We start from the raw sequence: 576,716 nt of genomic DNA on the forward strand, positions 1-576,716 counted from the left end.
GAGGTTGCAGTGCCTGGTGCAGGATACAGGAGGGGTGAGAAAAAGAGAGATTTTTATAAAATTTAATGCACTGACAAAAGTAAGTGACCCAGCGGAGGGTCTGCATTACAACCTTAAAGAAGACAGCATAAATCTGCCATCAGATTCCCTTTAAAAATTAATACACTTTATTTGCCAAAACTGAAAATCCCCTTTTTGTTGTATTTGCCTATGTCCTGTGTGTAATAGTTGGGTAGAGTCACTTATAAAGTAAACTGTACAGGGAAATCAATAGCAGAAATGTACAGTGCAAATATTGTTATTTCATAAAACAAGGCTGGTTCTAGGAAAAAGGAGCAGAAACCGTCTATTATAAAAATGATAATTCTTAGAGGAAATTGAAACACTGGAGAAGTTATACAAGGAAAGTTAAAGGACACTCTAAGCAAAACTAATACGCCGTGTTATGCCTTGTGCCGGGTCTGCAGGGGCGGATCGTGACACAGGGATAGCCTCTTAGATGTCTTTACATTTCTGTGTCCTGCTCCTATTGTCATGCTAGGTACGGGGAAGTATCAAGCGAATGGCGAAAGGGAAGGGAAACCCTGCGTCTAGGGAAAGGAAACATGGTGACCCCTGACCAAACCTACTGCTGGTCCCTGAGGTCCCTCACCACCCTAGGTTCCTCACCTATGCGCCGAGTCGGATAGGTGACACTAGTGCTGGGCCCTAAGTATGGAACGGATGGGATTAGCTCTCTGTCAACCCCACTAAACAACTATAGAAGACACAAGCAGGACACAAAGCAGGAAAAGCATGAACTACTTATCATTAGATGACTCAGGTAGACGACGTTCAGCAGAGTTTTCACCAATGATACCACAGAGGAGTATAAGCCACCTGCTTGCCACCTTAGCTTGAATGAACTGAAAAATATCACCAGCACCAGTCCAAAGGAAGGAAGGGGTATTTAAACACCAAGGGAATACTGACAATCAACAGCTGGGTAGAAGGCGAGCTCCTGCTGGGTCCAAAAGGGAGAGAGATGATTCCTGCAGGAAAGCTACCTATACCAATGAATACTGACAGCAGGAACAATGGAAAGTCAGGGAGCATTCTGCACAGCCAAACACTGTGATCTTCTATGGCCAGAAACTACAGGACTGTCTGTCACCCGTGACGCACCAATGACAGTACGCCCCCTTCTATGAGTGGTCTCTGGACCAGGCCTATCTGGAAGGGCAGCATTAAATGAAACTAATCTTGTGGCATTCACATCCTCTCCCCTGGTCCATAACCCTTTCAGTGCACCAAGTATTGGAGATAACTACACTACCATTCAAAAGTTGGGGTCACCCAGACAATTTTGTCTTTTCTATGAAAAATCATACTTTTATTTATCAGATGAGTTGCATAATGAATAGAGAATAGCGTCCAGACAGTGACGAGGTTAGAAATGATGATTTTTACTTGAAATAATAATTTTCTCTTCACACTTTGCTTTCGGCACAGAATGCTCCTTTGCAGCAATTCCAGCTATGCACACCTTTGGCATTCTAGCTGTTAATTTGCGGAGGTAATCTGGAGATATTTCGCCTCATGCTTCCCCCCTCCCACAAGTTGGATTGGCTTGATGGGCACTTTTTGCACCATACATTCAAGCCTCTCCCACAACAGCTCTATAGGGTTGAGATCTGGTGACTGGGCTGGCCACTTCATTACAGATAGAATACCAGCTGCCTGCTTCTTCCCTAAATAGTTCATGCATAATTTGGAGGTGTGCTTTCGGTCATTGTCCTGTTGTGGGATGAAATTGGCTGCAATCAAGCGCTGTCCACAGGGTAATGCATGGCGTTGCAAACTGGAGTGATAGCCTTCCTTATTCAAAATCTCTTACCTTGTACAAATGTCCCACTTTACCAGCACCAAAGCAACCCCAGACCATCACATTACCTCCACCATGCTTGACAGATGGCATCAGGCACTCTTCCAGCATCCTTTCAGTAGTTCTGCGTCTCACAAATGTTCTTCTGTGTGATCCAAACACCTCAAACTTTGATTCATCTGTCCATAACACTTTTTCCAATCTTCCTCTGTCAAATGCCTGTGTTCTTTTGCCCATATTAATCTTTTCCTTTTATTAGCCAGTCTCAGATATGGCTTTTTCTTTGCCACTCTGCCCTGAAGGGCAGCATCCCGGAGTCGCCTCTTCACTGTAGACATTGACACTGGAGTTTTTCAGGTACTATTTAATGAAGTTGCTAGTTGAGGACCTGTGAGGCGTCGATTTCTCAAAATAGAGACTCTAATGTACTTGTCTTGTTGCTCAGTTGTGCAGCGCGGCCTCCCACTTCTCTTTCTACTCTGGTTAGAGCCTGTTTGTGCTCTCCTCTGAAGGGAGTAGTACACACCGCTGTAGGAAATCTTCAGTTTCTTGGCAATTTCTCACAAGGAATATCTTGCATTTCTAAGAACAAGAATAGACTGTCGAGTTTGACATGAAAGTTCTCTTTTTCTGGCCATTTTGAGAGTTTAATGGAACCAACAAATGTAATGCTCCAGATTCTCAACTAGCTCAAAGGAAGGACAGTTTTATAGATTCTCTAATCGGCAAAACAGTTTTCAGCTGTGCTAACATACTTGCACAAGGGTTTTCAAGGGATTTCTAAACATCCATTAGCCTTCTAACACAGTTAGCAAACACAATGAACCATTAGAACACTGGAGTGGTGGTTGTTGGAAATGGGCCTCTATATACCTATATTAATATTGCATTCAAAACCAGACATTTGCAGCTAGAATAGTCATTTACCACATTAACAATGTATAGAGTGTATTTCTGTTTAATTTAATGTTGGCTTCATTGAAAAAAATGTGCTTTTCTTTCAAAAATAGGGAAATATCTAAGCGACCCTAAACTTTTGAACTGTAGTGTATGTAGAAAACGAGAGTCAACAATTTTAGCTATTTCAAACTCCAAATTACCATCAACCATGGTTGGAGCTGGTGGCAAGGGCTCCAAAGGTTCCACATATATTTTGAGCAGTGCCCTGTGGAACACTTTATGGATCCTATGGATCCTAAGAGTCTGAGGCAACTCCAGACTAAATGCTACTGGGTTAATGACAGTGGTTATCTAATCGGGACCAATAAACCTAGGCCCCAGATTCCAAGAAGGGATTTTCAACTTTATATTCCTGATAGACAACCACACATAGTCATTCACACTTAGGCCCGGACCAGGCAAGCATTTTTTGTAAGCCATACATTTGTATCTGTCTCCCATAAGCTTAAAATTTCTCTGAACCCCTTGCCATACTGAATAGAGTGATGAGGCAAAACGCTCCTCCTCAGGAACTCCCGAAGCACCCCTACCACTAAAGGTACCAAATTGCAGACGAAAACCGTATGCCCCAAAAAACGGTGACTCCTGATGACGATTATTAAAATCAAATTCAGCCAATGGTAAATAAGATCCCCAATCCCCCTAGTTTTCAGAGACAAAGCACCTAAGGTAAGTTTCCAAGTTTTAATTTATGCTCCCTGCCTGCCAATTCAACTGAGGATGGAAGGCAGAGAAAGACAACTGCACCACAGTCGAGCACAAAATGATTTTCCAAAATTTGGAAACAAACTGGGTTCACCGATCTGAGACCATATCGAAAGAAACCCTTAGAAGCTTCATAATCTCATTTATAAACACCTGAGCCAGTCTTGGCATTTGGAAGTGCCGGCAATGCGATTAAATGCTTAATTTTTCTATACCTATCCACAACCACCAAAACTACAGTCTTTCCTGAAGACAAAGGTAGGTCAGTAATAAAATCCATGGATAAATGCGTCCATGGTGGTCTATTAGGAATAGCTAAGGGCAGGAAAGAACCCGATGGACAGGTATGCGTTACCTTGGAGTGTGGGCAAATACTGCAAACAGACACATAGTTAACCACATTGTGATGCAACTGTAATGGGATCAACCATTCAGACTGCATCATCAATGTAGAAATGGATTTGAACATTGCTTCAGCACTTGCCCACAAGGGGGCAGTGTCAGACTGTGCAATCACAGACACAGAGGTGGGAAATCCCCTACAGCTCGTGTGTTTTAACCAGGAAGAAAAAGAGCGGCAAGAGAGGACAGCCCCGGAGCTCAGCCAGGACAGAGCTACGTGTGGTCTCCCTGAACAGAGGGCTCTTTTGCAACCGGATTCTTGGAAGAATCACCCTGTGGATGTGGTTTCTGCCATCCCCGGTCTGCAGGACTTTGTTTTCACCGAGGATCTAACCGGACTGCAGAGCATCGCGCCCGGAGTGCATATCCAGGGGCTGTGACAACTTGACTGCAGAGCATCGCACCCTGAGTGCAAGTGCAGGGGCCGTTACCGACACAAGGGAGCCATCCGTACAACCGTGACCTCCCTTTTTCTGCTCGGTGTGCCCCGGGACTAAGAGACTGACTAGAATCCGTTACCAGCGGGAGAAGATCAAAGGAGAAAACCGAGGAGCTGCATCCCTTCAGCGCTGCACTGGGACCCATCATCGTGAGACTCCAGGCCTGCGACGTGGGAGCGGCATCTTCTCCTGGGATAGACTGGTACGTGATTGTAGGGAAAGTTAGGGAAAGTTGCCGCCATTTCTTTGTTTTTTTCTCTTTTCTTTTTTTCCTTGCTGCGTACCCGGAAGGAGTGAAGGTCCGGGGACTCCACCATACACATGTGCGCAGATAGTTCGGTTTGACTGTGTTATAAATATGTTTCATAGTAAAGAAATGTTACTACCGGTAAAATCTGAGTATGGGGATTTTGTTGGAATAGAGCATACACACACACCCGCGGCCCTACCACCAGTCGCTTCATGTGGCGTAGTCGGCAGGATGTGTGACCAACAAAATCATCCCCCAGTAGTAACTTATAACCGGACAGCTCCCCCGACGTCTATTGTCAATCAGGTGAGAAAGTTTAATGGACGGAACTATCCTGTAAGTAAATGGACTGAACAACTTAAGATAGTGGGGGAAATGTATAACACTGATCCTAAGACCTTAGCAGAAATGGCCATGCTAACATTAGAGGGGGAAGCGTGGACGACAGTCAGGCTGGAGACGGTTAGGGGCCAGCGTACGTTGGATGACTTGGTGCGGGTGCTGGAGAACACCTATGGGCCAACCACATATGCGGGAACATTGCGCTATATGTTCTTCCGGCGTACTCAGCTCGAGTCGGAGGACATTCCTCAATATGCCAATGCCCTTCAAGTGTTGCTAGAACAGGCCTGTAGAAAAGAAGAACAGATAGCTAGTACGGGTGCCCGTGACCTGGTGTTGAGAGATCAGTTCGTGACCGGATTGAGAGACCCGTACCTTAACCGCTCATTGCAAGATCTACTCCGGATAAATCCGGCCTTTACGTTCGCTGAGGTCAAACAAGAAGCTATAGAACGTTCAAGGGGACCTGTCGTGGAGACACAGACATATACCGCGGCTTGCAGGTCCATATCTGGTATCGGGACTTCGAACAGCGACACGGAAGAACTGAAGCAGATGGTGGCAGAGTTGCAGAAACAGGTGTTACAGCTCACCCTAGACCAACAGGCAGGCCGGCAAGCGAGACAACAACCCAGCCGGCCGATGGGAAGATGCTGGACATGCGGCAACCCCCGCCATAGACCAAACTGTTGCCCCCAGAACTTTCAAGTTCATCCACGGTCCGATCTACCAGAACCAGCAAGTCATGTCTCACAACTTCGGCCGCCTTTAAACTAGACGCCCCTGCCAAAGAGGCTCACTCGGCAGGGGGGGCCAAAGAGAGGGGTGTTGGAAAACAGAGCCAGCCACGGAACAAACTTGCATCAAATAGCCCCACCCTGGAAGTATTACTGGAAAGGATCGCCGTACATGGGTTAATGGATACTGGGTCTCAGGTATCCACCATCTCCGAGCAGTTCTACGAAGAATGTCTAAAGCCGTGGGTTGACTATGACCCTGATACCGCCATCAAGATCAAAGCAGCCAATAATCTACCCATTCCGGTGACGGGAGTTGCCTGGATGAACACCGAAATCTGTGGCCAAGATCTCGGGAAGAGAGGGATAATCGTGGTCAGGGAAGGCTTTGGATCAGAAACGCCCATGATTATTGGGATGAACATCTTGAAAGACCTGAATCTGGTGTTGTTTACCAAGAGGGGGCCCAAGTACTGGCAAGAAGTGACCGCACAAAGGGCCACCCGCCGTGCCTTTCAGCAAGTGGTCCGGACCTGCAACCTCCAGCGAATGACAGAAGAACAACTGCCACTGGCCACGATCACCGTACCCCGCCATACTAGGATCACCTTACCGGCTGGGAAAGAGACAGTTATCTCACTACCCCTTAGCACCACGAGACAGCTTGAAGGCGTGGAGGTGCTGATTGAGCCGCGCACCCCGAAGGAAGGGAAGCTGAATCCACTAGTCGCTCGAACTCTAGCAGTAGTGAGAAAGGGAAGAATTCCTGTCAGGCTGGGCAACACGGCTAACGTGAGCGTTGACCTAGAAGCCGGGACACAGCTCGCCCGAGTCTACGCTCTAACCGAAGAGGTGAACCCTATGAGCCCCCTCCAGTTTGTACCGTCTACAGAGGGAGATTGGACAGTGACGGTCTCTGCCATGGCCGCTGTCGAGGGTGACACCAACGCGGGGCGAGAACTACGAGAGAAGTGTCAGTTGGACGTATCCCAATACTCCAAACGGGAGGTGTCCCAGGTGGAAGAGCTACTTCAAGAGCATCAGGCGTCCTTTGCCCGGTATGACACCGACTTTGGGTGCACCACCAGTATCAAGCACGAAATCCCCACAGGTGACGCTGCTCCGATCCGTGAAAGGTACCGCCAAATACCTCCCCAGCAATACCAAGAAGTGAAAAATCTCCTGAATTCCATGCTACACGCTGGAGTGGTACGAGAATGCCAGAGCCCCTGGGCTGCACCGGTGGTGATAGTCAAGAAGAAGGACGGGTCCCTGAGGTTCTGTGTGGACTACCGCCGTTTGAATGCTTGCACCACCCGGGACTCATACCCTTTGCCAAGGATCGAAGAATCCCTGACAGCCCTGAAGAAAGCCAAATACTTCTCTTCGTTGGATCTGGCCAGCGGATATTGGCAGGTACCCATGCACGAGAAAGATAGAGAGAAGACTGCTTTCATCCTACCCATGGGTCTGTACGAGTTCGACCGGATGCCCTTTCGTCTGAACAACGCGCCGGGGACTTTCCAGCGGCTGATGGAGCGCTGCTTGGGAGACTTCAACTTCGACTTCACCCTCATCTACCTGGACGACATTGTAGTCTATTCGGCCACATTTGAAGAACACCTGCAGCAGCTGGGCCGTGTGTTCAGTAGGTTGAGAGAACATGGCCTGAAGTTGAAACTCAGCAAGTGCCGTCTTCTGCAGCCCGAGATCAATTACCTGGGCCACCGGATCTCAGCCGAAGGTGTTCAGCCGTCTTCAGAGAAGATAGCCGCCGTACGGGATTGGCCGCAGCCCACAAACGTCAAGGAGGTCAGGGCTTTCCTGGGGTTGGCCGGCTACTACCGCCGGTTCGTCAAAAACTTCGCCCGGCTTGCTGCACCCTTGCATGACCTGCTTCGAGGGACCACCAACAGCCCCAGAGGACGACCCATCAGCTGGGGACCCAGCCAGGAAGAGTCCTTCCAAGCCCTAAAGGGTGCCTTAACGTCTCCCCCCATCCTGGCATATGCGGACTACAACCTGCCCTTCCAACTACACCCCGATGCCAGTCTACAGGGTCTAGGGGCAGTACTTTCACAGGTACAAGAAGGCAAGGAACGGGTCATAGCCTATGCCAGTCGGTCCCTACATGAGGGCGAGAAGAACCCCACCAATTATAGCTCGTTCCGGCTGGAGCTGTTGGCCCTAACGTGGGCTATGGCGGAGAAATTTGCAGGGTACCTCACGGGGACCGAAGTACTAGTCCTGACCGATAACAACCCGTTGACCCACTTAGAAAATGCGAAGCTCGGAGTCATGGAGCAGCGTTGGATGGCTCGGCTCTCCAAGTTCAATTACAAGATCAAATATAGGGCTGGAGCTGAGAATCAAAATGCGGATAGCCTGTCTAGAGTGTCATACCCCTTACTCAACCGAGACCGGGATAAAGAATTAGAAGGGGACGAGACGCCTGACTTTGCAAAGCTCGCCCAACAGATGATGGATTACCGCCAGTTCGTTGTGGGCGAAGCTGGAACTCCAGTGGGGGTCGCCTTGCCACCCCAGGAGTGGTGCAGGCTCCAGGACCAGAACCCTGAATGGGCTCTACTCAAACAATGGGTGAAGCGGCAGCAGAAGCCTCCCGCCGATATACGGGCACGACTGTCTACCGGGACCTTGATCCTGCTCCGTCAGTGGGACCGGCTGATTCTGAGAGAAGGAGTGCTATACCGAAAGGTTCTCTTGTCGCACATGCTGGAGGAATGCACACAAGTTGTGGTGCCTGATCAATTGGCTCGTGAGATGGTGGCCAAAGCCCACAAAAGGAATGGACACTTCGGAATAGACAAGACCTTTCGGTGGATTCAACAGTCCATCTATTGTCCGGGGCTCCGCAAGCTGGTTGAAGACGTCTGCCAAACCTGTCGCACCTGTGAACTACACAAGTCCCCTGAGCAGCATGCACCTGTCCAGACAATTAAAACATCCAGGCCACTTGAGCTGTTGATGGTGGACTATCTGCTGATTGGGACGGCGAGCAGTTGCTATCAGTACTGCCTAGTCATGGTGGATCACTTCACAAAATTCGCTGTCGCTGTTGCTACCAAAGACCAGACGGCTGAATCGGCTGCACGGGCCATCTGTCGACAGTTCATCCACGTCTATGGGTGTCCGGAGAGGTTGCACTCCGACCAGGGGGCTTGTTTCGAAGGCCGAGTCATCGAAGAGCTGCATCGGATGTATGGGATCCAGAAGTCGAGGACCACTCCTTACCACCCACAAGGGAACGGTGCATGTGAACGCTTCAACCAGACTCTACTCCAGCTGATCCGCACCTTGGCCGATGATAAGAAAGACCAATGGCCCCAATTCCTTCCCGACCTAGTATGGGCCTACAACAACCAGGTCCACTCCGTGACTGGTTACACCCCACACACCCTTCTCTTTGGCCGCCCCGGAAAAGGGGTCCATGACCTGAACCTATCCCGCCCTGGAGATGATGTCTGCCATAACTACCCCTCCTGGCTAAATGCTCACCGACAGAAGATGGAGACTGTACACCGGCTGGTGAGCCAACAAATCCGGGGCCAGATACATGCTGACCCACTCCCCGTGCAAGAGCACCCCTTGAAGTTGGGGCAGCTAGTCCTGCTCCGTATCAAGAAGCCACAAGGGAAACTTCGAGCCAAGTGGGAGACTGAGGTCTACCGGGTAATCGAACGCCCCTACCCCAACGGGCATGTATACCGAGTGCGGGGTGAAGGCAGTCGCAGCATCCGCACTGTGCACCGAAATATGTTGCGTGCCTGCCGATCCCAGCCTGACTCCCCTACCACAGTACCCGGAGGGGGTGACGCTGCCGACACGACTGACGTCACGGACGTTTCCCAGCATAGTGATCACGTCGACTCTGAGACCGGTGACCCACCTACACAACCCAGTTCTTCCCCCGGAGTGCTGACTGAAGTGGGGCGTAAAGACAGTGACGGGGAGGGGAACAACCGACCCTTGAGACGCACTGACCGCACCACTGCTGGGATCCCGCCCGGGCGGTCTTACAGGGACCAGTATATATGGCCCACTTCTCAACCAACCCCTGTGACATCTGCAGTCATCACTGCCTGGGAACCGACGGTAGTTGACAGGGACTGCCAACCTTTAAGTGGGGGGGTATGTAATGGGATCAACCATTCAGACTGCATCATCAATGTAGAAATGGATTTGAACATTGCTTCAGCACTTGCCCACAAGGGGGCAGTGTCAGACTGTGCAATCACAGACACAGAGGTGGGAAATCCCCTACAGCTCGTGTGTTTTAACCAGGAAGAAAAAGAGCGGCAAGAGAGTACAGACCCGGAGCTCAGCCAGGACAGAGCTACGTGTGGTCTCCCTGAACAGAGGGCTCTTTTGCAACCGGATTCTTGGAAAAATCACCCTGTGGAAGTGGTTTCTGCCATCCCCGGTCTGCAGGACTTTGTTTTCACCGAGGATCTAACCGGACTGCAGAGCATCGCGCCCGGAGTGCATATCCAGGGGCTGTGACAACTTGACTGCAGAGCATCGCACCCTGAGTGCAAGTGCAGGGGCCGTTACCGACACAAGGGAGCCATCCGTACAACCGTGACCTCCCTTTTTCTGCTCGGTGTGCCCCGGGACTAAGAGACTGACTAGAATCCGTTACCAGCGGGAGAAGATCAAAGGAGAAAACCGAGGAGCTGCATCCCTTCAGCGCTGCACCGGGACCCATCATCGTGAGACTCCAGGCCTGCGACGTGGGAGCGGCATCTTCTTCTGGGATAGACTGGTACGTTATTGTAGGCAAAGTTAGGGAAAGTTGCCGCCATTTCTTTGTTTTTTTCTCTTTTCTTTTTTTCCTTGCTGCGTACCCGGAAGGAGTGAAGATCCGGGGACTCCACCATACACATGTGCGCAGATAGTTCGGTTGACTGTGTTATAAATATGTTTCATAGTAAAGAAATGTTACTACCGGTAAAATCTGAGTATGGGGATTTTGTTGGAATAGAGCATACACACACACCCGCGGCCCTACCACCGGTCGCTTCACAACCCTGGCCACCAAAAATGTCAAGACAGGTGGTCCGAGGTTGCTTTACTACTTGGATGGCCCACAAGTACAGAATTATGATGTTCTGCAATTAGTTCATGTCGCAAATTGGGTGGCAGAAACAACTTCCCTGAAGGGCAAGAGGCCAGGGTGTCCCCCTTAGCCTCTAAAAACCTCCCCCTCCAGGTCTGGGCACAAGGTCAAGACGACCACCCCCTTCTGCAAAATGGGTACTGGATTCACATGATCACTACCACCAGGGAAGCTCCGGGATAATACATCTGCATTGATGTTCTTAATCCCTGGATGGTAAGTGACACTAACATTAAATCTGGTAAAAAAACAAAGACCCTCTAGCCTGCCTGGGATTAAGATGTTTGGCAGACTCAAGATATGACAGGTTTTATGGTCTGTGATTACCGAAATGGGGTGTACTGCCCCCTCCAGCCAATTGCGCAATTCCTCGAAAGCCAACTTAATTGCCAAGAGCTCCCTGTTACCAACATCATAGTTTCCATTGGCTGAGGACAATTTCTTGGAAAGCACAAGGACGCCATTTACCAGGAGACAGGCTTTGTGACAACACAGCCCCCACCCCCACCTCAGATGCATTAACCTCCACAATAAAAGGCTGCGAAACATCAGGCTGACTGAGTATATGTGCTGATGAAAAGTATATTTTTAAAGAGGAAAACACCTGCTGGGCAGAGTTTGGTCATTTAGAGAAATCTGTTCCTTTTTTGTCATGTCAGTGAGAGGCTTTACAATTATCAAATAGTTCTGAATACATTTTTGATAAAAATTGGTAAATCCTAGAAAGCGCTGTACCACTTTCAGGTTTTCCGGATGATCCCAGTCAAGTACAGCACGGATCTTCTCAGGATCAATCCGAAAACATGAAGACAACAATAGGTACCCTAAAAAAATTGTACTTCTTGAACAGTGAAAACATACTTTTTTAGTTTGGCATACAGTTTATCACTTAAAATCTGTAAACCTGTTTTATATTTTAAGATTTTATTGGTTTTCATGAAAAACATAACACTTCACACCATGTAGTTAGCTTACACTATGCAACTTGAAAATAAAGGGACTATAAAATTCGGCCATACAATAAGTTCATCTCTTATACCATAAACTTCTGTAAATACCTGTTTGACATGTATTTCCATATCAGGTGAGTAGATCAAATGGTTTGCCCACCAAATGATGAAAAATATAATTCACAAAATGTTGGAAAATGGCAGGGTCATTGGTAAGACCAAATCACATGACTAGGCTTTCAAAATGTCACTCAGGTGTATTGAAAGCTGTTTTACATTCATCCCCCTCTCTGATTCTAGCCAGATTGTAAACCCCCCTTAAATCCAACTTGGAGAACCACTTAGCTTGCACAATCTGGTTGAATAAATACAGTATCAATTGGAGAGGATAAAGCCCGCTTTACCCACTACAATATATCTTACGATGTGTCGGCGGGGTCACGTCGTAAGCAGGGCCGGACTGGGACTGAAATTCAGCCCTGGAACTCAAACCAAAGCAGCCCACATGCAAAAATCGCTTTCCAAAAAAATAACCATTTGCATTAGCATTGTGGTAAATTTAGCACTGCAATACATACTTGTACGCATGCAGCACCAGTACTGTAGCTGGAACTTGCCACAAACTTTCAAAAATCCGGAAAACCATCAAAATATTTATTTTTCATGGAACTACAATCAAGGATCTAATTGTAGACTGCTGCTATTAGTCCTAGACTTTCACCTTTTTACACACATGTAGACCTATTATACACACACACAGCTCTGCTGCATACATACAGACACACACAGCTCTGCTGCATACATACATACAGACACACACACACAACTCTGCAGCATACATACAGACACACAACTCTGCAGCATACATACAGACACACAACTCTGCAGCATACAGACACACAACTCTGCAGCATACATACAGACACACAACTCTGCAGCATACATACAGACACACAACTCTGCTGTATACATACAGACACACAACTCTGCAGCATACATACAGACACACAACTCTGCAGCTGCTGCATATTTTATATATATATATATATATATATATATATATACACATACAGGCACACACAACTCTGCAGCTGCTACATACATACAGACACACACAACTCTGTAGCTGCTGCATACATACATACACACACAACTGTGCAGCTGCTGCATACATACACACACAACTGTGCAGCCAGCTGCTGCATACATACACACATCTGTGCAGCTGCTGCATACATACAGACACACACAACTCTGTAGCTGCTGCATGCATGCATACATACAGACACACACAACTCTGCTACATACAGACACACACAGCTCTACTGCATATATACACACACACACACACACCTCTGCTGCACATAGACACACACGCGGCTTTTGGGGGCCCGCACACACGGCTTTTGGGGGCCCGCACACGCGGCGCCTGGGGGCCCGCACACGCGGCTCCTGGGTGTTGGGGAAAGCCCATGCAGCTCACTGGGGCCCATAAACCGGGTGGCTGGGAGGGAGTATACAGGTCGAGGGGGGTAGCACTTACCGCTCGGTCACGGAGGAGAGGGGGCCCACACAGCGCCGGAGGTCGCTGGCTGACACTGCGCCTCCTTTATCTGTGGGACTGAGCAGGCCGCGCGTTAGCTCCGCCCACAGATGAAGCTCAAACCAGGAGGACGCTGTGGTCTTAAAGCAGGGATGGGGAACCTTTTTACTGCTGGGGGCCATTTGGAAAATTCTACCAACCTTCAGGGGCCGCACCAAATTATTAACTTGAAAATGACCCGGCTATAATTGGTCAAACAATTAACTCTCCCCTATACCCCTACTGTGGCGGCCGGAGCTGCTTCTCTTTGGTGCGACTGTGATGTTTGCTTCTCTCAACTGCTTTTCCAGGATTGTCTTTGTTTGGAGCGCAGATTGGTAAATCATATATATCACACAGGAGACACTGTACATACACACACCGCTCTGACACTGGTCGTATACTGCACACAGCCTTCACACAGTTGTCATATTTTACACCAGCCATATATTTTAGTACACATGCACAGGAGATACACACACAAGCCATACACAGCACTCAACATGCCGTATACACAGTACATAAGGAGAAGAAAAAAAGCTCTGCAGGTAAACATATGCACACCAGGAATTAGATATACCAATAAACCTCACAATATGAAACTTTATTAAGTGCCAAACACAACAAACACAGCACACACTCACACACGCCGTATACACAGCACATGCCGTATACACAGCACACGCACGCGCCGTATACACAGCACACGCACGCGCCGTATACACAGCACACGCACGCGCCGTATACACAGCACACGCACGCGCCGTATACACAGCACATGCACGCGCCGTATACACAGCACACACAGATATAAGTACCTGCTGCTTAGTTGCCCTGTAAGATCAGGTGCAGCACAAGTGATGGATGCAGCAGTTCAAGGGCTGGCTTCATTCTCCTCTTTTCTCTCCAAGAAAAGACCTTATAGACCTGAGCAGCAGAGCACAGAACTGGAGGGTGAGAGGCAGAACGCACGGCACTATACAGGCCCCTGCCCCATCACTCTGCTTCTATCTGCAATTTCACAGGGGCGCATGTAGGAGCCGGAGGGAGGAAGTCCCACCCCCAGTGCTGTCTGCCGGCAATAGACAAGATCAGCGGCTGCCCGAGCACTGCAGCCTCCGGGAATCTGCCCCAGTGCCCCAGGGGCCGCAGAAAAGGTCATCGCGGGCTGGATGTTCCCCACCCCTGCCTTATTAAAGGGACGGCAGGCACAGTTTCCTGCCGAGGACTGCGGTCCCCGGAACTCAGCCCAGGGACAGCAGAACTGAAGGCGAGTGGCCAAAATGCCGCCCCCCTGACTTGTGCCGCCCGGGGCGGACCGCCCCCTCCGCCACGCCACTGCGGCCAACCCAACCCCTCCACCGGCCAGCCCACCGGGAGAAGTCCCGCCCCTCCCGCCTGTCAGTCCGGGCCTGGTCGTAAGTGACGCACATCCGGCATCGTAAGGTACATTGTAGTGTGTAACAGCTACGTGCGATTGCAAATGAACGGTAAAACGTTCATCGCACGCACGTCGTTCATTCATGAATTGAACGTCAGGTTGTTCATCGTACCCAGGGTTGCACACATCGCAGTGTGTGACACCCCGGGAACGATGAACAGATCTTACCTGCGTCCTGCAGGTCCCGGCCAGCAATGCGGAAGGAAGGAGGTGGGCGGGATGTTTACGTCCCGCTCATCTCCGCCCCTCCGCTTCTATTGGCGAGCTGCCGCGTGACGTCGCTGTGACGCCGAACGTCCCTCCCACTCCAGGAAGTGGACGTTTGCCGCCCACATCGAGGTCGTATGGAAGGGTAAGTACGTGTGACGGGGGTTAATCGTTTGTGCGGCATATTCAACAAATTGAACGTGCCGCACATACGATGGGGGCGGTTACGATCGCATGCAGAATCGTAACATGTAAAGCAGGCTTAAGAGTCTCGGACGGTAATCTGATTCAATTCCCGAAAATCCAAACAAGGGCGCAGACCCCTGTATTTTTTCTTAATGAAGAAGAGCCCTGCCACCACAGGCGAAGAGGAAGGTCTTATATGTACCTTCTCCAGACTCTCAGCAATGTAATCTTTCATGGCCTGTCTCTCTGGGCTAGAAAGATTATACAGTTTAGACTTGGGAAGTTTTGCTCGAGGAAGCAGATTAATGGGACAATTATATACACGATGAGGAGGCAAATACTGACACCACCTCTCCAAAAATACATCCTCAAACCCAGACAAAAATGCAGGTCTCCGTAGAGACTGTAGAGAGAGAAGTGTTTAAAAAAATCAATACAGTAGTTTCCCCACTCCACAATAGCACCGGATTGCCAATCCACTACAGGATTATGTGTCACCAACCAGGGCAGACCCAGTAAAATGGGAGTGGGAAGGCCTTAAAGGAATTACTTCATAATGCAGGGGGGCCTACCCTCAATTTTATACCATGTACTATGTATGTGAGGGTCAGGCATCCCTGAGCAAGTGGTGCCGAGTCAATGGCATAGATGGAGATGGGGTTAGTTAACATATTACAGGTGAGCCCATCAGTTCTTACAAAGAGAACATCCACCATGCTGACTCTTGCTCCACTGTCCACAAACACAGAAACTCTCTCAGTCCTGCTCTCCAGCACCACCACTACTGTCAGGACACAGAGAGAATTACAGTCAGGGCCAGAAATATTTGGACAGTGACACAAGTTTTGTTATTTTAGCTGTTTACAAAAACATGTTCAGAAATACAATTATATATATAATATGGGCTGAAAGTGCACACTCCCAGCTGCAATATGAGAGTTTTCACATCCAAATCGGAGAAAGGGTTTAGGAATCATAGCTCTGTAATGCATAGCCTCCTCTTTTTCAAGGGACCAAAAGTAATTGGACAAGGGACTCTAAGGGCTGCAATTAACTCTGAAGGCGTCTCCCTCGTTAACCTGTAATCAATGAAGTAGTTAAAAGGTCTGGGGTTGATTACAGGTGTGTGGTTTTGCATTTGGAATCTGTTGCTGTGACCAGACAACATGCGGTCTAAGGAACTCTCAATTGAGGTGAAGCAGAACATCCTGAGGCTGAAAAAAGAGAAAAAATCCATCAGAGAGATAGCAGACATGCTTGGAGTAGCAAAATCAACAGTCGGGTACATTCTGAGAAAAAAGGAATTGACTGGTGAGCTTGGGAACTCAAAAAGGCCTGGGCGTCCACGGATGACAACAGTGGTGGATGATCGCCGCATACTTTCTTTGGTGAAGAAGAACCCGTTCACAACATCAACTGAAGTCCAGAACACTCTCAGTGAAGTAGGTGTATCTGTCTCTAAGTCAACAGTAAAGAGAAGACTCCATGAAAGTAAATACAAAGGGTTCACATCTAGATGCAAACCATTCATCAATTCCAAAAATAGACAGGCCAGAGTTAAATTTGCTGAAAAACACCTCATGAAGCCAGCTCAGTTCTGGAAAAGTATTCTATGGACAGATGAGACAAAGATCAACCTGTACCAGAATCATGGGAAGAAAAAAGTTTGGAGAAGAAAGGGAACGGCACATGATCCAAGGCACACCACATCCTCTGTAAAACATGGTGGAGGCAACATGATGGCATGGGCATGCATGGCTTTCAATGGCACTGGGTCACTTGTGTTTATTGATAACATAACAGCAGACAAGAGTAGCCGGATGAATTCTGAAGTGTACCGGGATATACTTTCAGCCCAGATTCAGCCAAATGCCGCAAAGCTGATCGGACGGCGCTTCATAGTACAGATGGACAATGACCCCAAGCATACAGCCAAAGCTACCCAGGAGTTCATGAGTGCAAAAAAGTGGAACATTCTGCAATGGCCAAGTCAATCACCAGATCTTAACCCAATTGAGCATGCATTTCACTTGCTCAAATCCAGACTTAAGACGGAAAGACCCACAAACAAGCAAGACCTGAAGGCTGCGGCTGTAAAGGCCTGGCAAAGCATTAAGAAGGAGGAAACCCAGCGTTTGGTGATGTCCATGGGTTTCAGACTTAAGGCAGTGATTGCCTCCAAAGGATTCGCAACAAAATATTGAAAATAAAAATATTTTGTTTGGGTTTGGTTTATTTGTCCAATTACTTTTGACCTCCTAAAATGTGGAGTGTTTGTAAAGAAATGTGACAATTCCTACAATTTCTATCAGATATTTTTGTTCAAACCTTCAAATTAAACGTTACAATCTGCACTTGAATTCTGTTGTAGAGGTTTCATTTCAAATCCAATGTGGTGGCATGCAGAGCCCAACTCGCCAAAATTGTGTCACTGTCCAAAGATTTCTGGACCTAACTGTACATAAATGAACATGAAAGACAAACACACACCCTGATTGTCCATCCCCACACCACCAAGGGTAAGCCGAGTTCCAGATGTTCCTTTTTGCTTAGGCTGCTTTCACACATCCGGTTTGAGCCGTGCGGCTCAATCCGGCTGTAAAACCTATGCAATGGATGCGTTGAAAACACCGCATCCTTTGCATAAGTTTTTTACATGCGGCCCGTCCGTTTTTTGCCGCTTGCGGCATGCTACTGAGCATGTGCAGTGGAAAAAACCGCATGCGGTGGCCGGATGCGATTTTTGCCACATCGCGCCGCATCCGGCATCCATAGGGATGCATTGAGAAAAGCGCCGCATCGGCCGGATGCGGCGCGATGCGGTTTTTTTTTGCCGCACAAAAAAACGTGCCAGGCAACGTTCCATCCGGCCGCCGCATCGGCTAAATCTGCCGCATGCGGCAAAAACCGGACCGAACGCAAGGCCATGCGGCACAATGCGGCACTAATTAAAGTCTATGCAGGAAAAACGCAACCGGCAGCAAAAAAAACGGTTGCGGTTTTCCTGCAAAGTGCCAGATTGTGTGCATAGCAAAAACCGGATGTGTGAAAGTAGCCTTACGAATTGAGGAACAGACTCTAATAAAATCACACTCTTTACCAAAAAAAACCAAACTCATCCTCTCTTTTCAGATTTTAGTGGGAACATGTGAAGTAGTGGCTCCCCCTAGCTGCATGGGCTCCTCCAAACCCATGAATCATGGTTCAACTCCAGACCGCTGACTTGACAATGGGGTACTGGCCCGAGAGAGGGTCTGCAGGGAGAATGGTCTAACCAGTGTATCTCGGAGATGCCTGTTCACACGTATAGCCAAGGACATGGCAGTCTCCAAAGACTCAGGAGTTTCGTAAATCATTAAGGCATTTTTAAATTTTTCGGAAAGGCTTTGACAGAATTGGCTTCTGAGAGCTGCGTCATTCCATTTAGTGTCGGTTGCCCATCCATATAGCCCCCTAAAGACACTATGCGCCCTCACATAGACTCCTAAATAAACATGTTGAAAAAAAAAAAGAAAATATAAACAAGAAATTATTCCCAAGCCACGTCCTCTTCCTGGTTCATGTGTGATGTGCCGATGTCGGCTGCCAGCCTACAGGCCAGTGGCCATTTTATTGACAGAGCAACGGATACTAGAGAGACCCCTACATATCCTGCTTGGGGGCCCTCAGAGGACCAGGGCCCACAGGAGCATGATCCCGTGTCCTGGTGAGCCAGATTGACACTGGTGCCGAAACGCAAGAGAACAGTACCTCGCCTGCAAGAGTTGCCAATGTTTCCATATGTGTTGGCTTTTCTGACGGTGGTAATGTGCCGCCCCCGCGTCAGCAGCCGGGCTGCTCGGATCCAGATCCGCGGTCGCTCGAGGGACGTCCGGACCCAGGGATCGTGCGGCCACTCAATTAAGAGGGTATTTACAGGGGATTGTGTAGTTAAAGTTCGTGACGCCACCCGTGGTGTGTAGTAAGGTGGAGTACCACCGCTGCAGCTGGGAGTACCCGGGGGCGATGGAGTGGGCAGCCAGGTGTTTAACCCCTTCATGGGTAGGGGGGATGCGCCGGGACTCAGTGATGGTGTTGGGAAGTGCCGTTGGGAGTGAAAGGGTCACTTGCGCACTCACTCAGTCCATAAAGCTGACACCGACAACTGGATAAACCAAAGTTCTAGACACCGCTGCCACCGAGGGGAGCACGTTTGGGTCCTGTTCCCGCTGGTGTTGCCTGATGATCTGTGACCTTTCCCTTGGCACTCAGTTCACTTGTCAATTGGTCCCTGTAGTGTAGAACTAGTCGGGTCCCGCTCCCCAGTGTGGCTGAGGGAGCTTGCTCTCAGTGTTCACACTTGGGATTTCTTGGACCGTTTTAGTGGAAAGTACTATCCCCCTCGTTGCTTTAGTACCCTGATTCTGGAGCGGGTGGAGAGTGGATCTTGAAGGCTCCGTTCTCATCGGGTCAATTGTCAGGTTGCCTGAAGCTACTCCCTGACCTAGAGTCCCAGCCCGGTGATGGTACAAGGCCGCCGGGTGTCCTCCTCGACAGTTCCGTGCCCCTTGTCACGATCCTCTGCGACCGGGGGTCCAGCTCCTACTAGGCCCAGACCATCATCTGCTACCTAGTAACTTCCAAGGAGCCCAGCTCCTGACCTCCTCTCTCCTCCACTCTCTAACTCTCACTGACTGACTCCTGACACTCCTGACCTCCCCTTACCAACCCCACAAATGGGCGATCCTATTCCACTCAGGCCGTCCACTGGTGTGTCTGGTGGGTGTGGTGCAGAGTGTTCCAAGGATTTTGATTGGCTGATCTTGGCAACACCATTAGTTGGGAATCCGTAACCAAGGAGGAGGTGGACCTTGAACAGAAGGGCAGAATGCACAATACCCTGTGATGACCTGATAGGCCAGGGCGTCACAGTAACACGACCACACGCCTTAGACCAATACAGGTCATGTGCAACTTTTATGCAACTTCTCACTTCTTTGCAATTTGGCGGGTTTTTTTAAGCACAAAATCAGAGCTGACCATGCGCTTTTTGACACATTTTCTATCATTATTATTATTATTTATAATTATAGAATCAGAATATAGAACTATCAGAATTTATTCCTTATCTACTGACATGATGACGCTACAATCACCATAAATAATGTAGCTGCAAAACGCAACCAATCAGATTACAGCTTACATTACTGAAGGAACCTTTATAAAGTGAAAGCTGACAGTTGATTGGTTGCTATGCATAATATAAACGTAAAGTGTAACCTTGACTGCTGTGCATAACTCCTCTCCATTTCCCTTACATCAATATATACATGTATTCACTCCCCTCTAGTTGGTATGTGCGCCCCCTCTATCTCTATAGTGCTATGATTATTACAACAGTGGTATAACTGGCAATTTTCCCACAGTTAAGATGGCGGTCCCAGAGAGACGCGTTTACGTAATCCTCCCTGTATTTTTAACGGCCAACATGACGTCACAAGGTTTCCTCATAGAATTTACCCAGAATTCCAAGCGGCTACACTAAAGCGTATGGGAGCGAAGGAAGCATTAAGGGGGCGTGGCTTACATTCCCGCTGCGTTGCCCGGCGACTGCACAGGTGAAGCGGCCGTGGAGGGGGCGGGGCTTCCTAATACTCACAGTTACTACGACTCCCGGTCCCGTCAGTCAGTGCGCCGCCTGAGCAGGTACAGTACACACCGCACGTGGGCGCGACTGGAGGGGACATGTCGCGACATCTACAGTCAGTGCCAGCTGTGCTTTCATCACTGACACCTCTCAGCCTCGGGAAAGCTGAGTGACAACCAACGTGGCCGCCATGACAGTTGTCACTCAGCTTTCCCAGAGTCCTGAGCCTTCAGCCTGCGCAGAAATGTAGAAAGCTGTGTGCAGGAGCCTGGGAAAGCTGAGTGACTCTCAGCTGTGAAGTTTCCCTCCTCCACTTTTTGGGTTGACATAAACACTGCAGCATGTCCATTCTTTGTGCGGTTTTGTCCAGCGCTTTTTAACCCTTCCGGCGACACACACCAAAAAAACAAACAAAAGCATGCGTTTTTTTTTTGTTGCGGTTTTTGGCACAGGGTCCGGGTTTATGGTTAACAAACTGCAGCGTGCGGACATAGCCTTACGCGGCCTCGGGTTGCCATGGTAATCTAACTTTTAAACAAATTTTAAAAATAGCTGAAAATATGATAATAAAAAAATACAACTCTCCTCTTTTTCAGGTAGAATCAGCTCCGGCGGTCCTACCGATGTCTGTTTACATCTGGTCAGTATGTGACCTCTGCAGACAATCACCCGCTGTATTAGGCTGGTGTCAGACGTCCGTGTTTTAAGTACGTGTGACATCCGTTTTTAACACGGATGTCACACGTACTCATGTTACCCTATTGTGTACTCACACGGCCGTATTTTCTCACAGACCGTGTGGCCCCGCTATTCCACACGGACTTGTGTCTGTTTTTTCGCCGGCAGCACGGATGTCACACGGACTGCACACTGATGTGATCCGTGTGACACGGACTGGAGAAAACACGGGTTTTTTTTAAAAAAAAGTCTATATTTACCTGTATCCAGCGATGCTGCCTCCCGCTCCTGACCCCCGCTCAATATTTTCATTGATTATTCACCGCAGTGAGCCGCTGGGAGCAGGGCCATCGCGGTGACAGCGCTAGAGACAGCACCGCCGAGGACAGCATCACTGGGGACATCGCTAGTGGCTAGTCTTGAGCGGATCCAAACTGTAAAAATCCGAATCTGCGCGGTTTCAGCGTCCGATCCGGGTCCGACCCGGACGCGGGAATCCGGCTGCACGACCTGGATCCGGGATTTTTTTTTTTTGCTCTCTCTCTCGCTCTCTCTCTCTCGCTCTCTCTCTCGCTCTCTCTCGTCCCGGATCCGCTCCCCATTCACATACATGTGGTCCGGATCGGATCCGGACTTCTTTTCCAACCCGCGATGGATCCGCCGGACCCTGATTATTAGAAGTCCGCTCAACTCTACTAGTGACAGGTGAGTATCCTGCCAGCAGTGTGTGTGCAGGGACGTCCAGGAGGTCATCGGAGTTACCAATGAACTCTGATGACCTCTTGATGACACCCCTGCGACAACTGCGTTATAGCGAGTGTCATGATGGTGACTTCCAGGGGTTCATGAGAGTTTATTGGGAAATCTGATGACCCCCTGGATGTCACTGCACAAACTGCTGTATATTCACCTGTCACGGCGATGGCCCCGGCGATGCTGTCCTCGGCTGTGCTGTCCGGCGATGGCCCCGCGATGCTCCGGCTTCCAGATCCTCGGGCAGTGAATAATCAATGAAAATGAGAGGGGGTCAGGAGCAGGACGCAGCAGAGCCGGAGACAGCGTCGCTCGATACAGGGAAATATAGAACATTTTTTCATTGCAGAGACACGTGTTTTACCCGGTACGTGTCACGTATGTCACACGTGTGACTATAACCATGCGTGTGACTGGTACCTGAGTAAACATGGACGTCTCAAACCAGCCTTACTGTCATCATGGCTCCCATTGCCAACTACAGTGCTAGGGCTGGACACAACTGCTGCAGTCAGTCACTGATCGGTTACAGCGGTCACAATACCGCCCGGTTGTAAACAGAGGCTGGTAGGAACAGTGCACCGATCATCAGATATCACTGGGGGAGGCTCAGGAGCAATGTAATATTCTACCTGCTGAATGAACCAATACAAGGGGGTCCCTCTACCTTATATGTCCATAGACCCCAATGGGACTGACACAAAATATACAGTGGAGTCCGGTCCATCTTTTTATGCTGCTTTAATTTTATTTTTTTATTTTTTTTTTTATACAGCTCGTTGGCATCTCAGAAAGCGTTGCACTTTTTAATCTGGCGTCATGCAGACTACAGACTTGGGAAGCAAAGAGACAGGGAAGATCTGGCACAGGAAGCCCACCCCGGCTACTAACGATGGGTAGGTGTCAAAGAGTGTGACCGATGCTCCATTCAGGCAGGAGGCACACATCCCTCGTCCGGCCAGTCACTGAGGGTCTCCTATGGATCCAGTAGTCATCATTCATCCATTTCTTTTTCTCTTTTGCAGGATTATAGTGAATTTAGTCCATGGAGCTGCAGGTCTCCAGACCAGAACCATGCGCTTTTTGCAGGTTGCGTTTGACGGCTCGGGAGACTGCTTCCTGGCCGGAGATCACTTAGGAAATATCTATCTCTTCAACCTAAACAGAAACAGGTAAAAAAATGTTCTTGTTTTTGGAAAATAACTAATAAAGCGACATACTTTTCTTTATCGTTCCTATGGGAGACCCAGACCATGGGTGTATAGCTACTGCCTCCGGAGGACACACAAAGTTACTACACTCAAAACGTGTAGCTCCTCCCTCCTAGCATATACACCCCCTGCTAGCCAGTCCTAGCCAGTTTTCATGCTTTGTGTTTCAGGAGGATCACACACACATGCATTCTCTGATTTTGATTTTTGATTTTTCCTTTTGGACAAAGATTTGGAAGAAAAGCGGGTCCAGTCTGGACTCCCGGCATGTCCCTTCACACCCCACTGCGGGGCTGCTGTTAAGGTTGATTTCAGGGCTGTATCCCTTTCATGCCGCGCTCCTTCACCATCCCATGCTGGGGCTCTGGCTTGAAGTGGGAGCCAACACGGTTCTCACTGCTTTGCAGGAGACCGGTCTCCATCCGCAGCCCTTTTGCAGGACCCTGCTGGACGGAGCTATCACCCCCCAGGACCCTGGCAACCTGCGTCTCAAGCTAAGTATATGAGACGTTATTACCACAGAAAGTGGTCTTTCCAAGGGTCCTTTATGTTTATTTATTGGGGGAATGTGTTTTATGTTTGGTGTTAACATTTCCGGCCGGTTCTCCAGTTTTCACTGGAGAACCGCGCCGATGGTGCCTGCACGTCGGCCGCATGTTTTACTCTAGGCCCCGGCTTCGCCTGAGGCCTAGTTTCGGTTTCCACTGTCTCTGCATGTCAGTCATGCAGAGAGGCAGTGTAGCTCCGCCCAGCGGCTGTGCAGCACAAGCGAAGGGACACTCCTCATTGAGGAAAGATTCCCTCCCCTGGCTACCTCACTGACAGAATCCTTTTGCCGCTCTCAGAGTAGGCCCCGCCCCCTCTCCTCGCTCCGGTCGCCATGTTCTCAGCGTTCTCTGTGCCTGCATGGGCACAGAGATTCCACAGTGTGACAAGTGGGGACCTGGGCTGAGGGACCAGGGGGCACAGACATGTCTGTTTAAACGATTGGCAGCCACAACCTCCGGTTGTGCAGCTGCTTGTTTTATCGGTTTATATATGCTGGGGGCCAGTCTTGACAGAGCCCCCACCTCTGCAGCATGTCTCACAGAGCAGGGCTGCAGGTTGTTTTTATTATGCACTGCAGGTAGTCTTGTACGGCTGTACCGAGCTCATAACCATGGTGGCCCCTCAGCTTGGAGGCAGAGCCGAATGATTGCTAATTAGTGGCCCCTCCATCTGCTCCGGTTTCGGTGGCTGACCCCTGAGGGAATCCTATTTCCAGGGGTCGGCTGTCCTGGCATCTGCTGAGCATGCAGCTCCCCTCTCAGGGCGTTTTCTGCTTCAGCTCGCTCAATAAAGCTCACAAAGGACTCTCCTTCTGGGCTCAGACCCCATCCTCCTGACAGGGAGACGCAGGGTCCCCTGTCCTTCCCCGTCCCGCAGCTCCGATTACGAGCTGACTCACTGGACGAGGAGGATGTCTCTACCAGGGGCTCGGACGCTACTTTATGTACATTGATCCGTCCGTACGTGACGCAGAGCCAAATGATTGGATTGCGTCCATTATACTTGTACTGGACCTCCATCCGCCCGTATCAGGGGAGTATTCCCCGCTGGCAGAAAGGCATCAGTATACCTTTAACAGGACGAGGAGTGTGTTCTTTAACCACTCCAGTTTTCAGCCTGCTGCGTCCAAGCTCACAGCCTGTCCTGCAGACCCCAAAGCGGGGTTCTGCGGCCTGTTTCCCCCTCCCATCAGAGGTGGTCAAGGAGTGTACTCATTCGCCAAACGTGGCCCCTCCAGTGTCCAGACTTTCAGCCCGGATAGTTGTATCAGTGGCTGACGGCACCTCTATAGGGCTCCCACGGTACATTAATTTTGTACTGGACCCCAATCCGCCGGAGTTACCTTACCTAGGAGAACACAAAGTGTGTTCCTTAACCACTCCAGTTTTCAGGCCCCTGTGACCAAGCCCAGGGTCCGCTCTGACAGTCGCTTCCCATGAAGCGTGATTCTGAGGACTGTGTTTCCCCTGTCCACCAATGGTGGTCAAGAAGTGGGCTCAGTCACCTCAGGTGGCTCAGCCCGGACCGTTATGTCAGTGGCTGATAGCTCCTCACTTAAGGTTTTGCGGTCCGCCCGGTTGTCCTTGGGCCAAGTCGGTATTGGGGCGGCAGCAGCTTCGTTCTCCTCAGCTTTACGGCAGTGCGGTTCTTTTGTACCTTCTCTGCTTGTCTGGAGGAGATGCATTCCCTCACAGGGACTCTATGCCCAAAACGGTTGCCTGAACTTCCAGACTTCAGTCTTTTCATCCTATGCCAGGTCTGCCATGCTGGACACCGCACGGCGGTGGTCTTGGCTACTTTCCTCGCTATCCGCAGGCTCCTGTGGCTTCGGTAATGGAAAGCAGATGCCTCTATAGGGGTTCCTTGCTGGGCTCCCCTTTGGTGGGACCAGTCTCTTCGGAACCAACTGGATGAAATTCAGGAAGCTCTTGGCGGGGAGAGTTCTTCCTTGCCACAAACCTAAACCAGGGAACCTGTCCAGGACAGGAATCAGTTGAGGTTTTGGTGGCGTTCCTCCATCTGATCGTCCTCTAGCTCGGCCTTGGTTCATAGAACCAAATAGCTTGAAGCTGCGTCTTCAAAAGACCGCAGGAGATGCTACCACGGAGTCAGCTTCCTCCGAGCTATCTAGCCACGCCAACCACCTCCTTGGTCGGTGGCAGGCTCTCTCCACTTGGCGACGTATGGTTCTACCACGTCTCCGTTCAGTGGGGGCGGGATCATATCTCCCATGGCTACAGGATGGATTTCTGTCCACCCGCCAAACAGATTTTTTTCTGTCACCTCCCGGCTCCAAGGCCGCCGCCTTCTCACAGGCCGTGGCATTTCTTGCAGGCCAATGGAGTAATTGTACCGGTTCTCGACTGGGAACGGTTCTGAGATTTTTGTTCAAATCTATTTCTAGTCCCCGAAGAGGGCGGTGCCTTCCGACCTAGATCTTTAGCTTTTTCAGCATGGTCAGGTGTGGCATTTTCACATGGAGCCTCGGTCTTGTTCCGTGTGTTTTTTTTTCACCGGATCAATCAAGAACCCAAGGAGATTCCCTAGCAGCCATCGGCATCAGGGATGCTTTTCGGCAGGGGTCAATCGCAGTTTCACACCAGCGTTGACTACGTTTTGCCATCGGAGTGGTCCAATTCGTGGCTCTTCCCTTGGGGTTAGCCACGGCCCCTCGAGTATTCTCATTGGGGCTGCTGTGATTAAGGTCCTGCACCCCTAGGGATTGGCAGTGATCGTTTGCCCTGGACGGCCTTCTTCTCGGGGCTTCATCCAGTGCAGACTCTTAGCAGAGTACTTCGCTTACTCTCGCCACTCTAACCTATTCGGGTGGCTTGTCATTCTGTTCAAGTCCACTCTGACTTCGAACCAGAGGTTCTCAGGGACGCAATTCGAGACTCTGTCGGCTCTTGTGAAGCTACTCTTAGTCGATCAGTAGTCCCTCCGCTGGCGGTCGACGTCGTTCTATCAGACACCAAATACTGGTGCTGGTCAGACGGTGGCGTCAATGGAAGCGATTCCTTGCCCAGTTTCTCCTGCGTCCTCTGAGACTGGATGTTTTCCGCTGTACACGCGAACTCCCTCCTTCCACGGGGTGGTGGCTTTGCCACTGACCAGGGGCTCGTTTTCAGTGGTGGTTTCGGCCACTCTGTCTCAGGGACGCTCCTTCCTGGCCCCGTCCCGGGTGATCCTCACCAGGGTGCTGGTCTTTCCGCCTTGGGAGCAGTATATCTCCACCGTGGAGCGCAGGGCGCTTGGACTCTGTCCGCTCAGCCCTCTGGATCAATAGGCTGGAAATCAGAGCTCTTTTTCTAGCTCTCTACGCCTTCACCATCTGTTGGCGGCTAGGCACATTCGAGTCCAGTCGGAAAACGTGACAGCGTTTTCCTACATCGACTTCCAGGGCGGGACACTCAGCCGCCTGGCAATCTTGGCGCCTCAACATTCTTCAGTGGACAAGGGACTCCTAGTCCACCGTATCCGCAGCCCACATCCTAGATGTCAAAACTGCGAGGCAGACTATTTCAGCTGTCCAACCGTGGTCCACAATCCTCAGGTTTTGCGGTAGACACTCTGGCTCATGTTTGATCCCAGCTTCGTCTCTACCTCTTGCCCAGAGTCCTGCGCAAGATCAGTAAAGGGGGCCGTCGGGTCATTCTCTTACTCCAGACTGACCCAGGCAGGCTTGGTACCCTGACCTGCTCCTTTTGTCCGTTAGGTTGCCATGGCATCTTCCGGACCGTCCAGACCTTTTCTCAAAAGGTCCGTTTTTTCCGTCAGAATTCTGGATTCTCAGATTGACGGCGTAGCTATTGAGTCCTGGATCTTGGCGACTTCTGGTATCCTTCCTGAAGTCATCTCCGCTATGACTCGAGCTCCAAAGTGTCCTTGGACCTTTTTAGCCTTGCCGACCCTCCTGTCCCTTCCACAGTCCGGTCTACAGCTAGGACTATCCCTCATTAAGGGACAGGTCTCGGCTCTGTCAGTATGTGCCAGCGGCGTATCGTCCGGCTGGCTCCGGTGCGCTCCTTTAAGGGCGCATCTCACATCATTCCGCCTTTCCGGCGGCCTATGGAGCCCTAGGACCTTAATCCGGTCCTCCCGGTTCCCGGAAACCCCCCTTTGCGCCTCTTAGGGAGGTTTCTTTGTTTCATATTTCACAGAAAGTAGTCTTTCTGGTGGCTATAATTTCCCGCCAGGGAGTTATGGCGGCACTTTTTCTGAGTCACCCCCTTTTTGTTTTGGTCTTTTGCATCAAGACAAGGTGGTCTCCGTCCGACTCCGGATTTTTTTCCCTAAGGTGGTTACAGCTTCCACCTTATCCGGGGCAATTTTCCTGCCTTCCTTTTGTCCGGCTCCTGTTCATCGCTTTGAGGAAGCGTTGCATATCCTGGATCTGGTGCGGGCGCCCCGGATCTATGTGTCTCGCACCGCCGTTATTAGGCGGTGCACCTCTCTCTAGTACTGACTGCTAGTCAGCGTAGCGGTCTCTCGGCATCTAAGCCGACCCTGGTTCGTTGGCTTAGGTCGGCCATTTCCGAGGCCTACAAGTGTACTCAAGTGCCTTCCCCGCCGGGGATTAGAGCACATTTGATCAGACCTGTCGGTGCCTTTTGGGCTTTCACGCCAGGCTACGGCTCAGTAGGTCTGTCAGACTGCAGCTCGAATTAGTCTGCATACTTTTTCGAAGCTCTATCCAAGGCATGCTCTTGCTTTGGCAGACGCGGGTTTGGGCAGACGCATCTTTCAGGCGTCTGTCGCCCATTTGTGAAGTTGGGTTTGCCTGCTTCTCAGTTGTCTGTTTATTCCCACCCATGGACTGCTTTTGAACGTCCCATGGTCTGGGTCTCCCATAGGAACGATAAAGAAAAAGAGAATTTTGTTACTTACCGTAAATTCTTTTTCTTATAGTTCCGTCATGGGAGACCCAGCACCCTCCCTGTTGCCTGTTGGCAGGTTTCTTGTTCCGTGTGTCTTCACCGGCTGTTATTGTTGTAGACAGAGGTTCCGGTTCTTCCGGATTTTACTCTGTCTCTTCTTGTGGGTGGATGTCCTCCTTCAGCTTTTGCACTAAACTGGCTAGGACTGGCTAGCAGGGGGTGTATATGCTAGGAGGGAGGAGCTACACGTTTTGAGTGTAGTAACTTTGTGTGTCCTCCGGAGGCAGTAGCTATACACCCATGGTCTGGGTCTCCCATGACGGAACTATAAGAAAAAGAATTTACGGTAAGTAACAAAATTCTCTTTTTTTCATTATTGCATTGGTGCATATATGTTGTCTAGTTTTTATTGTATTGCAGCTGTGTTTTTTTTTTTTTTTTTTTTAAATCACCATCCGGCGTTTTTATTTCTTCGCTGGAGTGATGCTATACGTCTAAGGTTAGGTTCACATTTTCCGTTGTTTATTATCAGTTACAATCCGCCGCTCTGATAAACAACGCAATCCGTTTGGCGGATTCCGTTGTTTCCCATAGACTTATGAGTGGCGGATTGTGACTGATGCCCTTGCGTTGCATCCGCCGCCCGACTAATCAGTCGTGGAGCGACTGACCGTCGGGCGGCAGGAACGCAGCTTGTAACATTTTTTTTGAGCAGCGGAATCCTGTTGATTTCGCTGCGCATGCGCTCTCTCGGCCGAACGATCAGCTGATCGCCCAGCAGCCGCCTTCTGTGAGCGATCAGCTGATCTCCCGGTCGCCAGCTGTTGAGAGCGACTGTTGAGAGCGATTCTCGCATCAGCCGGCAACGGAGAAGATGGGGAGATAAATTCCTCCCTCTCCACAGTGCCGGCCCACCCCTCCACAACTGTGGTCTGATCACATGATTGGACCACAGTCACATGACACTCGGCTCCTGCAGTGCGAGCGTGAGCCGAGTGTCATGCATGTACTCGCACAAATACCTGTGTGGCCTCAGCCTTATGCTCACACTCCGGCGGCTTTACCTTCTATCACTGCTGGCCTGGTTAGCCTTTGGCATTTTGTGACCTACCCCACAGCTGCATTGTTTCATTGAGCACCTGAGATCACAACTCAATACAAGTCTATGAGAGCCTCGTTCTGGCTCTCATATACTTGTATTGAGACTTCTGCCGGTCTGCTCAGCCTTTGGTATTTTGTGACCTGCCGGTAGCTACAGTGTTTCATGGAGTGGCCGGAGATCACAACTCAATACAAAACCTATTGCTCTCTTAAGGGGGTGTTACACGCAGCGATATCGCTGGTAAAGGAACCCGCCCCTGTCGTTTGTGCGTCACTGGCAAATCGCTGCCTGTGGTGCACATATCGTTAGGAGCCGTCACATGGACTTACCTGCCTAGCGACGTTGCTGTTCCCGGCGAACCACCTCCTTTCTAAGGGGGCAGTTCGTGCGGCGTCACTGAGCGGCTGCCCAATAGAAGCAGAGGGGCGGAGATGAGCGGGACGTAACATCCTGCCCACCTCCTTCCTTCCTCATTGCCAGCGGCCTCAGGTAAGCTGTAGTTCGTTGTTCCCACGGTGTCACACGTAGCGATGTGTGCTGCCGCAGGAACGATGAACAACCTGCGAGATCAACAATCAACGATTTTTTGAAAAGGAACGACGTGTCAACGATGGACGATAAGGTGAGTATTTTCCATCGTTAACGGTCGTTCCTTGCTGTCACATGCAACGACGTTGCTAACGATGCCGGATGTGCGTCACGGAATCGGTGACTCCGGCGATATATCGTTAGATACGTCGTTGCGTGTAACGGGGCCTTTAGACTTGTATTGAGACCTTGTGATGTAACTTCTGACTTCCGGCCAGTCATAAGTTACGGGCATAAGATGGCACGAGTGCAACCCCTAAAAAGGATAAAGACAATGGCAAGCGAGTATAAGACTGGGGGATTAAATTTAAAGTGTCATTTCAGCACTGACAAAAAAACAAGACCCTGCTTTGTTATCCTCACTAGTCTGTTTTCTACTTATTCATTCATTATTATTATTTATTATTATAGCGCCATTTATTCCATGGTGCTTTACAAGTGAAAGAGGGTATACGTACAACAATCATTAACAGTACAAAACAGACTGGTATAGGAGGAGAGAGGACCCTGCCCGTAAGGGCTCACAGTCTACAGGGAATGGGGGATGGTACAATAGGTGAGGACAGAGCTGGTTGCACAGTGGTGTACTGTAGGTCAGAGGTCCCCAACTCCAGTCCTCAAGGCCCACCAACAGTGCAGATTTTTAGGATTTCCTTAGTATTGCACAGGTGTTAATGTAATTACCTTGCCCAGGTGCTGGTTCCAACAGCAGTGCAATGCTAAGGAAGTTCTGAAAACATGCACAGTTGGTGGGCCTTGAGGACTGGAGTTGGAGAACCCTGCTGTAGGTTGTAGGCTTGTTGGAAGAGGTGGGTCTTCAGGTTCCTCTTGAAGCTTTCCACAGTAGGGGAGAGTCTGATATGCTGAGGTAGAGCATTCCAGAGTATGGGGGATGCACGGGAGAAATCTTGTATGCGATGGTGGGAAGAGGAGATAAGAGAGGAGCAGAGAAGGAGATCTTGTGAGGATCTGAGGTTGCGAGCAAGTAGGTACCGGGAGACTAGGTCACAGATGTAGGGAGGAGACAGGTTGTGGATGGCTTTGTATGTCATGGTTAATGTTTTCATTCATTCATTTTTCTGTTCGCCCCTGTGACCGTGGTTTTTCTAATGCAGATGATTCTTTAGGACTAAAGAAGTCACATTTTTTTGCACAAATACCATCCTGTCCTCTCCTGGACTTCTTGTTTTTTTTTTTTTTGTACATTGAAATATATTGTGTAAATGACCTGGATCTGTGGTTCTCCCGTCACGTCAGTGACAGGGTCATCTCAGCTGCTCAGAAACTGATCCGTTTTTGAGATTCGGAGTCCAAACACATCGAAGAGATGCTCTTACTCATTTTCACACACGGTTTTCTATATTCTGATATTAGGCTTTTGAGAACAACATTGAATTGTGGAATTAAGGTAATTGCTGCATCCATAATAAATGTCCTAATATTTCTGGAGATAAATGTTTGTCCCTTGTTCCCCTAGGTTTGATCTGGTGCAGAGGACCCTCCAGGCGTGCACGGCTCTGGCATTCAATCTGCACAGGAAACCTGAATTCCTCGTGGCGTTGGCTGACTACTCCGTAAAGTGTTTTGACACCGGTAATATATATGTCTTGCGATTGGTAACTGCATCTAAAGGAGGCTTTACACGCTACGACATCGCTAATGCGAAGTCGTTGGGGTCACGGAATTTGTGACGCACATTCGGCCGCATTAGAGATGCCGTTGCGTGTGACACCTATGAGCGATTTTGCATCGTCGCAAAATCGCTCATCGGTGACATGGGGTCCATTCTCAAATATCATTATTGCAGCAGTAACGATGTTGTTCCTCGTTCCTGCGGCAGCACACATCGCTCCATGTGATACCGCAGGAACGAGGAACCTCTCCTTACCTGCCTCCCGGCCGCTATGCGGAAGGAAGGAGGTGGGTGGGATGTTACGTCCCGCTCATCTCCGCCCCTCCACTTCTATTGGGCGGCAGTTCAGTGACGCTGCTGTGACGTGGCTGGGACACTGAACGAACCGCCCCCTTAGAAAGGAGGCAGTTCGCCGGTCACAGCGACGTCGCCGGGCAGGTAAGTACGTGTGACGGGTCTGGGTGATGTTGTGCGGCACGGGCAGCAATTTGCCCGTGTCGCACAACAGATGGGGGAGGGTACCTATGCTAGCGATATCGGTACCGATATCGCAGCGTGTAAAGCCCGCTTTACAGGGCCATTCTGGACAAAGATATTTTTTTTTTGTTTGTTTTGCAACTTTTTAAGGTCGAACTCGCTCACTTTTAAGGGTCCTTCACGGACTCTGATATTGATGTCGTGTAGTGATGGGCGAATAGTAACTATTCATGGTCGGATTATTCGTAACTAGTTCCAAAGTACTATTCCGGTGATCATCACGAATAACAAGCCTAATGCAAGTCAATGGGGAACCCGAGCTTTATTCTTGCTGTGACAAATGCTAGAATAGTACTCGGTATCGGTAAGCATTATCTGAACACGAATAGTTGCTGTTTGCCCATCATTAATGACATGTCCTTAGATTGGCAGGGATATAACCCCTGTGAGGGTAGGCCTGGGCTATAGGCCGTTTGTTCAGCTGTAATAAAATGATCTGTGTGTAAAAAAATCAAAGTATAGATGTCATTGCATAATTATGTGTGTCTGTGTGACAATCGCATAGAAGCTTCATAATATGATTCTAAGATATGTGTACAGCAAGGTGTTAACAAAGATAATGAAACCAAAATGAACAATGAACAAAGACGTATTCATGATATACTGAGAGAATTTATAATCTGCTGGTTCTCACCAGCTGAGATGTGGGAGTTTGACTCCTTGTTCGTGCTCCAAGGTCAAATGTTGTGTTGTGTTGTGTTGTATTGTATAATCATAATTTCTTTGTCGCTCCATTGGGAGACCCAGACAATTGGGTGTATAGCTACTGCCTCCGGAGGCCACACAAAGTATTACACTTTAAAAAGTGTAACCCCTCCCCTCTGCCTATACACCCCCCCCCGTGCATCACGGGCTCCTCAGTTTTTATGCTTTGTGTTGAAGGAGGCACACATTCACTCATGCTCCCATTTTAGTCAGCAGTAGCTGCTGATTGTATCGGATGGAAGAAAAGAGGGCCCCCACAGGGCCCCCGGCATGCTCCCTTCTCACCCCACTAAGTCGGCGGTGTTGTTAAGGTTGAGGTACCCATTGCGGGTACACAGGCTGGAGCCACATGCCGTTTTCCTTCCCCATCCCTTAGGGGCTCTGGGAGAAGTGGGATCCTATCCGGTTATCCGGGCACTGGGACCGGGCTCCCTCCGCAGCCCCTTTGGGATTCTGACGGACAGGAGACTGAGTATCATCAGGGACAGGGCCCTGCATCTACAGGTACTCTGTGTCCCCTTGGGGACGGTGCATGGAGCACTTTGGCCTCAGACGCTGCAGCGACTGCGGTGTTGGTATGAGACCGGGACTACCGCGCCGACCGCGCCTGCTTGCCGGCCGCGGTTTTAACTTTAGTCCCCGGCTTTCTTTGTCGCTCCATTGGGAGACCCAGACAATTGGGTGTATAGCTTCTGCCTCCGGAGGCCACACAAAGTATTACACTTAAAAGTGTAAAGCCCCTCCCCTTCTGCCTATACACCCCCCCGTGCATCACGGGCTCCTCAGTTTTTATGCTTTGTGCGAAGGAGGCACACATGCACGCATAGCTCCACAATTTAGTCAGCAGCAGCTGCTGACTATATCGGATGGAAGAAAAGAGGGCCCATAACAGGGCCCCCGGCATGCTCCCTTCTCACCCCACTCTGGTCGGCGGTGCTGTTAAGGTTGAGGTACCCATTGCGGGTACATAGGCAGGAGCCACATGCCGTTTTCCTTCCCCATCCCTTAAGGGCTCTGGGTGAAGTGGGATCCTAATCGGTCTCCAGGCACTGGGACCGTGCTCCCTCCGCAGCCCCTGGGGAATCTGCTGGACAGGAGCTGGGTATCGTCAGGGACAAGGCCCTGCTACTGTGAGGTACTCTGTGTCCCCTTGGGGACAGCGCATGGAGCGCTTGTGTCATACACGCTGCAGCACTGCTGGGTGTGTTAGTGCGCCGGGACTACCGCGCTGGCCGCGCTTGTTTGCCGGCCGCGCTTATAACTTTAGTCCCCGGCTTCTGCGGCCTAGTACCGCATATTCCCGTTCCCGGGCCTGCCAGTCAGGGGAAGGGAGGGACGCTGCACTGGACGTCAGCGCTGAGGGCTGGAGCATACTTTGTATCCTCCTCCCCCCTCACTGAGCACCGTGGGGCACCAGATTCCCGCACTTTCTAGGGCACGCCCACGGCCCCCTCCTCCTCACAGAACGCCGGCAGCCATTCCTGTCAGCACTTCTGAAGCTGGAGAGGAGAGACAACACGGCTCTGGGAGGCCCAGGCAGGGAATCTGGTGGTCACACAACCGCTTTGGGCGGTCGGTAAGCCGCACCTGTTTCTAGGTGCTGGCCCCCCTGGGTGCCGAAGTGTATATATATATATATATATGCTTATATGCTATACAGTTACTCTGTACGGTCGCACTGTTGGTTTTTGGCTATATACCCTCCCGGATTGTACTCAGAGGAGACAACAGCATGTCGTCCGCAAAAAGCAAGGGTGCCAAAGCACAGGCTTACTTTGCAACCTGTACCTCATGTGCGGCTATACTACCGGCAGGTTCCACCTACCCTCATTGTGTGCAATGCTCGGCCCCTGTGGCACTTACTCAGCCGGAGCCTCTGCCACTGGTGGCCCAAGTGGAACCACCTGCTACCACTGTCCAGGTGACAGGGACGGAGTTTGCAGTATTCGCTGACAAACTTTCTGAGACTATGGATAAATGGTCTGCTAAGATACTAGAAGCCTTGCAGTCCAGGCCGGTGACACAGGCCCCGGGCACTGTTGAATCATTGACCCCAGGCCCCCCTCGGTTGGAGCAGCAAAGTGCTCCTGGGGTGACTCATAGGTCCCAAGGTGAGGTCTCTGACACGGACCGCAGTCCCAGACCGCCTAAGCGGGCTCGCTGGGAGCTTCCCTCGACTTCATCACACTGCTCAGGGTCTCAGCAGGAGGATTCTCTAGAGGATGAAGCGGAGGTGGCAGATCAGGATTCTGATCCTGAAGCCGCTCTCAACCTAGATACACCAGAAGGAGACGCCATAGTGAATGACCTTATAGCGTCCATCAATCAGGTGTTGGATCTTTCTCCCCCAGCTCCTCCAATTGAGGAGTCAGCCTCTCAGCAGGAGAAATTCTGTTTTAGGTTTCCCAAGCGTACAATGAGTACGTTTCTGGATCACTCCGACTTCAGAGAGGCAGTCCAGAAACACCGAGCTTGTCCAGATAAGCGCTTTTCTAAGCGCCTTAAGGACACACGTTATCCCTTCCCCCCTGACGTTGTCAAGGGTTGGGCTCAGTGTCCCAAGGTGGATCCTCCAGTCTCCAGACTGGCGGCTAGATCCATAGTTGCAGTGGAAGATGGGGCTTCACTCAAAGATGCCACTGACAGACAGATGGAGCTCTGGTTGAAATCCATCTATGAGGCTATCGGCGCGTCCTTTGCTCCGGCATTCGCAGCCGTATGGGCACTCCAAGCTATATCAGCTTGTCACTCGCAGATTAATGCAGTCACACGTGCCTCTGCTCCGCAGGTGGTGTCCTTAACCTCTCAGGCGTCGGCGTTTGCGTCCTACGCCATTAATGCTGTCCTGGACTCTGCGAGCCGTACGGCGGTAGCATCCGCCAATTCGGTGGCAGTCCGCAGGGCCATGTGGCTACGTGAATGGAAGGCAGACTCTGCTTCCAAAAAGTTCTTAACCGGTTTGCCATTTTCTGGCGACCGCCTGTTTGGTGAGCGATTGGATGAAATCATTAAACAATCCAAGGGAAAGGACTCATCCTTACCCCAGTCCAAACCAAATAGACCTCAACAACGGAAGGTACAATCGAGGTTTCGGTCCTTTCGGCCCGCGGGCAGGTCTCAATTCTCCTCGTCCAACAGGCCACAGAAGGGTCAGACGAACTCCGATTCATGGCGGTCTAAGTCACGTCCTAAAAAGACCGCCGGAGGAACCGCTCCCAAAGCGGCCTCCTCATGACTTTCGGCCTCTTCACACCGCATCCTCGGTCGGTGGCAGGCTCTCCCGCTTTTGCGATGCCTGGCTGCCACAGGTACAAGACCGTTGGGTGAGAGACATTCTTTCTCATGGTTACAGGATAGAGTTCAGCTCTCGTCCTCCAACTCGATTCTTCAGAACATCTCCGCCCCCCGAGCGAGCCGATGCTCTTCTTCAGGCGGTGTGCACTCTGAAGGCAGAAGGAGTGGTGATCCCTGTTCCTCTTCAGCAACAGGGTCACGGTTTTTACTCCAACTTGTTTGTGGTGCCAAAAAAGGACGGATCTTTCCGTCCTGTTCTGGACCTAAAACTGCTCAACAAACACGTAAAAACCAGGCGGTTCCGGATGGAATCGCTCCGCTCCGTCATCGCCTCAATGTCCCAAGGAGATTTCCTAGCATCAATCGACATCAAAGATGCTTATCTCCACGTACCGATTGCACCAGAGCATCAGCGCTTCCTGCGTTTCGCCATAGGGGACGAACACCTTCAGTTCGTGGCACTGCCTTTCGGCCTGGCGACAGCACCACGGGTCTTCACCAAGGTCATGGCAACAGTGGTAGCAGTCCTACACTCTCAGGGACACTCGGTGATCCCTTACTTAGACGATCTGCTTGTCAAGGCACCCTCTCGAGTGGCATGCCAACACAGCCTGGACATTGCTCTGGAGACTCTCCAGAGATTCGGGTGGATCATCAATTTCCCAAAGTCAAATCTGACACCGGCCCAATCACTGACATATCTCGGCATGGAGTTTCATACTCTCTCAGCGATAGTGAAGCTTCCGCTGGACAAACAGCGTTCACTACAGACAGGGGTGCAATCTCTCCTTCAAGGCCAGTCACACCCCTTGAGGCGCCTCATGCACTTCCTAGGGAAGATGGTGGCAGCAATGGAGGCAGTTCCTTTTGCGCAGTTTCATCTGCGTCCACTTCAATGGGACATTCTCCGCAAGTGGGACAGGAAGTCGACGTCCCTCGACAGGAACGTCTCCCTTTCTCAGGCAGCCAAAGCCTCCCTTCGGTGGTGGCTTCTTCCCACTTCATTGTCGAAGGGGAAATCCTTCCTACCCCCATCCTGGGCGGTGGTCACGACGGACGCGAGTCTGTCAGGGTGGGGAGCGGTCTTTCTCCACCACAGAGCCCAGGGTACCTGGACTCAGCCAGAGCCCTCCCTTCAGATCAATGTTCTGGAGATAAGGGCAGTGTATCTTGCCCTAAAGGCGTTCCAGCCGTGGCTGGAAGGCAAGCAGATCCGAATTCAGTCGGACAACTCCACAGCGGTGGCATACATCAACCACCAAGGCGGAACACGCAGTCGGCAACCCTTCCAGGAAGTCCGGCGGATTCTACTGTGGGTGGAAGCCACAGCATCCACCATATCCGCAGTTCACATCCCGGGCGTAGAAAACTGGGAAGCAGACTTTCTCAGTCGCCAGGGCATGGACGCAGGGGAATGGTCCCTTCACCCGGACGTGTTTCAAGAGATCTGTTGCCGCTGGGGGATGCCGGACGTCGACCTAATGGCGTCCCGGCACAACCACAAGGTCCCGGCATTCATGGCACGGTCTCAAGATCACAGAGCTCTGGCGGCAGACGCATTAGTTCAGGATTGGTCGCAGTTTCAACTGCCTTATGTGTTTCCTCCTCTGGCACTGTTGCCCAGAGTGTTACGCAAGATCAGGTCCGACTGCCGCCGCGCCATCCTCGTCGCTCCAGACTGGCCGAGGAGGTCGTGGTACCCGGATCTGTGGCATCTCACGGTGGGCCAACCGTGGGCACTACCAGACCGACCAGACTTGCTGTCTCAAGGGCCGTTTTTCCATCTGAATTCTGCGGCCCTCAACCTGACTGTGTGGCCATTGAGTCCTGGATCCTAGCGTCTTCAGGGTTATCTCAAGAGGTCATTGCCACTATGAGACAGGCCAGGAAACCAACGTCCGCCAAGATCTACCACAGGACGTGGAGGATCTTCTTATCCTGGTGCTCTGATCAGGGTTTTACTCCCTGGCCATTTGCCTTGCCCACTTTTCTTTCCTTCCTTCAATCCGGATTGGAAAAGGGTTTGTCGCTCGGCTCCCTTAAGGGACAAGTCTCAGCGCTCTGTGTTTTTTCAGAAGCGCCTAGCCAGACTTCCAAAGGTACGCACGTTCCTGCAGGGGGTTTGTCACATAGTCCCTCCTTACAAGAGTCCGTTAGAACCCTGGGATCTGAACAGGGTGCTGATGGCTCTTCAGAAACCACCCTTCGAGCCAATGAAGGATATTTCTCTTTCACGCCTTTCGCAGAAAGTGGTCTTCTTAGTAGCAGTCACATCACTTCGGAGAGTGTCTGAGCTAGCAGCGCTGTCATGCAAAGCTCCTTTCCTGGTGTTTCACCAGGACAAGGTGGTTCTGTGTCCGGTTCCGGAATTTCTCCCTAAGGTGGTATCCCCCTTTCATCTCAATCAGGATATCTCCTTACCTTCTTTTTGTCCACATCCAGTTCACCAATGTGAAAAGGATTTGCACTTGTTAGATCTGGTGAGAGCACTCAGACTCTACATTTCTCGTACGGCGCCCCTGCGCCGCTCGGATGCACTCTTTGTCCTTGTCGCTGGCCAGCGTAAAGGGTCACAGGCTTCCAAATCAACCCTGGCTCGGTGGATCAAGGAACCAATTCTCTAAGCCTACCGTTCTTCTGGGCTTCCGGTTCCCTCAGGGCTGAAGGCCCATTCTACCAGAGCCGTGGGTGCGTCCTGGGCTTTGCGGCACCAGGCTACGGCTCAGCAGGTGTGTCAGGCGGCTACCTGGTCGAGCCTGCACACTTTCACGAAACACTATCAGGTGCATACCTATGCCTCGGCAGATGCCAGCCTAGGTAGGCGAGTCCTTCAGGCGGCGGTTGCCCACCTGTAGGAAGGGGCCGTTTTACGGCTCTATTACGAGGTATTATTTTACCCACCCAGGGACTGCTTTTGGACGTCCCAATTGTCTGGGTCTCCCAATGGAGCGACAAAGAAGGGAATTTTGTTTACTTACCGTAAATTCCTTTTCTTCTAGCTCCAATTGGGAGACCCAGCACCCGCCCCTGTTCCCTTCGGGCTGTTGTTCTTTGTGTACACATGTTGTTCATGTTGAATGGTTTTCAGTTTTCCGAACTTCCTTCGGATTGAATTTACTTTAGACCAATTTATAAGTTTCCTCCTTCCTGCTTTTGCACCAAAACTGAGGAGCCCGTGATGCACGGGGGGGTGTATAGGGAGAAGGGGAGGGGCTTTACACTTTTAAGTGTAATACTTTGTGTGGCCTCCGGAGGCAGAAGCTATACACCCAATTGTCTGGGTCTCCCAATTGGAGCTAGAAGAAAAGGAATTTACGGTAAGTAAACAAAATTCCCTTCTTTGCGGCCTAGTGCCTTGAACTCCCGCCCCCGGGCCTGCCAGTCAGGGGAAAGGGCGGGACGGTCGGTCTGACGCCGAAAGTGAGGGCTGGAGCACACTTAGTTGTCCTCCTCCCCCCTCACTAATCACTCTGGGGCACCAGATTCCCGCACTTTTGTAGTTACGCCCACGGCTCCCTCCTCCCCTGTGAACGCCGACAGCCATGTTTTAAGCACATTCTGCCGGTGGAGGACTTCTGGCTGCAGCTCTGGGAGACCCGAGGCAGGGAATCTGGTGGCCACACACCGCTTGATCGGTCGGTAAGCCACACCGGTCACCCGGTGCTGGTCCCCCTAGAGTGCCGAACTATATATATATATATATATATATATATATATATATATATATATATATATATATATATATATATATATATATATATATATATATATATATATATATATATATATATATATATATATATATATTTTATTTGTATACATTTTCTTTGTCGCTCCATTGGGAGACCCAGACAATTGGGGTGTATAGCTTCTGCCTCCGGAGGCCACACAAAGTATTACACTTTAAAAAGTGTAACCCCTCCCCTCTGCTATACACCCTCCCGTGCATCACGGGCTCATCCGTTTTTATGCTTTGTGTTGAAGGAGGCACACATGCACTCATGCTCCCATTTTAGTCAGCAGCAGCTGCTGATTTTATCGGATGGAAGAAAAGAGGGCCCCTCACAGGGCCCCCGGCATGCTCCCTTCTCACCCCACTGAGTCGGCGGTGCTGTTAAGGTTGAGGTACCCATTGCGGGTACACAGGCAGGAGCCACATGCCGTTTTCCTTCCCCATCCCTTAGGGGCTCTGGGAGAAGTGGGATCCTATCCGGTCATCCAGGCACTGGGACCGGGCTCCCTCCGCAGCCCCTGAGGGTATCTGACGGACAGGAGACTGAGTATCATCAGGGACAGGGCCCTGCATCTACAGGTACTCTGTGTCCCCTTGGGGACGGTGCATAGAGCACCTGGACCTCAGACGCTGCAGCGACTGCAGTGATTGGTATGACGCCGGGACTACCGCGCCGACCGCGCCTGCTTGCCGGCCGCGGTTTTTAACTTTAGTCCCCGGCTTTTGCGGCCTAGTGCCTTAAACTCCCGCCCCCGGCCCTGCCAGTCAGGGGGTAGGGCGGGACGGTCGGTCGGACGCCGACAGTGAGGGCTGGAGCACACTTGGCTGTCCTCCGCCCCCCTCACTATTCACTCTATGGCACAGATCCCCGCACAGGTACTCAGTGTCCCCTTAGGGACGGTGCATGGAGCACCTTGGGCTTAGACTTGGCAGCGATTGCGGGGTTGGTACGGGACTACCGCGCCGACCGTGCCTGCTGGCCGGCTGCGGTTTTCAACTTTAGCCCCCGGCTTTTGCGGCCTAGTGCCTTAAACTCCCGCCCCCGGACCTGCCAGTCAGGGGGAAGGGCGGGACGGTCGGGCTGACGCCGACAGTGAGGGCTGGAGCAGACTGGGCTGTCCTCCGCCCCCCCCTCACTAATCACTCTACGGCACAGATTCCCACACAGGTACTCAGTGTCCCCTCGGGGACGGTGCATGGAGCACCTTGGCCTCAGACTTGGCGGCGTCTGCGGGGGTAGTACGGGACTACCGCGCCGACCGCGCCTGCTGGCCGGCCGAGGTTTTTAACTTTAGCCCCCGGCTTTTGCGGCCTAGTGCCTTAAACGCCCTCTCCCGGACCTGCCAGTCAGGGGGAGGGGCGGGATGGTCGGTCTGACACTGACAGTGAGGGCTGGAGCACACTTGGCTGTCCTCCGCCCCCCCCTCACTTTTCACTCCGGGACTCCAGATTCCCGCACTTTTGGGGGTACGCCCACGGCCCCCTCTTCCCCTGTAAACGCCGACAGCCATGTTTTTAAGCAGCACACACTGCTTGAGCGGTCGGTAAGCCAGGTGGCTTCTTCCCATCGGGCTGGGCCACCCAGAGTGCTGAACTGTATGTGTATATATATATGTGTATATATATATATATATATATATATATATATATATATATGTATATATATATATATATATATATATATATATATATATATATATATATATATATATATATATATATATATATACATATATTGTATGCATTTTCACAGTTCGGAGGTACATACTCAGTGATCACTGTGAGCATTGCTCGGGCCATGTGAGTCCCCTGTCCAGACGGCAGGGACAGAGTTTGCAGCTTTTGTTGAAAAACTCTCTGAGTCACTTTCACATCTGCTAAGATACTAGAAGCTTGCAGCCCAGACCGGACCCTTACACAGGCCCCGGGCACTGCGGGATCGCTCACAGGCCCCGCTCGGTCCGCGACGCAGCGGGCTCCTGGGGGGACCTCTAGTTTTTACGTGGGGGACTCCGGCACGGACCGCAGTCCCAGACCGTAAAAGCGGGCTCGCTTAGAATCTTCCCCGACTTCATCAAGAGTCTCAGCTTGAGGACTCTCTAGAGGATGAGGCGGAGGTCGCAGCCCAGGACTCTGTCCGGACGTGGCTCTCAATGCTTCAGAGATGCTGACCAGAAGCACAGGGCTTTCCCGGACAAGCGTTTTACTAGACGCATTAATAACACACGTTATCCCTTCCCTCTGACGTGGTTAAGGGCTGGGCTCAGTGTTCCAAGGTGGCCCTCCAGTCTCTAGACGGGCGGCTAGTTCGGTAGTAGCAGTGGCTGACGGTTCAACGCTCAAGAATGCCACGGACAGGCAGATAGAGCTCCTAATGAAATCCATCTATTGAAGCCATAGGCGCGTCCGTTGCCCCAGCCTTTACAGCAGTGTGGGCACTCCAGGCTATCTCAGCTGCTCTGTCTGAGATTAATGCGGGCATACTCTGCTCCGCAATTAGCGTCTTCGACGTCCCAGGCGTCGGTATTTTCATCCTACGCCATGAATGCTGTCCTGGACTCGGCTTGCCGTACAGCGGTAGCATCCGCCAATCCGGTGGCAGTCCGCAGGGCCATGTGGCTACGAGAATGGAAGGCAGTCTCTGCTTCCAAGAAGCTCTGGTCCGGTTTGCCATTTTCTGGCGACCGATTGTTTGGCGCACAATTGGATGAATCGATTGAGCATTCCAAAGGAATGGTCTCGTGCTTACCCAGCCCATACCGAAGAGACCTTAGCACCCTCAGCTAGGTCCCCATCTCATCGTCCAACAGGCCACGGAAGAGCCAGAGAAACTCTTCTGCATGGCGGTCCAGGTCAGGGGAGCGGTCTCCACATGTCCAAGACCGTTGGATGAGAGACATTCTGTCTCACGGTTACAGGATAGAGCTCAGTTCTAGTCCTCCGACTCATTTCTTCAAAACATCTCCGAGCGAGCTGATGCACGTTTTCAGGCGGTGAACACTCTGAAGGCAGGAGGAGTTGCGTTACCCGTTCCCCTTCCAGAACGTAGTCGCGGTTTTTACTCCAACTTGTTCGTGGTATCAAGAAAGGACGGATCATTCCGCCCCGTTCACGGCTCAACAGACATGTGAGAGCCTGACGGTTCCGGATAGAATCTCTCCGCTTTGTCATCGCCTCGATGGCACAAGGAGACTTCCTAGCATCAATCGACATCAGGGATGCTTATCTCCATGTGCCGATTGCACCAGAGCATAGTGAAGCTTCCGCTGCATAATCAGCGTTCACTACAGACAGGGGTGCACTCTCTCCTTCGGGCCCAGTCACACCCCTTGAGGCGCCTCATGCACTTTCTAAGGAAGATGGGGCAGCAAGGGAGGCAGTTCCCTTGCGCAGTTTCGTCTGCGTCCGCTTCTATCGGACACCACAAATGGGACAGGAGGTCGACGTCCCTAGACATGAACGTCTCTCTTCTTTCCACCTCCTGGGCGAAGGGAAAATCCTTCTTGCCCCCAGCCGGAGCTGTGGTCACGACGGACGCAAGTCGGTCAGGGTGGGGAGCGGTCTTCCTCCACCACTCGGCTCAGAGAACCTGGACTCCGACAGAGTCCTCCCCTCAGTTCAATGTTCTGGAGATAAGGGCAGTGTATCTAGCCCTAAAGGCGTTCCAGCGGTGGCTGGAGGGCAGGCAGATCCGAATTCAGTCGGACATCGCCACGGCGGTTGCGTGCATCAACCACCAGGGCGGCACACGCAGTCGTCAAGCCTTCCGAGAAGTTCGGCGGATTCTGCTGTGGGCGGAAGCCACAGCCGACACCATCTCCGCAGTTCACATCCAGGGCGTAGAAAACTGGGAAGCAGATTTTCTCAGTCGCCAGGGCATGGACGCAGGGGAATGGTCTCTTCACCCGGACGTGTTTCTAGAGATCTGTTGCCGCTGGGGAACGCCGGACGTCGATCTAATGGCGTCTCGGCACAACAACAAAGTCCCGGCATACATGGCTCGGTCCACGGATCACAGAGCTCTAGCGGCAAACGCGCTACTTCAGGACTGGTCGCAGTTTCGACTGCCTTATGTATTTCCTCCTCTGGCACTACTGCCCGGAGTGTTACGCAAGATCAGGTCAGACTGTCGCCGCGCCATCCTCGTCGCCCAGACTGGCCGAGGTGATCGTGGTACCCGGATCTGTGGCACCTCACGGTGGGTCAACCGTGGGCACTCCCAGACCGACCAGACTTGCTGTCTCAAGGGCCATTTTTTCCATCTGCGGCCCTAAACCTGACTGTGTGGCCATTGAGTCCTGGCTCCTAGCGTCATCAGGGATATCTCCAGACGTCATTGCCATCACGAGGCAGGCCAGGAAACCAACGTCCGCCAAGATCTATCACAGGACTTGGAGGATCTTCTTATCCTGGTGCGCTGACTCAGGGTTTACTCCCTGGCCGTTTGCCTTGCCCACTTTTCTTCTTTCCTTCAATCTGGAATGGACAAGGGCTTGTCTCTCGGCTCTCTCAAGGAACAAGTATCGGCGCTTTCCGTGTTTTTTCAAAAGAGTCTAGCCAGGCTTCCGCAGGTCCGCACGTTCCTGCAGGGGGTTGGCCACATAGTCCCACCTTACAAGCGTCCGTTAGCACCCTCGGATCTTATCAGGGTGCTGACGACTCTTCAGAAGTCACTTTTCGAGCCGATGCGGGATCTCTCTATCTCGCCTTTCGCAAAAGATAGCCTTCCTAGTGACAGTCACATCACTCAAAAGAGTGTCTGAGCTAGCAGCGCTGTCAGGCAAAGCCCCCTTCCTGGTGTCTCACCAGGATAAGGTGGTTCTACGTCCGGTCCCGGACTTTCCCCCTAAGGTATCCCCGTTTCATCTCGATCAGGATATCTTCTTACTCTCCTTGGGTCCGCATCCAGTTCACCAATGTGAAAAGGATTTGCATTTATTAGATCTGGTGAGAGCACTCCGGCTCTACATTCCTCGCACGGCGCCGGCCCGATGCGCTCTTGTCTTTATCGCGGGCCAGAGTAAGGGATTTCAGGTTTTCAAGTCAACCTTGGCTCGGTGGATCAAGGAAACGATTCTTGAAGCCTACCGTTCTTTTGGGCTTCCGATTCCTGCAGGGCTGAAAGCCCATTCTACCAGAGCCGTCGGTGCTTCCTGGGCATTGCGACACCAGGCTACGGCTCAGCAAATGTGTCAGGCGACTACCTGGTCGAGTCTGCACACTTTCACGAAACACTATCAGGTGCATGCCGATGATTCGGCAGATGCCAGCCTAGGTAGGCGACTCCTTCAGGCGGCAGTTGCCCACCTGTAAGAGGGGGCCGTTTTTCGGCTCTTTTTATCGAGGTATTCTTTTACCCACCCAGGGATTGCTTTTGGACATCCCAATTGTCTGGGTCTCCCAATGGAGCGACAAAGAAGAAGGGAATTTTGTTTACTTACCGTAAATTCCTTTTCTTCTAGCTCCTATTGGGAGACCCAGCACCCGCCCCTGTTCCCTTCGGGCTGTTGTTCTTTTGTGTACACATGTTGTTCATGTTGAATTGTTCTTTTGGGTCATGGTTTCAGTTCTCCGAACATCCTTCGGATTGAATTTACCTTAGACCAATTTATAAATTTCCTCCTTCCTGCTTTGGCACCAAAACTGATGAGCCCGTGATGCACGGGAGGGTGTATAGCAGAGGGGAGGGGTTACACTTTTTAAAGTGTAATACTTTGTGTGGCCTCCGGAGGCAGAAGCTATACACCCCAATTGTCTGGGTCTCCCAATAGGAGCTAGAAGAAAAGGAATTTACGGTAAGTAAACAAAATTCCCTTCTTCTCGGTTCGGCTGTACTGTTAGCTTGTGGCTATATATCCCTCAGTGATCATTCTCCTGGGAGACAACAGCATGTCGTTCACAAGGAGCAAGGGTGCCAAGACACAGGGTTATTTTGCAACCTGTACCTCTTGTGCGGCTATGCTACTTGCAGGTTCCACCTACCCTCACTGTGAGCAATGCTCGGGCCCTGTGGCACTCGCTCAGCCGGAGCCTGGGGCACTGGGGGGACCCTCGGCCCTGGTAGAACCGCCGGCTACCCCGGTACAGGTGGCAGGGACAGAGTTTGCAGTTTTAGCTGAGAAACTCTCTGAGTCACTTTCACAATCCATGGCTCAGTCTATGGACAAATGGTCTGCTAAGATACTAGAAGTCTTGCAGTCCAGACCGGCCCTTACACAGGCCCCGGGCACTGCGGGATCGCCCCCAGGCCCCTCTCGGTCTGCGACGAAGCGTGCTCCTGGGGTGGCCTCTAGTTATTACGTGGAGGACTCCGGCACGGACCGCAGTCCCAGACCGGCTAAGCGGGCTCGCTTAGAATCTTCCCCGACTTCATCACGCTGTTCGGGGTCTCAGCTTGAGGACTCTCTAGAGGATGAGGCGGAGGTCGCAGCCCAGGACTCTGACCCTGATGTTGCTCTCAATCTTGATACACCTGAAGGGGACGCCATAGTAAATGACCTTATAGCGTCCATCAACCAGGTGCTAGATCTTTCTCCCCCAACTCCACCTATTGAGGAGTCGGCCTCACAGCAGGAGAAGCACCAATTATTTAGGTTTCCCAAACGTACTCTGAGTGCTTTCTTCGATCACTCTAACTTCAGAGATGCTGTCCAGAAGCACAGGGCTTTCCCGGACAAGCGCTTTATTAAACGCCTTAATGACACACGTTATCCCTTCCCCCCTGATGTAATTAAGGGTTGGGCTCAATGTCCCAAGGTGGATCCTCCAGTCTCTAGACTGGCGGCTAGATCCGTAGTAGCAGTGGCTGACGGTTCATCGCTCAAGGATGCCACGGACAGGCAGATAGAGCTCCTAATGAAATCCATCTATGAAGCCATAGGCGCGTCCTTTGCCCCAGCCTTTGCAGCAGTGTGGGCACTCCAGGCTATCTCAGCTTGTCTGTCTGAGATTAATGCGGTCACCCGTACCTCTGCTCCGCAAGTAGCGTCTTTGACTTCTCAGGCGTCGGTATTTTCATCCTACGCCATGAATGCTGTCCTGGACTCGGCTAGCCGTACAGCGGTAGCATCCGCCAATTCGGTGGCAGTCCGCAGGGCCATGTGGCTACGCGAATGGAAGGCAGACTCTGCTTCCAAGAAGTTCTTGACCGGTTTGCCTTTTTCTGGCGATCGATTGTTTGGCGAGCAATTGGATGAAATTATTAAGCAATCCAAGGGAAAGGACTCGTCCTTACCCCAGCCCAAACCAAAGAGACCTCAGCAACGAAAAATTCAAGCGAGGTTTCGGTCCTTTCGGCCCTCAGCCAGATCCCAATCCTCCTCGTCCAACAGGCCACAGAAGAGCCAGAGAAACTCTTCTGCATGGCGGTCTAAGTCACGTCCTCCAAAGACCGCCGGAGGCACCGTCTCCAAGGCGTCCTCCTCATGACTTTCGGCCTCCCCAAACCGCATCCTCGGTCGGTGGCAGGCTCTCCCGCTTTTGCGACGCCTGGTGGCCACATGTCCAAGACCGATGGGTGAGGGACATTCTGTCTCACGGTTACAGGATAGAGTTCAGCTCTCGTCCTCCGACTCGTTTTTTCAGAACATCTCCGCCCCCCGAGCGAACCGTTGCACTTTTTCAGGCGGTGGACACTCTGAAGACAGAGGGAGTTGTGATCCCCGTTCCCCTTCAGGAACGTGGTCGCGGTTTTTACTCCAACCTGTTCGTGGTGCCAAAAAAGGACGGTTCATTCCGTCCCGTTTTGGACCTCAAATTGCTCAACAGACATGTGAGAACCAGGCGGTTTCGCATGGAATCCCTCCGCTCTGTCATCGCTTCGATGTCCCAAGGAGACTTCCTAGCATCAATCGACATCAGGGATGCCTATCTCCATGTGCCGATCGCTCCAGAGCATCAACGCTTCCTGCGTTTCGCCATTGGGGACGAACACCTTCAGTTTGTGGCACTGCCTTTCGGCCTGGCGACAGCCCCACGGGTCTTCACCAAGGTCATGGCATCCGTTGTGGCAGTCCTACACTCTCAGGGCCACTCGGTGATCCCGTACTTAGACGATCTTCTAGTCAAGGCACCCTCCCGGGTGGCATGTCAATACAGTCTGACCGTTGCTCTGGAGACTCTCCAGAGGTTCGGGTGGATCATCAATTTCCCAAAGTCAAAATTGACTCCGACCCAATCACTGACTTACCTCGGGATGGAGTTTCATACTCTCTCAGCGATAGTCAAGCTACCGCTGGACAAACAGCGTTCGCTGCAAACAGGGGTGCAATCTCTCCTTCGGGCCCAGTCACACCCCTTGAGGCGCCTCATGCACTTCCTGGGGAAGATGGTGGCAGCAATGGAGGCAGTTCCCTTTGCGCAGTTTCATCTGCGTCCACTCCAATGGCACATTCTCCGCAAATGGGACAAGAGGTCGACGTCCTTAGACAGGAACGTCTCTCTTTCTCTGGCAGCCAAGGCCTCCCTTCAGTGGTGGCTTCTTCCCACTTCTCTGTCGAAGGGAAAATCTTTCCTGCCCCCCATCCTGGGCTGTGGTCACGACGGACGCGAGTCTGTCAGGGTGGGGAGCGGTTTTTCTCCACCACAAGGCTCAGGGAACCTGGACTCCGACAGAGTCCTCCCTTCAGATCAATGTTCTGGAAATAAGGGCAGTGTATCTAGCCCTAAAGGCTTTCCATCGGTGGCTGGAGGGCAGGCAGATCCGCATACAGTCGGACAACGCCACGGCGGTCGCGTACATCAACCACCAGGGCGGCACTCGCAGTCGTCAAGCCTTCCAAGAAGTTCGGCGGATTCTGCTGTGGGCGGAGGCCACAGCCTCCACCATCTCCGCGGTTCACATCCCGGGCGTAGAAAACTGGGAAGCAGACTTTCTCAGTCGCCAGGGCATGGACGCAGGGGAATGGTCTCTTCACCCGGACGTGTTTCAAGAGATCTGTTGCCGCTGGGGAACGCCGGACGTCGATCTCATGGCGTCTCGGCACAACAACAAAGTCCCGGCATTCATGGCACGGTCTCAGGATCACAGAGCTCTGGCGGCGGACGCCTTAGTTCAGGATTGGTCGCAGTTTCGACTGCCTTATGTATTCCCTCCTCTGGCAATGCTGCCCAGAGTGTTGCGCAAGATCAGGTCCGACTGCCGCCGCGCCATCCTCGTCGCTCCAGACTGGCCGAGGAGGTCGTGGTACCCGGACCTGTGGCACCTCACGGTGGGTCAACCGTGGGCGCTCCCAGACCGACCAGACTTGCTGTCTCAAGGGCCATTTTTCCATCTGAATTCTGCGGCCCTCAACCTGACTGTGTGGCCATTGAGTCCTGGCTCCTAGCGTCCTCAGGGTTATCTCAAGAGGTCATTGCCACTATGAGACAGGCCAGGAAACCAACGTCAGCCAAGATCTATCACAGGGCTTGGAGGATCTTCTTAGCCTGGTGCTCTGATAAGGGGTTTACCCCCTGGCCGTTTGCCTTACCCACGTTTCTTTCCTTCCTTCAATCCGGAATGGACAAGGGTTTGTCTCTCGGCTCTCTCAAGGGACAAGTATCGCCGCTTTCCGTGTTTTTTCAAAAGCGTCTAGCCAGGCTTCCGCAGGTCCGCACGTTCCTGCAGGGAGTTTGCCACATAGTCCCACCTTACAAGCGACCGCTGGAACCCTGGGATCTTAACAGGGTTCTACGGGCTCTTCAGAAACCACCTTTTGAGCCGCTGTGGGATGTCTCTCTATCACGTCTTTCGCAGAAGGTGGCATTTCTAGTGGCAGTTACATCACTCCGAAGAGTGTCAGAGCTTGCAGCGCTGTCATGCAAAGCCCCCTTCCTGGTATTTCACCAGGATAAGGTGGTTCTGCGTCCGGTCCCGGACTTTCTCCCTAAGGTAGTGTCCCCTTTTCATCTCAATCAGGATATCTCCTTACCTTCATTTTGCCCTCATCCAATTCACCAATGTGAAAAGGATTTGCATTTGTTAGATCTAGTGAGAGCACTCCGGATCTACGTGTCTCGCACGGCGCCACTGCGCCGTTCTGATGCGCTGTTTGTCCTTGTCGCTGGCCAGCGTAAGGGGTCGCAGGCTTCCAAGTCAACCTTGGCTCGGTGGATCAAGGAACCGATTTTTGAAGCCTACCGTTCTTCTGGGCTTCCGATTCCTTCAGGGCTGAAAGCCCATTCTACCAGAGCCGTGGGTGCGTCCTGGGCATTGCGGCACCGGGCGACGGCTCAGCAGGTGTGTCAGGCAGCTACCTGGTCTAGTCTGCACACTTTCACGAAACACTATCAGGTGCATACCTATGCTTCGGCGGATGCCAGTCTAGGTAGGCGAGTCCTTCAGGCGGCGGTTGCCCACCTGTAAGAGGAGGGCTGTTGTCGGCTCTTTTTATCGGGGTATTCTTTTACCCACCCAGGGACTGCTTTTGGACGTCCCAATTGTCTGGGTCTCCCAATGGAGCGACAAAGAAGAAGGGAATTTTGTTTACTTACCGTAAATTCCTTTTCTTCTAGCTCCTATTGGGAGACCCAGCACCCGCCCCTGTTCCCTTCGGGCTGTTTGTTCTTTTGTGTATATATGTTGTTCATGTTGAATTGTTCTTTTGGTTCATGGTTTTCAGTTCTCCGAACATCCTTCGGATTGAATTTACCTTAGACCAATTTATAAGGTTCCTCCTTCCTGCTTTTGCACCAAAACTGAGGAGCCCGTGATGCACGGGGGGTGTATAGGCAGAGGGGAGGGGTTACACTTTTTTAAAAGTGTAATACTTTGTGTGGCCTCCGGAGGCAGTAGCTATACACCCAATTGTCTGGGTCTCCCAATAGGAGCTAGAAGAAAAGGAATTTACGGTAAGTAAACAAAATTCCCTTCTTTCAATACACGAGTCAGAAGACTTTTGTTCAAACAGTGAACACGTTTCATTGTCTGATTCATTTACAGTACAGACCAAAAGTTTGGACACACCTTCTCATATCTAGAACAACTATTAAGAGGAGACTGTGCAGCAGGCCTTCATGGTAAAATAGCTGTTAGGAAACCACTGCTAAGGACGGGCAACAAGCAGAAGAGACTTGTTCGGGCTAAACAACACAAGGAATGGACATAGACCAGTGGAAATGTGCTTTGGTTTGATGAATCCAAATTTGAGATCTTTGGATCCAACCACCGTGTCTTTGTAGAAAAGGTGAACGGATGGACTCTACATGCCTGGTTCCCACCGTGAAGCATGGAGGAGGAGGTGTGATGGTGTGGGGGGGCTTTGCTGGTGACACTGTTGGGGATTTATTCAAAATTGAAGGCATACTGACCCAGCATGGCTACCACAGCATCTTGCAGCGGCATGCTATTCCATCCGGTTTGCGTTTAGTTGGACCATCATTTATTTTTCAATAGATCAATGACCACCAAACACACCTCCAGGCTGTGTAAGGGCTACTTGACTAAGAAGGAGAGTGATGGGGTGCTACGCCAGATGACCTGGCCTCCACAGTCACCAGACCTGAACCCAATCGAGATGGCTTGGGGTGAGGTGGACCGCAGAGTGAAGGCAAAAGGGCCAACAAGTGCTAAGCATCTCTGGGAACTCCTTCAAGACTGTTGGAAGACCATTTCCGGTGACTACCTCTTGAAGCTCATGAAGAGAATGCCAAGAGTGTGCAAAGCAGTAATCAAAGCAAAAGGTGGCTACTTTGAAGAACCTAGAATATAAGACATATTTTCAGTTGTTAATTCATAGTTTTGATGTCTTCAATGTGAATCTACAATTTTCAGAGTCCTGAAAACAAAGAAAACTCTTTGAATGAGGTGTGTCCAAACTTTTGGTCTGTACTGTATACCTGCGCAGATCGATTTGAAATCCGTCTCTGTGACCCTGAAAAACCCCATTTGCGGTTTTCCCTAAATTCCCAACCTTGATACCCCCAGTAACCCTACTGTCAGCAGCGGATGGATATACAGATCTGGAACAGCTCCGCTCCATAATAGTGGCCATTCCTGGGTACTGCAGCTGAGGTCACATTCACTTCAATAGGAGCTGAGCTAAGTACCCGTGAACGGCCACTACAGTGTACGAAGCTGATCTGTTCCAGCTCCTTATACTGTTTTCTTACACATTGCCAGCTACAAAAGTTGAGCAGTCGGGATGTCTGACCTCCATTGATTTGATAGTGATGACTTCCCCTACCTATGCACATAGCAGCAAAGCTAGATATCAGGAGTTCATGAAACCAAACCCTTGGCATTAAGTTGATTGTTTGACGACCTCTATATAATTTACAGGGTCCCCATTCTCCCACTCCAGACAAATTTGGCATTCAGCTATGTGCGAGTATAGGCTAATCAATTCTGTGGCCGCAATGGTAACTCCTGTAATTGTTCTCCGACCTTTCCCAGAAATGAAACTAAGAAACATTTGAGTACAAGCTTAATCCCTGTGAGTACTAGGAAAAGGATTTTTCTTAAGAAATTTCTTGAGTGAAGGATTAGCGCACCTGCGTTAAAAAAACGCACCGAAAAACGCATGCGTTTTTACCGCGTTTTGGTGCGTTTTTTCTGCAGGTTGGGCCCTGTGTTTTTTAATGCTTTAACAGCAATAGATAATGGGTAGATATTCGATGGATAAATAGATAATGGATAGATGGATAGATTGATAGATAATGGATAGATGGATATATGTGGCGCCCTGGACAAGCCAGGTTGTCACAGAACTACATCAACACACCCCGGGTAGGCACACGGAAGTCAAACACAAAAATCCTTGTTGCCTCCCTCCAGGGGCTGATGTCCACACCAGGGGGTGGGCCAGGCGGTTGGTCCCTCCCACCGAGGAGTTCACAGTCCTGGAGGCGGGAAAAGCAGTTTAGTTCAGTTTTGGAGAGGAGTTGAGGAGGAGTGAAGTGGTAGAGGAGCAGACTGAAGGCGTCCGGGTGTGTGGCCCGGACGGAACAGCAAGGTTGGCAGACGGTGGTGACCGTCTGCAGGAGAGGCTGATTGGAGTGAACCGTAAGGACCATGGACGGGCAGTGGCCCGGCGGTACCGGATCGGAGAGCAAAGAGAAGCCAGCACCATCCGGCAGGGCTTACGGACCCCGACCAGGCTAGGAGTCGCCGTAAAACTGGTCAAATCCGTTAGCGAAGGGAACCTCCGGGGTTTCCCAGCAGTTAAGACCCGATTGAAGGCAACAGCTCACACCGTAGAGGGAAACACAGTCACCGCCAAGGCTACAGTTCCCAGGGCCAGAGCCTGCGGGCAAAAGGGCTCCTTCAGCACCCATCCAAGCTGGGGAGCGGGTTACCGGTGAAAACCCATTGGAACCGTAAACACAACACAGGTGCAGGGAAAGGCAGTCACTACCAACCTACCGGGAGAATAACCGCAGCCGTCGGTGGGACCCGTCCATCCAGCCGTTTGACCAGAGACTCTGTGTGAATTACTGGCTGAGTGAGTACCGCCGTGCCGTGCGGCACAGCGCTGCCCGTCCGACCATGCACCTCACCAGGCCCCGTAACCCACCTGCCATCCATCCCTACCCCTCACTGGGACAACCAACCCCCTTACCCACGGAGGGGAGAACAAACATCCAAGCTGCTCCCTGTCACCGCTCCCGGGATCCCCGTCCAGAGCAGCGGTGGTGTCACCAATCTCACCACAACCGTGGGTGGCGTTATGAACAATATCCCTAAACCAAACCACCCCCCTTTCACTCACGGGCGAGGAACGCCGCTCGAGTCCCCGGGATCCGGCCCACCGCTCGAGCCACCACCGAGCAGCAGCGGCAGCCGGACCCGAGCAGTGGGTGAGCGCAGCGTCCCCTCCTCCGCCCGCGACATATACAGATAAATAAATGGATAGATGGATAATTGATAGATAGACAGATGGATAGATAGAGACCCTGTGAGGACACACTGCAGTTCTCGCGAGCGGTAATGTGCTCAGTCTTTCCCAGTCGCTGTCTGTCTGTCTCTTTCCTCGTCTGTCTGTGTCTCTCTCTGTCTGTTTCCATCTCTGTCTTTGTATCAGTCTATCTCTGTGTCTCTCTATCTCTGTGTCTCTCTATCTCTGTGTCTCTCTATCTCTGTGTCTCTCTATCTCTGTGTCTCTCTATCTCTGTGTCTCTCTATCTCTGTGTCTCTCTATCTCTGTGTCTCTCTATCTCTGTGTCTCTCTATCTCTGTGTCTCTCTATCTCTGTGTCTCTCTATCTCTGTGTCTCTCTATCGCTGTGTCTCTCTATCGCTGTGTCTCTCTATCGCTGTGTCTCTCTATCGCTGTGTCTCTCTATCTCTGTGTCTCTCTATCTCTGTGTCTCTCTATCTCTGTGTCTCTCTATCTCTGTGTCTCTCTGTCTCTGTGTCTCTCTGTCTCTGTGTCTCTCTGTCTCTGTGTCTCTCTGTCTCTGTGTCTCTCTGTCTCTGTGTCTCTCCGTCTCTGTGTCTCTCCGTCTCTGTGTCTCTCCGTCTCTGTGTCTCTCCGTCTCTGTGTCTCTCCGTCTCTGTGTCTCTCCGTCTCCGTGTCTCTCCGTCTCCGTGTCTCTCCGTCTCCGTGTCTCTCCGTCTCCGTGTCTCTCCGTCTCCGTGTCTCTCCGTCTCCGTGTCTCTCCGTCTCCGTGTCTCTCCGTCTCCGTGTCTCTCCGTCTCCGTGTCTCTCCGTCTCCGTGTCTCTCCGTCTCCGTGTCTCTCCGTCTCCGTGTCTCTCCGTCTCCGTGTCTCTCCGTCTCCGTGTCTCTCCGTCTCCGTGTCTCTCCGTCTCCGTGTCTCTCCGTCTCCGTGTCTCTCCGTCTCCCCGTCTGTCCGTCTCCCCGTCTGTCCGTCTCCCCGTCTGTCCGTCTCCCCGTCTGTCCGTCTCCAGAAAAAGACGCAGTGTGCGCACAGCTAATTTTTTCTTCCATAGGTTTTGCTGGGGAATGTCTGTAGAAAGGTTACAACCATTTTCTCAAAAAATTTCTCCAGCAAAAAAAAAACCGCGGGTAAAAACACAGTGTGCGCACAGGGCCTAAAGGTACAATGATTGTTCAAACAGGCGCTCGGTGCACCCTTGGCGCTGACAAAACTGTTCAGTGCACTTAAATGTTTAGCCACACCAAGGGTGCACCGAGCGCCTGCACTTGGTGTGAATACACACCCATTAAACAAATTTGCAAAGTTGTAAATAACCTGTGTGACATAATTATGGCGCATCTTGGCCTGCTTGCCCGAAAGACAACACACAGTCCGGACCAGAGCAATCGTGCTATAGAGTAGCTCGGCCGTTCGGGAAATGCCCTAATTTTCCTATTGCTCCTTGAGCTGGAGTTTGCAGGTGTGTAGTAATCCTCAAACCACAACGCGAGCTCCTTATTGATGGCTTCTGTCCCGTAAACGATGTTTTGTAGACGCACGCTCTCCATTTCACTGCTTAGGATGGAGATTATTGGACCTTGTACACATTACTTCTCTTTTTGTTTTTTTTTCAGATAACAAGGAGCTGGTGAGCTGGATGCGTGGCCACGAGAGTACCGTCACATCCATCTCCGTACACGGGTCCGGCAGATATGCCGTCACCACGTCCAGCGAGACGGCCCAGCTCTGGGACTTGGATACCTTCCAGAGAAAAAGAAAGCTGAACGTTCGCCAGTCAGTAGGGATCCAAAAGGTGGGCGCATGACGCTTCTATATGCAGTACTGTAGGGACGTACACAATCACAAAGTACAGTTTTATTTATTACATACTGTATGTCAAGAGGGTATAATCTGTCCCAGCAAACTTAGACTGTCCATTGGATTAGCTGCAAGCTGTAGTTTTAACCCCTTCAGCCCCCGGGCACTTTCTGTTTTTGCGTTTTTGTTTTTTGCTCCCCTTCTTCCAAGAGCCGTAACTTTTTTTTTATTTTTCTGTCAATTTTGCCATATGAGGGCTTGATTTTTGCGGGACGAGTTGTACTTTTGAATGAAACCATAAGTTTTACCATATAGTGTACTGGAAAACGGCAAAAAAATTCCAAATGCGGAAAAATTGCTTAAAGTGTGATTGTACAATAGTTTTTGGGATATTTTATTCACAGTGTTCACTATGTGGTAAAACTGATGTGTGGGTGTGATGCCTCAGGTCAGTGCCAGTTTGTAGACACCAAACATGTATAGGTTTACGTGTATTTAAGGGGTTAAAAAAAATTCACAAGCTTGTCCAAAAAAAATGGCGCACGTTTTGCGCCATTTTCCAAAACCCGTAGCGTTCTCATTTTTCGGGATCTATGGCTCAGTGACGGCTTATTTTTTGCGTCTCGACCTGACTTTTTGTAACGGTACCAGTTTGCGCAGATGCTACGTTTTGATCACCTGTTACTGCATTTTGCGCAAAATTTGCGGCGACCAAAAAACGTAATTTTGGCGTTTGGAATTTTTTTGCCGCTACGCTGTTTACTGATCTGATTAATTGATTTTATAGTTTGATAGATCGGGCGTTTCTGAACATGGCGATACCAAATAAGTGTATATTTTTTTTAACCATTTAATTTTCAATGGGGTGAAAGGGGAGTATTTGAACTTTTTAGTTTTTGGTTTTTTTTTAATTTTTTAAAATTTTTTTTTTTTTTTTTTTTTATTTTACTAGTCCCCCTAGGGTGCTATAGCGATCAGCAATCCGATCGCTCTGCACTATCTGCTGATCACAGCTACAGAGCTGAGAACTGCAGAGTTGGTGCTTTACTTTCAATGCCGGCCGTATTCCGGCATTGAGAGGAAGTGACTCATGTTAGCTACAGGCGTCATCACATGACCCTGTGCTACCATGGCAACCACCGAAAGTCACGTGATCATGTCACGTGACTTCCGATGGGGGCGGGGTGACTGTCATGGCGGCGCGCATATACATCTCACTGCCAGATTTTGGCAGCGAGATGTAAGGGGTTAATGGCCGCGGGTAGAAGCGATTCCACCCGCGACTAGCAGCACACATGTCAGCTGTTGAAAACAGCTGATATGTGCGCGGATCTCCGCCACCTGCCCACGGCAGGGGGCGGGGATTAACTGCTCACGATCCATGTCGTACCCAGTACGTCATGGGTCGTTAAGGGGTTAAACCCCTCTACAGCTTGGATGGCTTTTATCAGGGCAATGGTTCAACTGAGCGTTCATCCGGCAGCTGTATTGGCCTTCTTTCCCATACACAGGAACTCTTCAGCTGTGCCGAATGTTCCTGCATTCTCTATGAGAAAGCTGCTGCCAAACGTCTCTTGCGGCAGCTTATTTCAGGGAGACCAAAAAGATCTGCAAGCTGAAACTATAAATGCCAGATCCTTATCTTCCCTGACATCATCTGTCCGGGGCTCCCATACACATTAGACAGTGGATAGCAGCAAGTTCACCCAAGGTAAGTCTAATGTTTATGTGGTGACCTAATGGGACAACCATGGAGTACCAGCCTCCTAAAAACAAAAAAAAAATCTCCAGTTCTAGATTATCCGGCCAGTCCTGGATTGTTTATATTACCCCTCTGTCATAGGAAGCTAATTGATATATTATACGCCATTGGGTGCATCATAGATGATAAAGGGGCAGAACCCTTAGATTACATGTGGACACCAGTAGAGTCCTAAAGCTGAATGATACAATGTCAGACAGTTTGATAGGAACTTGTCCTTTTAGGTAACTTAATGATAAAACATTTCCAGTGGAAAGTGATGGCATAATGAAATCTCTGATAAGGGCGCCATAGATTTGCAGAGGTGCTTCAGTCTGTGCAGGAGCTCAATCTTCATCCATTGCTTTCAATTATCAGTCCGAGCAAATAGATGAGTACAGTCAATCCGTTCTGGGAGTGTGCTTGTAAACCAAATTACTCGTTCAGTAAAGCAAGATTTCCCATAGGAAATAATGCAAGCTCCGACAATTCGTTCCACAACTTGTTAAATGTCCCATCCTGGTCCCCTGTTGTGCCATTCCACACACACACACACACGCACATATTATGCTCACTTTGCCTTCCGTTCCATCGCCGTCCTCCTGGATCTTGAAGCTCACCAGTACAGGATATGTATCAGGTAACCATTCGTGACAAGGGAGGAGCTTCCGTTGCCAGAGCGCTGACGTCAAAGGCAGGAGCCGCTTGCCTCTGGCCAGCGCGCTGCCTTTAAGTAGCGGCTGACAGCGGAAGTTCCTCCCTCGTCACGATGGTTGCCGATACACATCCTGTAGCGGCGAACTGTGAGATCCAGGAGACCAGCGATGGAACGGAAGGTACACATATTATGCTCCCCTTAACTTCCGTTCCATCGCCGGCCTCATGGTTCTTGTAGTTCGCCGGTACAGGATGTGTATCTGGTAACCATCGTGACGAAGGAGTGACTTCCTCTGTCAGCTGCTACTCAAAGGCAGCGTGCTGACCAATCAAAGGCAAGTGGCTCCTGCCTTTGACGTCAGCACTCTGGGTGCGGAAGTTCCTCCCTTGTCGCGATGGTTACCCCATACACATCCTTTACCAGCGAACTACAAGATCCGGGAGGCCGGCAAGGGAACAGAAGGTAAGGTGAGCATAATATGTGTGTGTTTGTGTGGACTGCAAGAGCTGGTCAGAGTGCGGTGATTGTACAGACCCGGAAGTGTGTGCGGTGAGGATTTTGCTTGTTCAGCAAAGCTTATTCGTAAACTGACTTACAAATTTACAGCAAACTTTGCTCGTTAAGTGAAATACTTGCTAACGGGGTTACTCATTAAGCGAGGTTCCACTGTATCTGTAAAAATAACACTGTATGAGCGCCCTCTGCTGGATTCACCTCCTCACTGCCAGTGCTTTGGTGCTTGCTTTATTTTTTATTACGGTCATAATTCTCCATTGCAGTGTGTAATTTCTCCTTCACTTTTTTTTTTTTTTTTTTTAACAGGTATTTTTCCTTCCATTAAGTAATACAATCCTGAGTTGCTTTAAGGATAATTCCATCTTTGCCTGGGAAAGTGATACCCTGACCTGTAAATACCAGCTGCCATCTCCGGAGGGTGGATCTGTTTTCCAGTATAAATCTTTTGCCATTACAAGGTATTTATAGTTCTCCAACATTGGGGAAATATTTTATTATGAATAATAATAATATTAACCCCTTCACGACCTTTGACGGATCTAGCCGTCATGGTGCCCTGGTACTTAAAGACCCATGACGGATACATCCGTCATGGCGAAATCGCGGCCCCGGAGCCACGGCACCGCGATCGGTTTTCAAAAACTGTAGATTCGGGAAGGAGAGGACTTGTACCTGACCTCAGGAGGGGTGGTGTCTTCTTCTTGGACCTACGGAGGCTGTGATTGGCTGAGCGGCGTTAGTCAGCCAATCACAGCCAGTGTAATGTTTTAGCCATTGAAAATGGCTGAAGCATTGAAATCCAGCTATGTCAGTGCAGCTGCAGCACTGGCCATTGGCTGGAGCTCGGTGACCTTTACTGCACCCGCCCCCAGCTCTGATTGGAGAGATCGGCCTTGTGACCGATTTCTCCAAGCACCGTGCATCTGGGACCGGGTGAGCTCGCTGTAGGAGATCACTCTCCTTAGCTTCTCCCTCCGTGGAATCTGAGGAGAGCGATCCCTGCGGGTGCCCATCTGTGAGTCACAGCCCCCGATCCACCGCTGCCCTCCTCCATCTGCTTCGCCCCTGCTCTCCCGCTGCGCCCCTGCATGTGAAGCCGCTACTCTCCCGCTGCGCCCCTACATGTGACGCCGCCACTTTCTTGCTGCGCCCCTGCATGTTACGCCGCTACTCAGCAGAAAGAGAGCAGCGGCGTCAGATGCAGGGGGTGGTGCAGCGGGAGGAGAACAGCGGCGTCAGATGCATGGGGGCATCTGATGCCGCTGCTCTCCTCACGCTGCGGCCCCCCCTGCATCTGACGCCGCTGCTCTCTTTCTGCTGCCTCCTTGTATCCACCACTGCGCCGCCCCTGCATCTGCCACTCCACTCTCCCCATCAGCCGCCGCACTCTCCCCATCAGCCGCCGCACTCTCCCCATCTTCCACTGCGCCCCTGCATCTGCCACCTCACTCCCCCATCAGCCTCTGCCCCCTCCCTGATCTGCTGCCTGCTCTCTCCCATCCCCTTAATCCTCTGCCCCCTCTCCCCCTCCCGGATCTGCTGCAATCCTGCTGCCTAGATCCATTCTGTAAGGTAGCTATCCCCAATCTCACCTCCCACTCCCCTTTCACCCTTCCCCTCTCCCCCCTTCCTCCGCCGCTCCTGCATCCGTTGTGCCCTCACCCATCCTCCGCCACTCCTCCATCCGCCGCGCCCTCTCCCATCCTCCGCCGCGCCCTCTCCCATCCTCCGCCGATCTTTTTTTTTCATCCCACCTAGTCCCCCCCTTTTTGCAGCACATCCGTGCGTTCGTCCTGATTTTTTTTTTTCTGTAAACTAAGAAAGAAATACAAATAAACTTAGGGCCAGTAAATTTATACTGTAGTAATCGTCAACTACAGTATTTTTTACTTAATATTGTAAGGGTCAGCCTAGTGCCACACATGAGAGCGATGCACAAGTCTCACACCGCATCATCCGCGGCATGGTCGCTCTCCTCCAGATAGTGTGCGGCTGTGGTGATTGCAATGCGAGATTTGTGCATCGCTCCCATGTGTGGCACTCGCCTTAGTGTCAGTTGCAGGCATATATATATATATATATATATATATAATATATTTGGACAGTGACACAAGTTTTGTTATTTTAGCTGTTTACAAAAACATGTTCAGAAATACAATTATATACATAATATGGGCTGAAAGTGCACACTCCCAGCTGCAATATGAGAGTCTTCACATCCAAATCGGAGAAAGGGTTTAGGAATCATAGCTCTGTAATGCATAGCCTCCTCTTTTTCAAGGGACCAAAAGTAATTGGACAAGGGACTCTAAGGGCTGCAATTAACTCTGAAGGCGTCTCCCTCGTTAACCTGTAATCAATGAAGTAGTTAAAAGGTCTGGGGTTGATTACAGGTGTGTGGTTTTGCATTTGGAAGCTGTTGCTGTGACCAGACAACATGCGGTCTAAGGAACTCTCAATTGAGGGGAAGCAGAACATCCTGAGGCTGAAAAAAAAGAAAAAATCCATCAGAGAGATAGCAGACATGCTTGGAGTAGCAAAATCAACAGTCGGGTACATTCTGAGAAAAAAGGAATTGACTGGTGAGCTTGGGAACTCAAAAAGGCCTGGGCGTACACGGATGAAAACAGTGGTGGATGATCGCCGCATACTTTCTTTGGTGAAGAAGAACCCGTTCACAACATCAACTGAAGTCCAGAACACTCTCAGTGAAGTAGGTGTATCTGTCTCTAAGTCAACAGTAAAGAGAAGACTCCATGAAAGTAAATACAAAGGGTTCACATCTAGATGCAAACCATTCATCAATTCCAAAAATAGACAGGCCAGAGTTAAATTTGCTGAAAAACCCCTCATGAAGCCAGCTCAGTTCTGGAAAAGTATTCTATGGACAGATGAGACCAAGATCAACCTGTACCAGAATGATGGGAAGAAAAAAGTTTGGAGAAGAAAGGGAACGGCACATGATCCAAGGCACACCACATCCTCTGTAAAACATGGTGGAGGCAACGTGATGGCATGGGCATGCATGGCTTTCAATGGCACTGGGTCACTTGTGTTTATTGATGACATAACAGCAGACAAGACTAGCCGGATGAATTCTGAAGTGTACCGGGATATACTTTCAGCCCAGATTCAGCCAAATGCCGCAAAGTTAATCGGACGGCGCTTCATAGTACAGATGGACAATGACCCCAAGCATACAGCCAAAGCTACCCAGGAGTTCATGAGTGCAAAAAAGTGGAACATTCTGCAATGGCCAAGTCAATCACCAGATCTTAACCCAATTGAGCATGCATTTCACTTGCTCAAATCCAGACTTAAGACGGAAAGACCCACAAACAAGCAAGACCTGAAGGCTGCGGCTGTAAAGGCCTGGCAAAGCATTAAGAAGGAGGAAACCCAGCGTTTGGTGATGCCCATGGGTTCCAGACTTAAGGCAGTGATTGCCTCCAAAGGATTCGCAACAAAATATTGAAAATAAAAATATTTTGTTTGGGTTTGGTTTATTTGTCCAATTACTTTTGACCTCCTAAAATGTGGAGTGTATGTAAAGAAATGTGACAATTCCTACAATTTCTATCAGATATTTTTGTTCAAACCTTCAAATTAAACGTTACAATCTGCACTTGAATTCTGTTGTAGAGGTTTATATATATATGTGTATATGTATATATATGTGTATATGTGTGTGTGTGTGTGTGTGTATGTATATATGTGTGTATATATGTGTGTATATATATATATATATATATATGTATATATATATATATATATATAATATATAACATTATGTATGTATGTATATATATAATTTTATTTATTTTATTTTTTTTTTTTTACGGACGTCTGTATTTTTTATTTTGCCAAACTAATATCTCTTTGTATGGGGGGGGGTCTAGTTTTCTACATGGGGGTAACATGTAGGGGAGCTCCACTGTTTGGGCACATCAGGGGGATCTCCAAACGCAACATGGTGCGGCTAATGATTCCAGCTAATTTTCCATTTAAAAAGCCAAATGACGCTCCTTTCCTCTGGAGCTCTGCCGTGCGCCCAAACAGGGGTTTTCTGCCACATATGAGGTATCAGCGTAGTCAGGACAAATTGCCTAACAAATTTTGCGGTCCATTTTATCCTGTTACCCCTGTACAAATTAAAAAATTGAGCCTAAAATAACATTTTTATGGAAAAAAAAGTACTTTTTTGTTTTTATGCCTCAATGTATGACGCACGTGAGGGTTCAAAGTGCTCATTACCCATCTAGATTTATGCCATGGGGGGTCTAGTTTCCAAAATGAGGTCACTTGTGGGGGAGCTCCATTGTTTAGGCACCTCAGGGGGTCTCCAAATGCAACATGGCGTACGCTAATAATTCCAACCAATTTTGCTGTGAAATGGCTCTCCTCTTCTGAGCCCCAACGTGTGCCCAAACAATCGATTTCCACCACATATGAGGTATCTGTGTACTCAGGAGAAATTGCACAATACATTTTATGGTGCATTTTTTCCTGATACCCTTGTGGAAAAAAAAAGCTACCTGGTTGCAATAACAATTTCATGGTAAAAAAAAATATATATATTTTCATGCCTGAACATTCTAAACTTTCTTTATCGTTCCTTATGGGAGACCCAGACCTTGAGTGTTTAGCTTCTGCCTCTGGAGGACACACAAAGTACTACACTTAAAAGTGTAGCTCCTCCCTCTGAGCTTATACACCCCCTGGTGAGCCAGTCCCAGCCAGTTTATTGCTTTGTGTTCAGGAGGATACATCCACACATGCATTCTCATGTTTTTTTTTCTTGATTTTTGATTTTTATTTGGAAAAAGATTAAAGAAATGGGGTCCACGTCTGGACTCCCGGCATATCCCTTCTCACCCCACTGTGTCGGTGGTGTTGTAAGGTTGATTTCCAAGGCTGGAGCCTTACATGCCGTTTTCCTTCATCATCCCTTCTGGGCTCTGGCTTGAAGTGGGATCCACCGCGGTCTCCATGCCTGACAGGAGACCGGTCTCCGTCCACAGCCCCTTGAGGATCCTGCTGGACCGGAGCACTCATCCCCAGGGACCTGGCCCTGCGTCTCAGCAGCTAAGTACTGAGACTTTCATATGTTGGGGTCCATGTCCTTTATTGTGTGGGGAGAGTGTGTTTGTGGTACTTGTTTGACATTTCCGGCGGGTTTTCGCCGAGAACCGCGCCGATGGTGCCTGCGCGTCGGCCTCGCGGCTCAAATTTAGGCCCTGGCTTCACCGGAGGCCTAGTTTCTGTTTCCTGCCCTCGCATGTCACTCATGCAGAGGGACAGGCGCGGCCGTCCTGCACAGGGGAGGGACACTCCCCACTACTTGTCCCCCCCCCCCTGCCTCTATGGCCCTCCAGTTCCCGCTCTCCTACAGGAGACGCCCCAAGTCCCGCCCTCTCTCTTCGCTCCGGCGGCCATTTTATTGGAAGGATTTATTCTGCGCTGGGCCATCCTGCACTCTGCATCCCGGCTGAGGTGCTGTGCATTGAGGGTCTGGGCTTCGGGATCTGGAGGGCACACAAACCGCTTTCTGCGGTCTGGTAAGCCACAGCCGGTCTATGGTTGTGGACCTCTGCATATACTCCCTGGGGTTCATTTACTTGTACAAGCTACTTTTTTCCCACTCCAGCAGCATGTCTCACATGAGGAGCAAGGCTCCAAAGCTTTATACTACATGCGCTGCATGCAAGCTCCTGCTGCCTGAACCGAGCACCTATCCACATTGTGAGGTCTGCTCGAACGTGGAGGTGCCACAGCCTGGAGTCTCACCCCCAGTGGTCTCTCAGGCTGCTTCTGCACCTGTGGCTGAACCCCCGGCCTGGGTAGAGTCTTTTTCTAGGTCTATATCCCAGTCATTTGCTGAGTCCATGGGACTTCTGTCCAGGACCTTGATGAATATGCATCAGCCCCCTTCACAGGGTGCCTCTAATGTTCTTGCTAAGGGTCCTTTAGGATCCCTACCCTCTGCCCTCCGTCCACCGGAGCTCACAGAGGATTTATCATCAGGACACAGACCCCGTCCACCTAAGAGGTGCCGCAGGGTTTCCTCTCCCTCCTCATCCCGTGGCTCTGTCTCAGAGGACTCGCAGGATGAGGAGGATGCCTTTACAGGGGGCTCGGAGGCTAACTCCATGTGCCCCATTGATCTTTCCGAGGGTGACTCAGAACTTAGTGACTTGATTGCGTCCATTAATTCTGTACTGGATCTCAATCCGCCAGTATCAGAAGAGCAACCCTCTCTGGCAGAAAAGCACCAGTTTACCTCGCCTAAGAAAGTAAAGAGTGTGTTCTTTAACCACTCCAGTTTTCAGACTGCTGTGAACAAGCCCAGGGCCTGTCCTGACAAACGCTTCCCAAAGCGTGGTTCTGATGACCGGTTTCCCTTTCCACCTGAGGTGGTCAAGGAGTGGGCTCAATCCCCAAAGGTAGACCCTCCAGTGTCTAGACTCTCAGCCCGGACCGTTGTCTCGGTGGCTGATGGCACTTCCCTTAAGGATGCCACTGACCGTCAGATTGACCTTTTGGCCAAATCCGTGTATGAAGCTGCGGGGGCCGCGTTTTCCCCTACTTTTGCAGCAGTGTGGGCCCTCAAAGCCATTTCTGCTTCTCTAGAGGAGATACATTCTCTCACCAGGGAACCTATGCCCGAGATGGTTTCTTTAACCTCTCAAGCTTCAGTTTTTTCTTCTTATGCCATGTCTGCCATGCTAGAGGCTGCTCACCGTACTGCGGTGGCTTCGGCTAATTCCCTCGTTATCCGCAGGATCTTGTGGCTTCGAGAGTGGAAGGCAGATGTTTCTTCAAAGAAGTACCTTGCTGGGCTCCCTTTTGCTGGTTCCCGGCTGTTCGGTGAACAGCTCGATGAAATTATTAAAGAGGCTAAAGAGGCTACTGGCGGGAAGAGTACTTCCATGCCACAAGCCAAGACCAGGAAACCTACCCAGGGTAGGATTCAGCCAAGGTTTCGTTCCTTTCGTTCCTCCAACTGGTCGTCCTCTAAGCCCTCCGCCTCGTCCGCTAACTCAGCTAAGGACCAGAAATCCAAGTGGCGCTCAAAAGCGCGTCCACAGAAGACCGCAGGAGGTTCTGCCACTAAGGCAGCCTCCTCGTGACTCTCTGCCCGCTCCAGCAACGTCCTTAGTCGGTGGCAGGCTCTCCCACTTTGGCGACGTTTGGTTTCAACAAGTCTCCGATCAGTGGGTGAGAGATATCATTTCTCACGGCTACAGGATAGAATTCTCTTCCATCCCGCCAAACAGATGTTTTCTCTCAACTCCCCCCTGCTCCAAGGCCGCCGCCTTCTCACAGGCTGTGACAGCCTTGCAGGCCAACTAGTAACGACGAGTAATTGTACCAGTTCCCGTCCGGGAACGGTTCAGAGGTTTTTACTCAAACCTCTTCCTAGTTCCCAAAAAGGACGGTACCTTCCGGCCCATCCTGGATCTCAAGCTTCTCAACAAGCATGTTCGGGTGCGGCACTTTCGCATGGAGTCTCTGCGATCAGTCATTGCCTCAATGACCCAAGGAGATTTCCTGGCGTCCATCGACATCAGAGATGCCTATCTGCATGTGCCAATTGCAGTTTCTCACCAGCGTTGGCTACGCTTTGTAATAGGAGAAGATCATTTCCAATTCGTGGCTCTCCCCTTCGGGTTAGCCACGACGCCTCGGGTATTCACCAAGGTCATGGCAGCAGTGATCGCGGTTCTGCACCTTCAGGGGTTGGCAGTGCTCCCTTACCTGGACGACCTTCTAATCAAGGCTCCATCCAGCGCAGACAGTCAGCGGAGTGTCTCGCTCACTCTCGCCACTCTAGCCCAATTCGGGTGGCTTGTCAATCTTCCTAAATCCACTCTGACTCCAACCCAGAGTCTCACGTACCTAGGGATGCGGTTCGAGACTCTGCCGGCACTGGTGAAGTTGCCCTTAGACAAACAGCTGTCACTTCAGTTGGTGGTGCGCTCTCTGCTGAGGCACCACCGTTATACCCTCAGGCGTCTGATGCAGGTGCTGGGTCAAATGGTGGCGTCCATGGAGGCGGTTCCCTTTGCCCAGTTCCATCTGCGCCCCCTGCAGCTGGACATTCTCCGCTGTTGGGACAAGCTGCCTTCCTCCTTACACAAGTCAGTGGCTCTGTCGCCACGGACCAGGAGCTCTCTTCAGTGGTGGCTTCGGCCCCTCTCCCTGTCCCAGGGGCGCTCCTTCCTGGCCCCGTCCTGGGTGATTCTCACCACGGATGCCAGTTTATCCGGTTGGGCAGCGGTATGTCTCCACCACCGAGTGCAGGGCACTTGGACTCCGTCCGAGTCAGCCCTTTCAATCAATGTGCTGGAAACCAGAGCCGTGCTTCTAGCTCTCCTAGCCTTTCACCACCTGTTGGCGGGCAGGCACATTCGAGTCCAGTCAGACAACGCGACAGCGGTTGCCTACATCAACCATCAGGGCGGGACACGCAGCCGCCTGGCAATGTTGGAGGTGCAACGCATCCTTCAGTGGACGGAGGACTCCGGGTCCACCATATCCGCAGTCCACATTCCAGGCGTGGACAACTGGGAGGCAGATTATCTCAGCCGTCAAACCGTGGACGGTGGCGAGTGGTCCCTGCACCCGGCAGTATTTCAGTTGATCTGCCGCAAATTGGGTACTACGGACGTGGACCTAATGGCATCCTGTCACAACAACAAAGTCCCTGTTTACGTGGCACGCTCTCACGATCCTCAGGCCTTCGCCGCGGACGCTCTGGTTCAAGACTGGTCCCAGTTTCGTCTGTCCTACGTGTTTCCCCCTCTAGCTCTCTTGCCCAGAGTCCTGCGCAAGATCAGAATGGAGGGTCGTCGAGTCATCCTCATTGCACCGGACTGGCCCAGGCGAGCTTGGTATCCGGACCTACTCCAACTGTCCGTAGGGATGCCGTGGCATCTCCCGGACCGTCCAGACCTACTCTCGCAAGGTCCGTTTTTCCGCCCGAATTCTGCGGCAGTCAAATTGACGGCGTGGCTCTTGAGTCCTGGATTTTGACGGCTTCTGGTATTCCTCCTGAAGTCATCTCCACTATGACTCGGGCCCGTAAGTCTTCCTCAGCTAAGATCTATCACAGGACTTGGAAAATTTTCCTGTCCTGGTGTCGCTCTTCCGGCCATCCTCCTTGGCCGTTTTCTTTGCCGACCCTTCTGTCTTTTCTACAGTCCGGTCTGCAGCTAGGACTGTCCCTCAACTCTCTCAAGGGACAAGTCTCAGCTCTGTCAGTTCTGTTCCAGCGGCGTCTCGCTCGGCTGGCTCAGGTCCGCACCTTCATGCAGGGCGCGTCTCACATCATTCCGCTTTACCGGCGGCCCTTGGATCCCTGGGACCTTAACTTGGTTCTCACGGTCTTGCAGAAACCCCCCTTTGAGCCTCTTAGGGAGGTTTCTTTGTATCGTCTTTCACAGAAAGTGGCCTTTCTGGTTGCCGTAACTTCTCTCAGGAGAGTCTCTGATTTGGCTGCGCTCTCCTCGGAGTCACCTTTTTTAGTCTTTCATCGAGACAAGGTGGTTCTCCGTCTGACTCCGGACTTTCTTCCTAAGGTGGTCTCTCCCTTCCACCTTAACCAGGACATTATCTTACCTTCCTTCTGTCCGGCCCCTGTTCATCGCTTTGAAAAAGCTCTACATTCTCTAGATCTGGTGCGTGCTCTCCGGATCTATGTATCTCGCACCGCTGCGCTTAGGCAGTGCACCTCTTTTTGTGCTAACCACAGGTCGGCGCAAGGGCCTCCCTGCTTCTAAGCCGACCTTAGCCCGTTGGATTAGGTCGACCATTTCGGACGCCTACCGGAGTACGCAGGCGCCTCCCCCGCCGGGTATCAAAGCACACTCGACCAGAGCTGTCGGTGCCTCTTGGGCTTTTAGGCACCAGGCTACGGCTCAACAAGTCTGTCAGGCTGCCACTTGGGCTACCCTGCATACCTTCTCGAAGCACTACCAAGTGCATGCTCATGCTTCGGCAGATGCGAGCTTGGGCAGACGCATCCTTCAGGCGGTGGTCACCCATTTGTGAAGTTAGGTTCTGTCTACTTCTTAGTTTTTCTGTTTATTTCCCACCCAGGGACTGCTTTGCAACGTCCCAAGGTCTGGGTCTCCCAAAGGAACGATAAAGAAAAAGAGAATTTTGTTTACTTACCGTAAATTCTTTTTCTTATAGTTCCGTCTTGGGAGACCCAGCACCTTCCCTGTTGCCTGTTGGCAATTTCCTTGTTCCGCGTGTTTTCACCGTCTGTTGTCGTGGACAGAGTCTCCGGTTGTTCCGGCTCTTGCTCTGTTCTACTTGTGGGTGGCTATTCTCCTTCAGCTTTTGCACTAAACTGGCTGGGACTGGCTCACCAGGGGGTGTATAAGCTCAGAGGGAGGAGCTACACTTTTAGGTGTAGTACTTTGTGTGTCCTCCGGAGGCAGAAGCTAAACACCCATGGTCTGGGTCTCCCAATACGGAACTATAAGAAAAAGAATTTACGGTAAGTAAACAAAATTCTCTTTTTTGTGAAGCATCAGGGGTTCAAAGTGTTCAGTAAACATATAGACAAATTCCATGAGGGGTCTAGTTTCCAAAATGGGGTCACTTGTGGGGGAGCTCCATTGTTTAGGCACCTCAGGGGGTCTCCAAACACAACATGGCATCCACTAACGATTCCAGACAATTTTGCTTTTGAAAAGTCAAATGTCGCTCATTGCCTTCCGAGCCCTGCTATGCGCCTTAACATTTGACTTCCACTACATATGAGGTATCTGTGTACTCAGGAGAAAATGCACAATACATTTTATGTTGCAATTTTTCCTGATACCCTTGTGAAAAAAAAGCTACCTGGTTGAAGTAACAATTTTGTGTTTTTTTTTTTTTTGTTTTGTTTTTTTTTTTTTTATTTTCACGGCTAAAAGTTATTAACTTTTGTGAAGCCCCCAGAGGTTCAAAGTGCTCAATAAACATCTAGATATATTCCATGAGGGGTCTAGTTTCCAAAATGAGGTCACTTGTGGGGGAGCTCTATTGTTTAGGCACCACAGGGGGTCTCCAAACGCAACATCGCATCTGCTAATTATTCCAGACAATTTTGCTTTCAAAAATTTCAAATGATGCTCCTCTTCCGAGCCTTGCAGTGCGCCCAATCGATTTCCCCCATATATGAGATATCTGTGTACTCAAGAGAAATTGCACAATTAATTTTATGGTGCATTTTTCCTGATACTCTTGTGAAAATGCTAAATTTTATGGCTAAAGTAACATTTTTGTGTAAAAAAAAAAAAAAAAAAAAAAAAAAAAAAAAGTAAAATTTTCATTTTTTCCTTCCACATTGCTTTGGTTGCTGTAAAGCTCCTAAAGGGTTAATAAACTTCTTGGATGTAGTTTTGAGCAGTGTGAGGGGTGCAGATTTTAGAATGGGGTCACTTTTGGGTATTTTCTGTCACCTCGGCCTCTCAAAGTCACTCCAAATGTGATGTGGTAGTTAAAAAAATTTTTTTTGTAAATTTTGTTGGAAAAATGAAAAATTGCTGATGAACTTTGAACCCTTCTAACTTCCTAACGGAAAAAAAATGTGTTTCGAAAATTGCGCTGGTGTAAAGTAGACAAGTGGGAAATGTTATATAGTAACTATTTTGTGTGACATCTCACAGATTTATGGGAATAAAATTTCAAATTTTGAAAATTGCGAAATTTTCGCCAAATTTCCAAAATTTTCACAAATAAACGCAAAACATATTGGCCTAAATTTACCACTGACATGAAGTACAATATGTCACAAAAAAACAATGTCAGAATCGCCAGGATCCGTTGAAGCGTTCCAGAGTTATAACCTGTCAAAGTGACACTGGTCAAAATTGCAAAAAATGGCCCGGTCTTTAAGGTGAAAACAGGCTGGGGGTGAAGGGGTTAATAATATATATATATTTTCTTCGGCGCTCCATTGGGAGACCCAGACGATTGGGTGTATAGCTACTGCCTCCGGAGGCCACACAAAGCATTACACTAAAAAGTGTAAGGCCCCTCCCCTTCTGGCTATACACCCCCCGTGGGATCACGGGCTGCTCAGTTTTCAAGCTTTGTGCGAAGGAGGTCAGACATCCACGCATAGCTCCACTGTTTTTAGTCAGCAGCAGCTGCTGACTATGTCGGTTGGAAGAAAAGTGGGCCCATATGGGGCCCCCAGCATGCTCCCTTCTCACCCCACTTGCGGTTTGTAAGGTTGAGGTACCCATTGCGGGTACGGAGGCTGGAGCCCACATGCTGCTTTCCTTCCCCATCCCCCCTGAGGGCTCTGGTGAAGTGGGATCTTACAGGTCTCCAGGCACTGAGACCGGGCTCCATCCACAGACCCAGAGAACCTGCTGGATATGGAGCTGAGTATCGTCAGGGACAGGGCCCTGCTACATTAAGGTACTCTGTGTCCCCGGGCAAGCGCGCACACACACACCAACATTGCTGGGAGTGTTAGTGCGCCGGGGGCAACAGCGCGGAGCGCTCGTGCTATTATTCACTGCAGCTTAGCTGAGTGAATTTATGTATTGGGAACTGCCGCGCCGGCCGCTGCTGGGTGTTTTTTGCACTGTGGCGCGGCTGGGACTTGTGGTGCGCCGGGGACTTCCGCGCTGGCCGTGCACAAGGACGGCCGCGCTTATTACTCGAGTCCCCGGCTTTGCGGCCTAGTTTTCGTTTCGTTCCCGCCCCCAGCCCTGCCAGTCAGGAGAGGGGCGGGACGCTGTACAGAAAGTCAGCGCCGAGGGCTGGAGTCTGCTTTGCATTCTCCAGCCCCCTTCACTGGACACAGTGGGACGCCAGTTTCCCGCTCTTGTCTGGGGCACGCCCACGGCCCGCCCCTCTTCTTAGGACGCCGGCAGCCATTCCTGCACGCAGTCCGAGCTGGGGAACGGAGACAAGCTCTGGGCAACCAGTCACAGGGCTCTGGCGACCACACACCCGCGTTATAGGCGGGCGGTAAGCAGCACCTGAAGTGCTGACCCCACTAAATACCGAAGTGTCCATTTATATTTTATGCTTGTATAACACTGCACTGTAGGTCGCTATTTTTGGCTATATGCCCTCCTAGATGGCGAGATAACAGCAGCAAAAAAGCAACGGTGCTAAGGCACAGGCTTTCTATGCTGCTTGTATTGCATGTGCTGAAGTGTTCATTTGTACTTATGCTTGTATGCTATACATTGCACTGTACGGTCGCTACTCTTGGCTATATTCTCCTAGATGGCTGGACAACAGCAGCAAAAAAGCAAGGGTGCCAAGGCACAAGCTTTATAGGCTGCTTGTATTGCATGTGCTGAAGTGTTCATTTGTACTTATGCTTGTATGCTATACATTGCACTGTACGGTCGCTACTCTTGGCTATATTCTCCTAGATGGCTGGACAACAGCAGCAAAAAAGCAAGGGTGCCAAGGCACAGGCTTTCTATGCTGCTTGTATTGCATGTGCTGAAGTGTTCATTTGTACTTATGCTTGTATGCTATACATTGCACTGTACGGTCGCTACTCTTGGCTATATTCTCCTAGATGGCTAGACTACAGCAGCAAAAAAGCAACACAGGCTTTCTATGCTGCTTTTACTGCATGTGATACTGTTCCACCGGCAGGTTCCACTGACCCCCATTGTGTGCAATGCTCCCCTGTAGCACTTGGTCAGCCGGGGTCTCTACTAGAGGTGGCCAAAGGAACCACCTGTGAACCCTGTCCAGGGACAGGGACGGAGTTGCAGTTTCGGCTGATAGATTGTCATGGGCTCCCTTCCTGCAATCTGGTTTGGGAAAAGGTTTGTCGCTCGGCTCCCTTAAAGGACAAGTCGCAGCGCTGTCGGTATTCTTTCAGAAGCGCCTAGTACGACTTCCTCAGGTACGCACGTTCCTGCAGGGGGGTTATCACATTGTCCCTCCGTACAAGAGGCCGTTAGACCCATGGGATCTGAACAGGGTATTAATTGCTCTCCAGGAGCCGCCCTTCGAGCCTCTGAGGGATGTTTCACTTTCTCGACTTTCACAGAAAGTGGCCTTTCTGGTAGCGGTCACGTCTCTTCGGAGAGTGTCCGAACTAGCAGCGCGGTCATCCAAAGCTCCCTTCCTGGTGTTCACCAAGACAAGGTAGTGCTGCGCCCGATCCCAGAGTTTCTCCCTAAGGTGGTATCCCCTTTTCATCACAATCAGGATATCTCCTTACCTTCCTTTTATCCTTATCCATTTCATCGATATGTAATGGCTTTGCATTGTTGAATCTGGTGTAGAGCACCCAGAATCTACATTTCCCGCACGGCGTCCCTGCGCCGCTCGGATGCACTCTTTGTCCTTGTCACTGGTCAGCGCAAGGGGTCGCAGGCTGCAAAATCCACCCTGGCTTGATGGATCAAGGAACCAATCCTTGAAGCCTACCGTTCTACTGGGCTTCCGGTTCCATCAGGGCTGAAGGCCCATTCTACCAGAGCCGTGGGTGCGTCCTGGGCATTACGGCACCAGGCTACGGCTCAGCAGGTGTGCCAGGCGGCTACCTGGTCGAGTCTCCACACCTGCACCAAGCATTTTCAGGTGCATACTTACGCTTAGGCGGATGCCAGCCTAAGTAGATGAGTCCTGCAGGAGGCGGTTGCCTCCATGTAGGGAAGGGCTGTTTTTACAGTCCAAACTTGAGGTATTCATTTACCCACCCAGGGACTGCTTTTGGACGTCCCAATCGTCTGGGTCTCCCAATGGAGCGCCGAAGAAGAAGGGAATTTTGTTACTTACCGTAAATTCCTTTTCTTCTAGCTCCAATTGGGAGACCCAGCACCCGCCCCTGTTTCCTTCGGGATTTTTGGTTTGTTCGGGTACACATGTTGTTCATGTTGAATGGTTTCAGTTCTCCGATGTTCCTTCGGATTGAATTTGTTTAACCAGTTATTGGCTTTCCTCCTTCTTGCTTTTGCACTAAAACTGAGCAGCCCGTGATCCCACGGGGGGTGTATAGCCAGAAGGGGAGGGGCCTTACACTTTTTAGTGTAATGCTTTGTGTGGCCTCCGGAGGCAGTAGCTATACACCCAATCGTCTGGGTCTCCCAATTGGAGCTAGAAGAAAAGGAATTTACGGTAAGTAACAAAATTCCCTTCTTTTTATTTATTTATTTTTTTAATAATAATAATAATAATAATTTTTATAGAGCACCATGGTGCTGTAGATGAGAAGAGATTACATGCAGAATACATGTACACGTTACCATAGACAGACTAGTACAGAGGGAAGAGGGCCCTGCCCTGAAATATTAATGGGATTCTTAGGCTATGTGCACACATTAAGTATTTGGTGCAGAAATTTCTGCATCCATTGGCAAGAAAAATGCAGTGTAAGATATGTGCGTTTTTTTTGTTTTTTGTTTTTTTTTTTAAGCGTTTGATGCATTTTTACATGTGTCTTTGGCACAGATTTTTCCCCCACTCATTAGTATGGATGAAATCTGCAGCAAAAAAAAATAATTCACAGAATCCACAAGTAAAAATAAAAAGGAACATGCGCATGAGACGGAGGATTCTTCATTTGGCTAGCATTAGGAAACCCTTTAGGTTTTGTAACAAAACCGCGTGGGAAAAAAAAACGCAACAAAACTACAACATATGTACAAGCCCTTTAACCCCTTCATGACCGGCCGATTTTTCGCTTCCCGTTTTTTGTTTGTTTTTTCTTTGTCGCTCCATTGGGAGACCCAGACAATTGGGTGTATAGCTTCTGCCTCCGGAGGCCACACAAAGTATTACACTTTAAAAAGTGTAACCCCTCCCCTCTGCCTATACACCCTCCCGTGCATCACGGGCTCCTCAGTTTTATGCTTTGTGTGGAAGGAGGCACACATCCACTCATCTTCTCATTTTAGTTATATCGGTTGGAAGAAAAGTGGGCCCCCACGGGGCCCCCGGCATGTTCCCTTCTCACCCCACTTTGTCGGCGGTGCTGTTAAGGTTGAGGTACCCATTGTGGGTACAAAGGCAGGAGCCTCATGCCGTCTCCTTCACCATCCCTTAGCGGCTCTGGGAGAAGTGGGATCCTCAGCGGTCATCCAGTCACTGGGACCGTGCTCCCTCCGCAGCCCCTGGGGGAAGCTGTCGGACAGGAGTCTGTTTATCCTCAGGGACCGGGCCCTGCATCACTAAGGTACTCTGTACCCCCATGGGGGATGTGCATGGAGCGCCTACATCCCGGACGCTGCAGCAGCTGCTTATTTGTGACGGCCGGCGGACTTCCGCGCCGACCGCGCCTGTTTGTCGGCCGCGGTATTAAATTTAGTCCCCGGCTTCAATTGCGGCCTAGTTGCAAAACTCCCGCCCCCGGGCCTGTCTATCAGGGATAAGGGCGGGACTGCCGGCCTGACGTCGGCTGTGAGGGCCAGGGCATCCTGTATGTTCCTCCCAGACCTCACTGATCACTGTGGGGACTCCAGATTCCCGCACTTTTTCTAACGCCGCCCCCGGCTTCTCTCCTCCCCTGAGAGCTCCGGCAGCCATTTCTTTGGCATTCTGCCTGTGGAAGTTTTCCTGGACAGAGCTCTGCAACGCTGGGAGACCTAAGGCAGGGAATCTGGAGGACACACACCCCGCTTTTTAGCGGTCGGTAAGCCACACCGGTCACCCGGTGCTGGTCCCCTCAGGGTGACGGAATAGATACCATATATATTTATATATTTCTGTTCGGTCGGGCTGTATACCCTCCCCATATACCCTCAGTGATCACTCTCCTAGGAGACAACAGCATGTCGTCCACAAGGAGCAAGGGGGCCAAGACACAGGGTTATTTTGCGACCTGTACCTCTTGTGCGGCTAAGTTACCTGCAGGTTCCACCTACCCTCACTGTGAGCAATGCTCAACCCCTGTTTTGCTTCCACAACCAGAGCCTCGGTCACTAGTGGGCCCCTCGGCTCAGGTAGAATCCGTTGCTCTCCCTGTCCAGGCGGCAGGGACAGAGTTTGCAGCTTTTGCTGAAAAACTCTGAGTCACTCTCACATTCCATGGCTCAGTCTATGGACAAATGGTCTGCCAAGCTGCTTGAAGCCTTGCAGTCCAGACCGGTCCCTACACAGGCCCCGGGCCCTGTTGGATCTTCACCCCCAGGCCTCTCTCTGCCCGCGCCGCAGCACGTTCCCAGAGGGGGCCCTAGGTCTCACGTGGAGGACTCCGGCCCGGACCACAGTCCCAGACCGGCTAAGCGGGCACGCTGGGAATCTTCCCCGACTTCTTCACGTTGCTCAGGTTCCCAGCGTGAAGACTCTCTGGAGGACGAGGCGGACGTCGCAGCTCAGGGCTCTGACACTGACGTTGCCCTCAATCTTGATACACCTGACGGGGACGCTATAGTAAATGATCTTATCTCGTCCATCAACCAGGTGTTGGATATCTCTCCCCCACTGCCACCTGTAGAGGAGTCGGCTTCTCAGCAGGAGAAACACCAGTTTCGGTTCCCCAAACGTACACGGAGTGCGTTTTTCGATCACTCTAACTTCAGAGATGCTGTCCAGAAGCCCAGAGCGGTTCCGGACAAGCGCTTTACTAAGCGCCTTACTGACACACGTTACCCCTTCCCTCCTGACGTTGTCAAGGGTTGGGCTCAATGTCCCAAGGTGGATCCCCCAGTCTCTAGATTGGCGGCTAGATCTGTGGTATCTGTTGCAGATGGATCATCGCTAAAGGATGCCACTGACAGGCAGATAGAGCTCCTGATGAAATCCATCTATGAAGCCACGGGCGCGTCCTTTGCCCCGGCCTTTGCAGCCGTGTGGGCACTACAAGCTATCTCAGCTTGTCTGGCTGAGATTAATGCGGTTACACGTAATTCTGCTCCGCAGGTTACGTCTTTGACTTCCCAGGCGTCGTTTTTTTCTTCCTATGCCATGAACGCAGTTTTAGACTCTGCTAGCCGTACAGCGGTGGCATCCGCTAACTCTGTGGCAGTCCGCAGGGCCATGTGGCTGCTCGAATGGAAGGCAGACTCGGCTTCCAAGAGGTTTTTAACCGGTTTGCCGTTTACTGGCGACCGATTGTTTGGCGAACGATTGGATGAGATTATTAAGCAATCTACGGGAAAGGACTCCTCCTTGCCCCAGTCTAAGCCAAAGAGACCTCAGCAACGACAGATACAATCGAGGTTTCGGTCCTTTCGTCCCTCCGCCAAGCCCCAATCCTCTTCGTCCAGTAGGCCGGAGAAGGGCCAGAGGAACTCCTATGCGTGGCGGGCTAAGTCACGCCCCCAAAAGGCCGCAGGAGGCACTGCTTCCAAGGCGGCCTCCTCATGACTCTCGGCATCCCAGAACCGCATCCTCGGTCGGTGGCAGGCTCTCCCGCTTTTGCGACGCCTGGTGGCCACATGTTCAAGACCGATGGGTGAGAGACATTCTGTCTCACGGTTACAGGATAGAGTTCAGCTCTCGTCCTCCGACTCGTTTCTTCAGAACATCTCCGCCCCCCGAGCGAGCCGATGCACTTTTTCAGGCGGTGAACGCTCTGAAAACAGAAGGAGTCGTGATCCCTGTTCCCCCCCAGGAACATGGTCGCGGCTTTTACTCCAACTTGTTTGTGGTGCCAAAGAAGGACGGCTCGTTCCGTCCCGTTCTGGACCTCAAACTACTCAACAGACATGTGAGCACCAGACGGTTTCGGATGGAATCTCTCCGCTCTGTCATCGCTTCAATGTCACAAGGAGACTTCCTAGCATCGATCGACATCAAGGATGCTTATCTCCATGTGCCGATCGCACCCGAACATCAACGCTTTTTGCGCTTCGCCATCAGGGACGAACACCTTCAGTTCGTGGCATTGCCTTTCGGCCTGGCGACAGCCCCACGGGTGTTCACCAAGGTCATGGCATCTGTTGTGGCGGTCCTACAGTCTCAGGGCCACTCGGTGATTCCCTACTTAGACGATCTCCTGGTCAGGGCACCCTCTTAGTTGGCGTGTCAAAACAGCCTTTCCGTCGCTCTGGCGACTCTCCAGCAGATCGGTTGGATAATCAACTTCCCAAAATTCCAGTTGACACCGACCCAATCACTGACGTACCTTGGGATGGAGTTTCATACTCAGTCAGCGGTAGTCATGCTACCGCGGGACAAACAGCTTTCTCTGCGGGCAGGGGTGCAATCTCTTCTTCGGGGTCAGTCACACCCCTTGAGGCGCCTCATGCACTTCCTGGGGAAGATGGTGGCAGCGATGGAGGCAGTGCCGTTCGCGCAATTCCATCTGCGGCCACTCCAGTGGGAAATTCTCCGAAAATGGGACAGGAGGTCGACTTAACTCGACAGGAACGTCTCTCTTTCCCTTGCAACCAAGACGTCACTTCAGTGGTGGCTCCTTCCCAACTCTCTGTCGCAGGGGAAATCCTTCCTACCCCCCACCTGGGCTGTGGTCACGACGGACGCGAGCCTGTCAGGGTGGGGGGCGGTTTTTCTCCACCACAGGGCTCAGGGAACCTGGACTCCGATAGTCATCCCTTCAGATCAATATTCTGGAGATAAGGGCAGTGTATCTAGCCCTATTGGCCTTTCATCGGTGGCTGGAGGGCAGGCAGATCCGAATCCAGTCGGACAACGCCACGGCCGTCGCTTACATCAACCACCAAGGCGGCACTAGCAGTCGTCAAGCCTTCCAGGAAGTCCGACGAATTCTGCAGTGGGTGGAAGCCACAGCCTCCACGATCTCCGCAGTGTACATCCCGGGCGTAGAAAACTGGGAAGCAGATTTTCTCAGCCGACAGGGCATGGACGCGGGGGAATGGTCTCTTCACCCAGACGTGTTTCGAGAGATCTGTCGCCGCTGGGGGACGCCGGACGTCGATCTCATGGTGTCACGGCACAACAACAAAGTCCCGGCATTCATGGCCCGGTCTCAAGATCACAGAGCTCTGGCGGCGGACGCATTAATTCAGGATTGGTCGCAGTTTCGACTTCCCTATGTGTTTCCTCCTCTGGCGATGCTCCCCAGAGTGTTGCGAAAAATCAGGTCCGACTGTCATCGCGCCATTCTCGTCGCCCTAGATTGGCCGAGGCGGTCGTGGTACCCGGATCTGTGGCATCTCACGGTGGGTTAACCGTGGGCTCTCCCAGACCGCCCAGACTTGCTGTCTCAAGGGCCGTTTTTCCATCTGAATTCTGCGGCCCTCAACCTGACTGTGTGGCCATTGAGTCCTGGCTCCTAGCGTCCTCAGGGTTATCTCAAGATGTCATTGCCACTATGAGACAGGCCAGGAAACCAACGTCCGCCAAGATCTATCACAGATCTTGGAGGATCTTCTTGTCCTGGTGCTCTGACAAGGGTGTTACGCCCTGGCCCTTTGCCTTACCCACTTTTCTTTCATTCCTTCAATCCGGAATGGACAAGGGTTTGTCTCTCGGCTCTCTTAAGGGACAAGTATCGGCGCTTTCCGTATTTTTCAAAAGCGTCTAGCCAGACTTCCGCAGGTCCGCACGTTCCTGCAGGGAGTTTGCCACATAGTCCCACCTTACAAGCGTCCGCTGGAACCCTGGGACCTCAATAGGGTGCTAACGGCTCTTCAGAAGCCACCTTTCGAGCCGCTGCGGGAAGTTTCTCTATCACGTCTTTCGCAAAAGGTGGCATTTCTAGTGACAGTTACATCGCTCCGTAGAGTGTCTGAACTGGCAGCGCTGTCATGCAAAGCCCCCTTCCTGGTTTTTCACCAGGATAAGGTGGTTCTACATCCGGTACCGGAATTTCTCCCTAAGGTGGTATCCCCTTTTCATCTCAATCAGGATATCTCCTTACCTTCATTTTACCCTCATCCAGTTCACCAATGTGAAAAGGATTTGCACTTGTTAGATCTAGTGAGAGCACTCCGGCTCTACGTGTCTCGCACGGCGCCCCTGCGCCGCTCAGATGCCCTCTTTGTCCTTATCGCTGGCCAGCGTAAGGGTTCGCAGGCTTCCAAGTCAACCTTGGCTCGATGGATCAAGGAACCGATTCTTGAATCCTACCGTTCTTCGGGGCTTCCACTTCCTTCAGGGTTGAAAGCCCATTCTACCAGAGCCGTGGGTGCGTCCTGGGCACTGCGGCACCGGGCTACGGCTCAGCAGGTGTGTCAGGCAGCTACGTGGTCTAGTCTGCACACTTTCACGAAACACTATCAGGTGCATGCCTATGCTTCGGCAGACGCCAGTCTAGGTAGGCGAGTCCTTCAGGCGGCGGTTGCTCACCTGTAAGAGGGGGTCGTTTTTCGGCTCTTTTTATCGAGGTATTCTTTTACCCACCCAGGGACTGCTTTTGGACGTCCCAATTGTCTGGGTCTCCCAATGGAGCGACAAAGAAGAAGGGAATTTTGTTTACTTACCGTAAATTCCTTTTCTTCTAGCTCCTATTGGGAGACCCAGCACCCGCCCCTGTTCCCTTCGGGCTGTTGTTCTTTTGTGTACACATGTTGTTCATGTTGAATTGTTCTTTTGGTTCATGGTTTCAGTTCTCCGAACATCCTTCGGATTGAATTTACCTTAGACCAATTTATACGTTTCCTCCTTCCTGCTTTTGCACCAAAACTGAGGAGCCCGTGATGCACGGGAGGGTGTATAGGCAGAGGGGAGGGGTTACACTTTTTAAAGTGTAATACTTTGTGTGGCCTCCGGAGGCAGAAGCTATACACCCAATTGTCTGGGTCTCCCAATAGGAGCTAGAAGAAAAGGAATTTACGGTAAGTAAACAAAATTCCCTTCTTTTTTGCCATTCTTCCGAGAGACGTAACTTTTTTTTATTTTTTTTATTTTTCAGTGAATATGGTAATGTGAGGGCTCATTTTTTGCGGACGGAGCCGTACTTTTAAATGAAACCATAAGTTTTACCATATAGTGTACTGGAAAACTGCAAAAAAATTCCAAGTACAGAAAAATTGCAAAAAAAAAGTGTGATAGCACTATTGTTTTTGAGATATTTTATTCACTGTGTTCACTATTTGGTAAAACTGATGTTAGTGTGATGCCTCAGGTCAGTGCGAGTTGGACATCAAACATGTATAGGTTTACTTTTATATAAAGGGTTAAAGGGTTAAAAAATAATCGGACGTTTGTCCGAAAAAAGTGGCGCACGTTTAGCGCCATATTCCGTGACCCGTAGCGTTCTCATTTTTCGGGATCTATGGCTCAATGACTGCTTATTTTTTGCGTCTCGAGCGGGGTTGTTTTTAACGGTACCATTTTCTTTATCGTTCCTATGGGAGACTCAGACATTGGGTGTATAGCTTCTGCCTCCGGAGGACACACAAAGTACTACACTAAAAAGTGTAGCTCCTCCCTCTGAGCATACACCCCCTGGATAACCAAATATAGCCAGTTCAATGCTTTGTGTTCAGGAGACATCCACACATGCATTCTCATCTGATTCTGATTTTTGGAAAGAGTTTGAAGAAAAGCGGGTCCAAGCCTGGACTCCCGGCATGTCCCTTCTCACCCCACTGTGTCGGCGGTGTTGTTAAGGTTGATTTCAGGGCCGGAGCCTTACATGCCGCGCTCCTTCACCATCCCTCGGGCTCTGGCTTGAAGTGGGAGCCAGCACGGTTCTCCCTGCCTTGCAGGAGACCGGTCTCCATCCGCAGCCCTTCAGGATCCTGCCGGACAGAGCACTCATCCCCAGGGACTTGAAACCCTGCGTCTCACAAGCTAAGTATCTGAGACGTTATTTTCGGGAGGTCCCTTGTACTTTATTGTTGGGGAGAGTGGGCTGTGTATCTATTCTGACATTTCCGGCCGGTTCTCTGGTTTTCACCTGAGAACCGCGCCGATGGTGCCTGCGCGCCGGCCGCATAGTTAAATTTAGGCCCCGGCTTCGCCTGAGGCCTAGTTTCGATTTCACTTCCCCTGCATGTCAATCATGCAGAGGGACAGTGCGGCTCCGCCCAGCGGCCGTTCGGCACAGGGGAGGGACACTCCTCTCTGAGGAAATATTTCCTCCCCTGTAAATCTCCTTGGCCCTCCGGATCCCGCTCTTAGAGTAGGCCCCGCCCCCTCTCCTCGCTCCGGCGCCATTTTATCAGCGTTCTTATGCCATGTCTGCACAGCGATCGGCGCTGGCTGCAGCATCTCTCTGGGGGTCCGGGCTGTGGGATCTGGAGGGCACAGAGACATCCCAATGTCAAACGGTCTGGTAAGCCACAACCTCCGGTTGTGGACCTGCTTATATACTCTTTGGGGGTCATTCTGGCTCAGAGCCCCCACTTCAGCAGCATGTCTCACACGAGGAGCAAGGCTGCAAGGCTGTACTCAGTATGCACTGCATGTAGGCTCGTACTGCCTGTACCGAGCACATATCCACATTGTGATGCTTGCTCTAACATGATGGTGCCTCAGCCTGGAGTCTCATCCCCAGTGGTCCCTCCGGCTGCTCCGGCTCCGGTGGCGGAACCCCCGGCTTGGGTAGAATCCTTCTCTAAGTCTATCTCCCAGTCTTTTGCCGACTCCATGGGACAGCTGTCCCGGACTCTGCTGAGCATGCATCAGCCCCCTTCTCAGGGCGCCTCTGCTGCTACGGCTCGCTCAGCAGAGCTCACAGAGGATTCTCCTCTGGTCTCAGACCCCGTCCTCCTAAAAGGAGACGTAGGGTCCCCTCTCCTTCCTCGTCCCGCGGCTCTGATTCACGAGCTGACTCGCAGGACGAGGAGGATGCCTTTACTGGGGGCTCGGACGCTACCTCCATGTGCCCCATTGATCTGTCCGAAAGTGACGCAGATGTTAGTGCTTTGATTGCGTCCATTAATTCTGTACTGGACCTCAATCCGCCTGTATCAGAGGAGCAACCCTCTCAGGCAGAAAAGCACCAGTTTACCTTGCCTAAGAGAACAAGGAGTGTGTTCTTTAACCACTCCAGTTTTCAGGCCACTGTGACCAAGCCTAGGGCCTGTCCTGACAGACGCTTCCCAAAGCGTGGTTCTGATGACCGTTTTCCGTTTCCACCAGAGGTGGTCAAGGAGTGGGCTCATTCACCAAAGGTTAGACCCTTCCGGTGTCTAGAATCTCAGCCCGGACCGTTGTATCAGTGGCTCATGGCACCTCTCTTAAGGATTCCACTGACCGCCAGGTTGACCTTCTGGCCAAATCTGTATATGAGGCGGCAGGGGCCTCGTTCTCCCCATCTTTTGCAGCAGTGTGGGCTCTTAAAGCCGTCTCTGCTTCTCTGGAGGAGATGCATTCCCTCACCAGGGACTCTATGCCCGAAATGGTTGCCTTAACTTCCAGGCTTCAGCCTTTTCATCCTTTGCCATGTCTGCCATGCTGGAGGCTTCTCACTGCACTGCGGTGGCTTCGGCCAATTCTCTCGCTATCCGCAGGATCTTGTGGCTTCGAGAGTGGAAGGCAGACGCTTCTTCAAAGAAGTAACTTGCTGGGCTCCCATTTGCTGGGTCCAGGCTATTCGGTGAACAACTGGATGAAATTATTAAGGAAGCTACTGGCGGGAAGAGTACTTCCATGCCACAAACTAAAACCAGGAAACCTGTCCAGGGCAGGAACCAGTCGAGGTTTCGTTCTTTTCGTTCCTCCAACTGGTCGTCCTCTAAGCCCTCGGCCTCGTCCACTAACTCAGCCAAGGACCAAAAGCCCAACTGGCGCACGAAGCCGCGTCCTCAGAAGACCGCAGGAGCTGCTGCCACTAAGGCAGCCTCCTCTTGACTATCTGGCCGCGCCAGCAACGTCCTTGGTCGGTGGCAGGCTCTCCCACTTTGGCGACGTGTGGTTTCAACACGTCTCCGATCAGTGGGTGCGGGATATCATCTCCCACGGCTACAGGATAGAATTCTCTTCCAGATTTTTTCTGTCAACTCCCCCCTGCTCCAAGGCTGCCGCCTTCTCACAGGCCGTGGCATCCTTGCAGGCCAACGGAGTAATTGTACCGGTTCCCGCCCGGGAACGGTTCAGAGGTTTCTACTCAAATCTCTTCCTAGTCCCCAAAAAGGACTGTTCCTTCCGGCCCATCCTGGATCTCAAGCTTCTTAAGAAGTATGTTCAGGTGCGGCATTTTCGCATGGAGTCTCTGCGATCAGTCATTGCCTCAATGACTCAAGGAGATTTCCTAGCATCCATTGACATCAGAGATGCCTATCTGCATGTGCCAATTGCAGTTTCACACCAGCGTTGGCTACGTTTTGCAATCGGAGAGGAACATTTCCAATTCGTGGCTCTCCCCTTCGGGTTAGCCACGGCCCCTCGAGTATTCACCAAGGTCATGGCAGCAGTGGTTGCGGTTCTGCACCTCCAGGGGTTGGCAGATCCCTTTTCCTGGACGACCTTCTAGTCAAGGCTTCATCCAGTGCAGACTGTCAGCGGAGTGTCTCGCTCACTCTCGCCACTCTAGTCCAATTCGTGTGGCTTGTCCTTCTGCCCAAGTCCACTCTGACTCCGACCCAGAAGCTCACGTACCTAGGGATGCAATTCGAGACTCTGCCGGCACTTGTGAAGCTGCCCTTAGTCAAACAGCAGTCCCTCCATCTGGCGGTGCGCTCTTTGCTGAGACCCCGCCGTCATTCCATCAGGCACCTAATGCAGGTGCTGGGTCAGATGGTGGCGTCAATGGAAGCGGTTCCCTTTGCCCAGTGCCATCTGCGTCCTCTGCAGCTGGACATTCTCCGCTGTTGGGACAAGCTGACTTCCTCAATGCACAGGTTAGTAGCTCTGTCGCCACAGACCAGGAGCTCCCTTCAGTGGTGGCTTCGGCCCCTCTCTCTGTCTCAGGGACGCTCCTTCCTGGCCCCATCCTGGGTGATCCTCACCACGGATGCCATTCTATCCGGCTGGGGAGCAATATATCTCCACCACAGAGCGCAGGGCACTTGGACTCCGTCCGAATCAGCCCTCTCGATCAATGTGCTGGAAATCGGAGCTGTGCTTCTAGCTCTCTTAGCCTTTCACCACCTGTTGGCGGGCAAGCACATCCGAGTCCAGTCAGACAACGCGACAGCGGTTGCCTACATCAACCACCAGGGCGGGACACGCAGCCGCCTGGCAATGTTGGAGGTTCAACGCATCTTTCAGTGGATGGAGGACTCAAAGTCCACCATATCCACAGTCCACATCCCAGGCGTGGAAAACTGGGAGGCAGATTATCTCAGCCGTCAAACCGTGGACAGCGGCGAGTGTGCTCTGCATCCGGCAGTGTTTCGGTCAATCTGGTGGGGCACTCCGGAAGTGGATCTTCGCTCCCACGATCCTCAGGCCTTTGCAGCGGACGCGCTGGTCCAAGATTGGTCCCAGTTTCGTCTGTCTTATGTGTTTCCCCCTCTAGCTCTCTTGCCCAGAGTCCTGCGCAAGATCAGAATGGAGGGCCGTCGGGTCATCCTCATTGCTCCAGACTGGCCCAGGCGAGCTTGGTACCCAGACCTACTCCATCTGTCCGTAGAGGTGCAGTGGCATCTCCCGGACCGTCCAGACCTTCTCTCACAAGGTCCGTTTTTCCGCCAGAATTCTGCGGCTCTCAGATTGACGGCGTGGCTCTTGAGTCCTGGATCTTGACGACTTCTGGTATCCCTCCTGAAGTCATCTCCACTATGACTCGGGCTCGGAAGTATTCCTTGGCCAAAATCTATCACAGGACCTGGAGAATTTTCCTGTCCTGGTGTCGCTCTTCCGGCCATGCTCCTTGGCCTTTTTTCTTGCCGACCCTCCTGTCCTTTCTACAGTCCGGTCTGCACATTCCGCCTTACCCGGCGGCCTTTGGATCCCTGGGACCTTAATCTGGTCCTCACGGCTTCGCAGAAACCCCCCTTTGAGCCTCTTAGGGAGGTTTCTTTGTCTCGTCTTTCACAGAAAGTGGTCTTTCTAATGGCCATAACTTCCCTCAGGAGAGTCTCTGATATGGCCACACTCTCTTCGGAGTCACCTTTTTTGGTTTTTCATCAAGACAAGGTGGTTCTCCGTCCGACTCCGGACTTTCTCCCTAAGGTGGTTTCTCCTTCCACCTTAACCAGGACATTTCCCTGCCTTCCTTTTGTCCGGCTCCTGTTCATCGCTTTGAAAAAGCGTTGCATACTCTGGATCTGGTGCGGGCGCTCCGGATCGATGTGTCTCGCACCGCTGTTCTTAGGCGGTGCACCTCTCTTTTTGTGCTGACCACAGGTCGGCGTAAGGGCCTCTCGGCTTCTAAGCCGACCTTAGCTCGTTGGATTAGGTCAGCCATTTCCGATGCCTACCAGTGTACTCAGGTGCCTCCCCCGCCGGGGATCAAGGCACACTCGACCAGAGCTGTCGGTGCCTCTTGGGCTTTCAGGCACCAGGCTACGGCTCAGCAGGTCTGTCAGGCTGCCACTTGGACTAGTCTGCATACCTTTTCGAAGCACTACCAAGTGCATGCTCATGCTTCGGCAGATGCGAGCTTGGGCGGACGCATCCTTCAGGCGGCTGTTGCCCATTTGTGAAGTTAGGTTTCGCCTACTTCTCAGTTTTCTGTTTATTCCCACCCATGGACTGCTTTGAGACGTCCCAATGTCTGGGTCTCCCATAGGAACGATAAAGAAAAAGAGAATTTTGTTTACTTACCGTAAATTCTTTTTCTTATAGTTCCGTATTGGGAGACCCAGCACCCTCCCTGTTGCCTGTTGGCAGTTTCTCGTTCCACGTGTTATCACCGGCTGTTGTAGACAGAGGCTCTGGTTGTTCCGGTTCTTGCTCTATTTCTACTTGTGGGTGGCTGTTCTCCTTCAGCTTTTGCACTAAACTGGCTAGATCTGGTTATCCAGGGGGTGTATAAGCTCAGAGGGAGGAGCTACACTTTTTAGTGTAGTACTTTGTGTGTCCTCCGGAGGCAGAAGCTATACACCCAATGTCTGGGTCTCCCAATACGGAACTATAAGAAAAAGAATTTACGGTAAGTAAACAAAATTCTCTTTTTTGCGCAGATGCTACGCTTTGATCGCCTGTTATTGCATTTTGCGCAAAAGTTGTGGCAACTAAAATATAATTTTGGCGTTTGGAAGTTTTTTTGCCGCTACGCCGTTTACTGATCACATTAATTGATTTTATATTTTTATAGATTGGGCGCTTCTGAACGCGGCGATACAAAATGTGTGTAATTGTTTTTATTTTTTTAACCCTTCAATTTTCAATGGGGCGAAAGGGGGTGATTTTGAACTTTTTAGGGTTTTGGGGGTTTTTTTTTTTTTTTTTTTTACTTTCTTTATCGTTCCTTTGGGAGACCCAGACCATGGGTGTTTTGCTTCTGCCTCCGGAGGACACACAAAGTACTACACTTAAAAGTGTAGCTCCTCCCTCTGAGCTTATACACCCCCTGATGAGCAGACTCAGCCAGTTTATCGCTTTGTGTTCAGGAGGCATACATCCACACATGCACTCTCATATGATTATTCCTTTTGGAACGAGATTGAAGAGTGGGGTCCACGTCTGGACCCCCGGCATGTCCCTTCTCACCCCACTGTGTCGGCGGTGTTGTAAGGTTGATTCCTAGGCTGGAGCCTTACATGCCGTGCTCCTTCACCATCCCTCCTGGGCTCTGGCTTGAAGTGGGAGCCAGCACGGTCTCCATGCTTGGCAGGAGACCGGTCTCCATCCGCAGCCCTTCAGGACCCTGCTGGACCGGAGCACTCATCCCCAGGGACTTGGCCCTGCGTCTCAGCAAGCTAAGTACCTGATACGTTTAGTTTTCGGGGTCCCTGTACTTTATTGTTGTGGGAGAGTGTGCTTATTGTGTTTTCTGACATTTCCGGCGGGTTCTCTAGCTGTCGCCTGAGAACCGCGCCGATGGTGCCTGCGCGTCGGCCGCGCCGCTCAAATTTAGGCCCCGACTTCGCCGGAGGCCTACTATCTGTTTCACTGCCCTCGCATGTCACTCATGCAGAGGGACAGGCTCGGCTCCGCCCGGCGGCCGTTCTGTACAGGGGAGGGACACTCCCCACTGCAGTGTGTGTCCCCTCCCCTGTAGGTCTCTATGGCCCTCCAGATCCCGCTCCTCAAGCAAGTCCCGCCCCCTCTCTTCGCTCCGGCGGCCATTTTCTCAGCGTTCTCTCTGCGATCAGTCATTGCAGCGCTGGTCTGCAGCATCTCTGCTGAGGTGCTGTGCTTGGGGGTCCGGGCTTCGGGATCTGGAGGGCCTCAACACCGCTCCAGCGGTCTGGTAAGCCACAACCGGTCTCCGGTTGTGGACCTCTGTATATACTCTCTGGGGTTCATTCTCTGGCAGAGCCCCCACTCCAGCAGCATGTCTCACACGAGGAGCAAGGCTCCAAAGCTTTATTCAGTATGCACTGCATGTAAGCTCCTGCTGCCTGAACCGAGCATCTTCCCACATTGTGATGCCTGCTCTAACCTGGCGGTGCCTCAGCCTGGAGTCTCACCCCCAGTGGTCTCTCAGGCTGCTCCTGCTGCTGAACCCCCGGCTTGGGTAGAATCCTTTTCTAGGTCTATCTCCCAGTCTTTTGCTGACTCCATGGGACTTCTGTCCAGGACTTTGCTGAACATGCATCAGCCCCCTTCACAGGGTGCCTCTGCTGCTAGGGGTCTCTCAGGACCGGAGCTCACAGAGGATTCATCAGGGGGGCTCGGAGGTTAACTCCATGTACCCCATTGATCTGTCTGAAAGTGACTCAGATGTTAGTGATTTGATTGCTTCCATTAATTCTGTACTGGATCTCAATCCGCTAGTATCAGAGGAGCAACCCTCTCTGGCAGAAAAGCACCAGTTTACCTCGCCTAAGAAAGTAAAGAGTGTGTTCTTTAACCACTCCAGTTTTCAAGCCGCTGTGACCAAGCCCAGGGCCTGTCCTGACAAACGCTTCCCAAAGCGTGGTTCTGATGACCGCTTTCCCTTTCCACCTGAGGTGGTCAAGGAGTGGGCTCATTCCCCAAAGGTAGACCCCCCCGGTGTCTAGACTCTCAGCCACGTCCGTTGTGTCGGCGGCTGATGGCACCTCCCTTAAGGATTCCATTGACTGCCAGATTGACCTTCTGGCCAAATCCGTATATGAAGCGGCGGGGGCCTCGTTCTCCCCGTCTTTTGCAGCAGTGTGGGCTCTCAAAGCCATCTCTGCTTCTCTAGAGGGGATTCATTCCCTCGCCAGGGAATCTATGCCCGAAATGGTTGCCTTAACTTCCCAAGCTTCAGCTTTTTCTTCCTATCCCATGTCTGCCATGCTAGAGGCTTCTCACCGCACTGCGGTGGCTTCGGCTAATTCCCTCGCTATCCGCAGGATCTTGTGGCTTCGAGAGTGGAAGGCAGATGCTTCTTCAAAGAAGTACCTTGCTGGGCTCCCTTTTGCTGGGTCCCGGCTGTTCGGTGAACAGCTGGATGAAATTATTAAGGAAGCTACTGGCGGGAAGAGTACTTCCATGCCACAAACCAAAACCAGGAAGCCTGTCCAGGGTAGGAATCAGTCGAGGTTTCGTTCCTTTCGTTCCTCCAACTGGTCGTCCTCTAAGCCCTCGGCCTCGTCCGCTAACTCAGCCAAGGACCAAAAACCCAACTGGCGCACAAAGGCGCGTCCACAAAAGACCGCAGGAGCTGCTGCCACTAAGGCAGCCTCCTCTTGACTATCTGGCCGCTCCAGCAACGTCCTTAGTCGGTGGCAGGCTCTCCCACTTTGGCGACGTGTGGTTTCAACACGTCTCCGATCAGTGGGTGCGGGATATCATCTCCCACGGCTACAGGATAGAATTCTCTTCCAGCCCGCCAAACAGATTTTTTCTGTCCACTCCCCCCTGCTCCAAGGCCGCCGCCTTCTCTCAGGCCGTGGCATCCTTGCAGGCCAACGGAGTAATTGTACCGGTTCCCGCCCGGGAACGGTTCAGAGGTTTCTACTCAAATCTCTTCTTAGTCCCCAAAAAGGACGGTTCCTTCCGGCCCATCCTGGATCTCAAGCTTCTCAACAAGCATGTTCAGGTGCGGCATTTTCGCATGGAGTTTCTGCGATCAGTCATTGCCTCAATGACCCAAGGAGATTTCCTGGCATCCATCGACATCAGAGATGCCTATCTGCATGTGCCAATTGCAGTTTCACACCAGCGTTGGCTACGTTTTGCAATCGGAGAGGAACATTTCCAATTCGTGGCTCTCCCCTTCGGGTTAACCACGGCCCCTCGAGTATTCACCAAGGTCATGGCAGCGGTTGCTGTTCTGCACCTCCAGGGGGTGGCAGTGATTCCTTACCTGGACGACCTTCTAGTCAAGGCTTCTTCCAGCGCGGACTGTCAGCGTAGTATCTCGCTCACTCTCGCCACTCTAGCCCAATTCGGGTGGCTTGTCAATCTTCCCAAATCCTCTCTGACTCCGACCCAGAGTCTCACGTACCTAGGGATGCAGTTCGAGACTTTGCCGGCACTTGTGAAGTTGCCCTTAGTCAAACAGCAGTCCCTCCAACTGGCGGTGCGCTCTCTTCTGAGGCCCCGCCGTTATTCCCTCAGGCGCCTGATGCAGGTGCTGGGTCAAATGGTGGCGTCAATGGAGGCTGTTCCCTTTGCCCAGTTCCATCTGCGTCCCCTGCAGCTGGATATTCTCCGCTGTTGGGACAAGCGGCCTTCCTCCTTACACAGGTTAGTGGCTCTGTCGCCACAGACCAGGAGCTCTCTTCATTGGTGGCTTCGGCCCCTCTCTCTGTCCCAGGGGCGCTCCTTCCTGGCCCCGTCCTGGGTGATCCTCACCACGGATGCCAGTCTATCCGGCTGGGGACCGGTATGTCTCCACCACAGAGCGCAGGGCACTTGGACTCCGTCCGAGTCAGCCCTTTCGATCAATGTGCTGGAAACCAGAGCCGTGCTTCTGGCTCTTCTAGCTTTTCACCACCTGTTGGCGGGCAGGCACATCCGAGTCCAGTCAGACAACGCGACAGCGGTTGCCTACATCAATCACCAAGGCGGGACACGCAGCTGCCTGGCAATGTTGGAGGTACAACGCATCCTTCAATGGGCGGAGGACTCCAAGTCCACCATATCCGCAGTCCACATCCCAGGCGTGGAAAACTGGGAGGCAGATTATCTCAGCCGTCAAACCGTGGACAGTAGCGAGTGGTCCCTGCACCCGGCAGTGTTTCAGTCAATCTGCCGCAAATGGGGCACTCCGGACGTGGACCTAATGGCATCCCGTCACAATAACAAAGTTCCTGTTTACGTGGCTCGCTCCCACGATCCTCAGGCATTCGCCGCGGACGCTCTGGTTCAAGACTGGTCCCAGTTTCGTCTGTCCTACGTGTTTCCCCCTCTAGCTCTCTTGCCCAGAGTTCTGCGCAAGATCAGACTGGAGGGCCGTCGAGTCATTCTCATTGCTCCGGACTGGCCCAGGCGAGCTTGGTACCCAGACCTGCTCCATCTGTCCGTAGAGGTGCGTGGCATCTGCCGGACCGTCCAGACCTTCTCTCACAAGGTCCGTTTTTCCGCCTGAATTCTGCAGCTCTCAAATTGACGGCGTGGCTCTTGAGTCCTGGATCTTTTTTTTTTTAAATTCTTTATTTATACAACAGACCCTTACAGACCCTTACAGCCCAACGTCTGGGCCAACCCAACAAATTGTCGAACGGGTCCGTTTTTTAACAAATTTTTATCAGAGGCGAGAAGAAGTACCAAAAGGAGGCTAGAGAGCCCAAAGATCATTCAGACATCTCTCAACATAGAGTTCACACCAGCTGAGAGAGAAGAAACGGGGGAGGAACGTAGAGGAAGAGTGGAAAGGGGAAGGGATAGGACAGAGCGGGAGGAAGGTAAAAAAGAAAGAGGGGGGAGAAAGAGGGGGAAGGAGATGGGAAAGGAGGGGGAGAAGGGGAGAGAATAAGAAGAGAGAGAAGAGAGAGGGAGAAGAAGAGAGAGAAAAGAAAAAAAAAGGGGGTGGGGGGAGGTTTACCCAGGGGGGAGAGGCCAGCGACAGAGGAGAAAGCGCTCCATCTACGCATCACGCAAAAGGAGGTCGTATTCATTGGAAAGCTTAAATTGCATCCAGGGGAGCCAGGTCCCGTGGAAGCGCTCGTACCGATCATGTATGGAGGAGGTCAGTTCCTCCATCTGCAGAAGCTCATTGACCCTGGAGGCCCAGAGGGACAGGGCAGGGGGAGCGTCCGACTTCCACTTTAAGGGGATGCATGACCTGGCCGCCATCACCAGAAAGTGCAGTAGCGACTGCTTGTATGCAGAGACAGACATCTCAGTCAATTGGAGAAGGAACAGCTCCGGACCCAAGGTGTGTGATGTTCCAGTCACGTGTTTAATCACCTCCCCCACTCCGCTCCAGAACCCTCTGAGGGCCGGACATGTCCAGAATATGTGTACAAAGTCCCCCTCCGCCGTCCCACATCTCCAGCAGCACGGGTCTACGCCTGGGAACATCTTGTGTACTCTAGTTGGGACCCTATACCACCTCGACAGAAGTTTATAATTGGATTCCTGAAGTCTGGAGCTTATGGAGGTCTTGTGGGCGAGCGCCAAAATTTTATTCCTTTGCGTATCCGTCAGGGAGAGACCTAGGTCTTGTTCCCAGTGTACGAGAAATGTGGGGGGAGGGAGGTCGCCAGGGTCCGTCAACATCTTGTACACCAGGGAGAGAGAGAGTGCCGTAACACTCCCTCCCGGGTACACAGCGCTTCAAACTCCGTAGGGCGAGCCGTGTACAGCGAGTGGTCGGGGAGAGAGCTAATGTAATGTCTGAGTTGCATGGACCTCCAGGTTCCCAACTTTCTCGGTGTCTCGCAAGCTGAGAGTGCCCCGAGCGAGGGCCAGCCCCCGTCAGTTATTAGATGACACGCCCGGAAGCGCCCCTCTTCTATCCATAGGCGAAAGACGGGGTCCGTCAGACTCGGATTGAAGTCTGGGGAGCCAATTATGGGTGAGAGAGGAGAGCGAATTGGGAGTAGTAATCTGCGGATCTGTCCCAGGGAACAACACTCAAAGGTAGCACCGACTGTAGGGTGATGCCTTAAGTTAGCGGGGAGAGGGCTCGGTATCCAAGGGGCTGCGGTAAGGCTGATTGCAGTGAAACTTTGTTCCAATGCCACCCAGGGTTTCGTCTTGGCGTGGCGACACCAGTCGATAACCCTGACCATGTGAGCGGCCCAGCTATATACCTTCAAGTCAGGGATTCCCATCCCCCCCTCCTCTTAGGTCTGCACAGTAAAGAGCGGGAGATTCGAGCTGGCTTATTGTCCCAGATGAATTTGGTTTGTAAGGCGGCCAGATCCTTAAAAAAGGAGCTGGGAATCCGTATTGGAAGAGCCTGGAGAAGGTAAAGGATGCGAGGGAGGATATTCATTTTAAAGATATCACATCTACCGAACCAAGTGAACCAGCCTTTCGCCCATCTTGTACAATCCTCTCTGATAGTCCCAAGGAGGGGAAGAAAGTTCAGTTTAAAAAGCGAGTTTGTATCCGCCGCCAGCCGAACCCCCAAGTAACCGAGAGATCTGGATGCCCATTTAAAGCTAAAGGATGATTGAAGTGAGGCAACCGTGCCCGGAGGCAGGTTCACATTCAGGGCTTCAGACTTGGTCATGTTTATTTTGAAATTGGATAGGCAGGAATAAATCTCAAATTCCCGAAGCAGGTTGGGCAGGGAGACCAAGGGATTCGTGAGGAAGAATAGGAGGTCATCTGCGTAGGCTGCAATTTTGAATTCGTGAACCTTAGTGCGAGGACCTGTGATATCGCGATTTCTTCTAATATGACACAGTAGAGGCTCCAGGGTCAAAACAAATATCAAGGGAGAAAGGGGACATCCCTGCCTGGTCCCGTTAGTTATCAGGAACCTGTCGGAGAGTAATCCATTCACCCTGACCGCTGCAGTGGGGCCACTGTAGAGAGAGCCAATCCAGTTCAACATAGACCCGCCTAGCCCAGTCGCCCTCAAGGCCTCCGTCATGAAAACCCAATTAACACGATCGAAGGCCTTTTCGGCGTCTGTGGAAAGAAGCATCAACGGCATCTTCTCCATGCGGGCTTTATGAATCAGGTTTATCGCTTTGGTCGTGTTGTCCCTGGCCTCTCTCCCTCCCAGAAACCCAACCTGGTCAGGATGAATGAGGCCTCCCACCAGAGGGGAAAGCCTGTCCGCCAGGATCTTCGCAAAAAGCTTTAAGTCAGTGTTCAACAGGGAGATGGGACGGTAGCTCGCGCACTGAGAAGGGTCCTTGCCCTCTTTAGGGATGACAACTATGTTAGCCGACAAAGTGTCTCTAGGAATGGGGGGCGAGCCACTTACTGCAACATTATTGAAAGCCTGAAGGAAGGGAGTATTTAGCATTGATCCCAACTTTTTGTAATAGGCTAGGGGGAAGCCGTCAGGGCCCGGGGCCTTTCCCGTTGGGGAGTTTTTGATAGCCTCGAGTAATTCTGGTTCTGTGATAGGTCTCTCCAAGCCCTCTGCATCCTCCGCTCGGAGCCCTTGCATTCCTGAAACACTAATGTATTTCCTGATCCGCAGGCGTAAGTCTGCTTGGGCTGGGTTGGTTTTATCTCCATCAATAGAATAAAGGGAGGCGTAGAAGTTACCAAAGGCCGTAGCGATATCCCTGGGCAGAGTCACCATCCTCCCACCCGGGTTCTGGACCCGTTGGACATACCCCCGCGTCCTTTGTAAGCGTAGCGCTCTGGCCAGGGTTCTGCCGCTCTTATTTCCGAACTCATAAAAATGTCTCCTGCATTTAACCAAGGCGCCCTTTGCCTTATGAGTCAATAGGGTGCGCAGCTCTTCCCTTTTTTGAGTCAGACGAGATCTGGACGCTGGGTCACAAGATCTCTTATGGAGGGCCTCTATTTGATGAATTTCGGAAAGAAGAGCATCCACCTGTGCCGCCCGTTCTTTTTTCAGGCGCGAGCCATGCTTGATAAAAAGCCCCCGCGCAACGCATTTGTGGGCCTCCCAGACCACATTGAGCGAAACCTCCCCAGCTGTATTTTGCCCAAAGTATTCCGACAAAGCCGATTGGATCTCATCCATGGCTGTCGGGTCATTTAGCAGTGAGTTGTTCAAACTCCATTGGCACTGCCTGTCGGTGGGATGGGCCAGGGCAAGCGAGATCGTAATCAACGCATGGTCAGAGAAATGGATGCTATCAGTTGTCGCTGCTCGCAGGGCGTGGAGGTCCCTATGACGGACGAAGAAGTGATCTAGTCGGGAGTAACTATCATGAACGGGCGAGTAGAATGAATAGTCTTTGTCTGCAGGATGGAGAAGCCTCCAGGTATCTATCAGCTGAAATTCGCGCAGTCCCCGTTTGATACGCTGTGTAGTCCTTTGTGGTAAACAAGAAGCCCCCCCGGAGTTGTCGATATTAGGGTCTAAGGTGAAATTAAAGTCCCCTCCTATCACTAAAGTGCCTTCGGCAAAGTCGTCTATTAAGTCCAGGAAGCGTAAAAACGTTGTGCACTGACCTGTGTTTTGGCAAGTATATGGCCGCAAATGTGTATACTTGGGAGGCTATACGCCCCTTCACCAATAGAAGTCTCCCCTCCCCCTCTGTCTTTGACTCCACTGTCTCCCATTGTAGAGAACCTGCTATTAGTATACTGGTTCCCCTGGATCTGGGGTCGGGAGAGGGGGAGTGAAACACAACCGGGTACCTTTTGTCCGAAAGCTTATATGGTTTCTCCAGGCTGTAATGTGTCTCCTGCAAAAAGGCAACCTGTATGCGGCTCCTCCATAGGAGATTCAGGAGAATTGAGCGCTTCCCGGGATCATGCAATCCCCTCACATTCAGTGAGCCAATACGCAACTCAGAACACGTCTCCTTCATCACTGGCCAACCTTAGCTCCCCGGAGGAAGGACTGGGAAGGGAAAAAGAGGAGAGAGAAGAAAAAAAAAAAAAAAAAAGAAGAGGAGGGCTAGGGGGGGAAAGAAGAGTGGCTTTAGAAAAAGGGAGAGTACTCAGGGATTAAGAAAGGGAAAAGAAGGAGAGAGAATGTCCGCCCTACGAGAGGGAGAAACGGGAACTAACTAGGAGTCAGGGGACAGTTACAAGTAGAGGTACAGCTGAGAGAAGGTAGTAGGAGAGAAAAAAGAAAGGGAGAGAAAGCACACAGGGTATAGAAGCTCACGCAAAGCTCGCAGACCTAGGAACCAGCCGAGGGTCCACAGGGAAGAAAGGAAAGCGGGTACGAGTACGGAATCACGGAGGGGCCAGGGTCCGGGCCCAGCTGTAAAGAAGCCGGACTTTACATCCCGGCACTCCAGCCGGGACCAGGAAAAGATCCCCCCCCGCCGGCCGCGCGCGACACAGCAAATATTACTTAGGAGAGAAAAGAAACGACCTTAAACTTTAAATCCCAGAGCACCTGTAAGGTAAACATTATGCACATGTCAACATTCAATGCTGAAGAAATAACAAGGGGCACAATAATCAAGCTGTATCAGCCCCGTTCATCCAACGAAGAGGAAGGACCACCCCCCCCCACCCCTCACCCTCCACCTCACAGGGGTCGGGGGGTCCCAGGCGAGCCAATCAGGAACCGACACCTCGTCAATCCCCAGGAAAATGAACAGTCCCGGTAGATCTGAGGGTCTCCTCAACGGATAGACAGCAGTTCCTTTGCGGGCTACAAGATGGAAGGGGTGTCCCCAGCGGTAGGTGGCGCCCGCTTCTTTGATTCGGAGTAATAGCGGGTGAAGTAGCCTCCTCATATATAGGGTACGACTGGAGACGTCCGGGAATAATGACACGAGTGCACCGTCCATCTCTATTGGGCCATGTGACCAAGCCCCTTGAAGGATCCGCTCCTTATCTCCATAATAATGGAGACGGCATAGGACGTCTCTGGTGTTGGAGGATGCCCTGGTGTTAGGGCGGGCCACCCTGTGGATCCTATCAAAGAGGTAGGTTGTGTCTTGGGGTCTGGCTGTGACAATATTAAAGATGGCCAGAGCATTGGAGCGCAGGAGTTCAGGCGACCAGTCCTCCGGAATTCCTTTCAGTCGGACATTATTTCTCCTGCTCCTGTTTTCTTGGTCATCCAGAAGCAGGGACATGTCTCTAATACATATGTTGGAAGCTTCCCAGTCTTTCTCCAAGCGCTCCAGTCTGCCCTCCATTGATCCCTGGGCCTGCTCAGAGGCCGTAATCCTGTCCTCCAGGACCCCCATCTCCTCCCTCACCGAGGACAGTGCTAACAGCTGGGCCTGTTCTATTCTAGAAGCCACCTCATCCAGATCTTTTTTGCTGGGGAGGGCGACGATAAGCTCCCTCAGGGCCTGGATATCCAGCATGTCAGGGGGGGAGGCCAAGGGGGCACCCAGGTTCCCAGAGTCGCCATCCCTCAGGCTGGGGGCGCCAGGGGGCCTGGAAGTGGCCTGCGGCTCCCTTGTGAAGCTACCTCCCGGGGTCTGCTCTCCATCTTTTCTCTGTGCGGGCCCCGCTGATTTGGACGTGGCTGGGCTCCCTCCATGAGCGGCAGTGCCTCCAGCCTCCTCCTCCCCCCTCTCCCCTTCACTTAGCTGGCGCTGCAGCCGCGCTGCCTGCTGGGGCTTCCCCTCCACCACGCTCCCTGTTCCAGCCGTCGCCATCTTGCTTCTGCCGGCGCTGAGGGGTGCCGTTGCTGGGGAGGAGAGGAATCTTGTCAGACCTCCGGAGGATCCTCTGTCTGATGCCGGGACATGTACTGCAGGTGGCCGTTTCTTTGGGGGCATTGTATCTGCGCGCGGCCGGTGGGGAAGAATGTGTAAAGCTTTGGGCCCAGGAGCTCCGGCTCTGAGCGTCTTCACTCCTCCATGTCCAGGACACGCCCCCCTTGAGTCCTGGATCTTGACGGCTTCTGGTATTCCTCCTGAAGTCATCTCCACTATGACTCGGGCCCATAAGTCTTCCTCCGCCAAGATCTATCACAGGACTTGGAAAACTTTCCTGTCCTGGTGTCGCTCTTCCGGCCATCCTCCTTGGCCATTCTCCTTGCCGACCCTTCTGTCCTTTCTACAGTCCGGTCTGCAGCTAGGACTGTCCCTCAACTCTCTCAAGGGACAAGTTTCGGCTCTGTCAGTTCTGTTCCAGCGGCGTCTCGCTCGGCTGGCTCAGGTCCACACCTTCATGCAAGGCACGTCTCACATCATTCCGCCTTACCGGCGGCCCTGGGACCTTAATTTGGTTTTCACGGTTTTGCAGAAATCCCCCTTTGAGCCTCTTAGGGAGGTTTCTTTGTTTCGTCTTTCACAGAAAGTGGCCTTTCTGGTGGCCATAACTTCCTTCAGGAGAGTCTCTGATTTGGCTGCGCTCTCTTCGGAGTCACCTTTTTTGGTTTTCCATCAAGACAAGGTGGTTCTCCGTCCGACTCCGGACTTTCTTCCTAAGGTGGTCTCTCCCTTCCACCTTAACCAGGACATTACTTTACCTTCCTTCTGTCCGGCCCCTGTTCATCGCTTTGAAAAAGCGCTGCATACTCTGGATCTGGTGTGTGCTCTCCGGATCTATCTGTCTCGCACCGCTGCTCTTAGGCGGTGCACTTCTCTTTTTGTGCTAACCACAGGTCGGCGCAAGGGCCTCTCTGCTTCTAAGCCGACCTTAGCCCGTTGGATTAGGTCGACCATTTCGGACGCCTACCAGTGTTCTCAGGTGCCTCCCCTGCCGGGGATCAAGGCACACTCGACCAGAGCTGTCGGTGCCTCTTGGGCTTTCAGGCACCAGGCTACGGCTCAAAAAGTCTGTCAGGCTGCCACTTGGACTAGCCTGCATACCTTTTCAAAGCACTACCAAGTGCATGCTCATGCTTCGGTAGATGCGAGCTTGGGCAGACGCATCCTTCAGGCGGCTGTCGCCCATTTGTGAAGTTAGGTTCTGCCTACTTCTTAGTTTTCTGTTTATTTCCCACCCAGGGACAGCTTTGAGACGTCCCATGGTCTGGGTCTCCCATAGGAACGATAAAGAAAAAGAGAATTTTGTTTACTTACCGTAAATTCTTTTTCTTATAGTTCCGTATTGGGAGACCCAGCACCCTCCCTGTTTGCCTGTTGGCAATTTCCTTGTTCCGTGTGTTATCACCGGCTGTTGTCGTTGACAGAATCTCTGGTTGTTCCGGTTCTTGCTTTGTTTTACTTGTGGGTGGCTATTCTCCTTCAGCTTTTGCACTAAACTGGCTGAGTCTGCTCATCAGGGGGTGTATAAGCTCAGAGGGAGGAGCTACACTTTTAAGTGTAGTACTTTGTGTGTCCTCCGGAGGCAGAAGCTAAACACCCATGGTCTGGGTCTCCCAATACGGAACTATAAGAAAAAGAATTTACGGTAAGTAAACAAAATTCTCTTTTTTACTCCCTTTAGGGGGCTATATGGCTCAACAATCCGATCGCTCTGCCATATCTGCTGATCGCAGCTACACAGCTGTAAATAGCAGATACGCTCATTTTCTGCTTCACTCGGCTCCTGGTCGAGTGAAACCGAAAGTAATTCATGTGAGCTACAGCAGTCATCACATGACCCTCTGCTACTATAACAACCACCGGAAGTCACGTGATCACGTCACATGACTTACGGTACCGGCTGGTGAGTAAATGTTTACCGCCGATGCTGTTAAAATGGCGCTGTCACATATTGACAGCGCCATTTAAGGGGTTAAACGGCACGAGCAGATAACGATTCTGCTCGTGCCTAGCAGGCACACATCTCAGCTGTGAAAATCAGCTGAGATGTGCGCTGATCGCTGCAAGCTGCCGGCGGCAGACCGCGGGCAGTAACACTAGGATGTAATATTACTGCCCGCGGTCGTTAAGGGGTTAAAACACCTAACGGTTGCCGTCTTCCCTAGTCTGCACCGCCGCTGCAGTTTTCTTCTGGCCCATGTTCCAACTCTTCAGCTTTGCCGGCGCGCACTATATGGGGCATTATAACTTCCATCGCTGTAAGTCTGAGACTCGGCACAAAGCTCCATAGCTTTACATTGAGAGCGCAACTTCTGCTCTACACATTAACCCCTGTGTAAGCGGCTAATCTCAGTTTAGGTCACATTGGCAAGAAGAGGACTGGAGTGGTACTAGAAATCCGGTAAGGATTTTAATACAATTGCACTACATTTATATTTAGGTGAGATTTTGAACATTTTTACTGAGAATTTGTCTTTAACCCCTTCAGCCCCGGTGCACTTTGCGTTTTTGTTTTTTGCTCCCCTTCTTCCGAGAGCCGTAACTTTTTTTTATTTTTCCGTCAATCTTTCCATATGAGGGCTTGTTTTTTGCGGGACGAGTTGTACTTTTAAATGAAACCATAAGTTTTACCATGCGGTGTACTGGAAAACAGCAAAAAAATTCCAAGTGTGGAAAAACTGCAAAAAAAGTGTGATGGCACAATAGTTTTTGGGATGTTTTATTCACGGTGTTCACTATATGGTAAAACTGATGTGTGGGTGTGATGCCTGAGGTCGGTGCACGTTTGTAGACACCAAACATGTATAGGTTTACTTGTATCTAAGGGGTTAAAAAAAAAATCACAAGCTTGTCCAATAAAAGTGGCGCACGTTTTGCGCCATTTTCCGAAACACGTAGCGTTCTCATTTTTCTATGGCTCAGTGACTGCTTATTTTTTTTTGCGTCTCGGGCTGACGTTACTAATGGTACCATTTTTGCGCAGATGCTACGTTTTGATCGCCTGTTATTGCATTTTGCGTAAAACTTACAGCGACCAAAAAACGTAATTTGGGCGTTTGGAATTTTTTTCCCACTACGCCGTTTACCAATCAGATTAATTGATTTTATATTTTGAGCGGGCATTTCTGAACGCGGCGATACCAAATATATGTATATTTATTTATTTTTTAACCCTTTAATTTTCAATGGGGGGAAAGGGGGGTGATTTGAACTTTTTAGGTTTTGGTTTTTTTTTATTTCATATATATATATATATATATATATATATATATATATATATATATATATATATATATATATATATATATATATATATATATATATATATATATATATATATAATTTTACTAGTCCCCCTAGGGGGCTATAGCGATCAGCAATCCGATCGCTCTTATCTATCTGCTGATCACAGCTATACAGCTGTAAACAGCAGATTCAGTCACTTCCTGTTTCTCTCTGCTCTTGGCCGAGGGAAAACGAAAGTGAAACTTTATAGCTGCAGGCGTCATCACATGACCCTGTGCTACGATGCCAACCACCGAAAGTCACGTGATGACTTCCGGTGGGGGCGGCGGTAAGTAAAAATCATGGCCGCGCGCATATAGATCTCGCTGCCAGACTTTGGCGGCGAGATTTAAGGGGTTAAATGTTGCGAGTGGAAGCGATTCCACTCGCAACATGCAGGCACACATGTCAGCTGTTGAAAACAGCTGATATGTGTGCTGGCCGCCGCCACCTGCCCGCGGCAGGGGGCAGGGCTTAACGGTACACGCTCCATGACGGATATATCCGTCCATAGTCGTGAAGGGGTTAAAGGGAACCAAGCATCAGGATTTTCATGTATAAGGTGCAGCCAGTGCAGCACAGGCACTATCAGGCACAGTGTGTACATACCATCAGGGGGCAGCTCAGGTGTTTAGGCAGCGAAATCCAACTTTATAAAGTTTGAAAATTTGTGCACTTCTTGAGTGACGTGTGCACCTATCTGCTAATGTCCGGGCTAGTTATGCACGTGTATCCCCGCCCCCCCCTCCCCCCCCCCCCTCCACCCGCTGCCTGTTCCTCCCTCTCTCTGGTTATTTGCAAATTTCTCTCTTAAACATGGCGCCGGAGTTGGCACCTGCGCATAGCGCTTATCTCCGGCGCCATGTTTCTGAAGCCCGCAGTACTTAGTATTTTGCAGGAGAGGGCGGCGCATGCGCTCTCTCTTCTTCAGACCCCGTTGTGACCGCGGGAGCGCGCGTGGTCACAACAGGACTGCAGAACAGCTGATGGGAGGACGCGATTACCTTCTCCTCCTCCAAACATACCTGCGGGACAGTGAGAAGAATCCTGCTGTCGGCTTTTTCCTGTGGCGTACCTGTGTCCTAGGTGGCTGCTGTGCTGGCACGGTGTCGTAGCTGCAGGTAATCGCGTCCTCCCATCAGCTGTTCTGCAGTGACCACGCGCGCTCCCGCGGTCACAACGGGATCTGAAGAAGCGAGGGCGCATGCGCCGCCCTCTCCTGCAAAATACTAAGTACTGCGGGCTTCAGAAACATGACGCCGGAGATAAGCGCTATGCGCAGGTGCCAACTGGGGGGGGGGGGAATACACGTGCATAACCCGCCCGGACATTAGCAGAGAGGTGCACACGTCAATCAAAAAGTGCTTGATTTTTCAAACTTTATATAGTTGGATTTCACAGCCTAAACACCCGAGCTGCCCCCTGATGGTATGTACACAATGTGCCTGATAGTGCCAGTACTGCACTGTGGCTGCACCTTATACATGGAAAATCCTGATGTTTGGTTCCCTTTAAATGCCGTACATTAAGTCTTTTTAATAGCATGGTTGTAATTAAAGGGGCTTTCCACTACTTGGACAACCTCTTCTCATTCCCCTTGTTCGCTGTAGAAAAATAAATAAGCCTATACTCTCCTCCGGTTCCAGCGATGTCTGAAGCCACGATCCTGGGGCCTATGTGACATTCTTATGGCACGCGGCCCCGCAACCAATCAGTGCGTGTCCTAGCAATGTCACTTGGAATGTGACTGCAGACATCGCTGGAAACGTGGCCACACCAGAGGTGAGTATAGGCTTATTTATTTTTAATAAGGGGAATGAGTAGGGGTTGTAAAAGTAGTGGACATCCCCCTTTAATTCCACCATACAGTTCCTCTATATGTCTAATAGTGCCTTATTTTTGCAGAGTTAAAGGGGTTGTCTACTACTTTAATAGGGCATTAATATCTTAAGGAGATTAGCGGAGAACTCCTTTAAGTTACATTCTCTGTCTTGTGGTTTTCCGGCAGGGACGGGAGGATGTTGGCAGCCGGAGGAAAGTCCAACAACCTGCATGTGTGGTGTTTGAGCTCCAAGCAGCTGTTCAGAATCATCCAGATGCCCAGTACGGTGCGCAGCGTGCGCCAGCTGGAGTTTTTACCTGATAACTTTGATGGTGGCTCCAGCCAGGTCAGTGACGCTCCTTCTTCCTTTTTTTTTTTTTTTTTTTTTTTTTTTTTTTTTTTTTGTCCGTTATCACATCTTTTTCCCTCCTTTACCGAAAAAGATGTGATAGCGGACATAAAAGAAAAAAAAAAAGGTTTTGGTTAAAAATAAAAAAAAAGTTTTTTGTTTTGGTTTTTTTTTATATCTGGTTTTCATTTTCAGTTTTATAATTTATCTTGTATTGAGATGTTTTCCTTTTTAATCTTTTTAAATTGTATTTTCTAGGTTTTAGGGGTCCTCAGTCAAGATGGGCTAATGAGATTCATCAATATCCAGACGTGTAAACTCGTGTTCGACATTGGAAGCCACGATGACGGCATCGTGACAGCGTCTGTCAGTCCAAATGGCAGATACATCGCCGGCATCATGGAAAACGGCAGCATAAACCTTTACAGCGTCCAAGCTTTGACCAAAGAAATCAATAAGGTAGGACCTAGATCCTTCTGATAAACGCATGTGTCCTAGTGTCCGGTTACTAATCTCGGTGCTCTGTTCTTTGTTTCAGCCGCCTCCACCGCTAGTGAAAGTCGTGGATTTAACAAAAGACTCTACAGGTAATAAATCTGCAATAACGAACGAGAAAGTGAACGTCTCGGCTGCTCGGCCCTGCCGCCCTTGGAAGTCCAAACAAGAAGTGGTGAAGACTAAATATCTGCAGCCCGAAGAATATAACACGTCTGATAACAAAGAGGTGCGCTGTTCTAGGAAATGTTGCTTGATCTAGATTTCCTTGCAGAAATATTTTCTGTTTTTTTTCTTTCCAACCAAAAGAAGAGTAAACTAGATGTAGAGTAAAAAAAATCCTCTGCCTCCAAAAAAAAAAAAAAAAACAAGCCCTCACACAGCTCCCTCAACAGGAAAAACGTTAACTTTACTGGTCTCAGAAAATAACAAACCAGTAGAGGCGTTCAGCAAAAAGATGCAATATGCCGGAAACAAAAAGTCCGCAAAAGACAAACTGTGCAGACATTGTAGTGAAACCCAAATGCAAAATTGTATTATTATACAGTGCCTTGCGAAAGTATTCAGCTCCCTTGAATTTTTCAACCTTTTCCCACATTTCAGGCTTCAAACATACAGATAAAAAATGTTAAATTAATGATGAAGAATCAACAAGTGGGACACAATTGTGAAGTTGAACCAAATTTATTATTTGCTAAACATTTTTAAAAAATAATAAACTGAAAATTGGGGCGTGCAATATTATTCATCCCCTGTAAGTTAATACTTTGTAGCGCCCCCTTTTGCTGCGATTACAGCTGCAGTCTCTTGGAGTATGTGTCTATCAGTTTTGCACATGGAGAGACTGAAATTCTCGCCCATTCTTCCTTTGTAAACAGCTGGAGCTGAGTGAGGTTGGATGGAGGCGTTTGTGAACAGCAGTTTTCAGCTCTTTCCACAGATTCTCGATTGGGTTCAGGTCTGGACTGTGACTTGGCCATTCTAACACCTGGATACGTTTATTTGTGAACTATTCCATTGTAGATTTTGCTTTATGTTTGGGGTCATTGTCTTGTTGGAAGACAAATCTCTGTCCCAGTCTCAGGTCTTTCTTTGTCGCTCCATTGGGAGACCCAGACAATTGGGTGTATAGGCTATGCCTCCGGAGGCCGCACAAAGTATTACACTTAAAAGTGTAAAGCCCCTCCCCTTCTGCCTATACACCCCCCGTGCTCCCACGGGCTCCTCAGTTTTTTGCTTTGTGCGAAGGAGGTCAGACATGCACGCACAGCTCCACAGATTGGTCAGCAGCAGCTGCTGACTATGTCGGATGGAAGAAAAGTGGGCCCATATAGGGCCCCCAGCATGCTCCCTTCTCACCCCACTCTTGTCGGCGGTGTTGTAAGGTTGAGGTATCCATTGCGGGTACGGAGGCTGGAGCCCACATGCTGTTTTCCTTCCCCATCCCCCTCAGGGCTCTGGTGGAAGTGGGATCCTATCGGTCTCCAGGCACTGAGACCGGGCTTCATCCACAACTCCTGGGAGCCTGATGGATAGGAGCCGGGTATCGTTCAGGGACATGGCCCTGCTACTTGGAGGTACTCTGTGTCCCCGTGGGGACCGAGCACAGCAACACTCCAGCATTGCTGGGTGTGCTAGTGCACCGGGGACCGCGGCGCTGACCGGGTTAATGTGCCATTACACACTCAGCATCGCTGAGTGTGTTTATGTAGGGAGACTACCGCGCTGACCGCCGCCGCCATGTTTAACACTGAGGCGCGGCTGGGACTTGTAGTGCGCCGGGGACTTCCACGCGGCCGCGCTTTTACGGCGGCCGCGTTTATTACTCGAGTCCCCGGCTTTTTGCGGCCTAGTCTTTCTTCCTCCCGCCCACAGCCCTGACAAGCAGGGCAAGGGCGGGAAGCTGCACAGGACGAGCAGCACTGAGGGCTGGAGCATGCTTTGCATACTCCACCCCCCTCACTGTGCACAGTGCGGGCACCAGTTCCCGCACTTTCTGGGTCACGCCCATGGCTCCCTCCTCTCCTCAGGACATTCCTGTCAGCTCCTTGAACGCTGCAGAGGGGGACAAATTCTGACAGACCCAGGCAGGGACCTTGGTGGCCTCACAACCGCTTTAAGCGGGGGGCATGCAGCATCTGTGGTGCTAGCCACATTTCTGCAGGAGTGTAATTTTAAATTATATGTTTATAAGATATACTTTACACTTTATGGTGCACAGTTGATTCTGGATATATATATTGTGTTGCTCAGGGAAGACAACAGCATGGCGCCCATAAAAGGCAGGAGTGCCAAACACAGGCTTACTATGCTGCCTGCGCCGCATGTACGAACCCGCTACCGGCAGGATCCACTGAGCAATCCAGACCGGTATCTCAGCACAGGGGCACTGTTGAATCATTGCTCCCTGGCCCCCCTCAGTTGGACCAGCAAGGTCCCCCGGGGTGTCTCATAGATCCCAGAGTGAGGTCTCTGATACAGACCCCAGCCCCTGACCGACTAAGCGAGCTCGCTGGGAAATCCCCTCGACATCTTCATATTGGTCAGGGTCTCAGCGGGGGAACCTCTGGTTGATGAAGCGGAGACAGTTGATCAGGATTCTGATCCTGAGGCCGCTCTCAATCTTGATACGCCTGACGGGGACGCCATAGTGAACGATCTTATTGCGTCCATCAATCAAATGCTGGATATTTCTCCCTCAGTTCCTCCAGTGGAGGAGTCAGCTTCTCAGCAGGAGAAATTCCGTTTCAGGTTTCCCAAGCGTACACTGAGCATGTTTCTGGACCACTCTGATTTCAGAGAGGCAGTCCAGAATCACCGTGCCTGTCCTGATAAGCGTTTTTTTTTTTTTTTTTCTAAGCGCCTTAAGGATACACGTTATCCTGTTCCCCTGACGTGGTCAAAGGTTGGACTCAGTGTCCCAAGGTGGATCCTAGCCTGGCGGCTAGATCCATACTTGCAGTGGAAGATGGGGCTTCACTCAAAGATGCCACTCACAGGCAGATGGAGCTCTGGTTGAAATCCAGCTATGAAGCTATCGGCGCTTCTTTTGCCCCAGCATTTGCAGCCGTATGGGTGCTACAAGCTATCAGCAGGTCAAGCGCAAATTGACGCAGCCACACAGACGTCGGCATTTGCGTCTTACGCTATTAATGCTGTCCTGGTCTCTGCGACCCGTACGGCGGTTGCATCCGCCAATTCGGTGGTACTCCACAGGGCCTTGTGGCTACGGAAATGGAAGGCAGATTCTGCTTCCAAAAAAGCGCTTAACCAGTTTGCCAATTTCTGGCGACCGATTGTTTGGCGAACGTTTGGATGAAATCGTCAAACAATCCAAGGGAAAGGATACATCCTTACCCCAGCCCAAACCGAACATACCCCAACAGAGGAAGGGGCAGTCGAGGTTTCGGTCCTTTCGGGGCGCGGGCAGGTCCCAATTCTCCTCGTCCAAAAGGCCTCAGAAAGATCAAGGGCACTCCGATTCATGGCGGTCTAAGTCACGTCCTGAAAGACCACCGGAGGTGCCGCTACCAAAGCGGCTTCTTCATGGCTTTCGGTCTCCTCAATCCGCATCCTCGGTCGGTGGCAGGCTCTCCCGCTTTTGCGACACCTGGCTGCCAAGGGTAAAAGACCGTTGGGCGAGAGACATTCTGTCTCACGGTTACAAGTTAGAGTTCGCCTCTCGTCCCCCGACTCGATTCTTCAGGTCATCCCCGCCTCCCGAGCGAGCCAAGGCTCTTCTGCAGGCGCTGGGCACTCTGAGGGCAGAAGGAGTGGTGGTCCCTGTTCCTCTTCAGCAACAGGGTCAAGGTTTTTTCCCCAACCTGTTTGTGGTTACAAAGAAGGACGGGTCTTTCCGTCCTGTCCTGGACCCGTAACTGCTCAACAAACACGTAAAGACCAGGTGGTTCCGGATGGAATCCCTCCGCTCCGTCATCGCCTCAATGTCCCCAGGAGATTTCCTTGCATCGATCGATATCGAAGATACTTATCTCCACGTACCGGTTGCTCCAGAGCACCAACGCTTCTTGCGCTTCACCATAGGAGACGAACACCTGCAGTTCGTGGCACTGCAGTTCGGCCTGGCTACAGCCCCACGGGTTTTCACCAAGGTTAGGGCTCCCGTAGTAGCGGTCCTCCACTCTCAGGGTCACTCGGTGATCCCTTACTTGGACGATCTGCTGATCAAGGCACCCTCTCAAGAGGCATGCCAACACAGCCCCGACGCTTCTCTGGAGGCTCTCCAGAGTTTCGGGTGGATCATCAATTTTCCAAAGTCAAATCTGACACCAGCCCAATCGCTGACATATCTTGGCATGGAGTTTCATACCCTATCAGCGATAGTGAAGCTTCCGCTGATCAAGCAGCGTTCACTACAGAAAGGGGTGCAATCTCTCCTTCAAGGTCAGGCACACACCTTGAGGGGCCTCATGCACTTCCTGGGGAAGATGGTGGCAGCAATGGAGGCAGTCCCTTTCGCGCAGTTTCACCTGCGTCCTCTTCATTGGGACATCCTAACCAAAGCTTCCCTTCGGGGGTGGCTTTCTTCCCACTTCTTTATCGCATGGGAAATCCTTCCTACCCCCATCCTGGGAGGTGGTCACGACGGACGCGAGTCTGTCAGGGTGAGGAGCAGTCTTTCTCCGCCACAGGGCTCAGGGTACGTGGACTCAGCAAGAGTCCTCGCTTCAGATCAATGTTCTGGAGATGAGGGCAGTGTATCTTGCCCTAAAAGTGTTCCAGCAGTGGCTGGAAGGCAAGCAGATCCGAATTCAGTCGGACAACTCCACAGTGGTGACTTACATCAACCACCAAGGCGGAACACGCAGTCGGCAAGCCTTCCAGGAAGTCCGGCGGATTTTGATGTGGGTGGAAGCCACTGCCTCCACCATCTCCGCAGTTCACATCCCGGGCGTGGAAAACTGGGAAGCAGACTTTCTCAGTCGCCAGGGCATGGACGCAGGGGAATGGTCCCTTCACCCGGACGTGTTTCAGGAGATCTGTTGCCGCTGGGGGAGGCCGGAAGTCGACCTAATGGCGTCCTGGCACAACAACAAGGTCACGGCATTCATGGCACGATCTCACGATCACAGAGCTCTGGTGGCAGACGCCTTAGTTCGGGATTGGTCGCAGTTTCAACTCTCTTATGTGTTTCCTCCGCTGGCACTGTTGCCCAGAGTGTTACGCACGATCAGGGCCGACTGCCGCCGCGCCATCCTCGTCACTCCAGACTGGCCGAGGAGGTCGTGGTACCCGGATCTGTGGCATCTCACGGTCGGCCAAACGTGGGCACTACCAGACCGACCAGACTTGCTGTCTCAAGGGCCGTTTTTCCATTTGAATTCTGCGGCCCTCAACCTGACACTGTGGCCATTGAGTCCTGGATCTTAGCGTCTTCAGGATTATCTCAAGAGGTCATTGCCACTATGAGACAGGTTAGGAAACCAACGTCCGCCAAGATCTACCACAGGACGTGGAAAATTTTCCTGTCATGATGCTCTGCTGGGGGTTTTTCTCCCTGGCCTTTGGCCTTGCCCACTTTTCTGTCCTTCCTTCAATCTGGACTGGAAAAGGGTTTGTCGCTCGGCTCCCTTAAGGGACAAGTCTCAGCGTTCTCTGTGTTGTTTCCAGAAGCGCCTAGCCAGACTTCCACAGGTACGCACGTTCCTGCAGGGGGTTCGTCACATCGTTCCTCCTTACAAGCGGCCGTTAGAACCCTGGGATCTGAACAGGGTGCTGATGGTTCTTCAGAAACCACCATTCGATCCATTAAGGGATATTTCTCTCACGCCTTTCGCAGAAAGTGGTTTTCCTAGTAGCAGTCACTTCACTTCGGAGAGTGTCTGAGCTAGCAGCGTTGTCGTGCAAAGCCCCTTTCCTGGTGTTCACCAGGACAAGGTGGTTCTGCGTCCGGTTCCGGATCATCCAGTTCACCAATGTGAAAAGGATCTGCACTTGTTAGATCTGGTGAGAGCACTCAGACTCTACATTTCTCGTACGGCGCCCCTGCGCCGCTCGGATGCACTCTTTGTCCTTGTCGCTGGCCAGCGTAAAGGGTCACAGGCTTCCAAATCAACCCTGGCTCGGTGGATCAAGGAACCAATTCTCAAAGCTTACCGTTCTGCTGGGCTTCCGGTTCCCTCAGGGCTCTAGGCCCATTCTACCAGAGCCGGGGGCGCGTCCTGGGCTTTGAGGCACCAGGCTACGGCTCAGCAGGTGTGTCAGGCGGCTACCTGGTCGAGCCTGCACACTTTCACGAAACACTATCAGGTGCATACCTATGCTTCGGCGGATGCCAGCCTAGGTAGATGAGTCCTTCAGGAGGCGGTTGCCCACCTGTAGGAAGGGGCCGTTTTTACGGCTCTATTATGAGGTATTATTTTACCCACCCAGGGACTGCTTTTGGACGTCCCAATTGTCTGGGTCTCCCAATGGAGCGACAAAGAAGAAGGGAATTTTGTTTACTTACCGTAAATTCCTTTTCTTCTAGCTCCAATTGGGAGACCCAGCACCCGCCCCTGTTTTTTTGTGTACACATGTTGTTCATGTTGACTGGTTTCAGTTCTCCGATATTCCTTCGGATTGAATTTACTTTAAACCAGTTTATAATTTTTTTTTCCTCCTTCTTGCTTTTGCACCAAAACTGAGGAGCCCGTGGGAGCACGGGGGGTGTATAGGCAGAAGGGGAGGGGCTTTACACTTTTAAGTGTAATACTTTGTGCGGCCTCCGGAGGCATAGCCTATACACCCAATTGTCTGGGTCTCCCAATTGGAGCTAGAAGAAAATGAATTTACGGTAAGTAAACAAAATTCCCTTCTTTGCAGACTCCAACAGGTTTTCTTCAAGAATGGTCCTGTATTTGGCGCCATCCATATTCCCATCAATTTTAACCATCTTCCCTGTTCCTGCTTAAGAAAATCAGGCCCAAACCATGATGCTGCCACCACCATGTTTGACAGTGAGGATGGTGGGTTCAGGGTGATAAGCTGTTTGCTTTTACGCCAAACATATCATTGGACATTATGCCCAAATAGTTCAATTTTGGTTTCATCTGACCAGAGCACCTTCTTCCACATGTTTGGTGTCTCCCAGGTGGCTTGTGGCAAACTGTAAACGACACTTTTCTTTTTCGTTCCTTTGGGAGACCCAGACCATGGGTGTTTAGCTTCTGCCTCCGGAGGACACACAAAGTACTACACTTAAAGTGTAGCTCCTCCCTCTGAGCTTATACACCCCCTGGTGAGCCAGTCCCAGCCAGTTTACCGCTTTGTGTTCAGGAGGCATACATCCACACATGCATTCTCATATGATTTTTTTGCTTTTTGGAAAGAGATTGAAGAAATGCAGGTCCACGTCTGGACTCCCGGCATGTCCCTTCTCACCCCACTGTGTCGGCGGTGTTGTAAAGTTGATTTTCAAGGCTGGAGCCTTACATGCCGTGCTCCTTCACCATCCCTCCTGGGCTGTGGCTTGAAGTGGGAGCCAGCACGGTCTCCATGCCTGGCAGGAGACCGGTCTCCATCCACAGCCCCTTGAGGATTCTGTTGGACCGGAGCACTCATCCCTAGGGACCTAGCCCTGCGTCTCAGCAGCTAAGTACCTGAGACGTTTATGTGTTGGGGGTCCCGGTTCTTTATTGTATGGGGAGAGTATGTTAAATGTATTTATTTTGACATTTCCGGCGGGTTCTCTAGCTTTCGCCCGAGAACCGCGCCGATGGTGCCTGTGCGTCGGCCTCGCCGCTTAAATTTAGGTCCCGGCTTTGCCGGAGGCCTACTTTCTGTTAACTTCCCTCGCATGTCACTCATGCAAGAGGGACAGGCACGGCTCCTCCCGGCGGCCGTTCTGCACAGGGGAGGGACACTCCCCACTGCTGGGGCGTGTCTCCTCTTCTGCAGGTCTATGGCCCTCCAGTTCCCGCTCCCCTACAGGAACGCCCCCTAGTCCCGCCCTCTCTCTTCGCTCCGGCGGCCATTTCTCAGGCAGAGTTCACTCTGCGCTGGGCCTTTCTGCACTCTGCATCCCTGCTGAGGTGCTGTGCATTGGGGGTCCGGGCTTCGGGATCTGGAGGGCACACAACACCGCTTCCAGCGGTCTGGTAAGCCACAGCCGGTCTCCGGTTGTGCACCTCTGTATATTCTCCCTGGGCTTCATTCTCTTGCAAAGCCCCCACTCCAGCAGCATGTCTCACACAAGGAGCAAGGCTCCAAAGCTTTATTCTGTATGCACTGCATGTAAGCTCCTGCTACCTGAGCCGAGCACCTGACCACATTGTGATGTTTGCTCTAACTTGGCGGTGCCACAGCCTGGAGTCTCACCCCCAGTGGTCTCTCAGGCTGCTTCTGCACCTGTGGCTGAACCCCCGGCCTGGGTAGAGTCCTTTTCTAGGTCCATATCCCAGTCATTTGCTGAGTCCATGGGGCTTTCTCTATCGTTTCATTGGGGGACACAGGACCATGGGTTATGCTGCTGTCACTAGGAGGCTGACACTAAGTAAACAGAAAAAGTTAGCTCCTCCCCAGCAGTATAACCCCTGAGCCGGAGGCGGGCTCAATCAGTTTTTTGCTTAGTGTCGTAGGAGGCTGATGTGGGCCGACTGGGCCCCCTTCAGCCACTTGTTTTTTTGCGTATATTTTTTCTTTTTTCTCTCGGCGACGCTCGTCGCTCTCATCTGTTGGATTTCTCTTTTTCTGCAGGTATCGTTTTCTCTACCTCAGCTCTCGCAGCCCGTGTGGGTACCACTCCCCTGGGTCGCAGAAGCTTGATTCGTCGGGCCCTCTCCCCCGTCCAATTCCACGGTACCACTCCCGGGTTGGCACGCGGGGCTAATCCTTCCTGGGCACCCCCTATTCACCCTGCGGTATCACTCCAAAGGGTGCAAGGGGCATACAGCAGGGACTGGACCTCGCAGCGCGTCTGGATGATATCGGGCCCGCAGCGCTGCCTCACTACAGGGGGCTCCCTGCCCCCACCAGCGTCCATCTCCCTGCCTGTCTGCCTGCCTCATTCTCTTCTGCGGCCCGCAGCCAGCCCTCCGGTGTGCGGAGCGGACACAGGTGCAGAGCTCCACGCCTGCACACTGCCAGATGCGGCGCCGCCGACCAGGTAGGACACTCACCCTCCCTTCTCCCGGGCGGCTACAAGATATAGGCCCCGGTCTGGGCCTACTCACCGAGCACCCCGGCCTCGCCCCCACCCGGCGCTGGAGTCCACACAGGCAGGGCTCGGCCGGTGCCCGGACATCGCTGCCGCGCCGCCGCTCCCGCAGGTAGGACCCCCGGTCTCTACCTTCCCCTGCGCCGGCGGTTTCAAATTTAGGCCCCGGTCCGGGCCTACTCACCGGGCGCCCCGGCCGCGTCCCCATCCGGCGATGGAGTCCTTCTCCGCGCCTGCGGTGCTCGTCGCTGCCGTGCCGCCGCTCCTGCGGGTGGATCCGCCGGTCTCTGTTTTCCCCTGCGCCGGCTGCCTCAAAATTTAGGCCCCGGCTTCGGCCCTGTCTCCGGCGTCCCAGGCCCGCCCCCCGCCGCATCGCTATTGGCCGCCGGCCGCTCCGTCTCCGCCCTCCGCTCAGCCCCAGGCATCACAGTGGGGGCGGTGGTGGCGTTTTCCCGCTCTCCTGGGCCCACCTCCAGCCTCCTCAGCGTTCATTAAAAAAAAAAAAAAAAAAGGTGATTATGGCAGACTCCTGGTATGCGGTTTACTGACGCTGCAGCAGCCCGTATATCAGGGGAAGATAAACCCTAGTTTTCCATGATGATTAAATACAGTGGGGTTTTTTATCAGGGCTTGCGTTTTGTACATTATACATTAACCTCTTCAGGTACTTTTTTCGGGTTTTTTGCATCAGGACACATCCCAATAGGGTTAGTCTAAGAGCTCTCAGAGCTGAGTTTTTTAATTATTTGGGACCGGTAGCTCAAGTTTGCGGTTCCCTTAATGGTAATTTCCCGCACATAATGGCAGATTAGTGTTGACAGCTACCGCAGCCCCTGGCACCGCACGCCCCTGTGTCTCGCCCCTGCCGGCTGGTTAACGCCCTGTCTCAGGCCATATATTCCCTCGCTGACGTCCCTCGGGTTCGTGCGCATGCGCTGCGTCCCCCGCCGACGCTTGGTCATACCATCCACAAAACGGCGCCATTCCCTCGGGGAGACAAGTCCCGTACCAGGGACCTTTTTCCTAGGCTGGAAGCGGACCTGCCAGGTCTCGTCTTTCGTGGCCCCCCAGTTTTCCACCTTATTCCCCAGGTCCAGACTGCCCTTCCTACGGTAGTCTTACGACCTCTCGGGTGTTGGCCCAGGCTTTCCATCTCCGCTGGACTCCGAGCAGGACCTAGATGTTTTGGCGCAGGACGCATTAGCATGCTAGAAACGGTGAGTCAAGCCGTAAGGCTACGGACAGCCCCTCTTCTCTCCGTGCACCCAGGTCTCCTTTAGGGCGTTGGGAGCAGACCCTTGATGTGCTCGGGGGACATCCAGAGTTCGCCGAGTTACCGCGTGTTCACGGACAACTACCAGACACGACGTTTGCCTGCGGTAAGCCATGTCATTGTCTTTTTTCCCTTCTCCAAAGGGGTTTTCGGAAAGTATGGCCAGGCTACACTGGAGTCTTGGATTGATTACAGACATCTACCAGACACGCCGTTTACCACCGGTAAGTCGTGTGTTTTTGGCATTATCATTCCCCCGAAGGGCTCTGGAGAGAGGGGGCAGTCACCTTGCAGAGACGAAGACGGCAGGCCCCTTCGGTTTCAGTGGAATACAGTTCGCCGTGTGACTGTGTTAGCACGGATAATCCCAGGCCTCGATTTCTACCAATGGTAAGTCCTTTTATTGTCATTACCCCTTATAGAAAGGGGCTCCAAAAGGAAGGGGCACCCCACCCGGTGGTCGACCCGCCTGTGTTCCTCCGGGTTTCTCGTCCCGAACGTGGCGTCCCTCAGAGAATCAGCGGACTCCATACGCAGCGGACCAAGTTCCACCTATCCCGTCCCAGGTCTGGTTATCATCTTCAGTGAGTACCCTCTCTTCACATACCTGGGGCCTGCCTACTGCTCGGCCTGAGCCTCTACCATCAGTGTGTCCACCTGTCGAGACCTCTGACTCGGGATCAGGAACGCAGATTTGACATCTAGGAGGTCACTGACTTCCCTTCCGACTTTAGGGAACGCCACTCTGAAGATAGGCGAGTCCAGTGGCCCCCCTTGGCTACATCAGAGTAGAGTACTTCTCTACCCTAGACTACGTAAGGGAAGGATTCATCCTTTTCCCTGCATCGACCCAGATGCATCAGGATCGTCCCCTCACACTAGGTCCCAGCCCGTTCACGCCGCACCCGTCAGGAAGCCTCTATCCCTCCAACAGCCCCTCCACCTTGAGTGGCAGTGGACCGTTCCAGTTTTTTATCAGAGCGCTTGCAGGGATCACTGTCCCTGCGCACCCTACTTTACAGGGCTGCTAGGTTCTCTACGCCCAAGTACGGCCGGGAGGCCCAGAGTTCTCCCTTCAAGGATCCTTGCTTGGGGTTTAGACCGTCATATTCACTTTTCGCTACTAGCGCAGCTGAGATACCGGAAGGAGTCCTACCAGACCCCGGCTCGGTCCATCATCCCTTAGGCACGGTTTTTTTCGAGCCCGTTCAGGGGTAGCTACTCCTCACGCAGGAATAGTTTTTTCCTTCCTGGCACAGAGTCCCGCGTACCCTTGCCACCCGCTCCCGTTTTGGCTATGCGAGCCCTCGGCAGTCTGTGGCGGTGATAGCGACGGTGCACGTACCAGATTCATCCCTTACTCTCCAGTGGACCACACTGAAGATCGGAGACAAAGAGGGTTCCGTCTTCGCGGGTGATCCGCCAATCTCCTCATAGCGGACCAGTCTTCGAAACCGTCCCTTGGGAAGCTTCCCTTCCCTCCTCTGGAGGATATTATCAACCGTCACCAGTCTCCCGTGCTAGGGTAGGCTGCCCCCACCATTCCTCGGCACGGTCCCGAGGGACAGCCCTAGAGCGTTGTCTCCCCTTCAATATTCCGGAAGCCAGAGCCATCCTGTTAGCACGGCTTCAATTTCTTCTCTGGGTCGGGGTTTGCCACAGCGGCGACGTGCATCATCCACCAGGTAGACGCAGAGAGTTCATGGCAAGGGAAGAGGCCAAGAAGATCTTGCCCGGGGACGGGTCCCTTAACTCGCTGACCTCGGCAGTACATCCCTAGCATGGACGTTTTAGACGGCCGATTTTTTTCGGTAGGAAAGACCTCCCTTAGGAAAAGGGCTCCTCAACAGGGGAGTCACCAGTCAGTTCCCGGGCGAGGGAAGACCTCCAGTCGTGGACCTATTGTTCTCCCGTTCCAGCTTTCAAGTCATTGGTACGTCGAGTGTACCACCTGCTCTGGACTAGGTGACGACGCCCTCGACCGGTCGGGTAGCCTTTTCAGGTTCTCCTGCATCTTCCCGCAGCTTCCCATGGTCTCGAGGGTTCTCAGGATGGACCAAGGCAACGATGCCTCTGGAGTGTCCCAGGCGAGCATAGTTCGCATAGCCTACTCAACTCCTCACGGAGGCCCCGGGGCTCCTTCCCGACCGCCAAGTTCTCCGTGTCGGGGCCCCTCTCTTCTACCAGGACTCAAAAGTCCCAAGTTCGACGGCCACACCAGTGGATCCCGGGCTCTGCCTCGGTCAGGTCTGTTGACAAGAGGATTACAGACAACATTGAGGGCCGGGAATCCAGTTTCCTCCAGGATTTATTTCCACTAGGAAAGAGCTTCCCGGTGGGTGAGGACCACATCTTCCCTCCTTCTTGCTGGCATTCTTCCAGTCAGATCCGAATCCGGCCCTCTCGCGCGTCCGTGTTTCGGCCAGGTGTCGGCCCGTTTCGCTTCGGTGTGTTCAGAGTCTTTTCACTTCCCGTCCTCCAATCAGGGCCTTCGCTCAGAGAAGCGTCCATCTGGCTCGGCTGTTTCATCGTTCGCTAAAAACGTGGGTCCTTATTCCAGTGAGGGGTTCGTTCAAGCTAACTCTTTTTTCCCGGCTCCACCTGTTTTTGTTAGGTGGGCTCCTCGTGGACATCTTGTTGTTACAGACAGCATCGGGGCGGACAGCCCTCTTGTCGCTCTTTCCCCCCTTTTTTTTTTTGTTTTCCAGCTCCTCCAGCAGGACAAGGGGAGGCTCCGGCCAGAACTCTTCGTTCCTGTCCAGGGCAGCTCGCTGATTCCTTCCAGAAGATGTGTTTAGTTTTCGGTTTTCGGTTCTAGTCTCCTCTCTCAGCCGGAAAGGGGCCTAGTTCGTTCCAGAACTGGTACGAGCCCTCAGTCTTACATGTCTGCAGGACACCCCTTTCGGTTACACCGACACCCAGTCCACCACGCACCCGTTCCCAAGGGGCGCATGCCGGCGCCAGAGGCCAGAATTGTCACATGGATCCATTACTCCATAGGTGAAGACTTTCGCTTGAAGGGCGGACTTCCGCCACGGGCTACCGAGCAAGGGGTACCCTTTGGACGATTGGACTCCAGATGTCGACCGTCCAGGTTCCCTGGGCCGCCACCCGATCTAGTCGGCATACCTTTACTAGTTTCTACCAGGGTCACACCCAAGCTTCGACAGCGGCCAGTCTTGGAGTAAGGTCTGCGGGTGGCAGTGGCACACCTGTCACAACGTAGGTGCTTGTACGTCTGGCGCGAGCCCGACAGGGGGAAGCGGTTGCCTTCCTGTCTCCGGTGATGGTTTCTCTTCCCACCCAGGGACTGCTTTTGGACGTCCCATGGTCCTGTGTCCCCCAATGAAACGATAGAGAAAGAAGGATTTTTGTGTACTCACCGTAAAATCTTTCTCTGAGTCTTCATTGGGGGACACAGCACCCACCCTGCTTGTGTTATTGGTTATATATATTACCTGTCTGTTGCATCAGTGGCCATTTCCCCAGGCCACTAGTCACACGATTACTGGTCATAGTTTTTAACTTGTTTTATCCAGGATTGTTTGATTCTCCTCCTACTGCTTGTGCACTAAACTGATTGAGCCCGCCTCCGGCTCAGGGGTTATACTGCTGGGGAGGAGCTAACTTTTTCTGTTTACTTAGTGTCAGCCTCCTAGTGACAGCAGCATAACCCATGGTCCTGTGTCCCCCAATGAAGACTCAGAGAAAGAGATTTTACGGTGAGTACACAAAAATCCTTCTTTTGTCCAGGACTTTGATGAATATGCATCAGCCCTCCTCACAGGGTGCCTCTAATACTCTTGACAGAGGATTCCTATCCTCTTACCTCCGTCCATCAGAGCTCACAGAGGATTCCTCATCAGGTCCCAGACCCCGTCCTTCTAAGAGAAGGCGCAGGGTTTCCTCCCCCTCCTCATCCCACGGCTTTGTCTCAAGAGCTGACTCGCAAGATGAGGAGGATGCCCTCACGGGGGGCTCGGAGGCTATGTACCCCATCGATCTCTCCGAGGGTGACTCAGATTTTAGTGACTTGATTGCTTCTATTAATTCTGTACTGGATCTAAATCCGCCAGTCTCAGAGGAGCAACCCTCTCTGGCAGAAAAGCATCAGTTTACCTCGCCTAAGAGAGTGAAGAGTGTGTTCTTTAACCACTCCAGTTTTCAGGCCACTGTGACTAAGCCCAGGGCCTGTCCTGACAAACGCTTTCCAAAGCGTGGTTCTGATGACCGTTTTCCCTTTCCACCTGAGGTGGTCAAGGAGTGGTCGCACTCCCCAAAGGTAGACCCCCCCCGGTGTCTAGGCTCTCAGCCCGGACCGTTGTATCAGTGGCTGACGGCACCTCACTTAAGGATTCCACTGACCGTCAGATTGACCTTCTGGCCAAATCTGTGTATGAAGCTGCGGGGGCCGCGTTTTCCCCGACCTTTGCAGCAGTGTGGGCTCTCAAAGCCATCTCTGCTTCTCTGGAGGAGATGCATTCCCTCTCCAAGGAATCTATGCCTAAGATGATTGCCTTAACTTCTCAGGCTTCAGCTTTTTCATCTTATGCCATGTCTGCCATGCTAGAGGCTTCTCACCGCACTGCGGTGGCTTCAGCTAATTCCCTTGTTATCCGCAGGATCTTGTGGCTTCGAGAGTGGAAGGCAGATGCTTCTTCCAAGAAGTTTCTTGCTGGGCTCCCTTTTGCTGGTTCCCGGCTGTTCGGTGAACAGCTGGATGAAATTATTATGGAAGCTACTGGCGGGAAGAGTACTTCCATGCCACAAACCAAGACCAGGAAACCCGCCCAGGGTAGGAATCAATCGAGGTTTCGTTCCTTTCGTTCCTCCAACTGGTCGTCCTCTAAGCCCTCCGCCTCGTCCGCTAACTCAGCTAAGGATCAGAAATCCAACTGGCGCCCAAAAGCGAGTCCGCAGAAGACCGCAGGAGGTTCTGCCACTAAGGCAGCCTCCTCTTGACTCTCTGCCCGCTCCAGCCACGTCCTTAGTCGGTGGCAGGCTCTCCCACTTTGGCGACGCTTGGTTAAAACAAGTCTCCGATCAGTGGGTGAGAGATATCATATCTCACGGCTACAGGATAGAATTCTCTTCCAGCCCGCCAAACAGATTTTTTTCTCTCAACTCCCCCCTGCTCCAGGGCCGCCGCCTTCTCACAGGCCGTGGCATCCTTGCAGGCAAACGGAGTGATTGTACCAGTTCCCACTCGGGAACGGTTCAGAGGTTTTTACTCAAACCTCTTCCTAGTTCCCAAAAAGGACGGTACCTTCCGGCCCATCCTGGATCTCAAGCTTCTCAACAAGCATGTCCGGGTGCGGCATTTTCGCATGGAGTCTCTGCGATCAGTCATTGCCTCAATGACCCGAGGGGATTTCCTGGCATCCATCGACATCAGAGATGCCATGTGCCAATCGCAGTTTCACACCAGCGTTGGTTGCGTTTTGCCATAGGAGAGGATCATTTCGAATTCGTGGCTCTCCCCTTCGGGTTAGCCACGGCCCCTCCGGTATTCACCAAGGTCATGGCGGCAGTGATTGCGGTCCTGCACCTCCAGGGGTTGGCAGTGCTTCCTTACCTGGACGACCTTCTGGTCAAGGCTCCATCCAGCGCAGACTGTCAGCGGAGTGTCTCGCTCACTCTCGCCACTCTAGCCCAATTCGGGTGGCTTGTCAATCTTCCCAAATCCACTGTGACCCCGACCCAGAGTCTCACGTACCTAGGGATCCAGTTCGAGACTTTGCCGGCACTTGTGAAGTTGCCCTTAATCAAACAGCAGTCTCTCCAGCTAGCGGTGCGCTCTCTGCTGTGGCCCCGCCGTTATACCCTCAGGCGCCTGATGCAGGTGCTGGGTCAAATGGTGGCGTCCATGGAGGCTGTTCCCTTTGCCCAGTTCCATCTGCGCCCTCTGCAGCTGGACATTCTCCGCTGTTGGGACAAGCGGCCTTTCTCCTTACAGAGGTTAGTGGCTCTGTCGCCACGGACTAGGAGCTCTCTTCAGTGGTGGCTTCGGCCTCTCTCCCTGTCCCAAGGGCGCTCCTTCCTGGCCCCGTCCTGGGTGATTCTCACCACGGATGCCAGTCTATCCGGCTGGGGAGCGGTATATCTCCACCACAGAGCGCAGGGCACTTGGACTCCGTCCGAGTCAGCCCTTTCAATCAATGTGCTGGAAATCAGAGCCGTGTTTCTAGCTCTCCTAGCTTTTCACCACCTGTTGGCGGGCAGGCACATTCGAGTCCAGTCAGACAACGCAACGGCGGTTGCCTACATCAATCACCAAGGCGGGACACGCAGCCGCCTGGCAATGTTGGAGGTCCAACGCATCCTTCAATGGGCGGAGGACTCCAAGTCCACCATATCCGCAGTCCACATCCCAGGCGTCGAAAACTGGGAGGCAGATTATCTCAGCCGTCAATGCGTGGACGGTGGCAAGTGGTCCCTGCACCCGGCAGTGTTTCAGTCAATCTGCCGCAAATGGGGCACTCCGGACGTGGACCTAATGGCATCCCGTCACAACAACAACAACAACAACAAGGTTCCGGTTTACGTGGCTCGCTCCCACGATCCTCAGGCCTTCGCCGCGGACGCTCTGGTTCAAGACTGGTCCCAGTTTCGTCTGTCCTACGTGTTTCCCCCTCTAGCTCTCTTGCCCAGAGTCCTGCGCAAGATCAGAATGGAGGGCCGTCGAGTCATCCTCATTGCACCGGACTGACCCAGGCGAGCTTGGTATCCGGACCTGCTCCAACTGTCCGTAGAGATGCCGTGGATAAAATTTTATCGGTCAAATTGTAGCGCAAAAAGGACACTTGCTGGTATTATTTGTTGTGCTTTATTGAGTATAAGCTCCTATTGATACAACGCGTTTCAGCAGAAATGCTTTCATCAGGTATGATAGAATTTTATCCATGTACCCTCTCCCTGCTGGGAATCGGTAGTAGCTGCAAAGGACCTGCTAAACCATTTAGAATCCAGCTGGGCAGCTGGAGGATCGTGGAGGAAAACCTGACATCCTAGGTGTCGGTGGAGTTCAGGAGCCGACAACGATACCCCAAGCCTGAATTCAATAAGCCTGTAAACTGGAACCAGATCGGAGAGTAATTCTAGACTGATAAGCTTTCACTGGAGTTGTGCGGGGGCGCACAACCTGCAAAGGTGAGCAGTTCTTAATATTCAAATACCAACAGTATTCACGGATGCTACTCAGTGCGCTTGTCTCCTTATATATTTAAGCGTATAGATGCCGTGGCATCTTCCGGACCGTCCAGACCTACTCTCGCAAGGTTCGTTTTTCCGCCCGAATTCTGCGGCCCTCAAATTGACGGCGTGGCTCTTGAGTCCTGGATTTTGACGACTTCTGGTATTCCTCCTGAGGTCATCTCCACTATGACTCGGGCCCGTAAGTCTTCCTCCGCCAAGATCTATCACAGGACTTGGAAAATTTTCCTGTCCTGGTGTCACTCTTCCGGCCATCCTCCTTGGCCATTCTCTTTGCCGACCCTTCTGTCTTTTCTACAGTCCGGTCTGCAGCTAGGACTGTCCCTCAACTCTCTCAAGGGACAAGTCTCAGCTCTGTCAGTACTGTTCCAGAGGCGTCTCGCCTGGCTGGCTCAGGTCCGCACCTTCATGCAAGGCGCGTCTCACATCATTCCACCTTATCGGCGGCCCTTGGACCCCTGGGACCTTAACTTGGTCCTCACGGTATTGCAGAAACCCCCTTTTGAGCCTCTTAGGGAGGTTTCTTTGTATCGTCTTTCTCAGAAAGTGGCCTTTCTAGTTGCCATAACTTCTCTCAGGAGAGTCTCTGATTTGGCTGCGCTCTCTTCGGAGTCACCTTTTTTGGTTTTTCACCAGGACAAGGTGGTTCTCCGTCCGACTCCGGACTTTCTTCCTAAGGTGGTCTCTCCCTTCCACCTTAACCAGGACATTTCCTTACCTTCCTTCTGTCTGGCCCCTGTTCATCGCTTTGAAAAAGCGCTGCATACTTTAGATCTGGTGCGTGCTCTCCGGATTTATGTGTCTCGTGCCGCTGTGCTTAGGCGGTGCACCTCTTTTTGTGCTAACCACAGGGCAGCGCAAGGGTCTCCCTGCTTCTAAGCCGACCTTGGCCCGTTGGATTAGATCGACCATTTCGGACGCCTAACAGAGTACTCAGGTGCCTCCCCCGCCGGGGATCAAAGCACACTCGACCAGAGCTGTCGGTGCCTCTTGGGCTTTCAGGCTACGGCTCAACAAGTCTGTCAGGCTGCCACTTGGACTAGCCTGCATACCTTCTCGAAGCACTACCAAGTGCATGCTCATGCTTCGGCAGATGCGAGCTTGGGCAGACGCATCCTTCCTGTCGCCCACTTCATAGTATCATAGTATCATAGTTTTTAAGGTTGAAGGGAGACTCTAAGTCCATCTAGTTCAACCCGTAGCTTAACATGTTGATCCAGAGGAAGGCAAAAAACCCCAATGTGGCAAACAAGTTCCAATGGGGAAAAAATTTCCTTCCTGACTCCACATCCGGCAATCAGACTAGTTCCCTGGATCAATACCCTGTCATAAAATCTAATATACATAACTGGTTATATTAAATTTTTCAAGAAAGGCATCCAGGCTCTGCTTAAATGTTAGTAGTGAATCACTCATTACAACATCATGCGGCAGAGAGTTCCATAGTCTCACTGCTCGTACAGTAAAGAATCCTCGTCTGTGATTATGATTAAACCTTCTTTCCTCAAGACGTAGCGGATGCCCCCGTGTTCCAGTCGCAGGCCTAGGTGTAAATAGATCTTTGGAAAGGTCTCTGTACTGTCCCCTCATATATTTATACATTGTGATTAGATCTCCCCTAAGCCTTCGTTTTTCCAGACTAAATAACCCCAAGTTTAATAACCTGTCTTCGTATTGCAGCCCCCCCATTCCTCTAATAATCTTGGTCGCTCTTCTTTGCACCCTCTCCAGTTCAGCTATGTCCTTCTTATATATCGGTGACCAGAATTGTACACAGTATTCTAAGTGCGGTCGCACTTGTGACTTGTACAGAGGTAGAACTATATTTTTTTCATGAACACTTATACCTCTTTTAATACATCCCATTATTGTATTAGCCCTGGCAGCAGCTGCCTGACACTGTCCACTAAAGTGAAGTTTACCATCCACCCATACACCCAAGTTTTTTTCTGTGTCTGTTTTACCCAGTGTTCTACAATTAAGTACATAATCATAAATGTTATTTCCTCTACCCAAGTGCATGACCTTACATTTATCTACATTAAACTTCAATTGCCACTTCTCAGCCCAATCCTCCAATTTACATAAATCTCCCTGTAATATAAAATTATCCTCCTCTGTATTGATTACCCTGCAGAGTTTAGTATCATCTGCAAATATTGAAATTCTACTCCGCATGCCCCCAACAAGGTCATTTATAAATATGTTGAAAAGAAGCGGGCCCAATACTGACCCCTGTGGTACCCCACTATGAACTGAGACCCAGTCCGAGTACGTACCATTAATAACCACCCTTTGTTTCCTATCACTGAGCCAGTTTTTAACCCAGTTACACATATTTTCCCCTATCCCCATTATTCTCATTTTATGTACCAACCTTTTGTGTGGCACCGTATCAAAAGCTTGTGAAGTTAGGTTTTGCCTACTTCTCAGTTTTCTGTTTATTCCCACCCAGGGACTGCTTTGGAACGTCCCATGGTCTGGGTCTCCCAAAGGAACGATAAAGAAAAAGAGAATTTTGTTTACTTACCGTAAATTCTTTTTCTTATAGTTCCGTATTGGGAGACCCAGCTCCCTCCCTGTTGCCCGTTGGCAATTTTCTTGTTCCGTATGTTTATCACCGGCTGTTGTCAAGACAGAGTCTCCGGTTGTTCCGGCTCTTGCTCTGTTCTACTTATGGGTGGCTATTCTCCTTCAGCTTTTGCACTAAACTGGCTGGGACTGGCTCACCAGGGGGTGTATAAGCTCAGAGGGAGGAGCTACACTTTTTTAAGTGTAGTACTTTGTGTGTCCTCCGGAGGCAGAAGCTAAACACCCATGGTCTGGGTCTCCCAATACGGAACTATAAGAAAAAGAATTTACGGTAAGTAACAAAATTCTCTTTTTTATGGATATCTTTCTTCTTGCCTCTCTAAAGGCCAGATTTGTGCAGTGCACGACTGATTGTTGTCCTATGGACAGACTCTCCCACCTCAGCTGTAGATCTCTGCAGTTCATCCAGAGTGATCATGGGCCTTTTGGCTGCATCTCTGATCAGTCTTCTCCTTGTTTGAGATGAAAGTTTGGATGGACGGCCGGGTCTTGGTAGATTTGCAGTGGTATGATACTCCTTCCATTTCAATATGATCGCTTGCACAGTGCTTCTTGGGATGTTTAAAGTTGTGGAAATCTTTTTGTAACCAAATCCGGCTTTAAACTTCTCCACAACAGTATCACGGACCTGCCTGTTGTGTTCCTTGGTCTTCATGATGCTCTCTGTAAGACTATCACAGAGCAGGTGCATTTATACGGACACTTGATTACACACAGGGGCTTATATTTATTATCATCAGTCATTTAGGACAACATTGGATCATTCACAGATCCTCAATGAACTTCTGGAGTGAGTTTGCTGCACTGAAGGTAAAGGGGATGAATAATATTGCATGCCACAATTTTCAGTTATTTATTTAAAAAAAATAAGTTTAAAATAATCAAAAAATGTTGTTCGACTTCACAATTGTGTCCCACTTGTTGTTGATTCTTCACCATAACATTACATTTTTTTTATCTTTATGTTTGAAGCCTGAAATGTGGGAAAAGGTTGACAAATTCAAGGGGGCCGAATACTTTCGCAAGGCACTGTATGTGCAACAAATCTGCTGCCTGTAAATGGCACCTAAATATCTTGGTCGGATCTTTTTCCTCCAGAATGAGTCGTCGTGTGGGCTGAGCAAGCAGCGGCTCCGGGCTATACTGAAGGGTTTTGGCGAGTATCCTGCAAAATACAGGTATAAAAAAATAGCATTAGGGCCATATTATCATTCTTACATTCATTATTTATGTTTATGAATGAATGTCTTTGTCTCACCATTTATTTTATTTTATTTTTTTATCTTTTTTATTTTAATCACCAATATTGGCAGGTCTGTGCATACTTGCTGTGACCTGACACTTCTTAAAGGGGTCATCCATGACTAGGACAACCCCTTCTGATTGCACATGTTTCCCCCAGGTAAAATAATGAAGCATATACTCCCCCTCCCATACCGTTGCCATTCCAGCAGGGCTGCGGCTCACGTGGGGTTGTGACGTGACGATAGCCCCTCGTCCAATCGGCGCTGGTTTCCTTCTCTCCGCCTTTTTGCTTTTTGACCAAATGAGCAATAAACAGGAAGTGAGCTGAGCCGCAGCACTCCCTTCCTGTTGATTAACTCGAAGGCGGGCATAAGGAAGCCAGGGGTGATTGGATGAGTAGCTCACGTGACGTCACAACCCCACAAGAACCGCAGGAACAGCGCCAGTATGGGAGGTCAGTATAGGCATTATTATTTTAACTGGGAGAGGTGTGGAATCAGAAGGGTATATCCCAGTAGTAAACAACCCCTTTAATTATATAATGGAAGTTTGGGTGGAGAATGTGTGAAATTAGGGCAATATCTTTGTCTTCATTAAGCAGCGAATAGCAAACCCTAGAGAGGAACAAAATTTTCTTCATCGTTCCTTATGGGAGACCCAGACCATGGGTGTATAGCTTCTGCCTCCGGAGGACACACAAAGTACTACACTAAAAAGTGTAGCTCCTCCCTCAGAGCATATACACCCCCTGGATAACCAATTATAGCCAGTTCAATGCTTTGTGTTCAGGAGGCACACATGCATTCTCATCTGATTTTGATTTTTTGGAAAGAGTTTGAAGAAAAGCGGGTCCAATCTGGACTCCCGGCATGTCCCTTCTCACCCCACTGTGTCGGCGGTGTTGTTAAGGTTGATTTCAGGGCTGGAGCCCTTCATGCCGCGCTCCTTCACCATCCCCTCGGGCTCTGGCTTGAAGTGGGAGCCAGCACGGTTCTTCCTGCCTTGCAGGAGACCGGTCTCCATCCGCAGCCCCTTTTGGATCCTGCCGGACGGAGCACTCATCCCTCAGGGACCTGGCCCTGCGTCTCACAAGCTAAGTATATGAGACGTGGTTATTGAGGGGTCCCTTGTACTTTATTGTTGGGGAGAGTGTGCTGTGTAACTATGCTGACATTTCCGGCCGGTTCTCTGGTTTTCACTGGAGAACCGCGCCGATGGTGCCTGCTAGCCGGCCGCATTGTTAAATTTAGGCCCCGGCTTCGCCTGAGGCCTACTTTCGTTTTCACTGCCCCTGCATGCCAATCATGCAGAGGGACAGTGCGGCTCCGCCCAGCGGCTGTTCAGCACAGGGAAGAGACACTCCTCTCTGAGGAAAGATTCCCTCCCCTGTATACCTCCTTTGCCCTCCAGTTCCCGCTCTTAGAGTTGGCCCCGCCCCCTCTCCTTGCTCCGGCGCCATTTTATCAGCGTTCTCACATTGATCGAAGCTGCCTGCAGCATCTCTCTGGGGGTCCGGCCTGTGGGATCTGGAGAGCACACAAAACGGTCTGGTAAGCCACAACCTCCGGTTGTGGACCTGCTTATATACTCTCTGGGGGCCATTCTAGCTCAGAACCCCCACTTCAGCAGCATGTCTCACACAAGGAGCAAGGCTGCAAGGCTGTACTCAATATGCACTGCATGTAAGCTCGTACTGCCTGAACCGAGCACATATCCACATTGTGATGCCTGCTCTAACATGGTGGTGCCTCAGCCTGAGGTCTCATCCCCAGTGGTCCCTCCGGCTGCTCCGGCTCCGGTGGCTGAACCCCCGGCTTGGATAGAATCCTTCTCTAAGTCTATCTCCCAGTCCTTTGCTGACTCCATGGGACAGCTGTCCCGGACTCTGCTGAGCATGCATCAGCCCCCTTCATAGGGTGCCCCTGCTGCTACGTCTCGCTCAGCAGAGCTCGCAGAGGATTCTTCATCTGGTCCCAGACCCCGTCCTCCTAAAAGGACTTCCTCGACTTTCACGAGCTGAATCACAGGACGAGGAGGATGCTTTTACTGTGGGCTCGGACGCTACCTCCATGTGCCCCATTGATCTCACCAAGGGTGATGCAGATGTTAGTGATTTGATTGCGTCCATTAATTCTGTACTGGACCTCAATCCACCAGTATCGGAGGAACAACCCTCTCTGGTAGAAAAATACCAGTTTACCTCACCTAAGAGAGCAAGGTGTGTGTTCTTTAACCACTCCAGTTTTCAGGCCGCTGTGACCAAGCCCAGGGCCTGTCCTTACAAACGCTTCCCAAAGCGTAGTTCTGATGACCGTTTTCCCTTTCCACCAGAGGTGGTCAAGGAGTGGGCTCATTCACCAAAGGTAGACCCTCCGGTGTCTAGAATCTCAGCCTGGACAGTTGTATCTGTGGCTGATGGCACCTCACTTAAGAATTCCACTGACCGCTAGGTTGACCTTCTGGCCAAATCTGTATATGAAGCGGCAGGGGCCTCGTTCTCCCCATCTTTTGCAGCAGTGTGGGCTCTTAAAGCCGTCTCTGCTTCTCTGGAGGAGATGCATTCCCTCACCAGGGACTCTGTGCCCGAAATGGTTGCCTTAACTTCCCAGGCTTCAGCCTTTTCATCCTATGCCATGTCTGCCATTCTGGAGGCTTCTCACCGCACGGCGGTGGCTTCGGCTAATTCCCTCGCTATCCGCAGGATCTTGTGGCTTCGAGAGTGGAAAGCAGACGCTTCTTCCAAGAAGTACCTTGCTGGGCTCCCATTTGCTGGGCCCCAGCTGTTCGGCGAACAACTGGATGAAATTATTAAGGAGGCTACTGGCGGGAAGAGTACTTCCTTGCCACAAACTAAAACCAGGAAACCTGTCCACGGCAGGAACCAGTCGAGGTTTCGTTCCTTTCGTTCCTCTAACTGGTCATCCTCTAAGCCCTCAGCTTCGTCCACTAACTCAGCCAAGGACCGAAAACCCAGCTGGCGCACGAGGCCGCGTCCTCAGAAGGCCGCAGGAGCCGCTGCCACTAAGGTAGCCTCCTCTTGACTATCTGGCCGCGCCAGCAACGTCCTTGGTCGGTGGCAGGCTCTCCCTCTTTGGCGACGTGTGGTTTCAACACGTCTCCGATCAGTGGGTGCGGGATATCATCTCCCACGGCTACAGGATAGAATTCTCTTCCAGCCCGCCAAACAGATTTTTTTCTGTCCTTTCCCCCCTGCTCCAAGGCCGCCGCCTTCTCTCAGGCCGTGGCATCCTTGCAGGCCAACGGAGTAATTGTACCGGTTCCCGCCCGGGAACGGTTCAGAGGTTTCTACTCCAATCTCTTCCTAGTCCCCAAGAAGGACGGTTCCTTCCGGCCCATCCTGGATCTCAAGCTTCTCAACAAGCATGTTCAGGTGCGGCACTTTCGCATGGAATCTCTGCGATCAGTCATTGCCTCAATGACCCAAGGAGATTTTCTAGCATCCATCGACATCAGAGATGCTTATTTGCATGTGCCAATTGCAGTTTCACACCAGCGTTGGCTACGTTTTGCAATCGGAGAGGAACATTTCCAATTCGTGGCTCTCCCCTTCGGGTTAGCCACGGCCCCTCGGGTATTCACCAAAGTCATGGCAGCAGTGGTTGCGGTTCTGCACCTCCAGGGGTTGGCAGTGATTCCTTACCTGGACGACCTTCTGGTCAAGGCTTCATCCAGTGCAGACTGTCAGCGGAGTGTCTCGCTCACTCTCGCCACTCTAGTCCAGTTCGGGTGGCTTGTCAATCAACCCAAGTCCACTCTGACTCCGACCCAGAGTCTTACGTACCTGGGGATGCAGTTCGAGACTTTGCCGGCACTTGTAAAGCTGTCCTTAGTCAAACAGCAGTCCCTCCATCTGGCGGTGCGCTCTTTGCTGAGGTCTCGCCGTCACTCCATCAGGCACCTAATGCAGGTGCTGGGTCAGATGGTGGCTTTAATGGAAGCGGTTCCCTTTGCCCAGTTCCATCTGCGTCCTCTGCAGCTGGACATTCTCCGCTGTTGGGACAAGCGGACTTACTCCTTGCACAGGTTGGTAGCTCTGTCGCCACAGACCAGGGGCTCCCTTCAGTGGTGGCTTCGGCCCCGCTCTCTCTGTCTCAGGGACGCTCCTTCCTGGCCCCGTCCTGGGTGATCCTCACCACGGACGCCAGTCTAACCGGCTGGGGAGCAGTATATCTCCACCACAGAGCGCAGGGTACTTGGACTCCGTCCGAATCAGCCCTCTCAATCAATGTGCTGGAAATCAGAGCTGTGCTTCTAGCTGTCTTAGCCTTTCACCATCTGTTGGCGGGCAAGCACATTCGAGTCCAGTCAGACAACGCGACTGCGGTTGCCCACATCAATCACCAGGGCGGGACACGCAGCCGCCTGGCAATGTTGGAGGTTCAACGCATCCTTCAGTGGACGGAGGACTCCAAGTCCTCCATATCCGCAGTCCACATCCCAGGCGTGGAAAACTGGGAGGCAGATTATCTCAGCCGCCAAACCGTGGACGGCGGCGAGTGGGCTCTGCATCCGGCAGTGTTTCGGACAATCTGCCACAAGTGGGGCACTCCGGAAGTGGATCTAATGGCATCCCGGCACAACAACAAGGTTCCGGTTTACGTGGCTCGCTCCCACGATCCCCAAGCCATTGCAGCGGACGCACTGGTTCAGGATTGGTCCCAGTTTCGTCTGTCCTACGTGTTTCCCCCTCTAGCTCTCTTGCCCAGAGTCCTGCGCAAGATCAGAATGGAGGGCCGTCGGGTCATCCTCATTGCTCCAGACTGGCCCAGGCGAGCTTGGTACCCAGACCTGCTCCATCTGTCCGTAGAGGTGCCGTGGCATCTTCCGGACCGTCCAGACCTTCTCACAAGGTCCGTTTTTCCGCCAGAATTCTGCGGCTCTCAGATTGACGGCGTGGCTCTTGAGTCCTGGATCTTGACGACTTCTGGTATCCCTCCTGAAGTCATTTCCACTATGACTCGGGCCCGTAAATCTTCCTCGGCCAAAATCTATCACAGGACTTGGAATATTTTCCTGTCCTGGTGTCGCTCTTCCGGCCATGCTCCTTTGGCCTTTTTCCTTGCCGACCCTCCTGTCCTTCCTACAGTCCGGTCTGCAGCTAGGACTATCCCTCAATTCCCTCAAGGGACAGGTCTCGGCTCTGTCAGTATTGTTCCAGCGGCGTATCGCCCGGCTGGCGCAGGTGCGCACCTTCATGCAGGGCGCATCTCATATCATTCCGCCTTACCGGCGGCCTTTGGATCCCTGGGACCTTAATCTGGTCCTCACGGCCTTGCAGAAACCCCCTTTTGAGCCACTTAGGGAGGTTTTTGTCCCGTCTTTCACAGAAAGTGGTCTTTCTAGTGGCCATAACTTCCCTCAGGAGAGTCTCTGATTTGGCTGCTCTCTCTTCAGAGTCACCTTTTTTGGTTTTTCATCAAGACAAGGTGGTTCTCCGTCCGACTCCAGACTTTCTTCCTAAGGTGATATCTCCTTTCCACCTTAACCAGGATATTTCCCTGCCTTCCTTTAGTCCGGCTCCTGTTCATCGCTTTGAAAAAGCGTTGCATACTCTGGATCTGGTGCGGGCGCTCCGGATCTATGTGTCTCGCACCGCTGCTCTTAGGCGGTGCACCTCTCTTTTTGTGCTGACCTCAGGTCGGCGTAAGGGCCTCTCGGCTTCTAAGCCGACCCTAGCTCGTTGGATTAGGTCGGCCATTTCCGATGCCTACCAGAGTACTCAGGTGCCTCCCCCGCCGGGGATCAAGGCACACTCGACCAGAGCTGTCGGTGCCTCTTGGGCTTTCAGGCACCAGGCTACGGCTCAGCAGGTCTGTCAGGCTGCCACTTGGACTAGTCTGCATACCTTTTCAAAGCACTATCAAGTGCATGCTCATGCTTCGGCAGATGCGAGCTTGGGCAGACGCATCCTTCAGGCGGCTGTCGCCCATTTGTGAAGTTAGGTTTCGCCTACTTCTCTGTTTATTCCCACCCAGGGACTGCTTTGAGACGTCCCATGGTCTGGGTCTCCCATAAGGAACGATGAAGAAAAAGAGAATTTTGTTTACTTACCGTAAATTCTTTTTCTTATAGTTCCGTAATGGGAGACCCAGCACCCTCCCTGTTGCCTGTTTGCAGTTTTCTTGTTCCGCGTGTTTTCACCGGCTGTTGTTGTAGACAGAGTCTCCGGTTGTTCCGGTTTTTGCTCTATTTCTACTTGTGGGTGGCTGCCCTCCTTCAGCTTTTGCACTAAACTGGCTATAATTGGTTATCCAGGGGGTGTATATGCTCGGAGGGAGGAGCTACACTTTTTAGTGTAGTACTTTGTGTGTCCGCCGGAGGCAGAAGCTATACACCCATGGTCTGGGTCTCCCATTACGGAACTATAAGAAAAAGAATTTACGGTAAGTAAACAAAATTCTCTTTATAATCTTGTGATACCTTTGGAGGCATGTCAGGTCCCTTCCATGCCTGATGAAGGGACCTGAGATGTCTCGAAAGCTTGCTTTGTAACATCCCTTTATTTTAGTTAGCCATTAAAAGGTATCACAAGATTATAATTTTGTTCCTCTCACTGAGAACACAGGGACGTGCTAACATGTTATTCAATGCCCAGCGTCATCAGCGGTGACACGCGTACCTCTGTCCTTTGTCACCGCCTCAGTTTAGGGTTTAGGATCAGAAGTCCTGGCACTTCCGGTCATGCGCACTAGGCCTCTCTGAAGCCGGGATGTGTACAACTGGCTTCATAGTGCGCATGACCGGAAGTGCCGGGTCTTGTGATCATGCGCTCATGCGCACTTGCCCTAAACCTGCCATCTGAGGCGGTGACAATGCACACAGGTACGTGCGTCACCGCTTTTGACACTGGGCAATTGGCATTGAATAGCATGTTAGCTAGTCCCTGTGGGCATGCTGAGAGAGCAGACTAGTCGGGGGAAGTAACGCCCTTGCAACTTTTCCCCTCGCTCATTAGCATATCATAAAGGATCTTTAGAAATACTTTTTCTAAAGATCTCTTTATCTATGCTACTAGATACAGGGACGGTTTGGCAGGAATTAGCAATATGCACCCAGAACTGCTCGTGGTTCTCACTGCATATTACACCTGACAGGTTCCCTTTAAGGATATTCAATTTTCGGCTGCGTTCGGTTTGTGCGATCCCCTACCAGACTCTTCTGGGGCCGGCTTACCTCACCGAGAACAAAAGGATGGAATGCCATCTGAAATGCCGGATCATCATCTCCTTTGATATCACCCGTCTGGCGGACCCCATACAGAGCAGGCCCTTGACATTGGCAGGTTCGGCCTGTGTAAATCTGTTGTGTATGGGGCCCTTTAGTGATTAGTTGCATTCCCTTCATTCTAGTGATTGATGGGAATCTTAGTTTAAGTATAAATCTTTATTTCTTTTTCGTTCCTTTGGGAGACCCAGACCATGGGTGTTTAGCTTCTGCCTCCGGAGGACACACAAAGTACTACACTTAAAAGTGTAGCTCCTCCCTCTGAGCTTATACACCCCCTGGTAGCCAGTCCTAGCCAGTTTATTGCTTTGTGTCAGGAGGCATACATCCACACATGCATTCTCATCTGATTGTTTGACTTTTGGAAAGAGTTTGAAGAAAAGCGGGTCCATGTCTGGACTCCCGGCATGTCCCTTCTCACCCCACTGTGTCGGCGGTGTTGTTAAGGTTGATTTACAAGGCTGCAGCCTTACATGCCACGCTCCTTCACCATCCCTTGTGGGCTCTGGCTTGAAGTGGGAGCCAGCACGGTCTCCATGCCTGGCAGGAGGCCGGTCTCCATCCACAGCCCCTTGAGGATTCTGTTGGACCGGAGCACTCATCCCCAGGGACCTGGTCCTGCGTCTCAGCAGCTAAGTACCTGAGACGTTTATGTTGGGGTTCCCGGTTCTTTATTGTAAGGGGAGAGTATGCTGTATGTGATTGTTTTAACTTTTCCGGCGGGTTCTCTAGCTTTTGCCTGAGAACCGCGCCGATGGTGCCTGCTTGTCGGCCTCGCCGCTTAAATTTAGGCCCTGGCTTCGCCGGAGGCCTAGTTTCATTTTCCTGCCCTCGCATGTCACTCATGCAGAGGGACAGGTTCGGCTCCTCACGGCGGCCGTTCTACACAGGGGAGGGACACTCCCCACTGCTGGGGCGTCCCTCCTTCCTTGCAGGTCTCTATAGCCCTCCAGTTCCCGCTCTTTTATAGGAACGCCCTCTTCTCAGGCAGAGTTCACTCTGCTCTGGGACATCCTGCATTCTGCATCTCTGCTGAGGTGCTGCGACTGGGGGACCGGGCTTCGGGATCTGGAGGGCACACAACACCGCGCTCAGCGGTCTGGTAAGCCACAGCCGGTCTCCGGTTGTGGACCTCTGTATATTCTCCCTGGGGTTCATTCTCTGCAAAGCCCCCACTCCAGCAGCATGTCTCACACAAGGAGCAAGGCTCCAAAGCTTTATTCTGCATGCACTGCATGTAAGCTCCTGCTGCCTGAGCCGAGCATTTATCCACACTGTGATGGTTGCTCTAACTTGGCGGTGCCACAGCATGGAGTCTCACCCCCAGTGGTCTCTCAGGCTGCTGCTGCACCTGTGATTGAACCCCCGGCCTGGGTAGAGTCCTTTTCTAGGTCCATATCCCAGTCATTTGCTGAGTCCATGGGGCTTTTGTCCAGGACTTTGATGAATATGCATCAGCCCCCCTCACAGGGTGCCTCTAATACTCAGCCAAGGATCAGAAATCCAACTGGCGCCCAAAAGCGCGTCCGCAGAAGACCGCAGGAGGTTCTGCCACTAAGGCAGCTTCCTCATGACTCTCGGCCCGCTCCAGATTTTTTCTCTCAACTCCCCCCTGCTCCAAGGCCGCCGCCTTCTCGCAGGCCGTGGCGTCTTTGCAGGCAAACGGAGTGATTGTCCCAGTTCCCGCTCAGGAACGGTTCAGAGGTTTTTACTCAAATCTCTTCCTAGTTCCAAAAAAGGACGGTACCTTCCGGCCCATCCTGGATCTCAAGCTTCTCAACAAGCATGTCCGCGTGCGGCATTTTCGCATGGAGTCTCTGCGATCAGTCATTGCCTCTATGACCCAAGGGGAGTTCCTGGCGTCCATCGACAGCAGAGATGCCTATCTACATGTGCCAATCGCAGTGTCACATCAGCGTTGGTTACATTTTGCGATAGGAGAGGATCATTTCCAATTCGTGGCTCTCCCCTTCGGGTTAGCCACGGCCCCTCGGGTATTCACCAAGGTCATGGCGGCAGTGATTGCGGTCCTGCACCTCCAGGGGTTAGCAGTGCTTCCTTATCTGGACGACCTTCTGGTCAAGGGTACATCCAGCGCAGACTGTCAGCGAAGTGTTTCGCTCACTCTCGCCACCCTAGCCCAATTCGGGTGGATTGTCAATCTTCCCAAATCCACTCTGACTCCGACCCAGAGTCTCACGTACCTAGGGATGCAGTTCGAGACTTTGCCGGCACTTGTGAAGTTGCCCTTAGACAAACAGCTGTCACTCCGGTTGGCGGTGCGCTCTCTCCTGAGGCCCCGCCGTTATACCCTCAGGCGTCTGATGCAGGTGCTGGGTCAAATGGTGGCCTCCATGGAGGCGGTTCCCTTTGCCCAGTTCCATCTGCGTCCTCTGCAGCAGGGCTGTGGAGTCGGAGTCGTGGAGTCGGAGTCGGAGCTCATTTTGGTGGAGTCGGAGTCGGTATAAAATGCACCGACTCCGACTCCTAAAATATATAATAAATTGGGGACAGGAGTGCAATGCAGAATGTGCTGAATATTTTACTAAATAACAACATTTAGTATAATGCTTATATTTAAGTGAAAAATTTATTGTAGTACAATGTGAACATCAGACATTTAATTGTTTTTATGATACAATAATCAAGATATTTGGATAGAACATAAAATATTTATTGGAATACAACTTTAGAACACAAAAAAACTAATAAATTGTAAATATGTAATATATATAATATATATATATATATATATATATACAGTGTATATACACACACACACAAGATATATATGTAATCTACTGTATATTACATAGTGTATTACATATTTACAATTTATTACAGTTTTTTGTGTTCTAAAGTTGTATTCCAATAAATATATTTTATGTTCTATCCAAATATCTTGATTATTGTATCATAAAAATTATTAAATGTCTGATGGTCACATACACATATTCATGTACTACAATAAATTTTTCACCTAACTATAAGCAATATATGTCGGAGTCGGAGTCGGAGTCGGAGTCGGAGTCGGAGTCGGAGTCGGAGTCGGAGTCGGAGTCGGAGTCGGAGTCGGAGTCGGAGTCGGAGTCGGAGTCGGAGCCGGAGCAAGAGAATTTGAGGAGTCGGAGTCGAAGGTTTGGCTTACCGACTCCACAGCCCTGCTCTGCAGCTGGACATTCTCCGCTGTTAGGATAAGCGGCCTTCCTCCTTACAGAGGTTAGTGGCTCTGTCGCCACGGACCAGGAGCTCTCTTCAGTGGTGGCTTCGACCCCTCTCCCTGTCCCAAGGGCGCTCCTTCCTGACTCCGTCCTGGGTGATTCTCACCACGGATACCAGCCTATCCGCCTGGGGAGCAGTACATCTCCACCACAGAGCACAGGGCACTTGGACTCCGTCCGAGTCAGCCCTTTCAATCAATGTGCTGGAAACCAGAGCTGTGCTTCTAGCTCTCCTAGCCTTTCACCACCTGTTGGCGGGCAGGCACATTCGAGTCCAGTCAGACAACGCAACAGCGGTTGCCTACATCAATCACCAAGGCGGGACACGCAGCCGTCTGGCAATGTTAGAGGTCCAACGCATTCTTCAATGGGCGGAGGACTCCAAGTCCACCATATCCGCAGTCCACATCCCTGGCGTAGAAAACTGGGAGGCAGATTATCTCAGCCGTCAATCCGTGGACGGTGGCGAGTGGTCCCTGCACCCGGCAGTGTTTTCAGTCAATCTGCCGCAAGTGGGGCACTCCGGACGTGGACCTAATGGCATCCCGTCAGAACAACAACAACAAGGTTCCGGTTTACGTGGCTCGCTCCCACGATCCTCAGGCCTTCGCCGTGGACGCTCTGGTTCAAGACTGCTCCCAGTTTCGTCTGTCCTACGTGTTTCCCCCTCTAGCTCTCTTGCCCAGAGTCCTGCGCAAGATCAGAATGGAGGGCCGTCGAGTCATCCTCATTGCACCGGACTGGCCCAGGCGAGCTTGGTATCCGGACCTGCTCCAACTGTCCGTGGAGATGCTGTGGCATCTTCCGGACCGTCCAGACCTTCTCTCGCAAGGTCCGTTTTTCCGCCCGAATTCTGTGGCACTCAAATTGACGGCGTGGCTCTTGAGTCCTGGATTTTGACGGCTTCTGGTATTCCTCCTGAAGTCATCTCCACTATGACTCGGGCCCGTAAGTCTTCCTCCGTCAAGATCTATCACAGGACTTGGAAAATTTTCCTGTCCTGGTGTCGCTCTTCCGGCCATTCTCCTTGGCCATTCTCGTTGCCGACCCTTATGTCTTTTTTTACAGTCCGGTCTGCAGCTAGGACTGTCCCTCAACTCTCTCAAGGGACAAGTCTCAGCTCTGTCAGTGCTGTTCCAGCGGCGTCTCGCCCGGCTGGCTCAGGTCCGCACCTTCATGCAAGGTGCGTCTCACATCATTCCGCCTTATCGGCGGCCCTTGGATCCCTGGGACCTTAACTTGGTCCTCACGGTATTGCAGAAACCCCCTTTCGAGCCCCTTAGGGAGGTTTCTTTGTATCGTCTTTCTCAAAAGGTGGCCTTTCTAGTTGCCATAACTTCTCTCAGGAGAGTCTCTGATTTGGCTGCACTCTCCTCGGAGTCACCTTTTTTGGTTTTTCACCAAGACAAGGTAGTTCTCCGTCCGACCCCGGACTTTCTTCCTAAGGTGGTCTCTCCCTTCCACCTTAACCAGGATATTTCCTTGCCTTCCTTCTGTCCGGCCCCTGTTCATCGCTTTGAGAAAGCGCTGCATACTCTAGATCTGGTGCGTGCTCTCCGGATCTATGTGTCTCGCACCGCTGCGCTTAGGCGGTGCACCTCTCTTTTCTTTTTCGCTCCTAATTGGGAGACCCAGACAATTGGGTGTATAGCTACTGCCTCCGGAGGCCGCACAAAGTACTACACTTAAAAGTGTAAGGCCCCTCCCCTTCTGGCTATACACCCCCTCGTGGGAGCACGGGTCCCCCAGTTTTTGCTTTGTGCGAAGGAGGTCAGACACGCACGCATAGCTCCACTGTTTAGTCAGCAGCAGCTGCTGACTATGTCGGATGGAAGAAAAGAGGGCCCATACAGGGCCCCCAGCATGCTCCCTTCTCACCCCACTTTCTGTCGGTGGTGCTTGTTAAGGTTGAGGTACCCATTGCGGGTACGGAGGCTGGAGCCCACATGCTGATTCCTTCCCCATCCCCATTAGGGCTCTGGGCGAAGTGGGATTTTACCGGTCTCCAGGCACTGAGACCGTGCTCCATCCGCAGCCCCTGGAGAAGCCGCTGGATATGGAGCTGAGTATCGTCAGGGACATGGCCCTGCTCCGTCAAGGTACTCTGTGTCCCCGTGCATACGCGCGCACACCGCAGCATTGCTGGGTGTGTTAGTGCGCCGGGGACAACAGCGCTGCTGCGCTTGTGCCATTCCTCACTTCAGCTTAGCTGAGTGGGTAGACTCAGGGGGAACGGTCGCGCCGGCCGCTGGGACTGCGACGCGGCTGGGACTTGTGGTGCGCCGGGGACTTCCGCGCTGACCGTGCATATATCACGGCCGCGCTTATTACTACAGTCCCCGGCTTTTGCGGCCTAGTTCGTTCGTTCCCGCCTCCGCACCTGCCAGTCAGGAGGAGGGCGGGACGCTGTACAGAGCATCAGCGCTTAGGGCTGGAGTCTTTTTTACATACTCCAGCCCTCACACCAGGCACAGTAGGACGCAGTTTCCCGCACTTTTTGTTTGTGGCACGCCCACGGTCCGCCCCTCTTCACAGAACGCCGGCAGCCATTCCTGCCTGCACGCTGAGCTGCAGAGGGGAGACTGGGAGACCCAGACACGGGATTCTACGGCCTCATACCCGCTGTTCAGCGGGCGGTAAGCAGCCCTCAAGGGCTCACCCCCACTTGTGCCGTTTGTATACTGAGTATTTTGTGTTTGCAAATACTTTGTACTGTACGGTCGCTGGTGATTCTCGGCTATATACCCTCCTAGATTACAAGGAGGCAACAGCATGTCGTCCGCAAAACGCAAGGGTGCCAAGGCACAGACATTATATGCTGCCTGTACCGATTGTTTGGGGAGCATTTGGATGAAATCATTAAACACTCCAAGGGTAAGGACTCATCCTTACCTCAACACAGACAAAACAAGCCCCAACAAAGGAGGGGTCAGTCTGGTTTTCGGTCCTTTCGAGGCTCAGGCAGGTCCCAATTCGCCTCGTCCAAAAGGACTCAAAAGGATCAGAGAGGCTCAGATTCTTGGCGGACTCAGTCACGCCCAAAAAAGACAGCAGGAAGAACCGTTACCAAGACGGCTTCCTCATGACTTTCAGCCTCCTCTCTCCGCATCCTCGGTCGGTGGCAGGCTCTCCCGCTTTGGCGACATTTGGCTGTCACGGGTCAAAGACCGTTGGGTGAGGGACATTCTGTCTCACGGGTACAGGATAGAGTTCAGCTCTCGTCCTCCAACTCGTTTCTTCAGAACTTCCCCACCGCCCGACCGAGCCGATGCTCTGCTGCAGGCGGTGGCCGCTCTAAAGGCGGAAGGAGTGGTGACTTCCGTTCCTCTTCAGGAACAAGGTCACGGTTTTTACTCCAATCTGTTTGTGGTGCCAAAGAAGGACGGGTCCTTTCGGCCCGTCCTGGATCTAAAGTTGCTCAACAAGCACGTAAAAACCAGGAGGTTCCGGATGGAATCTCTACGCTCCGTCATAGCCTCAATGTCTCAAGGAGATTTCCTAGCATCAATAGACATCAAAGATGCTTATCTCCACGTGCCGATTGCGCCAGAGCATCAGCGTTTTCTACGCTTCGTTATAGAAAGCGAACACCTGCAGTTCGTAGCGTTACCTTTCGGGCTGGCAACAGCCCCTCGGGTCTTCACCAAGGTCATGGCAGCAGTAGTAGCTGTCCTGCACTCGCAGGGTCACTCCGTGATCCCGTATTTGGACGATCTACTTATAAAGGCACCCTCTCAAGCGGCATGCCAACACAGTCTGAACGTGGCACTGAAGACTCTCCAGAGTTTCGGGTGGATTATCAACTTTTCAAAGTCAAATCTAACCCCGACCCAATCACTAACATATCTTGGCATGGAGTTTCATACTCTCTCAGCGATAGTGAAGCTTCCACTGGACAAGCAGTGCTCTCTGCAGACAGGGGTGCAATCTCTCCTGCAGAATCAGTCCCACTCCTTGAGGCGCCTCATGCATTTCCTAAGGAGGATGGTGGCAGCAATGGAAGCAGTCCCTTTCGCGCAGTTTCATCTGCGCCCTCTACAATGGGACATTCTCCGCCAATGGGACGGGAAGTCGACGTCCCTCGACAGGGATGTCTCCCTCTCTCAGGCAGCCAAGGACTCTCTCCGATGGTGGCTTCTTCCCACCTCATTGTCAAAAGGAAAGTCGTTCCTACCCCCATCCTGGGCGGTGGTCACGACAGATGCGAGCCTATCAGGGTGGGGAGCAGTGTTTCTTCACCACAGGGCTCAGGGTACGTGGACTCAGAGAGAGTCCACCCTTCAGATCAATGTTCTGGAAATCAGAGCAGTCTATCTTGCTCTGCGAGCCTTCCAACAGTGGCTGGAAGGCAAGCAGATCCGGATTCAGTCGGACAATTCCACAGCGGTGGCGTACATCAACCACCAAGGGGGAACACGCAGTCGGCAAGCCTTTCAAGAAGTCCGGCGGATTCTGACGTGGGTGGAAAACACAGCATCCACCATATCCGCAGTTCACATCCCAGGCGTGGAAAACTGGGAAGCAGACTTTCTCAGTCGCCAGGGCATGGACGCAGGGGAATGGTCCCTTCACCCGGACGTGTTTCAGGAGATCTGTCGCCGCTGGGGGATGCCGGACGTCGACCTGATGGCGTCACGGCACAACAACAAGGTCCCGGTTTTCATGGCACGGTCTCACGATCACCGAGCTCTGGCGGCAGACGCCTTAGTTCAGGATTGGTCGCAGTTCCGACTACCTTATGTGTTCCCACCTCTGGCATTGTTGCCCAGAGTGCTCCGCAAAATCAGGTCCGACTGCCGTCGCGCCATTCTCGTCGCTCCAGACTGGCCAAGGAGGTCGTGGTACCCGGATCTGTGGCATCTCACGGTAGGCCAACCGTGGGCGCTACCAGGCCGTCCAGACTTGCTGTCTCAAGGGCCGTTTTTCCATCTGAATTCTGCGGCCCTGAACCTGACTGTGTGGCCATTGAGTCCTGGATCCTAGGGACCTCAGGTTTATCTCCTGATGTTGTTGCCACCATGAGACAGGCTAGGAAACCATCCTCCGCCAAGATCTACCACAGAACGTGGAAGATATTCTTATCTTGGTGCTCTGCTCAGGGAGTTTCTCCCTGGCCATTTGCATTGCCTATTTTTCTTTCCTTCCTGCAGTCTGGGTTGGAAAAAGGTTTGTCGCTTAGCTCCCTTAAAGGACAAGTCTCTGCGCTATCCGTATTCTTTCAGAAGCGCCTGGCGCGACTTCCTAAGGTACGCACGTTCCGGCAAGGGGTTTGTCATATCGTTCCCCCTTACAAGCGGCCATTGGAACCCTGGGATCTGAACAAGGTTCTAATTGCTCTCCAGAAGCCACCTTTCGAGCCTATGAAGGAGATTTCCTTTTCTCGGCTTTCACAGAAAGTGGCTTTTCTGGTGGCGGTCACGTCTCTTCGGAGAGTGTCAGAGCTGGCGGCGTTATCTTGCAAATCTCCCTTCCTGGTGTTTCACCAAGACAAGGTAGTACTGCGTCCAATTCCAGAGTTTCTTCCCAAGGTGGTATCTTCCTTTCATCTCAATCAGGATATCACTTTACCATCTTTGTGTCCGCATCCAGTTCACCAATTTGAAAAGGGTTTGCATCTGTTGGACCTGGTGAGATCACTCAGGATCTACATTTCCCGCACGGCGCCTCTGCGCCGTTCGGATGCACTCTTTATCCTGGTCGCTGGTCAGCATAAAGGGTCGCAAGCTTCCAAATCCACCCTTGCGCGGTGGATCAAGGAACCAATTCTTCACGCCTACCGTTCTGCTGGGCTTCCGACTCCTTCTGGACTGAAGGCCCATTCTACCAGAGCCGTGGGTGCGTCCTGGGCATTACGGCATCAGGCTACGGCTCAGCAGGTGTGCCAGGCGGCTACCTGGTCGAGTCTGCACACTTTCACCAAGCATTATCAGGTGCATACCTACGCTTCGGCGGATGCCAGCCTAGGTAGACAAGTCCTGCAGGCGGCGGTGGCCCACCTGTAAGAAAGGGCTGCCTGACAGCCCGATCACGAGGTATTCTTTTACCCACCCAGGGACTGCTTTTGGACGTCCCAATTGTCTGGGTCTCCCAATTAGGAGCGAAAAAGAAGAAGGGAATTTTGTTTACTTACCGTAAATTCCTTTTCTTCTAGCTCCAATTGGGAGACCCAGCACCCGCCCTGTTTTTTCTCAGGGTATTTGCTTTTCGGGTGCACATGTTGTTCATGTTGATAAGTTACGTTCTCCGATATTGTTTATCGGATTGAATTTGTTTTTGAAACAGTTATTGGCTTTCCTCCTTCTTGCTTTTGCACTAAAACTGAGGGACCCGTGCTCCCACGGGGGGGTGTATAGCCAGAAGGGGAGGGGCCTTACACTTTTAAGTGTAGTACTTTGTGCGGCCTCCGGAGGCAGTAGCTATACACCCAATTGTCTGGGTCTCCCAATTGGAGCTAGAAGAAAAGGAATTTACGGTAAGTAAACAAAATTCCCTTCTTTGTGCTAACCACAGGGCGGCGCGAGGGTCTCTCTGCTTCTAAGCCGACCTTGGCCCGTTGGATTAGATCGACCATTTCGGACGCCTACCAGAGTACTCGGGTGCCTCCCCCGCCGGGGATCAAAGCACACTCGACCAGAGCTGTCGGTGCCTCTTGGGCTTTTAGGCACCAGGCTACGGCTCAACAAGTCTGTCAGGCTGCCACTTGGACTAGCCTGCATACCTTTTCGAAGCACTACCAAGTGCACGCTGTGAAGATGTAATTTAACCTCTCACTATATATGCTGTGATACTATGTCATGATATGTATATTTCCCTGGTTGTATTAGTTGTAATTCATGTATTTTCTTGGGGGAGCTACTGGTCTCAATGTGTCTCTCATACAATTGTAGTCTTGGCATCTAATGTGATTATGTAAATAGCCTGTCCTCTTCTATCCAGAGTTGTGTATCTAGTCTGTAATTGCATTGGCCAGTGAAGGAATAGTCATTGTTCTGCACAGCAGGGGATCCCTTCATCTACTGTGGCTTGCAGACATATTGGAGCCCTGTGATGGACCAAACCATTGATGATAGGATGTGTGACCCCTACCCCCTGAACAAACATGGTGGGCTGGTCAAGGAGCACAGACAATGCATTTCCCTTTTTGTAACTTCAGAGTGAGCTGAAACTAAAGAGAGGAAGGAGCTCCAGCCTGGGTGGCTGTGGACACGGACGGAGCTAGGCCTGTGTGGCGGCCCGTGGGATTGTGTGGAACTCTTTGGACTACTGTAAGGACGATTGCTTTGTTGTCCGGTCCGAGGATTGTCGGGAAGGGCCCCCGAATCTGTTTTATGTGGACTTATCGTGTGCTGTTCCAGTGTTCTTGTGAATAAACCTGTTGGATCGTCCCTCGGCCTCGTCCATCCTTTGCTCTGTTGAACACCCCGTCACACACGCTCATGCTTCGGCAGATGCGAGCTTGGGCAGACTCATCCTTCAGGCGGCTGTCGCCCACTTGTGAAGTTAGGCTCCGCCTACTTCTTAGTTTTTTCTGTTTATTCCCACCCAGGGACTGCTTTGGAACGTCCCATGGTCTGGGTCTCCCAAAGGAACGATAAAGAAAAAGAGAATTTTGTTACTTACCGTAAATTCTTTTTCTTATAGTTCCGTATTGGGAGACCCAGCTCCCTCCCTGTTGCCTGTTGGCAATTTTCTTGTTCCGTGTGTTATCACCGGCTGTTGTCGTGGACAGAGTCTCCGGTTGTTCCGGTTCTTACTCTGTTCTACTTGTGGGTGGCTATTCTCCTTCAGCTTTTGCACTAAACTGGCTAGGACTGGCTACCAGGGGGGTGTATAAGCTCAGAGGGAGGAGCTACACTTTTTAGTGTAGTACTTTGTGTGTCCTCCGGAGGCAGAAGCTATACACCCATGGTCTGGGTCTCCCAATACGGAACTATAAGAAAGAATTTACGGTAAGTAACAAAATTCTCTTTTTTTTTTTAACCGTTGCTCATTTGTTAAACTTGTAACAATTTAGGCTGCAGATGAGGTCTAAGGAGTAAAATTTCTCTTTGTGGAGATTGGCATGCCAGTGTAAGGAGGCTTATAAGCCATACAATGCTCCCCCGGGAAATTAAATACACAAATTGCCTCTTCAGAGAGGAAGAGGACTTTAACTCTAGTGTCAATTATTGGAAGCAGCAATCCTAAAAGTCAGTATCGACCCTTTGACGAGCCTTGCCATATGACTTGGGTGTAGGTGAGAAATCACAGCTCGGTATGTAATGTTTTTTTCATTGCTGCGCTCTTCTTGTTCATGCAGGATGTTCATCTGGCGTTCCCTGCTCCAGCTACCGGAGAACCATGCCGCCTTCAGCAGCCTCACCGACAAGGGCACACATACCCAGTACGTCCTGCTTCACCGGGAATACCCCCTGAAGAGCACAAAGCTTTTGAGAGTCTTACAGAGGTAAGAAGAAGCGCTGCGGAATATGTTGGCGCTATAGAAATAAAGATTATTATTATTATCAGAATGTTATACAATACGCAGGATAATTCATCCTTTAGTGGACGATCAATGAGAACATTGCTTACGCTGTGTTCATCTGACATGTCCATCACTGATACAAAGGAACCTCATTAGTGCAGATTTATGGTCAGTCTGCTGCCAACCGAGGTGTCTGTTGCATGGAAGGGAAGGTCCATTGGTAAAATAAGCTGGGGGATGTGTCGCATTTGAAACAATACTCATGTCTTTCATGTGCATTATTTTTTTTAGCTTTTTTTGTCACTCCCATAGACTTGAATAGCTGAGTTTAATCCACATGCATTCAGTATCCATTGAGTTCTTGGATCAGGCAGATGGGTCCTTGGGAAACCAAATTTGGTAGTGTGAATAACACCATGGCATGTATGTATTATTACGTCAAGGTGATCACGTGGGCATTGCCCATACAATCCTTGGTGTAAGTGACCAAAGATGAAAAGGGCTTCACCAGGTAAATGGAACCTGTAACCAGTTTTCCCCTATAAGCTGTGGCCACCACCAGTGAGCTCTTATATACTGCATTCTAGAATACCATATATAAGAGCCCAGGCCACTGTGTAGAACGTAAAAAACACTCTTTTATATATAGAATGTATAGAAAATATACACTAGCTGTACTACCACGGCTTTGCCCGGGTTAATAACTGTTAACAAAATAGAATGTATTAACAAAAATGTATTCTGCACACAAAAACCACAAAACAAATAGATATAAATGTAATTATTAAAAGGCAAAAATCTAAGCTAATAGAAGCATTTCACAACATATACTTCAACACCACTGATATTCCACACAGATTTAACTAAGGCTGCTTTCACACTTTCATACTACGTTTTTTTAACATGCGTCATGAACGTTTTATTGCTGTAAAAGTGGATCCTGTTTTCACAAAGAAAAACGCATGCAAACGCATGTGTTATTTTGCAGGATCCTGTCACTTGAAATTTATGGGCGGGCATTGGAGTCATGTGATCGGGAGTGAGGGGATTGAACGTGATAGACTGGGAGCCGGCATCTGACAGCTGCTGACACTGGTAACCAAGGTAAACATTGGGTAACTAAGCGAAGTGCTTTGCTTGGATACCCGATATTTACCTTGGTTACGAGCGTCTGCCGCTCTCAGAGGGGGGAGAGAGGGAGGGTGAGAGAGAGAGGCTGATCATGCCAGGCTGGTTTCTGGGCATGCTCAGCTAGAGCAAGCAGGATCCTGTCTATCAGCATGCCAGCGTTCACATACGTTTGCATGCAGTATAGTCAGGATCCAGTGAAAAACGATATTTGGACGCAGCTCAAAAACGCTACAAGTAGCGTTTTTGAAAAAAGTTTAAAAAACTGCAAGTCGCTGGATCCTCACTATAACGCACGCAAACGCAGGTGAACTCATGTTGACGCAAGTCCATTGCAAATGCATTGAAATGAAAACGCATTTGCACTGGATCCGTTTTTGCGTTAAAAAAACGTTCAGGACGCATGTTAAAAAACATTGTGAAAGCAGCCTAAATTGGCCAAGTAATGTGCCCCGCCTGTCTCTTTCCCCGCCTGTCTGTCTCTTTCCCCGCCTGTCTGTCTCTTTCCCCGCCTGTCTGTCTCTTTCCCCGCCTGTCTGTCTCTTTCCCCGCCTGTCTGTCTCTTTCCCCGCCTGTCTGTCTCTTTCCCCGCCTGTCTGTCTCTTTCCCCGCCTGTCTGTCTCTTTCCCCGCCTGTCTGTCTCTTTCCCCGCCTGTCTGTCTCTTTCCCCGCCTGTCTGTCTCTTTCCCCGCCTGTCTGTCTCTTTCCCCGCCTGTCTGTCTCTTTCCCCGCCTGTCTGTCTCTTTCCCCGCCTGTCTGTCTCTTTCCCCGCCTGTCTGTCTCTTTCCCCGCCTGTCTGTCTCTTTCCCCGCCTGTCTGTCTCTTTCCCCGCCTGTCTGTCTCTTTCCCCGCCTGTCTGTCTCTTTCCCCGCCTGTCTGTCTCTTTCCCCGCCTGTCTGTCTCTCTCTATCCGTCTCCCCACCGACATCTTATTACCTCACATATAAGCCTCTTATACTATGAATGTCTTTTGTTCCTATAGCAACCAATCGCAGCTCCTACTAATAACCTGTAGTTCCAGCCTCCATTTACTTTAATGGAGGCATGTTTTTTGGAGAGTAACTGTAAAGTGCGGGGTTAAATTTTCCTGTCAAAACATAGTCTATGATGTTGCCTGGGTCACATGAGGTGTCTGTGCAAAATGTTGTGATTGTAAATGCGACGGTGCGGATACACTTTCTTTGTCGCTCCATTGGGAGACCCAGACAATTGGGGTGTATAGCTTCTGCCTCCGGAGGCCACACAAAGTATTACACTTAAAAGTGTAAAGCCCCTCCCCTTCTGCCTATACACCCTCCCGTGCATCACGGGCTCCTCAGTTTACATGCTTTGTGCGAAGGAGGTCAGACATCCACGCATAGCTCCACATTTTAGTCAGCAGCAGCTGCTGACTATTTCGGATGGAAGAAAAGAGGGCCCATACTAGGGCCCCCAGCATGCTCCCTTCTCACCCCACTCTTGTCGGCGGTGTTGTTAAGGTTGAGGTATCCATTGCGGGTACGGAGGCTGGAGCCCACATGCTGTTTTCCTTCCCCATCCCTTTAGGGCTCTGGGTGAAGTGGGATCCTAATCGGTCTCCAGGCACTGGGACCGTGCTCCATCCACAGCCCCTGGGGATTCTGCTGGACAAGGAGCCGAGTATCGTCAGGGACAAGGCCCTGCTACGTTGAGGTACTCTGTGTCCCCGTGGGGACCACGCACAGTCACACTGCAGCACTGCTGGGTGTGTTAGTGCGCCGGGGACGGCAGCGCTGACCGCGCTTGTGCCATCACACACTGCAGCGTGGCTGAGTGTGTTAGTTTATTGGGGACTACCGCGCTGACCGCCGCTGCCATTTTTACACTGCGGCGCGGCTGGGACTGTTAGTGCGCCGGGGACTTCCGCGCCGACCGCGTTTCTACGCCTGCCACGCTTATAACTCTAGTCCCCGGCTTTTGCGGCCTAGTCTCATTTTTTCCCGCCCCCAGGCCTGCCAGTCAGGGGAAGGGCGGGACGCTGCATGGGACGTCAGCGCTGAGGGCTGGGGCATGCTTTGCATCCTCCACCCCCCTCACTGAGCACAGTGGCACGCCTGATTCCCGCACTTTTTCTGGGGCACGCCCACGGCCCCCTCCTCTCCACAGGACGCCGGCAGCCATTCCTGTCAGCTTTTCTGATGCTGGAGAGGGGGGACAGGCTCTGGGAGACCCAGGCAGGGATTCTGCTGATCGCACAACCGCTTTGTGCGGGCGGTAAGCAGCACCTGAGGTGCTGACCCCACTAGTGCCGAAGTGTACATATATATATTTATATGCTTGTATGCTATACAGTACATTGTACGGTCGCAATATTGATTTTTGGCTGTATACCCTCCTGGATTGCTCAGAGGAGACAACAGCATGTCGTCCGCAAAAAGCAAGGGTGCCAATGCACAGGCTTATTATGCTGCCTGTACCGCATGTACGGCTATGCTACCGGCAGGTTCCACCGACCTTCATTGTGTGCAATGATCGGTCCCTGTGGCACTTACTCAGCCGGAGCCTCTGCTAATGGTGGCCCAGGGAGATCCACCTGTTAACTCTGTCCAGGTGACGGGGACGGAGTTTGCAGTTTTTTTGCTGATAGACTTTCTGGGACTATGGCTAGGATGCTAGACACCTTGCAGTCCAGACCGGTATCTCAGACCATGGGCACTATTGAATCATTGCACCCTGGTCCCCCTCAGTTGGAACAACAATGTGCTCCCGGGGTGTCTCATAGATCCCAGGGTGAGGGCTCCGACACGGACCGCAGTCCCAGACCGCCTAAGCGAGCTCGCTGGGAGCTTCCCTCGACATCATCACATTGTTCAGGGTCTCAGCGGGAGGACTCTCTGTATGATGAAGCGGAGATACCTGATCAGGATTCTGATCCTGAGTCCGCTCTCAACCTGGATACACCTGATGGTGACGCCATAGTGAATGTTCTTATAGCGTCCATCAATCAAATGTTGGATTTTTCTCCCTCAGCTCCTCCAGTTGAGGAGTCAGCTTCTCAGCAGGAGAAATTCCGTTTCAGATATCCCAAGCGTACATTGAGTACGTCTCTGGACCACTCTGACTTCAGGGAGGCAGTCCAGAAACACCGAGCTTGCCCAGATAAGCGTTTCTCCAAACGCCTTAAGGATACACGTTATCCCTTCCCTTCTGACGTGGTCAAGGGCTGGGCTCAGTGTCCCAAGGTGCATCCTCCAATCTCCAGGCTGGCGGCTAGATCCATAGTTGCAGTGGAAGATGGGGCTTCACTCAAAAATGCCACTGACAGATAGATGGAGCTCTGGTGGGAATCCATCTATGAAGCTATCGGCGAGTCGTTTGCTCCAGCATTCGCAGCCGTATGGGCACTCCAAGCTATCTCAGCTGCTCAGGCGCAAATTGACGCAGGCACACTTACGTCTGTTCTGCAAGTGACGTCCTTAACCTCTCAGACGTCGGCATTTGCGTCCTACGCCATTAATGCTATCGTGGACTCTGCGAGCCGTACGGCGGTTGCATCCGCCAATTCGGTGGTAATACGCAGAGCCTTGTGGCTACGGGAATGGAAGGCAGATTCTGCTTCCAAATAGTGCTTAACCAGTTGCCTTTTTCTGGCGACCGCTTGTTTGGTGAGCGATTGGATGAAATCATTAAACAATCCTAGGGAAAGGACTAAGCCTTACCCCAGCCCAAACCAAACAAACCCCAACAGTGGAGGGGACAGTCGAGGTTTCGGTCCTTTCGGGCCGCGGGCAGGTCCCAATTCCCCTTGTCCAAAAGGTCTCAGAAGGATCAGAGGAACTCAAATTCATGGCGGTCTCAGTACACCTGGCTGCCACAGGTCAAAGACCGTTGGGCGAGAGACATTCTGTCTCACGGTTACAGGACAGAGTTCAGCTCTCGTCCTCCGACTCGATTCTTCGGAATCTCTCCGCCCCCCGAGCGAGCAGATGCTCTTCTGCAGGCGGTGTGCACTCTGAAGACAGAGGGAGTGGTGGTCCCGGTTCCTTTTCAGCAACAGGGTCACGGGTTTTACTCCAACTTGTTTGTGTTTCCAAAAACGGACGGGTCTTTCCGTCCTGTTCTGGACCTAAAACTGGTCAACAAGCACGTGAAGACCAGGCGGTTCCGGATGGAGTCTCTCCGCTCCGTCATCGCCTCAATGTCCCAAGGAGATTCCTTGGCATCGATAGACATCAAAGATGATTATCGCCACGTGCCGATGGCTCCAGAGCACCAGCGTTTTCTGCGCTTCGTCATGGGAGACGAACACCTTCAGTTCGTGGCACTGCCTTTCGGCCTGGCGACAGCCCCACGGGTCTTCACCAAGGTCATGGCAACAGTAGTAGCAGTTCTGCTCTCTCAGGGACACTCTGTGATCCCTTGCTTAGACGATCTGCTTGTCAAGGCACCCTCTCAAGAGGCATGCCAACACAGCCTGAACGTTGCTCTGGAGACTCTCCAGAGTTTCGGGTGGATCATCAACTTTCCAATGTCCAATCTGACACCGGCCCAATCGCTGACATATCTTGGCACGGGGTTTCATACCCTCTCAGCGATAGTGAAGCTTCCGCTGAACAAGCAGCGTTCACTACAGACGGGGGTGCAATCTCTCCTTCAAGGCCAGTCACACCCCTTGGGACGCCTCATGCACTTTCTAGGGAAGATGGTGGCAGCAATGGAGGCAGTTCCTTTCGCGCAGTTTCATCTGCGTCCACTTCAAGGGGACATTATCCACAAATGGGACAGGAAGTCGACGTCACTCGACAGGAACGTCTCACCTTCTCAGGCAGCCAAAGATTCTCTTCGGTGGTGGCTTCTCTCCACTTCATTGTCGAAGGGAAAATCCTTCCTGCTCCCATCCTGGGCGGTGGTCACGACGGACGCGAGTCTGTCGGGGTGGGGAACAGTCTTCCTCCACCACAGGACCCAGGGTACTTGGACTCAGAGTCCTCCCTGCAGATCCATGTTCTGGAGATAAGGGCAGTGTATCTTGCCCTAGAGGCTTTCCAGCCGTGGCTGGAAGGCGAGCAGATCCGAATTCAGTCGGACAACTCCACAGCGGTGGCATACATCAACCACCAAGGCGGAACACGCAGTCGGCAAGCCTTCCAGGAAGTTCGGCGGATTCTGCTGTGGGTGGAAGCCACGGCCTCCACCATATCCGCAGTTCAAATCCCGGGCGTAGAAAACGGGGAAGCAGACTTTCTCAATCGCCAGGGCATGGACGCAGGGGAATGGTTCCTTCACCCGGACGTGTTTTAGGAGATCTGTTGCCGCTGGGGGATCCCGGACGTCGTCCAAATGGCGTCCCGGCACAACAACAAGGTCCCGGCATTCATGGCACGGTCTCACGTTCACAGAGCTCTGGCGGCAGACGCCTTAGTTCAGGATTGGTCGCAGTTTCAACTGCCTTATGTGTTTCCTCCTCTGGCACTGTTGCCCAGAGTGTTACGCAAGATCAGGTCCGACTGCCGCCGCGCCATCCTTGTCGCTCCAGACTGAGACTTACTGTCTCAAGGGCCGTTTTTCCATCTGAATTCTGCGGCCCTCAACCTGACTGTATGGCCATTGAGTCCTGGATTCTAGCGCTTTCAGGGTTATCTCAAAGGGTCATTGCCACTATGAGACGGGCCAGGAAACTAACATCGACCAAGATCTACCACAGGACGTGGAAGATATTCTTATCCTGGGGCTCTGATCAGGGTTTTACTCCCTGGCCGTTTGCCTTGCCCACCTTGCTTTCCTTCCTTCAATCCGGATTGGAAAAAGGTTTGTCGCTTGACTCCCTTAAGGGACAAGTCTCAGCGCTCTCGGTGTTCCTTCAGAAGCGCCTAGCCAGGCTTCCTCAGGTACGCACGTTCCTGCAGGCGGTTTGCCGCATAGTCCCGCCTTGCAAGCGGCCGTTAGAACCCTGGGATCTGAACAGGGTTCTGATGGCTCTTCAGAAGCCGCCTTTCGAGCCTATGAGGGATATTCCTCTTTCTCGCCTTTCGCAGCAAAGTGGCCTTTCTAGTAGCAGCCACATCTCTTCGGAGGGTGTCTGAGCTAGCAGCGCTGTCATGCAATGCTCCTTTCCTGGTGTTTCACCAGGACAAGGTGGTTCTGCGCCCGGTTCCGGAATTTCTTCCTAAGGTGGTATCCCCCTTTCATCTCAATCAGGATATCTCCTTACCTTCGTTTTGTACTCATCCAGTTCATCAATGTGAAAAGGATTTGCATTTGTTGGATCTGGTGAGAGCACTCAGACTCTACTTTTCCCGTACGGCGCCCCTGCACCGCTCGGATGCACTCTTTGTCCTTGTCGCTGGTCAGCGTAAGGGGTCACTGGCTTCCAAATCCACCCTGGCTCGGTGGATCAAGGAACCAATTCTCGAAGCCTACCGTTCTTCTGGACTCCCGGTTCCCTCAGGGCTGAAGCCCATTCTACCAGAACCGTGGGTGCGCCCTGGGCTTTGCGGCACCAGGTTTCGGCTCAGCAGGTGTGTCAGGCGGCTACCTGGTCGAGCCTGCACATTTTCACTAAACACTATCTGGTGCATACCTATGCTTCGGCAGATGCCAGCCTAGGTAGACGAGTCCTTCAGGCGGCGGTTGCTCACCTGTAGGATGGGGCCGTTTTACGGCTCTATTACGAGGTATTATTTTACCCACCCAGGGACTGCTTTTGGACGTCCCAATTGTCTGGGTCTCCCAATGGAGCGACAAAGAAGAAGGGAATTTTGTTTACTTACCGTAAATTCCTTTTCTTCTAGCTCCAATTGGGAGACCCAGCACCCGCCCTGTTCCCTTCGGGCTGTTGTTCTTTGTGTACACATGTTGTTCATGTTGAATGGTTTCAGTTCTCCGAAATTTCTTCGGATTGAATCTACTTTAAACCAGTTTATTAGCTTTCCTCCTTCTTGCTTTTGCACTAAAACTGAGGAGCCCGTGATGCACGGGAGGGTGTATAGGCAGAAGGGGAGGGGCTTTACACTTTTAAGTGTAATACTTTGTGTGGCCTCCGGAGGCAGAAGCTATACACCCCAATTGTCTGGGTCTCCCAATTGGAGCTAGAAGAAAAGGAATTTACGGTAAGTAAACAAAATTCCCTTCTTTCGTTTCACTTTTTCCCCATAAAAATGAATTGATTGGTAAATTGGAATGCGCAGGGTTAAAATTTCACCTCACAACATAGCCTATGACGCTCTCGGGGTCCAGACGTGTGAGTGTGCAAAATTTTGTGGCTGTAGCTGCGACGGCGCGGATGCCAATCCCGGACATACACACACATACATACACACATTCAGCTTTACATACATACATACATACATACATACATACATACATACATACATACATATACACACACACATTCAACTTTATATACATACATACATACATACATGTGTACATATAATTATACCAGTAAATTGTAAGAAAAAACATCACTTTTTTCCGTGGCAATATGAAAACTTTAAAAACAAATTATGAGGTTCTGAGGACAAAGCTTCCCATCCCTGAAGGATTTCGTTTGCAGAAAATCTTGGAAAGCCTTTTCATTTTTTTTTTTTCTTCCCAAACGAAAAATGGTTTATATAATACCCCCACATTGGACCGGCGTCATTGCTCTGAGCGCTTTCCATGTAGTAACTGTGCTCCTGTTTGCTCACTAGGACGCTCTCTACATTGGCCCATTGGTCCGCAATATTTGGAGAAACAAAGTACCTTCCTCTCTTGGCATTTCCATTTGTAAAACTTTTTCAGAACAACCAGCTCGTCTGCTTCGAAGTTGTGGCCACAGTGATAAGTAAGATCATTTAGTTTTATATACAGGGGAAGTCACTTTTAAAAGCCTCTCAAAACCTTATGCATTCATTATTTGTGTCATCCATTTACAAAATAAAACAAATAATCTTTATTACAAATCTGCTACTGTTTTGCCACCGCATAGACTGTGTCACTCCTTCACATAGCTGGTTATTCCGATGCTTCTAACAGAACTAATGGCTCACTTTCTTCTGCTGCATCCTTTTTTTAAATTCTCAGTCTTCCTTCTCTAAGTTTTAAAGTTACCTGCAGAGATTAGGAGGCTGCACAAAGGAAGCGGATCAGATCTGGAGAGAAGGCGGAAAACATCCAAGTTATCCTACTAGGCAGCTCACCTGTGCTGTAGATATGAAGAAGCCCAGTGACGGCAGATACCACACACACAGTGTATAAGTGTACAGAACGGGGAACATCCGTGGAAAATTACCTTGCTTTTCATTTTATTAGACGCACCCCAAAGTTAGAGGGAAACAGAAAGTGGGGGAAGTATGTGGTCCATCTTAAAATCTGGTGCTGTCTTACCGGAGTGGGAGGGGGGCAGCAGTGGAGTAGGACGATGCTGTGGGCGGTGCAGCGGTGTGGGCTTCAAAGAAATGTCACTCGGAGTCGTTGCATGCGCAGATGGAGCTCTTAGTTCAATGACAAGCCGAGATCTCATCTGCGCGTGCACCACCTCCTAGCTCCATTTTCCTTAAGTCCCCTGCTGGGAATCAATGAGCCCGAGGTGGCACGTGCGCAGATGAGATCTTGAGCGAAGATCTCCATTATTATTATTATTATTTATTTATAGAGCACCATTGATTCCATGGTGCTGTACATGAGAAGGGGGTTACATACAAAATACATGTACAAGTTACAGTAGACAGACTAGTACAGAGGGAAGAGGGCCCTGCCCTTGCGGGCTAGTCCATCTGCATGCGTCGACTTCAGGTGCCATTATTTGAAGCCCGCACCACTGACATGGGGCCCCTTCCTCACCGCCCACAGCACCAAGCCCGCAGCACAAGCCCGCAGCACAAGCCCGCAGCACAAGCCCGCAGCACAAGCCCGCAGCACAAGCCCGCAGCACAAGCCCGCAGCACAAGCCCGCAGCACAGGCCGCAGCACAAGCCCGAAGCACAGGCCCGCAGCACAGGCCCGAAGCACAGGCCGCAGCACAGGCCCGCAGCACAAGCCCGAAGCACAGGCCGCAGCACAAGCCCGAAGCACAGGCCGCAGCACAAGCCCGAAGCACAGGCCGCAGCACAAGCCCGAAGCACAGGCCGCAGCACAGCCCACCGCCTGCAGTAAGCGGCAGCACAGCCCGCCAGCCGCAGTAAACCGGCAGCACAGCCTGCCAGCTGCAGTAAACCCGCAGCCCGTAGTAAACCCGCAGCACAGCCCACCGCAAGCAGTAAACCCGCAGCATATGCCCTGCCTCCTGTGACCCCTCTCCACCACCTCCCGGTGAGCTACATTTGGATTATAAGACTCATTTTTCTCCCAAATTTTTGGGAAGAAAAGTGCATCTTATAATCCGAAAAATACACTACATCAGATGGGAGGTAGAAATTACACACTCCTTCACATCAGTAACTGTGAGCACAAGGGAGGAGAAATCCGTCTATTGATGAAGCGGTGCTCACTCCTGAGAGCTAGTGAAGACCTCAGAGAATACCTCCTTAATTCAGAATTCTTTAATAGGGTATTTCATAATAGGTTTTCCAAACCAGACAACATCTTAAAAGCCTGGATACTAATATTTATGATCCTTTTATTATATATAATTCTGTTAATATGTTTTGGGTTTTTTCTTCTTAGCTAATTGGTGTCAGCATTGGTTTGAATATTTCCCGAATCCTCCAATTAACATTCTTGGTATGGTTGAGAACGTGTTGGCGCATCACGACAAGGAGCTGCTCCAGCACTTTGTGAAGTACGACGTCACATCACAGGTAACCGATACAACCTACAACCTGTCACTGGGATGTATTATTGCAGGTATTCATGGCTAGTGATGTGCTCTGCTTTTGCGTTTTATAACACAATGTATAACGTCTCAATAGCAAATAGAAAATGTCATGTTTGAGATGAGTGCGTGACGCTCCGTTACTTTACACAGGTGTGGAGGGCTGAATGTACACTTGTGGCTTTGTAGCCATAGACATAAAGGTGCAAACTGCTTTGACTTTGGAATCTGAGTGCCAATAGCATAGGAAGTAGCATTTCTTCGGCGCTCCATTGGGAGACCCAGACGATTGGGTGTATAGCACTGCCTCCGGAGGCCACACAAAGCATTACACTAAAAAGTGTAAGGCCCCTCCCCTTCTGGCTATACACCCCCCGTGGGATCACTGGCTCACCAGTTTTCTGCTTTGTGCGAAGGAGGTCAGACATCCACGCATAGCTCCACTGTTTAGTCAGCAGCAGCTGCTGACTATGTCGGATGGAAGAAAAGAGGGCCCATACTAGGGCCCCCAGCATGCTCCCTTCTCACCCCACTTTATGTCGGCGGTGTTAAGGTTGAGGTACCCATTGCGGGTACGGAGGCTGGAGCCCACATGCTGTTTTCCTTCCCCATCCCCCTGAGGGGCTCTGAGGAAGTGGGATCTTACAGGTCTCCAGGCACTGAGACCGGGCTCCATCCACAGACCCAGAGAACCTGCTGGATATGGAGCTGAGTATCGTCAGGGACAGGGCCCTGCTACATTAAGGTACTCTGTGTCCCCGTACACATCGCGCACACACACACCAGCATTGCTGGGAGTGCTAGTGCGCCGGGGACAACAGCGCGGAGCGCTCGTGCTATTATTCACGGCAGCTTTGCTGTGTGAATTTATGTATTGGGAACTGCCGCGCCGGGCCGCTGCTGGGTGTTTTTACACTGTGGCGCGGCTGGGACTTGTGGTGCGCCGGGGACTCCGCGCTGGCCGTGCACATAGGACGGCCGCGCTTATTACTCGAGTCCCCGGCTTTGCGGCCTAGTTTCCGTTTCGTTCCCGCCCCCAGCCCTGCCAGTCAGGGGAGAGGCGGGACGCTGTACAGACAGTCAGCGCCGAGGGCTGGAGTCTGCTTTGCATTCTCCAGCCCCCTTCACTGGACACAGTGGGACGCCGGTTTCCCGCTCTTGCCTTGGGCACGCCCACGGCCCGCCCCTCGTCACACGAGCTGGAGAAGGACGCCGGCAGCCATTCCTGCAGTCCGAGCTGGAGAACGGAGACAAGCTCTGGGCAACCAGTCACAGGACTCTGGCGACCACACACCCGCCTATAGGCGGGCGGTAAGCAGCACCTGAAGTGCTGACCCCACTATATACCGTTGTGTCCATTTGTATTTTAGCTTACACTGCACTGTAGGTCGCTATTTTTGGCTATATGCCCTCTTAGATGGCGAGACAACAACAGCAAAAAAGCAAGGGTGCTAAGGCACAGGCTTTTTATGCTGCTTGTATTGCATGTGCTGAAGTGTTCATTTGTACTTATGCTTGTATGCTATACATTGCACTGTACGGTCGCTATTCTTGGCTATATTCTCCTAGAATGGCTAGACTACAGCAGCAAAAAAGCAAAGGTGCTAAGGCACAGTTTTTCTAGGCTGCTTGTATTGCATGTGCTGAAGTGTTTATTTGTACTTATGCTTGTATGCTATACATTGCACTGTACGGTCGCTACTCTTGGAGATATTCTCCTGGATGGCTAGACTACAGCAGCAAAAAAGCAAGGGTGCTAAGGCACAGGCTTTCTAAGCTGCTCATATTGCATGTGCTGAAGGGCTCATTTGTACTTTATGCTTGTATGCTATACATTGCACTGTACGGTCGCTATTCTCGGCTATATGCTCCTAGATGGCTAGACTACAGCAGCAAAAAAGCAACACAGGCTTTCTATGCTGCTTTTACTGCATGTGATACTGTTCCACCGGCAAGTTCCACTGACCCCCGTTGGGTGCAATGCTCCTCTGTAGCACTTGGTCAGCCGGGGTCTCTACTAGAGGTGGCCAAAGGAACCACCTGTGAATCCTGTCCATGGACAGGGATGGTGTTGCAGTTTCGGCTGATAGATTGTCATGGGATAGTGACTTGCAGTCCAGACAGGCCATGGGCAATCTTGCCAGGGTGAAGGCTCTGACACGGACGACAGTCCCAGACAGCCTAAGCGAGCTCGCTGGGAGCGGCACTCGGCCTCATCACTAGTCAGGGTCACAGCAGAGGACTCTCTGTATGATGAGGCAGACGTAGCTGATCAGGACTTTGATCCTGACACCGCTCTCAATCCGGATACACCGGATGGTGACGCCATGGGGAATGATCTTATAGCGTCCACAATGGCATGTTGGATATCTCTCCCCCAGCTCCTTCAGTGGAGGAGTCAGCTTCCCAGCAGGAGAAATCCCATTTCAGTATCTCAAGCGTACATTGAGTACTTTTCTGGCCACGCTGACTTCAGAGAAGCAGTTCAGGATCACCACGCTTACCAGATAAGCGTTTCTCCAAATGTATTAAAGATACATGTTATCCCTTTCCCCCTGACGTGGTCAGGCGCTGGACCCAGGGTCCAAAGGTGGCTCCCCCAATCTCCAGGCTTGCGGCTAGATCCATAGTTGCAGTGGAGATGGGACTTCACTTAAAGATGCCATTGACAGACAGATGGACCTCTGGTTGAAATCTGTCTATGAAGCTATCGGCGTGTCGGTTGCTCCGGCATTCGCAGCCGTATGGGCACTCTAAGCTATGTCAGCTGGTCTTGCGCAGCTGGTCTTGACCACAGGTACACCTGTGCCGCAGGTAGCGTCCTTATCCTCGCAATGTCTGCATTGCGACTTACCCTATTAATGCTGTCCGTGAGAGACAGTCGAGGTTTCGGTCCTTCCCAGGCTCGGGCAGGTCCAAATTGTCCTAGTCCAAAAGGGCTCAAAAGGCTCAGAGGGGCTCAGATTCCAGGCGGGCTCAATCACGCCCAAGGAAGGCAGCCAGAGGAACCGCTTCCAAGGCGGTCTCCTCATGACTTTAAGCTCTCTCTCTCCGCATCCGCGGTTGGTGGCAGACTCTCTCGCCTTGGCGACATTTAGCTGCCACAGGTCACAGACCGGTGGGTGAGAGACATTGTGTCTCACGTGTACAGGATAGAGTTCTGTTCTCGGCCTCCGGCTCGATTCTTCAGAACTTCCCCACCTACCCACCGAGCCGATGCTCTTCTGCAGGCAGAATGAGTGGTAATTCCTGTTCCTCTTCAGGAACAAGACACGGTTTTTCCTCCAATCTGATTGTGGGGGACCTAAAACTGCTCAACAAGCACGTGAAGGCCAGGCGGTTCCGGAGGGCATCCCTCCGCTCCGTCATTGCCTCAATGTCTCAAGGAGATTTCCTAGCATCAATAGACATCAGGATGCTTATCTCCACGTGCCGATTGCTCCAGAGCACCAACGTTTGCTACGTTTCGTTATTGAAGACGAGCATCTTCAGTTCGTAACCCTGCCCTTCGGTCTGGCGACAGCCCTACGGAGTTTCACCAAGTTCAGGGCAGCAGTGGGAGCAGTCCTGCACTCTCAGGGTCACTCGGTGATCCTTCCTTGGACGGTCGACTTGTCAAGGCACCCTCTCAAGAGGCATGCCAACACAGCCTGAGCGTAGCGCTGGAGACTCTCCAGAGTTTCGGGTGGATCATCAACTTCTCAAGGTTAAATCTGACACCGACCCAATCGCTGACATATCTGGGCATGGAGTGTCACGCTCCCTCAGCGATAGTGAAGCTTCCGCTGGACAAACAGCGTTCACTACAGACGGGGGTGCAGTCTCTCCTTCACGGCCAGTCACACTCCTTAACACGCCTCATGCAGAGGCAGTCACTTTCGCGCAGTTTCATCTGCGTCCACTCCAATGTGGCATTCTTTGCCAATGGGATGGGAAGTCGACGTCCCTAGAAGGAACGTCCCCCTTCTCAGACGGTCAAGGACTCTCTTCAGAGGAGTCCATCCTTCAAATCAATGTGCTGGAAATCTGGGCAGTGTATCTTGCCCTGCAAGCCTTCCAGCCGTGGCTGGAAAGCACACACATCCGAATTCAGTCGGACAACTCCACAGCGGTGGCATACATCTTCCACCAAGGCGGAACACGCAGTCGGCAAGCCTCCCAGGAAGTCCGGCGGAGTCTGATGGGGGTGGAAGACAGAGCATCCACCATATCCGCAGTTCACATCCCGGGCGCAGAAAACTGGGAAGCAGACTTCCTCAGTTGCCAGGGTATGGACGCAGGGGAAGGGTATCTTCACCCGGACGGTTTTCAGGAAATCTGTCAACGCTGGGGGATGCTGAACGTCGACCTAATAGCGTCTCGGCACAACAACAAGGTTCCGATTTTCATGGCGCGGTATCAAGATCAAAGAGCTCTGGCGGCAGACGCCTTAGTTCAGGTTTGGTCGCAGTTCCAGCTACCTATGTGTTTCCCCCTCTGACACTGCTGCCCAGAGGGCTACGCAACATCAGGTCCGTTTGCCGCCGCGCCATCCTCATCGCCACAGACTGGCCGAGGAGGTCGTAGTCCCCGGATCTGTGGCATCTCACGGTCTACCAACCGTGGGCACTACCAGCCCGGCCGGACTTACTGTCCCAAGGGCCGTTTTTCCATCTGAATTCTACGGCCCTGAACCTGACGGTATGGCCTTTGGGTCCTGAATCCTAGCGTCTTCAGGATTATCTCAGGACGTCATTGCCACCATGAGACAGACTAGAAAACCGACGTCTGCCAAGATCTACCACAGGATGTGGAGGATATTCTTCTCTTAGTGCTCTGCTCAGGGAGTGTCTCCCTGCCCATTTGCATTCCCTACTTTTCCTTCCTTCCTGCAATCTGGTTTGGAAAAAGGTTGTCACTCGGCTCCCTTAAAGGACAAGTCTCAGCGCTATCTGTATGCTTCAGAAGCGCCTAGCACCACTTCCTCAGGTACACACGTTCCTGCAGGAGGTTTCTCACATTGTCCCTCTGTACAAACGGCCGTTGGACCCATGGGATCTGAACAGGGTACTAATTGCTTTCCAGAAGCCGCCCTTCGAGCCTCTGAGAGATGTTTCACTCTCTCGACTTTCCCAGAAAGAGGCCTTTCTGGTAGCGGTCACGTCTCTTAGGAGAGTGTCCGAGCTAGCAGCGCTGTCATCCAAAAGCTTCCTTCCTGGTGTTTCACCAAGGCAAGGCAGTGCTGCGCCCGATTCCGGAGTTCTCCCTACGGTGGTATCCCCCTTTTCATCTCAATCAGGATATCTCCTTACCTTCATTTTGCCTCATCCATTTCATCGATGTGAAATGGATTTGCATTTGTTGGATCTGGTGGGAGCACTCAGAATCTACATTTCCCGCACGGCGCCTCTGCGCCGCTCGGATGCACTCTCTGTGCTTGTCGCTAATCAGCGTAAAGAGTCGCAGGCTTCCAAATCCACCCTGGCTCGATGGATCAAGGAACCAATTCTTGAAGCCTACTGTTTCTGCTGGGCTTCCGGTTCCATCAGGGCTGTAAGCCCATTCTACCAGAGCCGTGGGTGCGCCCTAGGCATTACGGCACCAGGCTACGGCTCAGCAGGTGTGCCAGGCAGCTACCTGGTCGAGTCTGCACACTTTCACCAAACATTATCAGGTGCATACCTATGCTTCGGCGGACGCCAGCCTAGGTAGAAGGGTCCTGCAGGCGGCAGTTGCCTCCCCGTAGGGGAGGGCTGTCTTTGCAACTCTAACATGAGGTAGTTCTTTACCCACCCAGGGACAGCTTTTGGACGTCCCAATCGTCTGGGTCTCCCAATGGAGCGCCGAAGAAGAAGGGAATTTTGTTACTTACCGTAAATTCCTTTTCTTCTAGCTCCTATTGGGAGACCCAGCACCCGCCCTGTTGTCCTTCGGGATTTTTGGTTGTTTTTCGGGTACACATGTTGTTCATGTTGAACGGTTTTCAGTTCTCCGACGTTACTTCGGAGTGAATTTGTTTAAACCAGTTTTCTTTGTCGCTCCTAATTGGGAGACCCAGACAATTGGGTGTATAGCTACTGCCTCCGGAGGCCACACAAAGCATTACACTAAAAAGTGTAAGGCCCCTCCCCTTCTGGCTATACACCCCCCGTGGGATCACGGGCTGCTCAGTTTTCAAGCTTTGTGCGAAGGAGGCACACATCCATACAATAGCTCCACTGTTTAGTCAGCAGTAGCTGCTGACTATGTCGGATGGAAGAAAAGTGGGCCCATATAGGGCCCCCAGCATGCTCCCTTCTCACCCCACTTGCGGTTTGTAAGGTTGAGGTACCTATTGCTGGTACGGAGGCTGGAGCCCACATGCTGTTTTCCTTCCCCATCCCCCCTCAGGGCTCTGGGTGAAGTGGGATCTTACCGGTCTCCAGGCACTGAGACCGGGCTCCATCCACAGACCCAGAGAACCTGCTGGATTTGGAGCTGGGTATCCTCAGGGACAGGGCCCTGCGACATTAAGGTACTCTGTGTCCCCGTACACATCGCGCACACACACACCAGCATTGCTGGGAGTGTTAGTGCGCCGGGGACAACAGCGCGGAGCGCTTGTGCTATTATTCACTGCAGCTTTGCTGAGTGAATTTATGTATTGGGAACTGCTGCGCCGGCCGCTGCTGGGTGTTTTACACTGTGGCGCGGCTGGGACTTGTGGTGCGCCGGGGACTTCCGCGCCGGCCGTGCACATAGGACGGCCGCGCTTATTACTCGAGTCCCCGGCTTTGCGGCCTAGTTTTCCTTTCGTTCCCGCCCCCAGCCCTGCCAGTCAGGGGAGAGGCGGGACGCTGTACAGTAAGTCAGCGCAGGGAGCTGGAGTCTGCTTTGCATTCTCCAGCCCCCTTCACTAGACTCAGTGGGACGCCGGGTTCCCGCTCTTGTCTCGGGCACGCCCTCGGCCCGCCCCTCTTCTCTGGACGCCGGCAGCCATTCCGGCACGCAGAGCGGGAAAACGGAGACAAGCGCTGAGCTAGCAGTCACACGCCACACACCTGCTTTTGTGCGGGCGGTAAGCGGCAGCTGCAGTGCTGACCCACTAATGCCGAAGTCTCCTGCTGTACTTTTGTAAAGTCGCTATTCAGGATGCAGGCCTAGAAACAGCAGCTAAAAAGCAGCGGTGCTAAAGCACAGACTTTCTATGCTGCTTGTCTTGCATGTGCTGAAGGGTCATGTGTCCTTTGGGCTTGTATGCTATACATGGCACTGTAATGGCTATTCTTGGCTGTCTACCCGCCTAGATGGCTAGCCAGCGGCAGCAAACAGCAAGGGTGCTAAGACACAAGCTTTCAATGCTGCTTGAATTGCATGTACTGCAGAGTTTATTTTCATGTTTGTATGCTATACATTCACTGTATGTCGCTATTCTTGGCTAATGCTCCTAGATAACTTGACAACAGCAGCAGAAAAGCAAGGGTGCCTAGGCACAAGCTTTCAATGCTGCTTGGATTGCATGTGCTGCAGTGTTTATTTTCATGCGTGTATGCTATACATTCACTGTATGTAGCTATTCTTCGCTAATGCTCCTGAATAACTAGACAACAGCAGCAGAAAAGCAAAGGTGCCAAGGCACAAGCTTTCTAAGCTGCTTGTACTACATGTGCTGAAGTGTTTATTTGTACTTCATGCTTGTATTCTTTCACTGTAAGGTCGCTATTCTTAGCTAATGCTCCTAGATGGCTAGACAACAACAGCAAAAAAGCAGGGGTGCCAAGGCACAGGCTTTCTATGCTGCTTGTACTGCACGTGATACGGTTCCAGGGCCCCCAGTATGTGCAATTGCTCAACCGGGGTCTCCGCTACAGGTAGCCAAAAGACCACCTGTGATTCCTGTCCATGGACAGGGATGGAGTTGCAGTTTCCGCTGCTATATTGTCTGTGATTATGACTAATAGCTTACAGACTTTGCAGTCCAGATAGACCTTGGCCAAGGTTGATTCAATGCCCCTGGCCACCCTGACTTGGAATAAATCAGGGTTCCAGGGGGGTCCCATACATCCCAGGGTGCAGGCTCTGACACGGACGACAGTCCCAGACGGCCTAAGCGAGCTCCATGGTAACGGCCCTCGACTTCATCACTGGTCAGGGTCACCACAGGAGTACTCTCTGTATCAGGGGACAGACGTAGCTGTTCAGGACTCTGATCTTGAGACCGCTCTCAATCCGGATGCACCGGATGGTGACGCTATAGTGAATAATCTTATAGCGTCCATCAATGGAAAGTTGGGTATTTCCCTCTCAACTCCTCCAGTGGAGGAGTCAGCTTCACAGCAGGATAAATCCCTCTTTCAGTATCTCAAGTGTATATTGAGTATTTTTCTGGTCACTCTGACTCCAGAGAAGCAGTCCAGAATCTCCACGCTTATCCTGATAACAGTTTCTCCAACCGTATTTAGGATACGCGGTGTCTCTTCCCCCCTGACGTGGTCAAGCGCTAGACCCAGTGTCCAAAGGTGGATCCCCCAATCTCCAGGCTTGCGGCTAGATCTATAGTTGCAGTGGAAGATGGGACTTCACTTAAACATGCCATTGACAGACAGATAGACCTCTTGTTGCAATCTGTCTATGAAGCTATCGGCGGATCGGTTGCTCCGGCATTTGCAGCCGTAGAGGCACTCCAAGCTATTTCAGCTAGTATTGCGCAGGGGGACGCTGTCACATGTACATCTTGGCCGCAGTAGCGTCCTTAACCTCGCAATGTCGGCATTGCGACTCAAGCTGTTAATGCTGTCCTGGACGCTACGAGCCGTACGTCAGTGGCGTCCGCCAACTCCGTGTTTTTACGCAGAGCCTAGTGGTTAAGGGATTGGAGCAGATGCTGCTTCCAAAAAAGTGCTTAACCAGGTTGCCGTTATCTGGTGACAGACTGTTTAGTGAGTGGTTGGATGTAATCATTCAACTGTACAAGGGTACGGATTCTTCCTTACCCCGGCCCACATCAAACAAAACCCAACAGGAGAATGGACAGTCGAGGTTTCGGTCCTTCCCAGGCTCGGGCAGGTCCCAGTGGTCCTCGTCCAAAAGGACGCAAAAGGCTCAGAGGGGCGCAGATTCCTGGCGGGCTCCATCACGCCCGGGGAAAGCAGCAGGAGGAACCGCTACCACGGCGTTTTCCTCATGACTTTCAGCCCTCTCACTCCGCGTCCCCGATCGGTCGCAGACTCCCCCGCTTTAGCGACACTTACCTGCCACAGGTCAAAGGCCGGTGGATGAGAGACAGTTTGTCCCAAAACTTCCTCACCGGCCGAGTCGAGGCTCTTCTGAAGGCAGAAAGAGTAGTAATCCCTGTTCCTCCTCAGGAACAAGATACGCTTTTTACTCCGATCTGGTCGTAGTGCCAACATAAAACGGCTCACCTGGCACGTGAAAACCAGGCGGTTCCGGATGGAATCCCTCCGCTCCGTCATTGCCTCAATGTCTCAAAGAGATTTCCTAGCATCAATAGACATCAGGATGCTTATCTCAACGTGCCGATTGCTCCAGGACACCGGCGTTTGCTACCATTCGTTATTGAAGACGAGCATCTTCAGTTCGTAGCCCTACCCTTCGGTCTGGCGACAGCCCCACGGGTTTTCACCGACTTCACGGCAGTAGTGTGAGCAGTCCCGCACTCTCAGGGTCACTCTGTGATCCCTTATTTAGGCAACCTACTTGTCAAGGCACTCTCTTAAGAGGCATGCCAACACAGCCTGAACATGGCGCTGGAGACTTTCCAGGGTTTCGGGTGGGTCTTCAACTTTTCAAAGTTAAACCCAATCGCTGGCATATCTTGGCAAGGAGTTTTCACACTCTCTCAGCGATAGTGAAGCGTCCGCTGGACAAACAGCGTTCACTACAGACGGGGGTGCAGTCTCTTTCAAGGAGACGCCTCATCCAGAGGCAGTCCCTTTCACGCAGTTTCATCTGCGTCCACTTCAATGGAACATTCTTCGCTAATGGGAGGAGTAGTCGACGTCCCTACACAGGAACGTCCCTCTTTCTCAGACGTTCAAGAACTCTTTTCAGAGGAGTCCACTCTTCAGGTCAATTGTCTGGAGCTCTGGGCAGTGTATATTGCTCTACAAGCCTTCCTGCAGTGGCTGGAAAGCAAACAGATCCGAATTCAGTCGGACAATCCACAGCGGTGGCATACATCAACCACCAAGGCGGACTACGCAGTCGGCGAGACTTCCAGGAAGTTCGCCGGATTCTGCTGTGGGTGGCAGACAGAGCATACACCATATCCGCAGTTACCAGGGCGTGGACGTAGCAGAATGGTCTCTGCACCCGGACGGGTGTCAAGAATCGGCACAATAGCAAGGTCCCGATTTTCATTGCGATCAAAGAGCTCTGGCGACAGGCATCTCACGGTCGGTCAACCGTGGGCACTACCAGACCGGCCAGACTTACTGTCCCAAGGGCCGTTTTTTCCAGCTGAATTCTACGGCCCTGAACCTACTGTGTGGCCATTGAGTCCTGGATCCTAGTGTCCTCAGGATTATCCCAAGGGGTCGTTGCCACTATGAGTCAGGCTAGGGAGCCCACGTCTGCTAAGATCTGCCACGGACGTGGAAGATTTTCTTATACTGGTGCTCTGTACAAGGAGTGTCCCCCGGGCCATTGGCATTGCCTACTCTTCTTTCCTTCCTGCAATTTCGGTTGGAAAAGGGCTTGTCGCTCGGCTCCCTTAAAGGGCAAGGCTTGGCGCTATTGGTGTTTTTTTCAGAGGCGTCTAGCACGACTTCCTCAGGTACGCACGTTCCTGCAGGGGGTTTGTCATATCGTCCCCCCGTACAAGCGGCCGTTAGATCCATGGGATCTGAACAGGGTACTACTTGCTCTCCAGAAGCCGCCTTTCGAGCCTCTGACGAATGTTTCACCTTCTCGACTATCTCAGAAAGTGGCCTTTCTGGTAGCGATCACGTCTCTTCGGACAGTGTCTGAGCTAGCAGCACTGTCATCCAAGGCTCCCTTCCTGGTGTTCCACCAGGACAAGGTAGTGTTGCGCCTCATTCAGGAGTTTCTCCCTAAGGTAGTATCCTCGTTTCATATTAATCAGGATATCTCCTTACCTTCCTTTTGTCCTCATCCGGTTCATCGGTATGAAAAGGACTTACATTTGTTAGATCTAGTGAGACCACTCAGAATCTACATTTCCCGCACGGCGCCTTTGCGCCGCTCGGATACACTCTTTGTCCTTGTCGCTGGTAAGCGCAAAGGGTCGCAGGCTTCCAAATCCACCCTGGCTCGATAGATCAAAGAACCAATTCTTGAAGCCTACCGTTCTGCTAGGCTTCCGGTTCCATCACGGCTGAACGCCCATTCAACCAGAGCCGTGGGTACGTCCTGGGCATTACGTCACCAGGCTACGGCTCAACAGATGTGCCAGGCAGCTACCTGGTAGAGTCTGCACACTTTCACCATACATTATCAGGTGCATGCCTACGCTTCGGCGAACGCCGGCCTAGGTAGAGGAGTCCTGCAGACGGCAGTTGCCTCCTCGTAAGGGAGAGCTGTTTTGCAGCTCTAACATGAGGTATTAAGTTACCCACCCAGGGACAGCTTTTGGACGTCCCAATTGTCTGGGTCTCCCAATTAGGAGCGACAAAGAAGAAGGGAATTTTGTTACTTACCGTAAATTCCTTTTCTTCTAGCTCCAATTGGGAGACCCAGCACCCGCCCTGTTGTCCTTCGGGATTTTTGGTTTTTTTGCGGGTATACATGTTGTTCATGTTGAACGGTTTTCAGTTCTCCGATGTTATTCGGAGTGAATTTGTTTAAACCAGTTATTGGCTTTCCTCCTTCTTGCTTTAGCACTAAAACTGAGCAGCCCGTGATCCCACGGGGGGTGTATAGCCAGAAGGGGAGGGGCCTTACACTTTTTAGTGTAATGCTTTGTGTGGCCTCCGGAGGCAGTAGCTATACACCCAATTGTCTGGGTCTCCCAATTGGAGCTAGAAGAAAAGGAATTTACGGTAACAAAATTCCCTTCATTGGCTTTCCTCCTTCTTGCTTTTGGACTAAAACTGGTGAGCCAGTGATCCCACTGGGGGTGTATAGCCAGAAGGGGAGGGGCCTTACACTTTTTAGTGTAATGCTTTGTGTGGCCTCCGGAGGCAGTGCTATACACCCAATCGTCTGGGTCTCCCAATAGGAGCTAGAAGAAAAGGAATTTACGGTAAGTAACAAAATTCCCTTCTTTCTTGAGTAAAATAATACTGCCCATATATATATTATGTATATGTAACTATTACAATACTGTCCCCTATGTACAAAAATATAACTGCTATAATACTACCCCTATGTACAAGAATATAACTACTATAATACTGCCCCCTATGTACAAGAATATAACTACTATAATACTGCTCCTATGTACAAGAATATAACTACTATAATACTGCCCCCTATGTACAAGAATATAACTACTATAATACTGCTCCTATGTACAAGAATATAACTACTATAATACTGCTCCTATGTACAAGAATATAACTACTATAATTCTGCCCCTATGTACAAGAATATAACTACTATAATACTGCTCCCTATGTACAAGAATATAACTACTATAATACTGCCCCTATGTACAAGAATATAACTACTATAATACTGCTCCCTATGTACAAGAATATAACTACTATAATACTGCTCCTATGTACAAGAATATAACTACTATAATACTGCCCCTATGTAAAAGAATATAACTACTGTAATACTGCCCCTATATACAAGAATATAACTACTATAATACTGCCCCTATATACAAGAATATAACTACTATAATACTGCCCCTATATACAAGAATATAACTACTATAATACTGCCTCGCGGTGAGTTACGGTGTGATCTCTCGTGCAGGTTTACGCGTGGCCTCTGTTGGAAACTCTGTTTTCTGAGGTTTTGACCAGAGAGGAATGGCTGAAGCTGTTTGATAACGTGTTCTCCAATCCTCCCTCCTTCCTGCTGATGGCGGTAGTCTCCTATATCCTGTGCTCTCGTTCTCCATTACTGCACTGCAGCCAGAAGGAAGACTTTGAGGTAATACAATGACTTCTTTATCTGGGTAATAACTTTTGTATTGATGTTCAATAATAAAGGCAGCACGGGGCGTGGGAGCGGGCACGGTCACACAAGCAGAGAAGCATAATCAATGTGTATATAATCATCTGGGCGTAAAATGGACCTTTTTGTCCAAACCGGCAATGATTTCTCCATACGTGGCAGATGCCGGCTTTATTTTATTTCCGACATGTGCGTGTGTCAGAGGCTGGAGCTGAGCTTTAGTCACTGCTTTTAACCTTTTAAATGCTGGTGCCAGTCTCTGAGAACAGTGTTGAGTTGGAATAAAGCCATGCTGATGTTTGCGTTCTCTGACTCCCATCGACCCCCCCCGTAACACAATTGCGCTGTAGAAATAGGTTTTTATGGCAGCGGGGAGCCCCATCACTACCCTCTTAGTATTTATTTTTTTTTGAACCTCAGCCACAGGCTGAGCTTCATAGGAGACCGTGATTTTCATTACACAGTGGAACCTTGATTTATGAGCATAATCCGTTCTGGGACTGTGCTTGTAAACCAAGTTACTCGTCTAGCAAATTATTATTATTATTATTATTATTTATTATTATAGCGCCATTTATTCCATGGCGCTTTACAAGTGAAAGAGGGTATACGTACAACAATCATTAACAGTACAAGACAGACTGGTATAGGAGGAGAGAGGACCCTGCCCGCGAGGGCTCACAGTCTACAGGGAATGGGTGATGGTACAATAGGTGAGGACAGAGCTGGTTGCGCAGTGGTCTACTGGGCTGAGGGCTATTGTAGGTTGTAGGCTTTTTGGAAGAGGTGGGTCTTGAGGTTCCTCTTGAAGCTTTCCACGGTAGTGGAGAGTCTGATGTGCTGAGGTAGAGCGTTCCAGAGTATGGGGGATGCACGGGAGAAATCTTGTACACGATTGTGGGAAGAGGAAATAAGAGAGGAGCAGAGAAGGAGATCTTGTGAGGATCTAAGGTTGCGTGCAGGTAGGTACTGGGAGACTAGGTCACAGATGTAGGGAGGAGACAGGTTGTGCATGGCTTTGTATGTCATGGTTAATGTTTTGAACTGGAGTCGTTGGGCGATGGGAAGCCAGTGAAGGGATTGGCAGAGTGGCGAGGCTGGGGAGTAGCGAGGGGAGAGGTGGATTAAGCGGGCTGCAGAGTTTAGGATAGATTGGAGGGGTGCAAGAGTGTTGGAAGGGAGGCCAGAGAGCAGGAGGTTGCAGTAGTCGAGGCGGGAGATGATGAGGGCATGCACTAATGTTTTTGAAGATTCTTGGTTAAGGAAAGCACGGATCCGGGAGATATTTTTGAGTTGTAATCGGCATGAGTTGAAGAGGGCTTGGATGTGTGGCTTGAAGGATAGAGCAGAGTCGAGGGTTACTCCAAGGCAACGAGCTTGTGAGACTGGGGTGAGTGAGCAACCATCAAGTTTGATGGAAAGGCTTGTTGGAGGAGGTGAGTGAGGAGGAGGAAAGACAATAAACTCTGTTTTGTCCATGTTAAGTTTTAGGAATCGTGCAGAGAAGAAGGATGAAATAGCAGACAGACATTGTGGTATTTTGGTTAGTAGAGAGGTAATGTCAGGTCCAGAGAGGTAGATCTGTGTGTCATCGGCATAGAGATGATACTGGAAGCCGTGGGACTCTATGAGCTGTCCCAAGCCGAAGGTATAGATGGAGAACAGCAGGGGTCCAAGAACTGAGCCTTGAGGGACACCGACAGATAGGGGGCGAGCTGAGGAAGTGGTGTGAGAATGGGAGACGCTGAAAGTTCGGTCGGTTAGGTATGAGGAGATCCAAGATAGGGCCAAGTCTGTGATGCCCAGAGATGAGAGAATCTGTAGTAGGAGGGAATGGTCTACTGTGTCGAAGGCAGAGGACAGGTCCAGGAGGAGGAGGATAGAGTAGTGTCGCTTGGCTTTGGCGGTTAGTAGATCATTGGTGACTTTGGTTAGGGCAGTTTCGGTAGAATGATGTGGTCGGAAGCCAGATTGAAGCCGGTCAAAGAGGGAGCAGGAGGAGAGGTATGAGGACAATTCAAGATGGACATGCTGTTCCAGTAGTTTTGAGGCATAGGGGAGAAGGGATATGGGGCGGTAGTTTGACACAGAGGATGGGTCAAGGGAGGGCTTTTTGAGGATGGGTGTAATAGAGGCATGTTTAAAGCATGAAGGGAATACACCACTTGCTAGTGATAGGTTGAAGAGATGGGTTAGGGCTGGGATGAGGACTGCGGTGATGTTGGGGATGAGGTGCGATGGGAGCGGGTCCAGTGCACAGGTGGTTAGATGTGATCTTGAGAGTAGAGTGGAGAGATTGTTTTCTGTCATGGTGGAGAATAGGAAATAATGCAAGCTCAGACAATTCGTTTCACAACTTCTTCAATGTCCCATCCTGGTCCCCTACTGTGCTATTAAACACACAGACATATTATGCTCACCTTACCTTCCGTTCCATCGCCGGCCTCATGGTTCTTGTAGTTCGCCGGAACAGGATGTGTATCGGGTAACCATCGTGACCGATGCCGGAGCTTCCGCTACCAGCGCGCTGACGTCAAAGACAGATGCTGCTTGCCTCTGATTGGTCAGCGCGCTGTCTTTGAGAAGCGGCTGGCAGCGGAAGTTCCTCCATCTTCGCGATGGTTACCAGATATACATCCTGTACCGGCAAACTACAGGAACCATGAGGCCAGCATTGGAATGGAAGGTAAGGGGAGCATAGTGTGTGTGTGTGTGTGTGTGTGTGTGTGTGTGTTAGTGTGGACTGCAAGTGCAGGTCAGAGTGCAGTTAAAGTACGGAACCGGAAGTGTGTGCGGTGAGTATTTGCTCGTAAATTGAGTTACAAATTTACAGCAAGCTTTGCTCCAATAGCGAAATGCTCGCAAACTGAGTTACTTGTAAACCGAGGTTCCACTATATACTGCAATACTATGGTATTGTAGCATGTAGTATAAGCGGTTGGATAATCGATCGCAGGTTCATGTACGTTCTAAAAAGGAGTAAAACATGCTAAATAATGAGAAAGCGCTAAAGTGTTCGGGTCAAGCAGGTTGGGCACTCTGATGGGCTTGGGTATATTGGAACTTACAGCCAGCCAAAAACATCTCCAGGGGAGGGGTGTGTGTGTGTGTGTTAGTGTGTGTGTGTGTGTTAGTGTGTGTGTGTGTTAGTGTGTGTGTTAGTGTGTGTGTGTGTTAGTGTGTGTGTGTGTTAGTGTGTGTGTGTGTGTGTTAGTGTGTGTGTGTTAGTGTTAGTGTTATATCTATAGCCGACACCAAAGGGGAGACGGATTATTCTTGAACGACACATCCGAGCACTTGCGATACTCTGCCGAAAAATTTTGATTTCTCTAAAAGTCCGGTCTCGGTCTATCAAAATATAAAACCATACCATAAAAGCTGCAATAGGAAAAACATGAAAACTACAAATTTGTTGTTTCTCTGACGCCTCATTGGGGGACACAGGACCATGGGTGTTATGCTGCTTATCTATAGGAGGACACTAAGTAGATGCAAAGATGTTAGCTCCTCCCCTGCAGTATACACCCCCTGGCTCAGCCAGGCTACTTCAGTTTTAGCTTGGTGTCTATAGGAGGCACATCTCTGCAGACTACTGCAGCAAGAATATTTTGTTTTTAGAGGGCAACGGTTTCCTTCGGGGACCGATTTCCCCAAACCATCAACAGGAGTGTTGCCTCCCCGTACCCCCTCCTGCGACGCTGGATCCTGGGCTGTTACTCACTGGACGACGGTTCTCACAGCCACCGATTTTTCCAGAGCCCAGAACAGATGAAAACTTCCTCAGTCCCTCTTGCAGGTTCTGAGTTGATACACGCTCTGCACCAGCGTAACCAGGCACAGCAGGCGTCAGACTGCCATCTCCACAGGAGCTGAGGTGAGATCCTCCTGATTTTCCAGCAGAGCAGATGAAAAACTTCCTCAGTCCCTCTGGCAGGCTCTGAGTTGATACACACTCTGTGACCGGGCACAGCAGGCGTCAGAATCTCCACACTGGCTCCTTGACAGGAATTGGAGCAAAGGTCACACTTACTGGATTGGGCTGATTGCAGACTCCTGTACAGCATTCCACCTGTGGCGGGGGGAGGGGGAGAGCCCCCTGGACTCAGTGCACCCATAGCTGCGGTACACTTATAGTTTTTTCTGTCCACCATTGTTGTGCAGGAGTGGGGAAGGGGAGTCCCTTCCTACCATTTTTTCTTGTTTATTATATTTTCTCATGCCTTCTTGTCAGAGCTAAGCCCAGCCCCCTCTGACACTCGATAAGCCCCGCCCCATCACGAAAGCGCGTCACACATGAGCTCTGCAGAGCATTGCTCCCTCTTGTGATCAGAGCCTGTGGGCGTCTCTTAGAGCTGGCTTCCTCCTTCCCACAGGAACTGGGACTCAGGAGCAGGGGGGAGGGGCCATCAGGTTCTGGGTGAGTTATAGCCTCACTTGCACATTAGCTCTGCAGAGCATTGCTCCCTCATTACAATCAGAGTTTGTGGCTCATCAGCCAGAGGCTGCAGTCACGTTTTATGCTCTGCACAACTACAGCAACAACTATAAGACTTTTAATGTATCCTGCCACGCTGAGCTACTAGGGGATGATAGAACCTCTTCCTTCTGTGAGTCCGGTGCCCCTGTAGCATCCCAGACCTGCTGACCAAAGGGCCCATTTCCCATCAGAACTCCAGAGCCCTGCAGCTGACGGCCTGGCCATTGAGACCTAGACTTTAACAAGAGCGAGATTCTCTCCCGCTTTCATCTCCACCATGTACAGTGCCTGAAAGCCGGCCTTTATGCCGTATTTACCACCGTACGTGGAAAACTTTCCTTTCCCAGTGTAGGGAATCTAATGTCCAACTTATGCTTCTGGCGATCCCCAGAATTCTTGATTTTTTTTTTTATTTTTTATTTTTTTTTTTTTTTCTGCAGGCAGGTTGCAAAAGGGGTTGGCCCTCAGCTCCCTTAAGGGGCAGTTTTCATCTCTCTCAATATTCTATCAATACCGCCTAGCTTGCAATCCGCAAGTCAAGACTTTCCTCAAGGGTGTTTCCCATCTAGTTCCCCCGTATAAATGGTCGCTGGATCCTTGGGACCTCAATTTCGTTTTGGACGGTATCCAGAGGTCCCCGTTTGAACCTTTTTAAGGAATCTTCTCTTGCTCTTCTCTCCTGGAAGGTAACATGCTTAGTGGCGATTACGTCCATCAGACAAGTTTCGGAACCGGCAGCACTCTCTTGCCGCGAACCCTTTCTGATCTTTCATCAGGACAAGGTGGTTCTACGCCCCCTTCCGGATTTTCTTCCGAAGGTTACTTCCCCGTTTCATTTGAACGAGGACATAGTTCAGCCTTCCTTTTGTCCACACCCAGTCCATAGGGTGGAAAGATTCCTATATTCGCTAGACCTTGTGAGGGCTCTCCGATATTACGTACCCAGGACAGCCCCTTTAGGAACATGGACTCCTTGTTCGTCATTCCTGAAAGGCCTAAGAAAGGAGAGGCAGCTTCATAGGCAACGCTGACTCGCTGGATTCGCTCTGCGATCCAGGAGGTCTACCACTTGCAACTCAAGCCCATTCCTAGTGGGCTGCAGACTCATTCCACGCCAGCAGTTGGCGCCTCTTGGGCCATTAGGCATCAGGCTTCAATGGAACAGGGGTGTAAGGCTGCGACCTGGTCTTGCCTACATACTGTTTCAGAGTATTACCGAGTCCATACCCAGGCTTCGGCTGAGGTGAACCTAGGTAAGAAAATTCTGCAAACGGCAGGGGAGCACCTCTCTCAGTAGGCGCTCCTGGCTATCTGAGACTGGTTCCTAGTCCTTGGGTTGCGTTGTTTGTTTACCCACCCAGGGACTGCTTTAGGACATCCCATGGTCCTGTGTCTCCCAATGAGGCGTCAGAGAAAAACTGATTTTCTTTATCGTTCCTTTGGGAGACCCAGACCATGGGTGTTTAGCTTCTGCCTCCGGAGGACACACAAAGTACTACACTTAAAAGTGTAGCTCCTCCCTCTGAGCTTATACACCCCCTGGTGAGCAAACCCAGCCAGTTTATCGCTTTGTGTTCAGGAGGCATACATCCACACATGCATTCTCATCTGATTTGTTTGATTTTTGCAAAGAGTTTGAAGAAAAGCGGGTCCACGTCTGGACTCCCGGCATGTCCCTTCTCACCCCACTGTGTCGGCGGTGTTGTTAAGGTTGATTTCAAGGCTGGAGCCTTACATGCCGCGCTCCTTCACCATCCCTCTTGGGCTCTGGCTTGAAGTGGGAGTCAGCACGGTCTCCATGCTTAGCAGGAGGCCGGTCTCCATCCGCAGCCCTTCAGGACCCTGCTGGACCGGAGCACTCATCCCCAGGGCCCTGGCCCTGCGTCTTGGCAGCTAAGTACCTGAGACGTTTATTTATGGGGGTCCCTGTGCCTTATTGTTTGGGGAGAGTGTGTTTGCTGTGTTTACTGACATTTCCGGCGGGTTCTCTAGCTGTCGCACGAGAACCGCGCCGATTGTGCCTGCTCGTCTGCCTCGCTGCTCTAATTTAGGCCCCGGCTTCGCCGGAGGCCTAGTTTCTATTCACTGCCCTTGCATGTCATTCATGCAGAGGGATAGGCTTAGCTCCGCCCGGCGGCCGTTCTGCACAGGGGAGGGACACTCCCCACTGCTGTGCGTGTCTCCTCTCCTGTAGGTTTCTATGGCCCTCCAGATCCCGCTCTTCAGAGCAAGTCCCGCCCCCTCTCTTCGCTCCGGCGGCCATTTTCTCAGAGTCACTCAGCGCTGGTCTGCGCTCTGCATCCCTGCTGAGGTGCTGTGTTTGGGTGTCCGGGCTTCGGGATCTGGAGGGCACACAACACCGCTCCAGCGGTCTGGTAAGCCACAACCTCTGGTTGTGGACCTCTGTATATACTCTCTGGGGGTCATTCTCTGACAGAGCCCCCACTCCAGCAGCATGTCTCACACGAGGAGCAAAGCTCCAAAGCTTTATTCAGTATGCACTGCATGTAAGCTCCTGCTGCCTGAACCGAGCACCTATCCACATTGTGATGCCTGCTCTAACTTGGCGGTGCCACAGCCTGGAGTCTCACCCTCAGTGGTCTCTCAGGCTGCTCCTGGACCTGTGGCTGAACCCCCGGCTTGGGTAGAATCCTTTTCTAGGTCTCTCTCCCAGTCTTTTGCGGAGTCCATGGGACTTTTGTCGAGGACTTTGCTGACTATGCATCAGCCCCCTTCACAGGGTGTCTCTGCTGCTAGGGGTCTCTCAGGACCGGAGCTCTCAGAGGATTCATCATCTGGTCCCAGACCCCGTCCTCCTGAGAAGAGACGCAGGGTTCCATCTCCCTCCTCGTCCCGCGGCTCTGATTCAGGAGCTGACTCGCAGGATGAGGAGGATGCCTTTACTGGGGGCTCGGAGGCTAACTCCATGTACCCCATTGATCTGTCCGAAACTGACTCAGATCTTAGTGACTTCATTGCTTCCATTAATTCTGTACTGGATCTCAATCCGCCAGTATCAGTGGAGCAACCCTCTCTGGCAGAAAAGCACCAGTTTACCTCGCCTAAGAGCGCAAAGAGTGTGTTCTTTAACCACTCCAGTTTTCAAGCCGCTGTGACCAAGCCCAGGGCCTGTCCTGACAAACTCTTCCCAAAGCGTGGTTCTGATGACCGTTTTCCCTTTCCACCTGAGGTGGTCAAGGAGTGGGCTCATTCCCCAAAGGTAGACCCCCCGGTGTCTAGGCTCTCAGCCCGGACCGTTGTGTCGGTGGCTGATGGCACCTCCCTTAAGGATTCCACTGACCGCCAGATTGACCTTTTGGCCAAATCCGTATATGAAGCGGCGGGGACCTCGTTCTCCCCGTCTTTTGCAGCAGTGTGGGCTCTCAAAGCCATCTCTGCTTCTCTAGAGGAGATGCATTCCCTCGCCAGGGAATCCATGCCCGAAATGGTTCCCTTAACTTCCCAAGCTTCAGCTTTTTCATCCTATGCTATGTCTGCCATGCTGGAGGCTTCTCACCGCACTGCGGTGGCTTCGGCTAATTCCCTCGCTGTCCGCAGGATCTTGTGGCTTCGAGAGTGGAAGGCAGATGCTTCTTCAAAGAAGTACCTTGCTGGGCTCCCTTTTGCTGGGTCCCGGCTGTTCGGAGAACAGCTGGATGAAATTAAGGAAGCTACTGGCGGGAAGAGTACTTCCATGCCACAAACCAAAACCAGGAAACCTGTCCAGGGTAGGAATCAGTCGAGGTTTCGTTCCTTTCGTTCCTCCAACTGGTCATCCTCTAAGCCCTCGGCCTCGTCCACTAACTCAGCCAAGGACCAGAAATCCAACTGGCGCCCAAAAGCGCGTCCACAAAAGACCGCAGGAGGTGCTGCCACTAAGGCAGCCTCCTCGTGACTATCTGTCCGCGCCAGCAACGTCCTTGGTCGGTGGCAGGCTCTCCCACTTTGGCGACGCGTGGTTTCAACACGTCTCCGATCAGTGGGTGAGGGATATCATCTCCCACGGCTACAGGATGCTGTATAAAACGGAGATGAGAGAGGACGGGTTTACCAGCCGCGCTACGAACCACACCGTTGAAGATTTCTTGAGATATTTTTATTGAGATATTCCAACGCGTTTCAAAGGCAAGATGCCTTTGAAACGCGTTGGAATATCTCAATAAAAATATCTCAAGAAATCTTCAACGGTGTGGTTCGTAGCGCGGCTGGTAAACCCGTCCTCTCTCATCTCCGTTTTATACAGCAACCAACTCTGACGGGGGCCGCTGCTGAACCAGCTCAGCACTCCCATACGCTGTTACAGGGGTTGTGACTATCACAACCGGACCAGGTGAGTGCGATTCTTTGCTTTCTCCTATACCCAAATATCGGGTAAGACCCTATTGCGCCCTTGTCGTTCCCACCACAGATTTTGTCACGGCTACAGGATAGAATTCTCTTCCAGCCCGCCAAACAGATTTTTTCTCTCAACTCCCCCCTGCCCCAAGGCCGCCGCCTTCTCACAGGCCGTGGCATCCTTGCAGGCCAACGGAGTAATTGTACTGGTTCCCGCCCGGGAACGGTTCAGAGGTTTCTACTCAAATCTCTTCCTAGTCCCCAAAAAGGACTGTACCTTCCGGCCCATCCTGGATCTCAAGCTTCTCAACAAGCATGTTCAGGTGCGGCACTTTCGCATGGAGTCTCTGAGATCAGTCATTGCCTCAATGACCCAAGGGGATTTCCTGGTGTCCATCGACATCAGAGATGCCTATCTGCATGTGCCAATTGCAGTCAGGGCCGGATTAAGGTTGGTGGGGGCCCCTGGGCAGAAAATCTGGTGGGGGCCCCATAAACGTTAACATTTTTAGCCATAACAGTAGAGCGCGAACTGTAGCATTTAGATATAAATTTAATGAACATTTATCTTCTCCTGTTCTGCCACATTCAGATTTACAGGACTACAATACAGATACAGTCCAGGATCACTCACAGCCGTCACTTATACACACAGTACAATACAGATACAGTCCAGGATAACTCACAGCCATCACTTATACACACAGTACAATACAGATACAGTCCAGGATAACTCACAGCTACAATACAGATACAGTCCAGGATAACTCACAGCTGTCACCCATACACACAGTACAATACAGACACAGTCCAGGATAACTCACAGCCATCACTTATACACACAGTACAATACAGATACAGTCCAGGATAACTCACAGCTACAATACAGATACAGTCCAGGATAACTCACAGCTGTCACCCATACACACAGTACAATACAGACACAGTCCAGGATAACTCACAGCCATCACTTATACACACAGTACAATACAGACACAGTCCAGGATAACTCACAGCCGTCACTTATACACACAGTACAATACAGACACAGTCCAGGATCACTCACAGCCGTCACTTATACACAGAAAGTAGAGTTACTCACATATTTTTTTATTCATCCCAATGTTAAGGCAGCCAGGGCCGGCTCCAGGTTTTTGTGGTCCCCGGTTGAGTCTCAGTGGGCCCCATCCACACACAGACACGCACATACACATACAGGCATACATATACATATTTGAAGACAAATTCACAAAAATACATTTAAACAGACAAATATATGCACAGTCATATACACTGACACACATGCAGACACAGACGCATTACAGGTGTTAATATGGAGAAGTCACAAGCAGCATCACTCACCTCCCCCGCTTGTTTCCGTCCAGCTCCTCCAGGACATGTGGCTGTGTTGCATGATGGCCATCACTCACAGACATGACTGCACACCATGCACACTGACACAGCACTTCTGTATATACATCACAGGAGGGGCTAGGGCCTACAATATATACATTACAGGAGGGGCAGGGGGCATAGACGTTACTGGGGGGGCATAGATGTTGCTGGAGTGGCAAACAGCTCTGGTGGCGTACACATTACTGGGATGGGTGGCTTAGCACTCTGGGGTGCCGCACAGACTGCTCTGATTCATATATACACACACACAGCTCTGCTTCACACACACACACACACACACAGCTCTGCTTCACACACACAGCTCTGCTACACACACACACACACACAGCTCTGCTTCACACACCACACACACACACAGCTCTGCTTCACACACCACACACACACACAGCTCTGCTTCACACACCACACACACACACAGCTCTGCTTCACACACCACACACACACACAGCTCTGCTTCACACACCACACACACACAGCTCTGCTTCACACACCACACACACACAGCTCTGCTTCACACACCACACACACACAGCTCTGCTTCACACACCACACACACACAGCTCTGCTTCACACACCACACACACACACAGCTCTGCTTCACACACCACACACACACACAGCTCTGCTTCACACACCACACACACACAGCTCTGCTTCACACACCACACACACACACAGCTCTGCTTCACACACCACACACACACACAGCTCTGCTTCACACACCACACACACACAGCTCTGCTTCACACACCACACACACAGCTCTGCTTCACACACCACACACACAGCTCTGCTTCACACACCACACACACACAGCTCTGCTTCACACACCACACACACAGCTCTGCTTCACACACCACACACACACACAGCTCTGCTTCACACACCACACACACACACAGCTCTGCTTCACACACCACACACACACACAGCTCTGCTTCACACACCACACACACACACAGCTCTGCTTCACACACCACACACACACACAGCTCTGCTTCACACACCACACACAGCTCTGCTTCACACACCACACACACACAGCTCTGCTTCACACACCACACACACAGCTCTGCTTCACACACCACACACACACAGCTCTGCTTCACACACCACACACACACAGCTCTGCTTCACACACCACACACACAGCTCTGCTTCACACACCACACACACACACAGCTCTGCTTCACACACCACACACACACACAGCTCTGCTTCACACACCACACACACACACAGCTCTGCTTCACACACCACACACACAGCTCTGCTTCACACACCACACACACACACACAGCTCTGCTTCACACACCACACACACACACAGCTCTGCTTCACACACCACACACACACACAGCTCTGCTTCACACACCACACACACACACACAGCTCTGCTTCACACACCACACACACACACAGCTCTGCTTCACACACCACACACACACACAGCTCTGCTTCACACACCACACACACACACAGCTCTGCTTCACACACCACACACACACACAGCTCTGCTTCACACACCACACACACACACAGCTCTGCTTCACACACACACACACAGCTCTGCTTCACACACCACACACACACACAGCTCTGCTTCACACACCACACACACACACAGCTCTGCTTCACACACCACACATCTTTCTTCAGCTCTGCCCTTACCTGCTCTGATGCCATCCTCCTGCTGCTCCGGTATAGGCCGCCGTCCTCCTGCTGCATTTCCGGTGCCGCGGCCATCCTCCTGCTCCGGTGAGTCTCCTCTCCTGGCCACGGCGCCGGTCTTCTCATCCGCGGCGCTGGTCTTCTCATCCGCGGCCGCGGCGCCGGTCTTCTCATATGCGGCCGCGGCGCCGGTCTTCTCATATGCGGCCGCGGCGCCGGTCTTCTCATCCGCGGCCGCGTCCTGCTGTGACGGCCGCGGCATTGGACCCCACAGCAGAGCATGGAGCAGGCATAGCTCTGACCCCGGAAGTACAAACTACTTCCGGGGTCAATCAGCGTCCTGTGCCCGCAGTTTGTTTTTGCGTCTTAGAGACGCAGATACAAATAAATGTAGGTGCGCGCACCTCTCCCCCCCCCCCCCCCCCGAAAACACAGCTGATTTATTAGACTGTCTTTACGGAGGGGGAGAGGGTGTGAAGTAAAAAAAAAAAAAAAATTGCTGACGGGTGGCAAGTATGGCCCTGGTGGTGGGGGCCCCCTTGGAAGCTCTGATGGTGGGGGCCCCGGGGCTGAAGCCCCGCCTGGCCCGCCTATAATCCGGCCCTGATTGCAGTTTCACACCAGCGCTGGCTACGTTTTGCAATCTGAGAAGATCATTTCCAATTTGTGGCTCTCCCCTTCGGGTTGGCCACAGCCCCTCGGGTATTCACCAAGGTCATGGCAGCAGTGATTGCGTTTCTGCACCTACAAGGGTTGGCAGTGATTCCTTACCTGGACGACCTTCTAGTCAAGGCTTCATCCAGCGCAGACTGTCAGCGGAGTGTCTCGCTCACTCTCGCCACTCTAGCCCAATTCGGGTGGCTGGTCAATCTGCCCAAATCCACTCTGACTCCGACCCAGAGTCTCACATACCTAGGGATGCAGTTCGAGACTTTGCCGGCACTTGTGAAGTTGCCCTTAGTCAAACAGCAGTCCCTCCAACTGGCGGTGCGCTCTCTGCTGAGGCCCCGCCGTTATACCCTCAGGCGTGTGATGCAGGTGCTGGGTCAAATGGTGGCGTCAATGGAGGCTGTTCCCTTTGCCCAGTTCCCTCTGCGCTCCCTGCAGCTGGACATTCTCCGCTGTTGGGACAAGTGGCCTTCCTCCTTACACAGGTTAGTGGCTCTGTCGCCACAAACCAGGAGCTCTCTTCAGTGGTGGCTTCGGCCTCTCTCCCTGTCCCAGGGACGCTCCTTCCTGGCTCCGTCCTGGGTGATTCTCACCACGGATGCCAGTCTATCCGGCTGGGGAGCGGTATATCTCCACCACAGAGCGCAGGGCACTTGGACTCCGTCCGAGTCAGCCCTTCCAATTAATGTGCTGGAGACAAGAGCTGTGCTTCTAGCTCTCCTAGCTTTTCACCACCTGTTGGCGGGCAGGCACATTCGAGTCCAGTCAGACAACGCGACAGCGGTTGCCTACATCAATCACCAAGGCGGGACACGCAGCCGCCTAGCAATGTTGGAGGTACAACGCATCCTTCAATGGGCGGAGGACTCCAAGTCCACCATATCCGCAGTCCACATTCCAGGCGTGAAAAACTGGGAGGCAGATTATCTCAGCCGTCAAACCGTGGACGGTGGCGAGTGGTCCCTGCACCCGGCAGTGTTTCAGTCAATCTGCCGCAAATGGGGCACTCCGGACGTGGACCTAATAGCATCCCGTCACAACAACAAGGTTCCCGTTTACGTGGCTCGCTCCCACGACCCTCAGGCATTCGCCGCGGACGCACTGGTTCAAGACTGGTCCCAGTTTCGTCTGTCCTACGTGTTTCCCCCTCTAGCTCTCTTGCCCAGAGTTCTGCGCAAGATCAGAATGGAGGGCTGTCGAGTCATCCTCATTGCACCGGACTGGCCCAGGCGAGCTTGGTATCCAGACCTGCTCCATCTGTCCATAGAGATGCCGTGGCATCACCCGGACCGTCCAGACCTACTCTCACAAGGTCCGTTTTTCCGCCTGAATTCTGCGGCTCTCAAATTGGCGGCGTGGCTCTTGAGTCCTGGATCTTGACGGCTTCTGGTATTCCTCCTGAAGTCATCTCCACTATGACTCGGGCCCGTAAGTCTTCCTCCGCTAAGATCTATCACAGGACTTGGAAAATTTTCCTGTCATCGTGTCTACTGACCATCCTCCTTGGCCATTCTCCTTGCCGACCCTTCTGTCTTTTCTACAGTCCGGTCTGCAGCTAGGACTGTCCCTCAACTCTCTCAAGGGACAAGTCTCAGCTCTGTTAGTACTGTTCCAGCGGCGTCTCGTTCGGCTGGCTCAGGTCCGCACCTTCATGCAAGGCGCGTCTCACATCATTCCGCCTTACCGGCGGCCCTTGGATCCCTGGGACCTTAACTTGGTTCTCACGGTTTTGCAGAAACCCCCCTTTGAGCCTCTTAGGGAGGTTTCTTTGTTTCGTCTTTCACAAAAAGTGGCTTTTCTGGTGGCCATAACTTCCCTCAGGAGAGTCTCTGATTTGGCTGCGCTCTCTTCGGAGTCACCTTTTTTGGTTTTTCATCAAGACAAGGTGGTTCTCCGTCCGACTCCGGACTTTCTTCCTAAGGTGGTCTCTCCTTTCCACCTTAACCAGGACATTACCCTACCTTCCTTTTGTCCGGCTCCTGTTCATTGCTTTGAAAAAGCGTTGCATACTCTGGATCTGGTGCGTGCTCTCCGGATCTATGTGTCTCGCACCGCTGCTCTTAGGCGGTGCACTTCTCTTTTTGTGCTAACCACAGCCCGGCGCAAGGGTCTCTCTGCTTCTAAGCCGACCTTAGCCCGTTGGATTAGGTCGACCATTTCGGATGCCTACCAGTGTACTCAGGTGCCTCCCCTGCCGGGGATCAAGACACACTCGACCAGAGCTGTCGGTGCCTCTTGGGCTTTCAGGCACCAGGCTACGGCTCAACAAGTCTGTCAGGCTGCCACTTGGACTAGCCTGCATACCTATTCAAAGCACTACCAAGTGCATGCTCATGCTTCGGCAGATGCGAGCTTGGGCAGACGCATCCTTCAGGCGGCTGTCGCCCATTTGTGAACTTAGGTTCTGCCTACTTCTTAGTTTTCTGTTTATTTCCCACCCATGGACTGCTTTGAGACGTCCCATGGTCTGGGTCTCCCAAAGGAACGATAAAGAAAAAGAGAATTTTGTTTACTTACCGTAAATTCTTTTTCTTATAGTTCCGTATTGGGAGACCCAGCACCCTCCCTGTTGGCAATTTCTTGTTCCGCGTGTTATCACCAGCTGTTGTCGTTGAGAGTCTCCGGTTGTTCCGGCTTTTTCTCTGTTCTACTTGTGGGTGGCTATTCTCCTTCAGCTTTTGCACTAAACTGGCTGGGTTTGCTCACCAGGGGGTGTATAAGCTCAGAGGGAGGAGCTACACTTTTGAGTGTAGTACTTTGTGTGTCCTCCGGAGGCAGAAGCTAAACACCCATGGTCTGGGTCTCCCAATACGGAACTATAAGAAAAAGAATTTACGGTAAGTAAACAAAATTCTCTTTTTTGTGTACTCACCGTAAAATCATTTTCTCTTAGCCATCATTGTTGGACACAGCACCCTCCCTGTTGCCCTGTTGGGCCTTAGCTTTTTTTCTCTCTCAGTACTTTTTTGTTAGGAGTATTCACTCACGTTTTTTGTTACTTGTTCTCCTACTGCTTGTGTACTAAAACTGAAGTAGCCTGGCTGAGCCAGGGGGTGTATACTGCAGGGGAGGAGCTAACAGCTTTGCATCTACTTAGTGTCCTCCTATGGATAAGCAGCTTAACACCCATGGTCCTGTGTCCCCCAATGATGGCTAAGAGAAAACGATTTTACGGTGAGTACACAAAAATCCGTTTTTTCTTTTTTGTTTTTTTTTTTGGGGGAGGGTTTAAGACAACCCCAGTGCTCGGTACTCATAACCAGCAGTCTGATGCTCAGCCGAGTACTCGAGTATAATGGAAATCAATAGGGAACTTGAGTATTTTTTCAGAAGATTTCCCGGAAAAATGCTTGAATTTCTCATTGACTTCCATTACACTCGATACTTGAGTCTCGCCCATCCAAGTGTCCGACTGCTCATACTGCGAACCCAAGCATGGTAGTGCTTGTGTTGAGGAGAGCCATTAGATCAAATACTTGATTAACTAACCTCTTGACAAGGGATTGTGGGAAATGTGTCAATTTGCCTTACGGCCAGGTTTTCAAATCTAACTAAGATGGCCACCGATGACATCATAGACCCTTCCATCAGCATGGATCCACCAGATGACGTCCCTCCCATCACCATCACCATGGATCCGTCCAATGACGTCATAGACCTACCTACAATGACGCCCACCAATCACCTCATGAACTAACACATTGCTCAACCCACTGACCAATGGACACATCCAAGTATGCCCCTTTTCCTAGCTTTTATAAAGGCATGTTGTTGAATAAATCTCTGTGTCTGGGCCGACTTTGGTCAAGGAAAGATGAATATCCGACTGTGTGTGTGATCTCATTTTTCAAGCATGCACTCGATCCACACCAATTAGAATCAGGCAGTAGGCAAATTTTGGAACTTTGTAAGAGTTCACCCTAAGGCTATGTTCCCACGGGGAAAGTGTCTTGGAGCTGCCAGAAATCCGCAGCACAACTTTGTCTGTTTTCATGCTGCGGTTGTATTGCGGAATGTCCTGTGGATACGCTGCGGTCATTCTGCATTGAGGATACAGTACCATGGCTTCGGCATTGCATCCTCAATGCAGAACAAGTGCTGCAGTGATCGGGGAGTTCATACTTACCTCCATCACGCAGCACTTCACTTTCCGGCCGTGTCTGTCTGCACTTTGCAGGAGAAGGTGGGCGGGCCTGAACTAGCTCCGGTTGTCACATGACCAGAGCTCGTGCAGGCCCCGCCCACCTCCTGCTTCCTGCTTCTGGCTCCACCGTGCTCCTCTGCACTAGAGGAAGTGACTCCGGTGTCTGCTATCAAGGCAGGTAAGTATGGGACCCTGCGGAAAAATCCGCAGGAATAATTGACATGCTGCAGATTTTTTCTGCAGTGAAATCCGCATTATTTCCGCTGGGGAAAAAAACGCAGCATGGGCACAGCAGTTCCAAAATGCCATAGAAATGGCTGCGGACTCGCTGTACTGCGGATTTTTGAAAAATCCGCAGAATTTCCGGGAAAAAATCGCTGCAAATTCTTCAAATTTTCAGCAGCGTGGGCACATAGCCTAACACTTGTTCATCACTTACTAGGCACCACTTTTCTCTAAAAGAAAAAAAAAACCTGTCAAAATGTCGTATGTCTCCAAAATCGGTCCAGAAAAAAAAAAACTCCCCACCTTGTTACTTCATTACCGCTCCTAACATCTTGTTCAGGGGACCGGAAAAACCCATCAGCCACAGCTACATAATAGGATATGTCCAAGAAAAAAAAAATTGCGGTATTTTTTAAAATCCAATTTATTTCGAACTCCTAAAATCATCTTTACAGGTCAGGGGGAGGCGTCCATGTTGACGCGTTTTGAACTGACGATCTTAATTCTAACATGTTACGATTAAGATCGTCAGATCGAAACGCGTCAACATGGACGCCTCCCCCTGACCTGTAAAGATGTTTTTATGAGTGTGAAATAAATGGGATTTTAAGGAATACCGCAATTTTGTATTTATTTATTTTTCTTCGGCGCTCCATTGGGAGACCCAGACGATTGGGTGTATAGCTACTGCCTCCGGAGGCCACACAAAGTATTACACTAAAAAGTGTAAGGCCCCTCCCCTTCTGCATATACACCCCCCGTGGATCACGGGCTGCTTCAGTTTTCATGCTTTGTGCGAAGGAGGTCAGACATCCACGCATAGCTCCACTGTTTTTAGTCAGCAGCAGCTGCTGACTATGTCGGATGGAAGAAAAGAGGGCCCATACTAGGGCCCCCAGCATGCTCCCTTCTCACCCCACTTTTGTTGGGTGTTTGTTAAGGTTGAGGTACCCATTGCGGGTACGGAGGCTGGAGCCCACATGCTGTTTTCCTTCCCCATCCCCCCTCGGGGCTCTGGGTGAAGTGGGATCTTACCGGTCTCCAGGCACTGAGACCGGGCTCCATCCACAGACCCGGAGATCCTGCTGGATATGGAGCTGGGTATCGTCAGGGACAGGGCCCTGCTACATTAAGGTACTCTGTGTCCCCGTACACATCGCGCACACACACACCAGCATTGCTGGGAGTACTAGTGCGCCGGGGACAACAGCGCGGAGCGCTTGTGCTATTATTCACTGCAGCTTAGCTGAGTGAATTTATGTGTTAGAAACTGCCGCGCCGGCCGCTGCGGGGTGTTTTACACTGTGGCGCGGCTGGGACTTGTGGTGCGCCGGGGACTTCCGCGCTGGCCGTGCACATGGGACGGCCGCGCTTATTACTCGAGTCCCCGGCTTTGCGGCCTAGTTTTTCGCTTCGTTCCCGCCCCCAGCCCTGCCAGTCAGGGGAGGGGCGGGACGCTGTACAGACAGTCAGCGCCGGGAGCTGGAGTCTGCTTTGCATTCTCCAGCCCCCTTCACTGGACACAGTGGGACGCCAGTTTCCCGCTCTTGTCTGGGGCACGCCCACGGCCCGCCCCTCTTCACAAGACGCCGGCAGCCATTCCTGCACGCAGTCTGGGCTGGAGAAGGGAGACAAGCTCTGGGCAACCAGTCACAGGATTCGGGCGACCACACACCCGCCTTTGGGCGGGCGGTAAGCAGCACCTGAAGTGCTGACCCCACTAATGCCATTTGTACTTTATGCCTAGATGGCTAGACTACAGCAGCAAAAAGCAAGGGTGCTAAGGCACAGGCTTTCTAGGCTGCTTGTATTGCATGGGCTGCAGTGTTCATTTGTACTTTATGCTGGTATGCTATACACTGCACTGTACGGTCGCTATTCTTGGCTATATACTCCTAGATGGCTGGACAACAGCAGCAAAAAAGCAAGGGTGCTAAGGCACAGGCTTTCTATGCTGCTTGTACTGCATGTGCTGAAGTGTTCATTTGTACTTTCTGCTTGTATGCTATACATTGCACTGTACGGTCGCTATTCTTGGCTATATGCTTCTAGATGGCTAGACAACAGCAGCAAAAAAGAAAGGGTGCCAAGGCACAGGCTTTCTATGCTGCTTGTACTGCACGTGATACTGTTCCACACGGCAGGTCCCACTGTCCCCATTGTGTGCAATGCTCCCCTGTAGCACTTGGTCAGCCGGGGTCTCTGCTAGAGGTGGCTAAAGGAACCACCTGTGAACCCTGTCCAGGGACAGGGACGGAGTTGCAGTTTCGGCTGATAGGTCTGTGACTGTGACTAACATCTTAGAGACTTTGCAGTCCAGACGGACCATGGGCAATGTTGATACGCCCTCATTTGGAACAAATCAGTGCTCCGGGGGGGGTCCCATGCATCCCAGGGCGCAGACTCTGACACGGACGACAGTCCCAGACAGTCTAAGCGAGCTCGCTGGGAGCGGCACTCGGCTTCATCACTGGTTAGGGTCCCAGCGGGACTCTCTGTATGATGAGGCAGACGTAGCTGATCAGGACTCTGATCCTGAGACCGCTCTCAATCCGGATACTCCGGATGGTGACGCCATAGTGAATGATCTTCTAGCGTCCATCAAGGGAATGTTGGATATTTCTCCCTCAGCTCCTCCGGTGGAGGAGTCAGCTTCACAGCAGGAGAAATCCCTTTTCAGTATCTCAAGCGTATATTGAGTACTTTTCTGGCCACTCTGACTTCAGAGAAGCAATCCGGAAACACCACACTTATCCAGATAAGCGTTCTCCAATCGTATTAAGGATACACGTTATCCTTTTTTCTCCCTGACGTGGTCAAGCGCTGGACCCAGTGTCCAAAGGTGGATTCCCCTATCTCCAGGCTTGCGGCTAGATCCATAGTTGCAGTGGAAGATGGGACTTCACTTAAAGATGCTATTGACAGACAGATGGTCCTCTGGTTGAATTCTGTCTATGAAGCTATCGGCGTGTCGGTTGCTCCGGCATTCGCAGCCGTATGGGCATTCCAAGCTTTTTCAGCTGGTCTTGCGCACGTGGACACTGTCACATGTACATCTGTGCCGCAGATGGCGTCCTTAACCTCGCAATGTCTGCATTGCGACTTACGCTATTAATGCTGTCCTGCACTCTACGAGCCGTACGTCAGTGGCGTCCGCCAACTCCGTGGTTTTACGCAGAGCCTTGTGGTTGAGGGAATGGAAAGCAGATTCTGCTTCCAAAAAAGTGCTTAACCAGTTTGCCGTTATCTGGTGACAGACTGTTTGGTGAGCGATTGGATGAAATCATTAAACAGTCCAAGGGTAAGGACTCTTCCTTACACCAGCCCAGATCAAACAACCCAACAGAGGAAGGGACAGTCGAGGTTTCGGTCCTTCCCAGGCTCGGGCAGGTCCCAATTGTCCTCGTCCAAAAGGACTCAAAAAGCTCAGAGAGGCGCAGATTCCTGGCAGGCTCAATCACGCCCAAGGAAGGCAGCCGGAGGAACCGCTACCAAGGCGGTTTCCTCATGACGTTCAGCTCTCTCTCTCCGCATCCGCGGTCGGTGGCAGACTCTCCCGCCTTGGCGACATTTAGCTGCCACAGGTCAAAGACCGGTGGGTGAGAGACATTTTGTCTCACGTGTACAGGATAGAGTTCTATTCTCGTCCTCCGACTAGATTTTCAGAACTTCCTCACCTCCCGACCGAGCCGATGCTCTTCTGCAGGCAGAAGGAGTGGTAATCCCTGTTCCTCCTCAGGAACAAGATACGGTTTTTACTCCAATCTGGTTGTGGTACCAAAAAACGACGGCTCTTCCGTTCCGTTTTGGACCTAAACCTGCTAAACAAGCACGTGAAAACCAGGCGGTTCCGGATGGAATCCCTCCGCTCCGTCATTGCCTCCATATCTCAAGGAGATTTCCTAGCGTCAATAGACTTCAGGATGCTTATCTCCACGTGCCGATTGCTCCAGAGCACCGGCGTTGGCTACGATTCGTTATTGAAGACGAGCATCTTCAGTTAGTAGCCATGCCCTTCGGTCTGGCGACAGCCCCACGGCTTTTCACAAGTTCATGGCAGCAGTGGGAGTAGTCCTGCACTCTCAGGGTCACTCTGTGATCCCTTACTTGGACGATCTACTTGTCAAGGCACCCTCTCAAGAGGCATGCCAACACAGCCTGAACGTGGCGCTGGAGACTCTCCAGAGTTTCGGGTGGATCATAAACTTTTCAAAGTTAAATCTGACACCGACCCAATCGCTGACATATCTTGGCATGGAGCTTCACACTCTCTCAGCGATAGTGCAGCTCCCGCTGGACATACAGCGTTCACTACAGACGGGGGTGCAATCTCTCCTTCAAGGCCAGTCACACCCCTTAAGACGCCTCATGCAGAGGCAGTCCTTTTCGCGCAGTTTCATCTGCGTCCACTTCTATAGGACATTCTTCGCCAATGGGATGGGAAGTCAACGTCCCTAGACAGGAACGTACCCCTTTCTCAGACGGGCAAGGACTCTCTTCAGAGGAGTCCACCCTTCAGATCAATGTTCTGGAAATCTGGGCAGGGTATCTTGCCCCGCAAGCCTTCCAGCAGAGGCTGGAAGGCAAACAGATCCGAATTCAGTCGGACAACTTCGCAGCGGTGGCATACATCAACCACCAAGGCGGAACACGCAGTCGGCAAGCCTCCCAGGAAGTCCGGCGGATTCTGATGTGGGTGGAAGACAGAGCATACACCATATCCGCAGTTCACATCCCGGGCGTAGAAAACTGGGAAGCAGACTTCCTCAGTCGCCAGGGCATGGACGCAGGGGAATGGTCTCTGCACCCGGACGGGTCTCAAGAAATCTGTAGCCGCTGGGGGAGGCCGGACGTCGACCTAATGGCGTCTCGGCACAACAACAAGGGCCCGATTTTCATGGCGCGGTCTCACGATCAAAGAGCTCTGGCGGCAGGCGCCTTAGTTCAGGATTGGTCGCAGTTCCAGCTACCCTATGTGTTTCCCCCTCTGACACTGTTGCCCAGAGGGCTACGCAAGATCAGCTCCGATTGCCGCCGCGCCATCCTCGTCGCCCCAGACTGGCCGAGGAGGTCGTGGTACCTGCATCTGTGGCATCTCACGGTCGGCCAACCGTGGGCACTACCAGACCGGCCAGACTTACTGTCCCAAGGGCCGTTTTTTCCATCTGAATTCTACAGCCCTGAACCTGACTGGTGGCCATTGAGTCCTGGATCCTGGCGTCTTCAGGATTATCTCAAGACGTCATTGTCACCATGAGACGGGCTAGGAAGCCGACGTCTGCCGAGATCCACCACAAGACGTGGAAGATATTCTTATCTTAGTGCTCTGCTCAGGGAATGTCTCCCTGGACATTTGCATTGCCTACTTTTCCTTCCTTCCTGCAATCTGGTTTGGGAAAAGGTTTGTCGCTCGGCTCCCTTAACGGACGAGTCCCAGCGCTGTCTGTATTCTTTCAGAAGCGCATAGGGCGACTTCCTCAGGTACGCACGTTCCTGCAGGGGGTTTGTCACATTGTCCCTCCGTACAAGAGGCCGTTAGACCCATGGGATCTGAACAGGGCACTAATTGCTCTCCAGGAGCCGCCCTTTGAGCCTCTGAGGGATGTTTCACTTTCTCGACTTTCACAGAAAGTGGCCTTTTTGGTAGCGGTCACGTCTCTTCAGAGAGTGTCCGAGCTCGCAGCGCGGTCATCCAAAGCTCCCTTCTTGGTGTTTCACCAAGACAAGGTAGTGCTGCGCCTGATTCCGGGGTTTCTCCCTAAGGTGGTATCCCCCTTTTCATCTCAGTCAGGATATTTCCTTACCTTCCTTTTGTCCTCATCCAGTTCATCGATATGAATTGGATTTGTATTTGTTGGATCTGATGAGAGCGCTCCGAATCTACATTTCCCGCGCGGCGCCCCTGCGCCGCTCGGATGCACCCTTTGTACTTGTCGCTGGTCAGCGCAAAGGGTCGCAGGCTTCCAAATCCACCCTGGCTCGATGGATCAAGGACCCAATTCTTGAAGCCTACCGTTCTGCTGGGCTTCCGGTTCCATCAGGGCTGAAGGCCCATTCTACCAGAGCCGTGGGTGCGTCCTGGACATTACGGCACCAGGCTACGGCTCAGCAGGTGTGCCAGGCGGCTACCTGGGCGAGTCTGCACACCTTCACCAAGCGTTATCAGGTGCATGCCTACGCTTAGGCGGATGCCAGCCTAAGTAGAAGAGTCCTGCAGGCGGCGGTTGCCTCCATGTAGGGAAGGGCTGTTTTTACAGTCCAAACTTGAGGTATTAATTTACCCACCCAGGGACTGCTTTTGGACGTCCCAATCGTCTGGGTCTCCCAATGGAGCGCCGAAGAAGAAGGGAATTTTGTTACTTACCGTAAATTCCTTTTCTTCTAGCTCCAATTGGGAGACCCAGCACCCGCCCCTGTTCCTTCGGGATTTTTTGGTTGTTCGGGTACACATGTTGTTCATGTTGAATGGTTTCAGTTCTCCGATGTTCCTTCGGATTGAATTGTTTAACCAGTTATTGGCTTTCCTCCTTCTTTCTTTTGCACTAAAACTGAAGCAGCCCGTGATCCACGGGGGGTGTATATGCAGAAGGGGAGGGGCCTTACACTTTTTAGTGTAATACTTTGTGTGGCCTCCGGAGGCAGTAGCTATACACCCAATCGTCTGGGTCTCCCAATTGGAGCTAGAAGAAAAGGAATTTACGGTAAGTAACAAAATTCCCTTCTTTCTTTTTCTTGGATTTATACCCAAAATTGGTATCAACAAAACCGTCAGCTCGCCACACAAAAAAACAAGCCCCAAACAATGCCATCGATTTCAGGAATAAAATATTATACATCTTGGAAGAAGTGGAGAAGAAACAATAAATAAATCCTCAGCTTTTAATGGGATAATACATTATATTTTTTTTTCTTTTATAGTATTTTTTTCATCACCGGAATAACCTGGATATCAACGCAATGATTAAAGAGGCGTATCATGTCATGGACGCCACACCGGCTGAAATTCACCCACAACAGCTCCTAAGTGAATTTATGCCCCTTACTAAAGGACAGTATCCCGTATTCAACAAGTACCCCAAATTCATCGTGGATTATCAGAGTCAAGAGAGGGAGAGGATCCGACAGGAGGAGCTGGAGTACTTACGAGAGAGGTAAGGCGCCGGGCCCGTCACTGTACACCGGGGTGCTGAGCTCGTGCATAAAGCTTGTGGCTGGAGATTGGTGGAGGTCCAATCAATAATTGAATAGACCCCTCCAGTGATCAGCAAGGTCTCACCCTGGTCATAACTTGCCTAGTTGTCAATAGGAAGACAAATAACTCGTTTAAGACTTGTAAATTGTAGATTGACGTCTTCTCCCACGTGTCCATCCAGAGCGCTCACACTGAATCTTCATTGTGCATTTCGTGCAGACAGATATCCCATGAGATGGAGATCGAAGCTTTAAGACGTAGAGCAGATGATGAGGCCTGGTACCAGCAACAGGAGCTTCTCCGAGGAGCGGAGCAGCAGAGACGACAGCTACTGATCGAGGAGGAACAGAGGCTCCTGCAGCAGAGACAAAGGTAAAAGTGCAGAGATCAGCAGGGGCAACCATCTCTGAGATCAGGCCTGTAGTAATGTTCCCTCCCCAGTAGTGTCTGATAAAGGCTCCATTTATAAGGTTCCCATTTTAGGCAACCCTGCAAGTTCATTGGGACCTTCCCTTCCCCACCACCAGTCACTAGGTTCTCAGTAATAAGTCCGAGCATGATTTCTGGCTTTTACCTTTTGCATACACTTGTAGGATGACGCCTCGTGCCATGTGTTTGTTCTTAGGCTCGCAGCCGTAAAGCGAGAGCTCAAACTGAAAGAGCTTCAGCTATTAGAAGCCGCAAGGAAACGTTTCATGAAATACCAACAGGATCAAAGAAAGATGGAGCTTCGACGCCTGGACGATGATATCGAAAGGAAGATGTGTATACGGGAAAGGGAAACCTCTGCCGTAGTGCAAGATGTGGAGATCCGGCAGATGGAGCTGGAGGCTCAGAGACGCTTCTATGAGCAGGTATCGTGGCGAAACCAGCGAGGATCTGACCCTCAGCTTCACATAGTATTGTATGAGCAGGTACCGCGGGGAGACCGGCGAGGATCTGACCCTCAGCTTCACATAGTGTTGTATGAGCAGGTACCGCGGGGAGACCGGCGAGGATCTGATCCTTAGATTCACATAGTGTTGATTTGTACATATGATGCCTTTCAGGTTTTTTGCCCTCTAATTAAGCACTTTTACCATTTCATTTTTTTCTTCACTATTTAGCAATTATCTAAAGAGCTTGAGGCAGAGACACAAGAAGTGAAAGGAGAACATGACGCCAACAGGAGGAAAGCCGACCTGGAAGAGCAGATGTTCTGGAGACTGATGGAGTCAGAGGCTGATCTCAAAGACAAGAAGGTCAGGAACTAAAACAGCAGCCTAGAGATTAGTGTAATGCTAAAGCTGCTAGAACATAAAGTACCGTGTTTTCTGGATTATAAGATGCACTTTTTTTTTTCCCTCCAAAACTGGGGGAAAAATGGGGGATATACCTTATAATTTGGATATACCTTACCGGGGACGGTGGTGGTGGGGCAGGGTCAGCGATACTGAGGGCTCGGAGGAGGGGGGCGTGTCACTGTAGTGGAGCGGTTAAGGAGGGTCACAAGACAGAGGGTCAGCGATAACTGCAGGCCTGGGGGTGGTATCACGGCTGCAGGCTCGATTTGATCTGCCAGCGCTTGACACTATGGACTTCAAGAAAATGGCCGCAGAGGCCAATCTGCACACGTGCCGCCTCTGCGGCCATTTTTTTTAAATCCATTGCATCAACCACAGGCAGATCAATGGAGCATGGCGTCAGATCAGTACCGCCCGCTGCCGCGATATCCCTGAGCCTGCAGTATCACTGACCCTCCTGATTTGCGACACTCCCTTCGCCGAGCCCGCAGCTTCGCCGACACTCCGTCCACTGACCCTCTGAGCCATGACACCCCTTCCTCCGAGCCCACAGCATTGCCAACCATGCCTCCTGTGACCCTCCTGCACCGCTCCACCAACACTGCTGCTCCCCCTGGTGAGCTATTATAAGACTCATTAGGATTATAAGACGGACCCCCATTTTAGCATTAAAAAAAAAAAAATTCCCCCTTTCTTTGTCGCTCCATTTGGAGACCCAGACAATCGGGTGTATAGCTTCTGCCTCCGGAGGCCACACAAAGTATTACACTTTAAAAAGTGTAACCCCTCCCCTCTGCCTATACACCCTCCCGTGCATCACGGGCTCCTCAGTTTTTATGCTTTGTGTTGAAGGAGGAACACATTCACTCAAGCTCCACATTTTAGTCAGCAGCAGCTGCTGATTATATCGGATGGAAGAAAAGAGGGCCCCAGGGCCCCCGGCATGCTCCCTTCTCACCTCACTGAGTCGGCGGTGCTGTTAAGGTTGAGGTACCCATTGCGGGTACAAAGGCTGGAGCCACATGCCGTTTTCCTTCCCCATCCCTTAGAGGCTCTGGGAGAAGTGGGATCCTAACCGGTCATCCAGGCACTGGGACCGGGCTCCCTCCGCAGCCCCTGTGGGATTCTGACGGACAGGAGACTGAGTATCATCAGGGACAGGCCCTGCATCATAAAGGTACTCTGTGTCCCCTTAGGGACGGTGCATGGAGCACTTGGTCTCAGACGCTGCAGCGGCTGCTGTTTTTGTGTCATGATCGGGACTACCGCGCCAACCGCGCCTGCTTGCCGGCCGCGGTATTAAATTTAGTCCCCGGCTTTTGCGGCCTAGTGCATTAAACTCCCGCCCCCGGGCCTGCCAGTCAGGGGTAAGGGCGGGATGGTCGGCCTGACGCCGACTGTGAGGGCTGGAGCATACTTTAGTGTACTCCTCCCCCCTCACTCATCACTCTGGGGCACCAGATTCCCGCACTTTATTGATCACGCCCACGGCTCCCTCCTCCCCTTAGAACGCCGGCAGCCATGTTTTAATCACATTCTGCTGGTGGAGGACTTCTGGCTGCAGCTCTGGGAGACCCAAGGCAGAGGATTTGGTGGACACACACCGCTCTGGGCGGTCGGTAAGCCACACCGGTCACACGGTGCTGGTCCCCCTAGGGTGCCGAACTGTATATATATATATATATATATATATATATATATATATATATATTTATTATATCTATATATATATCTATATATATATTTATTATATCTATATATATATCTATATATATATATTATATCTATATATATATATATATATATATATATATATTATATTTGTATACATTTTCTAGGTTCGGCCGCAGTGTTTAGCCTTTGGCTATATACCCTCAGTGATTACTCTCCTAGGAGAGAGCAGCATGTCGGTCACAAGGAGCAAGGGTGCCAAGACACAGGGTTATTTTGCAACCTGTACCTCTTGTGCGGCTATGCTACCTGCAGGTTCCACCTACCCTCACTGTGAGCAATGCTCGGACCCTGTGGCACTCGCTCAGCCGGAGCCTCGGGCACTGGTGGGACCCTCGGCCCAGGTAGAACCGCCGGCCTCCCCTGTCCAGGCGGCAGGGACAGAGTTTGCAGTTTTAGCTGAGAAACTCTCTGAGTCACTTTCACAATCCATGGCTCAGTCTATGGACAAATGGTCTGCTAAGATACTAGAAGCCTTACAGTCCAGGCCGGCCCTTACACAGGCCCCGGGCACTGCGGGGTCATCGTCCCCAGGCCCCTCTCGGTCTGCGCAGCAGCGTGCTCCTGGGGTGGGCCCTAGGTATCACGTGGAGGACTCCGGCACAGACCGCAGTCCCAGACCGGCTAAGCAGGCTCGCTGGGAATCTTCCCCGACTTCATCACGCTGTTCGGGGTCTCAGCTTGAGGACTCTCTGGAGGATGAGGCAGAAGTCGCAGCTCAGGGCTCTGACACTGACGTTGCTCTCAATCTTGATATACCTGAAGGGGACGCCATAGTAAATTACCTTATAGCGTCAATCAACCAGGTGCTAGATCTATCTCCCCCGCCTCTACCGGTGGAGGAGTCGGCTTCACAGCAGGAGAAACACCAGTTTAGGTTTCCCAAACGTACACGGAGTGCTTTTTTCGATCACTCTAACTTCAGAGATGCTGTCCAGAAGCACAGAGCTTTTCCGGACAAGCGCTTTTCTAAGCGCCTTAATGACGCACGTTACCCCTTCCCCTCTGACGTAGTCAAGGGTTGGGCTCAATGTCCCAAGGTGGATCCTCCACTCTCTAGACTGGCGGCTAGATCCGTAGTAGCAGTGGCTGACGGTTCATCGCTCAAGGATGCCACTGACAGGCAGATAGAGCTCCTAATGAAATCCATCTTTGAAGCCACAGGCGCGTCTTTCGCCCCGGCCTTTGCAGCCGTGTGGGCACTCCAAGCTATCTCAGCTTGTCTGTCTGAGATTAATGCGGTCACACGTACCTCTGCTCCGCAAGTAGCGTCTTTGACTTCTCAGGCGTCGGCTTTTTCGTCATGAACGCCGTCCTGGACTCTGCTAGCCGTACAGCGGTAGCATCCGCCAATTCGGTGGCAGTCCGCAGGGCCATGTGGCTGCGCGAATGGAAGGCAGACTCTGCTTCCAAGAAGTTCTTGACCGGTTTGCCTTTTTCTGGCGACCGATTGTTTGGCGAGCAATTGGATGAAATTATTAAGCAATCTAAGGGAAAGGACTCGTCCTTACCCCAATCCAAGCCAAAAAGACCTCAGCAACGGAAAATTCAGGCGAGGTTTCGGTCCTTTCGGCCCTCAGCCAGATCCCAATCATCCTCGTCCAACAGGCCACGTCCTCCAAAGACCGCCGGAGGCACCGTCTCCAAGGCGGCCTCCTCATGACTTTCGGCCTCCACAAACCGCATCCTCGGTCGGTGGCAGGCTCTCCCGCTTTGGCGACGCCTGGTGGCCACATGTCCAAGACCGATGGGTGAGAGACATTCTGTCTTACGGTTACAGGATAGAGTTCTGCTCTCGTCCTCCGACTCGTTTCTTCAGAACATCTCCGCCCCCCGAGCGAGCCGATGCACTTGCGCAGGCGGTGGACACTCTGAAGACAGAAGGAGTTGTGATCCCCGTTCCCCTTCAGGAACGGGGTCGCGGTTTTTACTCCAACCTGTTCGTGGTGCCAAAAAAGGACGGATCATTCCGTCCCGTTTTGGACCTCAAATTGCTCAACAGACATGTGAGAACCAGACGGTTTCGCATGGAATCCCTCCGCTCTGTCATCGCCTCGATGTCACAAGGAGACTTCCTAGCATCAATCGACATCAGGGATGCCTATCTCCATGTGCCGATCGCACCAGAGCATCAACGCTTCCTGCGTTTCGCCATTGGGGACGAACACCTTCAGTTTGTGGCACTGCCTTTCGGCCTGGCAACAGCCCCACGGGTCTTCACCAAGGTCATGCATCCGTTGTGGCAGTCCTGCACTCTCAGGGCCACTCGGTGATCCCTTACTTAGACGATCTCCTGGTCAAGGCACCCTCCCGGATGGCATGTCAACACAGCCTGGCCGTTGCTCTGGAGACTCTCCAGAGGTTCGGGTGGATCATCAATTTCCCAAAGTCAAAATTGACTCCGGCCCAATCACTGACTTACCTCGGGATGGAGTTTCATACTCTCTCAGCGATAGTCAAGCTTCCGCTGGACAAACAGCGTTCGCTGCAAGCTGGGGTGCACTCTCTCCTTCGGGCCCAGTCACACCCCTTGAGGCGCCTCATGCACTTCCTGGGGAAGATGGTGGCGGCGATGGAGGCAGTCCCCTTTGCGCAGTTTCATCTGCGTCCACTCCAATGGGACATTCTCCGCAAATGGGACAGGAGGTCGACGTCCCTAGACAGGAACGTCTCCCTTTCTCTGGCAGCCAAAACCTCTCTTCAGTGGTGGCTTCTTCCCACTTCTCTGTCGAAGGGAAAATTCCTTCCTGCCCCCATCCTGGGCTGTGGTCACGACGGACGCGAGTCTGTCAGGGTGGGGAGCGGTTTTTCTCCACCACAGGGCTCAGGGAACCTGGACTCCGACAGAGTCCTCCCTTCAGATCAAGGTTCTGGAGATAAGGGCAGTGTACCTAGCCCTAAAGGCGTTCCATCGGTGGCTGGAGGGCAGGCAGATCCGCATACAGTCGGACAACGCCACGGCGGTCGCGTACATCAACCACCAGGGCGGCACGCGCAGCCGCCAAGCCTTCCAAGAAGTTCGGCGGATTCTGCTGTGGGCGGAGGCAACAGCCTCCACCATCTCCGCAGTTCACATCCCGGGCGTAGAAAACTGGGAAGCAGACTTTCTCAGTCGCCAGGGCATGGACGCACTCTTCACCCGGACGTGTTTCAAGAGATCTGTTGCCGCTGGGGGACGCCGGACGTCGACCTCATGGCGTCTCGGCACAACAACAAAGTCCCGGCATTCATGGCACGGTCTCAAGATCTGATCAGGGTTTTACCCCCTGGCCGTTTGTCTTACCCACTTTTCTGTCTTTCCTTCAATCCGGAATGGACAAGGGGTTGTCTCTCGGCTCTCTCAAGAGACAAGTATTGGCGCTATCCGTATTTTTTCAAAAGCGTCTAGCCAGGCTTCCGCAAGTCCGCACGTTCCTGCAGGGAGTTTGCCACATAGTCCCACCATACAAGAGGCCGCTGGAACCATGGGATCTTAACAGAGTGCTAAAGGCTCTTCAGAAACCACCTTTCGAGCCACTGCGGGATGTCTCCCTTTCACGTCTTTCACAGAAGGTGGTCTTTCTAGTGGCAGTCACATCGCTCCGTAGAGTGTCGGAGTTGGCAGCGCTGTCATGCAAAGCCCCCTTCCTGGTTTTTCACCAGGATAAGTTGGTTCTGCGTCCGGTCCCGGAATTTCTCCCTAAGGTGGTATCCCCTTTTCATCTCAATCAGGATATCTCCTTACCTTCTTTTTGTCCTCATCCAGTTCACCAGTGTGAAAAGGAGTTGCATTTGTTAGATCTAGTGAGAGCACTCCGGCTCTACATTTCTCGCACGGCGCCCCTGCGCCATTCTGATGCGCTCTTTGTCCTTGTCGCTGGCCAGCGTAAGGGGTCGCAGGCTTCCAAGTCAACCTTGGCTCGGTGGATCAAGGAACCGATTCTTGAAGCCTACCGTTCTTCTGGGCTTCCGATTCCTGCAGGGCTGAAAGCCCATTCTACCAGAGCCGTGGGTGCATCCTGGGCATTGCGGCACCAGGCTTCGGCTCAGCAGGTGTGTCAGGCGGCTACCTGGTCGAGTCTGCACACTTTCACGAAACACTATCAGGTGCATACCTATGCTTCGGCAGATGCCAGCCTAGGTAGGCGAGTCCTTCAGGCGGCGGTTGCCCACCTGTAAGAGGGAACCGTTGTCGGCTCTTTTTATTGAGGTATTCTTTTACCCACCCAGGGACTGCTTTTGGACGTCCCAATTGTCTGGGTCTCCCAATGGAGCGACAAAGAAGAAGGGAATTTTGTTTACTTACCGTAAATTCCTTTTCTTCAGCGCTCTATTGGGAGACCCAGACGATTGATTGGGGTATAGCTACTGCCTCCGGAGGCCACACAAAGCACTACACTAAAAAGTGCAAGGCCCCTCCCCTTCTGGCTATACCCCCCCGTGGTGTCACGGGTTCTCCAGTTTTCAAGCTTTGTGCGAAGGAGGTCAGACATCCATGCATAGCTCCACAGATTTTAGTCAGCAGTAGCTGCTGACTATTTCGGATGGAAGAAAAGAGGGCCCATATAGGGCCCCCAGCATGCTCCCTTCTCACCCGTTGATGGTGTTGTAAGGTTGAGGTACCTATTGCTGGTACGGAGGCTGGAGCCCACATGCTGCTTTCCTTCCACATCCCCCTGGGGGGCTCTGAGGAAGTGGGATCCTGCCGGCCTCAAAGCTCTGACGCCGGGCTCCATCCACAGACCCATTTGAACCTACTGGATACGGAGCTGGAGTACCGTTCAGGGATTTGGCCCTGCACCATTACAGGTACTCTGTGTCCCCGGTCACACGGACACAGCACACTCCAGACTTGCTGGGTGTGCTAGTGCGCCGGGGACAGTAATGGGTTACAGTCACTGCAGCTTTGCTGAGTGACTTTGTGTTTTGGGAACTACCGCGCCGGACGCTCCGGGAGCGGCGGCGCGGCTGGGACTTGTAGTTCGCCGGGGACTGGGCGCCGACCGCGCTTTTACGGCGGCGGCGCTTATAAATCCAGTCCCCGGCTTCTGCGGCCTAGTGCCGCTTCGTTCCCGCCCCCTCCCTGTCACTCAGGGAAGGGGACAGACGCTGAGCAATCAGCAGCGCCGAGGGCTGGAGCCTTATTTACATGCTCCAGCCCTCTCACTGCACACTGTCGGACGCCGGATTCCCGCTCTGCCTTGGGGCACGCCCACGGCCCGCCCCTCCTCACATGAGCTGGGGAAGAAGCCGGCAGCCATTACTGCAGTCCGAGCTCGGACTTTCGGCAACCAGGCAGGACGGTGGCGGCCATACACCCGCTTATAGGCGGGCGGTAAGCGGCACACATAGTGCTGACCACAATATATACTGCAGTGTGTACATGTGTTGTTTTTAACTGCATAGGTCGCTATATGCCCGCTTGGGGAGCGACACATCAGCAGCAGGAAAGCAGGTGTGCTAAGGCACAGGCTTTCTAGGCTGCTTGTATTGCGCGACTGAGGTGTTCATTTGTGTTTATGCGTATATGCTATACATTGCACTGTACAGTCGCTAGTCTTAGCTATATTCTCCTGGAATGGCTAGACTACAGCAGCAGAAAACCAAGGGTGCTGGGGCACAGGTTTTTTTCTATGCTGCTTGTATTGCATGGGCTGCAGTGTGCATTTGTACTTGTGCTTGTATGCTATACATTGCACTGTAGGGTCACTCTTCTGGGCTATATTCCCCTAGATGACTAGTATACAGCAGCAGAAGAGCAGGGGTGCCAGGGCACAGGCTTCTATGCTGCTTGTATTGCTTGTGCTGCAGTGGTCATTTGTACTTTATGCCTGTATGCTATACATTGCACTGTACGGTCACCAATCTTGGCTATATACTTCTAGATAGCTAGTCGGCAGCGGCAAAAAAGCAACACAGATTTTCAGTGCTGTTTTTACTACATGGGATGCTGTTCATGACACCGTCCCATTGTGTGCATGCTCCCCTGTAGCACGTCGTCTGCCGGGGTCTCTAGCACTTCGTCTGCCGGGGTCTCTACTAGTCGTGGCCAAAGAAACCACCTGTCAACCCTGTCCATGGACAGGGACGGAGTAGTCATAATATAGAGACTTGCAGTCCAGACAGGCCATGGGCAATCTACTTGACCAAAAGGCAGCTCTTCAGGGCTTTGATACTGACATCGCTCTCAATCCGGATACACCGGGTGGTAACGCCATACGGAATGATCCTTTACCGTCCATCAATGGAAGGTTGGATCTTTCTCCCTCAGCTCCCCCAGTGGAGATAGGAGACGAACAGGAGAAGTCCCTTTTCAGTATCTCACACAGATATTGAGTATTTTTCTGGCCACGCTGACTTCAGAGAAGCAGTCCAGGAACACCACGCTTACCAGATAAGCGTCTTCTCCAAACGTTTTTAGGATACACGTTATCCCTTTTCCCCTGACGTGGTCAGCGCTGGACCCAGGGTCCAAAGGTGGATTCTCCAATCTCCAGGCTTGCATCTAGAGCCATAGTTGCACTGGAGATGGGGCTTCACTTAAAGATGCCATTCACAGACAGATGGACTCTGGTTGAAATCTGTCTAGGAAGCTATCGGCGTGTCGGTTGCTCCGGCATCCACAGCCGTATAGGCAACCTAACCTTTTCAGCTGTTCTTGCGCAGCTGGCCTTGAGCACAGGGACATCTGTACCGCAGAGGCGTCCGTAACCCCGCAATGTCTGCACTGCGACTTACCCTGTTAATACTGTCCTAAAAGTACAGTCGAGGTTTCGGTCCTTCCCAGGCTCCGGCAGGTCCCAATTGTCCTCGTGCAAAAGGGCTACAAAACCTCAGACGGGCTCAGATTCCGGCCGGGCTCAATCACGCCCAAGGAAGGCAGTCGGAGGAACCGCTACCAAGGCGGTCTCTTCAGGACTCTCAGCTCTCTCTCTCTCTCCGCATCCGCGGTTGATGGCAGATTCCCCCGCCTTTGGCGACATTTAGCTGCCACAGGTCACAGACCGGTGGGTGACGGACATTGTGCTCACGTGCACAGGACAGTGTTCTGTTCTCGTCCTCCGACTCCATTCTTCAGAACGGCCCCACCCCCCACCGAGCAGATGCCCTGCTGCAGGCGGTGGACGCTCTAAGAGCAGAAGGAGTGGTGATCCCTGTCCCCCCTCAGGAACGAGGGCGAGGGTTTGTACTCCAATCTCTTTGTGGCTCCAAAAAAGGACGGTTCCTTCCGTCCTGTTCTGGTCCTGAAACTGCTCAACGAGCATGCGAACGCCAGGCGGTTCCGGATGGGATCCCTCCGATCCGTCATTGCCTCAATGTCTCGAGGAGACTTCCTTGCCTCAACAGACATCAAAGATGCCTATCTCCACGTGCCAATTGCTACGGAGCACCAACGTTTTCTACGTTTTGTGATAGGAGACGAACATCTTCAGTTCGTAGCTCTGCCATTCAGTCTGGCGACAGCCCCACGGGTGTTCACCAAGGTCATGGCAGCAGTGGTAGCAGTCTTGCACTCTCAGGGACACCCGGTGATCCCGTACTTGGACGATCTACTCGTCAAAGCACCCTCCCTCGAGGCATGCCAACGCAGCCTGAATGTTACGCTGGAGACTCTCCAGACTTTCGGGTGGATCATCAATTTGGCAAGGTCAAATCTGTCTCCGACTCAATCACTAACGTATCTCGGCATGGAGTTTCATACTCTATCGGCAATAGTGAAGCTTCCGCTGAACAAGCAGCGTTCACTGCAGACAGAGGTGCAGTCTCTCCTTCAAGGCCAGTCGCACCCCTTAAGGCGCCTCATGCACTTCCTAAGGAAGATGGTGGCAGCCATCGAGGCAGTTCCCTTTGCGCAGTTTCATCTGCGCCAACTGCAATGGGACATTCTCCGCCAATGGGACGGGCAGTCAACCTCCCTGGACAGGAAAGTCTCCCTTTCCCAGACGGCCGAGGACTCTCTGCAATAGTGGCTTATTCCCACCTCATTGTCATAGTGAAGGTCCTTCCTACCCCCATCCTGGGCAGTGGTCACGACAGATACGAGTCTGTCAGGGTGGGGAGCAGTTTGTCTCATGGCTCAGGGGACGTGGACTCAGCAGGAGTCCACCCTTCAGATCAATGTTCTGGAAATCGGGGCAGGGTATCTTACCCTACTAGCTTTCCAGAAGTGGCTAGAAAGAGAGCAGATCCGAATCCAGTCGGACATCTCCACAGCGGTGGCATACATCAACCACCAAGAAGGGACGCGCAGTCAGCAAGCCTTCCAGGAAGTCCGGCGAATCCTCATGTGGGTGGAGGACACATCATCCACCATATCCGCAGTTCACATCCCGGGCGTAGGAAACTGGGAAGCAGACTTCCTCAGTCGCCAGGGTATGGACGCGGGGGAATGGTCCCTTCACCCGGACGTGTTTCAGGAAATCTGTTGCCGCTGGGGGGTGCCGGACGTCGACCTAATGGCGTCTCGGCACACCAACAAGGTCCCGGCATTTATGGCACGATCGCGCGATCACAGAGCTCTGGCGGCAGACGCCTTAGTGCAAGATTGGTCGCAGTTCCGGCTCCCATACGTATTCCCGCCTCTGGCACTCTTGCCCAGAGTACTGCGCAAAAATCAGATCCGATTGCAGCCGCGTCATACTCGTCGCACCAGACTGGCCGAGGAGATCGTGGTACCCGGATCTGTGGCATCTCACGGTCGGCCGACCGTGGTCACTACCAGGCCGGCTAGACTTACTGTCCCAAGGGCCGTTTTCTCCATCGGAATTCTGCGGCCCTGAACCTGACTGTGTGGCCTTTGTGTCCTGGATCCTAGCGTCTTCAGGATTATCCCAAGGGGTCGTTGCCACCATGAGACAGGCTAGGAAGTCCGCCTCTGCTAAGATCTACCACAGAACGTGGAAGATTTTCTTAATCTGGTGCTCTACTCAGGGAGTGTCTCCCTGGCCATTTGCATTGCCTACTTTTCTTTCCTTCCTACAATAGGAGTTAGAAAAGGGCTTGTCGCTCGACTCCCTCAAAGGGCAAGTCTCAGCACTATCCGTGTTTTTTCAGAAGCGTCTAGCACGTCTTTCTAAGGTGCGCACGTTCCCGCAGGGGGTTTGTCATATCGTACCCCCGTACAAGCGGCCGTTAGATCCATGGGATCTGAACAGGGTTCTAGTTGCTCTCCAGAAGCCGCCTTTCGAGCCTCTGAAGGAAGTTTCCTTTTCTCGCCTGTCACAGAAGGTGGCGTTTCTCGTTGCGATCACATCGCTTCGGCGAGTGTCTGAGCTGGCAGCTCTGTCATCCAAGGCTCCCTTCCTGGTGTTCCACCAGGACAAGGTAGTGCTGCGCCCCATTCCGGAGTTTCTCCCTAAGGTCGTATCCTCGTTTCATCTTAATCAGGATATCTCCTTACCGTCCTTTTGCACTCATCCGGTTCACCGGTATGAGAATGATTTACGTTTGCTAGATCTGGTGAGAGCACTCAGAATCTACATTTCCCGCACGGCGCCCATACGCTGTTCCGATGCACTTTTTTTGTCCTTGTCGCTGGTACGCGCAAGAGGTTGCAGGCTTCTAAAGCCACCCTGGCTCGATGGATCAAAGAACCAATTCTGGAAGCCTACCGTTCTGCAGGGCTTCAGGTTCTTTCAGGGCTGAAAGCCCATTCACCCAGAGCCGTGGGTGCGTCCTGGGCACTACGCCACCAGGCTTCGACTCAACAGGTGTGCCAGGCAGCTACCTGGTTGAGTCTGCACACTTTCACCAAACATTCTCAGGTGCATACCTATGCTTCGGCGGATGCCAGCTTAGGTAGAAGAGTCCTGCAGGCGGCAGTGATTTCCCCGTAGGGGAGGGCTGTTTTGCAGCTCTAACATGAGGTATTTATTTACCCACCCAGGGACAGCTTTTGGACGTCCCAATCGTCTGGGTCTCCCAATAGAGCGCTGAAGAAGAAGGGAATTTTGTTACTTACCGTAAATTCCTTTTCTTCTAGCTCTTATTGGGAGACCCAGCACCCGCCCTGTTGTCCTTCGGGATTTTTTTGTTGTTTGCGGGTACACATGTTGTTCATGTTAAACGGTTTTTCAGTTCTCCGATGTTACTCGGAGTTAATTTGTTTAAACCAGTTATTGGCTTTCCTCCTTCTTGCTTTGGCACTAAAACTGGAGAACCCGTGACACCACGGGGGGGTATAGCCAGAAGGGGAGGGGCCTTGCACTTTTTAGTGTAGTGCTTTGTGTGGCCTCCGGAGGCAGTAGCTATACCCCAATCAATCGTCTGGGTCTCCCAATAAGAGCTAGAAGAAAAGGAATTTACGGTAAGTAACAAAATTCCCTTCTTCTTCGGCGCTCTATTGGGAGACCCAGACGATTGGGGTGTATAGCACTGCCTCCGGAGGCCACACAAAGCAATTACACTAAAAAGTGTAAGGCCCCTCCCCTTCTGGCTATACACCCCCAGTGGGATCACTGGCTCACCAGTTTTCTGCTTTGTGCGAAGGAGGTCAGACATCCACGCATAGCTCCACTGTTTAGTCAGCAGTAGCTGCTGACTATATCGGATGGAAGAAAAGAGGGCCCATATGGGGCCCCCAGCATGCTCCCTTCTTACCCCACTTGTGGTTTGTAAGGTTGAGGTACCCATTGCGGGTACAGAGGCTGGAGCCCACATGCTGTTTTCCTTCCCCATCCCCCTGAAGGGCTCTGAGGAAGTGGGATCTTACCGGCCACCAAGCCCTGAGGCCGGGCTCCATCCACAGACCCATAGAACCTGCTGGATGTGGAGCGGGAGTGCCGTTCAGGGACAAGGCCCTGCAGCTTTCAGGTACTCTGTGTCCCCGTATGGCAGACCACGCGCACCCCAGGCTTGCTGGGTGTGCTAGTGCGCCGGGGACTGTAGCGCTGTGCGCTGGGCTTATAGTCCCCGCAGATTACTGGGGGACTTTGTGTGTGGATCGCCGCGCCGACCGCCCCTGGAGCGGCGGCGCAGCTGCGACTTGTAGTGCGCCGGGGACGCGCCGACCGCGCTTTTACGGCGGCGGCGCTTCTAACTTTAGTCCCCGGCTTTCTGCGGCCTAGCTCCGCTTCGTTAACGCCCCCCACCCTGTCAATCAGGGTAGGGGAGAGACGTTGTTCAATCGGCAGCGCCGAGGGCTGGAGCACGATTTACATGCTCCAGCCCTCTCACTGAGCACAGTAGGACACAGGCTTCGCGCTTTTTCTCTGTGCACGCCCTAGGCCCGCCCCCAGGCTTGCAGCTCCCCAGGACGCCGGCAGCCATTATACACATGCAGTCTGGCTGGAGAACGGACGCAGGCTCTGGGGGACCCAGGCTAGGGGTTTCTGGCGACCACACACCCGCGCTAAGCGGGCGGTAAGCAGCACATACGTGCGGCCCCACTAGTGCCACAGTGTTATATTTTTCGCTGTACATAGACACTGCTGTGTCTAGATATATTTATATACTGCACTGTAAGGTCGCTTCTTGGCTGTACACCCTATATTGCTTTGAGGAGACAACAGCATGTCATCCGCAAAACGCAAGGGTGCCAAGGCACGGGCTGTATACACTACTTGTACAGCATGTGGGGCTAATCTACCAGCAGGCTCCAACGACTCTCATTGTGTGCAATGTTCAGTCCCAGTGGCACTTCGTCAGCCAGAGCCTATTGTGGTGGTAGCCCAGGCAGAGACGCCTGTGAACCCTGCCCCGGTGACGGGGACAGAATTTGCAGTCTTTGCTGATAAAATGTCTGTGACTATGACAAAAATCCTGGAAACCTTGCAGTCCAGGCCAGTTGCTCAGACCATAGACACTGCTGTGTCTATGTTCCCCGGTCCCCCTCAGTTGGAACTAATCCGTACTTCAAGGGGGTCCCAGGCATCACAGGCTGAGGGCTCTGACTCCGATGACAGTCCCAGTCCGCCTAAGCGAGCTCGCTGGGAGAGACCCTCCACGTCATCACGCGGATCAGGGTCTCAGCGAGATGGGTCCCTATATGAGGGTTCAGAGGTGGGTGATCAGGAGTCTTGTCCTGACGCCGCACTCAATTTGGATACGCCAGATGGTGACGCCATGGTAAATGACCTTATAGCGGCCATCAATAGGCTGTTGGATATTTCTCCCCCAGCCCCTTCTGCAGAGGAGGCAGCTGCACAGCAGGAGAAATTCCATTTCCTGTATCCCAAGCGTAAATTGAGTACTTTTCTGGACCACTCTGACTTCAGAGAATCCATCCAGAAACACAATACTTATCCGGACAAGCGTTTTTCTAAACGCCTTAAGGATACACGTTATCCTTTTCCCCCTGACGTGGTCAAACGCTGGACCCAGTGTCCAAAAGTGGACCCTCCAATATCCAGGCTTGCAGCTAGATCCATAGTTGCAGTGGAGGATGGGGCTTCACTTAAAGATGCCAATGACAGACAGATGGACCTTTGGTTGAAATCTGTCTATGAAGCTATCGGCGCGTCGTTTGCTCCAGCATTCGCGGCCGTGTGGGCGCTCCAAGCTATTTCAGCTGGTCTGGCACAGGTGGACTCTCTCATACGTCCAGCAGTGCCGCAAGTGGCGTCCCTAACTACGCAAATGTCTGCGTTTGCGACCTACGCTATCAATGCGGTACTGGACTCTACGAGCCGTACCTCAATGGCATCTGCCAACTCTGTAGTTTTGCGCAGAGCCTTGTGGTTAAAGGAATGGAAAGCAGATTCTGCTTCTAAAAAATGTTTAACCAGCTTGCCATTATCTGGAGACAGACTGTTTGGTGAGCAATTGGCGGAAATCATTAAACAGTCCAAAGGTAAGGACTCCTCCTTACCCCAGCCCAGATCAAGCAAACCTCCACAGAGGAAGTGGCAGTCAAAGTTTCGGTCCTTTCGAGGCTCGGGCAAGCCCCAATTCTCCTCGTCCAAAGGGACTCAGAAAGAGCAAAGGAGCTCTGATTCCTGGCGGGCTCACTCACGCCCCAAGAAAGCAACCGGAGGTACCGCTTCCAAGGCGGCTGCCTCATGACTTTCGGCCGCCTCCCTCCGCATCCTCGGTCGGTGGCAGGCTCTCCCGCTTTTGCGACATTTGGCTGCCACAGGTCAAAGACCGGTGGGTAACAGACATTTTGTCTCACGGGTACAGGATAGAGTTCAGTACTCGGCCTCCGCCTCGGTTCTTCAGAACTTCCCCACATCCCGACCGAGCAGATGCCCTTCTGCAGGCGGTGAATTCTCTAAGAGCAGAAGGAGTGGTGGTCCCTGTTCCTCTTCAGGAACGAGGTCAAGGTTTTTACTCCAATCTCTTTGTGGTGCCAAAAAAGGACGGCTCATTCCGTCCTGTTCTGGACCTAAAACTGCTCAACAAGCATGTGAACGCCAGGCGGTTCCGGATGGAATCCCTCCGCTCAGTCATTGCCTCAATGTCTCAAGGAGATTTCCTAGCATCAATAGACATCAAGGATGCTTATCTCCACGTGCCGATTGCTACAGAGCACCAACGCTTTCTACGCTTCGTGATAGGAGACGACCATCTTCAGTTCGTAGCTCTGCCATTTGGTCTAGCGACAGCCCCACGGGTGTTCACCAAGATCATGGCGGCAGTGGTAGCAGTCTTGCACTCTCAGGGACACTCTGTGATCCCTTACTTGGACGATCTACTGGTCAAGGCACCCTCTCAAGAGGCATGCCAACTCAGCTTGACTGTTGCACTGGAGACTCTCCAGACGTTCGGGTGGATCATCAACTTCTCAAAGTCAAATCTGTCACCGACCCAATCACTAACGTATCTTGGCATGGAGTTTCATACTCTCTCAGCGATAGTGAAGCTTCCGCTGGACAAGCAGAGGTCACTACAGACTGGGGTGCAGGCTCTCCTTCAAAGTCAGTCGCACTCCTTAAGACGCCTCATGCACTTCCTCGGGAAGATGGTGGCGGCAATGGAAGCGGTTCCGTTTGCGCAGTTTCATCTGCGCCCACTTCAATGGGACATTCTCCGCCAATGGGACGGGAAGTCAACATCCCTGGACAGGAAAGTCTCCCTTTCCCAGACGGCCAAAGACTCTCTGCAGTGGTGGCTTCTTCCCACCTCATTATCACAGGGAAGATCCTTCCTACCACCGTCTTGGGCGGTGGTCACGACAGACGCGAGTCTGTCAGGGTGGGGAGCAGTTTTTCTCCACCACAGGGCTCAGGGTACGTGGACTCAGCAGGAGTCCACCCTTCAGATCAATGTTCTGGAAATCAGAGCAGTGTATCTTGCCCTACTAGCCTTCCAGCAGTGGCTGGAAGGAAGGCAGATCCGAATTCAGTCGGACAACTCCACAGCGGTGGCATACATCAACCACCAAGGGGGGACACGCAGTCGGCAAGCCTTCCAGGAAGTCCGGCGGATTCTGATGTGGGTGGAAGCCACAGCCTCCACCATATCCGCAGTTCACATCCCCGGCGTAGAAAACTGGGAAGCAGACTTCCTCAGTCGCCAGGGCATGGACGCAGGGGAATGGTCCCTTCACCCAGACGTGTTTCAGGAAATCTGTCGCCGATGGGGAAGGCCGGACGTCGACCTCATGGCGTCCCGGCACAACAACAAGGTCCCAACCTTCATGGCACGGTCTCGCGATCAAAGAGCGCTGGCGGCAGACGCCCTAGTGCAAGATTGGTCGCAGTTCCGGCTCCCTTATGTGTTTCCACCTCTGGCACTCTTGCCCAGAGTGCTACGCAAGATCAGATCCGATTGCAGCCGCGTCATACTCGTCGCCCCAGACTGGCCGAGGAGGGCGTGGTATCCGGATCTGTGGCAGCTCACGGTAGGCCAACCGTGGGCACTACCAGACCGACCAGACTTACTGTCCCAAGGGCCGTTTTTCCATCGGAATTCTGCGGCCCTGAACCTGACTGTGTGGCCATTGAGTCCTGGATCCTAGCGTCTTCAGGATTGTCCCAAGGGGTCGTTGCCACCATGAGACAGGCTAGGAAGCCCACGTCCGCTAAGATCTACCACAGAACGTGGAGGATATTCTTATCCTGGTGCTCTGCTCAGGGAGTGTCTCCCTGGCCATTTGCATTGCCTACCTTTCTTTCTTTCCTGCAATCTGGGTTAGAAAAAGGTTTGTCGCTCGGCTCCCTTAAAGGTCAGGTCTCGGCGCTATCCGTCTTTTTTCAGAGGCGTTTGGCACGCCTTCCTAAGGTGCGCACGTTCCTACAGGGGGTTTGCCATATCGTACCCCCGTACAAGCGGCCGTTAGATCCATGGGATCTGAACAGGGTACTAGTTGCCCTCCAGAAGCCGCCCTTCGAGCCTCTGAGGGAGGTTTCACTTTCTAGACTATCACAGAAAGTGGCTTTTCTGGTAGCGATCACATCTCTTCGGAGAGTGTCTGAGCTGGCAGCGCTGTCATCCAAGGCTCCCTTCCTGGTCTTCCACCAGGACAAGGTAGTGCTGCGCCCCATTCAGGAGTTTCTCCCGAAGGTGGTATCCTCTTTTCATCTTAATCAGGATATCTCTTTGCCTTCGTTTTGTCCTCATGCAGTTCATCGGTATGAGAAGGATTTACATTTGTTAGATCTGGTGAGAGCACTCAGAATCTACATTTCCCGCACGGCGCCCTTGCGCCGTTCGGATGCACTCTTTGTCCTTGTCGCTGGTAAGCGCAAAGGGTCGCAGGCTTCTAAGGCCACCCTGGCTCGATGGATCAAAGAACCAATTCTTGAAGCCTACCGTTCTGCTGGGCTTCCGGTTCCATCAGGGCTGAAGGCCCATTCTACCAGAGCCGTGGGTGCATCCTGGGCATTGCGACACCAGGCTACGGCTCAACAGGTGTGCCAGGCAGCTACCTGGTCGAGTCTGCACACTTTCACCAAACATTATCAGGTGCATACCTATGCTTCGGCGGACGCCAGCCTAGGTAGAAGAGTCCTGCAGGCGGCAGTTGCCTCCCCGTAGGGGAGGGCTGTCTTGCAGCTCTAACATGAGGTATTTCTTTACCCACCCAGGGACAGCTTTTGGACGTCCCAATCGTCTGGGTCTCCCAATAGAGCGCCGAAGAAGAAGGGAATTTTGTTACTTACCGTAAATTCCTTTTCTTCTAGCTCTTATTGGGAGACCCAGCACCCGCCCTGTTGTCCTTCGGGATTTTTGGTTTGTTTGCGGGTACACATGTTGTTCATGTTGAACGGTTTTCAGTTCTCCGATGTTACTCGGAGTGAATTTGTTTAAACCAGTTATTGGCTTTCCTCCTTCTTGCTTTTGCACTAAAACTGGTGAGCCAGTGATCCCACTGGGGGTGTATAGCCAGAAGGGGAGGGGCCTTACACTTTTTAGTGTAATTGCTTTTTGTGGCCTCCGGAGGCAGTGCTATACACCCCAATCGTCTGGGTCTCCCAATAAGAGCTAGAAGAAAAGGAATTTACGGTAAGTAACAAAATTCCCTTCTTCTTCTAGCTCCTATTGGGAGACCCAGCACCCGCCCCTGTTCCCTTCGGGCTGTTGTTCTTTGTGTACACATGTTGTTCATGTTGAATTGTTCTTTTGGTTCATGGTTTCAGTTCTCCAAACATCCTTCGGATTGAATTTACCTTAGACCAATTTATAAGTTTCCTCCTTCCTGCTTTTGCACCAAAACTGAGGAGCCCGTGATGCACGGGAGGGTGTATAGGCAGAGGGGAGGGGTTACACTTTTTAAAGTGTAATACTTTGTGTGGCCTCCGGAGGCAGAAGCTATACACCCAATTGTCTGGGTCTCCCAATAGGAGCTAGAAGAAAAGGAATTTACGGTAAGTAAACAAAATTCCCTTCATTTTCCTCCTCTAATTTTGGAGTGCGTCTTATAATCCAGTGCGTCTTATATAATGAAAAACACGGTACATTGAATTCTATTATTAGATTATAGTGTGAAAATGCCCCAAAGTTAACCCAGCGGCTTATTCTCAAAGATAAATTCGGGGTATCTTCAGTCTGACCTCTTGGTTGGCTTACATTTTTGGACCAACTTTTGACCTCAGTTGTTGGCACAGCATAAGCTGCATCCTCTTTTTTTTTTTTTTTTTTTTTGTTTTTTTGAGTGCCCAACAAGCAAAATAAATAGGTCTAAAACTATATGTGCAAAAATTTGGGGCACATTCACATTGTAAACCTGCCCCCATCATTCCTAGGTTTACAATTGTACCGTTACATGGTAATGCATTGACACATCAGGGCCGGCAGGGTAGAAGCCCAATTGGCCAAGCGGCTCTCGCTTGTGGCAAATATATTGGGGTATACAGAGTGCAGAGCCCCCTATATAAAGTCCATTTGGACAGGGGTTGTTGTTATAAGAAATTCCCTTTTAAGGATCTGACGTGTATTACTATCCTTGTTTCATGACTGTCTCCCGTTAGTTGTGTGTTACTAATGCTACAACGTTTTATGAAGATTCACAAGTGAAGTCGTCTCAAGGAGTAAAATGACACTCTCAGCTCTGCTAAGTCTGTAGATTTGTGATAGGAATTTTAAAGTCTTTCCACAGTAAAGAAGTTTTTTTTTTCTTTTTTCCTCCCTGCAGCTGCTGGAAGAGAGTTTGGCAAAAGCCGACCGATTGTGTTCAGAGACGGAGTGGAAGCTGCAGGCCCTTCATACACAGAAACAGGACGACATGCAGCGCGGGAAACACTACGAAGATGTGGCAAAACTAGCCGAGAGCATCAAAGAGCAGGAGAAGCAGCTCTGCGACGTGATCAAGGAACTGGAAGCAAGAAAGGTAAGGGAGATCCGCCGACCCTGCTCCATACCGCACACAATGGTGTCAGTGGTGCCCAGTCACATGCACACTCCAGCCATTAGCTACATATTTGGGAACCATTTATGTACACATCTGATCCTGTCTCCAAAACGCAGTTCCCACAACCCGCCGGTAATGTGATCACCGCGTTCAAGATGGTCTCGGCATTCAATTTTATGAGAGTTATGGAAACATCTATGTTCGGTGCACGTTAGGTCTGTAATTCCCATAGAAGTCAATGAGCCGTTGCCTGCAGCCTGCATCGTATTTCACTATCCACCTGTATACATACATTTGATGTATGCTGTGGATATGCCATAAATGTCCAGGTCCTTTTCATTGCAAACCAGGGGGTTAAGGTTGATATTAAGTCTCTTGATAACGTCTAGGTAAGACATGAAATCCATACCATATAATACACAGAGCTCCTCTGTATAGTCCGCAGTTGCCAATGTAGTCAAAGGGTTTCACCTGTGATGAATGGTTACTGGTTTCCATGTTGTGCTGATATCTCTTCTCAGTGGGCAGAAGTGTCGAGCAGACAGTCGGAGCTGGAGACTGAGCGGCTCTCAAAGGTCACCTCGGATTTGGAGAGGAGGAAGTTCTTACACACCGGAAAGGTGCAGGAGGTGAATCCCGAGGACGTCCTGCCAGAGACGGACAGTGAATATTCTGGTGGGTATACGCCATGTTTATTACACATTACAGTTCGCTGCACCACTTAAAGAGGTTGTCCAACACTTAAACATTGATAACCTATCCTTAGGATGGGTCATCAATGTCTGACCGGCCACCCCACATCCCCGCCGATCGGCTGTTCTTGGCCCCGGCTGCAGGCATCTGGAAATGGTCAGTTTTGGAGCGGCTCAGTTTTCTGATAGTGGCCGCAGCCGGGTACTGCATATCCGTCTCATATTGATTAGAATGGGAGGTAGCGGTGCAGTACCCGGCCGCAGCCACTATCAGAAGATGGGGCAGCTCCAGCACTGAGCGTTTCCAGCTGCCGCCGCCAGGACCGAAAACAACTGATCGGCGGGGATTTGGGGTGGCCGGTCAGACATTGATGACCCCATCCTAAGGATAGGTTATCAATGTTTAAGTAGTGAAGAACCTCTTTTTAAGCTTCACGTCTTCTACAAATTTATCTCTAAACTTTTATGATAACCTGCTAATTTAATGTTACCATTTTTGGGGGTTTTTTGTTTTGTTTTTTTTTTCCCCCCTCCTGAAACAGCGGCACATTTTTTTCAGGGGTTTTGTCTGGTATTGCAGTTGCCAGGTAAGAAATCAGACCGCACTCCACCGCTGTGCAGGATGTTGGTTTATTAGATCATGTGCAGGGTAAAAGGCTGGAGGCAACCAGAATGCCAGCTCCTAGCAGGGGACGAAGGTCGTTTCGCCTATCAATTCCACAGGTCCACATGTGGTGACCGAACACCACCCCTTTTGTAGGAGTGCTACAAGCCACATAAAAACAATCAAGGAATGCATCTATATATATAATTGCCTTATTCTGTCTGTCTGTCTTGCTCCAAAATTGTGTCCTTACCGTGACATGTCCTTACGGTGACAAACAGCGGATTGGCCGCTGGCCTCGCCATGGCCCCGCCCCCCGCACGGATTGGCCGCACGCCTCGGCTCTTCCCCCCCCCACACGGATTGGCCACTCGCCTCGGGTCCGCCCCCCCGCACGGATTGGCCGCTCGCCCAGGCTCCGCCCCCCACACGGAATGGCCTCTCGCCCCGAGGTGAGCGCATCAAGGTCCTGCAGCGGCGGAAACACACACACACACACACACACATCAGATCACACTCATTCTCACACACACCTCACACACACATCAGATCGCATCCACATACTCACAACATCCCGTGATATCGCTTGCTTCTCGGCGGCGATCCTGTGCGTGCAGTGATCTTCCAGGACCTGCCGGAGGATCACATGGCCGGAAGCATGTGGTATCTCCGGATGTTGTGTGTCAGCGCGTATGTGCGATATCGTCAGTGTGTGTGTGTGTGTATGCGATCGGATGTGCGTGAGTGTGTTCTGATGTGTGAGTGTGTGTGTGTGTGTGTGTGTGAGTGTATGCGATCGGATCTGTGAGTGTCGGCAGAGGAGCATGGCGTGCAGCACAGCTGCTGGGACCGCACACCAGTGGGCACAGGGAGAAGTGGGGTGTGTGTGAGAGTGTATGCGATCAGATGTGTGCGTGTTTACTGTCTGATGTGTGACTCTGGAGCACGATGGGGGGTGCGCAGCATGGGGGATGGAGCACGATGGGGGGTGCGCAGCATGAGGGATGGAGCACGATGGGGGGTGCGCAGCATGGGGGATGAAGCACGATGGGGGGTGCGCACCTCCCCCCCAAAACACACACACACACACTGCCACACACGCACTGCACAACACACCACACACACACTGGGAAACACAAACACTGCCCTACACAGACACCCACACACACAGACAACGCCGCACACACAAATATACGCACATACCGCACAACACACACATTGCACAAAACATACCTCCCCGCCAAAACACACACCCCACACCCACACAAACCGCGCAACACACATACACAACGATACAGACAAATAACGACACACAATGCAACACACAAACACCGCTCTCACCCCCCCGCCACAGCCAGACAACACCCAGAACATGTACAGCCCCTACACAAATACTTGGTAACTACACACAACAACATCTATATATATATATATATATATATATATATATATATAACAAAAATCATACATTAACTACACAATACGTAAATTCTAGAATACCCGATGCGTAGAATCGGGCCACCTTCTAGTACATATATAAATATCATTACATTATATAGAAAACGATCTTACACACACTGTATAAAAAAATCACATCACAAAAATGGGACATGAGGTACATATACAGAATACATCACAAAAACACTGTGAGGTCAACGCGGTCATTCAGACCCAACTCACCCTGCGCCCCATAATTTATTATTAACTTCGCCTCTGTTTGCAACAATAATTCATATAAGTCACCCCCTTTAGGGGGGAGGGTGAACCTCCTTAAACCAGCAAAGCGCAATATGTCCGGGGGTACCCTCATGTTGCTCACGCACATGGGCAATCAACCTGGGGGAACCCTTTCCGGACAAAATGGAGTTATAATGTTCCCTGAACCTTACGTACAGGCACCTTTTATAGTTTTGCCTATGTGAAATCTCCCACGAGGGCAGAAGATTACATAGACCACAAACTTGGTCTTACACGAAATAAACTGCTGTACTTTGTGTGAATGCGAACCAACCTGCAGGGATCTGCCAGTGAGATGCAAGCTACAAAACCTGCAGCTCCCGCACCGGTAGTTCCCCGGTGGACAGCACTTCTGCAACCACATTGAAGGACTGGAAAGCCTATTTCTTCAGCGCTCTATTGGGAGACCCAGACGATTGGGGTATAGCTACTGCCCTCTGGAGGCCACACAAAGCACTACATTAAAAGTGCAAGGCCCCTCCCTCTCTGGCTATACCCCCCCGTGGTATCACGGGTACTCCAGTTTTAGCTTTGTGTGCGAAGGAGGTCAGACATTCCATGCATAGCTCCACAGATTTTAGTCAGCAGTAGCTGCTGACTAGTTCGGATGGAAGAAAAGAGGACACATATAGTGTCCCCAGCATGCTCCCTTCTCACCCCTGGATGGTGTTGTAAGGTTGAGGTACCTATTGCTGGTACAGGGCTGGAGCCTGACATGCTGTTTTCCTTCCACATCCCCTTGGGGGTTCTGTGGAAGTGGGATCCTGCCGGCCTCAAAGCTCTGTCGCCGGGCTCCATCCACAGACCCATTAGAACCTGATGGATACGGAGCAGGAGTACCATCAGGGACCGGGCCCTGCATCATACAGGTACTCTGTGTCCCCGGCAGGCACAGACACACTCCGGGCTGGCTGGGTGTTGTAGTGCGCCGGGGACCGTACACTGAGCTGGTGTTCCTACAGTTATCTGGGGGACTTTGTGTTCTGGGAACGCAGCGCCGACCCTCACTGGACCCGGCGGCGCTGCTGTGACTTGTGGTGCGCCGGGGATACGCCGACCGCGCTTTTACGGTGGCGGCGTTTATAACTCTAGTCCCCGGCTTTTGGGCCTAGGACGCCGGCAGCTCCGATCGTTCCCGCCCCCACCCTGTCAATCAGGGTAGGGGAGAGACGCTGTTTCACGGCAGCGAGGAGGGCTGGAGCCTGATTTACATGCTCCAGCCCTCACACTAGGCACAGAGGGAAGCAGGCTTCCCGCTCTTGGTCAGGAACGCCCAGGGCCCGCCCCCCTTCTTCTCTCAGGACGCCGGAAGCCATTACATGCATGGCTGGCTGGAGGAAGGACGCAGGGCTCTGGGAGACCTAGACTGAGGGGCTTTGGAAGACCACACACCCGCTCTTAAGCGGGCGGTAAGCGGCTTTTCAGCTGGCCCCTCTAGTGCCTCAGTGTATGTTAGTGTATTGTGTCACTGGACATAGATATTTATTGATTTCTTGCACTGTGAGGTCGCTTCCTGGCTGAATACCCCAGATCGCTCTGAGGAAGCAGCAGCATGTCATCCACAAGACGCAAAGCTGCCAAGGCTAGGGCTGTGTGCACTGTGTGTGCTGCATGTGGGGCTGCTCTACCAGCAGGCTCCAAGGACCCCCATTGTGTGCAATGCTCAGATCCGGTGCTGCTTCGCCAGCCGGAGTCAGGAGAGATAGTGACCCAGGCTGAGACGCCTGTAAGTCCTGCCCCGGTGTCAGGGACAGACTTTGCAGTTTTTGCGGTTAATATGTCGGTGACTATGGCAAAAATCCTGGAAACTTTGCAATCCATGCCTGGGGCTCAGTCTATGGACACGGCGAGGTCTATGTCCTCTAATCCTCCGCAGTTGGATTTAATCCAGACTGCAAGGGGGTCCCCGGCCTCTCAGGATGAGTATGATGACTCAGATGATTGCCCCAGCCACCCCAAGCGGGCTCGCTGGGAAAGACCCTCAACGTCATCACACTGCTCAGGGTCTCAGCGCAATCAGTCTCCCTGTGATGTGTCTGAAGAGAGTGATCAGGAGTCTAATCCTGGAACCCCTCTCAATCTGGATACCCCGGATGGGGACGCCATGGTAAACGATCTTATCTCAGCCATCAATAGGCTGTTAGATATTTCTCCCCCAGCCCCTTCAGCAGAAGAGGCAGCGGCAGAGCAGGAGAAATTTCGTTTCCTCTATCCCAAGCGTAAATTAAGTGCTCTGTTAGATCACTCTGACTTCAGAGAATCAATCCAGAAACACGACGCTCATCCAGAAAAGCGTTTCTCTAAACGTTCTAAGGATACACGTTATCCTTTCCCCCCTGATGTGGTCAAGCGCTGGACCCAGTGTCCAAAGGTGGACCCCCCGATTTCCAAGCTTGCAGCTAGATCCATAGTTGCAGTGGAGGATGGCGCTTCACTTAAGGATGCCAATGACAGACAGATGGACCTTTGGTTAAAATCTGTCTATGAAGCTATCGGCGCGTCGTTTGCTCCAGCATTCGCAGCCGTATGGGCACTCCAAGCTATTTCAGCTGGTTTAGCAAAAGTGGATGCTATCTTACATCCAGCGGTGCCGCAAGTGGCGTCCCTTACCTCGCAGATGTCCGCGTTTGCGTCTTACGCTATCAATGCGGTCCTAGAATCTACCAGCCGCACCTCAATGGCGTCTGCCAATTCGGTAGTTTTGCGCAGGGCATTGTGGTTAAAGGACTGGAAAGCAGATGCTGGTTCCAAAAAATGTTTAACCAGCTTGCCTTTGTCTAGAGAAAGACTGTTTGGCGAGCCATTGGCTGACATCATTAAACAGTCCAAGGGTAAAGACTCCTCTTTACCCCAGCCCAGATCAAGCAAACCTCAGCAGAGAAAGTGGCAGCAGAAGTTTCAGTCCTTTCGAGGTTCGGGCAAAACACAATTCTCCTCGTCCAAAGGGACTCAGAGGACGCAAAGAAACTCAGATTCCTGGCGGGCTCATTCACGCCCCAAGAAAGCAAATGGAGGAACCGCTTCCAAAGCGGCTACCTCATGACTTCCAGTCCCCTCCCTCCGCATCTCCGGTCGGGGGCAGGCTCTCCCGCTTTTACGACACTTGGATGTCACAGGTCAAAGACCGGTGGGTGACAGACATTTTGTCGCGCGGGTACAGAATCGAGTTCAGTTCTCGTCCTCCAGCTCGGTTCTTCAGAACCTCCCCACACCCAGACCGTGTAGATGTCCTGCGGCAGACGGTGGACTCCCTAAGAGCGGAAGGAGTAGTGGTGCCTGTACCGTCTCAGGAACAAGGGAGAGGGTTTTACTCCAATCTCTTTGTGGTGCCAAAAAAGGACGGCTCATTCCGTCCTGTTCTGGACCTAAAACTGCTCAACAAACATGTACACGCCAGACGGTTCCGGATGGAAACCCTCCGTTCTGTCATTGCCTCAATGTCTCAAGGAGACTTCCCGGTCCCTACAGACAGGGGTGCAATCTCTCCTTCAGGGCCAGTCGCACCCCTTACGGCGCCTCATGCACTTCCTAGGGAAGATGGTGGCAGCCATGGAAGCAGTTCCCTTTGCGCAGTTTCATCTGCGTCCACTTCAATGGGACATTCTCCGCCAATGGGACGGGAAGACGACTTCCCTAGACAGGAAAGTCTCTCTTTCCCAGACGGCCAAGGACTCTCTACAATGGTGGCTCCTTCCCACCTCATTGTCTCAGGGAAGATCCTTCCTGCCCCCATCCTGGGCAGTGGTCACGACAGATGCGAGTCTGTCGGGGTGGGGAGCAGTGTTTCTACACCACAGGGCTCAGGGGACGTGGACTCCGCAAGAGTCCACCCTTCAGATCAATGTTCTGGAAATCAGGGCAGTGTATCTTGCCCTACTAGCCTTTCAACAGTGGCTGGAAGGAAAGCAGATCCGAATCCAGTCGGACAACTCCACAGCGGTGGCATACATCAACCACCAAGGAGGGACGCGCAGCCGGCAAGCCTTTCAGGAAGTCCGGCGCATTCTGAATTGGGTGGAGGACACAGCATCCACCATCTCCGCGGTTCACATCCCAGGCGTAGAAAACTGGGAAGCAGACTTCCTCAGTCGCCAGGGTATGGACGCAGGGGAATGGTCCCTTCACCCGGACGTGTTTCAAGAAATCTGTCGCCGCTGGGGGGTGCCGGACGTCGACCTAATGGCGTCTCGGCACAACAACAAGGTCCCGGCATTCATGGCGCGGTCGCGCGATCAAAGAGCGCTGGCGGCAGACGCCTTGGTGCAAGATTGGTCGCAGTTCCGCCTCCCATATGTATTCCCGCCTCTGGCACTCTTGCCCAGAGTACTACGCAAGATCAGATCCGATTGCAGCCGCATCATACTCGTCGCCCCAGACTGGCCGAGGAGATCGTGGTATCCGGATCTGTGGCATCTCACGGTCGGCCGACCGTGGTCACTTCCAGACCGTCCAGACCTGCTGTCTCAAGGGCCGTTTTTCCATCAGAATTCTGCGGCCCTGAACCTGACTGTGTGGCCATTGAGTCCTGGATCCTATCGTCAACAGGCTTATCCCAGGGAGTGGTAGCCACAATGAGACAAGCTAGGAAGTCAACTTCTGCTAAGATCTACCACAGAACGTGGAAGATTTTCTTAACCTGGTGCTCTGCTCAGGGAGTGTCTCCCTGGCCATTTGCATTGCCCACTTTTCTATCTTTCCTGCAATCAGGGTTGGAAAAGGGCTTGTCGCTCAGCTCCCTTAAAGGGCAAGTCTCGGCACTATCCGTGTTTTTTCAGAAGCGTCTAGCACGTCTTCCTAAGGTGCGCACGTTCCTGCAGGGGGTCTGTCATATTGTGCCCCCGTACAAGCGGCCGTTGGATCCATGGGATCTGAACAGAGTACTAGTGGCTCTCCAGAAACCGCCTTTCGAGCCTCTCAAAGAAGTTTCTTTTTCTCGCCTGTCACAGAAAGTGGCGTTTCTTGTTGCGATCACATCGCTCCGGCGCGTGTCTGAGCTGGCAGCTCTGTCATCCAAGGCTCCCTTCTTGGTGTTCCACCAGGACAAGGTAGTGCTGCGCCCCATTCCGGAGTTTCTCCCTAAGGTCGTATCCTCGTTTCATCTTAATCAGGATATATCCTTGCCTTCCTTTTATCCTCATCCGGTTCACCGGTATGAAAAGGACTTGCGTTTGCTAGATCTGGTGAGAGCACTCAGGATCTACATTTCCCGCACGGCGCCCATGCGCCGTTCCGATGCACTTTTTGTCCTTGTCGCCGGTCCGCGCAAGGGGTTGCAGGCTTCTAAAGCCACCTTGGCTCGATGGATCAAAGAACCAATTATAGAGGCCTACCGTTCTGCTGGGCTTCCGGTTCCTTCAGGGCTAAAAGCCCACTCAACCAGAGCCGTAGGTGCGTCCTGGGCATTACGGCACCAGGCTTCGGCTCAACAGGTGTGTCAGGCAGCTACCTGGTCGAGTCTGCACACTTTCACCAAGCATTATCAGGTGCATACCTATGCTTCGGCGGATGCCAGCTTAGGTAGAAGAGTCCTGCAGGCGGCAGTGACATCCCCGTAGGGGGGGGCTGTTCTGCAGCTCTAACATGAGGTATTTCTTTACCCACCCAGGGACAGCTTTTGGACGTCCCAATCGTCTGGGTCTCCCAATAGAGCGCTGAAGAAGAAGGGAATTTTGTTACTTACCGTAAATTCCTTTTCTTCTAGCTCTTATTGGGAGACCCAGCACCCGCCCTGTTGTCCTTCGGGATTGTTTTTGCTGTTTGCGGGTACACATGTTGTTCATGTTGAACGGTTTTTCAGTTCTCCGATGTTACTCGGAGTTAATTTGTTTAAACCAGTTGTTGGCTTCCTCCTTCTTGCTTTGGCACTAAAACTGGAGTACCCGTGATACCACGGGGGGGTATAGCCAGAGAGGGAGGGGCCTTGCACTTTTAATGTAGTGCTTTGTGTGGCCTCCAGAGGGCAGTAGCTATACCCCAATCGTCTGGGTCTCCCAATAAGAGCTAGAAGAAAAGGAATTTACGGTAAGTAACAAAATTCCCTTCTTCTCACTAATATATCCCGCAAATTGTTGCATCGTCTGAACGTGACCAAAGGATTAGCCCTGGTCATCTCTGTCAAATCAGAATCCCTCTCTAGGATGTGCCAATTTCTACATAACGTCTTTCTTATGACATCCTCTAAAGGTCCAAACTTAAAACTGAAAATGAATCTCTTTGGATTGTCTGCCTTCTGCTTCAAGCGCCCTGTCTGGTATTGCATCTCAGCCCTGTTCACTTGAATGGGGCTCAGGTCCAATCCCATAGTCCTCCCTCCTGTAGTAAATATACAGAGACCCATATTAAAGAGAACCGGTCTGCAAGTTGTTACATACAGGAGTATCGGTGCGGCTGTATAAACGCTTATCACCTGCTAAAAATGATACAGAAAGAAAAGTAAGGATCAGACGTGCCAGATATGAGAAGTCTAAAGTAGAAGCCATATGTAAATCAGACCGGGGGTGCGTACTGGGAAGAAACCGTCCCAAGTGCATAGACACCCCCCCCCCAATACACTTCCAGCCTGATTTGCCTGTAGCTTGTACATGGGATTTCTCATGATTGACACGTTAGATCCCTAAAAAAAAGTATCAATTTTATAGAGACGAGACGCTGCAGGGAGATTAAACACTTTTTGACAGGGTCCCCTCACAGATTAAAGCTGATCTCTGGGGGTCTGAGCAGTCCGTGGACTCTGTGATCAGCTCATTTCTTTTTCGCTCCTAATTGGGAGACCCAGACAGTGGGTGTATAGCTACTGCCTCTGGAGGCCGCACAAAGAACTACACTTAAAAGTGTAAGGCCCCTCCCCTTCTGGCTATACACCCTCCCGTAGGAGTACGGATTCCTCAGTTTTAGCTTTGTGCGAAGGAGGTCACACACGCACGCATAGCTCCATTGTTTTTAGTCAGCAGCAGCTGCTGACTATGTCGGATGGAAGAAAAGAGGGCCCATACAGGGCTCCCAGCATGCTCCCTTCTCACCCCACTGTATGTCGGAGGTGTTTGTAAGGTTGAGGTACCCATTGCGGGTACGGCGGCAGGAGCCCACATGCTGATTCCTTCCCCATCCCTTTTTACAGGGCTCTGGGTGAAGTGGGATTTACTGGTCTCCAGGCACTGAGACCGTGCTCCATCTACAGCCCCTGGAGAAGATGCTGGATGGAGCGGAGTACATCAGGGACATGGCCCTGCTTCCTCAAGGTACTCTGTGTCCCCGTGCATTTGGCGCTCACACCGCAGCATGCTGGGTGTTGTAGTGCGCCGGGGACATCAGCGCTGCGGCGCTTGTGCCATGGCCTCATTCAGCTTCGCTGAAGCAGGCACACTTTTGGGAATCGGTCGCGCCGGCCGCTGGGACTGCGGCGCGGCTGGCACTTATGGTGCGCCGGGGACTTCAGCGCGGGCCGCGCTTTTACGGCGGCCGCGCTGATAACTCGAGTCCCCGGCTTTTGCGGCCTGCTTCCGTTCGTTCCCGCCCCCAGACCTGCCAGTCAGGAGAGGGGCGGGACGCTGGTCAGTGCATCAGCGCCGAGGGCTGGAGTCGTTTTTACATACTCCAGCCCTCACAATAAGCACAGAGGGGACACTGTTTCCCGCACTTTTGTTTAGGAACTCCCACGGACCGCCCCTCTCCACAGACGCCGGCAGCCATTCCTGCTGACACGCTGAGCTGCAGAGGGGAGCCGGGGAGACCCAGACAAGGAATTCTGCGCCTCTTACCCGCTATTCAGCGGGCGGTAAGCAGCCCTCAGGGCTCACCCCCTCTTGTGCCAGTAGTATTCTTAGTATTTTGTTTCTACAAATACTTTGTATTGCATAGCGCTGGTCGCCCTTTGGCTATAGACTCTCTCACATTGCAGAGAGCCAGCAGCATGTCGTCCGTAAAACGCAAGGGTGCCAAGGCACAGACATTATATGCTTCCTGCACCGCATGTGGGACTTTTCTACCGGCAGGCTCCACGGACCCCCATTGTGTGCAGTGCTCGGCCCCTGCGGCGCTTGCACAGTCGGGACCTCTGCTGGACGTGACCCAGGGTGTACCACCTGTGAATGCTGTCCAGGTGACAGGAACTGAGTTTGCAGCTTTTGCTGACAGAATGTCTCTCACTATGTCACAAATTCTTGACACATTGCGAGCTAGGCCTGTACTTCAGGCCACGGACACTGTGCAATCATTGCCCCCTGGTCCCCCTCAGCTGAATTACCTCCAAGCTCCGGGACGGGCACATACACCTCAGGGTGAAGACTCTGACTCGGACGATGGCCCCGGGCAGCCTAAGCGGGCTCGCTATGACGGGCCTTCACATTCATCTCAATGGTCAGGATCCCAGCGAGATGAATCTATGGGTGATGAGGCGGACGTAACTGATCAGGATTCTGATCCTGGGACCGCTCTCAATCTAGATACACCAGATGGTGACGCCATAGTTAATGATCTTATATTTAACATCAATAAGATGTTAAATATTTCCCCACCAGCTCCTCCTGTAGAGGAGTCAGCTTCGCAGCACGAGAGAATCCATTTCAGATACCCTAAGCGTACATTAAGCACTTTTCTGGACCACGCTGACTTTAGAGACGCAATCCAGAAACCCCACGCTTTTCCGGAAAGGCGTTTTTCTAAACGGCTTAAAGATACACGCTATCCTTTTCCCCCTGAGGTGGTCAAGGGTTGGACCCAGTGTCCAAAAGTGGATCCTCCAATTTCCAGGCTTGCAGCTAGATCCTTGGTTGCAGTTGAAGATGGAGCGGCACTTAAAGATGCCACTGACAGGCAGATGGAGCTCTGGCTGAAATCCATCTATGAAGCGATTGGAGCGTCGTTAGCGCCATCTTTTGCGGCCGTATGGGCACTCCAAGCTATCTCAGCCGGGCTTGCGCAAGTCGACTCAGTCACACGTGCATTTGCCCCGCAGGTAGCACCATTGACCTCGCAAATGGCGGCATTCGCGTCGTACGCGATTAATGCTGTTCTTGACGCTACAAGCCGCACGGCAGTGGCGTCAGCCAACTCCGTTGTTTTGCGAAGGGCCCTGTGGTTGAGACATTGGAAAGCAGATTCTCATTCCAAGAAGTGCTTAACCAATTTGCCTTTTTCTCGTGACCGATTGTTTGGAGAGCGTTTGGATGAAATCATCAAACACTCCAAGGGTAAGGACTCATCCTTACCGCAACACAGACAAAACAAACCCCAACAGAGAAGGGGTCAGTCTGGTTATCGGTCCTTTCGAGGACCGGGCAGGTCCCAATTCGCCTCGTCAAAAAAGACTCAAAAAGACCAGAGACGCTCAGATTCTTGGAGGTCTCAGTCACGCCCAAAAGGGACAGCCGGAGGAACCGTTGCCAAGACGGCGTCCTCCTGACTTGCAGTCTCCAATTCCCACACCCGCGGTCGGTGGGAGGCTTTCCCACTTTGGCGACATTTGGCTGTCACGCGTCAAAGACCGTTGGGTGAGGGATATTCTGTCTCACGGGTACAGGATAGAGTTCAGTTCTCGTCCGCCAACTCGTTTCTTCAGAACTTCTCCACCACCAGACCGAGCCGATGCTCTGTTGCAGGCGGTGGCCGCTCTAAAGGCGGAAGGAGTGGTGACCTCCGTCCCTCTTCAGGAACAAGGTCACGGTTTTTACTCCAATCTGTTTGTGGTCCCAAAAAAGGACGGATCGTATCGACCCGTCCTGGATCTAAAGTTGCTCAACAGACACGTAAAAGTCAGGAGGTTCCGGATGGAATCCCTACGCTCCGTCATAGCCTCAATGTCTCAAGGAGATTTTCTAGCATCAATAGATATCAAAGATGCGTATCTCCACGTGCCGATTGCACCAGAGCATCAGCGTTTCCTACGCTTCGTCATACACGACGAACACCTGCAGTTCGTAGCGTTACCTTTCGGTCTGGCAACAGCCCCCCGGGTCTTCACCAAAGTCATGGCAGCAGTAGTAGCTGTTCTGCACTCGCAGGGTCACTCGGTCATCCCGTATCTAGACGACCTGCTTATAAAGGCACCCTCTCAAGAGGCATGCCAGCACAGTCTGAAGGTGGCACTAGACACTCTCCAGAGTTTCGGGTGGATTATCAACTTTCCAAAGTCTCATCTAACCCCGACCCAATCTCGAGTTTCATACTCTCTCAGCGATAGTGAAGCTTCCACTGGACAAGCAGTGTTCGCTACGGACTGGAGTGCAATCTCTCCTTCAGAGCCAGTCGCACTCACTGAGGCGCCTCATGCATTTCCTAGGAAAGATGGTAGCAGCAATGGAGGCAGTCCCGTTCGCGCAGTTTCATCTGCGCCCTCTACAATGGGACATTCTACGCCAATGGGATGGGAAATCGACGTCCCTCGACAGGACTGTCTCCCTCTCTCAGACTGCCAAGGACTCTCTGCGTTGGTGGCTTCTCCCCACCTCATTGTCACAGGGAAAGTCGTTCCTTCCCCCGTCCTGGGCAGTAGTCACGACGGATGCGAGCCTATCAGGGTGGGGAGCGGTGTTTCTCCACCACAGGGCTCAGGGGACGTGGACTCAGGAAGAGTCCACCCTGCAGATCAATGTTCTGGAAATCAGAGCAATCTATCTTGCCCTGCGAGCCTTCCAACAATGGCTGGAAGGCAAGCAGATTCGGATTCAGTCGGACAATTCCACGGCGGTGGCGTACATCAACCACCAAGGGGGAACACGCAGTCGCCAAGCTTTTCAAGAAGTCCAGCGGATTTTGACGTGGGTGGAAAGCAGAGCGTCCACCATATCCGCAGTTCACATCCCAGGCGTGGAAAACTGGGAAGCAGACTTTCTCAGTCGCCAGGGCATGGACGCAGGAGAATGGTCCCTTCACCCGGACGTGTTTCAGCAGATCTGTTGCCGCTGGGGGACGCCGGACGTCGATCTGATGGCGTCACGGCACAACAACAAGGTCCCAGTTTTCATGGCACGGTCTCACGATCACCGAGCACTGGCGGCAGACGCCTTGGTTCAGGATTGGTCGCAATTCCGACTCCCCTATGTGTTCCCACCTCTAGCATTGTTACCCAGAGTTCTCCGGAAAATCAGGTCCGACTGCCATCGAGCCATACTCGTCGCTCCAGACTGGCCAAGAAGGTCGTGGTACCCGGATCTGTGGCATCTCACGGTAGGCCAACCGTGGACACTACCAGACCGTCCAGATTTGCTGTCTCAAGGGCCGTTTTTCCATCTGAATTCTGCGGCCCTGAACCTGACTGTGTGGCCATTGAGTCCTGGATCCTAGCGGCCTCAGGTTTATCTCATGAAGTTGTTGCCACAATGAGACAGGCTAGAAAACCATCCTCAGCTAAGATCTATCACAGGACGTGGAAGATATTCTTAGCGTGGTGCTTGGCTCAAGGGTTTTCTCCCTGGCCATTTGCATTGCCAATTTTTCTTTCCTTCCTGCAGTCTGGATTGGAAAAAGGTTTGTCGCTTAGCTCTCTTAAGGGTCAAGTCTCCGCGCTATCCGTATTCTTTCAGAAGCGCTTGGCACGGCTTTCTAAAGTACGCACGTTTCTCCAAGGAGTTTGTCATATCGTTCCTCCTTACTGACGGCCATTGGAACCCTGGGATCTGAACAAGGTTCTCATTGCTCTCCAGAAGCCGCCTTTCGAGCCTTTGAAAGAGGTTTCCCTTTCTCGGCTTTCACAAAAAGTAGTTTTTCTTGTGGCGGTCACGTCTCTTCGAAGAGTGTCCGAGCTAGCGGCGTTATCTTGCAAATCTCCCTTCCTGGTGTTTCACCAAGACAAGGTAGTACTGCGTCCAATTCCAGAGTTTTCTCCCAAGGTGGTTTCTTCCTTTCATCTCAATCAGGATATCACTTTGCCATCTTTGTGTCCGCATCCAGTTCACCAATTTGAAAAGGGTTTACATCTGTTGGACCTGGTGAGAGCACTCAGGATTTACATTTCTCGCACGGCGTCTCTACGCCGTTCTGATGCGCTCTTTGTCCTAGTCGCTGGTCAGCATAAGGGATCGCAAGCTTCCAAATCCACCCTTGCGCGGTGGATCAAGGAACCAATTCTTCACACATACCGTTCTGCTGGGCTTCCGATTCCATCTGGACTGAAGGCCCATTCTACCAGAGCCGTGGGTGCGTCCTGGGCATTGCGGCATCAGGCTACGGCTCAGCAAGTGTGCCAGGCGGCTACCTGGTCGAGTCTGCACACGTTTACCAAACACTATCAAGTGCATACCTACGCTTCGGCAGATGCCAGGCTAGGTAGACAGGTCCTTCAGGCGGCGGTGGCCCACCTGTAGGAAGAGGCTGTCTGACAGCCCGTTCATGTGGTATCTTTTTACCCACCCAGGGACTGCTTTTGGACGTCCCACTGTCTGGGTCTCCCAATTAGGAGCGAAAAAGAAGAAGGGAATTTTGTTTACTTACCGTAAATTCCTTTTCTTCTAGCTCCAATTGGGAGACCCAGCACCCGCCCTATTTGTTCTTAGGGTTTCGTTTTTCGGGTGCACATGTTGTCCATGTTGTTTCTTAAGTTCTCCGATCTTGTTATCGGATTGAATTTGTTTTTGAAACTGTTATTGGCTTTCCTCCTTCTTGCTTTGGTACTAAAACTGAGGAATCCGTACTCCTACGGGAGGGTGTATAGCCAGAAGGGGAGGGGCCTTACACTTTTAAGTGTAGTTCTTTGTGCGGCCTCCAGAGGCAGTAGCTATACACCCACTGTCTGGGTCTCCCAATTGGAGCTAGAAGAAAAGGAATTTACGGTAAGTAAACAAAATTCCCTTCTTTTGTACAAACCCCTTAATTTAAAAGGGATTGACATTAAAACCTGCAGATTTCTCTTACCAGACCGGTGTTTTGCTTTGCTTTGCAGACACACTTCGCCATTTGAATCTCAGCTCTCCCATGAAGAATTCTACGCAGGACGATAAAGTAACCCCGAGCAAACCGCACAACGTCTGCCTCAACGACGTCTCTTCCTCCGGCTCATCCACTCACTGTAAGTCCCGGAATGAATGAGTGTTCACGAGAGCGCCCGTTCCCAATCATCGGCCTGTGTTATCACCACAGCGGCCGCCTGGGAAATAGGTAAAATAGATCGGATCCTTTCTGTCGGCACGAAAATAAACGTCATCCGCAGCACAGGGTCCTGTGTAAAAGGACATTACTGTCGATTATATGCACCCTGTGTATGGACACAATGATTGTTCTGTTCCCATCGCCACTCATCCACCAGCGTAAAAAGACAAGTAAATCCGTGCTGATAGACATATATACAGCAATATACTACAAAACAACCAACCAGCATGTCCAAATAAATGTAACCAGGTGCGAGCTGCTATTACTACATAACACACAAATCAAAGAATACAGCAGCCTCTGTAAGCGCTAATGTGAATATATGAAATTTAAACTGCATTAATGCTATATGCAATATACTTAGGCTCACATCAGTGCCTTCGTTTTTCTATCAGCCACAACAAGGTGACCCTTCTTTGATGGCACACTAACTTATTTCATGTCTTTCCTAGATTTAACCTCTTCATGACACATGACGTTCTGGGTACGTCATGAATTGTGTGAGGATAATCTCCGCCGGCTGCCGCGGGCAGCCGGCAGCAATCCGTGCACATGTCAGCTGATTTGAACAGCTGACATGCGGCTATCCAGCACGAGAGGATCTGCGTTCCACTCGTGTCTGTTAACCTCTTGCATCTCGCTGTCAAAATGTGACAGTGAGATGAAACTGCGCACCACGGTAAGCATTCACTTACCCGGCGCCATCAAAAGTCAAGTTATGTGATCATGTGGATCTAATGGTTGTCATGGTAGCACAGGGTCATGTGATGACTCTTGTAGCTATTATAAGTCACTTCCTCTCACTACCGGCAGAGCACAGTGTATGAGAGTAAAGCAACTTTTCTGCAGTTCTCAGCTCTGCAGCTGTGATCTACAGAAATAAATGAGTGATCAGACTGCTGATACTTATAGCCCCCTAGGGGGACTAGTAAAATTTTTAAAAAAAAGTTTTAAAAACTAAAAGTTCAAATGACACCCCCCCCCCCCATTCAACCTATTGAAAATTAAAGTGTTAAAAAAATATACACACATTTGATATCTCCGCTTTCAGAAATGCCCGATCTATCAAAATATAAAATCAATTAATCTGATTGGAATTTGTTTTGCCCTACGCCGTTTACCAAACACCAAAATTACACAAGATGCAATAACAGGTGATCAAAACGTAGCATCTGTGCAAAAATGGTGCCGCTAAAAACATCAGCTTGAGATGCAAGAAATGTCGTCAGTGAGCCCCAAATCCCGAAAAACAAAAACGCTACGGATTTCAGAAAATGGCGCAAAAAGTGTGCAATTTTTTTGGACAGACTTGTGAAATTTTTTGTTAACCCCTTAGATAAAAATAAACCTATACATTGTTTGATATCTACAAACTCGCACCGACCTGAGACATCACACCAACACCGCATCGGTTTTACCATATAGTAAACACGGTGAATAAAATATCCGAAAAACAATCAGGCAGTCACACACTTTTTTTTTTTTTTTATTTTTTTACACACTTGGAATTTTTTTTCCCCTTTTCCAGTACACTATATCGTAAAACTAATGGTTTAATTCAAAAGTACAACTCGTCCCACAAAAAACAAGCCCCTCCATATGGCAAGATTGAAGGAAAAAAATAAAGTTACGACTCTCGGAAGAAGGGGAGGAAAAAAAAAAATGGAAAATCTCCCTGGGCTGAATGGGTTAATTTTACAAATTTATATACATACATACATGCTAGTTAGTACTGGATCCTTTCTGTCCATAAATTTCTAGACTTTAAGTCCAGGAAAGACATGAAATAAATTAGGGTTCCATCAAAGAAGGGTCACCTTGTCGTGGTAGATGGGCTCACGTCAGTACCTTTTTTATTTTTTTAAGTACTGTATTTTTCGCTTTTCTTTATCGTTCCTTTGGGAGACCCAGACCATGGGTGTTTAGCTTCTGCCTCCGGAGGACACACAAAGTACTACACTTAAAAGTGTAGCTCCTCCCTCTGAGCTTATACACCCCCTGGAGAACCAGATCCAGCCAGTTTATCGCTTTGTGTTCAGGAGGCATACATCCACACATGCATTCTCATCTGATTTGTTTGATTTTTGGAAAGAGTTTGAAGAAAAGCGGGTCCACGTCTGGACTCCCGGCATGTCCCTTCTCACCCCACTGTGTCGGCGGTGTTGTTAAGGTTGATTTCCTAGGCTGGAGCCTTACATGCTGTGCTCCTTCACCATCCCTCCTGGGCTCTGGCTTGAAGTGGGAGCCAGCACGGTCTCCATGCCTGGCAGGAGACCGGTCTCCATCCGCAGCCCTTCAGGACCCTGCTGGACCGGAGCACTCATCCCCAGGGACTTGGCCATGCGTCTCGGCAGCTAAGTACCTGAGACGTTTATATATTGGGGGTCCCTGTGTTTTATTGTTTGGGGAGAGTGTGCTTGCTGTGTTTATTGACATTTCCGGCGGGTTCTCTAGCTGTCGCACGAGAACCGCGCCGATGGTGCCTGCGCGCCAGCCTTGCCGCTCAAATTTAGGCCCCGGCTTCGCCGGAGGCCTAGTTTCTGTTCACTGCCCTCACATGTCACTCATGCAGAGGGACAGGCTCGGCTCCGCCCGGCGGCCGTTTTGCACAGGGGAGGGACACTCCCCACTGCTGTGCGTGTCTCCTCCCCTGTAGGTTTCTATGGCCCTCCAGATCCCGCTCTTCAAGCAAGTCCCGCCCCCTCTCTTCGCTCCGGCGGCCATTTTCTCAGAGTTTCACTCAGCGCTGGTCTGCGCTCTGCATCCCTGCTGGGTGCTGTGTTTGGAGGTCCGGGCTTCGGGATCTGGAGGGCACACAACACCGCTTCAGCGGTCTGGTAAGCCACAACCTCTGGTTGTGGACCTCTGTATATACTCTGGGGTTCATTCTCTTGCAGAGCCCCCACTCCAGCAGCATGTCTCACACGAGGAGCAAGGCTCCAAAGCTTTATTCAGTATGCACTGCATGTAAGCTCCTACTGACTGAACTGAGCATCTATCCACATTGTGATGCCTGCTCTAACTTGGCGGTGCCACAGCCTGGAGTCTCACCCCCAGTGGTCTCTCAGGCTACTCCTGCTCCTGTGGCTGAACCCCCGGCTTGGGTAGAATCCTTTTCTAGGTCTATCTCCCAGTCTTTTGCTGAGTCCATGGGACTTCTGTCCAGGACTTTGCTGAACATGCATCAGCCCCCTTCACAGGGTGCCTCTGCTGCTAGGGGTCTCTCAGGACCGGAGCTCACAGAGGATTAATCATCTGGTCCCAGACCCCGTCCTCCTAAGAAGAGACGCAGGGTTCCCTCTCCTTCCTCGTCCCGCGGCTCTGACTCAGGAGCTGACTCGCAGGATGAGGAGGATACCTTTACAGGGGGCTCGGAGGCTAACTCCATGTACCCCATTGATCTGTCCGAAAGTGACTCAGATCTTAGTGACTTGATTGCTTCTATTAATTCTGTACTGGATCTCAATCCGTCAGTATCAAAGGAGCAACCCTCTCTGGCAGAAAAGCACCAGTTTACCTCGCCTAAGAGAGCAAAGAGTGTGTTCTTTAACCACTCCAGTTTTCAGGCCGCTGTGACCAAGCCCAGGGCCTGTCCTGACAAACACTTCCCAAAGCGTGGTTCTGATGACCGTTTCCCCTTTCCACCTGAGGTGGTCAAGGAGTGGGCTCATTCCCCAAAGGTAGACCCCCCCGGTGTCTAGGCTCTCAGCCCGGACCGTTGTGTCGGTGGCTGATGGCACCTCCCTTAAGGATTCCACTGACCGCCAGATTGACCTTCTGGCCAAATCCGTGTATGAAGCGGCGGGGGCCTCGTTTTCCCCGACTTTTGCAGCAGTGTGGGCTCTCAAAGCCATCTCTGCTTCTCTAGAGGAGATGCATTCCCTCGCCAGGGAATCTATGCCCGAAATGGTTGCCTTAACTTCCCAAGCTTCAGCTTTTTCATCCTATGCCATGTCTGCCATGCTGGAGGCTTCTCACCGCACTTCGGTGGCTTCGGCTAATTCCCTCGCTATCCGCAGGATCTTGTGGCTTCGAAAGTGGAAGGCAGATGCTTCTTCAAAGAAGTACCTTGCTGGGCTCCCTTTTGCTGGGTCCCGGCTGTTCGGAGAACAGCTGGATGAAATTATTAAGGAAGCTACTGGCGGGAAGAGTACTTCCATGCCACAAACCAAAACTAGGAAACCTGCCCAGGGTAGGAATCAGTCGAGGTTTCGCTCCTTTCGTTCCTCCAACTGGTCGTCCTCTAAGCCCTCGGCCTCGTCCACTAACTCAACCAAGGACCAGAAATCCAACTGGCGCTCAAAAGCGCGTCCACAGAAGACCGCAGGAGGTGCTGCCACTAAGGCAGCCTCCTCGTGACTATCTGTCCGCGCCAGCAACGTCCTTAGTCGGTGGCAGGCTCTCCCACTTTGGCGACGCGTGATTTCAACACATCTCCGATCAGTGGGTGAGGGATATCATCTCCCACGGCTACAGGATAGAATTCACTTCCAGCCCGCCAAACAGATTTTTTCTCTCATCTCCCCCCTGCTCCAAGGCCGCCGCCTTCTCACAGGCCGTGGCATCCTTGCAGGCCAACGGAGTAATTGTACCGGTTCCCGTCCGGGAACGGTTCAGAGGTTTCTACTCAAATCTCTTCCTAGTCCCCAAAAAGGACGGTACCTTCCGGCCCATCCTGGATCTCAAGCTTCTCAACAAGCATGTTCAGGTGCGGCACTTTCGCATGGAGTCTCTGCGATCAGTCATTGCCTCAATGACCCAAGGGGATTTCCTGGTGTCCATCGACATCAGAGATGCCTATCTGCATGTGCCAATTGCAGTTTCACACCAGCGTTGGCTACGTTTTCCAATCGGAGAAGATCATTTCCAATTCGTGGCTCTCCCCTTCGGGTTGGCCACAGCTCCTCGGGTATTCACCAAGGTCATGGCAGCAGTGATTGCGGTCCTGCACCTACAGGGGTTGGCAGTGCTTCCTTACCTGGACGACCTTCTGGTCAAGGCTCCATCCAGCGCGGACTGTCAGCGGAGTGTCTCGCTCACTCTCGCCACTCTAGCCCAATTCGGGTGGCTTGTCAATCTTCCCAAATCCACCCTGACTCCGACCCAGAGTCTCACGTACCTAGGGATGCAGTTCGAGACTTTGCCGGCACTTGTGAAGTTGCCCTTAATCAAACAGCAGTCTCTCCGGCTAGCGGTGCGCTCTCTTCTGAGGCCCCGCCGTTATACCCTCAGGCGCCTGATGCAGGTGCTGGGTCAAATGGTGGCGTCAATGGAGGCTGTTCCCTTTGCCCAGTTCCATCTGCGTCCCCTGCAGCTGGACATTCTCCGCTGTTGGGACAAGCGGCCTTCCTCCTTGCACAGGTTAGTGGCTCTGTCGCCACAGACCAGGAGCTCTCTTCAGTGGTGGCTTCGGCCCCTCTCCCTGTCCCAGGGGCGCTCCTTCCTGGCCCCGTCCTGGGTGATCCTCACCACGGATGCCAGTCTATCCGGCTGGGGAGCGGTATGTCTCCACCACAGAGCGCAGGGCACTTGGACTCCGTCCGAGTCAGCCCTTTCGATCAAGGTGCTGGAAACCAGAGCCGTGCTTCTAGCTCTCCTAGCTTTTCACCACCTGTTGGCGGGCAGGCACATCCGAGTCCAGTCAGACAACGCGACAGCGGTTGCCTACATCAATCACCAAGGCGGGACACGCAGCCGCCTGGCAATGTTGGAGGTACAAACCATCCTTCAATGGGCGGAGGACTCCAAGTCCACCATATCCGCAGTCCACATCCCAGGCGTGGAAAACTGGGAGGCAGATTATCTCAGCCGTCAAATCGTGGACGGTGGCGAGTGGTCCCTGCACCCGGCAGTGTTTCAGTCAATCTGCCGCAAATGGGGCACTCCGGACGTGGACCTAATGGCATCCCGTCACAACAACAAAGTTCCTGTTTACGTGGCTCACTCCCACGATCCTCAGGCATTCGCCGCAGACGCTCTGGTTCAGGACTGGTCCCAGTTTCGTCTGGCCTACGTGTTTCCCCCTCTAGCTCTCTTGCCCAGAGTCCTGCGCAAGATCAGAATGGAGAGCCGTCGAGTCATCCTCATTGCACCGGACTGGCCCAGGCGAGCTTGGTACCCAGACCTGCTCCATCTGTCCGTAGAAATGCCGTGGCATCTCCCGGACCGTCCAGACCTTCTCTCGCAAGGTCCGGTTTTCCGCCTGAATTCTGCGGCTCTCACATTGACGGCGTGGCTCTTGAGTCCTGGATCTTGACGGCTTCTGGTATTCCTCCTGAAGTCATCTCCACTATGACTCGGGCCCGTAAGTCTTCCTCCGCTAAGATCTATCACAGGACTTGGAGAATTTTCAAGTCCTGGTGTCGCTCTACCGACCATCCTCCTTGGCCATTCTCCTTGCCTACCCTTTTGTCCTTTCTACAGTCCGGTCTGCAGCTAGGACTGTCCCTCAACTCTCTCAAGGGACAAGTCTCAGCTCTGTCAGTGCTGTTCCAGCGGCGTCTCGCTCGGCTGGCTCAGGTCCGCACCTTCATGCAGGACGCGTCTCACATCATTCCGCCTTACCGGCGGCCCTTGGATCCCTGGGACCTTAATTTGGTTCTCACGGTTTTGCAGAAACCCCCCTTTGAGCCTCTTAGGGAGGTTTCTTTGTTTCGTCTTTCACAGAAAGTGGCCTTTCTGGTGGCCATAACTTCCCTCAGGAGAGTCTCTGATTTGGCTGCGCTCTCTTCGGAGTCACCTTTTATGGTTTTTCATCAAGACAAGGTGGTTCTCCGTCCGACTCTGGACTTTCTTCCTAAGGTGGTATCTCCTTTCCACCTTAACCAGGACATTACCCTACCTTCCTTTTGTCCGGCTCCTGTTCATCGCTTTGAAAAAGCGCTGCATACTCTGGATCTGGTGCGTGCTCTCCGGATCTATGTGTCTCGCACCGCTGCTCTTAGGCGGTGCACTTCTCTTTTTGTGCTAACCACAGGTCGGCGCAAGGGCCTCTCTGCTTCTAAGCCGACCTTAGCCCGTTGGATTAGGTCGACCATTTCGGACGCCTACCAGTGTACTCAGGTGCCTCCCCCGCCGGGGATCAAGGCACATTCGACCAGAGCTGTCGGTGCCTCTTGGGCTTTCAGGCACCAGGCTACGGCTCAACAAGTCTGTCAGGCTGCCACTTGGACTAGCCTGCATACCTTCTCGAAGCACTACCAAGTGCATGCTCATGCTTCGGCAGATGCGAGCTTAGGCAGACGCATCCTTCAGGCGGCTGTCGCCCATTTGTGAAGTTAGGTTTTGCCTACTTCTCAGTTTGGTTTATTTCCCACCCAGGGACAGCTTTGGAACGTCACATGGTCTGGGTCTCCCAAAGGAACGATAAAGAAAAAGAGAATTTTGTTTACTTACCGTAAATTCTTTTTCTTATAGTTCCGTATTGGGAGACCCAGCTCCCTCCCTGTTGCCTGTTGGCAATTTCTTGTTCCGCGTGTTATCACCGGCTGTTGTCGTAGACAGAGTCTCCGGTTGTTCCGGCTCTTGCTCAGTTTTTACTTGTGGGTGGCTATTCTCCTTCAGCTTTTGCACTAAACTGGCTGGGTCTGCTCACCAGGGGGTGTATAAGCTCAGAGGGAGGAGCTACACTTTTAGGTGTAGTACTTTGTGTGTCCTCCGGAGGCAGAAGCTAAACACCCATGGTCTGGGTCTCCCAATACGGAACTATAAGAAAAAGAATTTACGGTAAGTAAACAAAATTCTCTTTTTTCGCACCGGATTATAAGACGCACCCCAAATTTAGACAAAAAAAGGTAAGAAAAATGGGGTCCGTCTTATACTCCGGTGTTCTTTTACCGGAGGGGGGCAGCAGTGGTGGTGAAGCGGGGTCACAGGAGGCAGAGGTTGTGCTGGCAGGCACGGCGGATCAGTGGCAGCGGGGTCCGTGGTGGCAGGAGCCGCGGGGTCCGTGTTGGCAGGAGCCGCGGGGTCCGTGGTGGCAGAAGCCGCGTGGTCTGTGGTGGCAGGAACCGCGGGGTCCGTGGTGGCACGAGCCGCGGGGTCCATGGTGGCGGCAGCGGGTGAGTCGTGCAGCAGGCCGGTGCAGTGAGTGTCCCAGTGGTGTCCGCGGTCCCGGATCAAATGATGGCGCCTGGAGCGGCGCATGCGCAGATGGAGCTCTCATCCAAGAGCTCCATCTGCGCACGCGCCTGCTCCCGGCGCCATCATTTGAAACTGGGACCGCGGACAAACTGGGTAACTTGCTGCACAGCCGCCCGCCCCGCACGCACATAGTGGCAGCCAGCAGGCTGCCAGCCCACCCGGCCTGCAAGCGGCCGGGTACCTGTGCTTGCGTGCGCACGCTGCACCCGACTGCCGCCCGCACGCAGCCACGGGTACCCAGCTGCCACCGCACGCAAAGCACAGGTACCCGGGCCGCCCGATCGCCGCACAGACATAATCCGAATATAGCGGTGCCTGGGGGTTCTAAGACGCACCCCCATTTTCCTCCCAAATTTTTGGGAGGAAAAGTGCGTCTTATAAAGCGAAAAATACGGTATATCTAGAGAGAAAATGAATTACTCCCCCACTCCTTCAAACCTGTGATGTGCTGGTGACATATTACAAAGCACAGGGTCCATTACCTCCGCTATACATATGAGCATGAAGTGACTGCCTGTGTTGTACACAGCAGCAGGTCATCCCCAATCTCGCACTAGAACTGTCTGATACATGAAGCCTTCGCCATAGTAGGTGTACCGTCCTATATAAACCCACCGATAACTGATTATAACCACGTGTGGTTGCAGATAACAAGCTATCCAGGACCTAATGTACTCAACTCTGCTACATTTGTACAGGCGGCACATGTATGAGCTATATCATGTTTCTAGGATAACATGTTTTGGGTTTTTTTGTCTGTTTTCAGTTTCTCTTGATCGAGGCAGAGAAATCTTGGAGAATAAGGAACGCGCCCTAATTTCCGAGGTGCGAGAGCTCAGACACAAATTGGCTTCACAGGCTCGGAGAAAATACCCCACGCCACACTACCCGGGCACACAGTGGACTTGACGGCTGCAACAGGGGGGAGGTTATTTTATTTTATTTATTTCCAGTCTTTTTTTTTTCTTGCCTTGTTTTGTACAGTAAGTGGAATAATGTCCACATGTATATGATTATTAAAAGCGTTTAATTACCGACGGCTTCTTATTTTGAACACTGAGTAAATGAATGGTTCGTATAATGTCCTACAGGTTTTATGCATTACCTGCTGACATCCACCAGGTGGCCCTAGCTTCCTGGATAAAGAAAATGCTGAGACATTTGGAGTATTACAGAGTTTGTATCATCAGAAAAGAATATATTATTTTGTGTTTGTTTTTCCCTCCGGCTATAGCCCTGAATGCACACCTTTCCACCTATTCTTGCCTGCTCAGATATTACACCAGTCACACTGTAGTAACTTTACTCCCCAGCATTGCTCTCTGCCTATTTCCCGGCAGAGCTCCATCCTTGCCCATTTTGATGCCATCTCCGAACTGGTTCGACTTCCATTCCTTGGGTTTAAAGGGAGTCCAGGTTTTTGTAATTTAATCTGAGACGAGCGTAATGTAGGGGTAGAGACCCTGATTGCAGCAATGCTTCACTTATTAGGCTGTGTGCTGTATTTTCAATACAATCAGTGTTTCTTCGGCGCTCCATTGGGAGACCCAGACGATTGGGTGTATAGCTACTGCCTCCGGAGGCCACACAAAGCATTACACTAAAAAGTGTAAGGCCCCTCCCCTTCTGGCTATACACCCCCAGTGGGATCACTGGCTCACCAGTTTTCTGCTTTGTGCGAAGGAGGTCAGACATCCACGCATAGCTCCACTGTTTAGTCAGCAGTAGCTGCTGACTATATCGGATGGAAGAAAAGAGGGCCCATATAGGGCCCCCAGCATGCTCCCTTCTCACCCCACTTGCGGTTTGTAAGGTTGAGGTACCTATTGCTGGTACGGAGGCTGGAGCCCACATGCTGTTTTCCTTCCTCATCCCCCTGAGGGGCTCTGAGGAAGTGGGATCTTTCCGGCCACCAAGCCCTGAGGCCGGGCTCCATCCACAGACCCATAGAACCTGCTGGATGACGAGCGAGGTACCGTTCAGGGACAAGGCCCTGCAACATTAAGGTACTCTGTGTCCCCGTATGGCAGGCACGCACACTCCAGGCTTGCTGGGTGTGCTAGTGCGCCGGGGACTGAAGCGCTGCGCGCTGGGGTTATAGTCCCTACAGATTACTGGGGGATTTTGTTGTGTTGGGGGACTGCCGCGCCGACCGCCCCTGGAGCGGCGGCGCAGCTGAGACTTGTAGTGCGCCGGGGACGCGCCGACCGCGCTTTTACGGCGGCGGCGTTTCTAACTCTAGTCCCCGGCTTTTGCGGCCTAGCTCCGCTTCGTTCCCGCCCCCACCCTGTCAATCAGGGTAAGGGAGAGACGCTGTACAATCGTCAGCGCCGAGGGCTGGAGCCTTATTTACATGCTCCAGCCCTCTCACTAGGCACAGTGGGACGCAGGCTTCCCGCTCTTTGTCTGTATACGCCCAGGGCCCGCCCCCCCCTCCACAGGACGCCGGCAGCCATTCCTGCATGCAGTCTGGCTGGAGGAAGGACACAGGCTCTGGGAGACTCAGACTAGGGATTTCTGGCGACCACACACCCGCGTTTAGCGGGCGGTAAGCAGCACATTAGTGCTGGCCCCACTTGTGCCACAGTGTTATATTGGTGTACTTTTTACTGTACCAGATATATATATATATATATATATATATATATATATATATATATATATATATACTACACTGGACGGTCGCTTCTTGGCTGTATACCCTGTATTGCTCTGAGGAGACAACAACATGTCATCCACAAAACGCAAGGGTGCCAAGGCACGGGCTGTATACACTGCTTGTACAGCATGTGGGGCTAATCTACCGGCAGGCTCCAACGACTCCCATTGTGTGCAATGTTCAGTCCCAGTGGCACTTCGTCAGCCAGAGCCTATGATGGTAGTAGCCCAGGCAGAGTCGCCTGTGAACCCTGCCCCGGTGACGGGGACAGAATTTGCAGTCTTTGCTGATAAAATGTCTGTGACTATGACAAAAATCCTGGAGACCTTGCAGTCCAGGCCAATTGCGCAGACCATGCATACTGCTGTGTCTATGCTCCCCGGTCCCCCTCAGTTGGAACTAATCCGTACTTCTAGGGGGTCCCAGGCATCACAGGCTGGGGGCTCGGACTCCGATGACAGTCCCAGGCCGCCTAAGCGAGCTCGCTGGGAGAGACCCTCCACGTCATCACGCGGGTCAGGGTCTCAGCGAGAAGAGTCTCTATATGATGGGACAGAGGTGGGTGATCAGGAGTCTAGTCCTGACACTGCACTCAATTTGGATACGCCAGATGGTGACGCCATGGTAAATGACCTCGTAGCGGCCATCAATAGGCTGTTGGATATTTCTCCCCCAGCCCCTTCAGCAGAGGAGGCAGCTGCCCAGCAGGAGAAATTCCATTTCCTGTATCCCAAGCATAAATCAAGTACTTTTCTGGACCACTCTGACTTCAGAGAATCAATCCAGAAACACAATGCTTATCCGGACAAGCGTTTTTCCAAACGTCTTAAGGATACACGTTATCCTTTTCCCCCTGACGTGGTCAAACGCTGGACCCAGTGTCCAAAAGTGGACCCTCCAATATCCAGGCTTGCAGCTAGATCCATTGTTGCAGTGGAGGATGGGGCTTCACTTAAAGATGCCAATGACAGACAGATGGACCTTTGGTTGAAATCTGTCTATGAAGCTATTGGCGCGTCTTTTGCTCCAGCATTCGCGGCCGTGTGGGCGCTCCAAGCTATTTCAGCTGGTTTGGCGCAGGTGGACTCTCTCATACGTCCAGCAGTGCCGCAAGTGGCGTCCTTAACTACGCAAATGACTGCGTTTGCGACTTACGCTATCAATGCGGTACTGGACTCTACGAGCCGTACCTCAATGGCATCCGCCAACTCTGTAGTTTTGCGCAGAGCTTTGTGGTTAAAAGAATGGAAAGCAGATTCTGCTGCCAAAAAATGTTTAACCAGCTTGCCATTATCTGGAGACAGACTGTTTGGTGAGCAATTGGCAGAAATCATTAAACAGTCCAAAGGTAAGGACTCTTCCTTACCCCAGCCCAGATCAAGCAAACCTCAACAGAGGAAGTGGCAGTCAAAGTTTCGGTCCTTTCGAGGCTCGGGCAAGCCCCAATTCTCCTCGTCCAAAGGGACTCAGAAAGAGCAAAGGAGCTCTGATTCCTGGCAGGCTCACTCACGCCCCAAGAAAGCAACCGGAGGTACCGCTTCCAAGCCGGCTGCCTCATGACTTTCGGCCGCCTCCCTCCGCATCCTCGGTCGGTGGCAGGCTCTCCCGTTTTTGCGACATTTGGCTGCCACAGGTCAAAGACCGGTGGGTAACAGACATTTTGTCTCACGGGTACAGGATAGAGTTCAGTTCTCGTCCTCCGCCTCGGTTCTTCAGAACTTCCCCACATCCCGACCGAGCAGATGCCCTTCTGCAGGCGGTGAATTCTCTAAGAGCAGAAGGAGTGGTGGTTCCTGTTCCTCTTCGGGAACAAGGACAAGGTTTTTACTCCAATCTCTTTTGTGGTGCCAAAAAAGGACGGCTCATTCCGTCCTGTTCTGGACCTAAAACTGCTCAACAAGCATGTGAACGCCAGGCGGTTCCGGATGGAATCCCTCCGCTCAGTCGTTGCCTCAATGTCTCAAGGAGATTTCCTAGCATCAATAGACATCAAAGATGCTTATCTCCACGTGCCGATTGCTACAGAGCACCAACGCTTTCTGCGCTTCGTGATAGGAGACGACCATCTTCAGTTCGTAGCTCTGCCATTTGGTCTGGCGACAGCCCCACGGGTGTTCACCAAGGTCATGGCGGCAGTGGTAGCAGTCTTGCACTCTCAGGGACACTCTGTGATCCCTTACTTGGACGATCTACTTGTCAAGGCACCCTCTCAAGAGGCATGCCAACTCAGCCTGAATGTTGCGCTGGAGACTCTCCAGACGTTCGGGTGGATCATCAACTTCTCAAAGTCAAATCTGTCACCGACACAATCACTAACGTATCTTGGCATGGAGTTTCATACTCTCTCAGCGATAGTGAAGCTTCCGCTGGACAAGCAGCGGTCACTACAGACTGGGGTGCAGACTCTCCTTCAAGGTCAGTCGCACTCCTTAAGACGCCTCATGCACTTCCTCGGGAAGATGGTGGCGGCAATGGAGGCGGTTCCGTTTGCGCAGTTTCATCTGCGCCCACTTCAATGGGACATTCTCCGCCAATGGGACGGGAAGTCAACATCCCTAGACAGGAAAGTCTCCCTTTCCCAGACGGCCAAAGACTCTCTGCAGTGGTGGCTTCTTCCCAACTCATTATCACAGGGAAGATCCTTCCTACCACCGTCCTGGGCGGTGGTCACGACAGACGCGAGCCTGTCAGGGTGGGGAGCAGTTTTTCTCCACCACAGGGCTCAGGGTACGTGGACTCAGCAGGAGTCCACCCTTCAGATCAATATTCTGGAGATCAGGGCAGTGTATCTTGCCCTACTAGCCTTCCAGCAGTGGCTGGAAGGGAGGTAGATCCGAATTCAGTCGGACAACTCCACAGCGGTGGCATACATCAACCACCAAGGGGGGACACGCAGTCGGCAAGCCTTCCAGGAAGTCCGGCGGATTCTGATGTGGGTGGAAGCCACGGCCTCCACCATATCCGCAGTTCACATCCCCGGCGTAGAAAACTGGGAAGCAGACTTCCTCAGTCGCCAGGGCATGGACGCAGGGGAATGGTCCCTTCACCCGGACGTGTTTCAGGAAATCTGTCGCCGCTGGGGAAGGCCGGACGTCGACCTAATGGCGTCCCGGCACAACAACAAGGTCCCAACCTTCATGGCACGGTCTCGCGATCACAGAGCTCTGGCGGCAGACACCTTAGTGCAAGATTGGTCGCAGTTCCGGCTCCCTTATGTGTTTCCACCTCTGGCACTCTTGCCCAGAGTGCTACGCAAGATCAGATCCGACTGCAGCCGCGTCATACTCGTCGCCCCAGACTGGCCAAGGAGGGCGTGGTATCCGGATCTGTGGCATCTCACGGTCGGCCAACCGTGGGCACTACCAGACCGACCAGACTTACTGTCCCAAGGGCCGTTTTTCCATCGGAATTCTGCGGCCCTGAACCTGACTGTGTGGCCATTGAGTCCTGGATCCTAGCGTCTTCAGGATTATCCCAAGGGGTCGTTGCCACCATGAGACAGGCTAGGAAGCCCACGTCCGCTAAGATCTACCACAGAACGTGGAAGATATTCTTATCCTGGTGCTCTGCTCAGGGAGTGTCTCCCTGGCCATTTGCTTTGCCTACCTTTCTTTCTTTCCTGCAATCTGGGTTAGAAAAAGGTTTGTCGCTCGGTTCCCTTAAAGGGCAAGTCTCGGCGCTATCCGTCTTTTTTCAGAAGCGTCTAGCACGACTTCCTAAGGTGCGCACGTTCCTGCAGGGGGTTTGTCATATCGTACCCCCGTACAAGCGGCCGTTAGATCCATGGGATCTGAACAGGGTACTAGTTGCCCTCCAGAAGCCGCCCTTCGAGCCTCTGAGGGAGGTTTCACTTTCTAGACTCTCACAGAAAGTGGCTTTTCTGGTAGCGATCACATCTCTTCGGAGAGTGTCTGAGCTAGCAGCGCTGTCATCCAAGGCTCCCTTCCTGGTTTTCCACCAGGACAAGGTAGTGCTGCGCCCCATTCAGGAGTTTCTCCCGAAGGTGGTATCCTCTTTTCATCTTAATCAGGATATCTCTTTGCCTTCTTTTTGTCCTCATGCAGTTCATCGGTATGAGAAGGATTTACATTTGTTAGATCTGGTGAGAGCACTCAGAATCTACATTTCCCGCACGGCGCCCCTGCGCCGTTCGGATGCACTCTTTGTCCTTGTCGCTGGTAAGCGCAAAGGGTCGCAGGCTTCTAAGGCCACCCTGGCTCGATGGATCAAGGAACCAATTCTTGAAGCCTACCGTTCTGCTGGGCTTCCGGTTCCATCAGGGCTGAAGGCCCATTCTACCAGAGCCGTGGGTGCGTCCTGGGCATTACGACACCAGGCTACGGCTCAACAGGTGTGCCAGGCAGCTACCTGGTCGAGTCTGCACACTTTCACCAAGCATTATCAGGTGCATACCTATGCTTCGGCGGACGCCAGCCTAGGTAGAAAAGTCCTGCAGGCAGCAGTTGCCTCCCCGTAGGGGAGGGCTGTCTTCGCAGCTCTTACATGAGGTATTGTTTACCCACCCAGGGACAGCTTTTGGACGTCCCAATCGTCTGGGTCTCCCAATGGAGCGCCGAAGAAGAAGGGAATTTTGTTACTTACCGTAAATTCCTTTTCTTCTAGCTCCTATTGGGAGACCCAGCACCCGCCCTGTTGTCCTTCGGGATTTTTGGTTGTTTTTCGGGTACACATGTTGTTCATGTTGAACGGTTTTCAGTTCTCCGACGTTACTTCGGAGTGAATTTGTTTAAACCAGTTCTTGGCTTTCCTCCTTCTTGCTTTTGCACTAAAACTGGTGAGCCAGTGATCCCACTGGGGGTGTATAGCCAGAAGGGGAGGGGCCTTACACTTTTTAGTGTAATGCTTTGTGTGGCCTCCGGAGGCAGTAGCTATACACCCAATCGTCTGGGTCTCCCAATAGGAGCTAAAAGAAAAGGAATTTACGGTAAGTAACAAAATTCCCTTCTTTATCAGCAAGAGATTATCACTCCAGTGAGTGACTAGGTGTCACGTGCCAGGCAGTTAGACTAATCTGTGTAACTCCGCCCTCACCACTGATTGGCTGTTTGCTGACCATTCACACAGCATTTTGCCAATCGGTGGTGTGGGCGAGGTTCTACACAGCTCAGCATTCTAAGCATTGCTACATATACAGCAGAAAAAACAGGGATTCTCTCAAAACTCCACCTAGCAGTCCAGTAAGCGATACATTGCTGGAATCTGGGTTTAGCGTAGAAGCGAAGAATAGGCTTAGCTCTGGCCTTGGAAATAAGATGTTACAGCTAGGTATGATTTGACACCCGTCTTTCAAGGGGTTATCCGGATGTACTCCGTGAACTCGAGGGACTCTTTGGTGTAACTCTGGAGATATGAGTGAGCCGCATCCTCCTTTTGGTTCTGTTGACCTGCTCGGCCATGGCAGTTGAAGGGCTTTGCTCAACCTACCATTCTCGTATTTTGGGTTTTCCTTCATCCAAATCATAGGAAGACCTCTACAGTGGTGACAAACCAAAGCTTCAAGTGCAGGGCACATCTGAGCCAAACCGATATACTGTGACGAACAGTCCTCTGCACATCTGACCTTGCAGCCATCCGAATTCCAGCAGCTGACTACTAGATTGTGGATTTTTGTTTTGTTTTTTTCTGCAATAAGTGGACAGTCACAAGAGAATTGGCCTTTTTTCCAAGGCTTAAGGGAAATTTTAACCTCCATTCCAAAATAGTTGGAGTGATGGGCAAAATGTAAATAAACAAGAATGCAAGGATTTGGAAATCTCATTGATATTTTATTTACAATAGAGCATGACATAGAACTTTCAAATTCAAATTTCATTTGAAAAAATTAACTACCGTATTTTGCGGATTATAAGACGCTCAACAAATTTATAGGAAGAAAATGGGGGAAAAATAATTTGTAATACTAAAAAAAAGTAGTCCATCTTAAAATTAAAGTCCACCTTAGGCTATGTGCGCACGTTGCGTACTAGCCCTGCAGAAATTTCTGCAGCGATCTGAAGAGCACACGTGCGCTTCAAATCGCTGCAGAAAATGTCCGTAGAAAAAAAAAAAGCCGATTCCATGCGCTCTGCCTGCAGCTCCTGCCATAGACAGAGCAGGAGCTGCCGGCAAAGCACACGGGCAGCAGCCGAAGCGCTGCGCTCTAAGACGCCACGTGCGCACGGCCCCTTCACAATCTCCATAGATTATGCAGGGGACGCAGGACGCATGCAGTTACGCTGCGCTACAAAGCGCAGCGTAACTACATGAATTACGCACACGTGCGCACATAGCCTTATAATCTGGATATAGCTTAGGGGGTTGCACTTGAAAGAAGTTGGCAGCGGCACTGCATGCTGCGGGTGCGAGGCCGGGAGGAGGGGGTGTTGCCGCGGCGTGATACTGACTCCATTGATCTCCACTCAGTGAACGTGATGGGCTACAGGATAATGGCTGTGGATACCGCGCAGGTGCAGATTGAGATGTCAATCTGCGCTTGTGCCACTTCCGACAAGATGGACTTCAGGATAACTGATACGGATGCAGCGCGTGTGCAGGTTCAGATATCTGAGATCTAAGATCTCAATCTGCACATCTGCCACTTTTGACATGATGGACTTCAGGATAATGGATGCAGATGCAGCGCATGTGCAGACTGAGATATCGGAGAGCCAAGATTTCAATCTGCGCATACGCCGGTTTCGCAGCCATTTTCCAAAAGTCCATCACGTCGGAGGCTGCGCACATGCAGATTGAGAGCTTGACTCTCCGATATCTCAATTTGCACGTGCGCTGCATCCACAGCCATTATCCTGGAGCTCATCGCGACCACTGACTGGAGATCAATGGAGCCCTTATTACACCACCACAACACCCCCTACTCCTAGCCTTGGACCCGCAGCATGCCGTGCCACCGCCACTGATTTCTCTCAGCTGCGACCCCACTCCACCGCTGCCCTCCCCCAGTAAACTATATTCGAATTATAAAACACAACCCATTTTTCCCTAATTTGGGGGGGAAAAAGTGTCTTATTATCCAAAAACTACAGTAATTTAGAAATTGATGGCACTATTGATGAGCGAATGGTTCGATGCTCTTAATGTGCATTTGGATGCTCGTGCGGTCGGTGCTCATTTACTGAGTATATTGGAAGCCAATGGGGAACCTGAGAATTTTTACAGAAAATCTTTCAGATTCCGGTGGCGTCCAAGGCTGTTGATGTTGGTCACCCAAGACTAAACTTATCAAGATTAGGTTTTGAGGAATGTTCCTTGATAATGTCAATACGTTTTACCAGTGTGGTGGGATTATGAGCAGGTCATCACATATATATTGCTGTCTACCATCAGCTGGTTATTATCTCATATCTCATTAGCAGACAGTATTTCTAACTGTCTGTCTAAAAGCCAGAGAAAGAAAAATTACGCAGATAAGACAGGAGCATTACTGGTACAAGGGGAAGATTTTACCAATTCTTTATAGAATTCAGAGCTTCCAAATATCCTGTATCTATTTGCAGTAAATTCATGAACTCCTGTGGCCAACACTAGGGGGAGCCCACTGTATACAAGTAGTACATGAAGTCTAAAAAAATGTCCATACCACATACAGTTAGGTCCAGAAATATATGGAGAGTGTTCCAATCTTTGTGATTTCAGCTCTGAAGGCCTCTAATTTTTGTTTTAATTGAAACAACTGAGGTGCAATTGAAGTGGAGACTTTCAGGTTTAATTAAATGGGTTGAACAAAAATATCCCCTGAAACGTTTAGGAATTGAAACTATTTTTCTACAAAGCCGCCTCATTTCATGAGCTCCAAAGTAATTGGACAAATTTACTTTACCGTAAATAAAATGTTCATTTCTTTGTAGAGAATCCTTTGCAGGCGATCACGGCCTAAAGTCTGGAAGCCATGGACGCCGCCATCGCTGGGTTTCCTCCTTTTGTGCTGCTTTGCCGGCCTTTACTACAGCTGACTTCAGTTGTTACTTGTTTGTCGGTCTTTCTGCCTTAAATTGTGTGTATTCTGTCTCTTCCTAGAAGCTGTGAATCCCAACCGCTCTAATTATCAGTCCCTTAGATAACTGTATGCTTGTACTCACTCTTCAAAGCATCAACAGATAGTTCAACTCAGCCCAAATGATGACTTGTAGAAAGACTAGGAGAAACGCTGTAGTTTTCTTCAAGAATCTTGTATTAAGTACAAAGTAAAGGCAGGTGAAAAGGAATAATCTGTACAGGGTTGTAGACATGTGTTCAGCAATGGTTCCTCTCTAGATTAAACTGAAGGAGAAGGGAGGAGCTTTCTATACAGAAGCCAACTAAGGGAGGAACATAGGGACAAACTTCATACAGTCTAATCTACCTAGTAACAATAAGGAATTTCCTGATATTAGGAAAAATATGCAATGCAAGAAATATAAACAGGTTGTTCCCATTCATGGGACACAACAGTGTGCTCGATAGGATATGATATCTGGTGAGGACTCGGCGATTGCAGAATATTCCACTTCTTTGCTTTCTCATTATATTTTGGGTCATTGCCCAACTCTACTGTGAAGCACCATCCAATCTACTTTGCTGCATTTGGTTGAATCTGAGCAGAAAGTCTTCCCTTGTACAGTTCAGACTTCATCCGGGTGCTTCTGTCTTCAGTCACATCATCAATAAACACTAGTGACCCAAAGCCATTTGAAGCCCTGTAGGCCCGACCAGCACACCGCCTCCACCATGTGTTAGAGGATATGCTGTGCTCTGGATTAGGAGCCGTTTCAAGTATTCTTCGGACATTTTTCTTCCCATCATTCTGGTACAGGTTGATCCTAGTCTCATCTGTCCTCTGCTGCTTTTCTAGAACTGGGCAGCTTCTTTTGATGCTTTTTGACAAAGTCTAATCTGGCCTTTCTATTATTCAGACTGATGAATGGTTTGTACCTTGTGGTGAACCCTTGGTATTTGCTCTCATGAAGTGTTCTGTTTCTGGTAGACTTAAATACTAAAACACCGACTCCATCGAGATTGTTCTTCACTTGGGTGGATGTCACTAAGTAAAGGATTCTTTGATCATCCGTAACTATTATCCTCCTTGGACATCCAGGCCTCTTTGAGTTGCCATGCTCTCCAGTGTTCTCATTTTTTTTCCCCAGAATATACCAAACTCTTGATTCGAACATCCCTAACATTACTACTATCTCTCTGATGTTTTGGTTTTTTTGGTTTTTTTTTTTCCAGCCCAATGATATTCTGTTTCTCTTCCATTGAGAGCTCCTTTGATCACATGTTGTGAGTTTACAACAACAGCTTCCAAATACAAATACCACACCTGGAATCAGCTCCAGACTTTTTACCTGTATATTGATGATGGATTAATGAGGGAGTAGCCCATGCACCCCATTAAAGAACTTTTGAGAAATCACTTTTGGTCCCTTGAAAAAGAGGCAGCTACATGTTAAAGAGCTGTAATTCCTAGACCCTTACTCCAAGTAGGATGTGAATACCCTCAAATTAAAGCTGAGAATCTGCACTTAACGCATATTGAACTGTATATGGAATATGTTTTGGTAAACAGGTAAGATACCAAAAATGTTTGTCTCTGTCCAAATATTTCTGGACCTAACCGTATACAAAGTAGACCATGTTTCTTTAGGGCACAAACTTGAAATTCCCTGCAACTTCCCCGATAATCCATCACAATGTATTCTGCACATCTACATTTTTTTTTTCTTTTAAAGTTGATTAACCAGTTTCCTGTATCATATGCATCTAATTTTCATTTTCTGCCTCATGGAGGTAGAATGTTGCTCGTCGTGTCGCCTTTAGCCCTTGTCAACGTATTATGCAAATAAGAACCTACAACCAACAATTCAGGTCCACAAAAAAATTCATTGATAAACTATTTATTAAAGTGCAAAATACAGACAATTATTAAAATACTTTATATATAGGCTACAACTATCATGGTAGAGGGAAAATGTCGCTCTACGTAGAGCGGGAGACAGGTGCGAAGACTAAATACACAAAGTATGTAGACTAATATACTGTATCATGACTACACAATATATGGATGCAGGGAGGACTGAGCTCAAATTTATACAATATTGAATTAAATTATAGATGTAATAAATCACTTAGTCATCCTCTTTGACCATTGTATAGATCACAATCTGAGTACATACAGCATATCCATCAAACAGTAATACAGGACATTGACATAAATGTAATGTATTGACCTCACGGATCTATCAACGCTCACTGGAAACACCATAGTAAGTATAACTGTGGAGGTCGGTAAAAGTACTCCCTGTTTAGCTTCAAGGTTAGAGATGCAAACTGTATAATTGGATCTATCTAATACACGGGTCAGTTGGTGATGCTGGCTCAAGGACAACATGTCTTATGTATTCATTGTCTGATACATTGATATATCGGCACTGGTATACAGCTAATACGGCACCGTCTCTGCATATCCCAAAGGAAGACTCCATTAGCAGTCTTCACCCAAATTCCTCCCTTGACATAACCACATGAATCACATTATAACATCTCCTATTGGTGGTGAACATATATTATATAACACTACCTGAAGCCATGTGTATAACAATAGTTGCAGCCCCGAATGCCGCTCCCACCTTGACACGCGTTTCACTGCACTTCCAGTTTCGTATTTACTTTTCGCACCCTTGTCTGCCACTCTGTGTAGTGCAACATATTTTCCCTCTACCATAATAGTTGTAGCCTATGTATAAAGTATTTTAATAATTGTCTGTATTTTGCACTTTAATAGTTTGTCAATGAATTTTTTGCGGACCTGAATTGTTGGTTGTAGGTTCTTATAAATGTATCAGGGACATATGTTGTTACCTTTTAGAGGTGAATTATAGGTTGTATCATGCAAATAAACCTAAGGTCCTACCATAAAAATTATCCTTGTTCTGCCCTCTCAGTAGTGTTTTTTTGTCTCGTTAAACTGATTTCCCTGGATGAGCCGATGGGATTCCGACTGGTTTGTATTAATGATACAATTACTAGGCGGTGGAGAAGGAACAACAGTAGTCATAGAAGGAACGAAGAAGGAGCGATTACCGCTCCTGACATGCCTGGTTTAGTAAATAATTGTAGTACCCACAATATAAGGAATCTGGAAAAACCTCATTTCTTTGTCGCTCCATTGGGAGACCCAGACAATTGGGTGTATAGCTTCTGCCTCCGGAGGCCACACAAAGTTATTACACTTTAAAAAGTGTAACCCCTCCCCTCTGCTATACATCCTCCCGTGCATCACGGGCCCATCAGTTTTATGCTTTGTGTTGAAGGAGGCACACATTCACGCAAGCTCCACATTTTAGTCAGCAGCAGCTGCTGACTTTATCGGATGGAAGACAAGAGGGCCCCAGGGCCCCCGGCATGCTCCCTTCTCACCCCACTTTGGTCGGCGGTGCTGTTAAGGTTGAGGTACCCATTGCGGGTACAAAGGCTGGAGCCACATGCCGTTATCCTTCCCCATCCCTTAGGGCAGTGATGGCGAACCTATGGCACGCGTGCCACCAGGGGCACGCTGAGCCCATTCTGCTGGCACGCGTGCTGTCGCCCGATGCTGCAGCTTTGGTCTGCTAGTGCAGTCGCGCCGGCAGATCAAATCTGTGTTGGAGCGGAGGATACATTTCTCCTCCGCTCTGACACTCCTCCTTCCCCAGGCTGCAGTGTGTTGCCTAGGAGACGGAGGAGCGTCAGGGAGCGGCGCCAGCGCCGTCTGATGGCCGCGTGGGAACTGAGGACCCAGCAGCATGCAGCGGTGGAGCGGGTGCAGGAAGGTAAGTTGTGTGCTGCTTTTTTTTTTTTTTCTTTTTTTTATAACTCGTGTGCGGCAGCGCCAGCATGGGGTGGGGGAACGCACATGCCAGCGTGGGGTGGGGGAATGCACATGGCAGCGTGGGGTGGGAGAGGGGGAATGCACATGCCAGCGTGGGGTGGGAGAGGGGGAACGCACATGCCAGCGTGGGGTGGGAGAGGGGGAACGCATATGGCAGCGGGGGGTGGGGGAACGCACATGGCAGCGTGGGGTGGGGGTGGGGGAACGCATATGGTAGCGTGGGGTGGGGATGGGGGAACGCACATGGCAGCGTGGGGTGAGGGTGGGGGAACGCACATGGCAGCGTGGGGTGGGGGTGGGGGAACGCACATGGCAGCGTGGGGTGGGGGAGGGGGAACGCACATGGCAGCGTGGGGTGGGAGAGGGGGAACGCACATGCCAGCGTGGGGTGGGAGAGGGGGAACGCACATGCCAGCGTGGGGTGGGAGAGGGGGAACGCACATGCCAGCGTGGGGTGGGAGAGGGGGAACGCGCATGCCAGCGTGGGGTGGGAGAGGGGGAACGCACATGGCAGTGGGGGGTGGGGGAACGCACATGGCAGCGTGGGGTGGGAGAGGGGGAACGCACATGGCAGCGTGGGGTGGGGGTGGGGGAACACACATGGCAGCGTGGGGTGGGGGAACGCACATGCCAGGGTGGGGGTGGGGGAACGCACATGGCAGCGTGGGGGTGGGGGAATGCACATGGCAGCGTGGGGTGGGGGAACGCACATGCCAGCGTGGGGTGGGGGTGGGGGAACGCACATGCCAGCATGGGGTGGGAGAACACACATGCCAGCATGGGGTGGGAGAACACACATGCCAGCATGGGGGGTGGGAGAACACACATGCCAGCATGGGGGGGGGATGACATGCATGCCAGCATGGGGGGGATGACATGCATGCCAGGATGAGGGGGAAACATGCATGCCAGGATGGGGGAACAATGCATGCCAGGATGGGGAAACATGCATGCCAGGATGGGGAAACATGCGTGGCAGGATGGGGAAAAATACATGCCAGGATGGAGGAAACATGCATGCCAGGATGGAGGAAACATGCATGCCAGGATGGAGGAAACATGCATGCCAGGATGGGGAAACATGCATGCCAGGATGGGGAAACATGCATGCCAGGATGGGAAAAACATGCATGCCAGGATGGGGAAAATATGCATGCCAGGATGGGGAAAACATATATGCCAGGATGGGGAAAATATGCATGCCAGGATGGGGAAAACATGCATGCCAGGATGGGGAAAACATGTATGCCAGGATGGGGGAAACATGCATGCCAGGATGGAAGAAACATGCATGCCAGGATGGAGGAAACATGCATGCCAGGATGGAGGAAACATGCATGCCAGGATGGAGGAAACATGCATGCCAGGATGGGGAAACATGCATGCCAGGATGGAGGAAACATGCATGCCAGGATGGAGGAAACATGCCACGATAGGGTACATTTACCAGGAAGGGGTACATTTACCTGGATGGGGTAAATTAACCAGGATTGGGAACATTTACCAGGAATGGGGTACATGCCGGGATGGGGGAACATTTACAAGGATGGGCAATATGTCAGGATGGGGTACATTTACCAGCATGGGGGAACATGCCAGAATGGGTAACATTTACCAGGATGGAGGACATTTACCAGGATGGAGGACATTTACCAGGATGGGGCCGTGATGGGGACAAATATACCAGAATGTAGGAAATATATATCAGGATGGGGGACATGTTTACCAGGAAGTGGCCGAGGAAGGGCGACATAACTACACAATGATGGGGAGGGGAGCCACTCGTACGTCTTTATGGGATTTCAAGATGTTCAGACTTTGAAATGTAGATGTGGATTACAGGGTGAAATCTGATTGCATTCCAGGCTAAAATCTCTGTCTAATATGCTGCAATTTTTTTCCAGAAAGATCAATCCAACTGCTGTGTCAGGAAAGGGCAGGGGCTCAGCTCCAATGTGTGGTAAGCATGCATGAGCGCCATGCCCCCTGCTGAAGAGAAGACGGCAAAGGTAAGATTAAAATCAATTCTTTATATAATAGGATTGGTTGGCACTTCGGAAAAAAAATTGGGTTTAGGGCTACAGTTTGGGCACTCGGCCTGTAAAAGGTTCGCCATGACTGCCTTAGGGGCTCTGGGAGAAGTGGGATCCTAACCGGTCACCAGGCACTGGGACCGGGCTCCCTCCGCAGCCCCTGTGGGAACCTGACGGACAGGAGACTGGATGTCATCAGGGACAGGCCCTGCTTCTCTGAGGTACTCTGTGTCCCCTTGGGGACGGCGCATAGAGCGCCTGTGGATCGGACACTGCAGCAGCTGCTCTGTGTTTGGGGTCGCCGGGACTACCGCGCCGACCGCGCCTGTTTGCCGGCCGCGCTTATAAATCGAGTCCCCGGCTTTTGCGGCCTAGTACCGCATATTCCCGCCCCCGGGCCTGCCAGTCAGGGGCAAGGGCGGGACGCTAGACTGAACGTCAGCGGTGAGGGCTGGAGCATACTTAGTATCCTCCTCCCCCCTCACTGAGCACCGTGGGGCACCAGATTCCCGCACTTTCTGAGGCACGCCCACGGCTCCCTCCTCCTCTCAGAACGCTGGCAGCCATTGTTATTATCGCTGCTGCCGGAGGAGAACTTCAGACCACAACTCTGGGAGGCCCAGGCAGGGAATCTGGTGGACACACAACCGCTGAACGCGGTCGGTAAGCCGCACCTGTTACAGGTGCTGGCCCCCCTGGGTGCCGCAGTGTATATATATATATATATATATATATATATATATATATATCCATATTGGGTATACATTTGCTCTGCTCGGCCGCAGTATTTGCTTGGCTATATACCCTCACTGTTTGCTAAGAGGAGATAACAGCATGTCGTCTGCAAAAAGCAAGGGTGCCAAGGCACAGGCTTTTTTTGCAACTTGTACCTCTTGTGCGGCTATGTTACCTGCAGGTTCCACCTACCCTCATTGTGTGCAATGCTCGGCCCCTGTGACACTCACTCAGCCGGAGCCTCAGGCACTGGTGGGACCCTCGGCTCAGGTAGAACCACCGGCTGTCACTGTCCAGGTGGCAGGGACAGAGTTTGCAGTGTTGGCTGAGAAACTTTCTGAGTCCCTTTCACAATCCATGGCTCAGTCTATGGACAAATGGTCTGCTAAGATACTAGAAGCTTTGCAGTCCAGACCGGTAACACAGGCCCCGGGCACTGTTGAATCATTGACCCCAGGCCCCCCTCGGTTGGAGCAGCAAACTGCTCCTGAGGTGACACATAGGTCCCACGGGGAGGACTCCGACTCGGACCGCAGTCACAGACCGTCTAAGCGGGCTCGCTGGGGACCCTCATCCACTTCATCACGCTGCTCAGGGTCTCAGCATGAGGACTCTCTGGAGGATGAGGCGGAGGTTGCAGCTCAGGGCTCTGATCCTGACGGTGCTCTCAATCTTGATACACCTGAAGGAGACGCCATTGTAAATGACCTTATAGCGTCCATTAACCAGGTGCTAGAACTCCCTCCTCCAACTCCACCTGTTGAGGAGTCAGATTCACAACAGGAGAAACACCAGTTTAGGTTCCCCAAACGTACAAGGAGTGCTTTTTTCGATCACTCTAACTTCAGGGATGCTGTCCGGAAGCACAGAGCATATCCGGACAAGCGCTTTACTAAGCGCCTTAAGGACACACGTTACCCCTTCCCACCTGACGTAGTTAAGGGTTGGGCTCAGTGTCCCAAGGTGGATCCTCCAGTCTCTAGGCTGGCGGCTAGATCCGTGGTATCAGTGGCAGATGGCTCATCGCTCAAAGATGCCACTGACAGGCAAATAGAGCTCCTGATAAAATCCATCTATGAAGCCATAGGTGCGTCTTTTGCTCCAGCATTTGCAGCCGTGTGGGCACTCCAAGCTATCTCAGCTTGTCTGTCTGAGATTAATGCGGTCACACGCACCGCTACTCCGCAGGTCGTGTCTTTGACTTCTCAGGCGTCGGCTTTTTCGTCCTACGCCATGAACGCTGTCCTCGACTCGGTGAGCCGTACAGCGGTAGCATCCGCCAATTCGGTGGCAGTCCGCAGGGCCATGTGGCTACGCGAATGGAAGGCAGACTCTGCTTCCAAGAAGTTCTTAACCGGTTTGCCATTTTCCGGCGACCGCTTGTTTGGCGAGCAATTGGACGAAATTATCAAGCAATCCAAGGGAAAGGACTCGTCCTTACCCCAGTCTAAACCGAACAGACCTCAGCAGCGAAAGATTCAACCGAGGTTTCAGTCCTTTCGGCCCTCAGCCAGGTCCCATTCCTCCACGTCCAACAGGTCACAGAAGGGCCAGAGCAACTCTTCTGCATGGCGGTCTAAGTCACGTCCTAAAAAGACCGCCGGAGGAGACGCCCCCAAGGCGGCCTCCTCATGACTTTCGGTCTCCACAAACCGCATCCTCGGTCGGTGGCAGGCTCTTCCGCTTTTGCGACGCCTGGTGGCCACATGTCCAAGACCGATGGGTGAGAGACATTCTGTCTCACGGTTACAGGATAGAGCTCAGTTCTCGTCCTCCGACTCGTTTCTTCAGAACATCTCCGCCCCCCGAGCGAGCCGATGCACTTTTTCAGGCGGTAAACACTCTGAAGGCAGAAGGAGTGGTGATTCCCGTTCCACCTCAGGAACATGGTCACGGCTTCTACTCCAACTTGTTCGTGGTGCCAAAAAAGGACGGATCATTCCGTCCCGTTCTAGACCTCAAGCTGCTCAACAAGCATGTGAGCACCAGAAGGTTTCGGATGGAATCTCTCCGCTCAGTCATCGCCTCGATGTCGCAAGGAGACTTCCTAGCATCAATCGACATCAAGGATGCTTATCTTCATGTGCCGATCGCTCCCGAGCATCACCGCTTTCTGCGTTTCGCCATCAAGGACGAACACCTTCAGTTCGTGGCGCTGCCATTCGGCCTGGCGACAGCCCCACGGGTCTTCACCAAGGTCATGGCAGCAGTGGTGGCGGTCCTACACTCTCAGGGCCACTCGGTGATCCCTTACTTAGACGATCTTCTAGTCAAGGCACCCTCCAGGGTGGCATGCCAACACAGCCTGACCGTCACTCTGGAGACTCTCCAGAGGTTCGGGTGGATCATCAATTTCCCAAAGTCAAATTTGACACCGACCCAATCGCTGACTTACCTCGGGATGGAGTTTCATACCCTTTCAGCGATAGTGAAGCTCCCGCTGGACAAACAGCGTTCACTACAGACAGGGGTACAATCTCTTCTTCGGGGTCAGTCACACCCCTTGAGGCGCCTCATGCACTTCCTAGGGAAGATGGTGGCAGCAATGGAGGCAGTTCCTTTTGCGCAGTTTCATCTGCATCCACTTCAATGGGACATCCTCCGCAAATGGGACAAGAGGCCGACGTCCCTAGACAGGAACGTTTCGCTGTCACGGACAGCCAAGACCTCTCTTCAGTGGTGGCTTCTTCCCACTTCCTTGTCGAAAGGAAAATCCTTCTTGCCCCCATCCTGGGCTGTGGTCACGACGGACGCGAGTCTGTCAGGGTGGGGAGCGGTCTTCCTCCACCACAGGGCTCAGGGAACCTGGACTCCGACAGAGTCCTCCCTTCAGATCAACGTTCTGGAGATAAGGGCAGTGTATCTGGCCCTAAAGGCGTTCCAGCGGTGGCTGGAGGGCAGGCAGATCCGAATACAGTCGGACAACGCCACGGCGGTTGCGTACATCAACCACCAGGGCGGCACACGCAGTCGTCAAGCCTTCCGAGAAGTTCAGCGGATTCTGCTGTGGGCGGAAGCCACAGCCTCCACCATCTCCGCAGTTCACATCCCGGGCGTAGAAAACTGGGAAGCAGATTTTCTCAGTCGCCAGGGCATGGACGCAGGGGAATGGTCTCTTCATCCGGACGTGTTTCGGGAGATCTGTTGCCGCTGGGGAACGCCGGACGTCGATCTAATGGCGTCTCGGCACAACAACAAAGTCCCGGCATTCATGGCTCGGTCCAAGGATCACAGAGCTCTGGCGGCAGACGCGTTAGTTCAGGACTGGTCGCAGTTTCGACTGCCTTATGTATTTCCTCCTCTGGCACTGCTGCCCAGAGTATTACGCAAGATCAGGTCCGACTGCAGTCGCGCCATCCTCGTCGCTCCAGACTGGCAGAGGAGATCGTGGTACCCGGATCTGTGGCACCTCACGGTGGGTCAACCGTGTGCACTCCCAGACCGACCAGACTTGCTGTCTCAAGGGCCATTTTTCCATCTGAATTCTGCGGCCCTCAACCTGACTGTGTGGCCATTGAGTCCTGGCTCCTAGCGTCATCAGGGTTATCTCAAGATGTCATTGCCACCATGAGACAGGCCAGGAAACCAACGTCCGCCAAGATCTACCACAGGACTTGGAGGATCTTCTTATCCTGGTGCTCTGATCAGGGTTTCACTCCCTGGCCGTTTGCCTTGCCCACTTTTCTTTCTTTCCTTCAATCCGGAATGGACAAGGGCTTGTCTCTCGGCTCTCTCAAGGGACAAGTATCGGCGCTTTCCGTGTTTTTTCAAAAGCGTCTAGCCAGGCTTCCGCAGGTCCGCACGTTCCTGCAGGGGGTTTGCCACATAGTTCCACCTTACAAGCGTCCGCTAGAACCCTGGGATCTTAACAGGGTGCTGACGGCTCTCCAGAAGCCACCTTTCGAGCCGATGCGGGATGTCTCTCTATCTTGCCTTTCGCAGAAGGTGGCCTTCCTAGTGGCAGTCACATCACTTCGGAGAGTGTCTGAGCTAGCAGCGCTGTCATGCAAAGCCCCCTTCCTGGTGTTTCACCAGGATAAGGTGGTTCTGCGTCCGGTCCCGGAATTTCTCCCTAAGGTGGTATCCCCGTTTCATCTCAATCAGGATATCTCCTTACCTTCTTTTTGCCCTCATCCAGTTCACCAATGTGAAAAGGATTTGCACTTGTTAGATCTCGTGAGAGCACTCAGGCTCTACATTTCACGCACGGCGCCCCTGCGCCGTTCTGATGCGCTCTTTGTCCTTGTCGCTGGCCAGCGTAAGGGGTCGCAGGCTTCCAAGTCAACCTTGGCTAGGTGGATCAAGGAACCGATTCTTGAAGCCTACCGTTCTTCGGGGCTTCCGATTCCTTCAGGGCTGAAAGCCCATTCTACCAGAGCTGTAGGTGCGTCCTGGGCATTGCGGCACCAGGCTACGGCTCAGCAGGTGTGTCAGGCGGCTACCTGGTCGAGTCTGCACACTTTTGCAAAACACTATCAGGTGCATGCCTATGCTTCGGCAGACGCCAGCCTAGGTAGGCGAGTTCTTCAGGCGGCAGTGGCCCACCTGTAAGAAGGGGCCGTTTTTTCGGCTCTTTTTTTTATCGAGGTATTCTTTTACCCACCCAGGGATTGCTTTTGGACATCCCAATTGTCTGGGTCTCCCAATGGAGCGACAAAGAAGAAGGGAATTTTGTTTACTTACCGTAAATTCCTTTTCTTCTAGCTCCTATTGGGAGACCCAGCTCCCGCCCCTGTTCCCTTCGGGCTGTTGTTCTTTTGTGTACACATGTTGTTCATGTTCAATTGTTCTTTGGTTCATGGTTTCAGTTCTCCGAACATCCTTCGGATTGAATTTACCTTAGACCAATTTATAAGTTTCCTCCTTCCTGCTTTAGCACCAAAACTGATGGGCCCGTGATGCACGGGAGGGTGTATAGCAGAGGGGAGGGGTTACACTTTTTTTTACTTATTTGTTTAACTCTACATTGTGCCGTTTCTCTGTTATTCGTCCAATAAAAAGTGAATAAATTGACAACTAGGTGTTACCATTTCCGGGGGGGTGTGTCCTTGCTCAGGAGAACAAATTGTAGAATCCATAATGCTAAGGAGAATTGTAACACCTATTTGTCTATTTAATTCTTACATTTCTAGGAGGAATAACAGAAGGACGATACAAAACATTTTGGAGCAGAAACTTTCCAAACTCTGGTTTTATGGGAGTTTCTTTGTCGCTCTATTGGGAGACCCAGACAATTGGGTGTATAGGCTATGCCTCCGGAGGCTGCACAAAGTATTACACTTAAAAGTGTTAAGCCCCTCCCCTTCTGCCTATACACCCCCCGTGCTCTCACGGGATCCTCAGTTTTTTGCTTTGTGCGAAGGAGGCAGACCTGCACACATAGCTCCACAGATTAGTCAGCAGCAGCTGCTGACTATTTCGGATGGAAGAAAAGTGGGCCCATATAGGGCCCCCAGCATGCTCCCTTCTCACCCCACTCTTTGTCGGCGGTGTTGTAAGGTTGAGGTACCCATTGCGGGTACGGAGGCTGGAGCCCACATGCTGTTTTCCTTCCCCATCCCCCTTAGGGCTCTGGGTGAAGTGGGATCCAGGATCGGTCTCCAGGCACTGAGGCCGTGCTCCATCCACTACTCCTGAGGAGCCTGCTGGATAGGAGCCGGGTATCGATCAGGGACAGGGCCCTGCATCTTTGAGGTACTCTGTGTCCCCGTGGGGACCGCGCACAGCAGCACTCCAGCATTGCTGGGTGTGCTAGTGCACCGGGGACTGCGGCGCTGACCGCCTTTGGTGCCATTATACACTGCAGCGGTGCTGAGTGTATTTGTGTATGGGGACGGCCGCGCTGACCGCCGCCGCCATTGTTTTTACTGAGGCGCGGCTGGGACTTGTAGTGCGCCGGGGACTCTGCGCTGGCCGCGCTTTTACGGCGGCCGCGCTTATAACTAGAGTCCCCGGCTTTTTGGGCCTAGTCTCCGTTCTTCCCGCCCTCAGCCCTGCCAGTCAGGGGAAGGGCGGGACGCTGCACGGGACGAGCAGCACTGAGGGCTGGAGCATGCTTTGCATACTCCACCCCCCTCACTGTGCACACTGTGACTCCAACTCCCGCATTTTCTCGGTCACGCCCACGACTCCCTCATCTCCTCAGGACGCCGGCAGCCATTACTGTCAGCTCCTAGGACGCTGCAGAGGGGAGACAAACTCTGGGGGACCCAGGCACGAGTTCAGGGGGCCACACAACCGCTTTCACGGGCGGTAAGCAGCACCTGAAGTGCTGATTTCACTGGTGTAGTAGTGTGTTTAGAGTTTATATCTTTGCTATACTTTACACTGTATGGTGCACAGTCAATTTTCTGGTCATATACCCTGTGGTGTGGCTCAAGGGGCAACAAAACACAGGCTTACTACGCTGCCAGCGCCGCATGTGCAATCCGGCAGGTTCCATTGACCCTCATGGTGGACCCCTGTGGCATTTGTTCTGGCCTCTGCTCAAGGGGTCCCAGGGACAACAACCAAACAGATCCAGGTGACAGGGACGGAGTTTGCAGTTTTTACTGACAGACTTTCTGAGACTATGGCTAAAATACTAGAAGCTGGCAGTCCAGACTGGTATCTCAGACCATGGGCACTGTACAATCACTGCCCTATATTCCCCTCAGTTGGAACAACAATGTTCCCCCGGGGTGTCTCATAGGTCCCAGGGTGAAGTCTCTGACACGGACCGCAGTCCCAGACCGCCTAGGCGAGCTCGCTTAGACACCCCCTCGACCTCATCACATTGTTCAGGGTCTCAGAGAAATGACTCTCTGTATCAGAAGAGGAGGTAGCTGATCAGGATTCTGATCCTGATGCCGCTCTCTACCTGGATATCCCTGAGGCGGACGCCATAGTGAATGCTCTTATTGCGTCCATACAAATAATGCTGGATGTTTCTCTCTCAGGCTCATCCAGCAGAAGGGTCACCTTCTCAAGGTCCCCCAAGAGTACAGCGAGTAGGTTTTCTGGATCACTCTGACGTCTCAGAGGCAGTCCAGACACACCGAGTTTGTCCGGATAAGCGTTTCTTCCAAGCGCTTTAAGGATACACTTTATCCCTTCCCCCCTGACGTGGTCAGGGCTGGACTCAGTGTCCCAAGGTGGATTCTCCAATCTCTAGACTGGCGGCTAGATCCATAGTGGCAGTTGAAGATGGGGATTCGCTCACGGTTGCCACTGACAGACAGATGGAGCTCTGGTTGAAATCCATCTATGAAGCCATCGGCGCGCCTTTTGCTCCAGCATTCGCAGCCCTATGGGCGCTCCAAGCTATTGCAGCGGGTCAGGCGCAAATTGACGCACTTACACGTACGTCTGCGCCGCAAGTGGCGTCTGTAACCTCTCAAACTTCGGCATGGCGTCCTACGCTATAAATGCTGTCCTGGACTCTGCGAGCCGTACGGCGGTTGCAGCCGACAATTCGGTGGCAATACGCAGGGCCGTGTGGCTTCGGGAATGGAAGGCAGATTCAGCTTCCAAAAAAGTGCTTAACCGGTTTGCCATTTTCTGGCGACCGTTCGTTTAGTGAGAGGCTGGATGAAATCATCAACCAATCCTGGGAAAGGAAACATCCTTACCCCAGACCAAACCAAGATTACCCCAACAGAGAATGGGACAGTCGAGGTTTCGGTCCTTTCCGGGCACGGGCAGGTCCCAATTCTCCTCTCCCAAACATCCTCAGAAGGGTCAGAGGAACTCCGATCCATGGCGGTCTAAGGCACGCCCTTAAAAGACCGCCGGAGGTGCCGCCACCAAGGCGGCTTCCTCATGACCTACGGCCCTCACACCGCTTCCTCGGTCGGAGGCAGGCTCTCCCGCTTTTCAGACATTTCGCTGCCACAGGTTAAGGACCGTTGGGTGAGAGACATTCTGTCTCACGGTCACAGGATAGAGTCAACTCTCGTCCTCCGACTTGATTTTTCAGAACGTCCCCGCCTCCTGAGCGAGTCGATGCTCTTCTACAGGCGCTGGGCACTCTGAAGACAGAAGGAGTGGTGATCCCGGTTCCTCTTCAGCAACAGGGTCACGGTTTTTACTCCAACCTGTTTGTGGTCCCAAAGAAGGACGGATCTTTCCGTCCTGTCCTGGACCTAAAACTGCTCCACAAACATGTAAAAGCCAAGCGGTTCAGGATGGAATCCCTCCGCTCCGTCATCGCCTCAATATCCCAAGGAAATTTCCTTGCATCGATCGATATCAAGGAGGCTTATCTCCACGTACTTATTGCTCCAGAGCATCAGCGCTTCCTGCGCTTCGCCATCGGAGATGAACACCTGCAGTACGTGGCATTGCCGTTCGGCCTGGCGACAGCCCCACAGGTTTTCACCAAGGTCATGGCTGCAGTACTTGCGATCCTACACTCTCAGGGTCACTCGGTGATCCCTTACTTAGACGATCTGCTGGTCAAGGCTCCCTCTCAAGAGGCATGCCAGCACAGCCTCACCGCTACTCTGGATACTCTCCAGACTTTCGGGTGGATCATCAATTTTCCAAAGTCAAATCTGACACCGGCCCAATCGCTGACATTTCTTGACATGGAGTTGTCATACCCTCTCAGCGATAGTGAAGCTTCCGCTGAACAAACACCGTTCACTACAGACGGGGGTGCAATCTCTAGGTCAGTCACTCCCCTTGAGGCGCCCCACGCACTTCCTCGGGAAGATGGTGACAGCAATGGGGGCAGTCCCTTTCACGCAGTGTTCATCAGCGTGCTCTCCAAAGGGACTCCTACGCAAGGAGACAGGAAACCGACATTCCTCAACAGGAACGTCTCCCTCTCTCAGGCATACCACTTCATTGTCGAGGGGAAATTCCTTCCTTCTCCCATCCTGGGCAGTGGTCACGACGACGTGAGTAGGTTTCAGTGGGGAGCAGTTTTTCTCCACCACAGGGCTCAAGGTACGTGGACTCACCATTGAGTCCTCGCTTCTGATCAATGTTCTGGAGATCAGAGCAGTGTATCTCGTCCTAAAAGCGTTCCAGCAGTGGCTGGAAGGCAAGAAGATCCGAATTCAGTCGGACAACTCCACAGCGGTGGCTTACAGTCCGGCGGCTTTTGCTGTGGATGGAAGCCACAGCCTCCACCATATCCGCAGTTCACATCCCAGGTGTGGAACACTTGGGAGCAGACTTTCTCAGTCGCCAGGACATGGACGCAGAGCAAGGGTCCCTTCACCAGGACGGGTTTCACGAGATATGTTGCCGCTAGGGCATGCCGGACGTCGACCTAATTGCGTTCCGGCACCACAATTAGGACGTTCATGGCACAGTCTCAAGATCCCAGAGCTATGGCGACAGACGCCTTAGTTCAACACTGGTCACAGTTTCAGCTTACTTACGTGCTCCCACCGTTGGCACTGTTGCCCAGAGTGTTACGCAAGATCACGGCAGACTGCCGCGGCTGCCGCCGCGTCATCCCCGTCGCTCCCGACTGGCCGAGGAGGTCGTGGTCCCGGATCTGTGGCATCTCACGGTCGGCCAACCGGGGGCACTGCCAGACCGACCAGAATTGCTGTCTCAAGGGCCGTTTTTTCCATCTGAATTCTGGGGCCCTCAACCTGGCTGTGTGGCCATTGAGTCCTGGATTCTAGCGTCTTCAGGATTATCTCAAGAAGCCATTGCCACTATGAGACAGGCTAGTAAACAAACGTCCGCCAAAGTCTAACCACAGGACGCGGAAAATATTCCTGTCGTGGTGCTCTGCTCAGGGTTTTTTTCTCCCTGGCCATTTGCCTTGCCCCCCTCACTGTCCTTCCTTCAATTTGGACTGGAAAAGGGTTCATCGCTCGACTCCCTTAAGGGACAAGTCTCAGCGCTCTCTGTGTTTTTTCCAGAAGCGCCTAGCCAGACTTCCACAGGTGCGCACGTTCCTGCAGGGGGTTTGTCACATCGTTCCTTTTTACAAGCGGCCGTTACAACCTTCGGATCTGAACAGGGTGCTGATGTTCTTCAGAAACCACCATTCGAGCCAATGAGAGATATTTCTCTCTCACGCCTTTCGCAGAAAGTGGTTTTTCTAGTACCAGTCACTTCACTTCGGAGAGTGTCTGAGCTAGCAGCGCTGTCATGCAAGGCCCCTTTCCTGGTTTTCACCAGGACAAGGTGGTTCTGCGTCCGATTCCGGAATTTCTCCCTAAGGTGGTATCCCCCTTTCATCTCAATCAGGATATCTCCTTACCTTCTTTTTGTCCTCATCCAGTTCACCAATGTGAAAAGGATTTGCACTTGTTAGATCTGGTGAGAGCACTCAGACTCTACATTTCTCGTACGGCGCCCCTGCGCCGCTCGGATGCACTCTTTGTCCTTGTCGCTGGCCAGCGTAAAGGGTCACAGGCTTCCAAATCAACCTTCACTCGGTGGATCAAGGAGCCAATTTTCGAAGCCTACCGTTCGGCTGGGCTTCCGGTTCTCTCAGGGCTGAAGACCCATTCTACCAGAGCCGTGGACGCGTCCTGGGCTTGAGGCACCAGGCTACGGCTCAGCAGGTGTGTCAGGCGGCTACCTAGTCGAGCCTGCACACTTTCACGAAACACTATCAGGTGCATACCTATGCTTCGGCGGATGCCAGCATAGGCAGACGTGTCCTTCAGGCGGCGGTTGCCCACCTGTAGGAAGGGGCCGTTTTTTCGGCTCTATTACGAGGTATTATTTTACCCACCCAGGGATTGCTTTTGGACATCCCAATTGTCTGGGTCTCCCAATAGAGCGACAAAGAAGAAGGGAATTTTGTTTACTTACCGTAAATTCCTTTTCTTCTAGCTCTAATTGGGAGACCCAGCACCCGCCCCGGTTTTTTTGTGTACACATGTTGTTCATGTTGAATGGTTTCAGTTCTCCGATATTCCTTCGGATTGAATCTACTTTAAACCAGTTTATAATTTTTTCCTCCTTCTTGCTTTTGCACCAAAACTGAGGATCCCGTGAGAGCACGGGGGGTGTATAGGCAGAAGGGGAGGGGCTTAACACTTTTAAGTGTAATACTTTGTGCAGCCTCCGGAGGCATAGCCTATACACCCAATTGTCTGGGTCTCCCAATTAGAGCTAGAAGAAAAGGAATTTACGGTAAGTAAACAAAATTCCCTTCTTCTGCTAAAAAAAAAAAAAAAAAGTCTCAAAAACAGTCATTGTGAACATAGCTTAAAAGTTCCGCTTCAAAAAAGTGACATGCACTTATTTTTCCCTCAGCAGTTTTTGAAAACCTCTTAAGGAAGAAATAAAGCTCACAAAACTCCCTAGATGATCGGTTTAGCTTTCCCTATTTGAACAGCAAAGTGGACCGAAATAAATTTTAACGATTTTATACTCTAGTATTTACAGCAGGTTTTGGGCAGGGTTTTGGAGTTTCTGTTCCAAAAACTGAAAGAAAAAAAAAGTCAATATGAACATACAGTGCCTACAAATAGTATTCAACCCCCTGCAGATTTAGCAGGTTTGATAAGATGCAAATAAGTTAGAGCCTGCAAACTTCAAACAAGAGCAGGATTTATTAACAGATGCATAAATCTTACAAACCAACAAGTTATGTTGCTCAGTTAAATTTTAATAAATTTTCAACAAAGTTTGGGTCAATTATTATTCAACCCCTAGGTTTAATATTTTGTGGAATAACCCTTGTTTGCAATTACATCTAATAATCGTCTTTTATAAGACCTGATCAGGCCGGCACAGGTCTCTGGAGTTATCTTGACCCACTCCTCCAAGCAGATCTTCTCCAAGTTATCTAGGTTCTTTGGCTGTCTCATGTGGACTTTAATCTTGAGCTCCTTCCACAAGTTTTCAATTGGCTTAAGGTCAGGAGACTGACTAGGCCACTGCAACACCTTGATTTTTTCCCTCTTGAACCAGGTCTCGGTTTTCTTGGCTGTGTGCTTTGGGTCGTTGTCTTGTTGGAAGATGAAATGATGACCCATCTTAAGATCCTTGATGGAGGAGCGGAGGTTCTTGGCCAAAATCTCCAGGTAGGCCGTGCTATCCATCTTCCCATGGATGCGGACCAGATGGCCAGGCCCCTTGGCTGAGAAACAGCCCCACAGCATGATTCTGCCACCACCATGCTTGACTGTAGGGATGGTATTCTTGGGGTCGTATGCAGTGCCATCCAGTCTCCAAACGTCTCGTGTGTGGTTGGCACCAAAGATCTCGAACTTGGTCTCATCAGACCAGAGAACCTTGAACCAGTCTGTCTCAGAGTCCTCCAAGTAATCATGAGCAAACTGTAGACGAGACTTGACATGACGCTTTGAAAGTAAAGGTACCTTACGGGCTCATCTGGAACGGAGACCATTGCGGTGGAGTACGTTACTTATGGTATTGACTGAAACCAATGTCCCCACTGCCATGAGATCTTCCCGGAGCTCCTTCCTTGTTGTCCCTGGGTTAGCCTTGACTCTTCGGACAAGCCTGGCCTCGGCACGGGTGGAAACTTTCAAAGGCTGTCCAGGCCGTGGAAGGCTAACAGTAGTTCCATAAGCCTTCCACTTCCGGATGATGCTCCCAACAGTGGAAACAGGTAGGCCCAACTCCTTGGAAAGGGTTTTGTACCCCTTGCCAGCCTTGTGACCCTCCACGATCTTGTCTCTGATGGCCTTGGAATGCTCCTTTTGTCTTTCCCATGTTGACCAAGTATGAGTGCTGTTCACAAGTTTGGGGAGGGTCTTAATTAGTCAGAAAAGGCTGGAAAAAGAGATAATTAATCCAAACATGTGAAGCTCATTGTTCTTTGTGCCTGAAATACTTCTTAATACTTTAGGGGAACGAAACAGAATTCTGGTGGTTTGAGGGGTTGAATAATAAATGACCCTTTGAATAAACTTTTCACAATTTAAAAAAAAAATAAAAAAAGAAATAACATTCTTTTTTGCTGCAGTGCATTTCACACTTCCAGGCTGATCTACAATGTCACAATGCCAAGTTATTCCGAATGTGTAAACCTGCTAAATCTGCAGGGGGTTGAATACTACTTGTAGGCACTGTACATACTCTTAATAACCTTGCTGGTTTCTTTTGGACTGGCCGTCTGTGTGGGAAAAATATTCAAGTTTGCCATTGATTTTCAGCTCACCCTCAACTGTCAGCTGTATCTTGGCTGGTTTTGGATAATAAATTGGATCCCACGCTTTTTTTTTTTTTATTATATGAAAAAATAATTTTAAAAAATGGCATAGGTACCACCCCATTTTTTTCAAAAACAGCCAAGAGACCGCAGACAGCTGGGGGCTGATATCAGGCTGGGGAAGGCCCATGGTTATTTGATCCTCCCCAGCCTAAAAATAGCAGCCCACAGACACCCTAGAAGCAGCTCATCTATTAGATGTGCCAAATCTGGTGCTGTACTTGACTCTTCCCGTTGTCCTGGTGCTGTGGCATTTGGTGTAACACTTTTGGGGCTGATGCCAGCTGTGAATTGACAGATGGCATCAAGCCCTGGTATTAGTGGGTGGGCGTCTATCAGACACCCCCATCCAGTAGTTGACAATAGGAAAAAAAATTTATTTGAACAAATGCCCACAAACTACAGCACTTGTTTGCCAATTTAACATTTTATCAAAAAAGGTCTGCCGTAATCCATATGGAGGTCTCACAACGTTCCTCAAAAGCAAACCTGAAATACATGAAAAGAGAAAATTTAGTAAAGAGACTAAGACAAAAGACACCCTCATTCACCAATTTATTTTCTACAAAATCCATATGGATTACAGCGGACCTTTTTTTTTGTGAAAATTTTAAATAAATTGGTGAACAAGTGCTGTAATCGGGGAGGGGGGGGGGTTCAAATTTTTTTTTTTTTCTTCTCTAATTACAACTACTGGATTAGTAATGGGGGTGTTTCATAGATACCAACTCATTACTAATTCCAGGGCTTGATGCCAGCTGTCATTTCATCACAGCTGGCATTAGCCCTGAGTTTGCAAATAGAAGAAAGAAGGAACATCCAGCTCTTCATGATTAAGGATGATTGTTTCACCTGCAGGCGTAGTGCTGTGCTGGTCATGTCATCCGTTGTCTGCATGCTAAAATAAAGACCATGGCTTTCCTCGCCTGAAGAGCTGGATGTTCCTTCTTTCTTCTATTTGCGATATCGGGCTGCGGCAGTGCCTGTCCGTGCTCCAGCGAGAGGCCAGGAGTGAGCTTGTACACTGTGAGCTGATATACATAAATTGGATTAACGCTGAGGGTTGCGGCTGCTGCTGTACCTGTGCTGATTATGAAAATTATATTTTTCTCTTTTTTCTCTTTTTTCTCTTTTTTTCTTTCTTTTTTCTCTTTTTTTTCTCTTTCTTTTTTCTGTTTTTTTCTATTTTTTTCTTTCTTTTTTTTTCTCTTTATTTCCTTTTTTCTTTTTTTTTTCCTTTTTTTCTTTTTTTTTCTTTTCTTTTTTCTGTCTTTTTTCTTTCTTTTTTCTCGTTCTTTTTTTTTTTCTCGTTCTCATTTTTTTCTCGTTCTCATTTTAGTCTCGTTCTATTTTTTTTCTCATTCTCTTATTTTTTTTTTCTCGTTTTCTTATTTTTATTTTTTTTTTTTCATTTTTTTCTTTCTTTTCTTTTTTTTCTCGTTCTCTTATTTTTTTCTCATTCTCATTCTTTTCTTTTTTTTCTTTTTTCTTTTTTCTTTCTTTTTTCTTTCTTTTTTCTTTTTTCTTTCTTTTTTCTTTTTTCTTTCTTTTCTTTTTTTTTTTTTTTTCTCGTTCTCATTTTTTTCTTTTCTCGACTTTAATTAGTATGCATGTCTCCTGTACATTTGAAAAGGGACACCACACAAATGAGAGACATGAGGGTGCGAAGGAGGCGTTCCACTGACGGGTCTCCCTAGCCACCGTCAAGTTTCCTTTAAGGGACACACTGAGCTCTGCTACATAAGAGAAAGGCATAACACAGCAGATTTGCAGAGAGACAAAAATACATTGCCTGAATCTTGAAACATTAGATTAATATTGTATATCTGAAGCTGTTCTTGCCTGGGGCTAAGCAGAATATCACTAGATTTTGGTCTTCCCCCTCTTACTCCTCTTATAATCTGATACTAATACTTGTAGACAGATGATAGATTTGCTCGTTGTGTGTGATTGACATGGATTGATCGAAGGATCCCAGGGCTGTCTGACCTTTATTTCCTATTCTTAGGTACTCGGGTTTGATATTGACGACTTGTCCTACGGAGATGGAATTAATATGCTAGTCTCAGACAACCTCTTTAACTAAAAGTCTAAATGTATAAAATAATTTGAACTTATTTGCTATCTTCACAGCTGTAACAACCTGAACAATAAATGCATTAACTCATTCTGCAAACAGATGTAAAAAACATGGTGGGATCAATTTTCTTTTATAGATATTTCAATAGAATAACAATTAAAAGGGTTATTCCACAATCGAAGGTGATAAAAAAAAAAAAAAAGTTTAACCTTCTGACACTTCTTTTTTTTTTTTTTTTTTTTTTTTTGTTTTTTAAGAATATGAAAAATGTGCTGTTTAGATTCTTTTTTGCTGGTGACGTTTCCTATAATTTATTTAAATGGGTGAAAAATGCTCCTCAAAAAGAAAACTTTGAATTCATCTCTGAGAAAAACACTTTGCTCTTCATATGAGGAGTCTTTTTGAACAATTTTTTTGGGTGCGGGGAAATTGGTTTATGTCTCTTTTGAAGTAGATCCTGAAGATCCCTCCAAACTAGGTGCTATCTTATCAAAAGACTGCAGAGAACACTTAAGGAAAGAAACATCAGAAATTCTTTAAAATTGCTTCAGGAAAAGCAAAGCTTTTCCAAAAAATGAGTATTTCCTGAATTGGTTTCCATTAAAAAAAAACCCAAAACATGTGTTTTACGTTTTGATTCTACTTGGCCTTCTTACAACGCACCGCACATGACTGCTGTTCAGAATGTGAAACTACAGTACATTGCCAGTAGAAACTTCTCCTTTTATCTCCTCCCTGCTTCTTCTTTATAGGGGAGAATGTGATTATTTTTTATTTTTAGAGCACAATTGATTCCATGGTGCTGTACATGAGAAAGGGTTACATACAAAGTACAAATATGTTACAATAGACAGACTGTTATAGAGTGGAGAAAAGTCTGCCTGTGGGGCTACCAGTCCAACAGGATGATTAGGAAGGACACACTTCAGTAGGAGGTTTGCGGCAGCTCCGGCGGTGATGAGGAGGCTGCAAGCTTTCTTGAAGAGCTGGGTTTTCAAGTTCCGTCTGAAGGTTCCAAATGTGGTGGATAATTGGATGTGTTAGTGATCAAAACTCTAGAAGATGGGAAATACTCAAGAGAAGTCTTGGAGGCGATTGGGTGAGGAACATTGAAGTGTTGACTAGAGAAGGAGATCTTGGAAGGATCGAAGATTACATGTGGAAAGATATATGGAAATTAGTTTGAAGATATATGGAGTAGATAGATTCTGGATGATTTTGTAGGTTAATATTAGTTTGAACTTTATACGTTGGGGAATTGGAAGGCAAAGAAAAAGATTTGCAGAACGGAAAGCTGGAGTAGCATGGAGAGTAGTGGATTCGTTAGGCAGCAGAGTTAAGGGTGGACTGGAGAAGTGCAAGAGTGATAGCAGGGAAACCACAGAGGAGTATGTTGGAGGAGTTGAATCGGGAGATGATGAGAGCGGCTCTAACATTTTTGTAGGTTCTGGGGTGAGGAAAAGACAGCCTATGAAAATGTTTTTGAGTGGAGGACATGGTAAGAGCTTGGGTATGTGGTTTGAAGACAAAGGCAGAGTCAAGGTTTACTCCGAGACAATGGACTTCCGGTATCATTTATTCTGTTAGATCAGGTAGAGGAGTTAGGTAAGATGAGGGAAAGATGAAGAGTTCAGTTTTGTCCACATTGAGTTTTAGGAAGCGCGAGGAGGAGGATAAGGCTGGTAGACATTCTGGGATATTGGACAGCATAGGGGTAACGTCTTGGCCCGAAAGTAGATCTGAGGGTCTTTAGTGTATAGGTGGTACAGTAAGCCTTGGGACTTAGAGTTATCCCAGACCAAAGGTGTAGATGGAGAAGAGTAGATGTCCCAGGACAGAGCCTTGAAGGACACCAAGAGTGCGGAAAGAGAAGGTAGTATGGGAATGGGAGACACGGTTAGTGAGGTATGAAGAGATCCAGGGGAGAACAAGCTCTGGGATACCAAGGAAAGAGGGGTTTAGTAGTAGGAGAGAGTCATCTACTGTGTCGAAGGCAGCGGACAGATTTAGAAAGGGGAGTATAGCTTTCGCAGTGAACATGTCAATAGTAATTTTGATCAGGGCAGTTTCAGTGGTGTGGTTCTGACAGAAGCCAGATTGTTGGTTGTTGAATAGCGAGTTAGATGAGAGGTGGGAGGAAAGTTCAGCATGGACGCGCTGTTCAAGAGGTTTGGAGGCAAACTGGCGAAGTGATATGGGAGGGACATCGCTGGATGTAGAGGTTAGGTTTTGGGATGGCTTCTTCTGGATAGGTGTATTTGTGGAATGTTTGAAAGAAAAAGGGAAGGTGCCTGGAGAAAATGAAAAGTTGATGACATGGATTAGAGCTGGGAAAAGAGTGGTGGTCAGGTTGCAGAGAAGGTAGAATGGGATAGGGACATAGCTCTGCTCCTAAGTTCCCTCCACATTTGTAGACTCCTGCCCAGGATGATTATTTTCTTCCTAAAAAGGGAAGGGGCTAATCTTATTAGAAATCCAAGGGAATTCTGTTTACTGCCCATCACTGATGCAGTGTTTACAAGCTCTTTTTATTAGAGCTTGTAATCACTTGGTAATGGTTATAGGAAGCGATTGAGTGACACTGTAAATCGTCCATAAGATAGTGAGCCCTATCGTGGATGCGCTAAAGTGAATGGCTACATAGCATACTACTGCTATATGAGAAATGGTGGGGGTGATTATATATATATATATATATATATATATATATATATTTTATATATATATATATATATATATATATATACACTGCATATATATATATATACTGTATGTGTGTGTATATATATATATATATATATATATATATATATATATATATATATATATATATGATGTGATTAATTGATGTAGACGATGGTCTGAAATTGATAGGAAAGCTTCTCCCTGAGGAAGAATATACAATATTGTCAATTGTACAGTGTATACTAATCCTACTACTGTACTTGCCAGAATGAGTGGTGAAAATGAAGGAAAACAGAACAGATTTGGCCACTGTTGAAACTTGTTTTATATCATCGAATTATTCAGGTTTAACACAATATTCATTCCTTAATATCTCTTTATGACCGTGAGAGCTGCTTTTTTCCCCCCAGATACAATGCTCTAAATGACAACATTGTGTCCTGGTAAAGTCACCAAGAGAAGGAGCTCACGGCACAGTGTGACACCGTGTTCCCTTAAAATAAGACAGGGCCTTATATTATTTTTTGCTAGGGCTTATTTTCAAGGAATGTTTTATATTTTCCCATGAACAATAATCCACATTTATTCTTCAACAAAAAAAAATCAACATTTTTTAAAAAATAATCACATTCTGGAACATAAACATTTCTTTGTCGCTCCATTGGGAGACCCAGACAATTGGGTGTATAGCTTCTGCCTCCGGAGGCCACACAAAGTATTACACTTTAAAAAGTGTAACCCCTCCCCTCTGCCTATACACCCTCCCGTGCATCACGGGCTCCTCAGTTTTATGCTTTGTGTTGAAGGAGGCACACATTCACTCAAGCTCCCATTTTAGTCAGCAGCAGCTGCTGATTGTATCGGATGGAAGAAAAGAGGGCCCTAACAGGGCCCCCGGCATGCTCCCTTCTCACCCCACTAAGTCGGCGGTGCTGTTAAGGTTGAGGTACCCATTGCGGGTACAAAGGCTGGAGCCACATTCCGTTTTTCCTTCCCCATCCCTTAGAGGCTCTGGGAGAAGTGGGATCCTAACCGGTCACCATTCACTGGGACCGGGCTCCCTCCGCAGCCCCTGGGGGAATCTGACGGACAGGAGACTGAGTATCATCAGGGACAGGCCTTGCATCTATAAAGTACTCTGTGTCCCCTTGGGGACGGTGCATGGAGCGCCTGTGTTACAGACGCTGCAGCGGCTGCTGTTTATTTGTGACGACCGGGACTACCGCGCTGACCGCGCCTGTTTGCCGGCCGCGTTATTAAATTTAGTCCCCGGCTTCTGCGGCCTAGTACCATAACTCCCGCCCCCGGGCCTGCCAGTCAGGGGTAAGGGCGGGACGGTCGACTGGACGTCGGCAGTGAGGGCTGGAGCATACTTAGGTGTTCTCCTCCCCCCTCACTGAGCACTGTGGGGCACCAGATTCCCGCACTTTATTAGTCACGCCCACGGCTCCCTCCTCCCCTGAGAACTCTGGCAGCCATATTTACAATCACTTCTGCCGGTGGAGGATTTCAGAACGAGCTCTACAGCTCTGGGAGGCTCAGGCAGGGAATCTGGTGGACACACAACCGCTTTGGGCGGTCGGTAAGCCACACCGGTTACCCGGTGCTGGCCCCCCTTGGGTGCCGAAGTGTATATATATATATATATATATATATATATATATATATTTGTATACATTTTCTCTGTTCGGCCGCATTGTTTTGCTTTTGGCTATATACCCTCAGTGATCACTCTCAGAGGAGACTACAGCATGTCGTCCGCAAAGAGCAAGGGTGCCAAGGCACAGGCTTATTTTGCAACCTGTACCTCTTGTGCGGCTATGTTACCTGCAGGTTCCACCTACCCTCACTGTGGGCAATGCTCGGCCCCTGTGGCACTCACTCAGCCGGAGCCTCGGGCACTGGTGGGACCCTCGGCTCAGGTAGAACCGCCGGCTTCCACTGTCCAGGTGGCAGGGACAGAGTTTGCAGTTTTGGCTGAGAAACTCTGAGTCGCTTTCACAATCCATGGCTCAGTCTATGGACAGATGGTCTGCTAAGATACTAGAAGCCTTGCAGTCCAGATCGGTCACACAGGCCCCGGACACTGTGAGTTCATCGCCCCCAGGCCCCTCTCGGTCGGTGCAGCAGAGTGCTCCTGGGGTGACACCTAGGTCCCACGGGGAGGACTCCGACACGGACCGCAGTCCCAGACCGGCTAAGCGGGCTCGCTGGGAACCTTCCCCGGCTTCATCACGCTGTTCGGGGTCTCAGCATGAGGACTCTCTGGAGGATGAGGCGGAGGTCGCAGCTCAGGGCTCTGATCCTGACGTTGCTCTCAATCTTGATACACCTGAAGGGGACGCCATAGTAAATGACCTTATAGCGTCCATCAACCAGGTGCTAGATCTTTCTCCCCCAACTCCACCTATAGAGGAGTCGGCTTCACAGCAGGAGAAACACCAGTTTAGGTTTCCCAAACGTACACTGAGTGCGTTTTTCGATCACTCTAACTTCAGAGATGCTGTCCAGAAGCACAGAGCATTTTCGGACAAGCGCTTTACTAAGCGCCTTAATGACACACGTTACCCCTTCCCCCCTGACGTAGTTAAGGGTTGGGCTCAGTGTCCCAAGGTGGATCCTCCAGTCTCTAGACTGGCGGCTAGATCCGTAGTATCAGTGGCAGATGGTTAATCGCTCAAGGATGCCACTGACAGGCAAATAGAGCTCCTGATGAAATCCATCTATGAAGCCATAGGCGCGTCTTTTGCTCCGGCCTTTGCAGCCGTGTGGGCACTCCAAGCTATCTCAGCTTGTCTGTCTGAGATTAATGCAGTCACACGTACCTCTGCTCCGCAAGTTGTGTCTTTGACTTCTCAGGCATCGGCCTTTTCGTCCTACGCCATGAACGCCGTCCTGGACTCAGCGAGCCGTACAGCGGTAGCGTCCGCCAATTCGGTGGCAGTCCGCAGGGCCATGTGGCTACGCGAATGGAAGGCAGACTCTGCTTCCAAGAAGTTCTTAACCGGTTTGCCATTTTCTGGCGACCGTTTGTTTGGCGAGCAATTGGATGAAATTATTAAACAATCCAAGGGAAAGGACTCGTCCTTACCCCAGTCCAAACCAAACAGACCTCAGCAACGAAAAATTCAATCGAGGTTTCGGTCCTTTCGGCCCTCAGCCAGGTCCCAATCCTCCACGTCCAACAGGTCAGAGAAGGGTCAGAGGAACTCTTCGGCATGGCGGTCTAAGTCACGTCCTTCAAAGACCGCCGGAGGAACTGCCTCCAAGGCGGCCTCCTCATGACTTTCGGCCTCCCCAAACCGCATCCTCGGTCGGTGGCAGGCTCTCCCGCTTTTGCGACGCCTGGTGGCCACATGTCCAAGACCGATGGGTGAGAGACATTCTGTCGCACGGTTACAGGATAGAGCTCAGCTCTCGTCCTCTGACTCGTTTCTTCAGAACATCTCCGCCCCCCGAGCGAGCCGATGCACTTTTTCAGGCGGTGAACACTCTGAAGGCAGAAGGAGTTGTGATTCCCGTTCCCATTCAAGAACGTGGTCGCGGTTTTTACTCCAACTTGTTCGTGGTGCCAAAAAAGGACGGATCATTCCGCCCCGTTCTGGACCTCAAACTGCTCAACAGACACGTGAGAACCAGACGGTTCCGGATGGAATCTCTCCGTTCTGTCATCGCCTCGATGTCCCAAGGAGACTTCGTAGCCTCAATCGACATCAGGGATGCTTATCTCCATGTGCCGATTGCACCAGAGCATCAACGCTTCCTGCGTTTCGCCATCGGGGACGAACACCTTCAGTTTGTGGCACTGCCTTTCGGCCTGGCGACAGCCCCACGGGTCTTCACCAAGGTCATGGCATCCGTGGTGGCGGTCCTACACTCTCAGGGCCACTCGGTGATCCCTTACTTAGACGATCTCCTAGTCAAGGCACCCTCCCGGGTGGCATGTCAACACAGCCTGACCATTGCTCTGGAGACTCTCCAGAGGTTCGGGTGGATCATCAATTTCCCAAAGTCAAAATTGACACCGACCCAATCACTGACTTACCTCGGGATGGAGTTTCATACTCTCTCAGCGATAGTGAAGCTTCCGCTGGACAAACAGCGTTCGCTGCAGACAGGGGTGCACTCTCTCCTTCGGACCCAGTCACACCCCTTGAGGCGCCTCATGCACTTCCTAGGGAAGATGGTGGCAGCAATGGAGGCAGTTCCCTTTGCGCAGTTTCATCTGCGTCCACTTCAATGGGACATTCTCCGCAAATGGGAGAGGAGGTCGACGTCCCTAGACAGGAACGTCTCTCTTTCACTGGCAGCCAAAACCTCTCTTCAGTGGTGGCTTCTTCCCACTTCCTTGTCGAAGGGAAAATCATTCCTGCCCCCATCCTGGGCTGTGGTCACGACGGACGCGAGTCTGTCAGGGTGGGGAGCGGTCTTCCTCCACCACAGGGCTCAGGGAACCTGGACTCCGACAGAGTCCTCCCTTCAGATCAATGTTCTGGAGATAAGGGCAGTGTATCTAGCCCTAAAGGCGTTCCATCGGTGGCTGGAGGGCAGACAGATCCGCATTCAGTCGGACAACGCCACGGCGGTCGCGTACATCAACCACCAGGGCGGCACACGCAGTCGTCAGGCCTTCCAAGAAGTTCGGCGGATTCTGCTGTGGGCGGAAGCCACAGCCTCCACCATCTCCGCAGCTCACATCCCGGGCGTAGAAAACTGGGAAGCAGACTTTCTCAGTCGCCAGGGCATGGACGCAGGGGAATGGTCTCTTCACCCGGACGTGTTTCAAGAGATCTGTTGCCGCTGGGGAACGCCGGACGTCGACCTCATGGCGTCTCGGCACAACAACAAAGTTCCGGCATTCATGGCACGGTCTCAAGATCACAGAGCTCTGGCGGCGGACGCATTAGTTCAGGATTGGTCGCAGTTTCGACTGCCTTATGTATTTCCTCCTCTGGCACTGCTGCCCAGAGTGTTGCGCAAGATAAGGTCCGACTGCCGCCGCGCCATCCTCGTCGCTCCAGACTGGCCGAGGAGGTCGTGGTACCCGGATCTGTGGCACCTCACGGTGGGTCAACCGTGGGCACTCCCAGACCGACCAGACTTGCTGTCTCAAGGGCCATTTTTCCATCTGAATTCTGCGGCCCTCAACCTGACTGTGTGGCCATTGAGTCCTGGCTCCTAGCGTCCTCAGGGTTATCTCAAGATGTCATTGCCACTATGAGACAAGCCAGGAAACCAACGTCCGCCAAGATCTATCACAGGGCTTGGAGGATCTTCTTATCCTGGTGCTCTGATCGGGGTTTTACCCCCTGGCCGTTTGCCTTACCCACTTTTCTTTCTTTCCTTCAATCCGGAATGGACAAGGGTTTGTCTCTCGGCTCTCTCAAGGGACAAGTATCGGCGCTTTCCGTGTTTTTTCAAAAGCGTCTAGCCAGGCTTCCGCAGGTCCGCACGTTCCTGCAGGGAGTTTGCCACATAGTCCCACCTTACAAGCGTCCGCTGGAACCCTGGGATCTTAACAGGGTGCTAACGGCTCTTCAGAAACCACCTTTCGAGCCGATGCGGGATGTCTCTCTATCACGCCTTTCGCAGAAGGTGGCCTTCCTAGTGGCAGTCACATCACTTCGGAGAGTGTCTGAGCTAGCAGCGCTGTCATGCAAAGCCCCCTTCCTGGTGTTTCACCAGGATAAGGTGGTTCTGCGTCCGGTCCCGGAATTTCTCCCTAAGGTGGTATCCCCTTTTCATCTCAATCAGGATATCTCCTTACCTTCCTTTTGCCCTCATCCAGTTCACCAATGTGAAAAGGATTTGCACTTGTTAGATCTCGTGAGAGCACTCCGGCTCTACATTTCTCGCACGGCGCCCCTGCGCCGTTCGGATGCGCTCTTTGTCCTTGTCGCTGGCCAGCGTAAGGGGTCGCAGGCTTCCAAGTCAACCTTGGCTCGGTGGATCAAGGAACCGATTCTTGAAGCCTACCGTTCTTCTGGGCTTCCGATTCCTTCAGGGCTGAAGGCCCATTCTACCAGAGCCGTGGGTGCATCCTGGGCATTGCGGCACCAGGCTACGGCTCAGCAGGTGTGTCAGGCGGCTACCTGGTCGAGTCTGCACACTTTCACGAAACACTATCAGGTGCATGCCTATGCTTCGGCAGATGCCAGCCTAGGTAGGCGAGTCCTTCAGGCGGCGGTCGCCCACCTGTAAGAAGGGGCCGTTTTTCGGCTCTTTTTATCGAGGTATTCTTTTACCCACCCAGGGACTGCTTTTGGACGTCCCAATTGTCTGGGTCTCCCAATGGAGCGACAAAGAAGAAGGGAATTTTGTTTACTTACCGTAAATTCCTTTTCTTCTAGCTCCTATTGGGAGACCCAGCACCCGCCCCTGTTCCCTTCGGGCTGTTGTTCTTTTGTGTACACATGTTGTTCATGTTGAATTGTTCTTTTGGTTCATGGTTTCAGTTCTCCGAACATCCTTCGGATTGAATTTACCTTAGACCAATTTATAAGTTTCCTCCTTCCTGCTTTTGCACCAAAACTGAGGAGCCCGTGATGCATGGGAGGGTGTATAGACAGAGGGGAGGGGTTACACTTTTTAAAGTGTAATACTTTGTGTGGCCTCCGGAGGCAGAAGCTATACACCCAATTGTCTGGGTCTCCCAATAGGAGCTAGAAGAAAAGGAATTTACGGTAAGTAAACAAAATTCCCTTCTTTGTGTTCCTCCTATTACTGGGTCAGATGCACATTTTGTTATCTGATCTGCTCTTCTCATGGGCAGAACCCGTCCTATAGTGGTGGGTACATAACATATTTATAAAGGTTTAAATTACCTGCTTAATTTTATTACTCTCTATGTACTGCTGAGTTTACCCCCAAAAGAAACCAGACACACCCTAAAAAAATCGCACTTAGACACCCAAACTATTAGAGTTGGCAAGTGAATTGACTCTCACATACAAATGTACGTTGCTTTCAGATCCCTCTGTGTTCTACAGTGGTTGTCTCCCCCTGGTGACTGGAAGTAGTATTACTCGCACAGAGTGATTCTGGTGCCCAATCTGTTTGTGAGAGCCACAGTACAATGCAGCTGGAATGGTAGGGACCTGACAATAACGCAGATCTCTGTGTAAGAGCCCATCCACCATTAGCACTTGCTAACTGTAATTATTTGGGGTTTGATGAGTGTGATTTTTTTTTTCTTTTTTTGGATGGAGGGGTTGTTGCTTTCTTTTGGTAGGTGTCTGCTTTCTTTTGGGGCGTTCTGCTTACTTTTGAGGGTGTATTTTCTCTTTTGCGGAAATGATGAGCGCGGCTCTAACATTTTTGTAGGTTCTGGGGTGAGGAAAAGACAGACCATGAAAATGTTTTTGAGTAGAGGTCATGGTAAGAGCTTGGATATGTGGTTTGAAGACAAAGGCAGAGTCAAGGTTTACGCCAAGACAGTGGACTTCTTTGATGAAGAATCCTGTTGTATTCTTTAAATTTTTTACCTGCTGCTTAGACACCTCCTTATGGAACCGCAACAAAGGCTTATTTTTGGAGCAGGGTTATATTTAACACATGCTTCAAAAAGCCCAAATAATCCTACTAGGGCTTAGGTCATATTTTCGAGGAATTACTATATACCAGTATGCACTGTGCTCACTTGCTCTCTCTAGTGGTGACTGCAGGCAGCAAGAATTTTACTGTCTCCATCCATATCTATGCAGAGTATTTAGAGTTACGTAGCAAGAAAAACTGCCTATAATATATACTGTATACCTACATTAACACATACTTAGTTAAAACATGTACCCAAACAAATTGAGACTGTCGGTCTATTTCTGTTATTGTCAATGTAAAGTTCAGGAAGTCTGAGTCTAATATTAATATTGAGGCCGGTGTTGTCCTGGTGTATAATTAATAAAAACTGATATTCTAACTTTATACTATGCATATAAAAAAGATGTGGAAAAGAAAATTCTACTGGTTTATACAACATTGCATCTAATGTTTCCAGCGTTAGCAGCAGCTGACCATGTGCGGGGCTGTCCCAGTGACTGACGGCTTTGCTTTTTATTATGCCATGGTCCTTTGCTGCGGAGATGACCACACACATATATTATTTGCAAGGATGCATCAGTTTGTGTGCAAGTGTTTGGATTGAATTATTTAGTAATGATAATTAATGAGATTAACAAAATGTTACCAATAACTCATCTCTGTCCTGTGAAGCAATTGCGCTCCTCCCTCGATGTCCTTACCACTCCTATGACCCAAGATAGAAATCTTGAATCTTGATGTACAGATAAATGGTAAATTATATAAGAAATTATCTAACAATGTGTTATAACACAGTAACCATAATAATGATAACAGCACAGTATAACACTATTTATCTGAGCACTGTGCAGCACAATTACCTGAGCTCTGAATGCATAGTTTATCTGGTGTTGTACGACACTATTTGGGAGCTTTTTGCAAAATGTATCTACATGCTGAGGCCCATATTTGTGAAAAGTTGTGACTTTTTCTGCAACTACAAAATGGTTGCAACATAAATATCTTTGTTCCATAAGAGCCCTAGTTACAGAGGAAAAAAAAGCCCATTGCTGTGCCAAGCATCACTGGCAGAGCTGATCAGGGATACTTATGACCCAGCAGCTCTGTTACGATGGCAGAGACCCGGTAATCATGTGATTGACACATTCTACAAAAATATTGTCAGTCCCCTTGCTTCTGTTCTCTGCATAGCGCTCACTGACAGCTATGTAACAAGCAAAAAAGAAGACAGAAGCAGTAATAAATCCCTTCTGTCTTCTCCCCAAGATTTTCACCTGTGTGTGTGACAGACGGAGACTGAACCTGCTCCTGCTAGATTGCAGTAGCTTTAAACACGTACTGTAAATTTACAATGAAATGAGGTTAAGTCCCAGGATCAAATGTTGTAATTTTATCTGGTGTAGCACCAGTGTCCCTGCAAGGATGCCAACTTACGCACTGCCCCGGCCAGGACCTGTTCTCCCCTAATGCCGCACAGCCTTCTACATACTCTCCTTCCAAGCTCTGTACATGCCGCACAGGGTTCCCAGGAGTGCACCTAAGATGCGCACACACCAGCCCTCCTCTTAGGGGGCCAGTATGCTATTTCCAGGAAATGCCATGGGCAGAGCGGTACTATGTACTGAAGGCACCCTCCCATTAGGGGAGGTGCCTGAGCAACACCTTGAGTTAGGGAGTGTCCTGTCCGTCTAGCTAGTTGTGAGGTTCCGTTATCCCTGTGTCGTCACCCTGTGCCTGCTTTCCCATACCTATCTGTCCCTGCCGTGCCCACTTTACCTGGCCGTACCTGCCTGCCTGTCTGCCCTGGTGATCTCACCTGTACCTGCTTACATCTGTGTCTGTACCAGAGTCTTTCTCCTGTCCCGGTGTCAGCTTCCACAGTCCCGGTAACTGCCCTAGGAGTGGTGCCTGGCATCCGCCTTGCGGTAGTCGCTTAGTAAAGCCCCTCCCACTAACGGGTAAGCCCAGGTTTCCCCTGTGGTCCAGTGAGTCCACTAATCCCACTCACTGCCCCTACACTGGCCGCTAGCATTACATTTGGCTTAGAAAATATCATATTTAATGGTGTAAAACATTGATCATTTTGGACAAAATTACACAAAATTTTGAGTGCAAATAAAATGGTAAACGCCCCTCTCTGGATAATTTTTCTGGATTTTGCATGCTCATCTGAACTCTATTGCACAATCACAACAAGAACCGGTCCATTGTGTCTTTAATTTCCATACATTTCACATGTTTACGCCTATACATGCCTTTTTCTCATTTGACCAGAACATGACCTCATCCTGTTTGCCCTGATCCACTCCGAGCCCTATAGGCATCAGGTGTCCTTATTCTCCAGAAGTGTGTAAACTGTATTATGATCCGTCACTGTCACTCCCACAGCTCAGAAAACAAAGCCACCCATAAATCTATTGGTTGTATACACGTCGCACCTGCGGTAAATCACGCGGAGCACATGCTACCTGTGTAGGCTCCGGTGGGCTCCATACATTGTACTGAAGGATTAGAGAACAGTTCCCACCTGTCCACAATGTAATGTATCTGAGTAATACCAGACTCTACCCAATATAGGGTTTGCCCAATTTCAGACACTTGTGGCACAGGTACAGGTTGTAGACCAATGTCAATCCTAATGACCAACCAAATTTACCAGACAGCACACAAATTCCCATTATAGAAGTGGATCTCAGGGAAGGGACGGAAAATCCCGAAGATGGATGGGAAATGTCATTTGTGTCTCTATAGGGCATGTACTGTACATTCATATCAGATTTCTGGGACTTAAAGGGGAATTCCAGCTCCTCTCACATCTACAGCATCTACGGCTCACTTCTTACACGCATGAGCTGATAGATGTCTGTAGATTTGATGAGGCTAAAAGAAGCATTGGACCTTCTCGACCAACATGACCTGGGTGTGAACACTCTTCAGCCATCTTCATTCATTTGAGTTTCACAGTCCTTGTACAGACCTTTACATCCAAACCAGCCTCAGGTTTCCTGATCTGATCTATAACAGCCCCATATATGCCTATAAGGCTGGGAGTTTGTGGCTGGAGACCCACAGTAGTCCATGTACCGAGGTCTGTATGTAGGCCATGAAACCTAGAGGTGTGATCTCTCCATCTTCCTTTGCTCTTATGCCCATTATGACCTACAGTATATACAGGAGGAAGAACCCATATACTAAGGTAACAATACCCAGATTGAATCTAATCTTGCTAGATCCAGAGTGCCTACTCCAAAATTATATCGACAGAAGAATGAACACTAGGACTGACCCATCAGAAAACCACAAGATCCTCAGGTAGACATTGGTTCTGACACAAAAATAACTCACTGGTTTCTCAAGCACCTTGTGTATAATATTAGAGTTTATTTAATGATAAGTAATAAAATAAAAGCATAAAAATATACAATAATAATAAAAGAAATGTAATTAGAGGGTATATCCAAGACTTTTTTCTATTTTCAATGTGCCTAACGCTACCTTCCTGCTTGCTGTGTCCAGCGCCATTCTTTGCCGGCACAGAACAATCACAGGCCGCTCCTGCCGGTGATTAAGCTGCTTCCGCTGACATTGGGTCAACAGAGGCGGCACCTTCTCACCTGGTCTGTAGACGGGGTGGGATAGCCAGCTCAACCAGCTAGGCAGCAGGGAGTCGGCTGTCAATCAGCAGGATGTCAGCTGTCCCCCATCTATAGAGTAAAGCGGAAGTGTCACGCTAGGTACGGGGAAATACCAAGCCAATGAGGGAAGGGAAACCCTGTGTCTAGGGAAGGGGGAGATGGTGACCCCTGACCAAGCCTACCGCTTAGCCTTGGGTTCCCTCACTACCCTAGATAGGTTCCGTACCTATTTGCCAAACTGAATACCTGACCCTAGGCTGACCTTGGTCTGGGCCCTAGGTAGAGAGCGGATACGGTGAGCTCTTCGTCAACCCCATTAGACACTAAAGGACACACAGGTATAATAAACAGGGGAAAACAACAAACAACTTATCTCTAGTTGTCTCAGTGAGAGAAGCTGCAACAACCAACAAGATTTTCCTGATGTATGTGTGACACCCTGGACTATCAGGTCGTCACCGGGCATTGTACAATCTGCCCACCCGTGCAATATCCACATCCTTCTTGGTTATGGGTCCCCAACTACATGGTGTTGCCTACAACAACTAGTTAAAATCCTAGGTACACTCTGTACCACACCCACCAGACACACCAGTGGACGGCCTGAGTGGAATAGGGCCGCCCATTTGGGGGGTTGGTTAGGGGAGGTCAGGAGAGTCAGTCGAGAGTAGAAGGTGAAGTGTTGGAAGTGAAGGAGAGAGGAGGTCAGGAGCCGGGCTCCTTGGAAGCCATCTAGTTAGCAGACGGTGTTCTGGGTCTAGTGGAGCTGGACCCCCGGTCGCAGGGGATTGTGGCAAGGGGCACGGAACTGTCGAGTAGACAGCCGGCGGCCTTGCACCATCACCGTGCTGGGACCAGTGCACAACGGGGTACGTGGACCGTAGGTCAGGGAGTAGCTTCAGGCAACCTGACAATTTACCCGACGAGAACGAAGCCTTCAAGATCAGCTCTCCACCCTCTCCAAAATCGGGGTACTAGCGCAACGAGGGGGTTAGGACTTTCCACTAAAACGGTCCAGAAAATCCCATGTGTGAACCCTGAGAACAAGCTCCCACACTTAGCCATAGTGGGGAGCGGGACCCGACTAGTTCCATACTACCGGGACCAACAGAGAAGTGAACTTAGTGCCAGGAAGGAAGGTCATGGATCACCAGGCAGCACCATTGGGGACGGGACCCGAACTAGCTCCCCTCAGTGGCAGCGGTATCCAGAACTTTGGTTTATCCAGTTGTCGGTGTCAGCTTAATGGACTGATTGAGTACGAAAGTGACGCCTTCGCACACAATGGCACTCCCCGAACACCAACACTGAGTTCCGGGGCATTCCCCCTACCCGTGGAGGGTTCTAACACCTGGCTGCCCCACTCCATCGCCCCCGGGTACTCCAAACTGCAGCGGTGGTAGTCCACATTACCACACACCACGGGTGGCGTCACGAACTCTAAACACAATCCCCTGTAAATACCCCCTTCATTTGAGTGGCCGCACAACCCCCGGGTCTGGACACCCCTCGAGCCACCGCAGATCCGGATCCGAGCAGCCCGGCTGCTGGCACGGGGGTGGCACATATGCAAGCCGCCTGCTTGCACTGAAGGCTTGTTAAATATGTATCAAATATCACCAATACCGAGTAATAGGAAGTGAAGGTATATATAGACAAGGAAAGTGCTGATGAACAGCAGCTGACAGGCTGAAGAACACCCCAGGTTCCTAAAGGAAAAAGGATGAAAACCAAGCAGGAATCATAGAAAGTCAAGGAGCAGTTTTGCAGCCGAATGCTGTGACCTTCTATAGCCGGACACCACAGGACTATCTGACACTCGTGAGATGAAGCAATTCTATCTCTAACAGGATCGGTTTGTGCCGGCAAAGAACAGCGTGTCGGGCACAACAGGCAGGTATGGAGCAACTACCTGCCAGTTAGTGCTTAAGCACTTTTTTTTTAGGTCCCAGATATACCCTTTAAAAAAGTAAATAGCTAAAATCTGGTGCGCTCCACTTTCAGTGCCTCCAACATCAGAATACTGACAAGATAACTCAGAAAACTGCTGACAATGATTAATACAATTTGCATAGCAATGTGCTCCGCAGGCGCAATCAACAGCTCAACACAATGTTCTGCTGTTATGATTCCTAGAATCCTTCACCCTTTCTGTCAGATAAGAGTTACGAAATCCTGAGCAGTGATTTTTATAATCAATCACACACCTACATGTATACAGTGAAATTGGCACACATGAGTGTGTATAGTGGTGCTTATAGGGACTCACCTTGAGAACCTATCTTGGATTTCATTTTACCATGATCAGATTTTTTAATCTCTAATCCTCCTGATAAAGGGACCAAATGTAAAAGAGCACATGTACGATAGTCCTACATATGGAGAAAAGTCTGGTTCTTCAGAAGACTTCTGATATGAAATCCTTGAATCCCACCAAGAACCTCGAACGCTTTTAAGAAGTTTCAACAACAAAAAATTTCTACACCTTTAAAAATCTCTAAACTTCCAACATCTTCAAGAATTTTTTGACACCTAGAACTTCTTTCATCCAACTTTAAGGGCGGCTTTGCACGTTGCAACATCGCACGTGCGATGTCGGTGGGGTCAAATCGAAAGTGACGCACATCCGGCGTCACTTTCGAGATCGTAGTGTGTAAATCCTAGATGATACGATGAACGAGCGCAAAAGCGTCGTTATCGTATCATCGTTGCAGGCTCCGACTTTTTCATAATTATGCTGCAGAGACAGGTACGATGTAGTTCCTTGCTCCTGCGGCTGCACACATCGCTATGTATAACGCCGCAGGAGCGAGGAACATCAGCTTACCTGCCACCGCCGGCTATGCGGAAGGAAGGAGGTGGGCGGGATGTTTACATCCTGCTCATCTCCACCCCTCCGCCGCTATTGGCCACCTGCCGTGTGACGTCGCTATGACGCCGCACGATCCGCCCCCTTAGTAAGGAGGCGGGTTGCCGGCCAGAGCGACAGTCGCAGGGCAGGTGACTGCATGTGAAGCTGGCGTAGCGATAATTTTCGCTACGCCAGCTATCACAAGATATCGAACCTGCGACGGCGACGGGGACTATCGCGTGCGACATCGCAGCATCGGCTTGCGATGTCGCAACGTGCAAAGCCTGCCTTAGAATCTCCAGTGCCTCCAAAAACCTTAAAATCTCAATGAGCCTCTAATACGACTAAAATGTTTGAACCTTACTAAGCACCATTGACAACCTCGAGAATGTCCAACCATTTTCTCATGACAACGAACCTCAAAAACGTACAAAAACTTCAGACACTTGACAGGACCTCCAACACAGATAACTTTCTACACCTTCTAGATCCTTAAGTTTTTCTATTACCTCTATCAACCTGAGAACTTTCAACATTTCAAATAAGCACTGATAACTCCAGCAACCTCAAACAACATGAAATTCTGATACTCCAAGAACCTTGAAGATATCTTAGAACCTCCTCACCTCCAAAGCACATGAAGACCTCAAACATCTTCCAAGTGTGCAAATAAGGCTCTGGAGTTGCCATAAACACTGGGTGGCTGTAAGTTACATAGTTCTTCTGCAGACAGCCATCTTTGAGCATTCTGTCACCCTAAGTGCTCCTGTGTCCTCTACGAGTAAGGCGCCTACAGATATCTCTGCCGGTTTCTCCTTTCCGGTAGAACAGAGCAATTAGCAGTCTAAAACCAGATATGCCTGATTGACATATTTGCCAACAATCAGTTACCCCCTATAGACATTAGAGTGGAGTATATTGACTGGTTCGGTCTAATGTTTATGGGGACCTTAATGTCAAGACTCCATCAGGGCTATCATCTGAATAAAAAAAAACAGGATTCAGATGACCCATTAGGAGCTGTTTAGGACAATGAGGCAAATATAGTTCAAAGTCTCCAACTTTGGACACCATTTGGCCTCCTTTGTAGCGGTGTCCTTCTTTATAGTTGGATACAATATTCTTCTATTATTGTGCTTTTGTACCCGACTTAAAAAAAATAGACACCACCTAAATCCTGTTTTTCAGGGAGTCAGATGGAACCTGTCGGAATTCTGAATATAAAGCTAAAACACAACGTACACCCAACCCAACTTTATGTGATAACATTGATGCAATGACTTCTTAGAAGCTTTTCTCTACGCTTCCTCGTATCTACTCTTTTTTACACCTATATTTTATAATTTTCTCAGGCAATCCTTCTAAAAAATATAAATATACACTGGAGATCAAAATTAGAGAACAACACACAATTTCCTAAATGTTGCGGTCATTGTGTCGTCCTATGAGATTATATCCTATCATGAGGAAAGTCGCAATATTTTAGGCTTATTTCATAAATTTAATTTATTCCACAACACATAATAAAAATGTAAAATGAGATAAATGTAAAAGAACACGGATCAAAATTAGAGAACACTTTCAGATACCTGCAAGTTATTGGTGTTAATCTGGCTCTTGGAGCTAATTTCCTTAATTATCTGTCAAACCCTATGTAACTGACAGCCGAACTTTTCAGTTTGCACTGACTATGCAAAAATGGTGTGCCGTTCCAAAGGAACTGAAACCCTCTGACAGCAGGTTGTCCAGATGAAGGCCAAAGGGATGACCCTATCAGCCATAGCAAGAGAAGTTGGTCATTCCAAGTCTGTGATTTCGAGAATATTGCATCTCTACAACATCACAAATGCAAATCCCTCAAGAAGGCTGGTTACCCTTGAAAGACAAGAGAAGACAGGATAATGCGGAGAATCTACACAGGTAATTGTTTCACCACTGCAGCTAGATCTGCCTGTCAGTTCAGCGCTGAACAGGATAAGGATCTGTCTCCTCATACAGTGTCACGACGTTTAAGAACATTTGGACTGAAAGCCCACTATGCAGTAACCAAACCTCTCATTAGCAGATTGAATCACAAGGCTAGACTCACCTTTGGTGAGGAGCATGTTGTGTGGACAGAGGAGAAGTGTCCACAGTTCATTTTAGTGATGAAAGCAAGTTTGATTTGTTTGGGTCTGATGTTCGTCGACAAACTGGGGAAAGACTGAACCCAAAGTGTGTTAAGAAGTCAGTGAAAGGCGCTGGAGGAAGTGGCATGGGGAATTTTTTTCTGCAGCAGGAGTTGGACCTCTCATACAGCTACATGGCAGAGTGAATGCAAGTGTGGATCAGAACCTTCTTCACCTCACGTGGTTCCTTGTTTGTGTTCATCACTCAATCAGCCAGCAATTTTCATGCAGGACAATGCCCCCTGTCACACAGCAAAATGGGTAAAGCAGATCCTTGAAACAGAAAACATTGAAACAATGAAATGGCCACAGCCCAGAGTCCTGATCTAAACCCAATAAAAAACCTCTGGAAAATCCTTTTTGACAAAGTTATGGCCAAGAAACCCACAACAGTCAAAGAACTGTGGAAGAGACTGGAAGAAAAGTGGCCCAAAATCCCACCAGAGCAGTGTGAGAGACTAGTGATGTCCTGTGGCCGCAGATGTGCTGAGGTCATTCACAGCGACGGCCGGTGCACGTCCTACTGATTGTGACTGTTGTTACCTGCAGAACATTTACTGATCATCTCTCTGTGCTACAGTCACTTCTGTTCTCTAATTATCAACATCCCGTTTTGAGCAAAATAAAGGTTTTATGTTGATGAACTTTGGATCTTTTGTAAAACCCTGATTTAGTGGCATGGTGCACCGCTTACACTAAACCGGAGCGTGTTCATCAATGTAGATTATATTATTTCTTAAAAAAAAATCAAGTGATCATACATTGTTCTCTAATTTTGATCTCCAGTGTATATATCCATAGTGATATTGTTTATGCTCCTTGTTTTTTTTTCTATTGAAAGGTTCATATTTTTGCAATGGCCATGAAATGAGACACTTAATCTCATTTTGAAGCTAAATACTTTGGAGCAGCCTACTGTCAGCTTGACGGGTTCTCTACTCGTACTGTTCTCTTTTTTTTATCCTTTTTTTTGCCTTCGAAAAAAAATATTTTTGACACCTTTGTTTAAAGCCTCCAGCTGGAGCGACTCATACCTGTGCAATCATCTGCTCTATTCACTTGTTACATGACTGAGCTTAGTGTTATCTACATGACAGTGAGAGTGACAGGGCTAAAAGGGGAGTTGCCGAAGCTCCGGTGTAGCCCACAGGTATAAGGTGTGCCTCCACCTAGATAAGGCAGTTTACAGGGCTGTCACTTCCCAGCTCCGTTGTCTCTCTAAGAAGATTTTTCACAGTTAATGGTGCACCTGGGATGAAGTGAAAGTTATGCTGGATGTGTGATGGCGAGGATCTCCTGAACGTTCATCCTAAGAGAATCCTTCAAGAACGTTGTTAGAAATCTTGGAAGAATCCTGAGAGCTCATCTACACCAGGAAATATGAATAGGTGTAAGGCATTGGGAAAGATAAAGAGAAGACTTGAAGAAGCCAAAAACAAGTGGGCAAGGCTGAGCAAACCGGAGTTCTGCTACAATGAGAGCGCCAGATTGGCAACGGATGCCCTCTTGGATGGTGGATCTGATGACTACCAAAAGGTCCTTGCGGAAGAAGGAGAGGTGGACTTCTTATCGAAGCAAGAGATCCAATATATTTTTGACAATGTGAAGGAACCGTACTATTCAAATGAAAGCCAAGTGGAAAACGGCGAGAACGGGTCGGTGCAAAATGGGAACCTTTCCCACCAGTCCGAGAGTTATTACCCTATTAATTCGGATAAGAGTGAGAACACCACTCCGCTCCACAACTGGAGCTCAGAGGAGAAGCCCTACCTGAAGGACAAGTCCAGTGCAACCGTGTACTTCCAAGCTGATAAGACTAATAATATCAGGGAGACCATCAGGAGGAGTATACACCGGACCGGTCAGGTAGGTATCTAGTATGACATAAATCTTAGCATGTATCAAGCCTGAATTTGTCATTTAACTCTGAGTAATCACCGGTAACGTACGATAACTCAGCAAAAGCTGTTCTTATGTAAACCATAAATTATGTAAGTACCCAAACGATTTGACAAAGTTCGCTCCGATACCCCCCATAAGCTCATCGCTGCAGTATATACACTTCTGTTAATTAATTACTCATTCAGACGTCCATTTGTTTTGCCGCTCCGTTTTTCTTCTTTTCTTCGGTCTCCAATATTTTTTTCTATATTTTGGTCTGTATATTTTTATCATTTAGTATAGCATCCATCATTATTTTCATATGCACAAAAAGAAAAAAATTCCAAGCTTTCCCTATTTGGTGCTTTTTTAGCAGCTACATATTTTTAGGTTTTTAGGGGTTTTTTTTACCTTGCGGTGCCATATTGAAATCATCAGAATGTCAATTTCTCTTGTAGTAAATGTATGTTTTATTAACCGATTTTATCCATAGACATAAATGAGATGAGTAAAATCTGCAGATTAAAATAAAAAAAAGTGTTTTTATTGCTTTTCCACAGCGGAAACACTGTAAAAACGCATGTGAGCCATCCATTTTACCAAAGTTTATTGACCAGAAGTGTCCGAAACAAAGCGGTGTTATTTTTTTTTTAATTTCGGTAAAAAAAGAATTTAAAGTAAAAGGGTAAATAACGTAATTTACTTAATTGGTGTGGAGAATCTACAGCATCAAAAACACAACAAATAATTATCGTGGGAATTTAGCCGTAATCAGTAAAAAACAAACAGTGCTCAGATGATATGCACACTATAGTGTCTGCACACCGTAAAGTTTATTTTTCAGGCTCTTATTGATTTCAATGTGCATTGATCATTGAGTCAAACATATTTGCAATTTTTTTTAGGCAACTGAACAAATATACAGACCCATAAATAGTGATGAGTGGGCACTGCCATGCTCAGGTGCTTGGTACTCATTAAGAGCAGTTGGATACTTGGATGGGTGAGAATCAAGTACCCCAGTATAATGGAAGTCAATTGGGAACTCAAGTATTTTATGTAAAAACGCTTGAGCTCACATTGACTTCCATTATACTTGATACTAGAGTCACGCACATCCGAGCATCCAACTGCTCATTATGTGCACCGAGCATGGTAGTGCTCGCTCATCACTAATTATGACTACTGAGCACCCGAGCATGGTAGTGCTCGCTCATCACAAACTACGAGTATCAAGCACCTGAGCATGGTAGTGCCCGGTCATCATAAATTACGAGTATCAAGCACCTGAGCATGGTAGTGCTCGCTCATCACTAGTTACAAGTACTGAGTCCCCGAACATGATAGTGCCCGCTCATCACTAGTTACGAGTACTGAACACCCGAGCATGGTAGTGCTCCCTCATCACTAGTTACGAGTACTGAGCACCCGAGCATGGTAGTGCTCCCTCATCACTAGTTACGAGTACTGAGCCCCCGAGCATGGTAGTGCCCGCTCATCACTAGTTACGAGTACTGAACATCCGAGCATGGTAGTGCCTGCTCATCACTAGTTACGAGTACCGAGCACCCGAGCATGGTAGTGCCCGCTCATCACTAGTTACGAGTACCGAGCACCCGAGCATGGTAGTGTCCGCTCATCACTAGTTACGAGTACTGGGCACCTGAGCATGGTAGTGCCCGCTCATCACTAGTTATGTGTACTGAGCACCCGAGCATGGTAGTGCCCGCTCATCACTAGTTACGAGTACCGAGAACCTGAGCATGGTAGTGCTCGCTCATCACTAGTTACGAGTACCAAGCACCTGAGCATGGTAGTGCTCGCTCATCACTAGTTACGAGTACCAAGCACCTGAGCATGGTAGTGCCCGCTCATCAATAGTTACGAGTACCAAGCACTTTAGCATGGTAGTGCCCGCTCATCCCTAGTTACGAGTGCCAAGCACTTTAGCATGGTAGTGCTCACTCATCCCTAGTTACGAGTGCCAAGCACTTTAGCATGGTAGTGCCCACTCATCACTACCCATAGACTATATTGAGTACGAGTGCTATCTGTTAAAGATACAGGGAGAACGTCTACATGAAAAGTGAACTTCTGATTAAGGCCTTAACTATCACATGTTGCTTTCCTTGGCTATACATTAGCAGGGGAAGTTTCACAGATAACAATATTGGGAAAAAACTCTGTATTTCATCAGTGTTTTAGATCCAATTTTCATCACAGTTTTTCCACGTTTCAAAGTTTTGCTATCTTCTATCTATCAATCCATAAAAACGGAGAGCACTTGGATGGCAACCGAGTATCATCCAATTTTTTTCACTGACCCGTAGACTTACATGATTTGCTGATTTTTATCTAAGACTTGGATCATTATCTGTCACGTCGTTGTGATTTTGTGTGGACTGCTTGGTCTGCAAAATAAATCAGATGTGAACAGCCCCTTAGACTATCAAAGGTATGGGTACTATCCATGGAAAATTAACATCTGAATGAGCACTGTTGAGGGTGGAAAAAAAGTAGCTCTGCTATTCTTTCCATTTCTTTTAATGGCCTTCAGCTCAATCTTGAGCCATGGAGACTTGATGGATGAATGGTTTGAAGGACGATCCATCTTGTCCAAGCCTAGATAGATCCACCAGGGTCTTCTCTGGCATTATTGCCTGGTAGTATTAATCCTTCGGGTTGTCTGTCTTCCTCTTCATCTTGTTCCTTCTATTTTTCCGACCATGATGTCCTTCTCTAGTGATTGCTCTTAACGTATGATGTGTCCAAAGTAGGCAAGTCGTAGCTTGATGATCCTTGCTTAGAGTGACATGTCTGGTTTGATTTGTTCCAAAATTTCAAAGCCGTTGATTCTACTTCTGTCTCGTTTCTTTATCATCTAGATTTTACATTATATATATATATATATATATATATATATATATATATATATATATATATATATATATATATGCTATATGTATGCATAATATTAACATTAATGCAAGAAAAACTGTAAGACTGTCAAGCAACCAAGTTACGATAAGTTCCACAGAGGATGACGTCTAGAAACATTGGGTGACAACCCTCTGTGATAGTAATAACAGGGACTATATTGATTGTCAGACAAGGTTAAAGATATCGTAAAGCTTTATGACACAAGTCTTTCTCGTTCGAGCATCAGCTAAATAACCCCTCTGCCCGGCAGGGAGACGCCATCAACTAAATAACATAAGGTCACTAAAATGTATAGGTCAATGCCATAAGTGTGGGGTAAAGCAGGAGAACAGGTCCCAACAAGACAGTTATGTGATCAATATAAATCATCGCACAGAATGAGGGTCAGTTCAGCGGTACCAACTCTTACCCCCGGGGTATAACGCCGACATCTCAGGGATAATAATAATGATCTTGATGGTTTGTTTCCATTGAATGGTAGGATCAAAGATGACCTTGAGTGACCCAAGATCTTGAACCGGTCCTGCGACCCTGACTCAATCACTTGTGAGTTGAAGATGATGGATTATATACAGTAACTTTTCCCACAAAGGAAACTAAATTGTGTCTTTAACTCTTTATAGTACCATTTATTGCACTTGGTGACAAGCATCTCAATTAATGGGAAATGCCGGCCTCAACCACAATTAGCACACAAGTAAAACCAACATAAGATGCGCAGTAATTTTATAAATTCTTTGCTTTAGGCATTTTATACGGTAGTTGTTTCCTTCTCTGTTCACAACTGAAGCTAAATGGAAGTGGGAGTGCATAGTGGGAGACCAGATATTAGACAGAGCAGGACTTAAAGACGACCTGTCACTAGGTTAAAAGTAGCTAGTTTTTCATCATATTATATTGCCACTGCTCCCCTGAGTATTCCATTTTATTTATTTTTAATTTCCCCAAACAATTTCAGAGATATGGGCTTGTTTATTTAATGCTAAATTTTAGTCATAACAAAGGGGCGTGTCTCACAGGATCCTCATGGGCATGTCTTTAAGCTGCTGTGCATAATTACCCTGTGAGCCACTCCCCCGGTACACTCCTTACCAGGTGATTTTCCATTTTTCGTTCTCGTTTTTTACCCCTTCTTCTAAGAGCCATAACTTATTCATTTTTCCATCAATTTAGCCATAAGAGGGCTTGTTTTTTGCAGGACGAGTTGTACCTTTGAATGAAACCATTACTTTTACCATATTTTGTACTGGAAAACAGGAGAAAAAATGTAAGTGCGGAGAAATTGCAAAAATAAAAATGCGATTGCACATTTGTTTCTGGGTTTCTTTATTTCCTATGTCACTATATGGTAAAACTGACCTGACGTTATGATTCTCCAGGTCAGTATGAGTTTGTAGATACCAAATATGTATAGCTTTACCTTTATCTAAGGGGTGAAAAGAAGTTCAGAAATTTGTCCCAAAAAAAGAATTGCGCTTTTGTCACAATTTTCCGAGACTTGTAGCGTTTTCATTTTTCAGGATTTGGGGCTCAGTGATGCATTACTTTTTGATCGCCTGTTATTGCATTTTAATGCAATGTTGCGGCAACCAAAAAAAACCATAATTCTGGCATTTTGATTTTTTTTTCACTACGCCATGTACCATTGAATTCATATTTTGATAAATCGGACATTTCCAAATGTGGTGATATCAAATAGTTGGGGGGTCATGCTTTTTTTAATTGTTTTATTTTCAATGAGGCAAAAGGAAGGGAATTTGAAATTTTAGTGGTTTTAAATTTTTTCATACTTGTATAAACTTTTTTTTTTTACATTTTTATTGATTTTACTAGTGCCTTTGGGGGGACTTTATGCCACCACTGTCTGATGTTCAGAGTGATGCTGCTTCAGAATCAGGATCAGCACCAGCACTGCTCTGATCAGCAGAAATGCTGTGTTCCTGTGAGTACCGGTACTCTGCCAGTATTCACAGGAAGTGAGTAATAGCAGTAATAGGGGTCATCAGCTGACCCGCGGCTGTCATGGCAACCAATTGGCGCCCCGTTATCGTGTCACGGGGCCTCTGATGGCGGCGGGGAACAACACAATCCTTGTTGGAGCATATTAGATCTCGCTGTCAGAGTTTGACAGCACGATCTAAGGGGTTAACAGACGTGGGTGGACCTCCGATCCATCTGCGCCTGTTAGCTGCATATGTCTGCTGATCAGATGATACATGGGGAATATTGCTGGCTCACACAGTGAGCCTGCATTAAAGAGAGGCGACCTAGGATGTATAGGTGCGTCCTAGGTCATAAAAGGGTTAAATAAAAAGGCCCATATCCCTGCATACAGATACGTATGGAGGAATTTTAAAAAGGAAGGCTTTAATAAAATAAACAATAAATGAAATACTCAGGAGAGCAGTGGGAATATAAGTGCAAAAACTAGACACTTTTGACCAGGTGACAGGAGCTACATGGGGTTGCTGTCCGGAAGCTTGTGTCTTTTGCTAGGTTGGTGCATTACGCAACTTTCCCCACCTGGCGCTATAATCCCATCACTCCTCAGGAAGACAGCGTGTGCACATTGACAATGTTTACTCTACATCTTTGAGGATTAAGATCTTTGCTTTTAGTATTTTGTTTGTATTCGTCCAGAGACCTGAAATGAATTGTTGCATAAAAACCGCAAAAAGGTATTAAAAACCAAATTTCATATATACAGTATTAAAAAACACAGATTTGATGGAGGAGGACCCTTCTCTTTTAGTCAGAGTGGAAAATACTGTAGTTCCAAAAATGCATCTTTTACTCTGGGGGGACCCATCCTGTCTGGTATTACACATACAACCTATTGATATAAATGAGCCCGATGTAATACTTAATTTCTCCTCTGGAGGTGCTGCAGGAATTTGAACACTTACTGCCAAGTTACCGTGATCACAGAAGTATTCTGTTATTAGTCACTTACCTCATGTGCGGGACATTGCAGTATCTTAGGTATTCACGCACAGGGGCGCACCTACCAATAGGCGACCTGAGCCTTAGCCTCAGGTGGCGCCACCTGGTGGGAGAAGGAGGGCGGCAGCCAGGGTCTATCCCCACAAGTATGGATTGTCTAAAGTGGAGAAGCTGTAGAGTGGATGTTAAGCGGGGTTTACACGCTACGATATCGTTAATGAATTATCATCGGGGTCACGTTGTTTGTGACGCACATCCGGCGTCATTAACGATATCGTAGCGTGTAACAGTTATGTACGACCTAAAACAATCGCAAAAGCGGCAAAAATCGTTTGCCGCGGAGAGGTCATCCTAAAACAAAAAATCGTTTACCTCTCATTAGCGATGTTGTTTCTCGTTCCTGAGGCAGCACACATTGCTGTGTGTGACACTGCAGGAGCGAGGAACATCTCCTTACCTGCGTCCACCGGCTATGCAGAAGGAAGGAGGTGGGCGGGATGTGACGTCCCGCTCATCTCTGCCCCTCCGCTTCTATTGGATGGCTGCCGTGTGACGTCACTGTGACGCCGCAGAACCCGCCCCCTTAGAAAGGAGGTAGATCGCCGGCCAGAGCGACGTCGCAGGCAGGTAAGTAGTGTGACGGGGTAAGCGATGTTGAGCACGACAGGCAGCGATTTGCCCGTGTCACATAACCGACGGGGGCGGGTACAATTGCTTGCGATCTCGCTAGCGAGATCGCAGCGTGTAAAGCCCGCTTAAGTCTCTAAGACTTGGGATGATGTACAGTATGCTCTTAATATATGCGCCTCATGGTTTTTATTAGTGTATTCATTTGTGTCTTTTGTATAGTTTTTCTAATGTCCAAGACCTTGAAGTTCTACCTGGCAAGGTTTGCTGAACTGTTTTCATTGTTAGGCTATGTGCCCACGGGGAAAGTGTCCTGCGGTTATATCCGTGTGGTACGGGTGCGGGCCGTGTGACACCCGTGATGCCAGAGAAAAACGGACATGTCGGCGTGAGAAACACACAGACACACGTAAGTACGGAACGGACACACGTTCCGTTCCAAAATACTTACGTGTGTCCAAACCATTAGGAATATGTACCGCCCTGAGAGGGGCCCTGCCGCTTCCTCCGCTTGCTCGGGCCGAGCCGCTCGAGGTCCGGGCTCGGGTTGTCGGTGGCACGAGCGCCTCCGGACCGGGGGCCACGACGCTCTGTTAGAGGGGAGAGGTAGCGGGGTGGTGGTGGTGTAGGACAAGGCGCGCAGCCGGGGAGGGCCGCGCTGCCGTCCTACGGGCCATGACGCCACCCACGGGTCGTGGTGACGGGATACACCACCGCTGCGGCTGGAGTGAAGGCGGGCTCGTCCGGAATCAGTGTTGCGGCCGCAGCCTAGATGTTAGCCCCTCTGTGGGTAGGGGCGGCGTGTCCCGGGGCTCCGGTTCGGTCGGGGGACTGAAGCGCTGATGTTGTTGTCGGGGTGCAGGGTGCCGTGCCGCCGTGTAGTGTCATGCCCGGATGGCACTGGTGTATTCATGATTGATTCACACTCAGAGTCACTGGTAAACCAAAGTTTGGTCGGTTCCCGCGGCCGGCTGCTGATGTCCCCGGTGGGGTTGATGGTGGCCCCTTTTCCCGTGCACCTCTGGATGTTGTGTTAGGCTCCCCTGCATGAGCGTTGAGCTGCCGGAGGAGCCCTCAGTTGCCCGCAGGCGCTGGCCCGTCGGGTGTTTGGCCCTTGGCGGTGGCGCTCACCCGGTCTCGGTGGGCTTTTGCCTTCTTTCGGGACTTTGGGTGTGGATGAACCCGTGAGGTCCAGCCAGAAATCAGTCAATTTGCCTATACTCAGTGGCTTCTAAGCTAGGACGGGGTCTGAGTACCCGGTTTCTGGTGCTCCGGTACACGGTTGACTCCCCGGTTCGGGACCAGCGGGCTCCAACCCAAGCCCGGTCCGTACGGTTCCGCCGGTTGCTGTACCGGTACTCCTGCAGATAGCCACCACCGTCTGCCTGCCTGATGTTTGCAAGGGGCCCAGGCTCCTACCCGGGTCCTCGACAGCTGCTCCACTACCACTCACTGTCAACTCAAAACTCCACTGTTTGAATTTCCTGCCCCAGGACAGTAGTCTCCTCGGTGGGTGTGCCTTTCTGCCTGACTCCGCCCACCTGGTGTGCTCTACTCGCCCTGAGGGAGGCATCAGGTCTCCCTTTCGGGTGACATGTGTGTGACCTCACAGGGGATGGGGGGGTGTGTGTATGTGGCTGATGTAATTACCTCCAGGGCGTCACAAATACATAGGTCCACGTGTGTATGTGTACGTGAGAAAACTGTCAAACACTTTCGGAGGCACGAACGTGTGACAGAGGCCTTAGCAGAAGTCTTCCCATGAAACAATTGTTTGTTGAGTGAAAAGGCGTTGAACAAAAGATCTTCGTTCTCGGCAGCACATCGTCCTGTGTAAAATAAACCTCACACTTCTGCCGCCGATCGCCAGTCACTTCTGTACTTCAAGGGATGGGCATTTTTGCGATGGCAGCAGGTTTTTACACTGTGAGCTTTGCTCATCTCTGGTTTTTCCACTACGCTGCATATATAACAGAGGAAATGATTCAACAGCATTTTCTGCCCTATGGCGATTTCCAGTCTTTCAACTCTAAGTCATTATTTGTCCCTCCGTCCTCGGAACAATTTAGAGGATGTGACTCATGACGCGGTAGTCCCCAGTAATATCTTCTTTCCTGTACACAACAGAACCCATCATTATCCATGGACGTGTGCACTTCTGCCTTTGATGAGACTTGAACATGCGTCAAACCAGGAAGATCTGAACATGCTAACAAGGCATCAAACCACCACCCACCTAAAAATTCTGTAAAAATTGCCTTCAAGTAGGGTGGTCTTCTTGACTTAGAAGATATAAAGGAGATAAGGGTTGTAAATAATTAATGGTCTTCTCAAAGTGGTGGCCTTCTGTGTGAAATTTTGGCATCTCCCAAGTCTTCAGGTGGTCCATTGCACTGTTTTAGTTATCATTAATCATGTCAAGTAATTTGCACTTGATTTTAGCCATGGGAGTTGCCAACCCCACATAACAGGCAATACCTATGGATGTATTTAAATAAATGAATGGTACAGGTCTGCACAAGCAACACCCATTCTTTGTGGCTTTCTACTCCAGCTTACAGATGGGGATTTTAAGTGAGACATCCATACCATCTATAGGGCTTACAGAAAGGGGTTGTTCTTATCAGGGTCTATCATATGGACAAGAAGTCAAAGATACTGTCACGTAGTGACTACCGGGGTTCCGCCAGGTACACAGGGACCCCCGTTGAGCGCCGCAACAAACAGGGTACACATTACAATGGTGGGCCCTGGCCCTAGGGAAAACAGAGCAGGGTCACCTCCTAAAATCACCTGAGGCTGCTCCCTGTACTCCCTAACGTCTTATACGTTTTTTTTCACCCCGTCGCCGATCATGTGCCTATCCCTGTTTTTCCCTGGACTCAGACCTGTATTGTGCACAGGCCAGCGGAAACACTAATCCTGCTCTAGATTAAAGACACAGGGAGGATTAGACAGACAGGGGAAAAATACACAGCAATCATACAAAGCACTCCAAACAACAAGAGATAATAATGAGGAACGGATCAGAGGGGAAAACAAAAAAGGACTAAGGAAGGGAAAAACTAAACACAGCTTTCACACAGCAAATGTTCTCTGAATGGCTTCCTGGTCCACAGCTCACAGGTTCCCTCTAGAGGCAAGCTAAGCAGAAACTATCACCAGCAATTACCTGGGCTAGGAGAGAGGTCTTTATAGGAGAGGTAATTAGCAATAGAGAACAGCTGGCTCAGGAGATCAGAGGATCTACCTAACAATAGCAGCACTGGAAAAAGGAGAATCTGCACAGCCAACAGTGTTAACCTGAGCAAGGGTGTATGAAGCCCAGCACTGTGATCTCCTGACACCAGAAATAGAAGGGACTACTCTGTCGTGCTACCCTCGTGACAGATACTTGCTGTTAAAATGGTGTGTGGATAAACTAAGAATAAAAAATATATTTGCAATCCAAGATTATAGACATTTCAGTCAAATTTTAGACCTTCATCTATCGCTTACTAAGGTGCGCTCCTTAGTAAGCGGTGGATGCTGCACTCTTCAAACAGATGTTTCCTGACAATCCATACTATGAAGGTCTAAAATTTGAGAAAAATGTCTTTATTCTTGGATTGCAAATACAAATTTTGCTTAGTTTATCCTTACACCATTTGAGTGTCAAGTATCTTTGACTTCATATTATGGGTTTGGATCCAACTTGGACACCACCATCTGTGGAAGTTCCACGGTTTTTTTTCAAATATATCATATGGACGAGAACTGACCATTGACCATAAATTGGTCATGTAATTCTCTCTGCTCTTCATAGATGGTGAAAGCAGCCATTAAAGTCACATCCAATGTCTCCCCTGTCATCTTGCACGTTTGATCCCACACTTTGAGCATAAAGCTAAATTATCCATTGGTGTTCTTTCAGGACTGAATGATTCTATTATTTGGCTATTATGAACTATGAGGGGGTCAACATTAAATTGGGAATCTCATCTCAAGATGGCTGCAGAAAGGGAGTGACAAAGAAAAAACCCAACCATGAATGTCTACTGAATGATGGATGAATGAATGAATGAATGAATTATGCATAGCTATACTGTAGTTGGAATGAATGTAGTAAAAGAAAAGAATATAATCCTTCGTGGTGCTAATAAAAATGTATCCCAGGTCAAAAGTATCAACCATCAAGATCATGTGGAAGCTACGACATGGATGATCCTGACCCCATTGCTCATGAATGATGTGCAAAACTTTCCTTTCCAGAAGAACTGCATTTTTAAGCTGGCCATACAGAAGCTATTCGATCGGCCAACAGTTATCTGCCCTGACTCCCCCATACATGAGTACTCCGCTCAGCCGAGTATTTGTGTGTTGTCAATGAGGAGAAAGCTGCTGTCCCACTCCTCTAACAGCGGCTTATCTCCCCACACCTAAAAACAAAAGTATCTAAGTTCGAAATTCCATCCGGCAAAATCTGCCGGGGAGGAGTCAGGAGCCCCTTATACACTTTAGATGCTCAACTAGTCCCCCAAAAAATCATTGAGTTTGGGCGACTTATCTGGTATATATGAGGTAATGTAAGAGGGTTGATTGGTAATCGATAGGCACAAAAAATTAACAAAAATTAAAAACAAAAATTTAACAAAAATTAAAAAGGCCTTCTGTCCCGGGTGCCGTAATCCAGTACAATAATGTTGGGCCAATTTCGACTATTGCTTTTTGTTCCCGTCCTACTGAACATTTTATAATAAAGCATATTTACCGACTCTCCTTCAACGGTGAAGAGGTTCCGGAAAAAGGAGCCACCTCCGGACTTCTGGAAAAGATGGCAATTCTTTCGGGAATCTAAAAAGAATCTCTGTAAAGCCGAACCCCATGAACATTGTTTTTTATATTATTATTTCCGTCATGACTAATCTAGGGGCGCATTCAGACTTCTGGAAATGAGAGTGGATGGTGTGTGCCGTGGCGGAAAGTGTGAACTATTAGGCTACTTTCACACTTGCGTTGAACGGCATCCGTTGCGTTGCGTTGTGTGACGGATGCAACGGATGTGTTACATTTAGTGGCACAACGGATGCAACGGATCGTACAAAACAACGGAATCTTTTTTTTTTCTTCTTTTGTTTTACCGGCGGCAAACTATTGTGAACGATCAGCTGATCGCTCACAGCAGCCGGTCGCCGGGTGATCAGCTGATCGCTCACAGCAGACGTTCATCGGGTGATCAGCTGATCGTTCGGCCGCCGAGAATGTGTGAGGGGGCGGAGTGCGGGAGGCGGAGCCGAGCGGGACCATGGCGCTGAGGACGTCAGTGCAGCGAGGAATGCAAGGCTGGGGACAGGTGAGTGTGTGTGTGCGTGCGTGTGTACATGTGGAGTGGAGTGCGAGCCGAGCGGGAAAGTGTCGGGCTCCCTGCACATATAGCCTGGGTAAATATCGGGTAACTAGGCAAAGCCCTTTGCTTGGTTACCCGATATTTACCTTGGTTACCAGTGTACACCGCTTAGCGCTGGCTCCTTGCACCCGTAGCCAGGGTAAATATTGGGTAACTAGGCAAAGCGCATTGCTTAGTAACCCGATGTTTACCCTGGTTACGTGTGCAGGGAGCCAGAGAGAGCATGCGCAGCGAAATCCTACGGATTGCGCTGCTCAAAAAACGCTACATGCAGCGTTCCCTCCGCCCGACGCAGCGTCAAAATAACACTGCATTGTGCAGCGGATGCAACGCAAGACCATCCGTTGCTATCCGTAGCTAATAGAAGTCTATGAGGAATATAACGGTTTCCTGCAATGGTTACCGTAATTCCTCAAGGCTGCGGATAGCAACGGAAGCCGTCCAACGCAAGTGTGAAAGTAGCCTTATACACATAAAACATAAAACTTCAATTGAGCTTTTTTGCATGACATAATTGAATTCAATGAGAAGGGTTTATTTAAAGATTCTATCAGGATTCTTTATTTAAATTGTCAAAAATATTTAAACATTTAACAAAAAGCTCAAAAACTGCTTGAAAAAAGTATTTATAGAAAACATGAAAACATGGGTCACAAGACTTTAAAAAAATTACAAAAAAATTCTTCATAATTAAAAAAACGCTAATATTTTCTGAAGCTGTTTCTGCTTGAAAACTTCATTATTTTTGACCTCCAGAAAAAATGTAGTGTGAACACACTCTAAAAAACCCTGGAGGGATTAATCCGCTCCAAATGGGGTTGACGTCCACTGGACCTTTTGTGTCCATTAGAGCATGAGATCCACTAATGGGCCACTTAAGATTAATGTCATCGGAACCAGTTGATTTTGGCAGGACCGGCCCGATCATCTGGTGTGTACAGAGCAGGCCTTTCCCAATAGATAATCACAGAGCAGGGAATGATAGGGCATATACCGTTACAACACCTAATCCGGAGGATTCTGGCAGTGACTTACACTTCTCTTCTAACACATGCATGCTCAGTCAGGCTGAGTGTGCATATGTATGAGGCATCAGGAGAGATAGGTGTCAACTGAATGAGCATCTGACTCTGGTGTATCGGACGGAGTCTTTAGCCGAACAAGCTCAGGGTCCATACCAGGTACAAGCATCTATCACATGGCTGCGGCCATTGTCAATTTGAGGATTATCCGGATCAGTATCCTAATCCCTCGTCAGACCAGTCACATATTCTACATCTATTCTTGTCCTTTGCTATGTAAGACAGTACAGAGAATGAAGGACTACCGGTAAGGTTGGCCATAGACCAGAGGGTAATTTGTAGCTTATGGGCCCCAAAAATGGATAACAGGCCCCCTCCTACCATTTATAATATTGGTATCTCCTTTTGTGTCAATGGTCCACAGACGATACCAGAATGATACCGGGACCCAGAGCCATTCTGAACTCATATAGCTACACGATACATAATACATACCTCAGCTGCTACAGAACCTCATGATACACACCTCAGCTGCTGCAGAACATCATATGTACCTTATAACACACACCTCAGCTGTTGTAGAACAGCAAAATAAACACTTCAGCTGCTGCAGAACATCATAATACATACCTCAGCTGCTGCAGAATATCATGATACACACCTAAGCTGCTGCAGGACCTCATGACGCATATCTTAGCTGCTATAGAACAGCATAATATGCACTTTAGCTGCTGCAGAACATCAAAATACATAGCTCAGGTGCTGCAGAATACTATGATATACACCTCAGCTGCTGCAGAACAGCATAATACGCACCACAGGTGCTGCAGAATCTCATTATATAACCCTCAGCTACTGCAGAATCTCAAAATACGCCCTTCATCTGCTGCAGAACATCATACTACAGACCTTATCTGCTGCAGAACCTCTTTATACCTACCTAAGCTCCTCTGTCTGCAGCCTTTCCTCTCATTTATTACCATAACTAGCTGTAGTACCCGACTTCGCCCGGGTTAATAACTGCTGTTAACAAAATATAATGTATTAACAAAAATATATTCTGCACACAAAAACCACAAAACAAATAGATATAAATGTAATTATAATATCTGTCTCCCAATCTGTATATATCTATCTGTCTCTCTATCTCTTTGTCTCTTTCCCTGTCTGTCTCTGACTGTCTCTGACTGTCTCTGTCTCTTTCTCCGTTTATCTCAATCTCTTTCCCTGTCTGTCTATCTATCTCTGTCACTTTCCCTGTCTGTCTCTTTTCCTCTTTCCCTGTCTGTCTCTTTCCCTCTCTTTCCCTGTTTGTCTCTTTCCCTCTGTCTCTTTCCCTGTCTTTTTGTCTGTCTCTTTACCTGTCTTTGTCTGTCTCTTTCCCTGTCTGTCTCTTTCCCTCTCTTTCCCTGTCTGTCTGTCTGTCTCCCTGTCTGTCTCTTTGTCTGTGTCTGTCTTTTTACCTGTCTGTGTCTGTCTCTTAACCTGTCTCTCTCTTTACCTCTCTTTCCCTGTCTGTCTCTTTCCCTCTCTTTCCCTGTCTGTCTGTCTGTCTCCCTGTCTGTCTCTTTGTCTGTGTCTGTCTTTTTACCTGTCTGTGTCTGTCTCTTAACCTGTCTCTCTCTTTACCTCTCTTTCCCTGTCTGTCTCTTTCCCTGTCAGTCTGTCTCTTTGTCTGTGTCTGTCTTTGTGTCTGTCTCTTACCCTGTCTATGTCTGTTTCTTACCCTGTCTGTGTCTGCCTCTTTCCCTGGCTGTCTGTCTCTTTCCCTGACTGCACTGTGACACGCCAACATTCCATATAAGGGCGTGGCTGCGCATTCTTCTGAAGTTCTGGCTGCACTGTGACTCCCAGCTCCATTCGCTTTAATGGAGGCAGGTTTTTTGGTGAATAACTGTAAAGTGTGGGGTTAAAATTTCCCTTCAAAACAGCCTATGACGCTCTCGGGGTCCAGAAGTGTGAGTGTGCAGAATTTTGTGGCTGTAGCTGCGACGGTGCAGATGTCAATCCCGGACATACACACACACACACACACACACACACACACATACACACATTCAGCTTTATATATTAGATTGACCCCGCTAACACCATTGTTCTATTGTCTCCAGGTCATCGCTATAATGATGGATGAATTCACTGACACCGAGATCTTCTGTGATATATTAGAAGCTGCGAACAAAAGGAACGTGTTTGTCTACTTACTCCTCGACGCCAGCAAGTTACAGCCCTTCATGGACATGTGCGAGAAGCTAGAAGTGAAAGACGTGCACCTGAAGGTACGGGGAGCGTCATCTGCCATTGTTATCAGGTCACGTTCTCTTTCTTCCCATCATCCCAAGTGTTCACTACTAATCGAATGTAGGACATTTACTGACACTCCACCTTTTAGGGATGTAACTACCAAGGAGGTGAAGGAAGGAGCCGGCCACGCGGTACATGGGCACCGCTCTCCTTCGCCAAGGAGACTCTGTGTGCGGAAATGGACTCCGGCGGGGCACATGACGCCTGCTGCTTTGGGCCGGTGCTCATCACCTCTGCTGCCAGTCGTCAACATAGATGGGTAGTGAGACATTCAATACCAGAGGTCACTTAGCCAACCAGTTTTTGTTTACTTTTATTCTTCACAGCGTTACAACAGACATGGCTTTCCTTCCTTTCTCTATGAGGTACTATTCTTCATTCTGTCCCTCACTCTCTCGGACCTCGTCCTCAATACTCCGGGGTCGGTGTCTCCTTCCTTCTAATACCGCACACCTTCATCCATTTCTAGGCCCTGGCGGCTTCATTAGCTGGATGGCTCTCTAAGCCCGCTGGGGTGAACCGTAGGCTCTGGATCTCCGGAAGTTACCTCGGGGTTTCCTGACTGGCCCTAGCTATGAGGCCACATTCTCTCACTCTTGGACCCACTCTTTCCTTTCACTACCTTAACCCTATCTTATCTAACACCTCTTCTAAAACTCACTCTAACGCTGACCTAACCATACCGCTAGATGTCAAAAATTGGTGAACATAGTCTAAAGTCCTAACTCTACTACATACGGAACGTTCTTCCTTAAGAACCACTTAGATACTAACACATGCATTTATATTATTCAACAGTATACACATAAGAAATACCATGTTTACATCATGGGGCACAGCCCACCTATTACAGAGGCTCAGCAGGTGAAACAGGCCTTGGAGGACAGTCTTTATACAAAATCTTATCTGAATGTCATCAGAGTTTGGTCAGTGTGTCAGTTTTTAGAATTTGGTCAGAGTTAGGTCAGATATAAAAAAAAACAAGTTTCTTGATCTTCCCTTTCGAATAGTCCTTTAAAACCAGACAACACACGGATGACTGAAGTCTTACACACATTTCTGGCCACACTACATCTAATACGCTTCTACGTTTGCCTCCATGATTGACCTTCAGGCTTATCTCATCTTTTGATACTTGCAGAACATATCCGTCAGGAGCGTAACCGGAGAAGTTTACTGTGCAAAATCGGGCAAGAAGTTTTTTGGCCAAATTCATGAAAAGTTTATTATATCTGACTGGAGGTTTGTCCTCTCTACATCATTCAGGTATTTCTATTTCTATATACTTTGTTGGAGTTGGAAGCACCCGGTCCAATGGTCATATCAGTAATCTGTGGTCGCCAAGTAGGAGCACTGAGAATCGCCACCTTCTTCCAAGCATGCATGTCTCTTCTGTTGATTAACCGGCCTGGTCCGATGTTATGATTATGGCGTGATGCACCAAGGCCAGCTTATCAAAGAAGAGCCGCAGATGCTGTCAGGTGAGAGGAGGTTCTCAGAGCTCCCATCCATCCATAGATTCCTGACATGGATTCACCCCAACTCTAATTCTTTGCAAGTCAAAGGACAGACTACTAAATTTATGTGATAATTGGACCTTGACCTCATGGGAATGTTATTTAAAGTTGATTTCTCATGTCTTCAAGTGATGGCATATGGCTTTTATCCATGGGTTTGGCATGACTTTCTATTCGGTGACTGTTGGGAATCCTCAGGTCACTATGGATCTAATCTAATGGTAGGGCTATGCCCAGAAAATTTTGGGTTGGGTTGCGCTGTAGGTTTCAAGCACTGACTGATGAGTGTTAGATGGTCATGGTGGATGTGAAAGGTTTCTTTTCATGGAGTACTACCTCCTAGCTCGGGTGACCACCTTTATGAAGCACCACCACACCTGGGCAGGTTCACCTCATGTCAATTCCCCCCCCCCAAAAAAAATCAAATATGATATATTGATTTTTTTAAGACTGTTCGTCAATACCACATCTTGAACAATTTGAGAAGTAGATAAAGGTATGGTGGTGGGTGTAGTGATGGGAAAATTAGGCAGAGGTGGGCGTCCTCTACAACCAACCAATAAGACATGGAGTCACCTAAGCTGGACTTTTTCCCATTAGTCCAACAGCAAGTCTAATAATTTACAATTAAAGGGGTTGTTTCATCTCAAATGGGTAGAACTTCAAAATGTTTGTAAGAACAAGATCTCGAGAATTTTGAATTCTATAGTGTACAACTCATTGCTAAGGATGCCGGCCACCTCTCAAGTATATCAGAAGTGACTGGTTTCTGGTTTCCTAGCCAAGGAGTACAAAATTGCCAATATTGTACTATACAGCGTCAGCTTGTAAGCGCTACTTTGAAGCTGTCGAGATTGCAGGATCTGGCCAGCTTCAAAGCCCATGTGCTCCTCTCGAAATGCAGAGTCAAGGCTGCATCAGGGAGCGCACAGTTTAGGCCAGTGACTCAGCCATGTTGCTGGTCCTGTTATTCATCATCAGCACACTGCCCCCTGGCAAGAAACAACTTGGGATGCATGGGAGTGGTGCATTCTTTTATGATCAATATTGAAAAAGAACCCTTTAGCGTTAGTTCACGCGGAGTCTTTTTGCTGAGTTATTGAGTGTAAACTCTGCAAAATTCTATTAGAAAACACAAAACTTCCCAAAATCTTGGAGTTTCCGTTTAGTTTTCCCTCCAACAAACTCAGCAAAAAGACTCAGTGTGAGCACATCCTTGGGGAAACACCTTTAGGTTTTGGAAAACCTTTACATAAAACATGAGTAGTTCAAATTCTATTAACTTTAGTAAAAGATTTTGTGAGTTTCAGCTCTGAAAACTTAGCGTTAACACACCCTTAAAGGGGATTTCCCAACAAAGTTCACTTTAAAGTTCATTTTAATCAATAGATCTTGGAATAATAATAATAATATCCACAATTGAATGTGTTTTAAAAAAATGTTCTTGTACTGAGATAATCTTATATATGTGTCCCTGCTAGGTACTGTGTACTTACCGTGTCTGTCTGACCATACAGGGTGCCCCTGCTATGTACTGTGTAATGGCCGTGTCTGACCATACAGGGACATGGTCTGATATTACCACATAGCCTAGGCAGGGGAGGAAGTAAAAAAAAAGTATGATGACATTACAGCATGGGATCATAACTGATTTTTTCTGAGAGGTAAAACATTTTCCTCCCTATCTTTAAAAAAAAAATGTTTTACCTCAAAGAAAGAAATATTTGCAATCACGTGGTGTAATGTCTGTATACTTTTTTGTATCCTCCCCTGCCCAGGAGATGTGAATATGTTCAGACCATGTCCCTGCACGGTCAGACACAACTATTACACAGTACATAGCAGGGGCACCCTGTATGGTCAGACACAGCAATTACACAGTACCTAGTAAGGACACATATATAAGATTATCTCAGCACAGGAACATTTTTTTAAAACACATCCAATTGTGGAAATTATTATTATTCCAAGATCTATTGATTAAAATGAAGTTTGTTTGTGGGAAGACTCCTTAAACCCCTTTCAGACATTGGACGTACCAGGACGTCCTACATTGCAATGCGTTCCCGCAAATTGACATACTGGTATATCCTGGCGATCGTTCGGGCACAGGAGCTATGCACGCAAAATCGCTGCCGGGAGCTCAACTTAAGTGATCGCCGAGTACTGGCTATTTAAGCCTCAAAATGCAATACCACAATCGCAGCATTTAGTAGCTTGAGAGATGGAGTGGGCTCCCTCTCTCCTGCGATCGGGACTCCCATGAAATGAGCACAGGGTCCTGATGGTTGCAATGACAACAGTAGGTCAAATAATGACCTCCTGATCTGTCAGCTAAGGTGGCCTGTTAGACCATGCCAGGAACATGCTATAACAGGCATATGTGTACATTGCAATCCTTTACATCAGCGATCAGACTCATAACCGTCCCTCACAGGGACTAAGTACAAAAGTATAAAAAAGTTTACATTTAAATACATTAAAGAACACAAAATAAAGAACAAAAAAAAGAAACAAATATGAAGCAATAAATAGAAATATTTATGCAATAACAAAACAAGGACACATATTTGGTATCACTACATCTGGAACCATGCAATCTATAAATCTGCTGCATTGGTGAACACTTCAGTGAACACCTTAAAAAAAAAAAGTGGTAAAAATTAGTCTTTTTCATCAAAGCGCCAGGAAAAAAGTGGAATAAAGTGCAATCAAAAAGTCAAATGTAAATAAATATAGTATCCCTGAAAAGGTCATCTTGTCCTGCAAAAAAAAAGCTGACATCCCAGCTGTCAGTCGAAAATTAAAAGCTATAGCTGTCAGAATATAGTGATGCAAAATCAATTTTTTTCTATAAAATTGTTTGTTTTTATTGTGTGAAGGAGGCAAAACATTTTTTTTTATTAATGTAGTGTTGCTTTTGTACCAACCTAGGAATAAAGCCACCTTATCCCTTTTAAAAAGGTATTTTATAATTTTCATGGCTCAACAATAAAAAAAATTCTGTGAAGCACCTATGGTTCAAGGTTCTCACCACACATATAGATACATTTCTTGAGGGTCTAATTTCCAAAATGGGGTCACTTGTGGGGGGTTTCCACTGTTTATGCACATCAGACGCTCTGAAAATACAAGGCATCTGTTATCTGTTTCAGCCAATTTTGCACTCCAAAAGTCAAATTACACTCCTTTCCTTCCGAGCCCTTTTGTGCGCCCAAAGATAAGTTTTTGACCACATATGTGGTATCGACATAGTCAAGAGAATTTGCACAACAAGTTGTACAGTCCAATTTCTCCTATTACCCTAGTGAAATAAAAAAAATTGGGGCAAAAGAAACATGTATGTGGGCAAAATGTATTTTTTCATTTTTATGTTATAAAATTCTATAAAACATCTGTGGGTTCAAGGTGCACACCAGACATCTAAATAAATTCCTTACGGGTATAGTATCCAAAAGGGGGTCACTTGTGGGGGGGTTTCACTATTTAGGCACATCAGGGAGTCTCCAAGCATGACATGTTGCCCACTATCAATTTCAGTCAATTTTACGTTGAATGGTCCTCCTTCCCTTTGTTCTCTGCCATGCACCCAAACAGTAGTTTTCCACCACATATACGGTATCTGCATACTCAGAAGAGATTCCACAACAAATTGTACTGTCCATTTTCTTCTGTTACCCCTATACAAATGCAAAATTTGAAGCTAAAGCAATATTTTTGTGGGAAAAAGTAAACATTTAATTTATTTTCCTTCCACATTGCTTTAAATCCTGTGAACCACCTATAGGGTTGATAAACTGCAATTTTGAGCACTTTGAGTGCCATTTTTAAAATGATGTCATATTTGAGTATTTTCTGTCTCCTAGGCCTTCAAATGTGATGCAGACCCTAAAAAAAATTGGTTTTGTAAATTTTGTTGGAAAAATTAGAAATTGCTGTTAATCCTTTAATACTTTTTAACTTCCGAACAAAAAAATATATATATTTTTAAAAAATGGTGCTTATGTAAAGTAGACATGTGGGAAAGGAAGATTTTTGTGTACTCGCCATAAAATCTTTTTCTCTGAGCCTTCATTGGGGGACACAGGACCATAGTTTTTTTCCTGTGTCCCCCCAATAAGGTGAAAGAGAGAGGAAGATTTTTGTGTACTCACCGTAAAATCTTTTACTCTGAGCCTTCATTGGGGGACACAGCAAAAAACTATAGTCCTGTGTCCCCCAATAAGGCGAGAGAGAAATGTTGTTTAACTTTTTTGTGTGATATACAGTAACTCTCTGATTTAAAGGGCATAAAAATTAAGTTTGAAAAGTGCAAAAATTTTGCCAAAATTTTATATTTTTACAAATAAACATAAAGATCTGCTGACATCAACTTACCAACATAAAGTACAAAATATCATGAAAAAGCATTCTCAGTGTCAATGGGATTCGTTGAAGCGTCCTAGAGGTATTACTGCATAAAGTGCCAATGGTCAAAATTGTAAAATTTGCCCTGGTTGGGAAGGTGAAAACAGAGTGGGGTGAAGGGGTTAAGTGTAATTAAAATTTCTTCGATATCTTCAAGGTTGAAATCAGATATTTTTTAAAACTAAGGCCTCTCTCACACATTTTGCACGGACGTGTTAAAAGGTGCGTATGGCCCTCTGCGTGCCGTGATTTTGGCAAAAATATGTTCTCTGTGTGCTATCCATGGTAGCACACGGAGAGGAGGAACTTTTTACTCACCTGTCTCTTGTGCTGCTGTCTCCAACACTGCTGCTTCCGGGTCCGCGGAGAAGTGAATATTCATGAGCATAATGAGCGGGCCCAGAAGCAAGTGACAGCAGTGCTGAAGACAGCAAGGCTGGAGGCAAGTGAGTATAGAAAAGCAAAGACGTGTTTTCCCCGGGAAGTGTCAAATCATTGTGCGGTCCGTGTGACACCCTTGCTACCGGAGAAAATTCGATATGTTGTCGTGTGGAACACAGACACACATCTGCTCAACATGGACACACGGTCCATGTCAAAACACGTACGTGTGCGTAGACCCATTAATTTTAATCGGTCTATGTGTGTCCGTGTCTCCGGTACCGGTGAAAACAGACACCATGTGTATCGGAGACACGGATATGTGGAAGAGGCCCAATATGTAGACACTCAAGTCCCATTCATTAGCTCTGGCACCGGCTGGCTTATCTTCAGTATTATCCATGGAAATCTAGATAATTTAATGCAGGATAAAACACAGTCCTTTAAAAGAAAAGGTGTGAAGGGAAACATCAAAGACCTTTTGTAATCTGAACCAAAAGTATAAAACACCTATTATCCGGGAGAACGTGTATAATTAATGAGCAACGTGCGAGCTGCGGGTGCTGGGCGTGGGCTCTGTTTAGTGCCCTGTGCCCACACACAACCTCGTAGTTACACTATTCTGCTCTGTAGCCACCAAAAATGCCAAATAGGCAACAAGATGGACAAAATTTGTGCCATAAGTGAATATTTTATACTTTTGATGCATGAAATTGCATGATCAAGTCAAGAATATGGGCGTTTCGAAAGATTCACCATTACATTCTCACAAAGGATTGAAAAAGTGATTTATAGGGCACAATTCAGTATTACATTTCTGCCTTTTTTCCAGCTAATTTTTGGTGTTTTTGTTTTGCTGTTTTTTATTTAGGGTCTTATTTTTCTTTTCATTTGCTCTTTTTTTTAACTCAAATTTTTCCACGTGTTTTTTTTTTTATGTTTGTTATTGTGGGTGTTTTCGCGCAGATTTGTCTATTGCTAATTTTTAAAAATTCACAACATTTTTACGCTAATGTTCTTCTGTCTCCTCCATTCCCCCAGAGTGATTTTACCATGTTTTCCCGAAAATAAGACAGGGTCTTATATTATTTGTTGCTCTGAAAGATGCGCTAGGGCTTATTTTCAAGGGATGTCTTATATTTTTTCATGAACAACAATCCACATTTATTCTTGAACAAAAGAAAAAATCATCATTTCTTGAAATATAATCGTCATCACATTCTGGAACATCAACATTTTGTGTTATTCCTATTACTGGTTCAGATGCACATTTTGTTATCTGATTTGCTCTTCTCGTGGTGCAGAACCCATCCTATAGTGGTGGGTTCATAGCATATTTACAAACGTTTAAATTATCTGCTTAAATTTATTATTCTCTATGTATTGCTAAGTTTACCCCAAATGAAAGCAGACCAGCCCCTAAAGCATTGGCAGTTACCTGACCCCAAACAATTAGATTTGGCGACTACCCCCTAAGAAGCCTAGACGAAACGCGCATTGGGGTCCTTCAAGTCACCCCCCTCCGGTAACTTGGAGGTATTATGGGTATGTGTCATGTTATAGCTTAGCAGCTTTCTATCTTGCATATGCACTTTATTAGTGGTGACGTCTGGTAGCCCTTTATTTGTGCTGCTATAATTCTTTTGCTGCTACCGCACCCGAGCACTTTTTTGTGGACCAGATGCCCCCTGATTATTGTTAATATTGTTAAATTTACTGCTTAATCTGCATAGGTACTTTACTCCCACCTCTTTAATTATTACTCTGTATGTCATATTCCTTGTCAGAGCTGGGATGTTTTCTCCCTTTCCTTTTTGCATCCTCACCAGCACTTGTTGTATCTGAGTATTTGTTTTCTTCGCTTTTATTATCAATTTATCAATAAAACTATGTATGTTTTCACCGAGATAGTGGTTGGACCCTCTTCTTTTCCTATAGGTTGATCAAAACAATTTGAGTGGGCTCTCACATACAAATCTGCGTCACTGTCAGGTCCCCCTGCGTTCTACAGCAGTTGGCTCCCCCTGGTGACTGGAAGCAGTATCACTTATTCAGAGTGATGCTGGAACCTGATCTATGTGTGTGAGCTGCAGCACAATGTAGCTGGAATGGTGAAGGATCTAACAGCGATGCAGATCTCTGTGTGAGAGCCCATCCACCATCAGCACTTGCAAATTCTAATTGTTTGGGTTCTGGTAAATGCAATTTTTTTTTTGAGGGGGTGTCGTCTTTCTTTTAGAGTTGTCTGCTTTCTTATGGGGCTGTCTGCTTTTTTTGATGAAGAGTTCTGCTGTATTCTTTAACTTTATTAGCTGCCTGGACACTTTCTTATGGAGCCGCAACTAGGGCTTATTCTCAGAGTAGGGCTTATATTTTAGGCATACTCAACAAGTCCCAAAAATCAAACTAGGGCTTACTTTCAGGGAAAATGTCTTATTTTTGAACAATTTGGTGACGTTTAAGCGTTTCTTGACTTTTTGCTCTAAAAATACACAATAAAAAATTAAAGACAAAAATATAAAGCATTTAAAGCATAACTCTATGAATCAAGTGCTTTGTTTTAAAGAATTTAGCACAAAAATCTTAAATTTAAAAAACTTGCAAATGATGAATTGGGTCCAAATTGTCACCTTGATGTCAAACTAGGGGACATTTGTTGGTTTTTATTCATGGTTATGTGTACATTTTGGGTCCATATTAAAACAATTTACCCTTTGGATGTTTTTAAATAAACCCCAATATTTATTATAAAGAATGATAAGTAATAGGTTTCCCGTTTGAGATAACCCCTTTAAAATCATAAAATTAGGCTAAATCCTTTATTTGGGATGTGGCACAAGTTACAAATAATGTGTTGTCCAGGATCAGAAATCCAAAACTACTTTCTTCCAAAAACAGCGCCACACTTGTCCACAGGTTGTGTTTGGTATTGCACCTCAGCTCCATTAAAGACAATGATGCTGACCTGTAATACGACAAACAACCTGTCTACAAGTGTGGCGCTGTTTTTGGAAAAGAGCAGGAATATTTTTTTTTATAATCCTATGAGAGTCATTACCCTGCCCTGAGTAAATAGTTATATATAACTCTCTACTTCGTGGCTATACCTGAATATAAAAATGTATTTTTTATTTGATTTTTTTTACTGAATTTCCCCTTTTTATAAATATTTTTTTAAAAAATGTATAATCTGTAAATTCTTTATTTGGTCAAGACGGCACATAACCCGCAGCTAAGCAATTTATATTAGAAGTACTGGAGCCGTCAGAAATGGATACTGTAATATCATATTATCACTAGAAACTCTGCCCCGGGGAGGCACTTTAATGGATATAATAGCAGGATAGGTGTAACGTTGGTATGTCGCTGTCTCATTTAAAAAAAAAACTATAAAAGTTCACAGCTAATGAATTCTTAATTATGGTGTTTACTTGGAAAAGCCGGAGGAGAATGTCCTGTACGCATAGAGAATCCGAGAATATTGAGGATGACGAGCCGTTCTGTATCTGTACACATAAATTATATATATACTTTTTTATATATATATATATATATATATACATATATATATATATATACTGTACAGACCAAAAGTTTGGACACACCTTCTCATTCAAAAACCTTTCTTTATTTTCATGACTGTGTAGATTCACATTGAAGGCATCAAAACTATGAATTAACACATGTGGAATGAAATACTTAACAAAAAAGTGTGAAACAACTGAAAATATGTCTTAGATTCTAGGTTCTTCAAAGTAGCCACCTTTTGCTTTATTTACTGCTTTGCACACTCTTGGCATTCTCTTGATGACCTTCAAGAGGTAGTCACCGGAAATGGTTCTCACGTCACAGGGGTGCCCTGTCAGGTTTAATAAGTGGGATTTCTTATCTTATAAATGGAGTTGGGACCATCAGTTGTGTTGTGCAGAAGTCTGGTGGATACACAGCTGATAGTCCTACTGAATAGACTTTTAGCTGCTTTTTTTTTGCCATAATACAAAATCTAAGTAAAGAAAAACGAGTGGCCAGCATTACTTTAAGAAATGAAGGACTGCCAGTTCAAAAAATTGGGAAAACTTTGAAAGTGTCCCCAAGTGCAGTGGCAAAAACCATCAAACACTACAAAGAAAATGACTCACATGAGGACTGCCCCAGGAAAGGAAGGCCAAGAGTCCCCTCTGCTGCGGAGGATAAGTTTATCCGAGTCACTAGCCTCAGAAATCGCAGGTTAACAGCAGCTCAGATTAGAGACCAGGTCAATGCCACACAGAGTTCTAGCAGCAGACACATCTCTAGAACAACTGTTAAGAGGAGACTTTGTGCAGCGGGCCTTCATAGTAAAATATCTGCTAGGAAACCACTGCTAAGGATAGGCAACAAGCAGAAGAGACTTGTTTGGGCTAAAGAACACAAGGAATGGACATTAGACCAGTGTAAATCTGTGCTTTGGTCTGATGAGTCCAAATTTGAGATCTGTGGATCCAACCACCGTGTCTTTGTAGAAAAGGTGAACGGATGGACGCTACATGGCTGGTTCCCTCCATGAAGCATGGAGGAGGAGGAGTGATGGTGTGGGGGTGCTTTGCTGGTGACACCGTTTGGGATTTATTCAAAATTGAAGGCATACTGAACCAGCATGGCTACCACAGCATCTTGCAGCGGACTGCTATTCCATCCGGTTTACGTTTAGTTGGACCATCATTTATTTTTCAACAGGACAATGACCCCAACCACACTTCCAGGCTGTGTAAGGGCTATTTGACTAAGAAGGAGAGTGATGGGATGCTACGCCAGATGACCTGGCCTCCACAGTCACCAGACCTGAACCCAATCGAGATGGTTTGGGGTGAGCTGGACCACAGAGTGAAGGCAAAATGGCCAACAAGTGCTAAGCATCTCTGGGAACTCCTTCAAGACTGTTGGAAGACTGTTTTCGGTGACTACCTATTGAAGCTCATCAAGAGAATGCCAAGAGTGTGCAAAGCAGTAACAAAGCAAAAGGTGGCTACTTTGAAGAACCTAGAATATAAGACATATTTTCAGTTGTTTCACACTTTTTTGTTAAGTATTTCATTCCACATGTGTTAATTCATAGTTTTGATGTCTTAAATGTGAATCTACAATTTTTAGATTCATGAAAATAAAGAAAACTCTTTGAATGAGGTGTGTCCAAACTTTTGGTCTGTACTGTGTATATATATATATATATATATATATATATATATATATACACACACACACATTGCTCAGGTTTGGCGCTAAGCTTAATTATCTTGACTTCTTGGTAAATACACATTGAAAATCCCCTGACTTCTCATAAGTACAGTCAATATCCAGCTTTCTCAAATCATCCAGAGTATGTTTCTTAGAACGAATACTACTGCATATGCCAGAGAAATAGTGAGAAATACTACAGTACCTTGGCTTCATGACACAGTTTTACTATTTGGTAGACAACCAGTAAAAAAAAACAGCACCTAAAAATGTGCTTTTACATCTTGTCTGATTCAAGTTTCGCCCATTTGGCTTAATCTGGGGCTTGTATATTTTTTTTAATTGTATTTGTTCTTATATTTGAATCAGGTGGAGAGACAAAATTTGTATAACGATATATATATATATCGTTATACAAATATATATATTTATATATATATATATATATAAAACACTTTAATAAAAATGAACAGTTAAAGTAAGATATATCTGTATACAATAAAAAGCAGCAAGAAATGTCATGATTTTGGGAGTAACCAGGTCTGAGGCACATCAAGACACAGGTCTACATCCTATGTATTTACAGTTATCCAAGACAAGAATTAAATAGAAATTCTATTTCTTGTTTTGGATTCTGCTATTCCCTACCTAAGATTTCCGTGCGGACCACGTGGTATACTCCAGACCTGGAGTACGGACAGCTGGCTTTTTGTTTATGTTCGTATTTACAGTTAGGTCCAGAAATATTTGGACAGTGACACACGTTTTCGCATCTTAGATGTTTAGCAAAACATATTCAAGATGCAGTTATATAGTTAATTTGGGCCTAACGTGCAGACTCTCAGCTTTAAGTTTACGATATTCACATCCTACTTGGAGTAAGAGTTTAGGAATTACAGGCCTTTAATATGTAGCTGCATTAATTTCAAGGATCCAAAAGTAATTGGACAATTATCTCAAAGCTCTTTAATAAGCTGCATGGTTAATTCCCTCCTTAATCCATCATCAGTTAAGCAGGTAAAAGGTCTGGAGCTGATTCCAGGTGTGGCATTTGCATTTGGAAGTTGTTTCTGTGAACCAAGAACATGCAGACCAAGAAACTCTCAATGGAGGAGAAATAGACCATCATTAAGGTCCCGTCACACACAACGAGATCGCTAACGAGATCGTTGCTGCGTCACCGTTTCTGTGACGCAGTAACGATCTTGACAGCGATCTCATTATGTGTGACACCTACCAGTGATCAGGCCCCTGCTGTGAGATCGCTAGTCATTGCCGAAGGGTCCGGACCATTTTCTTCAAAGGTGATGTCCTGCTGGGCATGACACATCGCTGTGTTTGACACCTAACAATGACCTCCTATACAGGTCGCTCATCATTATACAGGTCGCTCATCATTACTGCATCGTTGGTAAGGTCTGACTGTGTGACATCTCACCAGCGACCTCCCAGCGACTTACCAGCGATCCTTATCAGGTCACATCGTTTTCAGGATCGCTGGTAAAACGTTAAATGTGACGGGGGCTTAAGTCTGAAAAATAAAGAAGAAATTTATCAGAGAGTTAGCAGAAATGTTAGGATCAGCCAAGGAACATTGGGTTATTTTGCAGCCTTTTGGCTTAATGCATGAATATTGGCCTTAAAGAAGGGACATGCATGTCTCTCCACCGGGCAATTTTTTTTTCAACCTGAAAAATAAAAAAATACTATCTCAAAAAAATGGAACAAACAAACAGTAAAGGAGAATCACAGTGAAATGAATATAAGGGGTCTTAAGAGTTTTTGACTTGACTTTTAGGCCATTTTTAGAGCAGATTCACTTCTTAAAAACACTATTAGAACAACAAAAAGAGGTATTCTCAAGTTTGGATGTGGGTACAGGATAACGTCTTGATCACTGCTGTTTTATTCCCCACCGATCTCCAGAGCCTGTGTGAATGGAGAGGTGGTTGATCTTGCGCATGGCTGCTCCATCCATTCTTATGGGAGTTCTGAATACCAGATGAGTGTAGCTCTCGAGTATCTACCGAGGTTCCATTTAGAATGAATGGAGCGGATCAGCGCGTGATCGACCACCATTCCATTCAGAGCCCCAGTTATTAGGATCAGCGGACAGTCCCTCAGCTTTCAAGAAGCTATCCCTACAGACTGGATCAGGGATAACTTCCAAAATGCAAACTTCCACATTCTGGAATTCTAGATATCTCTGTATTATTGAGCCTGGAACAAAATAGACTTAGTGGTACTTTGCACGTTGCGGCATCGCTACTGCGATGTCGTCAGGGTCAAATCGAAAGTGACGCACATCCGGCACCAGTAACGTGTCGCAACGTGTAAAGCCTAGATGCACCGATAAACGATCGCAAAAGCGTCGTAAATTGGTGATCTGTGTAGTGTCAGTCATTTTCATAATTTCGCTGCAGCGACAGGTACGATGTTGTTCCTCGTTCCTGCGGCAGCACACATCGCTGTGTATGATGCCGCAGGAGCGAGGAACATCTCCTACCTGCGTCCACCAGCTATGCGGAAGGAAGGAGGTGGGCGGGATGTTTATGTCCCACTCATCTCCACCCCTCTCCTTCTATTGGCCGCCTGCTGTGTGACGTCGATGTGACGCCGCATGACCCGCCCCCTTAGGAAGGAGGCGGTTCGCCGGCCAGAGCGACATCTCAGGGCAGGTAAGTGCGTGTGAAGCTGCCGTAGTGATAATGTTCGCTACGGCAGCTATCACAAGATATCGCAGCTGTGACGGGGGAGGGTACTATCGCGCTCGGCTAGCGATGTCGCAGCGTGCAAAGTACCCCTTAGGTTAAGTTCCCACAACGAGTTTTTGCTGAGTTTTTCTTAGGTTAAGTGCACATGCTGAGTATCTGGTGCAGAAATTTTCTGCACCAATTCTGCATCTTCTGGCTGAATAACACACCATAAACAAGGTGCATTTTTGCTTCATTTGTTTTTGGTGCATTTTTTTCCATGCGTTATTCATCAATTAAATCAATGGGTGAAAGGGCTGAAAAATGCAGGGAATAAACGCACCAAAAATTGACATGCTGCAGATTATCTGCAAGGGAAAGAGGCAATATGCGCACAGCATTTTAGAATTCTCATTGACCTTGCTGGCATAATTTGTGACAAAACTGCAGCAAAAAAAACACATAAAAATGCACTGTGTGCACATGGGCTTCCAGTTCTATCAAGGTGACTGGGATTTATAGAAATCTCCTGCCCGCTGTGCTTCTTTTTTATGCAAACTGATGTCGGTAAACATTTCCAATCTGCAGCAGGTCAATTTTTCATACCGGTATACTAAGTTTTCGGTGCAGATTTTCCCCATAGACTGGCATTACATGCAGAAAATCCACAGGTAAAAAAGGCACATATGTTTTTAGTGCGTTTGCGTATAAAAAATGTATGTAATCTGCTCCAGGAATATGATTAAAGTTTTCGCAAAGTAAGAAGTATCAAAAACAAAGCAGCTTTATATCAAACATGACACCAAAAAAAGACAAAACCCTCAATAAATACAAGTTACAAAAGCACAATGAAAAATTGACATAATAGGTGCAGAAGATCAGCAACATCAAAAACTCATGAAAAGGTCATCGATGGAACGTAACCTAAAGGGACCGGATCATTGTTGTCCAGTAGACCAAACCAAAAGTAGGACCTGGGCTTCCGATAAAGGTCCTGAATTCTTCTATTCTTGAGGACTCCAATAAAATGTCACTGGATTCTTTTAAGCCTGGTTCCAAAGAGCCGAACAGTCCGTAGGTTGTAAAAAAGAAACATCTCCCGTCACATCTGCATGGCTCCAGGGTGCCTCCAGGTTGACATTATATAAACTGGCAATATATTTTTTTTACAGAACCTGCCAGATACATGGGAAGCTTGTGTGCTGCATTTCTCAATCCTAGGACGGACCTCGGGCTGTAGTTACGTTTATAAAAACTTCTTCCCTAAGCACCAATTCTTGACACCTGTACGAATAACCTGCCCAGGTCCTCCGGAGGAGAAGCCCGGGGGGTGGGAGGCGGTGGTATGGACTTGTATTGGAAAGAACTGAAGATAATTAATGCGGCGTCTCTATGACCTCTGATGACCTCCGTCCTAAATTATTCGGGTACATTACATACAGTTAGAACTTTGTATGAACTTAGTGTCATCTAGATTTGCAGTACTAACTGTTCGTACAGTGGATCTGATAATGGGTCCTGGGGGGCAGCAGTAAAATAAGTAAACTTTTTTTCAAAACTTTTTTTATAGTTATTATTATCCAGTAGTATTTTACATTTTTTACGCACACAGGTATGACTGCATGTAGTGAGCGTGCATGTTTGTATGCCAGTATGCAATACGTGTTTGCTCCTTTACGGAGGGAAGGAGTATAAGTGAGAATGTATTTAAAGTATATAGTAAGTGTGCTTAATTCAGCATGCCTGCATTAACCTGGTGTGTAAGTGTGTATGGGCAAAAAAGTGCTCAAATGTTTTATTGACGGCAGGAAGGAATGTCAGCTCTGATTCCAGAATTTGAACCCCTTAGATGCCACAGTCAATAGTGATCGTGGCATCTAAAGGGGTGAGCTCAGACATCACCTATTGTGAATGGTGGATCCTGTGTTTTCTATTGTATATAGAGGTATTATCAGTCATTGTACATTAGGAGGAGGAGGTGAGTTGTGACATCACCTTTTGTGAATGATGGATCCTGTGTTATCTACTATATATAAGGGTTTTGTCAGTCATTGTACTGGAGGGGGAGGTGAGCTGTGACATCACCTAATGTCAATGGTGGATCCTGTGTTATTTACTGTGCATAGAGGTCTTATCAGTCATTGTACCAGAGGAGGAGGTGAGCTATGACATCACCTATTGTGAATTATGGATCCTGTGTTATCTACTGTATATAGAGGTCTTATCAGTCATTGTACCAGAGGAGGAGGTGAGCTATGACATCACCTATTGTGAGTTATGGATCCTGTGTTATCTACTGTATATAGAGGTGTTATCATTCATTGTACAAGAGGAGGAGGGGAGCTGTGACACCACTTATTGTGAATTGTGGATCCTTATCTACTGTATTTAGAGGTGATACCAGTCATTGTACATGAGGAGAAGGCAAGCTGTGATATCACTTCTGGGGTCTGGTGGATCCTGTGTTATCAGTCATTGTATAGGAGGAGGTAAGCTGTGACATCACCTATGGGTATGGTAGATCCTGTGTTATCTACTGTATATAGAGGTATTACTCATTATTGTACAGGAGGAGATGAGCTGTGATATCACCGATTGTGAATGATATACTGTATATAAAGAAGCTATCTGACATTCTGATCCTATCTGTGTTGATAATGAGACTGCTGGAGACATCTATACAGAACACTGAGTATAAGTCTAGTATAAAGCCTAGAGGCCAGTATATAAATCACAAATTTGTATAACGATATATATATATAGATATATATAAAAATATATGTATGTATACATTTGTATATATATATATATATATATATATATATATATATATATATATATACATACACACACACACATGCATATGTATTATATCTAAAATAAAAAACAAAGTTCAGTAACATTAGAGGCCATTTTAAATAATAGATCTTTTATTAGTAACAGATTCTTTTTTAATGTGTTGACCTGCACAATACATTTATGTGTCATTTATATCGTACCATGAACGTCATAAAAACAAATCTACAAAGTTGCAGAATTTATGTAATTTTTGCGTTCACCTCCCATGCTCCCCCCCAAAAAAATGAGAAGAGCTAAACTATTTATGACTTAAATGGAGTACAAAGACTGATTTATTTTTTTTTTTAAAGTTTTGTACAGTTTTAATAAATCTGTTCCCCAGAACTCTATAACCCGGGGTTGTAAGTCGCAGAGAGGACTAGCGCCTGAGCAGCGGGGGAGGGGGCAGCGGAGCGCAGTGCACACATGACAGGACATGGCGCCCCGGGCTGCTTTGCCGCTGACATGTGGAAAATCACTAATCAGCTTTATCTCTGCAGCCAGTGTCGGTGCATGTGCGCAGCTCGCTGGGAAATGATTGCATGACATCTATGAAGATGGACACGCCAAGGAACTATCACAAGGAGGGCGTTCCGATCACTTGCCTGCATTAGTCTCCGACATGACACCTTAATTACACTGTCAAAACAACTAAAAAAAAAAAAGAGTCAACAGGAGTGATGGGAAAGTGAACATTATAGACCATGAGATACTTCAAATGAAGGGATCAATGACCATAAGAGATGGAGGTCATCTGATTAGATCATATATGTTGACTTCAGGGTCATAACCATAGGGGGTGTAGCGCCAGCGTCGCTACAGAGATGCCGAATTACTCACCACCCTGGCCAGGTCGCGTCCTTACCCGGCCAACCATGTGTACTGCTGCCTCCTTCCACTCCTGGGCCCTATACAGGCTGCACAGCGTTCCTGGGAGTGTACCTAAGACACGTGTGTGTACACCGGTCCTCCTCTTTAAGGGACAGTGTGTTATTTCCAGGAAATACTTCTCAGCTTATGACTGAGAGGCACTGTGTATTTATGGCACCCTCTCATTAGGGGAGGTGCCTGCAGAACACTTTCTGTTAGTATACCAACTTGCTAGCTAGTTGTTAGGTCCCGTTACCCCTGTTATCCATCCCTGCTGTGCCCACCATACCTGTCCATACCCATCTGCCTGTCTGCCCTGTACCTGCCTGCACTTGTGTCTGTACCTGAGTTCATCTCCTGTCCTGGTGGTCAGCTGCCACAGTCTGATCACTTCCCTGGGAGTGGTACCTGGGGTCTGCCTTGCGGTGGGTGCTTAGTTAAGCCCCTCCCACTTGCTGCCCTTCCACCGGCCATGAGCGTTACAGGGAGTAGGGTAATGTGTAGTAGTTGTACTTGTGTAGATATATGTTGTATATTATTATTATGTACGAAATATAATTAGTTACTCAACCAAATGCTAAAATTGGGGTTCCAATCCCCTGATTCGGAAGAGTTCTAGTGGTGGGGGTCTTCATGCATGCGGGCTGCCACTACATCACTGATGGGGTGCATACATGACCAGCCCCCTTTTCAAATATCTCCAGAACAGGTCTTCCCCATTCTAGTGATCAGAGATGACCCCAGTGTTCATACTTTTATCACCTATTTTAAAGACAGGTTATAAATGGGGTTTTCTTAGGAGAACCCCCTTCGAGTGGATTAGTCTCTACTAGGTCTTCATGCATTTGAGTTGCCTCTTCATCACTGACGGGGTGCATACATGACCAGCCCCCTTTACAAACTTTTTCAGAACAGGTCTAACCCATTCTAGTGATCAGAGATGACCCCAGTGTTCATTCTTTTATCACCTATTTTAAAGACAGGTTATAAATGAGGTTTTGTAGAAGAACCCCCTTCGAGTGGATTGGTCTCTACTAGGTCTTCATGCATGTGAGTTGCCTCTTCATCACTGATGGGATGTATACATGACCAGCCCCCTTTTCAGATTTTTCCAGAACAGGTCTTCCCCATTCTAGTGATCAGAGATGACCCCAGCATTCATACATTTATCACCTATTTTAAAGACCGGTTATAAATGGGGTTTTGTAGGAGAACCCCCTTCAAGCGGATTGGTTACTAGAGTAAATATAAAAAAAAAAAAAAATTCTGCATTTCATCAAAATTTTAACTATTTTTTTTTAATTAATTATCATTTTTAAAAAATGATACCATAATAAAGGATCAATAGACCTGAAAATCTAAAATTAGAAAAGCTCTGACAGCTGGAATGCAGAAAAGCAGCTGAAAAATTATCTTGCTCTTTAACACGGCGCTTATTTATTACTGTGATTACATATTTGTATACTTTTTTTCTTTATGTTTTAGTGACTAAAAAAAATGTCAGAACTTAGAGACAAAGAGCATTGTTATATTATTTTTGTCTCTCCATCTTTTTGAGATCTGTTAGGTTTTTCCAGTTGGTTTGCTGTATAAAGGCTTGTTTTTTTTTCCATGGACAGCTGACCTTACCATTTTTTAGTACATATTATGTTTTGCAGGCTTTTTATTGCATTTTTGGAAGCAGGTGCTGTATCTTCTTCTTTACAGGGTAATTCATTTTTATATTGTGATAATCTGGACTTTTATGGATGTTGGCAATACCAAATGGGTTTATTTTTTCAATTTCCTTGTTTTTAAAATGTGAAAAAGGGGATGATACAAAACTTTACACATTAAATAAAACGATTGAGGACAGAATATGGAACCATAATAATCATATATACTGACTACACCCCAACAAGGGAATATTTGTAACAAGAGAAATAGGGGGTATATGTAGGCCCAGTCATTAAATGACCAAAATATACAAAAGTCACATACAAACTTCTTGCAAAAAATTAGAAAGGCTTTTTATTAGAAAAATTACAACAAGAAGTAAAATACAATGTGTAAAATCTTATTAGTGATATTCAAGTATCCACAGGGGGTCCCTGAAGAGAAGCCAAAGGACAAAAATCAAAAACAAAATGGGTGAGAACATCATTCCAAAATTACAAGAGATGTTAATGGATGTCATTTAGTATAGTATAGTATAGCAAACTGTCAAAAAAGACCTCATGCATAACTGCAGGGCAACATATATCATATGCATATACCAAGGGGCTCAGTATAGTAAGTTAATGTTCATATGTGATGTGTAGATATACCCACAGATGAATCATAATCATCATAAGTCTACACCCATCCATATATAACATTCCAAAAATGATGCCTTTAAACAGATAAGCCATATATAAAGAAGACAAACTCACCCATAGTTGTTAGATGCCCTAAGTAACGTGCCCCGACGCGCACGTTTCGTAGTCTTCCTCGGGGGACCGTGGATTACACATTGCTTTGCACATTGTTTAACTTTTTATATTTTTAAAAACATTTTATTTTTTTAGTCCCTTTATGGGACTTAAACCTGCAATTGTTTGATCACTTATACTATATACTGCATTGCTAGATAGTGATGGGCAAACCCGAACTTTAAAGTTCGGGGATCGTACCGACCACATAGTGATCGTGTGCACAATCCTGAATACGAGCTTTCTGGGAAGTTCATGTTACAGTTCAGGTCCAGGGACTGTAAAAAAAACCCCACATTATTAAAAAAAATTTTGATCATACTTACAGGTAGCGCGACGCGTCCTGCAGACTCTATCTCCCGGCCGCTTCTGCTTCCACTTCCGATCATTGCTGTACCCCCCGGTTAACCACCACTGACTAAAGAACCTTCCATGTGACCAGTCTGTAATCCAATATATGTACAATATTCACACCAGACTGGTCACATGGCTACGACGTCATGGAGGGTCCTGTAAGTCAGTGGTGGGTACCCGGGGATACAGCAATGATCGGACCTGGAAGCAGAAGCGTCCAAAAGACAGAGTCTGCAAGACGCTTTGCGGAACCTGTAAGTATAATGACAATGTTTATTATTAACTATATTATTTATTTCACAGACCCCCCCATCCCATAACTGTAAAGTCCAAGTCCAGTGATCGGACGCAAATTCGCGTTATCTCAGAACCTGAACGCGGACTTTACAAAACGTTCTAGCGAGGCTCCTGAACACGAATATCGGGGGGTTCACCCATCACTATTGCTAGAGTATTGACGTATATAGAAGCTGAGCTTCACAGGACTGTCAAGATGGCACTGATGGTGGTCTTCAGCAGCCCTGTTGCTGTCATGACTTTTTTTGCTGAATTTTGGAATAAAAGAATGGAAATTAAACACCAAAAAGAAACAAAACAAAGTCCTACTTGGCTATTTCAAACTATAGCTAATAAAAACAATGACAATCAGGCTGCGTGCACACAGTGCATTTCTAGATGCGTTTTTGAGTGCAGATTTGTCACAAAACTGCGAGCAAATCCTTATGTCAGCAACGTCAATGAGAATCCTTAAGTGTAGTTCACATGTTGAGGGGTTTTTTTCTTGCAAATTTGATGCAGAAAATAATCTATAGCCTGTCAATTTTTTCAGTGTTTTTCATCATTGAAAGCAATAAAAAAACACATGCAAAAAAAACGGCCAAAACAACACAAAAATATGCACAAAACCTTGGAATTATTCTGCATAAATCTGTGTCTCCATGACAAACCCTCTGCTGCCTCGGTGTTATCGTAGGGTCGATGGGCTTCATAGCAACCAATCATGTCGCTTCTTTCATATTCTATTGTATTCAGATACGAAATTCTGGATTCTAATTGGTTGCTTTAAGGTTCTTTTATGTTTATATACTGTATATATAAAGTTCCTAGTATCACATTACATATCATTTTGATTGAAGGAAATGATGACTCTGAAATTTAACCTGAATGTATAAAATAGCGACCGGAATGTTCCTCATTACATTTCTACATTTCTATGACACCGATCCTAATTCCTAGCTCAGGGTCATTGTATATCTAGATCGGAGGAAGACGCCAGAAATTCTAAACTGTACAAGTTGTTTCAGAAAGGAAAAACGATCTCTTTTTCTTCACAGATGATCTTACAAAACGCTGAACTTAACCCCCTGAGGACGCAGCTTCTTTTACCCTTAAATGTTTTTAAAGGTTGTTTTTTTTTTAAAAAAAAAGCGTCTTTCTTGCAAAAAAGAGCGCCATCCCTGGTCCCCAGGTTGTCTGGGGGTACTGCTCCTCAGCAATGGGGTTCAGCTGCAATACCAGACACAAGCCAAGAACAAGAGTGGTAATATTTTTGGGAAAATGAAAAAAAAATATATCAACCATGTACAACTACAGCTTTTATCCTTTTTCATTACTACATTTGCAGTAGTATATACACAGTGTGCAGAATTATTAGGCAAGTTGTATTTTAGAGGATTTTTTTTATTATTGATCAACAACTATGTTCTCAATCAACCCAAAAGACTCAAATATCAAAGCTTAATATTTTTGGAAGTTGAGTGTTTTTTTTTTAGATTTGGCAATCTTCGGAGGATATCTGTTTGTGCAGGTAACTATTACTGTGCAGAATTATTAGGCAACTTAATAATAACCAAATCTATTCCCATCTCACTTGTTTATTTTCATCAGGTAAACCAATATAACTGCACACAATTTAGAAATAAACATTTCTGACATGCAAAAACAAAACCCAAAAAAATTAGTGACCGATATAGCCCCCTTTCTTATGATGACACTCAGCAGCCGACCATCCATAGGTTCTGTCAGTTGCTTGATCTGTTTACGATCCACATTGCGTGCAGCAGTCACCACAGCCTCCAGACACTGTGCCCAGAGGTGGACTGATTTCCTCCCTGTAGATCTCACATTTTATGAGGGACCACAGGTTCTCTATGGGGTTCAGATCAGGTGAACAAGGGGGCCATGTCATTATTTTTTCATCTTTTAGACCTTTACTGGCCAGCCACGCTGTGGAGTAGTTGGATGCATGTGATGGAGCATTGTCCTGCATGAAAATCATGTTTTTCTTGAACGATACCGACTTCTTCCTGTACCACTGCTTGAAGAAGTTGTCTTCCAGAAACTGGCAGTAGGTCTGGGAGTTGAGCTTCACTCCATCCCAGTGCATTTTACTCCATCCCAGGTCCCACAAGTTCATCTTTGATGATACCAGCCCATACCAGTATCCCACCTCCACCTTGCTGGCGTCTGAGTTGGAGTGGAGCTCTCTGCCCTTTACTGATCCAGCCTCTGGCCCATCCATCTGGCCCATCAGGAGTCACTCTCATTTCATCAGTCCATAAAACCTTTGAAAAATCAGTCTTAAGATATTTCTTGGCCCAGTCTTGACGTTTTATCTTATGTTTCTTGTTCAGAGGTGGTGGTTTTTCAGCCTTCCTTACCTTGGCCATGTCCCTGAGTATGGCACACCTTGTGCTTTTTGATACTCCAGTAACGTTGCAGCTCTGAAATATGGCCAAACTGGTGGCAAATGGCAGCTTCACGCTTGATTTTCCTCAATTCATGGGCAGTTATTTTGCACCTTTTTTGCCCAACACGCTTCTTGCGACCCTGTTGGCTATTTGCCATGAAACGCTTCATTGTTCGCTGATCATGCTTCAAAAGTTTGCCAATTTCAAGACTCCTGCATCCCTCTGCAAGACATCTCACAATTGTGGACTTTTCAGAGCCCGTCAAATCTCTCTTCTGACCCATTTTGAAAAAGGAAAGGAAGTTGCCTAATAATTAAGCACCCCTTATATAGGGTGTTGATGTCATTACACCGCACCCCTCCTCATTACAGAGGTGCACATCACCTGATTTACTTAATTGGTAGTTGGCTCTCAGCCTATACAGCTTGGAGTAGGACGACATGTATAAAAAGTATCATGTGATCAAAACACTCATTTGCCTAATAATTCTGCACACAGTGTATAACACTATGTAATAAACTATATAAGTGGCAAAAGAAACAGCTTTCAACAAAAACATACTAAATACCATTTGTGCAGTCTATGAATTTGTTGTAAGAATATATATATATATATATATATATATATATATATATATATATATATATATATATATATACATGTATATATCCTATCAGTGTAGTTGTATGAGGGATTATTTTTGCAGATTGAATTTTGGGAGCCATTACTGTTCACATAGCTTCATAGCTTCACAACTTAAAGTAGTAATAATAATAGTGGAACGTTTATGCTTTTTGGAGGTGGTGGTAGATGAACAGGGTGTAGGACAGCTGTTTTATGTCTCTGTGGGGTCTTCCTGTGTCTCCTCCATAGCTTTTAATTTCATTCCAATGACGACAGACCGTTTGCGGTGACACTAATGCCCCTGAGCCTGCAGGACAGCTTTAATTTCTTTGGCGCTTGAATCGGACTGCTTATCCATCCTATCTTGCGTTGCAAACTTTCATCAATTCTTCTCCAGCTGTCCACTTCCAGGAATGTTAGCTAAAGTGCCATAGGTAGTAAACGTATTGATTCTGTTGCGCACCAAGGACAAAGTAACATCAAGATCTCTGTAGATGGACTTGTAACCATCAGATTGTTGATATTTTTCAATAGTTTTGGTTCTCCAGTCCTCAGACAGTTGTTCTTCTCCTCTTTATGTTCTTTATGCTTATTGTAGCTCGGTCACACACACACACACACACAGACACACACGATGCGAAGATTGAGTCAACTTCTCCCCTTTTTATTTGGTTTTGGGTGTGATTTTCATATTGCCCACACCTGTTACTTGACACAGGTGAGTTCGAAGGAGGATCAGATGCTTTAAACAAACTTATTTAATTGCAATTTTGGAAAGATGCCAACAATTTTGTTTGGCTCATTTTGGAGATTTTGTGTGACATTATGCCCAATTTGCCTTTTTTTTCCTCTGATTTTTCTTGTGTGTTGTTACAACACACACAAAGAAAATAGACGTTTGTAATTGCAATAATTTTCTTATAGAAATACATCATCTTCTGGAACAATGTGAAGGGTGCCAACATATTCGGCACATTTTTAGACGCAATATATATTATATAATAATCCCGTATAGTATCCATATACCCCTAACAAGATGTACTGTTCTATTAATGCATGCATTTAGCGTAGGAGAATACAGAAAGACAAAAAAAATGCAGATTTTTTTTTTACAGCATAAAATAATAGGACTAATCACTAACATACTTATCCCCATAGCAGTATGGGTAATTAGAAGAAAATTATAAAAAAAAATACCCTAATAACAGAATAATTAATAAATAAATAATGTATATGCGTACTGCTGAAATTCAAAAATAGCTTTAATCTAAAAGGGTTAATATATCACCATAAATATTGATTATTTTTTTTTATGTCGATTTATTTGTTTTGAGAATATATATTATAGAGCAAAATGCATAGACATATCTGCTAACAATAATACTCATCACATTCTGCTTAAAATGACCCTGACAATGGGAAACGAAAACCGGCCAGTGCCGTTACAGCGATGCATGGTGGCATCATTTGTGATCTGATTTGCAGTATTATATGTCAACTCTATGGCAGTATCATTTGCACTTTTTGAAGGAAAACTGTAGAAACAGTATATTATTTTGGTACTAAATTATGTTGGCTGTAAACTGCAGTATTATATTGGCGCCATACAATTAATAATAGGTTGGCTGAATTTTCTTTAAATTTGTCTTTTTGTAAGGATGCTTATAAGCCATGAAATGCTCCTCTGGGAAATTAGATATGCAGATAGCGTCCTCAGAGATGAAGAGGACTTGACCTCTAGTACCACATTTGACGGGGTCCTTCTCCGATATCACACAATAAACAGAGCGAGAGAAGAGTCAGCAATCCAAAAATATTTATTCCAAGCAAATCAAACGGTCCATAACATAATCCACCATATAGAGGGTACAAATAGTCCACAAACAAGAATGTAGTCCAGTAAGCGCATAAATGTCCGAGGGATCAGTCACACTTCTCCAGCAGTCCTTCTCCAGGGAAATCGGGGTTTCTCACAATCTCTCTGGGTTGCTGGCCGCAGCCTCAGCTTTTCCCTCAGAGGATCAATCCTTCTCTCTTGTCCTTCCCAGCCTGACTGACCAATTCTTCAGGTAAGCAGAGAGTTTAGGTGGATCCCAGGCCCCCCTCCCCCAGACTTAGGGACAGAAACACTACAGGGGAGATTACCTACAGACAATACAATGTACACCAAAGCAATACAAATAATGGACAGTGAACCATGCCTAAAATACGAACCTACACACCATCATATACAACCCCCCATATTCCACCATCACACCACGCAATCCTAAAAGTCAATATTGACCCTTTAATGAGACGTCATATGACTTATTATAAAAGCCAAACCAGAATCTCGATTTTCAGACTCAATGTTTCGGTCCTCATCAGTGCAAAGCACAAGATCTGATTTGGCTGCGGTCTAAGGAGTAATGTTTCTCCTAGTGTAAAGTGAAGGGGTCACATATTGAGTTATAGAATAGCTACTTAGGTGGAACTTGTAGGATAGTTTCTTTCATTCTGTGCGTGAACTAATTTGCGTAAAATTTTCCCATGGTGCATTGCCAATAAGACTCCATGGTCTTTTTCAGCACTTCCCCGCACGTAGCCATTAATATCGCACGTGTCTTTCTTTTCTCACCTTTCAAACTAAATACCAATTCATCTTCATTGTTCTGCGGCATCGCTAATTAGTTTCTTTCATTTCTTGACTCAATCTTTGTTTTTTCTTAAATGTTCTTGATTTACAACCCTCTTGTCACGAAGAAGCTATTATCTTGGCTCTGGTCCATATAGCTATGGGCATCTGGCAGAGGCTCAGGCGATGTGTGCCAGGACTGGGTGTAGGCTCTGCAGATGGCACGGTGATCCATCATTCCTAAATTTATGGGTACAGGTGTATGGCGTGAATACAAACACGCGCTATCAATATGTTCCATTCACTAATTTGTGTGTTTCATCTTCTCCATGGGGGAGGAATTTTCTAAGAATTGGAGAAATTTCATAATATGATCGGAACGTTCTTTGTTCAATGATTATATGTTTGTAATTTTTATTCTTTTTTTTTAATTCTTTAAATTATAATTTTAAACTAAATTTGTCCTTTGCTCTGCTGATCCGGCAACAAACATGGCCACAATATCTGCAGCTTTGCACATATACTATAAAGCAACATGGTTCCAAAAGGCTCCCTGCCCCCCAAGACATGTTTTCGTGGAAGACTTTTGCATTTACTATGGTGGCACCTTTGCAGCATTACATGACATACATTAATATTAATGGTCAAGCTCTGTCTTGCATTGCTCTTCACAATGTGAACACACTTTCTGCACCATGGTTCCACATTTTTGGGTTCCTAAAGAGCCATTTTTCTTAGCCCACATGGTACAAACTGCTGTAAAACTAAAACACTTTGAGCGAGTGCCCTGTCCCATGTAGTGCCTGTGCAATCACCAATAACCCAGGGGAGCCTGGAATTGAGGTACTGTTATGTCATTGTGTTTTCTTAAAACAAAAATATAAAATAAATAACTAATAGTCCCTTTGTTAGATAAAAAAATATACAAAAAATGTAAAAAAAAAATATTTTCTTCAAAATAAAAAAAAAACACCTGTGGTTAAAAATAAAGAAAAAAAAAGTCACACAGCAAAAAAAAACCCTAAAACGTTATTTAACTTCTAAATGAAGTGATATAATTTAAAATATAAAATGTACTGTATGTAAAACTTAATTTATAAACAATAGTGAAAATTATTTTTACAAATTGCTAAATGTTAGGTATTGAAAAATTATACAAAACATAAAATATAACCTAAAACAAAAATCATATACAGTACAAAGTTGTGGCTCTTGAAGAGGAAAAGGGCTAAAGAGGGAGGCGTACTCACTCGAGGCTTAGATTGTGAGTCTCAATGAAGACATGACTGACAGATTTAGAGGGAACGACTCCTAAAGTAACTAGAGTGGGTGGATACACTATGACTGTGGCCAAGAGTGGGATGTAGCATGACACTGGGCAGTAGTCATGGGCAAGGTCCACGTTACACCCTGGCACGCTATATGAAGGAGAAGGTTCTGGGTTGTGTGGACTTGTGTCATGTAGGTGGTCCACCCTTGCAGGCCTCATGATGCCATTGACCTTGGCTGGCCAGGACCATATATAAATCCCTTCATATCTAGGGACCCGTCTCACTCAGCCACTGGTTCCTTCAGTCAGTCCGGTGACCCGACTCCAATGTACCACTCTGTGTCTCGGTCACCTCTCTTTTTCGCTGTACTCCGGATCACGCTAACCTTTGTTCCTGTCTCCTCTCACTTCAGGGACACATACGTCATGCAGCCTTGTCAACTATCCAGATCCTGTGTCTGACTCAGTTACACACTGGGCCCTAGATCATGTTCTAACACGAAACTGTGACGCACTGGCAAAACCAGGTACTCACAGATAGGCCCCCGCATAACACCATCCCTCACTTAGGCGACACACAGCCGACCTGAAACCCTAGTCACCCCCCCTTAGGGAAAGATAGACACACCAGTGGGTGGGACCAGGTGGTTGGACACGCCCACCTAGGGGTCTAGACAGCCTGGGGTGGGAAAACAAGCAGTTAAGTTAAGCTGCAGTTCAAGTTCGGAAGTCGAGTTGAGAGGAATGTGGGCTGGAGCTAGGTGTAGCTCCAGCAGAGGAAGTTCAAGCTGAACTTTGCCAGGGTTGGAGCCCTGGTGCCTTTGGCTAGCTGGCAGATGGTGGTCACCGTCAGCAGGAGACAGGACGACGGCTCGGCAGATCCGAGGTGGACCGGGATAGGGTTGTAGCCCGCCGGTACTGACACGGGGAACTGACCCGGAAACCGTAGCACAGAGGGGGTACTCGGACCCTGAAGCCAGGGCCGAAACCAGCGGCCTAGCTAATTAACCGATTGAGGGCAAGATTATAGGTCCTGTCCCACTTAAAGTCCCTAAGAGAAGACAACAGCCCACCGATAGGGATAGGAGGCCACCTCCAGGGCCCATAGATCCCAGCATCTGCGGGCACGGCTCCTTAGGCCACATCCAGCCGGGAGCGGACTCCTGAGTTCCAGACCACACAGTCCACCATACACAAAACAAGTGCAGAGGAAAAGGACAGTGACCACCAGCCCGGGTGGGGACCTGAATGCAACCGGCCACGGCAGCCAGCCACCAGCACCTTGGTTTACCAAAAGACTCGTGTGATTCATTTGCTGTGAGTAACCAAACATCCCCTCGCATGTCCGGGCGCACCGGCCCTTGCCATCGCTATACTCTGCACAAAGACACTGGGTCCCGGGGCAACCATCCCTACCCACGGAGGGGTTAGCATCCAGCTGCCACTACATCTCCCCCAGGTGCCCTACAACAGCAGCGGTGGTGTCCCACTTCACCACACACCGTGGGTGGCGTCACAAACTTAATACGGCCAAGCCTGTACAAATACGTTCCCCCCTTTTATTCGGCGTGTCCGCGTGACCCCCGGGTCCGGAGACCCTTGGGCCACCCACAGAAGGGCCAGATCCGAGCAGTGGCGGCTGCTGGCACGGGGGCGGCACAAAACCATCACTGTCCTTGCATCCTAGCCCCTTCCACTTTGGTCTAGTCCCAACTGTTAATTCTATCTTGACCTATCGTCAGGCAACAACATATAACACAATAACACAGGACACAGTTCACACTGCATATTACACCATCATAATGTGATTGGTGTCTTCAAGAGAACCGTAAAGGGTGCTTTACACGCTGCAACATCGCTAGCGATGTCGAGTGCGATAGCACCCACCCCCGTCGTTCATGCGACATTTGGTGCTCGCTTCCATAGCGAACATTATCGCTACGGCAGCGTCACACGCACATACCTTGTTAGTGACGTCGCTGTGACCGCCGAACAATCGCTCCCTCAAGGGGGAGGTGCGTTCGACATCATAGCGACATCACTGCAGCGTCACTAAGCGGCCAGACAATAGAAGCGGAGGGGCGGAGATGAGCAGGACGTAACATCCCGCCCACCTCCTTCCTTCCTCATTGCCGGTGGATGCAGGTAAGGAGATGTTCGTCGTTCCTGCGGTGTCTCACATAGCGATGTGTGGTGCCGCAGGAGCGACAAACATCGTACCTGTGGTAGCATCGATATTAAGGAAAGGAGCGACCTGTCAACGATCACCGTTTTTGGTCGATTTTGCGATCATTGGTCATTGCTCCTTGGTGTCACACGCTGCGATGTCGCTACCAGCGCCGGATGTGCGTCACTAACAACGTGACCCCGACGATATATCGGTAGCGATGTCGCAGTGTGTAAAGCACCCTTAAGTCTATCTTCTTATATTTCCCCCCTGTTTAATGAAGGTCATCCTCTACCATCTGGAAATCTATAAGACACCAAACGCAACACCAGACTCATAACATTAACCAGTGGGACCTCTTTTTTTCTGCTGCTCCAGTAACAGGTGTGTAAGGGGTGGGCAGACCCCTTACAAGGAAGCACAGGTTTTCTCTGAAGTGGTTAATGCTGTCCCCATAGAAACTGTAGAGGAGGGAGGAGGAGCCGGCAGCTTAGGGGGAAAGGAAGTGTGTGCTGAAGGCAGTTGTGTCCGGGACGGGAGAGAAGAAACAGCCAGGGGCAGAGTGTGGAGCTGAGTGGGCAGAAAGAAAGAAAGAAAGAAGGGAGCTGGAAGAATGGGGAAGCCGGAGAGAAAAGGAGTGGGCGGAACCTCATAGTGCGAAGCAGTCCCGGTGTGGGTCCGGGCTGTGGGTAGCCAGAAGTGGGAGCCGGGCGAAGAGGAGTAGTCAGGCAAGTCACCCACTTGAGGGGACGCTAGGGCAGGCTTTCCCTCAGCTAAAGGAAGCGCCACAGCACTGTGTTTTGTTACTGCCAAGTGTGGAGAATTGCGAAGAATAAAACATGTTTGTTATTTGCATTGAACCATGCCTGAAGAGTATTTGTGCGCCGGACAACATCTGCACCACCACACTCTGCCCCACCAAGACATCTCCCGTCCCGATAGAGACGGCGGAGCCAGGGGTAAGCCTGTCAGCAAGGGCCACGACTACAAGGCCGGAGGCACCCCTGGCGCCCCGTTACATGTGGCGTAGTCGGCAGGATCCGGATCATATGCAAGGGGTCCCGCTCCAAGAAGAAGGAGATCAAGTGATGCCGAGGACACTGGATCCAGATTATTGGAAAAGAGTCCCGATCCCATGGTGGGAAGAGGAAGAAGTGCCTAAGGCGTTGGACCGGGCACAAGATGGCGGCAAGATGGCCGTTGTCTGTGAAGACACAGAAAGCGCGCGCAGAATTGGCGCCAAAAGAAGAGCCTGGGGCTGGCCGGTGCCGAAAAAGAAGTTCGGAGTACTCCGCCCAAAGAGGGGAGGTGCCGGTCCCAGGGCACGAAGGAAGATACGTGAAGTGGGCGGTGTTCCAGAGAAAAAGAAGAACCGCCGCGTAGGGGTCGACCTGATGTGTGAGACTGGGGGTGGAGTATACCCAAGAGCGGGAAAAGTAAGCCCGCCTCCACTTCCTCCAGCATCTCCACTGACCCCGACGCCATTACCAGAAACGCTGACTCCGAGCAAGATAGAGACTCCAGGAAGACAGCAAGCTGCGGTAGCCGCACTAGTAGCGACTAGCCTGGGCAGAGGACGCCCGAAGCAGACTGCGGCTGTGGAAGGACCCACCCTTAACCTACCGGCTGTGCCAGGAGGACCAGAGCGGCCTACTACACAAGAGGCCGCACAGTGGCAACAGGAAATCGAGTGGGAGGAATGCCAATACCGGCGGCGGTCGCAGCAAAGACCGGTGCTAGCTGAACTCTCCCACCCGAGACGTTGGAGCAACCCGCCAACTACGAGCCCTTCCGGAGGCTGCGCCGGTTGCCCGGACAGTCCCTGTCGGAGTACGTGCAGGCCCAACGAGCCGAATGGCAACGTGCATATCATCCGGAGTGACTTTTCAAGACCGGAAGATGGCGGGCCTGTTTTTGTTCAACACCGGCGTTGTTTTGAGCCGGAAGAAGGTGTGTTGTTTGTAACCGTTCAAGTTGCTGAGCCCGGAAGAGAGCCTGATGCTGGACTGAGCCAGGGGCTCCCTCCGCGTCGTTAAGAAGATTTTTGCCGAGTTGTGTTCCTGCCAGCTAACGTCTAAGACCGGGAGTGCTGCAAAAGCCTCCGGGCAGAAACTCCACTAAGACCGGGAGTGCCTGCCGACGGCCTCCGGGCACGACTAAGACCGGGAGCTTCCAGGAGGAACTCCGGGCGCTGGACTGGTGTGCCCTTGCGGGTGCCCTCAGGTGAACATGTTCGCAGTTTCATTAAAATGACTTTGTTTAGTTTTAAAATGTGATTTTAGATTTGTGCCTTGCCGGGAGGCTTAGGCTTAAAGAGGGGAGGTATGTAAGGGGTGGGCAGACCCCTTACAAGGAAGCACAGGTTTTCTCTGAAGTGGTTAATGCTGTCCCCATAGAAACTGTAGAGGAGGGAGGAGGAGCCGGCAGCTTAGGGGGAAAGGAAGTGTGTGCTGAAGGCAGTTGTGTCCGGGACGGGAGAGAAGAAACAGCTAGGGGCAGAGTGTGGAGCTGAGTGGGCAGAAAGAAAGAAAGAAAGAAGGGAGCTGGAAGAATGGGGAAGCCGGAGAGAAAAGGAGCGGGCGGAACCTCATAGTGCGAAGCAGTCCCGGTGTGGGTCCGGGCTGTGGGTAGCCAGAAGTGGGAGCCGGGCGAAGAGGAGTAGTCAGGCAAGTCACCCACTTGAGGGGACGCTAGGGCAGGCTTTCCCTCAGCTAAAGGAAGCGCCACAGCACTGTGTTTTGTTACTGCCAAGTGTGGAGAATTGCGAAGAATAAAACATGTTTGTTATTTGCATTGAACCATGCCTGAAGAGTCTTTGTGCGCCGGACGACATCTGCACCACCACACTCTGCCCCACCAAGACATCTCCCGTCCCGATAGTGACGGCGGAGCCAGGGGTAAGCCTGTCAGCAAGGGCCACGACTACAAGGCCGGAGGCACCCCTGGCGCCCCGTTACAGGTGCAATGAGCACAACATGGCCCCTTCAGCTCCTGACTCCATTTTCCTCCTCTGCTGACTACCGCAATCCACCTCTTCCTAGTGGTAAAGATCTTTCCCTTGCATGTGGGAACTATTTTTGGGGTCAGTGGGGAACCCAATTGTGTCTGGGCCAATAAGGCCTCCAGGCATTTGGCCCTTCCGTTGTCCATGGTTCCACGCCATTTCCTGCCTCTCCTTCAGAGCTCCTGGTGACATTCTTGGCCAAGCCACTTGACCTATCCTCTTTCCTCCACGAAGGCCGCCAATTGCCGTACCTACGTGTCCTATCTTTGGGCCTCCGCAGGTCATCACCAACTCTCACTCTGCCAACATGAGCCTCTGCTCCGCTATTCAACCCTCCATCACACAGCACTTCTTCCTCCATAACTCTCTCTCCAGGGAAATAGCCTTACTCACCCCTCAGTGTTCTGCGTCACCGCTTCGCTTTTCTCGGCTCACCATCTCATTTCTTCCACTCCTCCACCCATTTTCTCGTGTCAGTCAACCCCATATAACACAATAACTCAGGACACAGTAGACACTGCACATTACATTATACAACCATAAAGCAATTGGTGTCTTCTAGGGGGAACATCACAGCAATTCCATTTTCTTACAGGGACACCTTTGTGATTTTGGCCATCAGACCCCTTCTGTCATCCTCTGGAACCTGATCTTCTAGAATAATATTTATACTATAGTAATACTCATGGCTTTGTTTCCCCTCAAGGGTAAGTAATGTACAGTAGGAGGCAGTTGAAGTGTCGATAAGAATATCCCCATCTCGCGGTCTCTGTTCCTACACGCTCATAATTACCAGGCATTGACAGGGCCATGTTGTGCTTTGACTTCTGCATTCTTGTGTCAATAGTCAGAGTAGTGAGAAGATCTGTAATCAATGGGTGGGGGGCACCCAGAGGACTGCACAGGAGATGTTTTGTTTTTTTTTATTATTTTTTTTCTCTTCTTTTCTTGCTTTATGTGAAGTTATGTGATCAAACAGATTTCAAATAGCTGGAATTAGTCACTACATATGAGAAGTCAGGGGAATAGCTGTAGGAGCTGCAAATGCAGAAGCCATGCCAAGAAATCACCAAAACCACAAGAAAGGCGGGGGAAAGAGGGAACTTGGGCTGCTTTTTATGCAATTTTTGTTTTAATTTTTTTTTTTCCCAAATAGCTCAGGCTGATTTAAAGAAATGTGTGAAATTGTCTTTCACACTGCTTCTCAGTTTTTTTCCTTTCTAAATCGCCATATGGGTCCACAGATATGGGCCTTTTTAGTTACAGATAATGTTTGTGGTCTTGCCAAAGAGTTGTGGTTCACAGGATCCTCTGGGTCGTGTCTTTAGGCTCCTGTGCATTATTACCCTGTAAGCACCACCTCCTTGATAAAGTGTATAAAAATTACCATTAGATAAAAAGGCCCATATCGTTGGAATTGTATACTCAGGAAAACAGCAGAAACAAAATAAGAGCAAAAACTGGCCACTTTAGATCTGTTGATCTAGAGTTCCTATTTAAATGATTGTCACCCTCACTGGTTCCCTTCAGCTCCCGATGTGATTCTTACCTGTCCTTGCTGCTCTCTAATTCCTGGTGCCATCTCAACAAACAAAAAATGCCTACTCCTCAGTCAATCATTGGCAGAGGTAGTTAACCGCTGTGGTTCAGAGGGTAATTCTTTACATTTCTTATATATGAAACAGTGCAAGTAAATAAAAAATAACAGGAACCAGGTAATCATTAGAATTGGTGCTTAAAGGGAATCTGTCAGCAGGTTTTTGCTATCTCATCTGAGAACAGCATGATGTAGGCAAAGAGATCCTGAATCTAAGGATGTATCACTTAGATTACTGGCTGCAGATATTCTGACACAATCACTATTTTTAGATTTAGTGATCAAACAGAGCTGAGAGAACTGTTACACCCACGCCAGGCTCTCTATAGAGACTGCACATTGACAGTGAGGTGTCAATCACAGGAGGGGTCCTGCTGGACTGCCGTGCACATGACATTGTAGTCCACTTAATGATAAGTCTTTCTGGTCAAATTGGACCTTGACAAGAAAGGGATCCCTGAATTATATGTCTTAACCCTTACAGCATGCTGTCTTTAGCTTTCATAGCAAAAACTTGATGACAGATTCCCTTTAAGTTGATCGGAGGGTGAGTACATTGCCTTTTCTTCATGTTGTTTAAAGCTTTGGAAAAAGCTTTGCTGCACAACTTCTTTTCTACCACCTGTTACCCATTTCTTGAATATGGGGCTGAGATGTCCAACCTGAACATCGGATGACCCTGGGATGCCCATCCGATGAACATCCCAGCGCCACACATAAGAACCTTTCTGGAGGAGCTCCTTTCTGTGAGGATTCTATAGTCCTATGGATATTTACCAACTCTTCTGGGAGGTCTCACAAATATTCCAGAAGAGTTGTCAAGTATGGTCAACACCTTTTAGGTCTCGGTAGCCAATTCTGTATGTGTAAATCTATAATATTTCAGGCTTCCACACTAGTAAAGGAGTTTTTTTGGTTTCAGAAAAACCCTGTTCTCCAAAAACAAAACTGTGCTTTACTTACCCTCTCCGGGTCCAGCACTGAATCTCAGAAACTGCTCTGAAGCTTTGATATGGTCTGCAGCGCTGATGACATGTCAACTGCTCTGTAGTCAATCAGTAAGCTCAGCAACTCTGAGAATCTATTGCCGGGAATATGGACCAAGAATTTCTATTTCAGTATATAAAAAATGGGAAATAAGATGAATATGATAAACATGAGAATAATGTGTGCCGCTTAATCCTAAATGATTAATACTAACAATGTCCTCTGTTGTGTTTTCAGCTTCACGTGGCTTTCCGGGCAAATTCATAGAAACTTTTTGACTAAGTTTACCGGACAAGTGGTAGAGTTATTTGATGAGGAATTTAGACATCTCTACGCTTCATCCAAACCAGTGATGGGATTAAAGTCTCCTGCTCCTATGCAGCCAGTATTGAGAAAAGAGGAAAGTGTCATGAGCACCATGACAGACAGCAGCACCCAGGAGAGTGCAAACACCACCTCCGACCTTCTGAGCAGTTCCCCAGCTAATAGCATCTCCCAACTTTCACAACTTACCTCATCTCCTACAACTCCTACAACTCCAACCCCAGCTCCAACTCCAAGTCCAACTCAGTCTCCACTTCACAGGATGAATTCCTTCCATGGATACTCCTCCTTGAGATCACCCCAAACCAATTACCCAGTGAACTACTACCAAAGGAATTATGTACCCGAAAGCCCAACACAACTCTTCAACAATAATAACAACATTTACCGCTCCATGAGAACCCGTAGAGAAGACTTCAACCCAACGACAAGATTTACACAGGGATGGAGATTGTTCTCCAATCCGACAATGACTTAAGTCCAAGTGACTATATATTATGTAAATACGTGAAATGCACTGAAAGATAATACAAAAAAGTAAGAGTGCAATGTATAGGACTCTATTGTGATGAGATTCTCAACAAAAATGAATGATTATAATATATCCAAGATAGTGTTCATATATTGCCACCAGAAAGTATTCTTAGGTTGATAGGTCAAAGGTTCCTATTTTTTACTTTCTTTACATGTGCAAAAATGTACTGTCTTTATATTTACTGTTGTGTAACTTAACATAATTGGGTCATGGCCACAAAAAGTGGACATGAAGGTCTGCATTCTTAGGTTAAAATGCACATGTCCGGATATCGCAATCTGAGAATGGACCATGTCTTCTGGACCACTTGCAGGTCTCCTGGCCATTTATGAAGCTGTTAAGTTTGGGTCAGAAGACCCAGGGTCAATTTAGAACTTGTGGTCCATACTTGTACTTGAGATTCAGCTTTAGGCTATGTGCACACCTTGTTTTTTTGCTGAGTTTTTGGAGCGGAAACTGATGGGAAACCTCCAAGTTGTTGAAGAGTTTTGAGGAGGAGGAGAGTTTCCACGCAGTTTCCACTTCAAAAACTCATCAAAAAGACTCAGTGTGAACATAGACTTAGGCAGCACAATATTTATAACACTTGAGAACACAATGACTTGTTTAGGATGACCTAAGTAAGACTCCAAGAATGAGTGTCAGTATAGTGCGCACCTTTTTCGCAGTATTGTGGTCCGTTCGAAGATCGAAAGTCAACCTCTTACTCTGGCTTATGTTTAATGGGGCTCAACAGGGCTATATTCCCAGTAAAATTCATAAATTAATCCAATTACATTGGCTTGTTAGTGTAATTGAACTGCAATAAATGGCCTTTAAACATCATCTATATAAATACTGTATCTTCTGCCATGATTTTTAAACCCAATTGGTACAAGTTTCTAACAGTAAAACTGTCTTTTCTGCCAAACGATGACAGTTCAACATCTATGGTATGTTCACATTGAGGTTTTTGAGGAGTTTTTGGAGCAGAAACTTAGCAAAAACTCTCCAAATCGACCTCAAAAACTGAAAATTCCTTAAAAACGTTGAGTTTTCTCTCAGTTTCTGCTCCAAAAGCTGAAGAAACTCAACGAAGCATGGGTAAATAAATGCTTATATTAAATAAATATATATATACTGCTCAAAAAAAAGGGAACACCAAAATACAAAATCCTTGTTTAAGTGTTCCCTTATTTTTTTGGGCAGTATATATATCTAGAACTGTTTCTGTTCATATAGAGTTATTTTTAAGGTGGACAGATCTGACAAGTTTTCCAGTGGAAACCACTTTGGGAGATGTGGCCTTTAAGGTGTTTACACCGAGTCTTTTTATTTTATGACTTTTTGAAGCTGAGAACAAGTTTTTAAAGAGTTTTTAATTTTTTTGAGGATTTTTGACAGTTTTTATCCAATGCCTATATGTACACATCTTATAAAATCTAGTGAAGCTGACAAGTTTATCAAACAGAAGACTCCTCGGGAAAGTCTGGATTTTTTTTATTTCCTGAAGCAGCTTTTGTGTTGATCTTTCGGTCGTTTTCTGAGCAGTTTTAGGACATTTGTATCAGCCAAGGATTTTTTGGAGGGTTTTCCTATGGTTTTTATGACAACTTTTTACTGTTTGTTTTTTTCACTATATTGAATAATTAAGAAACAGTATTTTTACGCAAAAACCTCTACAGGCCTCTTCTGCAAGTCTTTTGATCCTTCCTATTAACTTGTATTGTAGAGTACAAAATGTTTTCCGAGTGGAAAGCAGCAGAAGAATGGGCCACATGTTTTTAGAGGCCTGAACGTGGATCATGTGTTCATCCTTTTGAATGCTTTTTTCAGTTTTTGCTGCAAAATCCACGACTCCTCAAACACCTAAAAAATCTCAGTATGAGCACACCCTCAGGTCGCCAAATGCCTCGTCATCTATATAGTGGGGCGCATGAGTTGATGAATAATATTCCCAATGTCCCTACTTGTTATCTAGTAAAACCACAGCCAAGGTGATAGGGTTAATACAGTCATCGGGGAGATGTTTTTACCTATAGCAGCCAATCCAAGCAAAATGGTTAAATTCAGTATAATTTTTCCCAAACTTTCAGATTCTGATGAATTCATTTTTTGGGGAATTTAATTAGAAAGAATCTAGTAAAATCGCTTCAAGCAACACCAATGACATGCGCTGCCACACACAAAACGTCACCGATCAGCTGGAAAATCTATTGGAACCAGATAGTGAGGATTCAATCCCTCTACAGCGCCACCAATGGAGAAATGAAGTATTACAACATGTTTATTAAAATCAATTTTAATGCACGTGTCCAATCTTTATAGAGGCTCTCTGTTCTGTTCTAAGTTGGACATACATAGAGTGCACATAGTGTCAGCACCTTCAATATAAATTCATCGCTCTGTACATTGTACATAGTCTTTCTTCTGTTACCTACTAATCAGGCAGCTATACTTATAAATTTGGTGATAAGCAAGAATAGAATTTCTCTATTTCTACAAGCTACATTACACAATATATGTATGTACTGTATATATATGAATATAAAAAAATTAAGATGAATTTAACATGTCAATGAAATGTATGTTCTGCACTGACCGTACTGTCTGTAAATTACTATAATAAAGTGTATATAATGAGGTTAAATTCTTTCTGAAATTTCCTATAGTACGTCCATCTTAAAAACTAGGAAATCCATGTAAAATCATAAATATACTGATTTAGCAGAGTAAACCATCATAATATTCCAATGTGTAGTATTTCTATTGATTACTTTGGGGGCATAAAACTGTGTGAAGGGCACTGTGGGGGCATAATACTGTGTGAAGGGCACTGTGAGGGCATAATACCATGTGGAGGGCTCTGTGAGGGCATGATACTGTGTGAAAAGCACTGTGAGGGAATAATACCATGTGGAGGGCACTTTGAGGGCATTATACTGTGAGAAGGGCACTGTGGGGGTATAATACTGTGTAAAGGGCACTGTGAGGGCATAATACAATGTGGAGGGCACTGTGAGGGCATGATACTGTGTGAAGAGCACTGTGAGGGAATAATACCATGTAGAGGGCACTGTGAGGGCATTATACTGTGAGAAGGGCACTGTGGGGGCATAATACTGTGTGAAGGGCACAATAGAGGCATAATACTGTGTGAAGGGCCCTGTAGGGGCATAGGTACTGTGTGAAGGGCACTACAATAGGGCATAAAACTTTGTGAAGGACTTATGGGGACATCATCCTGAGTGAATGGCACTGTGAGGGTGTCATAGTGTGATAGAGCATTGTATAGGCATTATACTATGTGAAAGCCACTGTGGGGGTGTCGTAGTGTGATAGGGCACTGTGGAGGCAACTTACTGTGTGAAGGCCAATGTAGATCAATCATACTCTGTGAAGAGCACTGTGGGGGCATCATACTGTGGGAATGGTACAGTAGGGTCATCATACTGTGAAAAGGCCATTGTGGGGATGTCATAATGTGGTAGGGCACTGTGGAGGCATCATAATGTGTGAAGGCCAATGTGGATTAATCATACTCTCTGAATAGCACTGTCCTCTGGGGAAGATGGTCATAGCAGCAAAGATGGTGGGCTCCGGGAGGAAAATGAGGGGAGTAATCAGGCTGACACAGTCTCTGCAGTTCCAGGTGGTTTAGTCACAGTTCTTTAGATTGCCCGGAAGATACTGGTCAGCGCCGTGATGGCCCCAGCCAATCCCGGTCAAGTCAGAGGTAGCCACCGGTATTTTGAAAGTGTCCTTTTTAAGAGTTGTTCCTCCAGGAGAGAGAAAACCGGGCTGAGCGTCCCTCTCCAAACATCAGGCCCTGTGAAAGAAGAGAAGAAGAAAATGGTGTCGTGTCACCAGAACTGAAGTCCCGACTTGACTGAAGATTGTGTAAAGGTTGCCCCCACTTCTACCCCAAGTGGTGCCTGCCCCCCAGGTGGTTGTTCTAGTGACCGGGAAAATACCATGCTTCGTGATGGCCACCCCCCCTATCTAATCTAGTCTAGTCTCCAGTGGGAAAGCACCTAAACTGTATGTAAAGTGTAAATGTGGAAACACTGGTGATCAACCCCCTCCTTACCCGAGATGAATACTGCAGCTTAAATGAGCTGCAGTACCCTGTGGCGACTTAAGCCTCAGGGGCGCCACATAATCATAGTGGGAAACCTTCAAAAATTGTGGGGGAATGTACTGTGGGGACATCATAATGTGTACGGGGTACTATTCAGGCAACTTACTGCACGAAGGATGCACAATGTGGGGGATGCATCATATACAACGTGGAGGGCAATTTGGGACTTTGGTGGCACCATACTATATGAGGGGCCAGTGTGGGGAATTCACAATGTATGGGGTTCAATGTGGGGGCATCATATACTCTATGGAGGGTGACATGCCCACAGGGCCAGGGGTTGTATTTGTCGCCGGGCCGGCAGTGGTGGTTTGGGATGTCACAGCAGCCTCACCTGGCTTTGTAGCCCCGAGGTGTCAGTAAAAGATGGCTGGGGATGGGAATGTTTGAAGTAGATGTCTTTCATGACGCCACCTGTGGTATGAGGAGAGCCGTCGCTGCGGGATGTCACTCACGTCTGGGGCTGATGGTATGATGCAGCTCAGGTGTTTCAGCTCTCCACAGGTGGAGCTCGCCCTAGGGAGGATGATGAGGGTGATAGTCTATAGCGACGGAGTGCAGGTGAGACGGTGCCAACAATGGAAGGGATGACACAGGGTCTGCGGTTCAAGATCTTTACTCACTGTCAGATTATAGCCCCTGGAGTGCTGGTTTTCACCAAGAGGGGCTCCAGCCGATCCCAGATAATTCAGAAGCCAGTGCTGGTGTTTTGGATGGTGAGCCCTTCCTTCCTGTTTGTAATGGGTTCCCGTGGCCTGTAGCTACACAGGATCCCTTCTCTGTAGTTTTTAAGTCCTGTCCCATCTAGCAGGCAGGGTGAGTCCTCTTTTATGGAGCTGGATCGTGGTCTCCACTCCGACTCTATGTGCTGCTGTGCCCCGGGCACTTGAGGTGGGTGCAGGAACTTGAAATCTCCTCACCCGGCAGAATTATTATAAGGACTTGAAGTTCCCCTTAATCTAGGTCTCTGCACCCCGTCTGCGCTGGTCCTGGGGGAACTGACTCTGTATCCCCTCAGCGACCATGTTCACCTGTGTCCCACGAAATCCACCGGGATTGCTGTTCTCCTGTGTGGAACTGCACTCTCCCCAGACTGTCTGTGTCGCAGGCTGGCTCCTCTTCCTCTCTCCACTCTCTCTCCAACTGAGTGACTGACTGCTCTTTCCTCCTCCCCCGGACATCACCCCTCCCCCCCCCCCCTGGGTCCCTAGACTAGTGGGTGGGAACACCCTTACCATTAGGTGGCTATCCATGTGACCTGACCCAAGACTGGTCCCCAGTTGGAAAGGGCAATGGTGTGTATGTGTGGATGAGTGGTGTGGAACCAGCACTGACCTCCTCCAAACCCGGGATGAATACTGTACCTTAAGTTAGGCACAGTACCCTGTGGTGCCTGAAGCCTCAGGGGCGCCACAAGGGCACTATAGGAGCATCATACTGTGTGTGGCTGGGATTCTTTGAGTCAATATATTGTGTGGAGCAGCATCGTGGGTTCTTCATACTGTAGGGGGCAATGAATGGGGTGTTGTAGTGGGTGGGAACACAAGGACTAGAAAGGACTGGATAGCAAACAGAACATTTTGCATCACAATATGAGCCACAAGCCACACATCCAAGCCCACTTCACCTCATGCAGACTACAACTCAAAAATATCTCCCGGATCCGTGCTTTCCTTAACCAAGAATCAGCAAAAACATTAGTGCATGCCCTCATCATCTCCCGCCTCGACTACTGCAACCTCCTGCTCTCTGGCCTCCCTTCCAACACTCTTGCACCCCTCCAATCTATACTAAACTCTGCGGCCCGCTTAATCCACCTCTCCCCTCGCTATTTCCCAACCTCGCCACTCTGCCAATCCCTTCACTGACTTCCCATCGTCCAACGACTCCAGTTCAAAACATTAACCATGACATACAAAGCCATCCACAACCTGTCTCCTCCTTACATCTGTGACCTAGTCTCCCGGTACCTACCTGCACGCAACCTCAGATCTCCTTCTCTACTCCTCTGTTATCTCCTCTTCCCACAATCGCGTACAAGATTTCTCCCGTGCCTCCCCCATACTCTGGAACACTCTACCTCAGCATATCAGACTCTCCCCTACCGTGGAAAGCTTCAAGAGGAACCTCAAGACCCACCTCTTCCAACAAGCCTACAACCTACAATAGCCCTCAGTCCAGTAGACCACTGCGCACCCAGCTCTGTCCTCACCTATTGTACCATCACCCATTCCCTGTAGACTGTGAGCCCTCGCGGGCAGGGTCCTCTCTCCTCCTATACCAGTCTGTCTTGTACTGTTAATGATTGTTGTACGTACACCCTCTTTCACTTGTAAAGCGCCATGGAATAAATGGCGCTATAATAATAATAATAATAAATAATAATAATAATAATAATATGAGCGCCTCTTTTCGGAAGGCCATGCTTGAAAGTTGTCAATTTTGTGGTTAACAAAGAGACATAATTTCTAGGTCCGTCACCCCAGTGCCAAGTCAGGGTTCCCCACCTACGACATGTTCTTTATGATACTGGTCCCCTCCTATGGGGCACTGTAACTTTTTGGAACTCATTATGTGTATCGTCTGTTTGTTTTTTAAATGTAAGATTGCAGACCTAGTATATATAGCAAAATACAAAAATACCAAAAATAAATGTCAAATCCAGCTCTGCTCCTTGTGTAGTCACTAAATATAATCGGGGGACTACAGATATTGCACAAGTATGGGACAACCTAGGTCAATCAAGCGAATCTAGAACTACAAGTCCTATCATGCCCTATTGGCCTAGGGACTTTCCTATAAGTCAGCGCCACAGAAAAGAATGTTGTGCCCCGAGGCGGTGTGTATAAATCACATCTGTCATAGAGATTATAAGGCTTAATATTCTGACATTTAAATAAATACACACTGTTATCATGCGGCTTACACTAAAATCTACCCAAACATCAAAACCACAACACGGCTCCCAGAAAGAATATCAAAGGCCTACATCATTGGTGGTCCTCCAGGTGCCCCCACTCACAATATTTCCTTCCTTAAAGGGGTATTCCTATCCATTGGATAGGTTATAATTGTCTGAAACTTGCAGGTCCCATGTCTGGGACCTATCTGCATAAATGGCCCTGTCCCTTGTGAATATTAATTAAGAATTTGTTTTAATATTTTAAAAATATGTAATCTGCTATATATAATTTGTCAATTAAAAATGAAAATAGATAAGTTCAGTGCCTTGAAAATGTATTCATACCCCATAAAATGTTTTCCTTTTTTAATATTATATTATATGTTATACCGACAAACAAACACATTTTATTGGGATTTTATGTGATATACCAACACAAAGTAGCAAGTATTTTTGAGTGTAAAGGAAATGAATCTGAAAATTGTGACGTGCGTTTGTGTTCAGACCCCCGGAGTCAATACTTTATAAGATCACCTTTTGCTGCAATTACTGCGGTAAGTCTTTAGGGGATGTCTCTTCCAGCTTGCACATCTAAAGGTGACATTTTTGCCCTTTCTTCTTTGCACACTCGCTCTCGCTCAGTGAGATTGGATGAATACATCCATGATCAGCAATTTTCAAATCTTTCCAAAGATTCTCAATGGGGTTTGGGTCTGGACTGTGACTGCTCCGTTCACTCACATAAATATATGTTCTGATCTAAACCCTCCATTGTAGCTGTGGCGGGATGTTTAGGGTTGTTGTCCTGCCTGAAGATGAACCTACTCCCAAGGCTCAAGTCTTTCGCAGCCTCTAATAGGTTTTCCTCAAGGATTGTCCTGTATTTGGCTCCATCCATCTTCCCATCAACTTTGACCAGCTTCCCTGCCCCTGCTGAAGAAAAGCCTCCCCACAGCAAGATGCTGCCTCCACCATGTGTGACTGTGGGGATGGTGATTTCAGGGTATGTGCAGTGTTAGTTTCCTGTCATACATAGCATTTGGTCATTGGATTCCTTGCACCCCCCAAAAAAAAAAGAGATGGTATCTAGCCCAAAATGGTATCAATAAAAACAACAACTCGCTATGCAAAATATAATCCCTAATGTTTGGTCTATATACATATGAAAAAAAAATATAACAAAAGTTGCAGGTTTCAGAAAATGGTGACTCTTTAAAAAAAAATCAAAACAAAAACTACACTGGTATTGACATAATCACACTCAACTGTGGAATCATGTTGTTAGGTAATCTGTTAGTACCAGTAGCGTATCTACCGGGGGGGCGTTGGCAGAGGGTCCGGTTCATTCAAGCTGTGGTTGCAAGCAGGTGGCTCGTACTCAGCTGTGGTATCGTTCCACTGTGTGTCCTCCTGGTGTCTTCTATGGTGTTTAGTGGGGTTGACAAAGAGGTTATCCCACCCCTTCCCCATTTAGGGCCCAGCACTAGGGATAACTAGGGTCAGATATCCGACTCGGTGCATAGGTAGGAACCTATCTAGGGTGGTGAGGGACTCCAGGGAGCAGCAGTAAGTTTGGTTAGTGGTCACCATCTCCCCCTTCCCTTCCCTTTCGCCATTCACTTGGCACTTCCCCGTACCTAGCGTGACAATCTGCCCCTACATAATGCTGCTCTCAGATTAAATAGCAAAAACCTGCTTACAGATTCCCTTTATCTGCAGTCATATGGGAATGAAGTAATAGAGTAATCCAATTATGACAATTGCCAGGAGAAACGGTGATTGTTATGCACATCGGACCATAACAATTGGAGATTATTTTTTTGAGTCTTAGTCAAATCCCTTTGTTGTTACCATGAAAGATGAAAGATAGTCTCTACATGAATGGTCAAGCTCATTGGATGGCGTGAGAGAGTTTGGAAAATTTTTGGATTTCAGAGGATAGAGTAACATTGGGGCCATGGCTGAATGTTAAGTTTGCACCTCTCTTGCACACACATCCCACATACATGTGCCCCTGTCATCTCACACTGGAACGGCTCCATTTTGTTACGTAACACTCGGGACGTTGCACATCAGAGTTTTTGACAGATCTCACCAAGCCAGCTCCACAGTGTAATACGATGCTTTCTCTTCTACTTACCGACTTGTAGTTTCCTAACTATCGGACATAAAACAAGATCTACAGTACTCTGGTGTACAAACTGTACAATAAGTGCAAAATAACATCAATCTCTAGCCGAAATCCATTGATGACCGCCAGACTGGACAGCTGAGGATACAAAAAGCCTCCATTAAACTATCTAATAAAAGTACATGATTTGGGGTCAGATTTCTTATAATTCTTGGAGTAGGTGAGAATGTGTAAAGAAGACCCTTCCCATGTGGATTATACTGTATTTCTTATGTTCCTGGACTTCTTAAAGAAGAGCTGTTACTTGCTCAAAAACCTTGCAAAAGATGCCAATCCCTAAGCTTGCCTGATTCTGTTGCTCTTTTAGGCCACAACGACATCGCCAACGAGATGTCGTTGGGGTCACGGAATTCGTGACGCACATCCGGCCTCGTTAGTGACGTCATTGCGTGTAAAACGTATGAACGACCGCTAACGATCAAAAATACTCACCATATCGTTGATCGTTGACACGTTGTTCTATTCTGAAATATCGCTGCTGCAGCGTGTTCGATCGATGTTGTTCGTCGTTCCTGTGGCAGCACACATCATTATGTGTGACACCGCAGGAACGAGGAACGACATCGTATCTGCGGCCGCCGGCAATGAGGAAGGAAGGAGGTGGGCGGGATGTTCGCCCCGCTCATCTCCACCCCTCCGCTTCTATTGGGCGGCCGCTTAGTGACGCCGCTGTGACGCCGAACGAACCGCCCCCGTCCAATCTGAGACAATGTTATCTGTAAGGTACCTGGATATAAATGTTTATTTGTGATACTGACTTATTCTCATCAGTACTGTGGTTCTTGTAAGGTCCAATGTTTGATGACGACTGATAACAACAGGAACGTTTAGGTTAATGCGATACAAATGTATATGGGTCTGGCCTGACATTACAATTGATGTAACATATACTGATGGTAGTTTTGGTGATGTATTCCTGTACTGATGAGGGTTTTGATGCTGTGTTTCTTTACTGCTGGGGGTTATATGGATGTATTTCTGTACTGCAGGTGATTCTGGTGAGGTGGTTATGTACTTAAGAAGTTCTAGTGATGTATTTCAATGCTGTAGGTGATTCTGGTGATGTATTTCTGTACTGATGAGGGTTGTGATGCTGTGTTTCTATACTGCTGGTGATTCTGGTGATGAATTCTAGCGCTGTTATTGGTTCTTACCCTATACACATGTAACAATCCATAACTTGTAAGATTACATGATTCATGGAATTGTTAAGTATTGTGCTATCTGACTTGTTAAAGTTTACTATGTTTTTATTTATATTTGGAGCATTAAAGGGGTTGTGCATATTTGTGATGAGTCTGCAGTCACTCTGACTGCAGACTTGTGAGTTCTTACAGGGCGCACATTGCACGCTGTCATGATTCTCTGGAGCCAAGTGAGAGTGGTAGGTCATGAAACCGCAAGTATGCAATTTGTATACATGTCGTCACATGTCGACTTTGACGTGCGCTGCCTCACTCAATAAAAATTGAGAGAGGCCAGACAAGTCTAGCCGGAATATTGCCAGAAGTATACAAATCACACACGTGTGCTCACATGGCCGTTCACTCTTGATTCTGGCAAGGAAGAATCTTAAAGGTGTGCAGTGCATGCGTGGTGAGAAATTCGAAGACTGCAGTCACCTAGAGGGATTCCAGACTTTCCTCTTAAACCTGGTCAAACCCTTTAATTATAAAATTAAGCATGCCAATCCTAACTGCGTGAAATATACTCACTGTCAAGATTCAGCTCTGCTTTCTAAATCCAGCAGTCTTCACATGTCCTCTCCAACGCTTGATGGGTGGGGGAGCCAGCCGTAACTCTTGCCCCGGGTGCTGGAAAACCTAGATACACCTTTGGCCTCACACACCCTGACTTGTAATATATACAAAATAACATAAGGTATAAAAATTTATAGACGTACAAATGCCAAGATAAAACTAGGATTTATAATCAAAGCTCCAGCTATGAAATCAACATTGGTGTTTTAGGATAGTGGCGTAAGGAACGCCAAAATCCGTGAAATGGGCCTTGGACTTCCTACCTTGGATCTCAAGCGTGCATCACTTTAAACTGCTGATGACCCCGATTTTGTATGGTGCAGTCTGCGCAGGACCACTCTTGTGGGGGAAAAGCACACAAGGGGGGCAGTACCTGCATATTTTGGAGTTAGTGCATGATCATATAGCACTTGGCGCTAAGTTACTAGTAGAAGTCATGGTGTTTCTAGCCTCCGGCAGTGTGTGGGTGGACAGGAAGCACAGCGGTATGGGAAGGACAGATCCTGAGCTAACGAGCTTACCTGTTATTTAGGCAGGTGCCTGTAAGCCGAGAGATGGGTGAGCCGATGCTATTGTGCTCAGCTGCCGCGTCTTGTGCTGCAAAGCCTAAGGCTTCCCTTAACATTAATCTCTTTTACATTTCTCATGGTTGAAGCCCATTTAAAGATATTTACATTAATCCCAGCACGATTTTGGACCAAATCATTTTACTTTTAATCTTGCGCTTCTGGGCTTAACTACATATCTGTAAGGGCTGAGCTAAAAAGCAAGAAAATACAATTATATCATAATATTTATAAGTTTCCAGTGCACCCAAAATGAGAAATATGTCAACTTATGAGGCTCTTTTTGCATTCCAGATTTTTTTTTACATTTTATAATATATATATATATATATATATATATATATGAACAACGACAGAGCAAAGTCCAGCAATAACGTGAGCAGTCCAAGATGCTGTTAAAAAAAATTTTCTTCCTTTTTATTCATAGATCCATTAAAATACAGTGGTCCAAGCAGTTCAAAACAGCATTAGCGCAGATAGGACTACGCGTTTCAGCGGTAAAATCTGCCTTCTTCACGGTCCAGAATCTAATCTGCTTTCCAGACATGGAACCTTATCTACATCTCACTCCCATCAGGGCAATTACAAACATATGTGAGAGACTTAAAAACATGAGCTAGAAAAGCAGATCAAACATATAAACTATCTGCATATTGATCAGTATACAACATACATGAGAATTATAAAGAAAGGATTCAGCATTTTGGAGAGAAATACAATCAGAAAATCCAATAACCTGACCATAAAATTTAAATGGTACAGAAACATGAAACAATAATATTAGCCAGCATTATGTAGTGCAAATATATATCAATAGTGCATAATGATATCCAGGCGGTTATTGAAGCCCTGTGGCATGCGAGTCCCCAGCTCAAATATCCACCTGCTCTCTCTTGCAAGCACTTTTTTATGAAAATCTCCCCCTCTCAATGGTTTTTTTACATGATCTATGCCCATAAAAGAGAAACCGCGTAAATCCCCATTGTGTTTTTTTGAAAAATGTCGGGATACTACTGATGCACCAACTATTGGCAAATTACTAGCATCTGATAGATGTTTGCGGATTCTGGTTTTAAGGGGGTTCATCGTGCAGCCTACATATTGCATGCGGCATATGTTGCAATTAATTAGATAAACTACATTCTCAGTATTACAGTTTATAAAAGAACGAACATTAAACTGGTTTTCATTGGAAATAGATGGAAATATTTTGGACTTATTAGCAAAACCGCAGCACTTGCAAATATTAGCACCGCATTTAAAAAGTCCTATTGTTTTTAACCAGTTGCTAGGGGAGATTTTATCCGGATCTTTGAACATGCTAAGTGATAATAGTGTAGCTAAAGTCGGGGCTCTTTTTTGCCACAAAGGCAATATCATTGTTTTCCACAATATTTTTCAGAATATCATTCTGAGACAACAAAGGGAGATATTTTCTGATGATTTTAACAATAGAATTAAACTGAGGACTATAATTGGTGCTGAAAACCACCCCAGATTTTTTAGAGTCAAACTGTCTTTTTTTTCTTGGTAGATTCCAACAGCTTAACACTATCCATGCCTGCTATCATTTTCTTGGCTCTCTCCAAGGACCAATTAGGATACCCCCTTTTTTTAAAAAAAAATCCACTGCATGCAATAGTATTTTAATGGCTTCCTCTAATCATCCCAAACTTGTCATTCAGAATATTCCTGTGGGGGATCTTATCAGACTAAAAAGGAATAGCACATCTAGTGATAAATTGGAGGAAGAAATTGAAATGACTTGTAATAATTTAAAAAAAAAAAAGGGGGTATCCTAATTGGTCCTTGGAGAGACCCAAGAAAATGATAGCAGGCATGGATAGGGTTAAGCTGTTGGAATCTACCAAGAAAAAAAGACAGTTTGACTCTAAAAAATCTGGGGTGGTTTTCAGCACCAATTATAGCCCTCAGTTTAATTCTATTGTTAAAATCATCAGAAAATATCTCCCTTTGTTGTCTAAGGGTACTTTCACACTTGCGTTATTTTCCTTCCGTTACAATCCGCCCTTTTGGGAAACAGCGGAATCCGTTAACGGATTCCGCTGTTTCCCATAGACTTGTATGGTTGACGGATTGTACCAAAAGGAGCTGCGTTGCTTCCGCTGGGCGACGCTCCGTTGCTTCCGCCCAGCGGGAGGAACGCAGCATGTAACGTTATTTTGAGCAGCGGAATCCTCTGGATTTCACTGCGCATGCTCTTTTTTTTTTTTTTTTTTTTTTTTTTTTTTTTAAATCAAACTTTATTTTGGCTCGCGGTGGCCGAACGTTCAGCTGAGCGCCCGGCCGTCGGCAAGCGACAGCGCTCAGCTGAATGACCGGCCACCAGCATGCCCGGCCGCCGGCAAGTCACAGCGCTCAGCTGAGCGCCCGCCCGCCGGCATGCCCGGGCGCCGGCAAGTGACAGCGATCAGCTGATCACCCGGCGGCCGGCTGCAGGGAGCGATCAGCTGATCACCCGGCGGCCGGGAGCGATCAGCTGATCACCCGGCAGCCGGCTGCAGGGAGCGATCAGCTGATCACCCGGCGGCCGGCTGCAGGGAGCGATCAGCTGATCACCCGGCGGCCGGCTGCAGGGAGCGATCAGCTGATCACCCGGCGGCCGGCTGCAGGGAGCGATCAGCTGATCACCCGGCGGCCGGCTGCAGGGAGCGATCAGCTGATCACCCGGCGGCCGGCTGCAGGGAGCGATCAGCTGATCACCCGGCGGCCGGCTGCAGGGAGCGATCAGCTGATCACCCGGCGGCCGGCTGCAGGGAGCGATCAGCTGATCACCCGGCGGCCGGCTGCAGGGAGCGATCAGCTGATCACCCGGCGGCCGGGAGCGATCAGCTGATCACCCGGCGGCCGGGAGCGATCAGCTGATCACCCGGCGGCCGGCTACTGGGAGCAATCAGCTGATCACCCAGCGGCCGGCTGCAGGGAACGATCAGCTGATCGTTCACTATAGTCTGCCGCTGGTAAAACCGGGAAAAAAAAAAAAAAAAAAAATCAAAACGAATTGCGTTGTTTTGCAGCATCCGTTGCATCCGTTGTGTCACTATATGCAACACATCCGTTGCATCCGTTACACAACGCAATGCAACGGATACCGTTCAACGCAAGTGTGAAAGTAGCCTAAGAATGATATTCTGAAAAATATTGTGGAAAATAATGATATTGCCTTTGTGGCAAAAAAGAGCCCCGACTTTAGCTACACTATTATCACTTCGCATGTTCAAAGATCCGGATAAAATCTCCCCTAGCAACTGGTTAAAAACAACCGGATTTTTTAAATGCGGTGCCAATATTTGCAAGTGCTGCGGTTTTGCTAATAAGTCCAAAATATTTACATCTATTTCCAATGAAAACCAGTTTAATGTTCGTTCTTTTATAAACTGTAATACTGAGAATGTAGTTTATCTAATTAATTGCAACATATGCCGCATGCAATATGTAGGTTGCACGATGAACCCCCTTAAAACCAGAATCCGCAAACATCTATCAGATGCTAGTAATTTGCCAATAGTTGGTGCATCAGTAGTATCCCGACATTTTTCAAAAAAACACAATGGGGATTTACGCGGTTTCTCTTTTATGGGCATAGAGCATGTAAAAAAACCATTGAGAGGGGGAGATTTTCATAAAAAAGTGCTTGCAAGAGAGAGCAGGTGGATATTTGAGCTGGGGACTCGCATGCCACAGGACTTCAATAACCGCTTGGATATCATTATGCACTATTGATATATATTTGCACTACATAATGCTGGCTAATATTATTGTTTCATGTTTCTGTACCATTTAAATTTTATGGTCAGGTTATTGGATTTTCTGATTGTATTTCTCTCCAAAATGCTGAATCCTTTCTTTATAATTCTCATGTATGTTGTATACTGATCAATATGCGGATAGTTTATATGTTTGATCTGCTTTTCTAGCTCATGTTTTTAAGTCTCTCACATATGTTTGTAATTACCCTGATGGGAGTGAGATGTTTATAAGGTTCCATGTCTGGAAAGCAGATCAGATTCTGGACCGTGAAGAAGGCGGATTTTACCGCTGAAACGCGTAGTCCTATCTGCGCTACTTTCCTGCGATAATGCTGTTTTGAACTGCTTGGACCACTGTATTTTAATGGATCTATGAATAAATAGAAAGAAAACTTTTTTAACAGCATCCTGGGTTGCTCACGTTATTGCTGGACTTTGCTCTGCCGTTGTTCACATTTGTATGGATGGACTCCTACATCCTGGTCCGGGCACAACGGAGTTAACCAGGTCAGCTGAGGTTCCAGGTGATTCACAGGAGTGAGCTGGTCCACATTGTTGGATATATATATATATATATATATATATATATATATATATATATATATATATATATATAGTCATATGAAAAAGTTTCGGCACCCCTATTAATGTTAACCTTTTTTCTTTATACCAATTTGGGTTTTTGCAGCAGCTATTTCAGTTTCATATATGTAATAACTGAGTAATATTTCTGGATTGAAATGAGGTTTATTGTACTAACAGAAAATGTGCAATCTGCATTTAAACAAAATTTGACCGGTGCAAAAATACGGGCACCCTTAACAACTTCTTGATTTGAACCCTCCTAACTACTTTTTACTGACTTACTGAAACACTAAATTGGTTTTGTAACCTCATTGAGCTTTGAACTTCATAGGCAGGTGTATCCAATCATGAGAAAAGGTATTTAAAGTGGCCACTTACAAGTTGTTCTTCTATTTGAATCTCCTATGAAGAGTGGCATCATGGGCTCCTCAAAACAGCTCTCAAATGATCTGAAAACAAAGATTATTCAACATAGTTGTTCAGGGGAAGGTACAAAAAGTTGTCTCAGTGATTTAAACTGTCAGTTTCCACTGTGAGGAACATAGTAAGGAAATGGAAGAACACAGGTACAGTTCTTGTTAAGCCCAGAAGTGGCAGGCCAAGAAAAATATCAGAAAGGCAGAGAAGAAGAATGGTGAGAACAGTCAAGGACAATCCACAGACCACCTCCAAAGACCTGCAGCTTCATCTTGCTGCAGATGGTGTCAATGTGCATCGGTCAACAATACCGCGCACTTTGCACAAGGAGAAGCTGTATGGGAGAGTGATGCGAAAGAAGCCGTTTCTGCAAGAATGCCACAAACAGAGTCGCCTGAGGTATGCAAAAGCACATTTGGACAAGCCAGTTATTTTTTGGAAGAAGGTCCTGTGGACTGATGAAACAAAGATTGAGTTGTTTGGTCATACAAAAAGGCGTTATGCATGGAGGCAAAAAACCACGACATTCCAAGAAAAGCACTTGCTACCCACAGTAAAATTTGGTGGGGGTTCCATCATGCTTTGGGGCTGTGTGGCCAATGCCGGCACCGGGAATCTTGTTAAAGTTGAGGGTTTGGCTGGATTCAACTCAGTATCAGAAGATTCTTGACAATAATGTGCAAGAATCAGTGACGAAGTTGAAGTTACGCAGGGGATGGATATTTCAGCAACACAATAATCCAAAACACCGCTCCAAATGTCCATGCTCGGCGACCATCAAACTTAACTGAACTGGAATTGTTTTGTAATCAGGAATGGTCAAATATACCTTCATCCAGGATCCAAGAACTCATTAAAAGCTACAGGAAGTGACTAGAGGCTGTGATTTTTGCAAAAGGAGGATCTACAAAATATTAACGTCACTTTTATGTTGAGGTGCCCATACTTTTGCACCGATCAAATTTTGTTTAAATGCGGATTGCACATTTTCTGTTAGTACAATAAACCTCATTTCAATCCAGAAATATTACTCAGTCCATCAGTTATTAGATATATGAAACTGAAATAGCTGCTGCAAAAACCCAAATTGTTATAAAGAAAAAAGGTTAACATTAATAGGGGTGCCCAAACTTTTTCATATGACTGTATATATACGTATATATATATATATATATATATATATATATATATATATACACACACAGTATATATAAACATACAGCCAAAAGAACATACAGATAAAATATACTTATGTACAACATATACAAATGCTCTGCACATACCAAGACAGGCATACTGTATATGTGCAGTCTCTTCAGAGCAATTTTTCCCCTCTCAATAGAGCACTCTTCATCAAGCAGAGCATACACATAACAGTACCGGTCAAAAAGTTTGGACACACCTATTCATGCAATGGTTTTCCTTGATATTATTGGAATGTGCACATTGTTAGATTCAGACTGAAGGCAGCAAAACTATAAAGATATATATATGGAAACAAGTAGTAAAGAAACACATGAAAAAAACAAACCAGAAATATTAACCTTAGATACTTCAGAGTACCTTGATTTTACTCTCATGGCAGATTTTAGAGCTGTTTCATCAGTTCGTCACATGGAATGGTATGACTAGTCAAGAAAGTTACCGCGTTTATACCTCCTCCAATAGATGAAAGTGCGGAATTAGCTACATTAGAAGAGAGAGGTTGCAAAAAAAAAAAAAGCCAAACAAATGTAGAGGAGACTAAAATTATATAGACTCCATAAATGATGTTAGAAGAAACTCTTGAGTGACGTCACACGTTTGAAGCTCCTTGACTCTGTGGTTTGCCGCGGGTAGGTGTCCTACCCGCGGAATCGTACAATGCTCATTCTTATTAATTTTGTTTAATTTGCACTATTCGCAGGAGTGCTTTCTGTTTTACTAGCTGTTATTACTGTCTCTCTAAAATACGCTGGCTTTGTGGGCACAGATCCTAATTTAGTTATATATTGACTCGTCAAGAGTTGATTTATGGAATCACCGGCCTTCAGAAAGTGTTTAGGCGTTTTGTAGAATTCCTAGAAACAGGGGTGTCCAAACTTTTGACTGCTACTGAATATGGAGAAGGATATCCTATTGGCGAACTCCGGCACTGCTGCACTACACCGGGACCTGAAAGCAGGAGAAGGAAATAATGAAGATTCGCTGAAGCCGGTGTTGCTCAATCCGGATCTTAGAAGTAAACAGTCTAAAAATCAAAATTGAAGGGATGGCACTCACCAGTAAACAGACAAAACTTGGTTTTGTGCTGAAGTTTGGAAAACTTCGAAACGTGTCCACAATAAACCGCAATATATCCTGTCCTCTTCTTATGACATCCACACAGCGCTTCAACAGGTCCTGTATTTACTGGTGAGTGCCATCCCTTCAATTTTTAGACTGTTTACATCTAAGATCCGGACCACAATATACCGTATCCTGTCGAAGTATCCTCACCTCTTCTTTCACATCCACTGCAGTGCAGAGAAACCATGTTTTTTCCGTTAGCCTATCACTACTTAGCCTTTCGCTCTGTGGGTTCCTGTAAGTGCCCTTATCTAGTGCAAAAAATAGATGCAAATCCTTCAAAGCTCGTGTTACTAGTTGTGATGTTTTTCTACTTTTCCCCCACTTTTAGAGATGGCTGAAGGAGTTGTATACAGAATGCAGAGGAAAAAGGGAAGAAAGTAAATAAAGTTGTTTGGAGCGCAGAAACAACCGGCTATAGACAGAGAGGAAACACATAGCGAGGACACAAATGCAGCTCGACATCTAGCCTGTATTACTGAATCCAGCCTGAATTACTGATGGAGACACTCCCGCATAGAGAAATCTGAAACTTGGATCAGGCTGTAAATTGCATCTGGGGGCTGAAAATGAATGAAGGAATGTAGATTGGAGACAATCTCTGGATCAGCACATTTTGCAAGGAAGTTTTGAACAACAAGTAGGGTTGAGCGGACCCGGATCCGCAAGATCCGGATCTGCACGGTTTGAGTGCCCGATCCGAGTCCGACCAGTACCCGGGATTCGGGGTGCACGATCCGGATCCGTTTTTTTGGGTTTTTTTCTCTCTCTCTCTCTTTCTCTCCTCTCTCTTCCCTCTCTCGTCTCAGATCCGGCTCCCCATTAAGTTACATGGCCGCGGATTCCGGATCGGATCCAGACTTCTTCGGCAACCCGATCCGGATCCGTCGGACCCGGATTATGGCCGATCCGCTCCACTCTAACAAGAAGTTGAATTAATGGAGCAAAAATTACAGGAAGCAATAATGATTGAAATGAAAATAAGCTTACAGCAGATGTAAAGGTCGTGTGCTGCGATCTAGAGAGTCGTCAGAGAATGAATCTACACAATCTGAAAATAGATACTGCAAAAATATTTGAGTTTCGCTCAAAGTGACCTGGAAATGACATTCCGGTATCTGCTGTCACTCAGCGTCATCACAGTGCAGAGAAAATGTCAACTTAGGTCACAAAAAAAAAAAAATTCATATTTTCTCCAGCACTTACTAAAGGTGCATGCTGTACTGAGGCTAAAGGGTGCTTTACACGCTGCGACATCGCTAGCGATAGCTAGCAATGTCGTGCGCGACAGCACCTGCCCACGTCGCTGTTTCGTCATGGGGGTGATCGCTGCCGTAGCGAACAATATCGCTATGGCAGCGTCACACGCACTACCTGCTTAGCGACGTTGCTGGAGACACCGAACAATCTCTCCTTTAAGGGGGAGGTTCGTGCGGCGTCACAGTGACGTCACAGCAGCGTCACTAAGTGGCCACCCAATAGCAGAGGAGGGGCGGAGATGAGCGGCCGAAACATGCCGCCCATCTCCTTCCTTCCTCATTGCCGGTGAACGCAGGTAAAGAGATGTTTGTCGTTCCTGCGGTGTCACACACAGCGATGTGTGATGCCGCAGGAACTACGAACAACCAGCGGCATGCACCACCAACGATATGGAAAAGGAGCGACGTGTCAACGATTTTTGACGTTTTTGCGATTGTTGATCGTCGCTCCTTGGTGTCACACGCTGCGATGTCGCTAACGGCGCCGGATGTGTGTCACAAACACCGTGACCCCGACGATATATCGTTAGCGATTTCACAGCGTGTAAAGCACCCTTTAAAGGGAACCTGTCACCAGATTTGGCGACTATAAGCTGCAGCCACCACTAGTGAGAACTTTTATACAGCATTCTAGAATACTGTATATAAGAGCCCAGGCCACTGTGTATAACGTAAAAAACAATTTTATAATGCTCACCTTCGGAACGGTCCTGTCCAATGGGTGTCGCTGCTCTCCGGTCCGGCGCCTACTGTCTGCGGCGATCGCCGTCCTCCTTTCTTCTGAGGCCCGTGTGCATGACGTGTCCTACGTCATCCACATTGACGTCCTGCGAAGGCGCACTTTAATCTGCCCTGCTCAGGTCAGATCAGGTATTGTAGTGCGCCTGCGCGAGCAGTCTTTAACCTTTTCTCGTGACTACAGTACTTTGATCTGCCCTCAGCAGGGTAGAACAAAGTGCGCCTGCGCAGGACCACATCCACACAGGCTAGGTAGAAGAAGGACCGCAATCGCAGCAGAGAGGAGGCGCCGGAGCGGAGAGCAGCGATACCCATCAGACCAGCCCGCCCCCTACAGGAGTATAATAAGAGTGTTTTTTATGTTATACAGCGCGGCCTGGGCTCTTATATACAATATTTTAGAATGCTGTATATAGGGGGCTCACTGGTGGTGGCCGCAGCTTATAGGGGACAAATCTGGTGACAGGTTCCCTCTAAGGTGACTATTCTACCTTAAAATAAAGCTATCATCAGGAAATTACCTATTGTTTAAAAGATGTCTAAAATGATCATTTATTTTTATTTATTTATTTTTTTTTAAATCCTCATCTTTGTAAAAGGAATAAAAAAAGTAGTCCTGCAATTTTCAGACTCCTTACAGGAAGAGTTTTCAGCAGTTTTCTTATAATTAAAGACAGAATTACAATGACTGATGACACAGGATCCACCATTCACAATAAGAGATGTCACAGCTCACCTCCTCTTATACAATGACTGATAACACCACGATATACAGTAGATAGCACAGCATTCACCCTTCACAATGGGTGGTGTCACAGCTGACTTCCTCCTCCTTCTGTACAATCTCTAATATATAAAGCTGAATGTGTGTGTGTGTGTGTGTGTGTGTGTGTGTGTGTGTATGTCCGGGATTGGCATCTGCACCGTCGCAGCTACAGCCACAAAATTTTGCACACTCACACTTCTGGACCCCGAGAGCGTCATAGGCTATGTTTTGAGGGTAAATTTTAACCCCGCGCTTTACAGTTATTCACCAAAAAAACTACCTCCATTAAAGCGAATGGAGCTGGGAACCACAGTGCAGCCAGAACTTCAGAAGAATGCGCAGCCACGCCCTTAAATGGAATGTTGGCGTGTCACAATGCAGCCAGGGAAAGAGACAGACACAGACAGGGTAAGAAACAGACATAGACAGGGTAAGAGACAGACACAAAGAGAGACACAGACAAAGAGACAGACTGACGGAAAGAGACAGACAGGGAAAGAGAGGGAAAGAGAGACAGGTTAAGAGACAGACACAGGGAAACAGACAGACAGGGAAAGAGGAAAAGACACAGACTATAAAGGTGTGTGTGTGTGTGTGTGTGTGTGTGTGTGACAATCACACTTCTGGACCCCGAGAGCGTCATAGGCTATGTTTTGAGGGTAAATTTTAACCCTGCTCTTTACAGTTATTCACCAAAAAAACGGCCGCCATTAAAGCGAATAGAGAGGGAAAGAGACAGACAGGGAAAGTGAGAGAGATAGACAGACAGGGAAAGAGACAGACAGACAAAGAGATAGAGAGACAGATATATACACAGGGGGAGACAGACATAATTACATTTCAATCTATTTGTTTTGTGGTTTTTGTGTGCAGAATACATTTTTGTTAATACATTCTATTTTGTTAACAGCAGTTATTAACCCGGGCGAAGCCGGGTAGTACAGCTAGTGACTGATAAATTCTCTATATACAGCTGATAACACAGGATCCACCATTCACAATGCATGATGTCACAGCTCACTTTCTCCCCCTCCCGTACAATAACTGATAAAACCTCTATATACAGCTGATAACACACGATGTAATGTATCTAATGTATCACATGATCTAATGTACAATGGCTGATAACACCTCTATATACAGTAGATAACATAGGCTCCACTGTTACGAGGGGGACCCGGGGAAGCGTGCCAAGATGGGAAATGGACAGCTTCCGCCGGTCAAGGTCCACTGTGCGGTGTAAGGGACCGCTGCTATGGTCAGGAAAGAGTGAGCGGGTTGCTACTAGTGATCGTCTGGAATGTCACAGACGATCTATGTACACCGGTCCAACCAAACCCGTGAGGGTTGTATGGCTCGGGGCTTCTCGATCGGTGTACCTGTTGCACGGGGACGCACAGAGGTGCCTACGCACGTGTGCCAGCGGGAGTCACAGGATATGGCACGAGGGTAGCACAGAGGTGCCCACGCACGTGTGCTTTCAATAACCAGGTGAGTCCGGTGGAGACTCGAGGAGCTCACCTGGGACAGGAACACGGCCTGTTGAAGGAGATACTGCCGGAGCAGCAAGACAGGAACACGGCCTGTTGAAGGAGATACTGCCGGAGCAGCAAGGCAGGAACACGGCCTGCAAACCAGGTGCTGCCTGAGCAGCAAGGGCAAAGCCCACAAAAGACAATAATGCCTGAGCAGTGGCGTGGCAGCACGCTGCCAGACATCCAAACATAGAAGGCCGGTCACACCCCGCCATGATGGCAGGGGGAGCTTTTAAGGAGGTGTAGCTCCACCCAAGGGCAGGCGCGAGACGGGCGTGACCCAATCAGGGTTCGTGACGTCCTGGCCCAGCCAGTCAGGATTCAACACATCACCAGCCTCGTCATGGGGCCGTGTGATATCAGTGAGCGAATCAGAAGACGTCACGTGGAGCACATGCTCATCTTCCTGCCTCTGGGTCATAAAGGCGGGATCCCCGGTTTCACAATGTGCAGAGACATGGGAAGTCTTGCTGCTTCCCTGAGCATCTATTCTTTGCACACTGCGCAACCTCCCAGAGCCTCCGTGATGCTGAGCAGGAGAGCTTGTGGCAGGCAAGGGATGGGAGACCGCTCCATTCCTTGCAAGGGGAGAACCACTAGGTGTCACCCTTCCGCTGTGTCTCTGAGAAGGCAACTCCTGCAGACTGCGCAGTCTCCCAGACCTTCGGTGCTGCTGAGCAGGAGGGCTTGTGGCCGACAAGGAATGGGGGACCACCTCATTCCTTGCAATAAGAGAGCCACGACGTGTAACACTCCACCATTCACAATAGGTAATGTCACAGCTCACCTCCTCCTTCTCTACAATGACTGATAACACATATACACCTATATACTACTGATAACAGGATCCACCATTCATAATAGGTCATGTCACAGCTCACCTCCTCCTCCTGAACAATGACTGATAACATCTCTATATACAAAAGATAATACTAGATCCACCATTCACAACATGTGATATCACAGCTCACCACCTTCTCTTGTATAATGACTGATAACACCTCTATAAGTAGATAATACAGGATCCACCAATCACAAGAGGTGATATCCCAGCTCACCTCACCCCCCTCCTGTACCACGACTGATATCACCTCTTTATACAGTAGATAACACAGGATCCACCATTCACAATAGGTGATGTCACAGCTCACCTCCTCTCAGTCCTGTACAATGACAGATAATACCTCTATACACGGCTGAAAACACAGGTTTCCCCAATCACAACTCACCTCATACTCCTTCTGTACAATGACTGATAACACCTCTACATACAGTAGATAACACAGGATCCACCACTCACAATAGGTGATGTCACAGCTCACCTCCTCCTATTCAATGAATGATAACATCTCTATATACAGTAGATAACACAGGATCCACCATTCACAATAAGATGTCACAGCTCACCTCCTCATGTACAATGATTGATAATACCTCTATACAGTAGATAACACAGGATACACTATTCAGTATAGATGATATCACAGCTCACCTCCTCCTCTTGTATAATGACTGATAATACCTTTATATACACTAGATTTGTGTTGGGGTACATTCTCTTGAAGACCATATCATTTTCTAATCTGGTATGATCCTCCATTTCAATGAACAAGTTCCTTCAGATCTACTTTGTTGATCCATATCTGGATTTTCAGTGGATCTGAAAGAGAATAAAGAGTTTAGTTGCTGTTAGTAGATGTCTGTCATAAGTGTGTCTTGCTCTGTGAAGACCTCTGGAGAGTCTGGGACCGGAAGGTCACAACGGCTTATTGTTTGCAGATCTACAACTTGTATTTGAGTGAATCTACTTGCTTTTAGTGCTGTAGAGGTTAAGGACCCTTTCCTATCTGGCTGTTCTTTGTAGCCTTAATCTCAGGTGCAGCTCTTTTGTGACCACTCCCCATTCACTATAAAAAGTCACATGTCTTATCATCTGATGCCGGTTATAGATTCTCATTCTATTCTGACCACTTTAAAAAGGAGCCTGTTTCTGGAAGATGCTGAGGAGTCGAGACTATTGCAGCTGTGGTGTTTAGCTGCATTGGAGGAGCTTGGAGTGTTTTCCTTTTTGTGTCTATTTTCCCTCTGTCTGTCTCCATTAATTTGTGTTGTATTATTGCAATGGTGAGACTAGTGTTCTTGCTGGCCTTCTCACTAGCCAGGGTGAGTTCAGGGCAAGCAAGGGCCTAAACACATGATGGCAACGGGGGGGGGGGGGGAAGGATGCATATAGGATGTTAGGGAGTTTGGGGTATAGATTCAGGTAAGTTACGTGAGGTGTCCCCTCTACCTATCGCCAGGGCCTTCCTTCTATACCATTCCCATTGTGTTACCCTTGTGTTGCACTTCACGCTGACGGTCTGTATGCTCTGGCATGACAATAGGTGAGAATTTTGTATGCTTTTTCAGTCTGAATGAGGGTTTGGGATCTCAGAAAAATAGAAGAAGGAAGATAGAACCAGAGAAGTTCTGCAAAACTGTCTGATGAGGGATAACACTTCCTGCCATAAGAGCTTCATCGTTGGGCAATCGCATGAAATGTGGAACTGAGAACTAACTCCCCCAGGATATGATGGGGGCAGTCTTATATTTGCTTAAATGTGTCTTTTTTGCAACTGAGCTTCATTAAAAATGTTGAACGGTTTAGCTTCTACGGCCTCTATGTATCACAGTACATAGCAGTCTGCAGAATTACTCATTCAGCTCATTCTGATGGCGGGGTGTGTAACCCTTATCTCACTTCTCCTGAACCCTCTCCTAAGATGATTTATGATTAGTGAAGGGCGGACTCACAGATAACCGGGACCAGTGGGCCTAATCTGATATTAAAAAAAATCCAGTTCTGGGCCAGACGTCGTTCCCCATATAAGTCATGGGGATCCGAATCCGGCAATTAAAAATGGTGCTAGAAGGAATAGGGAGATAGGCGCAAGCGGGCTGTACTTACCGAAGCTCCAGCGTGGCTGTAATTGCTTCCTGGCTGCTCATTCACTTCCGGGGCCACTCATTACCTTCATTGCATATGCACTGCTTCCCCTGCCCACTGGCGTCTGTGATTGGTTGCAGTCAGATGCGCCCCCACACTGAGTGACAGCGTGTCTGACACTTCCAATCACAGGCTCTGTCTGCGGGTCTATCGTACAGTAAGAATAAATTAAAAAATTGGCGTGTTGTGCTCCCATAATATGATAACCAGTATAGATAAAGCATATGGCTATACGCTGCGGCCCCCAGAGATCTGCCTATCTTGGCTGTGTATCAAAATAAGAAGAACTGCATGTGGCTTCTTGTGGTTTTTTTAATTATTTAAATAAATAATTAAAATAAGAAAACGGCATTTGGTACCCCCATTTTTGATGATACCTAGCCATGATAAACTCTGACAGCTGGGGGCTGGTATTATCAAGCTGGGGAGACCCAAGCTTATTGCCCTCCCAAGCCTAAAAATAGCAGCCTGCAGCTGCCCAGAATTGTCTCATCTATTAGATTGGACAATCCCAGCACTTTACCCAGCTCCCCCTGATTGCCCTGGTGCAGTGGCAATCGAGGTAATAAGGAGTTAATGGCAGCTCACAGCTGCCACTAAGCCCTAGATTAGTAATGGCAGGCATCTATGAGACCCCCCATTACTAATCTATAAGTGAAAGTAAATAAACACAAACACCAAAAAAATCCTTTATTTGAAATAAAATACAAAAACCGCCCTCTTTCCCCACTTTATTAACCCAAAAACACCCCTGCAGGTCCAACGTAATCCTGGAACTTGTAGCATAGCCTCAAAAATCATGCAGAGAAGAGAAATTATTTGCAGCCTTTACAGGGGTTTTCCAGTACTTTTATACTAATTGCCTATCTTTATGATAGGTCATCAATTTTAGATCGGCGTGGGAGCCCCACTGCTCAGCTGTTCCTGATGCTGGCCGATGTGATCAGCACAGCTCTATCAACGGTATAGTGGCCGTGCTGGGTACTGCACATCCGCCCCTATCGATATGGTTGACATGGGGTGTCCTTACTTCAGTAGACATAAGCATGGCCATAATATCACTAGGTTTCATAATTTTTTACCTTTTTTTTTTAAGAAGGAAAATAACAATTGCAGCCTAAACAATAGAATGGTTGACTGTTTACTAGGCTGGGTCGGACGAGTTCCACCCATACCGGCTCCACTCCGGGTTCCTACACATTGTCTAATAACTCTTGTTGCTGAATGAAAAGGTCACGGGCATGTCAGCGTATGATGCCCCTACAATGGGGTCCTTGTTGCGGGTTCACAAGGTGTGTCATGTTTTGAGTTCACGCTGTGACCTGTTCACGTCAAGAACCGGTTTCTCTACATTGCAGCGCGGAGGAAAGTATAACTGCGAGCAGAGGTGATTGCCGAACATCGAGTCAAAAAGTTATATTGTGCCCATGTCAAAACATAAACGGCCGGAGGTAGCGCTCACTGTACTACGCTCAATTGTCACCCGTGTACAACAACAATCATAGTGATTGAATGCCTTGAAACAAATCAGAAAAATTAGATATTGTTTAAATCAGTTTTTTGTAAAAATGTTTGTTTTGTTTTTTTTTTAATTTGGCAATACTTATTTTTTTAAATATCATAATATTTAATTAAAAAAACAACAACCCATAATTTAGCTTATACTTTTTGTCCTTTCAGGAAGTGTTTTCAGCAGGCTCATTACCATCAGAGACAGGATTACAATGACAGGTATCATCATAAGACATCACAAATATTAAATATTGCGGGTTTAAATCTATAGCCACTTGTTTTGTCTTCCTGGGAGGCCATGAAATTCTATGGTCAACATGCAATATTTATCAAAAATGTACTTGGAAACTCTCCCGTAGGCTCGAGAAAAAAAGGGCGTGACCTTAAAAACTCTAGTAAATAGTTGGAAAATTCACTAGGTTCAAGTAGGATTTTAGTGCAAGATGCCAGTGTAGCAGGCCAAATTAATCCTATTCCCAGATTAAGCCAGGGCATAGTTTGGCCAAAGCCAGAGTATACCCTGAGGATTAACTGTCCTAGGCCAAACTATGCCCCGCGCGTAAAATAGTCTAAGCCAAACTATACCCAGGTGTAAAATAGCCTAAGCCAAACTATACCCAGGTGTAAAATAGCTTAGGCCAAACTTCTCCCGTCCAGGCCAGAATATAACCATCTATCATGAAATCCAGGTATAGACTGGCCCAGGCCACAGTATACCTATTAGGCTATGTGCGCACGTTGCATAAATACATGCAGTTACGCTGCGCTTTGTAGCGCAGCGTAACTGCATGCGTCCTGCGTCCCCTGCATAATCTATGGAGATTGTGCAGGGACCGAACGCACGTGGCGTCTTAGAGCGCAGCGCTTCGGCTGCTGCCCGAAGCGCTGCGTTCTAAGAAGTGACATGTCACTTCTTCCGTGCGCTTTGCCGGCAGCCCCTGCTCTGTCTATGGCAGGAGCTGCAGGCAGAGCGCATGGAATCGTTTTTTTTTTTTTCTCTACGGACATTTTCTGCAGCGATTTGAAGCGCACGTGTGCTCTTCAGATCGCTGCAGAAATTTCTGCAGGGCTAGTACGCAACGTGCGCACATAGCCTTATACCCGGGGGTGTAAAATAGTACAGTGCTTACATTGAACTGACAGTAGATGGCGCTGTCCCATCAGTGCATACTTAATGTTATGTATTGTAACTAGTTATGGACGTACCTACAAATACCCGGGTTAAAGAAAAACCCCAGTTCCGGCCCAGAATTGATTCTGGATATTTGACTATGGGGACCCAAATCATGGGATTAGAGCAGGCACGTTATACTTACCGAGCCCTCCAGCGCAGCTGTAACACTGCTTCCAGGACTCTCATACTACTTTTCAGCCCCTCATTAACCCACACCAGGGCAGTCGGCAGTCCCCTCGTCTGACTGCAACCAATCAGAGACACGGGGACTGCCGGTGGGCGGGGGAAGCAGTGCATATGCATGAGGTTAATGAGCAGTGTTACAGCTGCACCAGAGACTTGGTAAGTATAACACGCCTGCTTTCCTCTTTCTTTCTTTATTTTTACTTTATTTTTTTTAATTGCCTGGAGTTGCCAGATCTGGATCTCATGGAACTCCAGACCCGGGGTCAGTGCTCGGGTACTTTTGAACCCACGCGGATCCGGACTTTTACAGTCCAGGTCCGTCCATCACTAATTGTAACTTGTTATGTATGTTTCTCCTTGCTCTCTGTGACATCAAACTTTTTCCAATTTTTACAACTATGGAAGACCAATTGTATGATCAGCTTTTGAGCTTTTATCTGAGAACTGGTGGCCCCATTGATTGTGAGAACTGTGGCCCCCACTGAGTCTGAAAATTGAGGCCCCATCGAGTCTGAGAATTGTGGTCCCCATTGATCCTGAGGCTTGTGGCTCTGAAGAACCCCAGCTCAAGGGAGCAAAGATTGATCATACGCACTGCCTTTCCAGAAACGCCGAGGTCAGCTTGGCGCAGCAATCAGCAATCTCCAGCGCTTACATTTAAAATGAATGGCGACGTAGTGCGCATGATCGACATGTGCTCCATTCAGCTGGGGCGCTTCAGAGGTCAGATATCCAGTAATCGGAAGCTAATTGCCTATCCCGTGGAAAGGGAATGTCTTACACCCCTTTAAAAGGTCTGTGATGTCTACAGTTTAGACACCTGAAAACTATTTGCCTGCTCGGACCCGCTACATCTGGCTCATTAAAAGGGTGCCCTTATGACAATACGTATTTGAAGTTGGATTACTTGGTTTACAGGGAATATATCCCAAGTGTCCAATGGCAAACTATACAGTGTGTCCACCCATATCCTGTCCACCACCATTAACTTGAGAACGGCGGCAGCTATAGGCATAGAAGTGGTGTCTAGGTATAGTAAAGTAGCCTTGCGCTACACAATGAAACCACCTATAGCACCACCTGGTGGAAAACAACGGAGTTAGCATTTTTATCTCGAAAACAGAACGAGATAGAGAAAAAAAGTGAATTACAAAGTTGTAGGGCATCATCAATTCAATACAAGTTGACACCTTGCATACAGAAATGCTATGATTAAAACGTGTAAAACTCACAAGGCTGCGGACGTGAAGCGATACCTCATGGAGACCTTCCTACAAGTCATTGGGTGTGGTGGCTGTGTGGAGTGGCCTCCACGCTCACCTGACCTGACCCCATTGGACTTCTTTCTGTGAGGTCACATCAAACAGCAGGTGTATGCGACCCCTCCACCAACATTGCAGGACCTACGACAACGTATCACAGTTGCTTGTGCAAATGTGTCACCTACCATATTGCACAACGTGCAGCAAGATACAGTATGCTGTGCAGAGTCCAGATGTGCATTGCAGCTGACGGGGGGCACTTTGAGCATCAAAGTTAAATGAGCGACATATGCGTGACCAGCATTCAATGTTTTGGGGGGTCATGGGTTTCATATCATAGCATTTCTGTATGCAAGGTGTCGATTCGTATTGAATTGATGATGCCCTACAATTTTTTAATTCACTTTTTTCTCTATCTCGTTCCGTTTTCGAGATAAAAATGCTAACTCTGTTGTTTTCCACCAGGTGGTGCTATAGGTGGTTTCATTGCGTAGCGCATGGCTACTTTACTATACCTAGACACCACTTCTATGCCTATAGCTGCCGCCGTTCTCAAGTTAATGGCGGTAGACAGGATATGGGTGGACACACTGTATATAGCAGCTTACGATATGCTCACGTAGAGGTTTTGAAGTGTATTTTGAAGCAGATCTGCTTCAAAATCCACCTCAGAGCATTTGAAGGACACTTGAAGAAGTTTTTGATGCAGATCCGCTTAAATAACCACAAATAAAACTGTGTAACTTCAGGGTATGTTCACACTGAGTTTTTTCTCAGGAATTCAAAAACCAGTTTTCAAGCAGAAACTGCTTCAGGCCTAAAACACACTTCCGCAAAAAAAAGTACGTGTCTTACGGTCCGTTTTTCGGGTCCGTGTTCCGTTTTTTGGGGGCGTTTCTCCGGTACGTATGGCATCCGTGTGATGGCGCATGCGAGCCGTGTGTACGTGTAAAATGCCCGTGTATGTGTACGTGGAATGTCCGTGTGGAATGTCCGTTTGTGTGTTGCACAATGTTGTTGATACATGTCGGCTGACAGCAGACAGAGTTGCGCGATGAGAATGAACTCGGGTGAACTTCACCCGACTTCATTGTCATGCCGCGGCTCTATCTGTGTGCCGCGTACTGATTAGCGGTCACCTGTGAAGGATTCACCAGTGACCGCTAATCCCCCGAGTGACTGAAGTGAGCAGCCCTCTCTCATACTTACCGCTCCCCGATCACCAGCGCGGCAAGGAACAGCTGTGCAGAGAATACGCGGCAACAATTACTTTGAATATGCCGGCCGCTCATTAATCAATCTCGTATTCCCTGCTTTCCCCACCCACAGGCACCTGTGATTGGTTGCAGTCAGACACGCCCCCCACGCTGAGTGACAGCTGTCTCATTGCACCCAATCACTGCTGAAAGGGGGGAAAAAAAGGCGCAAATAGGGTTTTACCCGGTATTAACCGTGTAAGGATGTAGAAAGATACACTCACCTGGAGCGGTTGTGCCAGTCACAACCCCTTGTAAAGCATATGAGTGTCCGCGTGGTTCCAGCAGCAGCCCCGTGAAGACTTAGTGAAAAAAATGCATATATATATATATATATATATATGTGAGAATCGGGTTTTTACAACTGGTCTCTTTGAATACACGGCTTTTCTCCCTTCAAGTAGATAACACGAGCAAATTGCACTCTTCCTTATCAGCTCCTCACTGTGACACATATAGTAATCCCCTAAAACTAACTCACTTTTTAATCGGTCAGCCTTTAGAGGAAAGAATGTTCACTAACCCCTGTCATATAACCCAGTGCTCAAACTTCTTGAGTTCGGGGATCACATATAATATACACATCTAGCATGTGGCATGTCTTGAACAATTAAGTGGATTATTTATCTCCTTTGTTTGGGCAATTAAAACATTTGTATGTGTTTTAATTTGCAGCAGTGTATACTTTGTCTTTGTAATCTGAAGCGAAGCCTGTCTTTTTCTCAGGCTCCGCTACTCTGTGTCACTTTCACTGTGTTTTCCCGCATGCGCACTCCTTTAGTTCCCACGGTCTGAACTTATTTCACCCCTTGCTCTCATGGGAACTTGCTCTGTGTCTTTACACAAGCGCCCTTCACGTACCTTTGCTTTCCAGGAATTCCTCTAACACTTTGAGCTTATAATTTTTAAACGTAATGCACACTCTCCACAGAATCAATGAATTCAGAAATATTTCTTTCCCTTACAAATAAATAGTTGTCAGAGACATGGATGTGCACTAATCACTCAGTACTCAACAGAGTGAACTTTTTGAGTTCGAGAATCACAATAAGCACACGCACCTGTCATCATATGGATGCGCTCTGAAAAACCAAACAGCACACATTTTCATGTATTTTTGGGTCAATGTTCTCCCATTTTAAAAATCCATGTTACATTTACATTTATATTTTATTTATTATATACTTATTTCCTTCAATGCTCCGTTATATGCTTTGTACTCAGTAACAAATACTCCTCCTCTGTATTTTTCACGTGCCTATGAGTCACTCCGTTACCATGAGAGCATTGACGTCATAGCTGGTAGCATGGCGTATTGAACTCCTCTATAAGTAACTGGCCTGTGTACTATGCATGTATTCTCTTTTTCCCTGATGAAGGAGACGGCTTATGTCTCTGAAACGCGTTGGATGCTGTAATAAAGAAAGAGTTTTTTAATATAAACTACATCCTGGCAACAGTGGCTTCTTAGCGCGGCTAAAACCCGATTCTCACATATATATATATATATATATATATGCATTTTTTTGCACCCAATCACAGCAGCCGGTGGGCGTGCCTATACTGTGCAGTGAAGTAAATAAATAATTAAAAAAAACGGCGTGCGTTCCCCCCCAATTTTAATACCAGCCAGATAAAGCCATACGGCTGAAGGCTGGTATTCTCAGGATGGGAAGCCCCACGTTATGGGGAGCTCCCCAGCCTAACAATATCAGTCAGCAGCCGCCCAGAATTGCCGCATACATTATATGCGACAGTTCTGGGACTGTACCCGACTCTTCCCGATTTGCCCTGGTTCGTTGGCAAATCGGGGTAATAAAGAGTTTTTGGCAGCCCATAGCTGCCAATAAGTCCTAGATTAATCATGTCAGGCGTCTCCCCGAGATACATTCCATGATTAATCTGTAAATTACAGTAAATAAACACACACACCCGAACAATCCTTTATTAGAAAAACAAAACCACTAACAAATTGCCTTGTTCACCAATTTAATAAGCCCGAAAAAGCCCTCCATGTCCGGCGTACTCCAGGATGGTCCAGCGTCGCATCCAGCTCTGCTGCATGAAGGTGACCGGAGCTGCAGAAGACACCGCCGCTCCTGTCAGCTCCACGCAGCTAATGAAGGGAATAGCGCGATCAGCTGTATTCAGCGTTGGCCGCGAGTAACCTCAGTGACAGCTCAGCTGATTGCGCTATTCCCTTCATTAGCTGCGATGTGTGTGGCGGGTCTCAAGAAACTTTAGTTTTAGGGGGGAAGTTTTGGAGAAGTATTTTATTTCCTGAAGCTGTTGTAACAGTTTTTTCCTGAAGATTTTTTCTATTCTATTGGACAGTGATTAGTTTGTAGAAGTTTGTTTTAGGATCTAGTTCAAAGGATTGACATGTACTTTCTTTTTTTCCTCTAGGACTTTTTCAAAATTTCTTCAGCAACAAAAAGTTTTTCATATGAAGAGCAAAGTGTATTTCCTTTAGAAATGAATTGGAGACGTTTTTATAGACATTTTTTAGGACTATTTTAGAGACTTTCCATGCAAAAAAATAATGCCTGAAAAAAACAAAGTATAAACATAGTTTGTGCAAACTGAGGTTTTTTTGTTGGGTTTTTGGCAAGGAAACGGAGCAGAAACGAAACATTTTTGAGACGTTTGGAGATTTCAAGCGTTTCTGCTCAGTTTCCTCTCCAAAAAAACGCAGTATGAACATTCTACTGTGTTTACCCTAAAAAAAAAAAAAGACCTACCCTAAAATAAGACCTAGCATGATTTTACAGGAGTTTTGGAGTTTGCTTGAAATATAACGCTACTTCAAAAATAAGCCCTAGTTATCAGGGAGGGCCTTAGGCGGGAGTCAAACTGCACAATTTCTCAGAGTTTGTATTCCGAGGTTAAAATTGGACCTTTGGTGACTTCAGTCATGTGACCATAGATCTCTTAATTGCAGGAGTCTAAAGCTGAAGAGTATGGTATATATGTGCAGTGTGTGTATGAATAGATGGAAGGATGGATAGATAGATAGATAGATAGATAAATAGATGATAGATAGACAGACGGATAGATAGATGGATAGATAGATGGATAGATAGATGGAGGGATAGATGAATGGATGGATGGATAGATAGAGGGATAGATAGATAGATAGATAGATAGATTGACAGACAGACAGACATGTTACACACACTGTTTGGAGAGTTATGTTGATATTCCAGAATGCGATATGACTATATTTGAATAAATGTTAATTTTATTGGTCAAAAATAAATGTTGGGAAAAAAATAAGACATCCTCTGAAAATAGGCCTTAGACCATCTTTTGGAGCAAAAAATAATATAAGACCCTGCCTTATTTTTGAAGAAACACAGGTATGTATAAAATAGTGGTGGGTTTCAAGGGAAGCCACCAGAAGAACGGTCAACTCACATTTTTAGCCACTTTATAGCTTTTAATGCCTGAAGCTGTTAAAAGAAGTGACAAAAGACGAAACATGTGCATTTGTTATTTTTGCACTTTATGTTAATTTTTTTTCTAGGGTTTTTAGGTTTTTCAGGTGGATTCCAGGCCGAATCTGCCTGAAAAACACACCGTGTGTATAGGGAATGGTTTGAGAAAATTAAGTGATGATAATAACCTCTGCAGATACCGAAATGCCAACATTATTGTCTATAGGTTAACTTTTGCAAAAATAAGAACTGAATAAGGAAATGCCCTTTAAGTGTTAAAGCTTCTGAGTACAAGGCATGTAAACATGGGCTTAAATATAGCAACCGATTACCGAGTTTCATCATTTTTATCTTGGCAGAAACTAAAAAGAACAAAGCGCTGCTTGTACCGGAGAGGTAATGCCAGGATGATGGACGTGGGCTTAGGATGTTTACATCTGACGGTGGAGATGTGTAAAGGTTTTATGGGAGCCGACGTTCCAGCTGTCACAGCCGTAGCTGACATGTACTGACAGCACATCAAAGATATCTTACATAAACAGGTTTCATCACTTTGTCATTTAACCCTCACTGACCCCTTTGATAAGGGTGGTTGGCACCTGAAAACATTGAGATGAGATGCTGAATAATAGAGGCCGTGGAGCGTCAGTGCCTCCCTCCCTAAAGGCGGAATACCATTTATACAATATTAAAAAAAATACAAACAAAAGAAAAACAACAAAAATAACATAAAACCATATCTAACAAGGTCACCAATATGAGTGGACCCCCATATCACAATGCCCAGAATGGGATTGGGCTCCATAAGAAACAGTCCTGTGTCAAAACTCACCTCCAAATGGTGTCATCTCAATTTAGTGTCATACACGACGGCCATTCTGACCTCGAGGGTGCCTGAATACAATTGTCTTCCCATGCCGGACAACATACTGCCCAAGAGGCCATATGGTTGACAGCTTTTGTAACAGCTACTGTATGTCTCTAAGTACTTTGCCCCTTTCGCAGGACTACTTATAGATGTGGGTCATGTGTTCCCACGAATCAAAACTATCCCACCACCAGTGGGCTCTTATATACAGCATTCTAACATGCTGTGTATAAGAGCCCAGGCCACTGTGTAGAATGTAAAAATCACTTTATAATACTCACCTAAGCGGTCGCTGCAGTGAAGTTGGGTCATATGAGTGTCTCCGTTCTCCGGTGCCGGCGCCTCCTCTTTCAGCCATCTTTGTCCTCCTTCTTCTGAAGTCTGGGTGCATGATGCATCCTACGTCGTCCACACTCGCCGGCGTTGAGGTCCTGCGCACTTTGATCTGCCCTAAGCAGGGCAGATCAAAGTATTGTAGTGCGCCTGCGCAGGAGCGGCGAGTGTGTATGATGTCGGACGCATCATGCAGCCAGGCTTCAGAAGAAGGACAAAGATGGCCGAAAGAGGAGGAGCCGGACCGGAGAACGGAGACGCCTATATGACCCAACTCCACCGCAGCGACCGTTTAGGTATTATAAAGTGTTTTTTACGTTCTACACAGAGGCCTGGGCTCTTATATACAGCATGTTAGAATACTGTAAATAAGAGCCCACTGGTGGTGGCCGCACCTTATAGGCCCCAAATCTGCTGACAGGTTCCCTTTAAACATGGGAATTATTTGTCTTCCATTTGAAACTGATCCAGTAAGCAAAAAAAGGATCCTTTACAAAAGTGAAGAAAAACAGATGGGTGAATAGCAAACTGTTAACGCATCCGTTTTCCATAGATTTCCCTGTTAAATAAAACGGATCCAGCAAAAAATTATTTTTTTCAAAATGGACAAAAAAAGGTTGTTTACATTACTTTTTAGTCAACTATCAATTCTAACAGATGATTATTGGCCATGGGAACTCAGCCTTACACTCGATTCCGAGACTGTTCTAAGGATCGATGGAGATCCCAATGGTTGGATCCTGGGTGATTAGTAAATTTTCCCCCATTCTATGGATAAAGGATATCTTGTATCTTGAATAATAGTGTACAGTGTACAGAATATGGCATCATTACATCCAGGATCCATGAGCTTTAGCTCACAGCACCTATATGTGAACTCTTTAGAACCAAAAACATGTGACTTGTGTATTAGGAAACAAAAAGGTGAAAAGTCCACACAATTTGTGCTAATTGTGACCATCAATCATCATCGAGTTTAATCTTAAATAAGCAAATATAAATATTACTGCGGTAACCAGGGGAATGTAGCTTCTAACGAAATATTTCCATCAGATGGACGATGATTTGTAGCACTTTACCGCATTCCAGTACATATTGCGCTACGCTAACAATGAGGTTATTACTAGAACCAAAAAGGCTGAAAGTAATACCTGGAGGGGGTAGAAGAGAGGACAGAGGAGCAAGATGGCGCAACAGGAACATTATGGGGGAAATTCATAGGCAAAAAATGTCATAAGATGCCTCAAATTTACCGAAGAGCAGTTCCGATAAATTTGGTGTATTTCTGGGCTGCCAAAAACAAAAATATACAGTACAGATTATTTCAGACGATTTCTAGAGTAAAATTTAGTGAATTTATTGGGCTATGGTTGGTCAGTCCTCTTTTTATAAAGCTCTTTTTTTGCAATTTCTAGAATGAAACTTAGTGAATCTATAGGGCCATGGTTGGGCAAGTCCCAATTTCATCAAAGCCCAATTTTTGCAACTTTTAGAATACTTTCATTGCATCCATCCATATCTCAATTTTTAAATACTCTGCATAAATAAAATATGTAAAACATAAAATATATAGTTTCCTCCAATTTTGTTAGTTTGCCTAGTTGTCAACATTTCTAGGAATAGTTAAAGGATTATTCCCATCGCCAAGATCCTATTCTAATATGTAATAGGTCTAATAATAATAATTACCTCCAATCAGAAATGTAGTATAGTTCCCATGATATAGTAATTTATCGTACCTCATGTGCAGGGCGTTGCAGGACCCTAGGTATCCATGGTTAAGACCACGCATATAGTCACAGTTAGTTAGTGTCTATACCCCTTTCTGCGGGGTTTAGGTCCCTTGTTAGGGGCCTGTTTTCGTTCTAGTCTCGTTCCGGGGGTGGCGCCACCATATCTTGGTGCTGCTACCTCCGTGACACCGCCAGTAAAATTTCCAGCTCTGCTGAATGCACTGTTCCAGAGAGAAGTTCTCTGTTTCTTGTCCTGTTACCAAGTATTGTTCATCCTGACCTCCGTCCCTCCTGCCAGACCTGACCTTCGTTTCCCCGGCCTTTACTGACCTTAATCCCTCCTGCCCATCCTGACCTCCGTCCCACCTTGTTCTCCAGTACTGTTCCGTGTCCTCCACAACCTCCCCTGTGCTATACTCTCCCGGTATATGACCTTGGCTCTGTTCTTTGACTTTGGCTTGTTTTCTCCTCGGTACAGACATGACATCCCGGCATAGACCCTGACTGATCGACTATCCCTACTCTTGTGTTAGCGATCTCTAGTGGACTTCTGTCTAACTCCACTCAGGAGTTTCCTTTCTGCCTGAGTCCCAGCCCCCCTAGCGGTAGCTTGACATTTGGTCGCTTGTGGTCATAAGTTATGACCACTAGCAACTAACTGTGGCTGTATGTGTGGTCTTAACCATGGATACTTAAGGTCCTGTAATGCCCTGCATATGAGGTAAGTGACATAGTGAATCAGTAGAACTATTACATTTCTAATTGGAGGGATTTGCTAATATTATTTTTATTACACCTACTATATATTGCGATAGGATCTTGGAGATCGGAATAAACCTTTAAGTGCCAACCAGCCCCTTCCCCTCCCATGAAAGCCCATTTTTGGATGGGGTTGATATAAACTTCACCCCCTTTTTAGCCAAGAGGTGCAAGGAAAACTGGGACAGTTGAGAATTATGAGTTCGATGGACATTGGATGGTATTTCATCCCTACACATTAATGGCATACCCACAGAAAATGTTGGAAATGTGTGAAAGACATGTGGTCCTTTCCATTAATTTCTATGGAAATCAGCTAAGCACATGTACACTTATCTATTTGTTCTATCATCAGCCAAGAGTAACCCTATTCTCGTCTGGAAACCCCAAGAGACCTCACATGGAGATGCCACAAATGTATGTGGTGGAATTACCCCTTCAAGCTTCAATGGAATGAAGTGGTGGGAGGACCTCTTCAAGGTTCAATGGAAAGGAGCAGCTGAGCGCATGCGCCATCGGACAGTGACTTTCAGAGCCCCGGTGGTGGTTCCAGAGGCAGATACCTAAGCTCCTGTTTCAAAATGGAACTAATCCTTTAAAAACTGGTAAAATAAGGGTCTATTTTTCATTTTTTTTAAATAGATCTTCAACTTTACTCAACCTCGTTAACATATTTATGGGATGAGATCAGTTTAATGATAGAGTTAGATCCGTGATGGTATCACGTTTATCTGCTCCGGTATGGAACACAATACCAACAAATGACAGCTGCGCATACAATAGGATGGGCCTGTACAGGCATCGATACCACCAGGACGGTATGTACGAATATTTATACACACCTTGATGTATTGGCAATTACCCCTCTTTGTAATTTAAACTGTATCTGAACTTGTCACCGCCTCAGGTAAGATGATTTACAAGATTTTCCCACCCTAGCAACTGGCTTTGAAAATAATTTCTAGCAAAACAAACTCTTGTAATTACTACTTAACGTATTATATAAGAAATATCGTTTTCCACTAAATCCTCCATGGCGTCTATGTATGTCGAGGTCTCTTAAAAGAAGCTATCGAAACAGAATTCACCCAAAAGGGGCAAGAAAAAAAATTGGCAAATTTTCACTGAGTGAAAATTTTATACGAAGAAAACTCAAGATTGAAAATTGGATTTTTCACTCAATTTATGAAGTCATAAGGGAATATTTGTCAAATTGGTGAAAAGGAAGAGTAAATTAGTAAAATCATGGTTCTTGCACCAATTTCCGAAGGGTTTCTGACAAATGAGAGGAAAAATGTAATTGATTGCTATGAACAACTTTCATTTGCACCATTTCCCATTAGAACATCATATATTGATTGAAGAGCTTTTCATTTTTTTCTACATTTTTCAACATTTTGTTTTCAGGCTTTTAGCCTAGTGGCTTATGTCAATAAACAATATAGGTGGATATTGCATTTCTACCCAGGTTTGTATTTGCACCAGAAATACTCTCCCCTCTTCCATGTAGCATGTATTCAGTTTTTGTAATGATTATGAAAAAATTTCAACAATAAAAGTGACTTGACCCTAATGTGTAAGGAGACCTCAAGGGTGATTGACCCTAATGTGTAAGGAGACCTCAAGGGTGATTGACCCTAATGTGTAAGGAGACCTCAAGAGTGATTCACCCTAATGTGTAAGGAGACCTCAAGGGTAATTCCATGTGAGATGGACAAGCTGTGTATCAACGCATTTTAGACATTTCATCCACATGTGTTTGGGAATTTTTTCACATTGAAATTACCGTAATTTTATATTCTAAGAAATAACTACTGTTACAGATTTTCACCACAAATTTTAATACATATCTAAAACTGAAGACGCCTCCAAAGTACAGCAGTATTGTTCGAAATTATTTGTTTATTATTATTGGGCCAATTGTCAGTAAATTTTTATCAGTTTTCCTACAATGATCAAAAAAAAAAAAAAGTGGAAATATGTGAGGATACAATATTCCCAATATACAATTCATTTGATTTATTTATTTTGCATATTCCCATTCACTTCTTCTGGCCGCTTTACTGCTTTTGAAGCCTAAAGAGGTTAACATAATTTAAAAAAGACAAGATGGGCACACAAGTCTTTACGTTCATTATTTTTAACATTTATTGAGCCCTTTTCCAGGTGGGCTTGTTCTAGGCATAATCTGCCTGAAAAAAAATATTCTGTGTGCTCATTCTCTTAGGTACACAATTATGAGGAGTTTTTGGAGTAGAAACAGAGCATAAACTCTTCAATGTCGTCACAAAATCACAATAACTTTGTTACCGGCCAAATTCTGCTTCAAAAACTCAGCAAAAATATTCCGTTTGCACATAGCTTTACATACGTTTTCTGTTCTGTTAGTATTCTTTCTAGAAGAGCCATATGGTGGCACACAAAGTGCCTATGGCCTTGTTGAAGGAAGGTATAGGGACTTTGGTGTCCGATTAATCAGTGTAATCAATTTTGGCACAACTTGAGGCTACACGAAAACTTTACGGCTTTTCACGTTCTCATGCCATTTATGTCCCGCTTCAACAATGTGGTCGGAGCTGGGACGAGACGGCGGCATGGTGACTGCAGCTAGTCATAAATTTATGTTCACTATGACACTAGTCTTACTCCAATAGGGACTGGAGTAGGATTTTTCGTGAGACGCGCAGAGGCTCATGCCTTTCATCCAACACTCCTAATTCATGAAAAGATATGTGCATCTCTATGAATCAGTGGTGCCGCTCTCCAGCACGCCCCCTCATCAAGACTGGTTTGAACGCCAGTCTTGATGAATCGTGACTAGTGATGAGCGAGCACTATCATGCTCGGGTGCTCGATTCATGTACTGAGTAGTTTGGTGCTCGGACAGGAGCCACTTGATTACCCGAGTATAATAGTATTCAAAGGCGGACTTGAGCATTTTTCCAGGAAATCTTCTGGAAAAATGCTTGAGTCCCCCATTGACTTGAAGTATACTCGGGTACTCAAGTCGCGCCCATCTGAGTATCCAACTGTGTACAGATAACCCAAGCATGGTTTTGCTCTCTCATCACTAATTGTGACCTATGATTACAGCCATGGCCAAATGTTTTGAGACGGACACAAATTTTTGTTCACATTTTGCTGCTTTAGTGTTTTTTGATCTTTTAGATGTCTTTACAATTACTGTACAATTATCAGCATATGTTTTTAAAAAACTTTTATTAACAAGTACATGGTTTATGCAAAGACTCACTGTTTACAGCGCTGACCCTTATTTTTCTTTTGTCCTTCGTCCCGGCAGTTGGATATAAGATTCTGGGACCATTTCCCAATTGACCCATTCTTGGCTAATCAGCGCATGGAGTTTGTCACAATTTGTTTTGTTTTTTTTTTTAATTCAATTTGACCACCCGCTTCTTGAGATTTGACCATAGGTTTTCAATGGGATTGAGATCCGGGGAGTTTCGTAGCCTTGGCACAAAATGTCAATGTTTTGTTCTTTGAGCCTCTTAGTTACCTCATTTTCCTTGTGACATGGTTTCCATCATGTTGGGTAAACATCAACACGTTACTCCAGGATAATGGGAGTTGATTCATTCTGTCCTCACCTATTGTACCATCACCCATTCACTGTAGACTGTGAGCCCTCGCGGGCAGGGTCCTCTCTCCTCCTATACCAGTCTGTCTTGTACTGTTAATGATTGTTGTACATTTACCCTCTTTCACTTGTAAAGCGCCATGGAATAAATGGCGCTATAATAATAAATAATAATAATAATTTTAAAAGGAGTCTAAGATCCCATTCGTTATTCATGGCCATGTTCTTATGCAAAATTATGAGTAAGCCTCTCCATGGATAAGAAGCCCCCACATGTGAATGATCTCAGGAGGCTTTATGCGGGCGTCACATGGTACGAAATATCGGGCGATATGTCGTCGGGGTCACGTCGATAGTGACGCACATCCGGCATCGTCTGATATATCGTAGCGTGTGACAGCTATGTGCGACGGTGAACGAGCGAAATACTCACCTTCTCGTTCATCGTTGACACGTCGCTCAGTTTCAAAAAATCGTTCCTCCTTCTGTGCGTCGGTTGTTCGTCGCTCCCGTGGCAACACACATTGCTCCGTGTGACACCCTGGGAGCGACCAAAACAGCTTACCTGCGTCCCGCTGGCAATGCGGAAGGATGGAGGTGGGCGGGGTGTTTACGTCCCGCTCATCTCCGTCCCTCCGCTTCTATTGGCTGGCTGTCGTGTGATGTCGCTGTGACGCCGAACGTCCCTCCCCCATCAGGAACAGGATGTTCGCTGCCACAGCGACGTCGCCCGGGAGGTAAGTACATGTTACGGGGGGTTAACGACTTTGTGCGCCACGGGCAACTAATTGCCTGTGACGCACAAACGACGGGGGCGGATGCAATCGCTTATGCGATCACACGATTTATCATCCCGTGTGACGCCCGCATTACTGTTGGAGGAAACAGGACTCATGGTAGTGCTCAGCTTTCTTCTCCAGATAACCATTCTTCCAAATGTCCCAGTCTCTAGGGGGCTTCATCAGAGAAAAAAAAAAAACTTTGCAGGAAGAACAGGTTATGGAGTGCAAACGGCTGGGTAAAGTGATTTTCTTCAATTAAGATCCCTTCACTGTTTAGGGCATATGAAAGCATTATTTTGGCCATGACTGTACATGACTCTACTGAGTCCATCATGGATATGGTCTACAAAAATGGCAAAATGAGGCAAGGGCTATACACAGACTTTTGGTTAAGTAGCATTAAACTTGACATAAAGTAACTAATTTCTCCCTACGGAAATAAGGCGTAGTTGAGCATAAAGTCAGATTTGGGTCTTTTTTTTGCGATAGTAGTTTCCTGCACACTGGGATCTTTCTGCGATTTGTGCAATTTCTGAATTATCACCGCGTAGCCCTGGCCCAGTTGAGTTATATCACGAATGTTATTAGTGCTACATGTTGAAACTCAGCAAATAAATACACAACAGGCAAGTGACAGTATTAATTATCACTTTCAGGCTATAGGAGATAAAAGCCAAGAAGTTCAGTACATGATATTGTTGGCAGATCTCACCATAGGCTCATTTGGATATTGAGCCTTCAGGATGATCTATAGCTCTGTTTTTCACTTGAACCCATCATGTACATCTTTAACATTCTCCAAGACGCCCAAATGCACCAACCCAGATCTAAAATCCGTGGCATCATAATACATTGCGTAAGTTGCAACAGCACGTTCATATTGGGCTCTTCTGCTGCAGATATAAACGGCAGTAGATGTATTATTGTTTTGAGAAATTGTGTTTTTAAACCTCCTTTCCTGGCATTTTTGGGTGATTCTTTAAGACTGGCATTGCGCACCCCAGTCTTAATGAACGGCACCGTAGGAGTATGAAGCACCTAATTCATTAAGAGGTGCACTCCAGTTGAATGAATTAGGTGAATTCTCCAGCTGACATTTACCTACGCTTCAGTCAAGATCTGGAGAACATTTCTGGCACATTTACACCACCAAAGTGGTGTAAATTTTGATGGATTAGTCGAATGGGCTTTGCCATGCCCCATTCCATCCCAGGTTTGCTCATTTTTGCAAAGCTGGATGGGATTGGTTGCAAAAATTTAGCAACACTTGAAGGAGTTTTAAGCTAGAAAATGGGCTGTGAGATGAAGGAAAATATGCAACACCATTTATGTTATTTAGCGATGGGTGAACTCTCAGCTCTCCAGGATCGGTGGGACTAACCGGACTTATAATACTAAAAAAATAGATAAATAAAAGTAATCTCCGGTCCAGAGCTATAAATAAATGGAAAAATTGGAATAGGGTCCCCCTGTGTTATGATACCACAGATAAAGCATACAGCTACAGGTTGCAGCCCCAAGCAGTGCGCTTATCTTGGCTGTGTATAACAATAAGAGGAACCGCATGCAGCTTTTTATTATTTAAATAATTTTTAAAAAATGTTGTGTCGTCCCCCATTAATTTTGCTACCCAGCCATGATAAAGCAGACTATTGGGGGGGCTGATATTCTCATCCTGGGGAGACACATGGTTATTGAGCCCCCCCCAGCCTAAAAATAGCAGCCTGTAGCTGCCTAGGATTGATGCATCCATTAGATGTGACAATCCCGGCACTTATCTGGCTCTTCCCGATTTCCCTGGTGCGGTGGCAATGAGGTAATTTTAAGGCTGTGGCACCCAATAAGCAGGTCTCCCCAGCCTGAGAATACCAGCCTCCAGCTGTGACCACAGATAAACTGAGTGATGTCACGGCTCAGTCAGTTTCTGCCTGAAGCCACAGCGTGCGGACACGTTCTGTGCTCGCGAGCTGTGACTTTAGTATGTAGCAGAGCCGGAAAAGTCATGGGACCTCATGTGGATTAAGTTGGAACTGGGTGTTTGGAATTAATAAATTGGAGAAAGTGTGTGGGGGGGGGGGTTGTATTTTATTTCCAATAAAGGATTTATCAGTATTTGTGTTTATATCTTCTTACTTAGAGATTAGTACCATGTTGTTCCAAAAAGAAGACACAGTTTTATACTTTTTTTGCTCCCAAAAAAGCGCTAGGGCTTATTTTTGGAGGAGGGCTTATTCTTGGAGAGACACGGTTGGGCGTAAGTTTACCCCCCCCACGAAAAAAAAAAAAAACACAGACATCCCCCTTCCCAGGAGACTCATACTTACCAGACTGTGAACGGCTGAAGTCCTCCCTGTGATCTCTGGCAGCCGCTGCCAGCAAGTATGCTGCACGCTGCCTCCTGCTGCTGGACGGACAGACACACAAACTGATAATACAGACACTCATACACAGATCAGATATCACACACATTCCGTCCATCCAGCGGTACAGAATGCATCCGTTAGGTTATACCTGTCAGGAGCCTGTACATTCTAGCAACTACCCCGGCTGCAGGCATGGGAGGAAGTCACGTGTCCCAGGTCCTTGCGCTCCACCGCACGGCTTCTCAGGAACAGTATCGCTGGATGTGGTGATTGTGTGTGAGCGATCTGAAGGGTGATTGTGTGTGTGCTGTGATGTGTGATTGTGTGTGTGATGTGTGATTGTGTGTGGGGGTGTGATTGCTACAGGACCTGCCGCTAAGCGTCTGGTCAGTAGGATTGTAGGGTGTCTGCTTTCTATAATGAAGTGTCCTGCAGTATCTTTTTTAGCTGCACGGACACTTCATTATTGAATCGCGACAAGGGCTTATTTTCGAGAGAGGGCTTATATTTAAGCCTTGCTCCGAAAATGCTTAAAGAAGGGAATTTTGTTTACTTACCGTAAATTCCTTTTCTTCTAGCTCCAATTGGGAGACCCAGACAATTGGGTGTATAGCTTCTGCCTCCGGAGGCCACACAAAGTATTACACTTAAAAGTGTAAAGCCCCTCCCCTTCTGCCTATACACCCCCCGTGCATCACGGGCTCCTCAGTTTTGGTGCAAAAGCAAGAAGGAGGAAAACTTATAAATTGGTTAAAATAAATTCAATCCGAAGAAATTTCGGAGAACTGAAACCATTCAACATGAACAACATGTGTACACAAAGAACAACAGCCCGAAGGGAACAGGGGCGGGTGCTGGGTCTCCCAATTGGAGCTAGAAGAAAAGGAATTTACGGTAAGTAAACAAAATTCCCTTCTTCTTTGTCGCTCCATTGGGAGACCCAGACAATTGGGACGTCCAAAAGCAGTCCCTGGGTGGGTAAAATAATACCTCGTAATAGAGCCGTAAAACGGCCCCTTCCTACAGGTGGGCAACCGCCGCCTGAAGGACTCGCCTACCTAGGCTGGCATCTGCCGAAGCATAGGTATGCACCTGATAGTGTTTCGTGAAAGTGTGCAGGCTCGACCAGGTAGCTGCCTGACACACCTGCTGAGCCGTAGCCTAGTGCCGCAAAGCCCAGGACGCACCCACGGCTCTGGTAGAATGGGCCTTCAGCCCTGAGGGAACCGGAAGCCCAGAGGATCGGTAAGCTTCGAGAATTGGTTCCTTGATCCACCGAGCCAGGGTTGATTTGGAAGCCTGTGACCCTTTACGCTGGCCAGCGACAAGGACAAAGAGTGCATCCGAGCGGCGCAGGGGCGCCGTACGAGAAATGTAGAGTCTGAGTGCTCTCACCAGATCTAACAAGTGCAAATCCCTTTCACATTGGTGAACTGGATGAGGACAAAAAGAGGGTAAGGAGATATCCTGATTGAGATGAAAGGGGGATACCACCTTAGGGAGAAATTCCGGAACCGGACGCAGAACCACCTTGTCCTAGTGAAACACCAGGAAGGGGGCTTTGCATGACAGCGCTGCTAGCTCAGACACTCTCCGAAGTGATGTGACTGCTACTAGGAAGGCCACTTTCTGTGAAAGGCGTGAGAGAGAGATATCCTTCATTGGCTCGAAAGTTGGCTTCTGTAGAGCAATCAGCACCCTGTTCAGATCCCAGGGTTCTAACGGCCGCTTGTAAGGAGGGACTATGTGACAAACCCCCTGCAGGAACGTGCGTACCTGTGGAAGTCTGGCTAGGCGCTTCTGAAAAAACACAGAGCGCTGAGACTTGTCCCTTAAGGGAGCCGAGCGACAAACCTTTTTCCAATCCGGATTGAAGGAAGGAAAGAAAAGTGGGCAAGGCAAATGGCCAGGGAGAAAACCCCTGACCAGAGCACCAAGATAAGAATATCCTCCACGTCCTGTGGTAGATCTTGGCGGACGTTGGTTTCCTAGCCTGTCTCATAGTGGCAATGACCTCTTGAGATAACCCTGAAGACGCTAGGATCCAGGACTCAATGGCCACACAGTCAGGTTGAGGGCCGCAGAATTCAGATGGAAAAACGGCCCTTGAGACAGCAAGTCTGGTCGGTCTGGTAGTGCCCACGGTTAGCCCACCGTGAGATGCCACAGATCCGGGTACCACGACCTCCTCGGCCATTCTGGAGCGACGAGGATGGCGCGGCGGCAGTCGGACCTGATCTTGCGTAACACTCTGGGCAACAGTGCCAGAGGAGGAAACACATAAGGGAGTTGAAACTGCGACCAATCCTGAACTAAGGCGTCTGCCGCCAGAGCTCTGTGATCTTGAGACCGTGCCATGAATGCCGGGACCTTGTTGTTGTGCCGGGACGCCATTAGGTCGACGTCCGGCATCCCCCAGCGGCAACAGATCTCCTGAAACACGTCCGGGTGAAGGGACCATTCCCCTGCGTCCATGCCCTGGCGACTGAGAAAGTCTGCTTCCCAGTTTTCTACGCCCGGGATGTGAACTGCGGATATGGTGGAGGCTGTGGCTTCCACCCACAGCAGAATCCGCCAGACTTCCTGGAAGGCTTGCCGACTGCGTGTTCCGCCTTGGTGGTTGATGTATGCCACCGCTGTGGAGTTGTCCGACTGAATTCGGATCTGCCTGCCTTCCAGCCACGGCTGGAACGCCTTCAGGGCAAGATACACTGCCCTTATCTCCAGAACATTGATCTGAAGGGAGGACTCTGGCTGAGTCCAAGTACCCTGAGCCCTGTGGTGGAGAAAAACCGCTCCCCACCCTGACAGACTCGCGTCCGTCGTGACCACCGCCCAGGATGGGGGTAGGAAGGATTTCCCCTTCGACAATGAATTGGGAAGAAGCCACCACCGAAGGGAAGTTTTGACTGCCTGAGAAAGGGAGACGTGCCTGTCGAGGGACGTCGACTTCCTGTCCCATTTGCGGAGAATGTCCCATTGAAGTGGACGCAGATGAAACTGCGCAAAAGGAACTGCCTCCATTGCTGCTACCATCTTCCCTAGGAAGTGCATGAGGCGCCTCAAGGGGTGTGACTGACCCTGAAGGAGAGATTGCACCCCTGTCTGTAGTGAACGCTGTTTGTCCAGCGGAAGCTTCACTATCGCTGAGAGAGTATGAAACTCCATGCCAAGATATGTCAGTGATTGGGCTGGTGTCAGATTTGACTTTGGAAAATTGATGATCCACCCGAAACTCTGGAGAGTCTCCAGAGCAATGTTCAGGCTGTGTTGGCATGCCACTTGAGAGGGTGCCTTGACAAGCAGATCGTCTAAGTAAGGGATCACCGAGTGTCCCTGAGAGTGCAGAACTGCTACTACTGTTGCCATGACCTTGGAGAAGACCCGTGGGGCCGTCGCCAGGCCGAAAGGCAGTGCCACGAACTGAAGGTGTTCGTCCCCTATGGCGAAACGCAGGAAGCGCTGATGCTCTGGTGCAATCGGTACGTGGAGATAAGCATCTTTGATGTCGATTGATGCTAGGAAATCTCCTTGGGACATTGAGGCGATGACGGAGAGGAGCGATTCCATCCGGAACCGCCTGGTTTTTACGTGTTTGTTGAGCAGTTTTAGGTCCAGAACAGGACGGAAGGATCCGTCCTTTTTCAGCACCACGAACAAGTTGGAGTAAAAACCGTGACCCTGTTGCTGAAAAGGAACAGGAATCACCACGCCTTCTGCCTTCAGAGTGCCCACCGCCTGAAGAAGAGCATCGGCTCGCTCGGGGGGCGGAGATGTTCTGAAGAACCGAGTCGGAGGACGAGAGCTGAACTCTATCCTGTAACCGTGAGACAGAATGTCTCTCACCCATCGGTCTTTTACCTTTGGCAGCCAGGCGTCGCAAAAGCGGGAGAGCCTGCCACCGACCGAGGATGCTGTGTGAGGAGGCCGAAAGTCATGAGGAGGCCGCTTTGGAAGCGGTTCCTCCGGCAGTCTTTTTAGGACGTGACTTAGACCGCCATGAATCGGAGTTCCTCTGATCCTTCTGAGGCCTTTTGGACGAGGAGAATTGTGACCTGCCCGCGGACCGAAAGGACCGAAACCTCGATTGTACCTTCCGTTGTTGAGGTCTGTTTGGTTTGGACTGGGGTAAGGAAGAGTCCTTTACCTTGGATTGTTTAATGATTTCATCCAATCGCTCACCAAACAGGCGGTCGCCAGAAAATGGCAAACCGGTTAAAAACTTTTTGGAAGCAGAGTCTGCCTTCCATTCACGTAGCCACATAGCCCTGCGTACTGCCACCGAATTGGCGGATGCTACCGCCGTACGGCTCGCAGAGTCCAGGACAGCATTAATGGCGTAGGACGCAAACGCCGACGCCTGAGAGGTTAATGACACCACTTGCGGAGCAGACGTACGTGTGACTGCATTAATCTGCGCATGACAAGCTGAGATAGCTTGGAGCGCCCATACGGCTGCGAATGCTGGGGCAAAAGACGCGCCGATAGCTTCATAGATGGATTTCAACCAGAGCTCCATCTGTCTGTCAGTGGCATCTTTGAGTGAGGCCCCATCTTCCACTGCAACTAAGGATCTAGCCGCCAGTCTGGAGACTGGAGGATCCACCTTGGGACACTGAGCCCAGCCCTTGACAACGTCAGGGGGGAAGGGATAACGTGTATCCTTAAGGCGCTTGGAAAAACGCTTATCAGGACAAGCTCGGTGTTTCTGGACTGCCTCTCTGAAGTCAGAGTGATCCAGAAACGTACTCATTGTACGCTTGGGAAACCTGAAACGGAATTTCTCATGCTGAGAAGCTGACTCCTCCAGTGGAGGAGCTGGGGGAGAAATATCCAACATTTGATTGATGGTCGCTATAAGGTCATTCACTATGGCGTCACCATCAGGTGTATCTAGGTTGAGAGCGGCCTCAGGATCAGAATCCTGATCTGCTACCTCAGCTTCATCGTCCAGAGAGTCCTCCTGCTGAGACCCTGAGCAGTGTGATGAAGTCGAGGGAATTTCCCAGCGAGCCCGCTTAGGTGGTCTGGGACTGCGGTCTGTGTCAGAGACCTCATCCTGGGACCTATGAGTCACCCCAGGAGCACTTTGTTGCTCCAAATGAGGGGGGCCTGGGGTCAATGATTCAACAGTGCCCGTGGCCTGAGTTACCGGTCTGGACTGCAAGGCTTCTAGTATCTTAGCAGACCATTTATCCATACTCTCAAAGTTTGTCAGCAAATACTGCAAACTCCGTCCCTGTCACCTGGACAGTGGGAGCAGGTGGTTCCACCTGGGCCACCTGTAGCAGAGGCTCCGGCTGAGTAAGTGCCACAGGGGCCGAGCATTGCACACAATGAGGGTCAGTGGAACCTGCCGGTAGTATAGCCGCACATGAGGTACAGGTTGCAAAGTAAGCCTGTGCTTTGGCACCCTTGCTTTTTGCGGACGACATGCTGTTGTCTCCTCTGGGTACAATCCAGGAGGGTATATAGTCAAAAATCAACAGTGCGACCGTCCAGTGTAAATGTATAGCATATAAGCATAATATATATATATATATATATATATATATATATATATATATATATATATATATATATATATATATATATATATATATATATATGTATATATATATATACACACTTCGGCACTCAGTGGGGCCAGCACCTCAGGTGCTGCTTACCAGCCGCTCAAAGCGGTTGTGTGATCACCAGATTCCCTGCCTGGGTCTCCCAGAGCCGTGTTGTCTCTCCTCTCCAGCTTCAGCAGTGCTGACAGGAATGGCTGCCGGCGTTCTGTGGGGAGGAGGGGGCCGTGGGCGTGCCCTAGAAAGTGCGGGAATCTGGTGCCCCACTGTGCTCAGTGAGGGGGGAGGAGGATACAAAGTATGCTCCAGCCCTCAGCGCTGACGTCCTGTGCAGCGTCCCGCCCTTCCCCTGACTGGCAGGCCTGGGGGCGGGAATTTGCGATACTAGCCCATAAAAGCCGGGGACTAAAGTTATGAGCGCGGCTGGCAAATAAGCGCGGTCGGCACGGTAGTCCCCAGCGCACTAACACACCCAGCAGCGCTGCAGTGTGTAATGGCACAAGCGCTCCATGCGCGGTCCCCCACGGGGACACAGAGTACCTCACAGTAGCAGGGCCTTGTCCCTGACGATACCCGGCTCCTGTCCAGCAGATTCCCCAGGGGCTGCGGAGGGAGCGCGGTCCCAGTGCCTGGAGACCGATTAGGATCCCACTTCACCCAGAGCCCTTAAGGGATGGGGAAGGAAAACAGCATGTGGCTCCTGCCTATGTACCCGCAATGGGTACCTCAACCTTAACAAACACCGCCGACCAGAGTGGGGTGAGAAGGGAGCATGCTGGGGGCCCTGTTATGGGCCCTCTTTTCTTCCATCCGACCTAGTCAGCAGCTGCTGCTGACTAAGATGTGGAGCTATGCGTGGATGTCAGCCTCCTTCGCACAAAGCATAAAAACTGAGGAGCCCGTGATGCACGGGGGGTGTATAGGCAGAAGGGGAGGGGCTTTACACTTTTTAAAGTGTAATACTTTGTGTGGCCTCCGGAGGCAGAAGCTATACACCCAATTGTCTGGGTCTCCCAATGGAGCGACAAAGAAATCCCTGCTAGGGCTTATTTTTGGGGGAGGGCTTATTTTAGGAAAAACACAGTAATTGAGGGGGTCTCAGACGTATCCCATTACTAATCTATGGCTTAGGCTATGTGCACACACTGCGTTTTTTTGACGCTGCGTTTTAGGTCGCTAAAAACGCACCCGCGACAAAAAAACGCGAAAAAAAGCATGTGTTTTTACCGCGATTTGGTGCGTTTTGGCTGCGTTTTTGATCTCTGCGTTTTTCCAATGCATTGCATGGGGGGAAAACGCAGAAAAACGCAGGAAAGAATTGACATGTCCCTTTTTTTTAAGCTCAAAAACGCAGCTTAAAAAAAAAAAAATTGTGTGCGGACTGCAAAAAATGAAAACATAGACTTTGCTGGAGAAGCAAAGTCATGCAGTTTTGAGGCCAAAAACACACCCGAAAAACGCGCAAAAACGCCGCGAAAAAAGCACTGTGTGAACTTACCCCTAGAGTTGTGAGCGGTCCTTAAGCTCTTATATTACCCCGTTTGCCATCGCACCAAGGCAACGGGAAGAGCAGAGTAAAGTGCTGAGATTGTTGCATCTAATGGATGCGACAATTCTGGGCAGCTGCAAACTGCTATTTTTAACCTAAAGGGCTCAATAACCATGGGTCTCCCCAACCTGAAAATTCAAGCTCGCAGATATTGGCTCTATTTTGGCTGGGTATCAAAATTGGGGGGGGGGGGGAACCATATGCAGTTTTTTTTTAATTATTTAAATAATTGAAGGAAATAAAAAAAATTGCCACATGGGGTCCCTCTTATTTTGATACACAGCCAAGATAAGCACACGCCTGGAGGCTGCAGCCTGTAGCAGTATGCCTTATCTGTTCTGTGTATCACGATATGGGGGGGGGCTCTACGCCAATTTTTATTCATTTTTACACCACTAGAGACGCAGACAGTGTGTGTGATTACAAGCAGTCACACAGGGTGGGGGCACAGTATGACTGCAACCAGAGACGCTGGGACTGCCAGTGGGCAGGGAAAGTAGTGAATATGTATGAGGGTAATAAGTGGATCCGGAAGTAGCGTTACAGCTGTGCGGGAGACTTGGTAAGTATAGCACTTCTGCTCTCTATATCCTATTTTCTTTCTTTTTCCTTTATTTATTTTTTTAAATTATCTGGGTGGCCAAATCCATATAGTTACACGGAGTTCGCCCATCACTCAATTAATAAGTAATAGTACTTGGTCCAAACATGTTTTACATAGGCAAATAAAACAGCATCAATACTCAGCAAATTAAACAAAGTATATGTTTATTCTTCTCTGAAGAAAACTGACAAAAAAAACAATGAAATGGCTTTAAAACTGTGGAGGAAAAAAGCAGGGAAGAGGAATAAACCTTACTAAATAGGGGTTTTTCATGAAATACAATTCTGCAATATAATAGTACAATTGTGAAGTAAACCAAAGAAACCGTTCATTCTCCATCTCATAAAGTCTGTCTAGGTGGCACCAACAATATAAATTGGCAAAAGGAATAAGTTGTGGTCTAGGAAATCTATAGTAAGTGTACAAGTGTAAAACAATGAAGCACAAGAGAAAAGAAAAAAAAGGCTTTTTTTTTGGGGGGGGGGGATGGGAGGGATTATACAGTTTATCCACCCATATCCTGTCCACCGCCATTAACTTGAGAACGGCGGCAGCTATAGGCATAGAAGTGGTGTCTAGGTATAGTAAAATAGCCATGCGCTACGCAATGAAACCACCCATAGCGCCACCTGGTGGAAAACAACGGAGTTAGCATTTTTATCTCGAAAACGGAACGAGATAGAGAAAAAAAGTGAATTAAAAAATTGTAGGTCTTCATCAATTCAATACGAATTGACACCTTGCATACAGAAATGCTATGATGTGAAACCCATGACCCCCTCCCCCCCCCCAACATTGAATGCTGGTCACGCATATGGCGCTCATTTAACTTTGATGCTCAAAGTGGCCATGGCTACTTTACTATACCTAGACACCACTTCTATGCCTATAGCTGCCGCCGTTCTCAAGTTAATGGCGGTGGACAGGATATGGGTGGACACACTGTATAAAATGACATTGAAACCATCTGGTATGGCAATGCAGCTAATATTAATGTGAATTTTCCAGCATTTTAAAACACCTTCAGGCAAGTCCTGCTTCTCTAACTAGACGAGTAGCTGTTAGGCAGGGACTAGCCAGCAACTTTGGCCACGAGACAAATATTGCTGCAGTGCAGGGTTATGTATGTGGTTGGTGCCGCATTACGACCACGAGGGAAATAATGCAATTGGGACAAGCAGGTTACAAAGAATCCAACTTGCCCGTTGCGAGACACTAGGAACAACCTGCGACACACAGCGATCGGAGTTGGAGTCAAAATTTGACATCTCCGCCCAGCCTTACGGATGAAGGGAGCTACGCAGGGGAAAAATAGCATTACATGGTCTTCATTCAAAATAATCAGGTGACCATGTGAAGTCCACCGGAGGACCTTTAGATGGCCAAGGAACAAAATAAGTTGGGCAAAGTGGAAGATCCTTTAAAATCCTGTATCTAAATGTTGCAGGTGCACATTATAAACTTTAAGATTAAAAGGAATTTATATATACAGTACATAGATGTTTTGTAGTTTGAGTCTAATTTTCTATACGCGAATATATAGGGGGAGGTGGTGGTCATCTGCTGTTCGCAACATTCACAGATTTGCTTTACAGCAGCCGCATTGACCACGGTCGCAGATGAGCAGTGATGGGGGGGGGGGGGGGGGGACACGTTGCATGATCTCTGCAAAGGACATTGTGCAAAATACGTTTAACGAACAGGTTTACAACATTAGGTTATTTTCGGATGATTCAGGATTTGTTTTATAAAATTGTTAAAAAGGGCTATTCTGATAATAGGAAGTTGTCACCTAATTCTCAGCATGGGCAATAAGTTTTAGATCGGGCACATAAGACTCCCCCATAGATTGCCAGAAAGCAGCTTTTTTTGTCCCATTTTTATGTAGTGGAGGTTTCAAAGCAAGGCGAGCACTGTACTCGCCCATGGTATGAAAAACAAATGGGTGCAAATGATGGAAATCTAATCCGTTATTCCGAACACTTGTACTAATTCTGTCTGATAGATGCAGATTTCTCTCCTATATTTACCAGATTCCCTGTTATGCATTGCAAATAAAATTTTCTCTGAAAACCCACAGCACAGTGGGACAAACTATGGGTTTAAAATCCACACCTTGGATCAATTTTTCACTAAGGAAGTGTTTTTGCAGAAAAGAGGATGAGAATTTAGTAATAGTTATTTCATCCACTATGCAGATACTGTAATACACTGCCTACTCTAAAGTGGCCACCAGATGGCGCTGACTGCATACGTGTCATACAATGATTTGAATAATCCCGGGGTGCAGGGAGCGCCCTCTAGAGGCGACTGGAGAGTTTTAAAATTTAACTCTGTGCAAAGAATTTGGAGCTCATTCTTAAAAGTGACAAATGTTCACAAACAAAACAAAACACCACAGTAAGAATATTTTTTTAGGTGCATCTATTTGTACCAATTTTATATAAATCTACAATACAACTGTGCTTCTGATAACAGCTGCAAAATCTGCATGAATATAAGGGTACAACTTCCTGCTAAAATCTATTTTAGCAAAGGCACTTTTTTATTTTTGCAATATATATTGGTTTACTCTCCGGGGATCACATCCTTTTCTTTGTGATCGCTGTCGATTTGCCCTGCCCTGGCCGGCCGGCGAGTCCGGTTCTCTGTTGCAGCAGGATTAGTGCAGTCTTCCCTTCTATGCCCAGCGTCCTTGGCGCTTCTGCAATGTCATGATGTCAATAGTAGAGTTGAGCGAGTACCTAACTATTCATACTCGCTATACTCATAACGAGTATTGTCTACTACTTGCGTATTCGTTCCGAATAGCGTGTGCAATGTAAGTCAATTGGGAATACTCGCAAAGTAAGGCTGAGGCCACGCGGGGATTTGTGCGAGTCCTCGCATGACACTCTGCTCACGCTCACACTGCGGGAGCCAAGTGTCATGCGACTGTGGTCCGATCATGCGATCAGACCACTGTTGCAGAGAGGAGGGCCGGCGCTGCGGAGGGAGAGGGCCGGCGCTGCGGAGGGAGAGGGCCGGCGCTGCGCAGGGAGAGGGCGGCATTTATCTTCCTATCTCCTCTGTTGCTGGCTGATCAGAGAATCGCACTGCTCTCGCATTAAACCGGTGTAATGAGAAAGCAGTGCTATGTTTCTCTCGCCCCATAGACTTGAATGGGTGCGAGTGAAACAAGCTCACATTGCACTCGCAGTATGCTTCAATTGTTTTCTCGGTCTGATTAGGGCTGAGAAAATAATCGCTCATGGGAGGTGCTCCATAGAGTAATATTGGTCCCAGTGGAATGCGATATTTTTATCACATTGCACTCGCACCGTTTTTCTCGCCGTGTGTGCTGACCCTTACAAGTAACCCGAATTTTGCACTATTCGCTACTTGCACAAATAGTACGGCATTCGGGATACTCGTTACTTTGCAAGTTTTCCCCATTGACTTGCATTGCACACGCTAGTCAGAACGAATATGCGAGCAGACGACAGTATTCGTTATGTGTATAGAAAGTACGAATAGCTAGGTACTCGCTCCACTCTAGTCCATAGGCCTCATATGTCGCGGGACCTCCTAGTTAATGTTGTGGGCAGAGGATCGGACTGGATGCCGGACCAGGGCAGTGCAACTCATGTCTCTCAAGTCTACTGAAGTCATTTTTAGCAATACAATAGACATTGCCATCACAGAGTATAAGGAAAAAGTACAGATGGCTAATCTTTTACTAAAGGAAATTATGCAGAAAAAAAAATAAATGCAATGTTCAGTTTTATCTTGAGTTATGACCTTGTAAATACATTTTAAAAACCCACAAATCTAAAGTGCAAGAGGCTACTTACATTTCGGAAAATAAAAAATGTGCTTTTTGGGGGAAGGAAAAAAAAATAAAATCAAAACAAAAAGCAGAAGTAACAAACGACCTAGAAGTTGTGCAACTCTTCAGGTAATTCAATACGGCAATTTTCAGAAAGTACAAAGCTGAACGTACATACATGTAAGACACCGTTTATTGGCAGGTGCGAGTCTAATTTTTTTTCATTTTTTGCTTTCTTTTTGCCACGCCGATTTACAGAGCCATTTTAGAAAAAAAAAATGAAGAAAAAAAAAATAGTTTTCCTGCAAAACAATGACATTTGGCAACCCCACAGACAGCAATAAAATACAAAAAAAAAAAGAAAAGAACACCAAGAGTTTCTCACCTGAAAACAAAAGTAAAAAAAAACAACGTTTTAGTCATATCTGTACTACTTCTAGATTGTATAGGATAATAATGATATCTGAAGAGGAGGAACTGCAAGTAACAAATCACAGAGAACAAAATCGACAGATGCGGCTTTATGCGGGGAGGGGGGGGAATAGCTTTCTCCTTAGGCAACCACACAAAAACATAGTTTGGTCACTCAAAGCTTTTTTTTTTTTACATGTCAGGAAAAAAATTGGGTAAGCAAAGTGTTTAACTAGTTGTTAACAAACGTAGCAAAAAAAGTAACAAAAGAAACAACAGAACAAAAACTAGTGGTCACTGTGTCGGCTGCCATTTTAGTCCCAGAAGAAGGAAAAGCAGGGAAGAAACAAAAAATATAAGTCAGTAAAAATGTATTAAAATCTTCTCAATTGTACAAGTTATGTGCTGCCCGCATTATTAATTCTGTATTTACAGTAAAGTCCTCTGTCTGCAGTGTGGCTACTTTGGCACAGCATGCAGATCGCCTACTCCACGACAGCAGAGATTGCCACCGCCGCCGCTCCTCCACCCCGCACCGTGGTTATCAAGAGGATCTCCATGCACTTCACAGTAAACTGGACACCGCTGTCTTTCTCCGCTGACGTCATCTTCCTTCCTGAAAGAGCGAGAAAAGCAATGTAAGCCCAGGTGAGTGTGTACAGTAACAGTACCAAAGCCCTTTCACTGACAAGTGCCACTGCTGAAAAACACAACACAAAAAAAAGGGAAAATAAAAGGAACAATGAACACACAAGAAAAAATTCATTATAGGAGAATTTAACCGTCATCAACTAAATCACACGTCCATTCTACATGTGCAAAGTCCCCATCTTTTCCTTCTCCGCATTCTTTTATTTTTGCAATGGAAAATTTTCAATATTTGGATATTTCCAAACCGGATCAAGGAAGTACATTTTTTGCACTTAGGGTATGTGATCGGGAGATTAGGACTCGCTGTGTTAAAAACGCAGAGATTTGTGACCTGCGGGGCCGCACGTCTCCTCCGCAGGAGACCGCAGCTGACTGTGCCCACGATCAGGGTTCAGTGCGCTGTGGTCTCTCGCTTGTGTTCTCCCTACGGAGGACGCATGGGAATCCGCAGCAAACAATTGACATGCCTGCGGTGCGTCTTTCCAGACCGCAGTAAGGGGTGCTTTGCACGTTGCGACATCGCTAGCCGATGCTAGTGATGCCGAGCGTGATAGTACCCGCTCCCGTCGCAGATGCGATATCTTGTGATAGCTGCCGTAGCGAACATAATCGCTACGGCAGCTTCACATGCACTTACCTGCCCTGCAACGTTGCGCTGGCCGGCGCCCCGCCTCCTTCCTAAGGGGGCTGGTCATGCGGCGTCACAACGACGTCACATTGCAGGCAGCCAATAGAAGCGGAGGGGCGGAGATGAGCGGGATGTAAACATCCCGCCCACCTCCTTCCTTCCGCATTGCCGGTGGAGGCAGGTAAGGAGATGTTCTTCGCTCCTGCGGCTTCATACACAGCGATGTGTGCTGCCGCAGGAACGAGGAACAACATCGTATGTGCTATCGGTGCGTCATAATGAAAATGACCGACACTACACAGATCATCGATTTACGACGCTTTTGCGATCGTTTATCGGCACATCTAGGCTTTACACGTTGCGACGTCGTTACTGGCGCCGGATGTGCGTCACTTTCGATTTGACCCCGACTATATCGCAGTAGCGATGTCGCAACGTGCAAAGTACCCCTGATTGTTTCACTGTCGCCCCAGAAGTGGCGCATCCATAAGATGTGCCAATTCTGACACTGGACCCAGCTGTTCCCAATTGCCCTGTTGCGGTGGCAATCGGGGTAATAAGGGATTAATGTCAGCCATCTATGAGACACCTCACATCACTAATCTGTAAGTGAGAGTAAATAACCACAAACAGCCAAAAAAATCCTTTATTTGAAATAAAACAAAAAGCCCCCTTTTTCACCACTTTATTATCCCCCAAATACCCCTCCAGGTTCAAAGTAATCCACACGAGGTCCCACGGCGATTCAGCTCTGCTACATCCCTGTCCTGTCACAGTGAGCGTCATAGAACATGACTGCCAGCTGTGAGTGCAGACAGACCCGCAGAGATCAGAATGAACTGGGGTGAACCCCTGACATCACAGCTATGGGTCCCGCAATACGGCGTGTGCACAGTAGTGACGTCACGGGTTCACTGCTGTGAGGATCAGGTCGCTACTGAAGTGAGGCACGTGATTGGCGGTGCCGTCACTCACATGAGTCCTCCAGCTGTGGCTCACTTCAGTCGCAGCTCCAGGACTCCAGCTGTGACTGTAAATCACCTAAGTGACAGCACCGCTGATTGCGCTGCTCACTGCAGTCACTCCGGTGATTTGCTGTCATAGGTGGAGGACTCGAGCTGTGGCCGTGGCTAACCTGAGCGACGTCACCGCTCATACCCAGATTGCCAATGCACCAGGGTAATCAGGAAGAGCCGGTAAAGTCCCGGGGCTGTCGCATCTAATGGATGTGGCAATTCTGGGCGGCTGCTGGCTGTTTAGGCTGGGGGGCTCCCAATAACATGGGTCTCCCCAGCCTGAAAATACCAGCCCTCCGATGTAAGGCTTTATCGTGGCTGGATATCAAAATTGGAGTGACTGCACGCCGTTTTTTTAATTTATTTATTGTACTGTATGATGTAGACACGCCCACCGGCGGCTGTGATTGGTTGCAGTCAGACAACTGTCACTCAGCATGGGGGCGAATCTGACAGCAACCAATCACAGATGGGGAGGAGTGACTATGTATGAGCCTAATGAGCTGGTGCAGTGAATATGTTATGAGGCTAATGAGGGAGTCGGGAAGAAGAATGAGAGGCTACAGGAGCTGTGTGAGAGAGATGGACACACTGGCATGCCAAAATCACTCCAGTATTGATTTTGTCATTCTGGAACTAAGTTGATGAGCTGCGTTTTTGTTGACAAAACTGGGGGTAAAACGTATGCAAAATGCAAGCAATTTGTAACCATGCGTTTTTCATCCCCTCATTGATTTCAATGGGTGACAAATGTTGACAAAAATGCAATAACGAATGAACTTGCTGCTTCTTTTTTGTCACAAACGTCTGTAAAAAAAAAAAAAAAAAAAAAAAAAAAAGGGCTGACAAATAAACTGCAATGTGCGCACAGTAAATCTAACTTCTCATATTCTTTGCTTTGAAGTCAAATGTCAGCAAGTTCTGACAACAAAACTGCACCAAAAAAGTGACAAAAATGTGACAAGACAAAAACAGCCTAACAAACATACTAGTCCAACTGCAATGAAAATGTTCAAACAGGCAAGGATAATAAATTATTTTTTGGTCATGATAAACTGGGCTTATTCCTATAATATAATAATCCTTTTAGCATAGTCATTACGAGTGGTGAATGGGAGAATGGCAGCGAGGGTTGTATTAGTCTGTACATATCTGAACATGTCAGTTTCCTGTTGGGCGTCTCTGAACTCACGCACCGAGCCTTGTGAGAAAGCAATCAGTTGTGAAAGCGGTTAGCAAAACATTTGTGGGAAGAAGAGAACTTTAAACCTTTCCCATGGCTACTAATTCTTAATTTTTGCACTTTCTTCCAAGAGCTGCAACTTTTATTTTGCCACCGGTATAGCTGTACGAGGGCCGGTGTTTGTGCTGTAAGAGTTTAAAGTACTGAAAAAAGTAATGCTTGTCTTGTTATAATAGATAAGCAGCTTTGGCCTAATTGTTTTTTAAAAAAAATTAAAAAGGGAACCTGTCACCAGATTTTGACCTTCTAAACTAAAACTAGTACCTTAAGCAGAACCTATGCTGCATTCCATAAAGTTTCATGTTACCCCCTTGACCCTCCCTGTAGACTCCCAAATACCAAAATCTTCACCCAGTATGTAAATCGTCCAGTTCGGTCCGATGGGAGTCCTAATCTGTGTCTCCTGTCCCTCCTCTTGCCGTCCACCTGTGCTGACTGACGTGGATGATGCTTCGGATGCCATCCACTTAGGCGGGCAAAATCTCACGCCTGCGCAGACATATTCCTAACCCGTGCAGTTCACCCTTCCCTGTTGCGGGCAGAGCCGAAAACATAGGCGCGACTGCGCAAACAGGCGAATTCTCTACGCAGGCGCGAGCTTTTGCCTGGCGATGTGAATGACGTCACCCGCTTCATTCACATCGCGGGGCAAAATCTCGCGCCTGCGCAGAGAACTCGCCAGTTTGCGCACGTACATTTATGTTTTCAGCTCTGCCCGCAACAGGGCAGAGGAAGTGCGCCTGGGTGAGCCGGGAACATAGAGATTTTGTCCGCCTACGTAGATGGCATCCCAGGTGTCATCCATGTCCATCAGCACAGGAGGACAGCGAAAGGAGAGACAGGAGGCGCAGATTGGTACGCCCATTGGACCAGAAAATTTACATACAGGCTGGGAGATTTTATAAGGGTATTTGGGGGGGGTGTTTACAGGAACGGGGGGGTCGGAGGATAACGTGCACCTTCAAGGAATGCAGCACAGGCGCTGCTTAAGGTGCTAGGTTTAGTTTTGGCGGTCAAAATCTGGTGACAGGCTCCTTTTAACCTACTCTTTAACCAAGTATCTCCTTTGCCTATGTTTGCAGGCATGAGAATTTGCCGGCAATGTGAATGTAGTCACCCGCTTCATCCACATCGCTGGGCAAAATCTCGCGCCTGTGCACGAACTCGCCGGTTTGTGCAGGTGCACCTACTTTTTTGGCTCTGCCCACAACTGTGGATGGCGTCTCAGGCGTCATCCATATCAATCAGCACAGGAGGACGGCGAAAGGAGGGACAGGAGGCGCAGATTAGGTCGCCTATTGGACCAGACAATTAAAATACAGGGCAGGAGATTTTATAAATGTATTTTTGGGGTCTATAGGGGGGTCAGGGGGTAACATTCTAGTTTAGAAGGTCAAAATCTGGTGACAGGTTCCCTTTAACCAACCCCTTTAACAAAGTATCTCCTTTGCTCATATTTTTGTTTTTATCCATGTTAGATCTCCTTTGTTCTGCCTCTACGTTATATATTCAATAGATGAAAATTAACTCTGGGGATCTCTCTGTAAGTACCAAGGTCCCTATATTCTCAGAACAATCAGAGACAATCAGCTATTCACACCCTTTATTCCCAATAAAAAAAAAGGTAGAAGTGTTACATGAACATGTACAAAGCAATGTCGTGTTGTGAAACCTTCCCTCACTACTTAAAATGCCTATAATCTTAATTAGAAGGAGTAAGATAGTAAAGAATAAAATATGTCCAATTGCCCTCAGCTACATACCTCTCGCAGCTATAGGTGCCGCGATCTGCCAGTTACACCCTCAGATTTCCAGGAAAGTCTCATCAAAGTTCATTACAACGTAATTATCTGAGTAACAAGACTTCACTACATGAAGGACGGGCCGTTGTGCAAGACTCTAGATTAATGGAGGATTCTGTGCTGATCAAATGGACGAAGAATTAAAAAAATATAATAGAGGAAAATAAAGCCGTATAGGAACAAGAGCTCGGACAAATCTCCGTCACCATCAGCCAGAATGTGCACTTATCTGTATAATCTCTACAGAACTGGAAGCAAATTGGCTTTTGAACTATTTTTCTTTGGAAGGACCTTTACGTCACATTGTTACAGCATTACTGTATGACATTCAGATTTACAAAAGCAGTATGGGTCCGTTCACACAGTGCTCTCGCGGAGACGCTATGTACAGGACCCACAATCCAGCCCTCACAGACCACCATGGGCCAGCAATCTACACTACTTCCATAGAAATTTTCATCTTTCAGATTCATTCAAAATCGGTGAGTGGGAAAAATAAAATCACGAAAAAAAAAAAAGTACTATATGGACCAGAAATATGGAGCCTAAAGCGGGCTTCACACGCTGCAACATCGCTAACGAGATGTTGTTGGGGGTCATGGAATTTGTGACGCACATCCGGCGTCGTTCGCGACATCGTTGCGTGTGACAGCTAAGAACAACCGTTAACGATCAAAATTACTCACCTTATCTTTGATAGTTGACACGTCGTTCAAATTCCAAATATCACTGCTGTTGCAGGACGCAGGTTGTTTGTCGTTTCGGCAGCACACATCGCTATGTGTGACACCACAGAAACGAGGAACAACAGCTTACCTGCGTCCTCCGGCAACAAGGTGGGCGTGTCTTACCTTCGGCTGCTCTCCGCTTCTATTGGACGGCTGCCGTGTGACGTCGCTGTGACGCCGCACGAACTGCCCCCTTAGAAAGGAGGCGGTTTGCCGGCCACAGCGACGTCGCTAGGCAGGTAAGTCCGTGTGACGGGTGTAAGTGATGTTGTGCGCCACGGGCAGCGATTTGCCCGTGACGCACAACCGACGTGGGCGGGTGCTTTCACCAGTGACATCGCTGTGTGTAAAGCCCGCTTTAGGCTACGTTCCCACAATCAGTGTTTGTTGAGATTTTGACACTGCATATTTTACCTTAGTTTACTTGCGTTTTTTGATCTGTTTTTTTTTTTTTTTACTTTTTTTATAAACTGTATTTATTTGAAAGAGTTTTCATTTTAAAACATAAAAAGTGTAAAGTTATAATTCAGAAATTTTCAACAAATTTGACAAGACTTTTACACAGGGGAGACTCAGGGAAAGGTAGGGAAGGAAAGGGCATGAGGGGGCGTTTGTTATGTTTTGCATATAATACGTCTGTTCAGCAAATCAGAGTTTATAAACTGTGTTCTCTGGCGGCTAAGTGTAATTATTCCGAATTTTTTTTTTTGCTTTAATAAAATTGATTGAAAGACAGGCAGAAGAAGAAACAAAGTTGCCCAAAGCACAGAAACAAGATTATTACAGATTGTAGTGGCATAAAATCATGCCTAATTATAGCCTTCATCATCTCATAAGAAATACTATAACCACCCATGTATTCATACACATAAAACACACACTTTCAGACAAAAAATAAAATATAGCTAGATAAACGATAGAAATATATATACAGTCCTCAATTTTGTCGATCAAAAGTTATGGAGCCTCAGAATTAGAGATGAGCAGACCTGTGAAAGTTCAGTTCGGTGGGTTCAGCTGGCCGTTATCTAAAGTTCGGTTTGGAACCCTCGGACTTAACCTGAACCCCTATAGAAGTCACTAATTGGGCAGTGCAGGTCTGCGCCCATATGCAGCCAGCCAGAAACAGATCACTTCCAGGGGCAGGTTTTTTCCAATTTTTTGTTTGGTGCACACTACCTCCGATCACACTGTTGTTACCCCCAGTGCGAACCGATCAAACACTGCAAGCGGGTCCCACACGGCTGCGCACCAAGCGTACCCGAGCACAGCGATGCTCGCACAAGTGGTTTTCATACGAAAAGCACCTGAATTCTGAACCAAACTATTTTTTTCGAAAATCTGTGTTTAGGTTCGCTCAGCTCTACTCAGAACGAGGCTCCATAGACTTTGAGCAGCAGCTAGTCCCAGCTCACGCTGTGCACTGTGAGACCCAGTACACTGATAAGTGGGGACGTTCCTGACGTCGCTTTTCATTACAGTTGCCGGATTTCGAGGAATGCAGCGTGACCTGGGACTAGCTGCTGCTCAAAGTCTATGGAGGCTCGTTCTGAGTCTCCATAGACTTTGAACTACATAAAGCTAGAGCTGCTGGACTATGTGGGAACTGCTGGACTATGTCAGACCTGGGAACTTTGCTTTCTAATAAAAAAGGTGAATGAGGGACAGCGTTTTATTTTTATTTCTTTTTTTATGTATTTCCGGTTTCCATTTGTGGACTACGTTGAAATCCCTGGACTACACAGGACCTGCATGGTTTGTTTTTTTTTAGAAAATGGGGAACTAAGGAAAGTGTGGGTGACTGTTTTTTCAAATAAATTTTTTTGTATGTGTTTTTTCTTTTTACTTACTGGGATAGTTATAAGGGTGTCTGATAAGGAGCCTCTCCATTACTGAACCCTGGGCTTGATGCCAGCTGACACTACACAGCTGACATCAACCCCATACACCATTACCCCGATTGCCAATGCACCAGGGCAATCAGGAATAGCAGGGAAAAGTGCTAGATTTGGTGCATCTAATGTAATGCGCCACTTCTGGAGTGGCTGCAGGCTGGTATTATTAGGCTGGGAAGGGCAAAATATCCATGGATCTTCCCAGCTTGATGATATCAGCCCCCCAGCTGTCTGCTTTACCTTTGCTGGTTATGGAAATTGGGGGGACCCAAACTTTTTTTTTTTTTTGCTTTTTTTTTTAAAATTATTTAGTTATTAGGTTAAACCAGGCTAAACACCCTTTAGTGCCACATAAAAGGCACTAAAGGGTGCCAGTGTATAATATGTATTGGGGCTGGACATTCTATTTATTCTAATATATTTCTATCTATATCTTTTGTTTTTGTGTCTGTACACGTGTGTATAGGGACACTGAATTCTTTGCTTTGGGCAACTTCCTGTTTGTGCTGCTGCATCTGTTTCAACCAACTTTATTGACACCTGATATGTTATGTTTAACCTTTGTCCGGATGAATAGGTACAATTGTAACTATTCCGTTTTAAAATTGCAATACATTTTTTTTTCCTAAAGCCGTAGAGGGCTGACATTTCATGACATCTCAGCAGTTTTGGTCCAGAATATATTGGCCAAATTTAAATAAAATATCTCAACCCCCTTCCAAGATAAGGGGTCGCTGTTAACAATGTAAAATTATGCAGCCTGACGAAGGTTAAATGTATTTTTTGTGTGTTTACGCTGCGTAAATGCACTAGAAATGCATATTTTTTTTATTTTATTTTTTTTAAACCTACGAATTGTCGGCATCTAATGCAAGTCTATGGGGAAATTCTGCATTGAAAGCAGAGTAGCAGTAAGAGAAATTGACATGCTGCGTATTGGAACAACGCTCCACAGATCAGTTTACACAGTGTAAAAAAAGAAGCACAGTGGGATATGGGATTTCCATTAACCCCTTCACCCCCGGCCGATTTTCCTTTTTTCACTTCCCTTCTCGCAAGAACTGTAACTTTTTTATATGAAGGCTTATCTCTGCGGGACAAGTTGTCCTTTTGAATGCAGCCATTAATTTTACAATATATTGTACTGGAAAACAGGAAAAAAATTCCAAGTGCGGTGAAACTGCAAAAAAAGTATTGCACAATTGTTTTTAGGATATTTCATTCACAGTGTTCACTATCTGGTAAAACTAACGGGTCAGTATGATACCTCAGATCGGAACGAGTTCATAGATACCAAACATGTTTGGTATATGTTTACTTCTACCTAAGGAGTGAAAAAAAAATTCAGACATTTGTCAAAAAAAAAAAAAAAAAAAAAAAAAGTAGTGCTTTTGACGGCACTTTTCAAGACCTGCAGTATTTTCATTTTTCAGGATCTGGGGGCGTGAGAGAGCTTATTTTTTGGGTCTTTTTTAGGTCTTTACCTGGCATTTTTAATTACAGTATACCATTTTTGTCCAGATGGTACGCTTTTGATCACGTTACTGCATTTTTTTTAAACTTTTGCGGCAACCAAAAAACGTAATATTGGCATTTGGAATTTTTCTCTCACTTTACCATATACCGATCAAATGAATTGATTTTATATTTTGATAGATCGGGCATTTCTCACTGCGGTGATACCAAATATGTGTATTTTTTTTAACAGTTTTATTTTCAAAGGGGCAAATTTGACCTGTTAGGTTTTTAAAACATTTTCTTTACGCCTTTTTATTTATTTTTCTAGTCTTCCTATAGGACTATATCATTGCAGTGTCAGATCGCCTGTGCATTTCTCCTGATCAGAGCAGCATCGCTCTGATCAGCAGAAATGCTCATCTCATGTGAGTGCCGGCGTTCTGTTTCTACCAAGACACCCCATGATCACGTCACGGGGCAGTCGACGATGGCGGGAAACAATGCGGCGGCCATTTAAATCGTGCTGTCAGTATATGACATATAGTGCAATCTAAAGGGATAACAGGTGCAGGTGGATCTCCGATCCACTTGTGCCTGTTAGCCACACATCTCTACTGTTCAGTTCAGCAGGGATTGCAGCGGGCTCACCACCGCAGGGAGGCAATCAAGGACGTACAGTTACGTCCTTGGTCGTAAAGGGGTTAATACCAGACTAAAAATGCTTTGAACAATAAAACTTGAAATCTTCCCCTTATTCAGAAGACTGGCCCCTGAATTTAGGCTCTATAAAAATAAAGGGGCTGCAGTTGAATGCTTTGTGGCGCCGTAAAGCATTCAACTGTAGTAAAGCCATGACGACATCCTGCAGCGGCCGCTCCATTCACGCTATCACGGAGGAGTCTGTGTGCCTGTGGACTACAAGAAACAGCTGGATGCAGCGCAGACATGGAGGAGAGGTGAGAATATCTTTTATTGTGTGTAAACAACTGCATGATAGGGGACAGAAGGGAACCAGCAGGACGGCGATATTAAACAATGGCGACATTACTTCACGGGACATTAAGGACATGGCACATTAGTATACAATGGGGACATTAGAGCAGAAGGGCATTATTAAACAATGGGGTGATTACTACACGGGACATTACAGCAGGGTATTTCTCTAAATAATGAGGACATTACTGGGGTTGGCTTACACTCAAGTATATACGATATATCCCAAACTCTAAATATACGATATACAGTGGAACCTTGGTTTAAAGGTACCGTCACACTAAGCGACGCTCCAGCGATCCCACCAGCAACCTGACCAAGCAGGGATCGCTGGAGCGTCGCTACATGGGTTGCTGGTGAGCTGTCAAACAGGCAGATCTCACCAGCAACCAGCCTTCAGCCAGGAGCGACGCGTGGAAGCGATGCTGCGCATGGTAACTAAGGTAAATATTGGGTAACCAACCCGATATTTACCTTGGTTACCAGCGCACACCGCTTAGCGCAGGCTCCCTGCACTCCTAGCCAGAGTACACATCGGGTTAATTACCCGATGTGTAGTCCGGCTACTTGTGCAGGGAGCCGGCACTGACAGCGTGAGAGCGGCGGACGCTGGTAATGAAGGTAAATATCGGGTAACCAAGGAAAGGGCTTCTTGGTTACCCGATATTTACATTGGTTACCAGCGTCCGCAGAAGCCGGCTCCTGCTCCCTGCAGATTCAGTTGTTGCTGTCTCGCTGTCACACACTCGATGTGTGCTTCACAGCGGGAGAGCAACAACTAAAAATGGTCCAGGACATTCAGCAACAACCAGTGACCTCACAGCAGGGGCCAGGTTGTTGCTGGATGTCACACACAGCAACATCGCTAGCAAGGTCGCTGCTACGTCACAAAAGTCGTGCCTCAGCAGCAATGTTGCTAGCAATGTTGCTTAGTGAGACGTGGCCTTAAAGGGGTTGTCCGACATAACAAAAATTTTTGAGTTTAAGCTAATCTGTGCTGTATTGACATATAAAACACCCCTACATTGTTATTTTTTGTTTTCTAACTTTTTTTCCTCTTGAATTATCCCTTTATTCTCTGCAGCTCCTTGTTTACATTCAGCACAAGCAGACTGACCACTTCCTGTGCTGAACCTCCCAGTCACATCTGGCACCGCCCGGCCTCAGTGTCCAGCCCCACCCCAGTGTCCAGCCTCGCCCCCTGCCAGCCCTCACTGTCCAGCCTCGCCCCCTGCAGACACATTCCCTGTCAGTATATTCTGCCCCAGCACTGACCTCTTATCACTACAGCATTGCAAATAACAGCCCCACATCGGGCTCTGCACCGCATACACACACACACACACAGACACACACACATCGGGCTGTGCACCGCATACACACACACACACATCGGGCTGTGCACCGCATATACACACACACACACACACACACACACACACACACACACATCGGGCTGTGCACCAACCCCCCCCCCCCCCATAGGGAGTACATACTCACCCGTCTTCGGTCCCCGCCGCTCCTGCACGTTCGCGCGCTGTCTGTGCTCTGGCCATATCAGCACAGTAGTGACGTCACCGCTGTGCTGAAGAGAGCACAGACAGCCGGGCAGTGATGAGAAGCGCTGCGCTGCTTCTCATCAGCACTTTCAAATATACCGGCATCTGTGATCTGCGATGCCGGTATATTTGAATGTGTGATCCTGAGCAGGGGGCCCGGTGCTGGCGCTGACACCACAGCAGCCGCCGCCAGGCCCCGCCCCCAGGTCACGGGTCCCACAGAAGTGCGGCAGAGTACGGGGTGCGGGGGAATGTGTGGGAGGGTGCAGGGAAGGGGGCGGTGACTCCTCGCACTGTACAGCCCAGCAGGGAGGCGACATGCTGTTTCCAGATTTGCATGTCAACATGGCCCTGCCCATGTTGACAGGAAATGACCGGAAGCAGCAAAATCGCGGCAGGAGCAGTCACATGACCACTCTGAGCCGAGGGAGAGGGGCTGACAGCAGGGCAGGTAAGTGGTCACTATCTATTTACCTGCCCCAATGTAGCCCAATAGGGTAATAATGAAAAAACTCAAAATAAGCCGGATAACCCCTTTAAGAGTAACTTGGTTTGAGAGCGTTTTGCAAGACAAGCAAAGCTTTTTACAAATTTGTAACTTGGTTTAAGAGCAAAGATTTGCAATAAGAGCAAATATTCACTGTTCACACTTCCGGTTCCGTCCTTTCATCTTGCTCTGACCCGCTCTGGGAGGTAACTTTCTGTTCATATGTACTGTTTACTGTGTACAGTATACCATTGTACAGTACAGTATATACTATATAGCATCTATCAATTTGCATTTGTGGATACAGTATTGTACTTTCTGCTAACCAGCACAGCACATTCATATACTGTACTCTAATTGCCTGTACATTATTGCTACCCCAAATTTGGCTTAGTGCTGCCCTTATTTTGGGGAGAATAGATTTGGGATTTTTTTTGTCTATTGTACTAAAATAAAAGGTTGTCATATTTATACATCATTTTCTCTCTATAATTTACCTCCCGCACACCAACAATTCTATTGTAAGCTAACGAGCAGTTTAAATTTGTTTTATATGTTTTTTACTGTTCTGTACAGTATTTTGTATTAGTGACTGTAATAATTTTATATGAATACAGAACATTATTTTGTATTACTGTAATAAGTGTATAAATACAGTAAATATTTTTGGGTTGTGGAACGAATTGTCTGCATTTCAATTATTTCCTATGGGAAAACTTGCTTTGATATAAGAGTAACTTGGTTTAAGAGCGAACTCCCAGAACCAATTATGCTCATAATCCAAGGTTACACTCTCAAACTCTATATTTTAAAATGGAAAAGTTGGGGGACGTCTTATACGCCCAGTCGTCTTATACACCGAAAAATATGGTAATCCAACGGTCTCAAACAGCTGAGACAAGTGAACAATGGAAGAGACAGCTTCAAAGAAAAAAAAAATGGATGAGACAGGCTGATTCAAGAGATGTGGAAACATCTGAACAAAAGGATGAACGTCGTCAAAATGACCGCATACGATATCAGCAATTTATGCAAACACAACGGCTGACTTGAGTTTGGAAGCGTTTTACTGCGACCCAATTCAGGACTATAGGCCACGTCTGAAGTCGTGGATATTTTGTAGTACAATATGGAAAATGTTTATTAGGCATTTGCAAATCACAAAGGCCCTGTGCGCACTAGAAAATGGAATTTTCTTAAGAAAATTCCGCACCCTCTGAAAGATTACCGCACCTGCGATAAAAAAAACGCAGTAAACCGCACCTGAAAACCGCATGCAGTTTTACCGCGAATTTTCCGCAGGTTGTTCTTTGCGTTTTTTTTATTTTTTACCATGATCTATGGCAAAAACCCTAGGTACCTGCGGAAAAGAAGTGACATTCTTTTTCTCAAGAAATTCTGCAGCAAAACCTGAAGAGGAAAAAAAACGCAGTGTGCGCACAGCATTTTTTTTTTTTACCATAGGTTTTGCTGGGGAATGACTGCAGAAAGGTTCTGAACATTTTCTGCAGAAATTCATGCAGCAAAAACCGCGGCAAAAACCGCAGCGTGCACACAGGGCCTAAAAGAAATTAACCCCTTCACCCCCGGGCGATTTTCATTTTCTCCTCCCCTTCTTCCAAGAGCCATAACGTTTTATTTTTCCGTCAAAATAGCCATATGAGGGCTTATTTTCTGTGGGACACATTGTACTTTTGAATGAGATAATTTATTTTACCATATAGTGTACTGGGAAAAAAAATTTCAAATGTGGAGAAATGGTTAAAAAAAAGTGAAATTCCGCAATGTTTTTTTTTTTTTATTATTTTTTTAACCCCTTCAGCACCTGGGCGGTTTCCGTTTTCCTGGGGGGTTTTTTGCTCCCCTTCTTCTGAGAGCCGTAACTTTTTTATTTTTCTGTCAATCTTGCCATATGAGGGCTTGTGTTTTGCAGGACGAGTTGTACTTTTAAATGAAACCATAAGTTTTACCATGTAGGGTACTGGAAAACAGAAAAAAAAATTCCAAGCGTGGAAAAACTGCAAAAAAAAAAAAAAAGTGCGATCGCACAATAGATTTTGGGATATTTTATTCACAATGTTCACTATATGGTAATACAAATGTGTCGTTGTGATGCCTCAGGTCGGTGCGAGTTTGTAGACACCAAACATGTATAGGTTTACTGGTATCTAAGGGGTTAAAAAAAAAGTTCACAAGCTTGTCCAAAAAAAGACGTGCGCCATTTTCCGAAACCCATAGCGTTCTCATTTTTCGGGATCTGGGGCTCAGTGATGGCTTATTTTTTGCATCTCGAGCCGACGTTTTTGATGAAAACCATTTTGGTGCAGATGTTACGTTTTGATCGCCTGTTATTGCATTTTGCGCAAAACTTGCGGCGACCAAAAACGCGCATTTGGAATTTTTTTTCCGCTACGCCATTTACCAATCATATTAATTGATTTTATGTTTTGATAGATTGGGCATTCCTGAACGCGGCGATACCAAATAGGTGTATATTTTTTTTTAACCCTTTAATTTTCAATGGGGCGAAAGGGGGGTGATTTGAACTTTTAGGTTTATTTTTTTTTAAACTTTTTTTTTTTTTTATTTTACTAGCCCCCTAGGGGGCTATATGGATCAACAATCCAATCGCTCTGCCATATCTGTAGATCTTAGCTACAGAGCAGAGAACTGCAGATATGGTGCTTTACTCTCAATGCTGGCATTATGCCGCCACTGAGAGAAAGTGACTCATGTTAGCTACAGGCGTCATCACATGACCCTGTGCTACCATGACAACCACCGGAAGTCACATGATCACGTGACTTCCGGAGGGGGGCAGCAGTAAGTAAAAGTATTGGCCGTGCGCACATACATCTTGCTGCCAGATTTTGGCACCGAGATGTAAGGGGTTGAAAGTTGCGGGTGGAAAGCGATTACACTCGTAACTTGCAGGGACACTTGCGGAGCTGATAGTGACACGATCCATGACGTACCCAGTACATCATGGGTCATTAAGGGGTTAAATACACAGTGTTCACTATATGGTAAAGCTGACGTAGCATTATGATTCCTCAGGTCCGTATGAGTTCGTAGACACCAAACATGTATAGTTTTACTTTTAACTAAAGTGGTTAAAAAAAATTCAGAAGTTTGCCCAAAAATAGAATAGCGCTTTTGTTGCCATTTTCCGAGACCTGTAGCATTCTCATTTTTCGGGATCTGGGGCTCAGTGGCGGCATATTTTGTGTGTCTTGAGAGGATGTTTATAATTATACCATTTTAGCACAAATGTGATGTTTTGATAGCCTGTTACTGCATTTTAATACAATACTGCGGCAACCAAAAGGGAAAGGAATTTTGGCGTTTAGAATTTTTTTTATCTCGTTACGCTGTGTACCGATCAAATTATTTTATTTAATACTAGCTGTACTACCCGGCTTCGTCCGGGTTAATAACTGTTGTTAACAAAATAGTGTATTAACATTCCCGGGATAGAATGTATAAATAGAATGTATTAACGCCCGGGATAGTAACTGTCTCCCTCCCATTCCCTGTCTCCCTCCCATTCCCTGTCTCCCTCCCATTCCCTGTCTCCCTCCCATTCCCTGTCTCCCTCCCATTCCCTGTCTCCCTCCCATTCCCTGTCTCCCTCCCATTCCCTGTCTCCCTCCCATTCCCTGTCTCCCTCCCATTCCCTGTCTCCCTCCCATTCCCTGTCTCCCTCCCATTCCCTGTCTCCCTCCCATTCCCTGTCTCCCTCCCATTCCCTGTCTCCCTCCCATTCCCTGTCTCCCTCCCATTCCCTGTCTCCCTCCCATTCCCTGTCTCTCTTCCTCTTTCCCTCTGTCTCTTTACCTGTCTGTGTCTGTCTCTTAACCTGTCTCTCTCTTTCCCTGTCAGTCTGTCTCTTTGTTTGTGTCTGTCTCTCACCCTGTCTATGTCTGTTTCTTACCCTGCCTGTGTCTGCCTCTTTTCCTGTCTGTGTCTGTCTCTTTCCCTGGCTGCATTGTGACACGCCAACATTCCATATAAGGGCGTGGCTGCGCATTCTTCTGAAGTTCTGGCTGCACTGTGGCTCCCAGCTCCATTCGCTTTAATGGAGGCAGGTTTTTTGGCAAATAACTGTAAAGCGCAGGGTTAAAATTTCCCCTCAAAATATAGCCTATGACGCTTTCGGGGTCCAGAAGTGTGAGAGCGTGCAAAATTTTGTGGCTGTAGCTGCGACGGTGCTGATGCCAATCCTGGACACAGATACACACACACATACACACATTCATCTTTATATATTAGATTTTGATAAATCAGGCATTCCCGAATGTGGCGATACCACATATGTGTATTTTTAAAATTGTTTTATTTGCAATCAGGCAAAATGGAGGTGATGTGAGAACTTTTATTTTTTTTTTACATATTTTATTTATTTTACTAGTCCACCTAGGGGAATACCTGCACACTTCCATCACTTCTCCTGATCAGAGTGATGATAAAGTATCCCTCTGATCAGGAGTAATGCAGCGTTCCTGTGAGTGGCGGCGCTTTCCCGACTGTCACAGTAAGTGACTCATGACAGCGTCAGGGGTCATCATCGGACCCCGTACTGTAATGGTAACACATTGGCGCCCCGTGACTGCCAATGGCGGCGGCGAACTGCGCTATCCCCATCGCAGTGCTTTAAATTGCGCTGTTAGTGTTTGACAGCGCGATAGAAGGAATTAACAGGCGCAGGTGGATCAGAGATCCACCCGTCCCTGTTAGCTGAACCGGTCTGCTGATCAGATCAGCAGACATGTGCGGGGATTACCGCAGGGGAACACGATCAATGACATAAGTACGTCATTGGTCATGAAGAGGTTAAAAAGCAAAATGTAAAAAGAAGAAGAGGAAAGGGCTGTCCTCACCAGAGGAGGAACTTCAAAACACTGTACAATCATGATAAAGGCAGATGAGCAATTGTCTTGGTACATAAGTGGCAGCATACGGGAAATGTAATTAAATACTAGAGATGGTAATTAATGGGTACTATCTAACAAATAAATGTGCAAAGTGTAGCCTGTAATACATAGTAGGTTACATTTCAGTTTATCTCAGTGTAATATGCACCCCCTTACATACAGACCAAGTAGTAAAAATGAATGGATTGATAAAAAAAAAAAAATCATGTATGGCTAAGATTGCAATATCTATAAATAGACACTAGAGGGCAGCAAGTTGTTAAAAAGATAAAAAAAAAAAAGTTCATAAATATTAATGCAGAAAGTAGCTCAAAGCTAACATACTACATATATGTAAACATTATGAATTTCATAAAGGTATACAGTATAATGCGTGAAAATGAATACTCAAATGCAAAAAATTCTCTCCTGTGGGATGGTGCCAGCTTACTCATTGGATCCTGATTTCTAATTAAATTTACCACTACTGAGATAAATCCCCTGACGAAGACGAGGCAAAACGTGCAATTGGGGTTGCCACCATCCCAGATGCGAAAAACTTTTGCAATGTTCAATCATTATTACTTTGGTACTTTTTACTTTCAGCTATAGTTGCTGCATTTTTCGGTTTATAAGATGCACCCTGGGAGCAGGCGGCATTGGTGGTCACAGGAGGCATGCCTCCTCCCTGATGAAGATTCAATATATTTAATATCGAAACGTACGTAGGTCTTCCAGAGGCTGTAGATACTGGCGGACCTTTCCCCCTCACTTGGTTGGACTGGTAATGGGTTTTCTCGGCACTTTTTTCATGTGTGCAGGCTCTGATTGGGGCTCAATATTCATTTACGGCTGCAAATATACATTGTAGTGTGCTTTTCCGGCAACATGACCAGGGAGTGTTCTGGCAGCATACCAATTGGTATTTACATAGTGCCTTTGCACAAATAATTTTGTTATATCCGCATTTCCTATACAGATGCACTCCGGGGTCAGGTGTTAAATATGGAACACTATAGTTATCCTGCCTGTTAAAGTACCATCACTGTTTTCTTTGTGGCCTGTCTAAATACTACTTAGGTGTTATTGTTGCACCATTGAATACGTGCTGTCCATTTACTTTATGTATTGACAATCTAATTTCTGTACCATGCCCTAATGTAGGGGATAACCGCCATTCATGTTTTTAATGTTTTTAAAAGACTGTTTGGATTCCCCCCACCTGTGTTTAATAAAATTTGTTACCCCTTGCACTTGGGTGGTGAGCTGGAGCTGCGGGCCAAGGGCACAGTTCTAAGGTTGTGCCATCCTGAAAATGTCAGTTGTGCGATCTTCAAGATAACAGCGCCCGGAGACGGCGCGTGCACAGGCAGAGCTCTCGGCTCAAGATCTCATCTGCGCACACGCCGCTTCCGGCCCACTGATCTCCCAGCAGCTGACCTAAGGAAAACGGTGCCCGGAGGTGGCGAATGCGCAGATGAGCTCTTAAGCTGAGAGCCCCATCTGCGCACACGCCGACTTCGGGCGCCATTATTTTGAAGTCCGCACCGCCCGCAGCCCCAGTACAGCGCCCATTGGCCTGCAAGCCCAGCACATCGCCTGCAGTTCCAGCACAGCGCCTGCGGCATTGCTCCTGCGACCCTTCTCAACCATCCCAGGTAAGCAACATTCGGATCATAAAACGCCCCCTCATTTTCCTCCCAAACATTTGGGAGGTACAGTGCGTCTTATAATCCAAAAAATATTGGATGGGTATACATTACCCATTTTCTTTGGGAAAATGACACATTGCATTTTTTTTTGCAGTGTATCTACCAGATGGTGAAGATTATAGTACGAGAAAGGCAGCGCTCACATCAGCGATATTTTTTGCCGCAAAACCGGATCCGTTACAAATGCGTTTCAGTTCAATTTATTTCCAATGGAATCGCGGCAAAATGCGTTCACATATGGTTGTGTATGACGCACGCAACCACATGTGACAGCATCTTGACGCAATTCCATTGGAAATTAATTGAACCGATACAAATTAGTAACGGATCCGGTTTTGCGGCAAAATACCCTAACAAGTATTACAGGTTGCTATACCATGATGAACGTTACTTTACATAGTACACATTAAATACCATCTCTTTAATTCCATACCCCCTTGCCCTGCATACAGATATTGCTACAAGAACATTTACACAAAGAACCTAATCCACAGACTGTAAAAAGACTTTCGACTAACATCCACACTAATTCGAACCTCCCACTCCCGGATCCAAGACTTCTCACGAGCTGCACCAATCCTCTGGTACGCTCTACCCCAAGAAGTTAGGACGAATCACAACTTACTCAGCTTCAGAGGCACCCTAAAAACGCATCTTTTTAGGGCGGCCTATCACACTCCCTAATCAAATTCAATTCACATAGTCCCTCTACAACTTCTCACAACATTACCCCACGTCAAACTCCATGGCACCCAAATGCATCTCAAGGTTCTGGCCAACTGGTCCAGGAATCCATTATCTATCCCCCATTTCCTTGAGATGGCTGGATTGTCATTGTAAATAAGCACTTGTACCTTGCGCCCCCCCCAATATCTCATTGTAGATTGTAAGCTCTCATGAGCAGGGTTGTCTTTTTTCCCTCTAAATATTGTATTTTCTATAACTGTTACTTGTTTGTATATGATCCTCCTGAATTGTAAAGCGCTGCGGAATATGTTGGCGCTATAGAAATAAAGATTAGTATTATTATTATAACGGTGGCTCAGTGGTTAGCACTGCAGCCTTGTGGTGGCTCAGTGCTTGCAGTGCTGGGGTCCTGGGTTCAAATCCCACCAAGGACACCATCTGCAAGGAGTCTCTATGTTCTCCCCGTGTTTGTGTGGGTTTCCTCCGGGTTCTCCGGTTTCCTCCCACACTCCAAAGACATACAGACAGGGACTCTAGATTGTGAGCCCCAATGGGGACAGTGTTTCCAATGTATGTAAAGCGCTGTGGAATTAATAGCGCTATATAAATGAATAAAATTATTATTATTATTATATTATAGGATTAAACCAACTTTACTTACATGTCAGTCTTCCATTTTTGAAAGTTTCCGTTTAACATGTCTGGGTGGTTCCCATGTATCGCTATCATCAGTGTCAATTTCTTCTTCATCGTCCTGATCATCCAAAAAATCCTCCTCATCCTCAATTTCGAATGGATCCAGCCCGGCGTCCTCTCTCTGCAGGCGATCTGAAAACCATTCCCTCACCTGCTCATAACCCATGTGAGATTTTGCCACCAGTTCGTCCAAGTCTTCCTCGTTGAGATATTTGTGCATTAAGTAGTAGTCTTTAAGTAATGCTTTTCCCGTCTTGTGTTTAACTGGAGCTGGTGCACTTTCCCAGGTATTTGATTTTCGGGATCCTTTTGGACGACCTCTGGGTCTGCCTCTTCCTCTACCCCGGGGTCGGCCTCGTCCTCTCTTCCGTACAAAGCCTTGCCCGTTGACAGCATTAGGGGAGAGATTGCCGTTCACTTGATATTGGTAATACCACTTCAAATTATTGTTTTTAGCAGAGTACCTGGAGTCTCCAAACCACCCGACTATATCACTTTTTGAAAGACCAGTCTCCTCCGTCAGTTTCGCGTAATCGTCCCCGTTGGGCCACTGGTTGCGAACAAAGAAGTTTTTAAGGATGTTTAGTTGCTGAGGGGACTTCTTCACAAGTTTACTAGCAAGAGCAGCCCCGGCTTTCACATAAGCATTCTCAGAATCCATCTCTTCCTTAATATTTTCTTCCTCGATAAAAACTCTGGGCTCATCCTTTATGCTAGTCATTCGCCTTTTCTCAGCAAACCAAGCATCAATTTCTCGTCTCGTTAGTTTGCTAAGAACCCTTAACTTGTTTAACTCTTCATCTGTCGGTACGTTGTTTCGGTGATAGCTTTCCTCCAGAATTTGTAACTGTTCCACGGTCTTCTCTTTGAATCTTTGCGGGGTAAAATCCGGGAAAGCGTTCCAGTTTTGCCTACGATGCGGTGTCACCACAGGAGGAGTGGGGGATTCGGTCATTTCATCGCTAGAATCAATAATTATAGTTCCGCCATCGCTCGGGAAATGGATGCCGTGGCTCCCCTTGGCATTTCTTTGGTTGTACCTAGTGTCGCTAAACCATTTCTTGATTTCACCTTTTGTCAATCCAGTGAACCTTATTAGCCGGTCAATTTCATAATTACTTGGAAATGGGTTCTTTAGATAGCTAATTTTGAGGGCGGTCAGCTGTTCTTTTGTTTTCTTTGAGCGCATCCCAAATATGTCTGTTATCATGGTGGGCTCCTGCTTGGGAAGCTGGGCGCTGGGAATAGCGGCCACTCTCTTTGCTTCCGTCAACACTTGGGTTTGGGGAAGTTGGCTCGCCTGGAATTGGGCGGTCGTTGGGACACCGGCCACGGTCAGCGCTATTGGTGTTGTCACCGGTATTGTGTTCGTTCCACCAACTTGAGCAAGTACAAGGCTTGGCTGGCCAACTATTTGGCACGTCTGTAAAATAGAAGGCAGTCCATTGGCAGCTGAAGAAATATGGGCTGGGAAAACCGTAATTGTTTGTGGGACCGTGTGTACTGTGCCATTAAATTGCTTTCTTCGAGCATCCTCTACCTCTTCGGGTGTCCAGCTAACGCCATGCTTTAGTCGTTGTGCAGAAAACCAGATTTTAATTTGTTCCTCTGTGCATTTGGATTGTGACGCGAGAAGGGTGATCTCGGAAACTGTTGGGTATGGAAACTTGTTGTAGTTACTCAGCAGAAGAGGGTTGCTATCTAATGCGGCATTGTAAGTAGGAATGCTATTGATAGGGATTAAGACTTTGGAAAGGATGTTTTGTTGCGCCTGTAAAGTGGTGATCACTTGGGCCACCCCAGGTTGCAGAACATTAGCCGGAGTGATAACAGTACTTGGTAATTCTTGAGGACTTGTTATGACGGTTGCACTTTTTTTCGCAGGCTCAGGAGCCACCGTAGTTGGCTTTGAATCTCTACTTTCTTGTGATTTTACTTTTGGCTCAGTCTCCTTTATTGAGTCGTTTTCTTCAGTGCCGTCTTCGGATGCATTTTGCTGTACGCTGATTCGTTTCTTTTCTGATTTGTCCTTCATAATTTTCATTATCGGGGTCTTACTGATGGATATTGCGGAGTTTGACTCGGATTGATCTTGGTTTTCTTCTTGCACAAAGCTTCCGTCGAATGTTAAATCGTTGACCGTTTGTTCAAATATTGATTGATTGTTGCGCTTGACCATAGTCAACTTAAAGTTATCCTCTCCGGGATGATACTTCGTGTTGTGCTCGGAAAGTGAATCATACCGTTTGGTGAGAAAATTACACTCCACACAAAAATAGGAAGAATTTAGTACAACGTTGGGATGCTCGGAGTCCACATGAAAGGTAAACATATTTAGGTCAGTTGTCTGAAATGAACAGTATTTACATTCGTAACCGCCTTCTACAACTTTACTTTGCTGATTGTCGGAATCGTGATCTAGGGCATCTTCCTCACTTGATACGCTCTCTGGCACTGTGCTCTCTGGTACGGGTGGCTCTGCTGGAGCGGGCTGAGGTGGGCATTCCTCCCCGTCAGAGGCGACTCCTAGATCGGTATCATGTTCACTTGTGAGCACCATGCAAGGAGTTTTTGTTTTTCGTTTACTTGCCATAATCGCTTGAGAACTTGTTATAAAAACTTAGAAAATAAAAAAAAAAAAAAAAAAAAGTCAAGTGTAAATCCAGCGAGACACCAGGTGGTAATGTCTTCTGATGTTCCAAACAGACTCCTAAAAAAAGGTTACACCTCTTGAGGATATGATGCAATGCTGTAGTGCCGTAGTTTCAAGTTAGGTTCATGATGAATGTCTAAAAGAAAAAGAAAAAAAAAAATAGGATAAGAAGCTATTAAAAACATGACAGATAATACACTGTGTGCAGAATTATTAGGCAAATGAGTTTTTTGATCACATGATACTTTTTATACATGTTGTCCTACTCCAAGCTGTATAGGCTGAGAGCCAACTACCAATTAAGTAAATCCGGTGATGTGCATCTCTGTAATGAGGAGGGGTGCGGTGTAATGACATCAACACCCTATATAAGGTGTGCTTAATTATTAGGCAACTTCCTTTCCTTTGGCAAAATGGGTCAGAAGAGAGATTTGACGGGCACTGAAAAGTCCAAAATTGTGAGATGTCTTGCAGAGGGATGCAGCAGTCTTGAAACTGCTTCAAAAGTTTGGCGTGATCCCCGAACAATCAAACGTTTCATGGCATATAGCCAACAGGGTCGCGAGAAGCGTGTTGGGCAAAAAAGGCGCAAAATAACTGCCCATGAATTGAGGAAAATCAAGCGTGAAGCTGCCAAGATGCCATTTGCCACCAGTTTGGCCATATTTCAGAGCTGCAACGTGACTGGAGTATCAAAAAGCACAAGGTGTGCCATACTCAGGGACATGGCCAAGGTAAGGAAGGCTGAAAACCACCACCTCTGACCAAGAAACATAAGATCAAACGTCAAGACTGGGCCAAGAAATATCTTAAGACTGATTTTTCAAAGGTTTTATGGACTGATGAAATGAGAGTGACTCTTGATGGGCCAGAGACTGGATCAGTAAAGGGCAGAGAGCTCCACTCCGACTCAGACGCCAGCAAGGTGGAGGTGGGTACTGGTATGGGCTGGGATCATCAAAGATAAACTTGTGGGACCTTTTCGGGTTGAGGATGTAGTGAAGCTCAACTCCCAGACCTACTGCCAGTTTCTGGAAGACAACTTCTTCTAGCAGTGGTACAGGAAGAAGTCGGTATCGTTCAAGAATAACATGATTTTCATGCAGGACAATGCTCCATCACATGCATCCAACTACTCCACAGCGTGGCTGGCCAGTAAATGTCTAAAAGATGAAAAAATAATGACATGGCCCCCTTGTTCACCTGATCTGAACCCTATAGAGAACCTGTGGTCCTTCATAAAATGTAAGATCTACAGGGAGGGAAAACAGTACACCTCTGGGAGCAGTGTCTGGAGGCTGTGATGGCTGCTGCACGCAATGTTGATCGGAAACAGATCACACAACTGACAGAATCTATGGATGGTCGGCTGTTGAGTGTCATCAGAAAGAAAGAGGGCTATATTGGTCACTCATTTTTTGGGGGTTTTGTTTTTGCATGTCAGAAATGTTTATTTCTACATTTTGTGCAGTTATATTGGTTTACCTGGTGAAAATAAAACAAGTGAGATGGGAATATATTTGGTTTTTATTAAGTTGCCTAATAATTCTGCACAGTAATAGTCACCTGCACAAACAGATATCCTCCTAAGATAGCCAAATCTAAAAAAAAAAAACCACTCCAACTGCCAAAAATATTAAGCTTTGATATTCTTTTGGGTTGATTGAGAACATAGTTGTTGATCAATAATAAAAAAAAAATCCTCTAAAATACAACTTGCCTAATAATTCTGCACACGGTGTACTTTAAAGTACCATTGCAAGAAAGGGTTTACACAAAGTAAAATCATATTATCAAAAATGAACAAGTATGAACAATGGGTGAGGACATAAGATTCATAGGAGAATGACCTCTACCATGAATTTCTAATTTAAGTGTGTCTAGCGCTGAAGCCCCTTCATTCTTTTTCCATAGACAAGTCTTGCGAATACTTTTGCTGCTAGTATTTAAAGGGGGTTGTCCTTTTAGAAAACGTTTTCCTGATATGTACAGCTCATTGTGAAAAACAAACTGAGCTCTGTGCTTTTCTCACCCTCCTGGGGTCCAGCGTAGTCTCTTCACCGTCGCCTTGGCCTCCGAGATCAGCGACTTCACTGCAGCCAATCATTGAGTTCAGCGGTTCATGTCGTCTGCATGGGCATCGGCGGTGTTAGACCCTCTGAGGATAATTTAAGGGACTCTGTCACCAGATTTTTACTTCCCCATCTGAGAGCAGCATAATGTAGAGACAGAGACCCTGATTCCAGCAAAAAAAGACCTAGGTCCATCTAGTTCAAACTTCCTCCACCAATTATATATTTTGTCACAAAATCATTTATACCCGACAATGTTGTGTGTACTGAGGAAATCATCCAGCCCTGATATAAAAGATGTTATAGTATCTGCCATTACTACCTCTTGTGGTCGGCATTCCACAGTCTGACTGCTCTAACTGTAAAGAACCCTTTCCTATTTAGCTGCTGGAATCTCCTTTCTTCCACTAGCAGTGAGTAACCTCTGGCCCTTAGCAGGAATAAGTCATGTGCCATTCTTTTGTATTGACCACACATGTATTTAGCAGTTATACAGAGCTCATGTATATGCTGGACAACCTAGTAGCACACCAAGTAGTCCTGTAATGATAATCTACTGCTGATTAAGCCAAGATTTTATCAAAACTACACTAAGCAGCCCAGTAAGTGACACATCTCTGGAATCAGGGTCTCTGCCCCTACATTATGTTGCTCTCAGATTAGGTGGCAAAAACATGGTGACAAATTCCCTTTAAACTGTTAAAGTGTATTTAGAAAAGGTAATTGAAAGGGTCACCAAAAAGAATCTGTCACCAAGGTTTTGGGATGTAATCTGCGGACAACACCATAAAGGGGCAGAGACCCAGATTCCTGCAATGTGTCATTTACTGATTGCTTGCTGCCATTTTGACACAATCACAGCTTTCTTTGGTGCTGATCTAGCAGAGTTCAGAATGCTGGGATGTGTACAATCCCACCCATACCACTGATTGGCAGCAGAGTATACTGTTTGTTGACAAAGTTGCTAATAAAGCAGGAGGACCACTTGAAAGGAGACACCTAGTCTTGTAGTAATAATCTCCTGCTGATATACCACCAATTTTATTGAAGCAACAACCCACAGCCCAGTAAGTGACACATCGCTAAAATCAGGCTCTCAGCCCCTACATCATTTTTCTCTCAGATTACATGGCAAAAATGTTCTGATAGACTATCCTAACACATACAGATAGATGCCTGTACATATTAAAAAGAATCTGTTGTAGGCATACCTTCAAATATGATCTTTGAACACCGGTTTCGCTGTTTGCTAATGAGCGGTTCGATACCTTTAAATTGATGTTCGACAAAAGGAGACATCCCCTGCATTATACCAAGCCATGAGGTTGGGTTGGTCTGCTCACAGCAGGAATTGAGGTTGGTCTATAAATGTCCATCCGACCACCCAAAGCTTATTAGCGAGAGCGATGTTAAAAAAATCATTACAGGCTACGTTGGATTTAAGGAAGAATTGTCGGAATGTATCATGGGAAGAATATAGTAAACCAAATTCCAGACACTTGTCGTGTACAAAAAAATATAATGTGCTGAAATGCAAAAGACTAAGGGGTACTTTACACCAGGGCTGTGGAGTCGGAGTCGGAGTCGTGGAGTCGGAGTCGGAGCTCATTTTGGTGGAGTCGGAGTCGGAGTCGGTATAAAATGCACCGACTCCGACTCCTAAAATATATAATAAATTGGGGACAGTAGTGCAATGCAGAATGTGCTGAATATTTTACTAAATAATAACATTTAGTATAATGCTTATATTTAAGTGAAACATTTATTGTAGTACAATGTGAACATCAGACATTTAATTGTTTTTATGATACAATAATCAAGATATTTGGATAGAACATAAAATATTTATTGGAATACAACTTTAGAACACAAAAAACTAATAAATTGTAAATATGTAATATATATATATATATATATATATATATACACACAGTGTATATACACACACAAGATATATATGTAATCTACTGTATATTACATAGTGTATTACATATTTACAATTTATTACAGTTTTTTGTGTTCTAAAGTTGTATTCCAATAAATATATTTTATGTTCTATCCAAATATCTTGATTATTGTATCATAAAAATTATTAAATGTCTGATGTTCACATACACATATTCATGTACTACAATAAATTTTTCACCTAACTATAAGCAATAGGAGTCGGAGTCGGAGCCGGAGTCGGAGTCGGAGCCGGAGTCGGAGTCGGTGCAAGAGAATTTGAGGAGTCGGAGTCGGAGTCGGAGTCGAAGGTTTGGCTTACCGACTCCACAGCCCTGCTTTACACGCTGCGATATCAGCACCGATATCGCTAGCGAACGTACCTGCCCCCGTCTGTTGTGCGTCACAGGCAAATCCTGCCTAGCGACGTCGCTGTGACCGGCGAACCGCCTCCTTTCTAACGTGGCGGTTCGTGCGGCGTCACAGCGACGTCACACGGCAGGCGCCCAATAGCAGAGGAGGGGTGGAGATGAGCGGCTGGAACATCCCGCCCACCTCCTTCCTTCCTCATTGCCGGTGGACGGAGGTAAGGAGATGTTCGTCGTTCCTGCGGTGTCACACGCAGCGATGTGTGATGCTGCAGGAACGAGGAACAACATCACTACTTACCAGACAATATTTGGTGTTTGGACGACCTCTCCAACACCAACGATTTTTACCACTTTTGCGATCGCTGTAGGTCGCTCGTACGTGTCACACGCTGCGATGATGCTGGATGTGTGTCACAAACACCGTGACCCCGAAGATAAATCGTTAGCAATGTTGCAGCGTGTAAAGTACCCCTAAAGGCCGCTTTACACGTTGGGGTCACGGAATTCGTGACGCACATCCGGCCTCGTTAGCGACGTTGTGTGTGAAACGTACGAGCGACCGCTAACGAGGATATATACTCACCTTATCGTTGTTCGTTGACACGCTCCTCCATTCCCAAATATCGTTGCTGTTGCAGGACGCAGGTTGTTCGTCGTTAATGCGGCAGCACACATCGCTACGTGTGACACCGCATGAATGAGGAACATCACCTTACCTGCGGCTGCCGGCAATGAGGAAGGAGGTGGGCGGGATGTTCGTCCCGCTCTTCTCCGCCCCTCCACTTCGATTGGGCGGCCGCTTAAGTGACGTCGCTGTGACGCTGAACAAACTGTACCCTTAGAAAGGAGGCGGCTCGCCAGTAACAGCAACGTCGCTAGGCAGGCAAGTAGTGTGACGGGTCCGAGCGATGTTGTGCGCCACGGGCAGTGATTTGCCTATGACGCACAAGCGACGGGGGCGGGTACGCACGCTAGCGATCTCGCTAGCAAGATTGCAGCGTGTAAAGCGGCCTTTAGTCCTTCTTTCCATTAACAATCAGTTGAGAGCCACCATCCCTTTCATTGATGGGCCAATGCCACCAAAATCAATGCTTTCAGCAGATGATAATTGGCGGTGTATGAGCAGCTAAATGTGTATGGTCGCCATTAGATAAATTTGTCATCAGACAACAGGTAAAAGCTAATTTTCTTTGAGGCAGATGAATAATCTACTAATATCATACAGATAATTGCCATTATATCCCGTCTGTCTGTTGCGACTGCACATCATTTACAATTACTTCTCACCAATCTTTCCATATACACAAAAACTAAGACCCTCGCCTAGTCGTAGACTACATCATCTCACACAAAACGAAGGCCTACGTCTGCCACATGTACTAAGTAAAATTACAAAGGGAGCCAAAAAAATATCAAGACACCGCCATCTGGTGAACAGACTCAAGAAAACTATCCCGAGGTGTAGCAGCATTACTACTGTATATTAATAGGCTAATCAGTGACCAACCAAAAAGAAATTGCAGAACAAAGAAATAAAACAAAACAATACAACAGAACCTGGAGCGTACAGGAATCACTGATTTATGTGCACTTATTTGAAGAAGTGAAACATTTCAATCCAAGAGGTTGTGAAGCAGCTGGTGTATATTACATGGTGAAGACACTGACCCAGCTGCTGAGGATGTGAGAGGAGGAAGGGGAGCGTGAGGTCAATCAGTAAAACCTCTTTATTACGAAGCTTCCGATTCATCTTGTCAAAAAAGTTCTGCAGAAGCGGAGGTGTGTTTAAATGTACGTCGCTGTATATTGTCCATGTGCAACAGAATTTTTTTTTTTCTTTTTAAAAGAAGGGTAGCAGGTGGGAGTAACCATCAACTCGCAGGACTCTGGTCCATTGATCAGTTCAGTAATTGTGCCTGCTGCCCCGCAAAACAGACGGGCCCAGAGCCCCGAAAAACAGACGGGCCCAGAGCCCCGAAAAACAGACGGGCCCAGAGCCCCGAAAAACAGACGGGCCCAGAGCCCCGAAAAACAGACGGGCCCAGAGCCCCGAAAAACAGACGGGCCCAGAGCCCCGAAAAACAGACGGGCCCAGAGCCCCGAAAAACAGACGGGCCCAGAGCCCCGAAAAACAGACGGGCCCAGAGCCCCGAAAAACAGACGGGCCCAGAGCCCCGAAAAACAGACGGGCCCAGAGCCCCGAAAAACAGACGGGCCCAGAGCCCCGAAAAACAGACGGGCCCAGAGCCCCGAAAAACAGACGGGCCCAGAGCCCCGAAAAACAGACGGGCCCAGAGCCCCGAAAAACAGACGGGCCCAGAGCCCCGAAAAACAGACGGGCCCAGAGCCCCGAAAAACAGACGGGCCCAGAGCCCCGAAAAACAGACGGGCCCAGAGCCCCGAAAAACAGACGGGCCCAGAGCCCCGAAAAACAGACCGGACCCAGAGCCCCGAAAAACAGACCGGACCCAGAGCCCCGAAAAACAGACCGGACCCAGAGCCCCGAAAAACAGACCGGACCCAGAGCCCCGAAAAACAGACCGGACCCAGAGCCCCGAAAAACAGACCGGACCCAGAGCCCCGAAAAACAGACCGGACCCAGAGCCCCGCAAAACAGACCGGACCACAGTCCCGCAAACAGACGGACCACAGTCCCGCAAACAGACGGACCACAGTCCCGCAAACAGACGGACCACAGTCCCGCAAACAGACGGACCACAGTCCCGCAAACAGACGGACCACAGTCCCGCAAACAGACGGACCACAGTCCCGCAAACAGACGGACCACAGTCCCGCAAACAGACGGACCACAGTCCCGCAAACAGACGGACCACAGTCCCGCAAACAGACGGACCACAGTCCCGCAAACAGACGGACCACAGTCCCGCAAACAGACGGACCACAGTCCCGCAAACAGACGGACCACAGTCCCGCAAACAGACGGACCACAGTCCCGCAAACAGACGGACCACAGTCCCGCAAACAGACGGACCACAGTCCCGCAAACAGACGGACCACAGTCCCGCAAACAGACGGACCACAGTCCCGCAAACAGACGGACCACAGTCCCGCAAACAGACGGACCACAGTCCCGCAAACAGACGGACCACAGTCCCGCAAACAGACGGACCACAGTCCCGCAAACAGACGGACCACAGTCCCGCAAACAGACGGACCACAGTCCCGCAAACAGACGGACCACAGTCCCGCAAACAGACGGACCACAGTCCCGCAAACAGACGGACCACAGTCCCGCAAACAGACGGACCACAGTCCCGCAAACAGACGGACCACAGTCCCGCAAACAGACGGACCACAGTCCCGCAAACAGACGGACCACAGTCCCGCAAACAGACGGACCACAGTCCCGCAAACAGACGGACCACAGTCCCGCAAACAGACGGACCACAGTCCCGCAAACAGACGGACCACAGTCCCGCAAACAGACGGACCACAGTCCCGCAAACAGACGGACCACAGTCCCGCAAACAGACGGACCACAGTCCCGCAAACAGACGGACCACAGTCCCGCAAAACAGACGGACCACAGTCCCGCAAACAGACGGACCACAGTCCCGCAAACCGATGTTCATATAGGAGCCTTTATACCGGTAGTTCTGATCCTAAGACCCCGGTAGATACACAATTGCGTTCAGGTAGCTCCAGTAGTTCCAGCTACCAATTTACCCCACATGGCCATATACTTTATGTACTATATTAACAGCAAGAGCTGATCTTACACAATAGTCCTCAGATCTAATGGGCAGAGATCACCCCTGTATTATTGCCACCATGAAAAAGTACCCTACAAAATGTGGACCCCGCGGGTGATGAGCTGAGCCCACTTACAGGGAAAATGTAGCAACTAGCCGTCCTAACTACAGGTTGGCTCAAAACCATAAAAATGGCGGTCATTTGTATAACATAACTGGGTGCATAAAGTGTTGGCACCCTTGAAATTCTTCCAGAAAATGAAAGGGAACCACTCACCAGGATTTTCGTATATAACCTAAAGCCAGTGTATACTGGCACTATCAGGCTGATTCTCTACATACCTGTAGTGCCCAGCTCGGATGTTTAGGTTTTGAAATCCAAAAAAGTAAAGTTTATAAAATGAGCAGCTTGTTGAGTGACAGTTGCAATGGAGCAGATAATATATTCATGATTATCCCCTCCCCGTTAGAATTAGCATAATTATACAATCGATTCACTTTGTCTGTTGAAGGACCTGTGTGAGCTCATACCCATGCCATGTACGGTGTCTCCCTCCCCCACCGTTATTACGCGTCACGTACGGCGTCTCCCCTTCCCCCGATATTACGCATCATGTACGGTGTGTCCTCCCCCCGTTATTACACGTCACGTACGGCATCTCCCCCTTCCCCCGTTATTATGCATCACGTACGGCGTCTCCCCTTCCCCCGTTATTACACATCACGTACGGTGCCCCCCCATTATTACGCGTCACGTACGGTGTCTCCCCCCCCCGTTATTACGCGTCACGTACGGCGTCTCCCCTTCCCTCGTTATTACGCGTCACGTACGGCGTCTCCCCTTCCCTTGTTATTACGCGTCACGTACGGTGTCTCCCCCCCCCGTTATTACGCGTCACGTACGGTGTCTCCCCCCCGTTATTACGCGTCACGTACGGTGTCTCCCCCCCCGTTATTACGCATCACGTACGGTGTGTCCCCCCCCGTTATTACGCATCACGTACGGCGTCTCCCCTTCCCTCGTTATTACGCCTCCCGTACCGCGTCTTCCCTTCCCTCGTTATTACGCGTCACGTATGGCATCTCCCCCGTTTTTACGCGTCACGCACGGCGTCTCCCCCCTGTTATTACGCGTCACGCACGGTGTCTCCCCTTCTCCCGTTATTACGCGTCACATACGGCGTCTCTTCTCAATTATTAATTACACGTCACGCACGGCGTCTCCCCCCGTTATCGCACGTCATATACGCCGTCCCCCCCGTTATCGCATGTCATATAAGCCGCTACCCCCCGTTATTACACGTCATATACGGTGTTTCCCCTCCGTCGGCGTCTCCTCCGCTATTACGTGTCATATATGGCGTCCCCCATTACACGTCATATACGCCATCCCCCCCTCGTTACTCCACGTCATATACAGCATCACCCCATTATTGCACGTCATATACGGCATCACCCCATTATTATATGTCCTCTATGGCACCCCCCTCCATTATTACATGCAGCACACGGCTCCTCTCGGGATATGACGGGCTCCTTCCTCTCTGTACACAGCACAGATACAGACGGACATGTCCGTGAACAGGAGCCGCGGGCACAGGCTCCTCTCATTGTGCGCAGTGTAATGGAGGCCCGGGCCTGTCCCCGGTCACCGCGGCCTCACACATCACACAGGCCGCAGGATCCAGGCCCGGGGGAGGGAGGAGGTGACAGGGCCGCCGTCCTCAGCGCTCATCCTCTCCATTACCTGCTCCCGCCGGCAGCTCAGCTCTCCTCCGCCGCCGCCTCCTCCTTCATGGCGGCCATCTTACACATGGCGACGACACAGGGGCGGCTTCTGCCACTACTGCTGAGGGGAGACTTCTCCGCAACAAAACCGGAGAATATTAGCTTATTCCTTATTTTCTATGTGCCAATAAATTAATAGCGGATAAGAAAAAAAATATATTTTTTTTCCGGGAATGTCGGTGGCTGCGAGGGTCGGAATTTTTTTGGCGGTAATTGTAGGCGGGGAGAAAAAATGGATTCTGTGGTAAATGGCTGTAACGTGAGCTCTCCGCCCACCGTGTCTTATACACGGCCAAACGTGAGGGAAAAAAATCACAGAAAGCACGGGAATCGCTTCTCCATATGCTAATTTTAGTCAAAAATATAAAGTAAAGTATAATTAATCATTAAATTAGGAGACAAAAATGGGGATGAAAGTGTTGGGTATGCAAATGAGGTGAGAAGAGAGGAAACTAGGGCTAGAAACTTGTGAGATTTGGGCTGGAAATGATTTAACCAGCAGGACATCCCCTCAAGAAAAGGATATTTGTCACCAAAAAGCACCAGTACTTTATCCATGGAAGCCATAACAGATGGTGGCGACCAACTGACCCCTGTGATTTACCATTTTTGTTCCGTTAATGGGAAAAATGGCGCTAAGGCTACTTTCACACATCCGGTTTGAGCAGTGCGGCTCAATCCGGCTGTGAAACCTACGCAACGGATGCGGCGAAAACACCGCATCCTTTGCATAAGTTTTTACATGCGGCCGGTCCGTTTTTTTCCGGTTGCGGCACGCTACTGAGCATGCGCAGTGGAAGAAACCGCATGCGGCGGCCGGATGCGGTTTTTTCAGCATCGCGCCGCATCCGGCGTCCATAGGCATGCATTGAAAAATGCGCCGCAGCGGCCGGATGCGGCGCGATGCGTTTTTTTTGCCGGAGCAAAAAACGTTGCAGGCAACGTTCCATCCGGCCGCCGCATCGGCTAAATCTGCCGCATGCGGCAAAAACCGGACCGAACGCAAGCCCCTGCGGCACAATACGGCACTAATGTAAGTCTATGCAAAAAAAAAACGCAACCGGCGGCAAAAAAAATGGTTGCTTTTTTTCTGCAGAGCGCTGTATTGTGCCGCAGAGCAAAAACCGGATGTGTGAAAGTAGCCTAATCCTGTCAGAAATGTTGAAATTTGCACTTGGGAAGTTTTTAAGCCTTCAAACATGGGTTATCGCATAAATATGAGGCATTTGAGGTTTAAAAACGACAAATTTCAAGAATGGGGGGGGTCTCTACGCCCTCATGTCAACACACGCTCATACGTATGTCACCAGATCCATGATTCATGGGAATCAGGCCACTTTCACACTGCGTTCCGATCTCTGGTCGATGGTCCCTTCTGGGCTTCTGTCCAAACCTTACACAAAACGGGTTTCGGACGTATGCGTCGACGGGGCAATTGACTATAATGGTGCTGACAGAGTCCCTGTGTGCTCTGTGGTGCACCATTTTCAGGAGTATATGCTTTCCGGAGGCGGACACCCAGACGTAGAAAATGGTGCACGACAGAGCACACGATGATTCTGCACCATTATAGTAAATGGCTCCGTCGGCGCATACTATAATAATAATGTTTTATAGCGCGAACATATTCCGCAGCGCTTTACAATTCAGAGGGGACATATACAGACAATATGAGATAATACAAAATAACAAAATTAAGATACCAGGAGGAGTGAGGGCCCTGCTCGTAAGCTACAGTCTATGAGGAAATAGGGGAGACACAAAAGGTGAATGGGGGGGAGAAAAGCTTGTCATATATGGTCCAGCCATCAATTTCATAGGGGATTCAAAACCAGCTGCGTGGACTGGTTGCCAGCCAGAATTTATACAGGTACAAAGTGCAAAAAAGTACATGGAGGGGAATGGACTCAGAAGATACAGGGGACAAGAATTGGAAGTAAATTTTATGAAGGGCAGAAAGGGACTAGATTAGATGAGGGAGGTGAGGTGATAGGCTAGTCTAAAGAAATGCGTTTTTAGGGTCCGATTAAAGGTGTGGATGTCGGGAATTAATCGTATTGTTCTTGGTAGTGTGTTCAAGAGCATAGGCGCAGCTCGTGAGAAATCTTGAAGACGGGAGTGGGAGGTTCGAATTGTTGAGGATGTCAGTCTTAGGCGGGCTTTGCACACTACGACATCGCAGGTGCGATGTCGGTGGGGTCAAATTGAAAATGACGTACTTCCGGCATCACATGCGACATCGTAGTGTGTAAAGGTTCGATGATACGATTAACGAGCGCAAAAGCGTCGTAATCGTATCATCGGTGCAGCGTCGGTGTAATCCATAATTACGCTGACGTGACGGTGCGATGTTGTTCCTCGCTACTGCGGCAGCACACATCGCTGTGTGTGAAGTCGCAGGAGCGAGGAACATCTCCTACCTGCGTCACCGCGGCTTCCGTAGAATATGCGGAAGGAAGGAGGTGGGCGGGATGTTTACATCCCGCTCATCTCCGCCCCTCCGCTCCTATTGGCCGCCTGCCGTGTGACGCCGCACTACCCGCCTCCTTAATAAGGAGGCGGGTCGCCGGCCAGAGCGACGTCGCAGGGCGGGTGAGTCCATGTGAAGCTGCCGTAGCGATAATGTTCGCTACGGCAGCTATCAAAAGGATATCGCAACGGGGGCGGGGACTATCGCGCTCGGCATCGCAGCATCGGCTTGCGATGTCGCAGCGTGCAAAGTACCCCTTAGGTCATTAGCAGAGCGGAGGGCTTGGGTGGGGTGATAGAGATGAGGGAGGAGATGTAGGGTGGTGCGGAACTGTGGAGAGCTTTGTGAGTGAGAGTGATAAGTTTATATTGGATTCTGTAGCAGATAGGGAGCCAGTGCAATGACTGGCACAGAGCAGCAGAGGCATCAGTGAAGTGGTTGGAGAGGAAAATGATCCTGGCTGCTACATTCAGAATGGATTGGAGAGGAGAGAGTTTAGTAACAGGGAGCCCAATTAGTAAAGAATTACAATAATGCAGGCGAGAGTGAATGAGAGCGACAGTAAGGGCTAAGCCACACGGCGAGAAAATTGGTGCAAGTGGAGTGCGATAAAACATCGCACTCCACTATATATAAAATATATATATATATATGTATAAAATAAATTTATTAGGTAGTTCACAGGAACTAATGCAATGTGTAAGGAAAACATTTTTACTTTTTCTATAAAAAAAATGTTACTTTAGCCCAAAATTTTCCATTTTCATAAGGGTAACAAGAGAAATTGCACCATACAATTTATGGTGCAATTTCTCCTGAGTACAACATTATCTCATATGTGGTGGAAATCTACTGTTTGGGCGCAAGGCAGGGCTTGGAAGGGAAGGAGCGCCATTTGACTTTTTGAATGCAAAATTGTCTGGAATAGATATCGGACGCCATGTCGCGTTTGGAGACCCCCTTGATGTGCCTAACAGTGGAGCTTAACCACAAAATTGTTGCTTTAACTCCAATTTTTTCAAAATCACAAGGGTAACAGGAGATAATGGACCAAACAATTTGTTGTGCAATTTCTCTTGAGTACGCCAATACCCCATATGTGGTCAAAAACTAATTTTGAGGCACAGTGCAAAGTGAAGAAGGGAAGGAGCTCCATATTTAGGTTCAGATTTAGTTGGAATGGTTTGCGGGTGCCATAACCCATTGGCAGAGCCCCTGAGGTGCCAGAACAGCAGAAACATCACACAAATGACCCCATTTTAGAAACTGCACCCCTCAATGAATTCATGTGACTGTACAGTACTGTTTGGTTGCACCACAGGGCTCGGGAGGGAAGGAGCGCAATTTGATTTTTGGAGCACAGATTTTCCTAGAATAGTTTGTGGACTCCACTTGCAGAGCCCCTAAGTGCCAGAACAGAATAAAATCCCCTCACGTGACCAGATTTTGGAAATTACACCCTTCTGGGAATTAATCTATGGGTGTAGTGACAATTTTGGCTCTGGAAAACACCCACGGAGTCAATTGCAGTGAATGTTGCAAAATTAAAAATTGCAAATAAGCCCCTGTTGTACGGGCACATTGTGCACAGTTCGTACTTCTGGAAACCTGCACTCCATAAATTAACTGGACTCTCCTCACTGCAACAGTGCAAAACGTGGACATTAACTGTGGTTTAGGCACATTGTGGTGCTCAGAAGGGATGGGGGCATTTGGATTTTGGAGCGCAGAGTTTGCTGGATTTCTTTTTTGAGAAGGGGAGCCATAGTGTTTTTCAAGAGCCTTTGTGCAACCAGTAACGTGGAAGCCCCCTATATTTCCGTTAACAGATGCAGACCTGAGTGGGGACTTGTGTTTTTGTGGATTGCGTTGAATTCCATTTGGTGGCGATTTTGGTATAGAACATTTTGGATCAGTTCACATTATGTGCTTTATGCTGAGTACTTACATCGGGGTTTCCATCTACATCTCCAAAATACGTGATTCACGTGAAACCCCCAACGGATCCATTCACTAATGAGGCAGCAGAGTTACTCTGGACTCTGTTTGGTCTCTGTTCAGCGGTGTATGTCTTTTCACAGATGAACAAAACTGTTGATGACTGCACTTTTGTGCACAACCAAAAAGATGGACACCGCCGCTCTACAGGTCAGGCGGAAGTTCAAAGTGACTCCCTCTTCCTCATTACAGTTAATTTTTCATTGGAAATTTTATCTGAATCATGTTCTTCCGAGATTTCACGGTATCCCCGTGTAAGCGCTCAGCGTAGAGCGCAGGATAAATATGAGCCTCGCCATACTGCGATCTTCGGAAGACTGAATAAACAAATCAGCAGCATTTGAAGAATTTGCTTTATTTATTTGTTTTTTACGCAATATACCGAGCGGAATAAATGATTCACCGGCTTTATTCCTCAGGTGAGTATGATTACAGCGATACCAGATTTATATAATTTTTTTAGGTTTGGCTACTATCACGCTAAAAATGCTTTTTCACAAAATAAAGGTTTTTTTGCATCACTGAATAGCTATAGTTTTTTTTACTTTTCTGCCAACAAAGTCATGTGAGAGGTTGTTTTTTTACGGGATGAGTTGGAGTTTTTATTGGTACCATTTTGGGCCACATAGTATTTTTTATCACTTTTTAGTCCACTTTTTGTAAGGCAGAAACATAAAGAAACAGCAGTTCAGGATTTTTTTTTGTTTGTTTTTTATGCCTTTCAGCATTTTGTAAAAGTGATAAAACATCTTTATTCTTCGGGTCAGTATAATCACAGTAATACCACAATTATGTATTTTTTTATGTTTTGCCGCGTTTACACTATAAAAAATATTTTATAGGAAAAAAAAAATGTTTGCATTGCTATTTTCTGAGAGCTATAGCTTTTTTATTTTTTTTGCCGATGGAGCTATATAGTGGCTTTTGCGGGAGAAGATGATGTTTTCAGCAGTATCAATTTTATTTATATATGACTTTTTGATCGCATTTTATTCCACTTTTTTTGGTCAGCTGTTTGATGGAAAGACATAGTTTTGCTATGTATTTTCTTTAATTTTTACTGTATTTACTGAAAGGGTTAACTAGTGTGACAGTTTTATTGATTGGATTATTACGGACGCGCCAATACCAAATATGTGTACTTTTTTTTTTTTCTTCCCTCAAATATAAGTATTTATTAGAATATTTTTTTCTTTATTTTCGATTTATTTTTTTTATATTTTCTAATTATTTTTAAAACTTTTTTAATTAGTCCTTATATGGGACACTAACTTTCACTGCCCTGATTGCAGCTGCACTGTACTGCAATGCTCGATCATTACAGTACAGTGCAGCTGTCAGAGCATTGTAGGCATGATCACTGAGGCTTGCCGTAGTCAGGTGACCCAGAGGTCGTCATGACATCGGGTCACCATGGCGACAATTACATCATGGGGGTACCGATTGGAGGGGAGTGTGGCATTTAGGTGGTTAATTAGCATGGGACTCTGTGGCCACCGTCCCTGGCTGTGCAAGTCGGGGCTTAGCTGTCGGAAAGTCCTAGTCCCCGACGGCGACCATACACAGCGCTGGTGATCGTGCAATTGCCAGCACGTACATATACATTGGAGGTAGGGAACTACTGCCATTCTATGTACGCCCAAGGTTGTGAAGGGTTTAAGACTCGCAAATTGGCTAACTTACCAACTCACTTGCTGATGACAGAGTGTTAATTATCATAGCTTCCGGGGGCCTGTTAAAGACTGCATAAAAGTACTATGAAGTCCAGCACGTGGCTGTCTTCCAGTTGGGCTCTAATTTACACTATATACCGCAATACTGTGGCACTGCAGTATGTAGTATAAACAATCAGAGGAAGATAAGTTCAAGTCTCCCAAAGAGACTAAAAAAAACCCAAATATATATATATATATATATATATATAATTTAAATGAAGTTTACCGGTACTGTATGCTGAAAAACAGCCCCACATCATGTTTCCACCTCCACACTTCACTGTTGGTATTTGTGGGACCAGGGTCTTATGGCCTCCATGGTGTGTATTGTGGCATCCAAAGAGTTCAGTTTTGCTCTTATCTGGCCAGACTATATTGTCCCAGTATTTCGCAGGCCCCTCTAAATGCTGTTGAGCAAAGTTTAAACGCTCTTGAACATGCTCTTTGTTCAGCAATGGAGTCTTGCGTGGTGAGCGTGCATACAGGCCATGGGGGTTGTGTGCATTACTTAATGCCCCGTTACACGCAGCGACGTATCTAACGATATATCGCCGGGGTCACGGATTCCGTAAAGTACATCCGGCATCGTTAGCGACGTCGCTGCATGTGACAGCAAGGAACGACCGTTAACGATGGAAAATACTCACCTTATCGTCCATTGCTGACACGTCGTTCCTTTTTAAAAAATCGTTGATTGTGGAGGACGCAGGTTGTTCATCGTTCTCGATGCAGCAGACATCGCTCTGTGTGACACCTCGGGAACGACGAACTGCAGCTTACCTGCGGCCACCGGAAATGTGGAAGGAAGGAGGTGGGTGGGATGTCATCTCCGCCCCTCCGCTTCTATTGAACGGCCGCTTAGTGACGCCGCACGAACCGCCCCCTTAGAAAGAAGGCGGTTCGCCGGACACAGCGACGTAGCTAGGCGGTAAGTCCCGTGTGACGGCTCCTAACGATTTTGTGCGCCACGGGCAGCAATTTGCCCGTGACGCACAAACGATGGGGGCGGGTGCTTTCACCAGCAATATCGCTGCGTGTAACACCCCCTTAACTGTTTGTTTTTTTTATTTCAAATCTGTTTTATTATTAAGTTTATAAATCAAGCATACATCTTGAACATTTATAAAGATTATAAAACATAAACAGTGATCTCTCAGTTTCGGAATGACAAAAATAACATCACATTGTAGATTTCATTGGAACTCTATAAGCTATCCTTATGCTAACACTCCATGACAAACCATACACTAGAAATCAGAGTTCCAGCGAAACATGTCTTCCTGATAATTGACAAGACCACTCTCAGCATAAAACAATCCCCTTTTAAGTTATTGAATAAACATTTAAGAAAAAGTAGAAAACTAGAAAAAAAAAAAGAACAGATATAAGCTTAGAAAAGAAGGAATCAAATAGAGTGAAGAAAGTAGGGTAAAAAGGGGGTGGGGGAAAAAAGTGTGTGGGGAGAGGGGAAGACAAGGTATGTCACCATTTCTCATCCCAAATAACCTGCCAGACTCACCGTGAACTCAGGAGACTCCATGAACGTAATCCACGGTCCCCACACTGTGATAAATTTTTCCGTGAGCCCATTAAGTTCAGCTGTGAGTTCCTCCATTCTCTGGAGGTTTGCCATCTCCTCTACCCAGTCAGCTAACGTGGGGCATCTAGTCTGTTTCCAGTATCTGGGAATAATTATACGGGCTGCCGCTAAACAAAATCGCAGCAGGTCCCTCTTTTGTGACTTGAATGAACCTGGGAGGATAGAGAGGAGGGCCACCTGGGGAGATCTCTCCACCTCACCCCCACTCATCTTTTTATACAGAGAAAACACTGAGTCCCAGAATGGTTGCAATTTAGCACAGCTCCACCATATATGTAACATAGACCCTTTTTCTGTACCACATCTCCAGCACATGTCGGACACTGAGGGAAAGATAGCATGCAATTTAGTCGGGTATTGGTACCACCTTGTGAGAATTTTATAGTTTTTCTCTTGGGCGGCACAAGCCAGAGAAAGTTTGTGGGTCCACAGAAACGCCCTGCTCCATCTGTCCTCCGAAATGTCCTCTCCCAGTTCCTCTCCCCATCTATAGACAAATTTGGGTTTGTCCGACATGTCTCTCTGGTTCAGCATTTTATAAATAAGAGAGATGACATGCCCAGGTGACGAACCCTGCAAGAACAATTTCTCAAATGGAGTAGGGGGGGTCCTCAACTTCCTCTCCCTGTCCTGGTTGGATAGAAACGATTTCAGCTGCATATATTCTATCCAGGAAACCTCTCTCCCTGTGGCCCGTAGAGATGCATAAGAGGGCAGGGTATTTCCCTGGAGCACATGAAAAAAACGAGTTTCCTCCACCCGAGTATATCCCAGAAATTTATTGGAATGAAGCCCCGGAGGGAACTCCTGGTTGCCAAAGAGGGGGGTAAGTGGACCCCTCCCCTGTGAGAGAGAACCCCTCTTAACCTCACCGTCCCACGTCCCCATCACTGTCCAAATAAACTCCATTCCCTTCTCTATCTGTGACCTACTCTCCTTTCCCATCCATGAGAGGAAGTGCAAAGGGACTCCCAATCCGTCCTGTTCGATCGCGACCCATTGTTTCGAGTTCCTATGGAAGTGCCAATCCATTATCCTCGTTAGAATAGTTGCCCTGTAGTATAACTGGAAATTTGGGAGCCCTGCCCCTCCATTATTTTTGTGTCTGGTAAGAGTTTTTATGCTTGTCCGAGGTCTCCTATTCCCCCAAACGAACCTTGACAAAGCCGTCCGAATTTTGGAAAAGTAACTCCCCGGCAGCTGAATAGGTACCGTTTGGAACAAGAAAAGAAACCTAGGAAGAACATCCATTTTAATAGCGTTGATACGCCCAAACCACGATAGTCTTTTTTTGTCGTACTTCTTTAAATCCCTAATTGTCCTCTCTAACAGGGGTAGAAAATTATGATGCATAATTTTTGTTGGATCCCGAGGTACAACTACCCCCAGATATTTTATAGCTGATGGTTGCCACTTAAAGGGAAAATTTTGGGTTGTACGGGCTAGATCTTCCGCCGACAGGGTCACATTCATAGCCTCTGATTTAGAGAAGTTCACTTTAAAATTACTTAAGTTACCAAACTCCTCGAACTCTTTGAGCAAAGACGGGAAGGATATGTGTGGCTGGGAAATAAACATGAGAAGGTCGTCAGCAAATAAAGCTAACTTGCGATTCCCTCCCCCGGCCTCTATCCCATGGATACTAGCATTATTTCTTATGGCGACCGCTAGATGCTCCATGACAATGACGTAGAGCAGAGGTGACAATGGACATCCTTGCCTTGTTCCATTGTGGACCTGAAACGATGACGACAGAAACCCATTCGTCCTAACTTTTGCTGAGGGTCTCGAATAAAGGGACGCAATCCTATCTAAAAAATTTTTGCCCAAACCCACCTGCTTTAGAGCGGCCATCATGAAATTCCAACTGACCCGGTCAAAGGCCTTCTCCGCATCCACTGAGAGTAAACACATGGGAAGAGAATGAGCCCTCGACCGGGTCTTCAGGAGGAACAGTTTGTTGGTATTGTCACGCGCCTCCCGACCTTGTACGAACCCCACTTGATCTGTGTGTATTATCCCGGGCAAGGAAGGAGCAAGTCTGTTGGCTAAGGCTTTGGAAAAAAGTTTTAGGTCTAGATTGATCAGTGAAATGGGTCTGTAATTTGTAACTAACATGTGATCCTTCCCCGGTTTGGGGATAACACATATATGGGCTTCGAGAGATTGCGCCACCCATTGGGATTTTTCTGAGATGGAATTAAATACTTTAGTCAAGAACGGGGATAGCTGAGTTTGGAATATTTTATAAAATTTAGGGGTGAACCCATCTGGACCCGGACTTTTGCCTGAGGGAGATTCTTTAATGATAGATGCCACTTCTGCTTCTGTAAAGTCCGTCTCTAAATTTTCAACCTCAGCACTGGGTATAACCGGTAGGGCCGTTCTGGATACGTAGTCGTTTATTTTATTTTCTAATGCGTCATGTGGCATGTCTCCAAATTTGCCCTTTATGTTATATAGGTCTCTATAATACTTTTGGAACTGTTCCGCGATGAGAGTTGGGTTCTGAGTCGAAGAGCCGTCTGCTTGTTTAATCATGGGAATGTGGCTGGGGTCTCCCCTAGGGTGTAGAATCCTAGCTAGTGGTCTACCACATTTATCTGCATACTCATAGAGGAATCTTTTTATTCTAGTCCTATGTCGCTCATACTGTCGGTCGAGAATCGATTTAAGCTCCTCTCTATTTTTGACTAGCTCCGCCAGTGTCAAAGGTGATAATGTCTTCTTATGGGCCCTTTCCAGATCTGAAATATTCTGAAGTAGGGACAAAATGGTTTGGGCTCTCTCTCTCTTAAGCCTAGCCCCATGTTTGATCAAAACCCCTCTCAACACACATTTAAGTGCCTCCCACTGCACGGGAAGGGCTGTGGGGTCTTCTGAGTGTATTTCTAAAAATTCATCAATCGTGTTCTGTAGATCCTTCATGCACCCCTGATCCCCAAGCAGACTATCGTTCAGCCGCCAAGACCACGGCCTCCCTGCCCCATCTGGGATAGTAAGGCTCAGGAATATAGGAGCGTGGTCAGACCAGGATATACTGCCTATAGAGGCCTGTATCTGCCAAGTCAGAGCCTTTTGGCTCACAAGAAACAGGTCTATGCGGCTGTACGAGGAGTGAGCCGGGGAGAAGTATGTGTAGTCACGCTGCACTGGGTGTAACGTTCTCCACACATCTACCAATCGAAGCTCTTGTATTGAGCGTTTAACTTTTGTTAGCTTTCTGAGAGAGAGAAAATTGTGTCCCGAAGTTGTATCTACCTTAGGGTCCAAAGTGAAGTTTAAATCGCCACCCACGATCACGGTCCCTTCTGCGAATTCATCCAATGATGACAGGAGAGAGGAGCAGGACGTCGCCGGATCTCTGTTTGGTAAATACCAATTGACAATGGTAAAGATAGATGAATTAACATTAATTTTCAGAAAAATGAATCTTCCCTCAGTGTCCACTCTCGTGTCCAGAACCGTGTGCACCAGGGCTTTATGGATGCCTATAGACACCCCTTTTGATTTTGACTCTGGGTTGGTGCTATGGACCCATTTGGTGTAATATCTGTCTTTAAAGTTAGGGAGGTGACCAGTTTTGAAATGTGTTTCCTGAATCAATAATATATGGACTCGTTTCTTATGCATGTCAAAGAATACCTGAGACAGTTTTTGCGGGACATTGAGGCCTCTCACATTCAATGAGCCAAAGGTAATCTGCGTCATTCTGAGGAGGAGGAACGGTGAGGAACCGGGAAGATGGGGATGGGAAGAGAGGTGTGGGTGGAGAGAATAGAGAAGGTTAGGAGAGGGGGAGAGAAAAAAAAAAAAAAGGAGGGGGGGTAGAAGGATTAAGTATATGAAGGAAGCTACAAACAAAGAGAGAGTACCGTAGGCAAAAAGGTCAAAGCACCTCTTGCCTGTAGGGTCGTAACGTGACCCTTATACTTGGTCAAATAGACTAGAGGTAAATGCAGAAAAATAAGAATCTCTATATACCAGGGATGTTAATCCTACGCCACTACCCTGTGGCGTGTTATCCCAATCAGGGAGGGAACTTTCCACAAAGGAGCCCCCTGCCCTGGACTAAAAAACAGCTTTTAACTATATATATTTTGATTTGCAACTAAAGCTCTGTATAAAGAAGGGAGAAGGGGCTTTGCGAGGGTATTGTACCTTATAATGTTGAGGGGCGCCCCCCATTACACCCAGGATGGAAGGAGGGAACCCCCCACCCCCCTGTCCAGGGCGATACAATAACCCCACAACGCGAAATTCCCATCAGGACCAGAGGATAGACTCCATCGTACTGTGATCCTATAACCAAAAACATACTAGAACAATTTAATCCACCATTCTCTTATACATCAGACCGGCCTCCCTCCTCTTTCTCTATGAGAGCCACGCATCCGATCACCGGCTGGGACGGTGACTCCCCCCCCCCATTGGAAAGTCCGGCCAGTCCTCTATAGGCACTAATGGAATGTCCAAGGCCGCGGTGAACGAGGGTAAATCCGCCGGAGACCGAAGAACATGCATTCGTCCCGCGTGCCGAACCTGCAGGCGGAAGGGGAACCCCCAGCTATATGGAAACTCGTATGAGCGGAGAATGTCCAGCAGAGGTTTAAGAGCTCTTCTCCTTTGTAAGGTAAAACGGGATAGATCTTGTAGAATCTGGATTTGGCTCCCCTCATACGATGGTGATACTCCACTGCGGAGCTTAAACAGAATGGCCTCCTTAATAACATAGCGGTGGACCCTACAGATCACATCCCGAGGTCGGTCGTTCTGGGCTGGTTTGGGGCCCAACGCTCTATGCGCTCTATCCAATTCCAGGGGTTGGCTTGATGGTTCACCCAGAATATTATTGAAGATCACTTGAAGGGTACCATGTAAGTCCATGGACTCGACAGACTCAGGCAGGCCGCGCACTCTGAGATTGTTTCTTCGGCCCCTATTTTCAGCATCATCCATTGCTTCAACCACGTATTGTATTTGGCGGGAGTGTTGTTCTAATAGTGCCCCGTGGGCCTGTGAAGTGTCCTCCATATTCTGAATTTTAGCTGCCTGCACTTGACTCTGGGTGTCCACTCTCTCCACCTCCCCCTTCAGGGCTGACAGCTCTGTGCGGTACGCCTGCTCCAGCCTGGTTATATATGCCTCCATATCTTCCCTGGTGGGTATAGCTGAGAAACGTGCCCGCATCTCATTAAGCTCTGTCAGAACTCCTGACTCTTGTGTTGTTGTTATGGCTGGGCCTGACCCTGCATGCTTGTCTGCATCTGGTAACTTTAGATTTATGTTGTGCTTCTCCCTGGGTACAGTCTCACTTCTGTCAGGGACCTGTAACTCATTTGCAGTGCAGTGTCCCCCCTCCTGAAATTCCTCACACTCCTGCATGTGTGTTATAAGAGAGGACGTTAAGGCCCCGTCACACTAAGCAACATCGCTAGCAACATCGCTGGTAACGAACAACTTTTGTGACGTTGCTAGCGATGTTGCTGTGTGTGACATCCAGCAACAACCTGGCCCCTGCTGTGAGGTCGTTGGTTGTTGCTGAATGTCCTGGGCCATTTTTTAGTTGTTGCTGTCCTGCTGTGAAGCACAGATCGCTGTGTGTGACAGCGAGACAGCAACAACTAAATGTGCAGGCAGCAGGAGCCGGCTTCTGCTGAGGCTGGTAACTAATGTAAACATCGGGTAACCAAGAAGCCTTGTCCTTGGTTACCCGATATTTACCTTTGTTACCAGCGTACGCCGCTCTCACTGCCTGTGCTGCCGGCTCCTGCTCTGTGCACATGTAGCTGCAGCACACATCAGGCAATTAACCCGATGTGTGCTGTAACTAGGAGAGCAAGGAGCCAGCGCTAAGCATTGTGCGCTGCTCCCTGCTCTGTGTACATTTAGCTGCAGCACACATCGGGTTAATTAACCTGATGTGTGCTGTAACTAGGAGACTGGGGGCTGGTCACTGGTTGCTGGTGAGCTCACCAGCAACTCGTGTAGCCACGCTCCAGCGATCCCTGCCAGGTCAGGTTGCTGGTGGGATCGCTGGAGCGTCGCAGTGTGACATCTCACCAGCAACCTCCTAGCAACTTACCAGCGATCCCTATCGTTGTTGGGATCGCTGGTAAGTTGCTTAGTGTGACTGGACCTTTACTTCCCCCTCCAGAGGCCTCCAGGCTTCAGGGCTACTGTTTGTATCAGCAGGCACTTCCCCCGTGCTTCTCACTCAGGGTTTCCCCTGTACCTGTAATCTTGGGCTGTCTGGCCTTATCTTCTGTATCTCCTCTTCACTCCGGGTGGTCTCTCCTCTCAGTCCCGTCAGCTGCTGAGCCTTTCCCTGCATCTCCATAGCTGCCATCTCACTGCTGCACGCTGAGCTCACCTCGTGTGTAGCCTTAGCAGCCATCTTGGGTGCCACCTGTGAAGCTTCTCTCTGCCCCGGCCTGGATAAAAAGTGCTTGATCCCTCTCTCCTCCGATTGTGAAGCTCTGCTGCTGCACCCCTGGGATCTCCCTCGTCTCCTCCGCTGCATAGCCTGTGTTACAGAGTCCTCAGTTGCGTGGATCATCAGTTATAAAGTCCAGTGGCAGGAGCTAAGACAAGTCACGTCCTCACTCCTTCATAGCCAGGACACGCCCCCCCCCTGTTTGTTTTTTTAAACAATTGTACCTGCTGATTCTGTTTCTTTCTGTAGCTCTACACAGGTGGTCCTTGGCTCTTGGACAACTCTTCTAATACTTCTTTTCACTCCACTGGCTGTTACCGGTTTATGGTGAATTGATGTTCTTTCCATTTCAGGATTATAGCCCTAACAGAGCTCACTGAAACTTTCAGTAGTTTAGAAATTCTTCTGTAACTAATACCATAAGTATGTTTTACAACAATAAGATTGTGAAGGTCATGAGACAGCTCACTGGTTTTACCCATCATGATGTTTCTTGTGTGGTATGTTGGTAATGAGACACCTTTTTATAGCCAACAGTTGAACCAGCTGATATTTTTCACTAAATGACAGGATTGCTCTCAAATTACTGATAGATTTATATGGCTTTTTACACCTGCTTTTCTTCATATGTTCAATATTTTTAACCAGTGTCACTTCTCATTATTACACCTAATTTATGGACATCTATGATCGGATTTCTTTGCCTGTGTGGATTGGATGTTTTTTATAGACATCTGGTGAGAAATTCATGTCAATAGCATCTTTAGAAATATATTTAAATTGTCGACGTGTTTGTGCTGTTCCTAAATGTTTTAGTTAAAACTGTTATTTAATGTTTTTCATGCTTGTCTCTGCTGCCATCTACTAGTCAGACCTTTCGGCTCCTCTGTCTCTTTTGTCTAGCCCATGGGAGTGTCTGCTGATGCTCTTACCTCACTTCCTGGCATATTCAGTACAGCCAGAGTTTTTGTGAGAATCACATCCCTTATTGGAGCTGCTAGAAGCAAAGTCTTCTGACCTTAGTGGCTTCAGAATCAAGCATCACAAGAGAAGCACAATGCCAGGTACTTGGATTACTGTACTCTGCATGTCCTAACCTTTGGAGAAAATAAACCACCATTGTTTCATCTCAGCATGTGCATGTTTAACTCTGGAGCGCTCTGGTCCTGTCTGCCTCACCTATAGGAAAAACGAAGGTAAGATTCTCACAACATCTCACAACTACGCGCCTTCAATCGCCTTTAAGTGGGGACAGAACAGTCAGAAGACTGCTTAACAGCCCAAAGTCAAAACTTCCTTGAGAGCCCAATCAGTCAGAAGACTGCTTAACAGCTCAATACCCCGGCTACAGATCCCTAAGAACCCTGTAACTTACATTGTAATCTGCCTAGCAACAAGCCTTGTGCACTAGTCTACAAAAACAGCAAAAAGACCTTCATATTAAATAGTCATTGCACCTCTATCTATTAAATACTCAAAACCATGTTTCATTTTATAATGAGGTGCAAATTTATTCATGAATGTACAAAATTGATAAAAGGATAACAGTCAGAACAGCACAAAGTGCACAGTAGTGTTTGTAGAGACATATTAAAAACAGGAAGGTGCGCCCGGAGGGTCCAGCCCAGAAAACATGATAATATAGAAAATTATTGACATGGTACAATGATCAACGACCAATGAATCAAATCACTTGGTTATACAAAGATCTCACAGCATGCTATAGATGTTCAGGGGACATGTAGTGTCAGTTATTTAAATGGATTGCCTGCAGTTTGTATTGTAGCAAGATTAACCATATATGGGCAGCAACCCACAAATAACATAAAGACAAACAGATCTTGATCATATGTCCACAGAAGTATTAGACAATATAACGCAGCCCTTGGCCTGACATGTATAAAAAACAACCCTCTTTATACAATCAGAATTGCTTAATAATGATGCCATATATGGCAAGGGAAATTTGCATGGTTAGATGTATGCATGAAAATCTTGAACCTGCCAAGCCGGGATCCTGAATGGGTTCACAGACTGCGTTGCTGGATCTAGTATCTTACCAAAGGGCTGGGGAGACCCTCAACATGCACACCTCCCTGCACCTCGACGCGTTTCGCTGCCGCTTCGTCGGGAGGTGCAGGGGTGATGTGGGTGGCTGATTATATACAGGCCAGTGTGTCCTACCGTCCTATAGTGGCGCGCCGCGGACGCCCGATGTCCATCACCCACGCTGCCCGGCGTCCCGGAAGTCAGACCGCGCATGCGCGCAAGCCGGACTCCCGATAGGACGCCGGGCAGAGGGGAGGAGGGAGGATCAGGGGGCCGTGCGCGCGCAGGACGGAGGTTATCAACCACATCTCAGAGTGGTGACACCCGATGTCCGTCATCCACACCGGCCAGCGTCACCGAGGCCAGACCGCGCGTGCGCTCAGGTCAGACCTCAATTGTGGCGCTGGGCAGAGAGGAGGAGGGAGAATCAGGGGATCATGCGCACAAAGGACGGAGGTTATTGGCACCATATTGGAAAGGGGAAAGAAAGAGGGCAGCACAATAAAGCTGAACAGCCACATCCATGCAAAGATATATAAACATCACATCAACATTATAATGAGTTCAAGGTATGAGATATTTCTTGTTTTGGTGTACTGTTCATATACATGGCTGTAAGTCCATAGGTGTAAACAACAATTCCGCTTCCTTTCTATTCCTTCTTTTCCATCTCATCCATCCTGAGTGTCCGGCCTACACAGCCCACCACATCTAAAAGATCATATGATAAGGAAAAGATGAAAAAATAATTAAAAACAAAAATATAAAACAGATGGCAGAACAACCAGCAGCAATTACAACCCCATATGGCGCAGCACCGCAGAGCAACAGGTCAAATCAGGTCAAAAAGGGTCTGTAACTAACCAAGTCGTTAAGACCCTTAGGTTTCGTGGTATCAAGTAGTGTTATCCAACGAGCTTCTCTTTTTAATAGTGCATTTTTTAGTCACCACCCCTAGCCCCAAGATGGACCTGCTCAATACCCCTAAACTTCCACAGTCGCCAGTTGGAATTATGACATTCTTTAAAATGCTTGGGGATATTCTTTTTTTTTTTTTACATCGGGCGTCCGCGGCGCGCCACTATAGGACGGTAGGACACACTGGCCTGTATATAATCAGCCACCCACATCACCCCTGCACCTCCCGACGAAGCGGCAGCGAAACGCGTCGAGGTGCAGGGAGGTGTGCATGTTGAGGGTCTCCCCAGCCCTTTGGTAAGATACTAGATCCAGCAACGCAGTCTGTGAACCCATTCAGGATCCCGGCTTGGCAGGTTCAAAATTTTCATGCATACATCTAACCATGCAAATTTCCCTTGCCATATATGGCATCATTATTAAGCAATTCTGATTGTATAAAGAGGGTTGTTTTTTATACATGTCAGGCCAAGGGCTGCGTTATATTGTCTAATACTTCTGTGGACATATGATCAAGATCTGATTGTCTTTATGTTATTTGTGGGTTGCTGCCCATATATGGTTAATCTTGCTACAATACAAACTGCAGGCAATCCATTTAAATAACTGACACTACATGTCCCCTGAACATCTATAGCATGCTGTGAGATCTTTGTATAACCAAGTGATTTGATTCATTGGTCGTTGATCATTGTACCATGTCAATAATTTTCTATATTATCATGTTTTCTGGGCTGGACCCTCCGGGCGCACCTTCCTGTTTTTAATATGTCTCTACAAACACTACTCTGCACTTTGTGCTGTTCTGACTGTTATCCTTTTATCAATTTTGTACATTCATGAATAAATTTGCACCTCATTATAAAATGAAACATGGTTTTGAGTATTTAATAGATAGAGGTGCAATGACTATTTAATATGAAGGTCTTTTTGCTGTTTTTGTGGTCTTTTTTGGTGACCGTTCATATGCATGGCTTGTGATATTATGGACCTATTCATTCAATTGGTTTTGTCTTGTGCACTAGTCTGCCTGCACAGTGCATGCCTGGACAAGCCTAAGGCTAGGTTCACGCACTGCGTTTTTTGACGCTGCGTTTTTGGCTGTTTTGCTGCGTTTTTCTGCGTTTTTTATCAGCGAACATTGCCATTAAAGATTGTTGAAAAAAAAAAGTCTGATGTCATTTCCTTCTTCCATATGTTCTTCATTCTCCACTAGTGTATGCAGGAGAGCAGACAGCTGCAGAACTACAAGGCTCAGCATGCTCCATCCAGGACTGTATGCTGGAGGGAGAGTCAGGGGGAACAGACCTACAAGGCTCAGCATACTCCATCCACTAGTGGATGCAGGAGAGCAGACAGCAGCTGCAGAACTACAAGGCTCAGCATGCTCCATCCACTAGTGTATGCAGGAGAGCAGACAGCAGCTGCAGAACTACAAGGCTCAGCATCCTCCATCCAATAGTGTATGCAGGAGAGCAGACAGCAGCTGTCGAACTACAAGGCTCAGCATGCTCCATCCAGGACTGTATGCTGGAGGAAGAGTCAGGGGGAGCAGACCTACAAGGCTCAGCATACTCCATCTACTAGTGGATGCAGGATAGCAGACAGCAGCTGAAAAACTACAAGGCTAAGCATCCTCCATCCAATAGTGTGTGCAGGAGAGCAGACAGCAGCTGTCGAACTACAAGGCTCAGCATACTCCATCCAGGACTGTATGCTGGAGGGAGAGTCAGGGGGAGCAGACCTACAAGGCTCAGCATACTCCATCCACTAGTGGATGCAGGAGAGCAGACAGCAGCTGCAGAACTACAAGGCTCAGCAAGCTGCATCCAATAGTGTATGCAGGAGAGCAGACAGCAGCTGTCGAACTACAAGGCTCAGCATCCTCCTTCCAGGACTGTATGCAGGATTTCTTTGACCCCCCAAACAAAAAAAATGACGTGCCATATTTTTGTATGCTAGCCGGGTAAAGCAGGCAGGTATGGGCTGCCCCCAACCCCCAGCTGCCTATTTGTACCCGGCTGGGAACAAAATATATAGGGAAGCCCTTTTTTTGAATTTCATGAAATAATTAAAAAAAAAATGACGTGAGCTTCGCCTAATTTTTGTGTCCAGCCAGGTACAACTAGGCAGCTGGGGATTGGAATGCACAGTGCAGGGTGCCCAAGCTTTCTAGGCACCCCCCGCTGAAAATTGCAGTCTGCAGCCACCCCAGAAAATGGCGCTTTCATAGAAGCGCCATCTTCTGGCGCTGTATCCAACTCTTCCAGCTGCCCTGGTGACTGTGGCTCACTGGGTAATAATGGGGTTAGGGATAGCTTTATATTATCAGCTGGCCCTAAGCCCGAAATTCATGGTGTCACGCCAATATTAGACATGGACACCATGAATTTCTAGTAAAGATAAAATAAAAAACACAACACACAGAAAAATATTTTTATTAGAAATAAAACACAACACAATTAGTGACTCCATCTTTATTGAAATAAAGAACCCCCCTCCGCAGTAATCCTGGGTCAAGGTCCCGCGCCGTCCAATCCAGATCCAATATCATCTGATCGGTTTGCTGGAAGGCAAAGCGATCAGATGATGTGTCAGGTTCAAGTGCCTGAATCACAACACACATCAGCTGATAGTATAACAGCAGATTATACAATCAGCTGATGCATCGGTGCAAAAAAATAAAAAAATAAAAAATACTTATGCGCTGATTACCGGCAGCTCCTGGAGCGAGTCTGATCCCGTCCGATCGCTGCAGGAGCTGCCGGTAATCAGTGATGAAGTCTCCTGACGGCATCCGCTGACAGGTTAAGCCGGGCGCTGGCGTCAGCCCGAGACTTATGATCAGCTGACGCACTGTGTGAACTTACCCTTAGGGAAAGTTCTCCCATCTTCCACGTCCTGTGTCACCTCTGCTTGCATTGTAAACGGACAGTTTATGCACCTGCTGTTTCTCTCTTGCTATACGCCTTCTATAGACTTGCTGTACATTACACTTCATTACTGCATATTACTGGATTGCAAACCCCAAGTTTTGCTAAAGACACCTTGGGAATCTCATCAGGGAGTCCTTGCAGAGGTGCACAGCGATTTTCGGACCCCTATTCAAAAGTCAAGTTTCTTAAAGAGACAGTACACCTTAAATCAAAATGGCCGAAAAAGACCTTGGACAGTTCCACACTGCTGAAACAGAGCAAATACAATCCGATACTGTCCACTATGAAGCCCAGGAGGCAGATCCCACGCTTCCAGCAGACCAAGTTGTCCGACCGAAGCGCTCTTCCAAACCCACGATAAAGGCCACTGAAAACTATCACACTATGAAAGATGAGCTATGTGAACACCTGGAAGAACTGTGGGAACGAGTCACCTATTACATGTCAAGACTTGAATCCTCATCAGGTGATGCCACATGCTTACAAGCCGCTCTGGAACGGCTGAACACAGCTCATGAAAGATACAAGAGACTGTCAACAAGGTACATTACCTTTCTAAAAGACTCTAAAATTGATGAAGCTCTTTCAGACCTGAGCAAGGCAGAAGAGGTTGACAAGGAAAGAGATGCCAAGGAGCAAGATGCCATAGACAAGGCCAAACACCGTATCTCTCATCAGCAAGAAACCAGATCACACTGATCAACCTCATCTAGGCGTTCCTCTCGGTCATACGGGTCATCATCCTCAAGAAGCTCAGCCCTGAGCGACAGGATACTAGAGGCCCGCATAAGAGCAGAGGAATCCAAGGTGAGATGTTCCTTCACAGAAAAAGAAGTAGAAGCAGAAGCCCTTGGAAGAGCAGAAGCCATTAAAGCAGAAGCCCTTGCAAGAGCAGAAGCCGCTAAAGCAGAAGCCCATGCAAAAGCAGAAGCCGCTAAAGCAGAAGCCCATGCAAAAGCAGAACCTGCTAAAGCAGAAGCCCATGCAAAAGCAGAAGCCGCTAAAGCAGAAGCCAAAAGGGCAGAAGCGGAGGCTCGGATAAAGATTCTTCGGTCACAGATGGAAGAGGAAGTTGCGCTAGCTAAAGTGAGACTACTTGAGCAAGCATTATGCCAAGGTCCTGATCCAGCTCACTCGCCACCACTGGAAGCAGACAATCCAGTTGATCGCACAAGAGACTATGTACTGAATCAGTTACCTGTAGCAACCCCGGTTTGCAGTACCGTCCAAGCCGACAACACCGAAACCTCCAACTTACCTCCACCAATGCCAGTACCACCTAAAGCACCCAAGCAAATTAATAACAGTCACCAAGAGGTGCCCTCTCAAACACAGTCACCACGGCAAGATGGCAACCAAGTGTTTCCTGACCCACTTCCACAGCTCAAGCAGCGGTCATCAGAATCTACAGAGGCTAAGCCACAGCTCAACCCTGCAGCAACGTCATTCTACCCGGGAACATCTCATCCATTCACGCCAGGCAGCCCATACGCCCCAGGGGCATCACGAGTCGTCATGGCAAGAAGTGGTGAGAAATCAGACATGTCTGAATTTGCCAGGTTCATGGTGAGCAGAGAGCTAATCAACACTAGTCTCACGAAATTTGATGATTGTGCAGAGAGCTACAGGGCCTGGAAAGCAACTTTCAAGCCAGCCATCGCCAATCTCAACTTAACTGCAGAACAGGAGCTCGACCTCCTGATCAAGTGGTTGGGCCCAGGCTCTACAAACCGTATCAAGAGCCTCAGAACCGTATATGTGGGACAAGCAGAATCAGGTTTCGCTGCTGCATGGCAAAGACTGGAACGCACCTTTGGCAGTGCAGAAGCAATAGAGAAAGCCCTATTCAAGAGACTGCAGGACATCCCAAAGATCAACCTTAAAGAAGTCCACAAGCTTCAAGACCTAAGTGATCTGCTCATGGAGCTGGAGCTCGCCAAAAGAGATCATCGTCTGTCTGGGCTGTGCTACCTGGATACAGCCCATGGAGTGAACCCAATCGTGGTGAAGCTGCCATACAGTCTGCAGGAGAAATGGGCAACGTCAGTCTCAAGGTACAAAAGAGTGCATGATGTCACCTTTCCCCCTTTTATTCACTTCTGCAAGTTCATCGACGAGCAGGCCCAGATGAGGAACGACCCCAGCCTCGACTTCCTAGAGTTCAACACTTCGGCAGCTGCAACATCATCATCATCAAGGTATGAAGGTGCCATACACAAACGCAGAGACATTAAGAACACTGTGAGTGTCAGGAAGACTGAGCTATCATCACCTGCAGCACCCACAGATAAACAATACACCATCTCATCACGAGATAAGTCTTTCAATCAAGAATGCCCCATCCATAAAAAACCGCACTCACTGAACAAGTGCAGAGGGTTTAGATCCAAAACCCTACAGGAGCGCAAGAATGTCCTCACAGAGCTTGGAATCTGTTTCAAATGCTTCGCATCACTTGAGCACATGGCCAAGGACTGTAAATCCATCAAGTGTGAGGAGTGTCATAGTGAAAAACACGTTTCAGCCATGCACCCAAACCAGCTAGCTAGAGACACACCGGCTGCAGTCACCACCGCTCCCACTCCAAGTCATGGCGGGGAGTCCAAGAATCAGACTGACACCACCACAGCCATCTCCTGCTCATGCTCAGAGGTATGTGGAGAGGGCCAAACGCAGAAATGTTGTGCCCGAATATGCCTCATCAAGGTTTATCCCGAGGGACATCCAGAAAAGGCAATGAAGGTGTAAGCCATCATAGACGACCAAAGCAACCGGTCCCTGGCAGGAACCAAATTCTTTGAAGCCTTCGGAATTAATGGACCATCAGAACCCTACACCTTGAACACCTGCTCGGGTCGCACAGAGACTAGCGGCAGAAGAGCCCAGGGATTCATTGCTTCTCCTATCAATGGGAAGACTGAAATACCTCTACCAACGCTCGTTGAATGTGACCAAATACCCAGCCACAGGAATGAAATTCCTACCCCAGAAGCTGCATTTCATCAACCACACCTAAAACACCTCGCTAGTGTTATCCCACCTTTGGACAATAACGCGGAGATTTTACTCCTGCTCGGCAGAGACAATCTAAGGGTACACACGGTGCGACAACAGTGTAATGGGCCTAACTATGCACCATACGCCCAGAGACTGGACTTGGGATGGGTAGTCATAGGAAATGTGTGCGTTGATCGATCAGAAATTGATTCCTTCAAGACTTACGTGCATGGAGATGGACACACAACCTGCCTAAAGCCATGTCCTCATCACTATGGAGTGAAAGAGAAGTCTCCAGACACAATACAGCTACCTGACATCGCTTCTTCTCTGCATATTGACAACTTGGGAAGATCAGTCTTTCTCACAACCAAGGACGACGATAAAGTAGCCTTGTCAGTAGAGGACAGAGAATTCATCGGAATAATGGACTGTGAGTTTTCTAAAGACAAAACCAACCACTGGGTCTCTCCATTTCCCTTCCGATCTACCAGGGTAAGACTCCCAAACAACCGAGATCAAGCTCAGAATAGGTGTAACTCTCTTCAGCGTTCCATGAACAGCAAGCCTGAAATGAGAGAACACAGCGTCGCCTTTATGGACAAGGAAGTCTGCAACAACCTAGCAGAACCTGTACCAACCGAACTGAATCCTGCAGATCACGCAACTAGACCTATGTCTATAAGTTCTTTTGCTAACTCTTCTTGGCTTACAGGTCTAGAGTTCCTGCTGAGACAGTCAGAAGAAGGTGTCCAGGAAGCCTTCAGCATCCTAGATCCAGACAATGATCCAGATGTCCGAGCTGAAGTCAATACCCAGGCCACCAGTGCAGAAACAACTTCCAACCTCGGTTGCCAACGTTTTGAATGTTTCTCCAGCTGGATGAGGCTCGTCAGGATTGTTGCTAGGTTAGTGCACATCGCCAGATGCTATCATACGGACCTTAAAAACAAAGACTGTCATCGCTGGCATGTCTGCCACAAGCCCCTTTCTGCTGAGGACATCTCCCATAGCGAGTCCATCATAATACGCCACCTCCAACAGTGTGAATTCGCCATAGAATGGAAGTGTTTACACAACAAACAGCAGATTCCATTAAGAAGCTCTCTCGCCAATTTAAACCCAGTTATCGACAGTTTCGGCTTACTGAGAGTTGGTGGTCGTTTGAACCAGGTTCATCTTGGAGTTGCAGAACAAAATCCTCTCATCATTCCCAACAAACACCATGTTACAGTCTTGCTGATCCGACACCACCATGAAAAGACTGAACACCAAGACAGGCAAATTACAGAGGGCGTTTTACGGTCTGCAGGCCTCTGGATTATTGGGATGAAGAGACGTGTAACACAAATGCTACGCGATTGTGTGCACTGTCGTAAAGCGAGAGGAAAACAACTGTATCAACAAATGGCTGACCTGCCTACAGACAGACTTTCTACAGAGCCACCTTTCACCTACGTGGGCCTAGACGTTTTCGGACCATACTGGCTCCAGCCTTTCAAAGACTGTTGGCTCCACAAGCTCCAGCTTCTGCCCCGGTTCCCGAACCCATTCAAGTGGATGACATGAAAATGTGTGAACAGCGACGATGTCATCACCGAGCCTTGGGGTTGTGCTTTTACTGTGGAGGATCTGAGCACTTCATCCAGGCCTGTCCTTTGAGACCAGAATTCTCTTACCTTGGCTTAGTAGGAGGGGGTCTCCTTCGGCAAGAGCAGTTCCGGTTCTCCATTGGCTTTGTCTGTGTCCATATTGTATGGAGGAATACAGTTCTCTGACATGGCTCATCTAGACTCCGGTTATGTGGGAATTTCATTCAGCTACCTGTGGTGGAGCATTTCCAGATTCCCATTTGACGCCTTCGGAATCCTTTGTCGGTGTCGTACATGGATGGAATTCTCCTGTCCAAACCCATGTTTCATATCTGAGCCTGTGGAACTATATGTGGGAGCAGAGCATTCAGAGAAGATCTCCTTCCTTGTTCTTCTCATTTTGTCTCATCCGTTTCTTCTAGGTCTGCCTTGGCTCTGTGCCCATGAGCTAATTCTGGATTGGAAATCTGGTGAGGTTCTTTGTTGGGGGCAGAGATGTCACGAGAAGTGTCTGGCTAAAGACTACCCATTCAGGTCTTCTGAAGTACCATCCTGTTATCCAGTCCCATCTCCTGCCTGTCTGCTGGATACCGTTGACATTGTGAAGAGGCAAGAGAAATTTCAAAGAGTCCCTGAACTCTCTGTGATGTTTGTCCTGGTTACCGGTTCAGTGTCCAAGAAGAATTCTAAACAAAGACCATCCAACCTACCCCTTTTATTTGCTGTCTCTTCTTCCATAGATTTTGAGGTCATTTCGGAGAAGAGATCTCCTTTTGGCCTGTTGAAGAGGAGGCGTAAGGGGGGGTACTGTAGCGTTGGCGTCCCTGCACCTCTAGCTTGCCCTCTGCAGGAATGCACACTTACTCACCGCTGCGGCCGATCTCTCCATGCTACCCGGCGTCCCCACGCTCCTCCATGTGGGTGCTCCCTGCTTCCTCCTACTGGGTCCTATGCACACAGCACAGGGCCTCCAGAAGTGCTCCTAGAGTGTGCGTGCATACTGCTGCCCTTCCCTTAAAGGGCCAGCATGCCATTTCCTGGAAGTGTCTCTCAGGCTGAGAGTCTCAGTCTATCTCTGAGAGACACTGAGCACTTAATGCACTCTCCCACTTGGGAGGTTTTGCAGCTGTTTTACCAGTCTAATTTAACAATCATATACACCACATTAATGCTGCTTGTTTTGGCTGCAACTTACTTTCTGTGCACATACCTATGGCATGGCTTTTATATGGTTAAAGAATTTTTGTTTAGCTTGGGGGGGGGAGATTTGAACCAAACATTAGCTATAAAAAAGGCTATAAATAAGGCTATAAATACAGAAAAAATAGGATCGAAGCAGCGCTCCAGTTGCAATAGGTGAAAATCATGGACTTTGTTAAAAAAAAAGGCTAATTTTTGCTTAACTGTTTTAAAAATAGAACAAATGCATGTGCTATAAAACTGCTGCTGTCTGTTGCTGCAAGTTATTTTCTATGCATATGTACCAACCAGGTTAGCATTCTTGGTGGTTACCTTTTTTGTCTGGTACATTTTACTTTTTGCATACTTGTATTAATATTCTAGTTTGGCAGCTGAAAAACCCAACAACTATACTGTGGGCTGTTGCAGCATTCTTATTTGGTGTTCCTCTCTTCTGTTATTTGTTGTTGCATGGTCTTTTCTGGGCAGAAGGAATTAATCTGCGACTAAAAACGCAGCTATAAACGCAAGGGGTGGGCAGTAAAGTGACGTGTACAGGAAGAGGATTCCTTCTGTTGGTAAACACAGAAGCATGAATCCTCCCGGTACCGTCACTGCTGCGTCCACAACCCGCCCGGTGCCATGTCAGCTCCGTGCGGCGACATGTCTGGGCGGGAGGTGGAGGCAGCGGCGAAAACAAAAGTGAACAGTAGAAAAAAAAAAATGTCATACTCACCTGTCTGCAGGGTCCTGGTGCCATGCCCGCTCCCAGCTCCTGTCCCGGTGCCGCCGCTCTGGCTGTGTGCAGTCTCCCCGGGGCACGTACAAAGCTTGCAGGACCTGGCGGTGGATCAGCTGATCGTAATTCTCGCGGTGTCGCCGGCTTTTTCGCGCCCGGCCGGCTATCAGCTGATCCTGCCGTCAGAGGACTTCATCAGCTGATTACCGGCAGCTCCTGCAGCGATGGGACAGGATCAGACTCTCATCCGATCGTTCCAGGAGCTGCCGGTAATCAGCACAGACGTGAGTATTTATTTATTTCATCATCTGATTGTATAAACGGCTTTTATACAATCAGCTGATGTGTGATGTGATTCACGTCCTTTAACCTGACACATCATCTGATCGCTTTGCCTTCCAGCAAACCGATCAGATGATATTGGATCCGGATTGGACGGCGTGGGACCCTTGACCCAGGATTACTGCGGAGGAGGGTTCTTTATTTCAATAAAGATGGAGTCACTAATTGTGTTGTGTTTTATTTCTAATAAAAATATTTTTCTGTGTTGTGTTTTTTTTTTTTATCATTACTAGAAATTCATGGTAGCCATGTCTAATATTGGCGTGACACCATGAATTTCGGGCTTAGGGCCAGCTGATAATATACTGCTAGCTCTAACTCCATTATTACCCAGCGAGCCACAGTCACCAGGGTAGCTGGAAGAGTTGGATACAGCGCCAGAAGATGGCGCTTCTATGAAAGCGCCATTTTCTGGGGTGGCTGCGGACTACAATTCTCAGCGGGGGTGCTCAGAAAGCTTGGGCACTCTGCACTGGGGATTCCAATCCCCAGCTGCCTAGTTGTACCTGGCTGGACTCAAAAATTGGGCGAAGCCTATGTCATTTTTTTTTTTTATTATTTCTTGAAATTCATGAAATAAAAAAAAAAAGAGCTTCCCTATATTTTTGATTCCCAGCCTTGCTACAAATAGGCAGCTGGGGATTGGGGGCAGCCTGTACCTGCCTGCTGTACCTGGCTAGCATACAAAAATATAGCGAAGCCCATGTCATTTTTTTTTCTTTTTGGGCAAAAAACTCCTGCATACAGTCCTGGATGGAGGATGCTGAGCCTTGTAGCTCTGCAGCTGCTGTCTGCTCTCCTGCATACACTAGTTCTGCAGCTGTCTGCTCTCCTGCATACAATGAACATTTTGAAGAAGGAAATGACATCAGACCTTTTTTTTTTTTTTTTTCATCAACAATCTTTAATGGCATTGTGCACTGATTAAAAACGTAGTGAGCAAAAACGCAGCAAAAAACGCACCAAATCGCGGTAAAAACGCATGCGTTTTTGTCGCGTTTTTAGTCGCGGGTGCGTTTTTTGAGACAAAAATGCACATAAAAACGCAGCGTGAAAAAAACGCCTAGTGCGCACATACCCAATGGGTGAAAAATGCAGAAATAATTGACATACTGCATTTTTGTGGTCACCACAAAAACGCAGCTACAAAAAACGCTGTGTGCGGACAGCACTTATGAAAACCCATAGACATTGCTGGGGAAGCAATGTCACTGCGTTTTCAGCACAAAAACGCGGTAAAAAACGCCGCTAAAAACGCCTAGTGCGCACAAGGCCTTAAAGGGAACCTGGTAGCAGAAATTTTGTAATAAACCTAAAAGATTCCCCCTCTGCAGCTCCTGGGCTGCATTCTAGCAAGGTTCCTGTTGCTATTCTGCACCCTTTGAGAACTAAATAAATAGTTTATAAAGTCTTACTTTTTGTATGCAAATATTTTTTTCTGGACACGGGGGCGGGCTCTCTTGCGTCCGTTATTCTCCCTCCTGCCGCTTTACGCCGTCCCCCATCGCTCATTTCCATACTGAGGACACCGCTCAGTGCTCCCAAGGTCTCGCGCATGCGCCGTGCCACTCTCGTGGTACTGTGCACTGTGCACAGTGTGACTGCTGGTGACGTGATTGCGCAGGCGTGAGATTATGGGCGGCGCTGTGATTGTCATCAGCAAGTACCCGCCCATAATCTCGTGCCCGCGCTTTCCCCTCTGCCTCCACCGTTCTGCGCAAGCGCTGGCCAGATGAACCCTGTTGATCGGTGGTGTGCTCCGCTCCTCCCATCTATTTCCTGCTCCAGGGAAACATGGGTAAGAGGTGACGTGGGTTCATCTGGCCAGCGCTTGCGCAGAACGGTGGAGGCAGAGGGGAAAGCATGGGCACGAGATTATGGGCGAGTGCTTGCTGATGACAATCACAGCGCCGCCCATAATTTCACGGCTGCGCAATCACGTCACCAGCGGTCACACTGGGCACAGTGCACAGTACCCCGAGAGTGGCACGGCGCATGCGCGAGACCTCGGGAGCACTGGGCGGCGTCCTCAGTATGGAAATGAGCGATGGGGGACAGCGTAAAGCGGCAGGAGGGCGACTAACGGACGCAAGACAGCCCGCCCCTGTGTCCAGAAAAAAATATTTGCATACAAAAAGTAAGACTTTATAAACTATTTATTTAGTTCTCAAAGGGGGCAGAATAGCAACAGGAACCTTGCTAGAATGCAGCCCAGGAGCTGCAGAAGGGGAATCTTTTAGGTTTATTACGAAATTTCTGCTGACAGGTTCCCTTTAAGCAAAAATCTGCAAACAAATTATTGCAAGTCCACTTTCTTTTGAAAAAGCTATTTTCATATTTATATTGATTTGAGACATTTAAGTGTGCTGCTGGTCTGTTTATACACCACACCGATATTATGTGCAGACTGTTGTTACTTTAGCTTTTTTGGCTGTCACAGGAGCCCAACCTAGCATTTCTGATTGATTCAACATTTTTCCAAAGTTGGCTAAGGCTAAGTTCACACATCAGTTTTTTCCAATCAGGCACAATCCGGTTTGTGCCTGATGCGACGGATCCGACTCAGATTGTGTAAAAACGGATGCGACGGATTCGGTAAAAAAACGGCTCCGTTTTTTTTGTTTTGTTTTTTTATGCTGAGAGAGAGACCCCATCATCACCGCACAAACACCGTCACTACCGCCCCCACCATCACCGCACACGCAGGCACTCTCACATGCACCATCACCGCACATACACCGGCACTCCCGCACGCATCATCACCGCACATACATCGGCACTCCCGCACGCATCATCACCGCACATACACCGGCACTCCCGCACGCACCATCACCGCACATACATCGGCATTCCCGCACGCACCATCATCGCACATACACCGGCACTACCGCACGCACCATCACTGCACATACACCGACACTCTCGCACGCATTATCACCGCACACAGGCATTACCTCAGTGACGTCCCCGCTGACAGCGCGACTCCCTTTAGTTGCTGTGTGGAGCTGATAGTTGTTAAAAATATACTCAGCTTCATGTAGCAGAGCTGAAATCGTCGTGGGACCTCTGTGGATTACGTCGGACCTGGAGGGGTATTTGGGGATTTTAATAAAATGGTGAAAGAGGTTTTTTTTTGTCTTTTATTCCAAATAAAGTATTTTTTTTGGGTGTGTGTGTTTATTTACTTTCACTTTCAGATTAATCATTGGGGGTGTCTCATAGACGCCTGCCATGATTAACCCCTTATTACCCTGATTGCCACCGCACCAGGGCAATTCGGGATGAGCCAGGTAGAGTCCCGGGACTGTCGCATCTAATGGATGCGGCAATTCCGGGCGGCTGCTGGCTGATATTGTTAGGCTGGGGGGCTCCCCATAACGTGGGGCTCCCCATCCTGAGAATACCAGCCCTCACCCGTGTGGCTTTATTTTGGCTGGTATCAAAATTGGGGGGGACCGCACGTCGTTTTTTTTAAATTATTTATTTATTTTACTGCACATATAGACCCGCCCACCGGCGGCTCTGATTGGTTGCAGTGAGACAGCTGTCACTCAGCGTGGGCGCGTGTCTGACTGCAACCAATCATAAGCGCCGGTGGGCGGGGGAAGCAGGGAATACGAGATTGAATAATGGGCGGCCGGCATAGCCGTGCAGCCTCGCGCCTGCGATCGGTGAGTGGGTGAGAGTGAGTGAATGAGTCAGTGGGTAAGTCAGTGAGTGAGAGAGTCAGTGAGTCAGTGAGTGAGAGAGTTTGAGAGAGAGTGAGTGAGTGATTGATTTTCTGACAAGCAATGACCTTTTATCACTTCTGGGCATGCTCGGAAGTAAAACCCGGATCCGGTACATGCTTCCGGCATTTGATGCATGCCACCGGATCCAGGGCACATAGACTTTCATTATGCACCATGCCGCACAGCGCCGCACCCGGCGCTGTGCGTTTTTTTGCCGCAGGAAAAGCCCACTTCCCATGGTTCCAGGTACCCAAGAAGCCGATGTCACTCCCATCTGCACCACAAAACCCAATCACCTCACAGCAGTCACTGCCAGACACACCAGGGGGGTGGACAAACTGGAAAAGGGCCGGCCACTGGGGGACTGAGCAGACTGTGAGAGGGAGACAGAGAGAAGTGAAGTAGGCTCCAAAGAGAGAAGAGCTGGGAGAGTGAGATCCTGGGGAGCTAGGGACACTGATTGGTTCGCAAGTGGTGATCCAGGTCCAAAGGAGTCGGGGACCGGTAGCAGGGACATTGGACGAGGGTGTGACGGACATAGTCTTGGAGGACTGTTGGCACCAGAAGGCCCAAAAGAACTGACCAGTACAGAGCACAACAGGGTACAGGACCCTAGGTCAGGAGCTGATTCAACGTCCTGACAATTCACCTGTAAGGGAGAGGACCTCCAATGACTTCCCTACAAGCTCAGAGGTTGAGGGCATCAGGGGAACAGGGATGTATCCAGACACAGTAACCCAGTAAAGTCCTGCGTGCCAGCCCTCAAGAGCACAGCTACACTACAAATAATGAGCAGGGCCCTAACAGCTTCAAGCCACGGGGACCACTAACGGACCACAAATTGTGCACGGAGGCAGGCTCCGGATCACTAGGTGACATCAGTGGGACTGTGTACTTGGACGGACTCCCGGCAGTGGCAGCTGTACACAGAGACTTTGGTTTACCTGCAGTGTGTGTGTCTCCTTTCTAAACCTCATCCAGCACCACGACTACCCACAGTCAGTACCCTGGTCCCCTGCACCCTGTCCTCCCAAAGCACCAACACCCTGAGTCCAGGGCGTTCCTTACCTGCGGAGAGACTGACACCTTGCTGCCCAACACCATCTGCCCTAGTACTCCTTCCAGCAGTGGTGGTACTCCCATTATCGCAACATGGCGTCACAAACTAATCCCCTGTAAATACCCCATTTCACGGATCAATGTGTTCGCCAAGCCGGGTCCGGGCCCCTCGAGCCACCACGATCCCGGATCCGAGCAGCCCGACCAACATGGGGGTGGTACAACAACAGTTTCTGTTGTGCCCCTTAGTCCCCTAACCCACAGCTCCCCAGGGTCTAAAGACAATACTAGTGATGGGCGGATACTAACTATTCGTGTTATGATTACCGAATACTATTCGTATTAGTCCCAGCAAGATTGGGTTCCCTATAGACTTGGCATTAGGTTTGTTGTTCGTAACGAATACCAAAATAGTACTTTGGGATTCGTTGCAAAAAATCCAAACACGAATAGTTACTATTCACCTATCACTAGGCAATACATCATCAGAACAAATTCATCCAGTTGATTTATTAGAAAAGATGACATGATGGAGGACACAATTGTATTTGTGTTGCTGGTTTGTGGGCAATATGGAGTGGTAAAAGTACTCTGCGCCAGGGAAAATCTCTTGTTGCGTATCAAGCAAATGGGAAAGGAGCTCTCGAGTTTCCACATATAGATAATTGTGAACTGAGATAACGATAATACAGTTGATGATTGGGAACAAAATCAGGTAGCTGAGGAGATCATGTCGTCAGATGTGGAGGAAAGAAAACTGCTCATGCGAGGAAAGAAAACTGACCAGCTATGAGCAAGGTTCAAGCTTTCCTCCTTATCTCCTCGTGATTGTCTCTCTGGTAACCAATCTGCTCCTGCAAGAAGTACCTTATTATTATCAGCCCTATCATTGTCCTCACCTACTGATTGCTGCACTCTTCCTCCTCTACATTATGTCATAAATTAGCCTGTATTGTACTCCCTATTCCAATAGAATTACGTGTTCTCAGCCTCAATGAAACAGAAGATGATCTGGAGTGCTCTCTATGAGGTAGGAGTAGAGGTGCAGGTAGAGAAGGGTGTAGATAAATCATATTCTCTTGGAGGCAAAAAAAACTTGTTTATTAAATATAAGAGACGAGCGCAATAGGGTCTTATTTGTGAAGATGATGAAAGTGATTGGAGGCAAAGGCTTGGTCACCTGCATAGGGTTGCGCAGCAAGACAAAACGATCAGGGAGACAAGCCAGAGAAAACACTGCCGGCAGCCAGTGAAAGCACTCAACACAGTGACATCCTAGGTGCATTGCCCCCTGGGAATGGCAATGCACCTAGGATTTCATTGTGTTGAGCGCCTTTGCTGGCTGCCGGCAGAGTTTTCTGCAGCTGGTCTCAGTGAGATCATTGATTGTTTTGTCTTGCCGGTCTACTACATTGCTCCCACATAGCCAGAATCCTACTCCACATTGATGCGGGGCAATACCCCGAAACAGCTGTCTGTGGATGGATACCTGGCCTTGGTATTTCCCTTGTCATATCTTTAAACTCGTCAAGTGCTGGATATTGACTAAAAGGGACACTTAATATGGTGGTTATGGTAGTCTCTTAAAAAGAGCCACTCCCTGGCTGGGTCCTTCCCGGAGGGATATCTGGCTATTTTCCGTATCGAGACTCCTAACAGAAGCTCCACGGACCTTTTTGATCTGCATAGGGTTGTGTGAGATACAACCGGAATATAAAAAATGACGGTTTCAGCAGCCCCAAGCAGACACTGCCATTAGAGAAGAAGAACGCAGGATCTTGAGAAAGTGATTTATTCAACGTGTTCATCTTCTGTAATGGCAACACAGCTTTTAACCTTTCTCCTTCAATTGTCTGCAAAACTTCTTTCTTGTGATACATTGCTTCCACAATAAATGGACAAACATACAGTCATGGCCAAAAGTGTTGGCACCCTGGAAATTGTTCCAGAAAATGAAGTATTTCTCCCATGAAATTATTGTAATTAGACATTTTGTTATACACGTTTATTCCTTTGTCTATTGGAACTGCACAAACGCAGAGAAAAAATACAAATTAGACATAATTTCACACAAAACTCCAAAAATGGTCCGGACAAATTTGTTCTTGCTTTCAACATAATATTTGGTTACATACCCATCGGAACAAATAGATGCAATGAATCATTTCCTATACCCATCAACAAACTTCTTACACCTTTTAAGGCCTCTTTCACACGTCCGTGCCTCCGGTAAGTTTATGGTCAGTTTTCTCACGTACCGGAGACACGGGCACACGTAGACCCATTAAAATCAATGGGTCTGCGTTCACGTGTGTATTCTGCCATGGACACGTGTGGAGCATACGTGTGCCCGTGTGCTCCACACGTAGATATGTCCATGTTTTCTCCGGCATCACGGGTGTCACACGTAACGCGAACGGGTCACACGTAACACAAATGGACCACACGGATGTGTTCCGTGTGACACGCGCCATAGAAAACATGTATCTGCGAGAAAAAAACCCCAAACCTTTACTCACCTTCTCCAGCCCTCCTGTCTCTGCCGGTGCTGTCACTTGCTGCCGAGCGCCGCTCATTATGCTCATTGAATATTCACTGCACTGCGGCCGGAAGCAGCAGCAGCGGGGAGTCGGCAGGACCGGAGACCGAAGATCAGCACCACGGACAGCGACGCCAAGGACAGGTGAGAGAAAGTTCTCGTTCTCCGTGTGTTATCATAGATAACACACGGAGAACACACGTGTGCCATACACAAGGCATACGGAGGGCAATACGCACCTTTGACACGTCCGTGAAAAAATTGCGTGATTTTCACGGACGTGTAAAAGAGGCCTAACTGGAATTTTGGTCTCTTCTTTTGCAAACTGCTCCAAGTCTCTCATATTTGAAGGTGTCTTCTCCCAACAGCAATTTTAAGATCTCTCCACCTTCACATGTATTCAATAGGATTTAGAGCTGGACTCATTGCTGCCACTTCAGACCTCTCCGGTGCTTTGATTCCATCAATTTCTGGGGGTTTCTGGAAGTATATTTGGGGTCATTGTCCTGCTGGAAGACCCATGACCTAGGACACAAACTCAGCTTTCTGACACTGGGCACTACATTGCAACCCAAAATCCTTTGGTAATCTTCAGATTTCATGATGCCTTGCACATAGTGAAGGCACCCAGTGTCAGAAGCAGTAAAACAATCTCAAAACATCTGTGAAAGTTCACCATATTTCTGTAGATTCTGTATTCTTTTCTTTGTAGGCCTCATTCCGTTTTTGGGTCATGTCATGTCAAGTGAACAAATGCATTTTAACTGTATGTGTTTAATTCTTTTGAGATTTTGTTCTTTCATAATACTGTTAGAGAATGCAAAATGTGAAGAAAAAAATTCTTCCCGTTCCTCCCTGGGAGGACAGGGTATCTGATCAGGACTGCTCAGGAGCAAGGCCAGGAAGAAGACTCAGGCCTCTGCACCATCAGAAGTATCCCTGAGATTAGGGATAGCATAGGGTCCCCTATCTTGAGGGACAGCTTAGGAGCCCCGCTTCCCTGCTATCCCAAAGTCATCGTGGCAGAAACATGTCAGACAGGTACTACAAATTCTCAGGGAGAACAAGTTGTATGCAAAATTTGAGATCCTTGAAGCACATTATTGCAGTATTGTATTGTACCTTTTTATTCAATTTTTAATCTGAAGTTAAATAAAATTTATTTTAATATTAATGACCTGGTCACTTTTTTCAACCTTGATCTGTGGTTGATAATATGGGGTATATACAGTAGTTCATTTTTTGAAGTGAGGTCTATTACAAATGATATCCTTAATAGACAAGCATTCCTAAATTTGAGAAGTGTGTATTTACTATGCAGGTACTTCCTTTTTTGCGGTATATAATTTTGGTGGCAGGTTTTCGGATGGATCCCACTAAATTACAGGCTATATTAAAATGGGACTGTCCTGGAAACCTTAAGGCTACGTTTTTTAGGTTTTGCGAATTATTACAGAAAATTTATTAAGTCACTGACATGACTAAAAAAGGTACAGACTTCTTGAGATGGACTGAGGGTGCTTTGTGTGCATTTGACCATCTTAGAAATTGCTTCTCGTCGGCACCTATAATGATACAAGCTTGGTGCATCTCAGCCTTTTACAGTGGAGGTGGATGCGTCAGAAATTTGTATAGGAGCTGTGTTGTCTCAAGGTCCGTCTCTTGGTAAGTTGTGTCTGTGACTTTTTCTCTAGGAAAATATTGTCAGCAGAATGTAATTACAATATTGGTAACAAGGAATTATTCAAGGTCAAATTAGGATTTGAAGAATGGCGACACCTTATGGAAGAAGCTACCGATCCTATCCTGTTACAGTTATTACCGACCATAAGAATTTTCTCTACCTTGTATCTGCAGAGCATCTTACTCCGAGACAAGCTCAATGGTCATTGTTTTTCAATAGGGTTAATTTATATGTAACTTATTGTCCTGGTTCTAAAAATATTAAGGGCGGCTTTGCACGTTGCAACATCACACATGCGATGTCGGTGGGGTCAAATCGAAAGTGACGCACTTCCGGCGTCACTTTCGAGATCGTAGTGTGTAAATGCTAGATGATACGATTAACGAGCGCAAAAGCGTCGTTATCATATCATCGTTGCAGGCTCCGACTTTTTCATAATTATGCTGCAGCGACGGTACGATGTTGTTCCTCGTTCCTGCGGCTGCACACATCGCTGTGTATAACGCCGCAGGAGCGAGGAACTTCACCTTACCTGCCGCCGGCGGATCTACGGAAGGAAGGAGGTGGGCGGGATGTTTACATCCTGCTCATCTCCGCCCCTCCACCGCTATTGGCCGCCTGCCGTGTGACGTCGCTATGACGCCGCACGACCCGCCCCCTTAGGAAGGAGGCGGGTCGCCGGCCAGAGCGACGGTCGCAGGGCAGGTGAGTGCATGTGAAGCTGGCGTAGCAATAATTTTCGCTACGCCAGCTATCACAAGATATCGTACCTGCGACGGGGGCGGGGACTATCGCGTGTGACATCGCAGCATCGGCTTGCGATGTCGCAGCGTGCAAAGCCCGCCATAGGCTAATGCTTTGTCCAGGAGTTTTCCGGTGGGAGGGAACCCTATAAGGAACCTGTTCCCATTCTTCAGAAGGTAGTGGTGGTGTCGTCGCTTAGTACTGATTTTGAATTTAAGATTACCAAAGCTCAATGTGAGGCGAAGTCTGAGGTTCTGGTTAACAAGTTCTTTGTTCCTCTGAATCTTTATCTTATGGTATTGGGGGAACATTATTATTCTGTTCTTGCTACTTACCCTGAGATTAAAGGTACTCGTGATCTCATATTGCATCTATTTTGGTGGTTTAAAATCCATAGGATGTGGTAGCCCATGTGTCTGCGTGTGCCACCTGTGAGCATTTGAAGTCATCTCACTCTTGTCATTTGCGATGTTTGCAGCCTTTGAGTGTTCCCAATCAACCTTGATCAGACATTTCTGTGGATTTTATATTGGATATATCCTCTGCTGGTAATATGGTCATATTGATGACTGTGGATAGGTTTTCTAAAACGACACATTGTATTGCCTTACCATCTTTACCTAATACCAAGACTTTACCTCAGGTTTTTGTTTAGGAAGTCGTTAAACTCCATGAAGTTCTCTCTAATTTTGTCTGAAATAGAGGAACTCTGTTCATTGCCAAGTTTTGGAGAACGTTCTGCTGTCAATTAGGGATTAATTTCTCATGTTTCTGCATTCCACTCTCATTCTAATGGGCAACCAGAATGTGTAAATCTGTAAATCAGAATATGCAACAGTATTTACGTTGTTTTGTTGCTGACAATCAGGAAGAATGGTCCACTTTCCTTCCTGTAGCTGAATTTGCCATTAATAATCTTCATCATGAATCCACTAGAGTATCACCATTTTTTTTGTGTCTATGGTCGGCATCCCCAGTTCTGTACATTTCAGGAGGAACACTAGTCAGGGGTACCTGAGGAGAAGTAATTTGTCTCATCTTTATCATCTACATGGGAGAAGGTTCAGCAACATTGGCATGGCATGGGTTCTAAATATAAATGTGCGGCACTAGGTCCAAAGGAGGAATGGGGCACCAGACCCACAAAAATATCACACAGCAGCAATACTATCAATGATAATAGATTGGACTCGCAAATCTCTAAACTAACTTTGGACCTTGATCGCAGACTCCATCAGTCCGATGAACTTCAGACCCATCCTTCACTCGGCAAAACATTTTCTTCGAGACCCGACGACGGGTAATTTAATCTTTAAGAACGCGCTTCAAACTTGGACAAAACATGCAGATTATCTTATTCCCCCACCTTCCCCGATAATCCGAATAATGGATTTGCCGAGGCTGTACTCAGATAGCACACAATCACGCACTCCTGATCAGCTTCATACACTCACTACGCCAGTGGAACTAGTGTTAGAGGATGGAACATTAACACTCCTGACTCAGCTTAATAAGATCATAGCCCCAAACTCACTCAACTTCCTTCAATATGAAAGACTAAAGTTAGCGGTACGGGATCACTTACCAAATGGGCTGCCCCGAAGGGACCTTTCCACTTTTGAATCTATGATTATGCAAACAAAATGCCCTCAGAAAGTCCTGTCTAAATTATATCAAATACTGGTCTTAAATAAGCTACCGCAGAAACGGGCATTCATATCATTATGGGAAAAAGATCTAGGCAGGAATTTTACATCCAAATATATAAGAGATCCTTTGGCCCATCACATTGCGTGAAGGTACAGGAAAACTCATACAAATTAGTTACCAGATGGTATGTATCACCTCAAATTGGCACATGGTTCCCTTCCTCTTGAGAGTCATGTTGGAGGTGCAATAGAGAGCGAGGTACATACTTCCACATTTGGTGGCAGTGCGACCAGTTGCAGCCCTTCTGGAAAAATGTGATTACCTACACCAAACGGATCTGTAAACTGTCCTTTAACCCCCAACCCAGCCTAATCTTCCTGAACTTGGTCAGCAACCCACAAAACACTCCGAACAAAACTCTCCTCCTATTTCTACTAGCGGCGGCCAAACTGCTCATCCCCCCCCTTTGACGCTCGACAAGTATACCTACTATCCAAACTTGGATGCTCAAAATCGACCAGTTATATCATATTGAAGAGCTGGCAGCTTTAGCTTATCACTCTCAAGATAAATTTAGACTCATCTGGGCCCCCTGGTCGAAGTTCCGAGAATCCTCCGAGTTCTTTGAATTGGTGGCGTCTTGACCTGCTCCCACCCCCCTCCCCTGAGCCAGCCATGATATATTTCTCATCTAGATTAATCCCCACTCACACCTCCTGTCTCTCACTATCTTCTTGAAACCATCCTTACCTTTCTTTACACCCCCCATCCTACTATTGACATGTTTTACATATGTTCATTTCACTAATGTTAATTATTCACAAAAGTTTATTGTTGATTTCACATGGACTGCAATGGTAAACACACCTAACTGAGGTACTTCCGACAAGGGAAGAAAAATTATCCAGAACTGTGGACCGAACTTTGGATCTAAATCCTTCCCTCCAGGATTCGAATGCCTTTATATTTTCTCACATTTATTCATTGTTTTATGTTACGATATATCAATTTTTTGCTCCGAACAATACTTGGAAGGTGTGCATTGTGTATCATATGCTGTTTTTCACTATAATAAAAAGAATATTGAAAAGAAAAGATAAATGTGCGGCAGACTGTAAACATGTGCCTGGTCCGGACTTGTGTGTGGGTGATCTGCTGTAGTTATCTACCAAGAATATTAAACTCAAAATACCTTCATTAAAGTTAGGACCCTGGAGTCTTGGTCCGTATAAAATTACTGTGGTCATTAATTCTGTGGCTTACCGTCCTGCACCTCTGGCATCATTCAAAATCCATGTTTTTTACAGGTCTGTTAAAAAAAAAAATAAAAAAATAAAAAAAATATGTGGAGTCAGATACCTCTCTTTTATCTTCAGCTCCGGTCCTAGTTGATAGGTCATTAGAGTTTCAGGTTTAAAAAATTGTTGATTTCCATTTCATGCACCATTTGGTTTATCGGCGGGGTTATGTCCTGAGGAGCGGACTTGGATACAAGCCTCCGATATCTATGCTGAGCGCCTGTTCAGTTTTCACAGTCTACATCCAGAGAAACTGGGTCCTGAGGCCCCTCCGGAGGGGCATAGTCACAAGATTTTTTTCAGGCATTGTCAACTGTCATGGCGACATCAGGGTCTATGGAAATGACAGATTCTGGAACTAAAGTTAGGTCCAGAAATATTTGGACAGTGACACAAGTTTTGTTATTTTAGCTGTTTACAAAAACATGTTCAGAAATACAATTATATATATAATATGGGCTGAAAGTGCACACTCCCAGCTGCAATATGAGAGTTTTCACATCCAAATCGGAGAAAGGGTTTAGGAATCATAGCTCTGTAATGCATAGCCTCCTCTTTTTAAAGGGACCAAAAGTAATTGGACAAGGGACTCTAAGGGCTGCAATTAACTCTGAAGGCGTCTCCCTCGTTAACCTGTAATCAATGAAGTAGTTAAAAGGTCTGGGGTTGATTACAGGTGTGTGGTTTTGCATTTGGAAGCTGTTGCTGTGACCAGACAACATGCGGTCTAAGGAACTCTCAATTGAGGTGAAGCAGAACATCCTGAGGCTGAAAAAAAAGAAAAAATCCATCAGAGAGATAGCAGACATGCTTGGAGTAGCAAAATCAACAGTCGGGTACATTCTGAGAAAAAAGGAATTGACTGGTGAGCTTGGGAACTCAAAAAGGCCTGGGCGTCCACGGATGACAACAGTGGTGGATGATCGCCGCATACTTTCTTTGGTGAAGAAGAACCCGTTCACAACATCAACTGAAGTCCAGAACACTCTCAGTGAAGTAGGTGTATCTGTCTCTAAGTCAACAGTAAAGAGAAGACTCCATGAAAGTAAATACAAAGGGTTCACATCTAGATGCAAACCATTCATCAATTCCAAAAATAGACAGGCCAGAGTTAAATTTGCTGAAAAACACCTCATGAAGTCAGCTCAGTTCTGGAAAAGTATTCTATGGACAGATGAGACAAAGATCAACCTGTACCAGAATGATGGGAAGAAAAAAGTTTGGAGAAGAAAGGGAACGGCACATGATCCAAGGCACACCACATCCTCTGTAAAACATGGTGGAGGCAACGTGATGGCATGGGCATGCATGGCTTTCAATGGCACTGAGTCACTTGTGTTTATTGATGACACAACAGCAGACAAGAGTAGCCGGATGAATTCTGAAGTGTACCGGGATATACTTTCAGCCCAGATTCAGCCAAATGCCGCAAAGTTGATCGGACAGCGCTTCATAGTACAGATGGACAATGACCCCAAGCATACAGCCAAAGCTACCCAGGAGTTCATGAGTGCAAAAAAGTGGAACATTCTGCAATGGCCAAGTCAATCACCAGATCTTAACCCAATTGAGCATGCATTTCACTTGCTCAAATCCAGACTTAAGATGGAAAGACCCACAAACAAGCAAGACCTGAAGGCTGCGGCTGTAAAGGCCTGGCAAAGCATTAAGAAGGAGGAAACCCAGCGTTTGGTGATGTCCATGGGTTCCAGACTTAAGGCAGTGATTGCCTCCAAAGGATTCGCAACAAAATATTGAAAATAAAAATATTTTGTTTGGGTTTGGTTTATTTGTCCAATTACTTTTGACCTCCTAAAATGTGGAGTGTTTGTAAAGAAATGTGTACAATTCCTACAATTTCTATCAGATATTTTTGTTCAAACCTTCAAATTAAACGTCACAATCTGCACTTGAATTCTGTTGTAGAGGTTTCATTTCAAATCCAATGTGGTGGCATGCAGAGCCCAACTCGCGAAAATTGTGTCACTGTCCAAATATTTCTGGACCTAACTGTATGCCTGCTAACTTATCTGAGGTCTATGATCAGAGTAGGGAGAGACATGGGCATGAAGCCACAGGCAGTACATGTCCATCAATACTGCAGTCCCTATAATTCATAGGTTTATCTTTGCTACCATTATAACTGACAAGGAAAACTAAATTAGAGGGGTAATCCCTTCACCAAGATCCTATCCTAATAGGTAGTAGGTGTAATAATATTAGCATATAACTCCAATTAGAAATGTAATATAGCTCTTCTGATTCACTAGGTCGTTACCTCATGGTAAGGGAATTGCAGGACCTTAGGTATCCATACTTAAAACCACGCATATACAGTGGAACCTTGGTTTACGAGAACAATCCGTTCTGGGACTGTGCTTGTAAACCAAATTAGTCATCTAGCAAAGCAAGATTTCCCATAGAAAATCATTGCAATGCAGACAATTCATTCCATGACTTGTGCAATGTCCCATCCTGGTCCCCTATTGTGTCATTCCGCCCGCGCCCATGAACCCTTGGAAGTCACCATCGTGACACTCGCTGTAGCACAATTGTGTCATCAGGAGGTCATCAGAGTTCATTGGTAACTCCGATGACCTCCTGGACGTCCCTGCACACACACTGCTGGCAGGATACTCACCTGTCACTAGCAATGTCCCCAGCGATGCGGTCCTCGCCTGTGCTGTCTCCAGCGTTGTCACTGCGATAATCAATGAAAATAATGAGCGGGGGTCAGGAGCGGGAGACAGCATCACTGGATACAGGTAAATAAATAAAAATCTTTTTTATTTAAAAACCCATGTTTTCTCCGGTTCGTGTCACACTGATGTCACACGGATCACATCAGTGTGCGGTCCGCGTGACACCTGTGCTGCCGCAGAGCAAACGGACATGTCTCCATGTGAGCGTTCAGGGAATAGGGGGGCCACACGGTCTGTGTGAAAACACGGCCATGTGAGTACACAATAGAGGAACATGGGTATGTGTGACATCAGTGTTAAAAACAGATGTCACACGTACCTAAAACACGGACGTCTGATACTGAGTCGCAGTGCGCATGATCGTCTACTGTTTAATTCACACGGAGTTCTTCAGGATTGGTGGGAGTCCCATCGGTCAGACCACCAACTGGGAAGTTATCCGCTATGTTGTGGATATGGGATAACCTTCAAACCTGAGAGTAACCCTTTTATTCTCTGTGCACAAAAACATGATTTGGGGAATTTGTATATTCAGTATGGTAACTGAATATTCTCTCTTAATTATGACTATGAAATCTCTTAGATTTTTCTCCAAGTTATTTATGTTACGCCCTCACTTGGTCAGTATTATTAGCCAAACTAGTATTGAAATCAATTAGAAAATGGAGGCCCACCACTCCTATTATGGATCCACAGATGCAGGATTGCGAAAAAAAAAAGCTCTGATCCGTTTCTTCTTAAAATATTCACATCTTTATTAGATCATTAAAGTCCTCTAAAATACATGTTCCGGGCAATCCGCCCCTCCTAAGTATTGAAAGTGAAGTTGCAAAGAGTCTGGGCCCACACAAGCTGATGTTCTGGCACACACAACCATTATCTATTTTTTTTTTTTAACATTTTTATACCATATACAATTTTTATTGTTACAATTATAAAAAAAAAAATAATATACATATGCGTTCTCTGTCCCTCATGCGGAGATATGACAGCACAAGTCCTCCATTGTCTGTAGCTTTGCTGCAGCGACTGATGTGAATCCTGTTCCAATCTGTCTTTCCCAGCTTCAAACCGACCTAAAAACCATTTCCGATCATGAAAATTCTCTAATATTCCTTGGATTCAGAGGTAACAAATGCTTTTCGTTGTATTGATGCTCACGAAGAACCAAAATCTAATAATGCAAAGATCTGTTTTTAATGACAGTTACACAAATAGCAAGACTTATCTGAATGTAGACTTAAAGGAAGTTTATCACCCCCAAAATACATTTTAAATTGGCTATAAAGTGTTGTTAAGTACCTTAACTCCTATATCAACTATATTAGCATTGTACCTGTAACTTGTACAGTGCATGAGAAAATAACTTAATTTGTGTGCAAATGAGGTGGCTTCGGTGCACCCTTACCGTGCCCAAGAATTTGGTGTAACACTACTCCTCTTCACTTGCATACTGGGGGCCTTCTATCACGTCTGAGTACTTTATGAATACACCTGGTGTGTGTGTGTGGCCACATGCGTTCTCCTGCCTGTCTCCTTTCTTTTGATCCCAATCACTACATTAATACAGCAAAAAATACAGCTGCCGTGTTTTTCCAAAATTAAGATACTGTCTTATCCCCCCCCCCCCCAAAAAAGCACTAGGGCTTATTTTTGGAGGAGGTCTTATTCTTGGAGAAACATGGTTGGGGGAGTAAGTTTACCCCCCAAAAAAGCAGACCCCCCACCTCCCGGGAGACGTATACTTACCAGACCCGGACGTCTGCGTGGCTCCCAGGTTCTCCAGTGGGTGCTGCATGCCGTCCTTCCCTGCTGCTGGCTGACACACACGCACACACACACACACGCACGCACACATCACGTCCAGCGCTTTCGGCCGCAGGGAGTGATGGGAGGAAGTCACATGTGTCCACAGGTCCTGTTACGGCAGGTCCTTGCGCTCCACCGCACAGCCCCTCAGGATTCTGCCGGGTAGAAGAAATGGGTGTTGCTGGATGTTGTATGTGTGCGATCTGATGTGTGTGTGTGATGCGATGTGTGTGGGTCTGAGATCTGATTGGTGTGCGATCACTGCAGGTCCTGACGCTCAGCGTTGTGTATGATTACGGGGTGCCCGCTGTGTATAATGAAGTGTCCTGCAGTATCTAACTTTTTTACCGCTGCACGGACACTTCATTATTGATCAGCGACTAGGGCTTTTTTTTTTTCAGGGGAGGGCTTATATTTAAGCCTTGCTCCAAAAATGCTGAAAATCCCTGTTAGGGCTTATTTTTGGAAAAACACGGTAGCAACATCAGTAAAAAGGAGACCGGAAGGAGAAACTGTGTGCGCTCAGCTGGACACAGCCACTGCGCATGAGTGCACACACCAGCAGCAATCAGACTGTCCTTAATCTGGGAAGAAATTAGTCAATCAGAACTGAGGAAAGGCCCTTACTATACACAAGGTGCACCAAATACTCTTCATTTTATGCACTGTACAAGTTACTGGTAGAGTGTTATTATGATTGTTATATGGGATAAGTCTCTTATAACACTTTAGAGCCCATTTAATATGCATTTTGTTGGTGACTAACTCATTTGCACATAGGCAAAATAAAAGAAGTATATAGTTATGACCTGGATTGAATACGTGTACAGAGCAGCTACCTGTGTAGAGGTGTAAAATCAACCTAGCATAGACTTTGCACTTGCCACTCCAGCTATCAGGTCAAAGGAAAACACCTGCTTTATACCCTTAATAGGGATCTGGACTCAAAACAGGGCCCATGGAGGAGGAATGCGTCTGAGGCAAAAATGACAGTAACTAGAGGACCAGAATCAGTAGCCAGAATCATAGTTAAAAAAAGAGCCAGAGTCTGGTAACAGAAGGGAGAGAAAAGCGAACTCAGACAGGCCTTGGTCACTTTTAACTAAGATACAGGTAAAAATATATCTTTATACCGTGTTAGCCAGTAGATATTTAAAAAAAAAAAAAAAATTGTTTAAAACTTTTACACTCCTTATCTGCGAACTGCTCCAATATTTACTGCCACAACGGTTTGTCCCATTCCCATACTGATAGTTCTGCTTCACATAATGTGTCTTATTTACTGCTCCATTCTATGTCCTGTTGTGTATAAATATGTGGCTCTTCAGATTTTTTGTTATACTGAGCCTGATGAAGAGACCTGAGTAGTCTCGAAAGTTTGCCATTATTACCATCTTTTCAGTTAGCCATTAAAAGGTATCAACCACTGAGGACTCTCTGTTCTTTTAAACAATTGTTTTATTATCTAAGATGCATATATCTCCTATGTGACATACATTTTCTGCAATTGTAACATTGCTACTGTATTTTTGAAAATAAAACATAAAATAAAAAAAATGTTGCACAGCATGATTAAACCTTGTCAGCAAACACACACACACACACACGTAGTGCTGCTGTCATCCAGAGAATGGTCACAGATTGACGGACTTGATACAATCATTAACCTCGTCAAAAAATAAAAAAAAAAATATCAAAGCTTGAGAGTAAGATGACTATATGTGTTCCAAAAGGTTCATGGATGTTCTGGATACTTGTGCATGCACAGTGTGTCAATAGTGGGTGATGAATAATGTGTCACGTCAGACGAGCCTACATCTGCCACCATTTAGACAGGGGTGAGTGGTGTTGGGTTCATATTGTAATGAGAGGGAATATAGGAATAGAATTATAAAAAGTATTCTCATTTTGTAAAGGGTATGTGAAGGACTGCATCCTACTGAGCACCTTTTGTGTAGCACTTGTGTAAAGAAAGTACAACCTCATGCTTGCAGTAAAAAAAATGGCTATTGCGAGAAAGCTTAAAACTGATAGATGAGGAATTTAATGGTCACAGTACTGTCAGACTTCATCTAATTTGATTGAGATTTGTCTATGACAATTCGCTATATGAAACTTACCTCTAATTAATCCAAAGTGTCAACACCTAAGTATCTCCCTGCTATGTAGCCAGCTGTCCACTCCCTAATGTTAGGGGTTGTCCGTCAATATCAACAGATGTACCCTGAGATGGGCTACAGGAAGTGTGGGCGGGGCTTCGTTTTTCTCCGTCGATATCAACAGATGTACCTTCAGATGAGCTACAGGAACTATGGGCGGGGCTTTGTTTTTCTACAGGCGATGGGGGCGATTTTTTATTTATACAGGAAGTGGAGGCAGATCTTTGTCTGTTTGTGGTCCTCATTAGTGACTTCTTAGCAGCAGTTCGATCACAAAGGCCTGCTTCTCGTAGTCTCCTCTTGACAGTTGATGTGGAGATGGTACTGGTGCCAGGTGTCTGTGCATCGTTTATGACAGCTGTTATCTGAGGTGCTGTCAATTTACGATTTTTGAGGCTGGTAACTCTGATGAGCTTATCCTCTGCAGCAGAGGTAACTCTTGGTCTTCCTGTCCTAGGGCGGTCCTCATAAGAGCCAGTTTCATCACAGCGATTGATCGTTTTCATGACTGCACTTGAAGATACATTCAAGGTTCTAGCAATGTTCCGGATTGACTGACCTTCAAATCTTAAGGTAATAATAGACTCACGTTTCTCTTTACTTAGTTGAGTGGTTCTTGCCATATTCTGGCTTAGGACAGTGGAATAGGCTTCAGTACAGTATGAATCTGTGTATCAACACTCCCTCTGCAAATCACACCTGATGGTCACAAACACGTTCCAAAGGCCGGTGATTCTACACATGAACTCTTGACAAGGCAAATTTGTTTATTAGAAGCCGTTCCAGTTGACAAAGCTGCTTGAGAGAATGCCAAGGGAACCTGAAGCTGTCATCAGAATAAAAGGGGGGGGGGGGGTACTTTGAAGAATATAAAGTTTAACACATTCAGCTTTTTTTCCAGAAGTTTTTCTTCACGTCTTATTTTCATAAATGTTCTTTTGTGACTTTCCTGTCGGTCTAAATGTACAAAGTGAACATTACAATAAGAACAAGGTGTCCAAACTTTACCAATATTTTAATTTTACTCAATTATACTAGTTAATATACTATACAGTATGTATATACAACTATATTATACTACAATTCTATACTATTTGTATACTACATTAAAAAATTATTCTAGAAAAAAAAAAAAAAAGCTGTGTAAAATAGGTAAACATTGGAAAGAACTAGTCTACAGAGTATCCTGTCAGACATAACTAAATGGATATAATAAAATTGAAGAGTACCCACAATGTACTCCAGTACCCTTTTGTGCGCACAGCGCTTTTTGAAGCTTTTAGGCCCTGTGCGCACTAGAAAATGGAATTTTCTTAAGAAAATTCCAGACCCACTGAAAGATTACCGCACCCACGGTAAAAAGCCGTGGCAAACCGCACCCGAAAACCGCATGCGCTATTACCGCGGGTTGGTACATGAGTTTTAATGCATTCAATGAAATAAAAGCACATTGAAGAAAAAAAAAAAATGTAATTTCTGAGAGAATGATAGACAGAGGGATAGAAGGCTAGATAGATAATAGAGGGATAGATAAATAGATACATGGATAGATAGATAATTGATAGAGAGATAGATAATGGATGGATAAATAGATAGATAATGGATAGATAGATAATGGATGGATAATGGATGGATAAATAGATAGATAATGGATAGATAGATAATGGATAGATAATGGATGGATAAATAGATAGATAATGGATAGATAGATAATGGATGGATAATGGATGGGTAGATAGATAAATAGAGAGAGAAATCGATAGATGAATAGATACATTGATAGATAGATGATGGATTGGTTGATAGATATTACAGCTTTTATTTATGATGTATGTGTTCCCCCCCCAACAGTATTTTTCATACAGCAGTGACCCAGTGGGACCTAGGGTCTAAGTTCTCGCAGGGTCACTGCCGGTCAGTGACGTCACTCAATTACCGCTTGTGAGGCCCTGAAGTTCTCGCGAGCGGTAATGTGTTGACATCACCGACCGTGAGAAATGACCTGGAGTTACCCCCTGCAGCCTCGTTTACGGGGCTGCATTGAGTACTGTGTCAGACGCCGCTGAATCAGTATGCAAGCGTCGTGGGACATCGTGTGGATTACGCCAGACCTGGACGGGTATTTGGGGATTTAATAAAGTGGAGAAAGAGGGGGCTTTTTTGTGTTTTATTTTAAATAAAGGATTTTGGGTGTATGTGTTTATTTACGGTCACTTACAGATTAGTCATGGCGTGTCATAGACGCTGCCATTACTAATCTTGGATTTAGTGGCAGCTATGGGCTATTAACTCCTTATTACCCTGATTGCCACCGCATCATGGCAATCGATGAACAGGGTAGAGTCCTGGGACTGTCGCATCTAATAAATGCGGCAATTCCGGGCGGCTGCCGGCTGATATTGTTAGGCGGGCTTTGCACACTACGACATCGCAGGCCGATGCTGCGATGCCGAGTGCGATAGTGCCCGCCCCCGTCGCAGCAGCGATATGTGGTGATAGCTGGCGTAGCGAAAGTTATCGCTACGCCAGCTTCACACACACACTCACCTGCCGTGCGACGTCCCTGTGGCCGGCGACCCGCCTCCTTGTTAAGGGGGCGGGTCGTGCGGCGTCACTGCGACGTCACACGGCAGGCGGCCAATCAGAGCGGAGGGGCGGAGATGAGCAGGATGTAAACATCCTGCCCACCTCCTTCCTTCCGCATATCCTACGGAAGCCGCAGTGAGGCCGGTAGGAGACGTTCCTCGCTCCTGCGACTTCACACACAGCGATGTGTGCTGCCGCAGGAGCGAGGAACAACATCGGACCATTGCGTCAGCGTAATTATGGATTACTCCGACGCTGCACCGATGATACGATTACGACGCTTTTGCGCTCGTTAATCGTATCATCCAGCCTTTACACACTGCGATGTCGCATTCGATGCCGGAAGTGCGTCATTTTCAATTTGACCCCACCGACATCGCACCTGCGATGTCGCAGTGTGCAAAGTGCCCCTTAGGCTGAGGGGCTCCCCATAACGTGGGGCTCCCCATCCTGAGAATACCAGCCTTCAGTCGTGAGGCTTTAGCTTGGCTGGTATCAAACTTGGGGGGAAACCGCATGCAGTTTTTTTAATTTATTTTACTGTACACTATTGACCCACCCACCGGCGGCTGTGATTGGTTGCAGTGAGACAGATGTCACTCAGCGTGGGGGCTCGTCTGAACGCATCCAATCACAGCCACCAGTGAGCAGGGAAGGCGTGAATATGTTATGAGACTAACGAGCGGCGGATCGGGAAGATGAAAGAGCTGCCGGGGAGCAGTAAGTATGAAGCACTTGCTCCTACCCCTTTGCGCCCGATTCTGGTCTCCATAGACTTCATATGGGGAGCAGTATCTGGCCAAATACCAGCCCTCCGAATGTATGTTGCCTGATTTCTATGCGTCTGTGTATGATATATGTATGTGTCTGTGAGTGAGTGTGATATGTGTGTTTACTATCTGATCAATTTCATATTCCTCTTCTAGTGACATCACTTCCTTGCAAAACGCAGGGAAGTGATGATCACTATGTCCTGAAAAAAGCGAAATACCGCAGGATAACACAATGAAATGCACATAATTTGCTACCCGTGTTATTCCCTGCGGTATTTCATGATTACATTACAGTCAATGGGGTAAAATACTGCAGGTACCTGCGGAAAGAAGGGAATTTTGTTACTTACCGTAAATTCCTTTTCTTCTAGCTCTTATTGGGAGACCCAGACGATTGGGGTATAGCTACTGCCCTCTGGAGGCCACACAAAGCACTACATTAAAAGTGCAAGGCCCCTCCCCCTCTGGCTATACCCCCCCCGTGGTATCACGGGTTCTCCAGTTTTAGTGCCAAAGCAAGAAGGAGGAAGCCAATAACTGGTTTAAACAAATTAACTCCGAATAACATCGGAGAACTGAAAAACCGTTCAACATGAACAACATGTGTACCCGCAAACAACAAAAAAACATCCCGAAGGACAACAGGGCGGGTGCTGGGTCTCCCAATAAGAGCTAGAAGAAAAGGAATTTACGGTAAGTAACAAAATTCCCTTCTTCAGCGCTCTATTGGGAGACCCAGACGATTGGGACGTCCAAAAGCTGTCCCTGGGTGGGTAAAGAAATACCTCATGTTAGAGCTGCAAAACAGCCCTCCCCTACGGGGGTGTCACTGCCACCTGCAGGACTCTTCTACCTAAGCTGGCATCCGCCGAAGCATAGGTATGCACCTGATAATGCTTGGTGAAAGTGTGCAGACTGGACCAGGTAGCTGCCTGGCACACCTGTTGAGCCGAAGCCTGGTGACGTAATGCCCAGGACGCACCCACGGCTCTGGTTGAGTGGGCTTTTAGCCCTGAAGGAACCGGAAGCCCCGCAGAACGGTAGGCCTCTAGAATTGGTTCTTTGATCCATCGAGCCAGGGTGGCTTTAGAAGCCTGCAACCCCTTGCGCGGACTAGCGACAAGGACAAAAAGTGCATCGGCACGGCGCATGGGCGCCGTGCGGGAAATGTAGATTCTGAGTGCTCTCACCAGATCTAGCAAACGTAAGTCCTTTTCATACCGGTGAACCGGATGAGGACAAAAAGAAGGCAAGGATATATCCTGATTAAGATGAAAAGAGGATACGACCTTAGGGAGAAACTCCGGAATAGGGCGCAGCACTACCTTGTCCTGGTGGAACACCAGGAAGGGAGCCTTGGATGACAGAGCTGCCAGCTCAGACACTCGCCGAAGCGATGTGATCGCAACAAGAAACGCCACTTTCTGTGACAGCCGAGAAAAGGAAACTTCCTTCAGAGGCTCGAAGGGCGGCTTCTGGAGAGCAACTAGTACCCTGTTCAGATCCCATGGATCTAACGGCCGCTTGTACGGGGGCACAATATGACAGACCCCCTGCAGGAACGTGCGCACCTTAGAAAGACGTGCTAGACGCTTCTGAAAAAAACACGGATAGTGCCGAAACTTGCCCTTTAAGGGAGCTGAGCGACAAGCCCTTTTCTAACCCCGATTGCAGGAAGGAAAGAAACTTGGGCAATGCAAATGGCCAGGGAGACACTCCCTGAGCAGAGCACCAGGATAAGAAAATCTTCCACGTTCTGTGGTAGATCTTAGCCGAATTCGACTTTCTAGCTTGTCTCATTGTGGCAACGACTCCTTGAGATAATCCTGCAGATGCTAGGATCCAGGACTCAATGGCCACACAGTCAGGTTCAGGGCCGCAGAATTCTGATGGAAAAACGGCCCTTGGGACAGTAAGTCTGGTCGGTCTGGCAGTGACCACGGTCGACCGATCGTGAGATGCCACAGATCCGGATACCACGACCTCCTCGGCCAGTCTGGAGCGACGAGTATGATGCGGCTGCACTCGGATCTGATCTTGCGTAGCACTCTGGGCAAGAGCGCCAGAGGCGGAAACACGTATGGGAGCTGAAACTGCGACCAATCTTGAACCAAGGCGTCTGCCGCCAGAGCTCTTTGATCGCGCGACCTCGCCATGAATGCCGGGACCTTGTTGTTGTGCCGGGATGCCATTAGGTCGACGTCCGGCACTCCCCAGCGGCGACAGATTTCCTGAAACACGTCCGGGTGAAGGGACCATTCCCCTGCGTCCATGCCCTGGCGACTGAGGAAGTCTGCTTCCCAGTTTTCTACGCCTGGGATGTGAACCGCGGATATGGTGGATGCTCTGTCCTCCACCCACATTAGAATGCGCCGGACTTCTTGGAAGGCTTGCCGACTGCGCGTCCCTCCTTGGTGGTTGATGTATGCCACCGCTGTGGAGTTGTCCGATTGGATTCGGATCTGCTTTCCTTCCAGCCACTGTTGGAAGGCCAGTAGAGCAAGATACACTGCTCTGATCTCCAGAACATTGATCTGAAGGGTGGACTCCTGCGGAGTCCACGTCCCCTGAGCCCTGTGGTGGAGAAATACTGCTCCCCACCCTGACAGACTCGCATCTGTCGTGACTACTGCCCAGGATGGGGGCAGGAAGGATCTTCCCTGAGACAATGAGGTGGGAAGGAGCCACCATTGTAGGGAGTCCTTGGCCGTCTGGGAAAGCGAGACTTTCCTGTCCAGGGACGTTGACTTCCCGTCCCATTGGCGGAGAATGTCCCATTGAAGTGGGCGCAGATGAAACTGCGCAAAGGGAACTGCTTCCATGGCTGCCACCATCTTCCCTAGGAAATGCATGAGGCGCCGCAAGGGATGCAACTGGCCCTGCAGAAGAGATTGCACCCCTGTCTGTAGTGACCGCTGCTTGTTCAGCGGAAGCTTCACTATCGCTGCTAGAGTATGAAACTCCATGCCAAGATACGTTAGTGATTGAGTCGGTGATAGGATCGACTTTGGAAAGTTGATGATCCATCCGAAAGACTGTAGGGTCTCCAGCGTAGCATTCAGGCTGCGCTGACATGCCTCTTGAGAGGGAGCTTTGACCAATAAATCGTCTAGGTAAGGGATCACCGAGTGTCCCTGAGAGTGCAAGACTGCTACCACCGCCGCCATGACCTTGGTGAAGACCCGTGGGGCTGTCGCCAGACCAAATGGCAGAGCTACGAACTGAAAATGGTCGTCTCCTATCACAAAACGTAGAAAACGTTGATGTTCTGTAGCAATTGGCACGTGGAGATAAGCATCTTTGATGTCTATTGAGGCAAGGAAGTCTCCTCTGGACATTGAGGCAATGACAGAACGCAGGGTTTCCATCCGGAACTTCCTGGCGTGCACATGTTTGTTGAGCCGTTTTAGGTCCAGAACAGGACGGAACGAGCCGTCCTTTTTTGGAACCACAAAGAGATTGGAGTAAAACCCTTGCCCTTGTTCCTGAGGAGGGACTGGGATCACCACTCCTTCCGCTCTTAGGGAGTCCACCGCCTGCAGCAGAGCATCTGCTCGGTCTGGATGTGGGGAGGTTCTGAAGAACCGAGCTGGAGGACGAGAATTGAACTCGATTCTGTACCCGCGAGACAAAATGTCCGTCACCCACCGGTCTTTGACCTGTGACATCCAAATGCCGGAAAAGCGGGAGAGCCTGCCCCCGACCGGCGATGCGGAGGGAGGGGGCTGGAAGTCATGAGGTAGCCGCTTTGGAAGTGGTACCTCCATTTGCTTTCTTGGGGCGCGTGTGAGCCCGCCACGAATCTGAGTTTCTTTGCGTCCTCTGAGTCCCTTTGGACGAGGTAAACGGTGTCTTGCCCGAACCTCGAAAGGACTGAAACCTCTGCTGCCACTTTTTCTGCTGAGGTTTGGTTGTTCTGGGTTGTGGTAAAGAGGAGTCTTTACCCTTGGACTGCTTAATGATATCAGCCAATGGCTCGCCAAACAGTCTATCTCTAGATAAAGGCAAACTGGTTAAACATTTTTTGGAACCAGCATCTGCTTTCCAGTCCTTTAACCACAAGGCTCTGCGCAAAACTACCGAATTGGCGGACGCCATTGAGGTGCGACTGGTAGATTCTAGGACCGCATTGATAGCGTAAGACGCAAACGCCGACATCTGCGTGGTAAGGTGCGCCACTTGCGGCACTGCTGGATGTATGATAGCATCCACTTTTGCTAAGCCAGCTGAAATAGCCTGGAGTGCCCATACGGCTGCGAATGCCGGAGCAAACGACGCGCCGATAGCTTCATAGACAGATTTTAACCAAAGGTCCATCTGTCTGTCATTGGCATCTTTAAGTGAAGCGCCATCCTCCACTGCAACTATGGACCTAGCTGCGAGTTTGGAAATCGGGGGGTCTACCTTTGGACACTGTGTCCAGCGCTTGACCACCTCAGGGGGGAAAGGGAAACGCGTATCTTTAGATCGTTTAGAGAAACGCCTTTCTGGGTGAGCGTCGTGCTTCTGGATTGATTCTCTGAAGTCAGCGTGATCCAACAAAGCACTCAATTTACGCTTGGGATAAAGGAAACGAAACTTCTCCTGCTCCGCAGCCGCCTCTTCTGCTGAAGGGGCTGGGGGAGAAATATCCAACAGCCTATTGATGGCTGAGATAAGGTCGTTTACCATGGCATCCCCATCAGGGGTATCCAGGTTGAGAGGGGTTCCAGGAATGGATTCCTGATCACTCTCATCAGACACATCACAGGGAGACTGATTGCGCTGAGACCCTGAGCAGTGTGATGACGTCGAGGGTCTTTCCCAGCGAGCTCGCTTAGGGTGGCTGGGGCTATCATCTGAGTCATAATCCTCGGCCTGTGAAGCCGGGGACCCCCCTGTGGGCTGGATTAATTCCAAGTGAGGGGGACCTGAGGACAGAGGCCTCGCCGTGCCCAAAGACTGAGCCCCATGCATAGATTGCAAGGTTTCAAGGATTTTTGCCATAGACACAGACATATTATCAGCAAAAACTGCAAAGTCTGTCCCTGTCACCGGGGCAGAACTTACAAGCGTCTCAGCCTGGGTCACTACCTCTCCTGACTCCGGCTGGCGAAGCAGCACCGGGTCGGAGCATTGCACACAATGGGGGTCATCGGAGCCTGCTGGTAGATTAGCCCCACATGCAGCACACGCAGTATACACAGCCCTAGCCTTGGCAGCCTTGCGTTTTGAGGATGGCATGTTGTTGCTTCCACAGAGGGATCTGGGAGATGCAGCCAGAAGCGACCTCACAGTGCAAGAAATACAATATCTCTATATCCTACACAGTACACCGATACACCGTGAGGCACTAGAGGGACCAGCACAGAAAAATCGCTTACCGCCCGCTTAAAAAGCGGGTGTGTGGTCGCCAGATAGCCCCTAGTCCAGGTCTCCCAGAGCCTTGCGTCCTTCCTCCAGCCAGACTGCATGTAATGGCTGCCGGCGTCCTGAGAGAGAAGGGGGGCGGGCCCTGGGCGTTCCTGGCTAAGAGCGGGAAGCCTGCTTCCCTCTGTGCCTAGTGTGAGGGCTGGAGCATGTAAATCAGGCTCCAGCCCTCGTCGCTGCTAGCGAACAGCGTCTCTCCCCTACCCTGAATGACAGGGTGGGGGCGGGAACGAATCGGAGCTGCCGGCGTCCTAGGCCCAAAAAGCCGGGGACTCAATTTATAACCGCCGCCGCCGTAAAAGCGCGGACGGCGGATCCCCGGCGCACCACAAGTCACAGCAGCGCCGCCCGGTCCAGAGGGGGTCGGCGCTGCGTTCCCATACACAAAAAATCCCCCAGTAATCTGTAGGGACACTAACTCCAACGTTGCGGTCCCCGGCGCACTACAACACCCAGCCAGCCCGGAGTGTGTCTGTGCCTGCCGGGGACACAGAGTACCTGTATGATGCAGGGCCTGTCCCTGATCGTACTCCTGCTCCGTCTCCATCAGGTTCTAATGGGTCTGTGGATGGAGCCCGGCGTCAGAGCTGAGAGGCCGGCAGGATCCCACTTCCACAGAGCCCTACCAGGGGATGTGGAAGGAAAACAGCATGTCAGGCTCCAGCCCTGTACCAGCAATAGGTACCTCAACCTTACAACACCATCCAGGGGTGAGAAGGGAGCATGCTGGGGACACTATATGTGTCCTCTTTTCTTCCATCCGAAATAGTCAGCAGCTACTGCTGACTAAAATCTGTGGAGCTATGCATGGAATGTCTGACCTCCTTCGCACACAAAGCTAAAACTGGAGAACCCGTGATACCACGGGGGGGTATAGCCAGAGGGGGAGGGGCCTTGCACTTTTAATGTAGTGCTTTGTGTGGCCTCCAGAGGGCAGTAGCTATACCCCAATCGTCTGGGTCTCCCAATAGAGCGCTGAAGAAAGAAGTGACATGCAATTCTTTTCCGCAGCGGAAATTCCACAGGAAGGCCTGTTGGTGAAAAAAAACGCAGTGTGCGCACAGCATTTTTTTTTTTACCATAGGTTTTGCTAGGGAAGGACTGCAGCAAGGTTATGAACAATTTCTGCCGCAAAACCGTGGTAAAAAACGCAGCGTGCGCACAGGGCCTTAGACAGCCAATCAACATTTGGGAATTGCTGCTCATACATGGTAATGCCATTAGCCTTGTTGCAACAGTGAAGCTCAGTGGAAGTTTGAGGCTGCATTACAGCAAATGGAGGCTTGGGTTACATAGGCTGAAAAAAGACCTAGGTCCATCTAGTTCAACCCTCCTCCAATTATACATTTTGTCAATAAGTCACTTATAACCAACTGTGTGTGTGTACTGAGGAAATCATCAATCCCTTTTTTAATAATAAAAATCAATAATAATAATAATAAATAAAAAAATCTTTATTTCTATAGCGCCAACATATTCCGCAGCGCTTTATAATTCAGGAGGTTCATATACAAACATTTTTAAAAGCTGTTATAGTATCTGCCATTACTACCTCTTGTGGTCGGCATTACACAGTCTGACTGCTCTAACTGTAAAGAACCCTTTCCTATTTAGCTGCCGGAATCGCTTTTCTTCCACTCGCAGTGCATGCCCTTGTCACGCTCCCAGTATGACCGCGCCGCTCACCACCCGTCGCTCGAACCCCTGGGGTCCCCGCCGAGCCCGCTCTCCCATCCAGACCTTTTCCCCGTAGGCTCCGCGCCGCTCACTCCATGCAGACACCTGCGCTCCCTCCTGTGGTCTCGGCTCTGACTTCTGGGTTGCGGCCTTCACTCATGCACACTAAGGGGCGCGCGTGTGCACTCACCTAGTCTTATTCCGGACAGCTGTGCTGGCCCTTTATCACTAATAGTAACCTTGGGTATTTAAGACTTGCTACTCCCCATGGCCAGTGCTTGTTCAATGTGTCCCTGTAGCTGGTCTCTTGAACTAGTTGTTCAGTTCCCTCCATGCCTGTGCTTGGTGTAACCGTCTCTGCTTGTAGATCCTGAGTACCATTCTAAGCACACACTCCAGCCTGATCCCAGGAACCCTGCACCAGTCTCCGGGTCTGGACTTCGGCCTGATACCGTTAACCTGCACCAGTCTCCACTCCTGGACTTCAGCCTAATCCCTGTGACCTGCACCAGTCTCAGTTCTGGCCTTCTGCCTGATCCAGTTACCCTGTACCTGGTCCAGATTGGATCCTGCATCCAGTGACTCTTGCTGATCCCGGCTTCTGTGCATCTAGGCCCTCTGCGGTTACGCCCGACAGTCCCTGTATAGGGGGTCGCTCGAGGCGGCGTCGTAGGAGAGTCCGGTGCATGGTCCAGTGGGTCCACTCCCAGGACTATCCTTACAGCCCCCTGGTCCTTAGTATTGTCTTTCGGAGGAATAAGTCATGTGTCAGTCCTTTATATTGACCACACATGTATTTATACAGATAAAATGAGATCTCCTCTCAGACGTCTTTTTTCTAAGCTAAACAAATTAACTTTTTCAACCTCTCATCATATGGGAGGCCTCCATTCCTTGTAGTAGTCTAGTTACCCGCCTTTGAATTGACTAAGTTCTGGGTTTGATCGGGTTTTTGGTATCCTCAATGATGAGAAATACAGGCAGATACTTTCATCAGGGAGGCATTTGATTTGACTCCAAATGTATCCTACAGCAAAAAATGACCCCAAACACCCAACCAATGTCATTAAAAACAATCCTCAGTGTAAAGAAGATCAAGGAGTTGTGAAAGTGATGATTTGGTCGCACAGAGCCCCGATCTTAGCATTATCCAGTCTGTCTGGGATCACTTGAAGAGACAGAAGTATTTAAACAAGCCTCATACACAGAAGATCTGTGGTTAGTTCTCGAAGATGTTTGGAACAACCTCACTGCTGAGTACTTCAAAATTTGTATGGAAGCGTACCTAGAAGAATTCATGTTGTGCTTCATTGCAATAACCAGGATGACAGCTATGTCCCATCCTGGCTTTTAAACATGTCATGGTCACACAGACCGCGCACAAAATCAGCACCCCCGATGCGTGATCACAGGGTGCTGATTGTTAGGCATCTGGCTGCTATGGCAAACAATGGCCGCTGTTGTCTGTCTGGGGTGGTGTACAAAGTGTTCAACTTCTTCCAAGAGCCATAACTTTTATTTTTCGCAATATAGGGAGCTTGTTCTTTTGATGGACACATACTTTCAAATTAAACCATTCATTTTACCATACTATATACTAAAAGAGGTGGAAAAAAAATAAAAAAAAGTATCCAAGTACTGTGAAATTGCGAAAACAGCAGTTCCGACAGTTATTTTGGGGTTTTATTTTTGCAGTGTTCACGGTACAGTAAATATGACCTGGCATCATGATTCTCCAGCTCAGTATGATTACTGCAATACTAAACTTGCCCATTTTCTTTCAATTTATTTATTGGTGAAAATTAAATTTAAATTTATAAAACATATTTTTTATTTATTTATTTAAGTTCTCTTCGCCATTTTCCAAAACCTAAAACTTTTTATTTTCCGAAGCTCTGGGAGGGTTAATTTTTTCAAGGCAAGCTGGTAGATTTAGTTGCTCCATTTTTTCGGGGTTAGGTACAAAGTTTTGATCATTACTTTTTACAGATTCTGGCATTTCATTTTTTTTTTCTCTTTATGGTTTTTACTGATCTGGCTAGCTTTAGATGTTAAAAGGGAACTTGTCACCAGTTTTTTCCCTTATTAAACCAAAAGTATTACCTTCTGCAGCTCCTGGGCTGATTGTATGAAGGTGCACCTTGTTGCTGGCCCCCCTTGCAGACCCCTAAAAGAACTTTATAAAATCTTACTGTTTCCTATGCAAATGAGTTTGGTTGGCCAGATGGGCGGGCTCTAATTAGTCTCCTGTCCCCCCTCCTGCCGCTGTTCGCCATCCCCAAGTTATGATTTACATAGATGACACCTCCCCCGTATCGTCCACGCTGCTGGAGTCTCGCACAGGCGTATTTCGCTGAGCATAATGTTTCCCTCGCGCAAGCGCCGGTGATGTAGTTGCGCAGGCGCGAGATTATGGGAGGGTACGAGGAGGATGCTGGTGAGGTCATACACAGCGCCGCCCATAATCTCGCGCCTGCGCAACTACATCACCAGCACTCGCAAGAGGGAAACTTTATGCTCAGCCCCGCGATAGGGGCACAGCAAAATGCGCCTGCACGAGACTCCAGCAGCGTGGACGATATGGGGGCGGCGTTATCCATGTAAATCATGACTGGGGGACAGCGAACAGCAGGAGGGGGGACAGTAGACTAATTATAGCCTGTCCATCTGGCCAACCAAACTCATTTGCATAGGAAACGGTAACATTTTGTAAAGTTCTTTTGTTGTCTGCAAGGGGGGTCAGCAACAAGGTGCACCTTCCTAGAATGCAGCCCAGGAGCTGCAGAAGGGGATACTTTTGGTTTAATAGGAAAAAATCTGGTGACAGGTTCCCTTTAATTATTGGAATTTTAAAGACGCAGCAATACAAAATATGTATGTTTCTATTTTTACTTTTTAATGGTGGATAGGGGTGTTTTGAGCCTTTTTTTGTAACGCTCAATTTTTGTACAATAATACAGTATATCCCATTATATTATACTACATCTATATGAAATCCTATACTGGATTATACTACAAAAAAAAGGAGGGGAGCCAGCACTGCCTATGAATGGCATGCAACAATGAAGAAATAAAAAGTGTAATATTCACAAACTGGATTATGGATTATATAATTAATCCATAATTAATGGATTATACTACAGTTTTTTTTATTACTGTACATACACTATACGGGGAGAGCGTATATAATGTTGTAGACGTTGTATATAGCATGCAATAAACGGAGGCACTGCCATTAATATGCTGTATATTCCATGTAATAACTGGGGCGCCGCCGCACATAACATGTAAGTGGGGAAGCCGACCACATAACATGTAATAACTGGGCAACGTTGTATATATCGTGTAATAACGGGGGTAATCCCATATGACGTGTATTAATAGGGGAGGCATCATAAATAACGGTGGAGACACCGGAGATAACACATGTAATATGCCATATACGGCATCTCCCCCGTTATCACATGGCGTCTCCCCCGTTATCACACGTCATATACGGCGTCTCCCCCGTTATCACACGGCGTCTCCCCCGTTATCACACGGCGTCTCCCCCGTTATCACACGTCATATACGGCGTCTCCCCCGTTATCACACGGCGTCTCCCCCGTTATCACATGTCATATACGGCGTGTCCCCCGTTATCACACGTCATATACGGCGTGTCCCCCGTTATCACACGTCATGTACGGCGTGTCCCCCGGTTATCACACGTCATGTACGGCGTGTCCCCCGGTTATCACACGTCATGTACGGCGTCTCCCCCGGTTATCACACGTCATGTACGGCGTGTCCCCCGTTATCACACGTCATGTACGGCGTCTCCCCCGGTTATCACACGTCATGTACGGCGTCTCCCCCGGTTATCACACGTCATGTACGGCGTGTCCCCCGGTTATCACACGTCATGTACGGCGTCTCCCCCGGTTATCACACGTCATGTACGGCGTCTCCCCCGGTTATCACACGTCATGTACGGCGTCTCCCCCGGTTATCACACGTCATGTACGGCGTCTCCCCCGGTTATTACACGTCATGTACGGCGTCTCCCCCGGTTATTACACGTCATGTACGGCGTCTCCCCCGGTTATTACACGTCATGTACGGCGTCTCCCCCGGTTATTACACGTCATGTACGGCGTCTCCCCCGGTTATCACACGTCATGTACGGCGTCTCCCCCGGTTATCACACGTCATGTACGGCGTGTCCCCCGTTATTACACGTCATGTACGGCGTCTCCCCCGGTTATCACACGTCATGTACGGCGTCTCCCCCGGTTATCACACGTCATGTACGGCGTCTCCCCCGGTTATCACACGTCATGTACGGCGTCTCCCCCGGTTATTACACGTCATGTACGGCGTCTCCCCCGGTTATTACACGTCATGTACGGCGTCTCCCCCGGTTATTACACGTCATGTACGGCGTCTCCCCCGGTTATTACACGTCATGTACGGCGTCTCCCCCGGTTATTACACGTCATGTACGGCGTGTCCCCCGTTATCACACGTCATGTACGGCGTGTCCCCCGTTATCACACGTCATGTACGGCGTGTCCCCCGGTTATCACACGTCATGTACGGCGTGTCCCCCGTTATCACACGTCATGTACGGCGTGTCCCCCGGTTATCACACGTCATGTACGGCGTGTCCCCCGTTATCACACGTCATGTACGGCGTGTCCCCCGTTATCACACGTCATGTACGGCGTGTCCCCCGTTATCACACGTCATGTACGGCGTCTCCCCCGGTTATCACACGTCATGTACGGCGTGTCCCCCGGTTATCACACGTCATGTACGGCGTGTCCCCCGGTTATCACACGTCATGTACGGCGTCTCCCCCGGTTATCACACGTCATGTACGGCGTCTCCCCCGGTTATCACACGTCATGTACGGCGTCTCCCCCGGTTATTACACGTCATGTACGGCGTCTCCCCCGGTTATTACACGTCATGTACGGCGTCTCCCCCGGTTATTACACGTCATGTACGGCGTCTCCCCCGGTTATTACACGTCATGTACGGCGTCTCCCCCGGTTATTACACGTCATGTACGGCGTGTCCCCCGTTATTACACGTCATGTACGGCGTGTCCCCCGTTATCACACGTCATGTACGGCGTCTCCCCCGGTTATCACACGTCATGTACGGCGTGTCCCCCGTTATCACACGTCATGTACGGCGTGTCCCCCGGTTATCACACGTCATGTACGGCGTGTCCCCCGTTATCACACGTCATGTACGGCGTGTCCCCCGTTATCACACGTCATGTACGGCGTGTCCCCCGTTATCACACGTCATGTACGGCGTCTCCCCCGGTTATCACACGTCATGTACGGCGTGTCCCCCGGTTATCACACGTCATGTACGGCGTGTCCCCCGGTTATCACACGTCATGTACGGCGTCTCCCCCGGTTATCACACGTCATGTACGGCGTCTCCCCCGGTTATCACACGTCATGTACGGCGTCTCCCCCGGTTATTACACGTCATGTACGGCGTCTCCCCCGGTTATTACACGTCATGTACGGCGTCTCCCCCGGTTATTACACGTCATGTACGGCGTCTCCCCCGTTATTACACGTCATATATGACGAATCCGATCCCCTCACTACTACACGCAGCAGACGGCTCCTCTCCGCTCCTTCCTCTCTGTACACAGCACAAATACAGACGGACATGTCCGTGAACAGGAGCCGCGGGCACAGGCTCCTCTCATTGTGCGCAGTGTAATGGAGGCCCGGGCCTGTCCCCGGTCACCGCGGCCTCACACATCACACAGGCCGCAGGATCCAGGCCCGGGGAGGGAGGAGGTGACAGGGCCGCCGTCCTCAGCGCTCATCCTCTCCATTACCTGCTCCCGCCGGCAGCTCAGCTCTCCTCCTCGCTCGTGGCTCAGGCTGAGGGTCCGGATATTTGTTTTGGGCGGGAAAGTAGGCGGGAAAGTTTCTGAGGTAAATGGCTGTATAAACGTGAACTCTCCTTCTAAACACGGGGGAAAACCACAGAAACCACGGGAATCACAGCTCAATGCGATAATTTTAGTCAAAAATATGAAGTAATGCGTAATTATTACATGAGGGGACAAAAATGGAGGTGAATGTGTTTGGATATGCTAATTAGGTGGGAAGAGAGGAAACTAGGGCTGTACATTTATCAGGAAGCTTTGGGCTGCAAAGGGTTAAACGACATGACCCAGGAAAAATCGGCTATGTTCACACACTGCGTTTTTTCCCCGTTTTTGCTGCAGAAATTTCTTCAGAAATTCTTGTAACCTTTCGGCAGACATTTCCCAGCAAAACCTATGTAAAAAAAAATTAGCTGTGCACACACTGCGTTTTTTTCTTAAGAAAATTCTTTCAGTAGATTTTCTTAAGAAAAAGAATGAGCATGTCACTTCTTATCTGCAGCTAACTGCGTTATTCACCCCATTGACTGTAATGTAAAAATGAAGTAGCGCAGGAATAACGCAGGTAGCAAGTGATGTGCGCTATTCCTGTGTTATACCTGTGTTATTCCCGCGTTAATTCACGTTTTTGGGACATAGTGTACATCCCAGCCCTGCGTTTTGCAGGGAAGTGATGTCACTAGGACAGGAAGAGGAAGAAGAGGAAAAAAAAAAGCGTGGGCTCCGCTGTATTTTTACCATCCAGCCGAGGTAAACACACAGCGGCGGCCCGGTATTCTCAGGCTGGGGAGGGCGAGGGCCAGGGTTAATGAACCCCCCCCCCTCCCGCAGCCCAGAATATCAGCCCGCAGCTGCCCCGGGACTGTCGCATCCATTACGCAGCAGTCCCAGCATGTTACCGGCTCTTCCTGTTGCCGTGATGCGGTGGAAATCAGGGTAATATGGAGTTAACGGCAACCAATAGCTGCCGCTAAGTCCAAGATTAATAATGGCAGTGTCCATGACACGCCGTCACTAATCTGTAAGTGAAAGTAAAGAAACAAACACCGAAAAATCCTTTATTTTGAATAAACGACAAAAAGCCCCTCTTTCTCCACTGTATTAAACCCCCCGAAACACACAGTTCCGACGTAATCCACAGCGATGTCCCGCGGCGCTTCCAGCTCTGCTCCAGCCGCGTGTGACAGTTCTCCACGCAGCCTCGGTCAGGGAGCGAGTGCTGAATGCGGCTCCTGAGCGAGGCTGCGGTTAACTCCAGGACATTTCTCAAGGCCGCTGATGTGAACACATTACCGGCCGCGAGAAGTGCAGTATGTGTGGGGGGAAACATCATAAAGCTGGAATATCTATCTATCCCTCTATCTATCTATCTCTCTATCTATCTATCCCTCTATCTATTATCTATCTATCCCTCTATCTATTATCTATCTACCTCTCTATCCCTCTATCTATCTCTCTCTCTATCCCTCTATCTATCTATCTATCTATCTATCTATCTCTATCTTTCTATATTATCTATCTATACCCCTAAATATCTATTATCTATCTATATCTATTTATCAATCCATTTATCTATCCCTCTATCTATTTTTATTTTTTTTTTCATTTTCAACGTGCTTTATTGCTGTAAAGGCATTACAAAACGTAGGGACCATCCTGAAGAAAAATGCACCAAAAACGCACCAAAACGCACCTGCGTTATTGGTGCGTTTTTTAACGCAGGTGCGCTAATCCTTCACTCAAGAAATTTTTTAAGAAATTTCTTAAGAAAAATCATTTTTCTAGTGTGAACATAGCCTAAAAAAGTGACAAAGCCATTGTCCCACATTACGAAGATTGGCGCCAGCGGCTGCCTGGAGGAAATAAGTTAATTTTCTCCCAGTAGCTACACATTTAGTAAAGCGACAGGGTAGCATTGTAACACCATTTACCTACAGATTACCCCATAGCTGCAGGTAAACAGTATCTTCCAAGGTAAAAAGTTACCTTTAACCGCTTTACGAAATCCGCTTTACACTCATGGCGCGTGGGCATCAGCTGTATGAGGCCCCTTTCACACATCGTTTTTTTGCCATCAGTCACAATCTGTTGGCTTGACAGATCCATCGCAGATCGTGGAAAAACTGATGCGACGGATCCGTCGCCGTTCGTTTTTTCGACGTAGCCAAGAAACGTTACTTTCTTCGGCGCTCTATTGGGAGACCCAGACGATTGGGTGTATAGCACTGCCTCCGGAGGCCACACAAAGCTATTACACTAAAAAGTGTAAGGCCCCTCCCCTTCTGGCTATACACCCCCAGTGGGATCACTGGCTCACCAGTTTTCGGCTTTGTGCGAAGGAGGTCAGACATCCACGCATAGCTCCACTGTTTGTAGTCAGCAGTAGCTGCTGGCTCTATCGGATGGAAGAAAAGAGGGCCCATATAGGGCCCCCAGCATGCTCCCTTCTCACCCGCGGTTGGTGCTTGTAAGGTTGAGGTACCTATTGCTGGTACAGAGGCTGGAGCCCACATGCTGTTTTCCTTCCACATCCCCTGGAGGGCTCTGTGGAAGTGGGATCTTGCCGGCCCCCAAGCCCTGGGGCCGGGCTCCATCCACAGACCCATAGAACCTGCTGGATTGGGAGCGGGAGTGCCGTTCAGGGACAAGGCCCTGCAACTTTCAGGTACTCTGTGTCCCCGGCAGGCACGGACACTCTCAGGGCTTGCTGAGCGTTGTAGTGCGCCGGGGACAGTGGCGCTGTACGCTGGGGGTTAGGTCACTGCAGCTTTGCTGAGTGACGTTGTGTGTTGGGAACTACTGCGCCGACCGCTCCTGGAGCGGCGGCGCAGCTGCGACTTGTAGTGCGCCGGGGACTTTGCGCCGACCGCGCTTTTACGACGGCGGCGCTTTTAACTTTAGCCCCCGGCTTCTGCGGCCTAGCGCCGCTTCGTTCCCGCCCCCACCCTGTCAATCAGGGTAGGGGAGAGACGCTGCTCAATGGCAGCGCCGAGGGCTGGAGCCTTATTTACATGCTCCAGCCCTCTCACTAGGCACAAGGGGAAGCAGACTTCCCGCTCTTCGTTGGTGTACGCCCAGGGCCCGCCCCCCCTCTCCACAAGGACGCCGGCAGCCATTACACATGCGATCTGGCTGGGGAGAGGCAGCAGGCTCTGGGAGACCCAGACTAGAGGGATTTCTGGCGACCACACACCGCTCCTAAGCGGGCGGTAAGCTGCACAGTAGTGCTGGCCCCACTAGTGCCTCAGTGATATATTAGTGTACTTTTTTCTTGGTACCATATATATGTATATAGTTGCACTGTAAGGTCGCTTCTTGGCTGGACACCCTGTACTGCTCTGAGGAAGCAGCAACATGTCATCCGCAAAACGCAAGGCTGCCAAGGCACGGGCTGTGTACACTGTTTGTACTGCATGTGGGGCTGATCTACCGGCAGGCTCCAATGATCCACATTGTGTGCAATGTTCAGTCCCAGTGGCACTTCGTCAGCCAGAGCCTATGGTGGTGGTAGCCCAGGCTGAGGCGCCTGTGAACCCTGCCCCGGTGACGGGGACAGACTTTGCAGTGTTTGCTGATAAAATGTCTGAGGCTATGACAAGAATCTTGGAGACCTTGCAGGCCAGGCCAGTTCCCCAGACCATGGACACGGCTGTGGCTATGCTATCTGGTCCCCCTCAGTTGGAACTAGTCCGTACTTCAAGGGGGTCTCAAGCATCACAAGCTGAAGTCTCTGACTCAGATGACAGTCCCAGGCAGCCTAAGCGAGCTCGCTGGGAAAGACCCTCCACGTCATCACACTGCTCAGGGTCTCAGCGAGAAGAATCTCTCTGTGATGAGACTGAGGACGGTGACCAGGATTCTAATCCTGAGGGCCCTCTCAATCTGGATGCCCCTGATGGTGACGCCATGGTTAATGACCTTATATCGGCAATTAATAGGCTGTTGGATATTTCTCCCCCAGCCCCTTCTGCAGAGGAGGCAGCTGCACAGCAGGAGAAGTTCCATTTCCTGTATCCCAAGCGTAAATTAAGTGCTTTTTTAGACCACTCTGACTTCAGAGAATCAATCCAGAAGCACGACGCTCATCCAGACAAGCGTTTCTCTAAGCGTTCTAAGGATACCCGTTATCCTTTTCCCGCTGAAGTGGCCAAACGCTGGACCCAGTGCCCAAAGGTGGATCCCCCAATTTCCAAGCTTGCGGCTAGATCCATAGTCGCAGTAGAGGATGGGGCTTCACTTAAAGATGCCAACGACAGACAGATGGACCTTTGGTTGAAATCTGTCTATGAAGCTATCGGCGCGTCCTTTGCTCCGGCATTCGCGGCCGTGTGGGCGCTCCAAGCTATTTCAGCTGGTTTAGCACAGGTGGATGCTATCATGCATCCAGCAGTGCCGCAGGTGGCGTCCCTAACCTCGCAAATGTCTGCGTTTGCGACCTATGCTATCAATGCTGTCCTAGAATCTACGAGCCGTACCTCTATGGCGGCCGCCAATTCTGTGGTTTTGCGGAGCCTTATGGTTAAAGGACTGGAAAGCAGATGCTGGTTCTAAAAAATGCTTAACCAGCTTGCCATTATCTAGGGACAGACTGTTTGGTGAGCCATTGGCGGAAATCATAAAACAGTCCAAGGGTAAGGACTCTTCCTTGCCACAGCCCAGAGCAAGTAAACCTCAACAGAAAAAGTGGCAGTCGAGGTTTCGGTCCTTTCGAGGCTCGGGCAAGCCCCAATTCTCCTCGTCCAAAGGGACTCAGAAAGGACAAGGGAGCTCAGATTCCTGGCGGGCTCACTCACGCCCCAGGAAAGCAAATGGAGGAACCGCTTCCAAGGCGGCTACCTCATGACTTTCGGCCTCCTCCCTCCGCATCCTCGGTCGGTGGCAGGCTCTCCCGCTTTTGCGACATTTGGCTGTCACAGGTCAAAGACCGGTGGGTAACAGACATTTTGTCTCGCGGGTACAGAATCGAGTTCAGTTCTCGGCCTCCACTTCGGTTCTTCAGAACCTCCCCACACCCCAACCGAGCAGATGCCCTGCTGCAGGCGGTGGACTCTCTAAGAGCAGAAGGAGTCGTGATCCCTGTCCCCCCTCAGGAACGGGGGCGAGGATTTTACTCCAATCTCTTTGTGGTTCCAAAAAAGGACGGCTCCTTCCGTCCTGTTCTGGACCTAAAACTGCTCAACAAGCATGTGAACACCAGGCGGTTCCGGATGGGATCCCTCCGCTCAGTCATTGCCTCAATGTCCCAAGGAGATTTCCTAGCATCAATAGACATCAAAGATGCTTATCTCCACGTGCCGATTGCTACGGAGCACCAACGCTTTCTGCGCTTCGTGATAGGAGACGAACATCTTCAGTTCGTGGCTCTGCCATTTGGTCTGGCGACAGCCCCTCGGGTGTTCACCAAGATCATGGCAGCAGTGGTAGCAGTCTTGCACTCTCACGGACACTCTGTGATCCCTTACTTGGACGATCTACTGGTCAAGGCACCCTCTCAGGAGGCATGCCAACTCAGCCTGAATTTTGCACTGGAGACTCTCCAGGCGTTCGGGTGGATCATCAACTTCCCAAAGTCAAATCTGTCACCGACCCAATCACTAACGTATCTTGGCATGGAGTTTCATACTCTCTCAGCGATAGTGAAGCTTCCGCTGAGCAAGCAGCGGTCACTACAGACAGGGGTGCAGGCTCTCCTTCAAGGTCAGTCGCACTCCTTGAGACGCCTCATGCACTTCCTCGGGAAGATGGTGGCGGCAATAGAGGCGGTTCCGTTTGCGCAGTTTCATCTGCGTCCACTTCAATGGGACATTCTCCGCCAATGGGACGGGAAGTCGACATCCCTGGACAGGAAAGTCTCCCTCTCCCAGACGGCCAAGGACTCTCTGCAGTGGTGGCTTCTTCCCACCTCATTATCACAGGGAAAGTCCTTCCTACCTCCATCCTGGGCGGTGGTCACGACAGACGCGAGTCTGTCAGGGTGGGGAGCAGTGTTTCTCCACCACAGGGCTCAGGGTACGTGGACTCAGCAGGAGTCCAGCCTTCAGATCAATGTTCTGGAAATCAGAGCAGTGTTTCTTGCCCTACTAGCCTTCCAGCAGTGGCTGGAAGGGAAGCAGATCCGAATTCAATCGGACAACTCCACAGCGGTGGCATACATCAATCACCAAGGAGGGACTCGCAGTCGGCAAGCCTTCCAGGAAGTCCGGCGGATCCTGATGTGGGTGGAAGCCACAGCCTCCACCATATCCGCAGTTCACATCCCCGGCGTAGAAAACTGGGAAGCAGACTTCCTCAGTCGCCAGGGCATGGACGCAGGGGAATGGTCCCTTCACCCGGACGTGTTTCAGGAAATCTGTCGCCGATGGGGAAGGCCGGACGTCGACCTAATGGCGTCCCGGCACAACAACAAGGTCCCAACATTCATGGCACGGTCTCGCGATCAAAGAGCTCTAGCAGCAGACGCCCTAGTGCAAGATTGGTCGCAGTTCCGGCTCCCTTATGTGTTTCCACCTCTGGCACTCCTGCCCAGAGTGCTACGCAAGATCAGATCCGACTGCAGCCGCGTCATACTCGTCGCTCCAGACTGGCCGAGGAGGGCGTGGTATCCGGATCTGTGGCATCTCACGGTCGGCCAACCGTGGGCACTACCAGACCGACCAGACTTACTGTCCCAAGGGCCGTTTTTCCATCGGAATTCTGCGGCCCTGAACCTGACTGCGTGGCCATTGAGTCCTGGATCCTAGCGTCTTCAGGCTTATCCCAAGGGGTCGTTGCCACCATGAGACAGGCTAGGAAGCCCACGTCTGCTAAGATCTACCACAGAACGTGGAGGATATTCTTATCCTGGTGCTCTGCTCAGAGAGTGTCTCCCTGGCCATTTGCATTACCTACCCTTCTTTCTTTCCTCCAATCTGGGTTAGAAAAAGGTTTGTCGCTCGGCTCCCTTAAAGGGCAAGTCTCGGCGCTATCCGTCTTTTTTCAGAAGCGTCTAGCACGACTTTCTAAGGTGCGCACGTTCCTACAGGGGGTTTGCCATATAGTTCCCCCGTACAAGCGGCCGTTAGATCCATGGGATCTGAACAGGGTACTAGTTGCCCTCCAGAAGCCGCCCTTCGAGCCTCTGAAGGAGGTTTCACTTTCTAGACTATCACAGAAAGTGGCTTTTCTGGTAGCGATCACATCTCTTCGGAGAGTGTCTGAGCTAGCAGCGTTGTCTTCCAAGGCTCCCTTCCTGGTCTTCCACCAGGACAAGGTAGTGCTGCGCCCCATTCAGGAGTTTCTCCCGAAGGTGGTATCCTCTTTTCATCTTAATCAGGATATCTTTTTGCCTTCGTTTTGTCCTCATGCAGTTCATCGGTATGAGAAGGATTTACATTTGTTAGATCTGGTGAGAGCACTCAGAATCTACATTTCCCGCACAGCGCCCCTGCGCCGTTCGGATGCACTTTTTGTCCTTGTCGCTGGTAAGCGCAAGGGGTCGCAGGCTTCTAAGGCCACCCTGGCTCGATGGATCAAAGAACCAATTCTTGAAGCCTACCGTTCTGCGGGGCTTCAGGTTCCATCAGGGCTAAAGGCCCATTCTACCAGAGCCGTGGGTGCGTCCTGGGCATTGCGACACCAGGCTACGGCTCAACAGGTGTGCCAGGCGGCTACCTGGTCGAGTCTGCACACTTTCACCAAACATTATCAGGTGCATACCTATGCTTCGGCGGACGCCAGCCTAGGTAGAAGAGTCCTGCAGGCGGCAGTTGCCTCCCCGTAGGGGAGGGCTGTCTTACAGCTCTAACATGAGGTATTTCTTTACCCACCCAGGGACAGCTTTTGGACGTCCCAATCGTCTGGGTCTCCCAATAGAGCGCCGAAGAAGAAGGGAATTTTGTTACTTACCGTAAATTCCTTTTCTTCTAGCTCTTATTGGGAGACCCAGCACCCGCCCTGTTGTCCTTCGGGATTTTTGGTTTGTTTGCGGGTACACATGTTGTTCATGTTGAACGGTTTTCAGTTCTCCGATGTTTCGGAGTGAATTTGTTTAAACCAGTTATTGGCTTTCCTCCTTCTTGCTTTTGCACTAAAACTGGTGAGCCAGTGATCCCACTGGGGGTGTATAGCCAGAAGGGGAGGGGCCTTACACTTTTTAGTGTAATAGCTTTGTGTGGCCTCCGGAGGCAGTGCTATACACCCAATCGTCTGGGTCTCCCAATAAGAGCTAGAAGAAAAGGAATTTACGGTAAGTAACAAAATTCCCTTCTTGTCCGTTGTCTCAGTCTGACGGACAAACAATTTTTGACAGAGCCGTCGAACGACAGATGAAACATCGCAATCCGTCGCTAATACAAATCTATGAGAAAAAAAAACGGATCCAGAGACATCAATCAGTCGCCGGATCCGTTTTTTTCAAAATTCATCGGATTGTGACTCATGATAGAAAACTGATGTGAGAAAGGGGCCTAAGGCCATGTGCCCACAGGAGAAAGTAACTGCGGATTTTTCTACAGGTATTTCCGCAGGTTCACGCAACTCCCCGGAATCCGCAGCTATCCATTGATGCGGTATTTCTGCGGAATTGTTGCGATAAACCTGCGGAAACCGTGCGGATTTCATTCGGAATTCCAGCGGATTTCCTGCCCTATATCTCCATAGTGGGAAAGGCAGGAATTCCGCAGATATTTCCGCATAATTATGTGGCGCCCCTGAGACACTCAGGGCACTACAGGGAACTGCATCCTCTTGGGGATGCAGGACCTACCCCCTGGGACCTGGAGTACCAGTGCTGATACCACCAAAGCACAACCAAAATCCTAGTTCTCCACTCCACACTGGATAAAGAGGGTTAACCATGTAAGGGGATGGTTGCCATGGAAAGGAATGAGTCCCTGGGATTAGCCAGCCTGGTGGGAGGGGTCAGCAGTCAGTAGAGAGTCTAGAGAAGTGTGGCACACAGGAGAGGTGTGTGGATGTGCCCGAGCTGGGTCTGTGCAACGGTGACCCCAGGAGCATAGGAGAGGTCGCCAGTTCGGGTACCGGAGATACCACTGGGACCGGAGCATGAACGGAGCACAGGGCCCTAGATCAGGCGCCAGTTCTACATGGCTTGATAAATACCTGCACGGTGAGGACACCTTCACGGACTTCACCGAACCAAATAATCCGGGGGCATCAGCAGTAAACTAGGATCGTGGTTCGGGCAATTATCTCCCCACAGGGTCCGCACTGATCGACATACGGAGGAGGCTGTACCCCAAAAGGGACAGTCGGGCCCCAAATGTTCCACGCTACAGGGACCCAACCAACAGAGAGTGCCAGGGACAGAGCAACCTGGGTCACTTCATTGGCACTGATACTCCAAGGGACCTGAACCAGCAACCCCTGGGTCTGAGTGAGTAGAGACTGTTAAAGACAACCTGGTGTGGTCTCTGTTATTACCCCCGTTACATCTCCCAGGCACGGCCCTACCTGCGGAGGGCCTAAGGCCCCTTTCACATTGCGTTTTTCTCTACGTCCACAGGTCCCGTCGGGGCATCTGTCCGGACCGCCCCTCCCCCACTCTGCAAAACGAGTGGGGGAGGGGTGGTCCGGACGGATGCCCCGACGGGACCTGTGGACGTAGAGAAAAACGCAATGTGAAAGGGGCCTAACACCATTGCTGCAGTCACCACCAGCTCTGGGATGACCCACATTTGGCAGCGGCGGTTCTCCATCCTTAACCGTAACCCACAGGTGGCGTCACATGACATTAACTCTTATCACCCCTGAAAATACTTCCCTTACAAAAGGGGCCCAGGGCACGGAACCGGGCAATGGCCACCAGAGTGACATCCCCAATTATAAATACTGCCCGGGACCGAGTACCCCCTTCCCTGGGCGACACAAATAATTGACATGCAGTTACGTGCGACTGCGGGAAATCCGCAGCATGTTCCGTAGCCGCAAGAAACGCAGCATTGATACAGCACACACCAAATCCCATAGGATAACAATCGGAAGTGTCTGTACTTGCGTAAACCCTCGGATTTATCTGGAAAATCTAGAAAATCCGCACGTTTTCCGCAGCAAAATCCGCAGTTACTTTCTCCCGTGGGCACATGGGCTAAGCTGCTGCTCAGGGACACAGCGAGGCCGACACTTCACCTTTGTACTTGTTCTCGCTGCTGCCTGGCTGCATGCAGTGATCAGACATGGCCACACTGCACGCTGTGAAGGCTGTGTCTGCTGGAGGCTCATATGGTATATAAGCTGTGAGGGCTCATACTGTATATAAGGAGCTATGTGGGGGCTCATATGGTATATAAGGAGCTGATGGCTCATGCTGTATATAGAGGGCTGTGTGTGGGGTCATGCTGTGTATAGGGTGCTGTGTGTTGACTCATGCTAAATGAATGGGAGCTGTTCGTGCGTTCATATTATATATAGAGGGATGTCAGCATACTTAGTTTTGCTCATTATTCAGAGGAACCGGTCACCAGTTTTGGACCCTATGACGAAATGTCACCACCTTTAATGATTTCTGTTCTGCATTCTACAAACGTGTCAATTAGCTCCTGACTCCCTGTGTACCCCCCAAAATACAATTTGATATGCTCCCATGCTGTATTTAAATTAGGGTAGTCCGATCAGATAGGCATCCTCGCTGTGGCGTCTCTCCCTCCTGCTCTGATTGACGTGGATGACATGTCCTGTGTCATCTGTATAGTGAGCAGAGATCTCGTGTCTGTGCAGTAGCCCTGCAGGCGCACTCTGCTCTGCCCTTCTGCCAGTTGTGCAGCATAGAACATCACTGCGCAAGTGACGAGCGACGTCATTGCAATGTGATTCTGATTTTGGCGCTTTTTCCCTGTGTCATTTCTCATTATTACATATAATAATTTATGGACATCTGTGGTTTGATTTCTTTGCCTGTGTGGAGTGGATGGGTTGTTACTGACATGTGGTGAGAAATTCATATCAAGCACCTCTATAGATATATTTACTTAGAAAATCAGTGACATGTTCAATACTTTTACAGCTGGTAAAATATCTGCCAGTCATGTATGTAAAGTGAACCTGTCAGGTGCAATATGCACCCAGAACCACGAGCAGTTCTGGGTGCATATTGCTAATCCCTGCCTAACCGTCCCAGGCTATAGTAGCATACATAAAGAGAGTAATGGCTTCTTCCAGGCAGAATGGCCTTTCAGCCCATGTTGATACAGTACTTGTTTCACTGTGGATAATGACAATCTCACTAGCTCTCACCAGCATAAGTCACAGTCTTTTGCTTTTGTTCTTGGGTTGATATGCACATGTCTGATCAAAGCACATTCATCTCTGGTACACAGAGCCAGTCTCCTTCCTGTGCGGTATGATGGCTGGACATTCCCATCTTGTTTGTACTTCTGTATAATTGTTTGTACAGATGAACGAGGCGCCTTCAGATATCTGAAAATTGCACCCAAGGATGAACCAGACTTGTGCAAGTCCACAATTCTCTTCCTGAGATCTTGGCTGATTTATTTTGACTTTCCCATGATTTTACACAAAGAAGCAGTGTGTTTCAGGTGTGCATTAAATATATATCCACAGCTGTGTCTCTAACTCAGATGTTGGCAATAAACCAATCAGGAGCTTCCAAAGACATGACATAGTCATCTGGGCTGTCCCATATTGTTTGTTTAATGGCATAGTAAAGCGGGTTTTACACGCTGCGCTCTCGCTAGCGAGATCACAAGCGATTGTACCCGCCCCCGTCGCTTGTGCGATATGGGCAAATCGCTACCCGTCGCGCACAACCTCGCTTACCCCCGTCACACGGACTTACCTGTCCGGCGACGTCGCTCTGGCCGGCGATCTGCCTCCTTTCTAAGGGGGCAGGTCGTGTGGCGTCACACGGCAGCCGTCCAATAGAAGCGGAGGGGCGGAGATGAGCGGGACGTAACATCCCACCCACCTCCTTCCTTCCGCATTGGCTGTGGAGGCAGGTAAGGAGATGTTCGTCGCTGCTGTGGTGTCACACACAGCAATGTGTGCTGCCGCAGGAACGACGAACAACATCGCTAATAAGCAGAAAACGATTTTTTGTTTTAAGACGACCTCTCCGCGGCAAACGATTTTAGGTCGCACATAACTGTTACACGCTATGATATAGTTAATGATGCTGGATGTGCGTCACAAACACAGTGTCCCCGACGATAATTCATTAACGATATCGTAGCTTGTAAAGCCAGCTTTAGTGTATGGAAACTTTTGAATTACAGAAAGTAATAAAAATGCCTTAAAACATTCTCGCTCTCTCTCATTATTCCGCCATTTGGCAAATAGAAATAATTTTGGTTCCTAATTGACCTAAAACAGGAAAGGTTTATTTTGATTTCATGTCAGATCGTGAGAAAAACCTGCAGATGTGTCTTTTTAGATAGTGAATGTAAACTTCTGGTTTCAACTGTATGTCCCCAAACCCCTCTGGATAGCATAGCAAAGAAAAAAAAGAGTTTGTTTTTTTTAATAACCACAGTAGGCGGTCTAGTCCGATAGGCATCTCTGGTCTTGATCCAGTGCCTCTTCTCTTACTACAGTAGCCAGAGTCTTTCCATACTTCATGTGGAAGATGTGTCTTACGTCACAGGTGCACTTCTGGCTGCTTTGCCGAGGGCTGGGTAAGGCCAAAGAGCGCCGATCACCCAGAACAAAAGCCAGCACGTGTGCACTACAATACTTTGATCTCCCAATGGCGATGGCAGGAAAAGAAGAGGCGCCGGATAAAGACCATAGACACCAATTTGACTAGACCGGGTGTAATAAAAGCTTTTTTTTGTACTATGCTGATGGGCTTAGGATATACATAGAGCTTACTAGAATACTATAAAAGAAGCCTTAATGGTGGTGGCTGTACTTTATATATCACTAAAATCTGATGACAGATTCCTTTTAACCCCATTATGACAGCCTTACGGAGATAAACGGCGGGAGGTACTTGTTCTGATCTGCTGTTTATAAACGGCAGGCAGAAAAAAGTGAATAGCACCCCCCAGCGTCTGAAAATCTCCGGGGTTTCAGTTACCGGGGGTTTTGAATGACCCTGGAGATCATGATTCAGGCCGGTTTTTACAGTCCCCGCTCACGTGATCACCGGTATACACCGTATACCGATGATCACATTACAGTAAATGACAGCGCTAGTAAAAAAATATTTATCTCCCATCTGGCATGAACAAACACACTACCCTAGCTGGCTATCAAAAATGGGGGGACCCCATGTCATTTTTTTTTTAAATTATTTATTTTTTTGGCTAAATACAAGGCCAAGCACCCTTTAGTGCCACATGAAAGTCACTAAAAGGTGCCAGCTTAGAATATATAGGGGGGTGGGACATTATATATGTGTTTGACATCTATCTATCCATCCTTCCTAGCTTTTTTGGCTGCGTACCCGCGATTAAGGATTCAAGCGTTTTGAACGCTGTGTTGTACAGTACAATTGCAGTAGAAGGATTTTTAGAAATCCCATGGCCACTGTACTTATTTTCTCCACAGCATAAACTGACATCTGGTGCTGCAGCCCGCACCTGGATCGAGGTCATGGGCAGCTGCGTTCATCCGTGGACAACTCACATCTCCGCAGACTCAGTGTCGCCGGATCGTGGGCACATATCCTAAAAGTTAGACATTTGCTGATAGAGCAATTTTTGTGATGCCCCTGGGGGTTTAAAATGCTCACTATACCCCTGAATAAAATCCTTGAGGGGTCTACTTTCCAAATTGAGGTCACGTGTGGGGGATTTCTGTATAGGTACCTTTAGGGTCTCTGCAAATATGACATGGTGTCCGCAATCTAGTTCAGCTTTTCCAAAATTCAAATATTGCTCCTTCCATTCCAAGCCCTCCTATTTGTCCAGAGGTTTCTGACTACATGTTATCACCAGGATCATAAGAAAGTGGGTAACAAACTGTCAGGTCCACCTTTTGGTGTTACCTCTTGAAAAGTGAGAAATTTGGGGCTAAAGCAATATTTTTGTGAAAGAAAATGAAAATTTTCAATATGACGGCCTAATGTTATAAAATTCTGTAAAGTATCTGTGGGTTCAAAATGCTCACTCTATCTCTAGCTAAAATCCTTAAGGGGTCCAATTTCCAAAATGGGGTCACTTGTGGGAGTTTCTGCTGTTTAGGTACATTAGGGGCCCTGCTCATGGAACATGGTACCCACAATCTATTTCAGCCAAATTTGCTTTCCAAAATTCAAATATTGCTCCTTCTGTTCTGGGCCCTCCCATTTGTCCAAACAGAGGTTTCTGATCACATGTGGGGTATCAGCGCGCTCAGGAGAAACTAGGGAACACATTTTGGGCTCAATTTTGTTGTGTTACTTCTTCTAAAATGAATAAATTGGCCCTAAACAACATTTTTTTTAGGTAAAATAATGTCTTTTTTTCATTCCACATTGCTTTATTCTTGTGAGGCACCTGAAGGGTTAATAAACCCTTTGGATGTGGTTTTCAGTACTTTGAGGGGTGCAGTTTTTAGAATGGTGTCACTTTGGGGTATTTTCTGTCACCTAGGCCTCTCAAAGTCACTTCAAATGTGATGTGGTCCCTAAAAAACAATCGTTTTGTAAATTTTGTTGAAAAAATGGGAAATTGCTGATGAACCTATTCTAACTTCCAAACCCCAAAAAAAATTGTTTCAAAAATTCTGCTGATGTAAAGTAGACATGTGGGAAATGTAATTTATAAACTATTTTGTGTGACATTAATCTCTGGTTTAACCCCTTCAGCCCCCGGGCACTTTCCGTTTTTGTTTTTTGCTCCCCTTCTTCCGAGAGGCGTAACTTTTTTATTTTTCCATCAATCTTGCCATATGAGGGCTTGTTTTTTGCGGGACGAGTTGTACTTTTAAATGAAACCATAAGTTTTACCATACTACCGTACTGGAAAACGGCAAAAAAATTCCAAGTGCGGAAAAATTGCAAAAAAAGTGGGATTGTACAATAGTTTTTGGGATATTTTATTCACCGTGTTCACTATATGGTAAAACTGATGTGAGGGTGTGATGCCTCAGGTCGGTGCGAGTTTGTAGACACCAAACATGTATAGGTTTACTTGTATCTAAGGGGTTAAAAAAAATTCACAAGCTTGTCCAAAAAACGTGGCGCACGTTTTGCGCCATTTTCCAAAACCCGTAGTGTTTTCATTTTTCAGGATCTGAGGCTCAGTGATGGCTTATTTTTTGCGTCTCGACCTGATGTTCTTAACGGTACCATTTTTGCGCAGATGCTACGTTTTGATCGCCTGTTATTGCATTTTGCGCAAAATTTGCGGCGACCAAAAAACGTAATTTTGGCGTTTGGAATTTTTTTGCCGCTACGCCGTTTACTGATCAGATTCATTGATTTTATATTTTGATAGATCGGGCATTTCTGAACGTGGCGATACCAAATGTGTGTATTTTTTATTTTTTTAACCCTTTAATTTTCAATGGGGTGAAAGGGGGTGATTTGAACTTTTAGGTTTTTTTATTTTTTTTAAAACTTTTTTTTTTTACTTTTTTTTTTAATTTTACTAGTCCCCCTAGGGGGCTATAGTGATCAGCAATCCGATCGCTCTGCACTATCTGCAGATCTCAGCTACAGAGCTGAGAACTGCAGATTTGCTGCTTCACTTTCAATGCCGGCTGTATTCCGGCATGGAGAGGAAATTACTCATGTTAGCTACAGGCGTCATCACATGACCCTGTGCTACCATGGCAACCGCTGAAAGTCACGTGATCATGTCACGTGACTTCCGGTGGGGGCGGGGTAAGTCACTGTCATGGCGGCGCCCATATACATATCGCTGCAAAGACTTTGGCAGCGAAATGTAAGGGGTTAATGGCCGCGGGTGGAAGCGATTCCACCCGCGGCTAGCAGGCACACATCAGCTGTTGATAACAGCTGATATGTGCGCGTCTCGCCGCCGCCTGCCGGAGGCAGGGGGCGGGGCTTACCGGCACCCGATCCATGACGTATGTAGTACGTCATGGGTCGTTAAGGGGTTAAGGGCATAAAAATTAAAAGTTTGAAATTTGCAAAATTTTCAAAATTTGTCAAATATCCGAATATTTCATGAATAAATGCAAAATATATCATCCTAAATTTATAACTATTCTGAGTTACAATATGTCACAAAAACAATCTCAGAATCACCGGGATCCACTGAAGCATTCCAGAGTTATTACCTGTGAAAGGGACAGTGGTCAGAATTGCAAAAAATGGCCTGGGCATTATGGACAAAACTGGCTTCGTCCTTAAGGGGTTAAGGATGGGCTCCTACTTCATGGGACACTTCTCACTCAGGCAAAATTTGCCAGATAGCTACTGGTGCCAGAGTTGTGCAGGTGCAGACTGTGTCACACAGCTGTCACCTAGAGAGTAACTGCTGCTGATGGCATTTCCAAAATGGCTGCAGTTCGTTCTGTTGCCGTTGTTACAGCACAATACGATTAGGAATCATGGCAGCGCGTGTAGGCCTGGGCGTACACCAATAAAGCTCAGCCCTTGGCTGGCCGTTATGCAGGATAGTCAATTAAGCAAAACAGTGTATTAATAAAGTATTGCATGGGGGAGTTGTGGGGGTTTACAGCATACTGTTAGGGGGCTGTGGAGGTATCATACAGTCTGGGATACTTTATACTGTGTGGGGGGCTCTTGGGGCATCATATGCCTACCTGTTAACTATCATACTGTGCAGAGGTCTGTGAGGGTATCATACTTAGTAGAGCACTATTAGGTATCATTGTGTGGTGGTCCTCATACTTTGTAAGGAGATGTTGGGTAGTTAGTACATGTATGTGTGGGTAGGTGGATGGGTGGGCATCATACTTTATAGGGAGATGTTCGGTATTATTGTGTGGGGGATGCACATTTTGTAGGGAGTGATTAAGTATCGTGTGGGGGGCCATCATACTTTATAGGCAGCTGTTAGTCATCGTTTGGTGGACATCATACTTTGTAGGGAGCAGTCCGGTATAGCGTGTGAGGACATCATACTTTGTAGGAACCTACAAAAGGGGTAAATAATTACACTGGCATATTTTTCTTTCCACTTTATTGTTAAAGTAATGATGAGAAATTACTCCAGATTCTGAGAGTTTAGCTGTTCTAGGTTGCTACTGACATTTTTTTAGTTGCATTCTACAGCAAAAGTAACGGAATGTAAATAGCTTACAACACAGCAAAGGAATTTCATTGTTGAAAGTTATCAGTCACGAGAAGGGTATAAAAATATTTCCAAGGCATTAGATCTACCATAGACACTGTGAAGGCGTCAAGGGTTGGCTTAAATTTGACATAACTATGATTTTACCTAAAGCTGGACGTCCCTTACAAAATTGATAAAAGACCAGTAAGAAATAGGGCCTTGAAGCTGTCAAAAGGCCTATAGCAATAGTAAAAGGATCTGCAGGAATTTCTGGCAAATATGCGTACTACATGTAAATCTGCCATATTCTTAACCCCCTCACAAACGACCGATTTTACGCTTTCCGTTTTTTTTTTTCTTCAGAGAGCCGTGGCATAGGAGGGCTTTCTTTTGTAGAACGAGTTTGTACTTTTAAATGAAACTATTAGTTTTACAATATAGTGTCCTGGAAAACGGCAAAAAAGAGAATTTTGTTACTTACCGTAAATTCTTTTTCTTATAGTTCCGTATTGGGAGACCCAGACCATGGGTGTTTAGCTTCTGCCTACGGAGGACACACAAAGTACTACACTTAAAAGTGTAGCTCCTCCCTCTGAGCTTATACACCCCCTGGTGAGCAGACCCAGCCAGTTTAGTGCAAAAGCTGAAGGAGAATAGCCACCCACAAGTAGAACCGAGTAAGAACCGGAACAACCGGAGACTCTGTCCACGACAACAGCCGGTGATAACACACGGAACAAGAAAATTGCCAACAGGCAACAGGGAGGGAGCTGGGTCTCCCAATACGGAACTATAAAGAAAAAGAATTTACGGTAAGTAACAAAATTCTCTTTTTCTTTATCGTTCCTTTGGGAGACCCAGACCATGGGACGTTCCAAAGCTGTCCCTGGGTGGGAATAAACAGAAAAAACTAAGAAGTAGGCGGAGCCTAACTTCACAAGTGGGCGACAGCCGCCTGAAGGATGCGTCTGCCCAAGCTCGCATCTGCCGAAGCATGAGCATGCACTTGGTAGTGCTTCGAAAAGGTATGCAGGCTAGTCCAAGTGGCAGCCTGACAGACTTGTTGAGCCGTAGCCTGGTGCCTGAAAGCCCAAGAGGCACCGACAGCTCTGGTCGATTGTGCTTTGATCCCCGGCGGGGGAGGCACCCGAGTACTGTGGTAGGCGTCCGAAATGGTCGATCTAATCCAACGGGCCAAGGTCGGCTTAGAAGCAGAGAGACCCTTGCGCCGCCCTGTGATTAGCACAAAAAGAGAGGTGCACCGCCTCAGCGCAACGGTGCGAGACACATAAATCCGGAGAGCACGCACCAGATCTAGAGTATGCAGCGCTTTCTCAAAGCAATGAACAGGGGCCGGACAGAAGGAAGGCAAGGAAATATCCTGGTTAAGGTGGAAGGGAGAGACCACCTTAGGAAGAAAGTCCGGGGTCGGACGGAGAACTACCCTGTCTTGGTGAAAAACCAAAAAAGGTGACTCCGAGGAGAGCGCAGCCAAATCAGAGACTCTCCTGAGAGAAGTTATGGCAACTAGAAAGGCCACCTTTTGAGAAAGACGATACAAAGAAACCTCCATAAGGGGCTCGAAAGGGGGTTTCTGCAATACCGTGAGGACCATTGAATAATGCGTTGGACCTCCAACATTGCCAGGCGGCTGTGTGTCCCGCCTTGGTGATTGATGTAGGCAACCGCTGTCGCGTTGTCTGACTGGACTCGAATGTGCCTACCCGCCAACAGGTGGTGAAAGGCTAGGAGAGCTAGAAGCACAGCTCTGGTTTCCAGCACATTGATTGAAAGGGCTGACTCGGATGGAGTCCAAGTGCCCTGTGCTCTGTGGTGGAGATGTACAGCTCCCCAGCCGGATAGGCTGGCATCCGTGGTGAGAATCACCCAGGACGGAGTCAGGAAGGAGCGCCCTTGGGACAGGGAGAGGGGTCGAAGCCACCTCTGAAGAGAGGACGCAGATGGAACTGGGCAAAGGGAACCGCCTCCATGAAGGCCACCATTTGACCCAGCACCTGCATCAGGCGCCTGAGGGAATAACGGCGGGGCCTCAGGAGAGAGCGCACCGCTAGCCGGAGAGACTGCTGTTTGATTAAGGGCAACTTCACAAGTGCCGGCAAAGTCTCGAACTGCATCCCTAGGTACGTGAGACTCTGGGTCGGAGTCAGAGTGGATTTGGAAAGATTGACAATCCACCCGAATTGGGCTAGGCTGGCGAGAGTGAGCGAAACACTCCGCTGACAGTCTGCGCTGGATGGACCCTTGACCAGAAGGTCGTCCAGATAAGGAAGCACTGCTAACCCCTGGAGGTGCAGGACCACAATCACTGCCGCCATGACCTTGGTAAATACCCGAGGGGCCGTGGCTAACCCGAAGGGGAGAGCCACGAATTGGAAATGATCCTCTCCTATCGCAAAACGTAACCAACGCTGATGTGACACTGCGATTGGCACATGTAGATAGGCATCTCTGCTGTCGATGGACGCCAGGAACTCCCCTTGGGTCATAGAGGCAATGACTGATCGCAGAGACTCCATGCGAAAATGCCGCACCCGGACATGCTTGTTGAGAAGCTTGAGATCCAGGATGGGCCGGAAGGTACCGTCCTTTTTTGGAACTAGGAAGAGATTTGAGTAAAAACCTCTGAACCGTTCCTGAGCGGGAACTGGGACAATCACTCCGTTTGCCTGCAAGGACGCTACGGCCTGTGAGAAGGCGGCGGCCTTGGAGCAGGGGGGAGTTGAGAGAAAAAATCTGTTTGGAGGGCTGGAAGAGAATTCTATCCTGTAGCCGTGAGATATGATGTCTCTCACCCACTGATCGGAGACTTGCTTTAACCAAACGTCGCCAAAGTGGGAGAGCCTGCCACCGACTAAGGACGTGGCTGGAGCGGGCCGAGAGTCATGAGGAAGCTGCCTTAGTGGCAGAACCTCCTGCGGTCTTCTGCGGACGCGCTTTTGGGCGCCAGTTGGATTTCTGATCCTTGGCTGAGTTAGCGGACGAGGCGGAAGGCTTAGAGGATGACCAGTTGAAGGAACGAAAGCTCGATTGATTCCTACCCTGGGCGGGTTTCCTGGTCTTGGTTTGTGGCATGGAAGTACTCTTCCCGCCAGTAGCTTCTTTAATGATTTCATCCAGCTGTTCACCAAACAGCCGTGAACCAGCAAAAGGGAGCCCAGCAAGAAACTTCTTGGAAGCAGCATCTGCCTTCCACTCTCGAAGCCACAAAATCCTGCGGATAACAAGAGAATTAGCTGAAGCCACCGCAGTGCGGTGAGCAGCCTCTAGCATGGCAGACATGGCATAACATGAAAAAGCTGAAGCCTGAGCAGTTAAGGTAACCATCTCAGGCATAGATTCCTTGGTGAGGGAATGCATCTCCTTTAGAGAAGCAGAGATGGCTTTGAGAGCCCACACTGCTGCAAAAGTCGGGGAAAACGCGGCCCCCGCAGCTTCATACACAGACTTGGCCAGAAGGTCAATCTGACGGTCAGTGGAATCCTTAAGTGAGGTGCCGTCAGCCACCGACACAACGGTCCGGGCTGAGAGCCTAGACACCGGAGGGTCTACCTTTGGGGAGTGAGACCACTCCTTGACTACCTCAGGTGGAAAATGGAAACCGGTCATCAGAACCACGCTTTGGAAAGCGTTTGTCAGGGCAGGCCCTGGGCTTGGTCACAGCGGTCTGAAAACTGGAGTGGTTAAAGAACACACTCTTCACTCTCTTAGGCGAGGTAAACTGCTGTTTTTCTGCCAAAGAGAGTTGCTCCTCTGACACTGGCAGATTGAGATCCAGCACAGAATTAATAGAAGCAATCAAATCACTAAGATCTGAGTCACCCTCAGAGAAATCGATGGGATACATAGCCTCCGAGCCCCCAGTGAGGGCACCCTCCTCATCTTGAGAGTCAGCTCTTGAGACAGAGCCGTGGGATGGGGAGGAAACCCTGCGCCTTCTCTTAGAAGGACGGGGTCTGGGATCAGATGATGAATCCTCCGTGAGCTCCGATGGATGGAGGTCAGAGGATAGGAGTCCTCTGTCAAGAGTATTAGAGGCACCCTGTGAGGGGGGCTGATGCATATTCATCAAAATCCTGGACAAAAGCCCCATGGACTCAGTAAATGACTGGGATATGGACCTAGAAAAGGACTCTACCCAGGCCGGGGGTTCAATCACAGGTGCAGCAGCAGCCTGAGAGACCACTGGGGGTGAGACTCCAGGCTGTGGCACCGCCAAGTTAGAGCAGACATCACAATGTAGATAAATGCTTGGCTCAGGCAGCAGGAGCCTACATGCAGTGCATGCAGAATAAACTTTGGAGCCTTGCTCCTTGTGTGAGACATGCTGCTGGAGTGGGGGCTTTGCAGAGAATGAACCCCAGGGAGAATATACAGAGGTCCACAACCGGAGACCGGCTGTGGCTTACCAGACCGCTGAGCGCGGTGTTGTGTGCCCTCCAGATCCCGAAGCCCGGTCCCCCAGTCGCAGCACCTCAGCAGAGACGCAGAATGCAGGATGTCCCAGAGCAGAGTGAACTCTGCCTGAGAAGAGGGTGTTCCTATAAAAGAGCGGGAACTGGAGGGCTATAGAGACCTGCAGGGAAGGAGGGACGCCCCAGCAGTGGGGAGTGTCCCTCCCCTGTGTAGAACGGCCGCCGGGAGGAGCCGAACCTGTCCCTCTGCATGAGTGACATGCGAGGGCAGGAAAATGAAACTAGGCCTCCGGCGAAGCCGGGGCCTAAATTTAAGCGGCGAGGCCGACAAGCAGGCACCATCGGCGCGGTTCTCAGGCAAAAGCTAGAGAACCCGCCGGAAAAGTTAAAACAATCACATACAGCATACTCTCCCCTTACAATAAAGAACCGGGACCCCCAACATAAACGTCTCAGGTACTTAGCTGCTGAGACGCAGGGCCATGTCCCTGGGGATGAGTGCTCCGGTCCAACAGAATCCTCAAGGGGCTGTGGATGGAGACCGGACTCCTGCCAGGCATGGAGACCAGGCTGTCTCCCACTTCAAGCCAGAGCCCAGAAGGGATGGTGAAGGAGCGCGGCATGTAAGGCTGCAGCCTTGTAAATCAACCTTAACAACACCGCCGACACAGTGGGGTGAGAAGGGACATGCCGGGAGTCCAGACATGGACCCGCTTTTCTTCAAACTCTTTCCAAAAGTCAAACAAATCAGATGAGAATGCATGTGTGGATGTATGCCTCCTGACACAAAGCAATAAACTGGCTAGGACTGGCTACCAGGGGGTGTATAAGCTCAGAGGGAGGAGCTACACTTTTAAGTGTAGTACTTTGTGTGTCCTCCGGAGGCAGAAGCTAAACACCCATGGTCTGGGTCTCACAAAGGAACGATAAAGAAAAGTGCGATTGCACGATAGTTTTTGAGATTTTATTCACCATATGGTAAAACATGTGTCATTGTGATGCCTCAGGTCGGTGCAAGTTCATAGACCCCAAACATGTATAGGTTTACTTTTATCTAAGGGGTTAAAAAAAAAAAAAAAAAAAAAAATCATGTTTGTCCAAAAAAAAAGTGGCGCATATTTTGCACCTCTTTCCACGACTCATAGCGGTCTCATTTTTCAGGATCTGGGGCTCAGTAATGGCTTATTTTTTGCATCCCGAGTTGACGTTTTTAATGGTGCCATTCTTGCGCAGATGCTACATTTTGATTGCCTGTTATTGCATTTTGCGCATTATTTGCCGCGACCAGAAAATAATTTTGGAGTTTGGAATTTTTTTGCCGCTACACCCGTGTACTGATCAGATTATTTTATATTTTGATAGATAGGGCATTTCTAAACGCGCAGATACCAAATTTTTTTTAACCCCTTAACATTCAATGGGGCGAAAGATGGGCGATTTTAACTTTTAGGTTTTTTTTAACAAAACTTTTTTTTTAAATTTTACTAGACCCCCTAGGGCAGTCATGGTGAGCCTTTCACAGACCGAGTGCCCAAACTGTAGCCCTAAATACAATTTTTTCTCTGATGCCTCATTGGGGGACACAGGACCATGGGTGTTATGCTGCCTATCCATAGGAGGACACTAAGTAGATGCAAAAAGCATTAGCTCCTCCCCTGCAGTATACACCCCCTGGCCGGGCCAGGCAACCTTTTTTTTTAGCTTAGTGTCTGTAGGAGGCACATCCTTTCAAGGTTTTGTTATTTTTGAGGGCGACTGTTTCCCTTAGGGACCGATCTCCCAATACCATCAACGGGCGGGAACGCGGAGTGTTGCCTCCACGTACCCCCTCCTGCGACGCTGGATTCTGGGCTGCCTTTTACTGGCTCTCAAACCCCCCAAAGACTCGAAAACGACGCAAAGCCTTTTTCTCAGCAATCCACTCGCTCCAAAACGGCAGGAGTGATAATACCCGTCCCGGGCGACGAGACGTTCAGGGGTTTTTATTCCAACCTCTTTGTGGTCCCCAAAAAGGATGTGTCAGTTCGACCCATCCTGAACCTCTAACACCTGCACAAACATGTGCACGTACGGAGATTCAGAATGGGAGTCCCTAAGGTCCATTATTGCATCCATGGTCGAAGGAGAATTCCTCGCCTCCATAGATACCAAGGACGCGTACCTGCACATACCCATCGCTCCAGATCACCAAAAGTTCCTCCACTTCGCAGTTCAGGACTCCCATTTTCAATTTGTAGCCTTGCCACCGCACCAAGGGTCTTCACCAAAGTCATGGCGGCCGCCATGCGCGTCCTTCACGCCAGGGGAGTAGTCGTTCTCCCTTACTTGGACGACCTCATCAAGGTCTCCTCCTTCCACGACTGCTCAACCAGCGTACAGATCACCGTGGACACCCTATCCCGCTTAGGGTGGCTACTGAATCTAGACAAATCATCCCCGGTCCCAGCACGACCCATCACCTTCCTGGGCATGTCCCTGGACACCCGTCGGGGCTTGATCCTTCTCCCTCAGGACAAGGCGATCGCTCTTCGACAGCGGTACGCTGCTTTCTATGTCCTCAGTCTCGCTCCATTCGATTCAGCATGAAGGTGCTCGGCAGGATGATGGCGGCTATGGAGGCAGTACCTTTTGCTCAACTGCACCTCCACCCACTGCAGCTAGCCCTTCTAGCTGCCTGGGCCAAGAGCCCCTTCTCCCTGGACAAACATCTTCACCTGATGCCTTCAGTCAGGTTTGCGCTCCACTGGTGGCTTCGGCCCTCATCCCTATCGAAGGGGAGATTTTTCTCTCAGTGAACTGGCTGGTCCGGACCACGGACGCCAGCCTCCTAGGCTGGGGAGCAGTGTACCGGCACCACACTGCTCAAGTACGTTGGACGCCCCAGGAGTCTTCCCTACCCATAAACATCCTGGAAATCCGCGCGATCTTCCTCGCGCTCAGGGCGTTCTGCCCTCTGCTAGCGGGTCGTCAGATTCGAGTCCAATCTGACAATGCGACAGCTGTAGCCTATATCAATCGGCAGGGGGGCACATGCAGCAAAGCGGCTTATCTGGAGGCCCACAAGATCCTCAGCTGGGCCGAATCGACGGGGTCAGTGATATCAGCGGTACACATACCGGGGGTAGGGAACTGGGCAGCAGACTTTCTAAGGCGCCAAGGCCTGACTTGCTGACCCAAGGGCTCATTTCCCATCAGAACTCCAAAGCCCTGAAGCTGACGGCATGGCCATTGAGACCTGGGTATTAACAAGAGCGGGATTCTCCCCCGCCGTTATCTCCACCATGATCAGTGCCTGAAAGCCTGCTTCATCCCGCATTTACCACTGTACGTGGAAAATCTTCTTTTCATGGTGCAGGGAAACTAACGTCCAGCCTATGCCTCTGGCCATCCCAAAAATTCTCGACTTTCTGCAGTCTGGCTTGCAAGCGGGATTGGCTCTCAGTTCCCTTAAAGGGCAGGTCTCAGCGCTCTCAATCTTCTACCAATGCCGCCTGGCTCAAAAACCGCAAGTCAAGACCTTCCTCCAGGGCGTTTCCCATCTAGTTCCCCCGTACAAACGGCCGCTGGACCCATGGGACCTCAATCTCGTTCTGGACGGTCTCCAGAGGTCTCCCTTTGAACCTCTCAAGGAATCCTCCCTTGCTCTTCTGTCCTGGAAGGTAATATTCCTGGTGGCAATTACGTCCATCAGACGAGTTTCGGAGCTGGCAGCACTCTTGCCGCGAGCCTTTTCTGATCTTTAACCAGGACAAGGTGGTTCTGCGCCCCTTCCGGATTTTCTTCCAAAGGTTCCTACCCAGTTTCATTTGAACGAGGACATTGTTCTGCCTTCCTTTTGTCCACACCCAGTTCATAGGGTGAAAAGGTCTCTGTAGTCGTTAGACCTCGTCAGAGCTCTCAGATATTACATATCCAGGACAGCCCCCTTTAGGAACACGGACTCTTTGTTCGTCATTCCTGAGGGGCCTAAGAAGGGACAGGCAGCTTCAAAGGCAACTCTGGCTCGCTGGATTCGCTCTGCGATCCAGGCAGTCTACCGCTTGCAACTCAAGCCCATTCCACGCGAGCAGTTGGCGCTTTGTGGGCCATTCGGCATCAGTGGAACAGGTGTGTAAGGCTGCGACCTGGTCTAGCCTACATACGTTTTCAAAGCATTACAGAGTCCATACCCAGGTTTCAGCTGAGGCAAATCTGGGTAGGAAAATTCTGCAAACGGCAGTAGAGCACCTCTCTCAGTAGGCGCTCCAGGCTGTCTGGGACTGGTTCCTAGTCCTTGGGTTGTGTTGTCTTTTTTTTATTTTTTCAACACCCATGGACTGCTTTAGGATGTCCCATGGTCCTGTGTCCCCCAATGAGGCGTCAGAGAAAAATGGATTTTTGTGTACTCACCGTAAAATCGTTTTCTCTTAGCCATCATTGGGGGACACAGCACCCACCCTGTTGGGCCTTGGTTCTTTCAGTACCTTATTTGGTTATGACTCTTTTTTCTCATGTTCCTCCATTGAGATAATTTTCTACTATTTTTTTCTCCTACTGCTTGTGTACTAAAACTGAGGTTGCCTGGCCCGGCCAGGGGGTGTATACTGCAGAGGAGGAGCTAACATCTTTGCATCTACTTAGTGTCCTCCTATGGATAGGCAGCATAACACCCATGGTCCTGTGTCCCCCAATGATGGCTAAGAGAAAACGATTTTACGGTGAGTACACAAAAATCTGTTTTTTCCGAAGTGCCAACCAATCCTATTATGTAAATATTTGATTTTAACCTTAGCGTTGCAGCCTTCTCTTCTGCTCAGCAGGGAGCATCACGCTCATGCGTGCTTATACAAACATTGAAGCTGAGCCTCTGCACTTTCCAGACACAGCAGTTGGATTAATTTTTCTGGAAAAAATTGCAGCATATTAGGCAGATTTTAGCCTGGAATGCAATCAGATGTCACCCTGTAATCCACATCTACATTTCAAAGTCTGAACAGCTTGAAATCCCATGAAGACGTACAAGTTCTCCCCTCCCCTGTCATTGTGTAGTTATGTCCCCCTTCCTGATATATATTTCCTACATTCTGGTATATGTGTCCCCATCCTGGTAAATTTACCCCATCCTGGCATGTACCTCATCTTGGTAAAATGTCCTCCATCATGGTAAATGTACCCCTTCCTGGTAAATGTACCCTTATGCTGGTAAATGACCCCATCCTGGTAAATTTTACCCATCCCATGTTCCCCCATCCTGATAAAGGTTCCCCATCCTGGCATGTTTCCTCAGCCTGGCATATTCATGTACCCCCTTCCTGGCATGTTTCCACATCCTGGCACAGTGCCACGTCCCCCCCCACCTATCCTGCCATGTTTCCGTGTCCTGGCACACTCGTGAGCTATAGGAATCACATGACTCTGTGCCACCATAACCATCAGATCCACGTGATCACGTCACATAACTTCCAGTGTCTGGCAGTGAGCAAACTTTAACTTAAACTGCGTTTATAATGGCACTGTCACATTTTGACAGTGCCATGTAAGGTGTTAACAGGCACGGGCAGATTGCGGCTCTGCTCATGCCCGCTAGGCATACGCCAGCTGTACAAACCAGCTGACATGTGCACGGACCCCCCCCCGGCTGCTCGCTGCAGCCAGGTGGGATTAACACGGACCGCTGGAACGTAAATTTTACTGCCTGCGGTCGTTAAGGGGTTAATGTCTGACCTGTGGGCTATTTTGACAAGATGGAAGCACTTTCTTACAAAGAAAAACATCCAAGCCCAACTATATTTTGCTAAAACCTACAAGTCTGCCCAAAGCATGTGGGAAATGTTTCTTTAATTCTTAATTCTTTAATTTAAAATAAAAAGGTATGTTTGGCGCAAGGAGAACACTCATCAAAAAGCACACAATACCCACATTGAGGAATGGTGCCAATTCTAGATGCACCATGCTGGTAAACTCCTACTGAAAAAGACTAAATGCTGTCAAATTCAAAAGGAGAATTCAACAAAGTATTAGTTTAAGGCTATGTACCCGCGGATTTTGCTGCAGGGAAAACCTGCAGATTTATCTAGAAAAGAAATACATTCGCAGGATTTATCAAGTACAGACATTCCTCATATTATCCTATGGGACATGGGGAGTGCGGTGTCCATGGTGTGGTATGTGCGGCTGCAGAATATGCTGCGGATGTCCTGCAGCTGCATGTAACTGCATGTCAATTATTCGTGAGGAAGTAGCTGCGGAAATCCCACCTCTCGACTACGGAGATACAGGGCAGGACTTCCGCAGGCAAGTCTCACGAATGTACGCAGGTTTACCACAGCTATTTTGCTGGAATCCCGCAGCAAATATAGGTGCGAATTCCGGGGAGCAGCTGCAAGAAACCTGCGGATATATCCGCAGGTACATAGTCCAGTGGGCACATAGCCTAAGGGTGTGCACTTTTATGGAACCACATTAGTTTATTTTTACACCTGAAAAAAATTAAAAAGTTGGTTACCCAATGGATTTGTAGAGAATATAGGGAACAGTAAGGGTATGTGCCCACGATCCGGACTCACTACGCCCTGACCTGTGGGGCCGTGCATCTTCTCTACAGGAGACCGCAGCTGCTCGTACCCATGATCAGGGTTCAGTGTGATGCGGTCTCTCGCAGTGTTCTCCCTACGGAGGACGCATGCAAAGCCACAGCAAACAATTGACATGCTGCTGTCTGGAAAGACACTCCGCAGATCAGTGTTTGCTGTGGAAAACATAAGCACAGAGGGCACGGGATTTCTAGAAATCCATCCACTGTGCTTTTCCCGTACAACGCAGCGTTTTGGACGCAGATGAAGCAGGCTACATCCAAAACACAGCAAATACTGGATCGTGGGCACGCAGCCTTTAGACAGAAAACGTTCTGAAGTTGTTCTTTTACATGACAGAAACCTGGCATTTTAGCAGGGGGTGTGCATATTTTTTGTATAGTGTAGGGGCGTCTTACTGTGTGAATAGCATCAAAGAGTACACAATGTTTTCTGTACAAAAATAGAAATATTGAACAAATATATTCAGTACTACTGTACTGGAGAAGATGACAGTCCTCAGCATTGCCATTAATAGTGACTTATTTATTAAGAACATGTGAACATGTAACACAATAAAACAGATCTGAGGATAGAAGGAACAGACGGACTTTATACATAAAACAGATTTTATAGGTAACAGAAAGTAATGAAGACAATGCAACAATTTAACACGTTTTTTTAAAAAAATCTCCAATTACTAAAAAGACAAGACCAGAAGTCCTGTCTGCAGCTTATAAAGGGCAGGAGCGGCCTACAAAGAATTGGTAAGTTGAGGAAAATTTTCACAGGAGTTCCTAAAACATTAAAAGTCAGCTAGGCTGATAACAGAATAAATCCTATTCACCTCCACAGCAAATGACGAGCAGGAAGCATTGCGGCTAATCCAGAGAAATTCTATAGATGTAGCAGAGTACAACCCATAGCTGTGTCATCTGTGGTATATAAAGGGGACTGAGGATAATCCTAAAGGATTAATCAAGAGAGGGAGCTTTCTAATAAATTAATGCTACCCAAACTGTATGGCACTAAGGATGGTTCCTACCATCACTATGTCCCTTAACAATTTGCATATTGTCGGCAGCAGATCCCGTTTACACAAAGCAAAGGCGTCACCCACAACATAAATCCCGATGTGACCATAGGATGCATTAGGACCACAAACTCCACAAAAAAGGCAAATATCTGTCTCCTCTAGTTTTGAGTGCACTCATGGACTATTCAGCTAACAAGCATTGAACGGGCTAATTATGCAGTTTTCATGGTTCAATTCTACAACAATGTAAAGATCTATGCTTGCCGTGACTGAATATTAATCTCCATACGAAGTGACACGGCCGCGCCCAAGAGATGCCGACTATAACGGAAAAATCGAAACAGACCTTTAAACTGGTTGTCACAGATTTTTTTTTTTTTGCTCCGCGAATACATTTTTAACCGGAATGGGCTGAAAACGTCAGAGGAGAAGATGGTTGTCGTGTATTCCACCTCATCGTTAAAAAGTGTAATTAAACCAGGCCGCAGCCAATATGGTAGGGGTAGAAGTCAGAAATATCAAAAAATTATCCCCATTAAAAAATAACTTTTAATAATATTAAAAGGTAAAAAACCACACAGTATAAATGCAGGGTGTATAATAACAAATGCTAGGAGGGAGTAGGTATAAAAATAACCCTACAAAGCCCTAATCAAGCTCTCCCTACCTAGCAATGGAGGGTATGACGCCCTAGGATTGTGGCGCCCCCATTCACCGACGGGAGACCCAGAATGACCCTATAAAACCCTGCAAAGGCCAAAAACCCCAAACAATTACAAAAACAGCCCCATCAAGATGAAATGGAGACATAAGAAACTTATCTGAGAGTATCCTGAAGACAGAGTCCCAATACTCTGAGATAAGTTTCTTATGTCTCCATTTCATCTTGATGGGGCTGTTTTTGTAATTGTCTGGGGTTTGTATGGCCTTTGCAGGGTTTTATAGGGTCATTCAGGGTCTCCTGTCGATGAATGGGGGCGCCATACCCTCCATTGCTAGGTAGGGAGAGCTTAGTTAGGGCTTTATTGGTTTTTTTTTATCCCTTCTCGCTCCTAGCATTCGTTATTATACACCCTGCATTTATACTGGTTTTTTTTTTTACCTTTTAATGATATTAAAAGTCATTTTTTTAACGGGGAATAATTTTCGGTATTTCAAATCGTTAAAGTGTACCCTTTGTGTCCATGGCAAGAAATGGGTGATAACATTGCTTAAGCTATGCCATAAAATGTCCGAACCGATAACTGTTTTTCTGTTTCTGGGAGAGGACGGCGTCCATGGCTCCTCCTTTACTGGCATTGACGTTTTCCATAACTTACACATTTTAATATATTTGAGGAAATCTCTGCATTAAGTTTTAAAACTGCTGCAACTACCCTGTAACTGTAAATGCTGGTGGTCCACGGGCCCCTTGTTTTGGTGGCAAAGTACGCAACAGTCTTGTTTTTGGTGGAAGCATAATATGGCATTCTGTACATGTATGAGGCAGAGACTCCATATAGACACGTGGCTGTTAACGAAGCAGTATTGATGAACCCAAATACACAAAGTAGTTGACCAAAAAAAAAAAAAAAAATAATAATTCGAAGGACCCTCTTCCAGTGGCCAACCAACTAGAGCCCTGCCAACCTTCTCCGTTCCAGATTACAAGGCCCGGCAGAACCTCAGAAGAGGTGCTGAGGTGGCTTTCTATGGGCCAGTGCCACGGGCTATTTGAAGTGGCCGCCGGACCAGGGGTCCTGCAAATCTTTTGACTCAAATTTAAAAATAAAAATTCATGAATATATACATTGTTTATTGGTAAAAATAACATCCAAGCTTTTAAAAACAGACAACCCTCTGAACATTTAGCATTAGGGGACTTTTAGAATATGTACAAGTAAACAATTAATATATTAGATAAACGATATCTTGAGGCAAATTTACAAGTTTGGCGAGCAATCTCAGATCCTGAAATGCGTCACCTCGCGTTCCATTTCCTAAAGGACAAGAAAAAAAAAAAAAAAAAGATTGAGACAAAAAACACCAAAAAAACAAAAAAAAAAAAAAACAAACAAAACACATTCTGAAAGGTATTTAGCTTTTGTTACATTTGTGATGCTTCTAGACTATTGAAAAATGTAATATTACCAGTTATGTATATTAGATTTTATGACAGGGTATTGATCCAGGGAACTAGTCTGATTGCCGGATGTGGAGTCAGGAAGGAATTTTTCCCCCCATTGGGTTTTTTTTTGCCTTCCTCTGGATCAACATGTTAGGCTACGGGTTGAACTAGATGGACTTAGAGTCTCCCTTCAACCTTAAAAACTATGAAACTATTAGTGTTTTTTTTTTCAAAAAATAAGCCTTCCCCCTAGCAGGATTTTTCAGCAATTATGGGTTAAGGTTTAACTATAAGCCCTACCCTGAAAATAAGCCCTAGTCACCGTTCAATAATTAATTGTTCATGCAGCTAAAAAAAAAAAAAAGGTTACAGGTACTGCAAGACACTTTATTATAGAGAGCAGACACCCCCCAAAAGGAATGAAGAAGCAATCACACCCACAGACAGCAGATCGTGCACACACACATCAGATCGAACCCCTAAGTGAGTGCTTCACCAAGAATAAGACCTACCCGAAAATTAGCCCTAGCACTTTTTTCGAGGAAAAAAAATAAAAATAAAAATGATGAGTGTTATTTTTGGAAAAAAAAAACCAAACACCTTACTACCTATGAGGAGGGGCTTAAGGACATGTGAAATTCTCTGGATTTTTGCAGTTCGTTAAAGGGTATGTTCACACAGTGCATCTTATGATGCAGCGTTTTTGTCCCCAAAAAAAAACACACCAGCGGCAAATGCATGTGTTTTGCAAAGGGGTTTTTTTTTGTTTTTTTTAAGTCAAATCACAGACTGCAAGGGCTAAAAAAAAAAAACACGTAAAAACACAAAGAATTCGACATGCTGCATCTTCAGCTAAGATGCAAACAAATAGATGCACTGTGCAGACAGTAAAATGGAAATCTCAGACTTTGCTGGGCGAAGGAAATGAATTTTGGTGCATCTTTAGGACCTGAAAAAACACACAAAAAAACCCGCACTAAACGATGCACTGTGCGAACATAGTTTTAGGAAATCTATCACAAGGTTTTTGCTCCTCCATCTGAGAGCATCATAATGTAGAGACAGAGACCTGGATTCCAGGATAGAAGGGCCGAGCGATAGAAGGGCCGAGCGATAGAAGGGCCGAGCGATAGAAGGGCCGAGCGATAGAAGGGCCGAGCGATAGAAGGGCCGAGCGATAGAAGGGCCGAGCGATAGAAGGGCCGAGCGATAGAAGGGCCGAGCGATAGAAGGGCCGAGCGATAGAAGGGCCGAGCAATTAAAAAAAAAAAAAAAAATTGCTACAGATTAGCAGTTATACAGAGCTCATGTATATGCTGGACTATCTACAGCACGCCAAGTAGTCCTGTAATCTACTGCTGATGAAACCGTGAACAAAATTACACCAAGTAGCCTAATAAGTGACACCGCTGGAATCAGGATCTCTGTCTCTACATTATGATTCTCTCAGATTAGGTGTTAAATTACCTGGCGACAGATTCCCTTTAATACATACAACTCCAAAGACCTCTTAAAAAGGAGTTGTTTCATCTAAACACACCGGTACAATATTACAGATCACTGGGGATTATCGTCTGGTGACGGAGGAGGATTCCTTCTATGACATCCAGCAACAAATGTATCAGAAAAATAGGCTACACTGTTGTGGTCGATCACGCAAGTGTAAATCCATGCTTTGCATACGTCCTCCTTACCTGTAATAATTGTGTCTTGTCATATTCCTTACGATGTCTGTAAATACACTGGCTCAGCAGGGCATATAACTTCTCCAGCTGCAATACATTATATCCTTTGCTTTTACCTACAACTTTGTTTAAGAGTTCCTAAAGAAGGAGGAAAGACAAAAAAAATTCATTAAAGTGTAAATGGTTAACGATTTCTAAAATAAAAAGTCACCTGTTTCCTGTTAAAGAAAGATTATAAAGGAGGAAAATTTGCAGGTTTTTTTATATTGTTCCTTGGTAAGTGCACACGAGGAATTTTTGCTGTGGACCTGTGGAGGCAAGAAAACTTTACAGCACATTATTGCATTGCCAAGGGTGAAAACCATAATAACTAGAGTTAGGCCCTGTGCGCACACTGCCTTTTTGTTCATAATGTTCAGGCAGTCCTTCCCTAGCAAAATCTATGAGAAATCCAAAATGCTGTGCGCGCACTTTTCCCTACAGGTTTTGCTGCAGAATTTCTGCAACAAAAAGTAGCAGCATGTCACTTTTCCGCAGGTACCTGCGGTTCTGCCATTGATAAATGGTTAAAAACCATAGGTACAAAAATCGAGGAAAATGCCCAGTAAAACCGCATGTGGATTTTGGTGCTTTTTTTGCCACAGGTGCGGAATTCTGCCAGAGGGTGCAGATTTTGCTTAAGAAACAGATTTTCCCAGTGCGCACAGACCCTTAAGCAAACAAATGCAAGTGTAATTGAAGTGTACTCAAACTTGCACAAATTTGGATTTTGATTTGTTGCTTCTGTGCGAATCCAGAAAAATGGCGGCTGTTGCAGTTAGCCTTACACGGTTCATAAAAATGCCATAAAAAAAGTTAAAATAAAAAATTGTTATCCTCACCTCACCGGCCTTTGTCGTATTCCTTATGGCCGCGCTGAAATCCTTGGGTATCACACTAGGCCGGGACTTAAAGTCCCGTCACACATGACAATTTATCGTACGATCGCACCCACCCCCGTCGTTTGTGTGTCACGGGCAATTCGTTGCCCGTGGCGCACAATGTAGTTAACCCCCGTCACACGTATTTACCTCCCTAACGACGTCGTTGTGGGGGCGAACATACTCTTCCTGAAGGGGGAGGGGCGTGCGGCGTTACAGCGACCGCCCCATAGAAGCGGAGGGGCGGAGATGAGCGGGACGTAACATCCCGCCCACCTCCTTCCTTCCGCATTGCTGGCGGGACGCAGGTACGGTGTTAGTCGTTCCCGGGGTGTCACACGGAGTGAGGTGTGCTGCCTCAGGAACGATGAACAACCTACGCGCAGAAGGAGGAACGGCACTATGAAAATGAATGACGTGTCAACGAGCAACGATAAAAGGTGAGTATTTTGCTCATTAACAGTCGTTCGGAGGTGTCACATGGTACGATATCTCTAACGATGCCGGATGTGCGTCAAACTCCGTGACCCCGACGACATATCGTTTAGATATATTGTAGCGTGTGACGGGGCCTTAACAGGTTTAACAGACCTAGGAGGGTTTTCCCACACATGCACGCAATATTGAGACATCATGACATGCTCTTTAACCCCTTCACGACCGTGGGCAGTAAAATTACGTCCTACTTTAACGTGACTTAACAACCAGGGGCGTAATTTTACGGCCTAAACTTCATTTGATTGCCGTGGCCACAGCAACGGCTTTCAAATGATGTCCCCTGCTGTTTCTTACAGCAGGGGACCTTTGCTTGACCCCAGGGGGGGTGGCATCGCCACCCCCTATCGACGATCGATGTGATTGGCTGTTCAAATCTGAACCGCCAACCACATCGTTCGCACTAATTTCGGCAAAAATAATGCCAGAATTACTGCGATACTGTGAGATCCGGCTATGATCTGCTCTAGCAGCTACAGCAGATCATAGCCGGAGCTCTAAAATGTCGCCCCCATCCCCTGCAGCACTGATTGGAGCGATCGTGTTATGACGCGCAATCGCTCCAATCAGTGTGCAGTGGGGCGGTCTGATCTGCCGGTGACCGCCCTCCCCAGGCCTGTGCTGGCCTGCGAGCCCTCCCCCAACATGTCTGCAGCGTGTAGTGGCTGGTACTTGTGGTACCACGCCACCGCTGCTGCCAACGCCGTATCTGAGGTCACCGCTCCTGCTGCACGTGAGTACTGTGCTCACCTTGCAGCCCGTGCGCGCTCCCGTGCGCGTTCCAGTGATGCCCCCCCCGACATCCCGATCTGCTCCCCCCGCGATCTGACTGCCTCCCCCATTATCTCTATTCTGCTTCTGCAGCTCCCTCTCCGGTCTCCCCCCCCCCCCTGCTCCCCCCCACCTCTGCTCTCCCCCCCTGCTCGCCTCCTACCCCTCTGCTCTCCCCCGACGTCCTCTTACCTGTCTTCACCGGCTCGTCCGAGGTCTTAACTGGCCCGATCACCTCTGCCTCCATCGCTGGGTCCTTCCTGGGCATTCTGCTGATCTGCCCAACATCCTGCCTGCTGCTCCTGTAAAGCGGTTCTTCTGCAGCTCTTCTGGTCAGTGATCCTCTGGGTACTGTGAGTATAACTTTTTTTTTTTCCTGTATCCTGTTTATTTTTACACCTCATCCGTCCGTGCGTCCCGCCGAGCGCTGATCAGGGATGCAGATAACGTATCTGCATCCATGGTTAATTTTTGGCGTGACTTTTTTTACATATCCCCGACGCTTTTTGTATCTCATCCGAATGTGCGTCCTGCAGTAGTCGATCAGTGCACCGCGTCTGTGCGTTTGAAAAGTCAAATGGCGTTCCTTCTCTTCTGAGCCCTGCCATGCGCCCAAACAATTACTTTCCACCACATATGAGGTATCTACGTACTCAGGAAAAATTGCACAATACGTTTTATGGCGCAGTTTTTCCTGAAACCGTTGTAAAAAAAAAAAAAAAAAAAAACTACCTGATTGATGCAAAAAAATTTCTGGTTAAAAAAAAAAAAAAATAAAAAAAAATTTCACGGTTCAACGTTCTCAACTTCTGTGGAGCCCCTGGGAGTACAAGGGGCTCACCAAACATCTAGATAAATTCCTTGAGGGGGTCTAGTTCCAAAATTGGGGTAATTTGTGGGGGAGCTCCACTGTTTAGGCACCATATGGGGGTCTCCAAACATGACATGGCGTCCACGAATGATTCCAATCAATTTTGCTGTCAAATGGCGTTCCTTTTCTTCTGAGCCCCGCCATGCGCCCAAACAATTACTTTCCACCACATATGAGGTATCTGCGTACTCAGGAGAAATTGCACAATACGTTTTATGGTGCATTTTTTCCTGATACCCTTGTGGAAAAAAAAAAGCTACTTGGTTCGAGTGACAGTTTTGTGGTGAAAAATAAAATTGTATTCCTGGCTCAACATTATCAACTTCTGTGGAGCCCCTTGGGGCTCGCTAAACATCTAGAAAAACTCCTTGAGGGGTCTAGTTTCCAAAATGGGGTCACTTGTGGGGGAGCTCCACTGTTTAGGCACCATAGGGGGTCTCCAAACGTGACATGGCGTCCGATAATGATTCCAACCAATTTTGCTGTCAAATGGCGTTCCTTCTCTTCTGAGCCCCGCCATGCACCCAAACAATTACTTTTCCTTTCGCCACGACAGCACCCACGAGAGGGATCTGCCCCATTCAGGACAGGAAACCTACAGATAAAAAGGGGCGGTCCCCCTCCCTCATCAGTTAGTTTCCGGTCCTGAATGGATCGGAACCTACCATACCTGGGTCCAGTGGAGTCCGTGCGGTCTCTAGGGGAACGGCGGAGTTCAGGATCCGGAAGCACGGTCGGTGGAGCTCCCCTCGTGGTCTCCATCCTCCGGTGCACCTCGTCCTCTTTCCCTTGGTCCGGCCTTGTCCACCTGGGAAAGGACGCCTGCAGGACCGCGCTGGTGAGTATGCTGTACGCGGTGGGGCCGGAGGCTCTCCCTGTGCCGACTCAGTGCCTGCTTTTTCCGGGTTGCAGGGCACAAGTGCGCGGGGGGGCGGGCGTGTCCGGGTCCTGCCGTGTCAGCGCGCGCGACTGCAGGGACCCGGAAGTGCACGGGAGCACTTCCGGGGGAACGGATGGCATGGAGACGCCCGTGGATCCCTCCTGACGCGAAGAACGCTGCTAGGCGGTGAGTTGCTGTGCGCGGTGGGTCAGGCGCTCCCTCTGCGCCACGTGCTTTGCAGCAGCGTGTACGCGCGGGAGGGGCCGTGTCCGGGGCCTGCTGCGTCAGCGCTCGTTGCTACGGTGGTGGCCCGGAAATGCAGGAGCGCTTGAAGGGGGGTGCACTAAGGTGGGCTTCCCTATTAATGGAGAGTGGAGCTCCAGGCAATGTGCTCCGTTCCTTTCCATGATGGGAAGTCCACGCACCTCCCCATCCCGGGACCCTTCTCCGTCCAGGGATGCTGGACAAAAGGACTCCAGCGACACCAGGAGTTCCACGGGTCGTAAGAGGAAGGAGGACCGTATAGACTCTGCATCCTCTAAGGGCCGCCTGGCAAAGCCTTCATCTCCACCTCCAAAGCCGGTATCCGTTCTTTTCCTGGTATGGGTGAGTGAACTTCGTGAATGTCCCCCTATACTGATGTTCCCTTCCGGTTCTGTTCCAGGCCCCTAGGAAGTGCACCGCTAAGGCTAATAATAAGGAATGCCCCCTGTGTGTTTGTCCCCTCCCTAAAGACTACATACATAGACTTTGTGGGCCCTGCATCCAAGCTATACGGGGGGAGCCTCCGGCTTCTACTGTCCCCCCTCCGGATCTCCGGGACCTAATCCGTACAGAGATTCAGGCTTCTCTTCAGTCCCTTCAAGGGTCTAAGCAGCACAAGAAAACTCACCGCCAGCATGATTCTCCCAGTCTTCTGACTCGGATGAAAGCCATGGTGTTTCTTCTTCAGCCTCTTCCTCGTCTTCTTCTGACGAGGCTGGAAAAGCATGTTTTTCCTTAGATGGGATGGACGGCTTGGTGAAGGCCGTTCGATCAACCATGGGTATTGCAGAGGGAAAAAAACCCAAATCAGCTGATCATAGGTAATAGGTGGGTCATGCTCTATTTGCTGGTCTCACTAAGAAGAAGCGGAAGTCTTTTCCTGTAAATGAGGCCCTTAAAACCATTGTTCGCAAGGAATGGCAGAAACAGGATCATCGCGGGTTTCTCCCATCTTCTTCGAAGCGAAGATACCCCTTTGATGACGCGGACTTATCACAATGGTGCAAAGTACCAAAGGTGGATGTGGCCGTGGCAAAATCCTCCAAAAAGTCGGCGCTGCCTTTCGAGGATATGGGATTCCTGCGAGATCCTCTGGACCGTAAATCCGATGCCTTCCTGCGAAAGACCTGGGAAGCCTCTGCAGAGGCAATGAAACCCGCCATTTCTGCAACATGTACTGCCAGGTCCCTTTCAGTCTGGCTAGATCACTTAGAAAAGCAGCTTAAGTCAGGCACCTCCAGAGATAAGATTGTTTCCTCGCTACCCTTACTCAAAGACGCAGCTACTTACCTGGCAGATGCTTCTGCCGACTCTGTCCGCCTGGCGGCCCGAGCGGCAGGGTCTTCTAATGCAGCCCGGAGAGCTCTCTGGCTGAAGTCGTGGAAAGGGGACACATCCTCAAAATCGAGACTGTGTGCTCTTCCCTGTGAGGGTGAGTTCCTCTTTGGTCCTCAGCTGGATGACATACTCACCAAGGCTGGTGATCGTAAAAAGGGGTTCCCTAATGCATTTACTCCTCTCCCTCTAGGCATCCGTATCGCAAACGTAGTTTTCAGCCCACCCGGCCCGACCGCAGGGACAGATCTGACAACCCCGCTTCTGGGTCCAAGGGAGCCCTGTTTGGCAACCCTTCCTTCCGTCGGAAGTTCCCAAAACAATGATGAGGTTTTTCCGGTGGGAGGCAGGCTCCGTTTTTTTGCGGCCGTTTGGACAACCATCACTTCCAGCTCCTTTATCCTGGATTTGCTCTCACATGGTCTCCGGCTGGACTTCACCTCCCTCCCTCCTCGATTTTTTTGTCTTACACCCACTAGGAGGTCGGCAGATCAACATCACGCACTGGTGTCGGCAGTCCTCACTCTCGTGGAAAAGCAGGTTCTTGCGCCAGTCCCATTACATCAGAGGGGCCGAGGGTTCTACTCCCCCCTTTTCTTAGTACCAAAACCCGATGGGTCATTTAGGACCATAATTAATCTAAAGAAGCTTAATCTCTTTCTGAAATACCGGCCTTTTAAAATGGAATCCCTCCTGACCACTATAAAATTGCTCTTCCCCAATTGTTACATGGCAGTCCTTGATCTAAAAGATGCGTATTAACACGTCCCGGTCCACCCACATTATCAGCAGTACCTCCGGGTAAGCACTCTCCATTCACGACTCCGTTCACCATTTCCAATTCACGGCCATGCCCTTCGGCGTTTCCCTCGCCCCACGGATTTTCACTAAAATCATGGCTGAGGTCACTGCTCACCTTCGCGAACACCAGACTTTCATAGTCCCTCATTTGGATGACCTACTGGTTGTGGGTAACACGGCGGCACAATGTTCCCTCCGCCTCCATCATGCTATGTCGACCGGCTTTTGAATCTACAAAAATCTAGACTCACGCCCTCCACCTTTCAGTCTTTCCTAGGCATGCACCTGGATTCCCGCCAACAGCGTTGTTTTCTTCCGTCAGACAAAGTGGCCAAAATCCAGAGGATTGTACGACGCGCACAGAGTCACGGGTCACTCTCTCTCCGGTCCGCCATGTCTCTGTTGGGGTCCCTGACTTCCTGTATCCCCGCTGTCCAGTGGGCCCAGCTTCACTCCAGGCAGCTACAGTGGGAGGTCCTTGCGGCTGCAAGATCCCATCCAGGGTCCCTCGATCATCCTCTGACCTTGACAGACACTGCCCGTGCTTCCCTGACCTGGTGGTTGCGGGAGGCGAACTTAACCAAGGGGAAGGAATGGCATGTTCACTCCACCAGTCTCCTCACAACGGACGCCAGCCCCTGGGGGTGGGGGGCTCACCTGGGGGACTCTATGGCCCAAGGTCTTTGGTCCGCTCAAGAGTCAACTGCGTCATCCAACCGGAAAGAACTCATGGCAGTCAGTCAAGCCCTGATGTCATTTCTTCCCCTCCTCAGGGGCACCCATGTACGGCTCTGTACGGACAGACTGTGGTCGCGTACATCAACCGCCAAGGGGGGACGAGGTCCTCTTCCCTCATGTCCACGGCGGTTCTCCTATTGGAACTCGTCGAAACCCATGTCTTGTCCCTCTCTGCGGTACACATCCGGGGGGTGGACAATGTCAAAGCGGATTTCCTCAGCCGTCACACTCTCCGTCAGGGAGAATGGGTCTTACATCGGGAGGTTTTTGCTCAAATCGTGCAGTGCTGGGGCCTGCCAGTTATAGACTTGTTTGCTACCAAAGACAAACAGGCAGTTGAAACAATTTGGCTCCCTGAACAGGGCAGATCAGCCGACGGTCCTGGATGCCCTTCAGGTTCCTTGGCGGTACAGCCTTGCTTATGCCTTCCCTCCCATGATTCTCCTTCCTACAGTCCTTCGGAAGATCAGGGAAGATCAAGCTCGCATTCTCCTTATCGCTCCCTTCTGGCCCAGGCGTCCCTGGTTCTCCCTCCTGAGATATATGTCAGTGACGGACCCCTGGGTTCTCCCCTCCCGACCAGACCTCCTTTCACAGGGTCCTTTCCTTCATCCACGCATCAAGGGACTTCACTTGACAGCATGGAATTTGAAAGGGCGTTACTAACCTCCCGCGGGTTTTCCAGTCGCCTTGTGGATACCCTGCTGCAGAGTAGAAAGCCGGTAACCACCCGTCAGTATGGTCGAGTTTGGAAACTGTTCCTTGCCTCCTTCCCCGATTCCTCACCTTCTGTGGTCCCGATCCCCTCTATTCCGGAGTTTCTCCAGTCTGGACGGGATATGGGTCTTGCAGTCAGTACCCTCAAAGTTCATGTGTCTGCCCTGGGCGCCCTCTACAATTCCAATATAGCAGGTAATAGGTGGGTCATGCGTTTCATCAAGGCATGTGACTGCGGTCAGCCGCTCCGTCTCACCTGCCCGACCCCCTGGGATCTCACTCTAGTTCTGGATGCCCTGACCCTTCCACCCTTTGAGCCGCTCACCTCGGCGTCTGACAAATTACTGTCCCTTAAAACCTGCCTCTTAGTCGCTCTCACTTCTGCCAGTCGTGTTAGCGATCTTCAGGCTCTGTCCGTGGATCCTCCCTTCCTTAGGATTTTTCCAGATCGAATTGTCCTCAAAACGGACCCGGCTTATTTGCCTAAAGTAGCTTCCCAGTTCCACCGTAGTGAAGAAATCGTCCTCCCTTCCTTCTTTCCTGTCCCTACCACACCAGAAGAATGTCGGTTTCACACCCTAGACGTCAGGGAAACCGTTCTAGCTTATATATCTCGGACAGCCCCTTGGCGGCAGGATAGGGCTTTGTTTGTTGCCTTTCAGGGTTCCAGACGTGGTCATCAGGTGACGAAGCATACCTTGGCCCGATGGATGCGGGATGCCATTTCCGTTGCGTATGAGATTAAGCGAGAGCCTCTTCCTTCCCCTGTACAAGCTCACTCTACTAGGGCGATGGCCTCCTCTTGGGCTGCCATGGCGGATGTCTCCATCGACAGTATTTCTAAGGCTGCCACCTGGTCCTCCCCCTCTACCTTTTACAAACACTACCGGCTGGACCTTTCTTCCTCCTCAGACCTTGCTTTTGGGAGATAGGTCCTTCAGATGGTTGTTCCTCCCTAAGTGTATTCTCTCTCCAAATCTCTCGTGGGTGCTGTCGTGGCGAAAGGAAAAAAGACTATATTACTTACCGGTAATGGGATTTTCCAGAGTCCACGACAGCACCCTTTACACCCCTGCCCTTTTTTCTTTTCTTTGGTGTTATTTAATTTTTTTATTACCTTGTTACTAATCCATGGCGATTCCTCTCACCTTCTCTGAAACTAACTGATGAGGGAGGGGGACCGCCCCTTTTTATCTGTAGGTTTCCTGTCCTGAATGGGGCGGATCCTTCTCTCGTGGGTGCTGTCGTGGACTCTGGAAAATCCCATCACCGGTAAGTAATATAGTCTTTCCACCACATATGAGGTATCGCCGTACTCAGGAAAAAATGCACTATAAATTTCATGGTGAATTTTTTCGATACCCTTGTGAAAAAAAAAAGCTACCTAGTTGAAGCCACCGTTTTGTAGTAAAAGAAGGGAATTTTGTTACTTACCGTAAATTCCTTTTCTTCTAGCTCTTATTGGGAGACCCAGACGATTGGGTGTATAGCACTGCCTCCGGAGGCCACACAAAGCAATTACACTAAAAAGTGTAAGGCCCCTCCCCTTCTGGCTATACACCCCCAGTGGGATCACTGGCTCACCAGTTTTAGTGCAAAAGCAAGAAGGAGGAAAGCCAATAACTGGTTTAAACAAATTCACTCCGAGTAACATCGGAGAACTGAAAACCGTTCAACATGAACAACATGTGTACCCGCAAACAAACCAAAAATCCCGAAGGACAACAGGGCGGGTGCTGGGTCTCCCAATAAGAGCTAGAAGAAAAGGAATTTACGGTAAGTAACAAAATTCCCTTCTTCTTCGGCGCTCTATTGGGAGACCCAGACGATTGGGACGTCCAAAAGCTGTCCCTGGGTGGGTAAAGAAATACCTCATGTTAGAGCTGCAAGACAGCCCTCCCCTACGGGGAGGCAACTGCCGCCTGCAGGACTCTTCTACCTAGGCTGGCGTCCGCCGAAGCATAGGTATGCACCTGATAATGTTTGGTGAAAGTGTGCAGACTCGACCAGGTAGCTGCCTGGCACACCTGTTGAGCCGTAGCCTGGTGTCGCAATGCCCAGGACGCACCCACGGCTCTGGTAGAATGGGCCTTCAGCCCTGATGGAACCGGAAGCCCCGCAGAACGGTAGGCTTCAAGAATTGGTTCTTTGATCCATCGAGCCAGGGTGGCCTTAGAAGCCTGCGACCCTTTGCGCTTACCAGCGACAAGGACAAAAAGTGCATCCGAACGGCGCAGGGGCGCCGTGCGGGAAATGTAGATTCTGAGTGCTCTCACCAGATCTAACAAATGTAAATCCTTCTCATACCGATGAACTGCATGAGGACAAAACGAAGGCAAAGAGATATCCTGATTAAGATGAAAAGAGGATACCACCTTCGGGAGAAACTCCTGAATGGGGCGCAGCACTACCTTGTCCTGGTGGAAGACCAGGAAGGGAGCCTTGGAAGACAGCGCTGCTAGCTCAGACACTCTCCGGAGAGATGTGATCGCTACCAGAAAAGCCACTTTCTGTGATAGTCTAGAAAGTGAAACCTCCTTCAGAGGCTCGAAGGGCGGCTTCTGGAGGGCAACTAGTACCCTGTTCAGATCCCATGGATCTAACGGCCGCTTGTACGGGGGAACGATATGGCAAACCCCCTGTAGGAACGTGCGCACCTTAGAAAGTCGTGGTAGACGCTTCTGAAAAAAGACGGATAGCGCCGAGACTTGTCCTTTCAGGGAGCCGAGCGACAACCCTTTTTCTAACCCAGATTGCAGGAAAGAAAGAAGGGTAGTTAATGCAAATGGCCAGGGAGACACTCCCTGAGCAGAGCACCAGGATAAGAATATCCTCCACGTTCTGTGGTAGATCTTAGCAGACGTGGGCTTCCTAGCCTGTCTCATGGTGGCAACGACCCCTTGGGATAAGCCTGAAGACGCTAGGATCCAGGACTCAATGGCCACGCAGTCAGGTTGAGGGCCGCAGAATTCCGATGGAAAAACGGCCCTTGGGACAGTAAGTCTGGTCGGTCTGGTAGTGCCCACGGTTGGCCGACCGTGAGATGCCACAGATCCGGATACCACGCCCTCCTCGGCCAGTCTGGAGCGACGAGTATGACGCGGCTGCAGTCGGATCTGATCTTGCGTAGCACTCTGGGCAAGAGTGCCAGAGGTGGAAACACATAAGGGAGCCGGAACTGCGACCAATCTTGCACTAGGGCGTCTGCTGCTAGAGCTCTTTGATCGCGAGACCGTGCCATGAAGGTTGGGACCTTGTTGTTGTGCCGGGACGCCATCAGGTCGACGTCCGGCCTTCCCCATCGGCGACAGATTTCCTGAAACACGTCCGGGTGAAGGGACCATTCCCCTGCGTCCATGCCCTGGCGACTGAGGAAGTCTGCTTCCCAGTTTTCTACGCCGGGGATGTGAACTGCGGATATGGTGGAGGCCGTGGCTTCCACCCACATCATAATGCGCCGGACTTCCTGGAAGGCTTGCCGACTGCGAGTCCCCCCTTGGTGATTGATGTATGCCACCGCTGTGGAGTTGTCCGATTGAATTCGGATCTGCTTCCCTTCCAGCCACTGCTGGAAGGCTAGAAGGGCAAAATACACTGCTCTGATTTCCAGAACATTGATCTGAAGGCTGGACTCCTGCTGAGTCCACGTACCCTGAGCCCTGTGGTGGAGAAACACTGCTCCCCACCCTGACAGGCTCGCGTCTGTCGTGACCACCGCCCAGGACGGTGGTAGGAAGGATCTTCCCTGTGATAATGAGGTGGAAAGGAGCCACCACTACAGAGAGTCCTTGGCCGTCTGGGAAAGGGAGACTTTCCTGTCCAGGGATGTCGACTTCCCGTCCCATTGGCGGAGAATGTCCCATTGAAGTGGACGCAGATGAAACTGCACAAACGGAACCGCCTCTATTGCCGCCACCATCTTCCCGAGGAAGTGCATGAGGCGTCTTAAGGAGTGCGACTGACTTTGAAGGAGAGCCTGCACCCCTGTCTGTAGTGACCGCTGCTTGCTCAGCGGAAGCTTCACTATCGCTGAGAGAGTATGAAACTCCATGCCAAGATACGTTAGTGATTGGGTCGGTGACAGATTTGACTTTGGGAAGTTGATGATCCACCCGAACGCCTGGAGAGTCTCCAGTGCAAAATTCAGGCTGAGTTGGCATGCCTCCTGAGAGGGTGCCTTGACCAGTAGATCGTCCAAGTAAGGTGTCACAAACCACCGGGGGGGTCACTCAGAAATCCCCCGCGCTGGCTACCAGTACGTCACAATCGGGGGGTAACAAGTGGGGGTCACCCCTCCTTTATACCTCCCGACCGACAGACAGAGCACGTGACGCGCTCTCTAGCGCCCCTCTTATAGTCAGGCCAATTATGGAATTGCCCGACAATAAGCAAGGAGGCCGCTATACTACTTATGCCGATTATTGAAGGGTCCCCGGTGAGAGTAGGGTATATATTCCCCCGACCTCCGCGGGCGGAATATATAATATCTTCCCGAATCTCAATGGCCTCCCCACAATAATCCTTGGCACAACTCGCTGCCACCAACCGCTTTACGGTAACTATTAGCCGAACACCCAGACGTGGGATTCAAGATCGAGATAACAGAACAGCCCAAGATTAATTATATAATTTAATCAGCCTAAAGCACACTAGAACTACAATATATACAATAGGGAATCTACAGAATATACATATGTCAGAGTACAGTTACAGATAAAGCATGGTTTACAAACAGGTATGCAATTCAATCAGTTACCTTGTGCGTCTGGCCACAGGGGGGCGCTGTAGACCAGGTTTCCAGGAACTCCCACAGATGTTTCCTACACGTGACCCCCAGCGAAAGAACACTGGAAAATGGCCGAAGTAGGGTTATCAACCTGGGCAAATCCAGGTCCCCTCCTACCTTCGTGACCTCAGAGGGAGCACTGCTCCACCCCTGGCTGGAGTTATGGACAAAATCCACAACATGGAATATGGCCATAACTTGGCCTGGGAGCGTCGTAGGCGGACGCCAATGCTCTCATTGTGACAGTTATGAATTTAGCTACAGAATGAGAGGTTTCATGACTTGTCTACTAGCTCCACATTGGCTGATATCACGCCTGGGGTATTTCCCAAGCTCCCGCTCCCATAAAAAAGGTGTGCCAGCATCGTCCGCATGCGAAAACACCATTTTTATGGTTGCCGTATTTATCGGAAATATGGCTTGCGAGATATGAACCATTTTTTACTGGAGTCGTTCTGTCTGGCTAGTTCCAGAGCCTTATAATGAGATACAACTCTTGTTACAGGGTGACGGCAGGGAGTCATCCTGTGTCCTTTGTTCCCACATCACCTAATTTCCATATCACAGGAGATGGCCATGGGATGGGTTGCTAAACAAGTTGTGTGAAGGAAAGGGGGGGTGACACCAGGAGAGGGCTTCCTGACATAACTTGAATATCATGATTTATCGTCATATCTCCGGATTTACCTCACACCTCCCCCCTTTTGAGGGCGCTAGGGGGCAGCACACTCCGGTGTTCCCCCGTGCGCCCGTCCGCGACCTCTCCTTGTCGGGACAGCCCGTCTGCGTTACCGTGGTCACGGCCCCTTTTGTGGCGAATGGTGAAGTTGTATTGCTGGAGCGCAAGGCTCCATCGCAACAATCGCCCATTCGTCCCAGAGACGGTGTGCAACCAGCTGAGGGGATTGTGGTCCGTCTCCACGATGAAGTGGCGCCCGTATAGATAGGGTTGCAGACGCTGCAGGGCCCACACTATGGCCAGGCACTCCTTCTCCATTGTGGAATAGGCCACTTCCCTCGGTAACAGCTTCCTGCTCAGGTACAAGACTGGGTGCTCTTGGCTCGCAGAGTCCACCTGGCTGAGCACCGCACCGAGGCCGAAGTCACTGGCGTCGGTCTGTACTACAAACGGCCGCGTGAAGTCGGCTGCCTGTAGCACGGGCGGGCTGGACAGGGCGTCCTTTAGGGCCCGGAAGGCTGTCTCGCAGTCCATTGTCCAATCGACTGCAGAGGGCAGCTTCTTCTTGGTGAGGTCCGTCAGGGGCTTTGCCAGGCTACTATAGCATGGAACAAACCTCCTATAGTACCCAGCGGTCCCCAAGAAGGACATCACCTGCTTCTTGGTCCTGGGGGTGGGCCAGGATGCGATGGCCTCCACTTTCTCAGGCTCGGGCTTCAGTGTTCCCCCGCCTACCCGGTGACCGAGGTACTGGACCTCGCTCATGGCCAGCTGACACTTGCCCGGCTTGATGGTCAAACCTGCCCGGTGGACCCGCCTGAGCACCTGTGCTAGATGCTCTAGGTGATCTTCCCAGGTGGGACTGAAGACGGCAATGTCATCCAGGTACGCGGCCGCGTACCCTTCAAGTCCCTTGAGCAGGGTGTTGACCATCCGCTGGAAAGTGGCAGGGGCATTCCTCATCCCGAATGGCATCACCGTGGACTCGTACAGTCCAAATGGGGTAATAAAGGCAGAGCGTTCCCTGGCCTTGCGAGTCAGGGGGATCTGCCAATATCCCCGGCTCAGGTCCATGATGGTCAGGTACTGAGCCCCGGCCAACTGATCGAGCAGGTCATCGATGCGTGGCATTGGGTACGCATCGGCGACCGTGACAGCATTGAGCCCCCTGTAGTCCACGCAGAACCGAGTGGTTCGGTCCTTCTTAGGGACGAGGACTACAGGCGAGGCCCAAGCGCTGTTGGATGCCTGGATCACCCCCAGCTTCAGCATCTCGTCAATCTCCTGGCGCATGTGTTGCTGCACCTCCAGGGAGACCCGATATGCTGAACGCCGGATCGGGGGATGATCCCCAGTGTCCACGTGATGGACAGCCAAGTCAGTCCTTCCGGGCTGGTTGGTAAACAACCCCCGGAAGGGGTGTAGGGTGGCCCACAGCTGGGACCGTTGGTCCTCCAAGAGCTGGTGGCCAACCTCCACATCCTCAATGGATCCGCCTGCCCTAACCTGGGCTAGCATATCCAAGAGGGTTTCCGCTTCTCCCTCCTCGGGCAGGTTGCACACGGGGAGCGCACATGCCTCCCGCTCATGATGTGCCTTCATCATGTTCACATGGAAGGGCTTCCGCCTTCCACGGGCAGGGTCCAGGGTGACCAGGTACGTCACAGGGTTGAGCTGCTGGTACACGAGGTATGGGCCTTCCCAGGCTGCCTGAAGCTTGTCCTGTGGTACGGGGACCAGTACCCACACCTTTTGACCCACTTGGTAGGTCCTCTCACAAGCGTTCTGGTCGTACCAACGCTTCTGATCGGCCTGGGCTTGAGCCATATTGTCGCGTACCAGTTGCGTCAAGGCCTGCATTTTGTCCCGGAAGCGCATGACATACTCGATAACCGACACTCCAGGGGTGGCCAAATCCCCTTCCCAAGCCTCTTTCACCAGAGCCAGGGGGCCCCGCACACGTCGCCCGTACAGGAGCTCAAACGGTGAGAATCCTGTTGAGGCCTGTGGAACCTCCCGGTAAGCAAATAACAGGTGTGGGAGATACCGCTCCCAGTCACGCCCATGGGAGTCGACCAACATCTTAAGCATCTGCTTTAAGGTGCCATTAAACCGCTCGCACAGGCCATTAGTCTGTGGATGGTACGGGCTGGCCACCAGATGTCGCACCTGGACTTGCTTACAGAGGGCCTCCATCAGCTGGGACATGAATTGGGTCCCCCGGTCAGTGAGCATTTCCTGGGGAAAACCCACTCGGGAGAAAATCTCCAGCAATGCGGTGGCCACCTTGTCAGCCCGAATGGACGACAAGGCCACTGCTTCTGGGTACCGGGTGGCATAGTCCACTACCGTCAGTATGAAGCGTTTCCCGGAGCTGCTGGGGATGGCCAGCGGGCCGACCAGATCCACAGCCACCCTCCTGAAAGGCTCATCGATGATGGGCAGAGATACCAGTGGGGCTTTGGGGCGTGGCCCCGCCTTCCCCACTCTCTGACAGGTTTCACACGAACGGCAGTAGGCAGCCACATCGGCCCCCATTTTTGGCCAGTAGAAATGCTGGTTTAACCTGGCCTTGGTCTTAGCGATCCCTAGGTGTCCGGCCATCGGAATCTCATGTGCGATCCGCAACAACTCCGTCCGGAACGGATAGGGTACCACCAACTGTCGGTCCCTGGGCCACGCCTCCGGTGAACCCTGCTGGACCGTGGCCCGGTACAGCCGTCCTTGGTCCCAGACCACTCGCTCCGGGTCCGAGTCCGAGGGAGGCTGTGCCGCCTGCTCCTTAAGAGCTTTCAGGCTGTCGTCAGCTTCTAACGCTGCCTGAAACCCCTGACTAGATGTGGCCAGAATCGACGAGACTGTCACATCTTCAGTCAGTACCCCGGGACCTGTGTCCTGGCCTCCACCTGACTCGGCTGCCACTTGGTCAGAAGGGGAAGAGCTATCGGACCTCCGGGAGGCCCCTTGGCTTCCAGCACTCCCACTGCGGGTGACAGCGGCCACAGCCGCTGCGACCGTGGGTCGTGCCTGCTCCTCCTCCGTTCCTGACCAAGTCGCCGGTTCAGGCAGACCTACCTGGCTTCCTGACACCCCGGTTGTGGGGGAACCATGCACCGAGATCTTACCTGGGAGCACTTCCGCTCCTGGACCGGCCCCAATCTCACCTGCCTGTTCCCCCCCTGCAGCAACAGAACCCCGCTGTGAAATCTCTGGGGACCCCACATTTGCTGTGGTAGCCCCCACCCCACACACTGGTCCTCCCCCTGCAGCACCCTGCTCTCTGCTTATCCCTGCAGAGGGCAACAGATCCCAGCTCACAGGCTGGTTACTTGTAGAGGCATTGTCCCACCTTTCTCTGACCCCCTCCCCTGTCACAGCGGCAGCTGAGTGTGTGTCTATGGTGTCTGTGCAAGCAGAAATATCAGAGTTCACTCCCTCCTCCCTTACATCATTCATAGATAACACATTAACATTGTTAGGAGTCATGTCAGTACGGGCTGAAAGTTCAGCCCTTGGTTGGGGCCCAAACTGGGAGGTTATCTGCCCCAAATCTGTCCCAAGTAGCACGTTTGCAGGGATCCGATCAGTTACCCCCACCTCCCTCACCCCTCGCCCTGCGCCCCAGTCCACATAAATGTCAGCAACAGGCAGCGCCGGGTCAATGCCTCCAATCCCGGAGACAGCGAGGGTTTTTCCAGGGATCAAGTCTTGGGGGGACACCATCTCAGGCCGCACCAGAGTCACCTCCGAGGCGCTGTCTCGCAGTCCTATGGTCACAGACCGGCCGACGGTGACAGGTTGGAAGCTGTCCAGGGACCTACCACCACCCCCACAATACACCTTGGGCGGCCCTTGGGACGGGGACGGAGCCGGGGCCTTGGGACGCTGAGGGCACATGGCCTTGAAGTGTCCAGGTAGGTTGCACTGGTGGCACCGTCTTGGTTCCGCCACGGGCCTGGAGAGGGGAGTTGAGGGGGACACCCCCTGCAGTCTAGGGGCAGGTGGGGCAGTCGCAGAATTCATCTTACCCCCTCTCCAGGTGCTGCTGGTGGCCGCTCTCCTGGCCTCAGGGGCCCGGTTGTTGGTGTAGTCATCGGCAAGGGCAGCTGTAGCCGTGGACCCCTTTGGCTTCTGGTCTCGGATGAACTGGCGGAGATCCTCAGGGCAGTTCCACAAGAGTTGCTCCGTGATGAACAAGTCCAGGATCTCCGGTCCGGTGGAAAGCTGCAGGCCTTGGGTCCAGTGGTCGGCAGCTCGGGCAAGTGCCCGCCGGTGGTCAGCCCAGGAGTCCTTTGGTCCCTTCTGTAGGCTCCGGAACTTCTTGCGGTAGGACTCTGGAGTGAGGTTGTACTGTTGGATCAGGGCCCGCTTGATGGTGTCGTAGCCCTGATCTGCCTCAGCAGGCAAGTCCCCAAGGACATCCAGGGCCTTACCCCTTAAACGGGGGGTCAGGTATTTGGCCCACTGGTCCTTGTCCAGATGGTGCTGCAAGCAAGTCCGTTCAAAAGCAGTCAAGAAAGAGTCCAAGTCTCCATCCTTCTCCAGCACTGGGAAGTCCTCAACACGGACCTTTGGAAGTTTGGTGTCTCGAAGGTCACGTGTGGCTGATGAGGGCCGGAGCTGAGCTAGCTGCAGCTGGTAGTCACGGTCTGCCTGTCGCTCTCGCTCTCGCTCTTCACGCGCTGCCTGCCGCTCTCGCTCCGCAGCCTCACGCTCTGCGTGCCGCTCCGCAGCCTCAGCGTCACGCGCTGCCTGCCGCTCTGCCCTGCGCTCTGCCAGGAGTTCCTTGTAGCCCTTCTGGTCTCCAGCCTGGAGAAGGGCCATAGCCATTTGAAGAAGGCTATCCGAGCCTCCCAGGCTCGGTGGAATGGCACGTGGTGATCTGCGGCACGCTGCAGAGCTAGGCGATTCACTGTCCCTTTCAGAGCGGAGGGCTGGCATCTGGCTCGTTGAGGAACCTTGGGTGAGCTCCTCCTCATCTTGTCCAGCAGTGCCAGGTTGCGCAATGTCCTCGGCAGAACGGTTTTCTGGCGTCGAGCTCCTGGAGGACTCGTGGGCAACCTCCTCATTGCTGTCCACAGCACCGTCCTCCCTCTCTTCGGCTCCTGCCTTAGCATTGGCCAGTTGCATAGCTCTGCTCCTGGTGCCATCAGCCATTCTTGCAGACTTTTGGTCACTGACACAGAACTGACACCCGATGCCTCCACACACCTTACAGTATCTGCACTCTGACACTCTAGTGTTGAGCTAGTCTGAAGACCCCAGCAGCCACAGCTGCTGCAGGCAGTCTTTAGTGTCTGGGAGTATGGGTCTCACCCTCACACACACTATTATCTCGATCCCACCGCTGCCACCAATATGTCACAAACCACCGGGGGGGTCACTCAGAAATCCCCCGCGCTGGCTACCAGTACGTCACAATCGGGGGGTAACAAGTGGGGGTCACCCCTCCTTTATACCTCCCGACCGACAGACAGAGCACGTGACGCGCTCTCTAGCGCCCCTCTTATAGTCAGGCCAATTATGGAATTGCCCGACAATAAGCAAGGAGGCCGCTATACTACTTATGCCGATTATTGAAGGGTCCCCGGTGAGAGTAGGGTATATATTCCCCCGACCTCCGCGGGCGGAATATATAATATCTTCCCGAATCTCAATGGCCTCCCCACAATAATCCTTGGCACAACTCGCTGCCACCAACCGCTTTACGGTAACTATTAGCCGAACACCCAGACGTGGGATTCAAGATCGAGATAACAGAACAGCCCAAGATTAATTATATAATTTAATCAGCCTAAAGCACACTAGAACTACAATATATACAATAGGGAATCTACAGAATATACATATGTCAGAGTACAGTTACAGATAAAGCATGGTTTACAAACAGGTATGCAATTCAATCAGTTACCTTGTGCGTCTGGCCACAGGGGGGCGCTGTAGACCAGGTTTCCAGGAACTCCCACAGATGTTTCCTACACGTGACCCCCAGCGAAAGAACACTGGAAAATGGCCGAAGTAGGGTTATCAACCTGGGCAAATCCAGGTCCCCTCCTACCTTCGTGACCTCAGAGGGAGCACTGCTCCACCCCTGGCTGGAGTTATGGACAAAATCCACAACATGGAATATGGCCATAACTTGGCCTGGGAGCGTCGTAGGCGGACGCCAATGCTCTCATTGTGACAGTTATGAATTTAGCTACAGAATGAGAGGTTTCATGACTTGTCTACTAGCTCCACATTGGCTGATATCACGCCTGGGGTATTTCCCAAGCTCCCGCTCCCATAAAAAAGGTGTGCCAGCATCGTCCGCATGCGAAAACACCATTTTTATGGTTGCCGTATTTATCGGAAATATGGCTTGCGAGATATGAACCATTTTTTACTGGAGTCGTTCTGTCTGGCTAGTTCCAGAGCCTTATAATGAGATACAACTCTTGTTACAGGGTGACGGCAGGGAGTCATCCTGTGTCCTTTGTTCCCACATCACCTAATTTCCATATCACAGGAGATGGCCATGGGATGGGTTGCTAAACAAGTTGTGTGAAGGAAAGGGGGGGGTGACACCAGGAGAGGGCTTCCTGACATAACTTGAATATCATGATTTATCGTCATATCTCCGGATTTACCTCACATAAGGGATCACAGAGTGTCCGTGAGAGTGCAAGACTGCTACCACTGCTGCCATGATCTTGGTGAACACCCGGGGGGCTGTCGCCAGACCAAATGGCAGAGCCACGAACTGAAGATGGTCGTCTCCTATCACGAAGCGCAGAAAGCGTTGGTGCTCCGTAGCAATCGGCACGTGGAGATAAGCATCTTTGATGTCTATTGATGCTAGGAAATCTCCTTGGGACATTGAGGCAATGACTGAGCGGAGGGATTCCATCCGGAACCGCCTGGCGTTCACATGCTTGTTGAGCAGTTTTAGGTCCAGAACAGGACGGAAGGAGCCGTCCTTTTTTGGAACCACAAAGAGATTGGAGTAAAATCCTCGCCCCCGTTCCTGAGGGGGGACAGGGATCACGACTCCTTCTGCTCTTAGAGAGTCCACCGCCTGCAGCAGGGCATCTGCTCGGTTGGGGTGTGGGGAGGTTCTGAAGAACCGAAGTGGAGGCCGAGAACTGAACTCGATTCTGTACCCGCGAGACAAAATGTCTGTTACCCACCGGTCTTTGACCTGTGACAGCCAAATGTCGCAAAAGCGGGAGAGCCTGCCACCGACCGAGGATGCGGAGGGAGGAGGCCGAAAGTCATGAGGTAGCCGCCTTGGAAGCGGTTCCTCCAGTTGCTTTCCTGGGGCGTAAGTGAGCCCGCCAGGAATCTGAGCTCCCTTGTCCTTTCTGAGTCCCTTTGGACGAGGAGAATTGGGGCTTGCCCGAGCCTCGAAAGGACCGAAACCTCGATTGCCACTTTTTCTGTTGAGGTTTACTTGCTCTGGGCTGTGGCAAGGAAGAGTCCTTACCCTTGGACTGTTTTATGATTTCAGCCAATGGCTCACCAAACAGTCTGTCTCTAGATAATGGCAAGCTGGTTAAGCATTTTTTGGAACCAGCATCTGCTTTCCAGTCCTTTAACCATAAGGCTCTGCGCAAAACCACAGAATTGGCGGCCGCCATAGAGGTACGGCTCGTAGATTCTAGGACAGCATTGATAGCATAGGTCGCAAACGCAGACATTTGCGAAGTTAGGGACGCCACCTGCGGCACTGCTGGATGCATGATAGCATCCACCTGTGCTAAACCAGCTGAAATAGCTTGTAGTGCCCACACGGCCGCGAATGCTGGAGCAAACGACGCGCCGATAGCTTCATAGACAGATTTTAACCAAAGGTCCATCTGTCTGTCGTTGGCATCTTTAAGTGAAGCGCCATCCTCTACTGCGACTATGGATCTAGCCGCAAGCTTGGCAATTGGGGGATCCACCTTTGGGCACTGGGTCCAGCGTTTGGCCACTTCAGAGGGAAAAGGATAACGGGTATCCTTAGAACGTTTAGAAAAACGCTTGTCTGGATGAGCGTCGTGCTTCTGGATTGATTCTCTGAAGTCAGAGTGGTCCAAAAAAGCACTTAATTTACGCTTGGGATACAGGAAATGGAACTTCTCCTGCTGTGCAGCTGCCTCCTCTGCTGAAGGAGCTGGGGGAGAAATATCCAACAGTCTATTAATCGCCGATATAAGGTCATTAACCATGGCGTCACCATCAGGGGCATCCAGATTGAGAGGGGCCTCAGGATTAGAATCCTGATCACCGTCCTCAGTCTCATCACAGAGAGACTCTTCTCGCTGAGACCCTGAGCAGTGTGATGACGTCGAGGGTCTTTCCCAGCGAGCTCGCTTAGGCTGCCTGGGACTGTCATCTGAGTCAGAGACTTCAGCTTGTGATGCTTGAGACCCCCTTGAAGTACGGATGAGTTCCAACTGAGGGGGAACGGAGAGCATAGCCACAGCAGTGTCCATGGTCTGAGGAACTGGCCTGGCCTGCAAGGTCTCCAGGATTTTTGTCATAGTCTCAGACATTTTATCAGCAAACACTGCAAAGTCTGTCCCCGTCACCGGGGCAGGGTTCACAGGCGTCTCTGCCTGGGCTACCACCACAATAGGCTCTGGCTGACGAAGTGCCACTGGGACTGAACATTGCACACAATGTGAATCATTGGAGCCTGCCGGTAGATCAGCCCCACATGCAGTACAAACAGTGCACACAGCCCGTGCCTTGGCAGCCTTGCGTTTTGCGGATGACATGTTGCTGCCTCCTCAGAGCAGTACAGGGTGTCCAGCCAAGAAGCGACCTTACAGTGCACTATATAAGAAGGGAATTTTGTTACTTACCGTAAATTCCTTTTCTTCTAGCTCTTATTGGGAGACCCAGACGATTGGGTATAGCTACTGCCCTCTGGAGGCCACACAAAGCACTACATCAAAAGTGCAAGGCCCCTCCCCCTCTGGCTATACCCCCCCGTGGTATCACGGGTTCTCCAGTTTTAGTGCCAAAGCAAGAAGGAGGAAGCCAATAACTGGTTTAAACAAATTAACTCCGAATAACATCGGAGAACTGAAAAACCGTTCAACATGAACAACATGTGTACCCGCAAACAACAAAAAAACATCCCGAAGGACAACAGGGCGGGTGCTGGGTCTCCCAATAAGAGCTAGAAGAAAAGGAATTTACGGTAAGTAACAAAATTCCCTTCTTCTTCAGCGCTCTATTGGGAGACCCAGACGATTGGGACGTCCAAAAGCTGTCCCTGGGTGGGTAAAGAAATACCTCATGTTAGAGCTGCAAAACAGCCCTCCCCTACGGGGGTGTCACTGCCGCCTGCAGGACTCTTCTACCTAAGCTGGCATCCGCCGAAGCATAGGTATGCACCTGATAATGCTTGTGAAAATGTGTAGACTGGACCAGGTAGCTGCCTGGCACACCTGTTGAGCCGAAGCCTGGTGACGTAATGCCCAGGACGCACCCACGGCTCTGGTTGAGTGGGCTTTTAGCCCTGAAGGAACCGGAAGCCCCGCAGAACGGTAGGCCTCTAGAATTGGTTCTTTGATCCATCGAGCCAGGGTGGCTTTAGAAGCCTGCAACCCCTTGCGCGGACCAGCGACAAGGACAAAAAGTGCATCGGCACGGCGCATGGGCGCCGTGCGGGAAATGTAGATTCTGAGTGCTCTCACCAGATCTAGCAAACGTAAATCATTCTCATACCGGTGAACCGGATGAGTGCAAAAAGACGGTAAGGAGATATCCTGATTGAGATGAAACGAGGATACGACCTTAGGGAGAAACTCCGGAATGGGGCGCAGCACTACCTTGTCCTGGTGAAACACCAGGAAGGGAGCCTTGGATGACAGAGCTGCCAGCTCAGACACTCGCCGAAGCGATGTGATCGCAACGAGAAACGCCACCTTCTGTGACAGGCGAGAAAAAGGAACTTCCTTCAAAGGCTCGAAAGGCGGCTGCTGGAGAGCAACTAGAACCCTGTTCAGATCCCATGGATCTAACGGCCGCTTGTACGGGGGTACGATATGACAAACCCCCTGCGGGAACGTGCACACCTTAGAAAGACGTGCTAGACGCTTCTGAAAAAACACGGATAGTGCTGAGACTTGCCCTTTGAGGGAGTCGAGCGACAAGCCCTTTTCTGACTCCTATTGTAGGAAGGGAAGAAAAGTAGGCAATGCAAATGGCCAGGGAGACACTCCCTGAGTAGAGCACCAGAATAAGAAAATCTTCCACGTTCTGTGGTATATCTTAGCAGACGTGGGCTTCCTAGCCTGTCTCATGGTGGCAACGACCCCTTGGGATAATCCTGAAGACGCTAGTATCCAGGACACAAAAGCCACCCAGTCAGGTTCAGGGCCGCAGAATTCCGATGGAGAAAACGGCCCCTGGGACAGTAAGTCTGGTCGGTCTGGTAGTGACCACGGTCGGCCGACCGTGAGATGCCACAGATCCGGGTACCACGATCTCCTCGGCCAGTCTGGTGCGACGAGTATGACGCGGCTGCAATCGGATCTGATTTTTGCGCCGTACTCTGGGCAAGAGTGCCAGAGGTGGAAACACATATGTGAGCCGGAACTGCGACCAATCTTGCACTAAGGCGTCTGCCGCCAGAGCTCTGTGATCGCGCGATCGTGCCATAAATGCCGGGACCTTGTTGGTGTGCCGAGACGCCATTAGGTCGACGTCCGGCACCCCCTAGCGGCAACAGATTTCCTGAAACACGTCCGAGTGAAGGGACCATTCCCCCGCGTCCATACCCTGGCGACTGAGGAAGTCTGCTTCCCAGTTTTCTACGCCCGGGATGTGAACTGCGGATATGGTGGATGCTGTGTCCTCCACCCACATGAGGATTCGCCGGACTTCCTGGAAGGCTTGCTGACTGCGCGCCCCTTCTTGGTGGTTGATGCATGCCACCGCTGTGGAGATGTCCGACTGGATTCGGATCTGCTCTCTTCTAGCCACTTCTGGAAGGCTAATAGGGTAAGATACCCTGCCCCGATTTGAACATCGATCTGAAGGGTGGACTCCTGCTGAGTCCACGTCCCCTGAGCCATGTGGCGGAGACAAACTGCTCCCCACCCTGACAGACTCGTATCTGTCGTGACCAGTGCCCAGGATGGGGGCTATGGCCACTATAGCAGAGAGTCCTCGGCCGTCTGGGAAAGGGAGACTTCCCTGTCCAGGGAGGTTGACTGCCCGTCCCATTGGCGGAGAATGTCCCATTGCCGTTGGCGCAGATGAAACTGCGCAAAGAGAACTGCCTCGATGGCTGCCACCATCTTCCTTAGGAAGTGCATGAGGCGCCTTAAGGGGTGCGACTGGCCTTGAAGGAGAGACTGCACCTCTGTCTGCAGTGAACGCTGCTTGTTCAGCGGAAGCTTCACTATTGCTGATAGAGTATGAAACTCCATGCCGAGATACGTTAGTGATTGAGTCGGAGACAGATTTGACCTTGCCAAATTGATGAACCACCCGAAAGTCTGGAGAGTCTCCAGCGTAACATTCAGGCTGCGTTGGCATGCCTCGAGGGAGGTTGCTTTGACGAGTAGATCGTCCAAGTACGGAATCACCGGGTGTCCGTGAGAGTGCAAGACTGCCACCACTGCTGCCATGACTTTGGTGCCCACCCGTGGGGCTGTCGCCAGACTGAATGGCAGAGCTACGAACAGAAGATGTTCGTCTCCTATCACAAAACGTAGAAAACGTTGGTGCTCCGTAGCAATTGGCACGTGGAGATAGGCATCTTTGATGTCTGTTGAGGCAAGGAAGTCTCCTCGAGACATTGAGGCAATGACGGATCGGAGGGAGCCCATCCGGAACCGCCTGGCGTTCGCATGCTCGTTGAGCAGTTTCAGAACCAGAACAGGACGGAAGGAACCGTCCATTTTTGGAGCCACAAAGAGATTGGAGTACAAACCCTCGCCCTCGTTCCTGAGGGGGGACAGGGATCACCACTCCTTCTGCTCTTAGAGCGTCCACCGCCTGCAGCAGGGCATCTGCTCGGTGGAGAGGTGGGGCCGTTCTGAAGAATGGAGTCGGAGGACGAGAACAGAACACTGTCCTGTGCACGTGAGCACAATGTCCGTCACCCACCGGTCTGTGACCTGTGGCAGCTAAATGTCGCCAAAGGCGGGGGAGTCTGCAATCAACCGCGGATGCGGAGAGAGAGAGAGCTGAGAGTCCTGAGGAGACCGCCTTGGTAGCGGTTCCTCCGACTGCCTTCCTTGGGCGAGATTGAGCCCGGCCGAAATCTGAGCCCGTCTGAGGTTTTGTAGCCCTTTTGCACGAGGACAATTGGGACCTGCCGGAGCTTAGGAAGGACCGAAACCTCGACTGTACTTTTAGGACAGCATTAACAGGGTAAGTCGCAGTGCAGACATTGCGGGGTTACGGACGCCTCTGCGGTACAGATGTCCCTGCTCAAGGTCAGCTGCGCAAGAACAGCAGAAAAGGTTAGGTTGCCAATACGGCTGTGTATGCCGGAGCAACCGACACGCCGATAGCCTCCTAGACAGCTTTCAACCAGAGTCCATCTGTCTGTGAATGGCCTCTTGAAGTGAAGCCCCATCTCCAGTGCAACTATGGCTCTATATGCAAGCCTGGAGATTGGAGAATCCACCTTTGGACCCTGGGTCCAGCGCTGACCACGTCAGGGGAAAAAAGGGATAACGTGTATCCTAAAAAACGTTTGGAGAAGACGCTTATCTGGTAAGCGTGGTGTTCCTGGACTGCTTCTCTGAAGTCAGCGTGGCCAGAAAAATACTCAATATCTGTGTGAGATACTGAAAAGGGACTTCTCCTGTTCGTCTCCTATCTCCACTGGGGGAGCTGAGGGAGAAAGATCCAACCTTCCATTGATGGACGGTATAGGATCATTCCGTATGGCGTTACCACCCGGTGTATCCGGATCGATAGCTATGTCAGTATCAAAGCCCTGAAGAGCTGCCTTTTGGTCAAGTAGATTGTCCATGGCCTGTCTGGACTGCAAGTCTCTATATTATGACTACTCCGTCCCTGTCCATGGACAGGGTTGACAGATGGTTTCTTTGGCCACAACTAGTAGAGACCCAGGCAGACGAAGTGCTAGAGACCCCGGCAGACGACGTGCTACAGGGAAGCATGCACACAATGGGACGGTGTCATGAACAGCATCCCATGTAGTAAAAACAGCACTGAAAATCTGTGTTGCTGTTTTGCCGCTGCCGACTAGCTATCTAGAATTATATAGCCAAGATTGGTGACCGTACAGTGCAATGTATAGCATACAGGCATAAAGTACAAATGACCACTGCAACACAAGCAATACAAGCAGCATAGAAGCCTGTGCCCTGGCACCCCTGCTCTTCTGCTGCTGTATACTAGTCATCTAGGGGAATATAGCCAAGAGTGACCCTACAGTGCAATGTATAGCATACAAGCACAAGTACAAATGAACACTGCAGCACATGCAATACAAGCAGCATAGAAGCCTGTGCCCTGGCACCCCAGCTCTTCTGCTGCTATAGACTAGTCATCTATGGGAATATGGCCCAGAAGAGTGACCATACAGTGCAATGTATAGCATACAAGCACAAGTACAAATGCACACTGCAGCCCATGCAATACAAGCAGCATAGAAAAAAACCTGTGCCCCAGCACCCTTGGTTTTCTGCTGCTGTAGTCTAGCCATTCCAGGAGAATATAGCTAAGACTAGCGACTGTACAGTGCAATGTATAACACATAAACACAAATGAACACCTCAGTCGTGCAATACAAGCAGCCTAGAAAGCCTGTGCCTTAGCACACCTGCTTTCCTGCTGCTAATTTGTCGCTCCCCAAGCGGGCATATAGCGACCTGTGCAGTTAAAAACAACACATGTACACACTGCAGTTATCTGTGGTCAGCACTATTGTGCCTCTTACCGCCCGCCTATAAGCGGGTGTGTGATCGCCACCGTCCTGCCTGGTCGAAAGTCCGACTTCAGTAATGGCTGCCGGCTTCTTCCCCAGCTCCTGTGAGGAGGGGCGGGCCGTGGGCGTGCCCCCAAGGCAGAGCGGGAATCCGGCGCCCGACAGTGTTGCAGTGAGAGGGCTGGAGCATGTAAAAAGGCTCCAGCCCTCGGCGCTGCTGATTGCTCAGCGCCTGTCCCCTTCCCTGAGTGACAGGGAGGGGGCGGGAACGAAGCGGCACTAGGCCGCAGAAGCCGGGGACTGGATTTATAAGCGCCGCCGCCGTAAAAGCGCGGTCGGCGCCCAGTCCCCGGCGAACTACAAGTCCCAGCCGCGCCGCCGCTCCCGGCGCGGTAGTTCCCAATACACAAAGTCACTCAGCAAAGCTGCAGTGACTGTAACCCTTTACTGTCCCCGGCGCACTAGCACACCCAGCAAGTCTGGAGTGTGCTGTGCCTGTGTGTACGGGGACACAGAGTACCTGTAATGGTGCAGGGCCATGTCCCTGAACGGTACTCCAGCTCCGTATCCAACAGGTTCAAATGGGTCTGTGGATGGAGCCCGGCGTCAGAGCTTTGAGGCCGGCAGGATCCCACTTCCACAGAGCCCCTCAGGGGGATGTGGAAGGAAAGCAGCATGTGGGCTCCAGCCTCCGTACCAGCAATAGGTACCTCAACCTTACAACACCATCCAGGGGTGAGAAGGGAGCATGCTGGGGACACTAAATGTGTCCTCTTTTCTTCCATCCGAAATAGTCAGCAGCTACTGCTGACTAAAATCTGTGGAGCTATGCATGGAATGTCTGACCTCCTTCGCACACAAAGCTAAAACTGGAGAACCCGTGATACCACGGGGGGGTATAGCCAGAGGGGGAGGGGCCTTGCACTTTTGATGTAGTGCTTTGTGTGGCCTCCAGAGGGCAGTAGCTATACCCAATCGTCTGGGTCTCCCAATAGAGCGCTGAAGAAATATATATATATATATATATATATATATATATATATATATATATATATATATATATATATATATATATATATATATATATATATATATATATATATATGGTACCAAGAAAGAAGTACACTAATATATATCACTGAGGCACTAGTGGGGCCAGCACTACTGTGCAGCTTACCGCCCGCTTAGGAGCGGTGTGTGGTCGCCAGAAATCCCTCTAGTCTGGGTCTCCCAGAGCCTGCTGCCTTTCCCCAGCCAGATCGCATGTATAATGGCGGCCGGCGTCCTTGTGGAGAGGGGGGGCGGGCCCTGGGCGTACACCGACGAAGAGCGGGAAGTCTGCTTCCCCCTGTGCCTAGTGAGAGGGCTGGAGCATGTAAATAAAGCTCCAGCCCTCGGCGCTGCCAATTGAGCAGCGTCTCTCCCCTACCCTGATTGACAGGGTGGGGGCGGGAACGAAGCGGCGCTAGGCCGCAGAAGCCGGGAGCTAAAGTTAGAAGCGCCGCCGCCTTAAAAGCGCGGTCGGCGCAAAGCCCCCGGCGCACCACAAGTCGCAGCTGCGCCGCCGCTCCAGGAGCGGTCGGCGCAGTAGTTCCCAACATGTAATGTCACTCAGCAAAGCTGCAGTGACCTAACCCCAGCGTACAGCGCTACTGTCCCCGGCGCACTATAACGCTCAGCAAGCATTGAGAGTGTCCGTGCCTGCCGGGGACACAGAGTACCTGAAAGTTGCAGGGCCTTGTCCCTGAACGGCACTCCCGCTCCAAATCCAGCAGGTTCTCTGGGTCTGTGGATGGAGCCCGGCCCCAGGGCTTGGGGGCCGGCAAGATCCCACTTCCACAGAGCCCTCCAGGGGATGTGGAAGGAAAGCAGCATGTGGGCTCCAGCCTCTGTACCAGCAATAGGTACCTCAACCTTACAAGCACCACCGCGGGTGAGAAGGGAGCATGCTGGGGGCCCTATATGGGCCCTCTTTTCTTCCATCCGATAGAGCCAGCAGCTACTGCTGACTACAAACAGTGGAGCTATGCGTGGATGTCTGACCTCCTTCGCACAAAGCAGAAAACTGGTGAGCCAGTGATCCCACTGGGGGTGTATAGCCAGAAGGGGAGGGGCCTTACACTTTTTAGTGTAATTGCTTTGTGTGGCCTCCGGAGGCAGTGCTATACACCCAATCGTCTGGGTCTCCCAATAGAGCGCCGAAGAAAAAATGTTTCTTCTTTTCACGGCTCAACGATAGAAAGTTCTGTGAAGCCCCCAGGTGTTCAAAGTGCTCACCAAATATCTAGAAAAATTATTTGAGGGCTCTAGTTTCCAAAATGTGGTCACTTGTGGGGGAGCTCCATTGTTTAGGCACCTCAGGGGGTCTTCAAACCCGACATGGCTTCCGCTAATGAGTGCAGCTAATTTTGCACTCAAAAATTCAAATGGTGCTCCTTGCCTTCCGAGCCCTGCTGTGTGTCCAAACATTTGATTTCCACCACATATGAGGTATCAGCGTACTCAGGAGAAAATGCACAATACATTTAAACAGTAACATTTTCATTTTTTCCTTCCACATTGCTTTGGTACCTGTGAAGCACCTAAAGGGTTAATAAACTTCTTGGATGTGGTTTTGAGCAGTGTGAGGGGTGCAGTTTTTAGAATGGGGTATTTTTGGGTATTTTCTGTCACCTTGGCCTCTCAAAGTCACTTCAAATGTGATGTGGTCCCTAAAAAAAAAATTCTTTTGTAAATTTTGTTGGAAAAATGAGAAATTGCTGATGACCTTTGACCCCTTCTAACTTCCTAACGGAAAAAAATTTAGTTTCGAAAATTGAGCTGATGGAAAGTAGACAAGTGGGAAAGTTTATTTATTAACTATTTTGTGTGACATCTCTCAGATTTATGGGCATAAATTTTCAAAGTTTGAAAATTGCGAAATTTTCATAATTTTCGCAAAATTTCCTAAGTTTTCACAAATAAACGCAAAAAATATCGGCCTAAATTTACCACTTACATGAAGTACAATATGTCACGCAAAAACAATCTCAGAATCGCCAGGATCCGTTGAAGCGTTACAGAGTTATAACCTGTCAAAGTGACACTGGTCAGAATTGCAAAAAAAAGAATTTTGTTTACTTACCGTAAATTCTTTTTCTTATAGTTCCGTAATGGGAGACCCAGCCCATGGGTGTTTAGCTTCTACCTCTGGAGGACACACAAAGTACTACACTAAAAAGTGTAGCTCCTCCCCCTGAGCTTATACACCCCCTGGTGAGCAGACCCAGCCAGTTTAGTGCAAAAGCTGAAGGAGAATAGCCACCCACAAGTAGAACAGAGCAAGAGCCGGAACAACCGGAGACTCTGTCCACGACAACAGCCGGTGATAACACGCGGAACAAGAAATTGCCAACAGGGAGGGTGCTGGGTCTCCCATTACGGAACTATAAGAAAAAGAATTTACGGTAAACAAAATTCTCTTTCTTTATCGTTCCTATGGGAGACCCAGACAATGGGAGGTTCCAAAGCAGTCCCTGGGTGGGAAATAAACCGAACAAAGTAAGAAGTAGGCAAAACCTAACTTCACAAATGGGCGCCTGAAGGATGCGTCTGCCCAAGCTCGCATCTGCCGAAGCATGAGCATGCACTTGGTAGTGCTTCGAAAAGGTATGCAGGCTAGTCCAAGTGGCAGCCTGACAGACTTGTTGAGCCGTAGCATGGTGCCTGAAAGCCCAAGAGGCACCAACAGCTCTGGTCGAATGTGCCTTGATCCCCGGTGGGGGAGGCACCTGAGAACTCTGGTAGGCGTCCAAATGGTCGATCTGATCCAACGGGCTAAGGTCGGCTTAGAAGCAGAGAGACCCTTGCGCCGACCTATGGTTAGCACAAAAAGAGAAGTGCACCGCCTAATAGAAGCGGTGCGAGACACATAGATCCGGAGCGCCCGCACCAGATCCAGAGTATGCAGCACTTTTTCAAAGCGATGAACAGGAGCCGGACAGAAGGAAGGTAGGGTAATGTCCTGGTTAAGGTGGAAAGGAGAGACCACCTTAGGAAGAAAGTCCGGAGTCTGACGGAGAACCACCTTGTCTTGATGAAACACTAAAAAAAGGGGACTCCGAAGAGAGCGCGGCCAAATCAGAGACTCTCCTGAGGGAAGTTATGGCCACCAGAAAAGCCACTTTCTGAGAAAGACGATGCAAAGAGACCTCCCTAAGAGGCTCAAAGGGGGGTTTCTGCAAAACCGTGAGAACCAAATTAAGGTCCCAGGGATCCAAGGGCCGCCGGTAAGGCGGAATGATGTGAGACGCGCCCTGCATGAAGGTGCGGACCTGAGCCAGCCGAGCGAGATGCCGCTGGAACAGTACTGACAGAGCTGAGACTTGTCCCTTGAGAGAGTTGAGGGACAGTCCTAGCTGCAGACCGGACTGTAGAAAAGACAGAAGGGTCGGCAAGGAAAAAGGCCAAGGAGGATGGTCAGTAGAGCGACACCATGACAGGAAAATTTTCCAAGTCCTGTGATAGATCTTAGCGGAGGAAGACTTACGGGCCCGAGTCATAGTGGAGATGACTTCAGGAGGAATACCAGAAGCAGTCAAGAGCCAGGACTCAAGAGCCACGCCGTCAATTTGAGAGCCGCAGAATTCAGGCGGAAGAACGGACCTTGTGAGAGTGGGTCTGGACGGTCCGGGAGATGCCACGGCATCTCTACGGACAGATGGAGCAGGTCTGGATACCAAGCTCGCCTGGGCCAGTCCGGTGCAATGAGGATGACTCGACAGCCCTCCATTCTGATCTTGCGCAGAACTCTGGGCAAGAGAGCTAGAGGGGGAAACACGTAGGACAGACGAAACTGGGACCAGTCCTGAACCAGTGCGTCCGCGGCGAATGCCTGAGGGTCGTGGGAGCGAGCCACGTAAACGGGAACCTTGTTGTTGTGACGGGATGCCATTAGGTCCACGTCCGGGGTGCCCCATTTGCGGCAGATTGACTGGAACACTGCCGGGTGCAGGGACCACTTGCCACCGTCCACGGTTTGACGGCTGAGCTAATCTGCCTCCCAGTTTTCCACGCCTGGGATGTGGACTGCGGATATGGTGGATTTGGAGTCCTCCGCCCATTGAAGGATGCGTTGTACCTCCAACATTGCTAGGCGGCTGCGTGTCCCGCCTTGGTGATTGATGTAGGCAACCGCTGTCGCGTTGTCTGACTGGACTCGAATGTGCCTGCCCGCCAACAGGTGGTGAAAAGCTAGGAGAGCTAGAAGGTTTCCAGCACATTGATTGGAAGGGCTGACTCGGACGGAGTCCAAGTGCCCTGCGCTCTGTGGTGGAGACATACCGCTCCCCAGCCGGATAGACTGGCATCCGTGGTGAGAATCACCCAGGACGGGGCCAGGAAGGAGCGTCCCTGGGACAGGGAGAGAGGCCGAAGCCACCACTGAAGAGAGCTCCTGGTTTGCGGCGACAGAGCCACTAACCTGTGTAAGGAGGAAGGCCGCTTGTCCCAACAGTGGAGAATGTCCAGCTGCAGGGGACGCAGATGGAACTGGGCAAAGGGAACAGCCTCCATTGACGCCACCATTTGACCCAGCACCTGCATCAGACGCCTGAGGGTATAACGGCGGGGCCTCAGCAGAGAGCGCACCGCCAGTTGGAGGGACTGCTGTTTGACTAAGGGCAACTTCACAAGTGCCGGCAAAGTCTTGAACTGCATCCCTAGGTACGTGAGACTCTGGGTCGGAGTCAGAGTGGATTTGGGCAGATTGACCAGTCACCCGAATTGGGCTAGAGTGGCGAGAGTGAGCGAAACACTCCGCTGACAGTCTGCGCTGGATGTACCCTTGACCAGAAGGTCGTCCAGGTAAGGAATCACTGCCAACCCCTGTAGGTGCAGAACCGCAATCACTGCTGCCATGACCTTGGTGAATACCCGAGGGGCTGTGGCCAACCCGAAGGGGAGAGCCACAAATTGGAATGATCTTCTCCGATTGCAAAACGTAGCCAACGCTGGTGTGAAACTGCAATTGGCACATGCAGATAGGCATCTCTGATGTCGATGGACGCCAGGAAATCCCCTTGGGTCATTGAGGCAATGACTGATCTCAGAGACTCCATGCGAAAGTGACGCACCTGAACATGCTTGTTGAGAAGCTTGAGATCCAGGATGGGCCGGAAGGTACCGTCCTTTTTGGGAACTAGGAAGAGATTTGAGTAGAAACCTCTGAACCGTTCCCGAGCGGGAACCGGTACAATTACTCCATTGGCCTGCAAGGCTGCCACGGCCTGTGAGAAGGCGGCGGCCTTGGAGCAGGGAGGAGCTGAGAGAAAGAAGGGAATTTTGTTACTTACCGTAAATTCCTTTTCTTCTAGCTCTTATTGGGAGACCCAGACGATTGGGGTATAGCTACTGCCCTCTGGAGGCCACACAAAGCACTACATTAAAAGTGCAAGGCCCCTCCCCCTCTGGCTATACCCCCCCCCGTGGTATCACGGGTTCTCCAGTTTTAGTGCCAAAGCAAGAAGGAGGAAGCCAATAACTGGTTTAAACAAATTAACTCCGAATAACATCGGAGAACTGAAAAACCGTTCAACATGAACAACATGTGTACCCGCAAACAACAAAAAAACATCCCGAAGGACAACAGGGCGGGTGCTGGGTCTCCCAATAAGAGCTAGAAGAAAAGGAATTTACGGTAAGTAACAAAATTCCCTTCTTCTTCAGCGCTCTATTGGGAGACCCAGACGATTGGGACGTCCAAAAGCTGTCCCTGGGTGGGTAAATAAATACCTCATGTTAGAGCTGCAAAACAGCCCTCCCCTACGGGGGTGTCACTGCCGCCTGCAGGACTCTTCTACCTAAGCTGGCATCCGCCGAAGCATAGGTATGCACCTGATAATGCTTGGTGAAAGTGTGCAGACTGGACCAGGTAGCTGCCTGGCACACCTGTTGAGCCGAAGCCTGGTGACGTAATGCCCAGGACGCACCCACGGCTCTGGTGGAGTGGGCTTTTAGCCCTGAAGGAACCGGAAGCCCCGCAGAACGGTAGGCCTCTAGAATTGGTTCTTTGATCCATCGAGCCAGGGTGGCTTTAGAAGCCTGCAACCCCTTGCGCGGACCAGCGACAAGGACGAAAAGTGCATCGGCACGGCGTATGGGCGCCGTGCGGGAAATGTAGATTCTGAGTGCTCTCACCAGATCTAGCAAACGTAAGGCCTTTTCATACCGGTGAACCGGATGAGGGCAAAAAGAAGGCAAGGAAATATCCTGATTAAGATGAAAAGAGGATACGACCTTAGGAAGAAACTCCGGAATGGGGCGCAGCACAACCTTGTCCTGGTGGAACACCAGGAAGGGAGCCTTAGATGACAGAGCTGCCAGCTCAGACACTCGCCGAAGCGATGTGATCGCAACAAGAAACGCCACTTTCTGCGACAGCCGAGAAAAGGAAACTTCCTTCAGAGGCTCGAAGGGCGGCTTCTGGAGAGCAACTAGTACCCTGTTCAGATCCCATGGATCTAACGGTCGCTTGTACGGGGGCACAATATGACAGACCCCCTGCAGGAACGTGCGCACCTTAGGAAGACGTGCTAGACGCTTCTGAAAAAACACGGATAGTGCCGAAACTTGCCCTTTAAGGGAGCTGAGCGACAAGCCCTTTTCTAACCCCGATTGCAGGAAGGAAAGAAACTTGGGCAATGCAAATGGCCAGGGAGACACTCCCTGAGCAGAGCACCAGGACAAGAAAATCTTCCACGTTCTGTGGTAGATCTTAGCCGAATTCGACTTTCTAGCTTGTCTCATTGTGGCAACGACTCCCTGAGATAATCCAGCAGATGCTAGGATCCAGGACTCAATGGCCACACAGTCAGGTTCAGGGCCGCAGAATTCTGATGGAAAAACGGCCCTTGGGACAGTAAGTCTGGTCGGTCTGGCAGTGACCACGGTCGACCGATCGTGAGATGCCACAGATCCGGATACCACGACCTCCTCGGCCAGTCTGGAGCGACGAGTATGACGCGGCTGCACTCGGATCTGATCTTGCGTAGCACTCTGGGCAAGAGCGCCAGAGGCGGAAACACGTATGGGAGCTGAAACTGCGACCAATCTTGAACCAAGGCGTCTGCCGCCAGAGCTCTTTGATCGCGCGACCTCGCCATGAATGCCGGGACCTTGTTGTTGTGCCGGGATGCCATTAGGTCGACGTCCGGCACTCCCCAGCGGCGACAGATTTCCTGAAACACGTCCGGGTGAAGGGACCATTCCCCTGCGTCCATGCCCTGGCGACTGAGGAAGTCTGCTTCCCAGTTTTCTACGCCTGGGATGTGAACCGCGGATATGGTGGATGCTCTGTCCTCCACCCACATTAGAATGCGCCGGACTTCTTGGAAGGCTTGCCGACTGCGCGTCCCTCCTTGGTGGTTGATGTATGCCACCGCTGTGGAGTTGTCCGATTGGATTCGGATCTGCTTTCCTTCCAGCCACTGTTGGAAGGCCAGTAGAGCAAGATACACTGCTCTGATCTCCAGAACATTGATCTGAAGGGTGGACTCCTGCGGAGTCCACGTCCCCTGAGCCCTGTGGTGGAGAAATACTGCTCCCCACCCTGACAGACTCGCATCTGTCGTGACTACTGCCCAGGATGGGGGCAGGAAGGATCTTCCCTGAGACAATGAGGTGGGAATGAGCCACCATTGTAGAGAGTCTTTGGCCGTCTGGGAAAGCGAGACTTTCCTGTCCAGGGACGTTGACTTCCCGTCCCATTGGCGGAGAATGTCCCATTGAAGTGGGCGCAGATGAAACTGCGCAAAGGGAACTGCTTCCATGGCTGCCACCATCTTCCCTAGGAAATGCATGAGGCGCCGCAAGGGATGCAACTGGCCCTGCAGAAGAGATTGCACCCCTGTCTGTAGTGACCGCTGCTTGTCCAGCGGAAGCTTCACTATCGCTGCTAGAGTATGAAACTCCATGCCAAGATACGTTAGTGACTGAGTCGGTGATAGGATCGACTTTGGAAAGTTGATGATCCATCCGAAAGACTGTAGAGTCTCCAGCGTAGCATTCAGGCTGTGCTGACATGCCTCCTGAGAGGGAGCTTTGACCAATAAGTCGTCTAGGTAAGGGATCACCGAGTGTCCCTGAGAGTGCAAGACTGCTACCACCGCCGCCATGACCTTGGTGAAGACCCGTGGGGCTGTCGCCAGACCAAATGGAAGAGCTACGAACTGAAAATGGTCGTCTCCTATCACAAAACGTAGAAAACGTTGATGTTCTGTAGCAATTGGCACGTGGAGATAAGCATCTTTGATGTCTATTGAGGCAAGGAAGTCTCCTCTGGACATTGAGGCAATGACAGAGCGGAGGGTTTCCATCCGGAACCTCCTGGCGTGCACATGTTTGTTGAGCCGTTTTAGGTCCAGAACAGGACGGAACGAGCCGTCCTTTTTTGGAACCACAAAGAGATTGGAGTAAAACCCTTGCCCTTGTTCCTGAGGAGGGACTGGGATAACCACTCCTTCCGCTTTTAGGGAATCCACCGCCTGCAGCAGAGCATCTGCTCGGTCTGGACGTGGGTTGGTTCTGAAGAACCGAGCTGGAGGACGAGAATTGAACTCGATTCTGTACCCGCGAGACAAAATGTCCGTCACCCACCGGTCTTTGACCTGTGACATCCAAATGCCGGAAAAGCGGGAGAGCCTGCCCCCGACCGGCGATGCGGAGGGGGGGGGCTGGAAGTCATGAGGTAGCCGCTTTGGAAGCGGTACCTCCATTTGCTTTCTTGGGGCGTGTGTGAGTCCGCCACGAATCTGAGTTTCTTTGCGTCCTCTGAGTCCCTTTGGACGAGGTAAATGGTGTCTTGCCCGAACCTCGAAAGGACTGAAACCTCTGCTGCCACTTTTTCTGCTGAGGTTTGGATGTTCTGGGTTGTGGTAAAGAGGAGTCTTTACCCTTGGACTGCTTAATGATGTCAGCCAATGGCTCGCCAAACAGTCTATCTCTAGACAAAGGCAAACTGGTTAAACATTTTTTGGAACCAGCATCTGCTTTCCAGTCCTTTAACCACAAGGCTCTGCGCAAAACTACCGAATTGGCGGACGCCATTGAGGTGCGACTGGTAGATTCTAGGACCGCATTGATAGCGTAAGACGCAAACGCCGACATCTGCGTGGTAAGGTGCGCCACTTGCGGCACTGCTGGATGCATGATAGCATCCACTTTTGCTAAGCCAGCTGAAATAGCCTGGAGTGCCCATACGGCTGCGAATGCCGGAGCAAACGACGCGCCGATAGCTTCATAGACAGATTTTAACCAAAGGTCCATCTGTCTGTCATTGGCATCTTTAAGTGAAGCGCCATCCTCCACTGCAACTATGGATCTAGCTGCAAGCTTGGAAATCGGGGGGTCTACCTTTGGACACTGTGTCCAGCGCTTGACCACCTCAGGGGGGAAAGGGAAACGCGTATCTTTAGATCGTTTAGAGAAACGCCTTTCTGGGTGAGCGTCGTGCTTCTGGATTGATTCTCTGAAGTCAGAGTGATCTAACAAAGCACTCAATTTACGCTTGGGATAAAGGAAACGAAACTTTTCCTGCTCCGCAGCCGCCTCTTCTGCTGAAGGGGCTGGGGGAGAAATATCCAACAGCCTATTGATGGCTGAGATAAGGTCGTTTACCATGGCATCCCCATCCGGGGTATCCAGGTTGAGAGGGGTTCCAGGAGTGGATTCCTGATCACTCTCATCAGACACATCACAGGGAGACTGATTGCGCTGAGACCCTGAGCAGTGTGAAGACGTCGAGGGTCTTTCCCAGCGAGCTCGCTTAGGGTGGCTGGGGCCATCATCTGAGTCATAATCCTCGGCCTGTGAAGCCGGGGACCCCCCTGTGGGCTGGATACATTCCAAGTAAGGGGGACCTGAGGACAGAGGCCTCGCCGTGCCCAGAGACTGAGCCCCATGCATAGATTGCAAGGTTTCAAGGATTTTTGCCATAGACACAGACATATTATCTGCAAAAACTGCAAAGTCCGTCCCTGTCACCGGGGCAGAACTTACAAGCGTCTCAGCCTGGGTCGCTACCTCTCCCGACTCCGGCTGGCGAAGCAGCACCGGGTCGGAGCATTGCACACAATGGGGGTCATCGGAGCCTGCTGGTAGATTAGCCCCACATGCAGCACACGCAGTATACACAGCCCTTTTTGCCTTGGCCGCCTTGCGTTTTGAGGATGACATGTTGCTGCTTCCACAGAGCGATCTGGGATATGCAGCCAGAAGCGCACCTCACAGTGCAAGAAATACAATATCTATATATCTGTACCCAGTACACTGAGACACAGTGAGGCACTAGAGGGACCAGCACAGAAAAATCGCTTACCGCCCGCTTAAAAAGCGGGTGTGTGGTCGCCAGATAGCCCCTAGTCCAGGTCTCCCAGAGCCTTGCGTCCTTCCTCCAGCCAGGCATGCATGTAATGGCTGCCGGCGTCTCGAGAGAGGAAGGGGGGCGGGCCCTGGGCGTTCCTGGCCAAGAGCGGGAAGCCTGCTTCCCTCTGTGCCAAGTGAGAGGGCTGGAGCATGTAAATCAGGCTCCAGCCCTCGTCGCTGCTAGCGAACAGCGTCTCTCCCCTACCCTGAATGACAGGGTGGGGGCGGGAACGAAACGGAGCTGCCGGCGTCCTAGGCCCAAAAAGCCGGGGACTAAATTTATAACCGCCGCCGCCGTAAAAGCGCGGACGGCGGATCCCCGGCGCACCACAAGTCACAGCAGCGCCGCCCGGTCCAGAGGGGGTCGGCGCTGCGTTCCCAAACACAAACAATCCCCCAGTAATCTGTAGGGACACCAACTCCACGTTGCGGTCCCCGGCGCACTACAACACCCAGCCAGCCCGGAGTGTGTCTGTGCCTGCCGGGGACACAGAGTACCTGTATGATGCAGGGCCTGTCCCTGATCGTACTCCTGCTCCGTCTCCATCAGGTTCTAATGGGTCTGTGGATGGAGCCCGGCATCAGAGCTGAGAGGCCGGCAGGATCCCACTTCCACAGAGCCCTACAAGGGGATGTGGAAGGAAAACAGCATGTCAGGCTCCAGCCCTGTACCAGCAATAGGTACCTCAACCTTACAACACCATCCAGGGGTGAGAAGGGAGCATGCTGGGGACACTATATGTGTCCTCTTTTCTTCCATCCGAAACAGTCAGCAGCTACTGCTGACTAAAATCTGTGGAGCTATGCATGGAATGTCTGACCTCCTTCGCACACAAAGCTAAAACTGGAGAACCCGTGATACCACGGGGGGGGTATAGCCAGAGGGGGAGGGGCCTTGCACTTTTAATGTAGTGCTTTGTGTGGCCTCCAGAGGGCAGTAGCTATACCCCAATCGTCTGGGTCTCCCAATAGAGCGCTGAAGAAAAATCTGTTTGGCGGACTGGAAGAGAATTCTATCCTGTAGCCGTGGGAGATGATCTCTCACCCACTGATCGGAGACGTGTTGAAACCAAGCGTCGCCAAAGTGGGAGAGCCTGCCACCGACTAAGGACGTTGCTGGAGCGGGCAGATAGTCACGAGGAGGCTGCCTAAGTGGCAGCAGCTCCTGCGGTCTTCCGTGGACGCGCTTTTGGGAACCAGTTGGATTTCTGGTCCTTGGCTGAGTTAGCGGACGAGGCCGAGGGCTTAGAGGACGACCAGTTGGAGGAACGAAAGGTGCGAAACCTCGACTGATTCCTACCCTGGGCAGGTTTCCTGGCTTTGGTTTGTGGCATGGTAGTACTCTTCCCGCCAGTTGCTTCCTTAATAATTTCATCCAGCTGTTCTCCGAACAGCCGGGACCCAGCAAAAGGCAGCCCAGCAAGGTACTTCTTTGAAGAAGCATCTGCCTTCCACTCTCGAAGCCACAAGATTCTGCGGATAGCGAGGGAATTAGCCGAAGCCACCGCAGTGCGGTGAGAAGCCTCCAGCATGGCTGACATGGCATAGGATGAAAAGGCCGAAGCTTGGGAAGTTAAGGCATCCATTTCGGGCATAGATTCCCTGGTGAGGGAATGCATCTCCTCTAGAGAAGCAGAGATGGCTTTGAGAGCCCACACTGCTGCAAACGTCGGAGAAAACGCGGCCCCCGCCGCTTCATACACGGATTTGGCCAGAAGGTCAATCTGGCGGTCAGTGGAATCCTTAAGGGAAGTGCCATCAGCCACTGACAATGGTCCGGGGTGCGAGCCTAGACACCGGAGGGTCTACCTTTGGGGAGTGAGCCCACTCCTTGACCACCTCAGGTGGAAAGGGAAAACGGTCGTCAGAACCACGCTTTGGGAAGCGTTTGTCAGGACAGGCCCTGGGTTTGGTCACACCGGCCTGAAAACTGGAGTGGTTAAAGAACACACTCTTTGCTCTCTTAGGCGAGGTAAACTGGTGCTTTTCTGCCAGAGAAGGTTGCTCCTCTGATACTGGCGGATTGAGATCCAGTACAGAATTAATAGAAGCAATCAAGTCACTAAGATCTGAGTCACTTTCGGACAGATCAATGGGGCACATTGAGTTAGCCTCCGAGCCCCCTGTAAAGGCATCCTCCTCATCCAGCGAGTCAGCTCTGGAATCAGAGCCACGGGAGGAGGAGGGAGAGGGAACCCTGCGTCTCTTCTCAGGAGGACGGGGTCTGGGCCCTGATGATGAATCCTCTGTGAGCTCCGGTCCTGAGAGACCCCTAGCAGCAGAGGCACCCTGTGAGGGGGGCTGATGCATATTCAGCAAAGTCCTGGACAGAAGTCCCATGGACTCAGCAAAGGACTGGGAGATAGACCTAGAAAAGGATTCTACCCAAGCCGGGGGTTCAGCCACAGGAGCAGCCTGAGAGACCACTGGGGGTGAGACTCCAGGCTGTGGCACCGCCAAGTTAGAGCAGGCATCACAATGTGGAAAGGTGCTCGGTTCAGGCAGCAGGAGCTTACATGCAGCATAAAGCTTTGGGGCCTTGCTCCTCGTGTGAGACATGCTGCTGGAGTGGGGGCTCTGCCAGAGAATGACCCCCAGAGAGTATATACAGAGGTCCACAACCGGAGACCGGTTGTGGCTTACCAGACCGCTGGAGCGGTGTTGTGTGCCCTCCAGATCCCGAAGCCCGGACCCCCAATGCACAGCACCTCAGCAGGGATGCTGCAAACCAGCGCTGCAATGACTGATCGCAGAGAGAACGCTGAAAAAATGGCCTCCGGAGCGAAGAGATGGGGTGGGACTTGCTTGAGGAGCGGGATCTGGAGGGCCATTGAAACCTACAGGGGAGGGGACACACACTGCAGTGGGGAGTGTCCCTCCCCTGTACAGAACGGCCGCCGGGAGGAGCAGAGCCTGTCCCTCTGCATGAGTGACATGCGAGGGCAGTGAAACAGAAACTAGGCCTCCGGCGAAGCCGGGGCCTAAATTTGAGCAGCGCGGCCGACGCGCAGGCACCATCGGCGTGGTTCTCAGGCGACAGCTAGGAGAACCCACCGGAAATGTCAGTAAACATAATAAGCACTCTCCCCCAACAATAAAGTACAGGGACCCCGAAATATAAACGTCTCAGATACTTAGCTTCTGAGACGCAGGGCCAGGTCCCTGGGGATGAGCGCTCCGGTCCAGCAGGGTCCTGAAGGGCAGCGGATGGAGACCGGTCTCCTGCCAAGCATGGAGACCATGCTGGCTCCCACTTCAAGCCAGAGCCCAGGAGGGATGGTGAAGGAGCACGGCATGTAAGGCTCCAGCCTAAGAATCAACCTTACAACACCACCGACACAGTGGGAGGAGAAGGGACATGCCGGGGGTCCAGACGTGGACCCCACTCTTCAATCTCGTTCCAAAAGGAAAAAATCATATGAGAATGTGGATGGATGAATGGATGGATGGATGGATGTGGATGAAAGTGTGGATGTATGCCTCCTGAACACAAAGCGATAAACTGGCTGGGTCTGCTCACCAGGGGGTGTATAAGCTCAGGGGGAGGAGCTACACTTTTAAGTGTAGTACTTTGTGTGTCCTCCAGAGGTAGAAGCTAAACACCCATGGTCTGGGTCTCCCATAGGAACGATAAAGAAATGGCTATTAGGGTGTTTTAGTGGCCGGGGGTGAAGCGGTTAAGGGCGCATCATCAGAACACTCCTGAGACTATCAAACTCAGAAACCCCGGCCTAGCGTTTTACACCTCGGTATTTTAGAGTAGCTAACAGCAATTGATGATGTGACGAGACGGGTGGTAGTGAGAAGCCGAAGAGGTGAGTATAAGGCTATGTGCCCACAGGACTCTGTACCTGCGGATTTTGCCGGGGAAAACCTGCGGATTTATCTGAATTTTCCAGATAAATCCGTAGGTTTTAGCAAGTACAGACACTCCCCATGTTATCCCATGGGACATGGGGAATTGTCGTGTGTCCATGCCGCGGAATGTGCAGCCGCGGAATGTGCGGTGGATCTCCCGCAGCTGCACATAACTGCATGTCAATTATTCCTGCAGAAAACCCGGCCCTCCACTATGGAGATACAGTTCGGGACATCAGCAGGTAAGTCGCACGAGTGTCTGCAGGTTTCCCGCAGCTATTTCGCTGGAATCCCGCAGCAATGTATAGCTGCGGATTCCGGGGAGCAGCTGCAGGAAACCTGCGGATAAACCTGCAGATATATCCGCAGGCACATAGTGCCGTGGGCACATAGCCTAAGGATACTTTACAAATTCTATTTATTATGCTCTGAGGTCCGGATAAATCCCAGATCATACAGACATTACATTTGTGGGGAGAACGTCATGCTAACCAGTGAATTTTGCTTGATCAGATTATCTTTAGTGGTAACATTTGCAGAATTAATTAACATACTAAGGGTTTCAAATTTGCAAGGACGGTCAATTTACATCAGATAAGATTTCTTAAATTCTCATACACATTACTAATGCAATATACAGCGAACTTCAGTCTGGAAAGCATTTTGTGTACAAAAACAAAAAAACAAAAAAAACAAAAAAAAAACACAAACAAGAAACAATGAGGAACTTGCCTTGAGATGCTCGTGATTGACGTGTAATGTTTGTGGCGGCTCAGAGAGTATATCCATGATTTTCTCCACGCTGATAAGGTGCTGCTGTTCCACCTGCATCTGTCTGCCACGGGTCATCCGCAAAACACACACATCTAGCGACAATAAATAAAAACTTTAATAATGGCCATCACTCCCATTACTGTCATACATATTCCTGGACGGGGGAGGGGGGGGGGTCACAAACAAATCAAAAACCTCAATGTCAGTCTGTAGCGATACTGATGAACTGCAAGTAAAGCCCGAGTATCACACTTTTTTGTTGCCTATAAAAAGACCCAACTTGTAAGGGTCTCTACAGCATGAGGACTGCTTGCCACGACTGTGAATGTGATAATCTGTGAGATCTCACTGTCTGCATGACGGCTCCAAGAGACATTTTACAGTAACTAAAGTCTTCCTTCTTGGCTTTTCAGGCTCTCTAATTAGCTGCACATTTTACTTGCTTGCATTGTGGTCTATGGTTATAAATCAGCTGAGAGGTGCTCATAAAGACAAAGATTAAAACTCATCGAACCATATTTTTTAAGACTATAAAATGCACTTTTTCCCCCTTTCAATGGTAAAGTGGGGGGGGGGGTCTTATAGTTCAGATGTGCCTGGCGCGATGTGGGGGAGGGGGTGCTGCTGCAGTAAGCCGACTGCTGGGGCAAACATGTGCCCGCTAGTCAAGAAAAAAGAGAATTTTGTTTACTTACCGTAAATTCTTTTTCTTATAGTTCCGTATTGGGAGACCCAGACCATGGGTGTTTAGCTTCTGCCTCCGGAGGACACACAAAGTACTACACTAAAAAGTGTAGCTCCTCCCTCTGAGCCTATACACCCCCTGGAGAACCAGATCTAGCCAGTTTAGTGCAAAAGCTGAAGGAGAATAGCCACCCACAAGTAAAAACAGAGCAAGAACCGGAACAACCGGAGACTCTGTCCACGACAACAGCCGGTGATAACACGCGGAACAGGAAACTGCCAACAGGCAACAGGGAGGGAGCTGGGTCTCCCAATACGGAACTATAAGAAAAAGAATTTACGGTAAGTAAACAAAATTCTCTTTTTCTTTATCATTCCTATGGGAGACCCAGACATTGGGACGTCTCAAAGCAGTCCATGGGTGGGAATAAACAGAAAAACTGAGAAGTAGGCAGAGCCTAACTTCACAAATGGGCGACAGCCGCCTGAAGGATGCGTCTGCCCAAGCTCGCATCTGCCGAAGCATGAGCATGCACTTGGTAGTGCTTTGAAAAGGTATCCGGAATGGTCGACCTAATCCAACGGGCTAAGGACGGCTTAGAAGCAGAGAGGCCCTTACGCCGACCTGTGGTTAGCACAAAAAGAGAGGTGCACCGCCTAAGAGCAGCGGTGCGAGACACATAGATCCGGAGCGCCCGCACCAGATCCGGAGTATGCAACGCTTTTTCAAAGCGATGAACAGGAGCCGGACAAAAGGAAGGCAGGGAAATGTCCTGGTTAAGGTGGAAAGGAGAAACCACCTTAGGGAGAAAGTCCGGAGTCGGACGGAGAACCACCTTGTCTTGATGAAACACTAAAAAAGGTGACTCCGAAGAGAGCGCAGCCAAATCAGAGACTCTCCTGAGGGAAGTTATGGCCACTAGAAATACCACTTTCTGTGAAAGACGAAACAAAGAAACCTCCCTAAGAGGCTCAAAGGGGGGTTTCTGCAAGGCCGTGAGGTCCAAATTGAGGTCCCAGGGATCCAAGGGCCGCCAGTAAGGCGGAATGATGTGAGACGCGCCCTGCATGAAGGTGCGGACCTGAGCCAGCCGGGCGATACGCCGCTGGAACAGCACTGACAGAGCCGAGACTTGTCCCTTGAGAGAATTGAGGGACAGTCCTAGCTGCAGACCGGACTGTAGAAAGGACAGAAGGGTCGGCAAGGAAAAAGGCCAAGGAGCATGGCCGGAAGAACGACACCAGGACAGGAAAATTTTCCAAGTCCTGTGATAGATTTTGGCCGAGGAAGACTTCCGGGCCCGAGTCATAGTGGAAATGACTTCAGGAGGAATACCAGAAGCCGTCAAGATCCAGGACTCAAGAGCCACGCCGTCAATCTGAGAGCCGCAGAATTCTGGCGGAAAAACGGACCTTGTGAGAGAAGGTCTGTACGGTCCGGAAGATGCCACGGCACCTCTACGGACAGATGGAGCAGGTCTGGGTACCAAGCTCGCCTGGGCCAGTCCGGAGCAATGAGGATGACCCGACGGCCCTCCATTCTGATCTTGCGCAGGACTCTGGGCAAGAGAGCTAGAGGGGGAAACACGTAGGACAGACGAAACTGGGACCAGTCTTGAACCAGAGCGTCCGCTGTGAAGGCCTGAGGATCGTGGGAGCGAGCCACGTAAATAGGAACCTTTTTGTTGTGCGGGATGCCATTAGGTCCACGTCCGGAGTGCCCCACTTGCGGCAGATTGACTGAAACACTGCCGGATGCAGGGACCACTCGCCACTGTCCACGGTTTGACGGCTGAGATAATCTGCCTCCCAGTTTTTCACGCCTGGGATGTGGACTGCGGATATGGTGGACTTTGAGTCCTCCACCCATTGAAGGATGCGTTGTACCTCCAACATTGCCAGGCGGCTGCGTGTCCCGCCTTGGTGATTGATGTAGGCAACCGCTGTTGCGTTGTCTGACTGGACTCGGATGTGCTTGCCCGCCAATAGGTGGTGAAAAGCTAGGAGAGCCAGGAGCACGGCTCTGGTTTCCAGCACATTGATCGAGAGGGCTGACTCTGACGGAGTCCAAGTGCCCTGTGCTCGGTGGTGGAGACATAACGCTCCCCAGCCGGATAGACTGGCATCCGTGGTGAGGACCACTCAGGACGGAGCCAGGAAGGAGCGTCCCTGAGACAGAGAGAGGGGCCGAAGCCACCACTGAAGAAAGCTCCTGGTCTGTGGCGACAGAGCCACTAACCTGTGCAAGGAGGAAGGCCGCTTGTCCCAACAGCGGAGAATGTCCAGCTGCAGAGGACGCAGATGGAACTGGGCAAAGGGAACAGCCTCCATTGACGTCACCATCTGACCCAGCACCTGCATCAGGTGCCTGATGGAATAACGGCGGGGCCTCAGCAGAGAGCGCATCGCCAGTTGGAGGGACTGCTGTTTGATCAAGGGCAACTTCACAAGTGCCGGCAGAGTCTCGAACTGCATCCCTAGGTACGTGAGCCTCCGGGTCGGAGTCAGAGTGGATTTGGGCAGATTGACCAGCCACCCGAATTGGGCTAGAGTGGCGAGAGTGAGCGAGACACTCCGCTGACAGTCTGCGCTGGATGAAGCCTTGACTAGAAGGTCGTCCAGGTAAGGAATCACTGCCAACCCCTGGAGGTGCAGAACCGCAATCACTGCCGCCATGACCTTGGTGAATACCCGAGGGGCTGTGGCTAACCCGAAGGGGAGAGCCACGAATTGGAAATGTTCCTCTCCGATTGCAAAACGTAGCCAACGCTGGTGAGAAACTGCAATTGGCACATGCAGATAGGCATCTCTGATGTCGATGGATGCCAGGAAATCCCCTTGGGTCATTGAGGCAATGACTGACCGCAGAGATTCCATGCGAAAATGCCGCACCTGAACATGCTTGTTGAGAAGCTTGAGATCCAAGATGGGCCGGAAGGAACCGTCCTTTTTGGGGACTAAGAAGAGATTTGAGTAGAAACCTCTGAACCGTTCCCGGGCGGGAACCGGTACAATTACTCCGTTGGCCTGCAAGGATGCCACAGCCTGAGAGAAGGCGGCGGCCTTGGAACAGGGGGGAGTTGACAGAAAAAAATCTGTTTGGCGGGCTGGAAGAGAATTCTATCCTGTAGCCGTGGGAGAGGACATCCCGCACCCACTGATCGGAGACGTGTTGAAACCACGCGTCGCCAAAGTGGGAGAGCCTGCCACCGACTAAGGACGTTACTGGCACGGACAGATAGTCAAGAGGAGGCTGCCTTAGTGGCAGCAGCTCCTGCGGTCTTCTGTGGACGCGCCTTTGTGCGCCAGTTGGATTTTTGGTCCTTGGCTGAGTTAGTGGACGAGGCCGAGGGCTTGGAGGACGACCAGTTGGAGGAACGAAAGGAATGAAACCTCGACTGGTTCCTACCCTGGACAGGTTTCCTGGTTTTGATTTGTGGCATGGAAGTACTCTTCCCGCCAGTAGCTTCCTTAATAATTTCATCCAGTTGTTCACCGAATAGCCTGGACCCAGCAAAAGGGAGCCCAGCAAGGTACTTCTTTGAAGAAGCATCTGCCTTCCACTCTCGAAGCCACAAGATCCTGCGGATAGCGAGGGAATTAGCCGAAGCCACCGCAGTGCGGTGAGAAGCCTCCAGCATGGCAGACATGGCATAGGATGAAAAAGCGGAAGTTTGGGAAGTTAAGGCAACCATTTCGGGCATAGATTCCCTGGTGAGGGAATGCATCTCCTCTAGAGAAGCAGAGATGGCTTTGAGAGCCTACACTGCTGCAAAAGATGGGGAGAACGAGGCCCCTGCCGCCTCATATACAGATTTGGCCAGAAGGTCAACCTGGCGGTCAGTGGAATCCTTAAGAGAGGTGCCATCAGCCACTGATACAACAGTCCAGGCTGAGAGTCTAGACACCGGAGGGTCTACCTTTGGTGAATGAGCCCACTCCTTGACCACCTCAGGTGGAAAGGGAAAACGGTCATCAGAACCACGCTTTGGGAAGCGTTTGTCAGGACAGGCCCTAGGCTTGGTCACAGCGGCCTGAAAACTGGAGTGGTTAAAGAACACACTCTTTGTCCTCTTAGGCAAGGTAAACTGGTGCTTTTCTGCCAGAGAGGGTTGCTCCTCTGATACTGGCGGATTGAGGTCCAGTACAGAATTAATGGACGCAATCAAATCACTAACATCTGAGTCACTTTCGGACAGATCAATGGGGCACATGGAGGTAGCCTCCGAGCCCCCTGTAAAGGCATCCTCCTCGTCCCGCGAGTCAGCTTCTGAAACAGAGCCGCGGGATGAGGAAGGGGAGGGAGCCCTACGTTTCCTCTTAGGAGGACGGGGTCTGGGACCAGATGAAGAATCTTCTGTGAGCTCCGCTGAGAGAGCCCTAGCAGCAGAGGCACCCTGTGAAGGGGGCTGATGCATGTTCAGCAAAGTCCAGGACAGCTGTCCCATGGAGTCGGCAAAAGACTGGAAGATTGACCTAGATAGGGATTCTACCCAAGCCGGGGGGTTCAGCCACAGGAGCCGGAGCAGCCGGAGGGACTACTGTGGGAGCGATCCCAGGCTGAGGCATTGTCAGGTTAGAGCAGGCATCACAATGTGGATATGTGCTCGGTTCAGGCAGCACGAGCTTACATGCAGTGCATACTGAATATAGCTTTGGAGCCTTGCTCCTCGTGTGAGACATGCTGCTGGAGTGGGGGGCTCTGCCAGAGTGACCCCCAGAGAGTATATATAGAGGCCCACAACCAGAAGTTGTGGCTTACCAGACCGCTGGAGCGGTGTTGTGTGCCCTCCAGATCCCAAAGCCCGGACCCCCAAGCACCTCAGCAGGGATGCTGCAGCCAGTGCTGATCGCAGAGAAAACGCTGATAAAATGGCGCCGGAGCGAGGAGAGGGGGCGGGACTCACTGTGAGAGTGGGATCTGGAGGGCCAAAGAGACTTACAGGGGAGGAGACATGTACTCAGTGAGGAGTGTCTCTCCCCTCTGTAGAACGGCCACTGGGCGGAGCCGCACTGTCCCTCTGCATGAATGACATGCGAGGGCAGTGAAACCGAAAGTAGGCCTCCAGCGAA

General features: G+C 48.9%; 4 protein-coding genes and 1 long non-coding RNA gene across 7 annotated transcripts in view; 2 read left to right on the plus strand and 3 right to left on the minus strand.

The window, feature by feature from the left end:
• The first annotated feature begins 20,736 nt into the window (after positions 1-20,736).
• TBC1D31 (TBC1 domain family member 31) lies at positions 20,737-237,987 on the plus strand. The gene is made up of 22 exons (XM_075316197.1): positions 20,737-20,891; positions 23,039-23,159; positions 23,289-23,435; positions 32,068-32,183; positions 55,924-56,102; positions 59,329-59,480; positions 102,832-102,991; positions 103,253-103,453; positions 103,533-103,718; positions 124,822-124,901; positions 143,734-143,880; positions 152,676-152,809; positions 154,630-154,763; positions 167,642-167,821; positions 191,701-191,933; positions 192,194-192,346; positions 192,600-192,828; positions 193,081-193,215; positions 212,483-212,677; positions 213,220-213,373; positions 228,606-228,731; positions 237,720-237,987. Exons 2-22 carry the CDS (start codon positions 23,083-23,085, stop codon positions 237,860-237,862), a joined length of 3,261 nt encoding a protein of 1,086 aa, XP_075172312.1. The 5' UTR covers positions 20,737-20,891; positions 23,039-23,082; the 3' UTR covers positions 237,863-237,987.
• A 51,522-nt stretch (positions 237,988-289,509) lies between these two features.
• FAM83A (family with sequence similarity 83 member A) lies at positions 289,510-344,613 on the plus strand. Its single transcript, XM_075352890.1, has 4 exons — positions 289,510-290,211; positions 305,256-305,423; positions 306,590-306,714; positions 341,363-344,613. The coding sequence occupies exons 1-4, from the start codon at positions 289,726-289,728 to the stop codon at positions 341,925-341,927; spliced, it is 1,344 nt and encodes a 447-aa protein (XP_075209005.1). The 5' UTR covers positions 289,510-289,725; the 3' UTR covers positions 341,928-344,613.
• A 50,430-nt stretch (positions 344,614-395,043) lies between these two features.
• Positions 395,044-432,337, minus strand: ZHX1 (zinc fingers and homeoboxes 1). Of its 2 annotated transcripts, none has more exons than XM_075352892.1 (3): positions 432,084-432,337; positions 419,549-422,372; positions 395,044-399,731 (listed from the first exon to the last, which is right to left on the minus strand). In XM_075352892.1, the coding sequence occupies exon 2, from the start codon at positions 422,174-422,176 to the stop codon at positions 419,552-419,554; it is 2,625 nt and encodes an 874-aa protein (XP_075209007.1). In that variant the 5' UTR covers positions 422,177-422,372; positions 432,084-432,337; the 3' UTR covers positions 395,044-399,731; positions 419,549-419,551. The 2 variants fall into 2 exon arrangements, with proteins under 2 accessions (XP_075209007.1, XP_075209008.1); XM_075352893.1 differs by lacking the exon at positions 432,084-432,337 and adding an exon at positions 431,836-432,002.
• A 42,917-nt stretch (positions 432,338-475,254) lies between these two features.
• LOC142244014 (uncharacterized) lies at positions 475,255-494,974 on the minus strand. The gene is made up of 3 exons (XR_012724423.1): positions 494,770-494,974; positions 478,432-479,427; positions 475,255-475,676 (listed from the first exon to the last, which is right to left on the minus strand). It is a non-coding gene; the product is annotated as an uncharacterized LOC142244014 (long non-coding RNA).
• A 30,068-nt stretch (positions 494,975-525,042) lies between these two features.
• Positions 525,043-576,716, minus strand: part of ATAD2 (ATPase family AAA domain containing 2) — a 289,706-nt gene continuing 238,032 nt past the window's right edge. For both annotated transcript variants that reach the window (XM_075352894.1, XM_075352895.1), the window contains exons 26-28: positions 570,918-571,051; positions 527,789-527,917; positions 525,043-525,966 (exon numbers count right to left, since the gene is read on the minus strand). In XM_075352894.1, coding sequence (XP_075209009.1) covers positions 525,931-525,966; positions 527,789-527,917; positions 570,918-571,051 — 299 coding nt within the window. In that variant the 3' untranslated portion in view covers positions 525,043-525,930. The remainder of the gene's footprint in view (positions 525,967-527,788; positions 527,918-570,917; positions 571,052-576,716) is intronic.

The sequence above is a fragment of the Anomaloglossus baeobatrachus genome, chromosome 6, assembly GCF_048569485.1.
Source record: "Anomaloglossus baeobatrachus isolate aAnoBae1 chromosome 6, aAnoBae1.hap1, whole genome shotgun sequence".
Lineage (NCBI taxonomy): Eukaryota > Metazoa > Chordata > Amphibia > Anura > Aromobatidae > Anomaloglossus > Anomaloglossus baeobatrachus.

Coding starts and splice junctions, on each gene's coding strand:
- FAM83A (XM_075352890.1), top strand. CDS start 289,726: ATGAATAGGTGTAAGGCATTGGGAAAGATAAAGAGAAGACTTGAAGAA. Junction 290,212..305,255: donor GTATACACCGGACCGGTCAG/GTAGGTATCTAG, acceptor TATTGTCTCCAG/GTCATCGCTATAATGATGGA. Junction 305,424..306,589: donor TGAAAGACGTGCACCTGAAG/GTACGGGGAGCG, acceptor TGATACTTGCAG/AACATATCCGTCAGGAGCGT.
- TBC1D31 (XM_075316197.1), top strand. CDS start 23,083: ATGCAGACTACAGACTTGGGAAGCAAAGAGACAGGGAAGATCTGGCAC. Junction 124,902..143,733: donor GAGTATCCTGCAAAATACAG/GTATAAAAAAAT, acceptor TTGTTCATGCAG/GATGTTCATCTGGCGTTCCC. Junction 228,732..237,719: donor CTCCGGCTCATCCACTCACT/GTAAGTCCCGGA, acceptor GTCTGTTTTCAG/TTTCTCTTGATCGAGGCAGA.
- ZHX1 (XM_075352892.1), bottom strand. CDS start 422,176: ATGGCAAGTAAACGAAAAACAAAAACTCCTTGCATGGTGCTCACAAGT.